This window comes from Microcebus murinus, chromosome 10 (genome assembly GCF_040939455.1).
Source record: "Microcebus murinus isolate Inina chromosome 10, M.murinus_Inina_mat1.0, whole genome shotgun sequence".
Taxonomy (NCBI): domain Eukaryota; kingdom Metazoa; phylum Chordata; class Mammalia; order Primates; family Cheirogaleidae; genus Microcebus; species Microcebus murinus.
Window position 1 is genome coordinate 75,820,943 of NC_134113.1, and position 576,716 is coordinate 76,397,658.

At 36.0% G+C, this 576,716-nt stretch overlaps 2 protein-coding genes across 11 annotated transcripts in view; one reads left to right on the forward strand and one right to left on the reverse strand.

The window, feature by feature from the left end:
* Positions 1–63,523: 63,523 nt before the first annotated feature.
* CCDC91 (coiled-coil domain containing 91) lies at positions 63,524–371,449 on the reverse strand. Of its 7 annotated transcripts, none has more exons than XM_020283061.2 (15): positions 371,257–371,449; positions 307,732–307,775; positions 305,597–305,675; positions 273,069–273,158; positions 271,658–271,791; positions 270,484–270,687; positions 269,662–269,766; positions 223,837–223,914; positions 195,878–195,985; positions 143,058–143,150; positions 142,894–142,962; positions 140,671–140,847; positions 119,540–119,653; positions 64,536–64,603; positions 63,524–63,848 (listed from the first exon to the last, which is right to left on the reverse strand). In XM_020283061.2, the coding sequence occupies exons 2-15, from the start codon at positions 307,759–307,761 to the stop codon at positions 63,776–63,778; spliced, it is 1,422 nt and encodes a 473-aa protein (XP_020138650.1). In that variant the 5' UTR covers positions 307,762–307,775; positions 371,257–371,449; the 3' UTR covers positions 63,524–63,775. The 7 variants fall into 7 exon arrangements, with proteins under 7 accessions (XP_020138650.1, XP_020138651.1, XP_020138654.1 ...); XM_020283062.2 differs by lacking the exon at positions 371,257–371,449 and adding an exon at positions 347,974–348,046; XM_020283065.2 differs by having other exon boundaries at positions 63,524–64,603.
* A 204,652-nt stretch (positions 371,450–576,101) lies between these two features.
* The window catches only part of PTHLH (parathyroid hormone like hormone), an 11,482-nt gene continuing 10,867 nt past the window's right edge, over positions 576,102–576,716 (forward strand). For 3 of the 4 annotated variants that reach the window (XM_012739581.2, XM_012739582.3, XM_012739580.2), the window contains exons 1-2: positions 576,102–576,213; positions 576,662–576,716. The exon at positions 576,662–576,716 is cut by the window's right edge and continues 72 nt beyond it. In XM_012739581.2, coding sequence (XP_012595035.2) covers positions 576,120–576,213; positions 576,662–576,716 — 149 coding nt within the window. In that variant the 5' untranslated portion in view covers positions 576,102–576,119. Of the gene's footprint in view, positions 576,456–576,661 lie in introns of all 4 variants that reach the window. The other variant, XM_076007536.1, reaches the window with a different exon arrangement.

Below are 576,716 nucleotides of genomic sequence, written 5' to 3' on the forward strand. Positions count from 1 at the left end.
CATCCCTGTTCACAGCAGTCTTTTCCCTTCCCACCTGCTGGCCTCCTGAATGCCTACCATTTGCCTGCATTTTTATTATCTCTTTCCCATGCATGCATGTATATAAATATATCTATATATTTTTTAACCTAAGTTCAATCTTGCCTCACATACTACGTGTTCTTTCTTGAAGTCTTTTTATGGGCTTCACGCTCTTGTGCCTACAATCAAAAGTATCTCTTTCCTGGCTCACTATAAAACCGATACCTTTGAATGTCTTATTTTATTCAGCAAGTATAAGATTTGATGGGAGGGGAGAGAGTGCTGCTGTTCTCAACAGCACACATAGGTTTGGGGAGGATCATCCTCACTACAGCATTTAAATATTTCATGTGTGAGCTTCTCTGTAGGAAAAAATATTTTATGATATCTATGCCCATTAGGCACAGTTTGATCTAAGGCACGAATACAGAATTTTTAGTGAAGTCAGTGGAAATCTACATGGGCCCCCTGATGGAAGGAATTAAATTCAAATAGGGCGAAATAATTTCACCATATGCCATGTATTTCCTACGTAAGAACTGAAGTTTTAAAAATGATAAAATTAGCAAAAGGGAAACATGCTTGCATTATCTGACATCCTTCACTAGGAGCCGTTCGAGGATAAGCAACAGGCTCTCTTGTCAGTAGACTCCTTGACAGAAATCAGGACATTCAGAGCATTTTGGAATTATTTGGAGGTTGTTTTATAGAAGTATGTTTTCTATCTCTAAGAACTCAGGCTAGTAGACTTTTGGTTTCCTTTACTTCAAATTGTGCCCAGTCCTTCATGGGACAAAGCAAGAAAAGTACGACCAGGAAACAACTATGCTGGGGTGGAATTCCAGAACTTACTGCAGGTATAATGTCCCCATGCCCTAGTACCACATGCATTTACTTCCTTGTGTGGTGTAGCTGACACGAGCCTGCTCCCTGGTCTGGGTATAGGATCTTCCTCATGGGACAGTGCAAGGGAGGGAAAGCAGGGTCTGTGCCCACTGCCTCAGGCTTCCAAAGGGAAGGATGAGGCTGACGAAGTGTTTCCCAGAGTCTGTGCATCTAAATGCTTCCTGCCCTGAGGAACTACCCGTGTGGTCAACTCCACAGCCCAAGTTAAAGGAGGAATTCCTTCCTGACAGACCTGCTCTAATGCAGCCCTTCAAGCCACCCTCACCTGTGAAGGTCGGTGGGGAAACTGCTGTCCGTTCGACTCTGTAGCCTGCTGGGCAGCACGTCACTGTCAACATGAGCTCCAGTCCCTCACTTTACCCAAGCTAAACGTGGAAAAAGCTGGACTCTCTGCTTCTAGATAAAATGCAGCCAATTTAAAGTTAACTCAGCAGCACACGGTGTCTCACGCCTGTAATCCTAGCACTCTGGGAGGCCAAGGTGGGCGGATCGCTCAAGGTCAGGAGTTCGAGACCAGCCTGAGCAAGAGTAAGACCCCCATCTCTACTAAAAATAGAAAGAAATTAATTGGCCAAATAATAAAAATATACAGAAAACATTAGCCGGGCATGGTGGCACATGCCTGTAGTCCCAGCTGCTTGGGAGGCTGAGGCAGGAGGATTGCTTGAGCCCAGGAGTTTGAGGTTGCTGTGAGCTGATGCCACGGCACTCTAGCCCAGGCAACAAAGCGAGACTCTGTCTCAAAAAAATAAAAAATAAAAAAAATAAAGCTAACTCAAATATGAAGAGGGTTATTGTTGGGAATATAGGAGTGTAACTGCAATTTTATTTTATAATATATATATATATAATAAAGTTATTATATAAATTTAAGTAAGCACTGCCCTCAGGAAGAGGTCCAAGCTCGTTAGCCAGGCCATAAAAAGGTCCTGCCTGCTTTCCCAGCTCAAACACGGCTTCTCCGGCCCCTCCCATGCTATCTTCCAGCCAAACCAAACCGCTGGCTGTTGGCCAGAAGTGTAGCTTCAGCCCTTCCTTTTCTCTAGAATGCCCATCGCAATGTACCCCCTACTCTCCTCCAACCTTAGGCAATTCTGACTTTACTTCAGCTTTAGAGACTTTCTGTTCCAGAATGTCCTCCTTGAGACCCCAAAACTTGGAGGGAGGTTCACTCTCTGTGTTAACTCCTAACCAAGCACTTGCTACTTTGCCATGTTCTGTTCACTTGCCTGTTTCTTCCTCTAATCTGAAACCTCAGTGAAGGCAGGGACCGAGTCCTGGTCACCATGGTTTCCCCAGCCCCCTGAGCAGTATCCAGCAACAGTTGATAGGAATCGGTACGTTTCAAATGAAGAATCCCTTCTTCTGCCCCTCAGAGCATCCGTGCAAACTACATCATCAGGAAATTTTATTCCTTGTATCTTCCCAGTTGAGGAATGTTGCAACTGGCTGGTGTCTCTGAGTCACCATGTTTAAAACCAAAAGGCTTGGATTGAAAGAAACAGGGGTGAGGAGAAGGTCGGATTAAGAAAACAAAACAAAACTTTTCAACTGTGATTTCATTGTCTGTTAGGTGGAAATATTGTACGTATTTAATTATATTTCTTTTCCTCACAGTCATGATGGGATAACCTACATTAAGCCCTCCAGTAGAATACTTGGTACAAAGTAAACAATAAATGTTAGTTTAAGGACTGATAATATAATAGAGTCTTAGAGGTCATTGAACACACCTACTCCCGACTGGCGCAGGAAGGGCCTTGGTGGAGGGCTGGGTGCCCAATCTCTCTCAGACCACCCAATGGGCTCACGACAGCAATTCCATGTACAGTCATCCCTGGGGAGAAATTTCTTCCTCTGACTGAAGGGAAATTTTCTTCCTGCACACATTAAGACTCCTATTTTATATATGGAGAAATCGAATTTGTCGTCTTTCTGTTTTAATTGATTTGATCTGCATAAATAATAAAATGCATTCTCTTTGTTAAAAAATTAAAACATTACAGTTAAACCCCTTTTCCCTACTTGGATTTTATTTCCAGAGCCCACTTCCTTTGTATGTGTCAATTTGCTGAAGCTAAACCTCTGTTTCTGTCCCTTTTCCCTGCCTTGTCTGTTTCAGTTCTTCTTAGGTTAAATTCTCATTTTCTTTCTCATTTTATAAAGCTTCTGTTATGAAAGTCTTCACTATGCTAGTGGTCTTACTCTAACCATATCCAAATCCAAATCATCACATTTGCAATGTGGGCTTATGTCTTAGGGGTTTTGATGAAGTGCCTGCCCCTTCCTGAACCTGGAAACAAGGAGAAATAAAATTACTCCTTAATACAATCTGGCAATATTAATCAAAATCTAAACTGCAAAAATCCTTTGACCCAGAAATTCTACTCACAGAGGCACACTAAAACACACACACACACACACATGCACACACACACACACAAAATGATGTTCACATTTTTGTTTGTTAAGTACTTATTCCAGTGTATGCCCAAACATTGGAATAATATATCTGGTAAAAAATAATGAAGTTACTTTATTTCTATTAATTTGGAAAGGTGGCTGAGAGACATTGTTAAAGGGAAGAAAGCAATTTACAGAAAAAGTATGTATAAACTACTCCTATTTATGTTTAAATTTTTAAGGTAGATGGAAGAATATTTATTTACTTGTATTTGTATAGAAAATGTCTAGAAGACTACACAGAAAACAGTTAAGAGTTGTTATATTTGGGAAGAGGGAATGAGGAATGGAAGGAACGTTTCTTTTTCATTTAGTTCCTATTCACAGTGTTTGTTTGTTTGTATGTTTTGCTGTAAGCAGGTGTTACTTTTATAGTTTAAATTTATTAATATGAACATCACCAACATGATGAAATAGGAAGCTTCTGGCTCTCCCTTCATTTATGGACATGTCAAATAAACATGTATCCATGGATCAGTTCCCTCTGAGAGGAAGTCAGAGACCAGTCAAGAGAATCCTACCCACAGGGAAACTGAGAAAATATCCACATCAAATGGGTAGGAGAAGCTGAGGCACACTTGGGCATGGGCCCTACTCTGAGGACTGTGCCATAAAATTGAGAAAGGAATTCCCAGCACCCAGGTAGAATGGAGTGGAGAAGTATAAGACTCTGGGAACAGAAGGGACTGGGCACATGCAAGTCTTCCTTGATACCAGAACAAAGAGGTGGTTTTAAATGGGCATCCGAACACTTCCAGGAGCTACACCCCACTACAATAGTGCAGAAAAAGGACAGCAGCATGTGGCTCCCATGTTCTCTCTAGAACGGGCTTATGACACACACTCCCAGTGGCTACTTAATGGCCTGGTCTCTAATGAACTTGTATTAGGGAGCTAACACAGCAAACAAACAACAGCTTTTCAATAGCTGGAGCCAAAGTTTGGCACTTCATGAGGCTTCCCCTGGCTCACCCCAGGGAGAAATCCAGGTCAGTCCGGTCATTTGGGAAGGAGTTTGACCATGTAGAGAGTGCCACAACTTCCCTTGCACCCTTCCAAGGGACTGTCTCCTTAATGACAAAGCTCTGGAGTTTGAGAGGGCTTTTTGATCTTGAGTGACCCAAGACCACAGAAAACAAATGGGTGGATGTATAATTGGCCCTCTTCCAGCAGCTGTCCCTCCAGATCAGAAGGTGCAGCCTGCAAGTGAGTACAGGGATTTCCCACAGCTGCTCTCCCCAGCTTAGCCCAGAGAGAATGGGAGATAAATGCCCACACCTAACCATCACAATGCCTCACCATGAAAACAGAAAGAACTAGAACTCATATTAAACAACTCAACTTTTCCAGTTACATCTAAAGAGCCTGGCACCCATCATTCAAGTCTCAGTGTACTGACAAGATGTGGAATATCTTCGAATTGAGTAATATTCCATTGTAAACATATACCAAATTTTAATAATCCACTTATGAATTGATGGACACTTGGGTTGTTTCCATGTCCTTGCTATAGTGAATTGTGCTGCCATAAACATTCAGGTGCCAATGTTTTTATAATAGAATGTCTTATGCTCTTTTAGATAGATGCCTAACAGTGCTATTGCTGGGTCAAATGGTATTTCCATTTTTAGCTCTCTGAGTTATATTATCCTGGATTGAGCTTAAGCCCATTATCCACAGTGAGGTGACACAAGATCAGAATAATGGGTTCCATATATACTCGCCACCAAATTGGTACTGAGTGATTAACAAACATTATGGTGCTCAAAGGGTGGTGGTGGTCACCAGGAATTTGGAGGTTTGTGGGGTAGACCCACATCTGAGGGATGTGGTGAACATTGTGGAGGGGAAGGGCATACCTCTAACCCTTGCTAGGGAGAGGCAAAGATATAAAATTTAACCTAAATGTTAAGAAAAAAAAAGAAAAATAAACATTTGTAAGATGTGGGGAAGGTGGGAGGGGGGAGGAGGGGATGGGTACATACATACATAGTGAGTGTGATGCACACCATCTGGGGGATGGACATGCTTGAAGCTCTGTCTCGAAGGGGAAGGGGAGACAAGGGCAATGTATGTAACCTTAATGATTGTACCCCCATAATATTCTGAAATTAACAAAAAACAGACCAGAAGTTTCCAAGACCACACACACACACACAAAAAGATGTGGAATATCTTAAATTCTAGGAGGTCACCAAAAATAAAGATAGCCGTGTGAACAAAAACAAAGATTAGAAAGGCACCTTGAAATCTCTGGCTGGATAGATTAGTGAAAACCTTCTACTGATATGGTTTGGATGTTTGGCCCCTCCAAATCTCATATTGAAATTTGATTCCCAGTGTTGGAAGTAGAGCCTGATAGGAGGTGTTTGAGACATGAAGGTCAAATCCTTCATGAATGGCTTGGTGCCCTCCCTGAGATTATGAGACTTTGTTTTATTAGTTCATGTGAGAGCTAGTTGTTTGAAAGACCCTGGCACCACCTTCTCCCTCTCTTGCACCTTCTTTTACCATGAGACACACCTGTCCTCCTTCACTTCCTGCTTTAGTTGGAAGCTTTCTATAACCCTCACCAGAAGCAGATACTGGCACCATGCTTCTTGTACAATCTGCAGAGCCATGAGCAAAATAAAACTCTTTTCTTTATAAATTGACCAGTCATAGGTATTTCCTTTATAACAACACAAAATGGACTAATATACCTACAGAAGGCCAGTCTAAGAAGACTTAGAGAGGTAGGTGTCTTATCTAATGTGTAGAAACCAACACAGAATCAAAGAAAATGAAGAAACAGGGGAATGTTCTAAACAAAAGAATAAAGTAAATATCCAGAAACCAACCCAAATGAATTGATGTTTTGTGGTTTACTGAACAGACAATTCAAAACAACAGTCAAAAGGATGCTCACAGAGTTCAAGACAACAATGCAAGAACAAGCATAGAATGCCAACAAAAAGATAGAATGTATTAAAAATTACCAAATGGAAAAATCATAGATCTGAACAATGTTATGACCAAAGTAAAAAATTCAATAAAAGAGTTCAACAGCAGACTAGATTCATCAGAAAAAAGGATCGGTGGACTTGAAGACAAATCACTGGAAATCATTCTATTTAAAGATTAAAAGGAAAAAAATTAAGAGTAAATATACCTTAGAGACTTATGGGTCACCATCAAGCAGAACAACTTACATATAATTGGCATGTTGAAGGAAGAAGAAGGAGAGAAAGGAGCATAAAACATATTCAAAGAAATAATGGCAGAAAACTTCGAAAGTCTGCAGAAGGAATTAGAAAGCTAGATGCAGAAAGCCCATAGGGCACCAAATATGATGAACATGAAAAGGCCTACACAACAACATATCATAGGCAAATTGTCAAAAGTTAAGGATAAAGAAAGAATGTGGAAAGCAGCAAGGAAAAAGTGAATCATCACATATAAGGGAACCCCCAAAAGACTATCAGTGAACTTCTCAGCAGAAACCTTGCAAACCAGAATGGAGTTGGGGTGATAGATTCAAAATCCTGAAAGAAAAAGACTGCCAACTAAGAATACTATATCTAGCAATCCTGTCTTTAAGAAAAAAATGAATGAGTGATATAAACTTTCTCCAAAAAACAAATGTTGAGAGCATTTATCATCACAAGACCTGCATCACACACGCACAAAAAAAAATGCTAAAGTAAGTTCTTCAAGCTGAAGGAAGAGGACACTAATTAGTAACAAAATTATATGAAAGTACAAAACTCACTGGTAAGAGTAAGTACATTGTAAAAGCCAAAATATTCTAATATTGTAATGGTGGTGAGTAAATCAATTATATATCTAGTGTAAAGGTCAAAACGCAAAACCATTAAAGCTACAATAATTTGTTAAAGGAAGCATATTATAAAAAGTTTTAAAATGTAACATTATAAAAAACATGAGAGGAGGGTGAGCAATTGTGGGAAGTTTGTGTGTGTGATCAAAATTAAGCTGTTATCAGCTTAAATTAACCTGTTACAAGTATAAGATGCTTTATGTAAGCCTCAGGGTAACCACAAAGCAAATATCTTAATAGATACACAAAAGATAAGAAGAAAAGAACCAAAGCATATTACTCTAGAATATCATCAAACTAAAGGCAAGAAAGCAAGAGAGGAAGAAGGGAACAAATATTTACACACAAATAGAAAAAGTAATAAAATGGCAGAGGTAAGTCCATACCTATCATTAATAACCTTGAAAGTAAATGGATAAAATTTTCAAATTCAAAGATATTGGATCAAAAAGTAAAACCCAACAATAGGCTGTCTACAAGAGACTCACTTCTCCCATAAGAACATACATAGGCTGAAACTGAAGGGATGAAAAATAGATATTACATGCAAATGGAAACCAAGAGAGAGCAGGATCAGCTATACTTATATCAGATAAAGTAGATTTGAAGTCAAAAAATGTAAAAAGAGAGAAAAAAGTCATTATATCAATGAGAAAGGGGTCAATTCATCATAAAGATATAATAATTATAAATATTTATTCACCCAATACTGGAGAACTCAAATATATTAAGAAATATATTAAGCAAATATTATTAGATCTAAAAGGAGACATGGATTTCGATACAATAATAATAGGGGACTTCAATATCCTACTTTTAGCAATGAACAGATTATCTAGCAAGAAAATCAACAATAACAACAACAACAACAAAAACAGAGTTAAACTTTAGATCAAATGAACCTAACAGAAATACAAAAGATCACTAAAGACTATTATGAACAACTGTATGACAATATATTGGAAATCTAGAACAAATGGATAATTCCTGGACACCATACAACTTACCAAGATTGAACCATAAATAAATAGAAAAACCAATAGTAAGTAATAAGATTGAATCGGTAATTTAAAAAAAAAAATCTCTCAAAGAAATGTCCAGGACTGGATAGCTTTACTCCTGAATTCTATCAAATAGTTAAAGAACTAATTTAAAATCCTAGCCAGAGCAATTAGGCAAGAGAAAGAAATAAAGGGCATCTAAATTGTAAAGGAGGAAGTTAAATTGTCCTTGTGTGCAGAACTTAATCTTCAGAAAAACCTAGACTCCACACACACTTTAAAAAAAACTGGTAGAACTGACAAATAAATTCAGTAAAGTTGCAGGATACAAAAAGCAACAAACAAAAATCACTAGCATTTCTATACAACAAAAGAAAACAATCTGAAAAAGATAATATTGAGAAAGCAATCCCAATCATAGTTGCAAAAAATAAAATAAAATGTATTGGAATAAATTTAACCAAAGAGGTAAATGTTTTCTGCAATGGAAACTATAAAACACTGATGAAAGAAATTGAAAAGGACACAAAAAAATGAAAATATATCCCATGCTCATGGATTAGAAGAATAAATATTGTTAAAATGATTTATACTTCTCCAAACAATCTACTGATTCAATGCAATCCCTATCAAAACACCAATGACATGCTTCACACAGAGAGAAAAAATAATCCCCAAATTTGTATGGAACCACAAAAGACCTCAGATAGCCATAGCAATACTGAGCAAAAAGAACAAAGCTGGAAGTATCACATTATCTAACTTCAAATTATACTAAAAAGCCATAGTAACCAAAACAGTGTGGTATTGACATACAAACAGACACATAGACCAATAGAACAGAATAGAGAGCCCAGAAATAAATCCACACACTGACAGCCAACTGATTTTTTACAAAGGCACTGAGAACTTGCATTGGGGAAAGGATATTCTTTTCAATAAATGGTGCTTGGAAAACTGTATATCCATATGCAGAAGAATGAAACTAGATTTCCATATCTTTCACCATATACAAAAATCATATCTATGGATACACTAAAAATTATTGAAGTGTATACTTTAAACTGTTGAATTCTATGGTGTTTGAATATCTCAATAAAGTTTAAAAATTAAAATACACAAATAAATAGATATTTTGAGCATGAGTATAAGTGAATTTTGAGCATGAGTATAAGTGAATATCTTTTCACTTTTCACTCACTGTAAATTAAAATGACAAGTATTATCCTGAGTATGTTTACAAGTCTTCTCAGAATCTAGACACAGTAAAACTTCTTTGTAACTAAACAAATTTAAGGATTGATGACAGAGCTATATATCCCTTGCTTCTTCTAGTTTTGGGGTTTTTTAAATTTTTTGTTTATCATGTAAGATTTAAGTGTAGTATATGTATTACTGATTTTCTTCCAGAATCTAATCATATTCCTTTATAGGCTATAACTGGAATGTGTTATCACAATAGTGGCAATCCCATCTAAAAGATGCATATATATTTTATTTCTAAATGAATTAAAGAAATTCTATTTCAAATAAATGAATAAATTTAACTAAAATTTTTTCTCTCAGCATTAAACCATAAAAATCAATACAGAGATTTGAGCAAAAAGCAAGTGCATATCTTTAAGGTACATAGAATCTCATAAAACAGATTAACATTTTTAAAGGACCATCAGTCAGAAAAAAAGGAAGAGAAAAATCAGACAAGGAAACTAGGGAAGAAAAGCAGCAAAGACACAAATAATTGCAGTAAAGATCCAAGCATAGTCAAAGGAAATGAAATGGACTTCAAATATCCCCACACTATTGGTAAGGCTTCCCCCATAATGGTGATGATCATTGATGTATTTGGATCCATTAGCAAGACCTTCTCAAGTATGAGTTAATTACAGCAGACTCCTTTTAGCTGATGCCATAAACTCCAATGATTATGGAGTTACAGTAACCAAGAATGGGGGTTAAAGATTAAAGAGTTGAAGTAATGTTCACTGTGGAGCTAGATGAATGGATAATTGAAATACAAAGCACCAGAACAATGATTGTTTGAGCTGTCTTACACTCTCTTGTTTTAAATTAGTATGAATTTCATCTCCCCAGGCACAAAGCATGCTTCTTAAGAGAATAAAGATGTTACATGTCTTGAGTGCCCACTAATAACTTACACAACTACATAACCCTTGCATTGAAGACATCCAAGCCATAAAGTTCCAAGGTACTTTTTTTCATGGTCTGTGCTGGTACAGTAATGCTATTGTTTTTTGTTAATTCCTAAAAAATAATTCACTTAGGTAAAAATTCTGTTTTAATCTACTGGCAAGCTAACAAGTTAGCTTGTTTACTGTTTTGTGGTTGCTGGAAGAAGACATCAAATCTATGAATCAGAAATAAAAGACTTTATTACTCACCACACAGTAAGCAGCATAAACTTAATATTGCTTTGCATTGATTCCCTATGTCTCCTAAGTCCCATGGGTGACACAAATGGGACTAGATGCACTTCTACGCATGCATTTTGTTTCATTACAGAAGAGAAACAATGAGCTTGAGGTATTTAGCACTTGTATAGGGTTTGGTAAGTAAGACTACCCTTTATCTGAAGGGAAAAGTTGTCTCATCCCTCAAGGTCACCACTGCAAATACAACCCTGAGACGACACTCACCATAAATGCAACCACAACAGTAGACTTGAGACATTTGAGAAATGTCCCAGGTCAAGAGTGATCAGGGCACTGTGTCTTGGCATACCCAGTGAGAATGTGCAGGGAGGGATACCCAAGGCCCTTGGAAGATTGCCTGTCCTGGTACTTTCTAGCTGGAGGAAAGGTAGGGAGATTAAAGGATGACTTATAATTCTCTACTCATAACTCAATATAGGAAAAGAATTAAACAAAAAAAATCAAATCGAATCAAAACAAAACCCATCACCGACAAAATACCAGAGCTACTGTTTGCATGTGGTGATGACAGTCCAACCATGTGTCAAGCCTCTGGAATATCTCCCATAGTATCTCCCATAGAGGTATCATTCCAGGTGCTCAGAATCAGGGAAAGGAAGTGAGGAGATAGAGGAGACTCATGAGGCCACCAGACCCATTCCTAGTCTCTGCCTGTACCTTCAACTCAAGGGTCCTCTGAAACTGGACCCTCTGTTGGCTTCTGCCAGTGAACTCCTTCCATATCTTCTCTCTGCCATCCTCTCCTTAGGTCCTGTGTTCTCTTAGAGCAGTTGCAATCCTTTCTCAGAACAACCAATATATCTAAGCCTAGATCTTTATTGTCCCTCAACGGTGCCTCCACTGAAATTTGTCCTTAACATGTTTCTAGTATAGCATCTCTACTACTGATTTTTTGATTAATACATGATTCTCTAATATGGTCCTCAGCCCCCAAGAATCACAATAGGCCTCTCAATGTGCTCACATATAACACCTTTCTTCTATTTTTAAGTGCATAGATTTTACTTATTCAAATGACTTGGGAATGTTATTAATAACCATGACCAGAATAATCGCTATGCATATGAAGCCTACTGTGTACCAAGTACTTTTCTATAAGCTTTAATCCTCCTAACAGCCCAATGGTATAAGAATTGTTAATACCCCTATTTTACAGAAAAATAAACTGAAGCACTAGAAGATGAAATAATTTGAAATGGCAGAGCTAGGATTCAAATTCAGGTAGTTGGGCTCAAGGCTCCACAATATTAATGACAAGCAAAATTACCTAAGATATTAAAATTTAGTAATATTTTAATTATAGCATTCTCTCTCTAATTCTTTGTTCTTATCATTTTCTTTTATCCCTAAAAAGTAGGAACAGTTAGATAATGAGGTTGGTGATCTTTTTGCCTGTTCTGTGTGAGTCAAGTTGAGAAAACTTTTTGAAAACCACAAGACTAAATGATATTTGTAACAGGGATATTTGTAAACAGAATATATGTCTTAAATCCCTATCTCCAAGTGCCTGGTAGAGCACCTGCCACATAGAAGAAGCTCAAAGAAGAAAGAAGGGAGAAAGAGAAAGAAAAGGCTCAGAGAAGACAGAAGGGGAGGAGAAGGGAAAAGGAGCAGTATGGGAGAAAGAAAGAAAATTTGAAAGGAAGGGAAAAATAACCCTAATAATCACCATTTACTACAGACAACCATTTGTTGATTGCTCCACTATCAGTACTGAAATGACCAGAGAGGCAATCTCTGCTCAAGAAAAGGAGGTGCTGGAGGCTTAGATGTTATGTGACCATGGGTCATGTAATGTGGCTCTCTCAAACTACCTTTTTTATTGTCCTTTTAGATTTGTTTTTTGCCAATGCACATAAATGAAAAAAATAGAATAAAAGGTAAGATGTTGTCCTACAAGATCCCAAAACCGTGGAGTCAGAGTATTTTTAACAAAGTGGGAAATAACTGATTACTATATAGCAAAACTAGAAATAGAGCCATCCCTAGCACTGTGCTTTATCTAATATAGCCAGAGTTTTATTATGCAAAATAGCAGAGTAAGCCAATCTCATTCTAGATATTCATTTTCAAAAGCAAAGGAATCGCTGCTCCCTTAAAAAAAAAAAAAAAAAAAAGGAACCAAATAAACAAAAAACAATGTCAGCAATTCAACATTCATGAACAGCCCTAAAATAACAAACTAATGTGGACAGATTTTTTTTTTAATGAAATCTTTTTTAAAGATTTTTTTTATTTGCAAGGAAACTAATTTATCCTCAGAGTTTCCAAGAGTTTCATATAAAAAACAGTGACTACATGTTTTGTTAAAACAAGAAAAAAAATAGCCTTATAGTTTTTATAACTATTTTCAAAAGGAAGTTGCCTAGCCTAATGAACTACATCTTGGATTGGGAATCAGGAAGTTCAATTTTGCTCTTCCTCAAACACTGTCTTGCTGTGTGGCCTTGGATAAATTACTTACCCTCTCTGTTTTTCCTCATTAAAAAAAAACCCAGAGATTATGCTGACCGCACAGAAGAGGTATTGTGTTAACCAATGGATTAGTGACAAGAAAGAATCATTCAAGTATGAATAAAGAAGAGCTGTGTATAACCTGAAACACACATTTTAGAGTAGTTGGGAAACAGTTTCTTCATTAGATAAATAAGACAGACTAGTCAATTTTTAAAATGAATTCTAATTACTCTAAAATCCATATTTCTGAAACAACCCCAGGAAACTCATAATTCACTTTTGATTTTGAAACTATCCTTTTGCAGAGTTTCCAAATGAGGATCATCTATTTTTTTAAAAAAATTATGTTTTTACTATGAGACAGGATGAGAGAGAGAATTTCCTTCAGCATCTGTGCCCTCTCTCCCCTTAGCAAACCTTATTAGTTTTTGGAAATCTGACTCTGATTTATTAATGACCCACAGTAAAGAGTCAAATAGGACAAAATCTAAGAAATCTTTCATAATACCCCCAAGGAAAGCCCAACTAGGATAAGCCCGTAGAGTTTTGTACATACTTTCTGAAATGATCCGCTTAGATGTCTGTTGTTCCATCAGATTATAAAACCATCTGTGGCGTAGACTCAGCCTTAACCATCTCTGCACACACAATACCAACAATAATCCACGGCACATGGAAGATCTTAAACAAATATCTGTTGAGGAAAACTGAAATTGGAGCAGTTAAGTTGGTTTCTTTAGGAGAATTGAATTAGAAATAAATTTCTCGAATTGACAGTTTTCTAACTAACAGAACCAAGAGTCACAGGGAACAGCTTCAGAAGCTTCTTCTACCAAATTGCTGGATAAGGAAAGGTAATGAGGCATGGCTAATTTAATAGTATCAGTAAACTCCAATAACTTTCCGCTGCTCACAGATCGTCTGAACTTAGCACGGCGTGCATGGCCCGTGCAACTCTATCATCTCAGTCTTCGGAAAATAAATTGTCTCAAGCTCCACCTCAACAACGGTAGCTCTGCTCAGTCCACACTTCCTACCAGCCACAGGCCAGCACATTTGCAACCCCAGCAGCCCTTGTACACTCTACCCACTTTCATAAGGATTTTTAAAGGGAAATGACTTTATACGTGCTAGTCCTTAAAACTTGAATAGTTCTCCCTTTTCCTTCCACATGAATTCACACTCAGCTTCAAGACCATCCTCTGTGAAGTTCTACCAAAACTCTCCCATCCCACTACTTTAGATGTACATATCTCTACAACAGCACACATTTTTATCATTTGCTTATATGAGTGATCAAAGGCAAGGCACTAGGTCCTATTCTTTTTTACGACCCCAGTTCCAGCATACGTGACTTTTATTATATGGTCTATACATTTTTGTAGAATGAATTGATGTTTGTGGGTCCAATTCTTCAAATTAATGTTCTCCCCTCAACCATTGCTTTCTGAAATCCATGAGTCCCCTGGCTTTGGAGGTAATGAGCCAATTGTGGAGACATAGAAAGAAGATAAAACTTGCACCACGATTAGTTATTGGAACATCAGGAAATAGGTTTTCAAAGACAAAGAATTTAGTCATACAGGTTTGTGAGACAACAAAGATGGACATATGACAAAATTGTTTTGCATAAAAGAGTGTGAGCTTGTATCATTGGTTGTTTAAAACAAGTGACCTCTCTCCAGGATGGGATTGTAAATTATAGGGATGTTTCCATGAGGAAATTCTTTCCTGGCATATCTTGGGAAGTGTGTGTGTTTTTCCAAATCCTAATCCTCAGCAAAACCAGTTGAGAAATTGAGAAAATGCAGAAGAGTGTCTCATTTTTACTGTGAGAATTAAAATAACAGTGATATTGCTTGTTCAAAGGAACCTGCTAATATCAAGTTAAATACAGGAGTGAAAATGGATGTAACATGGTAGAGAAGATTAAGGTCCATATTTCTAGGAAATATTAGTCTGTAGAATTATTGTAAACATTAAACAAGATAATTACATATAAACTAAACCTGGTGCCTGGTATATTGAAAGTATTTAATGAATATAAACTATTACCTATTATTAATAAGATATTGAAGCCCAGCTTACTTTATCTGCATAAAAGCAGTAGTTGTTACAGCAGAAGTACACTAAGAAATAAATAACACTAACAGCTTGAAAAGAAATGAACTGGCGAATTAACCTAAGCAAAGAAACACGGGTGAGCTGTAGAATAGTGGGAAGCCACAGTGGTAGGACATACGCTATGCGGGTTGCATTGCACAAGATATCTTATGCATCACCCCTCTTTGCTAAAACTCCTATGGGGTAGAAAAGGGTAAGTGTTTTCTCTTATAAGCCTGGATCCTGAACTTGAAATGGAGCAGGGCTGTGGTATTAAGCAGGGAAGCTGGGTTGGGCCTGGAAGGAATTCTTTGCAATTAAAAGGTGTGCTATCACTTGTGTTGGAAACACCTTCTTAGTGCCATGACTGTAGGCTGTGCTCCAACTCCGCCACATTTACCCCGGAGGTCCCTGAAAATGAGGCCATTTGATTATAAATAGACACTATCATAGTGTGTTAGGCTTCATAAAAAAAATGGAAATGAGACAAGAAATTGCCAAAGAGAATGAAAAAAAGTTCAGGATCCAGGCTTATAAGAGAAAACACTTACCCTTTCTTAAATAGTCACACCATTTGATTCCATCAATCCAATTTTAGCAGACTAACCTTGGAAATAATCGGAGTTGGGTAAATTTCAGTTTCATTTCAATTTGGTATTCTATGCTATCTTTCAATAAAAAGATTCATGGCTTTCTCCAGCTCAGGAGAAGAAATATCTTCAGAAATTGTTTAAATTATTTCCTGTCCTCTATTTTTTCTGTCCTTTGATCCTAAAAACGTTTCTTAGATGTTTGATCTCCTACATTAATCTTTCATGTCTCTGTATTTTATGTTAGATCATTAAATATGAAATGTCTCATTTCTAATCAAAAGTTCCATTTATTATATCTCAACCAAGAAGCAGTACAATTAATCAAAGTAAACACCTAAACTATTGATATAATTTTGTCATCATAACAGTAGCTTGTTTATTATGACAGCAGCAAAGAAGCCTGCAGAGCGAGTGGTGATGAAATCATGAAAGACATTTCTGACTGCTTGTTAAGAATTGAATACTTTTCCTTGCACGAAGTGGTCCAAAGCCTGGAAGAAGTGGTAGTCAGTTGGTGCAAGGTCTGGTGAATACAGTGCATGACACAGTTTCCACATCCAGCCTCTATTGTTTGAGCCGTATTTGTGCAAAATGGTCTCAGGTCACCCCCATGGTTCATTTCCAAGCTTAAAATCACTAGAATGGAGCTTCTCAAACAGTCAACATACTGTGTGTTTGTTCATTAGCCATATCCTTCCCAAACACTTAATTGACGTTTCAAGCTGTCTGCATGGCATTGGTTCCACGATGGAACTCGTATTCAAAAATAACACGAATTTTTGACTTATCCATGGTTCCACAAAATTTGCTCTAAAAAAAAATCTGAAAGATAATCACAAGCCAAACAGTGCATTTGAAAGAATGAGGATGTATCTTCACAATAAAAAGAAAACAAGAAGTGTCAAAGTGAAATGTTAGAGATATCAACTGTCAAACTTATTACTGAAGGAAATTGGACATATCATACTTACTAACCTAATATTACATCTTCTTCTCTTTTCTTTTTGCTGTACATTCTGGGCAATTTCCATGAGTTTATTTTCAGTTTCCTATCAAAATATGTGGCAATTCTAGCTTTCAATTTAAATGACTTTTGTTCAAAATTTCAATTTGAATAAATCTTTCTTGTTCTTGGATTTCCCAATTCATTAACAACTTCTCTTCAGTTTTCTGAATTGCCTTTATTCAGGATTAATTGTGGTGCATATTTCTTCTCAGTCTTTCTTTTGTACTGGCTTTCCGCCACTATCTTGGTTGCCCATTTATGTTTGGTGTAAAGGAATTAGATAGATTGATATTAGTAGCTTGTGCCAATTTCCTCTGGTGAGGTGTCATTTGCTTTCTCCACAGGCCTCCTTGCTGAGTGGAGGGTCATACTTGAGATCTGTTTATGGGTTTGGGCCAGCCTCCCATCAGACTTCACAAATGGCTTCACCAAGGGGACTGGTAGAGTGGCTATTGCTGTCAAGATGAAGATAGCTTTGCTATGGCTCATGTACATTCACACCCAAAGCCTGGTTGTTCCAGGCATCTTGTTCAACTTCACAGCATTTCTTTGTCTGTGACCTGTGGCTAAATACTGCCACTCTCAGCTGCCCTGTACGTGCAGAGATGGGGGAGGAGAATGAAGGATGACCAGGGGATGGGGTGCTCCATAGCAGACTTGCAATTAGTACCCAATGTATGCCTGAATTTATACTCCTGTTGTTTTTACTCTTTAATACTGTAGGAGAGGGGAAAGTGGCTTCCCTCCACCCTTATAGGTTCTTTGGCTGAGCTTCAAATTAAATGGACAGAGGATAGATTAATAGGAGAAAACCCGTATTTAATTATATATGTACACATGGTCCGGCAAGATATGTGACTCTAAGAAGAGTCAGGTGATTGAAACGTATATAGCATCCTGAGCTACAGAAAAGAACAGGGGCTTGGGGCTTCCTCTTGGGGGATGGCACAAGTCATGGGATGGTGAGAGGAGGAATTGTACAGTAAGTAAATGTTGTCTTGTTATGCAGATGAAAGTTCTCTCAGATAATGTAAGTTGTCTCAGAGCAGTCCTCAGAAGAAGAGGTGGAATTCTAGGCACGAGGTCAACCTCCAGTTTCCCACCTATGACCCAAGTTGCTAAGTCCCGTGAAAGGGATTCATGATCGCTGCATTCCTTTTGGAGGATTAGTCTTCAGGTAGATAAGGGGAGCTCAGAAAAAAACCTCTCCCTCTCCCTGCATCTGCTATGCCCCAGGTGCCCTCAGTTCAAAGCATCAGATTTTGTTTTGGGGTGGTGTTTCCTGAGCTCCTTCAATAACAAGCTTGGCATCCATTTGGGGTTCAACTAGGGAACTGGATTTCACCTTCCCTGATTTCTTCCTCTTTGTTCTGGCCAAGGCTTCCCAACAATCTACCTGTTTTCTATGCTCCAGAAATTCATCAACATGTCCTGTCTTATGAGGATTCCATTAATAACCTATTCTCAAATGGTTATGAATTTTCTCTCTGTATTGCTTTAGTGTCATTTTGTATTTTTTAAATCGTTTCAACAATGTTTACAGAAACAATGAAGTAAAATTGTCCTTCAAGGGCCCATTTTCTCTACAGAGGCTTTAAACTTGAAAAAGAAAACTTTCCACTGAAAGAATTTAGGTCTACACCCCCCCACACACACACACACTGAACACATGTAAAATCATGGAATAAAATAATTTTTATGAGGGAAGAGGAAGGGGAAAATCACTAGCTGCTTAAAAATACTAGGCTTATTGATTTAAATATCTTGTCCAGTAGAATATAATAGTTTTGTGATAACATATAAAAAGAGTAATGTGGAAAGTTGTTATACTCTTGGACACCGATTATCTAAGGTCATTGGTGAAAACTCATGTGTAATGATTTTTCTTAAATAGAGCTTATTAGTGATTTCAAAGGTAACAGAATATTCCAGTTGATGAGTTAGAACATAGCACCGTGCTTCTAATATTTAAAATGGAACAGCTATAACCACATTCTCAGTTTTACCTATTCACATGGTCATGAAAACTTATGCAAGATTTATTGCAAATATATCTTGTAAGTAAAGTTACATGCAGCAATAAAATGTAGTAGTGCTCGCTTTACTAGGCCACTCTGGACTTTACCAAAACCCTCTTTCTCTTCTGCAACAGCCATTAAGCTTGGAGCCATAACTTTGTGTAATGTAATTAAATGGTAAAAGACTTTTAACATTTTTTATGGGCTTATTAAATATTATTCCCCTGGTTCTTTGAAATCTGGAAGCAGCAGCATATTGGCAACTTAAAATATTCAAAGATTCTTTTAATTAAACACATGGCTTTGAATGGAGAAGAGCATTAAGAAAAATTTTAAACAACCGAAAATTTTGGCATTATTTTATTAAATACTATAAATATTGGTTACTTTGGACAAGCAATGACAGAGAAGGTTGGACAATTTCACTGCTGTGACCAGTTGTGAATCTTCCAAGGTCTTCTTGACTTTCTAGGTTTAGGTTTCTGTGCCTTTGTTTATTTAATAATCATAAAATATAATAGTTGAACAGATCATCCATTTCTGTTATTTTCCCTCTCTCTTGATCTTTCCTGCCCTCTCCTCTTCTTTACTTTCTTAAAATTTGAAAAATACAGAGAAGTACAAAGAATTAAATGACAAACAACTTTACTTCCACTATTGACAATTAAACACTATTAATATTTTACTTTATTTTTTCCCTACAAATACACTTTAAAAGAAATTACAAGAGCATCATATGACTATATTGTCTTCTTGGAAAAAAAAAATGAAAAACTTACATATGCAATAGAAGTCCTCTTTAACCTATATCCCCTTTTCAAAATATTCCCCACTTCTGAGAAGTAATCACTATTATAAATTAGTGTATATATCCATGAAATAATTATGGTAGTGCTTTTGAATTTTTTAAAAATTATATATAAATTATCATGTTGCTGATTTGTTGTATGACTCATTTAATTTCCTAAATATGTTTTTGAGATCTGTAGTTATGGCCACACATAGCTATAATTCATTTGTTTCAAAAGCTATATAGAAGCCCAATATTAAATTCTATTTTGATGAATATAGATATTGCTAACATTAGATTTTTTGATTAGTAGATCTTCTGTATCTTTATCTGTCCTTTTATTTCCCTTTTAGTGTCACTTTATCTTAAGCAGATCTCTTATAAATAGCATTAGAGCTAGGTTTTTTTAATGGGAGCTTGCTGCTTTAAATATATAAATTTACCATATTTGCATTTATCATGGTTCAGAATAAATTTTAACCTATATCTTTCACTTACTTTTTGTATTCTACCTTGCTTTCTCCATATTTTTTCTACTTCTTTTTTTATATTCCTCCTTTTTCTTTTCCAATGGAATAATTATCTTTTCTTGGATTCTTTTTTTCCATTTGGTGAATATGAAATATTTTACGTGCATTATACTAATAGTTTTTTTCTTAGAGTCCCAAAATGGTTAGTTTATGGATAAAAAAAAATTTATATTTTGCTAATAAATGCCATCTGTGTTATGTTAGAGTTTCTTTTTCTTCTTTGAAAAAAGTTAAGTTTAATAAGAAAAGTTTAAAATTACAGGAAATAATTTGCAGATTGATGTCATTTGTGGAGACTTTTGAAAGACCAAGAGAATGAAGATGGGACCTGCTTCCCTTCTTCCCATTCAATGACTGTTTTTGGCTCATTGGGGAGAACAGTTTCTGGATTTTGCTGAGCTGATATGAGGTAAAGCTTATTAATAAGCCCTTTAAATATAGCTGTGCTGTACAGTATGCTAGCCATTAGCCACATGTGGCTACTGAGGACTTTAAGTATGGCTAGTGAAACTGAGAAATGTTTTGTTTTGTCTTATTTTAATTAATTTAAATAAATAAGATAGAGCAATGTAAAATATTTTTTTCATTCAACACAACTTTTTTTGGTAGCAATATACTTTTACTTTTTCCTTCCTAACACACTTTGTTATTGATGTCACAATTTTCATGTTTTTATATTGTGTTTCCATTACATATTTCATAGTTACAGTTATTTTTAATATTTTTGTCCTTTTATATACTAGCATTAAAGTGATTTATATATCACCACTACAAAATTTAAGTATTCTATATTTGTTTATATATTTACCCTTGCCAGTGACTTTTATACTTTCCTATGATTTCATGTTGCTGTTTAGTGTCCTTTCGTTTCAGTTTGAAGAACTCCCTTTGGCATTTCTTGTAAGGCAGATATAGTGGTAACGAACTTCCTTGGATTTTGTTTGTCTTAAAAAGTCTTTATTTCTTTTCACTTCTGAAAGACTGTTTTGCTTGGAATAGTATTCCTGGTTAGTAGTTTTTCTTTTTTCTTTCGTTTCTTTGAAAATATCATCCTATGCCCTTCTGGCCTGCAAGGTTTCTGCTGAGAAATCCACTGATAGTCTTACAGGGCAACCTAGTATGTACTGAGTCATTTTTTTTCTTGCTGTTTTCAGAATTCTCTCTTTGTCTTTGACTTTTGACAGTTTAGATATTACATGTTTTGGTGTAGACTTCTTTGGATTCATCATATTTATGTCTGTTAGGCTTCATGAATCTGAATGTCCTTTCCTCTCCCCAGATTTGGGAAGTTTTTGGTTATTATTTCTTTAAAATTACTAACTTCTTTCTCCCTTCTTCTTCTTGAATTTTTGTAATGTGTTTATTGGTTCTGTTGATGGTGTCCCATAAGTCCCTTAGATTTTTTTTCACTCTTTTTTATTCTTTTTTTCTTCCTTTGGCCCCCCTGACTGGATAATTTCAAATGAATTGTCTTTAACTTCACTGATTCTTTTCTACTTGATTATGCTGTTGAACCCCTCTAGTCGATATTTCGGTCTGGTCCTATTTTTTGTCTCCAGAATTTTTGCATGGTTCTTTGGGATAGTACTTCATTGTTGCTATTAGCATTTTGTTCATGCATCATTTTTCTGATTTCATTTAGTTGTCTAACTGTGTTCTCTTGTAACTCACTAAACTTCTTTAAGAGAATTATTTTGAATTCCTTGTCATGTAATTCATAGATCTCCATTTCTTTATAGTTGGTTACTGAAGATTTACTTTGTTTATTAGCTTGGGTCATGTTTTCCTGATTTTTCATTTTCCTTTCAGCTTTGTGTTAATATCTGGGCATTTTCCACCTCTCCCAATTTTTATGGACTGGTTTGAGCAGGGAAAGAACTTCACCAAACAGCCTAGCTAAGGATTCTGGGGGCCTCTCAGACCTTTTCTATGGTGTGTCTTCTCTGGACTTGTGCTTGTAGATTCCTAATTAGGGAAATGTATTGCTTCTTTTCTTTGTTTTAATTCCCGAACCAGTAATCTCTTGCACCCTCTGGAGTCTGACTATTTCACCATAGGCCAAGATGCTGGAGGCGCGCTCCACTTTTTCCCTCTTTCCTGGGAGAGAAACTTCAGGTTTTGTGCCTTCTCCAATTTTACAGAGCTGTGCTGGTTGTAACAAATCATATGTCTCTTTTCTTTGTTCTTAACTGCCTCCAGGCATGCAAACTATACCAGTTCTATTTGTGCTGCATGTGAGAGGTGAGACAGAAACCAATCCCTCCAGCTGCACCATGTTAGGCTGTGGACATTGGATCATGTTCCATTCTGTCTTTCCCCACTAAGGAAAAAGTTGAGGGCTGAGACACTTTCTCTCAGTTGTGAACTGTGCTAGCTTCGGGGCTGACACAAAAAATTCCTCTTTTTACCCATTTCAATATGGCTATTCTTGGTTTTGTGCTCATTTGGGGTATTGTAACTGCTTCACTGGATTCTGGGCCACTCATGTATATATTTTGGGCCATATATTTTTGTCAAGTGAGTGTTTTTGTGGAGAAACCAAGGGCTGGGACTTTATATTCCACCATCTTGCTGACATTACTCCCTTTGATAGGACTGTATTATACTTTGTTGAAAATGTAGTATCTGAGTTGGCATTTATAAGACTTAGTATGAAAATAAAACAATGTAAAATGTCTCAGTAATAATTTTAGGTAGTATTTTGCAACAAGAATGTTTTTGGTTAAATAAAATATATTTTTAAAAATAACTTTCTTTTTGTTTTACTTTTTTTTTCAATGCAGTTATTAGAAAATAAAATTACATATGTAGCTAACATTATATTTATATTGACAACACTGTTATAAATTATTCTAAAAGCATAAGCCACAAGATCTCTAGCTAATGGAGGCTTCTCCTGGGTACAGAGATTATAGTTGGAACACTTCTTCAGCAGCCTCTCTTTGGCCTTATCATTCTCACGTATCTACTACACTGATATCCCTTAACGCTTTGGGAGATGGAGGGAAAAGGCACAAGTCCTATAACAAGAGTAAAAGTTTTCTAGGCTTTAGTTTTGTTTTGTTTTGAATTCTGACCCAGACTTTGGATCTTTAATATGCTTTTCAGTTTGTTTTGTCAAGACATAGAGCACTGGATTTTCTTTCAAAATGGCATGGAGAGGGGTGATGGCTGGGCCTTAGGAGGGAATAAACACAACAAAACAAAAACTCTTGGCCCTGCTGAGAACTGAGTGAGGGTGTGGCTGGAACTGAACTGGCACCTACTCCTGGAGCCCAGAGACAAGGGATCAGGTGGAGGACAGCCTGGGCGGAGCCCTAGATAGCTGGTGGAAGGGGGAATGCCAAGCTAGGGGAGTGAATGTTGTTCTTGAGACAGGGTCCAAGAGACAAGATGCCAAATGCAGCTCATGCCAGGGCATCACAATAGAGCCAGGGGTAAATCACAATGGTCAAAGCATCATAAATGAGCTACTAGAGAAAATATAAGGGTGAGGGGGCTGGCCAGATGGAGAGTGGGATAGACAGGGATAGAGGGCAGGGGTATATAGGCAGAGTGTCCTCCAAAAGCCCACATCATTCCTGCTGGGTAAGACAGTTTCACTGCATATCCCTCATCTGGGTCACTCCAGCTGCCCAGCTGCTGACAAATGTGTTTACTTCCCCGGCCCTAGTATTCAAAGCAAAATCAGTTGGGCTTTCTAAAAATTGATTGGTAATGTTGAATATTTTTTTGGCTTCTCTACATCTATCACACAGAAATCTGACTTATTTATTTGTTTTTCTCTTTTACTAGCCTTGAATCACCTTAACCCTCTCCCTATTGCCAACGCCTAGCACAGTTACAAGCTATAAGCAAACAGTAGTCATGGTGGTCAGTAGACATGGAATTGAAATTAGGAAGCAACATCATTCAAGGATATATAAATCCTAGTTCTAATTTTAGAAGTTCCCACAAATTCCTTTTGGGACAAAGCATATATTTAAATATTTATGTGTGTACATATATATTAAAATCCAGTATGTAAAATAATGCCTCCATTTTGGTGTCAGCTTGGCAATAGGGACCCTGCTTTTAGGATAGGGTGGGGGAAAGCTTTCTGCAAGAACTGTTCTTTGCAGCTGCATTGTTCACTAACTTGATGGAGCTAAAACTCTCCCAAAGAAGTGAACTGTCCTCACGGAAATAGCTGAAAGAAACACATCAAGTTTCTTGGCATAGTGCAGCAAGGAAGGCTGCAATAGATTAGCTCTGCCCTTAACAACAAGTTTCACTGGGCCGATGAGAGATGTTATGGAAATGTATCAAGAGAAAGAGTACTCCAGCTTCAGCTGGCCAACAGACCATAGGGTAATCACTGCAATGAAAACACTGAACCGGCACCAAGACTCACAAAGCAGCTTATTATAAGGATTTAATATACGGTAATATGGAGAATCTGGATAGCTCTTGTAATGGGATACGGAGCCTTGCTCTTCTCAGTCCCTGGTTCAAATTTGGATTAAGTCCATTTTGAATAAAATTAGTTGCCATTTGAGACAATTTGCAGGCCTTGGAAAAACAAGTTGGTCATCTCATCCCAGCTACCAGGATAGCTGACCTCACACACAGGGGCTACATCCCAAAAGTAAAAAATCCCAACTGATGCACATGGTCATGCTACAGATTTACTTTCAAAGCAGCAAGAGGAAACCCACTAACATTATCTGAAGGATGTTCCAATCACAAACTCCAGCTCTGTGACCAAAAGGGCCTTCCGTTCTTGAGAGTCAAGGTTGAAAATTTGAAGAAAAAAAAAAAAAAGACAAAAATCAAACTCTTCCACAAGTTAAATTCTTCAATCAGGCTTTTTTTTTTTTTTTTCCAGAAAGCAGCACAGTGGCTTTGCCAACTGTAAGCCATCAGAAGCTCAGTTAATTTGTGTGAAGGCCAACTCTGCTTGTACTCAAGTGCAGTTAAGGGTTCTACTCTAATCTATCAAGTGGCTGGATTTTCAGAGCAAAAAGAATACAATTAAGTCACCAAAGGTTTGCTGTCTCTCTCCATCTACTAGGAAGGTGGTTGTGTACCAGCTGTCCAGCATAGCTACACCCTCGTTTCTCAGAAAGTTAGGAAATAAGAGGTCATCAGAAAGGTGCCTGTGAGCATCAGGGTACCTGCAGGTGCTGAACTTCCAGGTGGGCTTCTGAGAGACACTAAGGCCCCCTGAGCATCACTGAGGTACAGTCCAGTCCTTACATCCATCGTCAATTCAGACTCTGCTGCATTGCTTTAGCCAGAAGAATGGAATAGCAGGTAGAGCTGCCCACCCTTCTCCTTGCATTCACTGCCACCATCTGGACTCGTGGACTCTTTCTTGTGACAATAGCTTCACTGTATATCTTTTTTTTTTAGATATTTGTAACATTTGTGACACATATTGTGACACTAGTCACAAATGTCCTGTCTTAGTACACTCATGCAGCTATCCAAAATCTAGGTCGACATGTGCTTTCTGGATGGTGCAGCTTGAAGATGACATAGCACTGGGCAGTCATACTGTCTACACCCCTTCGAGTTTCTGGTTTTCTCTTCAATCTGTCATCCTCCCAAGCCAGGGCCATTGAAACAGGATAAGAGAAGATCTGGCAGCATCTCTGCTCTACCTAAAAAAGTAATCATTTAGCAGGTGGAGCCGTGAAGATTGTCAGTTGAGAGATATCATGAAAGGCCTTCAGAGAGGAGGGCCAGTACAGTTCTCTGCCTGGAGTTGATGGCTGTGCACTTTGCTTCACAAATAAACCAGAAATGGAATCCATAGATAAAAGAAACTACCTTTATTCATAAAGTAAAAAAGGAAAGTAGTTTACATCTTAAAATGTATTTCACGGCACCTATAGCCTCAATTTTCATGGCAGAGAGAGCTCTAAATGTAGCCTAATAAAAATGTCAGTGTTATGTTGTGCATTTTATTGGCAGCATTGCTACTGGTGATATGCTTTCACAGAATTGTGAACTGTGTTCTTAAGTTTCAAACAAAACAAAATATGGTCTTTCATGCTAGATGCATTCCTTGAACGTTCAGTGTATATCAAAGTTGTGAAAAAGATACTTCATGCAGATTTGTAAAACAGAGCTACAGTTTAGGCTCAGGTAATTATCAAGAGGGCTTTCACCTTTGTGAAAGCCCAGCAAAAGCCATGAGGGATGCGGGCAATTCCCTGTATTGCAGGTGTGGGTGGTGTAGTACAGGACATGGGGCACCCCTGCTTCCGGTTACCTAGAGCCCAGCAGTGTCCCTCCGGCCCCGTAACAACCCAAACGTCCCACCACTTCCCAAAATACCCTCCCCAAGGACCACGGAGCTAGAATGTCAATGCAGGGATTTGGTTCCTGATCAAGCTCTGATAATTACATTCCCCCATAATTATCATAAATACTTGTTCAGTATCTGTCACACTCACTAAATTGTAAGTTCCGAGAGAGCCAGGGCTGTGTCTGTCCTGTTCACCACATCATCTCCTGACATGTACTAGGCACTTAATAAATATTTGTGGGATGAGTCAATGAGGAAATGAATGAATGGAAGAATGAATGAGTAGTACATAGCCATCGGACCTATATTAATTCATAAGCACAGGCTAAGTCTATATTGCAAAGCTTAAAAGCTTAAAGAAACTTGCACTTTGAAAAAGTGGTTTTACTTAAGGATTAGTATCTACCTTCATTAGGTTTAACTGTAATAAAACTTCCATGGCTTCTCGTATGGATGGATATAAGAAAGCTCCGAGCTTAATATCTGAAGTGTCAGGGCCATTTCTTAGGTAGAATAACGGGGCTTTGTCCTAGAGAGCTAATAGTTAGAGGAAGTAAAGAGGGATGGCCTCGGAGATCTCAAAGCTTCCTTTTTTCCTGCTCTTTTCCTTTTCTTTGTAGCTGCATTTAGTGCTCGTTTCCGGGAGTCCTACAGTAGTGGGTCACATATCAGGAAAGATCTCATGTCACGTGTAACATCTGGATCCCACCTTTTGGACTAGGAGTCAGGACATCTGATTTTCATCCCAGTTTTGCCATTAACTAGCTGTGTGACTTTAGGAAAGTTACTTCACTTCTCCAAGTCTCTGGTTCCTCATACATAAAATGAAAGAATGGGACTACAATTTTCTAACTATTCTTTCCAGCTGTAATATTTAACATTTCAGTGACATTTCATAACTGGGAATAAACAGGCAACAGTAAGCCCAAAGTTGTGAAAAAACGAAAACATATTTTTTTTTGAAAGGACAATGGTTGGAAACTGAGCTTAGTTTATTTACATGGCAGAATATCCTTGGAACTTCACAGGAGATAAAGAAGGAAACATGTCTGTATAGATTGTATGCTTTCTATAAAGCAAGTTTAACTAATTTCTTTCTCTCACTAAAGAATGTATTTCATGTCCTTTTGTTTGCTAGCAGATCTGTTGCAAGATATATTCTTATTTTCCAATTTTCAAAACAGGCTTTCACAGCTGGTGGATCTCTCTGTGTACATCCCACTCTTTGGCATAGCACTTAGTGAGTAGGCATTTGCATTAATAATGGTTTGTTGTGCTAGCTGCTGTAACAAAGACTGAGGGACAGCCACATCTGTTATATGGTTTCTAACATTCCTTTATGTTTGATCACATGAAATTGAGTTGAGTTGGAAATGCAGGAGTTTCCGGTGTCTTTTCTGATGATTTACTTGACAATCACACAGAGGCTTAGTTAAAAATACAGGAGAATGATGGGTGATGGTTTAAATTAAGAAGGAAATCAACCTAGGCAAAGAAGAGACTATAAAATGACCATACGCTTCTCAGATGTTTTGTGAGTATGGGCAAATATTGATTTAGGAAAACAATGGTGCTTATACCATCTTCTTTAACCCAGAGTGACTGAAACAAAGAAACATTGTCAGAAAGAAAAAAAAAAACAAAAAACAGTCAAGCTATTAAAGAGGGAAGAAAGTCATACTATCTGGTACACTCAGACTAACAATTTTCAATTTTGAATTTTTCTTCCTAATTAGAGGCTTGCTATAAAGACTTGACCTACAAAATTAACACATTTTTGTCTTTGAAATTAAATGATACTTGAAATTCTTCTTTGTAAATGAATTCTTCAGAATAGCCATTGCATTAATAATCTTTCCAGTATCTTTTACCAAAGATCATTGGTTTTGAATAAAGATTCACTAGCCATCATTAACAGAAAAACAAAACAAAACAAAATAGGCCTTAACAGTAGTTTCTAAGCTGTTCAAAAATCAGCTCTACATTATGATGGTGGCTGCTTGCTCTTGCAAACAAGAATCCAAAAATCTCAAAACTTATGATAGCAAATAATGGTTCTCTCACTTGCAGAATCCTCAAAAGTATGACCTTACTATTTAAAAATCAATTACCTATAAATTCTGTCTTATTCAGTCCTAAGCACATGCAAGATTAATGCTGGGATTTTAAAAAGCTATAATTTGGGGATTCTAAGATCATCCTATGGTTAGCCCATGAAATCAAAGAATTGCTCTTTTTGGGGAGAAAAAAATTAAAATGTACTCATTTGGCTAGAGGATTTTTATCTTAGCAGTCATCAGCCTCCTGTTAGCACTGTATTTAGAAGGGTATCATCTATGTGGAGGCACAGCACTAGGTGGTATCCACATTCACTCTGCATTGGGAACAAAAGCATCTTGGTGGCCTCCCTTGAGAACCAGGGGGGGCTCACTCCTCAAAGCATCTCAAGGTGGCTACTGACCAGCCTTTGCTCCCAGCTGCTAAGGAATACCAGGGCTGAATGAAAACCATGTGTCCTTGGCAGTGGAAGAGTGAAGACTTGCATGCATTCACAAGTTACGCCACACCAAGTACAGCCTTACGTCTCCTACTGAAGGAATCAAAGAAAGAACAGAGAATGTTGATTGTTCAGCTTTCTGCATCCACTTGCCATAGGACCTTGAGCTGAGCAAATGGCAGAGATTTCCACTTATCATCATTCAGTGGCTTGAAATTGGATGTGAGAGTGGGGACATGCGACAGTGTGTGGTGTCTGGGCAGGGCTCAGGCTTTTGGATAGTACCACTCGGTCCCTACACTCCAAGATCATGACGCTAGACTGTAATACGGAGCAACACAGAAAATTCCTGGGTGCAATTTAAGAGCCCTAGGCTAGAGTCCTCTTCGCCTTTCATGGGGAGCTCACACCTGTGCTATAGCCCACTGAGTGTCAGAGAGTAGGGCCAATACTCTAGGTCATAAGAGGACATGGCAGTGATCATATGGAAGGTGCATCCTTTACCCCAAGACCTCAAAAAATAGTGGCACGGACTGATGGCCAAGGCCACTGAAGGGCTAAAGAGACAGCCTGGTCACTCTCCATTAAAGTCTTTAAACGCTTAACATAGTTTTCATTTTTCAGCATTAATTCCAATCTGAGAGCTTCTATTCCCACCACATCCCACCCCCAACTTGAATTGGCTGCTTCAGGAGTGTCTTCCCTGCTATTATTAGTGGATAATTGCTTAACATTTTCTAGAGGTAATTAACCTTGCCTTTGAAATGAAAGAAATCCCTAAATTGAGCAATATGATGAAAGCCATTCTTTCATGTAATTTAGTCCCATCAGCCAATACCAGCCATTAAGTACATCAATTTCTAGCTCAAAGGCAGTGCTGAAGAATAAGCAGTGGTTATATTTTAAAGAAGAAGAAGAAGAAGAAAAAAAAAACTCAAGGTCTTAATGCTGTGTCAATTGCAATTTCTTCAGAGCAGGGTCCTCAAAGCAGCCGCAAGCTCCACAGAGTGACCTTGACAGAGGACATGTGTTGGAAGGAGTGCGTGTCAAGCTGACAGCGTGCCTCTCCAGCCTTGCGTGCAAACCTGAAACTCACCGAGAACCTACAATTTCTGCGTTAGCATTTAATTTCTCTTTGTAATATGACAGAACAGATCCGTCATATTACAAAGAGCTCTGATACACTACTAACAGTCCGTCGGTCCCGACTAGCATATTTACCCAGGTCTGTTTTGTCATTAACTGGGTAAGCATCTCCTCTAAGATCATCGGATCTGGGGTCGTTGAGAGCCCACAGACAGTGGGCTCGTCCCCTTGCTTCCACATTCGGCTGTCCCCAAATAGTCTCTGCCTGATGCATATCAGAATTTTCCCTTTGCTAAGAGAAAGATTTCCAAGATGGAGACTAAACAACATCCCCTGGTATCTCGTTCCAAGTGTTGGGAAGGTTCTGTGCCAGCAAACCACTTTGTGGTTGCATCAGATGCTCTCTGCCGCCCTGCGGTTAGCTGGAAGTCAGTTTACCGCAGGGCTTTTATCACCCAGCGGCTCCATTTAGCTTTCTGGGTGACCCTGGCCCACACTCCAAACCAGAGGAAGGCCCTGAGGGGCTTTTTAAGGACCATCCAGAAACCCTCAGAGAGGCAGGGAGTCCATGCCACATCTACAAAAACAGAGATTAAAAATTAAAAAAAAAAATAATAAAATAAAATAAGCGCACCGATCACTTTGGCGCCCTCTAGGGGTAATTTACTGCCGTCTTGTAGATGGTGAAACAGGACGTTTTTGGGGAATTTATATGTCAGCGCAGAGACAAACATCTTGTTAGCAATTTCCTCATATGGCTTACCAGTGCCCTTTCCTACATTCTTTTTGTTGATTATTTTACATGACCACAGGATCCCTTTTCTCATGGAAACTTCATCATACAATCCAGTACCAAGGGGGGGGGGAGGCGGGAAACAACAACAACAAAATTAAAGCCAGAGATTTTGATTGTGTCTATCGGGTCTGTTTATTCTGAAGCAAAGCATTGAAGGCAGCTCTTCAGTCGTCCTTTGTGGATGGCTCCCATTCACAGACATGTGATTCAAGTCAGTTTTACCCCCTTTTAACACACATGGGAGAAACTCGGGTGTGATGCATCAGATGAAAGGACGTGGCATTTAGAGTCTGCCTGTAATTCTCAACACCACGACTTACTGCCTTTGGGTAAGTTCCTTCACCTTTCTGTGCCTCCGTTTTCTCAAGTGTCACATGGGTAAAATAAGACAGTACCTTCCCCGCCAGATTGCTGTGAGGATTAGATGACATGACACCCGTAACGCACATCGTCATCCTCCATGTTTATTGCTTCTAGGGACTCAAGGTGGCAGAGAGAAAAGGACTCAGAAGTTCCCACATCGTAGGGCTGTTGAAAGCACTAAATTGGTCAATGAAGGCAAAAACGTTAGAATAAAGATTGGCACCTGGCAAACACCACCATAAACCGTTCATTTGCTGTTGTTGGTTTTGTTACTTGCGTTTTACAGTTGAGCAAACTAAAACCTACTGAGGGCAAGTAACTCGCCCAGGAAACAGTCAACTAGTAAGCAGTGGCGTCAGGAATGAAAAGCAGGCACTGACACTGTGACTCACCAACTGTACCGTTATGCTCTCTGTCCAGTAACTGTGTGACAGCAGGGACCAGTTTCAAGGAGACCGGCCATCACCTTTCCGATGAGACCTTTCTCACTCATCAGCCTGAGAAGGGCACACTCCGCAGCACAACCCTAACCCTAAAAAAGTAACCCCCTGTGAATCAGTCTTCCTAGAGCATACGACGGAAATCCTCAGCTGTTTTATAGTCAGATGCTATTTTCCTCCTGCTAAAATCTCTGACTTGATCATGGAGCGAGGAAGAGAGTTGATAGGACATTTAAAGAGGGGAAACGGCCATAGGAGAGTAGGAAATGTTCTCAGGGACTCTGAGGTGAACTGAGTCGAATGTTCTGGTAATCTCTGAACTTTCTCCATCACCAGCTCCAGACCACTCCACTTTCTGGGGGAATGACCAGGAATGTCTAACACAGAGAACGCCTCCTGCTCCTCTGACAGATGTACCGAGAATTTCGTAATTTCTATGAACTTGGGTAGAGCCATTCTACCCTTACAGTTGTTAGAGAGTTCCTAATGTGGTTATATCAAATCTGCTCCCTGACGTATGGTTTTCTTCAATGATCTTTGTTAGCATATTATCAGCTCTGCTATCTAAGCTGCTAAACCTCAGAGCCTTCCCATGCTAAGGATTTCCAATTGATTTTAGTTTCCAAAAACAAATTTCCAGTGGGGCAATGAAGCACTTAACACCAGAACGATCCGTTGGTGAAAAGTCTGTTGCTATTCAGCTTACTGTCCGTAACTGCTGAGGCGACGGAAACTCAGATCTCTGAGGTTGTCTTATTTTCACTGAGGGCAGAGAGCGAAAAGAAGATAGTTTGTTATTTTAGGGAAGACATTCTCCCCTTAGACATTTTCTAGCTATTGGGCAGAGGGGACAATATATTGAACAATATTGAGTTTTTCTGTTGTTGAGGTACATAAAAATGTGTATTTTTTAAAAAAAACTTTCCTTGGAGATGGCGCCCAGATGTATGCCTTCCTTTGAGTTCAGTTTGGCTATGAGTACATTTTCCTATCCCTTGTTTAGTCCAGGTGATAAAGTACTTTATAAGTTAGTTTAACTCTTTTGTTCACATTCTATATGGAAGAGAGAGGCCTCCTGGTAATGAAGTAAAACCATCTGAAAAAAGCTTTTGTTGGAAGTATTTCTAGGTTATCAGGAAGAAGTTTTAAGGTTGACTATTAGTTTTGAAGACTCAAGTCATTACTCTTAGATTATCTCTATTAATAGTAAAAGCAATGAGACAGCAATGACAATGTCACTTGATCTTTACTGTGAAAAACCCAAAGTTCTCTATGTTGTGTCTTAGATGGTCTCATAGGTGTATTATTATTCCTGATAGTAGATGGAGAAACTGAATTTGCAAAGATATTTGTCTCACTACAGGGCACAGAACAAGTACTTCAATGGGGACAGAAGCAAACACACATTTCACTCCATATTCAATACTCTTCCTTTTAATATGCAGCATAGTAAAAAAAAAAAAAAAAAACCAGTATAGGGTTGATAAGTGTGGCCGAGAACAATGTAATGAGCCCTTGGGGAGTGGGCATGCATGATGTTAGTACATTCATTTATTCATTCAATAGTCCTTGAGTACTCACTACATGCTAGGTATTGCTCTGGACAGATGAGAATGAAGTTCCTAATCTCAAGGAGTTTACAATCTGGTGGGAGAAGCCAGAAAATACAGTACAATGTCCTCCCCACACAGATTCACACATTCACCTAGGCCTTATGAAGTTTGGTGTAAGTAAATAGCTAGCAGAGACCTGGAGAAGCTAGAAGATTTACGTTGGAAAGAGAACAGGAATTGGGAGTGAGCATTGAAAATATAGGAAAGTTTTAGAAGACGTTAGAGAGTTAGGAAAAGTGGTAAAGATCGGGAAGAATAAATTTGTACAATGTTTTGCTGGTTTTTTATGGCATAAAAATGTAGTTTCCCTACCCCAGCCCCACCTTTGACTGTTTCCTGAGAGAATGAGTAAAGATATGAATTAACTCAAATTCCTTTTTTTGGTTGCTTGTTGCAGTGTGCTCTATATGAGATGGGATCATGACCCCTCCTGACTTGTGTCTGTCTGGCACACTCTGGCTCGCTCTGTCCCTGAAATAATCCCATGCATTAGGGTGTTGCCACATGGAAACATTCTCACTGGAAGCCGAGGGGGAAAGGAAATGGGAACATTTCTCAAGTCTGGAGGGCTGGAGGAGCATCCTGCCGAGGGAAGAATCCTGGATCATCCCTCCACCCCTCATTCACCAGTTGTTGACACAGACAAGAGAAAGTCTGGAGTTTCCTTTGCTCCACCCTCTTCACTCATTTTCTCCCCGCCACTCTAGTCTGGGCTTTCAGAGCCCTGCACTTGACCCTGCCCACACAAAGCCTGCACCTCAGTCCCTACCTCCTGCCTTCCTCTGCCTGGTGAAGGCAGAGGATTAACCCCCATCTTCCAAAATAAGAGGTTGGGCTGAACGTTCATTGAAGAGACCACTTTTGTTCTGGTCTCAACTCAGACTCATGATGCCAAAGTCAGGCCAGGCCAGTGATGAGAACCTTGCATCTGAACTCATCCTCAGCAGGTATCTGCAGGTTTTGCAAAGCTCCAGACTCAGTGTTCTCTTGTTCTAAAGTCCCTGGATATCAGCTCTCAGGTAGTCCTGAATGTTGATGGAAGACAACACGGATGCCCATGTCTGCCCTTGTTTATCCCAGGGGATGTTTTCAAGTTTCATCTAGTTTATTGAGGCACCAGGACACATTCTGTTCTTTCCCATCTTCAAGGTCAAGAATTTGATTCCCAGTTGCTGAGAAAGACCAGATTTCTCCTAGGAAGAGACGTTAGAGAAGTCTGTGTCAGATTATTTCATCTGTTAGCAGCAGGACCAGAAGATAATGAGGACAATTTGACAGAGACTGGCATTGACAAATGGTACACATTTTTGAACTCGTTTCAAAGTACAAAACTCCCATTTATTTCATTTTCTGAGGCTCTGAATAACTTATAGGCAATTTAATTGCCTGTATTTGGGATAGAGAATTCCTAAAATGCTGAGTATAATATTTGGATTTAAAGAAAAAGACACCATAATAGAGGCCATTGTGCAAGTAAGTAGAGACAGGTTCATGTATTTCAAACCTTGGATAAAACATAAAGAAGATCATTGAGCTCTAATTTGAAAGAATTCCACTAAAAGTCTCAGAAAACAATCCACTATGAGAATATGAGACAAAATTATAACATGTACCGGGCAATTGTTTGCTAAGAAGCATTTATTTTGTATCACTTTTTAGCAAGATCAAATTGTCAAACTGTTTAAAATTCCATTGGAAAAATTTGGATTATCACAAAACTGTTTATTCTTTTATCCTTCCATTTATATTGGATTACTCATGGAAGACAATGGAAAGAATCTGAGAAATGCTGGTTTCAGCAGCAAATCAGAGTGCATTTCAGAAATATTGTGGACTATGTAAACGAATGTGATTTCTGGACATGTATTATCATAGTCGCAATATTACTGGTGCAACGTAAGGCACAGAGAAATGAAAAATTCCAGCACTATCAGAAGAGATGATCCTTTGGAAGATGATGGTGCAAGTAAAACATTCTTCCCATATAATGACTATGCTTGCTTAGGAAGGAAAGAATTATTTTTATTTTGTTTTGCTAAATACCACTGTTAACGACAGAAGCTATGATTCATCACCCGTGCATTAATTTATGCCCTTTTAAAGTCATTCTGGAGCTATGGCATTATCACCTATGAAGATTTTGCAACCATCTATGCCCTAGGTCACTCATTGAATGTATATCCACGTAAAAGTATGTTTAGAACAAGAGTGAACTTTTTCTTGATATTAAGGTTATTTTTGATTATTCATTCTAATAGGCATTTCCACCTTTTTTTTTCTTGTAATATCTGAGTTCCAAGGGCATAGGAAATTTACAATGAGGCAATAGTTCTTGGCTGCCTGAGGATCACCCAGAGGGCTTGTAACAACACATTGCTGGGCACTAATGCTACTAGGGTGCTACTGGGGTGGAGCAGAGAATGCATTTCTAACAAGTTCTAGGTGTTGTGGGTGCTGATTTCCTGGGGCTCACACTTTGAGAACCACTGCAATAAAGGGATGGGCAGGAAGGATACTAAAAGGCAATTTTGAGGGGAAAAAAATCTCTCCATGTGGGTCAGGCTGAGCTTGTGTAAAATGTAGAGATGATTAAGCTCTCCCCGAAAGGCCAAACTTCCCCATGGCCTGCTCACCTGTACACAGAACCTTCCTCCCCCTGGTTTTCTGTCTTCTCTATCCTGTATCCAGTTCTGTTCACAAAAGGAGGTTGCAGATCATGCTATTTAATTTTCCCCAAGATATAAGTTAATTATAGCAGTTGTTCCTTTTAAAGATCTTTGCATTTCAACCTGGACCAAAACTTTATACCCAATAAATGAAATGCAGACAATGAAGAGGCATTCATTTTAAGTGGGAAACTCATTGTTACATTTCCACTCCATCACCTCCATTACATCAGAGTGAGCTAACGACAAATCTTTTCATGCTACTTTCTTGCTCAAAGTCCTCAATGACGATCCTTCAGGGGAAGGATAAATACAGGTAAATGTTAAGTTCTCGGCAAGACAAACAAGCCTTTCAATATAAGCCACTGCCTACCTGTTCAACCTCAACCACCAGCTCTCCCTCTTCCCCCTTCAAGTACAATACTGAACTGTTTCAAATTCTCTCAAACAATGTTTTATTCTCAGCATCAGCTACATAATTTTCAGGACCAGTGGAATATGAAAAGGCAGGGCCCTTTGTTCAAAATTTACTAGAGAATTCCAAGACAGCAACATCAGAGCAGTCATTTAAGTAGCGGGGCTCATACGACGGCAGGATGCAGGTCCATGAAGCACCCCTGAAAATTCTGGAGACAATAACTCACATGTCCCTTGGCACTTGTTTTAGGGCATTGCAAAGAAACTGGTTAGATGTTTTATTTCTTTTTACTCTGAATTACTACCTTTAGATTTGTTGAACGTCAAATACAGGAATGCACTTGAATTTCACCACCGAACATTTGTTCTTTTTTGCAGGTAAACCCTTGCATAACTAGACCATTCGACATACTATCTTGACCGGGATGTCACTTACTCTCCTTAAGCCACAGTCATATTCTCTCCTCTTTGGTATTTTTGCAACATACTGTTCCCTCTGTCTGAAATGCCACTCACCTGTTTCTCATCTGATAAACCCCCTCTCAACCCTCAGCTGCCCAGCTCAGCCTCTTCCTTTGCCATAGGCAACGTGGTACCCTCTTGTGCTTTGGTGCGTAGTTTATTGAGTTTTAATCTTGTTTGCACAAACATCTTATTCACTAGCCTCTGAGCTATTGGAGGGCATCGATAGTGCCTTCATCTTTGCAACTTCAGTACCTAGCATGTTCCCTGGCCTGGGTGAGGGACTCAAAAATACTTGTTAAGTAAAAAGGTGGGTGGTCAGCTTTTAACATTTTTCACTAATTCAGAAATAGTTTCTTGGAAGAAAAACATTTCTAAAGCTGAGGGGTAGCTTAAATGTGATTCTGTCATTTGGAATTACTAGGTGGGGCTGTAAATGTGCTTCTGGTTTCCAGAAAGGGAGGACACTATGGGGCAAGAACTGAACTCCTTGCTCCTTTAAATCTAATCTAGGTGGGTTTGAGACACCCCATACCCGGAGATGCTTTCAGTCCTGCTCAGTGGAGGACGCTAACACACGGGACAGTTAGAGAATGTCATCAGGAATGCCTTCCTAGGTTGGGTTGGTTGCATATGGGAAATTTTATTCTTAATTCAAATATCAGGAGCAGTTTGAGGTCTACAGTCAATTTCATTGAGCTGATGATGGGGTCTGTGGTTGGTTTAGGCCCTTCATGCCTCTTCCTCCTTCGTGACTTCTGACTATTCCCGCTGTTGCTCCGCCGTGGGTGGGTGCAGAAAGACCTTATGAGCTGAAATTCAAACTAAAAAAGCCTGCTTTTTGTAAATGTATGGTTGTATCTACGAATTTCATGTACCCGAGCTATCTTCATCCTGGCTGACACATAAAATTTGAGCAGTGGCAGGATATCATATTTACCTAGTTTTTTTTTCCCCCTCTAACTTGCATGTACTGTTCTGAGAACATTTTGAGAAAAAAATCCATAAAACTCTTTTGTTTTTAAATTTAATCTTTTCACTTGTGTTTTAGCAATTGGTATGTATGCTGTTCTTGCAAAGGGTTGAAGCAGCATCTGGTTGTTTCTTTCTGGCCAGACCATGGAGACAGAAGAACTCATTGTTACAAGTCAGTTGTTAACTGACCTTCTGCCCAGATCGCTGCTTCTCAGTCTTTCTCTCCTTAGCTTTGTTTACTTCTCTTTTGAAGCTGGTAGGATTTCATTCCCCTGAGGCACCTCTAGCTCTCCGGAAGTCACTGATGAAGTGAGACAAAGTATGGCTGGGCCCAGACATAAATCTCAAAAGGCAAGAAAGCCTCAACAGATTAGATTCATCTTCAGCAGTGGTGAAGCCTTAATCCCCATTCAGACAGGTACATTTGTCTATTTTCCCTGAAACAAATCCTAGTCTGCCTAAACCAAGGGAGTAGTTAAGAGTAGCAGAAAGCACATGAGAAAGCTTGGGTTGAACCCGAAACTTATCTGAATAGCAAGGCAACTTTATCCTTGTCTTAGATAACAAGGGTTCAGTTTTAGTTTTAACCTGTTTGGGTGGATTTCTTATTCACTCCTTCACTCTGAGTTTTTCCAGTCTTAAATCCAGCTCCTGTCTGCTTGGATTCTCAATTCATTTAGGAGCCTTACAACCTGCTATCCTCGACTTAGAATCTGGGCTCTCAGGGTTGGGAGGGAGTTTGATGGATTACGTGTTTGTCCCCATCTAAAACCTGAATCCTACTCTACCACTGCCCTGCCTAGGGGCTGGACTATCTTTGCCTACATACTACCGGGGTGGAAAATTCAGTGCCGTTTGAGGTTGTCCCCCTAATCCTTGGGCAGCTCTATTAGCAAATACCTTCTTTTCATAAGCCATATGTCAGCTAAGGTCAACCTGCCCTTTCAAGATTTAAATGAAATTGTTTTGAATTCTCATTCCTTATGTGGTAAGCCATCTAACAACTCTCTCACACCCTCCGTTAATCTTTGACATGTGGGCAGGTTGTTTATGATTTTCCTGGCTAGCTCTGGCCAGGGCCTGATCACTCCATTTATGGACCCCTTCTCTTTTCTACGCCTGCTCCCCCTTCTCCATGCCCTGTTACTCCACGCGGAACATTCCCCTTCTTCCTAAGTGGACTTCCACGTGAGCCTGTCCCCAAACACACGGCTGTGTGAGTACTTTTACTCTGAAAGCAAATCCTAGGCTGCCTGACACAGGTGACTAGCAAGGAACAACAGAACCAGGACAACTGCTGGAGTTCACAGTGCAGCAACCAAACAACCAACGATTACATATTAGAAATCCCTACTCATCAAGATCCTTCAGCCACAACCCTCACCAGGATCCTCTCTCTCTCTCTGGACACTTTCTCTGTAGCTTCGGTCTCCCACCATGGCACTTGGCCCCATCTCTTTTTTCAACTCCTCTCCTCTTCTGTCTAGTTCTGTGCTTCTATCCCAACTTCCAGTTAACCTCTTCTATGTAGCAATTTGGTTTTGTCTTTGTCTTCTCCTAGACTTTGACCTTGGGACCTTATGCCCCATGCCCCAGGCAACTTGGCAACACATCTTTCCAAACATAGCCCACTCTCCAAAAGTCTTGTGCCAGCTGTTACCCTGCCTTCACATGGTTACATAAAGCCCACGTATGACCCCACATAGCTTCCAGTTCATGAGAACCTGCCCTCTCTTGGCTGGCCTCTTGCTCTGGTCATTGCCATGGACAGAAAGAATGCAGGCTTTGGAATTAGACCTGAGTCTGAATCCCAGATCTACTGCTCATGAGCTGTGTGGCACCTATCATGCAACTTTTTGAGACCATGTCCCTCTGCTATAAGATGGTGATAATTATATCTTCTAAAAGATTTGTGTGAGAATTCAATTAGGTGATGCACAGTGGCTGGTACATAATAGATACTCAAAAATGTTTCCTTCCTTCTTTTCTTCTCATCTCGGCCTCAAAGTTAAGCACTGGTGTAGGTGAATCTACCTGAGCCTGGTTGGATCCATTTGCTTTGACCTCTGGCCCCTACCTACTTGATGTCTTGGCTCTCAGGGCTGTTTAGTCTGGTCCCTGCTTTTATTTCCAGCTTCAGGTTTCATTACTCAGCAATTTCCACTCTATGTTCCAGATGCATAGAACTATTATACTTGGTGCCCCAAACTTACTCTCTGTCATCTCTGGAATCTTTCAACATGAGCAACTTCTAGTCAGGTCTCATTTAGCCACCACCTTCCTCTCCCAAAACCTTCTGATCCTCCCAACACCAAGTTGGGTATTACTATTATCTGTTCCTCCAGCACCTCATGGTCACCCCCATGACAGCACCCAGAACACTGTCCTGAAATCACTCATTTCTGGGCTGTCCCATTGATTATGAGCTTCCTGAGGCAGAGGTAGATCTTTCATCAAAATTGTATCCCTAGACCATGGCATGCAGTGGCCCTTCGAGAATGTCTGTGATAGAATCAATACATCTTGCCTTACTTCTGTGTTATGTGACTGCTCACAGTCCTAACACTGCAGACAAGAAGTGCCACCTTTTAATTACTTAAGAACCATTTTTCATCTCCCTTGCTTTCCCACCCCCAAGTCACAAACATATTAGCACAGGAATATATTTCTCTGAGCAATAAGGCACTGCAGAAGAAAGAGAAAATATAAACTTTATATTTCACTTAACTTTGCTAAATTAAGTGAAGTCACATAAGGTGGATGAGATGCTTCCAGTTTAGTAAACACAGGCAAAGAATGATAAATTACAAAAAAGTCTAGGGAATGAGAATGAAGCTGCTCTATGTAAATGGCATGTGACAATGGATAGATAACTGTGGAAAGAGGTTAACATAACACATGCAGAAACAGGAAAGAAATTTCTCTTTCTGCCTCTCCCTGTTTGGGCATATGATCCTGGAGATTGTTTCAGAGATGACCAGCGTTAAGTTATAGCTCACAAATACAAGTGAGCATGAAAACTAATTCGTAAGCTTTCATGCTCAATTGTATCTTCTTAAACCAAGCCCAGAAATTTCCAAATGACATCAGGAGTGCCATGGTCACCGTGCAGTGATGGCCCTCTCACTGTTTGTGAAGATGGAGGAAAGCTTGTCGGGGATAACTAAGGGAGAGCTACCTGCCAGATCTCTTTTTTGACATCTCACGAGTAGCCCCTCGGTACCTCCAAAAAGAAAACAAATCAGAGATGCCATGAGACCTCTCGCAATTCAAATCTCACTAACATGCAACATTTAAAAATTTTAAGTCAACAAACAAAATACCTTGGAACAGATTCTTCGTTTGAGTGCTAAACAACTTTGTTTTAAATACATGAAATTCCAAAGATAAGCCCTTAAATACTGAGAATATTGAGACTGGGTAAAAAACGGTAATTTTTATGATTTATTGACCTACCATAATGGTTATCTTAATCTCAGAATGAACTCAGTCTCTGTTGTGGTTGGAGTCCCAGGACAGAGGTTCACAAAGAATGCGCCCTGCCCAGCCCTGCCATGAGCTCACACGCGAGAACGCCCAGCCGGGCAGATGTTCCAGGAGGCCCTCCATGTTCAGAGCTGGGCATTCCTCTGGGGTTGGGAAACGGCTGTGCGATCTCACTGGCATTTCCATATCAGAGAGGAATTCTGAAAGAAAGCATGAAAGAAAGCGTCATTGCTGAGCTGCTTGAGGGGATGGCTCCAGAAGCAAGTCGAGGCAAGTCATTGGTCTTTTTGGAAGCTCAGAAGCTCATTTGCACAAAGGGTATACAAATGGATACCAGTAACAGTTAGGAAACAGCTCTGGCTATTACAACAAGAGTCAAAACTCCCTGTGGCTTAAAGGAAACAGGAGTTTATTTCTCTGTCGTGATTCAGTGTGCACATAATCAGTCTAGTTCTGAGAAGGCAGCTCCATAGTCTCGGGACCAGGCTCCTCCTCTCCTGTTTGTCTTTAACACTCAGCCTTCATCTTGTGGCTAAGCTGTCTGTTCTCAACAAAGGAGATGAGGCAGGAGACCGCACAAGCCTTCTCTTTTTAGGGCATGCATTGCAAGTTGTTTACATCTTTTCTGTTCACATCCTACTAGCTGGCATAGAGTCACGTGGCTACATTGATCAGTAAGACAAGCTGGAAGATGTAGCCTTTAGCTGGGGTGCCATGGGCACAGCTAGAACCCAGGATTTATCTTGCCAACAAAGAAAGGGAGAATGCAGACTCAAGGACAGCTAGCAACCACCTGTAAAGTTCCTTGTGATCTTCTGCTAAAATAACAGAGACAGAATGTTTGATATAAAGTCAATGTTCAATTGGTGGTAAACATTGCTTTTCTAATATGCAAAATCTTAAATCAGTTCATTTGATTTCATTTTTGATAAAGAGACAAAAGAGAAATTCACCTCCACCTAGAGACCTACAAAGAGGGTCAGATTAAGAAGAACAATCAGGATTAGAGATAAAGTGAATTGCACTGTGCTGGCCTCTTGACCCTCTGAGTTCTAGGCACTGTCAGGTTTGTCCTTGGGCCCAGCCTTGCCCAGTGTGTCAGCTAACCCTGATCAGGGTGATTCTAGAAGGGAGTCTTACAGCTCTGTGTTCAGAATCTGGAATGTCTTGGGGGAGTTCAAATTGCAGCCCTCCCTTAACACCCAATTCATTTCTCCAACTCATGCATGTCAGCTTCTGTCCCACTTGTTCCCCTCTCTACTTGTCCACACATACCTTATGATCAAGCTACACAAACATCACGAAAGGTAAGGTTGCACATAACCCTTGCACACACTACTATGCTATTATCCTTTGTATCCGTCAGCCTTCATGCTGTGATGCCCCCACCAAGTTTGAAGACAAGAAAGGGAAGAGATAATCAGGATCTAGGACACCATGCTAGAAAAAGATGTGTCCAGAAAAGAAGCCAAGGAATAAGAACGCATACATGGCAGTAGGACTTTGCAGCAATGAGTGGTCACACAGCAGTGCTCTGTAAACTCCAGATCCTGACATACAGAAAGTCCTACCATACCAAGGGGAAGGAATGAGGGTTGTGGAGCCAGGCAGAGGGTGATTCCTGCATAATTACCTTCTGAAATGATTCTGACACTCAGTAGGGCATCCAAGAAGGACATACAGTAGTCCCCCCTTATCCCTTATCCCTGGTTTTGCTTTGCATGGCTTCAGTTACCTGTGGTCAACCATGGTACAAAAATATTAAGTGGAAAATTCCAGAAATAAGCAATTCATGAGTTTTAAATTGTGCACCATCATGTTCTGTTCCTCTTTGGACATGAAGCCTCCCTTTGTCCAGTGTGTCCATGTTGTTCACGCTGCCTGTGGGTAAGTCACTGAGCAGCTGTCTTGATTATCAAGTCTGTTGTTGCTGTATTGCAATGTTTGTGTTCAAGGAACACTTATTTTACTTAAAAATGGCCACAAAGCACAACAGCGGTGATGCTGACAGTTTGGGTACGCCAAAAAGAAGCCGTAAGCGTCTTCTCTAAGTGAAAAGGTGAACGTCCTCAACTTAATAAGGAAAGAAAAAAATAATCGTTTGCTGAGGTTGCTAAGATGTACAGGAAGAATGAGTCTTCTATCTGTGAGAGGGAAAACGCGATTCCTGTTAGTTTTGCTGTTGTGCTTCAAACTGCAAAAGTTATGGCCACAGCGTAAGATAAGTGCTTAGTTAAGATGGAAATGGCATGAAATTTGCAGGTGGAAGACGTGAACAGAAACACGTTCCAATTGATGGCAACGGGGTTCACTATTAGCTGCGTTTTCGGGAACCCACTGGGAATTTTGGAATATTTATCCCTCCCAGATAAAGGGGGGAGGACCTCCCGTACCCACAAATTAGAATTTAAAGTGACCATTTGGCAAGGTTACCTTCTAACAAAGTTATTACTATTTCACTGACAACTGGGAAATTTTCTAGTTAACCTGTGGGCTGGTCCCCCTGTAAGTGAGTAAAGGCATAAGATTTTACAATTGGTGTTTTCTGGGCTTTCTCTTGTCAAAAATGCCTAGTCAGACCAATTAGAACCTGGACTCAGTAATGGGAAAAGGCTCACCTGGACTTTTTGACTAACAGGTGAAACAGAAATATGACCAACTCAATGTGAGAGCTGCAGGGAATGTTAGTGATCACCCAACCTCTATTTTACAGTTGAGAAGCCATGGCCCTGCTTAAGCCACAGGGTTAGACAGCAGCAGAGCCAAACTATTTAAAATAAATAAAACCTAAGTACTGGAGGTTCCTGGTCCAACAAGCCTAGTAAGGTGCTTTCGGACATCGGAGGAATCTACTATTATGAAAATAAAATCTCTTACGGGAAAACATTAATATATTTCTTTTTTTTTATCAAAAAGGATAAGACCCGACTGAAATGATGAAACAAATCCTATGTGTATAAATAATGTCATCCAACTGTTGTATAACAACCACATTCCTGAGGAATTTGCAGAGTGACAAATGACTTCAGACAAACATGTGTTTCTGGCTGCACATTTTGTAAGTGGCCTTAGAGGAAATGTTGATTCGAGAACGCAGAAGAGACTGGTGATCTAAATTGCCTGCAATGAAGAAAATCCTATGTTAAAGGCCTGGAGCAGAGAACGAGGCAAATGTTCACGAAACACCCTTCTCCCTAAGTGAATAGCACGAGGCGTCCATAGCCAGGAAGTGCTCCCTTTGAGTGGAGGCTGCTCTGTCTGACGCAGGACACACTCACAAGGGAGACAGAGCTTCCAGATCTGCAGTTAAAGTGGGCAGGAAATTAACAAATCATTCTGACATATTCATCATCTCACGTAGCTGGCGGGCGGGGGCCTTGGAGGCAGCAGGTTGAGGCGAAAAGTGCACTTGCTCAAGGCTTCGGAGAACTTGGGTTCTAGTCCCAGGTCTGTCACTAGTTGTTTTAGTTGTGTTACCTCGGGCAAGTTACTTAACCTCTCTGGTTGGGCTTCAGTTTCCTCCTCTGTAAAATGAGAGGGTTGGACTACATGATTTCTAGCTCTACAATACTATGTTTTAAAGGGATGGCAATGATTGTCAAGACGAGGTAGTTTTGTCCCCTCCAGAGGACATTTGGCAACGTCACAAACGGCTGTCACAAGAGAGGAAAAGGTGCTACTGGCATCTGGTGAGTATAGGCCAGGGATGCTGCTAGACTTCCTAAAACACCCAGAACAGCCTCCCCACGACAAAGAATTATCCAGCCCAAGATTTCAATAGTACAGAGGTTGGAAAACACTAACTGAGAGGACAATATAATGATGAACCCATTTCATCCAATTATTGTCATGTTGCCAGATCTTCTGGCTGCTTCAGAGAATTTGAAAATTTATATTTTTATGTAAAGTCTCCCAAATTTAAAATATAGCAATATGTCAATTTTTTTTTAATATAACACTCCAGGAGCCAAATAAAACAGGGCTTCAGGACAAATCCTGTCTGCAGGCTGTCAATTTGTGAAATCTTATTTAGCCATATGCTATCCAAGTAACTACTATAGTTATTAAAAGTGTGGATTCCTTCATCAGTATCTCACCAACTGAGCCAGAAAGAAGATGGTAAAAGTTAACCCATGTTGTGCTCACACACATGTGTGTGGTGTAGTGGAAAAAACAAAAAACACTAACTGAAACACCAATGACGTTCCTGCTTATCATCTGTGTAGCCTTGGGGTAGCAGTCATTCAATTCTCTGAATAACAGGGTCTCCCTTTCAAGGAAGGTGTCAGTATCCTCAATGTCTACTTCTCCAGGTTGTCATAGAATAATAGTATCTTGGAGCTGGAAGGAACTTTGGAAATCACCTAATAGACAATGTACCTAGAGAAGTGACGTGACTTTGCCCGTGAACTCACAATCCTCTGATATAGGAAGACCAGGGCTAAGAAGCCAGGTGTCTTGACTCTGTGTCCCAAGTTCTCTGAAGAGAGTGAGAGGAAGAAAGGTGGTGGGGGAGAGTGCCCGATGTGTCTCCCCCAAACTGACTATTCCAGATGTGGTCCATCGACAGTTGGTCTTCCAGATGTGCCCGAAGAGCAGCAGATGTGATCTGAGGATTACACGAGAAGGGATGTGAAAGCACTCTGCAGCCTGTAGACAGTCGGTCCCCCTGCCGCCCAGATGTGAGGACGGCATTCGTATTCACTTGTCTCTGACATACGTATACAACCACAGGCAGCTGTTGGCCGACAGCAACGCGAGTGCCTGGTGTCGGTCCCAAGGAGGCCTGAGCCAGAGTGTGCGGCTGACTCAGCGTGGACACATTGCTCCCAGAAAAACTAAGCAAAAGCAGATCAGTAACATCAACGTGGCTGCTGAAAAGCAGTGTTACAATGCCATAAGGACAGAAAGTGAAGTTGAACTGCCATTATTAATTAACACGAGCCAACGGCATCAAAACATACATCTTCAAGGCTAGCCATGGTTTATAGACATCAAAATCTCTGCCCCCCTTCCTACCACGTCTTCACCTGCTATGCTTTCCTGCCTGAGACTTTTGTTCTCCTTCTTCCTCCTGCTGGGGGTCTTGCTTCGTGCCCTCTGCTCATCTAAAAGCCTCAGGACGGGACAGGAAGGCTCTCCCGAGACCCTGCCTGAATGCAGTGTGCGCTGTGCCTGCCATTCTCTCGTGCAGCCGACTTTCCCGTCTTGTGCCGGGTCAGGGCCCAGCCACACAGTCTGCTCTGATGCAGGTGCAGCCAACCCCTCCTATCAGTTTTAAGTCCTTAGAGTCATTGATAGTTCTACCTTTATTTAGCATGATCATTGTGGTTACATGGTAGAAGCCTGAGTTTTTGCATCAACTTTCAGAGTTTTTTTTTTTCTTCTTCCTTAACTATCATGCTTATTTCATGCCCAAATTTCTCCTAAGTCCCTTGCGAACATCACTCCCAGCTGTCTTGTCTGTGCGAGGAGTGAGACAGAAGAACATGCTGACGTGGCAGCTGCTGCCGTGGACTCGGCGGCTCCAGCAGGTTTTACATTTTTTAGCGTAATGACAGAGTTTTCGGTTACTTACAGGATGTAATTATAAATACATATTTGCAATAGAAGCAGCTTGACGTGCTTACTTTTCCATTAATATAACACCGCGCTTTTTGAAATGCATGTCCCACCTTTTCCTTAAAGCTCAGCTGAAACCTTACCTCCCTATTGCCCTCCCTGGAAAGCCTAATTCCTCCTCTAATTTTCTTTAGTTCTTCTGTCTGCACCACTCATTCTGGTCTACAGACCCTCTCTTTTTGTTTCTATCCTTTTATGTGTGATTACACACTCCTGGAAGGAAAGATGATTCACCCACCCTTCCTTCTTCTACCTAACATAAATAACCAACCTTGCAAAACAGTCAATACTTCTTCTATTATGTTTATTCCCATTCTGTAGCCTAGTGTCCTAGATGTTTACTAGATGCCCAATAAGTGTTCATAGTTGTAGTCTACGAAGGCCAGAGGCCTAATTAATAGTATCTTGCTTCTCTGTTAGGGTGATGGACATTTTGCAAATAAGACACAGGAGGAGCAGAGATGAGGCTGAGTTACAGAAGATTATGTTGGAAGACAGAGCTCAGGGTGAGAAGAGACTGAGTATTCTGGTGCTGAACCCAGTGCGGGTAGGAAGTGCTGAGTGATCAGGGCCACCCACAGGTGGGCAGAAGCTGTCCCCAGCCAGCAGTGGAGAACAAGGTATCAGGTAGACCGCTCACTCCCCAGAAAAGGAAAGACAGAGTCAGTAATTTCAATCATATTCATCTCCAGTTGACCAATCTGAACTCAGTCTAGCTGCTTTGAGGCAGAGTGGGTAAAGGGCCAGAGAGAAGCCAAGAGTTACATTTGTAAGTTCCCTCCATATGGAAAACTACATGAGCAGTGAGGAAGAATTATTCCCCCTTTAATTATTTTTAAATGATGGTAACATCCAAGTTATTTTAAAAAAAAATCTCTTTATCAGAGTTTGAACCCGCTTCTTTCAAACCTTGCCCAAATTCTAACATAATCTTCTGATTGTGTTACCTATCCCCCTTGAAACACTGAAAAAAAAAAAAAGAATGATTTTATAACATCATAAAATGTTCATGTTATTAAGGACTAATACACTAACACTTCATAATCTATTAACTGGACTAAATCATTTCCTCACTTATGGCTGCATAAATATGACCTACCTACAATTCACCCCACCTCTCCAGAGACTGGAGGAACAGCTTAAAAGTGGGTGAAGCCTGTACACCCCACAGAGACTGTGAGAACAACATCTGTCTAAGAGCTTAACGAGGCCAATTCAGGGAATAAATTCAAAGCCATGCCCAGGACTTTTTGAGACCAAAAGAGCATCATTATAAGGTTTATATAGCTTAGTACTTTCTTATCTTATTCTTAATAGTCCCAAGAAATAAATTTACACTTTGGAAAAGGTAATGCCAGGAGGATATGTCCTGGGGTAATAACCCTTGTGGATAAAGAGTGAAATTGCCCCCAAAATAGGTATTGATTGCAAAGGGTGGAGGAATAAAGATGGGCATGTTAATATCTTGGAGAGAAAAGTAGAACCAAGGACAAGAAGCAAGGTTAGGAACTGGGGTGGGTACAGGACATTGATTGTGAAGACTTAATTTAGGGGATTTTTTTTTTTTTTTACTATGGAAATGTTAAGTAGATGATCACATTTTTTTCCCCACGATATATCATGTTTCTCTTTTGTTTTTCCTAGTGCCTAAGAATAGCCAGCTAAATGTTTATAACTTTGTGAAATGGCACTAAAGAGGGTAATGACAGAATTAGCGATGAAAGAGAGGCCCATCCTATGTTCAGCCACTACCTCCCTGACCATCTCCTGCTCTATGGAAGCTTTTGAAGATGTGGCAAAGATGTTCCTTACCACGCTAAGGAAAGGCAGGGGAAACTGTATATCTCAGGTGAGTCACAATCAGTGATGACTCAGAAACAAATATGAACTAAGTCATCTCTTCTTCCCTAAATATATACCATAGGCAGGTGATTCTTAATGGGGAGAGAAATCCTACCCTTGGGTTATTTATGGAAAAGGCACAATTGCTGTAATAATACAATCATCTATTTTCCTTGAACATCATAGAAGGAACAATTCCATCGCATATTTTTTTATGAACAAATATAGATGCTGTCATCAGCCAAGTAAGGGATGCTCGCTGATGCTTTAATTAGAGCAGATTGCAGAGCTTCTTCCTTTTCCTAATTTCTGTTTCTATGAATAATCTACGGAGTTGTGCAACATGCAGATGACACATGGAAATCAGAATTATGACTTTTATGTAGACCACATTGTTTTTTTTTTTTGCCTGTAAATTGCCTCCAAATGGCTTGGAAAGGAATATTGCTTTATGATGCTTTCAACCCAGAAGGGCTACCTGAAAGCAATTATACCTACAATTCAGTAGAGCCTATTTCTGGGATCCTCCACCGAGCCATTCAGACTGGCTATGTCAGTCAGTGTTTCTTCCTAAGGAACAGTCCCACTTGGGTATAAGAGAGTTTTGAATTCTTGCAATGAAAAGGTAGAGGCCAAGTGATTGGAAGAGATCTGGAGCATCCTAAAAGTCACTGTAATTAAAACACAGCAGTTTGTCATTATGCTGAAGGAAAACAACATTCTGAGAAAGGCACACAAATATTAATGTGGTTACCCAAGGCCCTGCTACATTAATTCAAATTGACTTGGGCAGATATGAAATCCTCAGATGGACTGAAAACTAGTTGGAAGGCTTAAAACAAAAGAAAATGCAATATAATTAGGTGGAAAAAGCAGTGGATTTGGAGTCACTAGAATATGGCTGGTTCTGCCGCTGACTAACCGACTGACCTTTGGCAATTCATGGAGCTTCTCTGTGACTCAAATTTTAAACTGCAAAACAGGATACTATTACTTAACCTTGGGTTAAAAGAATGTATGCAAAGGTTATTTTCTGTTGTCAAATGCTGTTCCACACCCTTTCCTCACTTCTGCTTCTCTTCTCTCAACACAGGGACAGATAAATCCCTGCCTAATTTCTTCACCAGGCACCTGCTTCATTTTCCTTTTTATTCAATTTTTTCTTTAGCATAAGCCTGCTGATTTACAAATTTTGTTTTTTATATTTCTTAAAGCCAGCATTTAATATCATATTTTTTGAACTATAAAATGGATGTTTTATTTGGGTAATTTTTCTCCTTTATAATCTTATTTTTTCTCATCTTTAGCTTTAAATTTTTTAAATGTTCATTGACAAATAATAGTTGTATATGTTATATATTTATGGGGTACAATGTGATTTTTTGATATGTTTACACGTGGAATGATTAAGTTAACAACCTAATCCATGATCTCACATACTTACCAGTTTTTTTGTAGTGAAAACATTTTAAATCTACTCTTTTAGTAATTTTGAAATATACAATGATTATTTATTACAGTAACCATTCTGTACAATAGATCACTAAACTCCTTCCTTCCAACTGAAATTTTGTATCCTTTGATCAATATCTCCCCTTTCCCCATCTACTCCTGCTTCCTAGTTTCTGGTAACCACCATTCTACTCTCCATTTCTTCAACACCACATTTTAAAATTAACCCACTAGCATATTTATGTTCAGTGTTTCTTTGAATTAAGAAAAAAGTTTTCTTCTCATTACTCCCTTTTCTGTTCTAGTACCATTGCATCTTCTTGGCTCTTACATTAGCTAAACTTAACTCAGTGTTCTGATTCTTGATATAGGTGAAGTGGTGAACTTAAAAGGGCTTGTTGAAATGTATACTTTTGATAAAGTCAGAGTCACCTCTGCTTAGAGAGATTCCCCCAACTGTTTGGGAATAATGTTTGTACTTATATTCCAGAAGAAGTTTTCAAACCTTACTGTTGTATTAGAATCATCTGGAAAGTGAGGTACATATAAAAATTTCTGAAGCCTTCTTCAGAAGATTGTAATTCAAAAGGTTTAGGCAGAGAACCAGAAATCTGCATTTTTAACAAGCACCTAAGTAATCCTGATGCAGGTGACCCATAGTCTACACTTCCAGAAACTCTGTTAGAGATTATTTAGGCAATTCCAAAAGTAATCTGGACTCTTGAATTTTTGCCATTTAATAAAGTAGTTCTTTAGAAAGGGAATATAGCAAAAGGAGTTTTTATATTAAAAAATGTGAAGCTATATGGGGAATCATAGATGAGTTTGGATGGTAGTTTGTTCAATAGATATCTGTGTGTGTTAGCAAAGTTAACTAGTTTTACTTTCCCAACATATAACATTAGCTACTCCAAGGAGAAATTGTAGGGATGAATGAGGTAATACATGTTAAAAACAAACACCTTAGTCATGAAAAGTAGAATAGAAACATTAATAATTATCTTTTTGGTGCTTATAATTTTCAAAAGTGGATTATTCAACTAAATGAGAAAATTCTAAGCTTAGATTCCATGATTTCCTTTTCCATATATTAGTGTTGTTAGCCATGTGAAGTATGGTGTGCTTGTCAACACACAGTGGCTAACCAGGCCAGAAGCTGGGTGGGAGAAGGAACAACCATGAAACAGTGTCTGTGGTTGTAAAGCAGTTACCTGGCGTTAACACTAAATCAATAAAAGGTGCATTTGATTTAGTACGAAGCACTGCTACAAAGTGTAAATACAATGTGATAGCAAAGAAATTTTTTTTTAATTGCATCAATTTATTTCAGACAATTCTGCAAAAGAAAACAAAATTACCAATTACAAACTGGCTGGAAATGTATTCTGTGATCTTCTTATTACCTGGAAACCATTTTTTTAATTCTGTGCAAGATGGGTGTCAAGTAAACTCCAATTATATTGATTACCAATTTAGTCTGTCTGGATTTCGGTATTGAAAGACAAACTGAAGCATGTAGCTGGCTTGTAGCTCTATCTCCCTTACCCGGTCAAATGTATATATCCACATAACAAAGAGACTAAATGCATAAAATGTATAACATACACACCCAATGTGTACGTGTGTGTTTGTGTGTGTATACATGCACACACCTTTTTCAAACTAAGAGATTTTTTGGTAATGTTTTCAGAAAAATTTCCCAACAGAGAATGGCTGTTCCCAGCATCACCCTGGGAAGTACTTTCACAGCAAGCAGAAGGCAAAGGGTTGTATCCTCATTATCTTTGCACCCCAGGTATCTTGGATAGTGCAAACAAACATTAGATGCTGAACAAATATTCATCGTTGTTAAAGTTGACGTGATCTTCTTTGGAATAACAACGTTTAGGTAGGTCGTGGTGAGATTCTGAAGGAAGTGGGAATGTAAAGAGACCAGGTTTTCTCCCGAGGTTTGCTTCATCTTGTCTAGTCATAAGATAGGCCAGGTTATGCTACAATAATAGAAAACACCCAGACTCAGTGACTTGATACAAACAGCGTTTATTTTTCATTCAATGAAAACCATTTGCAAATACAGGAGGCCCTCCAAGGGGACTGTCCTTCATGTGGTAACTCGGGGGTGCTGTTTGGATCTTGTGTCACCACAATCTCAACAGAGAGCCTCCCCCACCATCACCCAGGAGGAAAAGACAGCTCTAAGCTGGAGGGCCTGGCAGCAGTAATGAAATGTTTGGGCTGGGACACCACCCACATCACTCTGCTCACAGCCCGTCAGTACTAGCAGCCCTGCTCCATCTAACCACAGTGGAGCAGGGACCCAGAACTCATCCATCCTTTGTTCAGAAGCAGAAGAGAACTGGAGAGAACACCACCAGTGATTCTACTGCATTAGTTTAAATGGTTTCCAAGGAAATTCACAGCAGTACAATAAGCGTTTTTACAGAGGGACAAATTATAAAAATAAGCTGATGAAGAAACTACTAAATCATAAATATAAATAGATCTTAGATGCTGATTATGAAGGGAAATTCTGCAGTTTAAATACATTTTTTTAAATCTAACTGAAGCTTACTGCAAAATCAATGTGAATTTATCACAACTTGAAAATATCATGTATCTAATATTTGAAAGCAACCTATCTTTTCTTTGCCAATTATAGCTGAATAAAGAATTCTGAGTAATAACAAGAAATTAAGATATGGCAGATCCCGTGGAAAGCTAATTAAAATGTATTGTTTTGAGGCAAATCTTTATTTCTGTCACTAAATATGTAGTATTCAATCATTGGGAGTTTGATTGAAAGCAATTTTTTCCCCTTGGACCATACACATTTTTCCTTAGAGAATTCTCAGAAAAACATTATAAGGTAATATAAATTTAAACTCGTGCTAGGTGAAAGCCTGAAGTATTATGCCAGTGTAGTTTCTGGTCATCCCCAAATATCTATAGGAACCAGAATTAAGTTGATTCTCTGAGGGTTCTTTAGAATAGCTTTTCTTTAGGACTTTTCACTACCAGGTCCCAGATGGATTTAAAAGTTGAGCAATCCCAAACCTGACACATAAAGCTGACACAAAGAATTTAAAACTAAATTGTTAACATAATTTACCGTATGTATTTAGTTACTTCTTCAGTTGTAGAGGTGTGATTAAACTTACTGGGCCAGCCATTAGAATTGGCTAGAGATCCTTGAATAAGAAGAAAAACTTGTATGAATTTATAAGAAATGGAAGCCAAGTTTAATTTTAACCTTTGTGTAAAATGGAGTCTTTAATCATATAATCAATCTTGTTTGGATGTCACTTAGGATAGTCTGAAATACCATCTGCCATGGGAAAGCTCAAATGCAGTATTTTCTGGATGTGCTGGACTAGGTGAAGTCTGCAATTCCTCTCCAGACCTAGGATTTGATGTGTAGACAGAACGTGCAATTTTGCAATCTGCTGAGCCAGAGGAGGATTTAATATTACATTCAGAACTGTACTCAAATTGTCAAAAAATGTTCAATAAAATAACATTGCAAATCACACTCAGTTAAACTAGCTGGCAAAGGTAGCAGGACAAAATTGAGAAATAAAGCCTATGGGACATAGCGCTATTTACATGTTTTCAGGGCGCACGCCCTGGGTGGCTCACTATTTACAAGACAGCAGTTTCCACCCTTCCCCTCTGCTCTAGGTTTGATACAAGGCCAAGTTCTCAATCTGACTTCATATGACTGTGGTCTAGTTCAGATTAGTATTTGTCACCACTCTTCACAGCAGACAGGAATTCAGCAGACTGGGGAAGGAGGAAAAGGAGGAGGAAGAGGAGGAGGAGGAAGAAATTAAGGGACTAAGTCTGTTGAAGATAAAAATACCTGTGATCAGCTGCCTGAGTTAATCACAACAGTGACAGATGAAGGGTGCATGGCAGCCAGATGCTCACAGTTTTAAAATTTTAGATAACCACTGAAGAAAAGAGCATCTTACAATTCTCATAATATTTGCTGCCAAAGGAGCAAAAAAGGGTCATGCAATAAAGTATTATTATTATGCACCCTCTCTGAAAATGCTTTACAGAATTCTAAGCTTCTTACTTAGAAGTTAATGGGACATCTGGCTGAAAGATGACGAACCATAAATGCCCTTTAAATAAATTAAGACATGGTTTAACAGAAGAGAAAACTAGCAATCAGAACAAATGAATCAATATAACAAAATTACTTTAAAAAGCCAAAAAACAACATTTCATCAGTACTAAAAATGTTGACAAAAATGATGGCAAATTTAAAAGGATGACGTAAACAGCAACTCTGTTTCTTTATGAACATAGAACATCGACTCAACCAGCTATTACTGTTTTAATTTTTTTTTACATGTATTCACAGTCAGAAAAGCTTATGAAGTAAATTCTGTTGTCTTCTTCCTAAAATTGAGGAAACTGAGGCACTGGGGAGGTTAGACATTAAGCTGGGAAATGATAGACTTGAAACTTGAACCCAGACAGCCTGGCTCCATCTGCATCAACTGTGATAAATTAGGAAAGGGAAGAACACAAATCGCTAAGCTTTGCAAGGGGAATAATATTCATGTATTTCCAAATTACTTAATATGTGCTGTGATTTCTAATATTGATATCACGGATAGGCTGTATCAATTTCAATTAATAGGTAAGAAGAAAGAAGCAAGTGGTGTTTGGCTCTGAGTGTTCAATGACTGAATAAGATTTAGAACAGAATGAAATTACTTTATTCAGCCCTTCCTATTTTCTTCTCTGCAAATGTAAGGTTAGAATGCTCATCGTGCCATCAAGTTATTGATCTGAGACTGATGATTTCCCTTAAGAATTGATTAGAGATTCAGAGAAGATTAGTCCTCTGGAAGAATCTTTATTGTATTATATTAGCTAATATTGCGGTAGTTGGTTTCCTGACTTTATATGCCAGCCAGGCCGTCTACTCATTTAGTTAATGTAAATTCAAGTGAAGTTGCTGTATTGCAGTAGTATTGACTTGCTTGAGCTGTGGAACATAAGTCTTTTTCCCATCAGGTAAACGATAGCAAGTAAATGAAATCGGGCTTAGAAGGGAAATGATTTCCCCACAACTTTGCCCTATCAGCATAAGCCTGACACTCCCCAGGCCACAGGGTGTGGTGCAGGCTTTGCCAACCGGCCACTCAGCATGACTCTTGCCAAGAGGCTGTGCCTGGAGCTTGTGCTGAGAAAGATCGTCAGCACCCTTTGGTGGGAGACATATTACCAAAGTGAATCCTAAAGAATGGGCGGCTGAGTTAAAGGAAATAGGAGAACGTAGCTGGTAAAAGGCAATACCTGGCCTTGTGACACGCACAGGCTTTGGCATCAGGCAGACCTGGGTTGGAATCCAGCTTCACACCGAACCAGCAGTGAACACTGCTGGGTTAATTAATCTCTCTAAGCCTTCATTCCTCTTCTTTGAAAGGAGATACTTAACTCATAGAACTGTTAGGAGCATTAACTAGTTGTAATATGTCTAGCACAATACATGATGTGTATGATACAAGTTCAATATATATATTTTTTTTAACGAAAAGCTACTTCTCAACAAATGCAATTACTGGAGGGGGGTATAAGTAAAATATTTTTGAAGACTCATAATTAATTAGACATTATTTCCCATTCACTCCAAATCCATTTTGGAAGTCTGAGTCCTTAAATGGAGTTACTCATTTTCTGCTTAAGTTTTAAAACTAAAGTCACATTGACTCTCCAGGCCACTCTCAAAAGCAAACCAAGGCTGAATACATAGTGTTTCCTCAGATTTAAAGAGACAGGTTTCCGATTTTTAGGATAAATCTGGTCAAAGATCAGAGAAATCTCTTCTTGCTGGCACTAAACTAGAAGTGTTTCTAGCTCCAAGAGTCACATATTAGAAAAGCTTTTCAATGGCTTCTTTCACTCTTTACTCATGATAAAATTAAATAATATATCAACAGCACTGGGTTCTCACCCTTCTGCTGTCTTTGAAGTGTTTCAAATGCATCTGTACTAAGGACATGCCTCCCTCCAATCTTAAGAGGGATAGAAGGAAACAAATGTAATTGTGTTAAAGATTAGGGGAAATAATCTAGTCACTGCTTCTCCCCTGACATGGGAATCTCAAGATTTGCACTCCTCAATATAGTAGCCACTTGTCACAGTGGCTATTTAAATTTAGATTACTTAAAATTAAATTCAAAAGTGAGTGTCCTCGGTTACACTAGTCGTATTTCAAGCATTCAACAGCCACATGTAGCTAGGGGCCTACCAAATTGTACAATGCATATATAGAGAGCTTCCTTCATCTCAGAAAGTTCTATCGGGTAACACTGCTAAATGATTGACAGTGAAGAAATCTAATTACGGTATGATTTTTCTTTCTCATTGAGCATATAAAGATATAGGCATCCTCTATTATGTAAGAGAAAGAAGTATGCAAAATTACTTAGAGCACAAAATGCTAGACGAAAGACCATCTCATACTTTCATTCCTACCCTTTGTTTCGGTTTGTTTAAATTATTTCAAAGGAATGGAGTGGCTCCAACCTGTGGTTCCATGCTTTACTGGTGAGCTTATCGAATTCACCTATCATAAAGGAGCCTGGCATGGGCACCTGAAAGTGATTTCAGCTGAAACTGTTACCTAAGCCAGGTGGTTTTAGGCAATGTAATGGCCCCTTTTCTCTCCTGCTGCTCTTGTTTGAGATCTCTTGTATGTTGCTATTTCCCCTCCATCGCAACTCCGTCCCCATTTGACTTATGCTTCCAACCTTGGTATTCTTGGTCAGAGTTCACCATGATGACAGAATTGGTGGTGCCACATGGCAAGGAGAGAAAAGAATAAACTTTTCATGACCAGAGAAGCTAAGAAATTGTTGGTCCTTTGTGCCCCATCAGGCTATTTTCCTTCATTACCCTTTATGTAGGCCTTATTTTCTCTACACGCCCACGTGGTCAGAAAATGTCCATAATAGCCTGAAGCCGCATATTCTTTTGTAATATATATAATTCTGTACGAAATATTCACCATTAGGTGAAGGGCTAGGGAAGAAAAGACAGCAGGAAAAGGTCTCATTTTTGTACTGCCATTTATCACTATCACAAATGAAAGTCTTAACCAAACTTGAAAGGGATTGTAAATATTTCTAAGAGATCGTGGATATTTATAACATTGAATTCTGTTCCCTAGCTATCCTTCAAGGAAAGAGAGTCTGGTTTGAAAGTAAGTTAACAGTAGAGGCAAAAGAAGCAGGCAGGTCAAACGTGAAGCCACAAAGAAGAACAGGGGTAGAAAAAGAAACCAGCCGGCTCCCAAAAAGTTATATATTAATACATATCCACTGGAGAAATGCAGGTCCTGTTAGGTATTTATTTGCCAACTTTCTCCCTTTCCTTATCCCAGCAGTACTTCTCTGCAGACTTGATCCTGTTAGTATCCCTGCCCCTGTGACATAACCGCCACAAATGGCTTGAATCTATTCCTACCACATTCCTAGAATTCAAAGTGAAATAATGAGTACATTTTCCCATAGCGATATTAGCTGATTCAATAAATTTAGGTTATAGGAGATTATTGGCTGTAATATGGAGAATTATTTGGGGGCAAGAATAGGAGCAAGTGCTCACTTAGGAGGCTATTTCGAAAGTCTAGGCAAGAGATCATAAAGACCTTGGTTGGGGAGGTAGTAGCGGGAATGAATGGAAAAAGGGAGATGGATTCAGACCATATTTTACAGTAAAGCTGACAGCACTGAGTCTGCAGGGGGAAGTTAGGGGCGATGGGGAGAAACAGGGAGGGATCATACTGCCTTTCACTGAGATGAGAAATATTAGAAAAGACATAAATGAGCAAAGACCTCTGGGTGGCTAAGGTAGGGTGGGGATGAAGAGGACTGTTTTTGACATGTTAAGTACCACATCTGAGTGGAAATATTAAGTAGGCAGCTGAATATAGGACTCTGGACTTAAAAAGAAAGAACTGGGCTGGAGATACAAATTTGGTGGTCCTCAGCATATGGAGAGGATTTAAAGCCATGGAATCAGTTGAGGCCCATAGAGAGAGGGAATAAAATGATAATGAGGGTACCAGCCCTGATCCATGTGAGCTTAGGGTCTATATAACACTGCATTGTGGGTTTTATAGAATTTTTAGGCTTCTCTCTGGACTACTTAATATATGTATCATTGAGAATATGCATCTAAAATTCGAAAGAACAGACATAAAACACATTTCTGAACACAACTCTTCTTCACATGGGGAATTGCCGGCATAACAAAGGGTTTCTATTAGGTGGAATCACTGTGGCACTTTGAAAGAATTTCATTCATCTAAAAGTGGATACATCTTACTCTTCAATGCCTGTAGCTGATTATTTATCTGGATTGCTTGGAACCATACAGACTAGAGTTTTCTAAAAAATCATATTTGATATTTCTACCTAGTTTTACCTCATTTTCTATACATACTATTTTGAATTTGACACAGAGTATAAGTTATTCCTCTGTTTTTATGAGAGAAAAAGAGGAAATTATAAGAAAGAATGAGATGTTTATTTTTAGCTATTGAAAAGCCCATGAACATAAAAATATATTAGTTGGCCTATAAAATTATAACATGTAATGAATTTTAAAGAATAGCTCACTGAGACAGTAACTATAAATTTATTAATTGAATCACTAAGTGCTTAACATTTTTATAGAGTCTGAATTAAATATTTATAAAATATAATGGGAGCAGTTATGGAAAGCAGAGAAAAGACCAAAAAATATTATAGGAAAATGTTTCATAAAATGTAGTGCTGTCCGTAGGGCCCATTGGTTGCTAATATTTTCAGAAAAAAGTACCTAAATAAAAGGGGCAAAAACTCAAAATTCATTACATACATATCTTGCCACAAGGAATTTTCTATAATTTGTTTCAGTATCTGAGCTGTGTTGAAGTCAGCAATTTGTACATTCTGTGGCTTCATTTTTTTTTTTTTTTCTTTTTAAATCAGCTCCCAGACTTCTGAGAACTGAATGTTTGCCAGGACTGAGTCAAATTTTCCTACCTTTTGAATGAGTTTGTTTCTTGATTTCTGCCTATTTCTCAAAACAAGACCAGAATGTATCAAAATTTGGAGTCAGAGATGTATTTCAAAAGACTATCAGATATTCTTGGCATCCATTATCATTGGACTGCCACACACAGTGCCTCTGGACATTCCGAGTTGACCCAATCCTAAACACCCCTGTTTTCCTAATATGTAACTCCCACTACTGGGCCCTTTGAATTTTTTACTCTTGATCACAAAACCTTATGCATTGTAGCTCCTCCAAGCTTTCTTGCTCCCTCCTTGTGGTAACTGAAACCTGATGGACCAGTGGTTCTACTACTACTCTATAGCTCTCTCAAAGGGAGGCCATTTCTTACTCACATAGCCAGGCACCTCTCAGCACCGTCTGAAATAATTTCACATATATTTTCTCCTGTATTCTTCCCTACTTACATTCTTAGAGGATCTTCTAAATTTGGGGGGCACAATTCTACCAATATGATTTAGTAATTCTAGTAGCATTTGAAAATTTTGGACTTTTCAGAAATTTTGTTGATTTATAGAAGGCTGGTTATTGTTTTATGAGGGTTATTTAAGTTTCTTACAGAATCTTATTTAGAAGCACAGCAATCTTAGCTAAATCCTTTAAATCAATAGTCAGAATCTATTTACTGGGGATTAGCTGATTAATTATATTGCAGGTGCAATGATTTGTTTTTTTGATTGATTCAATTATTTATTAATTATATACTAACTCCTCACCGCAGGCTAGGCACTATGAGCACAATAAACAAAGAGATAGGAGCCCTCTCTTCAGGAGACAGATATAAATAAGAACACAAATTATTAATTATAAGTAACAACACAAAATACTATTTAATTATCTAAGTAGGAAAAGTTCAGTATGTAATGACTCCATGAAGGGGAGCAATTTAACAGGGATAAACTTGTTGAGATGGATGCTTTGGAGGAAAAGGAAAACAGAAAACCAGATCAAAGAAAATTTTTTCCTTCTATTTATATATACCAATGACTGATGACCAAGTAGCCCCTACATTATGGAGGATTGGGTATGTTAAAAAAAAGCATTTATTTTTCAATTAAATACAAGTAAAAGTTTTAGTTTTGCCTGGCTAAAGAAATCTGGCAGTCATAGCTGTAAGCTCTAGTATATTGATTCTACCCACTTACTATGATGCTAATGGCCATGCATACAAGTATTGGCTTTCTGCTTCTTGTTAGTAGAGTCTTTGGAGATACAGTAGAGTTGTTTACTGGTATGTAAACAGAAAACTAGAGGCTAAGTTCTTTGATCCAAGTCTCTTTTTTTCTCTTGGAGTTTTACAAATGTTTTCCAGGTTTTTACATACTTTTTTTTTTTTTTCTTATTTAGAACTTACATAAAGTCTATCTTTTTCCCCCTTGTTTTTATTGTTCTTTAAAATATAGACAGAATTTCCTGATTTCATGCAGGTTAATTGTCAGATTAAAAAAAACAACCCAAAAGAAGTTATAATTATAGATAACTGACTCAGTGCAGAGTAACACCAATCACAGGGATATTGTTCTGGTTTTGATTTCAAAGCAATCACGGAGTAAGCCTCCGTTGAATTGGAACATGAGTCAGCATTTAGTAAAGCTGAGTTTAAACCTCTACTCTAGATTCTGAGTGACAGCAAACTTCTAAATAGGACACTGTTTGTTCATAGTTTTGGGTATCTGTGATTTACTTGGCTTTGTTAGACAATAGAGGCTTTGGTTCAGTTATATTTTTAACATTCCTTAAAATAAATCAAAGAGTGTTCCCATTTTGGACATGGATTGGTATGGTGGAGGAAATGAAGTGCTGAGTATCCAGGGATTACACACTGGGCTCCGAGCTGGACTGCCTTAGTTAATATTTTTTTGGTTGTACATAATAGAAACTGGCTCTGGCTAGCTTAAGGGGAAAAAGTAAGTAGTGCTAGCATATTGGAAGAATATTTGGGTATCACATAGAATTCAAGATCCAGAAAAGACAGGGATCGGGGACCTATGACCTCAGAAATCAGGGTGCATGCCTGTGTAGCTAACTAGCATGGTAAAGCAGTGCAAGTGACTCACCATGTGACTTTTCACAGGAGGTCTGGGTGGGGTCAGGTCTTCACCTGGAGATCAGTCAATCAAAGTTGGAGGGGGAGAATGATTTGATTGTGGGCAACCACACCTGCATTTTGTGGGCAATTTCCAGAGGAGGAGGAATTACTGTAAACTGGCAGCCACACCAGTGAGGTTTATATGGGCACTTTACAAGCTTAATTTAATTTCACAAAAAGCCTATAAAAATCATTCTTTCCACCTCACAAATGAGAAAACTTACACTCAAAATGGTTAAGGTAACTTGTCTAGGGGTTTCACAATTAGAATGTGGTAAAGCTAGAAGATGAAGTAGATCTATAAGGCAGGCTAATCTCATTCTTAAAATATGGAAATAATGTGATAAGACTACCTGGGACAGAAACTTTCAAATATTTTCTCATAGAGAAAGTATTAAGTATCTACAGGCTACTGGAAAGGGTAGAACGATGTGCTGAAAGCCTTGGGGTTGAATCCCAATTCCACCCTGTCACCAGGGCCAAGAAGAAATCTAATCTTCTCCATTAATAAATGTGTATATATCATCTCCTTTGTAGGGTTATTGTAACTTCACACGGTTATTGAGATAACATACTAAAGTACTTGGCATAAAACAGACATTCATCATTTTTGCGGGGGGAGGGGGGAAGAACATTTCTACTAATGCAAAGTAGAATTTTTCTACTACTTAAAACAGAGTCACAGTTTGGTAGTGGCTTTATCATTCAAAAATCCTAACTGTTCTGCTTGCAGTCTTTCAAAACCAGTGCCTTATTCATTCATCTAAATGTAAAGGTAGAAAAATGCTACGTAAAAAGGGTTAACGAAATCATAGACTCGGCAAAGAAAGTTTTAGATACAAAATATTTGACTATTTCTCTTTAAGGCGTGGGGGGTTCACATTTTAGGAAAAAAACTCTTACTTTTGTAGTAGCACAGTACTTAATCATGAATACTACCAGAAATGGTCTATGTCCTTTTGATCACCAGAGCAAAAAGAGAATATAGTTCTTAAAGTGGAAATCTATAACTTGAACATCATTGAAATAATTTATTAGCTAATAAGCTTCACAAGAATTAATGTACCCAAATAATCACAATTCCGTGCCCAGATTATACTTCTCAGTTGTCTTTGAGAACACCTCTGTGCAAAAAGCATTGTAGTTTTGTAGCAATGTTATTGTACTTGGTAGGTATTCTGCAAATAAAAATACACATAGACTAATAGGTATCATTTTTTTTCCAATTTAATTTCAGACAACAATTAGTCTATGTAAACAGCAAAGTTGGAACCACAAATGGAAGGAAAAAAAAAACAACATTCTGTGGTGTTTAGAGATGAAAAAGAAGTGTAAACTATGGCTACTACAGTCTCTTAATATTTCCACTATCTCTGGAGCTTAGCTTCAGTGACCTTATATGCTTTATATTCAACTAACCCATATCTGAGTAATTGTAAAAATATCCTATCATTTATTAGTAATTTGATGACAGAGAGTGTCAAGTGACCATACCATTGTGTAGCTGGCTTGTTCCTGAATGAAAAAGCTCCCTTTTTATACTATGTTGCATTTCAAGTCAATGGCCTGCTTGCTTTAATTTTTATTTAAATTTATAAGAGAAAACTGATCAGTTATTACTAAAGATTTTTGGGAAATATTATTGTACATATTTAAGAAGTATGTATGGTATTACAAAACATCATCACACATGGATCTAGAGGATTGATCAAGGGAAAATTTTAAAAAAGAATTAAGGAAATATTTCAGATTTCTCATTGTAATGAACCTTTAAGAAACAACTTCTTACCTAGTTTTGATGTAGTATCAAAGAATATCTGCAATTCTCTAAAAAGGTTATGAAGACATTTTTTCCTTTTTTAACTACCTATTTCCATGAAGCTGGATTGTTTTCATATACTGCAACCAAAAGAAGAAATTGCAGCAAACTGAATGCATAAGTTGATATGAGAATCCAGCTGTCTTCTGTCAAGAAATATATTAAAAACATTTGCTAAAATATAAAACAATGCCACTCTACTTTTTGTTTTGAAAAATATGGTTATTTTCGTTAAAATGTCATATATAAACATGCAATAGGATATTGTTATTTCTAAATGAATTAATAAACATTTTAAAATAAAAAATAAAAAAAGAATTAAGAATTTTTAAAGAAGAAATTGAAAAAAATAACAACCAAATAAGTTTTGAGAGCTTTTTATTACACTGAGAAATCCCAGAAAAGTACAAAGCGCCCATGAAAGTAGATACATTTCTGAAAATAAGACAAAACATTTGCATACATATATCTTCATGACATTGTAGTTCTGATGTTAAAAGTATTCATGATTTTGCATTGAAGCACACTGCTCATGAATTCAGTATATTCCGAAGTCCTGGGAAAAGATCTCACATATCCTGTATTTGAAGCTGAATTCCTATATATGTTTGAGCTACATTCTCTTTCTAGGGATTAAGTTCATGGTTTGATTCATAAGAAAAATGACTTTATTGATTTGTGGTGCCCTTGAAGAGAAGACATAGGAAATAAGCATATATCACACACCTTTAGTTTCAAAGTTGAATTAATGTAATACTCTTTAGTGCTTTTAATGGTATTGTTTTTTTCCAGTAGACCAAATAAAATACATAGATCTACCTGCAGAGAGGTTTGGTAATGCCAGAATGATTATCGTATCAGTGTTTTATTTCCAAGTTCTATAGATAAATAGATGATGTTGAAATCCATGCTATTTCTGTTTTCAAGATCAAATAAATGTATGCTTACATTCCGGCATTTCATCAAGAGTCATCATGAAGCAATATTTACTACTTTTGCCAAATATAACATAACAGGCCACCAGAGGCTAAGAAGTTTACTTAATTTTGATAAAGTAGCACTTTTCAGTGGCTTTTGGGTCATGTTATACTCTCTTGCTGCTACTACTATTAATAATAAAATAATAGTAAATGTAAAGGAGAAAACAAAAGAAAATAAATTAGATCACTTGATAGTTCTTCTAAATATTGTTTTGGTTTATCCTTGAACTAGAAATCAATTCTACAAGGTTTGGAAAGAAAACAAAAGCATCTTTAGAATTTATAGCATGTATTTTAAAGGTCTAATGATTTATCCAATGCCGGTGTGGGGTTAGCATGTCATGTTCTCTTTATTCAATGTCAACTGGTTCCGTAGCTATTAAAGCACTTAACTGTTTCTGAGCACAGGAGAGGAACAGTTCCAAACTGGACAGGCTTCTTTGGCGGATGACTTGATCAAGCTGCCAATGTTTTTTAGAGAGAGAGAGAAAGAGAAAAAATGCACTTAGTTAAGTGATAAAGATATTGTCACTGAAGCCCACTTTCTTTTCAGATGAGATGATTTAGGACATCAAATAATACTTTAAACTGAATGACAATGTAGTCACTATTTCTGGCCAGTCATCTAAAATGAGATGATAATCATTACAATCTTAAAGTGGATGTTGATATTCAGTTATTGGAAAAATATAAATTTGATCAGAGTGATTTTAGAAAATATAAAATAGTATAAAAAATGCCAGTTCTTAACACATATATAGACCAAAAACTCACAAAGATCATACAAACACCACAGATGCAAGTAACAAAAAAAATACTCAGTATAGAAAAACAGCATATTTACATTATACATAGGGTTTAGTAGAACAAATGATAAGTGAGGAGATAAATAATTTGCTGAAATTAGAGAAAGTTTTTGGGAAAGGTATACTTTAAGAAATATCTGATATTGTTGAAACTTATTTGTTCTCATTATTTTGCTGAGGTAGAGATTTTTTTATTAGGATGTTCTAATGTATCAATAGCAATATAGTGAACAAAACAAGAGTGTTAATAAGGGAAGTTATTGGGGTTATATATAATAAAGAACATTCCAAATGGTAAAGACTATTGAGTTCAATAAGAAAAGTTTCTAACTCTTCTGTGTGAAAAAATTTTCACATGGTGTAAAAATAACCAAACAATGATAACACCTTGCTTATAGGTTATAGAACAATGGAGGAATTAAAAAGAAAGCCAAATAAATTCCATTTTACAATATATAACTGTCATATTTATGTAAAGGTGACATTCTTCTCTTCCCCCACAAAAAAAGGAAATCTAAACAGGAATTCTCTATTAAATTATATTTCTATAACCTGATACCCAAAATGACTGAAAAACTAGAAGTCTAAAATTGTGAAGTATCCTAAGCATTAACTGATCAAAACACAATAATTTAGCAAAATGCTTATATAAAAAGATTGAACTATTTGACTCTCTTCAATTCTAATATTCAGAGATTTTAATATCCACACATAAATAGGATTTCTACTTATATCTTTTCCTCCTTATCTTTTTCTTTTCTTCTACCTCTCTTTTTTTTTGAGACAGAGTCTTACTCTATTGTCCAGGCTAGAGTGCTGTGGTGTCAGCCTACCTCACAACAACTTTAAACTCCTGGGCTCAAGGGATCCTCCTGCCTCAGCCTCCTGAATATCTGGGACTACAGGCATGAGCCACCATGCCTAGCTAAATTTTTTTTCTATATATTTTTAGTCGTCCAATTAATTTCTTTCTATTTTTAGTAGAGACGGGGGTCTCACTCTTGCTTAGGCTGGTCTTGAACTCCTGACCTTGAGCCATCTGCCTGCCTCGGTCTCCCAGAGTGCTAGGATTACAGGCGTGAGCCACCGCACCCAGCCACTTTTTCTGCTACCTCTATTGGATGATGCCTTTAGGAGAATATATATAACCTTATGCTTATAAGACTATTAAACAAGAGAGTTCTTAGAATGTAAGTCCCAGGTGAGCAGAAATTTTGCTCGTCTTGATAACTTACTGTATCCCCAACATCTAGAAGAGGGTCTGGCATGTGTTAGACACTTATATATATTTGTTGAAATTGAATGAATCAATAAATCCATAATCCTAATTGAGCAAGTCAACCTACTAGGAAATGACAGAGGCACTTTTAATGCTAATAGTGAAAGCACGCTTAACCTACCCTAAAAGATAATGAAAGAAATTAGATAAAGTTGGATTTTAAAAAGTTTCATTTTACTATATGTAAAACAGATTAAAACCTAAGTATTTGTAGCTTTTTAAGTTATTCTGCACTTTGTCAAAATTCAAACAGCATAGAAGAATGTACTAACACTCACTTCCAGTCTATTCCCCTGTGATTTCTGTCTACTTTTAGATATTTTCAAGCATTTAAATATGGCCTTTTAAAAATATTTGGTCCAGATCTTATAATTGTTAACTGTGGGAGGGTTCACACAATCACTTTATTCTACTGCCATTACTGGAATTATTCCCTATCACATTTTTAAAAAATTGCTCGACTGTATTTCATGACTTATTTACCCATTCTCTCATTGACAGACACATTAAGTTTATTCCAACTTTGTGTTGTTGCTTTTGAAGCAATAAGGACATTTACAACTTGAATGCACACCTTTCAGAAGATGTTCAAGGGTTTCTTTTGGACGGATTCCAATATGTGGAATTTCTATGTCATAAGATTTGCATATTGTAAACTGTGATATTACCAAATTGCTTTCCAGAGCAATGTACCAAGTTATCACTCCTAACTACAGAGAATGAGAGGAACATTTTCCCATTTTCTTCTTATAAACAGTTGCATGGTTTCCATTGTAAGTTTACAATTTAATATATGTAATAGATATTTTAATATTTTAAAAGTATTCTATTGACAGACATTTGGACTTTTCCTTATTGTTGGCTATGCTAATCAATGCTATAATGAACATCCTTCAACACAGACCTCTGTATACATGTGGTAGTTTGTAGAAATTGCTTCAGCAAAAGAATATGTGATCTGCAATGCTACTTCTAATCATAAACCAGGTTTCTAAACATGCATGAATCTGTTATTGGCCTCTCTATCCTGTTCCCTTGGACACTGCACCTATCTCTACACTAATGTAATGCTATTTTTATTACTACAGCTTATATTAAATCTTAATATATTACCCGTTGCCAATATAAAATATTTCAGAAGAATATAAATTAGTGTATACTTATAACAAAATTGAGTTTTAAAAGGAAATGACCCAACTACAGTTAGTCTCATATTGTTTTTTCATAAGCAGAAAAAAATATGCAAAACTCAGAAGTACATTGAGATATATATATAGATGAAAAAATATTTCTTTTTGAGACAAGGAAATGATGCAATCAAAACTGAGGACAGCTGTATTCAGAGGGTGGAATTAGGATGATTTATGTAGATTCAGTTTGGAGGTGGCCTCATGGGTGTTTGTTATACTATTATGCTTCATAACTTATGTACAATATCATATATGCTAGCTTTAATAATTCAAAATTCAAAATCTTCTGGCACAGATCAGGAGTTTCATTAAAAAAAAAAAAATCACTAGGCCAGGCATGGAGGCTCATGCCTGTAATCCTAGCACTCTGGGAGACAGAGGCGGGAGGATCACTTGTGGTCAAGAGTTTGAGACCAGCTTGAGCAAGAGAAAGGTCCTGTCTCTACTAAAAATAGAAAAAATTAGCCAGGCACAGTGTTGTGCACCTGTAGTCCCTGATGTTTGGGAAGCTGAGGCAGGAGGATCGCTTGAGCCCAAGAGTTCGAGGTTGCTGTGAGCTAGGCTGATGATCGTGGCACTCTAGCCTGGGGGACAGAGTGTGACTCTGTCTCAAAACATCAAAACCAAACAAAAACAAAACCAAATTCGACTTAATATCTTAGAATTTCTGGATGTTAGATGAAAGAAAAGCTTGTCTCCCTTTGAGGGAATATAGTACAAATTCACATGGTATAACTAGCATTCTGGATATATGCTTTCACAATGAGTATTCTGCAATTTTTTAAAAAGGATCAGCACAAAAAAGTTTGACAGATTTCTATTTAAACATACCAAGCACTTCTCTTTTCTTGCTTGTGTTAGAAGTCACGTTGGAATTACTGAATGTAAGATGACAGACATACAGGTTTTGGTTTTAGGCAGCTGCCAAGACTCACTTCACATCTTTTACCACTCCTCCCCAGAACACTCTGAAGGCAAGAGTACTTTAAATAAACAGGAGTTCAGCACTTTAAAGAGCAACAAGGAGACACTGATACCCCATGAGGAGGAAGATAGAAATTGAGCCATCCTGAAGCTGAGCTTCCAATTTAGTGGGTCCTTCCAGGGTATGGTATGTAAGATCATGTCTGTGGGAGGGAACATGTATGACCTTTCTCTTATGATGTTGAATTCCTGTCTCTGAAACAAACACATCAAACTGATGTTCTTGGCAAATTTCTGAATTTCAACAGTTTCTATTTTATTAGGCATGACCTTATTATCCTTTATTGAGGCAAGAATTTTGGCAAAACATTCAACTCTTTTTTGCCCCTTGAAGAATAGGACTTAGTTCTGTATTTGTGGCTTTCATTTCAAAGTGGATCAAAGATTTGTATTCTGTGACATATTGCTGACAAATATTAGGTCCAGAGTAGAGGTGGCAAACATTTTTGGAAATGGGGTTTAAAATCTCTTCATAACAGTGTAGCTCTAACTGCTTTGTTTTCTCTCCCATTAACTTCCATTGAGCTCTTATAGATACCTGGAAAAATGTGGAAATTCTGAAGTCTCTAAAATAGACATGTGGGCTTTATAAATAAATCATTTTTTTTTTGTCTTTGTCATCTCTTCAGCTTGCTGGCATACTTCTAAAAGCCATTTGGAAGCATACTACTTACTAAAAGTTGTTAAGTTCAATAAGCTTAGGGGGGAAAAGAACACATGTCTTCCTAATTATTTCCTGTGTTAGATTTACCTTGCCATCAGTGTTTACACCATAGCAAAAAAAAAAAAAAAAAATCTCTTGACCTTGGTGTTTATTTCCTAGTCACCTAAATGCAATATGAAGGATGGTGAACTTGTATTGGTCTAAAGAGCAACATTCAAAGTCAATTACAAACAAATCTGGCTTATTTTAATGGGACTGTTCATTAAGAATACTATTCATAGTTTTTGAGATATATATACTTAGTACTAATTGTGCTTTCAAAATATTTTGGGCTTCTACCAAGAAGTGTGAACATATCGGATCTACTTTTATCAGTGTTATTTTTCCAACCTACACATCTGTATATTTTAAATATAGGCTTACAAAAAGAACTCATTTTTCAAAAGGGCTAGAATGGATATCCGGCAAATTCACTGATGGAGAGTGACTCATACACAAATGTTATCAGTTTGGTAATAATGTGTTTTATGGATTCAGTTTTCACATTCACTAACAAACTCTTTCATGGGCATTGAAGAAAGGTCAAGTATGATGATCTGGAACTATAAATACACAGGCAGATTTTCCAGTTAACAGCATATTGGCTAAGAAGGGTTGTTTACTTTCTAATGAGGAAGGAAATAGTTCTTCAGTCTCTTGTTTATTTTAACACTGCCATTTTTAACACTGTTGTTCGGATATGAATGCCTCTCTTTATCTGACTTTACAAACACATACACTCAAGTTGCTGTTTTATTTACATGTTTTGAAATTGAGCCAACCAATTAATCAATTAGTCTACTGGTTGATCGATAAAAAATCAAGTCTCCCCAATATTTGTGCATTATTGCTCAGCAGGAGGCTTGGACAAAAAGTATGCAATATTTTCCCTGTCTTTAAGAGGTTTATGATCTCCTTGGAGAGACACACATGCAACAATTAAAGAACAATTAGGTGCTGTTATATATAGTAAAGACTGAGTCCATTGGAGGAGTAGAGAGGGGGAGAAGTCATGGTGGAAAAGTGCAGCAGAGAAAACATCGGTGCTGGGACTTGAATAGGCTCTTAGAGGATAGAGAATATTTCCTTATACAAAGAAGAAAATTCAGGAAAACCAGATTATCAAAAACAAAGACACAGAATTGTTCACAGACATTGGAAAAGAGTCTTGAATCTAGTGGAGAAAATCTGATTACATATATTCTTTCATTTACTCATCTGTTCAATATTTACTTAGCACCTACTATGTGCCAAGCACTATTTTACACACTAGAGATATAGTGGTGAATAAGACAACACTATATATAAGCCCCTATAGGATTCCCTACTTTTTATAGAGTTTATATTTTAGCTTAAGGAGACAAATTAATACTCTTTAGGTAAAGATCAATGCTATAAAAATAACAAAGGGTCAAGAGTAAGAAAGAGACAGAGGGTGACTATAGAAGATCACGTAGAGAAAGTGGTAATTAAGAATTTTGAAAGACGTGAAGGAAGAAGAGAGTCATGCAAAAACATGGTGAAAGAGAATTTCAAGGCAGATCAAACTGCAAGGATAAACTCCAAAAGTGGGTTCAGAGTTGGTTTGATGGAGGACTGGGAAAAAAATCCAATAACATTGGAGAAAAGTAAGCAAAGAGGAAACTAGTAGGAGAGAAGATCAGAGAAGTAGGTAGTGGCTAGAGCATATAGGGATTTATAGGTTTGTACTTTGATGGGAAGACATTAGAGATTTTTAAGCAGGAATGTGAACATGATCTGTGTTTGAAAAGCATCATACTTGTTACTATGTGGACAACAGACTGTAGTGGGAAAAGAGTGGAAAAAGAAAGGCCAGTTAGGAGATTTTTAGTATGGGAAAAATATAAATTTAACCAGATTGCTGGCAGTGGAGGCTTAAGAGCAGGTCAAGTTTAGGATATATTTTGAGACAGGATCAACTTGAGTTGCTGATGGTTTTGAAGAATAGATGGAAGAAAATGAGAAATAAAAAACAATCCTTAGAATGATGGTGCCATCTCCTTAGATATGATGGACTGGAGCTACAGTGAGTTAGCCAGAGGAAAATTAGAGTTTTATTTTGCATATGGTAGATTTTTCTAATCCTATCAGATATGTTGGAGATACCAGATTTAAGAGTCTGCAATTCAGGGGACAAATCAGGACTAGATATACGAATTTGGAAGTCATCTGCATATAGAAGACATTGAAAGCATAGATAAAAATACCTAGGGAATGAATGTAGATAAAAGAGAAAAGGTTAGAGGACTAAGTCCTGGGGTACTGCCATACATGATCTCTAACGAATAGTGGGATATGAAGTTCAACAGATGTTACTGTAATGGGTTGAATTGTGTCCTCCAAAAAAGATAATGTTGAGGTTGTGAATGTGACCTTATTTGGAAATAGGGTTTTTGCAGATGCAAGTTAAGATGAGGTCATACTGGATTAGAGTAGGCCTAATCCAATTACTGGTGTCCTTATAAGAAGAGACACAGGACAGGGGAGAAGGCCATGTGAAGATGGAGGTGGAGACTGGAGCAATGTAGCTGCAAGCCAAAGCACAAGGACTGCCAGCTGTCATTAGAAGCTAAGAGACAGGCATGGAACAGGCTATCCCCTAGAGCCTTCAGAAAGAGCATGGCCCTGCTGACATTATCATTTCAGGGTTACAGCCTCTAGAACTGTGAGAAAATAAATGTCTCTTGTTGTAAGCTAACCAGTTTGTTCTAAAGTGTTATAGCAATCCTAGGAAACTAATACAATTATTTTCCAGATTGTTAAGGTCTTTATATATCAGAGTAGTGTTTCTCACAATTTGTTCTGCAAAACATCATTTCTGTACAGCATTTGTTTTATTTACTAAGGAAAAAAAAAAAAAGCCTTTCAATCAAATAAGTTTGGGAAATATAGAATTAAAAAAGCTCCTGTTCTATGCAGAGCCTCTGTGCTTATATTTTGTGAATTGCCAAAATGACAATGGTATAGGTAATGTTTAGGTAATGTATAGGTAATGGTATAGGTATGGTATAGGTAATGTTTCCCGAACTCTTTAAACTTTGAAATTATATATGCATATATGTGTAAAGCACACATTGGAAAATAGGCCATGAATTAATTTCTTTTGAGAACTCTTCCAGACTCAAAACAAATTGCAAATATAGGGAGAATAAAACACTGATTTAGTTTTCCCTTTATTAATAAGTAATTATAGAGTTTTAATGGTAAGAAATTTTGAGACTGCTTAGTCTAATATTTACATTTCACATGTGTAGAAAACTGATGCTTTGAGTGGTTAAGATATTCCTAATATGCCCTTCTATACTTAAAAAAATCTGCTTCTTTAAAATGTATTTAAATGTACTAAACTGAGTTCATCTTTGCTCAAGAATCCTACTATCTATCAAGGTGATTCTATGGCCCTCTAAGTTTTTGACAATGGGTTTTTGACTCATTCCTATAGCCAGAAAGATGCTAAAAACTACTCCAGGTGAGATGATATGACTACCCGTACTCTTGGTGTAGACATGAAGAACGCAGATTATGGATCGATTTTGAAACTTAACATGCACACAATATTGCATATGGTTTGCTTTATAAGATCATCACAATAGGGATGGTAAGCCTGAAGAAGATCAAGTTATTCTCGAGTGGGGATTATTTTTATTGTGATATTTAAACATTTTGCCTTAAATACCACCATCCTTACTTTTCTGTCGTGTCCTTGAACTCTGTTGCTCATCCTTGCAGCTTACGAAAATTGAGACTTGTATGTCTCAATCTATATGTCTTACATTGAGACTTATATAGATAACATTACGGGCTATATTAATGGAGATTCTCTAGTACCTATTTTATTACTGGTACACTCACCATAAAGAGTTTCTCTTTTTAAACAGTCTCTATTTACATTTTCAGGTAAGTAAATTTGATGTGAGAGGGCTAAATTGTGTGTAAAGCTGGAGGTTAGACATGAAATCCTCTCTCTGGGAATATAACCATGCCATTATTGTAAATCATGTTGAGAGAGACTTTGAACCAACTTCAGGATAAAAGAATTACACAAAATACATGCTTAGAATAACTGCAACTCTAAAAGATTCAATATAGTCTAGGTAGTGGTTTGAATGAAGGCATTGCCAGTTGCCTCAACCTTGAACTTCAGAAAATTTAGGCCTAACCTCCTCACGAGAACATCCATCATTCAAGTCCCATGAAGACTTCAATTCAGAGTTCACATCTCCCATTCTCTTTGAGAAGACTTTCCAACTTTAAAGTATATTTCATGTCTGACTATTTAGATAGTTAAAAAATGTCAACACATAAAGAAGCTGTGTAACTTTCCAGCATGCACAAGATGAAATACAGATGCTCTTTTAGAGTAAATGAAAAACGGGTATAAAGACTTTTAAAACCCTATTGGCCACAACTAAAGAACTATTTTTTGTTTTGTTTTGTTTTAAGATGTCTTAGGGTAAGTAAATTCTCTGTTTTTGAGTCATCTAAAGTGAGTTCTACATATTTGGGTAGTTCTGCCTTTTTATCCCAAACTACCATAGAATCCACTGGGAAATGGAAATACTCATTTTTGATCTTCACTAAACCATATGGGCAGAATAAATGAATATGTATTCCAGACTCAAATGTGCAGGCACACCACCTTGGAATAAAATTTTATTTGATTTTACAAGTTAAACAGCAGCACTTGGCCAGAGAAGGAGGCACTGCAGTAGTGAGTGAAGATTTTATTTTTGCTTGTCTAATAGCAGAAACTAACTAGACTTTCTAGTGTAAGTTTCCATATGTGAAGTTTAATTAATTTGAAAAGAAAAGAATTCTGGTAGCAACTGTTTTATTACTAATTCTGTGAACTTCCAAAGAAAAATCTAAAAAATTTCCAAAACAACTTTAAAAAAAAGAAAGCCATAGATTTAGGGGGATTTTAGGAAAAAGTAAAGATGGATGAAATTGTATAGTAGTTGCACAGAAATCCTATCTTAGGACTCTGATCCATAAGGCTATATTTATATATTAATAAACAAGTTCCATATCCTAGTAGAGTTCAATGGCGAATAAGCAATTTATCTCAAATACAAGATAAATTGGTTCTGGCAAGGCAGACTAACTGATTTTAAGACGACATCTCACATAACGTTTTTAATACAATCTGTTACATGCTCCCAAACCATGAATAACATTTTTTCCATTTTTTTCGAGATTACAGTAGTGCAAATATTGCAATCTATAGCATTGCTTTTTGTAAATTAAATAAACATAGAGGTCCCAAATATATTCCGTTCAGGCTACTATTCAAGTAACAAACAAAACTCTTGCTGTATTTTTTGATCAATTCAGCTTTTTAAGATTTTGCAATCTTATTTTACCAATCTAAAGAATAATATCTGCCAATTACTATATATATCTTCTTTTGACCTTCAGCAATTTAAATTTAATCTTACTTTGAGGCAGAAGGATTACATGATACCTTGAGTTCTTATCTTCCCATACTACCTTTAAATTCTCAAATGACTGACATTTTGCCTTATGTTTCTCAATCTATTAATACAAAAACAAGCCAGGGACCGTCCATAAGTCTTATTCTTGAGCTTTTTGCACACATATACTGAAACTGATTTTTATAGTGCATGGCGAACAATCCTGTAATGTTAAAGTCTCACCTTTTCCTGTTTTAAGAATGTGTCTGGATTGGTAGTACTTACTACCTGCTATGCACAGGTGAACCTCTTTATGTGCTATATTAGTTATCTGTTGCTGTGTAACAAAGCATCCCAAAACCTAGTGGCTTAAAACAAAAAGCAACAAATATTTATCATGTTATAGTTTCTGTGGGTCAAGAAACTATGCATTGCTTACCGGAGTGCCTTTGCCTCACGTTCTATACTGAGGTTGCAAGAGAGTTGTAGGCTGCTGCTCTAGTCATCTCAAGTTCAACTGTGGAGGAAATCTGCTTCCAAGCTCACTCAGTGGCTATGGATAAGCCTCAAAACCTCCAATTCTAATCTAGCCCATGTAAACCTCTCCACAAGGCTGCCTAATGACATGGCAGCTGGCTTTTCCCTAAGCAAGCAATCCAAGAGAGAATGAGAGTGAGAGAGCACTCAAGACAGAGGCCACATCTTTTTATGACCCAATCTCACTCAGTTCAGCCCAGACTAAAGGGCAGGGGATTAAATAAGGGTAGGGCATCATTGGGAAACATCTACTATATATCATCAATTTTTTATTGTCTTGCTAACTGTATGAATGAGGTCGAAGCTTAGAGGGGTTATGACTTGCCCAAGTGGTAGGGTTAGGACTGAAATCCAGGTGTGTATGACACCCAAACCTACTTTCTAAACCACAATACTACACTGCCTTCTTAGATAAGAACTTCAGTTATGGCTGGGGGCATTGGCACAACATCCGTTTTGGTACAAATATGCAGGGGTTTCTTGCATTGCATTCATCTAGTGCAAAAACCTGTCAGGGTGCCAAAAGCCCTATAGATGTAGTCATTAAACCATGTAATTATCTTCTCTTCATAAACAGTAGATTCAGGAAGGTTTCATACAAATGGTTCCCTGAAAACACAACAGAAGCATTTTTAAGAAAAATTGGCATATTAAATACATCATATAAGAAGCCATTGCTTTAAATAACCTGTAAGCCTCAGTGGCTGTATATAAAAACAACAGACTACTTCCTTCTAGATTCATAATGAAATAAAGAGGAAACCTTTATAAAGACAATGTGGGGTACAGACCTCACCTTATGTTACCTTCTAGGCTTGTAAAATCTTTGCTTGTTTACTTTTCATATTTCCATTACCGATAAAACTGGCTAAATAGTCTGGTGTAAGCTGCTCCACAGCTGTGATGCATACCTGATTCCCATTAGAAATTCTAATTCCTTAGTATCCAAAATTGAACTGATGGCACAAAACACCATTTAATCAAATGGAATTTATTGTGAACAGACTTTATTCCCCCCTCTTTTTTTTACATAAGTAGAGCTGTTCTTCCTCATCATCCAGGATTTGATCATGTGCGTTTGACCACTGAAACTTTAAAAAAGAACACAAAACAAACAATACCATCTGTCTGGCACATTTTACAACAGACTTATCCTACTGTGAGAGAACCAAGTGGGAAAAACACCCTCCCAGTCAGTCCTCTTAAAATCTCTACAGCCTCCCAAATGGATCTAGAAATACAAGAAAATCCTAAAATCCCTCTTTCTTGTAAACAAGTAAAGGAGGTATGCTTTCAGTTAAGAAAACTAAACTTGGACGTTATTGCCCAAAAATGGCAATAACACCTGCTCAAAAAGAGATACTGAAAAATAATTAACACTAAACACCTGCCAAAGAGAAGATATTAGAACTCAGGGATAATGGCAAAGCCTTCTAGTTGCCCCTTCTTTTCTTCCTTACCACTAGAGTTCCAGTTCAATTCTAGGGACAACATACACATCCTCAAGCCATCATTCCTAAGACCCTGTTCCAGCTAGGGGTAGCCAAAGAAATGTCAGTGCAACTTATTGGGTAGGATCTTCAAGAGAGCTCCTTAAAAGTGGGATAGACATCTGTTCTTTTCCCTATTTTTGTTCTTTCCATCTTTCCTTCCTCCACCATCACAAATATGTTTACTGGAGCTCTAGCAGCCATGGTGTAGTCTTACTGATGCAAATCGGCGCTAAGGATAGAAAAGGCACAAAGACAGAAAGATCCTAAATCTGTTATGACTTTGTTTAGCTTCTATACTAGCTCTGAACTGTTTGTTTATGGATTTGCTTATGCAACTGTTATTTCTAATTTCTGTTACAATGACGTAAATATAAATCCTAAATGACAAAGGTACCATCTTTACACTGTGCATGTCTGTTACAATGGAAACAAAAATTTAGTTTTCAGAGTATCAGCTCCAGAACTTGAGAACAAATTTAAAATGTTAAATGAATGAGACTGCAATTTCTGGTGAGACTACAATTTCTGGTGAGTTGGAAATTTTAATTTGAGAATTGAAAAACAACCAATGGAATATAATATGGAACAATGGAACAAAAGTTTAAGAGTTGATAAGTGGTAAAAGATAAAAATAAAATAATTATAAGGATCAGGTGATGCTGACTACCTGAACATATAGGTATGCAAGAAAATTTATGTTTAACTTGCATTGGCAAGTGCTTTTTTTCTTTTCTCTGCTACATACAGCATATGCATTCACAGCTAGAAGAGTGAAAAAAAAAACACCTAAAAATGTTAAAAAATAAATAATGTGGATAGATTTAAAACTAGAGCAATGAGGCCAGGTGCGTTGGCTCACGCCTGTAATCCTAGCACTCTGGAAGGCCAACGCGGGAGGATTGCTCAAGGTCAGGAGGTTTGAAACCAGCCTGAGCAAGAGCGAGACCCCATCTCTACTAAAAAAAAAAATAGAAAGAAAATTAATTGGCTAACTAAAATATATAGAAAAAATTAGCCGGGCATGGTGGCGCATGCCTGTAGTCCCAGCTACTCAGGAGGCTGAGGCAGAAGGATTGCTTGAGCCCAGGAGTTTGAGGTTGCTGTGAGCTAGGCTGACGCCACGGCACTCACTCTAGCCTGGGCAACAGAGTGAGACTCTGTCTCAAAAAAACAAAAACACTAGAGCAATGAAAGTTTTCCAGAAAAAACAAGTTTACTTATGATGTCTGGAAAAAAAAAATAAGGTTCCTAATCAACTCATTGTTATGAATATTGTGCATAAACCACGATAGCAATTTTGTCTCCGGAAACTACGAGATGATTCTGCAGAACAACTTTGATAAGTAGATAGGACTTTTATGGCATGTATATATTTTTACTGAATCTCTGTCAGTCTTACTCTTATTACTTGATGCTCATTTTCTATACATCATAATTTTTAACAGCACATATACGTTGACACAATCACTTCTGAAACAAAGAGGCATTTAAACTAATAAACAATATGACAGAATGGGTAGAACTAAAAACATTCTGATAAAAACAATACATTTAGGAAGACTCATCCCAACAATAAGAACAGCATTAATAGCTACTACTGAAAGTGAACTTGTTAAATTTCAGGCAATATCCTGAGCACTTTAATATGTGCTGCCACATTTAATTCTTATAACAATCCAACAAAAAAGGAGAGAGCACTTTTTACCTCCATTTTATAGATAATCAAACTGTGGCCCAGAGAGGTTAAAGTACTTGCCTAAGTTTTCACATCTAATACATAAGAATACTTGGTTTTAATCCAGAAAATCTGATTAAAAAACCCACACTCCTAAATCATATACTTTACTTCTCTAAGATGAAAAGTATTTGTATTTCATGCTAAAGTTTAACGCTAAAAGGCTTTTGAGTAAAATGAGACAATATAGTAATGTTAAACAAATAAAAGCAAGGAAAAGCCAATGATCTTTCTGTCCTTTTCTTCTAAAATATGTGGGGCATTCACAAAGTAAAACTAGCATTTGGGTAGAAATTTCATAAATTGATGTCATTACCCAGAGGCATTGATGAGACTGGAATAAAAGCTATTATATGGCTTTTGTTTCTATTTCGGTCATTTTCTTGTTAACTAAGTAACAATGACCTACCATATTTGATGTATATGCATCCCAAACAAGAAAATTGTTATAAACAGAATTCCTAACAGCCCCTTTGCCATATCTGCATTTTAAGACATTATCTCAATTGATAAAACTTCCTATTTCCCACCTACATTTTACAAGAAAGATTTAGAAGAAAATCTGATAAAAATTACTTGAAATGTTTTATGAAACCAATCTTTACCAAGCATCATTCCTAATACATTGGAGTTGGAAAGTAAGATCAAAGGGGCGAAGGGCAGAATAATTTTCTTTAAAAAACCCCACATTAACCAAAAGTACACACTGCTATTGGGATGCCACAAAAATACCATATGAATTAGCCACACCAGCTCAAGAAATCTTCTTTCTTGTCTGCTGCACAGTATCTTCTTTAAGGACCCAATTAATCAAGGCAATGCAGCAAATGCACTGAAACTCTTTCTTTTTCTGTGTTTTAATGTAAACAAATGACATTATGCAAGGGAGTGGAAGGATCAAGTAATCTCAGTGGTGTGTGGAGACTCAAATGAAGACTATTATCATATAGAAATTCCATGAGTATGACCTACCCAAATGACTCACCACTTCATTTACTATGTGGGTATCACTACGCCTGAATGAAAAATAAAGATAGTTTTGCTGATGTATTTCCATGTTTCTAAAGAAGAGACATTATGAAGTTTAAAGTCCTCAGGAAATGCCAAGATAGCTACACTGAAAACAACAGTACACATTAAAAAAAAAATCTGTTAAATGTAAGCATGCCTAACTGTAAATTTAATCATATTCTCTGAATACTTGGAGGTCGTATCCTACTATTCTATGAAAATCAAGCAGTCAAAAGCAATATAGAGATCTCATTTTACAGTTCTTTATTTTTTCAAAGAAAATACTGATGTGTATTTTTAAATTTATGGTGAGCATAAATAAGAATAAAAATCCCCCCCGCCCCCACAACAAATACTCTTTTTGGTGATAGTAGAGCTTTAGATAATGAAATGAAGTGAAGCGTTAGATAAAAATGAATTGTCCAGCCTTGCCTGGGTTGGTTAGGTGAGAGGGAAAGAGGGAAGGGAGGAATAACATTTAAAGAGGAAGGTTGCTACACTAATGCAGATCTCAGAGATCTCTGCACAAGTCCTCCTTGAATGCGGCAGTATAGCTAGGATTATCAAAAGTTCATTAGTTCATGCATTGGTCTAAAAAGTACCAATCTGGGTTTCATTTTTAAAGGAGTCTTGAACCATAGTAAGGAAAAGACATGTTTGAGTCTTGCTTAGTTAAGATCAGCAGGAGAAAGACAGAGGCCTCCAGGGAATGTCAGGAATCGTTACTACCTGTATCCTGTAGATAGGGAACAAAAATCACAAGTTTTGGTTTGATTGAGGAATCGAATCCTTTGGGGCAATCATCAAATAGTGGGGATGAAATCCCCCAAAAGCAAAGAAAGCTGACTGGCTTTTCTTTGCCTTGTGGGACTTCATCCCACTATTTGATGATCATTCCATAAAGTTCCTTTATTGAAAAAGCCAATAGGCCTGTAAAATAGTCATTGGCATATAACTCTTCACACACACACACACACACACACACACACACACACACACACACACACACACACACAAATTGTATAAAATATTGACTCAGCATTCTTTCCTTCATTTTACGAGGTTCATTGATGATTTTAAAAGAAAGTCTCAAAAGTATAATGGAAAGTAAGCACTGACTAAATCATAATCCTTACTCCTATTTTACAGATTAGGAAATTAAAACATCAAACAGTTCTACGTCTGAAAATCAGCAGTAAAACCCTATTTAGAACATGTGAGTTCCTGGCTCCAAAGTCTGAACTCATACTCTGAGTTGAAGTACATAGTTTTATGGTAACAGATGAAGATATAATAAAAATAATATTTGTGGGGAGGTTATCTATTCAAATCAACTTTATTAAGTTGTGTGGGAAGAATGGATAATATAGTAAAAGACTTCAAATCCTAAGATATATAAAATTATGTGAAAAAATTAGTGAATAAAAACATTTGATTAGACAATTATTTCAAAATATCCTTATGTGATAAAGACTACATACAAAGTACTTTTGTTGCTCAAATCAAATAGTAAAGCTACTGGAAAGGCAAAGGAAACATATTTCAAATAAAGCTTGAAAAACAAATCGCAGCAAAGCAACATTTTAAAATCTGTTTCTCATTACTCTGCTATTTTATCCAAAAAAAGGCAAGGGGGAAAGGGAACACAATAAATAAATATTAAAGATCATTTTAATGGCTGTATTTTCTGTATTTTTGACTTATAAAGGGAACCACATACTTTTAAATCAAATACACATCAAAATAATCTTTGGAAATGCAAAGAATGGAAAGTAGAGTTGAGAAATGTATATATCAAATAATCAAAATATCAAAATAATAGTTACCAATAGCAAACATTTTAAATGTGACTTATTGGTAAAATTACTTAAGCATTAAGTACTTATTAAACAGATAAAATCACAAAAATTAGTCTAGAAGCAAATATTCAAAAATTAGTATATATTTTACAGGCAAACAAACCACTGATAGAAAATGAAATGAACAAATTTAATGTAAAACATAATGACTATTTGCATTGAAAATTTGCTCCTAATTAAGACTGTAGGTATCTAGTTTTGACTATGAATAAACCAGGAACAACTCATTTCAAAAAATGGAAAAAAGCCTCAATGAAAACATTTTAAAATAGAACTTTGCTATAAGTAAAAGCAGAAATTGATTAAAATTCTCATAGACATGTTTTGCTTATAATTTAAGCCTCATGAATGTTAAAGAAATGCACTGACATAAGTCCCAGATCAAATATGGCACTGGGGCTACCATAACTAATCAGTAATGTACAAATATGGCATACTGCAAGGGAACAGTAATAGTAGTATCTTCCTGGTAGGTATTTAATAAAAGTTTGAGGAATTAATGAATACTACAGACTTAAGTGCTTTGAGAAGTTCTTCAAATAGAACTTACACTGACCTATCCCAATATTATTTTCATGGACCAACATATGGCCAATGATACCCATTTTCTTCATGGCTGATAAAAGTTAGAGGTATACTGAGTTATATGAAATAGAGAAACTAACTATACATTGGTACATTCCAAATCCATGACATTGTTCTCAAATTGGCTTAATTCAGTGGTCTTCAAATACTTAGGTCTTGCATGCCTTTTCACATATTTTTAAGTTGACATCTAAAACTTTTTATCATAAATTTCATAGTTATAATGCATAGAATTTCCAGTGCATATTTGTTGATATAATAACTAGAATACTTACTGTTTTAGATGTAGCCTATGCATATCCCACCATCACTCATTTAAAAATATATATAAAATACCCTTCTTTAAAATCTAGAAATTGTTCCTTTTCTTTCCTTAAACTTTAGTGTTCATCCGTCTGCCCTCCCATTTTTATTCCTGCAATATAAACTTATACTGATCCATCTATCTTCCTTCTCTGAAATGCATTTATATTTAAAAATTTAAAATAATTGCTATAACCATAAATCTACTAATTCCTTCTAGGGATTAAATTATTAATATAATTTTGAGTCTCTTCAATGTGAGATCATCAAATATTTCATGAATTAAAGACTGCTCAATTTTAAGTCCACATTTTCCAGATATATAAGTAATATTTGATAGAGATATTCACTTCTCCATCTAAATCTTTTCTTTTTCATTTCTCTTTTGGGCCACCAACTTTTTGACTTAATCTCTTAAAAGTTTTCCATTTGCTTACTTTGCTCCAGCCATCCTGTCTTCCTTGTCTTTTCTCAAAGGTTCTCATCTATATCAGCCCTTTGTACTTTCTAGATAGCTACAAGACTTAATAAATTTCTACATTCAAGTCTCTTCTTAAATGCCAACTCAATTCACCTCTCAGGCCCGTTCCCACTCACTTTATCTAAAATAGCATCTCAACTCTTCATCTGCATCACTAACTCATTACTCTGTTTCATTCTCATGGTGTTTACCATCCCCAAATATCATACTTTGTTTATTTTCAGTCTGATTCCTCACTAAAACATAAGCTCTCTAAGAAAATCCTATGGACACAGGGATTCTGAAGAAATACTTCTGTATTTCCAAGGCCTAGATCAGTACCTGGCACATAATGAAGCTCACTAAATGTTTGCTGAATTTATTGAACAAAGAACAAAAATAGAAGAGATAATTACTAACTTTATTTTAGCAATTGTTCTTTTAGAAAAAATACTGTAATACATTTTCAAATTTTTCAGAAGTCGAACAGTATTTTTGCCTTCAAAAACTAACATATACAAAAGAATAGAAAACAATTAAAAGAAACAAAATTATAAAGTACTCAGTATACTAGTGGTAATGCTGTTTAAATTTTACAACATCTATTAATAAAATACACTATCACATGAACTAGAGGTTTGTATCACTAAATAATGGACAGCAAGTCGTATTATTTTTATGATACATAAGTAGAATCAACTTTCTTTTTGGGCCATAACCAAAAGGGAATACAAGAGAATTATTAACTTAATAATTTACAAGACTATTTGAAAATTATATACATTTTGAAATTTATAACAAAACTAGAAAATCTGTCAAAATTCTTAATTTTTTTCACCTAAAATGTTTATTTCTTGAGGATCATTCAAATCAAAGTTTTCCAAACTTTGTTAGATCTACTTAAAACAGTGAATGCTCTAGTCTAATTTTTTTATGGGCTTTCCAATTTTGTGCTTGTGAAATTGGAGAATTAGTTAATGGCATGTTGAAATCTCTCTGAAAAGCACATAAAACAGTATTCTGAATTGTTTCATCAGTCTGGATAACATTCCAAATCCTAAAACAGCCTGGAATCATAATGTCTTAGTCTGTTTATGTTGCTATAACAGAAAATGTGAGGGTAGGTAATTTATAAAGAATAGAAATTTTTTGGCTTATGGTTCTAGAGGCTGGGAAGTCCAGGACTGAGGGATTATATCTGGCAAGGGACCTCTTGCTGCGTCATCCCGTGATGAAAGAGCAAAGAGAAGGTGTGAGAAAGTAAGAGATTGAATTTGCAGCCTTGAGCCCTTTTATAATTGGCATTAATCCATTGAGGAAGGTAGAGCCCTCAAGACCCAAACACCTCCAGTTAGGCCCTACTTCTCAATGCTACTGCCTTGGGGATTAAGTTATCAACACATGATTTTGGGGGGACACATTCAAACCACAGCACTCAAAGTACTTATGTGGACCAAAAGGAGACTACTTTCAGTGATTTCTGGACCTACAAGCTCTGATTTCTTCAGCATTTTTTAAATAACCAGTGCAGTGGTCATTCTTCTTGGTGCATTTCAAAAAAAGTATTAGCTACATACATACACCTTGAAAAAATTATTCATTGAATCCAAGCCACACCATGAGATACAAAATTATCTACCAAAAAGAATCTTGTCCTTTTATGCACATACTTCCTCTTCCATAGCTGAGTGAAGAAGTGGCCCTGTACTAGTTACGATGGCTGCAAAATAAATTACTCCAAAACTCAGAGGTGTAAACAACATGTATCATGCTCATGAATTCTGTGAGTTACAAATTTGAGCATGGCACAGGTTGGACAGCTTGTCTATTCCATGTTTGGGACCTCAGTTGCAAGACTAAAAGGCCAGGAGCTAGAATCATCTGAAGGCTCACTCACTCTCTCATCTGGTGGTTGATACTGCCTGAAGGCTGGAGGCCTCAGCTCTTCTGCATGTGGGCTATGCCATGTGGTCCCTCAACAAAGGCTAGGTTGAATTTTTTTCATACCATGGTAGTTCCAAAAATGAGCGTTTTAAGAGAAAAGAATAGGTAGGTGGAAGTCTTATTGCCTTTTATGATCTAGCCTCAAAGTCACACAGTGTCATATCCATCACATTCTATCTGTTGATGCAATCATAAAGTTCAGCCCCAGATTCAAGCGGAAGGGAAGCAGATTCTGCTTACTGACAGGGAGAATGTGGGACTGGAAACACTGTGGCCATTTTTTGGAAAATGCAATCTGCTGTAATTCCTAATTAGGTACTATTTGTTAGCATTCTCGATTTCCTGAGAGTGTTAATTCTATTTCCAGTTCAGATGACTATTGTAGTAAATCAGTATTCACCTAAATTATAAGAGGTAATATCTATCTCTGATTTCTAGTCAGGAAGAATAACTTCCTGGGATTCAAAATGCAGGAAAAAACAAGGTTGAGAGACAACATATTTGGAAGATTAGTAAATAACAACAGAGACAATATATTTGAGAGAGAAATTATTTTCCATGTTAGTTTTATTTTCCACAAACCACTTGTCACTGGATTAGCCCTTCTTCTTAAATTCATTCTACTCAAGAATATATCACATCATGTCTCCCTGAAAAATGTGCCCTTGCCTACACATACACTTCTGTCCCCACTGTTTCAGTGTTCTTCAGGCAAGTAGAAAACAAGGAAAACCAGGTGCATGCACTCATTTTATGACTTTGTGTAAATCCCATTCTTAATCCTGTGGATTGAAGCAGTGTGAAAATGCTTCTAAACCCTTAATGTAAATGTCTCTCTAATCCTATTAAAGCCACAAAACAGACCCAGACGAATGAGTAGAAAACTGAGCTAAAGAACTCTCTCTGACCCCAATACCATTGTCAGTGTTGGCACCGGCTTCACTGGTCAGCATTTTGCCCTAAGCCTGGCCTGGGAAACCAAAACTCCATCCTACACCTGTCTGCTATTCTAGGCAAAGTTCCAGATAGGATTCTGAATACATATATTTTTTTTAATTTAAAGGAAAATAACTGAAACACTGGACATATAAAAAATAAACACAAAACAACAGTCTGTTTAATTGCTTTTCTCTTTTTAAAGCCAAGATAAAACATATATTTACACAAAGAAGCATAAAGCAGGAAGCATAATCTCTTCTAATCAGAACTCCGAGAGAAGATCAATCACCTTTGTCTTTTGCTTATTTAAACATATTTTGCAATATATGTATATACAGGGAGATATAGAGAAAAATATATTTAAATAGGCAGGATCATATGATTCAAGTGATTTTGCAAACATATCAACAAATATAGATAAATATTTTTTTAATGGATGCACAGTATTCCATTGTAGCATAATTCATTTAACTAGTCCCCTTCATGGACATTTAAGTGGTTGCTAATTTTGCAAATACCAAAAAACAAAACCCTATTGTGTGAATATGTGCCATGGAATATTGAATACAAATACAACCTCAAATTTGATAAGTTTCTTTAGTAGCTTAAAGGGCAGCTGAAAGGCAAGAGAAGGTTGTTAAAAGGAGCGCACATACAAGATAATACACTACTTAACAAAATAGAAAAGTCAGTCTGTTAAAATTTGCTGGTAGTAACATTTAGGCCTTGGACTCTCATTAAAGAGGCCCTTGGGAAAATATAAACACTCCTTCTGAATTCAAATATCAAGCTTGCCCACCACATTCTTGTTTTTAGCTTCAGCTTCTGGCACTTTAGCCTGTAACTGAGGTCTTGCATCAGATGCCAAACTAAACATTTGTGAACAAGAATTGTCATGACATCCTTTTTTTGTTTGCTGGTTTTATGTAATTTAAAAACATATAACAGGAAGTAAAACAAAGAAAAATTAGGATGGGGAAGTCGCCAAAAAATAGGAAATCTATTGCCATCAGGAAATCTGATGCCATTAAAAGCATTCCCTTGGATATTCATACATTATTTAGAGCATATATGTACTGTCAGATTTTAGCACAACTTTTGGAGCAGAGGAGAAGGGAGGGGGAGAGATATGAATTTGATTGTAGACATTAAAGAAAAAATACAAAAATAAAGTTACTTGAATTAGTGGAGTACTGGAACGACAAAGATTCATTCAAATCTACTTTTCACATCTCTATTTTTAGTTCAGCATGCATGACTGACTAATGGGCGTCTGCTATGGTTTGCATGTCCCCTCCTAATTTATGTTGAAATTTAATTGCCATTGTGACAGCATTAAGAGGTTGGACCTTTAGAGGTGATTATGTCATGAGGGTCAGGCCCTTATGAACAGGTGAAGGTTATTGAGGGAGCCAGTTCCTTTTATACAAAAGAATGAGTTTTGGTCCCCTTCCCTCTCTTTTGCCTTCTCATCTTCTGCCATGGGGTGATGTAACAAGGGCTTCATCAAATGCTGGGGCACCTCGATCTTGGACTTCCCAACACCAGAACTGTGAGGAAATATATTTCTGTCCATTATAAATTACCCATGCTCAGGCATTCTGTTATAGCAGCACAAAACAGACCAAGACAGCATCCTAATGAAACAGTAACAGATTTTTTAAAAGCATAAACTTTTCCAGGTAAACAATGCCTCACTCTTTATTTTAAGCAGAGGAAAATAAGCGTTTGCCCATGAAGGCTTTCATACTAAATATGTCCAAGCACAATACTGATGATGTAGAAAGCATTTTGCCATGTTTAAACATGAAATGCTTCAATGTCAGAAGGACTATTCTCTTTTTAAAATGTCAGATTGTTTTTGTAAGACATCCGTGAACTTATTAATAAGAACACGCTAACTGACGCCCTTCAATCAGTCCTTACAATGTATGTCCCTTATGGCAAGAAAGTGGTTGCCTTTAGGTGGAGGCATCAGTGATTGGAAGGAGGTGGGTGGAGGGAGGAGGGTCTGGGATGTTGGTAGTATCCTGCTTCTTTTCCTGGGTGCTTTTTGTTACACAGGTGTGCTTCCTTCATGAATATTCACTGATTGGTTTTCTTAGAATCTGTGTTAAACTAAAGTAAGTTTTTATAAAAGTAACTTGTGAATAGATGCAGTTTTCATATGCTATAGTTAATTTCTATAGACATTTAAAACATACTAATGCGTTATTGATAATCAGCATAACCAAATAAAAAGAACGATTCTGCATTTATGAAACTATAACAGATAGTTTTAGATTACTGTTATCACTGTACTATGTACTTCCTAAATACAAATGTTTCCTTAATACTTGATTGAGAGAATGATGCAATCAAAGGTCAGTTTTTTATCTCTTTTCTTGCTTTCATGCATATTATTACAATTAGCACACTCTCTGAAAGAAAATGCAGACTGAATACCCCTTATCCAAAATGCTCAGGACCAGAAGTGTTTTGGATTTTGGATTATTTGCATTATAACAACTGGTTGAGCATCACATATCTGAAAATCCAGAATCCCAAATGCCCCAGTGAGCATTCCCTTTGAACATCATATTTCAGCACTCAAAAAGTTTTGAATTTAGGAGCATTTTGGATACTCCATTCTCACATGATACATTATAAATACTCAAGAACATTAGCTATTATTATCATGTAACTGCACAGAATTTCCCTTTATAGTTTGCATGTTCTTTTACTTATTCAAATAGCTGAGGATCTATAATATGCCGGGGGGGGGGGGGTTCTGACCAATGTGTCATTCTTAATCCTGTCCCATTTCTCCCATGTTTCACTATGAGAAGGAGTCCTGGGGGACATACAGCTAGCAAAAGCTTTGTTAAAAGTTTTGACTATCTTTCAATTTTATAGAATAGCTGAGACTTAAATAAAAGTACAGAATGAGGGAGGAAAGGCTGTATAAGAAACATTTCTGCATCAACACACTTAACTAATCTATATATGAGATTTATTTCCCAACCAATAACTACTCTGGGGCATCTAATTCCTTTAGTAGCAAATGATTTAGAAATGTACTGATCCACTAATTGCTTCATGTTTTAATCACCAACACAATTTGTTCATAACTTTCATAGTGGGTCAGACAGAAAATATTTTAGGCTTTTTGGGCCATATGGGCACTGTCAAAGCTACTCAACTCTGCTGTTGTGGCAGGTAAAAGCAGCCCTAGGTAATATGTAAATAAGTGGTGTGGCTGTGTTTCAATAAAACTTTATTTAAGAAAACACATGACATACTAGAATTTGGCACATTAGCCATGTTTTGCTAACTCCTGCTTTATCCCACTATATGTCTAACAGTGCTAGACAGATAGCTGGCCTTAGTAAATACATCTTGTGTGAAAGAGTCAAAATGCAGGAATTAGGGAACATGGAATGTACTAATTTCTCTCCTAAATCAGATTCTAGAGTAAGCTATAGAGAATATTCCTTCTACTGATTTAAGGAGTTGTCCCTTAGGTAAACGGAAAAAAAAAATTGACAAGAAATAATAATAGTATCGATAGAGAAGCATACATTTTGGTGTTAGTGTGATACTTTCTCCCTTTAAAGTACAAAAGACAGATTTGTACACAAGGTAAGAAAATCCACTGGAAAAAAGAACCTATTTGTAAAAGAATGCACCATAGGAACCCAAAATATGGGTGGTCCAACCAGGCAAAAGTGGTTGGCAGTGGAATTTAAAAAATAAGATTAACACAAGATGTTAAGTACCAAAATCCATCTAGTCATACACATGTGTGCTTTTAATGACATTCAGAGCCATTTCCATAAAATAAAAGAACAGAAGTTAATTTATTTCATTGAAAACATTATGAAAAGTCCTAGAGAACCCTAGAACTAAGAACCTTTTATTATTTTCCCATGGTTGAAAATCATGTTCATCTGCCAATGACAAGCAATGCTCATGATTCTGGTGGAGACAGAAGCCTGCTAGTCACATAAAATGACAGCAAAAGACCACCCCAACACATTGTTTTTCCAACATAAAACTGACATATGAGATGCAGACCCAGTGCAGGGGGTTCTTCATAAAACAAAGTAACAAAACAAGTACAGTTTTAAAAAAATTTTTTTTTCTCAGACTCTGCTGAAAAGAACAACTATTTCAGTGAGTGGAATCACTCTAGGCTCAGTCTTTGCTGTGACCTCCATCCCATTTATTCAGCAAATATTTATTGAGTGCCTACAAAGTATCAGGCACTGTTGCATGTATTGGGAACACATGGCTGTTTTCTTTTAAAGCATTCTTTTTCTTCTTGAGGAGAAAACAGACAACAACCGCTTGAAACAGTAAATAAGATAATTTCAGTTACTAATAAGTGCTAGGAAAAAAATAAGGCATTGATGGTAGAGCATGCCAGGTAGGAGGTTGGAGAGTATGGGGTTATTTTAGCTAAGATGGCACTGGATGGCTTTTCTGAAGAGGTAACATTTGGGAAACCTTTGGAAGATTTCAAGGATGGTAATACAATAATCTGAATTGTGCTTTGAGAATATCACTAGCTGCTGGGTGGAAACAGTACTAAAGTAGGTAGGGGTGGGAGTGGGTATAAATGTAAAAAAGCAAGTAGTCCTGCTAAAGCTGATGGTGGCTTGGTCTTGACAGCAATAGAGACAGTGATAAATGACATATTTAGAAAACATTCTGAAGGCATATTTGACCTGATGAAACCATGGTGGCTTGGACTAGAGGGGATGCAATGGAAAAATGGCAATAAGTTGATGAATTCAGAATTATTCTGGAGTATGTTTGTCAGTTGTCTTTTCAAAAGACTATATGTGAGTTGTGGAAAGTGGATGACTTCTAGCGTTTTGGTTTGATCAACTGGTGCCACTTATCAAGATAAGAAAGACTTGTGAAGGAGCAAACCTGGCAGGGGATAGGTGGTAGAAATCAAGAATTCTGTTTTGGACATATTAAGTCTTTCTTTCCACTCTATGTCCTAATGTAGACTTAAGAGAGGAAGTCTGGGTATTGTGTCCCTCGACAAAAAATGATTATCTCATAGGTCTTTATATCATTCAAAAGATTAAATACGTGACAGAGGTTCAATAAATACATGGCAAATGAATTTATGAACAAGTCATTATGTGTTAGTTAATTTGACGTATCAACTTCACTGGGCCATGGGATGCCCAAGCCTTTGAACAGACATCATTCTGGGTATAATCTATGAGGGTGTTTTTGGATGATATTAACATTTGAATTGGTAGACTGAGTAAAGCAGATTGCCCTCCCTAATGTGGATGGGCCTCATCTAATCAACTGGAGATCTGAATAGAACAAAAAAGGCTGAGTAAGAGGGAACTCCTCCTGTCTGACATTGGTCTTTCCTGGCATTGAGACTCAGACTAAGACCTAGGCCCTTTTTGGGTTTCAAATCTGCAGGATTTTGGTCTGGAACTTACACCATTAACCATCCTGGTTCTCAGGCCTCTGGACTCAGACTGAACCATGCGTCAGCTCTCCTGGGTCTCCATCTTGCCGAATGCAGATCTTGGGACTCTCAGCCCCTATAACTGCATGAGCCAATTCTTTATAGCAAATTTCTTCTCTCTCTCTCTCTCTCTCTCTCTCTCTCTCTCTCTCACACACACACACACACACACACACATACACACATATACACACACATCCATTCATCCTATTGACTCTGTTTCTCTGGAGAATCCTAATACACCAATTATTTTCAACGTCTAATTATTTGAAAAGAATTTGCATGTTAGATAAGCAGCATGAAAGGCTTTCAGGGAAATCCTTTCTTTTGTTTTCCATTTCTTATCTAAAAACCAGCTTCTCTATCCTTTCCAATTTCAAGATTTAGCTCTTGGTGTCTCTACTCCCTTCTACACAGGTATCCTTACCTTCTGGAATAATCCTACTCTTTTGAGAGAAGAGTGCAAATGTTCTTAAATGAGAACTGATGCATTGCCAGAGCAGGCAAAACTATTAGCAGTCTAGAAACATGACAAGAGTTCTTGGATCAAGACATATGGACTTTATGTCTATGCAAAAATAATACTCCTTCATTTTGGACTAGATATAGTCTTGAAACATGAGACTACTATATTAATATCTACTTAATAAGAAATAGGCATTCTGTAATTCCTTCCCATCTTCCCCCCTTGTTCTTATAATTATTAGCCTTGAAGGGCAATATAAGTATTTTCATTTAGATAATAGCTAGCTAGCTATCACACATATCTTTTTATATAGTGTATAGCCTACATATAGCTTGTAATAAATAATATGTACAATTCAATTATATGATTATCTATAGAGAATTATTCTTTAAAGAAAAATTTAAAAAACCAAATGATATAATAAAACCCTTTAAGTCATTCATGTCATTTTCCAGAAATAAGCTCTATTAAACTGTGATGTATTTCATACTCCTGCCTAGAAAGTAGCATTCCCTTGTTTGAAGATAATGAACAGTCCTCTGCCTTGCAAGATGAAACACCTCCACTACTACCACCCCTATACTATCACTAAGATCTGCTCCCACCTACTCACTTGGATCCCAGATGAACGCCATGGATTGAGTTACATTACAATCCAGCATGGGAAGTGCCATGCTTGCTAAGAGAAGAAAGAGGACTACACATCAACAGAACTGTAGGACTTAGCCAACATGTACCGACAGGAGGCAGGAGACTATGGATGAGAGAGTGCCATATCAGAGAAGACAGAACCTAAGTTTGGATAATGGAGAGTTAAATAATGATATGAGAGTATTCTCTCATAGGATTTAACACGCTAGCGAGACCACATGAGATGAGGCAAAGACACTGCTATGATGGCTTTTGGAAGCATACAGAAAGCAATGGTCTACATTACACGAAGTAGAAATACCATAACCTTTGTGACAAACAGTAAAAGTTCTACCACAGACTATACTACTAAGAGTTGCTGGTCTAATAGAATGATGGAATAGTCTATTGAAGGCACACCCGAGACTCTACCTGGGAGATGATATCCCGTAATTTACTCTCTAGGTCACAGAATATACCCTAACTCAACAGTACTATGGGAAGCTGTGCTCCCAAGAAGTAGAATTCATGGGTCCAGGAACCAAGGAGTAGATATAAGAATGGCCCTACTTATCATTCTTCTTAACTGACTTGGACAGTTTGTGTTTTCACTCCTGTAAATTTTGGCCCTTAGAGGTCCTGATTCCTGGAGAGGGGATGCTTCCACCAAAGGACACAATATAATAAGTCCCATTAAACTTCATGTTATTACCGTCACCTGGTCACTTCAGGTTCCACATGCCAAGAACAGCAGGCAAGGAAAGAAGGCAGGGGGAATTGATCCTGATCAACAAGAGGAGACAGGATGTTACACACCGCGGTAAAGTCAAACTATGATTGGCATCCAGGTGTTCTAGTAGGGCATCTTTTGAAACTCTGTTATGTAATTTTGAGTATAGATAGACAGGTGAATCAGTCATAGCTGGAGAAAGACATGACAACCAGAGCCTTATCTCATGGGTACAGGTCTGGGTTATTCCATCAGATAAGCCCCTAAAACAGCAAAGTTCAACCAAGAGTAAGAGGAATCTAGAAAGAGCAGTAGGGAAGGGAGATGAGAATCAGTTGTGCCTTCAAAACAGCTATAGCAAGGGTCCTTAAACTTTTTAAACAGGGGGCCAGTTCACTGTCACTCAGACCTTTGGAGGGCTAGACTATAGTTTAACAAAAGCATGTTTAAACAAATTCTTATGCACACTGCACATATCTTACTTTGAAGTAAAAAAACAAACGGGCAAAAACACCCGCATGTGGCCCCTGGGCCATAGTTTGAGGACGCCTGAGCTATAGCAATAGGAGTCACAGCTCATCCCACCAACTTTCCTCTTTTAAGTTTCTCCAGGAAAGAAGACAAGAGGACCAAACAGAATCCTGGAGGAGCGGTTAAAAGGACTTATATAAAGGAAATGGATCTGAGGCGTATAAGAGATATAGACTGCAGTAGACCCTCCAGAGCCCACCTTCAGGACTAATGTACTAATTTTTCCAGATGCTGGAGGTATCAATGGCTCATGGTACTCAGCTGAGTCTCTCTTCAGGAACTGCTACCTTGGCCAAAAATCACACACTTTTTCTGAGAGCCTCCCACATCCAACGAGTGGTCAATGTGGGAGAACAAAAGCTCACCCCTTTTCCCCAAGGAGATTCAACTCTGAAGGGCCATGTCGCTCTAGGGCTTCTTAAGGGATCAGCTAAAGCTCTCGTACAACTATATTTTGCCCAATCCTACTTTCTTCTCTTCCTATAGGTGTTGATCCTAAGGGCATTCCCTAATGTGTTCCCTGCACATGAATCTCCATCATAGAGTCTCTTTTTGGGGGCATCTGACCTAAGACAAACTGGTAAGACTGTACTAGTATCAGCTGATTATTAGATCTGGGTATGATATAGTAAAAGACATTAACTCCTAGAGCTGGAAGGGATTAGGAAGAACACTCAATGATAAAACTTTTTCTCCAAAGATGAATTCAGAAAAATAAATGGAGTGGAAGGGAGGGGGGGGGAGGGAAGACAACTAAAAATCATCAGAATAGTTTATATGAGTCCCCTGGAAAAATATCTTTATAACTGTGAATACTTATTTTAGTGATTAGAAGGATGCCATTGAGAAAACTGGCAGGACTTCTGAAATCAGTTGTTTTGGTTGTAACAACTAGGGGGTGGTTGCTACTGGCATCTACTGGGTAGAGGCCACGGATGCTGCTAAATATCGAACAATGCCTGTACAGTCCCACAACAAAGAACTATCTGGCCCCAAATGTCAATGATGCCAAGATTACGAAACCCTGGTTTAGAGTTTGCCAGGCACATTTCGCTCATTATCTCATTTCATTCTTGGGATTATTGGGATTGTTAGCAGTCACTGTGTAACTGGAGAACAATGGAAGCTTTTTATCTCCCCTAATCTCCTCCTTACAAATCAAGAGGATACAAGCCCATTTATAAAGCTTGACGTGCAGGCTCGAGACTGTTCTTCCCTAATAAATTCAAATCCTTCACTGTATTAAGAAACTAAACTTGTGAATTTGCATCAGAGAAGAAATATCTACATGTTTATAAATTCTGCATTTATATAGCATTTATTCCCAAAGCTTGATTCTAATAAATAACCTCTATGTTGTACAGGACTACTGGTGGATTTAATATATTTATGTATCATATTTTTTTTAATCTTTTTTGTTTCGTTTTTTCACCCTTGAGAGACAGGCTCAGTAAATACTATCAGCAATGATAACACACAGATCTGTTAAGAGGAAATATGGAGTCTAGTTGTTTGGAGTGTTATCCCTGGAGTACCAATTCTGCCATTGTCCAGTGGTGTGACTTTGGACAAGTTACCCAATCTTTCTCAAAGCTCTTGTTTTCTTACCTGTAAAATGAAGATTATAACATTTTCTGACTAGCAGGACTGTTATAAGGATTAAATGAGACAATACACATGAAACACAATGACTGGTGAACCACATGCACTGAGTAAATAGTAGCTGCATTAAACAGTCCTTGCTTTTTGGCTTCCAGCATTTATTTCTCCTTCCTAATGACACCTTGGGTTCCATTTGGGCGATAATTCTCACTCACTGGACTGCAATTGGGGGTTAGTTTTTCATTCCTAGTTATGATACCCTGACCAGTCTATTTTTCATTATGAGACCATTGTTAATGCTGCTGCCTCTGTGTTTCCAAAGATGTCTTGCTTCTTTGCCCATTACCAAGGCTGGTATACAGCTTCCCACCAAATGTCTGATATCCTTTCAACAAATTTCTTTTTCCTAAAGTTAGTCTGACCTATTTTCTATTGCTTGCAATTAAAGAACCCTATAGATATATAGTAGCTATGTCTCACATTAGTATCAAACATTTAATCTAAATGATACTTAACTAAATTAAATAAAAATGAGATTTAGTGACTCCTTTATGCTTTCAGCAATATGTTTAGTCATTAATTTGCCTTTTGATTTTGTCCCAATACACAAGCACATACAGTAAAATCTACATAGAAATTGAAACACTGTTTACCTAAAAGAAATTTTCCTGTGGAGCAAAGGTGCTAGTTAAGCAATCAACTGTTTGCTCTCTGTTGGAGCACTTCTTGGTAGGACTTCAAGAAATACAAGGCAAATGAAAAGAAACTGAATGTCTGATTGATGTCTGATTGCCTAAGTCCACAATTCTATAGGCTCACCTGAGATCTTAAATAAGAATCTTTTCAGATACAGGGGCTTTCATTATTTTTGGCTTTACTTCTATGTCTTGGATGTGGTTGCTCTTTGGGTATAGCTATGGGTCAAGACTCTGTGTGGTCAATTTGAATCTTCAGTTACTGGCATCAGGGTCAAAGGAGAGGTGTGTAGCAGTAGTAACTGCATGTTTCTTAAACAAGGAAAGAAATGAATAATCACTTTGGGGTTCACTTTACAGATGCTTTGATTCACTTCACATTTTTACTGTGGAAAGATAGAATGGCAATTCTCTGGATTACTTTGGCATTCACATCCCAGAGTAACTCTTTCAAGGCTGTGGAATATTATGACTCTTTCAGCTGGGTTGCAATATGAAGAAGCTAGTTATATGGCATTTCAGTGCAGGGTACAGAAATCTTTTCTTTCCCATCACTTGCTATACAAAATTCAGTGTTCTATTAGTTTTCTATATCCCAAATTAGATTCTTCTAAAGGCAAATAGTAATAATTCTTTGAGCAGGGAACTTTGGAAAAACTAAATACATAACTTCAGAAGGTCAATGATTCCCTGGTTCTTGCTGAGTAATTTTTCCAAACACCAGATTTTTAGTTAAAATTATAAGGAGAAAAGAAGTCCATTCAGCAGATACTACAATGGGTAACACTTCTTATTTTCAGTATTACTGATGCAGCTTTTACTAGTTAGAATGTATATAGTTTAGGTTGTTCTGTAGCACCTTTACCCATCTGTCAATTTTGTTGCAGGTTTCTAAAGCTGAAATGGCAACTCCAAAAGGATCTCTACAGATTAATTTATAGCTCTAGAGAAGCTGTTCTGCTAAACTTCATTGAGTCCGTTGTTGCCAGATAACGGCATTTTTTTTTTTCTTGTTCTATATTTGCTGAGTGAAACATATGCATAAGAATCTTTCAAGTGACACAAGCTTTCCCATGCATACAGTTCAATAATTGGTTCAAAAACTTTCCTGGGGGGTGGAGGGAAGCTTTATAGAAAGCATGGAAATATTTAGTGATTATAAAATGTATCCCTTTTCCTAGGAAATATTTTACTCCCTGGTGATGAGAAATCAACTGATTCAGGGTGGTTTTTTTTGACTATTCTTTCTTCCTTTCTTCTTAGTTATGTACCCTCTTTTCTCAACAAGGATTTCTTCATTTTTTGGGAAGTATTAATATAAGGAGCCCAGTTACTACGGATTTCTTATATACTATGGACATGCTGTATTGAACGTATAACAAAACTCATCAATCAGAGATCTTTTTGATTCCCAGAGTGATATTTTCAACATCATGTCTTATGGTAATAACCGTAGTTATAACAAAAATCCATGTATCATTAATTATTTCAGCAGGTACTTTTCAAACTCATAATCTATGCAAATAAATACAGCCCAGTCAAAAACATGCTACAAGATTTAGTATACACTAATTTCAACCGTGAAAGCATAGCAAATGTTCTTCAGACTATTGCTGCACCCATTTATTCTTTCACTCCTCAGGGAGAACTGAGGAATGAAGTAGCTCTGTGAGTCCTGCTATTTTCTACATAAAAGCTCTTTCTCATCACAGGCAAGCTGAATGCTAACCACTTTTACTAAACATGATTTTAGGCTGCTCCTCTTTTGTAAAATTGAGATATTTTCTACTTCAATCAAATACAATTAAACTAGCACATTCACTACCTTATATGTTTAATTACTTCTGAGGACCTTCTCTTTCCTTAGCTTAACTCAGATACTACCATACTGTAGCTAAGAAAATTTTAAGATGGTTATAATACTTAAAACATACAATTTATTTTTGAAGTCAGTGTATCATAGGAATTGGCCCTTGGCCGTAATGTTGCTGAAAAACTACATCCGGTTCTAGTTCTTGTTTGAATATAACATTTCTGTGATATAAACGTGTTCCAAAAGGAGGCAAAATTGCTGTCATGAGCTATTTTTGATGACAGCTTAAGAACTTTTAATAATGGGAGAAGCCTTATGATGTCTATAACCAGCTGATGGACTTACTGAATACTTTTAAAAGCATGGGCATATTAATATGAAATTATGCCTTCATTAGAGAAAAACAGAATAATGTCATGCTTTTCAGATAGATTCATAGATGATGACAAAGAAAATAATTAAAAATATTTTCCAAAAATGACTGAAGACAATTTGTACATTTAAAAATAATTGAGTTGACACTAACTTCACTTGGGGCCTGAGTCTTCCCATTGTACTCAGACAAGTAACAAACATCTCTGGTGCCCATATTGTTGATATCACTCTGGTGCCCATATTGTTGATATCACTCGTGACTTGTGCTTCCCCCCGCCTTCACTTATTTTATTTATCCAAATCCCAACCATTTTTATCAGTCATAAGTGCATTCAGCCATGTGTAATGGAAATCTGGCAAACAGTGGCTTAAACAAGGGTTTATTACTTAATGTATTATAGCATGGCCTTTAGGAGTAAGCAGTCCAGAGCTGGTAAGCAGTCAAGGAACCAGACTCTATTTTCCCACATGAGTATCTTTACCATGTCTTTTTCCTTATGGTCATAGATGGCTGCTGCATCCAGCATCAGTCTGTCTTCCAGTGATGAAAGAAGGAGGACAGGCAAAACATGCTTGTGAAAGGAGTCTGCCCCTTTTTACCAGGAAAACAATAGCTTTCTTAGAAGCCTCACTCAATAGACTCCCATTGGAACCTAAGTGGCCAGAACTAGGATACCCAGCCACCCAAGACTGCAGAGGTATTGGAGGAGTTGCATGTTTGTAACAATAAGGTGAGTTACATACTATAATAATTCTGTATATACTGCATTATACAATGTACTAATATTTTAATATATATGTAGATTCACAAGTTCTTGAAAATGGGGGCCAATTTTTATTTTACTTCTGTACCTTTATAAACATGATAAATATTTGACTTATCAATAAATTTACTCATAATTCTTTTCATGTCAATCCTGTTCTCTAAAAAAGTAAGCAGCATGCTATTCTTGCCTTAAAAGTTTATTTCATTTTTGACTCATCCCTAAGCAATCCAGCTGTTCTCTGAACTGCTTTTAAGTCTTACTTTCTACTTTGTTCTCTAAGCTTACAGCTCTTCTATCACTATAACAGCAAAACAAAACAAAAACAAATACTGTCTTGCATTATATCCACAAGGTCTTAGGGAGAGATATATTTGAAAATTTCTTTAAACACACTGAAATCACTGTAGAAGAAATCAATGATGACAACTATTTTTTATCTCTATCTTGAGTTTCCTTCTTGATGCTGTCATCCAATAAGGGAAGTAGGGGAACAGACTAAGTATAGAGTCTTCAAAAAGACAGTGACATTTTCTCAGCAAGTATATAAGGGGTTCTCTCCATGCTGTTCCTTTAAAAAAAATCTTTGTGGGTATCTTTTCTTGGATATAATTGTGGAGAAAACCATTGGTCTAAAATAAAAATGTATCCCAAAGAAATATTTATTTATTAATTGATATATATATATTAATCTACTAGGATTAATCTACTAATTGATATATATATTAATCTACTATATATATTAATCTACTATATATTAATCTACTATAAAATATACTATTACTATTAATTGATATATATATTAATCTACTATATTTTAATGTACATTATAAAATATGTGCTGCAAAAAAAGTGAGCCTAATGGAATTGAATTATGTTTGAAAAACTTGGTTTAGTATTTTGTGATAAGCAATCCTAAGGTTTGGCTGTAGATATAGTTTAAAACTTGATTTTAAGGACTGATAAAGCTGAAAAGCATACCTCAAAGTAATATATACATCAAGCCTGAAAAATGTGTATACTTTGCTGTGCTTATTAAAATCATGAGTCTCATTTTTCAATTTTACTCCAGATGAAGTTTAGTGAAATTCTGAAAGCACTGAATTGATTATTATATAACTTTAAAAACCTCTGGAAAAGTTGTAGTACTTTATATTATGTTTGGTCTATTCAGAGGTTAAGAAGAAGCAGGAGGCTAGATCACATAAGGCCCTGTAGGCTACTGCAATGACTCTGGATTTTACCCTTAGTGAGATGGAGCAACTTCAAGGTTTTAAGCAGGAACTGTTATAGCAGTCTGACTTAAGCTTTAAAAAATGACTTTGCCCACTCTGTCGAGAACAGACTTTGTAGTACAAGAGCAGAAGTAAGGATACCAGTTAGGAGGTTCTTGCAGAAGTCCAGGCAAGAGATGACAGTGGCATGGACAGTGGTGACAGCAATATAGTTGGTCAGATTCTGGATACATTTTGAAGATAGATTTCCCTATGTATTGGATACAGGGGCAGAGGAGACAGGAGTCATTTTTGAAATTTTAGCTTAGATATTATTATGCCTGGAAGGGTTCTCTGATCCACTACGAATTGGTTAATCCCCATTCCAGGGTCCTGCCAGATACCTAGTATAGAAATATTCAATAAACAGTTATTAATGAATGAATAAATAAATAAGCAAAATCTTTAAAACATAACTCAATACTCTGTTGGCAATAAAAATACTGGGGCAAACTTTCTCGGTGTGCAGGATTGTACAAAACCTCTCTTATTTTTCAAGAGTGCTACATCATCAATTCTATAAAAGAATTCATAATCATTTTTTATTATGAGCCACTACAGTTAAATAATAGTATATGCTTCCACCAATCGCAGTAGGTCTTGAATGATTATCTCGGGGCATCTAATATTTTTCATAGCCTAATGCATGAAAAACTTTTAAAAACAAAAAGTATATATGAGAATTGCCATGATGTGTTTCATTTGAAATGTGAGATTTGTCAGACACTAATAGGCTGAAAAATAAAACAACTACAGCTTCAAAGATAGGGCCTGAGCATATTCCTGTGTTGACTGCTGATAATGCAATTCAAGTCTCTATGGAACAGATCTATTCTGAGAATCTTTTGTGAAGTTTTTACTTGGTTTTGTGCAGTAAACACATACTCTGAGACAAAGTTCCTGAAACAGAGCTAAAATGACCAAAGTAAATGAGCTGCAAGACTTTTTATTAGACTCAAAACCTGGTAATGATATCTATTTATTTAGCTATTTACACCTTCTGTAGTTGGTATGTATAAGCCCAGTGAAAGAGGACTAATATCATTAAAACTGTTTATTTTTAGTAGAAACCTTGAAACAAAGAAGATAATGGTAAAGAAGATAATGTATCTAAAAAGTGAGCACAACTCTCATGAGAAATGGGGTGTCTTATATTCCAAGCAAAAACTCTTTTTATTACCTTTAATAATAGTACCTGGTTAGAAGGGAATTAAAAGTATACTTAACAAATGGAAGTTGCTCAGGATGTTTTTCCCTTAGGGAGTTTACTACACTCAAGGATTGGTTTTCAGCTGTGCAGGTACAGATTTGTCAAAATACCAAGTACAGATCTCTCTCAAGAAAAGACTAAAATATATCAAGTTCACAAGACTGACTATAAAAAAAAATTCCCCTATGTTGGAAAGAAATCACAATCAGAAGGTTGTCTACTGAGCATGGAATCTGAACAAATGAAGTTAGAGTACATAAATGTTTAATGACATTCCTTTATTCATTTATACAAAATGTTATTAAACATCTGTTGCGTTTCAGGTTTATTCCACATACTGAGAATAAAGCAGTGAACAAAACAGATGAGGTCTTTTCCTCTTAGAGCTTATATTTTAGTAGGGGAAACAGATAACTAACAAGAATTTTTGAGTGCTTTATTGACATATCCCTAGTACTTAAGAGTACTGCCTGGTCCATAGTGGGTATTTGATGGTATTTGTACACTGAATGAATAATGTGATAAAAACATTAACATAATTTTAGACTGATAATGTTCTAAGAAGAAAATAATACAGGGTAGTGATATAATAAAAGTGAGGTTGGTAGCTAATTTAGATTGGATGGTATGTTAGACTAAAATTATTGTGTGACAAATATTTATCCATTCTTTCTCCTGCCTTCATGACAAGAATAGAGTTTGCCATTACATTGATGTTGAGCTTGACTTTGTAACACACTTTGCCCTCATGATATATGAAGTGTACTTCCCTGCCCCTTGATCTTGGGCTTGGCCATATGCCTTGCTTTGGAGATATCAGCAGATATGATGAAATCATAGGCTTACAAGTGCTTATGTGTTTGGGCTTTCTCTTGTACTTCTGCCATTAGCATGAGAAGAATATGCTTGTATAGCCCATCATAGTTTCCTTCTGAGTTTTAGGAATTCAAGAGCCTTAATTTCTTCCACTAAATGTATGCTATTTTCACTAATTCCTTGACTACTGAAGTGGAAGTCTTAAATATAAAACAAGTGAGTGAACCAGACTGCACTCTGGTGAGAAAGGTAAGAGGAAGAGACTTTTACCAGCTATAAAAGTATATAATAAAAAAAAGTAGATGTAAAACTTTTTGTAGTTGTGGTTAACAGGATTAAGTAACTTAAAACCAGTAAAACCAACTAAGAGCAGAAGGAAAGTGCATGTTTGTTTAGTTCGGTGGCTAAGCTCCACCCCAGACAAGATATTTTCATTTTCAACACATGATACATAAGAAAAGGAAAATGTGAACCACAGGAATGGAATAAATATTGAGGACAAAAGCAAAGTGTTGAATATATTATAGTCACACTAAATCTTAAATGAATAAACGCTCTAAACTACAAAGGAAAAACTAAGCAACAAAGTTATTTTAAATGCCAAATGTCCCCACAGATGAATAAAAAGCAGACATTAAAATTCTTGTAAAATGGCAAAAAAAGCTATGATTAATATGTTCCTAGTTCAAAGTATTAATCACAATATACATGGAAAAAAATAATAAAAATAAAAAACCATAGTGATAAGAACAGTGGGACTATTTCATGAATCAGTCACAACATACACTGCCGGATATAGGATTTATCCTAGAATATTATACTTCAAATCAAATGTTCCTAAAGTCATCTACATTGGAAAATATTGTCTGGAAAAGACTCAAATAGATTGGAGGAATCCAACTTTGAAATTTACTACTGTAACATCTTGACAGCCAGGTTTTGAGCAGCCACAACCTTCTGTAACAACCCAGAATCTCAAAGAAAGATGTAAGTAGTAAAAACCAATGAAAACAGATACCAGAAAACCTATATACTTATTACAAGGTTAAGAACTGAAGTCTCTCCTTCAAGTTTATAATATATAAGGCTTAATTTCATAAACAGTACTTTGCTGTCTAGTTTCTCATCATTTTCTTTAATTTTATATTTTTGTTTAGTTTTACAGAGTTGAAAAAATAGCAGAGACTATGGATAATAGGTTTGATAACAAGAAAATGGGGAAGAGAGCAAAAAAAACAGACTCCCTGATAAAGTAAGACACATATAGACAACATAGATGATGCTAAGGACTCACAAAACAACTAAAATTTAATCTAGGTGAATTCAGTAGAAAGTTCATCAAGCTCTTTTTACTTTAGTAACCTTTGTGGCCATCATTCTATGAAAAAAGTGCTATAACTATGTATATAAGTAACCCCTGAGTAACCAGTGGGAAAAACTGTTAACACAAGGGTAAGTTTAATCGCTAAAATTTCAAAACTTAAAAAAAAATCTGTATAGACATACCTTTTAAAACTATCCATTTTTAATATAAGCACATGGAACCAAAAACCTTATCTATCCAAAATATTGCATTTCCTTTGAACAGTGCTGCATAACTTAAGCATTCACTGTAGAAAATCTCAGATTGCTTAAAAAAGAAAAAAAAGAAAGATATTATGGTGGCCAGGTTGCAAACTTTCTACAAGATGTGTAACGAACCTGGCAAGTGCTAAAGCTCCACTTTAGTAAGAATGAAACCTACCTAGTTTGACTTCAAAGGATCAGTCTTAGAATTAGCCAAGAGACTGAAAATCTGGAAAAATATTTCTTCAGTAACCATAGCAACCTAGAAGAAATTACCAAAGAATGTAGTGGCCATTGGTAACGTTTTCTGGTTTTTGATATCCTTCCTATGTTTGATGAATTTACTGAGTTATGAGGTATGACTCCCCTAGAAGAAACCCAGCAAACTCAGTTATCTAGTTTGCTCTACTCCTAAAACTCTACTAACCAGAGTCAAATGTGCAAGACTGTAGTTCATAAGTAAGCAATTAGAGGTCTCTGTACAGCTTCCATTTTGCTCAGGAGGATGGTAATAGAACTATCCAAATCTTGGGCATGAAAATGGTTGAATTAAGCAATAGTTTCTCACACTGCTTGATGGGAATGTTGCAGCAAAGGGTGGTTTACCTTAAGCCAGTGTTGTGGTGTAGTCTTTGGTATTGTTCATGGAAGCTTAACCTTGACCTTGGTTTTCTAGTCCTCTAACAATATGGTCAACTACCTGATACCCTTTTAATGATCTCCTGCTGCTTAACTGCTGGAGGCAGCCTCTGTTACTTAAAAGAAGAATGTTGGTTGACATATAAGTTGGTTCTAGAAGTAGGTGAAGGCAATACAACCTCAGGAAAGTCAGAAAGATCTCTCATTAGTTATCTGGTTCTGAAAAGACTGATGACTCTAAAAATCCAGCTAGTATTCTGGAAAAAAAAAAGTAATATCTGGCAGCCCATCATCTACAGTAGCAAAGTAACATTATTAACTATAGCTACTTGAAATCAAGTGATCACTGAAGGTAAAATTCTGGGAGATCTAGGGGCTACTGACATGGAATAATATGAAGAACATGACAAATTCAAAGACAAAATTAGTTGCTCCTAATTTCACAGTCCAGCTTTAAAAAGATAATGAAAGTCTCGTAATCCTACATTCTCAAATTCAAGGCAAGAACCACAGCCACCAGCTACTCTCTAATATTGTTCCTTCAGAGGTAAAAGCCAGTGTGTCTATGAACAGCAATGTCTATCTTCTATAAGCTAGGAGTATGGTGGGCTACGCTGCTTTCAATATGGACAATGGGATTCTGAGGTGGCACAACTCAAGTGGAAGCACTTAATTGGAAGAGAAGGGAGGAAATGGTTACAGTTTTTACTGGCAGGGTTGAGTCGTAAACAGAATGCTTTGACCTATAGGGGCACTGGCTTTGAATACTTGATCAGATGATCCACTTGGACAAAACTGATAGGCATCCAAAAAGTCTGACTTAATAAAATTATAAAATACCCAGGCTTAATAAACAAGGGCACAACTTGAGCTACTGCTACAAAAATCTTCTTCAATTTTTAGTCCTGAGTCAATTCACAGACGCAGAGTTTTCTGAGTAAAGAGAGACTGCACATCCTTGAAGATGTTTACTGCAATAACATCACAGGTATGAATTGTAAACCTTCACCTTGGCCGTCCTCTTCAAGGTAACTACACTGGAGGAAGGGAAATACCAGGGCTTTTGGGTACTGTTGTATAATAGGTCTGAAGACTAAAACTGGTGTCCTAGAATACCACTGAGGACTACTGCTCAGAATGGATACTCGAGGAAATCTAACCTCGAATGAAGTTTTAACCTGAATCTATCTCATATCCAGCCCAGTAGGACCCCAAACACACAATATAGTTATCTATAGAGTATACAGTTGAAATTGAAAGAGAGTGAATTACAAGAAGCTTCATCGGGTAGTGATAACCAATGAAGCTGCTGTTGTAGAGGTGCATTAAAAAAATGCACATCTAGAGCTCTTAGCAACAGGTATACAATTCTTAATGCGGCAAATGCTTGTTTTTCTCTCTAACCCAATAGACAAAGAACACCTATAACAGCTATTTTTACATGAAAGGTAGAATAGTAAACCATTTTATCTTAGGGTTATATAAATTATTTGGCTCTGTACCACAAAATATTCCAAAAAGTTCATTAGTGCCTCACCATCACATAGGACAACTACACTGATAACATATGTGTCCAAGATGTAGAAAGAAGGAAGTAGTAAGTGCTCACGATTCTTTGGTAAGGCACACCCATGAGTCCAATAAGGTGGATGATATATCACATGAAAATGTAAGAGCTACACCTCAGTGATGTTTCCAGGGTTCAGTATCTCATGTATGACAGGATAGTCTTTACAAAGTTAATGTACCATACTTTGTACCTCCTACTGCTAAGAAAGAGGCACAAGTTCTAGGTGGGCCTCTTTTCCGGTATTATACATTGCTTTGAGAATCCTGCTTTGACCTATTTATGAAGTGCCCTGAAAGCCCCTGGTTGTGAGTAGGATCCACAGGAAAAAGGAGGCTTCCTTGTTAGTCCTGACTATAGTGCATCTACCTGGTCCTAACTAAGGACCAAGAGAGTCAATGGGTGATAGAACTGCCAATGGCTTATCAGATGCTATCTGGAGCCTGTGGCAAGTTCTGATAAAGCAATTCCAGCAGAGTTCTCTAAGGTTTTGGAACAGGCAAGAAACTTCTGTCCCTTTGAAAAGCAGCACTTAGCTCACTCCTAAGTGCTATTCGAGACTGTATATTTACGTGTGAATCAACAAATGTGACCTGAACTGTGCAAAATGAACTTAATTTAGCTGATTTAAGATTCGACTCTTAAATCAGGCAGCTCAGTAACAAGCCATATCAAGTGACTGTGATATATATGGGATCAGACTCAAGAAGGTCTTGACAGCAGAAGTTGAATGATTAGAGCACTCACATTCTCAGCAACACTTGCCTTGTGGTTAGATGCCACAAGAGACTTTAGGTCATCCCCTTTGTGGACAAAGAGGGAGCACATTTTTGTTTTTATAAGGGATAGTTGGAATATTATAATATGTTACTATTTTAGCTCATGTCACTATTATTACATGTAAGTATGGAAGAAGAATGTATTTTGAAGGTTAGGTTTAAGTATTTGCAAAGGGTATTTATTTATGTTGGATAGCCAGGTAGTATATGGTAGTGTATTTTTTTTTTTTTTATGTTTTATTGTTTTGGCACTTTTTAAAAATGCTTAACATGTTGGGAGATATTCCATGCATGTAAGTTCTGTATCTACAAGGCAAAACTCATCAAAATATTTTTCTTAGCTTCTTTCATGTCTAGTATACCTACAGGCATGTGACCAAGTTCTACCAATCAGGTTACCAATCACAGACTTCAAAAAGAAATAAGCAATTTGAAGAGGCAAGCACCACGAGGGACCTTCTTGGCTGCTGAGGGTGGTGGCAGAGACTCTGGAGGGCAGCCAAGGTTGTGAGGAGTTGATACACACAGTGACGTAAGTGGGGTAGTGGAAGCAACAACAGCTTTCTCTAGTGCTTGGTAGAGCAGCAGCAGCAATGGGATTTCTTCATCAGGCCAGGTCTATGTCATGGTTTTGGGTTTTGCTTCTGGAAGCTGAGCTTCAAAGACTGTTCCTTCCATTCAAATATCCTCTTAATAAATAAGCTTCTTTTCTGTTTAGTCAGTATCAGATTCTGTTGCTTAAAATTATTAATAAGAATTTAATATTAAAAAATATATACGTGTTGTTTTCAAAAGGGCCAATTATCTGCTAAATATTTATATCATCTTAATCTTAGATTAATTTCAAATTTTCTGATGAAGTGATACAATGATAAAAAAAATAGTTCTCAGAGGGTAAACCAATGTGAATGCTAGGGCTTTAAGCATAAAGATGAGGATCACGGAGACTCATGGAAGGAATCACAATTGAACCAATCAAGTGAGGGAAATGGATGAAAAATTGCTCAGAAAAGAATACAGAATGACAATAAATATCTTTAAAAAGAGAAAGAACAAGGTGTACATTGGTACATCAATCTCAGAGAACGAAAAGACATGCTAATAAAATTACTCCCTTGACTATTCATTTAGTATTCCTTGTTTTAAAAAAATAAAACTAGTTTGACAATTTAGTCAAAGGCTAAGTCAGACATGTTATACACCCACAACATAATGGACTTCATGTAAAAATAATGTGATGATAATAAATGAGATACCTTCTTCCTCTCTGTTATAGACTGGAGAGTTTGCACACATTAAACAATTGGTTTTTCCCTTAAGGAGTGACCACAAAGCTTCCAGACTAATGCAGGAGCACAGAGAGGTCATGTCAGTACATATGAATCAGCAGTGAATAGAATGTCAGTAAGTTTTTTTTCTGTTTTTATATGAGAAGAAAAATACCGCATCTCTTAGAAAATGATTTTTTTCATGCTGTTTCTAAGACATCATTAGTTACAAATCAAATTGGTTTTTTTATTGCTATTTTTTCCAAGGAAAGAATTGATGGCTGAAATGACACATATGATAAAAAAGAACTATTCAATAAATCAAACAGATTAAATTAAAACACTACCAAGTGTCTTTTAGTAATAACACTATCTCCTTACTACTGAAAGTTATAGATTTTGATAGTGAATGGAAATAACAAAATAGTAATTTCAAGAGTTTTGTTTAAAAAAGCAGCACATGACAAATAACTCATCTGTCTCTTAACTATATATCTGAAAAATAAGTCGAAGAATGGGAGGTAACAGATCTTTATAAATATTTAGGATTGATAGTTTAAAAGAGTATTAACCTATTATGGAATAAGCCTACAATCCTACAGATACGATTTCTACAGTCCAGTTGTGTAAAGTACACAATTGGGGAGGTTATTGTATTTCTAAATATGTTATAAGAAACTACTGTAGAAATTAGTACAAATCCTGAAATGCCACTTAATGATTTTATCTTTCTTGTAAATGAAAACAATTTGTTCTTTCTACCTAGTAAGACAGAATTAAGAACTAAAAGTCAGTAAAGAGAAGTTGTAAATACTAAGGTTATACTGCTTAGCTCCATGCTACTAAATTAGAATTAAGTTTTTTTTTTAAATGTTCTCCAAACTAATTTAACTTCAAAGTTTAATAAAATGGGTACCTTTCAAACAGAATGTGTTGTGATCATGACTCAGTTTTCTTAACTTGCTACATAAAAAACGTATTTGCAATAATGATATGTGTATTTGGACACATTTTAAAGGACTGAAATATAACTGATATATTCAATTTTTTTCCTTTAATTCCTAAAGGAAGTATAATTTTAAAGGGAGTTTGGCACTAGCTTATATGTCAGTAGAAATGTACATTAATTCCTAGGATATAGCTATGAGGACTTTTATGTGAACTAAAAGGAGTAGGCTAACACTTTAGTTTTAAACACTGGTGTTAATGGGCTAGAAAGGACAAAAGGTAGAATAGTAGAGCTAGACTGGGTTTAAAAAAAATAAAAAAACCAAACTATTGTCTACTTATCAATGGTAGCACATAAACATGTGGTGATTTGTAACTTCATAGCCCAATTTATGTTGCAGCCTTATAGAAACTTTATATTAAGACTTTTTCTATCTTTTATCACCACCTAATATGGTCATGATAATTAGGGAAACATCAGGCCTGTTTATTATCAAAATCTTAAAACCCTGCAGGAATAAAATAATATTTAATGTATTTAAGCCAATAATCTTTGCTATGATATTCAAAAATTCATAATGGTGAAAAAGCTATTTTAAAATTGTATGTAATATATATTTTCAAACAATTTTCCAGTGAGGTGTGTGTGTGTTCTGTTCACTTCTTTCTATTTTCCTTCATAGTTTATCTGAGTCTTATATATTGAAAAGATACAAGTTAGATGGTGCCTATAAAAGAATAAAGGTATAATAAAAGCCTCTTAGTATAGATATTAATAATTCCTAGAAAATACTATATGAAAATAATGTGTAAACTGAATTATTTGATCAATCTTAAAGAGTTACAGAGGAAGATCCTACAGTTGCCCTATATGGTCTACATTCATATAGGACTAAGTTAAAATCTTGACTCTCTCTTTTACTGATTTTGGGTAGTTATCTAATATCCCTGACTCTCAGTTTTCCTTACCTATAAAAAGCAGATTTGACTTTACTGTTGTTTTAAAAATTCAGTGAGACAGTAAATATAAACTACCTACTTTGGACAAACTTGGCACTCAATAAATGGTGCTTTTTATTTTTTTCTGATATAGAACGTTTCACTTAAGCAATTTAGATTTCCATTTAAGTTAAGTGTTTCTAGGTATTTCTTTGGTATTGAGTTCATATTAAGGTTTCCTAAGATTCTATATTGCTGAATTTTTATCTTAAGCAACTTTTTCATTAGTTAAACAAGCTCGGATGTTTTAAACTCTTCCCCAATGTTATCTCCTTTATAGTTCACTCTGAAAACTGTGATTTCCATGAAAATATCAACATCTTTTCCTAAATATAGAACTCAATCCTGGGCAGTTTTATAGTTAAAATACCCTAAGAAATGAATATATTGATGACCTGTGGGCTCACTGTTCTCTTGACCAGTCTCTTTCTATTTCACTGAGTATATCATGCTCTTCTAGATTTCTTAGCTGTTGGTTTTATGGCTGTGACTCTTTACTGGTTCTAACAATTATGGGCTGTGATAATTACCTTTAGATATTGCCTTCACCCTAGACGGTACAGTCAAACTACCAGTATATAAGCAGTTGACAAGGCCAGTTGGTGTGATATAGCACAAAGAGCACTGGATCAAGAATAGGAAAACTCAGTGCAGAAGAGGTCCAACTGTCACTTTTTGCTAATGGTATCTCATATCTAGAAAACTCTAAAGACTCCGCCAAGAGACTCCTGGAATTGATAAATAAATTAAGCAAAGTCTCAGGTTGCAAAATCAATGTATACAAATCAGTAGCATTCCTATACACCAATAACAGTCCAGCTGAGAGTCAAATCAAAGACTCAATACCATTCACAATAGCTACAACTGAAATAAAATACCTAGGAATATACTTAACCAAAGAGATGAAAGATCTCTACAAAGAGAACCATGAAACACTGGGGAAAGAAATCGCAAATGACACAAACAAATAGAAAAACATATCATGCTCATGGATCGTTAGAATCAACATTAAAATGTTCATACCCAAAGTGATTTACAGATTCAATGCAATCCCCATCAAAATACCAACGTCATATTTCACAAGTCTAGAAAAAATAATTCTACGCTTCATTTGGAAACAGAAGAGAGTCCAGACAGCCAAAACAATCTTAAGCAAAAAGAACAAATCTGGAGGCAACACACTACCAGACTTCAATCTATACTACAAGCCTGTAGTAACCAAAAAAGCATGTTAATGGCACAAAAATACAGACACAAACCAATGGAACAGAACAGAGAACTCAGATATAAAACCATCCACATACAGTCAACTACTTTATAAAAATCTTCATATATATGCTTATTCCAAAGACAGATAAAATACTCTGGCTTCTCACAGCTTATTGTTTATCCTCTTTTTACTATATACCTTAGTCCAAATTTTAGTTTCAATTTGATGGAAATCAAAAGTCCATCCTGATCGCCATAGTGCTATGTGATCTTCTAGAATTCTACCAATTATTGTCAGTTGTTATAATGGATTTAACTTTTATTCAAGCACTGCCATGGATTAATGGTGTCTATTATTGCTTTGAGCCATTATTTTGACCTCATATAATTACTTAAGAAATATGTTCTTACACTTTTCTTCCAAAACAAGATTTTAAACTTTTAAAAGACAGTGCTCCTGGTCCCCCTGCTTTGATCTGGTAGACATTACATAGTGCCATACAGCTAACAAAACATAAAAAATGAGTCCCTATTATCCTCTTGTTCTTGGCATTCGACCTGAAACCTTCATTCCTCTTTTCTGACCTATTCATGAACTTTTGTGCTTATTCTTTACTTCCATATCTTGCCCACAGAGCTAGCTTGCCTAATGGCTAACAGCTTACACTCCTGAGCAAGACCATCACTTTCTAGCTTTGTGATTTGGGGGCTAATAACCTCTATCACTGTAATGTACACACACATACACACCTAAATAATATCACTAGATTAGTGCCTGTAAATTAGCACCTGTAACCTAGTAAATGCTATGTAAATATTAGCTTTCATCATCATTTGTTGTCATCATTATTTCAATTTTTGATAGCTACTGCTTCTTTTATGTCTGACTTCTGTTTTCCTTTTCTAATAGCTGTTTTCACCATTTATGTTATGAGCTTTTCTAGCCATTCTAAGTCAAAACTCCACATGGTTTGACTCATCTAAAAAAGCTACACCCAATTATGGGCCTTCGATGATAGTACACCCACCGGGTGTGGCAATTCCTGACTGCCATAGCCTGTGACTCAAAGTTGTCACTTACTTTTTTGCTTTGTCTTTGATTTAAATCAAATCTTATCATCATCCAAGTTTTAAGACCTTAAGTATAATGCAGTAATAAAAGTCATTTGAAAACTTTTTTGAAGTTAAAATATTTTTTGCCAAAGAATAAAGCTAAGTGTCATTATAATAGTTCAAGAAGTGATTATTTAAATGAACATTTTGAATTAGTACATAAAAACAGAGATAAACCTTTTTAGATACTAGCTGACCCCAAAGAAAGTCTTTATCAGATTTTGATCAGAACTTTTTTTTGTTTTAAAAAAATGCTATCCCCAAACCAACTTAAAAGCATTACATTAATTGCTGAGCCAACCTAGTTTTTATGTGTACATGCAGGAATTTGTGTTTTCATTTTAAGCTGAAACACACTTTATACTCCCTGATACAGGAATAATAGTATTTAATCTAAGTATTGAGCTTTATCTTTAATATTAACTCAATTACCCACCCCACTGTTGAAATGGAAATGACCAGTAGAGTTGTCTCACCAAAGTCTGTGATTGTTCACATATAAGTTCTTTTAAGATTATTCTTATGCAAGTGAGGCCAGAAAAATAAGAAAGAAGATAAAGAAGATTATTAAAATATAAAGTGGGAGAGAGCAATAAGTTTGTTTTGTTTTGTTTTGTTTTGTTTTTTGAGACAGAGTCTCGCTTTGTTGCCTAGGCTAGAATGAGTGCCGTGGCATCAGCCTAGCTCACAGCAACCTCAAACTCCTGGGCTCAAGCAATCTTTCTGCCTCAGCCTCCCAAGTGGCTGGGACTACAGGCATGCGCCACCATGCCCGGCTAATTTTTTCTATATATATTAGTTGGCCAATTAATTTCTTTCTATTTATAGTAGAGACGGGGTCTCGCTCTTGCTCAGGCTGGTTTCGAACTCCTGACCTCGAGCAATCCGCCCGCCTCGGCCTCCCAGAGAGCTAGGATTACAGGCGTGAGCCACCGCGCCCGGCCAATAAGTTTGTTTTTAAAGTATATTTTATGAAATAAACCTTCAAAGGAGAGCTAAAGATAGAAAATATTAAATAAGTTTTAAAATCATAATTATACTAACTTTTAAAAACTATAAAACCTTTTTAAAAAGTTGTTTACTTCATTTGTTTCACTAACCCTTCTTCTAAATCAAATTTTCTACTCCTTAAATTTAGGGATGAGGATAAATTTATGACCTAACTGAAATATCATTTGGCAAAATAGTTTGTTCCAGCTATTTTTTCTAAATCCAAATCTCCTTCTACTTTTTGTTATTGTGCCACCTAAATGGATGAACTTTTACAAATCTGGATGGTAAATTTCTGATGGTTTGAATTAAAATTCAGGTTATGCAGAGTAGGCTAAATTCCCTTTGGCATCGAAAAATGAGGTAGAACTGAAAGCACAGGCAACAAGTGAATATGAGGGCATATTATTCATTTTAATATGCCTTGGCCAAATAAAAGCATTTTCAAATATGAGACCCAAATCAAAAGTTACAAGGGCAGATGCCTTAGACCTGCAGTCCCCAAGCCCCTGGCTGTGGCCTGTTAGGCACTGGACCACGCAGCAGGAGGTGAGCACCCTAGATTTGCCTAGATTTTCTAGGCAAATTCTAGATTTGCCTAGATTTTCATAGAAGCACGAACCCTACTGTAAAGCACATGTGTGAGGGATCTAGGATACACACTTCGTATGAGAATCTAATGCCTGATGATCTAAGGTGGAGCTGAGGCGGTGATGCTAGTGCTGGGGAGTTGCTGCAAATATAGCTTATCATTAGCAGAGAGGCTTGACTGCACAATAAGTGTAATGCGCTTGAATCATCCCCAAACCATCCCATCCCCCTTTTCCCATCTATGGAAAAACTGCCAACCATGAAATTTGTCCCTGGTGCCCAAACTGTTGGGGAACACTGCCTTAGACCACAGATGCCGAATTGCTACTAAGCTCCTTTTTGCATATGCAACTATAAAGCCTGCAGCAAGTTGAACAGAAACAAGACTAATTAATTAGAATGAGAATGGGGCAGGAAGCTGGGGACTGGCAGAAAAGTACAATTTTTTTTCTACTAATATATGAATAATCTGTAGAGTAACTACTATGATGCGACCAACTTATAATAAGAATTAAAAATCCCTCAAGAGGTTTCTCAGTTATCAAAGAAAATATTACTTATGGTCTTAATAGAATTTTAGGAATAGAAGAGACATTAAAGATCAGCTAGTCAAACTTCCATATTAAGATAAGAAAAGGCACCATGAGACGTTAAATAATTTATTTTGAAATTATGTTTAATTCAAATAACTATGTAACGGATCAGAAACTAAAGAAGGTTCATTTTGGATAAATATTACCTTTAATATTAATAGTTTGAGATGCAAGCACTGAAGAGTATTGCAGCAAAACTGGATTAAAAGAGCCCTTTCATAATTAAGAAATTCTGACAATGCCTTGACCACAAAACCTTTGAAGTGAAGATAACTGTTCCTTACTCCTCTCCAAAGATCTAAATTAAAAGGATATTCTAAAGTGAAGATTATTTTCCTGGAGGTGATTTAGAAAACACAGGCCATAATTCTGGTTCTTAAGAGGAAAAAAAAATAATCTTTTATTACATTTGGATGAGATTTTATTTTTTAGGAATCACTGCTTGGCTGTGAGTAGTTGTTGCTTGCTGAATGTTATTCACACTTCCTCCCTCATAGCAAGCTTATGTGTAACCGTCTTAACTTGTGGAATGGGTTGGAACTCTTCATTCTAATCCAAGGGCCATAGGTCATTGTAAACCACAAATTCTTCCTCCCTAGGGAAATGTCAGGGATGTGGTCTTTCCCATCTTGTTTTTCTGCAATATCCTTTATATAAAATAAAGTTTATGGCACTAATGATCAGATCTGATATAATACCTTACCTGGCAATTAATATGAAGAGAGGTTTTTTTTTTTTTTTTTTTTCCAGAATAGAACTTATGGGGTTTCAATTGTCTAGTTACTCTGAGTCATAATGAAAAAATAAAAATTTTAAAGGGATGAGAGGAAGAAATTTTCCCCACAGGATAATTTTGACAGCCTAGAACAGGGGTTGACAACCTTGTTTCTATAAAGAACCAGATGGTAAATATTTTGAGTTATGTGGCCAGATGTCTCTATCAACTATACAACTCTGCTATGGTAGCGTGAAACTATCCAGTAGACATTACATAAACAAATAGATGTGGCTTTGTGCTCCAATGAAACTTTATTTACAAAAAACAGGTAGCTGGACAAATTTGATCCATAAGCTTTGGTTTATAACCACTTATGCAGAATTTATGGTGATTCGTGAGAGTTTGAAGCCAAAGTTTAAATTTTAATAAAGTACAGTATGGTCTTCCAATGCAAATCGCTATACTTGCAGGTACCTAGCTGATTCTCAAAAAAATTAAATACATATTTTTAATATTTTTAGATTTAGGCAAAACTCACTGCCTTTTCTCTATTATATAAATTATAGTGGAGGGGTATAAATCCATTAAAAATGAGACAATTTCAATCAAATATTATGGAACACTTATTAGGTACTGAGGCTATGAAATATTAATTTTTGATTCCATACTAAATTTCTGAATTCATTGTTAATAACTTTTTTTTTTCCCCTGGGCTTAGTGAGACAGATTTTATAGAGAAATTTTTTAAAAAGACTATCAGGTAGAATACTTATAAGAAAGGTATTTTTATCATTGGAACTGATTCATCATTAACTTGAATTATTTTTCTGGTTTATCATTTAAAAATCTCTCCTTATTTGATTATTTTGACTAAATACTAATTTTTGGTTATGATTATGACTTGGACTAATGGTACAAGTACTATGTATCGGACTTAGTAAATAACTTAGGGTATAATTTGAATATCAATTATAATTCACTTAATTAGGACACATACACAGGTAGCCCCTTTATCCTAAGATGCTTAGACCAGAGGAATAGTGGGCATTTATAAAGTTCAGTGACATCTCTATTGATCTAACACACAAAAAAATGGTAAGTAGCATTAAAAGTAAAATTGTTTTCTCAGTACAAATCTAATTTGAATTCTAATATATTTCTAATTTTGAGCATAATTTTACTACTCATCAGGATTGGATAACTGATTAAAAATTTACTGATTTCACATACACAGTAAAAGCTATTTTATCCTATATGGTGATTAGTGATTTCATTGGATTTTGTATTTTTGGATAATTTTTAAGTTATTTGAAAAATTAAGCATTTTGAATTTTTCACTTTGTGTTTCTCTTTTAAAAGACTGTGGGAAAAGATGTAGGGAAGAAAGTCTTCATTTCAAACTTTTAGTGAATTTTGTAAAGCTATGATGATGTCAAATGAAAAGATTTTTATGATAAAAGAAATGTAAAGACAGAACCTAGCACAACATTAGTCTTCTTCCTTCAAAGACTTTTGAAATCTTCAAGAGGGGCAGAAGATTACTTAATAGACTGAAATGTAAGCCCAGTTGGAACCAAGGTCTACAGTCCTCTAATGTTGAAAATCTCAAGTTGACTCTCTAGTTAAAAAAAAAAACAAAAAACCTGGAGAGGGTAAAGGAAAATTTTTGTTCTGGAAATGTGTTCTTCTCTGATGCAAATAGAAATCCATCTTCCAAAGGAAGATGAGTTGCTCTAATTTAGTCTTTTGGGAAGAGACAAGAGTATTATGAATTTGCTCAAAATCTTTTGTTTCTTCTAAGTATTAGTTCATAAGGTCTGAGATGTCTTTTTTTTGTGTGAAAATTTTCCAAACCCCAAGATATTCATAAAAATTAACTTGAAACATTAAAATACATTTTTGGAAAAGAGCATAGAGAATCTTAATTTTGTAAAAATTACATAATAAAGGAATCTAGTAATTAGTTGGTGCTTTCATTTCAGATAATTTATCCACTTTTTTTGTTTTTATAGCTTTTCTGCTTGGAGAGATGGAAACATTCAAATATTGAAAATATTCCACAATGTGTGTTATTAATAAAACTCCAAAATCCCAAAGTGGAAGTAATAAATTTCTTACAAGTATACTGATATAATCAGTTTTAATCTTCTGTGAATTAGTAACAGGGGTAAAATACAATTTTAGAATTCACACTATAAACTTCAGAGGAAACAGAATGCCAAACTATCTGAAAAACACATTCTTAATTAGCAGAAATAATACTACTCGTTTTTTTAATAATGTGGTAAAGATGATAATAATCACAACACATATTTATTGAGCCCTTACAATAGCTGTTATGTTTTATCACTCATAACAACTCTGTAAGGTAGGTAATAAATTTGTTCTCCTTAACATATAAGTAACAAGCAAGAGAAGTAGAACTTTGGTGAAAATGGAACCTAATGTCATGAGTTCATTGTTGTTGTTACTTGATGAATATCTCCGTATGTGATAACCAGTTTACCAATTAATACAAATGAATACTATTGACATGAGTTGCAAGAACATACAGATTAAATGACAGAGTTCATTATCAGTTCCCTTCAAAAGTTAATTTGTCTCACATAGGGACCACTAAACTCTTAAAAAGGCATTTCTTACTCTTATTTTAAGCCTTTAGGATAACCACATACTACTCCCTTTGATGGGAAAGTCATATGATTTTTAAAACCTTTTTTAAGACGAATCTCCCATGTTGACCAAAGAAATAGTCTAAAAAATCCTATGAATGGGTTTGCTTTGTTATATAATTCCTTGTCCAGATTTAGAGCTGAAATAAAGATTGGCCACATATTATTAAGAAAAGATAATAAAAATGTGCAAACAACCTAAATGTCCATTGGCAGATGAATGGATAAAGAAAATGTGGTATATACATAAAAAGAAATACCATTCAGCTTTAAAAAAGAAGAAAATTCTGTAATATGAAACAACATGGATGAACCTTGAGGACATTGTGCTAAGTGAAATAAGCCAGTTACAGAAAGACATATACTGTATGATTCCACTTATTTAAGGTATCTGAAGTAGTCAAATTCATAGAATCAAAGAGTGGAATAATGGATACCAGGGAATAGGGGGAAAAGGAAATGGGAATTCACTAACCAAAGGCATAAAGTTTCAGTAAAGCAAGATGTGTAAGTTCTAAAGATCTATATTACAACATTATACATCTGTAGTCGACAATACATTATTGTTGACTTAAAATTTTGTTAAGAGAGATCTCATGTGAAGTATTCTTACTAAAGTAAAATAAAATGAATGATTTAAAGAAGAAAAGATGAGAAAGGATATATCCACAAGAGTACTGAATTTATTTCATACCTATGCTCTTGCAAGATTGTAATCATTGCATGCATGTAAAAAGTACACTAATTCCTTTGCTGCATGATTACCTTTGAACCAGATTATTTGAAACAAATTCTATGTGAACATATGGACATAGACATTTTCTGAGAACATATTACACCATGAAAAACCAATTGGCTCTTTGGCTCAGAATTTTTTTCTTCAGAAGGTTAGGCACCTATCAAGATTTGGGTGAAAATCCTTTTGAAAGTATCCTCAGGTGAGCAGTGCAAAGATTTAATCCCCTACAAAATGCTTCCGAAAATGGTTAATTTCTCTTGAGTAATTTTTTACTCTAGTGACAAATCTCCTTTGTTGAGACCTAATGGTACCTATTGAAAGGGGGAGTTTTCTTTGTGTTATACCAAATTTGATTTCAAGTTAAGAGTATAGAACTAAGTGGTGTCACGAGTTTTTAGTATACTCCTTATCTACTTAACTGCCAAATGCAGCCTAATATCTCATGCTTTTTATTTGTTTTGCCCTTTTGGACAACCAATTAAGTTTAGATATTATGTCAACTTTCATCATACACATTATCTTTTATTTATGTTTGTTATGTTACATTATATAACACATGACATGTTATATGTTTATCTTATTTACATATATAAACTACTTAAATATAGTATTTATACAGTATAGAACATATGCTAAACATACAAATTAAACATATTAAAACACTGTGTGTGAGAAATTTTATTATACAATTATACGTTTATCGCCGAGATTACCGTTTCTCATCGTAGAGTTTATCTTGCACGTTACTTATAAAGACTTAAGATTTATTGAAAACACAACAAATCAAGTTAGATCCATTATTTTCAGCTACTGCTCAGACTTACATGAAATGATATTTTGCAAAAATTCAATATGTATTCTGAATTCTGACAAGCATATTGTGATTTATCCTTTCAATATGGAACTATGGCAGAAGCCTTAATTTGCTAACTGTAATGAAATCCACTTGAACCATAGTGGTGTCAACATAGTCAGACAGCTTAAAAGATGTATGCAAATTCCTACAAATATTATGAGAAATTAACAGATGTATGGCCAAAAAAAAAACCCTAAAAATTTAAAACTGTCTAATATCTTTGTGAATAAAAATTAAATTGGAAAAGCTATAGGTCATTTCTAGGAGTCTAGAAACAAATTATTCACTGTTGCTTTTCTGTTGACAGAAAGGATTTATGTTTATAGACATAATTATTAGAATATATAATTATATAAGAACAATAATCTCAGATGGAGAGTCCTAAATTAGATGATAAAGGACATTTTAAAATATTTTAAAATTTCATGTTATTGAATGGAAGTCAGTGATGGGAGTTTACGGAAGCACAAATTAAAACTCTTAGGGAGATACTCACCCTTTTCTGTTCTTTTACATATTCTATCAATTCATCTCTTGTTCTTCTCACTGCTTCTTCCACAGCCTTTTCACTTCGCTTCTGCTCTTCTATTATTGCTGCCTTAACAGTTTCCTGTTTGTGGGAGGAGGAAAAAGTCAGGGAGGTATGCACTATGACATATTTGTGTCCATTTTATATAAACTAAAAATCCTCTTCAGTGGGTTGCAGCTTAAGCTGTTCAAAGCATACCTTTAAGTAGGAATAAGAACTTACAAAATCTTTTGGGATCTGTTAGAGATTTCAAAGAACTCCCTTTCCTAAACTGAGCGAAAGGGAAAAGAAATGGAATAAGCCATTTATTGCAGGGAGCGCCTGACAGACTCCAATGGCTTCCTTACCAAGCTTTCATTTGATGTTTACATGATTGATTGCCTTCCGGTATTTTGCACTATCCACATAAGACTTCCAACTTGTGTTTATTCTTCCAAGAACAGCCTAATGCTCTAGCTGTTTTATTCACGTTTAATTTTGCCATCATACAATAATCAAGTGTGGTCTGGGTGGTAAGATTTACAGCTAGTTTGGTCCTCTTGCCAGGCTAAGATGTTGCAAGCTGGACACCATGAATAAGAGGTAAATATTTCTCCCTGTGTGCCAGTATTTGAAATGGGAGATGCAGAGAGGAAAATGGTACTCCTCATTTTATTGAAATAGTAATCAGGTACCTAAGGAATTTCAGAATTGCAGATAGAGAGAAAGAAGGCTAAAGTTCTGAAAAAGAAATACACTTCACAGGAAGTAATGGCATTTTCTGTTCAAACAGTGTTTCATGGATTGGAAATGAATGTCACAAAATAAAATTCTTTTAACTTCCATCTCTTTATATAGGTACCATCGTTTTTTTACTGGACAGGAACACAATCGATTAGAAAATGCCTTGAGTTTCTCAGAATATTTCCTTCATTTTTGATTCCTGAAGGCTCTTCACTCTGTGGTGTGTATAAATGTTTTTGCTTAGTTTAGTTTTCCTAATTAATTTAAGAAATGTGTATATATATATATATATATATATATATATCATATATATATATCAACCAGAAAATATAAAATAATACTATCTATTCTGAATACATGTACTGTAAAAAATTTGAAAATGCATAAAAATACAAACACAAAGCAGCATACACATATATACACAGTTGGATATAAAGAAGACAAGACTTAAACTATATATACTATTTTCTAATTCTGGTATTTTTCACTTAAAATATATTTTGAATATTTTCTTAAGCCATTATATAGTCTACCATAGTATGATTTCTACACCATTACAGGCCAACATAATAATTTATCTTAACCTTTAATCATGGGTATTTGGGATGTTTTTAATAAAATAAAACAGGGAAGAGCATCCATACTACGGATCTTTGTGGTGCACCTTAGATATTTACTTAGGACCTATTCAAAAGTGGAATCATTCTGGCAAAAGGTTATAAACTCTCTTATAGTTCTTGACATTTTGTACAAATTTCTTCCCATAAACAGCCCATGAGAATGGCTGTTTTCTTGAATCTTTGATTACATTTGTTTTCATCAGTTTTTTAAATCTTTACTAATTTGGGGAAAATGGCATCTCATTTTATTCTGCATTTTTAAAAGATTATTATGTGATGTTGAGCATTTAGTTCATAGAATATTTGCAATGTACATGTTATCTCTTGTCATTCTCTTGATCACAACTGCTGCCCACTTTAATATTGATATATTCATCATGTTTTGGATTCTCTTCTTAATATATAAAATTAAGTGATAACTCTGAAAGTCTATATAACGATTACTTTGAAAATTGTTATTATTTATAATTAGTGAGTATATTAAGCTTTAGTTCCACTGATAAAATAATAAAGTACAAAGTTTTTTCTATATTTGAAAATATTAAAGTTGAAAAACTAATAATTTATGAATAAATGAGAATAAGACTGTTCAAAATAAAAACATCTGCTATTACAATTTTTATTGATTTTACACTTATAAATTTGGAATTTAAAGTTTTTCAGATTGATAAAAGCAAAAAACATTACTATTTGCTAAACTCCCTGAAATAACATATTGATAATTCCGTAGTGAAGAGCATGGATATTCACACTACACAGACAAATGAAAAGCGTAAGTAGCTTCACATTAGTTCAGGTCAGGTTTTGCCAACGGTTTAGTTAGAAAAATCCTTAGTGTTCAGAGCTCTTGAAATTTTAAAATAAGAATAAGGTAAGCTTTTCTATCTAACAAGGAGCCTATCTGTAAAGTTGACCAGGCCTGTTTGAATGAATGCAAAAGCATCAATTTAAATAAATGGGCTATATCCAGAAAAACATGAACAGTTAGCTAATGTTCTTCAGTTGACATTTTGGGGGGCAGGGCTGAAAGTTTATATTACCTTCTGAGTCCAAATTTTTGAGGATCTTCTATCCTTTATTTTTGAGCTGCCAAGTTACCCTTTACAGTACAAAGTTTCCCTTGATCCTATCCTCCTCAGTTGGGAGTTAGGTGACAATCAAGGCTGTTGAAGCCCATCCTGAGAACTACCTGTCAATAAAAAATTCCTTTGAATATACACAAAAGTAAAGTTTAAGCCTTCCATTTTCTTTCTTTTTCTTTTTTTCTTTTGGAGACAGAGTCTCACTCTGTTGCCCAGGCTAGAGTACTATGGCATCAGCCTAGCTCACAGCAACCTCAAACTCCTGGGCTCAAGCAATCCTTCTGCCTTAGCCTCCTGAGTAGCTAGGACTACAGGCATGCACCCATGTCTGGCTAATTTTTTCTATATATTTTTAGTTGGCCAATTAATTTCTATTTTTAGTAGAGACAGCGTCTTGCTCTTGCTCAGGCTGGTTTCGAACTCCTGACCTTGAGCGATCCCCCGCATGCCTCAGCCTCCCAGAGTGCTAGGATTACAGGTGTGAGCCACCACACCCTTCCATTTTCTAATCAAACCAAATTCTAAATTAGTTAGAACTGATTAACAAATTGTGCTTGCATGTATGTAAGTGCTTGTGAATTTCTGCCTGAATATTTTTCTGCCTGCCATAGTCGATGAATGAACTATGTTTTCCTTATGAGTCATAAGAAGTAATCTAAAATAAAACATAGCTTGCAAGGAATGAAGAGTTGCCACCAATGAGTACATTCAAATAGTCAATTCTGAAAGGGTACTTTACAGAATATTTTAATGATGGCAACACCACTGGAACATGGCATATTCTCTAAGGCAGGGTTTCTCAACCTCAGCACTATTGACAAGGGGGTATCCATCTGCTCACTAGATGGCTTCCAGCTGAGAAACACTACCCTAAGGATAATAGTTGGGAAGGAAAATCACTTACTTGCACATATATTATGATGCATTTATAGAGATGTATCAGTCACATTTCATGTCATATTTCAAATATTGTTTATCATCTTAAAATATACGAAGAAATATCATATCCAAATGATTATATAACTAATTTTTAAGAGTGGAGAAAGTTCTATATGCTAATTAAAAGAATGATTGGAACCAGTTTTCATATTGTTATGATTAAGTAGGTCAAGTTGAATGTCATTCAGCACTAAAAGCTTATGTGACATTTTGTACAAGATTTTATAATTTCTCTTTAGTGTTTAAAAGTATAGTTATGTTTTAGTATTTACCAGATTTGTAGTATCCAAATCTACATTTCAAGAATCACAGCATCATGAAATAATAAAAGGTCAGTGGTTGTTTGCTCTTTATCAGTGTAATTTTGTTAAGGACTATAAATACAGTTAAATTATTTACAGGAAACAAATATCAGCAACCAACTCAATTCTGTGGGCTATAAACCACAGTATCATGTGGTTGTTTAATTCTCTGGAGGCAATTGTGCACTTATTTTTTGTTTCCATACATGATATATGCCATTATCTAATTATGTTTATTAACTATTTTCAAAGTTGCACGTGGTTATGGAAATGCACCTTAGAAAATGAGTGATAAACTGGAGAGGCAAAGACAGATATCACATGTTATACAGTGTTCTAGTTTGTGGTTGGTAGCATACTCTGTTCATACACTTGTTTGTCAAATATTTCCTGAATACCTATTTTGTGTAAAGAATAGTCCAAGATACTGTAAGCGTGTTTGTCCTTCTCTTGATGAGTTTATAATTTATTTGTGGAAATAAAACATAAACATACAGAAACTGAAATAACAGTATAATAAAAGACCTCAAAAGATACAGTGTTTAGTGATGGTGGTGATACTAAGTATGAGTTATACGGAAGGAAATATCACAATGTCTACAATGATCTGAGAAAGCCTTAAAAAAGTGGTGGACTCTGACCTTAGATTTCACTGGTGTTTGGTATACCAAAGCGTGAGGATGAAGACTGAGGGATCAGTGTAAGTATGTCATGTTGAATGATATTTAGAAGTAAAAGTTTATATGACAATTGGTAGAAGAGTGCAAAGACAAAATGTGAGTGTATGTTTGAGGCTTCTGGCTACAGATGAGGGTTGTTGTGGGTAAAGTGGAAAGAAAGGATGGAAAGCCAGGCTGGGACCAGGTGGTGGAGTGCATGAAGGTTTAAGGCTGAGTCAGCAACCTAATAAAGAGCTATCAGTAATGTCATGGGGACCGGTTGCTCCTTCTGCCACTTACATGGTCTTTACATGAGTCAGCAAACATAGTCTCTATCAATCCTATATATAGTCATTCTCGTCTCATTCCAAATGACACATCAAAAGTATGAGTGGTATGTTTAACATAGTATCTCTCAAAGGTTGCTCACTCTTAACTCAAACAATGGTCTAAACAAGGAAAAGAAGAGGTAAGTTTTCATGCCCTTCCTATATAGGCAGAGAAGGATTATTTAGTACTGTTCTAGATCCATAGCCAGCAACTGTGATTTAAGGTATATATGCCAGAAATTAGTGTCTCTGTTTGTTATGCCAATGTATGAATAGAATAGTTTCATTTATAGTTGTGAGAAAAATCTTCTAGACTGCCCAAACTTTCATTGTTTTCTATAGTTTAATATATATTAATAGAATTAATATTCATTATTACAGGTAGAGTGATTTGGACTACAGTTCTTGCATTGGATGTAAATTTTTAGCTAAGATAACAAGGAAAATAGGCACCACTTTAGTGTCTATCACAAGCAATCTACAAAATGAAATAAGCTTGTATAATCAGAAATGTAATTTTTTAGTGACCATGATGTCTCCACTCATAGGTATTACTAAGTACATGTCTTAAAGAGATTTATATGGTCTAGTAAGGACCTTCTTGCTGTATCAGAACATCACACACAATGTATCACATGACAAAAGAGGGCAAAAGAGAGCAGGAGAGGATAAGAGTCTGAGACACAGAGAAAACAGGGTTCCAACACATCCTTCTATAAGGAGCCCACTCCCAGGATAACTAACCCACTCCTGAAGGTAAGGACATCAATCCATTCATGAGGTCAGAGCCCTCGGGACCTGACTGCCTATTAAAGATCCCACCTCTACATATCATCATAATGGCAATTAAAATTCAACATGAGTTTTGGAGGGGACATTCCGACCACAGCAATAGGCAAATAGACTTTTTTAAAAGTTCAATTACTGTATTTCATTTTAACTTGATTTAATCATGGGGCAAGAAATGAGACAAAGTTTTCCTTTATTTAGGGAGACTGGGTATTGACTTCTGTAAACAGGCTCAGTCTCTGCACTCTAAGAGCTAACAATTTATTTAGGAAAACCAATAAATATACAGATGTTATCTTAAAATACAGTAAATGTTACGATAGAGGTATACATATTATGGAAGAAAGATACTTACATGAGGGGAAGATATAAAGATTTTAGAAGACTCTGTCTTAAAGAAACCAAAATTATTCAAGTAAAGGAAAAGGAGGAAAGGGGTAAGGATAAGCCAAGGCAATGCAGCACGAGCGCTCTGTGATCATGGAAGTACAAAGCACAGGTTTTTCAGTATTGCAAAAGCACAAAGCAGAGAGAAGTCAGAGATGAGGCCGGAGAGGTAAGCAATGGATAGATAATAGACAGCTTTGTGTGTCATGTGCCTGTACCCCATATGCCTCAGTTTTCTCATTTATGAAATGGGAATAGTATCTTTTAATGTAGGTGGTGGTGATAATTAATAGAGTTAGCGTGTATAAAATACTTAAATCTATGCCAGGAACATAGTAAGGGCTCAATGAATCTAAATATTATTGTTAAATATTTTGTGCTTTATATCTTACGTACAATAGTGCACCACTGAAGAGTATCATACCACTGAGATCTGTATGTTAGAACATTCTGTAGCTTTAAAGATGGATTTGTGTTGGATAAAACTAGAGTCAAGGAGACCAGTCAGGAAACTACTGCAGCAATCAAGGCAAGAAACACAGTTAAACTGGAATAAATGGGAAACATTTAACTTATATTTTAAAACGTCTAGCAAGAAAAATTAGCGGGACATAGTGACTAAATAGAAATCAATGAAGGGAATGAGGGAAGGGAAGAGTTAATTATAGAAGAACAATCAATTAATCAAATAATCAAGAAAATAACTAGTGTTGGCATAATATTAACTTTTATTGCTCCAATAAAACTAGTCCATGGAGACTTTTACATATCCTTTTAAGTGATAAAACAAATTATAAGACATGTGCATCAAATTTTTTAAAGAATTTCTCCAGAGACATCGTTCTTGCTTCATTTCCATGAAGCAATTATTGAAAATAATTCCCCCAACATGAGTGTATCTATCCGGGGCTAGGTTAGCCTTTTCCCTGGCTAAATAGATGATTTGTGTTTATGAAAGGGCCAGAATGATTATTTTTCAGATCTTAATTTCAAACTAAGATTAGTGCATATACTTTTCTAAAACAGCTAAAAGATCTGTAAGACTATATGCCTAGTTATTGAAACAGATTCAAGTGAATTTCACAGTGTATCTCTGGGAAAATTACAAATGCTACGTCTACTAATAAGTGCAAAGTAATTTTAAAAAGCCAGTTATATTCTCAAAATAAGAAAAAATGCTAATAGTTAAACATAGTGTGTCTGGCTACAACTTACTTCTCTAGCCTCTACTCTGAATCAGAGTCTTTGTGCTGCAGCCTGAACAGTATTTCTCCAAGTCCCTTTTCTATACCACGCTTCTCTGGCTCAGGGCATTGGCAGGCAAACATTCTCCACCTATTTTCATTTAAAGATGTGTAACAGAGGGAATGGCCTGGAAAAAATGGCAAAAATATTTTCTGTCTCTAAAGCCTGCATCCCTGCCGTAGGCCAGTGGTTGGGAGGGGCAGGGTAAGTCTTTTGTTTATTTGTGCAACAGCAGGTGGCCTAGCCCAACCTGGTAAAGGGAAATCCTGGGCGGAGGTCATGATATTGTCTTCAGCGGGAGATGGGATGATCAGAATTATCAACTGCAATTGCCTGAAGCTGAGAATCCATCCTTTAAAAGCTCTGTGTTTCTGTGGATGTTCCAGAAATTTGGAGTTCATTCTGGCCAGGTGTGCTGGCCAAAATCCTAGCACTCTGGGAGGCTGAGGTGGGTGGATTGCTCAAGGTCCAGGTCAGGAGTTCGAAACCAGCCTGAGTGAGACCTCGAGCCCTTGTCTCTACTAAAAATAGAAAGAAATTAATTGGCCAACTAAAAATTTTTGGTATATACAAAAAATTAGCCGGGCATGGTGGCGCATGCCTGTAGTCCCAGCTACTCAGCAGGATGAGGCAGAAGGATCCCTTAAGCCCAGGAGCTTGAGGTTGCTGTGAGCTAGGCTGATGCCACGGCACTCACTCTAGCCTGTGCAACACAGTGAGACTCTGTCTCAAAAAAAAGGAAAGGAAAAGGAAAAGGAAAGGAATAAATTAATTTGTGGTTGAGATGAGAAACGTCTGCCATTTTCCTTCCTTTGCTGGCAAAGTAAACTCTCCTTCCTCCTCAAACCGCTTATCCTCCATCTTCTTTGGCCCCCATGGACAAGTGACGAGTCTTCAGTAACAGAGGTTCTACTCATCTTTCAGATCTCAACCTAATTTTCACTTCCTTGGAGAAGCCTTTTCTGATTTCCAAGCCTAAATCACATCTCCTTGTTATTTTATCTCAGAAAATCTCTTATTTTTAGCCCTTATCACATTTGCACTTTTGCATTCATATGTGTATTTATTTGACTAATGCTTTTTTAACCCACTAGACCATAAAATTCATAAAGGAATAGACGATGCCTGTTTTCCTCAGCAACGTATTTCAACAGTGCACCTATCACACAGTGGATACCAAGTATTTGTTGAGATGAAGTAATAAATGGACACTATCATAAACACGTATGTGATTCCATAATAAACAATGGAAAAAACTGACTACTATACCAGTCACTTATACATTGTAGAATATATAATCCTTACACTATTTTATAATCATTACTATAATTAATTACAATATGCAATGTATATTATATCTGCAGGAGTGCTTTCAAATTGAAGCTTTCCTCAGTAATGCTGACAGAAACAAATCACTTGTAATTTTAATATGTAAATTTGTTTGAAAAAATTTCATTTTGTTTTGTTTTACTTTTAAACTCCACTAGGTTATAAATGATGTGATAAGGCTGGGTGGAGTGTCTTAAGTCTGTAATCCCAACACTGCTAGACAAGAGGATTGCTTGAGATTAGGAGTTCAAAACCAGCATGGACAACATAGCAAAACCTCGTATTTACAAAAAAAAATTTTAAAAATTAGCTGGGCATGGTGGTGTGTGCCTATAGTCCTAGCTACTCAGGAGGCTGAGGCAGGATTGCTTGAGCCCAGGAGTTCAAGGCTGCAGTGAGCTATGATCAGGCCACTGTACTCTAGCCTGGATGACAGCGTGAGACTCGTCTCTTAAAAATGAAAAAATGTGATAATGTGATATTGTGCAATGAGTTTTTTCCTGCAATACACATAATTTTTAAGTTGTTCTACATCATTCTCAGCTAAAGCCAAAGTTTATTCCAGGGAAGGAGTTGAAAGCCCATCTGTAAATCAGTAAGTCTCTCAATCTTAACCCTCTAAAGATTTTAATAGATATGAGGTACCATGAATCTTAAAAGTATAATATAAACCTTGATAAAAATAGGCAGGACCTAAAATATTTCATAAATACTCTGATAGCAACTTATGAAAGAATCCAGGTGTTTCCTCCTTCCTTCGTGTAAATTCATGCATCCTAAGGTCTATCCCTGCAGATTGATTAGAAACATGATTTTCTCAAGGTGATGGTAAACCTTATAAATGAAGGAAGGCAGTGAGCTAGGCAGTTGACTTCCAAGTCATATACAAATGAGTCTGTACCTGTATTCCCCTGAATAAAATGTAATTCTCTAATTTCTTAAATTTTTTTATTAAATGTTAATATATGTAACAGAAAAATTTTAACATATAAAATAAGGTATATAAAATAATATGCACACCATGCGCCCCTCACCAGTTTAAGAACTAGAACATTACCAATAATGCTGAGGTCTAAGTAACCCTTATGAATTCCAACCTTGTCAGCTTTGCACTTCCTAGAAGAAACCACTTTACCTCTTTATGTTCTTTTCATGTTTTCTCAATACCTCTGATAAGCATTCTTATGTTAAAGTTATAGGCATTATTTTTGACTTTTTTGTATGGAGGATTAGGATGAGATGGGTTCAGCTGTGCGGTTTTTTGTTTGTTTGTTTGTTTGGTCTTGGCTGGGCTCTTTCCATGACCCATCAGCTGCTGGGTCTAATGCGGCTGGCTGCTACTAGAATGGCCTCAGGTGGGAGGCCTTGCCTCTTCTTTTTGCCACCTCCCATTCTCTAGCAGACTAGCTAATGGTTTTTCATATGGAAGATGGACACGGTTTCAAAACAAAGAGCGAAAGCTGGTAAGGCCTCTTAAGAAGTGGATATAATATACAATACATTGTCACTTAAGCCACAATATACTAAGTAAATATTTATTACGAATTAATTCCTAAATTCTCCCTAGTTGTCTAACTATCCTCTCGATATGTTCAAAGATATCAAGCACTCCATTTATCTTCTTAGAGACATATCTCCTACACATATGTCCAAACTGGATTAATTGTTCTCTAGGTCTGTTACATAGCTGTCCATCCTGGGATCTCCCTCAGTTACATTTCCAGGTATTTCCTATATCTCTCTTGAATTGAATCTCTAGCTTTGTAGATCCCAGTGGATTATTTTTTCATGGCTTATCCTTTGCTTTGGTGGAGTACCTCCTCCAGCAGATTTCAGAGAAAAAGTATATGGGAAGTAAAAGTTTTGCTATCTAGTTTGTTTGAAAAATGCCTTTATTTTACCCTCACACATAATTGATGGTTTGGTCAAGTATGGATAGATAGGTTGGAAATTTTCGCAGAATTTTATAGGTTGTCAAGAAGTCTGATTACATTCTGATTCTTCATCATTTGCATACTTATTTTTCCCTGTAAGAGAACTTTTATGTATCTTTTTCTCTGTTTCTCAAAACTTTCATAATGAACCTAGTTTTAGGGCTATCTAGAAACTCATTTCTTACAACCTACAAATTCATGTTAACTCTAGATTTTCTTTAATAATAATAATAATGAGATAACAATATAGTATAATGATTTCCTACACTGTATTTTTTGTTTATTTCTCACAATCCTACAATTCATCTGAAGAATCTCCTATACTGAATGCCTGACTTTCTGGTCTTTTCATTCCTATTTTCCACTTCTTTGTATTTTTACACTCTTTTCACTGGAAAATTTTTACAATGCTATCTTCTGGCTATTATTTTATTTTTTTTTTACTCTAAGAATATTAACGCTAGTATTTAAATTGTTTTTGTATCTCCATAAAATCTCCATTTAATTCTCTACTTTTCATAAGAGGTTATATGTTCATACTTGACTATTTGCTCGTGTTTAAAGAGCACAGTACTAAAAAGCTGAGTAATGTCTCTGAGCATGAAGTTGTGGTTTGTGGACTGTGATCTTAATATAATAGCAGAGTAATCTGGCTGGGTTGTTTCTTTGGGGCAATTTCTGATACCAATATATTTAGATCTTTTATCCTGGACTGTCCACATTCCTCACAAAAGAATCTTCCAATTTCCTGTGTGGTTGTCAGCAGTCTGAGAGCTGGGATGGGGAAAAAGAGGCCGAAGTTCTCAATAAACAGCATAAAAATTTTTTTTACCTTTGCTTTCCCCCAAACCCAATTTTCAGTACTGCACTTATACTTTCTACTATGCTTGAGGATCCCTGGTCCAGAGATCTCCCATTGTACTTTAATTTTTTTTTTTCCAGTCTCTTGTTAGGTTTGAAAAAAGATGACTTGGATTCTAACTGCTTATTAAACAGACTTTCAAACTCTCCTTTTATTGCTGTCTCATCTTCATTCCCACTTCCCTCAGTATCTAGTGCCACCAAGTAGTAAGCCTTCTGGAATTTCTACAAGGTACATTGGTCTTCTTAGCTATCTCCACTTATAACTGAGGATTTCATTTCAGTAGGGTTTCATTTCAGTGGGGTTTCAGGAAGAGGAAGATAAAAATGAGCATTTTTAAATGCTCTTTTAAACCAGATATGTGTTTAAAAAATGTCAGCTCTTTTATTTTGAATTAAGTTTAGATTTACAGAAAAGTTGCAAATATACTATAAGAGTTTCCATATACCCTTCATCCAGCTTCCTACAACATTAACATTGTACATAATTATGGTGCATTTGTCAAGCTAAGAAATGAACACTATATAACACTACAGATTTCACTTGATTTTCACCAGGTTTTCCACTAACACTTGTTTTCTGTTCGAGGATCTATCTAGAGTAAAACACTGCATGATTTTAGACATCATGTCTCACTCGTTTTTTTCCTATCCATGACAGTTTCTCAGTCTGTCTTTCTTTATCATGACACTGGCACTTTTCAGGTATCTCTGTATGTTTTTTTTCCTCATTAAACTGGGCTTATGGATTTTAGGGAAAAATACCGAGAGATGATGCACACTTTTCACTGTGACGGATTTGTACTCAATTACTAACATTCCAAAATTCTAGCATTTTAATAATTTAATTGTAGAACATTCTTTTTCAGTAATACTGTAAAATCCTTTTAAAATATTTATATTGCCATTTTTTTTAATGTATAACTTTGGTTAAATAGGTTAACTTGTCTAAACCTCAGGGTGTACCTGCCTCTCAAAATAGTTCTGAAGATGTAATGAAAATATATGTGACCATTTTGTTAACTTTAAACAACAAAATATAAGCATTGCTTTATATTTTTATTTTAATACCTTTTACATTCTATTTTGCTTAACTCTGCTGTGTCTTTCACACACATCTATTAAGTCACATAATCTTAAATACCACTTCAGAGCTAATAATCCAGCATAAATTTACTTAATTTACTTAGCATAGTGCGTGGAACATAGTATGTATGTGCTGCTCTTGCTAGGCTGGCCACTACTGTTGTTGATACTATTATTATCATCATATTATTATTACCATTTTATTCATTTTCACAGGTTTAACACTTAGCATAGTACGATGTATAATAAGCAATGGGTGAACAGATGGTTACTGGTGATTACCTAATATTATGGTTTCCAAACTTTGTATCAAGATGCCATGGGATGCCGCAATGAGCTCACAAGGATATTGCAGGGTTTGTAAAAATTATTAAAGAGCAACATAGCAATATTAGATAATTGCTGAAATCAGGTGAATTGCCAGCTTGTCAACGTTAGTTTATGTTACATTCCATTCTCTTTTATTATATCTTTTTGAAGTTGGATTTTGGGGGTTGTTAAGATGAAAAACAAGTACCATGCAAAAATCATTGTGGAACAGGGCATGATAGTGTTAGTATCCAACCTTACTCCATGCTTTAAGAAGTTGTGCAATGCCTAGCACATACAAAATTCTCATGAGTAAGTAACTGTAGTTTAGGATGAAATTAAAATATTTTTCTTTCAATTTTTATGTATTATTTTTTCAAATGGATGTTAAGTTATGATCTAACTAATTAATAAATGAAATAATTTCTTTTGGCCCAGCAAGAGCCATAAAAAAAATTGTTGAGACAGCAAGGGAGCCAGGAACTAAGACAGTTTGGGAAGCTCTAATCTAGTGTGTACTCACTGTAAAAGGTGCTCTCAGGGATGTAAGAAATGTAAGATAGAGTCCTAACTCTTAAGTAGATTTTCTTTGAATTAGGGAAACAAATTCACATGTTCCTTAAGAACAATTATGCATCTGTACTCTGTACCAGATGTTAGAGTTCCACTGTTAGAATATGATTTGCAATAAACATATTCTCTGGTTTCAAAGGGATATCAAGTTGGTAAGATAGATAGACAAGTAAATGAGTTGTTGCAATTCCGAGTGACAGAGTGCTTTGATCAATCTCAGCTGCTTAATCACAAGCATCTTCATCATTTCATTCAATTAATTGCAGTAGATATCCACTGTAATCGGCTGATGAGGTTTCACAAAGCTGTAGTGGATAATACCAGAGCTGGACTACCGAATAGACACCATTAGCTTTTTGTGATGAATTATCTGGTTTTGGACTGTGTTTTGGCACTTCACATTTATCCAACCATTGTGCTGAATGCCTGCGATTGTCAAAAAGAATCCATTTCTCATCACACGTAACAATATGGTGTAGAAACGGTTCACCTTTATGTTGTGACATCAAAGAAAGGCAAGCTTCAAAATGATTTCTCTTCTGATGCTCGTTTAATTCATATGGAACTCATCTATCCAGCTTATTTACCTTGCCAATTTGTTTCAAATGGTCCTATATTGTTGGAATAATAAAGTCAAACCTTGAAGCTAATTCACATGTAGGTTGAGATGGATTCGCTTCCACTATAGCTTTCAGCTCATCATTATCCACCCAAGTGGCTCATTGTCAAGATTGAAATCACCAGAATGCAACTTCTCAAACCATCAATTAGCCACATCCTTTCAAAACACTTTGTTGATATTTCGAACTCTTTGCACAGCGTTGGTTCTATAATGGAATTCATGTTCAAAAATAACATGAATTTTTGACTTATCCCTGGTTTAACAAAAATTGCTCTAAAATTTTTTTTGAAAGATAATCACAAGGCAAACCATGCACTTGAAAGAATGAGGTAGTACCTTCACAATAAAAACAAAACAGGAAGTGTCAAAGTGAAATGTTAGAGATAGCAACTGTCAGACTTAGTACTTAAGGAAACAGGACATTTCATACTTAATAACCTAATAGTATAGTAAGGGAACCAGCAGTTTGGCACTAAAAGCATGAAGTATGACACAGTGGCAGAAGATGAGATACAGAGGTATAGACTAGATCACTGAAATATTTATATTTCATGCTAAGTAGCTTGAACTTTATGCATTAGGCTATGAGGAGGCATTGAAGAATTTAAAGCAGGAAAATGACATTCATCTTTTATTCCAAATTGAAAAGGCAAAAAACAAAACAAAACAAAAAAACAGAGGTAAAGAAGTACATGTAGGAGATCAAGGTAAGCAATAAGAACAGTAAGACAATGATAGTAGGTTGGAAGTATATATGTTTAAGGATTAATAAAATAGGAAGGTTCTGATGACTATAAAAGTATGGAAATGAGAATGAGGGAGATTCTAGGCTGATTTCTAATTCTATTGACTGCATAACTCGGCAGAGGGTTCTCACTGAAGGAATTTAACAGGAGGAAAATATTCGGAGGACAAAAGGTCTTTAGGGATGAGAAGGTAAGCTGATAATTTTTTTTTTCATTTGTCCCTAGATATGATATATTTGATAATTTAAAGTGTCATTATGATTATACCTATTATAAGTTACATTACTATTGTAAATAACTTTAAAACAAACAAATGAATCAAAAACTAAAGAAGTCAGCACAGAAAAATTTCAGGGTTGTGAAATTATCTAGACTGCTAAACTAAAATAGAAATGCTATTTCCGTTTGTGAAAGAAGGGTCAGGTGGCAATACTCAATTCCTTAAAGAAAATTTAACCACTGATTGTAATGTCTGTGGCTTTTGGGGAAAACGTAACCCCAAATTATAGTGGCTGTGGTTATAAACTATTATGAAGAACTTCCAGCATCAGACATACTTTGAGTGTCTGTACACACTGGAGTTCTTTTACAGGACTTTGCTAGAACAGCAAAATTAATGACTATCATCTTTTTGCCCATTTTGGTGTCAATAACAAATGTACTTTCCTTTCTTTAACAAAGATTTTCAAGTGCCACAGCATTAACTTAATATGAAAATCAATAAGCTAGAATCATAAATTTTCCTCATAATACCTCAGGGAAAAAGTATTATCTACAATCAGCACTATGACTCAGTGTTAACTTATGACCAAGGCCAAACAAAAACATCTCTCAAATAAGCTCTGAGAATTATATACACAATCCTTAGGTATTGTATTTTCTGTTATAGTTTAAAATTTGTCTCCTCAGTTAAAGCCAGCAAAATCTAGAGGTAAATTATAAAGGAAAAGCTGTTTTCTCCCTTTTTCATTCCTCAGGAATAATTTCAGTTGCATAAGTTACACAATGTTTTTGCATTGCCACACACTGTATCATTTCGTCCATTCTATTGTGATTCAGTGGCGGAAGAATGATGTTAATTGCTCTTCATTATGTTTTATTTTCAGATTTCTTTACAAAAACATTTCAGTACTATGAAGCGACCTAAACCTTAGAATTAAAAAAAATGGTGTCCAGGCTTTTAAAAAGTAAGTCACTACAGTCAATACTTAAGCAATTTGCAGGTCCCTGGAGAGTGGCTCTTCAGGCTCTATGTATCCCAACTAGCTGCCAAAGAACTATAGGACAGAAAGAGCATTGGTCTCTGTAACCAGGAAGGGGCTAAGAAGAAGGCAGCAGAAGCTGCCGTTCACACTGGTGACCCTGAGCTTCCTAGAAAGTTCTGATGAAGGCCTGGCCACTTAATCATGGGTAATAGTGTGATACAGAAAGCACTAATAACTTCAATACACTCATTATTTCATCTGAAATACAGCAATTATTAAGTGTGAGACTATCTCCACTATTACACAGTTAATCTGAAGTGGCTGTTTTCTTTCTAAGTGAAAATGTCACACAGAGCTCCATCCCAAAAATAATTTCGTTATTTATTTGGCTTTAAATAACACCTATGTGCTTATTAATAGCAAATTTTTATCTTCAGCCCTGAAAACTCATCTGAACTCTATCCCCATATTTCCCTCTGATAAAACACATCTATTCGTAGATATGAAAAGTCCAGTATTTGCTGAGAAATTTTATAGGATTTCTGTGTTGACAGCTCCGTATTATAGAAGACAGACAGGAAAATTACTACATAAAGGCCACATGGTACCTGATGATGTCATGAAGAGACTATGGCACTGTCAATTATTAAATTACATTTAGTTAATTACGTGCTCACTAATACAGAGTTAACTGAATGAGAGTTTGGCCCTTGTTTAAAGATAATGATCAGTTTTCTGGAACACATACTATGAATTAGACACTATGCTACAGCCTCCTAAGAGTATTAATATGATTGAGACATTTATGAAGCTCTAAGATCAGTGGGAAAGTCAATCAATCAAGTAAGTACATTAATCAATTTATATAATAAGTATAAATTTGAAGATAGGAGGACAGGGCATTTTCTCTCCAACAAAATGATGAGTACTCACAGATAACAGCTGAAAGACAAGTAAGTGTGCACCCATGTATCTGCTCCCTTGCATTTTCAGCAAAGTGGGTGCACTTTTAACAACTAATGGAGCAGTCCCTCAACAAATGCTAGTGCTAATTTCTGAAGAGCACACACATAATATGTAAAATGAGGGGTTGTAAATCTTGAGAAATAGTCTCCTTTAGTTTTTTTTTTTTTTTTTTTTTGAGACAGAGTCTCGCTTTGTTATCCAGGCTAGAGTGAGTGCCGTGGCGTCAGCCTAGCTCACAGCAACCTCAAACTCCTGGGCTCAAGCAATCCTCCTGCCTCAGCCTCCCACGTAGCTGGGACTACAGGCATGTGCCACCATGCCCGGCTAATTTTTTATATATATATCAGTTGGCCAATTAATTTCTTTCTATTTATAGTAGAGACGGGGTCTCGCTCTTGCTCAGGCTGGTTTTGAACTCCTGACCTTGAGCAATCCGCCGGCCTCGGCCTCCCAAGAGCTAGGATTACAGGCGTGAGCCACAGCGCCCGGCCTCCTTTAGTTTTTTTGAATATAATTATAATGGCAGATTAAAACTTTGTCTATAAAGTCCAACACCCAGGTAGTCTTTATCGGCTGCATTTTTTCCTCTGTATAGAACATAACTTCTTTGTGATTGCAAATCTCATAATTCTTCTGATGCTGATAAAAACTGGACTTTTAAAATAATGTAATGTGGGAACTAAGAAATCAGATCTCTATCTGCCCAAAATTACTGTTGTTTTTTGATGCAGTTGTTGCTGTTGTTTGTCTGTTTAGAAAATAACTTTTCTGGACCAATTCTGCAAAGTCTGTATTCCTTGTTACATTTAGCCACTGAAATCTCTTACAGGTTAGCTTAGTGGTCAGCTAAAGATTGAACAGAGATTTCCTTAAATACCTCAACCAATAAGTCTTCTATCCTTTTACAAGGGTCTCTGTGTGTTGGGACACACCTTCCACATGCTGGCTGTTTATAACTCTACCTTAGCCTTCACTTTCTGCTTGGAAAGAATCAAAGTCAAAGTCAGCTAGAGATTAGGTCTTTCTGAGGTCTTTTCTGGACTTGTGTGTGACTTTCAAGATTTCCAGGAGTATTTTCAAAGCCACTTATAACATTCACAATTCTCTCTCAGATTTTCTTTTTAAGATATTTTGGCCAGCCTCTTTTTGCCCAAACTGGTATTTCAGTCTCAGGTATCTGAGAAGATAAATGACTGCTGGTTATTGTTTTTGACACATATCTTGGGGATAGGGATTCTCTCACTGAATGAGTCTTGAGTCAGGTCAAATATTAGGAAGCCTTGCAAAAGGGAACTTTTGAGGGAGCTGTCAGACAGGTCAATAGTAACAATTCTCTGGGACGTGGCTCTTTTGGAACTCCAAACCTAGTCTTCCCTTCCAGTGATCTCTACATTGTGGGTTTTCATAATTATTGTGGTTGCTAGGGTACTGCTTTTTAAAGCTACCATGGACCCAGGGGGAAGGCAATGAGAATAGAGCAAGTAAAGAGATTACAAATCTTGCTGTTCTTAGTAAGATTTAACCATTTTTCTTGAATAAATATTTGGACTGTTGCAAGTCCTTGGTTAATATTTAGAGTTTTGAAAGAGTTGATTTTGACAATTTTTGTGAGTGTTTTTTCACTGCCTTTATAAAGAAACTAATTAGTAGAGGTCCTTAGTCCACCATTCCAGAAGAACTGCTTAGACTCTTCCTTTTAAAGAGTATCAATATTTGTTCAATTTCTTTTTACTACATTAGATTAACATATTAATATTTAATCTATTTGGAATTCATTTTATTATAGAATTCAGAAGGATAAAGGCAACCAGCTGAAATTATTTGTAATCTTTTCTGGGTTAATTAGTAAGATACTTTTAAGAATGTCACAAAATTTATGAATGATCTCTGCATAAAAATCTGAACATATACACAGTTTTGCATAATTTCAATAAATTCACACACTTTATAGGCCCTCTTCCATGGTATCCAGATTAAAACCCCTAATTTGCTAAGGTTCATTTTATCCTATCTAATTTGTAACATCATCTTTACAGATTTGAAAATTACAGAAAAGTTAGGTCTATTTCTGGATTCTATCCTGGTCCACTGACAGGACTGTCTATTCCTATAACAATGGCATATAATTTTAATTACATCAAGTATCTTTCTGCCTCAGGGATTGCTTTTGAAATACTATTCTTTCCTCAAATACTCCTTCCCTAGCTATTCATAAAGCAAACTCTTCACATCAATGCAAGCTTCAGCTTAAATGCTAGCTCTTCAAGGTCTCTTACCTGACTACTCTCTCTTTATATATTGGTTCCTTCACTCTCTAGCTTTATTTTTCATGACACTGACCACTAATTGACATTATACTTTTATTAGTTTCCTATTAGTCTTCTTCATAAGATAGGGTTAGGAATTTTTTTCCACTGTTATTATCCACAGAAATAAGTACAGTGCCTACAGTACAGTAGGCAATCATTTCTATTATTAATATAAAATATTATAGGCACAATATGAGCAATCATTTCTATTATTAATATAGAACACCAAAGAAAACTTTGACTATAGAAATTTGTTTGGTTATCCTGCTGGTCTAAATAAAAGAGATCTGAGTTTCATCTAGCCCCCCTAAAAAGTAATTTATTGATAAATAGTCTAGGATAGGACTATGCAGCTTTAAGGGACTAATGGAATGACAGTTGTTTGGCTGTAGTAAACTCAACCTTATGAAAAGAAAAGGAATGGGCTGTTGAAAGAAAACTTTGAGTGTATTTTACACTGCTGCCTGACTTTCACAAACCTGAGAGTTACCTGGCAATATTGTTTTCTGGTATAGATATTCCCTGTTTAACTTTTTAGCCACATAGCAATTATATATATATATATACACACACACACACACATTCTCTCTCTCTCTCTCTCTCTCTCTCTCACAATCTCTAGCAAAAAGTAAAAACATATGTAAGAAAACAAACATAATGTACTTATTCAAGACATATTTGGACTATCTTCACCATACTCTGATCCTTTAGGGAACAAATTTTAAAGTAGTATATAATATATTTCAGCATTTCTTAGAGACTCCTGGCAAACCAGCAGAGAGGTGTGCTCTTTAAGATGTATATTTTTCATTTGGGTGATGAATATATGCTGATTTATTCATGCCCTCTTGCCCAATTTCATAATGATTAATAGCTATCATTTACATGAGGTTAGAGGAGTGGTCTGTGGTCACAAAATAATTTTAAATAAATTCTCCCAAATAAGAACTTAACCAATGAACTTGACATTACTGGCATGGAATTTCAACCAACTAAACTAACAGACAAACATCTTTTATACAATAGGTGTTCAATATATATTTATTTATAGGATACAGTAAGAATTAGAAGGAAATTATTACTTTAATGATAAAAAGCATAAGAGTAGTAGCTACTCTTATCTTACCATAGATGCTACCCTACAGACCTGCTTAATTTCTATAATAGGTAACTACGTGCTCCTGAGAATAAACTTAAATGACGTCTTTTAAAAATGTAACATTTATGCTTGATACTGGAAATACTAAGTTTTTTAGGACTTCATCAGGATTAATTAATGAGTCATAAAAAAATCTAGTTTGTTCTCAAAAGTTAGTCATTTTTCTACATTTATAATGCATGGTTGATGAACAATGGAAGTATATATAACAGTTTGACCATATGAAAGAGACTTCTATGAATGCTGTTTTTGTTTTTTATACTCGATTAAGGGAAGATTTATTTAAGTATCTCTGCCTTCATAAATAAAAGAATAAATACAAGTAAAACAAAACCATGGAAATTTAATTATAGAAAATAAAAGTAAGGTAGAGTTTTTAATTTTCAGATAAGTAATCAAAATTATTTTGTATGTAGGACATGCTTGTTGATCTTCATATATCTCTAATGAGACCAAAAGGAATATATGAGAGGTTTTATTAATTATTGCTACCAATTAAAGGTATAATTAGGCATAATTATAATTTTAGAAAGTAAAATTATAAATTAATTGAATCAAACTGTCTTTCTATGCAAATATATCTTTTGGTATTTTGTGTGTGTGCGTGCGTGTGTGTTTGTGAAAAGGAGAAAAATCAGAAAGCTTAATGTAGTTGCAATGATTAAACATAAATTAGAATTCTGACCTTTCTGAAAATAAAACAAAAAGGTAAAATGGTTAAGTTACCAAGTTTTCAATATCAGAAAGATGAAGGCACATTGAAATATTAAAAGTTGTTAATTCAAAATATTAGTATCAAAACCAAAAAAATTTTAAAATGCTATGTCCGCTAAGGTGACTTTAAGTAAGATAAAATAATAGTAAGGACATTTCATTTTGAGAAAAAATAAAATAAAATATTTACAAAGAGTTAATTTTACTAACCTGACTTATTTTTCTTTGTTCTTGTATAGCTTTCTGAATTTCCTGAGATACTTTTTCTTGATCTTTTGCATGTTCCGTCTTCCATAATTCCCTTTCTTCAGCATGGGCTTTTTCCAAATTTTTTCTCTCTTCTTCTATGGCTTTAAAAACAGCATCTTGCATTGCTTCTTTCTCAAGCTTCAGAATAAATAATGACCAGAACAAAAATATTTGAATGAGTGACTGCACAATGATGCCTTGAATAAGATAGACTTGGTTAACCTAAAAGACACAAAACTTTGATTCTACATGGTTTAGTTCTGACATTGCTGTTTTTATGCAGTAAATAATGGCTATGAAATAAAATATATATTTCTTTTTTATAGAAATATTCCAACATACTTCCATGGTATTTCTAAACTTTAAAGAAATCAAGCTTTAGCTTAAAGTAGAAGATTTCAAACTATGTGGTCTTAAGACCCCTTTATAATCTCACAAATTATTGAGGATGTCAAGGAGCTTTTCTTAAATGTTGGTTATACTGTATTAACATTTATCATATTAGAAATTCAAATCAAGAAAAAATAAACTGTTTATTAATTTATTTGAAATTAATACCATTAAATGTATTATATATTAACAAATAATATATTTTATAAAAATAACTATATTTTCTAAAATTCAAAAAGTGAGTATGGCATCATTATATGTTATTTATAAATCTCTTTAACCTCTTTAATATTTGATTTAATAGAAGATAGCTAAACTCTTATATCTGCCTTCTATATCATATCTGTAATAATATGTTTTTTGGTTGAAATACATAAAGAAAATCCATCTCACACAGATACGTAGGAGAAAAAGGAGGAAAATGAAATTATGTCAAATAAAATTTTCATACTGTTACATTACAATCCTTTCCTATAGTGTGAATTTTTCATTGATGTATAAATTTTTAACATTGATTTTTACAAAATATTGATTCATTGAATTACACATTGAGAAATACATTGAGTTATTTCTCTATAATTTTAAAAAGCCACATTTGCTAATATCACCATGAATCTCAGCAGGAAAGTCTTTAAGTACTGGAAAGCAGATACACATTTTTCAAAACCTTGATTTTATTTTTTTAGAGCACTTCAAACTCTATTTTCAGTTAAAAAGTACCTCTCTCCACTTTGTTCTTAAATCTATACTCTGGGAGTTTACAACTTAGTCTTCTACGTCTATACAAAACATACATGTTGATTCCATCTCCTAATTATTTTTAGAATTTACCTATTTCTTTCATTTCCAAGCTACTACTAAAATTCTATTTCTACCACTATCTCTTATCCAGAATTCTGATGCATTCTATTAATTCTTTCCTATCTAGGGGTGAAGAACCTGTAGCCTTAAGGCCATATGTGGCCTTCTAGGTCCTTAAGTGTGGCCTGTTGACTGAATCCAAACTTTACAGAGCAGAGAAAAGAAGTAGAGAAAGATGAAGCTTTTTTTTTGCCTCCTTTGGTGTTTAAAAAAGAACAATCTTGAAATCAGAAGGCCGCAGGTTCCCTACCGCTGCTGGGTGTCTCCCTTACCTATGGAATAAAATTCACGCTTAGTTCAGAATGCTAGCCATCCTTTAAGGTTCACTTCAAAAGTAATTTATTGTTTAAAAACTTCTATACCATAGACATACTATATACACACTTGTAATAATTTAACAAACACCTCCTTGTCTTATTGGTATATAAATAACATTTTACTTATCTGATGGTAAATTCTTTAAGAGAAAGATAAAATCATAGTCATTCTTAAATTTTCACCCCTGTTATAGTGATATGCACATAAGAGATGTTTAATATTTATTACATTTAATTTTAAATCTATAACACAAAAGTTAGTGCTACAAATGTATTTGCTGGTGTGTATATATTTCATATGTATGAATACACTATTTAGGTGAGTTATTTTATTCAAATACCAGGTAGATATTAGCATCCTGACATACATGTTCTTTTAACAAGTAATTAATAATCTTTATTGTAAAGCATTTCAATGCCATCATAATCTTGTAGATGTGAATTTAATAAGAATATGAATAGTCATATCCTAAATTTAAAAGGAAAAATAAGGATAAAAATCTTTCTGATTTTTCTGGAATGAAACATACAAAAGTAGATTGACAATATTATTAATGAACTTAGTTTTTTAATTCCACTTACTTACAAAGAAACCCATATTTACAGATGGAAATACCTTTGCAGCAGATACTAATGCTTCTTTATTTCTTTGCCTTTCTTCCTCCAAACATTTTTCCAATAATTCCTGTAAATGATAAGACAGTTGGAAAAACACTAAATGTATTATTTGAGGTAACAAAGCACTTTCTTTCCACACTATGAGCACGCTTAGAGTATTACCTTCTGTTCTTGAGATTGCTGAATCAAAGCTTCCTTTATTTTTTCTTTTAACAGTTCCTTCTCTGTATCTAGCATTTCCAGAAGCCTCTGATGCTGCAAGAAAAGACAACTGAATTGTGACTATGGCTCTGAGACAGATTATCTATTAATAAGAAGAAGAGCTGGTAGAATTCATTTGCCCAGAAGTACTGAAGTAGTTACTGGAGGAAACAATAAGTTTGCTAAAATGAAGGCTTAGGAGCCAAAAACATTAAAGTCACCTTTTTACAATTAGCTCCAAGTTCGACAAAGTATATGACATGAGACCTACCTTAAGGATAACTACTCCAAATTGGAAAAATGATTGGAAAACAATAAAATGTCTTTCTCCAAAATGAAATTTGGAAAAATTACTCACTAAAGTGATTATAATTAGCTTGCAGCAACAGAAGCATTTAGATGACTGAGAAAAAAATGGCTGATGAATGACTATCATAAGAAATTGTGTTTCCAGTAAACCAATGTTAAAGAAATTGAAAGATTTATAGCAGTCCTCACCCCAGATATTACCACGAATTCAAAAAATAAATCTATGAAGTCAAAGAAATATTACATAATAGCTAAATATTAATGTGTACAGAACTCATATATTTACTTTTATTCCAAGGTGCTAGTGAAAAGCACACAGAACCATATCAACCAGTTATCATGGACTCATACTTTGAGTTTGAATGGAACTTTCTAAGAACATTCAACTTTGGCAGCCTCAAGACCTCCAATAAAGATGAGCCACATACTGCTCTGGAACAGTGGTACTCTGATGTGGAAACAAAACCAAAGAATATATATTGCTACTCACACAGATTTTTCATTCAGTTACAAAAGGCAAGTAAGATATTTTCACAGATTTAAAATGCCATTTATATCCAAATGTCTTTTACATATGAACTCCTTCTGATACACAATATTTTATAACAGATTTATATATTTCAAAGTTGTTCTGATTTAAATTATTTTTTTTTTAGGGAGGCAGTCTATATTGGAAGTAAGTGACCAGTCTCTATTATTCCTGTTTTTAATTTTAATGTTACATTTCATCTATGTTTTTCAAGAGAGCAAAAAGAAAAATCACATGAAAGATGTGGTTTTTCCTTAAAAACAAATCCAACTGTGATACAAATCATGACATGATTCTGAGAAATTATTAGTACCATATGAATTTGAGAAAGGCAGCTGACTAACAAATAAGTAGACTTGCCACATAATGTATAAGTAATAATAACGGAGACTCTAAGTTTTTATTCTATGTAACTCTAGATGCATACAGAATTTCACAGGATCAGAAAACAATATCTAATCCTATTTAAAATACACACATGAGAAAATATGCAAAGATAATATACCAGGCAAATAATTAGACTTAAAAATAGTACATACAATTCTATAAGACTGAAAATACTCAGTTTAGGCTTGGGAAGGGACATAAATATAACACAAATAAAACAAAAATTATTGGAATTAACATATAGAATAAACTTTTCAGTCTTTCATAACTTTGAGAATAATTGTTCCCTAAAAAGAATTCTTACATTTGCTAGTTAGACTAATGGAAATCCATTAAGTAATTTATTATAATTGGGCCAAATTTCCTCAGTGGTCCAACAAGAATTAAATTTGAAGAGGGTATATTAGCTAAAATGACAATGTAATGTTTAGAAAATTCATTACTAAATGTCATTTCATAATTCTGGTAGAATACTGTAATAAGAGACAATTTCTGAGCTTGTTTATACAAGAATAAATCTAAAATTACCATTTGAAAGAAGCATTCTACTTAAAATATATCCTAAGTAAAATCATTGATCCACTTGAAAAATTACAATTACGTTTCTAGCTTTTCTCATACTCACAGGTAATCATAGCTAACATGTTTTTGAGCACTTCTGAGGTTCCAAGCACTGTTAAAAGTGCTCTATGTGTAATGGTACCACATTAAATTCTCAAAACAAACTACTGTGTTGTTCCATATTATACTCATTTTCGGATGAGTGATTTGAGACTTTAGGCTAGGTAACTTGCCAGGTCTTTAATGAATCATTTCAACAATAATCACATTCTATATACTCATTATCAGTTGTAGTAATTACCTAATATTAAAAGCAGGCCCAGTATGGTTATCACCTATAATATCACCTACTTATCACCGATAATAATTAAAAGCTACGCAATGCAAGTAGTAGGTCAGTTAAAACCTCACTTCTATTTCACTGTAATAGAATTTGACTAATGAACACTTCTGATTCTGTTCTTTTCAGAGTACTACTAAAATAATTTTCTGAATAGCAGTTGATATTGGGACAGATGATTCAGAAAAATACCGAATGGCATGGAGAAAAGTTAGGCCTTAAAATTAAACATAGTTAATTTATAAGGTGAACAATCTAATAATCCACAAGAGGCTAATCAAGAACCATATAAAGTTCACTGAAATATATTTTGATTTTTCTTTTTGTAAAACTGAGATACGCTCATTGAGAAAAATATAAAGTAAAAATTTCCCCCAGTGTCCCATTACCCAAAGAAAATCACTGACAGCATTTAAATAAACATCTTTCTGAAGAGCTGTTTATGAAAATATTTTATATAATGAGTTTATATATAAATCCTATTCTGTAATCTTTGAGATTACCAGTATAGTATTGACTTTTCCATATAAGTCTATAGTATTTTTTTTTGTTAAATTTCTATATGTTTTATCATTCTCCTATTTATAGACATTTATATTGTTTCTAATTTTTCACTTTAAAAAAAAATCTTTATTTTTGTGGATGCACCTTTGTGAACTTGTACAATTACAGCCTTATGGGAAATTCCTAGATGTCATAGTAGCAGGTTGAAGACTGAGCAAGTTTTATGTTTTCACAAATTATACTCAGAAAACACAAAGTTATACCTTTACTAACAATAACAGGACAATGGACAAGGGAGACTACCCTACAGAAAAGAATCATAGATTGCCAGAGCAGCTAATTAACAAAATTGTTCCACTCTTGGAGAAAGGAATCCTTGTTATTCTTGACCAGAAATATTAGCTATCTGCTATGGACCAATCGCTGCTGTTTATTTCACCATTCTCCCTTTATGAAATGGAGATTTTTGTTACAGTTATTTTGTTCCTTCTCTATTTCAGTGATCATAGTTTCTTGAGAGGGTAAGGAGCCCCCTACTTCTATACTATTTCTGTTTAGCCAATCTTCCTAAATAATTCTAGTACCTACCTTAATATGTTGTTATGAGGATTAAATAATAGTCAAATATTGGCTAAATTAATACACATTTGATGTTAGTGCAGACAATAACACCTTTCAATAAAAAACATACTATAAATGTTAGATAGTATTCCTTTGAAAACAGATTAAAACAACAATTAACATTTTAATTTTCTTTAAGATGACACTAGGTCAAAACATCAGAATCAGAAAGGGTATTGTTTAGCTAATATAGAAGGGAGAAAGGAAAAGAAAAGGTGGTGGGCATAGGATATTCTCTGGTATAATGTTCTTATTGCTTACAATAAATTTCTAATCTTTCTATGTTCTGCAAATGTCTGTTAGGCCCATTTGTCCTGGAGTCCTGTTTAAGTCCCGTGTCTCTTTATTTTCTGTTTGAATGATCTGTCCGGTTCTTAGGCGTGTTGAAGTCCTGGCCCATTACTATGCTGCTGTTTATCTCTTTGCTTAGATCTAGTAGGGTTTGCCTTATGAATCTGGGTGTTCCTGTTGTCAGGTGCATAAATATTTAGGATTATTATGTCTTCTTGTTGAATTGTTCCCTTTAGCATTATATAATGGCCATCTTTGTCTTTCTTTACTATCAGTGATTTAAAGTCAACTTTATATATCTGCTTTCTTTTGGTTTCTATTTGCATAGAGTATTTTTTCTATCCCTTCATCTTGAGTCTGTAAGAGCCCTTGTGGGTTAGATGTGTTTCCTGGGGACAGCATATACATGGGTTGTATTTTTTTATCCATTCATCCAGCCTGTGTCTCTTGAGTGTCACATTCAGACTGTTCACATTGATTGACAGCATTGACACTTGGGATGCTGTTCTGTTCATCCTATTGGGTAGTACCTTATTGCTTTGTTTTACCTCTTGTGCTATATTGTTTTATATGAGCTCTGAGCTTTAGCTTTTGGGTAGTTTCACACTGGTAGGTAAAGGTTTGAACCCCACTCTCTGTGGTAACCCCAAAAGAAGGGAAGCAGCAGCTGAGAGACCCAGCTCAAGCGTCTCTCTCAGTAGCCATGGGTGTGGGCGGGGAAGGAGAGGAAAAGAGTCTGAATGGAGGTAAGCTAGCACTCTGATTGTGTCTGTCCCTCTCTCCAGAGGCAGCCCACCCAACATGTCCAGGCTCTGTGGTCACGCAGATCCCCCAGGACTCACTGGGCCCCTGAGGTTCCTGCAGTCTGGGCTGGAGTTGGGAAATGTTTATGTGGGAACAAGTAAGATGAAAACTGAGGGGCTGAAGCCCTGTGAGGAAGACAAAGGCATACAGCAGGTGGAGAAGCAACGTGGCACCTGCCATCTTGGCTTGGGTCTGTAGTGACAGGAAACACCCCTAGGGGGCTGGCAGCCTAGTGCTTTGTCCTCAAGAAGCTACCAGTTCACTGGTGGCAGCGGCTTTTGGGCTCCTGAGGGTAGAAAGGCTCTCCAGCAGTTCAGGAGCCTGCTGACTGCAGAGATGTGAGGGAGGCAAAACCAAACCACTTCATCTACTCTTTTCACAGGACTCCAAGCCTCTAGGGGGTTGACCTCTGATGATATCTTGCTCCTATTGTTCTGCTCCACAACTTCTTCCCATAGAATATCTTGCAGGTTCCAGCACTCTCCCCCAAGAATTACAATGGATCTAATTGTTTCTGCTTTTCATCTAAAACTTTTCCTTCTTTCTGAGATCTGGCAGCTGGTGTCTCAGGTCAGCCATCTTGTCTCCCCCACATTTTAGAACTATATATATATATATATATATATACACACACATATATATATGATCATACAGTATGTATATGTATGTATGCATGCATATATACTTATATATGTATATGTACATGTGTATATGTATGTATACACACACACACATACATACACCATTTGGTGATTTCAGTTTAATATTAGCCATTTTAGTAGGTGTCTAAAAGTCTCTTGATACAAGGATTTTTATCTGAATTTCCATAATGATTAAAATGTTAAATGTTTTATCATGTACTTATTTTCCATTATTATATTTGTCTAAGTTTTTGGCTTTTTCAAGTATTTTGTCCATATTTATTTTAGTTTTCATTTTTATTGCTGATTTATAAGAGTTCCTCATATACTCTAGAGGAACTAGAGTATATGTTACTAGAGTAACATATACACTTTTTGTCACACACACGTTTCATGAATATTTTTTTATGTTTGTGGCTTGCCTTTTTACTTTCTTAATGGTGTCTTTCAAGTAGCAGAAGTGTTCACGGTAAAGCCTAATTTATCAATTTTTCTTTTATAGCTATTGCTTTGTGTGTTTTACAAAATTATAGCATATATCCAAGTCAAGAAGATCTTCTCTTGTATTTTCTTCTAGAAGCTTTATGAATTTAGCTTTTACATTTAATTCTATAATCTAGCTCAAACTAAGAGTTGTGCAATCATTAACTCTAACTTTAGAGATTGGTATACTAATTGCTCTGTATACAAACCCACACAAATGGGTTAAAGGTATGACACACACCTAGGCTGTGTTCATTTCACAGCAGGGCTCTGTAACCAGGCAATAATTGAACGGATGTACTTATTATCATACCTAGAAAGGCAATCTGGGAGAAACAAAATAGCCTAAACAGCTTAACTTTTATTCCTACTTATAAACAAAGCTACTAGTTAAGACAGAGTTAACTGTTGCTTTGTTTTCACTGTGATATAGGTGATGTGTGGCTGCTTTCCCATGACTGCTCTGGTTAACAAGACTTGGCTTTATAACATTTTAAAAAACATTATGAAAATTAACTGAAATCTATGCCAGATCTCATCTAAGAATAGCGAAGAGTTTATTACATTTCACTCATCTAAGATATTTTATTGACTGCATCTTTAAATTACATTGAAATTTGAGTAAATTTTTTTTAGTAAGTTGAAGAAATAAATGCAAACAATAGCATTTCATATCTTACAGAGTAGATGCTTAATGCAAGGGTGCAAAACATAATCTTTTGAAATTTAGCCTAAAATAAAGGCACCTAGAAATAGTTATGCTTTCCTCCTTTTGAAAAGAAATCTTCCAAGTGAAAATGTTTGATTCAAACTCAAATATAAATATAGAGGTTCTGTGGTTTTTACTTGATTCCTGTAAGAAAAAAGAAATATAAAAAAGTCTCTTTCCTGGAATGTGAGTCACAAAGATACTGTAAACAGATATAATCTCAATCACACTTGAAAGTTTTCATTAAATTTCAGACTAAGTAATCATGGCGGTTCATGTTCAGATATATAGTTATCCACTGATCACACTTCCACAAACTTCATATTATTTGTGTATGTCTGTGTGTATAGTATAAATTCTGTAATGCAAATTCAACTAGCATCTTCTTTCACCTTCTATGAAGCTCAAGCATTGAACAAGATCAAGTGATTTGGAAGGATTGTCTTAAAAGCACATGCTCATATATATGCCTCCATTTAGCACGATTTGAAAGACACTAAATAAATTTAATAAACTTGTTAAAATGAGTCACAGACATTTTATCCATTTATAGGCTAACATATTAAGTGTTATTTGAAAAGAAAACCTAAAAAAGATAAACTGAGATTAAATCTACTTAAAGGAGTTACCACAAGTCTAAATAATATCAATAAGCTTTTTACTAGGAATAAAATAAATTATAATATAAGCTATATTAGCAGATTTACTTCAACCAAATAGTCATATTACTAATAGGCATGGAAAAGCATAAGTAATAAAGTTGTTCCCCCTATTTAAATAGTCTTTTGACTTATGGGAATGATAAAGGAATGGGGACACATCAGTATAAAAAAGTCAGGCCTAGTTTATATTTCCATAATGAGGCCTCTATATTTGGATAGTGAACATTTTATTAAATGCAAAAGATTTGTCATAATCCTGAATTTAAGCAGAAGGGTATTTCTGTTTAAACCATTTCCAAGTGAAATAAATAGCCTCTGAAAATGTATCTCAATTCTATTATTTTCTCTGTGTGCCTAAGCACAAGACAGTACAGATATTCCCTTGATTTATGACAGGGTTATGCTCTGATAAACCCATCATAAGTCATACATTGTAAAATTGTAAATTGAAAATGCATCATAAATTGAAAGTACTGAAAGGTGTAACTCCCTCAACATATGATACGGTTATGGTTTCAACTGAATGTGTATGGCTTTCAGGCCAGCATAAAGTTGAAAAATCATTAAGTCTAAACATCATAAGCCAGAGAGCATCCATAAACTTGTCTCAACATGATAGTAGCCTTTGAATGGGTATTTACAATAATTAATCCATGTATATAAGATAATTTTTTTAGCAGGTGTCTTAGTCTGTTTGTGCTTCTAACAAAATACCACAGACTGGGTAATTTACAGCTAATAAATGGATTTCTCACAGTTCTGGAAGCTACAAAGGCTAAGATTAAGGCACCAACAGGTTCAGTGTCCGGTAAGGGCACTCTTTGCTTCTCAGATGGCGCCTTCAATGTTGTGTGCTCTGGAGAGAACAAAGGCTGCTGTTCTAACATGATGGCAGGGGAGAAGGACAGAACTTGCCCCCTTTGTGCCTTTTTATAAGGTATGGTCAGTCCTCCATATCTGCAGGTTCTACACACATTAATTCAACCAACCTCAGCTTGAAAATAGAGGAATGCAAAGCCCGGATACAGAGGGCTGACTTTTGTTTTCACAGGATGTGAGAGCCAACTGCAAGACTTGAACATCCATATTTTATTACAGTATTATATAGGAGGGTCCTGGAACCAATACCTCTGTGAATACTGAGGAAGGACTGTATGAATCTCCCCTCCTAAATCTACCACCTCTTACTATTGTTGCATTGGGGATTAAGTTTCAACATGAATTTTGGAGGGGACATACATAGTAAAACCACCCTTGAGTCCCCAAATTCATGTTCCTCTCACATACAAACATATCACATCTCAATAGCACCAAAAATCTCAACTTGCTTCAGAACCAACTCAAAAGTTTAAAGTCCAGAGTTTCATCAAAACATCGTGTAAAATAGGCATGTGTGAGACCCAAAGCTATGCTTCATCCTGACGCAAATTACGTTCCAGCTGTGAACTGTGAAATCAAGTTATATGCTTCCAAAATACAATGGTGGGCCAGGCACAGGACAGACATGTCCATTCCAAAACAGAGAAATAAGAAACAAGAAAGAGATAATAGGTCTCAAGTAGGTCCAAAATCCAACAGGCATATGATAAGTCTTGAGGCTTAAGAATAATCTTTGACTCCATGTCCCACCTTCTGAATACACCTGCATGGGTATTCTGGGAACAGCCCATGCAGCAGCCCTCAGAGGTCAGAGTTGAGTGCCCATTGCTTTCCCCAGCTACTGTTGCACACTGGCTGCCCTACAGATCTGGGGTCTCAGGAATGCCCACCCATTACTTCACTAAGCATTGCTTTAGTGGGGTCTCTCTACAATGGCCCTGACCTCAGGGCTCCACTAGGCATCACCATTATCCTAGCTGGAGCTCTTTTCAGCATTCCTACTCCCATAACTTCTCTAGGCTTTACCCTAGTAGAGACCCTCTGTGGCAGTCCTCCCAATAGAATTTCTCTGCCTATGCACCAAGGCTCTCAAAGGCATCTTTTAAAATCTAGGTAGAGGTAGTCATGCCTCCATCTCTTGGACTTTATACACCTGAAGAGTTAGTACCATTTGGACACCACCAAGGTTTACAGCTTCAGCCCTCTGGAGTGGTGGACTGAGCTGCACCTGGGCCCACTTCAGGCTCAGCTGGGGTAGCTCTAGAGCACTGTGTAGGAATGTGTCATTCAGAAATCTGAGGCAGCCCTAGGCAGCAAGCCTTGAGGTCCCAAGGTACCTCTCCCTTGAAACCTTTCTTCCCCTAAGGCCCCAGAACTCTGGGCCTGTGATGAGAGTGACAATGTCAATAATCTCTGAAATGCCATCAGGGTCATTCTTCTATTGTCTGGAGAAAGCATCTAGTTTTCTCCTGTCCAGACTATTCTTTCACCAAATGTTTGGTGTTCTCTCCTGGGCTTGTTTTTCTTCTTTATGTGGTCAGGCTGAGAATTTTCCAAATCTTCAAGGTCTATTTTCTTTTTGATTAAAAATTCCATCCAAAGTTCATTTCTCTTTTCTTGCATTTTACTGTAGGCTTTGAAAGAAGCCATACAGCACCCTGAACACATTGCTTAAAGATTTTCTTTCATCAAATACCCTGGTTAGTCATTCTTAAATTTTGCTTTCCACAAAGTACGAGGGCACAGGCACAATTCAGCCAAGTTCTTTGCCACTGTAAATAAAACAAGGATGGCCTTTCCTCTAGTTTCCAATAAGATATTCCTCATTTCTGTCTGAGACCTCATCAGAATGGACTTTATTGTCCACTTTTCTACCAATATTCTGATCACACGCACTTAAGTAATCTCTAAGAAGATCTAGGCTCTCTCTACAGCTCTCTTCTTCTGAGTACTAATTCTTCCTTAATCCTTAGTTCGTGGCAATCTAGGCTTTTTATAGCATTAACTTCAAAACTGTTCCAAGCCTCTATTCATTACCCAGTTCCAAAGCTATTTCTATATTTCCAGGCATTTGTTATGGCAACACCCTACTTCTTGGTATCAATTTCTGTCTTAGTCCACTTACGCTACTATAACAAAATACCACAGACTGGCTAATAATAGAATTTTGTTTCTGTCAGTTCTAGAGGTTGGGAAGTCCAAGATCAAGATGCTGGCAGGTGGTGTCTGATGAGGATCCAGTCTCTGCTTCCAAGATGGTGCCTTCAATGTTGTGTCCTCCAGAGTGGACAAAGGCCGTGTTATTATAGGGTGGAAGGGCAGAAGGGCTGGACTTGCTCCCTTGAGCCCTTTTATAAGGTACTAGTCCCATCAATGAGGGCAGAGACCTCATGGCCTAATCAACTCCTAAAGGCCCCACTTCTTAATATTGTTGCATTGGGGATTAAGTTTCAATATGAATTTTAAAGGGGACACAATTATTTACACCATACCAGCAAAGAAAAAAGAAAAAGAAGAAACATACACGTAAGCACACCTTAAAAAAAAAAAAGGTAACATAACTGGTATAGTACTTTTCAGGAAACAATCTGATGCTTTACTTAAGTGTCATAAAAAATCCTCATGCACTGTGATTTTTACTACTAAAAATATTTCATCAGAAAATACTGTGTAGTTAGTTCTCAATTTTTCATGCTTGTCTATTTCATAGCTTCAACTTTCATACTTTGAACAGTAAAATAGCTAAACCAGTTAGATTTAGACTTTCTTAAAAGTAGTTTACAAAGGAATACTTTATTGCAGAGTGAGGATCTGTAATCAGACATGAAATCAGTTTTAGGAGGATAGTTTTTACTATTTGTATTGTGTTTCTATAACAGAAAATTTAATTTTGCCCATATTACTATATTTAAAGAGGAAAATAGAAAAATTTTAAAAAAAGTGTTAATACAAATGATAGGAGACATAGGAGGCATATCATAATTGAATGCAATTGTGATAAAATAGAAAACATTAAATTTTTTAAAAGGAATGAACTGTCAGCCTTAACTAGGTACTATATATAATATATTCCATTAAAAGACCAGTACACAATGCTGAAATAATATAATTAAAGCTCATCGGCATAGTTATATAAGGATTTTTATTTTCAGGACAGCTAAAAATTCTGGCATCAGTAATTATCTTACCTTTATAGATCAGCTTTATCATATTTTCAAAAACGAACTATTTATAAACATCGAGAACTGCTTATAATACAAAATAAAAATAATATGTATAAATATGTATACAACATTGCTTGTAAAGTACAAAACCCAAAACATTTTAAATGTCCAATGGGGGTATGGTACAATTAATTATGGTATGTCAACTAAAATGAACATTGTACAGACTTAAAATCTTAGGTATAAAAACTATGCATTGAGCTAGATACATGTTTAACCATACTCTTACTTGAAAAAAAGCCATAAAATTATTTGAAGCCATCATCACCATTATAACTACATAAAATGACAAACACCTGAATAAATATTGAAAGGGCCCACAAGAAAAAGAATACTGTTTTACTGGAAAAGTAATGAATGGAATTTTATTTTTTTAAATTCAATATTGTTTTAATAAGAATTCAAAACATAAAGTACAGAACAACTTCATAGAAAATGGCAGTGAAAGTATTAGGACTGACCTACAGGAGGAATAAATGATAGATAGGACTAAGATGCGTTTAAAATACTTGAATAATCTTTACTGTTTGTCGTCAATTTAGCAAAGACTATTTTTAAGAAATAAAAACCTTTAAAATGAAGATGTTCCACGAGCAGTTTATTGTTTGTTGTCAGATTTTCATAAAGTACAGGGAAACATATGCAAAGGGGATAGTCTAGATAATGGTTACCTTCTTTGTAAAGACACAAAAGCTGTCTGTCAAATCTTACCTTATTGGACTACAGTATAAAATCTGACATTTAAAACTTAAGCCCTTCCATAATGTGACCCTAACATGGCCTTTTCTCAATCTATCTGTAAAATCACTTTGACATACTGATGATCAACTTGTTTTCTTCTATATTTCTTTGCTATCCCACCATTTCCCTATTTCTCTAGACATTTAAAATAGTCCCCATGTCAAAAAGGATTTCATGGATTAATGCATATTGATTGCAAGCTATGCATTTTTAATATAGAGCCTTTAAGAACCTGATGAGCATTTTAAACCACTAGACAGGAAAAGAGTATATATGCTTTCCAAAGTGTTTATTACCATGTATTTCTACAGAACATCCTAGATTTCTATGCTGAGATACATGTTATGAGATATGAGAAAAAAAATCCATCAACCTAGAATTATGTAACCTGCAAAATTATTTTTCAAAAGTGAAAGGGAAATATAAACCTTATCAGATAAAATGAGGGAAACTGTTGCCAGAAAATCTGCTTTACAATAAATGTTAAGAGAATTCTTCAGAGATAAGGAAAATGGTATAAGTCATAAATGCAGATCTAAATAAAAGAGAACATCAGAAAAATAATAAATGCAGGTAAAATTTAAAAAGTTTTATTTTTCTTATTCTTAATCTAACAGATAAGCAGTTTGTTCAAAATAATAATATACTTGGTATGTATACATACCAAACAATATACTTGGTATGTATACTTACTATCTGTCTATGCTTATGTATGCTTACGCATAATTGGAATGAATGACAGCAAAGACAGAAGGGACAGGATGGAGGAATTTGGATTATTTTGTTGTTATAAGGTACTCACACTACCTGTGAAGTGGTATAGTATCATTTAAATATGGACTTGTGTTAATTGTAAATGTATACGGCAAACTTCAGGGCAACAATGTAAGAAAATAAAAAAAGAAGTTTAATTGATAAGCTCGATAAGAAAGGAGAGAAAAGGGAATCATACAAATGCTTATTAAAATCACAAAAGCCGAAAAAGTTTGGAAGACAAAAATAGGAGGGGGAAAAAAGGGTAACAAATAGAAAACACTAACAAATATGGCAGACACTAATCTAAACAGATCAATAATCACTTTAAACATCAATGGCCTAAATACACCAATTAAAAAACTAACATTGTCAGGATGGAGCAAAAAACAAGACCCAACTGTATGTTGTCATATATAAAAGATACTCATTTTAAATATAAAGGCATATATAGATTAAAAACAAAGGGCTGGACAAAGATATACTGTGCTAACACTAATTGAAAGAAAGGTGGAGTAGTTGTATTTCAGACACAGCAAACTTCACAGCAAAAATATGATCAAGGATAAAAAGGAGCTTTGCATAATGATAAAGGGGTTAATTCTCCAAGAAGACATAATGATTTGAATGTATACACACCTCACTAAAGAGTATCAATACGTGAGAAGAAAGCTAATAGAACAGCAAGGAGCATAAGATGAGTCCACTATTATGGTTGGAGACTTCAACATGCCTCTATCAGAAATGAGCAAATCCAGCAGGCAGAAAATCAGTAAGGACCTTAGTTGAACTCAACAAAACTGTCATCAACTGCACATACTGGATATCTGTAGACTACTTCATCCAACAACAGCAAAATAAACATTCTTCTGACTTGAACATTCACTAACAGACCACATTCTAGGCCATAAAACAAACCTTAAGAAATTTAAAAGAATAGAAATCAAACAATATTTATTCTCCCACCACAAAATGATTAAAGTAGAAATCGGGATAGCTATAGATGTAGGATAGCTGGGAAACCCCAAAATGTAGATGTTTAAGAACACATTTATAAATAACACAGCAACAAAGAAAAAAATCTCAAGAGAAATTAAAAAGCACTTTGAACTACAATAAAATAAAAACACAACTTATCAGAATTTGTGGGATGTAATAAAATCAGTGCTTAGAAGAAATTTTAAGCATTCAAAAAAGGCTAAATATTAGAAAAGAAGATCTCAAATCAATAATCTAAGTTTCCACTTTAGGAAATGAGAAAAAGAAGAGCAAATTAAATACAAAGTAATCTGAAGAAAATAAAAAATAATAGTAGAAATCAATGAAATTGAAAACAGAAAAGAGAAAAATCACAAAATTAAAAGCTGATCTTTGAAAAGATAAATAAAAAGTATTATGGCTTTAGCCAGGGTAGCCAAAAAAGAGAGAGGACACAAATCATCAATATTAGAAATGAAAGAGGCAGTATCTCTGTAGATACCATGGACATAAAAAGGAAAGTAAAAGAATATTATCAACAAATCTATGCCCACAAATTTGATAACCTAGACAAAATGGACAATTCTTTAAAAGACTTAATCTGCCAAAATTCACAAAGAAGAAACAGACAATATAAATAGGCCTATATCTATTATAGAAATTTAATAAATATTAACAACTTTCTAAAACAGGAAACACAAGATTCAGATAGGTTTGGTCAATTCTAACAAACATTTAAGGAAGAAATCAAACTTACTCGCTACAATCTCTTCATGAAGATAGAGTAGATAGAATATAGAAGATAGAATACAAGCAGGGAATACCTTCTAATTTATTCTACAAAACCAGCATTTTACTAATACCAAGACCAAAGACATTACAAGAAAACTACGGACCAATATCATGGACATAGATGTAAAAATCCTCATAAAAATCAGCAAATCAAATCCAACAATGTATTCAAAGAATTATACACTACAACCAAGTGAAATTTTTGTAGGTATGCAAGACTGACTCAATATTCAAAAATCAATTGATGTAATTCATCACATCAACAGCTAAAGAGAAAAAAATCACATAAAGCATTTCAATAGATGCAGACACAACAAAATATTGAAGGAAAAGAACAAAGTTGAAGGACTGATACTACCTCACTTCAATATGTACTATAAAGCCATAGTAATCAAGACTGTTATATTGGTGCATGAAAAATCAACAAATAGATAAACAGAACAGACTAGAGAGGCAAAAAATAGATCCATATACATTCAACTGATGTTTGAAAAGAAGCAAAGGCAATACAATGGAGAAAAGAAAGTCTTGAAAAAATGGTATTAGAACTAAACATTCACATGCAAAAATAATGTATCTAGCCACAGACCATATAACCTTCACAAAATTTAATTCAAAATGATAGACCTAAATGTAAAATACAAAACTGTAAAATTTCTAGAAGATAATATATGATAACAATCTAGATCTGCAGTCCCCAGCCCGGGGGCAGGGACCAGTATGGTCCGTGGACTGTTAGGAACATGGCACAGCTGTTCCCCATGGCTCCCATCACTGTCTTGGCTCTGCCTCCACCACCCCACCCCCTCCTATCTGTGAACAAATTGTTTTCCATTAAACAGGTCCCTGGTGCCAAAAAGGCTAGGGACCATTGATCTAGATGATCTTGATATGGCATTTTTTTTTTTTATTAACAGATACATCATCAAAGGCACAACTGATGAAAAATAATGGATAATATGGACTTCATTAAAACTAAACACTTCTGTGAAAGATAACGTCATGAGAATGAGAAGACAAGCTACACACTGGGGGAAAATATGTGAGAAAGATACATCTGATAAAGGACTGCTATCTAAACTTAAAACCAAGATGTCCATTGTCTGGATGTACCACCATTTATCCATTTACATGCTAAAGGGTATCTTGGCTTTAAGTTTTGGCAATTATAAATAAAGCTATTCTAAACATCTGTGTGCATGTTTCTGTGTAGATATGGGTTTTCAACTTATTTGGGTAAATAGCAAGGAGGGTGATTGCTGGATTGTATGGTAAAGCTATGTTTAGTTTTCTAAGAAACTGCCTAACTCTCTTCCAAAGTGGCTGTATCATTTTGAGTACCTTGTTCCACATCCTCTCCACATTTGGGGATGTCAGTGTTCTGGATTTTGGCCATTCTGATAGCTGTGTAATGGTATCTCATTTTAATTTGCATTTCCCTAACGACATATGATAAGGGAGCACCTTTTCATACACTTTTTTGCCAGCTCTATCTCTTCTTTGGTGAGCTGTCAAAGTCTTTTACCTATTTTTAATTAGTTTTTTTATTGTTTAGTTTTAAGAGGTTTTTGTAGACTTTAGATAGCAGTACTTTATCAGGAGGATTGCTTGAGCCCAGGAGTTTGAGGTTGCTGTGAGCCAGGCTTACGCCACGGCACCCTAGCTCAGGCAATGGAGTGAGACTCTGTCTCAAATAAATAAATAAATAAATATAAAAAAAATTAAAATGAAATAAAAAAAGATTGTCAGGCCAAATTAAAAAAAAATCCACATACATACTGCTTTTAAGAGATATATCTAAACTCACAAAAACTGAAAATTAATGAATGTGAAAATGGGTATTAGGTAACTTCTAACCAATATAAAACTGAAATAGTTGTATTAATATCAACAAAAGACTTTAGGTAAATCTAGACATCACTACAAAATGACACCAGGGAGACAGAACATTTTAAATTTGTACCTAATAACATAACCTCATAGTCATTTATTGAAACCTTAAAATTTGTACCCCCATAATATGCCAAAATAAAAAAAAAAGAAGCAAAAATCGAGTGAACTACACGGAAAAATTGACAGTCTCATTATTAAAGTGGTTTTTAACACACTTCTTTGAATAATCAAGGGATCAAGCAATACAAAATCAGTATGGTAATAAAATTTGATCTCAACAGGCTTGATATATGAAACACTAAAACCAACAGCTGGACATTACACATTCTTTCCAAGCATACATGAAACATTTTTGAAAATTTGCCCTACAGTAGGACATTACATTTCAAAGACTCTGTAGCATGTGTGTATGTATGTGTGTACATATTATGTGTAATATATATTCATATATGTAATACATATTATGTAATATATCCACATATGTAATATATATAACTCTCTGAACACAATGTAATAATTAGGAATCAATAATGAAAAAAGATTGAAAAATGTCATACTTGCAATTCTTAAAAAAATTCTAAATAAAATTTTGTACTAAATTAGACACACTTATCAGTCTCAGTCAACTATAGTATTGAGCAAGTACGGGCCATCCCTGGCATGGGCAGAGAATTTCTCTATGTAACCTAGTATAAACACAAGCAGTTAAAATAGTTAAATATGTACTCTCTGTAGGTAAACAGACCCCAAGAAAAGCAGCAGGGAGGGGAAGAAACTAAACCAGCCAAGATCATTTATTTATTCTCAATTCACCAATCTTGGGTTCTCTTCTTCACTGGGTAAAAGTGAATGTGGCATAGAGATGTCCAGAAATATTTCTCCAAGAAAGTTAACAGAGAAGTGTTGAGTAATATTTATGCCAGGATATAAGTACATTTTTCATTATAGAAAAATTCAACAATGGATTATCCATCATGTAATGGAGGTTACTTGACTTAAAACAGTAAACTCTAATATTTTCATATATAAAAATTTAATTGAATTTATTAATATATACAACTTCTTAGGTTTCTAATATGTATAGTATATAATATCTTTATAGCAAATTGAATGGAATGTCTACTTTTTCCAAAAGGTTTGTAAATAAATATAATGCTAGAAATAAGATTTCCATTGCAGACCATGAACTTCTTTAGGGCAGAGAATATATCTGCTTTTGCAAATCATGCAGGGATGTGCTGAGAATGACCTTGACAAAATAGAATCAATCATCTTTAGGTTTGTTAAGTCAAAATATTCACCTTAACTATTTTCAGCTGTTGCTCTGTTTCTACCTTCTCTAAAACCATCAGCTTGTTCTTTTGGCATGCCTTGGGCATTAAAAAAATCACAAAACTAATTTGTATGCTTAAGATTATGGTTTTTAATCACATCACTTCCTTCTGCTGTTGGAAATAGCTTTTGCAACATAACATGAAAATTAATATGCTTGTAACATTATTAAAAGATTAACATATATAATAGTCTTTCCTAAAATGTCTTATTAAGAGATCTAAGCCAAATTTCAAAGGCTAGAAAAGAAAAAAAATGCCAATAAAATATACCATACAGAATGAAATGACTCACTATCAGAAAAGTAAAGCCAAAAAATAATTTCCACTGAGATTCTACTTGATATCTTTTAAAAATACATGTAGAGATTAACTAAAAGGGGTACAAGGGTATTTTCTGGGTATAACAAAAATGTTTTTTTATCTTGATTTAGGTGGTAACTACAAAATCATATAAGTCTGCCAAAATTCATAGAATGATACACCAATAATGGGTAGATTTTACTGTGTGAATAATATTTCATAAACTCAAAAAAAAGTACATATGCATTTAAGTAACTTAACTTTTAAGTTATATTCTTTCTCTATAAACATAATACCCTTACTTTCTTTGCCAGTCAAAAGCCAATCTATTAAGTCCCATTAAAATCTTACCTCTTTTGTAAAATCTTTCCCCAAAATTCAGACAGTTGATTGCTTTTTTATTTGTTATCTATGAGTACTTTGTTTCTATCTCTAGTGAATTATTTATTATGTTATATTTTAATCTATTTTAAATCATATCGCTCTCCCATGATAAGGTTTTTAGCTTCTTAAAGGCAGAGAATGTCTTATATTTTTAGAAAATCTTTCTAGCACATTGCCTGGAATATTTAAAGCTCTCAAATTAAGTTTATGATACCATTATAAATAATAGTATTCTAGAGAAGTCTGACCCATTATCAACATGACTACTTAAAGATAACTTAAAGAAAAAAAAGAGTATTAGATTAAAACTTGACTCTGATAAAAACAAGCAACTGTCTTTTTCTGAATCATGATGAAAGAAAAAAAAAAGGTAGTGGTCACCTAAAAATTGTACACAAATATTATTGGGAAACTAATTAAATAACTTCCCTAAGTGCAACCTGACCAGTGCTTCAACAAGGTTGCAGTTTGAACCACACCAATCATCTGGTTTGCAAGATTTCCTGCCGGACATCAACACCAACCACTCGTTAGACCCAAAACCACCTTGGGAAATAGCTGTGGCTAAGATTTACACAGACCAGTAATGGACTAAATTACTGGTTTAGTGAAAAAACAGGTCAGAAGCATATATAACATGACAGAAATTGGAAGGTCAATAAAAAAATTTATATATCAGACTCCCTGCCCCACTCCTCAAAATTTAGTTGAAAGTTTTAAGACTGTGAAGTTGTTAGAGGACTTAAGAAAGGTTTACTTGTTCTCTTACACAAATCTTATAATTATCTTAAAATGCAGATCTGGTTAATAACATCTTAGAAAAGATTATCAAATCTTTAATTTCTTTTAGATAGGAAATGAAGTAATCACATGAAACTCCTTTGACATATTTCCTTAAAAGATATACTTCCATCTGGACAAAGAATGTAGTAAATTAAAAAAAAAAATGCCTCTTTCTCTCTCATATGCAAGAAATACACATTCCCTAGAAAAGAAGGGGAATTATAAGTAGAATTTTTTTTATTTTCTACAGTCACATAAAATATATATATTATAATAAAACATACCCCATTCCTTTACTCCAAAATAAACAATTTAGGTCATTAAATATGAAATATCTGATTCAAATAAAAGTGTAGTTTATTATATCTCAAACAAGCAGCAGTACAATTAGTTAAGTATGCGCCTAAACTGTGGATACAGTTTTGCCGTCCTAACGGTAGCTTGCTTATGCCAGCAGTGAAGAAGCCTGGGGAGCACGTGTCAATGAAATTGCAAAAAGCATTTTCCACAGCTTATTGAGAATTGAATATTTTTCCTTCCAAGATGTGGTCCAAAGCGTGGAAGAAGTAGTAGTCTGTTGGTGTATGACAGAGGATTTCCAAGTCCAGCCTCTATAGTTTGAGCAACATTGTTTGTGTGACATGTAGTTGAGCATTGTCTTTCAAGAGGATTGGCCTGTCTCTTCTGACCAGTCTTTGGCTGCTTATTGCAAGCATCTTCATCATTTCATCCAATTGGTCGCAGTAGACATCCGCTGTAATCAATCAATCAATCGAGGTTTCATTAAGCTGCAGTGGATAATACCAGAGCTGGACCACCAAACAGACACCATTAGCTTTTTTTGATGAATATTCAGTTTTGGACTGTATTTTGGCACTTCATCTTCATCCAACCACTGTGCTGAATGCTGGCAATTGTCAAAAAGAATCCTTTTCTCATCACATATCATAATATGGTGAAGAAATGGTTCACCTTTATGATGTGACAGCAAAGAAAGGCAAGCTTCGAAATGATTTCTCTTCTAACATTCGTTTAATTGATGTGGTGCCCATCTATCCAGTGTTTTTACCTTCCCAATTTGTTTCAAATGGTCCAATATTGTTGGAATAGTAACATCAAACCTTGCTGCTAATTCACATGTAGGTTGAGATGGATTGGCTTGCACTACAGCTTTCAGCTCATTATTATCCACCTTGGTCTCAGGTCACCCACGTGGCTCATTGTCAAGATTAAAATAACCAGAATAAAACTTCTCAAACCATCAATGTACTGTGCATTCATTACCCGCATCCTTCCCAAACACTTTGTTGATATTTTGAGCTGTCTGCACTTGTTTCCACGATGGAACTCATATTCAAAAATAACACGAATTTTTGACTTATCCATGGTTTCACAAAAATTGCTCTAAAAAAGATCTGAAAGATAATCACGAGCCAAAATGGGCATTTGAAAGAATGAGGATGTACCTTCACAATAAAAATAAAACAAGACGTGTCAAAGTGAAATGCCAAAGATCAACTGTCAAACTTAGTACTTAAGGGAATCGGACACCTCAAACTTAATAACCTAATACATTTCTAGGAAGTATATGAGGACACACAGTAAGCACTGTGAATAACGTGACCGAGTATAATGCAGTGAAAAGTATAGCATTAAATACTAACATCAATAACAAACAGATTGCTTTGCAGACAGACAATAGTGTTCAGAAGAGTTCAGCCCTGGTCTTGCTCAGTTTACACTAAGTACCAACAGTTTTCAAATTCTCTCTGGCAGACAACTAGACAACCCCATCCTCACTTCAACTAGAGCCATTATGCCTTTTTTGGTCTTATTTGTAAGAATGCTGTTCAATGGAAGCTTTTACTTTGAGAGAAATTTTAATATTTGAAATAAACTAGAAAAGCTGCTGAAGTAGAAGATGAAAACACATATTCAGAATTCTGCTTTCGACTCTGACATGTAAAGACCCTGGAAGTCATCATCACTGCCACCCTTACAACAAGAAAAAAACTGAACAAATTGACTATCAGTGATATTCCTTAAATCCATCAGAACTGTCACAGGCAAACTGCCACCTCAAAAAGTCTGGAGAAACAGGCAAATCCAGTGCATCACAACCAAAATGTGATTTTGGGCAATTATTGGAGGCTGAGTGAGGACAAGTTTGAAAGTGACAATTGCTGGGGGCAGAGGTCTCAGGGGGTTCCTCACATGTTTATAGGTTTTCTCTCCAGGAATCCTATCAGGATCTCACTATCAAGAGCCAAGAAATTCCTCTCCTGGCTCTGGAAGAGAAAGAGAAAAGTAACCATTGTGAAATATGCCCAGATTATGCTCTATAACAAAGGCTCATCCTTCAGGTGAAAAGACTTTATCAAACCTTATCTCACCTTGGAGAAGGGCATTACCAATATTTTACCTCCCTCTAGCTTTCCTATCTTACATAAAGGGAGAGGGCAAGCTAATAAGTACTTGTGAAGATCACAGGCTCACTGAGATTTAATTATAATATTATAGAACACTTCCTCTCCCCATCCACCTAATACCTTCCCACCAAACCAATAGGGCCTGGGTATGTTAACAATGAATAATAGCTGAAAGAGCTATAAGGAGGAGTTCTTAGGAAAGCCAAAGATAAGAGGGGAGAAAAAAACCAGGACACTTAAGGAATTTGAACCCTCTGGCAACTTATAGCAACACAAAGCATTAAACACAGCCTACTCCTAGCAAAATTAACATAAAACATCCCACCAAAATCTGTTTACCTCAGTTCCTATTATAGAATACATCATGTTGGTCTTTTAACAAAAAATCATAAGCCATGTTAAAAGGCTAAAATTCCGAGTTTCAGATTTGACAGACATCTTTGGAATTATCAGACTGAACATTTAAAATAATAATGATTAATATGTTGAGGAATCTAATGGAAAAAGTAGACAACATACAAGAACGGACAGATAATGTACAGATAATAATTCAAAGACCCAAAACAAAATGCTAGAATCAAAACAAAAAGAATGCCTTTGGTGAGCTTAACAGTAGACTCAATATGACTAAAAAAAAAAAAAAAATGGAATCATAAATCAAAGATAGGTTAATAAAAAGTTACTACATGTGGTACAAAAGTTTAGATTTAGAAAAAAAATGGAAAAAAAATCAGAATAGCCAAGAACTGTGAGACATCATTTGTAAAAGGAATATATTGAAATACTAAAAGGAAAAGAATAAAGCAGATGAAATTTTTAAAGTAATAATGGCCAAGAATTTTCTAAAATGAATGACAAATACCAAACCACGATCCAAGAAGCTCAGGGAACACTAAAAGCAGGATAAAAACCAAATAATCTACACCTAAGTGTATGTAATTATATTCAAACTACAGAATATCAAAGAAAAAAAGGAAATCTTGAAAAAAGCCAGAGGAACAAAACACCTTACTTATAGAGGAAACAGCTCAGAATTATAATAGATTTCTATTTAGAGACCGTGTAAGCAAAAAAATAGTAAAATATTTGAAGCATTGAAAGAAAAAACCAAGAAGAGAGTAGAGATTTGCCATACCACATTTTAAGATATACCACATTGTAATAAAACATGGTAATAAAAGTATTATAGTACTTATGCAGAATAAACAGACCAGTGAAGCAGAATAGAAAGCTCCAAGACAGACCCATGTATAATATATGCCCCAACTAAATATTAACATTTGATAAAGGGCCCCATGAAACATTGTTTAAAGAGTACATTGTTTATTAGTCCGGTGGTTCTCAAACTTTAACATGCATCAGAATCACATGGAGGGTTTGTTAAAACAGACTGATGGAATCAAATGCAGAGTTTTTGATTCAGTAGGTCTGGGGTAGTGGTACAGAACTTGCATTTCTCACAAGCTCACAGGTAACGCTGATACTGAAGCTGCTGGTACAAGAACCATACTTTGAGAACCCTTGCCTTAGTGGTATCAGGAACTCACCAGAGTTGGAGAGAGTTCACTGATCTCTCAGGTGTCAGAGAAGCCAATTAAGCAACAAAGAATCAAAACTAAAGTAAAGGAAGTCTTTAATCACTTACTGCTGTAGAATAAGCAAGAGGCTAAAATTGGAGAAAACACTGATTCCTCCCTGTTCCAATTTCCACAAGGAACAGTGCGCAAATCCAGGGTCAGGTGGATGACATGAGGTCATCTTACTGCTGCAGGAGCTCCAAACAAAAGGCTCTGGGAGTTTTATGAACCCTGGAGTGGAGGAGAAAGAAAGGGGAGAAGGCTAGGAGTAGAAAGTACTAAATACTGAGTGTGAGTCAGAGTGGGGAAAAGTGTCTCAAATGTTTCCTCCCCCTCCCTCCAATAAAGAGGACTCAGCAGAAGTGCTGGAAGATCTCCACCAAAACCCTTGGATAAAGAGACCTAGGAGAAAAAAAAGTGCCTGGGCTAGGAATGGAAATATTAACATATGAAGAACATGGCTGGCCAGCAGGTAGGTGCTGAGTACTTGACTGCAACTCACTTTAAGGACTACAATGCATTGGCTGTGCATCAACTCTGGTGTGTGGAGAGTAGTTTCATCTTGCCAGGTAAAGCCTTTGGAAGTGCCTGTGGTTAGGCTGAAAAAAACACGTAGGTTTTCAACCAGTTGCTGAACTCATCAAGTATATGCTAGTAGGAAAAGTGGCTTCCTTTAAGGAAGAAAATGAAAATGGATATTGGATCTTTACCTAACATCACATACAATATTAAACCCTATAACTTTATCTACAAAGATAACATACCAAAACGTGAAAGGTAAAATTATACAGTTAATGAAAAAATTTACAAGCAAATCTTTGACTGTAAGGGAAGTAAAAGAATTCTTAAACAAAACAGTAAAAATATATTCATAACCTATCATCTAGCAATTACATTCTTGAATGGACACGATGATAGATGATAGATCAATATAATAGTTAGATTCAGATAGACAGAAGAGCAGACAGAAATGCTTATTTTTTTTCTTGCATTGGACGATAAGGGCACATAAAAAAATTTTTTTTTGATTGGTGAGGAGTTAAGAAACAATCTAGATGTCCATCGCTGGGAAAGAAGGCAGGGAAAACATGGTGGATTCACACTATGGGGTATTTTTCAGTTTGGAAAGTTAATTAGATTTACACATAGTAAGAGAGGGATGTTAAAAATATAAGAAGTATACGTACATGTAACAGCAGTTTTGGATTTTAAAAACATAGCGTTTAAGGGGACCTCAGAAAAATATCACTTGGACAAAATAGGAAACAGAATGAGTTCTATACATAATACCATTTTGTAAAATAAAAGATGCATGCATACAAAATAATAACACACAGATAACAAAAACACATTCGAACAAGGACACATATTAAATACTTAAAATGGTTCCCCTTATGGAAGAGAAGACATTGGGGGTGGGAAATGAAGGTAAAAATCTGATATATGTACATATATATAAACTTAGATATATACAATCACACAGAGAAAAGGCCTTTCAAGACCAGATAATATGTCATGAACTGAGGAGTATGATTAACTCCCTTCACCTAAGTTTAAAATAGAAAAAGATTACAATTATACTGACACAGTAAAAAACAATATTGCTGAAAACTAGATGAGAGAGAACTGTGAATGAAAACAGAAATCACATTTGCAAACACTTGAGTCACAAATCAAATTGTGCCAGACCTAGTCATGATGTGGGTAACAGACTATATAAGCTCAAATCTTTTAACAATATTTCATTCAGACCCATCTGTTCCAAGATAAGATCACAGAAAAGAGAATCTAACAGTTAGTAACTCTGCACAGACTCATGTGTTCAAAAGATTACAGATTGTTCCAGCAACTTTATTTTATAAAATCTTACAATTCTCTGCAAGATCATTCTGTGACTAATCTAGCCTTTCAAATCCTATAATTACTCTTCCCTACTCCCCCATTTTAGGGACACTAATAGTTCCCCTGGTATATGTTATCCCTTGTTGCAGCAAGCTTGTAAACCAAACTTTGTTAGACTGCAGCTAGGTTCCTAGTAGTCTCTGACTCATGGGCTTTAACAGTACAGCACAGTAGGGTACACAGAGGAAGCTGTTGTGGAGGGTGCTGCCACTCTAGAACCTTCTATTTACTCCATGTCCTTCTTCCACTCTAAGGAAAACTGGTGGGATTATTATCTTGGGCACAACTGCAATCTCTTCATGTAACTCTGTTGTAGACAGTGTGATATAATTGTTTCATTTCAATATCTAAAATGAAATGTAAATATTAAATGAATCAAGCCAGTAAAATGCTTAGAGTATGCACATATCATATAATGTAACTGCATATGCTCTTTTGGACAGGCTACTTGTGGTTAGTCTAATAATTTTATAATCGAAAAGTTCAATCTTCTCCTAGCACTTTATTTCCTCTTTCACTACCACTTATACTATCAAAATCTTATAGACTTTACAAAAGATAGTTTTTTCGATAAATCTATGAAAAAAATTATGAGATACCTAATGAAACACTATGTCTTGAAACAGATCTCAAAAGTGGTTCAGATGATAAGAATTTAAATGCAGAATATTAATTCAGGGATTGATTTAGATAATCCTTATGGTAACTCAAAAAATTCTTTCTTTTATTGAAGGTCCATCTAATAACTATGTTTCCTCTAACATTAAACTTCTGATTCACAGGCTGTAATTGTATGATACCAAATATAATAACTTTTCTGTCAAATCAGTAAATTCCCTATTAGAGAATCCATCCTGCATAAAGATTTTTCTCATGTATTGTATTTTCATCAAAATTGTTATTTAAAATAAGAAATGCCTTATTTTCAACATCTCTGAACAAAGAAATAGGAATTTAGCAGGTGGAAACTAGTTTTAAGATAATTTTTCTACAATAAGCAGCTAATTTACTATCATTTCTATGATCTACTTTTAATATTTTTTCTTCTAAAGCTAATAAAAAGTATTTTACAATAAAATAATTCAACCAATGAATTTTATAGAGTGAATATTTTAAAGAAAAAATAAATCTTTTAGAAAGAAAACATCCAAGATATTGGTTTATATAAATAATTTCTTGGTTTTTTGTTTTTTTAAGTTATCAATGTAAAGATAGCAGGAACAGTTTTTAAAAATATTCCCATTAAGGACTGGAAGAAATAGCTCACCACTACATAAAATGTTCTTAAACTTAGTAAAAAATGTTTTTAAACTTAGTAAAAAATGTGTTTTTAAACTTAGTTTTTTGTTTTTAAACTTAGTAAAAATGTGACTGTATCTAGACAAATAAAGACACTCCAAGTCAAGAATAATGTAAAATTTAGTCATGTCCAGGTCTATCTGGATGTCCATGCAACAAATATATATAGCAAGTGCAAAATTCAATTCAATTTCTAGAATTACAAAATCTTGGGATTAGAAATGAATCGAAAGATTGCATAATCTGACTACTCATCTAATGCTTGAAACCCCTCTACATCTATTAAAAGACTGCCTATATTATGATTAGGCTATTCCAGAAAAAGAAGAAATTTGCTATGTCGAGGAAAAATTACTTACTCAATCTCTCTTTATATTAGGTTGGACCATACAAAAGATCTAATTTTACATGTAAAAATGGTCTAATGTAGCTGATTTCATATCAGCACAATTAGATTCACTCTAATACAACTTTGTGTTTTCATGTTCAAATGTTTCCCTCTAGCTTCAATACATTGACCTAGTTCTACAATGATCCAAAAAATACCTTATATTTCTTCCATGTAACAATCTTCTAAATAGGCAATTTATTTCCATTGCCTTCAACTGTTCTTCGTACTATACATCATCATGGTCCTTCAACTCTGTGTCCACTGTCCTTTAAATATGTTGTTATTCGAATATAACCTTTTAAAAATGTGACACCCAGAACTAAAATGAATTATGTGATGAAAGTTCAAATTAGAGTAGGAGTCTTCTCTTCCCATTTTTTTAGAAAGCAAATTTCATTTATGTGAGACTAAATTTCCATTAGTTTTTAAAATTTTCTTTTAAAACTTACAGTTAAAAAAACCCTTAAATATTAAATACATGTTTTATGGTTCAATACATGGGTCTGGCTCCTCCTAATCCTCTATTGATGAGGAAGTTTTTAATATAAGACCCTAATATTTATTCCTTTTGAACTTCACTTAGGATACAGCCCCAGTATTCTATCCTTTTAAAATACTTTAAATATGACTTCGTGTCATATAGCGATGTGAAAATGTACTTTTAGTATTTTCATCCCAATCATCGATAACACTGTTGAGCAGAGTAAGCATGCAGATAGCACACATGGCACTATAGACCTTTCCTCTAAGTGGATATCAATTCGTACGTTGACATATCTGGTGTGGCCAATTATTTCTCTATTGTACTTGCCCTCATGTATTTCATGCTTTTGTTCATAAGGATTTTGCAAGAGACTTAATTTATTAAAGTTTCAATAATTCGTCCTTTCCCATTCTCCTGAGTAGCCCAGCAAATCTGCCCTTGAAAAAGTTAAGGTTAGCCTGATGATCACAAGTTTGCAAATATTCTTTTTGAAAGTTCGGAATATTGTTTTCCATTTGGAGTCTACAATACTTAGTCTATGCTTTTAAAACACCTCTAAGACCATAGGCAATATTTCACTGTTTTCTTTTTTCTTTTTTTTTTTTCTGAGACAGAGTCTCACTTTGTTACCCAGGTTAGAGTGAGTGCCATGGCGTCAGCCTAGCTCACAGCAACCTCAAACCCCTGGGCTCAAGCAATCCTCCAGCCTCAGCCTCCAGAGTAGCTGGGACTACAGGCCTGCACCACCATGCCCGGCTAATTTTTTCTATATATATTAGTTGGACAATTAATTTCTTTCTATTTATAGGAGAGACGGGGTCTCACTCTTGCTCAGGCTGGTTTCAAACTCCTGACCTTGAGCAATCCGCCTTGACCTCTCATATTTCACTGTTTTCATTTGCATGTTCCTTGATCACAATTCCCTCAGACAGGCAATTATATTCATATTAACACCAGGTTGGAGCACAATTGTAGTTTTTTTACTACTGTAGTATTGCTGTTCTCCTTTAACAATTTCCTCTATCAAAAAGAAATTATCTTTGTACTGAGAAAGATTAGTGAAGAAGAAAAAAAACAGGAATTAGAGAAGAAAAAATGAAACAGGAGTTGGTAAGTTCTCATTTCTCCTTCTCATCATTACAATTTTTTCCCCAAGCATTGAGTAGGACTATTATTTCTTTGGCTTTCTTCTTACTGTGAACATTACACACACACACACACACACACACACACACACATACATTTTTTAAGTGAGAATGATGATTTGTCTATTCTGAGAGAATTCATTCACAGAAAAAGAAAATAAGCATCTTATTTCTTGTATAATAGATTTCAATTTAAAATTTCACTTCTTAATAACTCTCTTAAATTTAAAATATGTGGAGAATAAAGAAAAGTGAAGTATGTGGTAAGAGTAAAATAATTTTATGGCTAGCCACAATCTGCTAACATATAACTATATACATTTGGGACAATAATTAGCAGTTAATAAAATATGTTTTTCCTGGCAAATAAATGGTCTCAAGGCACACTTTTTCTACCTATTTTATAAGAATGAGAATCAAATGATCCTGGTGGTATAAATTAGATTAATAACTCCAAAACTCTTATAAAAGTAATAAAATTAGTATTGTTATTGTTTTATAACCACTGTTATGTGAAATTAAGTAAAAGACAAAAAAGAGAAATATCTGCCATTAATTCTTACAAAATTTTTATTTTGGTACCTACCCTTTTACTTCATGTTACCAATATAAATATTGGTATGAAAATGTAATTACTAAAAAGTATTGAGTAGGGCCAGGCTCGGTGGCTCACGCCTGTAATCCTAGCACTCTGGGAGGCCGAGGCAGGTAGATTGCTCAAGGTCAGGAGTTCGAAAAAGTACTGAATAGAATATAACTTTGATACATTGAATCTATCAGAATCAAAACTTTGATTATCTTGAGGTGATTACAGTACTTTTGAGTTATGTTTAAAATGATAACCAGAATTCCTCAATATTTACCTAAATGGATAAACAGATTATATGATTTACATTAGGTATTTTGCAGGCCCTAAAGCGATAGAGTGATAGATGTGAATACGGGTTCCACCACCCCACTTTCAGGGAGTATATTAATATCTAAACAAAACTGCGACAGACAAGTAGCACAGAACATGTATAGAAAAATCAGAAAAGCACCACAAGTGCTTATGCATCCTTAAAAACTCATGTCAACCTTAAATATAAGCAAATAGAGACAAACTTACAAAGTGTGTCAGTCAGATTCTCCAGAGAAACAGAACCAAAAAAATATGGGGAGAGGAAGGGGGAGTTAGAAGGGAAGGGAAGATATTGATTTTAAGGAATTGGCTCACAGGATTGTGGGCACTAGCAAATACTAAATCCTCAGGGCTAGCAGGCAGGATAGAAACTCAGGTAGAATTTCTATGTCATGGTATTGAAGAAGAATTTCTCCTTTTTCAGGAAACTACAATTTTTGCCCTTAAGGTCTTCAACTGACTGAATGAGGCCCATTCAGATTATTGAGGGTAACCTCCTTTTACTTAAAATCAATTGATCATAAATGCTAATCACAACTATAAAATACCTTTACATCAACATCTAGACTAGTATTTGACCACACAACTGGCCACTACAGTACAGCTTAGCTAAACTGAGATAAAACTAACCATCACACAAACCTAATGAGTTTTACTTTTTAAATTAACAGTTTTTTAAATGTTGGTAAAAGCTTAGTGAATAATTACCCTCTTGTATTGCTTGTGATTTATAAATTGGTATAAATACAGTTTTCTAAGGTCATAAAATATTAATATTAAAATTGAGGAGGAGGAAGAGTAGAAAGGTTCTTGCCATATATTTAATAATTTTAGTTTTAGAAGTCTATGCTAATAAAATTGCAAAAAGGAAAATAACATGGGCAAAATTATTTATTATTGCATACTAGGAAAAAATTAGGAATAACCTAAGCTTCCTACAGTAGGAAGCCACCAGTAAAAAGTTGCTTAATAACTAAAAATACATTTTTACATTCAAAATTGTTTTACTGAGTGACTCCAAAATATCAAGCACTGCAAATAAAATATTTAATGAAAATTTCATGGCCTTCAGTAAGTTTCAGGGTACTGACAAAAAAAAACAAAAACAAACTTAAAATATACACTGCCAATATGGTTAAGTGAAAATAGGAAGATTTTATATAATCTATAATTATGACTATGGGAAAAGGAACAAATTGGAGGGAAATAGAATAACATAAATAATGCTTAAGTAGTGGGACTGTGGGTTTCTTTTCTCTTTTTCTTCCTTTACCATTTCATCTTCCAAAGAACATGTAAACTCTGAAAGCAACAAACTAAAACCTCCTTGAAGGTGAAGACTTATTTGCTGTTATATCTCTAGTCCTTAGCAGTGTCTGATACATACCGATGGCACATAAATATTTTCCTAATGATTATTACACTTATAAAATTAGGAAAATAAAAAAATATTTCAAGCAATTTATCTACAGTTTCAGTTTCTATATTTCTATTTCATTTTCATTTAAAGCTATGGGGGCATCAAAGTCCAGCTGATAACAGTACTAAAATATATAAATTTTTATAACAATTTCAAGTTAAATGAAATGGTAATTTCTATTCATGCACACACATACCAGAAAAATTTCACCTAGAACAAAATTGTGAATAAATCAAATTTTCTACATATTTTCTAAATAACAGAATGTATAAAAGGATATTGGCAATTTCAAGCAGATTTTAAAACATAGATGTTAATCTATGGAGTAAATTAGTTTCATTATTTGAGTCAAATATTCATTGTGATCACCTGCTCAATTTACATCTGACATTTTCAAAAACTTGGTAGAAATTTGCACCTTTGTAGTTTATTTTACTGGAGAGGAAAAAATAAAACACCATGAGTAAAACCAATGTTACAGAATGTAATATTTCTAGGAATAAAATTTATAACACCTGTTTGGTGAAGATATTGAAATGCAGTAAGAAACCAACAAATGCCCAGAGTATTTGTTTCTGACATAAAGAATAAGGCCCATTGGAGTTTTACAAGTGTTAATGCTAAAGTGAAAATAACAATACTAGGACTTTAGCTAGTTGTAAACTAAACCAGCAATTTAGCTGGATGGTAAAATTGAAAAAGAAGTGTCAAAAAGTGTGACCAAAGAAGCAGCATTTTTTTAAGTCCATGCAGTGCAAGGAATTAGCATAGTAAAAGGAACATAATATTTGAAATCACACAGATATGAGCTCTTCTTTATGCCAGCTGTGTGATCTGAGCAAGATATATAATCTCTCTAAGCTATAGTTTTGTCATCCATAACATGGAAGAAATAAACCCTATCTCAGTATAGGAAAGTATATTGTAGCAATTTAGTAACTTGTCTATAAAGCAACTAATCCACTATAATCCATAGTAGACAATAAATGTTACTAACGCTTTTTAAGGAGAACTTTAAAAATTCAAACTTGTTTTTATATATACATTTTATAGCATAATGAGAAAGTAGTGCCTCATTCAATTTATAGTCTATTTCTGATTTAAATTATTTATATAAATTTTATGAATGTTCTCTAGGCATTTGGCAAAGAGAAGCTTTATTATTTCTATCAATCTCTCCAAGGCAAGACAGAATACACCTAGTCAAGTACCAATGAGAAAGGAGTTGCATAGAGAAAGATCTTCGGAGATCTGAGAAAGGCTCTCCTCCTCTGAATACTGACCAGAGTATATACATGTGAAAAAAATAGCCAAGAAATGAAAACAACCTAAATTTCCTTTAACAGGTGAACGAATAAAGTGTGACACATCTACACCATCCAATAGAGTACTACTCAGCACTGGAAGGAACAAACTATGAATAAAAGTACAACATGGATCCATCTGCAAAGTGTTATACTAAATAAAAAAAAAACCCTAGAATCGAAAGGCAATATACTTAATGTACACCATGGGGACTATAGTTAAGAATACTGTATTGTATGCTTGAAAATTGCTAAGAGAGTAGCCCTTACGTGTTTTCACCACACACAAAAAGGCAATTATGTGAGGTGATGGATATGTTAATTAGCTTGATTGTGGTAATTATTTCACTATGTGTGTGTGTGTGGGTGTGTGTGTATCAAAGCATCATATTTTATACCTCAAAGATTAAACAATTTTTATTTGTCAATTATACCTCAATAAAGCTAGGGAAAAAGAAAAAGAAAAAAGAAAGCAAAGTGAAACAAAAGGCGGCAATATACTATTTGATTCCATTTATATGTTATTGAAAAGGCAAAACTATAGGGGCATAAAATGAATCAGACATTGCTAAATATCAAGGATGGAGAATAAGACTGGCTACAAACAGCACAATGAAATATTTTGGGGTGATAGATTTCTTTTTTATTCTCATTGTATAGCAGTTACATGACTGTCAAAACTCATGACTGCACTTTCAAAAGGATATATAGTGCATTCAAATTATAGCTTTTTAAATGAAAAATAAAGAACAACCAATAACGACATGTTTTGAATGTAAAAACAATGTGTGAAAACAAATATCCTAAATTCCAGGCCCTACATCTAGAAGCTGATACAGATTCCTACGGCCAGTATTCAAGGTACTGAACACTGAAGACACAGCAAATGCTAGGGAAGGTGGAGAGATGGGCAGAGAGACTCAAGAGATCCAGGTACATGCACAGAACAGGATGAGACCAGAGGCCACGAAAGCAACATAACTAAATGCAAAAGATCAAGACCAACAGGAGAAGGTCAGTTCATATATATATATATATTCCTGTAATCATGTATATTCCTGTATATAATGCCATAAATATGATAAGTATGTATATACTCATTGCTATGCTATAGATGGGTGTGTCACAATACACTCTCCTTGACCAAACTCTTTAATAGATTCCTCTAAGCTCTCTTCTCCACTAGGCCTTGACTTTGGCCTCTGTTCTTGCTAGCCACACTTAACTCACTTTCAGCAAGAATCTCACCTCGTAAGTTTGGAGAGAATCCTCTGATTTTCTAATATCTGATCAAATTCTTCATCTTCCATCCTTGCCATCTGTCCCTCCTGTCCTGTCTTCAGCAAGAATTCTGACAGACCAGTTTAGCAAGAATTTCCCCCTACCCTTGATGTATCTTTTTACTGATTTTCCAAACACCCACCTCCTCTCTTATTCTTATTGTATTCAGAGTTGAGCCCAATATGTTCCCTCTATTGCAATACTCCAGACACAATACCACAATAATCTTGAATGAAGTCTTCCTTTCCATTTTAATAAGTATTAGAATAATTTTTTTGTTAACAGTACACATACACATATGTGCACGCATACATACATACACACACACACACACACACACACACACACACACAGATCTATACCCCTTAATTAGAGGAAAGAATGATAAAAGAAAAGTACAAGTCCCAAAATAGCCTCAACTTGCATATATCAAACCAATGCAGCAACAATGTTAACAGTGATAGTGGTATAATCCCTTCCTGTCAAAAATAACACTGTAAAAACATAAAGCTTACTCAGGAGCCCATTAGATATAAAGGCATTAGTGCCCCTTTTTCTTGCGTAAGGTAAGATTTTTGAAAGCCCCAAGCACGAACTAGATGGAGAGTGCTATCTAGATGCTGCTGACTCCTCATCAAAATATAAGTTCGAAAAGCCATCCCAGCTTAATGATAAATTATCTCATAACTGAGTTTCCAAGAAAAAAAGAAAAAAAAATCATTATTCAGAACTAATTATTCAGAAAGTATCCTAACAACTATATTCAATAGCTTTTGTAGTAAACAACATCATGAATAAAATTGGACTTATTTCATAAAATATGCCAAAAACTCCAGGAAATAATTTGAATACCACCTTTATCTGACTTTGTTCTTGTTTACTAATATCACATCTTCCATACTGATCATAACCCAGGGATGGGGAAACTGCAACCTTAAGGCCACATGTGGCCTTCTAGGTCCTTAAGTGCAGCCTTTAGACTGAATCCAAATTTTACAGAATATTTTTATTTTTATTGATATATTTTTTATTTTTGAAATGAATATATTTAAAATACCAAAGAATAAAATAAGTTTCATGAAATAATCCTCCCAGAATGACTGGCACAATTGGAACAGTAGTAAGCCATAAAGTCTAAATTGGCAGCTGCTACTCTCATGATTTAGTTCTAACTTCCCCCACTTGACTGGTGCCACTACCACAAGAGGCTGGTTGGCTAGAGTTTAGGGGGATCGAGCATGCCAGTCTGTTACCAGCTTTTCACAACTGTGCACTGTGTTTCTGTCTGAAGTGGAATTTGTGAATAGTTGCACAGCTTGACAGTATTTTTTAATTCTGTCTGCTTAATAGTCCATCACATCAAAGAAGACCAAGACAAAGCTGAAGGAAGAAAACAGATTTCTTAGTGAGGACTGGGAATTGCAATATTATCTTGTTTCTGCTAAAGGTAAGATGATTTGCATGCTTTGTGATACTGCAATATCAATATTAAAAAAGTTCAATGCTCATCAGCATTATAACACTCAAATTTTTTAAATTAGAGGGAGAAGCGCAAAAGGTTGTATTGAAGAAATTAAAAGATGAAAAGCAAAAGCAAGACCATTCTTTCAAGCAGCAATAAGACCTGGAAATAACACCACTGAAGCAACTTATACAGTAGCTTATATACTCGAGAACACAGGGAAGCCATTCAGTGATATAGAAATTGTGAAAGAATGCACTGTCAAAGTAGTAGGATGCTTAGACCCCAACAATGTTTCAAAGTACAAACAGCTGCCTCTTTTGAGGAGAACCATAACTGATTGGTAGCATGAATTAGCTTCACCTTTACAGAACAACTTCATAGGCAATGCTTCAGAAGTAAAATATATATTATTCCATTGCTTTGGATGAATCAACTGATACTACTATCTTGGCACAGGTTTTATACTTCGCTTGGGTCATATTTTCTTTGCTACAAAGAGTTACTTGCTTTGGGCACTCTTGCAAAACGAACATGGGGAATAGATATCTTCAACAACTTTTAAGATAAATGTCACGAAGTTGGACTGAATTTGGTAAGTTTAGTGAGTGTATGTACAGACAGTGCAACTTCCATAACAGGAAAACATGAAGGGTTCATTGCACAGATTAAAAAACTATTAACAGATCCAAATACTCTCATTTCTTTTCATTGTATCTTGCATCAGCATAATCTCTGTGCTAAACCTACTATTTTAAGTGACCCTTTGCAACAAATTGTAAGTATCGTTAACTACATTCCTGCAAATGCAACAAAGCATCATGAGTTTTTGTGACATGCTGAAGTTGAATGATGACGTATAAGGTATGGATTTTCCCTATCATTCTAACGTGAGTTGGCTATCATGGGGTCAGGTGTTAGCGAAAATTTTATCTCTGTGAGAACAGATTGTTAAATTTTATAAAGAACAGAATCAGCAATGTGAATTATTACAAGATTTCTATAGGAATGCAGAATTCTGTGTGACATCATGTCAAATTAAAATGACTTAAATATTCTTTGCAAGGTAAAACTAAGTCTATATATGATATGTGGCAAAAAAAAATTCAAGCATTTCGGAAAAGGCTCTCTTTTCCCAAAACACTTCTTCAAAAGTAAAATTTTGGATGAATGTTTTCCCCAGGTAGCAAAGGCCATTGATGAGCAAGATGACAGATGTGAATCATGTGAAGAATATACAGACAGCTAGACAGACAGCTGGAGACTACAGTGAAGGTTCACTGACTTTGAGAATCATGCCATCACACTCAAATTAGCATTTCAGCCTCACCTAGTTGATACCACCAAGGCTCCTAAAGAACTACAGATGGAATTGATTGAGCTCTCAGTAGATGACATTTTAAAGGCATTGTTTGATGCTAAGAAAGATCAAATTGAAATATGAAAAAATGCAGAATACCCACACCTTCGGCAACGTGCCTGAAAAATGCTTTCTTGCTTTTCAAGCACTTACTGCTGCAAATCAACATTCTCCTACCTAATGCAAATCAAGGCTCCCTTAAGGTCACAGATGACCGACACCCATCTGGAAGACCACTGAAACTGCAGACTTCCACGCAGCAACCAAATATTCAGATGCTTTCCAACAAAAAGCAGACACCACAAAGTCATTAAAAGATTAGTTAACTTCAAAATGAACAAATATTTTTTGTTTTTGAAATTATTAAGTATGCAGTTTGATTTTTTACAAAATAATATACATTTTTAAGTATATCTAGTTGAAGTTTCTTGAATTTGGCCTTGATTACAGCTGAATTAACTCAGCCTTCCAGCATGAAAAGGTTCCCCATGCTTGTCATAACCACTATATGTTAACACAGATGACAACAAGAATTTTTTCAGGTAGAGAGATAAACTTCAACTCAAAACACTTTTTTTCAGTTCTTAAAAATAAATTTAAATAAGTATAAAGCTGCCTTAATGCAATTTATTCATTTTTAAAAGCTATATATAAATCAATATTGCAAATAAAATAATATTTTACATGTTTTTATAATGAGTTCATAGATAGATATTCATTAACAATAAAGCTTTATTTTAAAATATACTTTACAAACAAATAATTAACATTTTAAGCTGATTCCTAAACTGGATCCAAAGACATGAGCTTTAAAAAAAATTGGAAAAAATAATAAAAAGTAGATAAACCCTAAAGTAGACTAGGAAAAAAAATAACTTGAGTACCTTAGCCTATAGTATATATTACCAAAATGTTAGTGAATTATACTTGAAATATTTGAGTTATCTCCATGTAAGTGTGTTCCATATTATCTGGCTAGTAAGAAAACTTATCTTCCCAAAGGAAAAAAAAAAAAAAAGACTTCAATGTTTCAGTTTGAAAGCATTAATGCATTAAACGAGGAGAAATGGCTTTCTCATTGTTTCTAGGAGATTCCCATATGGAGTAGCTCACTTGTTTGTGATTTAACAGTATTCCAATGGCTTTATTTGTACTTTCTTGAGCTAAGTTCTTTACTCTATGTTCTTTTCACTATGTTTCTTTTCTCTACATTTAAGGTGCCAAGACCACAATATTTTTCTGTTCTGCCCAAACAGAATGAGAGTGGGTGTCTTGTAACAATCTATCATTACCAATTTTCCTTTAAATGAATGCAAGGGAATATTTTAAAACATTCCCGTGATCTGGAGACGTAATGACTGATACTCAAATGAAAAGCCAAGTGTGATCAAATGCCTGTGCCATACAGAAAAGAATCATATGATATGCACGAGACCAGGCATAAAGCAAGCATTCCTTAATTTTAATTAAACCCAGATATGATTTATTCAGGTTGAAAAATACAATTTTTAAATTAATACAATTCTTTAAATGTTGTAGTTTTTGATCATTTCAATTAAATTTTGAATACTTTCACATATTAATATTTAAATCTTAATTTATATCTACTTTCAAAGTAAAAGAAACTTTCACCTTCCCCTTTCCCCTATACACAGACAAAACATGGACTTTTTACTTGCTTGGGATCCAAACTGTCTGACTTATTGCCTATACTCATTTATCACTATAATATTTTTCAACTTTTTAAGCATTGTTGCAGATTTCTAGATGCATACACTTCCAAGATAAACTTGGGGTTTTCAAAAATATATGACAAATGAGTTTTGATGTATTAAAATGATGGTAGCTTCTATCAATACATAAACTCCAAAATTTCAGTGACTTAACATACACAGATTTCTTTCTTATTCAAGGAGATGTTCCTGAATGACATATTCACTGCATGTGATAATTCACAGACCCAGTCCTTTCACCTGTGCTTCTGCCATTGACCAAGATCTTAATGTTTTCTCTACCAGGCAGAAGGGGGAAGAGATGGCAGAGAAAATGCATTTACCATTTTGGTCAGGCAGTGATACACATTACTTCTACTCACTAATCATTACTGAAAACTAAGCTACTGGAACCTTGTTTACTGTCCGGGAAGATCATAATATAAATTAAACTGGATTTGAAAAGTATATTTTGTAACAATTGTTTTAATAGAGGCAAAAGCAGGCTTTTATAAACTGCAATCACTTGATGGAAGCAAGGGAAAAGAATGCCTGGGTAGCAGCAACTTGCCAGTGACAACTCTATACCAAGTAAGAGGAAGAAAAAATTTTGGTGGGCAGTGAGCTACCCTTAGCAGGATGAATAAAAAATAAATTCAAGAATAAATTATAAGATCATCAGAGTAAAATTATAGGCCATCAAGGATAAGTAAAATTGTTTAAAAATGAACAAAGGGAAAATATACATTATTTCCAAAACATCAGAAATTAAACCAACATTAGACATCTCATAAACAATAATAGAGATTTAAAGGCAATGGAATAATATCTGCAAGGGAAAGCAACTGCTATAGAACTGTATATAGTATTGAAATATCATTTACCAATTAATGATATAACAAAAATTTTCAGAAAAATATTAATAAGGTTTTACACTTTACAATTGACACATGAGGAAGAATAGAAAGAAAGATGCAAGAGGGAACAAAAAGTTAAAAATATGAAGGTAAAACTCAATAACAGCTCTAGAGGAAAGAATAATAATTTTTTTCTTCTACTTCCACCGTTTCTTAGTTGGAAAGGACCTCTGCAACAAGAAAAGTTCAAAAACAGAAAAACAAACAGACATGTATGAGTGTGTATATTTACTATGTATATGGGAGATACCCAGGGATTGAGTACTTCTCCAAGAAGAGGCTTTGAATTCTAGCTTATATTGTATCTTCAACAAAGAACCACCGATTTTTGGTGAAATAACAAGACAAAGGAAAAAGACTTTGAGTCTCTAGAAGCAGCAAATTGTGGTAAAGGCAAATAAATGGCAGATAAAGTCTAGTTAATAAACCTTGTTATTACAGATTCCCCTCGTACCCTATCCAGGCCAATAAGGATCTAAGGTTATCTTTGGTGTTTAACCTTTGTTCTCCCTGGTAGACTGGATGCAGTGGGGGAGGGGATGGTGGCAGAATACCTTTTGTCTTTCTAAATCTATGTCCTGTTTTTAGGCAGAGAGCTCACCTGTATCTGCTTTTTCTTAATTGCCTTCAGCTCAACAATTCTTCATATTTTGGGGTGGCATATTCTGATAATGTAAATAACAATAATAATATTTGGCAGACATTTAAGAATAGCTCAGAACTAAATATAGTCACTCATCACTTAATAATAGGGACATATTCTGAGAAATGTAATTTCATCATGCAAACATCATAGTGTATACTTACACAAACCTAGATGGTATAGTCTACTACACAACTACTGCTTCAAGGCTACATAACTGTACAATATGTTACTGTCTTGAATACTGTAGGCAACTGTAACGCAATAGTATTTGTGTATCTAAACATATCTGCTATGGTTTGGATATGGTTTGTTTATCCCCACCAAAATGCATGTTGAAATTTGATCCCCAATGTGGTGGTTTTAGGAGGTGAGGCCTAGTAGGAGGTGTTTGGGTTATGGAGGTGAATCCCTCATGAGAGGCTTGTTCTTATGAGAACATGAGGTCCTGTTGTTCAGTATTGTGAATGAGCTCTTTTTCTCATGAGAATGGATTAATTCATGTGGAAATGGATTATTTTTTTTTTTTTCAAGAATGGGTTGTTACAAAGTCATGATGATCCCTCAGGTTTTCCCCTCTTTGCACAGGTTCACTTGGTCCTGGCCAGGAACATCATGTTGTGATGCAGCACAAAAGCCCTGGCCAGAAAACAAGGCCATGCCCTTGAACTTCTAAGTATGTGGAACTGTGAGCTAAATAAACTCCTTTTCTTTCTAAATTACCCAGTCTCAAGTATTCTTTTATAGCAATATGAAACAAACTAAAACAATAAACATAGAAAAGGTACAGTAAAAATATGCTGTAAAAGATAAAAGATGGTACACCTGTATAGGATATTTGTATGAATGGAGCTTGCAAGACTGGAAGTTGTTCTAGGTGAGTCATTGAGTGAATAGTGAATGAATGTGAAGACCTAGAACTTTATTGTACACTCCTATAGAGTTTATAAATACTGTACACCTAAGCTACATTAAACTGATAAAGATTTTTCTTTCTTCAAAAATAAATTATTCTTAGATTATAACTTTTTCACATTACAAACTTTTTAACTTTTTGACTACTGTAATAACAATTAGCTTAAAACACAAACACATTGTATAGCTGTACAAAAATATTTTGTTTCTCTATACCCTTATTCTATACGCTTTTTACTATTTTTATTAAACTTTTTTGTTAAAAACTAAGACATTACAAACAAACACATTAGCCTAGGCCTACACAAAATGAGGATCATCAATATCACTGTTTTCCACCTCCATATCTTGTCCCACTGGAAGGTTTTCAGGGGTAATAACACACATGGAGCTATCATCTCCTATGATAACAATGTCTTCTTCTGGAATACCTTCTGAGGTTGTTCTTGAGGAGGTATCACTGTTTTCAAAAATATGTCCATGATGGTTTGCTTGGTTTGTTTCTTTTTATCATCATAGACCGGCACAAGTAACACAATGTGCTATGACATTATGATAGCTACATCACTAGGTGATACAAATTTTTCAGCTCCATTATGATCTTATGGGACTGCCATCTTATATGTAGTACTTTGTTGACTGAAATGATATGTTATGCAGCGTGAGACCGTACTAAATGATGAGTACAGGAAGGCAAGAGTAAAAGCATGATAAAGTCTGTATAATGTTGGTCCTTTAGGGAAGGAAGAGAAAGTGAAATATGAAAGATAAGTCAAGACTTAGCTCTATTTATAACTTTGTCCCCAAATATAAAAGATTTAGAGCATATATGTCCCAAATATAAAAGATCTAGAGCATATATGTCATAATAAAATCATCTATTAAATCTTGATACTATCTATAATATTATTTTTGCATTTTCTCTATTAAATTGCAAAAACTATAATTAAAATATGTGATATAGGATTTTCAAAGTCAATGAGGAAAGAAATCTCCAAACTTTACAGGAAATCATAAGCTATTGAAAAAACAAAACTGTCAAATGCTAATCATAAATAGCAAGTATTAATAGATTAAAAATGTATATTTTTTTCAAAATAGAAAACTTAAAAAATCTGTAATAATGTATGAGTGAACTATTTCTTGTATTTCAGGAAAACAGACATCTTTTGCACAAATGTAGCCACAAGGAATTTGTGGTTATATAACTATAGCTATTAGTTATTGAGCATTACTATACACTAAGCATCACTCTCTATTTAATCATTTCACAGCATCTATGAGGTATATACTAAAATTAACCCTAATTTAGAGGTTCAAAAAATGAAGGATAAAGAAATTTATAGTTGTCCAAATCCAAATAAAGAATAAAAACATGATGTAAGGAGGCTTCTTACCTCACAAAAATGTCAAAAATTCCCATGTACTTTTCCACTAACCTATCCCCCTTTAATTACTTTGAGGCTAATGACACCTAAAACAAATGGGGTAATGGTGTTCTTTTCAATTTCTGAAAGTTGAATAGTGGGAAATTAAAAATGAGAATTGCTAGATATGAGCAACAGAAAAGCAATATTAAAACAGTGTTTCTCAGACTTCTTTGATAACTATCATCTGATATGCCTGTTAAAAATACACATATGTGGGCTCCAACTAAATCATAAAGAATCAAAATCAATAGGTGAGAAGCCTGTTAATCTGAGTAGTTACAAAACATCACCAATATTTTCATTATCAAAAAAATTTGGAAAACTTGCCCAAAATAATGTTTCCTAATATTGTAAAAACAATAGAATAACCTAGATTCTTCTTAAAAATACAAAAGGTTGAAGCACATGAATAGACTGGCTTTTGTAAATTAAAAATAGCTAAATATTGCCAATTTCATATGATCCAATATCATATATTTGTTCATTCCACTGGATGTACACAACATCAAACTTTGAAGGAAATTGAGCATTATTAAGTAGTCCAAGGAATGTTCATTATAAGGAAATGTGAGAAAAAATTAACATAAAGAGCAAAGTTAAGAGCTCAAGGACCTAAAATCCTCCAAGTTACACCAGTTTCCTCCTTTAGAGCAGAAGTTGGGAGGCTTTGGTTCCTAGTTCAAATCTAATCTATACACTGACTTTGTAAATCCGCTTTTATTGAAACACGGCAATGCTCACTCATTTGTCCATTGCCTATGGCTGCTTTCTCACTACTAGATTTAAATAGTAGCAACAGAAACCATAAAATACAAATTTTCTAATCCTTTTTGGAAACATTTTGCTAACACTCTTTTAAAGAAAGCACTAAAATACAACAAAGAATTGAAGATAATAAGCCAACAAATGACATAAAATGATCCAAAGATTTCAAACTACCCAATGCAAAAGTAAACAGAAAAAGAGGGAGGAAAACAATGAACACAAGGAATAAACAAAAAAATGAATAATGAGATGATACATTAATAACCAAAAATCAATAATCACATTAAATGTAATGGGTTTTTAAAATACAATTAAAAGTCAGTGATTGTTGTACTGGATAAAAAATTAGATGCAAATATATGCTTCCTACTAGAAACCCATTTTAAACATAAAGGCACAAACTAGTTAAAACTATAAGGATGGGGAAATATATCACACTAACAATAATCAAGATAAAGATGGAGAAATTTTATTAATATCATGTAGAATAGATTTCATAGGAAAGGATACTACCTGATAAACAGATTGGCATTTCATAGCAATAAATGAAAAACTATACAAAGAGGACATCATAATCCTAACTGTGCACCAAATACAAATGTGTCAAAACTATTGGCAAAAAAAATTAAAACCTGATACAATGGCAAGGATAACTAGTCATATACATAAATATAGTTAGAGATTTCAACACCTACTTCTGAATGACTGGCAGAACAAGTAGAAAGGAAGTCAGTAACAATATATAAGACTTGAGCAAGACAATCAAAAAACTTAATCTAAATAATATTTATAAAATATTCCACTTTACTCAGTAGGGCTGGAATAAAAAAATAAAAATAAAAAATGAAAAAATAAATAATTCAACCCACAGCAGAATGTACAATACTTTCAAGTAGATAATGCATATTTACCAAAACAGACTATATTCTGGGCCATAAAACAAACCTCAAAAATGTATTCAAACCACATGAAGTATATTTTCTGTCAACACTGAAAGGAGATTAGAAATCAAAAAAAGAAGTACATCTGGAAACACCAAAATATCTGGAAACTAAATAAAAAGTTTCTAAATAGCCTCATGGTAAAAGAAAAGAAAACTTTAAAATTATTTTTAATTGAAAATGAAAAGCAGGCATTTCAAAATGTGAGATATGTATCTATAATAGTACTTAGAAGAAAATTTCTATTATTAAATGCTTACTTTTAAAAAGAAAGGTCCTGATCAAATAACCTAAGCCTCTACTTTAAGACACTAGAATAAATGTAAATTGAAAGCCAACTAAGCTACAAAAATTAAATAATAAAGGTTAAAGAAGAAATTGGCCACAAAGAAATTAAAAAAATAAAAATAAAATCAAAAGATGGTCTCTGAGAAGGTAAAGAAAATTGATAAACTGTTACCAAACTAATCAGAAAAATAGGAAGAAGACATAGATTATCAATATCTGAACTAAGATAAGAGATATCACCAAAGTATGTATACATTTTAAAAGCATAATAAGGGAATATTACAAAAACCTTACACACACATACATATACAAAGATAAATATGTGTACACATATTTATCAATGTGGTATCTATTCCTGGAATAAAAATTAGGAATAGAAAGAAAAAAACTTAATAAACTTAATAAAGTACTTCAACAAAAATAGTTATAGCTAAAATTATATCTAATTATAAAAAACTGAATGCTTTTTTCTCCTAGTCAAGCAAAAGGTAACGATATCCATTTCTCATCCTTCTATTTTAACACTGTCTTAGAGGTTCAGCTAGTGCAGTAAGAAAAAGAAATAAGGAGCATGAAGATTAAGAGGGAAGATGCAACAGTATCTTTATATTCAGAAAACATATTTATAGGCCGGGTGCGGCAGCTCACACATATAATTCTAGCACTCTAGGAGGCCAAGCACTCTAGGAGGCCAAAGCAGGAGGATCGCTTGACCTCAAGAGTTCAAGACCAGCCTGAGCAAGTGTGGGACATGGTCTCTACTAAAAATAGAAAAAGTTAGGCCAGCATGGTGCCTGTAGTTCCAACTACTCAGGAGGCTGAGGAAGGAGGATCACTTGAGCCCAGGAGTTTGAGGTTTCTGTGAGCTAGGCTGACACCATGTCACTCTAGCCCAGGCAACAAAGGGAGACTCTGACTCAAAAAACAAACAAAAACAAACAAAAAACCCATATTACATATATATATATATAAAATCCTATGAACTGTACAAAAATGCTGCTAAAACTAGCATGTAATTTTAGATGATTAAGGAATATAAGACTGATATCAATTGTATTTCTATGTCCTAGCAACAAGCACTAAATAATTGAAAAAGAAAAAGTATAAAAGTTAAACTAGCATAGAAAATATGAAATACTTAGGGATACATTTGGAAGAAGATATATTAAACCTGAACACTGAAAACTTAAAACATTGCTAAGGGAGTTTAAAGATGACTAAATAAATGGAGCAATGTACCATTTTCATGGATACAAAGACTTAATCTTGTGGAAATGTTAATTCTCCCTAAATTGATTAAACTCGATCCCAATCAACATCCCAGCAAGCTTTGTTGCAGAACATGGCAGGTAGATTATATAACTTACGTGGAAATGTGAAGAACTTAAAACAGTCAAAATAACTGTGAAATATAATAACGATAGTGGAAGGCTCATACTACCTGATTTCAAGACTAACTAAATATCTACAGTGAATAAAGCAATGTCATATTGGAGTCTAGATGGAAAAATGGGTAAGTAAAAAAGAATGAAGATTCAAGTAATAGGTCCAAACATATACTGTCAATAGGTTTTTTACAAAGGTACAAACGAAATTCAGTGGTGAAAGAATAGTCTTTTCAGCAAATAAGGCTGGAAAAATTGGTATTGATATGCAAAAAAAGTAGTTCAATCTATATTTAACATCATATAAAAAATCAACTTGAAATGAATCACTTGTAAACCTTAAACTACAAATTAAACTATAAAACTTTAAAAATAAAACATGAGAGAAAATCTATTGACATTGAATTAGGCAATGGCTTCTTAGATATGACACCCAAAGTACAGTCCATACAATAAAACTGATAAACTGAATTTCATATAAATTTAAAGTTCTGCTCTTAGAAATACATTAGGACAATGAAAGACAAGCCATAGACTGTCACAAACTATCTGCAAATCACATAATGATGATCTATATATAGAATATGTAAAGAACTCTTAAAACTCAATTATAACTTAAAACTCAATTATAAGGCAAACAACATGTGAGCAAATGAACAAAAGATTTAAAAAGACATTTTACATATACTTAACATATGACCTAGCTAGATATTTGAGCATATGACCTAAGTCTCCAATGCTAACTACTTATCCAAGAGAAATAAAAGCAAAGGTCCACATAAAAACGTGTATACTAATAAAGATTTTCTCAGACAAACATTGAGGGAATTTGTTGTCAGTAAGACCAGCCTTGAAAGAAATGTTAAAAGCAGAGCTTTAGAGAAAAAGAAAATAATACAGGTCAAAAACATGAAACTATATAAACACAGAAAAAAACATCTGAGAAGAGATAGGTAAACATAAAATAAAAACTTCTAAGTGGACTTGGATTAGTTGTAAATGTATAGTGAAAATTTTAGAGCAACTACTAAAAAAGTAACAAAAGAAGTAGAATTGATATGCCAAGACAGGAGAAAAAAATAGGATTATATAAACTGTTAAATTAAAATCACGAAAGGCAGGAAAAGTGTAGAAAACAAAAATAGGAACAAAGATAAAGGGCAACAAATACAAACCTAATAAATATGGTGGATAGTCATTGAACTATATCAATAATCATTGTAAATTCCAATGGTCTATGTATACCAATTAAAAGATAAAGAAGAGCAGAAAACATGATCAAACTCTATGGTGTACACAAGAAATCAACTTTAAATACAAAGGCACAATGGATGTGGAAAGATATATCATGATAACACTAATTATAAAGCACTAATATAAACAAGCACAAGTAGCTATGTTAATTTGAGAAACAGCAGACTTCAGAGGAAAGAAGTTGTCAGGGATAAAGATGGGCATTACATAATAATAAAGGTGTCAATTCTACAAGAAAACATAACAATCCTTAACATGTAGGCATCTAATAACAGAGCATCAAAATATGTGAGGCAAAAACTTACAAAACTGCAAGAAGAAATAGATTAATCCAGTATTACAGCTGGAGACTTCCACACTCCTTTATCAGAATTGGACAGCTCTAACAAGTAGAAAATCAGAAAGGACATAGTTGCATTCAACAACACTAAAATCAACTCAGTATAATGGAAATCTATAGGCTGCATTCAATAACAGCAGAATAAACATTCCTCTTGAGCTCACATGGAACATTCTCTAATATAGACCACATTCTGGACCATAAAAGAAACCTTAAGAAATTTAAAAGTATATAAATCACACAGTGTCTGTTCTCAGACCACATTGGAATTAAACCAAAAATCAATAATAGGTGGCTAGAAAATCCAGTAATACTTAGAGATTAAACAACAAAGTAAATGAAAATACAACTTATCAAAAATTGTGGGATGCAGCAAAAGTAGCGCTTAGAGGGAAATTTAGAGCATTAAATGTGTACATTAGAAAAGAACAAAGATCTAAAATCAATAATCTAAGATTCTACCTTAGGAAATGAGTAAAATACACACACATATATAAATAGCCTCCTTATCAATCAACATCTACTGCCTCGCTTGTATTCTCACAAAGTCTGGTTTCTCTTCCCTTAATGTCAGTCCAAACCATCAAAATCTCTATATTCCCACGCATGTATGCACCTTAGTTTGGGCCACCAACATTCTCACTTGGGTAATTAAAATAGTTGTTTAACTGATTTATGTGCTTCTTATTTTCTTTCCCATCAATTCAGTTTTTATACCATAGCTAGAATAATATTTATAAAATGTAAATTTGAACAAATGTCACTTCTCTGGTTAATGCCTTTTAATAGCACCCAATTTCCTGCGAGACAGTGTGGCAAAGTCCTTTATAATTCTTCCTATGGCATATGATGATTTTTTTATTTGGCACTTTTTTTTTTTTTTGAGACAGTGTCTCACTCTGTTGGCCCAGGCAAAGTGCAGTGGAGTCATCATGGCTCACTGTAACCTCAAACAATCCTCCTGCCTCAGCCTCCTAAATAGCTGGAACTACAAGTACACACCACCACATCTGGTTATTTTTTCTAATTTTTGTAGACACAGGGGTCTCACTCTTGCTCAAGCTGGGCTCAAGAGATCCTCCCACGTCAGCCTCCCAGAGCACTAGGATTACAGGCATGAGCCACCTGCGCCTGGCCCATTTGGCACTTTTAAACAGCCTCATCCCTAACATTTGTATTTTCTCAACTAAAGGATTTTAAATATGTTATCCCATCTACCTCTCTCATGCTAACCTCTCAATTCTGAACTGACTTAGATTCATGAACTTTGAGAGAACACATTATTAGTCCAATAAATCTTCGTTTACCTAATACAAAGGAGATATATACTCTTGAATGTACACTCATATAACTATTTATTCCATCATAATTTATCACACTATTTTACAATTGTATCCTCTGTCTCTATTGCTTATGAGGAATACCTCTTGTTCTCTCACTCACTATATCCCTATAACCAAGAATAAGGCTGTCAGATAAAAGTTCCTTATTAAATAAGGAGGAAAGAATGACTGTGATACAGTAAGAAATACATATTTGAATTTTGTCCCTGATTTCTGGCACAGAGATTCCAAAACCCTTGGAAACTCCAGGGTTCTAAGAGAATCTTTAATATGCTAATGAGAAAACTAGTGACTGAGGACTCCTAGAAAACTTTAAGATCAGAATGGGAGCTATTACAATCCATGTTTGAAATTCCATCATTAAAAAAAAAAAAGAATGGGAGCTAGTTGTCAGAAAAACAAGAATAGAGAGTTAAAGAAGACAAGAATAGATGGTTAAAACTTTTAGCTCCATTCCCTCAGTAGCCAATGATTGATTGATTGATTTTTTTTTTTTTTTTTTTTTTTTGAGACAGAGTCTCTTTCTATTGCCCGGGCTAGAGGGCCATGACATTAACCTAGCTCACAACAACCTCAAACTCCTGGGCTCAAGCAATCCTCTGCCTCAGCCTCCTGAGTAGCTGGGACTACAGGCATGCACCACCATGCCTGGCTAATTTTCTCAATATATTTTTAGTTGTATGGCTAATTTATTTCTATTTTTAGTAGAGATGGGGGCTTGCTCTTGCTCAGGCTGGTCTCGAACTCCTGAGCTCAAACGATCCTCCCACTTGAGCCTCCCAGAGTGCTAGGATTATAGGCGTTGAGCCACCATGCCCGGCCAATATTCAATAATTTAATAAATTATGCCTGTGTAATGGAACCTCCATAAAACCCCCAAATGAAGGGGTTCACAAAACTTCTGGGTTGTTGAACACATCAAGGGAGTGTTAGAGTGCCAGGAGGTGTGCCCGGAGAGAGCATGGAAGTTCCACACAGCCATTCCTCCTATAACTTGTCCTGTGTATTTCCTCCATCTGGAAATTTCTGAATTGTCCTTGATAATAAACCAGAAAACATAAGAAAAGTGTTTCCCTGAGTTCTGTGAGCCATTCTAGCAAATTATCAAACCAGGAGGGGAAGGCAGTTGTTGAAATCCCTAACTTCATTGTCAACTCAGACAGAAGTGTGGGCAACTCAATACTTGCAGCGGCATCTGAAATGAGGGCAATCTTCCGGGACTGAGTCCTTACAACTTGTGGAGTCGGACAGTAACTCATCAGAGTTAGTGTGAGAATATAACTGAATTGGAGGAGACATTTGGTATCCAGACAGTTGGAGAACTGGTTGTTGGTATGGATGTGTTATAAGTTAAAACAGTACAGAGGAACAAAAGGTTGGTGCAGTATTCATATATAATAATGGCCTCAAAGTAAATTTTTAAAAATATAAAAGAGGTTCTTTGACATCAATCATAAGATAAAACATGAACTACCAATAGAGAGCCTTTCTTCTGTTCAATGGAAATTAGAAAACCTGAGTCCTAGCCCTGGCTCTAATACTAGCTACACAAATGATCTTTGCTGAGATAACAAAGATGATAATATAGCCAATATCAACTAAACACCTAGAATGTGCCAAGCTCTATTCTAAGCACTATGCAAATCTGATGTCATATAATACTTATAAAAATACTTTGAGGAATGAATTTCTTGTGTATCCACTTTACAGATGAGAAAAATAAGACACAGAAAGGTTAAGAGACTTGTCCCAATTACAGTTAAGTGACAAAGCCAGGGATCAGATTACAAAGACTGACTACAGAGTACATGCTTCTAACTACCTTTTGTGTTAACGTGCTTTTCCCTTAAATTCTTAATTGGAAAAAAGAGAGAGAAAGAGAGCAAGGAAGAGAAATAGTTGAACTAAATGATTCCCAAGGAACCATCTAGCTATTACATTTGCACTTTTCTCAAAAATATTTCCTTCTGTGTTGTTAAACTGACTTATTTCAAGTTTCAAATGGCATCCCCAGAAATATGGTTTTATAAAACAAATGTGGGATCATCATTTCTTTGTTTTTTCCCTGAGTCTGTTGTTAGGTAGTCATCACTGCTGTATTTTACATGGTTTTACTTACTAATCATATCTTCTTTCAGGTTTTGCTTTTTAAATAACATTTCATTATACTATCATACTATATTAGTATGATGAAGATTATATGACATTATGATCTATAAAGATCCTGCAGTAATCTTGAGTGCTCTTCACCAAGTATTTCTAATCAACAAACAGAGGATATCTTTCCATTCATTTAGATCATTTTTAATTTCTCTCAGCAATGATTTGTAGTTTTCAGTGTACAAGTTTTTGACAACTTTGGTTAAACTCATTCCTAGGTATTTTATTCTGTTAGATGCCCTTGTGAATGGAATTGCTTTCTTAACTTCCTTTCCAATTCTTCATTGCCAGTGTGTAGAAACACAACTGATCTTTATGTGTTAATCTTTTATAATCTGCAACTTGGCTACATCAACATAATAACTGTGCAGTTGGTCATTTATGACAAGGCACTATAAGAAAAAGACAAGCTCACATTGAATTCACAGAAAAAAGAATTCACAAGCATCAAAGAAAATTTAAAAGTTCAGAAATTTGAGACCTTACATGGACAACCACTTCTCTACTTCAATTTATGAAAGAAATAACTGAGAATGCCTTTTAGCAGTAAAGACCAAATACATTCAGCCTTGCGGCAGGTATTAAACCAATCGCATGTTAGTCATACGCACTGTTAAAAACTCAATGGATTAAAGTATTTCCAAGCAGAGACTCAATAAAGCTGTGACTGCTCAGTATAAACTTTCATTTGGACTATATGGTTGGGGAAAAAGAGACAAGGATTTCTTCCATCTGGGTTTGATAAAATGAATATCTGCAATCAAATTAAAAAAAGAGAACCAAGCAGACAGACAAACATGAGGTAGAAAGCATACAAATATATTAAATCCAGGAAGTAGTTATCTAAAACAACTGTGGATATGTCTTTAACAAATAGAGCAGACTATCATAAGATATACAAGATGCCAAAAGAATCATTATCTTGAACTGTGACTATATGCTACCTAAAAATCCTTGTGCCCCCAATTTTCTATAGACAGGGAGCAGGGTGAGAAAGGGTATAATCTCCAATATCCATATTAAGCATAGTTAACAAAAATACTAAATAATGAACAACCTAAAAGAATACAGGGAAAAATGGACTAGGGACCTTGTCCCAAAACCCTGAAAAGAGAATCATGGTAAATCAAAGATCAATCCCTACTTCTAGGACAGAAATTCCTATTTAATCTGTACAATGAGATTTTAAAATTGCTACATACTGGTAGCTACATGATAGCTGTGTGTCTTTGATTCTTCACCTTTCCTACTGGGAATGTTTACAGTTAATACCCTACCTTTGTCTCACCATTGTATATTAGATGTGTTAGGGGTAAACAACTTATATTTTAGTTTCTAAATTGTTCAGGTTGAAAGGGGCCATATCTGGACCTGATAAAGTAGAGACTACAGTACATTATTCCCCTCCTATCACCCAGAGAACCTGGATTTTTGAGCTTGAGGCCATGGCTAGATGGAACTTTTCAGATTTTCTTCCATGGAGACAACATATGTTAATTCGCCTGTGAGATAGAAACTTCGAATATTTGGAGACCAAAAGAGCAGAATGTGGTCTATGTGTGATGTTCACCAAATATTACCTGCTCTCTCCCTTTCAGGTTCATGGTAAGATCTCTCTACTTGGCCCCATCATGATTGGGTGGGGCCCTGTGGCTATCAATTAGGATTAGATGTGTCATTTCCAGTCCAGAGTGTTTAATTACTGATATGAAATCTAACAGAGGTCTCTTTCATTCTGCAATGATACCAGGTAACGTTCCACATGGGAATTACACCCACTTCCTAGGGTGAGGACAACATGAGACAGAGCCCCAGGGCAACCTCCAATGTGTACGCAGGATAAATAAAATATTAACTTTTGCTGTCTGAAGAGAGCTGAGGCCATAACCAAGCCAATCCTGGCCTTATACTATTTCACATTTCTATAATCTTATTTCTTCTCTGTGATTGCTTTTTATCCATTCGTATAGTTATATACTTCATACTTCTAATAGCCTGGTATTTCACTACCCAAATAGCATAATTGTTACATCAAATTTATAAAATTCTCTGTGTATTTCCTCTTTCAAGCCATTTATTAAAATGACATTGAAAAATATTTCATAGAATTGAACCCACTCTTCAGTATGGAGTGGTATATTTATACATTTCTATTTAAATTCTATGCCTAATTTTATTTCCTAATTCCTAGTAAATTTTCTTCCCATAGTATAAAACAGATTCTTTAAATAAAGTTGATTTAATTTTCACCTACCAAGTTTTATATTATTAAAAATTGTTGCTAGGATCTTATTGCATACATTATTTATACTATGACTCATCTATACATTCCCTTCAACTGATTGTTTAATGCAAGGCAGCTAGGCATTCAAGCCACCTAAGGTATTAAATCAAGAAAAGAAAAAAATTAAATAGAAAGATTCAAAGAAAAACCATTGCTTATATGGAACAACAGGTAACTCAAACATACATAAGTGCTTTAAAAATTCAAATGTTCTTTATAAATCTTAAGTCATGAAAAATCATTCACATCCCATAATGCATTCATAGTTATGTATCTCTTTGCTTCTGGTGGTAAATATTATTATAACCTAGAAATTAACATAAGAATAATCACTAATTTGGGAGAGACCCACATACTTTAGACCTGTAGTCCTATTTTGAGTCTGCCATAAAATTCTCAAACTTTGAGTTTACATAAGCGTGTTTTTTTCTCCAAAATACACCAAGGAAAGTAAATGGAACGAAACTGAATAAACAGTTATAGAGCCCTCAGGGGAGGGGAGTCAGGGGAAAAGTATAAATATATAATGGATATGCACTTTTATTACCTGAGCATTTAGCAACTCCTCACACTTGTGTGCTTGTTTCTCAATTGCAGAAATATACTGTTTTTCAATAGCTTCTACTTGTTGCTTAACTGAAGACTGCAGTAGTGCCTAAAAACAAGGAAAAAAGGCATTTGGATCACAGACAAAACTTGGAATCTACTGTTGGCATGGGAATTTTTTTGACAGTTGTACATATCTGAAATATGATACTCTTCCGCATTATAAAATATATACTTGTGAATACTGAAGCACATTTATATATAACGCTATGTTAAGCTTTTCGTTTTAGGTTTTTTCTATTGCCAAGATTACAGTTTTTTGGCTCAGAGGTTCCTTCCACACACCTTCTCCTTAAAAAAGGCCAAGTCATAGAAGATGATAAAGAGAGTGAGCAGTTCTGTTAAATATAAATTCAGTTTTCAGCGAAGACCACACAGGATGAGGAGCGTATGAAAGCTGCTGAAAGAAAAAAAAAGAAAAAAGGAGGAAAAAAAAAAAAGCCAGACATATTTCACTGGCTGACAAAACTCCACATCCTCTCGGCACACTGTAATATCCCATGGGCCAAGCATGATCTTCAAGACCACAAGTCAAGTAAAAGCAGATGGAAACTCTGAGCAACTTCAAACATAAAAGAACTGCCCCCCAGGAAGTTCACGCCCCTAATGTGAAAAGGTATAAGTCTACTAAGTGTGTAAGTCAGAATCTCAAGGCAGTATTCATAAAAAGTAATAAAACTTAGGAGACTGGACAAACTTAACTGGGTAGTGTAAATGCTGGAACTTAAGTCAGTTAAATATAAAGACGTTACCACTGTTCTAAGGAAAGCCAAATCAACATTTGAAGATGTTCCACCCACTCATTTCCTCATTGGAGATACTTAAAATATTATCTTGTTTCTTTTTTTTTTTTAAACTTTATATGTTATACTAATGTGTTTCCAATAATATCTTACATGCTATTTATAAATCCTAAATCATTCTAAAGTATATACTCAATCATATATGAGAACTCAAGCAAATATTCTATTTTTAAAGGTCTATCTGGATAATAAACTACTCATAATCAAAATAGAAAGTTGAAACAGACACATGTCTTATAGAAAACAGACCATTGGCACATTCACCAAGAAAAGAAAAATCAGCCAAATCTCTTAATCTCTGTTTTGAAAATAGATTTACTTGGTTGGAAACAACATGCATTAAGATGCTAAATAAATAAGCATGTATTTTAAAAACTGAGACAAAAAATATTTTTAAAACTTTTGGATAAGTCTCAAATTTTCAGATAATTAACTTTCTTTTGCAAATATTAGACTGTCTGATGATATTACAACTTCTACAATTCTGTCATTGTCAATATGAAGCTACAGAATTACTAGTAAATTAGTAAAGAAAAATAAAGCTCACAATGAGGTTTAATCAAAATATAAGGAAATGCTTACTACAACTGCTTTTATACAATAAATATCTTCTACAGATTCCGTAATGATTAATTTATGTAAGATACCAAAACATGATTTTCTTAAACTATGATTAGAAAATGTAAATCTCTAATTTACCTTTAGCAAGATATACTATTTGTTAGACTTCAGAAAATTTAAAGAATGATATCGTTATAGAGCATTCCCTTGGAATAATCATAGCATCTTTTGTAAAGAGAAAAATGTCATTCTTTTTTGCGACTTGGGTAAGACAGAATTATTTTGATTAATGGAAGGAACTGTTTTCACTTCCCTATTTACAAGAGTTCCAAATAATCCCATAATCTAAATGCCGGATTGTGATTTTTTTAGATTATTTCCTTTGGAGGACAAGTAAATCAATAAGATAATATTCTTTCTCTATAATTAAGAAAGACAATTTGAATAGTATTTTCTTCCTCTAGCAATTGATTTGTACACTGTATACTCATTTTCTTTGCATCAAGGAGGATGATGAGTCAACTAGGAACCAAAGCTGTGGTTATGGAGCATGAAGAAAAGCTATGCAAGAGTAACTGGCCTCTTACATAATTCAAATGTCTCATCTTAGCCTTATTCAGTCATTTGAATCTATACATCAATAAAAACAACACAAAGGTAGGTACATAAAATTTTTTTTAAGTCTTTCTTCTCTGCCTCAGATTGAAGGCAAACATTCTCTTGATAATCACATACTATAGGTATTAATATTTGCAGGCTGCAGATCAGAGAAAGATGTCCCAAGCCTTCCTGTAAGGCTCATCTTGATACACAGAGAACACTGAATAGGTTAACAATAGCATAGAGGCATACGTAGCATAGAAGTGGAGTTAAGAGTTGAAGAAAATGGTAAGGAAGGCGGCTAGAAAAGTAGGCATTTGTCAGATATTAAAGGACCTTGTATGCTACAAGGAGTTTAAAAATTTGGCCTATACTACTCAACAGTGGGATCATTAGTGCTATACACAGTCCAAGAAAATGAGGTAATTTCCAAAAACTGTCCCTACTAGATTAACCATTATGGACATACTTACAAATACACATTGGTGGTACTAGCCACCTGCTTTTATGGCTCGCTCTCTTATTATATAACTGAATATTTATCTTCTAATGTAATAAGCTATAATGATTGTCTTTAAATTTCTCATAAATTTTAAGTATAAAAATGAACAGTAATCTTATTTTTTACTAATTTCTAATCTTTTACTGATTTCCTCTGTGATTATTTCTACAGATACCTAAGAAGAGGAAACCTTCCTTGAGCTTATATAACACTAACTATATAAAGATATGTGAAAGAATAAGTTCCTTTCTAAACTATTTTAAACTATTCTCAACACACATAAAGCATTAGGACTCTAAAGGGATGTATAATGAGAAAAAACAAGATGTATGCCAACATATTCTGTATTGAAAACAACCAAGGGCAGGGAATGTTCTACTGATTTTCAACATAAATATGTCTTAGTCACAGTTCTATCAAAGATTTAGAGTATTATTCCGGGGGACTTAACTCATTAACTTGAGGAAAACTATTTATTATAATTTAAGAATAATTTTAAAGATATGAACAAGATTGTAGGTCCCTTTAATACAGGATCTATATCTTACTCATCTTTATATATCACACACAGCTTCTTACAGAATGCCTTGTACATAGTCACAAATACAATAGTTATTTGATGAATGAGGATCCTTGTATGAAAACTGATATTAAGAAAATACATAGTATCAACATACCAATGTTTATTGCAACATTCACTAAGCTTCAAATTATAACTACCAAGTCCAGTTACCAAAATTGTTACTAAGTACATTTAATCCCTACAGCAGATCTCAATTTTTTAAGCTATTATTTTAAATAAGAAATATCCATTCTTTCTACTCCACAGGCTCATATGCAAGTAAATAAAATATTGTGAAGGACTACTATGGGAAGGAAAAGTATGTTATAAATTCTACAATTATTAAACTTATAGAAAACAAAGGTATGAAGTAAACAATGATACCTCCCAAACTAATACACATACCAATAGATACATATTTCTATAGTGGAATTGAATATACATGCTGGAATTTAGGTGGCATAAAACAAGTAGAGCCAAAGTGGACTGCTGCAATCCACACTACACTCCATTGTCCTAACAGATCCCCAGCTTTTCCTGCTCTCTTCAAATAGCCCAATTCCTACAGATCTGATTCCAGCTTCATTAAATTCAATTACTTGTCCAGATTTCCAGAACAGATGTGTGTCAAGAACCAGATGATCTCTGAAACATTAATATCATGTTGGTATTTACTACATGACCCTAAATTAACACTGTGTAGCTAATTGTAAGCAAAAATAATTATTGTGAAAGTCACAAAAATTTTTATCTATCAATTAAGTCTTACCTCATAAATGGAGAAAAATATAAAGCTATGGAGCAAGCTGTATAGTAAAGATACCATGCCACTAGAATTTAAGCCCTAGGACAATAGGAATTTGTGTTTAACTCACTGATATACCCAATGTACCTATAACGGTACTTGACACATAGAAGACACTTTACAAATACATTGAGAAACGAAATAAATGGATCGTGATTTTAGCAAGCCTGATTATTTGCCTTTTTATAGAGAAATTATTAAAACATTTATGTTGATTATGTCTGTAATTACACACTTAGTTCAGCCTACTGACTACGGTAGTACAGACAAAATAATTGTAAAATATCATCTGAAATCAAGCACAATCTCACCTTTCTTGGAAAAATATCACCATTTTCTTTTCAAACATATATGTTTTCCTATCTTTATTTCAATCTTTTTTCTTCCAACCTTTCCCATCTTTTAACTACAAATGAAATGAGCAAAATGGAAAGAAACCTGCAAAATGGATGTTAAAACTGTGAAGGGACTCTTTTATGTTTTTTCTGGTATAAACCTTCTTTTTGAGCTAAATATTACTTCAAATTTTACAAGGATGTTAAACTGTTAGCATGTCATAATATTTCCTTAAAAACTGCAAACATACCATAAGTAAGTCTGTTATTCAAAACCAGAACCTACTTGAGACACGTTTGTAAAAATGATGGCTCTCAGGCATTTTACTGAATCATTCATCTATCTTTCTCTCTGAACTTTACATACCTGCCTTACAAATAAAGACACAGTAACCGTGGTTAAGAAATGTCTCCCAAAGCTCATGAAAAGACACAGTGGAACAAAGAATTTAATTCTATCCATTTGGTTCCCTGTTTGTCTTAGCTATTCTAACTCACTAAAGCAGATTTCTTTCTTCATAAACTAAGCACCTATTCTCCTTTTTATCAGTCACTCAATTATTCATTCGTTCTTAATTTATTCAACAAATATATATACCGAATGTGTATTTTATTCCAGACACTTTTCTAGTTAATGGGGGCACAGAGTGAACAAAGGGGACAAGGGCCTTACCTTCCTATGCTTACATTATTGGCAAGGAGATGGGGAGGACAAGGAGGGTAAGGAAGAATAAAATGTAGGCAACAAACAAATCATCTCTGATGGTGTTACATGCTATGAATAAAATAAAGAGGGAAAATTAAACAAGAGTGGAGGAGAAATTTTTCAGAAAGGGTAGTAAATAAAGGGCTCTCTAAGAAATAGAGTTGAGGTGCCACAGGTAAGGAAAAACTCAGCCATACAGAAAGTCTTACGGAGGAACATTCCCATCAAAGAAAAAAATGCAAAGCCCTAGGGTAGAAATAAAGTGAGTTTAAGAACTATTTAAGAGGCCAGTGTAGATCGTATGAACCATGGAATTTCAGCAGATGATACAGCCACACTGGACTTCTTTTTGTTCCTTAAGTAGGCCAAATTCCTTCTTAAAAGGCCTGTGGTCTTCGTGGGCCCTATGCCTGAAAAGTGAATCAGAGATCAGAAAAGTAGGTAGAAGGCCAGGATCACATAGGGCCATGGTAAAGCATCATTTTAATTCTACTGGAATTACAATGAGAAAACACTGAAGGCTTTAGGCAACCAAGTTTCTATGATCTGACATATTTTTAAAAGCCCTAAAACAATGTTGCAAAGTATCAAAGGTACTCAAATGCCATTAAAAACCGCCTCTATTAATGGACAATTTATGAGAATGAAAATATGTAGCATTGATTTTTGTGGGCTACACATAATACAAGTCAGTTAGAAATTTACAATTAATGCACCATGCATGAACTTTCTTTTTATACTGTAGAATTAATAGTAATTAGCCTCTCTGATAATGAAAAAGAAATGAAAATATTAAGAAGAACTACACTAGTTTTTTTTTTCCTTCTATGTGTCCTTACAAGTAGTGCTATAGATATATTTGCTATCAGTATACCTATCAAGTAATAATTACTTGATCTTCATCTAGACACTTTGTCTATATAACATACAGTTCTTCTATAATACCTACTTGCATTCTCCTTTTATCATGAAAAGACCCTGTAAGCTCAATCCTTAGGGAAAATGAAGGTGTATGTTTCTCAAGAGTAAACTCCAGATGTCTGAGGAGTGATAGCAACAGATTAGATCTGATTTCTTTTTAGAAAGGACAGAAACTATCACCTAAAATTTTAGAAAAACTAGACTGAGAAACAAAAAAACTTCTTCCTTCCTTGTCTCTTAATTTATAAAAGGAAGAGAAGTAGCCAGGTCATATTGAGGCTGCTGAACATTTATCCTGTTATAGATCTCAAGCATTTGGAATTGCAGTGAATCTCAGGTTTTTTCTGTGTATTTGAAGTACAGTGCAGTGGTACTATACAATTCTAAAAGGAAAATGTTAAATTATGGGTGTAGATCTAAACATGGAAATTCAATACAGTCTAGCCATGCTACAAAGTTCTTTGGAGGCTGTGAAAGCCAAAGAAAATCTTCAGGACAGAGGGAATCATTCCTGTTGGCCTTGTTAAGGGAATCTAGTAACATAAGAGTTGTTACCTCAAACACCACAAAAGTCTCCCAGTGAAAATTTCTTTTGTGCCATGGACAACACATTAAAATTAAGAAGTTTCTAAAATTAAGTACAGCACAGAAAATCTCCATGTCTGCCTTCCAGATACTTTAACCTCCTGAAAATCTGCCATATGGATATGCTTTCCCCTCAGATGCCACAATATTGTTCCTTGTGACTTGAATAAGGGCTATAGTTTCAGTTTTTTTCTTTTTAAGGCAAGAAGAAAAAGGAAAAAAAAAAGAATTCTGACTGAAACAACCTCTTCATAATCTTTCATAGGATTCATAAAGCACCTGGTTATTAATACAGTAAAAGCCTGTGCATTTTATTTTCTGTAACAAAAACTCAGAGACCATGAGAAGAAACAAACTCATCTAGATGTCAGAGATATTTGTTTTAAATACACATGTATTAATTATGCAAGGAGGGAGTATATTTTGTTGAACAGAGCCCTGAATCAAGCCTTGAATTACTTTTATTTAAAACTCTTCCTCTGTTTGTTTATATGTGTTTGGTTAAGGCACAGTGTTTCTCTAAAGTCTCAGATTCCTCAATAATTAATGGGGAGAATAACAGTTTCTTCTCTGCCAATGATGAAGGAATTCTGTCAAATTATGAAAATTAATTTAATTCTTTACATTAATGGTCATATTTTGAAAATAGGATTATTCTAACAATTTGATGATTTGAGACCTAAATTCATGCTATGTGCATTGAAGTTAGGATTAACATTTTATTAATTTCTAGACTTAAGACCATTATAATCAGTGTGTTCCTCCAAACTAATGGAGATCCATTTATCAAATATAGGCCTCAAAGATTAGAGACTTTCCTCATACTAAACAGCCATCAACATTAAGAAAGAGATTAGGTTTCATTTAAATAAATGTTATTAGACAAAACATTAACAACTAATTTTCCTTTATGTTTTAATTTGTTCATAGAGTAACTTGGTGAAATTAAATGACAATTGTAGATATTTCTGCTAATTTCTTTTCCAGTTAAAAGTAGACAGTATATTACAGAAGTGATTACATTAAGGGTGATATATAAAATAATTGAAATCCATGGTTTGGATGCCAAAAAAATCAGAAGAGATGCCATCTCAGAGCTGAGGCAGGCATCAGAGGTCCCCTGCAGTGCCAAGCTCTAGTTTGATTGTAAGTTAGGAGGAAGTCCCAGTGGGAAGGGACAAAGTCAACAAAGTAGCTCAGAGGAATTGTTACAGTACTAACAAGTACAGTACAGAAGTATCTTACTATTGTAAGAAGGCACAAAGTAGTGCTTGCAGGCTGACATTAGCCCAGACTGAGTTGTTACAATGGACTGATTACAAAAACTTGGCTACATGAAGATCTCTCTAAAACATCAACATAGTATAACCTTTGACCTTAGTGTTCTAAATAAAATGGACTAAATCTGACTCTATATGGATTATTTACCAAATAGAATTCCTTTCTCATTACTACACAGCAACCTGATATTCAACTCACTGCAAATAAGAAATGTGACAATTTTTATGCAAATTACTCCACCTCTGGAAAAGATAAAACCTGGGATGAAGAGGAAACTGATGCCTGATAGCAACAGAAACAATACATAGTTCCTTATCTTTTGAATTTTGCACTGCATGCTTATGTTACCATGCCAAAAAATATGGTATTTGAACAAAGTAAATCATTATAACCCCTAATAATTTATCATTGGTATAAAAATCAATATTCTTATATCTCAAGTTTTCCTAAAGTTGATTACCAAGAACATAGCGATTAAGATCAAAACCAGCCCTCCCTTTTGATAATGGGTTACAATTAGAAATGAAACGGACATGTTAAAATGCTATTCTCCCAAATGTTATCTGTTATTATATCTCTGCTTTCCTTTTCAGAGTCTGTTATTAATATTTCAGGATAAATAGTAAATGTATCATTCTTCTCTGTTTCTCTTTAAACAGTCAAAAAATTAAAAGTGGCCTCATAGACTATGATCTTTACAAATAGATTTTGGCATACATATCCTCACTTGGACTTAGAAAATTTAGAGAGTATAAGAACGTCTAATTTTCATCGGTTCATTTCTTCGCCTGTAACAATTATGGTATGCAGCCTTTTGCTAATTGGACTATTGGTGGCTAATAAATAAAAATAAATCTGTAATATACACATATTAATTTTTTTCCTAAAGTCTAAGTAGTGTTTTTTAGACACTATCTAAAATTGCAAATGCCTGAATCTAGAGAGACCCTGCTGGTGATTCAGTTCATTATAATAATAAAAGACTAAGAACTATATAATTGATATATTATATTGATTGAAATAGTTATACAAATATATATTCTTTGCAAATAGTACTGTATAATCAATCCACCAACATCATTACCAGAGATAGAAATGTGTCAAATATGCTAAGATAATAGGAAGAGTCGAAAAAACTTTCAACACCATCAAAACAAGTCAAGCTTCAATCAGGTCAAAATGGAGAAAAATATTATGGACTTCAGAAGATACTAACAATAAAGTAGCCTGAATTCTTATGATGATAAGCAGAAATCAATAATTAATCAGGAATACTTTCGTAGAATAGGATTGATATGGAAACAATGTTCAAGTCTGGCCAATATTAGTCACAAATATTAAGCTGATATAATATAGAAAGGAACCCATAATATTTAAAATGCACTTTAAAGGGTAAAAATTACTAAGGAGGAAAAGGCAGGTCTTATGTGTCTTATGAAACCACTAACTAAATAAATTCTATTGATTATAAAATTTTTTAGAGTTATTTTTAAAGGTCCGCTATGGAGCAAAAACTTAAAATGTGTACCCTCAATACAGAATGAAGTCTTTCCCTTCATTCCTTTGACGATCAGTCTAATGATCAGTCACAATATAAAGGCAAGCCTTAAGTCTATATTAGTACAAGTTTGCTTGTGAGGGTTCCAGTGCCTTTTGGTTTTGGCCTGTCTAGAAAAACCACAAGAATAGCCTTGCATGCAAAATTCTGGCTTAGCCCAGGAAACTCGGAGGCACACAAGAACTATTCTCAACTACCAAATCTTTCCCAATCCTCCACTGAGGTTAAGTTTGGTGGGAGGGATAAGAAAGGACAAGCCAAGTCCCTAGTTCCAAACCAATCACTAGTATCTAGTATGCTGCTAGGCCAAACTCTATTGGCAACAGCCAACACCTTTATTTGTCCAGGAAAAATCTGATCATATGATAAAAGCTGGAATTTATGAGAATCCTTGTTCAATCGAATAAATGAACCTATAAATTTATTTCATACCTTCAGGTTAATAAATTGGTAGGATTCAAATAAAGATATACTGTCAGGTCTCACGTATCTTGTTACCTTCCCTCTCTTTGAACAAAAACTTAGCAATATCTAATCAAGGGAAAATATCAAAAGAAGAGAAAACAAAGCTGTTTCTCCCTCCTTGGGAAAGAACTTTATACAATACAAGTAATTCTACACCCTGGGAAAAAAAAAAATTGGTCTCCTATGTTCTCCTTTATGAAACAGTACAAACGATTTGAGAGTTCAAATAAAATACTAGCAAGTGGATGCTTTTGAAAAATAGAATACAGCAGTCATGTGATAATGATACTCTAAGCTGGAATGCAACATACGCTATACTGCTAAACTTCAAAACAATTCTCACCAAAAGGTATTTAAGGCATATTAGACCTTTTCAGAAAATGCACAGAAGACAACATTTAAATAAAACTAAGTTTGGCTAACATGGAAAATTAGTATATTAACAATTTTAACCAAGTTTATTTCAGAGCAACTTAAATTATGTAGCAATTTTGCATGACTTTTCCCTATAAGTAGCAGAAATTTCATGTGTCTATTAAAACTTCTTAGGAAGAGAAAAATTATGTCAGAAAATTCTCTTCATAAAATGCTCTAAGACTTTAGAAAAGAATCTGTCCATTCCTTGCTTTCTCATTAAAATAGTCAAGTATTTATAAGCACTATTCAAGTGTCCAGCACTGACTAGTTTTTGGCATCTGGAGTATAATACAGAGATTTAAACATCTCCAATTTAGTTAAGCTTCAGAAACAAAGACTATAAAATGAAAATGGGTGTGTATCTGTATGTTTAGTTGTGGTGGAGATATCCTGAAATGTGTAAATATCTATATGGATGGGTTTTTTATATTCACTTGCCCAAATGTGTGCAAACAAAACACCAAAAGAGAAAAGAAAGGCTTAGAGTTTGAGAAGAGGATATTAAAACCCTTTTTAGTTTCAAGATGAATGTGGTGACCAGTAACTAATATTCATATCACCAAATAAGAACACAGAAAATGTGTAGTTTAGGTATCCAGAAATGGACTGAGAAACATATGCCTTTAAATACTTATAATTTATTTGGTATTATTTTACTTACATAAAACAGTAAACCAAACTGTATTTTCTTTTTTGCATTTTGATGATATTTTTCTAATCAGCAATTTTGCTAATCTGTCAACTAAGTCAAAATTCTATAATGTTTCAACACTTCTATCTGGTATGATTTGCAAAGTGTCTAAATCCCTTATGATTAAACAACAACAACAAAAACAGTGCAATTTAATCAAAAATAAACACAGCAAGCTAGAACCAAGAAAATAACTTATATTTAATAAATGTTACTACAGTGTGAAATTTTATACTGTGTATAAAAGTTTCAAAAGAGAAAGCCATTTTTCTAAATAAAAAAAAATAAAATAAAAAAAGGAGGGGAGGAGGCTACTATTATTACCTTGAAAAAGAAGATTTTTTAAACAGTAGCAAAAAAAAAAATTTTAACCGAAAAATATGTTCATATATTAGTTGTGTCAAGTTGGAATTTTTAATGAACTGAGCTCAAAGCAAGATAAAATAAAAACAACATGTTGAAGTTAATTTCTTGAGTGCTTTCCACTCAGTATTGTAGCATGTTAGCAGGAATTTGGACTTTGAATTTTAACACACTGATTGAGTCAACTAAATACTTCCTTTGGAAAATTGTTCCTAAAAGTTATTTAGGATGAAAAGAAAAGTCATTCTGAGAAAGGGTTGGCATTTAAATTACTTTACCTCAAGCACTTATATGCACTGTATTAACTGAATAGATGTATACAGAGATACTTCTGAACAGAAAAACAAGAAGGAAATACATCTTTGCAAGAGGATACTTTCTCTTTTAAAAGACAAGGCATCATATTCCTTCAGTTATAAAATCAGATCTATTTTAGCAAATATGCCTATATTTTTTCCATGTATGACTTTCTGTGATAGTCCCTCTGTGCTATTATGACAATCCTCCACTATAAGGAGGTTTTTTTTTTCTTACTGTGATCACTTATCCTACATCAAGGAAAACAAGGAATAAGTTGTTTTGTTTTTAAATCTTGATGTAGGACAAATTCTTGTTAGTCAGTTACAGCTAAAACTCACTTTTTTCTTAACTTTCAAAAACAGAGAGCAGTCTATCTAACACTAATTTAGCTTATGTTAGAGTTTGTTTCTTTCATTTTTCTTCTTTTTTTTTTTTGAGACAGAGTCTCACTTTGTTGCCCAGGCTAGAGTGAGTGCCATGGCGTCAGCCTAGCTCACAGCAACCTCCAACTCCTGGGCTCAAGCAATCCTGCTGCCTCAGCCTCCCAAGTAGCTGGGACTACAGGCATGCGCCACCATGCCCGGCTAATTTTTTCTATATATATTAGTTGGCCAATTAATTTCTTTCTATTTATAGTAGAGACGGGGTCTCATTCTTGCTCAGGCTGGTTTCGAACTCCTGACCTCTTTCATTTTTCTTATATGGAAAAATTTCCAAGTGATTTCAATGGGATATAAGAACATACACATATGCCAACATGCACACACACCCACCCACACAACCTTGACAGAGTCAATGGCAAAGTCAATATAAGAGATAGAAACTAGAAAAATAGTAACAGCTGAAATAGAATAGACTGACAGACAAATAAATATAAAAGGATAAGACAATGATTAATAATTTCCTTAGGGTAGCCAAATAACTTCTAGAACTTAAAAAAAAAAGAAAGATACCTAACCCCCACCTCCCACCTACACCTACACATTCAGAATTTTCATGGGAGAAAACCACTTTAGCAAATGAATTTTTTAAAAGCAACACAAGTAATTTATTATATGCTGCAAAAGTGAAGAACCAAAGGGTTAAGGGAACTTGATCAATGACAATTGTTGGATGCATCTTAAAACAAAAAGCATCGGGCTAATTCAACTACTAGTTATCTCAAAAAAAAAAAAAAGATACTCTACATCATGGCTAAAATAGCAATCTTTGCTAGAGAAAACTACAGACATTAAGAACCTGTGAAGTCTGAGCTAGTATATTTGTAGGAAAATGACCGTTTTGAGACAAAAGCCCAATTAAACAAGTACAGGAACATTCTTATGTTGCTTGTGGTAAACAAACTTCAGCGTGTCATGCTCCTGTGGAAAGTCTTCTAAGATCTGCATTTACTTTATAATTGTTAATTATCAGAATAAAAGATTTTAAATATTATAACATGAAGGAAAAAACTAGAGCAAATTAAGTAAACATTATGGGAAAAATCGGCATGTGGCACATTAGGGTAGGTAGTTTTAGGTTGTTTTCTTCTGTACTTGAACAGAATTTTACGTGTCCTTTTCATCAGTCTGTAGTAGCTATTTATCTTCTAAATGGACAAAAAGCATGCTGGTTTTAAATAGGAGCCCCGGTGAAGAGCTGAGCCACTACCACACCTCTTTCTCCTAAGTGGATTATTTCTAAAAAGATTGAAATAAGAATCTGTATTGTATTACTGTGAGAAGCAAACTAATTAATAATCAGCTATAAGATAATAAAAAGGTATTGCAATTGCTGTTAGAAAAATATGTTAAATATAATAATAAGCTAAAATTTATCAGCTTAATTATTAACCATGCAATAATTCATTTTTTTTCCTCAGTGCATCCCCAGAACACTCCCATGAATACGAGTTCACACTTCCTCACTTACTGCTGAAGAAACTAAAATTTATATTTAAAAAAAAACAAAACAAAACTTCCCAAGGTCACACTGTTAGTAAACAGAAAAGACAGAGCTCTGATCCAGGTCTGTCTAACATAAAAACCTATGCTCTTAATCCATCAGTTCTACTAATAGAAGTACTTAGCAGTCCAAAAGTAGAAATTATGGCAAGCATGTAATACTCTTTCAGGAAATCATAACATAAATTTATATAAATTATATAAAATCACTAAAGACAGAAAAAGATAAGGATATTAGGATTAATAGTATATAATAACTCTAGGTCTGAAATGTCTTTAAACATGGGATTGGATTACAGATTCTCTTTACTTAGCTCCTGTAGTAGATGGTTTAACGCTGTATGAGCATAGAGTTACTTACATAAAAGAAGTAAATTCTAATTTGAGGAGGTCAGCTAATCCCTTAAATCCTGGACTATTTCAAGGTAAATGAGAATTTTCACTTCTCTGAGAAAAGTTTAAGTCCTAACGTGGCTTATTTCTATTTTTAAAAGAGAAACTGCTGATTGCATCATTTCGGAGCTTTAAAAAGTACTATTTCATTGGAATGGTATAGGCACACAAGACGTGCAAACAAAAACATACTGAAACTTTGGGAAGTTTTTTTGTATTTATCTAATTACTCATGTAGAAAATAAAAATGGCACTCTGATCCTTAAGGTTAAAATTAATATTTGAAGCCATAGTAATTTTAAAAAATAAAACCCCAAAACATATTCTAAAATTCACAAATGTGCAATCTCAGAAATTATTCATACAAAAGAGCAGCCCTACATTTTAAAAAAGAATTAGAAAAAGAAATCAGCAGAGATCTAAGGAAAGAAGTATTGTTATATGACAAAATGATGTAAACAAACCTTTAATTCTTCACAATATAGTGAGAATAAAGACAATGCCATAACTTCAGGATCTTCACTGGCCCCAGGACAATCATTTTTGAAATGAAGAATATATGTAAAGGAATAACAATTATTTTAATTTGGATTAAAAAATATATGGGAGGGAGGTAGAACTTCTGGAATGGCAATGTAAGGAGATGAGGGAAACCTCTATCCCAGAGTGCCATCTTTTAAGCAACTCAAATCAGCAAAACAATCGTTCGAAGTCTCTGGAAACTGAGCAAATGGGTTACAACAAATTGAGAAGCATTTATTCAACAAAATGTATAGAAACTTGGTAAGAACAACGGAAGGCTGTAGTTCTCAAGCTAGGGACTACATCTATCCGCACACAGCCCAGCCTTACTAAAGAATAGTTTCAGTAGGTTCAGAAGGCAAATGGCAGTTCCTATCTCACCCAACACATTAGTGTAGAAGAGCTATTCCTTATAGTTTCAGTACCTGGTGAACATAAGCGGATCCAATTTTACATAGCTCCATGCTGCAGAAGGCTTTTATCATGCAATGGCAGCACCCACCTATTCTTTCATGCCTAACTCCTACTTATGTTGAGAGGTTCTGGATGGAGGAGCTGATAAAGAATGCAATCCTCCTTTTCTGCAGAGCTCAGTATTGCAGAAGAGCTACTAAATTGGTCCCATCAGCCAAGTGCCGGCTCCTATCTCTCCTAGCTTACTGAAACAGAAAAAGTGTTCCAAGGAAGTTTGCCAGCTATAATAATTGGAAGATCCCATTCTTCAAGCTCTAAAGTATAGAAGATTTGTACTGGGCAATAGCGAAAGTCATGTGGCAGATGCAGTACTCTCCCTCTTTTTCCTAACAATAGCTCTAGCTCCAAAACAAAGATCTAAATGAGGAAACAAAGGATAAGTAAATTAACCACTCCATTATTCCAGTGTCTCCTATGTCTTCTAGCATAGAAGTTCTACAATAGGAAAAGTTTACAGAAAATCTCAAAGACTGGCAAACAACTACCCCTGCAAAGAGGATGTTTATAATTGGATACCCCAGAATATGGTAAAAAAAAAAAATAATAGAGCAATCAGCTAGAAATTAATGAAACCTAACAACTAAGTACGTAAAAATACACACACTAGTCAGAAGCTCAACAGGGAAATGAAGGAAACAGACAGTGAAAAAAAGCCTGGGTCTAAGCTTTCCCATTTCTTAATATTATGCACAAGCCCAAGACTATACCATCTGAAGAGCAAAATCAGAGGCTACCCAATGTGAGGGAAACAGACTTCACTGAGTTAGTCCAGCAAATTCACTAAACAATCAAGTATATAATCAGTCAACAAAGCAAGAAATCCTCTAAGGAGTGAGGATTAATACACAAAGTTGCTACAATATATTATTTACCATATCCAGTTCTCAAAAAAAATTACTAGATATGGAAAGAAATAGGAAAGCATGTACCATACTCAGGGAAATAAGAGGCAATAGAAACTATCTTTGATAGTACCCAGATGTTAGACTGAGGTGACAGACTTCAAAACACTGATTATATAAAAATATTCGAAGAACTAAAGAAAACCATACTTAAAGAATTAAAAGAAAATATGATATCTCATAAAATACAGAATATAAATAAATAGAAATTATACAAAAGAACCAAAGAAATTCTGGAACCAAGATAGAAAAATGAAAATTAAAAATTAAATCAAGGTTGTAAATAGTAGATTTGAACTGGAAGAAGAATTAGTAAACTTGAGAATGTGCAATCTAAATAACAGAGAAAGGATAAATAATGAAGAAAAATAAACAGAGCCTCAAAAAATGTGAAACTCCATCAAGCAAACTGACATGTACATAATGGAAGTAACATAAGAAAAGAAGTAGAAGAAAAAATATATATAATGGCTGAAAACTTTTCAAAATTGATGAAAAATAATCTACTCATGTAAGAAGCTCAATGACTTCCAGTTAGAATAAATGGAAAGACATAAACAAAATGTACTCACCTAATTAGTCAAAATGCTAAAAGCCAAAAACAGAGACAAATCGAAAATAGGAAAAAAACCTCATTTTATACAAGAGAACCTCAAAAACATTAATGGCTTACTTATCAGAAACAATGAAAAACAGAAGACAATGAGATGACATATTAAAAGCAGCAAAATTGAACAGAAAAATGTCTACATAGAATCTTATAAAAAAATCCTTAAAGAATGAAATTTTTAAAAAAAGATATTTCCAAATGGACAATCTCATTGTTAACAAGACATAATTTCTAATGAATTTTAAAAGAAGTTCTTTAGGCTAATGCAAGTAACTCAAGACAATAATGCAATCCATATTAAAAAAAAATAAGTATGCCAGTAAAGGTAGAGCTGCCACTCCATATCCACAGGGGATTGATTCCAGGATCTCCAATGACCAAAATCTGAGAATACTCAAGCCCTGCAGTTCACCTTCTGAAACCTATGAATACAAAAATTTGGCCCTCTATATCCTCAAGGTTCTGTATCCCGTAAATACTATTTTTGATCCATGGATCTACAATCCATGGATATAGAGGGCCAATTACAAGGGTAATTTTAAATGACAGCATAATTGGATTTTTCTTCTCCTTTATTAACTTCTTTAAAAAGTAATTACATAAAATAGTATGTAATAATTGTATTTGTATAAGAGACAAACTGCATATTCAAAGACAAAAATGCATGGTATGATTTTCCCTATCCTTTTACCACGCAAAAGGTAACAACAATGAAAAGAGAGCTGAAGTGACTATACTATTAACATAAAAATCAGATTTTATCACAAGAAAAAAACTTATCAGAGACAAAAACAAACAATAAGAAGAGAGTCAATCCATCAGGAAGATATAACAATTAAGAACATATATTTAACTATCAAAGTATCAAAAAATAAATAAAGCAAAAACTGACAGAATTAAAGAGACATAAACAATTCAACAATTAATATTTGGAGATTTCAATACCCCACATTAAATAAAGGCTAGAAAAATTAGGCAGATTATCAAAAGCATTTATTAAATAGAAGACCTAAGCAACATTATAAACCAACTACACTTATAGACATATATAGAAAACTCCACCCCAAAATAGCAGAATACACCTGCTTCTCAAGTGTACTCTGGAAACTCTATAGGATAGATAAGCCAGGCCATAAAATAAGCCTTAATAGTATTAAAAGAATTAAAATCATCAAAATAAGTTCTACAACCACAACGGAATTAAAATAAAATCAACAACTGACAGAAATTTGGAAAATTCACATATGTAAAAAGTAAACACCATACTTCTAATCAACTAAAGGGCCAATAAAAAAATGAAAAATGAAAATTCAAAATATTTTACATTAATGAAAATGAAAACACAATACACCAAAAGTTAAGGGGTATGGTTATTTTATTATTTATTTAATTTTTTACAGTTTGGAGTTGACATAACTATAAATGTCCATATTTAAAGAAAAGAAAGATAATAAATCAATAACCTAGTTAACTAGAAAAATAAACTAAGCTCAAGAGTGGAAATTAATGATATAGAAAATAGAAAAAGACAGTGAACAAAGCCAATAGTTAATTCTTTGAAAACACCAACAAAATTAATAAACATTTAACTAGACTGACCAAGAAAAAGGGAGGAGATTCAAATTACAAAAATCTGGAATGAAAGAGACAACATCAATAGTGACATTACAGGTATAAAAAGAATTGTAAGGAAGTACTATAAATAATTATGAAATACTATAAACTATATATCAAGAAAACAGAAAAATTATATAAAATAAACAATTTCCTAGAAAGATAAAATTACCAAATTAACTGAAGAAGAAAATAGAAAATCTGAACAAATCTCTAACAAGAGATTGAATTAATTTTAAAACTTTCAACAAAGAAAAGCATAAAACTACATGGTTCCATTGGTGTGCTCAACAAAGATACTTACAGAAAAATTAAATACCAATCCTTCACGCACTCTTCCAAATGCCAAAAGAGGAGGAAACACGTCTTAATTCTATTCCACAAGACATGTGTTAAATACCAAAGTCAGATACAGACGCCGCAAGAAAAACAAAAACCAATACCCCTCATGAATATAAATGTGAAAATACTTGGTAAAATACTAGCAAACTGATTCACAAAACATACAAAAACAATTATATACCATGACCAAATAAAATTATCCCAGAAATGCAAGATTGATTTAATCAACCAGAACACATCACATTCAGAGTGAAGGAAAAGCAAAACAGATCATTTCAATAGACACAGAAATAACATTTGACAAAATCCTATAACCTGACATGATAAAAAACATGGAGCAAATGAGAAAAAAAGGGAACCTCATCAATCTAGTAAAAGCCAACTATGAAAAACTCACTGCTATTGCATATCTAATAGTCAAAGATTAAATGTTGTTCCCCATAAGATCAAGAAAGAGAAAAGAATGTATGCTCTTGTATCATAGCTTTAATTCAAGTTGTACTGGAGGTCCAGCCAGGACAAATGGTAAGAAGAATAAAAGGCATCTAGATGGCAAGGTAGGGAGTAAAATCTGGCAGATGGCATGATCTTGCAGAAAATTGCAAGGAATCTACGAAAACACCACTCAACTAATAAACAAGTATATAAAAGCAATATGTAAAAATCAGTTCTATTACTGAGCAATCTGAATAAGAAATTAAGAAAAGACATTCACTTTACAATATCATCCAAGAATAAAATGGGTACTACAAAACATTGTTGAAAAACACAAACAAATATAAATAAATGTAAAGGCATTTCATGATGTGGATCAGAATACCATCAAAATCCCCTCTGAATTTTGAAGGAATTTACAAGCTGATCAAATAGTCATACTGACATGCAAGGGATATAAAATAGCCAAAATAATTCTGAAAAGGAACAAAGTAACCCAACTCATACTTTCTGATTTGAAAACTTATTATTATAAATTACTGATACAAAGCTATAGTAATCACAACTGTGTGGTACTGAAATGATCATAGACATATAATTCAATGGAGAGTCCAGAAATAAACGCTCACATATACGGTTAACTGATTATTCAAGAATGGTGTGAAAACAATTCCAATGGGAAAGAACAGTCTTTTCAACAAATGGCACTCATAACGACTTAATAGGAGCATGCAAAAGAATGAAGTTGTATCCCTTCCTCACATCATACATAATAATTAATGCAAAAAGGATCAAAGACAAAGCCAATTCAAACTCATTAGGGTGGCTAAAATTTATTTTAATGAAAAATGAGCCGGGCGCTGTGGCTCACGCCTGTAATCCTAGCTCTTGGGAGGCCGAGGCGGGCGGATTGCTCAAGGTCAGGAGTTCAAAACCAGCCTGAGCAAGAGCGAGACCCCGTCTCTACTATAAAAATAGAAAGAAATTAATTGGCCAACTGATATATATATAAAAAAAAAAATTAGCCGGGCATGGTGGCACATGCCTGTAGTCCCAGCTACTTGGGAGGCTGAGGCAGGAGGATCGCTTGAGCCCAGGAGTTTGAGGTTGCTGTGAGCTAGGCTGACGCCACGGCACTCACTCTAGCCTGGACAACAAGGCGGAGACTCTGTCTCAAAAGAAAAAAAAAAAAAAAATGAATGTTAGTGAGGATGCGGGGAAATTGGAACCCACAAAATAGGGCAGCAAGAAACATTCTGGCAATTCTCTAAAATGTGAAGCATAACATATGACTCAGTAGTCTCAACTGTGAGTATACACTCAGGAAAAATGAAAACATATATCCACATAGCCTTAGTCATAACAATCAAAAAGTAGAAGTAATCCAAATGCCCATCAACTGATGAGAGAATAAATAAAATGTGGTATATCCATACACTGGAACATTATTTGACAATAAAAAAGGAAAAAATTATAATAAATACAATTGAAAAAACAGATAAAACTTGAAAAGATTATGCTAAGTCAAAGAAGCCAGTCTCAAAAGACAGTAAGTTATGTAATTCTATTTATAGGAAACATCCAGAAGATGCAATCTATAAAAACCTAATATCAATCAGTAGTTACCTATGGCTGGGGGTAGGGATAGCTGAAGGGGAGTAGAAAGTGACTATTAACAGGAATAGGGTTTTATGTTTGGGTGAAGAAAATCTTATACAATTAGATTATGATGAAGGTTGCACAATTTTATGAATATACTAAAAAGCATTGATTAAAAACTTCAGGTAAATTTTATGGTATATCAATTATATCCTAGAGCTATTAATGATTATAATCCACCACGATCAAGTGGACTTCATCCCAGAGATGTAAGGATAGTTCAAGATATGCAAATGTATAAATGTAATTCACCACATAAATAGAAGCAAAAACAAAGACCACATGATCCTCTCAATTGATGCATAAAAAGCATCTGACAAAATTCAGCAGCCTCTTATGATAAGAACTCTTAACAAAATAGGCAGAGATGGAAAATATCTCAATATTATAAAAGCTATAACCCACGGCCAACACCATACGGAATAGGGAAAAACTGAAAAGCATTCCTGCAACAAGATTGCCAGTTGTCACCACTTCTGTTCAAGTAGAAGTCATAGACAGAGCAATAAGGCAAGACAAGGAAATCAAGGATATCTTAATGAAGAAAGAAGTGAAACTACCATTCTTTGCTGCTGATATGATCTTATATCTAGAAAGTCCCAAAGATTCTGCCAAAAGACTCCTGGAATTGATAAATTCAGCAAAGTCACGGGTTACAAAATCAATATGCACAAATTAGTAGCATTCCTATACACCAACAACAGTCAAGCCGAGAATCAAATCAAACACTCAATACCTTTCACAATAGCAACAAAGAAAATAAAATATCTAGGAATATATTTAACCAAGGAGGTGAAAGACTTGTACAGGGAGAACTACAAAACACTGAGGAAGGAAATCATAGAGAATGTAAACAAATGGAAAAACATATCATGCTCATAGATCAGCAGAATCAACATTGTTAAAATGTCCACACTACTCAAAGTGATTCACAAATTCAACGCAATCAACACTAAAGTACAAACATCATTTTTTACAGATCTAGAAAAAATAATTCTACGCTTCATATGAACAAGAAAAGACCTCAAATAGCCAAAGCAACCATAAGCAAAAAGAACAAATCAAGTAGGGGGAGGAGAGGATGGGTAAATTCACACCTGATGGGTACAACACACACTATACCTGGGTGATAGACAGACTTACAACTTTGACTCAAAACTGTACAAAAGTAATTCATGTAACCCAAAACATTTGTACCCCCATAATATTCTGAAATACAAAATTAAGATTACAAAATATTAAATTAGCATCACTAGCCCACTCTAAAGTATTAATATAAGATTAATTAAACTTCACTTTGTAGTGATCATTGTTGGATATTACTTCAGGTTCTTGGAAATCACAGTAATAAATGAAGAAAAGGCTTTCATACTACATTTTAAACTGATTATCCTTTCTGAAACACATATATGTATAAATTTAAGTAGGCCCAAAATGGATTTAATAAGTTAGCATCCTACATTCAAATTCCATTTAATAATGAAACCACTAAGCTTTATCATGGGATAGGTGGAAGAATGAGTAGAAACATTTAGAATATTAATAATAAAAAGCCACAACATATACTGTTGGCATTTTACTAGTTCAAGTGAACTGTAGAATCTTTACTTCCTTTTATATTCTTTACCTTTTATTTACAGTCTAATTTTCATAAACTTTGTTTTGTATACATTGAGGAACACATCAGTGCTAGAATAAACTGTTGATTACAATTTAACAAACTCAAAAGGAGAAGTAAAGTCTATTTTATTTACCTACATTTTTGCTCCTTTCTTTGTTCTTTATGTTACAAGATTCCTTCATTTCCTTTTTGTTTAGACAATTTATTTTACTTCATCTTATTTTATTTATTTAGAGATAGGGTCTCACTGTGTCACTGGGGCTAGAGTGCAGTAGCATCATCATAGCTCACAGCAACCTCAAACTCCTGAGCTCAGGTGATTCTCCTGCATCAGCCTCCTGAGTAGCTGGGACTACAGGTACGCACCACCGCACCCGAGCTAATTTTTTGATTATTTTGTAGAGATGGGGTCTCACCTTTGCTCAGGCTGCTCTTTAACTCCGGCCTTAAGCAATCCTCCTGCCTCAGTCTCCCAGAATAAGAGGATTACAGGCATGAGCCATCACACCTGGCCTAGACAACTTTCTTTAGCTATTCTTTTACAATAGGTATGCTGTAACAAATTTTCTTAGTTTCCCTTTATTTGAGAACATGTTGATTCCCCTTATCCCTCATTCCAGAAGTATATTTTCACTGGATATAGAATTCTGGGTTGACAGTTTTGCCCCACACCCCAGCACTTGTTCCCTGGTCTCCAGGGTTTCTGATATAAAATCTACTATAATTCTAATTATTTTCTCCTCTAGGTAAAATGTCATTTTTCTCTTACAGTTTTCAAGAGTTTTAATTTGTCTATAGGGAAGTTTGGCTAAGATGTGTGTATTGACCGAAGTCCCCAGAGAAACAGAACCAATAAGAGCTGTACAAATATAGAGATTTATTTTAAGGAATTGGCTCATGCAATTATGGAGGCTAGCAAGATCAAAATCTGTAATAGCTAATGCTGTAATTCAAGTCCAAAAGCAGTCTGTTGGCAGAATTCCTTCTTGTTTGGGGAAGGTCAAGCTTTGTTCTAGTAAGGCCTTGAAAAGATTGGATATTGTCCACCCATTTTATGGAAAGCAACCTGCTTTATTCAAAGTTCACAGATTTCAATGCTAGTCTGATGCCCAAAAAAAAAACACTCATAGAAACATCCAGAATAGTGTTTGAACAAATATTCCCCAATCAAGTTGACACATAAAATTAACCACCACAATGTGCCTTGGCATGGATTTTGTGTGTGTGTTTTGGTGTTGTTTAGCATATTTGGAGTTCATTCTGCTTCTTGAATATGTAGTTTTATGTCTTCTGCCAAATTTGGAAAATTTTTAGCTATTCTTTCTTTGAATGTTTTTAAGCCCTGCCCTCTTTCTCCTCTCCTTTCAGGACTCCAAAGACATAAATTCTAGATCTTTTTTTTTTTTAATATGCCCACAGGTTCCTAAATTCCTATTCATTTGTCTCCTAAATTCCTATTCATTTGTCTTAAGCCTGTTTTCTCCATACTTTTCAAATTGGGTGATTTCTATTCTACATTTTCAAATTCACTGATCCTTTCCTTATTTGGGGAAATAAAGTGGGGTAGCCTTTTCACCACTGAATAGTAATGAAAGTTCTGACTCCCATTAAGTATTCATTGATACATACCCAACACGGAAAGGGAGGACTGCCCCATCAACACCGAGTTGGGCTGGAAGTCTAGGGTTCCCACATGACCTACCCTGACACTAGTGAGAAGGAAACCTACTGCTCAGTGTGAATGAAAGTCCTAGTTCCCCACTCCACCTTCTTTAACACCACACCCCTGTGAGGAGATGATGGAAGGGTAATAGTATGGTAAGAGTGGAAGACTTGGTTTCCTCTGCAACCAGCTCTTGTTGGTGGGTTTCATGGCGAGGCTGCAGTTTTTCTATGGTGTTTGATGGGAGTGCAATGGCTATGATCCAGTAGTTTTTTGTCTTACTAGGTGGAGGCTTTCATGAACTTTTGGCTAGTAAGAGTAGGTATTTCTTGGGGGTTGTATTTTATGTGACAATTGGTATTTCTGGTTTCTCATTTCTCTAGCACCTATGCTAGGGCAAATAAGGTAAAAAGAAAACCCAGGGAACCCACCACATTTAGTTTCTCAGGTCCCAAGAATCCTAGTCGGTCTGCCTTTTTCTTTCTCATCTCCAGGGGCTTATGTCTATTTTATACAAAATGACTAGGGTTTTGAACTGTACTTGGTAGGAAAAATAGGGAAAGGTATGTCTTCATATTTTTGGAATCAGAAGTTAATACAAAAATAATGCATTTTCCTGTGTACTTTTTTAGATTTTTGTCATTTTTTGTTTTACCCCATTTGGTATTTTCTACTTGCTTTTCTAATGAAACCTTTTTCAAATTCTTCAACAATATCTCAACTCAATCTGGAAAATAAAAAATGATTGACTACATCTAGTCCAGGATAACCACAACCTAAAAGCCAACAATGATGGTGAGATGGTATCAGATTTTTCTATTCCAGTTGCATAATGAATAAACACCTACAGAAGTGGAAGAGGTAAAAGTATGAAGCCCTGAAAACTGAAATGTCAAAGAAAGCTACAGTTTGGGGTTCCTTCCTTCCTGAATATGATATGTGCATGTGTAATGGTATGCAGGTATAGAATATATATTCCATTGGGAAAAAAGCACTGAATATTTTCTTCAGTCCGGTATCTATAACAGTCCCTGGCACAAAGAAGGTTGTCAATGAATATCTGTTAAATTAAGGAATGAATAAATGCAAAGAACATGGTCACAGAACTTTTGTTAGTGATTGTAACTAGGGGTATTTTAGTTTCCCTTTGAAATATCTAGTGATTAATGAATCATCTAAAAAAAGCATTTATATTTTGAAATATTTTGAAAATACTTAAAGCTTAAATAACATTAATGAAAAGTAACTTGCTATCTAAAAAAAGAGAGAGGTATACTAAAATAATTGTCACATGAACTTCTCATGCTTGAATCTGGAATGAAAAAAATAATAATTTCCTTTCTTATACCATAATGGGACACAAACCAACAACATTTAAATTATAATGATATCTCACCTATCAGGAAAATGCTGCCTTTTTTACCTACATATTTATTTTTTTTTCATATTATTATGAAAGCTGATTTCAGTATGCTTTTAGAACACTTCGGTTGCAAAATTTTACATGATAAGCAACATACCTGATTATATTTCTCCTCAGAGTACTGTAATATGATTGTGTAAGATGTGGAACTGATCAGTATATCAATACAAACAACTACATGTAACATATTCACACAAAAGTTCACTAATGTAAAATAACTCACTTATATTATTTGAATATAAATCAACTATAAGTGTAAGCTGTAAAGCGACAAATTGAATATAACTTTAGGCAAAGACTAGATTCCTAATTCTTTTTAGCAATCACAATTCATAAATCTGAAACGCTTAAATCTCTCCTTGGGTGTTAATGATATTAGACAAATAGGTAAAATGAGTAGCTCTCATCCAAGTAAGTATCTTCAAAATGCCATTAGCAAATAATATTAGAAAAGTTTTCACATAGGATTTAAGCCTCCTTACTTGTCAGTATTGAAAGTGATATAATTAAACATGTTTGTAGCAAAGAAGATACTGTGTAGCTGGAACCACAAAAGAATTTAAAACATCATATACTAGGCCGCACACAGTGGCTCACACTTGTAATCCTAGCACTTTGGGAGACCAAGACAGGAATACTGCTTGAGGCCAGGAGTTCAAGACCAGCCTGAGCAACAGAGCAAGAGATCCTCTCTTAAAAAAAAAAAAAAAAAAAAAAAAAAAAAAAAAAAACCCAAAAAATTTAGCTGGGCATGGAGGCATGCATCTATAGTCCCAACTATTCAGGACGCTGAGGCAGGAGAATTACTTGAGCCCAGGAATCTGAGGTTACAATGAGCCATGATTAGGCCACCACTGTACTCCACCCTGGCTGACAGACCATGACCTTGTCTCTGAAAAAATTAAAAAATTAAAAATAATATATAAATAAATAAAACATCAAATACTGAGCTGTTAAGACAAAAACATAAGCACACCCACAATAACAATATTTTCAAAACCTTTAATTTAGAACTAATGAATAAAACAAGTAAAATATAAATGTGTGCAAGAATGTATCATTTAAAGCACCAGGAGAGTTATATAAATCCAAATACAGTTGTCCCTAATCTTACTATCCTCAGTGGATTGGTTCCAGGACTCTTCACAGATGCTCAAGTTCCTTATATAAAACTGTGTAGTACTATATATATAACCTACACACATCCTCCTATATAGTTTAAATTAACTCTACATTACTTATAACACTTAATAAAATGTAAAGGGTATAGAAATAGTTGTAATGTGTTATTTTTAAAATTTGTATTACTTTTTACTGTTGTATTATTATTGTTTTCTGAATATTTTCCATTTGTGGTTATAGAAGCTACAGATATGGAGAACCAACTGTACTTTAATTCTTCCCACCCTCAGCCTTAGGGAAAAAAAGAAGATAGTTCAAAATAGACACTTATATATAGGGCTTTTCTTCAACTCAATAACTGTAAAGCTGGTTTTTATTAGAATAAAAATTCATAAAATTATAAAAAGAGCCAATAATCACAGCTATAAAAAACAGAAATTTTTTAAATGACCTTTTCGACAATGAGTACCAATTACTCTATTGGGTATGGTCACAAAAATGACCTTTCATGTCCCAAGGTATACCTAGTAGACTATTTTAATACCCTAGGTTAAAAAGAAAAGTACTTTTCACTTACATTAACTCTAGATCACTTATTTTTCTATTTTTACCCAAATAAGTTCTTAAGAAAGCTTTTGACATTAAATTATAAACTAAAATAACTTTTATCAAGTCTAGTGATGAAGTTTAATCAACAATAAAAAATTCTATACCTGTAATAGGAAGAATTTTTTTACATTTATTATAATAATAATCAAAAACAAACTCAATGTCTATTTACACATTTCTAGTTAAGCAAATTATGGTACATTTATTCTGTGAAAAACTCTAGAACAATAACCAAAATAGGGTAAGTTTATACGTACTGGAATGAAACTATCTCCAAATCATACTGAGTAAATACAGCAAGAAAGAAAAGAGTAAATTGAGTAAGACAACATTTTTGTAAAAGCAAATCAAATCACATACATGTGAGTGTATACATATGTAAAGATGGAGAAACATCCTAGAAGAATTAACATCAAATTGGCAATAGTGGTTCCCTCTGGGGCAAATTGTTAGAATTTTGTTTCAGTAAGAATGTATTCCTCCATTACTTGTGAAAGAAAAATATCTAACATGAAATTCAGAGGGGGAAAAGAAAAGACTTTGACATTAAACCCTCAATTTGTTTTAAATGGTTAAGTTTATGTAGGCATGGAAAAAAGAATAGTTTTTAAAATAATTTTAAATTACATCAATTTTACTGTACATCATTGATACTGAGATTTATCATAATTTCTATTATTACTTCAATGTACCCAAAACTATTTAATTTATTTTAAAAAAGAAAAAAGGCATAATAGTATTTTTTCAAATTTATATCATGCCTTCATTTTTTTCCCATAAGACAGAGGGACCAGAGCAGAGACAAAAATGATAATCTAGCAATGAATTCTATAGTATTTTGTATTCAAACTTCTTTACCTGCTGATATTACATCATCAAATATTCTAAAAGTTTCTCAGATGCAGAGAGCAATGTCTAGCATTACTTTTGTAATCCACCGAGTACAATTTCAATGAATATTATTAGCCAATGGAAAGGAATTATAAACCAAATTAAGATTGTGCTATAAATCTATAATTTGTATATGTTTGTTGCACATATCTATGTGTGTAAAATTTTTACTAAATTTATCCAAAGTTTAAAAGAATAAACAATAGACTCTCAAACCTCTACCTTATATTCATCCACAATAATGCTGAGGGCTTCATGACCAGCTTTCCTCATGTCTTCCAATTCTTGTTTATGTTTTTCCTGAAAGAAAAAGGAAACTAAAACTATGATTTGTTATTTTGTTTTGTTTTCAAAAGAATAAAACCATTGACTTTTGCTTCCATGAATGATTAAGTGGATTGTGACACACCAACACTGCAGCTGAAAACAAAGAGAAAACGTATTAAAAAAAAAAATTCTGTTTAAAGCATTGGGAGACTGAGGCAATGAGGAATTAAAGGGAAACAGGAACTGAAATAGGAAAACCATGCTCAGAGGTAAAATAACACAGGTACTCCATGGTGCTTTCTCTTGGGGCATGTGGCAATTCTTGACCAGGACCAAGAGACAATTGTTACTGCAACAAGCCTTTATAGTTTGTATTAATTAACCTTGCCAGGTGTTTCTAATATATTCCAAAGTTTGAGAACCACTGGATTAAGGTGATTAGTCTATAACTCTCCCTGCCTAGGAAAGGAAAAGATGAACTATCTTTGGAGGATGTTAACATCCTACAAAGTCTTTTCAGTTTTTCAAATATAATGTCCAGCTTTCAATACAAAATTATCTGAGGTAACAAAAGACAAGACTGACCAAACACATATACACACACATACACACACACATACTCTCTCTCTTTGCAGAAAACAGAAGATAAAAGAAATAGGCCCATGAGTGATTCTGATATCAGTTATCAAAGAGTTTTAAATATGTACATAAAAGTTTTTAATATGTCAATAAAATAGAAGGGAAATGGAGAAAACGGATTAGATAGTTTCATCAGAGAACTGGAATCTCTGAAATAGAAATTTTGGATCCGAAAATATGTTTTAGTTATAACTCAATAGATGAGGTGAACAGATAAAAGACAGCAGAAAACAGGATTAGAGAAAGCAAAAGATAGTGGAAAAAGTACAGACTACAGCAAAAAGAGAAAAATATGATGAAAAATACCCAAAACAAAAAAGTTTAAAAAGACACACAGGACAGAATAAAAAGATCAAATTGACATGTAACAAAAGACTCTAAAAGATAATCTATAAGAAAGCAAAAATAAATAAATAAACAGGAGGAAAACCCTGAAACAAGTAGTAAGATTATAAAAAATACAGTGAAAATGAAAATACAAATAACATCAGGCTTAAATGCAGAATATTATATAAGCTACAAATATTTTTAAAAAGCCAGATGATATTACACAATATTATAGCAATAAATATGAAATTTCAGATAAAATTTTAAAACTACCAAAAAACTCCCACAATTTACCAAAAATGAAACAAGAATTATAAAATCTGAATAGTCCTATATATGTTAAAGAAACTGACTGTGCACTAACTAAAAAAACAAACACACACACACACACATACACACACACACACTAAAACTTCTGACCAAGGAATCTCTAAGCCCAGATGGCTTAACCGGTAAATTTTAACAAACATTAAATAAAGAAGTAACAGAAATCTTCCACGAACTCTTACAGAGAATAGGAAAGAGGAACACTTGCCAGCATATTTAATTAGGTCAATATATCTCTTATACTAAAATCTGCAAAGTTATTTAGAAGAAAATAAAATTATGACTAAACGACTTTTACGAATATAGAAACTAAAATCCTAAACAGAATATTAGCCAATTAAAATCTAGCAACATATAAAGAATACAATCAACCAAATGGGATTTATTACAGGAATGATAGGTTGGTCAGAGTGATGAACCACAAAAACCTACAAAATCCTCCACACGCTCCCTTTCTTCTGCCATTTGCTTGCTGCGTGTCAACACCTAAAATGACAACAGAAGCCACGTGCTGCAACTTGTGCCACCCTTGCTAGCCTAGGATTCTGAATGACTGTAAGGAATGACTGCACCATCACTTGAAATCTGAGAGAAAATTAAACTTCAGCTATATTGAGGGTAAAAAGTAATGCTAATAATTCCTGTCTCTTTACTGCTACCATTTGCTCTTGGGTCAACTCCATTTATTATACCTTACTGATTCAACAGGTTTTATTTAATTATTAACATCCAATTCCTCTTTCTGGTACAGACCTTTATCTTGTCTTACCACAGCTACATCACTATTTCCCAAAACTGCCTAATCATAAAGAACCAACAGGGGCAGATGATACATACACAGATTTTTTGTTAGTATGATTATCAATCTATGGTTCATGGCAGCCATATTTTTAAATACATATTTGTATTTTTGTAAGATGTTTTAGTTAAAGCTAGATAACATATTAGCTAAATCCAATTACCTAATTAAGAAAATTCAGGCATTATACTGTACTATAAACAAGCAAGCAAATCATCACTATGAACTTATCACTTTCTGGAACACCTATTCATGTCAGGCTGTTTCACAAACGGTATGGTGACTATTTCATGTAAGAGTCCAGGGAGGACAAAAGTACCAATCCATATGCTAAATATTAGCATAGCATTTTTTTACTGTTATTCAAGACTCTTAAAAGTACATAGAAATAGAAATTCAGACATTTTATGTTTATATCATAGTGGATCATCTTATGCAATTCTTGGGATGCATACATTCCACCTTGAGGGCCAGTGATATACACTAGTGTTACCCAGAGGGTACTTTATAAAACAGAAAAGGTTATATAAAATAGGCTACCATGATCAAAGAAATTGTGGAAATTAACGTATATTCACGTATTAAAACCTTGTATACCCATAATATGCTGAAATAAAAAAAAATGTGATTTGAATTCAAAACAAAAACAAAAAAACTCTGACAAACCCAGAAGTAAAGAAATCTGTTAAACTTTAATAAAACCAGCATTTCTCAAACTTATCTGATCGATTTCTTTTTTTTTTCTTTGACAATACCTATTACTACCTAACCTCTTTAGAATGAGCAAAACTAGCCAAAAAGTTAAAAAAGCTTTTTAAATTATAGTTAGTGTAAAGCAAAGCACATTAACCTAGATCTATAAAGTGAAACTGGGGATATTCTTCTTTGGCCTAATTAATTACATATTAAAGATGAATATGCATCATATTTCAATTATGAAGTGTGATCACCTAATATTTATACTCTAAACAATGACAAGAATCATTAAAAAGTATTATGTGCTATTAAAAGGAGCATGTGGAATATAATGAATTAATGTAAGAAGTCTTTCCTTTGAATCTTTTTATTGATCAAAATGTTCAATGACATTATCTTTTATTACAATTGAAAGTAGATACTTTACCATGGCTGTATCTTTTGCCTTGAAAGAATAGCATTTTAGTGCTGTGCATAGTAATGTAGAACATACCAGCTACAGACAAATGTTAGTTGGATTATGCTAAAATTTTTATGATTGACATAATAGATTTCTAAAGTCATTTTAATTATAACTAAAATTTTGACTGTTATATTCACTTGATAAAATTAAAACAAATTTTTGCTGTAAAGATACTCAGTAATATTCACCATAATTCAAGGAAGAAAATGTAGATACTTCAAGTGACATGAAATTTACATTTACTATTAACCTAAAATTTTCCAAGATGTCATTATTTTTTACCAAATTTTCTCAGTAAAGATTAAATTTAAATAATTACTACATATCAGATTGTGCTATGCACTTATGAAAAGTTGACAAAAATATGAAAGTTATCATTATTCTGGTAGCACAGAATATTGAGTAATCTATATGTAATGATTTTGTTAATAAAGACTAAAAAATTAAGTATTATTACTGATGCTACTAGTCCACATTTGCTACTGCTACTGACACTTTTCAATAATGAACTGAACACCACGAGAAAAGATCAGCAAGAAAATACAAGACTTGAACAACACTTTATAAACCAAATAGGAGAAACAAACATCTATAGAACTACTCCCGCAAAACAACAAAATATACATTCTTCTCAAGTAGACATGAAATACTCTCTAGGATAGACTACAGGTAAGTCTACAAAACAAGTCTAAATAAATGTTAAAATACTGAAATCATACAAAGTATTTTTTTCAACCACAATGGAATGAAATATGAAATAATTAACAGTAGGAAATTGGAAAATTCACAAATATTGTATGTGGAAATTAAACAACAGAATCCTAAAACCAATGAGTCAAAAAAAAAAATCACAAGGGAAATTAAACACCGATATTTAAAAAATAAGAAAAAGCTCTAATCAATAACCTAGGCTTTCAACTTAAGAAACTAGAAAAACAACAAACTAAACTCAAAGAAAGCATAAGGAAGGATATAACAAAGATTAGAATGAAAAGCAATAAAGAATTTGTTTAAATGGAGAAAATCACAAAGACCAAAAGTTGGTTATTTTAAAAAATAAAAAATATTGTTAACCTTTTATCTAGACTGACCAAAAAATAAAAGAGGGAAGACTCACGTATTAAAATCAGAAATGAAGGAAAGGAATTACTATAGACATTAAGAAAGTAAAAAGGATTAAAAGATACTATGAACACTTGTATGCCAAGAAATTAGATAATCAGGTTGCAATGAAAAATTTCCTAGAAATACATAAACTCCTAAAGCTACCTCAAGAAGAAATAGAAAATCCAAATAGACATATAACAAGTAAAGAGATTGAATCAGCACAGTACACAAAGAAAATTCCAGAACCAATGGCTTTACTGATGAATTCTAACAGGAAAGATTAAGCTCAATTCTTCTGAGACTTCCAAAAAAATAGACAATAGGAGATAATGTCATAACTACTGCTACAAGGCCAGTATTACATTGAAACCAAAGGCAGACGAGGTCAAGACAAGGAAAGTATAAACTGAATTCTGCCTTATGAATAAAGATGCAAAAATTCTCAATAAAATGGTAGCAGATACTCCAGCAGCATGTTAAAAGGATTATTCATCAGGACAAAGTAGAATTTATCCCAAGAATACAACAGTGGTTGAATACAACAGTGGTTAAACATATGGAAATCAATCCATTTAATATCCATATTAATATAATGAAGGATAAAACTTCACTAATAACCAGAACCATCACAATACACAGAAAAATAATGTGACAAAATCAAACATACTTTCATGATAACAATACATAAGAAATTAGGAACATAAAGGAACATCTTCAACCTGATAGAGGACATCTGTTAAAAAACCACACCTAGTATCATACTATTGACAAAAGACTGAAAACTTTTCCCTTAGAATCAGAAAAAAAGACAAAGATGTCCATGCTTGCTGCATTTATTTAACATTGCAAGTTCTAGCAATGGCATTAGGCAAGAAAAATAAATAAAAGTATCCTGATTAGAAATGAAGAAGTAAAATTATCCTTATATGAAGAAAACAATCTTATATGTAGAAAACTTACAGAACCCATTAAAAATTAGATCTAATAAACAAATTGAGCAAAGTTGTAGAATACAAAGGTTAGCACACAAAAATCAGTTATATTTCAAAAGACTTGCCATAACCAATTCAAAAATGAAATAAGATATTCCATTTACAATAGCATCAAAAAGAATGAAATACTTAATAAATTTAACCAAAGAAATACAAAACTTTAACACTAAAAATTATAAAACATTATAGAAACTAAATGTAAAGACAACCCATGTATGTGGGTCAGATAACTTAATAATGTGAATCTGTCAATCATCCCAAATTATTCTACAGATTAAATGTAAATCCTATCAAAATTCCCGTGCCTTTTTTACAGAAATAGCCAAGCTGATCCTAAAAATTTGTATGGCATTACAAGGGATTATGAATAGCCCAAACAATCTTGAAAAGGAAGAGCAAAGTTAGAAGAATCACACTTTCTAATTTCAAAATGTAGTACAAAGATGCAGTAATCAAAACAGTGTGGTATTGTTATCAAGGTAGAGAGATAGTTCAACAGAATGCAAATGGGACTCCAAAAGTAAACTTGTACATCCATGGTCAATTGATTTTTTACAAACATGACAAGGCAATTCAATAGCAAAAGAATCATCTTATAAACAAATGAAAGTGAGAAAATTAAATGAACATGTAAGTGAATTAATTTGAAACCCTAACTCTCGGCATGTATAAAAATTAACTGAAATGGATCTGAATACTTGAAGGTAAGAGCTAAAACTACAAAACTCTTGAAGGAAAATAGACACATTTCTGATAAAGGTTTCGTATCTGAAATATATAAAGAACTCACATAATTCAGCAACAAAAGATAAACAACCTAATTTTATCTTATTTTTTTTTTTTGAGACAGTGTCTTACTCTGTCACCCAGGCTAGAATGTAATGGTGTCATTTAGAGCTCACTGTAGCCCAAACTCCTGGGCTCAAATGACCCTCCTGTCTCAGCCTCCTAAGTAGCTGGAACTACATGTGTATACCACTGTGCCTAGCTAATTTTTCATAGAGAGCGGTTCTCACCATGTTATCCAGGCTGGTCTTGAGCTCCTGGGTTCAAGCAATTCTCCCTCCTCCCCCTACCAAAGTGCTGGGATTACAGGCGTGAATCACCCTTTCCCAGCAGCTAATTTTAAAATAGCCAAAGGACTTAAATAGACATTGCTGGTGGGAATGTAAAATGCTACAGCCGATCTGCATAACAGTTTGGCAGTTCTTTAAGAAACTAAACATAGAGTTACCCAATGACAAAGCAATCTCACTCCTAGTTATGTACCCAAGTGAACTGAAAACATACATTCATGCAAGAATTTGTACATAACTGTTCATATCAGCATTATTAATAATAGACAAAAGCAGAAATAAATCAAATGTTCATCAACCAATGAATGGATTTAAAATATGCAGTATAGTCATATAACGTAATGTTATTCATCCACAAAAGGAATGAAATACTGATACACGCTACAACATGGATAAACCTTGAAAATATTATCCTAAGTAAGCAAGGCCAACCACAAAAGGCCACATATTGCATAATTCCATTTTATATGAAATGCCCAAAATAGGCAAATCTAGAGACAGAAAGTAGATTAATGATTGCCAGCTGCTGGGGCAATGGAGGAATAGAGAGTAACTACTTTGTTCACACAAGGTTTCTTCATGTCTGGCATTAGATATTAGTGATGGATGAATAAGAAACAATATTGTGAATAAACTAAAGATTACTAAATTGCATACTTTAAATGGTTTAAATAAAATGGTACATTTTTGTTTTGTGAATTTTATCTCAATCAAAAAAATTGGTACAGGAAAGAAATAGTATGTGTATGTAAGTCTAATTTCCAAACTCAATGGCCTTCCTAGCTCTTTGATTTTGTTCATGATTTTTTTATTTTTTTCATTTGGATCAGAAAATGCTAGTTTTGCTAATTTATGTTTTTGAATTCATTAAGGTGTCAGAGAAATTACTCAGAAAGAAATCTTAGGAAGAACATTCTCTAAGTTTTTCAATGTTCATAACCATTTGCCTGTAGCATTAAACTATAAAGCTACTGACTGAAAATAAGTTAAAAATAAGTCCTGATTCACACATTCTTTCCTTGATTATCTGAATTATATCACATTATTAACTTTTGTTATAAAGTATGTTTTTTAACATACTTTATGATATACATATACTACATTTTATTAATCCAATCATGTATTGATGGGGACTGGGGTTGTTTATACATCTTCGCAACTGTGAATCGTGCTGCTATGCACATCCAAGTGCAGATATCTTTTTTATAAAATGTCTTTTTTTCCCTTTGGGTAAATACCCAATAGTGGAATTGCTGGATCAAATGGTAGTTCTACTTTGAGTTCTTTGAGGTATCTCCATATTAATTTCCACAGAGATTGTACTAGTTTCCAGTCCCACGAGCAGTGTAAGAATGTTCTCATCTCTCTGCATCCATGCCAACATTTGTTTTGGGACTTTTTGATAAAAGCCATTCTTACTGGAGTTAAGAGATATGTCATTGTGGTTCTGATTTGCATTTCCTTAGAGATGTGAGTGAGATTACTGGAATTGATAAACAAATTCAAGCAAAGTCTCAGGTTACAAAATCAACGTACACAAATCAGTAGCATTAGTATACTCCAACAATAGTCAAACTGAGACTCAATACCAAATCAAAGACTCAGTATCTTTCACGATAGCACCAAAGAAAATAAAATATCTAGGAATATATTTTAACCAAGGAAGTGAAAGACCTCCACAGGGAGAACTATGAAACACTGAGGAAGGAAATAGCAAAGGACATCAACAGATGGAAAACCATACCATGTTCATGGGGTGGCAGAATCAAAGTTGTTAAAATGTCTGTATCACCTAAAGTGATCTACAGATTCAATGCAATCCCTATTAAAATACCAACATCATTTTTTGCAGCTCTAGAAAAAAATAATTCTACACTTTGTATGGAACCAGGAAGATCCCATATAGCAAAAGAAACCTTAAGCAAAAAGAACAAATTGGGAGGCATAAGTTTACCAGACTTTAAGCTTTACTATAAGGCTATAGTAACCAAAACAGCATTATACAGGCACAAGAACAGACTCATAGATCCATGGAACAGAATTGAGAACCCAGATATAAAACCATCTGTGTATAGCCATCTGATCTTTGACAAGGCAAACAAGAACATACACTGGGGAAAAGAATTCTTATTCAATAAATGGTGCTGGGAAACTTGTATAGTCACATGTAGAACACAAACAGGATCCGCACCTCTCAACTCTCACAAAAAAATCAACTCATGATGGATAACAGACTTAAACCTAAGGCATGAAACCATAAGAATTCTAGAAGAAAATGTTGGAAAAACTCTTATAGAAATGGGGCTAAGCAAAAAATTTATGAAGACCCCAAAAGCAATCACGGCAACAACAAAAATAAATAATGGGACCTGATCAACTTAAAAGCTTCTGCACAAAGGAAATTATCATCACAGCAAATAGACAACCTATAGACTGGGAGAAAACATTCACATGTTATACATCCAATAAAGGGCTGATAACCAGAATCTATAGAGAACTCAGGTAAACAGGCAAGAAAAAAAAAATCAAACAACCTGATATTATTAAACAGTGGGCAAAGAATAGAAATTTTTCAAAAGAAGACAGACTAATGGCCAACAAACTTATGAAAAATGTCCCAACTTATAAATGTAGGATTTCCCTGGGAATCAGACCTCTTCTGTAACCTTTTCAACTTCTAATTAATCTTAATTCTATTATCTTAAATACTATCTCTATATAACTCTTTAATATCTCCAACCTTGCCATGGCTGATGACCAAATTTATGTATTAAATTTCCTATTAACATATTTACATAGATATCTAAAAGGAATCTCAAAGTTAACAAGTTTAATGTCAAAAATCTTGATTTTCTTCTAGCAATCTTTCAGGTGCTCAGACAAAAAAAAATATTGAAATCGTCTTTAATTTCTCTCTTTTTTTCCCCTTATAATATGCAAACCTTCAAGAGATCTTGTTGACTAGATCTTCATTTTTATTTAAGAAATTCTTAAATTATACGACTATGTGCCAGACACTGTTGTAAACCCTTTACAAACATTCATTCATTTAATTTATTTAAACCTATTATACCCATCCATGACCCAGAGTGCTCATCAACATCTCTACTTCTACATCTATAGTACATAGTACAATCATTTCTCACCAGGACCACTACAATAATATCTTCGTGGCTGGGATTCTACCTTTTCTCTAATAAAGCAGCCAGAACAATCCTTTTAAAACTTAAGGGCAATCATGAAGAGTATAAGAAGTAATTTCTAAGATAGCACTGCTGGGTTCATAGCACCTAAAATAATGCCTGGCATATTGGGTGGTCACAAGTATCTGTTGAATAATTAAATAGCATGTGTCTGCCCCAAATTCCCACACTGATTCCATATTTCTGCAAATAAAATCCAAAATCCTTCCCATGGCCCAAAACCTATACCATTCTCTTCCTAACTCCCTCCATCTGCTGTCACTGGTTTTCTTCAGTCTTGCTCTAAAGCTATTGCACTTGCTATGTGCTGTGATTCAAATGCTATGCTCCCTACATATTGCATACTCAATTCCTCTGGATCATCTCACCATAGATAACTTCCCTTACCGTCCTTATATATATATAAATAGTACACAACCATCACTATCCACTAATCATGTTTTTATTTGGCACCTATCACTACCAAATGTTTTGCATTTGTTATTCATTGGCTGTGTCCCCTGCAGCCCTATTATATTGGGAGAGATAATGATAGTACACTCTAACACTCAGATACTTAGGAAAATAAGGATAAAAAGGTACCAAAGAGGTTTCCAAGTTTGATAGTAACTTCAACTTGAGAAGGTGAAGTTTTGCTTGATATTGAATATATGTATCTCAAATGGTGCCTTATATAGAATGTCAGCTCAATCAATAAGAACTGAATAAAGAAGAGATAAGATGGGCAGGATTTGAAGGCCAAATATATGTGAGAAATGAGAACAGTGTTTCCTTCTTCATCAAGGAGAGAGAGAACTATTTAACATCAAAATAAAAACGTAAAGAATGTTATTTAGAACCTGGTGTTGAAAAGGGAGGCTACTTTACAGGTTCACACGGATATTTTCTTGAATGAATGAATGACACTATGATCAATGTTCTTTTTTTAACACAAGCTAAGGATATAAATTAAGAAACATTTTTGGGCATGTTTCTCCATCAGTTAAGTGAGGAAGTTGGAATAATTTATTTCCAAGATAACTTTACAGTTGCTTAATGCTATTCTACAACACAATATGCGACAACTAGATCACCCAACCCCCCCCATTACTTACTTTGAAGTTACTGATGGCATTCATATTATAACATAGCAGACTAGTTACCAGAAGAAAAACATAGAAATAACCAAGTAGTCACACAGGGCCTGAAATTTTATTTTAAGCATATAGAGCCATAACTCTACACTCCATCTTAAAAGCATCCAAAACCAAATTTGACCATAATGATAGCTTTCTTCTAAAATGTCAAACCTTAAAGCATCACTAGAAAGGAGAAAGACTCAGGAAAATGTCCTTATCTTAAATAAAACTACAGAATTTTCTGAATAAAAAGAGACTTCTCAAAGGTAAACTATTACAATGTATTCGTTTTATATATAAGGATACTGAGGCCCAGAGATGTGAAGAAATTCGTTCAAAGTCACTGAGTTCAATAAGGGCAGGATATAGCCTAAATCTAATCTCCCAATAGCCATCCCAATGTTTACTTTAAGCTACTCTGTCAAAAATTTAACTATTTAAATGTTCCCAATCCTTCAACAGGTTTCTTTTCTGTATAAAACATAATAATATACAGATTCACATATCATATGCCATACACGCTGATAAAACTAACACATCATTAGTAATGCTTGATAAAACAGTCATTCATCAGTTCATTACTGCCAACCAGAAATTTTAGTCGACAAAAATGATGAAAGATGTTTTTCAAAGGTTAGCAGAAGCACATTCCAACCAATCCTCCACAACCCATAACCAGTCCAATCCCAATTCCTTGCTGCCAAAATGATTAAATATACCTAAGTCTCATACCCTCAATATGCCTGGACATGACTGGTTTTCAAAATATACTTGTTGAATAGATACACATGTAAACAGGAACGACACAATCAGCACATATAGGTGCTTTCAAGAAAAATGAGAAATTAGCAAAAAAATTTTGATAGAACCGTCAAGCTATGGCACAAACTGATAAACATTTCTCACATTCTGTTTTTGTTGGCTGTTATCAAGTCAAGTAGAACCCATACTAATCACCTCTAATAAATTAATCCATGCATAGCAACAGGATCTTCAGCCACATAGATAGTTAAAAGCCAACATGTGATTGATGTGTTTGGAATGAATTATTACTGTGCTTTAAGAAAAGAGAGAGAGAGAGAGAGAGAGAGAGAGAGAGAGAGAGAGAGAGAGAGAGAGAGAGAGAGAGAGAGAGAGAGAGAGAGAGAGAAACACCAATCAACCATTATTCCACCTGTGAGAAAGCCACTGCTTCTCACTTTTCAAATGCTTTGGCCAAGAGCCAGTCTATAATTAACCCACCAGAACATAATTAGCAAATATCATATGAATGAGAAAGGTTTTCCAATACAGGCTTCATCACCATTTTCTCTGTAGCCACAAGATTACATCCCTTTCACAACAACTAATCAACCCTATTGGAGAAGGCAGGCATAAACACCTCCAGATATTCCAAAAGGAAATCTGTGGGTCAAAAAATCAAAATAAAGATAGTGGGGAATAACATTCAACCAATACGCTAAAAAATTCTGACTGAGTTTTTAGTGTGTCAGTTGTACTCTTTTTCTGCTGGAATGTAATATAGCTTACCCCGTGTAAAAAATTCACATTTAATGTTTTTTTAAAAAGTTCCAAAATTCATAGCTAGCAAACCTGTCCCCAGTGTCCTGATTTATTTTTCCTGTTGCTTTTGCTTACTTCTCCATTGAGTACTTAATGAATTTTATGCATGCTTACCTATACTGACTTCTACTGAATAGGAAACCACCAAAATTATTTTTTAGCAATTTAATGAACAGATTATTTCAGTGTGACAGCCATGTTTAATCCATGATTGAAATTCCAGTTAATCTGAAAAGGGTACTTTGGAGCTGTCCAATATGAATCAGAGGTGGTAATAGAAAAAGGTCTCATATTACCACATTGATTTTATGTTTGTCTCATTTCAATTTCTACAGTTTAAAAATAATTACTGTTTTCATTTTTTTTTATCTTAAAGTGAAATTTAAAAGTGGCATGTAATTAGGATACTCTTAGATTTGCTGAAAGCATCTTTGAATTTGCATAAAAGAATTTGTGATAAAGTTAATATATCCAGGTGCTCACCAAAGAAACATGTAGTAACTAAAATTAAGATTTTTGTAACTGCTCCGTTTTCACTCAATAATCGTAAGAGAGACTGTCTAAGTGTTGGAGCAGTTCTATGATTTGAGTCTATAACATGTAATAACTGCATTCAGTACCCTAGTTTTATGTTAAACTGTTAGGATTTCCTTGATAAAAGTTATTCCCCTTGCCTCTTCAGCCCCTCTGTATTTCTCTTAATGACCTCTGGATCCTGAGCTCCTTTTACAGTCTGGAAAAGGTATTACAGTCACACCATGTACTGATGATAAAAGCCTCTGGTAGAAATAAAAAGTTGTCCTCATAAAAAAAATATATATATATTCTGACTGAGAAATGGTGTAAAATTCTCCCCTACCAAAATCTGAAGAATCCAATACACCAAAGTGGCCTAAATATAAATGTCAGGGTAGTACAAATGTATACACTGTCAAAAATGAAGAAAAACACCAAAACAACACTTACTTTCTCTCCATGACCCCACCATTTAACAGCTTCAATAAGCCTGGTTGGTTTCCTAAAAGGAGACGTAATCTTTGCAACAAAAGTATGTTTTACCAGCATGACACACATTATACAACAGGAAATCTCTCCCATTGAATAAAGGTTTAATCGCTACCTTTCCGTTCCACATCATTTCTCAGTCTTTCTATACACGAGGTAACACATAACAACACATGACAGAACCCATTAAAATCTTCCCCAGTCAGTCTCACAGACTAATTCCATTATTTTAGTCAAATATAAAATGGTAGGAAAAATAACACAAACATGTAAGAATCATTCTAAGGGTATAAAGTAGTATTACAAATGGAAATAAAGTATCTTTGCCATAGTCATCTGTCCCCCGTATTGAAACAGATGCCCTTAGTAAGACTTTAAGCTTAGGATATCCAAAAATCTCAAAAGACGAATTTTAATCTTTGGCCTTAATCCCATTAATGGCTGCCCTAACACAATGCATGAATTTCATCAGCATGCAGAATCCAAAACCATCAGCTTTGCTGAATACCTACAATCAAAAGCAGGATAAAGAAGCAAACTCCTCCGGAAATTTTCCTAACAGATACAATGGTGAAGGTTTGCAAAGAACCCCACATTTGCTCATACCAGCACAGAATTAATTTTTCTCTATATTAACTTACAAAACCCAGATACGACAATTTCACATCCATGTCTAAGCCAAAACTTTAAGGAAAGGAGTTAGTAGTTAGCAAATGAGGAATGAATAAACAGGTAACACCGAATTCATCCATCTGAAGATGAAAACAACTGCTCAAGTGAAGTTCATAAGACATGACATGTTTACAACAGTACCGTGATTGTTGCCATTGTCATTTCTCCATAAAGAACAAAGGCCAAATCCTGCACCACCTGAGAAATGTAGCCTCTTGCAAAACCTTGGCTGAGATCCTGGGTAATTTGTTGATTGGGTTGGCTCTGTTCCTACTGCTACTTCAGTGTCACCTTATTAATTGCTCCAATAGAAAACAAAGAAATTCCACTCTACCAGATTCAGAAGATTATGATTTTCTTCAGCTTTGTTAAGATCTTTAAAGGCAAGGTGACTTCAGCAACTCAAACCAAGCGAGGGGGGAAAAAAGAAATGGAAGGGAGAAAGGAGGAAGAAAAAGATGAAGGAAAAGAGGGAAATATAGGAGAAAAAAGAAGGGTAAGGGAGGATTGAAGGAGAAAAAGGAGGAAGGGAAGAAAGGACAAAGTTTGAAATTTTAAGAACAGCTGTGCTGACTTGTGTCAGGACAATTACAATAAATTCTCCCTAATTTTGTGGTTTCAGGTGCTGGCATCAGAGTAATAAAGAGCAATTCCCAGCCACCTAATGTTAAAGAAAAGGCCTATATCTTATTTATGTAATAAATCTAGAAACATTATCCTAATAAATAAGAATCTAAGCCACTCTGTAATTCTTATAATGTTTTGTGACTTTTCCCATTTCAAGCCTATTCTCCAAAGGTTGATTATATTTTAACTTCAGTAACAGAAAGGGATTTTCTAATAACACAGCTTCTCAAAATATTTTACTTTGATCAAGAAAAGAAAACTGGTTTAATAAAAATCACTTTTTTATAGTAGTGATCGTTTGTCTGTATACAGTGTTTCTGTCCATGGTATTATTATTTCCCTTCACATATTTAAATACACTAAAATTCATCTTTAGTGCTTTGCAGTGGGTTGAACTGTGACACTCCCAAAAGGTATATCCAAATCCTAATCCCTGGTAGTAGTGAATGTAGTCTTATTTAAAAATAAGGTCTTTGTATGGCCGGGCGGGGTGGCTCACGCCTGTAATCCTAGCACTCTGGGAGGCCGAGGTGGGCGGATTGCTCGAGGTCAGAAGTTCAAAACCAGCCTGAGCAAGACCCCGTCTCTACTAAATATAGAAAGAAATTAATTGGACAACTAAAAATATATATACAAAAAATTAGCCGGGCATGGCGGCGCATGCCTGTAGTCCCAGCTACTTGGGAGGCTGAGGCAGGAGGATCGCCTGAGCCCAGGAGTTTGAGGTTGCTGTGAGCTAGGCTGATGCCACGGCACTCACTCTAGCCTGGGCAACAAAGTGTGACTCTGTCTCAAAAAAAAAAAAAAATAATAAGGTCTTTGTAAACATAATTAAGAATCATAAGATGCGATCATCCTGGATTTAACATGGGTCCAAAGTACAATTATTGGTGTCCTTACAAGAGAAAGAGGAGAAAGATTCAAGACATAAAGATATAGGGTAGAAAGGCAGGTAAAGACAGAGGTAAAGGACAGAGTTAGACTTCCACAAACCAAAGAGCATCGGGTACTAGCAGAAGCTGGAAGGGGAAAGGACACATTCTCTGCTAGAATCTTTGGAGTGCATCCCTGCCAAAAGGTTGATTTTAAAACTTAGACCTCTATAAGATAAAGTTCTGTTTTTTTAAGCCACTGAGTGTGTGTAATCTGTTATAGAGGCCCTAGAAACTAATACAGGCATACGTCGTTTTATTGCACTTCACTTTATTGTGTTCCAGAGATAATGAATTTTTTACAAATCAAAGGTTTGTGGCAACCCTGTGTCAAGCTGGTTTATCTGTGTCTATTTTTCCAACAGCATGAGCTCACTTTGTATCTCTGTGTCACACTTTGGTTATTCTCACAATATTTCTGTTTCATTATTAATCTGCCTGTTACAGTGATCAGTAATCCTTGACGGTATTATTGTTTTGGGGCGCCATGAACCACACCCATATAAGACAGCAAACTTAATCAATAAATGTCTAATGTGTTCTGACTGAATGATCAGCCATTCCTCCCTCTCCTTCTTTCTCCTCAAACCTTCCTATTCCTTGAGACACAACAATATTGAAATTAGGTGACATAGTAAAACTAAAAGAGCCTCCAAGTGTTCAAGTGACAAAGTCACATGGCTTCCACTTTAAATCAAAAACTAGAAATAATTAAGCTTAGCAATGAAGGCATGTGGAAAGTCTAGACAGCCCAAAAGCTAGGCCTCTTCTGTGCAACAGCCAAGCTGTGAATGCAAAGGAAAAATTCTTGAAGGAAATTGAAAGCGCTACTCCAGTGAACAAATGAATGATAGGAAAGAGAAACGGCCTTATTGCTAATATGGTGAAAGTTTTAGTGCTCTGGATAGAAGACTGAATCAATCACAACATTCTCTAAAGACAAACCCCAACTCAGAACAACGCCCTAAGTCTTCAATTCAATTAAGGCCAAGAGAGGTGAGAAAGCTGCAGAAGAAAAGTTAGAAGGTAACAGAGGTAGGTTCGTATCATTGAAGGAAAGAAGCCATTTCCATAAGATAAAAGTACCAGGTGAAGCAGCAAGCTCTGATGTAGAAGCTGCAAATTATCTAGAAGATCTAGCTAAGATAATTGATGAAGGTAGCTACACTAAACAACAGATTTTCAATGTAGACCAAATAGCCTTCTTTTGGAGGAAGATACCATTTAGGGCTTTCCTAGCTAGAGAGAAGTCAATACATAAAGGAACTAGAAAAAGGTCTGAAACCACTTTAAATGTTTGTTACAGGAAATTTGTTAAATAAATGATAGCATACTCATTCAATAGGTTATGAAGAAGCATCTCTTACAATATTATACTGATATAGAATAAGTGATGCTTTTAAGTGAAAGAGCACATGATACCTTTTGTATTAAAGAAGGAGAGAAATGAACATATATGTACGTGAATACACACATACAGACACATACATATATGCACAGTATATTTGTATGCATATATCTAAAATATATTTGGAAGGATATATAAGAAACTGCTAACATTGGCTGACACCAGGAAAGCAAATTAGGCAACAGATATTGTGGGAGGGAGACTTAATATCATATAACCTTTTGTATTTTTTCACATTTTGAACTATGTGACTATATTGCCATTTCAAAAACAATTAACCTTTAAAATAATAAAGCACAAAGTTTCTACCTTAGAAACATAACTCAATGAAATAAATGTCTAATGATTAAATTTCTAACATGAAGACTGAGGGATAAAGGTTGACATTTGGAGAGAGGAAGCGATAATCCCAGCTTCCCTCAATTCAAGCGTAGGCAGATGCCTTCTCTGTCTATTGGCATCTGGCTGACATTAGGCAATGGATATAAACAATCAATGTTTAGTAAATAATTACTGAGAAGGAAAACAGTGGAAGGCTCAGGGGCCTAGAAGAAAGATCTCTTTTAAATGCCAATAGCTAAGCTTGAATTTCCTTATCTGTAAAAAAGAATAATAATATTATAGGGTTACTGTAAAAATTAAATAAATAATGCATGCAAAGTAGATAGCATAGTGCCTTGCACATAGTAACCAATCAGTAAATATTAGTTTTCCTCATCATCTTCCTTTCACTTTTGATGAAAATTGGGAGGATACTAAGACAAAGATTTTAAGTTTCTGTCTCAGAGTGAAGACTATACATACTGATCAAGTTTGACACTGAATATGGATAAGCATGTTATACATATAAAAAGAAATCTTTTTCAAATGAGAGAAAAAAATATTCATAGAAATGAGGAGCAATCCCATGCTATAAGGAAATTTCTTCGACTCTCTATGTGTGACCGAAAAGATGATGTTTCTTCTAATACATATTTGTTGGAGTTTAATAATTCTGAAAAGGAAACAGAAAGAAAACCAGGCAAATATATCCCCTGGTGCAAAAGTCATCAAAATTTACTGGTTCCTTATCAAAATAGTCAAGTAATGATTAGTATGTGGTTCTACTAACTCCAAATCAGCTATATAAACTTAAGATTTATAAGTCACTAAACTTAATTCTTATATAAATGTTACCTCTTTAGTATAACTTTGACTTCTTACTACAAGTATGCTCCTAAAATTTCACACTACACTTTTTTTTTCCTTTTGTTGAAATACCTGTTGGTTCTCAAGTATAAAAATAATAATTATTATAGATAGGAAATTAAAATATCAGAAAAAATGTGACATAAAATATGAATCCCATCTTTCAGATGCTAAACTATTTTTCTCTCTCTTCTATTCTGGCAAAAGTAGCTGGCAAGCTAGTGAAAACATTACCTCACTCTTAGAAAAGTCATGTCAATTTTTCTAAAATTAATGTTAGAATAATGCATACTGTATTTTGAAAAACAGAAGCATCAGCCTAGACAGGACTATAAAATCCTCAATGCACCAAAAGGTCAGATAACACATATTTCTAGAAAAGTTGTTTTATAAAATGACAAACAAATATTCCAAAAGAATTTACTATATTATAAAATTGGCTATCAGTTATATAAATTTAATTACATAATTATAGAACTAGAAAAGAGTATAAAGAGGAAGAAGGCATATTCCTCTCCCCACAACCCCCAACCCCTGTATTTTATAGATGATGAAACTATGGGTATAGAAATTAAACTGTTGGGGAGATATTTTCCCTAAGTTCATGTTTCTGTGTGATAGGAAACTCAGTATCTCTGTTGGTCTCTTACCCCACCCACCCACTTTTCCCTTCCTCTTTTCCTCTCTACACACGAAAGGTGAGGTGATTTGTACAATTCTTGAGTTAGTAAGGAAAAGCTAAGAATGCATAGCTCAGCACCATTTCTCTCAAACTCTCTCTCAAGCACTTCCTTTCAATCTCTCCCATTACCACCTCCATATATACTTATGAGAGTATGTATAGATATATGTGTATATGCACATACAAACGTGTATATGTTACCTTATGTTATATGTTACATATGAGATATAGGGATATTAAGAGAGGTGAATATATATATATGCATTTGAGTGTATATGTGTGTATATATGATATGTCTGTGTATGTGTATTCCCTTCTCTCAATCTCTCTACCAATTTCTCTTCAATCTATTTGTCTCTCAGTTTCTCTCTTCTAATCTCTCTCTCATTACCTCTTTCTCTCAATCAATCTCTCTCTCTCTCTCTCTCTCTCTCTCTCTCTCTCTCTCTCTCACACACGCACACACACACACACACACACACACACACACACACACACACACACACACTCCTGACTGCACAAAATGCATTTTCTACTCTTCAGTGCCTTAAGCTTTCTAGGCCAGGCTCCGAAGAGGAGTATCTAACGTTGTCCAGTTATGCCAAATTAAAAGCAAATGAGTGTGTCAAATTCAGGCAGGTAGTATTAGTGATCCTGTCTGTCAACAAACCTGAGCCTATTATTTCACACTTTCTTTATTCTCTAACCTCCAATATCTCCTCAACCCTCTTTAGTTCACTCTCATGAAATGGAAGTGAACGTGTAATAATCCATATAAATATACGAAATTGGAATAGTTATCAAATTTTAGTTTAGAAAAAAAGGATTTTACCACAGGGCAAAGACCACTTTTTTTGTTCTCTACTTTCATGAATGGGAATGTTACGTTAGGATCAGATAGGCGATCCAAAAATGAATTACATGTGGCTGCAAAAACATGAACAATAACAGACCTTCCTAGTCTTCTACTTTCATGCTTACAATCATTTCCAAAAAGGTTTCTTTATTGCTAGAAATAAAAAAGCCATACATCCAAGCAATACCATACTATCCCATTTGAATAAAACTTTCAAGCTTTAGAAAACAAATTAGTCATCAACAGATTAAGCCTAACCCCATCAAATGTGAGCCTAAAACAAAATTTTAAAGTTATTTAATACTAAGCCTATACAAGTTTTCTTTAAGAGATAATGTAACCACAACAATAAAAATCACCATATTTTAATCACTGCTAAAATGTCCAATATGTATAACAATATACAGTATAAGTCTTGTTTGTTCTAACAGGACTGAAGGAACACTTTAAAAATTCACATTTAACAGAATAATATGGATATGTCCCAATTTTCCAATAATTATTATTCTGATTAGTATACCTATGAATCAGATTCTCTTCCTGCTCTGCCATCAATTACTAATTATTTTCTGCTCACAGCTAACCAGGCTAGACAAGCATAAGATATTCCAACCAATTCCACTTTGGGAGTATCCCGTTCTTTTGAATTAGGGCCTTAGTGACTGGGAGTTGCCTGTTTATTTTTTCCATTTATTACTAAGAAATTAGATAAAATGATCTATTTGTGTTTCTTTGGGAAGGGGATTAAGGGTAAGAAAAAGCAAGAGGAGCTGTTTTTTTGATTTTTAATTTACCCCTTAAAGTATCTCAGATTTACTCTCTGACAATAAACCAATAATCATTTCTGAGAAAATAAAAATCTATGGAAAATATCTCTGCTATATATGATGAAAAAAAAAAAAAAAAAAAAGGTTTTTTCCCTGGTTCCCTTACAGGAAAAAACAGTCCTGACTCCTCTACAGGCCATGATGGTAACATGGTTTACATGTCAGTGTAAGAAATGGTGCTCCTGTTCCTTCACCAAACAAATGGTAACTAATAGTTAATGTCATGTCTAAAAACAATATGAAAAAGAAAAAAGGGGGCAGGGGAATGTTTTCCTTATGCTAGAGTTCTACTCAAAATGGTTAAAGTATTTAAATCAAATACTTTTACACTCTGAACAAAACAGTTACTAATATTTGGTATCTTCTCTAAGAAAATGATTATAGTAAAATCTCACCTCCATAGAGAATAAAATGTTAATACTATATAGGAGACACTTAGAAAGTCTGATTGATGGAACTGCACAGCTATACCTATCATGTCAGACTCCATGTTAATTTTGTCCATTTGGAGAGGAGAGTTATTATTATGTTTGCTTGCTTTGGTGCCCAATGTTTTTGGTTTTGCTAGTATATTGAGTTAAATTTCCTGTAAGCTAACTGTACATGGTATCACTCCACTGGATTTCCTTGCTTTATTAGTCATAGAACTCCAGAAAACCATTTTCTGAAGTATAAAAAAAGAAATGCATCCTAAGGAATATATACAAGTGTAAAAAATACGTGCTTCAGAATTTACATGCAAGGAGAATGTCCGCAAACCCTAATACAGAAGTCACTTGCCCTTCCTTCTTCAAGTTATTCCAACAAGGCTAGTTACCTGGTTTCTACACCTTCAGACTAGAAGGGGAAAGGAAAAGAGTATGTAGCCAGGGATAGGAAAGAAATAAAAATAGGTGATTTTAAGCCACCTGAATTCTCTAGAAAAAAAGGTACTATTTATTTATAATGCCAAGAAAATGATGAGCTCATAGTAGGTGCTTTTAAAAAGTTGCTTTAAATAAAACCTGTTTTCCTTTTCAAAAACTATTCCTTCAAATTGCCTGCAGCCAATAAATTAGATTTAAAAAATAGAATTATGCCAACAAACTCCTGACTCCCACACTAAATATGGAAAAGCAAGCCTTCCAAACAGAAGAAAAGCTCCCTACTACCTATAAACACCTCACATTCCTCAGGCTATTAGACTTTTGACAAATAAACTCATTCATAAGCCTCTCCCTCTACTAGAGATGTTAAGACTAAAAGACACACACACATACACACACACATACACATACACAAATTCTGCCAGAAGTCATTTCAACTCCAAATAAAGGATAAGTGCAGATATCTACCATAAAAGTATGGAAACAAATCACAATAAATCATCAGGTATATTTTTAAAATGATAATAACTGAGTGTTTATAGAAAAGGTCTTTAACAGAAATGTAGCAAAAAATAGGAAAACATTTGGGAAAACTTATAATTCACATTCTCATTAGAATTTAAAAGGACAAACACACATGTAAAACTAGACTAAACAATCATATAGTCTATCTACTCTGAGGAAGGCTATTCAGAAATAATCCTAATGATCTAAATTTAAAGCTGCAATAAAAGAAATGAATAACAGATTTTAGGCCAGGTGCAGTGGCTCACACCTGTGACCTCAGCACTTTGGGAGGCCAAGGCAGGAGGTTCACTTGGGGCCAGGAGTTCAAGACCACCCTGGGCAACATAGTGAGATCCCATCTCTACAAAAATAAATTAGCCATGCATGGTGGCAATGCAGTAGTCCTAGCTGCTTGGGAGCTGAGGCAGGAGGACTGCTTGAGCCCAGGAGTTCGAGCTATTTTACAAAAGTTGCAGTGAGCTATGATCGTGTCACTGCACTCTAGCCTAGGCAATAGAGCAAAACTCTGTCTCAAAAAGAAAAAAGAAAGAATAGATTTTAAAGTGCAGAAAATAAAATGAAAGATGAGATTCCCTGAAGAAAATCTCTAAAAAGACAGAGATGAATGTGAAAAGCAAAAGATAAGATATCAATAGAGCCATCTGTTCCCAAGCAGAGTCAATCTAAATTATCCACAGATTCTATATTTGTAAATTCACCTACTTGCTCAATTTGTGGCCTCAAAATCATTCCAGGTGCTTTTGTGGTCATTCGTGGACATGTGCGAAGTGGTGAAAAATTTGAGTTGTCCAACACACACATTCCCAGCTAAGGTCAAACAGGGTACTCTGCCTTCTTGTTTCAGCTGTTATACTGTAAACAAGTGTCATTTTCAGTCTTTTTAGCACCATGATATCCACATTTTTGTGCTTATTGTTGGTGACTTCACTGTTTAAAATGGTTCCCAAGCATAGTGCTAAAGTGCTGCCTAATGTTCTTAAGTGCAATGGTTGTGATGTGCCTTAGACACAAAACATTTCATTTAGGCATGAGTTATAGGTTATACTGTTGTTGGCCATGAGGTCAATGTTAATAAATCAACAGTATATATTAAATAAGGTGATTTCCACAGAAACACACATGAAACAAAGTTATCTACTGATCAGTTGAGGAAAATGACTAGAGGAGCTACATGCTAGCAAAGTCAGAGGGGACTGGGCATCAAACTAGATTGTTTTATTTTTAGACCATTAATACTCCCAATCTTTAACTCTCGCAAAATATGGAGCACATTTTCCAAATGAAAAATCAAGACAAATAGTGTAAACAAGGAATTTTTTCTCATTTGTTCATTTATTCCTATGAAAGGTAATATGTAGGTATATAAAAGTAATATTTTTTTATCATTTTTGTAAAATACTCAAAAAATTAAAGATATATAATAGTTCATCACACTCTCAGGTCATGTTTTTCCTTTAATTATTTATGAGGGTCTTTTCTGAAACCCCTCCAAGTTTTTCAGTATCTGTATTAAAATGTAATCTATAAAAACTAGGCAAGAGGGTCAATTATTAAAACACTTAAGAGATGTAAAATATATCTTAACTCAAGATAACATAACATCATGTTGCTATTTGGACCTTTTAGTTACTGATATTTTTGTCATTACTGAAACAATAAATCCCAAATCTGTTTTCACTATACCTCTGTCACTATTTTACTTACAATATCTATAGTTTAATCATACATCCTATATTTATAATTTCCTAGAAAGAATAACTAGCCATCTAGAGTACTTTCTGAATGGAAAGAAATGTATATAATAATTTGTAAAAACTTAATGAAACATTTCATTACATTAAGTATTTTCTGATTATGAAAGAAATAATTCTTTTAAGGAAGAATTGGGAATTGTAGCCCCCACATACAAATTACTAAACTCTATCCTTATAAAATTTATCACATACTGGCTTGTCTTATAACATATGATCATATCTCCAATGTTAGAGTCCAAAGATCATGGACTGCTCCTCATATTTTTATACCCTTCATCCATTCCTAGAATAAAATAGGAGCTCAACTGGTAAAAATTCATTTATTTTCAAGCCCTAAGAAATCTGTTCCCAAAGAAGCACTCTTCAAACGACAGAGTTTCTAATAATGATTTTACAGGTATTATAACAGTGAAAAATATTAACTTCTGATTTAATATTAACTTGTGATTTAATAAATATTTGGTTATAATTTTATGTATCATCTTACAGTTACTAAACAAGTATATCAGGGCTATAATTACATAAAAACAGTGAACTGTCTCCTAGCTCTGGGTAAAGAACTGTGGCACACAAAGTAATCCTTCCAAAAATAGACTAATTTGTTATGACTATCATCCCCAGAACATCCTAGGCTTCAAAACAAGGGGAAAAAATTATATTTCAAGATTTGTGGCATTTCCACAATGTTTTAAAAGTGATTTTCCAAAAGGGTTTATGGCAAAAACTACAACACCATCACCATTTTCATAGAATACAATACTTTTGCTTCTCTTTTGTCCTGTAATTTTAGCCCAGTCTGACTTTTTTTCCTCACATGAACCTCTGTCAGGAGGACAGCTGTGTTGGCTGCAAATAACCAGTCTACAAGATTCATCCTGAAGATTACTGACAACTCAAAACCACAAGCAGGGAGTTAAGATAGTATTGGGGTTAGAAAGTAGTATTTAGCCTGTAGTTCATCAATTTTTGTATGACCAAGGTGAAATAAATGTAAAAGGAAATCTATGAATAACTATCTTTGCCTCAGAATATTTCCTGATCTTTTTAATAAATTCAGAAGCCACTAGATCACAACTTTGACAGATGCCTTTGACTTAGATATCTAATTGAAAACAAAAATAAGTTCTAATCTGGAAGCACGAACTCTTTTTGCTAAAATAAAAGAAAATCAAAAAGAACAGGCAAGACTCAACTTGTATTATCTTTACTTGTGATGACAATCTCTTATCAAAAGGCTTTCTCCAGTGACTTGAGCATTTTTCTGTGCTTGCTTTTTCAGGGACAAAACTTTGAAGTATAACAAGTGATAAAAGTTAAATCCCTACAGCCCATTATTTGAACAAGCTCTACAAGAGCAATAACCCTGAGTATCTCATTCAGGCTAGCTGCAACATCTATTAATAGTAGTATACCCATCAAGACACTCTATTGAATGTTTTAGCAACCATCTCAATGTAGTTTAATAATCCTTAATAATGTCCTTAATAATCTGACAATTGGCATTATATATACTATCGCTGTCATGTGGTCACTAATTACTGATTCAGCTCCTATTTAAATAAAAAGTATGCCAAGTGTATGTGGACTTAATGATATAAAATTAAATATAATGCATTTAGGCATATGCAAGAAGGTCTATGGCATATGGAAAAACAGTTTAGCTTATGGAATATATCTTTAGGTTTTAGATCCTGTATATCCACAGGATCTAAAAGCTTTTGCCAGGGATGCAAAAGGAAGAATTTAGTGGGAATGAAATACACGCCACGATACTATAAACAAGTCTTCTAAAATGAATAAAATGAAGGAAAGTCAACCAAGGGACAGAGACTTTAAAATCCAACCCAAACACCTTGCTTTAGTAATACTTTCATAAAAATTATTGGCCCTTGAAATCCAACATTGAACTGAATCATTATTTGCATAACAGGCAACTGATTCACATTTTAACTTGCTTTTTTTCAGTATTATTTCAGGAAGACTTCTTTATTTTCCATTCAAAACCATATGTAGAGTCCAGGTAAGAAAAATGCATTTTTATTTTTGAAAAGACAAATTTTATTAGGTTAGGGGAAAGTAAACAAATTACACTTTTTTTCCCCAAACACCATCCTTTCTCATTTCTTTTCCATTGTCTAAAGCTTATCATTTGCTACCTACCTTCAAACCACCAAATAAAAATATTTTCTTATATTAAGCATCTATTTTCAATAAACTATCCTGCAACTGAGTGGCCTAAAAAAGAAGACTAGGAATTTATTTATTCTTAGCTTACATACAAAAAAGAAGCTAAAAGAAAAAAAATGTTTTGAGTCTGTTTATATCATATCTAATACCTATATAAAAAATAATTCTTGTTAGTCACTGAGATATGGAAAATGTGATGCCTCTCTCATAAAATGAACAATATAACATCATTATGGGTAGAGGAAAAGTTTAATTCTCTCACACATCCTAACAAATATACTGCTTTTAAGCATAGGGACTTGACCCAAATTCTAAGTCCTCATTACTATGAAATGAATTCTATGAATTTTCCATGCAACTTCCACTAAGGAAGTGGTTGGTTTTTCTTTACAAATAATCATATTGCCCTTTCTGTTCTTAGAGAATTAGCAATCTGCGTCTAAAAGCTATAGCTCAATTTTAATAAATGTTTAAAAAATAACTAGTTAGGCCAGGCGCGGTGGCTCACGCCTGTAATCCTAGCACTCTGGGTGGCTGAGGCGGGCAGACTGATCAAGGTCAGGAGTTTGAAACCAGCCTGAGCAAGAGCGAGACCCCGTCTCTACTATAAATAGAAAGAAATTAATTGGCCAACTAAATATATATATAGAAAAAATTAGCCGGGCATGGTGGTGCATGCCTGTAGTCCCAGCTATTTGGGAGGCTGAGGCAGCAGGATTGCTTGAGCCCAGGAGTTGGAGGTTGCTGTGAGCTAGGCTGACGCCACGGCACTCACTCTAGCCTGGCAACAAAGTGAGACTCTGTCTCAAAAATAAATAAATAAATAAAAATAACTATATATGTGCTTATTTTTCTACTGGCCTTCATCTTCATTCGATATATATACTCACAAATTCTGATTTTTAAAAAAAAAATTATAGTTTTCTACTTTGATGTTTAAAATCACAAAGGACATCCAAAACTTTTATAGAAAGAAATGAGTTACAAATAAGTAACTATAAAAATTCAGTAAACATGGTTTCCTCCCAGAAAACAAATAACCACCAAAGCTACAAATAGCTGAAGTCAAAATGTAAACTGAAATATAGTTCAAACACCTTTCTCTAATAATGATGTAAGGTAGACAGCAATATGTCTAAGACTCATTTTTTCTGTATTGTCTAAGAGGATGACAGCCACGTAAACATCAATTAAATTGTGATACCTTGAAAGGCACAGAAATTTAAAAGTAAACTTTCAGTGTTAAAATTAATAAAGTACTCCTATATTATCAAGGATATAAGAATAATCTCTGAATTCTACTTAAAATAAAACCTATTTCATCTATACCTCTCTTTGCTTACATAAAAAAAAGTTGTAAAATTTTCTATTTAGAGTATAAATTGGAAATTGTCTTAGAAAATAACTTTAAAAATTATTTCAAACATTAAATCTGCTATAGATCCACAAAAGAAGTATTATATAAGAAATATCCCAAATGGGCCAACAAACTTAATCTTACTTAAAAACTAATCCAAGTTTGAGCCACAGCCATGTATGTCTCACAACTGTAGTAAAATAAAGATGGACTTATGTTTTACTGCTAGGCAGAATCTCAGTATCATGCACATAATGGCATAGAAAAAAAATGAGGGATCCACTAGAGGGAAAAATACAATTGCCAAAAAAATATTTTTGACAAAAAAAGATTTTGGAAGCAAAAAGTACACTCAGGCATGCCTACATCAACCATAAAGGAATACAGAGTGGTACTTTTGCTGAACAGGTTTCATTTGCAAAGAAAAATATACATGTTATCAAATGACTATACATATCCTGTCTTGCAGAATGTAAAGTCTACTTGCATGGTACATGTTAATGTGGCATACTCTTTAAACATAATTTGATTGGATCCATATATTTTTTAAAACATAAAATTAAACGCATTTAATTAAAATAAAGCAATATTCTCTAAATAAAAATCAAAGTCGTTAAAGCCTACATCCTCTGCCCTACCTCTATTGTTAGGTAACTTCATCTCCTGCCACCCATCCCCCTCATTAATTTGCTCCAGCGATACTGTTTGGTTTTTTAAAATATGCTTCTACTTGAGAGCATTTTCATTGGCTCTTCCTTATCCCCAAATCTCCCCTTGCCATCTTCAACTATTTGCTCAAAAGTTACCTTTTAAATGAAACTCTGATCACTTCATTTAAAATTATAAATCACCCCTCCTCTACCACAGTACTCACAATGCCCCTGACCTTGCTCTAATTTTCTCATCACTTATTCACTTTCTATTTCACATTAATAATTGAATTTTATGTTTATTAAATACTGTCATTAATCCATTAAAAAGTAAGCTCCATAAGCAGTGATTGTGGTTCTTTTTCTACTAATACATCCCAAGCTTCTAAAACAGGACCTGGAACATAGAAGGTTATCTATTAAATACTTGTTGGATGAACTAACACATGAATAAACTTGTTTCTTAACAATTTCATCAGAAAGAGTACATTCAAACCCCTTAATAGATCAACTTTTTCTTACACACAAAAAAATCACATGTTAAAATGCTTATTAATTTTAGTTAATCCAATATTGCCATTGTTTTTCTTTTCTATTTGTACATATTCAATTGCTTTTAGGTTACTTCCTATTTATCCAATACCTTTCTTCAAACAATCAAAACATTTCAGTGCTACCAACTTACAATAGATGCAACTAAATGCAATTGATCCTTTTCTTAGCAACACACAATACTTTGAATATTCATTCTCCTATTACATTATAACAAATAGTACAATTCTGCTTCTGCTTTAGAGTTTTTGGAGGCTTCATTATCGTGCCTTCAGATAGCATTCATTCATTCATAAAATGACTATGTGTTACACATTTAACACTAATATATTCTGTGCTAAATACTGAGAACGTAATACCAAAAGAAAGACATCATTTCAAACCTCATGGTTCTTATAGGCATTGTCCTTCAGAACATGAACTATTCTCACAATAACCCAAAGATGAAGTATTATTAGCATTATTCTTCCTATTTCATAAGCAAGGAAAATGAGACCATGTAAGGCATTTTGAAAGGTTGGCCTTAATGCTAAGAAAAAGAGAAAGCCCCTGAAGTTTTAAGCCAGAGGATGAAATAATCAGATCTGAAGAATTATTCTGGTTTCAGCATAGATACTTGGTACCAGTAAAGCAAAACTACAGTAATCTGAGTGAAAGGTGATTGCTCCCTAGGCTAGGGTAAAGCCATTGCTAAGGAAAAGAGTGCTAAAGATTGGAGAGAGAGTGAGGAAGATAAGCAAGAAGATTTAATCGTTAAATTCAGGTAGAGGTTACGTGTCTACCTCTTGACAATCCTCTATACCACCAATTTCATATCTCCTTGCTGTTATTGATTTGCTATAGAGTAAATGAAACAATCATTGTTTTTGTGAACCATACATTTAAAAATTTTTTTCACAAGTTTACAAATTAAGGCCTGAAGAATTTCACAAATCTGAAAGCCCAGCCATTCTAAATTCCTTATTCCTTCTCACTTCCAATAGTTATTGAATCCTCTAAAATTCCTACCTAAATATGCTTCAAATATCTCTCCCTCTTCTTTTTCCATCTTTATTTGTATTACCCCACTTCATTAATATCTCCATCGTATTTCTCTTGGACTAACTCATCAGGCTTTAAAGAGGTCTCCTTAACTCCATTTCATCTCCCTCCAGCTCATCCTTACCAACTGCAAGAAATATCTTCCCAAAATGCAGGTATGTTCAGTATTATGCAACTGCTAAAAACATTTTGACAGCCTCTATCAACCTTTTCAGATTCAGCTACAAAATTGCCTTATATTTCCCCTCATATCCTACGCTAATATACCAGACCAGGTACCCTCAACTACTGAAACTCAAATTCTAGTACTAGCAGTTTCTCACACAGGTCATGCTGTTTCACAATGCAGGACTTTTCAAATGCAGCTCCCTCTAGAGGAAGCTCCACTCTCCATCTGACTATTCCGCAAAGACCTGATCATGTTTTTAGTCTAAATTCTAATGACTTCCATCCCTCTTATGATCTTCCATACGATGTATACTACCCTCCATCAGAAACTTTATCAGACCGTATGCCTATTGTTTGTTTATATTCATTCATTTATTCATTCGCCCAATGAATTTACATGTTTGTATCTTCATTTCCTGACATAGTTTCTGGTAGAATATGTGTCCTAGTCTGTTACAACAAATTTAGGCACAAAATTAATATGAATTTTAGGTGCTTAAAGGACTTTTAACCTTCTAGACTGAAAGCCAGGGTAAAACTATGGGAAATCTGATTTTTAAATAACGAGTACATTACTATATGTGAAAAAAGCCCTTAAAATTTTTAGAAACAAGGCCGGGCGCTGTGGCTCACGCCTGTAATCCTAGCTCTTGGGAGGCCGAGGCGGGCGGATTGCTCGAGGTCAGGAGTTCAAAACCAGCCTGAGCAAGAGCGAGACCCCGTCTCTACTATAAATAGAAAGAAATTAATTGGCCAACTGATATATATATAAAAAAAATTAGCTGGGCATGGTGGCGCATGCCTGTAGTCCCAGCTACTCGGGAGGCTGAGGCAGTAGGATCACTCAAGCCCAGGAGATTGAGGTTGCTGTGAGCTAGGCTGACGCCACGGCACTCACTCTAGCCTGGACAACAAAGTGAGACTCTGTCTCAAAAAAAAAAAAAAAAAAAATTTTTAGAAACAAATTAACAATAAGTGTCAAGAAGCTCTAAGAAGAAAACCATTAAACTCAATTGAGGGATATTTTAAAAGTCAAGAATGAATGGAAAAATATACCTTATTAAGTAGAAAGATTAGACATAGGGAATAATGTGAATTTTCCATCTATAAATCTAATAATTTAACAAAATTTCTATCAAAATCCCAACAGGGTTTAACAAAAAACATTTTGACTAAATAATTGTTAGATTCAACTGTTAAGATTAACAGACAAAGGCCGGGCGCTGTGGCTCACGCCTGTAATCCTAGCTCTTGGGAGGCCGAGGCGGGCGGATTGCTCAAGGTCAGGAGTTCAAAACCAGCCTGAGCAACAGCGAGACCCCGTCTCTACTATAAATAGAAAGAAATTAATTGGCCAACTGATATATATAGAAAAAATTAGCCGGGCATGGTGGCGCATGCCTGTAGTCCCAGCTACTCGGGAGGCTGAGGCAGTAGGATCACTCAAGCCCAGGAGATTGAGGTTGCTGTGAGCTAGGCTGACGCCACGGCACTCACTCTAGCCTGGACAACAAAGTGAGACTCTGTCTCAAAAAAAAAAAAAAAAAAAAAAGATTAACAGACAAGAATAGCTAAGAAAAGGAAGCATAGCCCTACTGAATATCTAAAAGTATAATAAATAGTAATTAAAACAATGTAAGTCATCCTACTACAGGTAAGCACAGACATACATCAAAGGAAATGAAAATAAAATCCAGAATATATCTAAGTATATACGGAAATTTAGTATATAGCAAAGGTATATTCCAAATATGGAGGAGAAAGACAGATTATTTTATATTCTAACCCAAAACTCATATATAATATACTACTTTTTTTATCCCCTGTAGTAAAAGATAGCTTTAACACAGAATAACAAACCAGGAAAATGCTCCATAATACCTGGAAAAATTTTATTAAATTTAATATATAAAAGTTCCTATAAATCATTTCAAATAAGATGAACAGAAATTTAGAAATATATATTTTTTAATAAAGGAGAGATATAGGAAATGCTGGGAAGAAATAGAAATGATCAATAGCCATATGAAAAAAATACAACATATTAACAAGAAAATTAAAATTAAAATATCAAGAGATATATTTTACTTCTCTACGTGGCAAATACTAAAAAGACTAGCAATATCCCATAGTCAAGGCTATGGTAAAAGAGGCATTCTCATTTATTTCTTGGTGAAAGTGTAAATTTGTATAACATTCTAGAGGACAAATGAATAGCATCTGTCGAAAATTTGTCATCTTTACAGTGTGAAATTATGGGCATCTTTCACTTCCTAAGTTACAGATTTCTGTTATATAATATGTAAAATTTTTAGTAGACTATCCTGCTAGAAAAATTACGCATGTTTTAAGAAAAAGAGCAAAAGAAAATTTATATGACAGAGAAAAAATAAGGAAGGCAAATAAGGTATACTTAAGACACATAGAAAATTAAACATTAAAAAATTAGACATTAAAAATAAACTATCTAGGAAGCATATTATTTGAGAACAAGAAACTATAACAAAATGGGAGAGACTTCAAAAACCAAGTGGGGAACAACTCTAAAATGATAGATAAAAAAGGTTTCATGAAACTAAAAGAGGAGGGCAGTGGTCAGTGATTTTTGAAATGTGTGAAGTCTTTGGTAATGTCTTGAAGCAGAAGCAGGATCGGAGCTGTCTCCATATTCATAAATTCCTATGCAGCAAAGAGCAGGTCGTGTTTGCTATGAAGGCTGCTTTTTCCAGATTCTGCAGGTTTTATGCTGCTCACTCTGTGATTTCAGAGATTGCTTTAACTTGTGAAACTCCCTGGCAACTAGTGTATAATTTTAGATGCAAATGGAGTCGGTAACATAATTACATCTGTTTTTCATAATTAGAATATTCTCTACTCCATATCTATAACTAAAAGCAAATTTCATATTTTCTTAGAAGATGTCATTTAATAGAAGTCATATATTAGCTTTAAAGAAAATAGACATTTATAATACTTGCATCACAAAAACTTCCTCTAAAAACTGTAAATTCCTTTAGTAGCTTTGTAATGTGATCTAAAAAATATTTTATTCACTTAAAAAATGAATCCAACTAAATTTCAGCAGAAAGCTGGATCAATGGGGCATGCTAAATGGATGATAAAATACACTCTAGCTTTAAATATAAAACACCTATACTTCATGTCTTAGAATATTTGGGCTGCTATAACAAAATATTAGTATCACAGACTGGGTGGCTTAAACAACAAAAAGTTCTTTCCTCACAATTCTGAAGGCTAGAAGCCCAAGATTAAGTTGCCAGCATGATCAGTTTCTGTTGAGGGCTCCCTTCTTGGCTTATAAGGCAGATACCTTTTCACTGGGTCCCCACTTGGTGGGGGGGGGGAGGGAGAAGAGGAGAGAGAGAGAGAGCGCTTTCTGGTGTCTCTTTTTAAAGGGGCACTAATCCCATTATCGGGGCCTCACCCTAATGACTTCCTCTAAACCTAATTTTCTCCCAAAAGTCCCAGGGGTTAGAGCTTGAACACATGAATTTGGGGGTAGGGAAAGATACAATTGAATCCACAGCACTCTATAAACCACACATTTCAATCAACCAACGTATATTTTTTATGTGCAAGGCACTATTCTAGGAGCTGATAATATGTTTAAAGAAGACAAAAGATGTTTCCCTATAGGAACTTACTTTCTGGAAGGAAAGGGAGATAGCCAAACAATAACTACATAAGCAAGCAAGATTCTGCTAAGTTTTAAGGAAAATAAAACAGGAGTAGGTTAAAAGGAGAAAGAACTATGTTGGCCAGAAAAGTCAGAAAATGGGTATCTCAAGAAGTGGCCTTGAATAATGAAGGGTTTTAGATTGAAGATTTCATACCTATTCCTTTCAAAACCACAATATTCTTCTTCCCTCAGATAGAATATATAAACACACATAGCTTTCTGAAAAAGTAAACTATGAAAAGGAAGGAAGAGTACAGCTCTTCAAATCAACTCTTATCAACACATACCAAACATCCCTTAAATCACTTCTTTTCCCTTTAAACACTTACACCTGAGTAAGTCTAAAATTCAAAATCCAACAAATGAAGATACAGAAAGCATAGACCCTGGAAGCCACCTAACCCTGGCCTGTTTTTCTCAGATTTCCAAGCTTTGAATATGTATTCTCCTTCAGCATTCTTTTCTGGCTACTGAGAGTTGCAAATGCATCCTTTCTCCTTTATTTTATCTCAACGGTCTGGTTGAGAACAAAAAGGTTCCATGACTTACCTATCAAATAAAGTGTATGGATTTTATGAGAATTTGTTTCAAACTAGTCTTTTCGTTTACTGCTGAGGTCTGTGGCTTTGTTCTAGAATGACTGAGGTCAAAGTCTGACCTCAGATAAGTAGGGAAATACAGTAAATATATCCCTTAAGATTGTAAACTAGAGCATTCAAAAATAACAGGTTTGCCTTACCACTGGATGAGAAGGAGGCTTAGCCACATTGTAAGACCAAGTTTTCCGATTTTGTGGCAATGTCATTATGCACAGTTAAAAAAAGATCTAACATTAAGCACTTCTCAAAAGCATTTACTGAATACAAAAAAATATCTGCATGCACTGTGAGAATGCTCTTTGGGTGATTTACAATCTAGTAAAGAAGATAAAACACATCCCTCTAAAGTGATAAATATAAAACAACCAAACAGCATATGAAATGATTGTAAATAAACATTAAAACCATATTTTACCAAACTATATGTCCCTGAAAATATAATTTTAAAAGTTGCTTGAATTTTATAAGACAAAAGATCAAACAACGTAACAGAATAATTACCACGATTACAATTCTATAGCACTTCTGAAATGCATACGTATAATCCTTTGCTTAACATAGATCACAAGAGGTCATGTACTGTCTAACTTTTCAAGAAAATATAGCTATGAAATTTTAGCATCCAGCCTTGAATCACTCACAACTAAAAAGGAATAAAAACTATAAGACCAAGTAAATATAGTCAGCCTTCTGTATCCATGTGTTCAACCAATCATGGATTGAAAAGTATCTGAAAAGAAAATTGCATCTGTACTGAATATGCACAGATTTTTTCCTTGTCATTATTCCCTAAACAATAAACAATTTACGTAGCATTTACATTGCACTAGGTATTATAAGTAGCCCAGAGTAATTGTCAATGTAAGTTTTGAAAATGATATTCTCCCAATGACTTCAAAGCTGTCCCCCAAAATTTTAAGAAATAAAATGACAAATTGATTTTCTGAATAATTAAAACAGGACATATAGCTGTGACCCAAGCATTATAAAAATGATCTATGTAACAAAAATATTTGTATCTCCTTAATATTCTAGAACAAAAGAAAAAAAAAGAGAGAGAAAATAAAAAACATAAAACAGGAATAAGAAAATGACATGATGTCATCAAAGGAAAAGCCAGCACAAAATTTCAAAACACTGTACTTACATTGTTAGTTCTCAAAAATGCCCCCAATTCTTGGCATTTTTGAGATTTAAAGGTCAATTGATTTTCTTATTACTGCTGTTATTCAATAACAAATAATGAACTTTTAAGGTATATCTTTTGCCCCATAGTCAAAAAAGTACTAAAGAAATTACTGTTATTTCTTTTAAAAACTACCTATTTGGGATGATAAAACTGATATTTTTTATACTTTTTTATTGTTTGAACTGTGTCCAATAGCCTAGTTTTTTTAAGAAAGAAAAAAGTTAAAGCTATTTTCATTTAAAAAATTAAATATTTATTTTCTTAAAATGGTCCTCATTAAAAAAAAGTTACTAACTACTAATTAGGCAATAAAAATGGTGAATGAGGAGAAACAGTATAAAACTAAAAAGTTTAACAGTTAAAATTTTGGTGGGAAAGGAATTGCCTTAAAGTCCTCATTATTATAGGAACATCAATTATGGTGTTGGTAATCAGTATCTGTAGATACCAATAAAAAGGTAAAAGTTACATGTTTCAGCACATATAATCAAATGAGTAGGAATCCTATAGCTATGCTTGTAAACACTGCCCTCCCCCCACATGAAAAAACTAGTGTATCATCTTCTAATTAAAATAGATAAATTAAATCTATTTATTCTCAGGTAAATGTAATGATGTGTTTGATTTTCTAAAAAACTTAATGTGCAAACAAAAAATAAAAGACTTTTCCAAGTAGTTTTATTCTCCAAATACTTTCTTTTTCAACAATTCTCACAGACACCAACAAATAGCATACAAATATGCATACAAAATGATTAAATAGCATACAAAAATGATTAAAACATAGTCTTTTCCCTCAAATATTATTAGGATAATATGGAGACCTCCAAGTCCCAGCAATCTACCACTAATTCCATAAAGAGGTAGGTATCCTTAGAGAAAGGACATGTTTAACCCTTATCATCACAAATAATTCCCTTTGATAGCAATTTATTAGAAGATACTAAGAATATAGTGGCAGTGATAATACAGTTTTTAGATCTCTCAAAATCCCCTCACAAAAACACAGAGAAGACCTAAAAAAAAAAGTAGAACCCAAAACTCATATTCAATATCTATCACAAAAACAGATGTCACAGTATCTTTTGTGATTGCTAAATATGAGCATGTGAAGACAAACCACCAATAGTCCCAAGACCTGTATGGCATCAGAATCTGCAGGAGAAAAGATAAAAGCAATAGGACATCAGACAGATATGAGAACTCCAAAACTGCAAACAGATACTTGTTGGAAAAGTCACCATGCCAATCTGAAGACAGCACCTGAAACTGAGAGAGGCCTGTGCACTCCAATTTCTAATAAGTACAAGTGGTTCTCAATAAGGTTTCAATAGCCCTGAATACACTGGACCAAATAAACTTTAAATGCTATCAAGATAAAACCACCACACTGAGAAGAAATTTCTGGGAACAGAATCCAAACTGACCAAGCTGAAGACAATAGAGGGGGAAAAGAGGGTCAAGACGAAAGTGGAAAGGAAGTGAGTTAGAAAATTCTAAAAATGTTGCCACTATACTTTTTAATCTGCCAAAAAGAGAGAGTTTAAAATCATGAGGGAAAAAACTATCCTAAATCTCTTCTCCATTTAAAAAGTTTAAGAGAATTAATTTCATGTAAAAACAACAGAAAAGTATTACTCAAATCCCACACAATGCTACTGTATGGAAAAAAAAAAAAAAAAAGAACAGAATGACAGACCTATAGAAAATGAAAACAAAGCAGAAATACATATATATAAAAAAGAAATTAAAAACTCAACTTTCTTCTTTCAATGTGAGATAAAAGATATTAGGAAAATAATAAAGACTAAAGAACAACATAAATTAGAATTAGAAAAAGAAATCATGAGAGATTTTAGAAAACAACTTATAACAGAGTATAACACTTCAGAACTGATGATTAAACTAAAAAAGAAGACAAAACCAAATAAGCTAAACTGAAAATAAATTTAAGAGAAAGAGAATAAAAGGGAAAACACATTTTAGATCAAAAAGAAATGAATAAAGAGATGAAAAGAATTCAGGAGAAAACTATCCAACATGTAAAAAATAGGAGTCACCAAAAGGAAAAAAGCATGCTAAGAGATAAAACAAATACTAAATGTGTAATTAAATAAAAACATCTTGAAATTTTAACGAAAAAAACTGAAAGTATATGTATTAAAAGGATATATTATAAACCTAGAGGAATCAACCCAGAATGACCAAAACTAGGACATAATGAAAAATTGGAAAAGATTGATATTAAACTTTAACAGCAACACTTTATGATAGAAGAAAATGGAGTGATATATTTCAGATACTCATGGAAGAAAAAAAGAATAAGAAATCACTTTATGAAGCACCATAGAAAGGCCTCCACGAAATATTCTTATGTAAGTAAATAAGTAAATAAGTGTAAAGTGTATTCAGTGCTCTACTATCTATATATGAAAGGGAGGGGATATATACACATACATATATAAATATGCATATATACATATATATTTTAATATATGTAGTTGGCTTTTGTGTGCCTTATAAAAGATTGTTGAAGAATTTTTTAAAAAATAGATCTGGTTATCTGTTGAGAGGAACAGAACTATGCGGATGGAGCACAGAATAAGTAATATACTTTTAATTTTAAACTTTTATTTACTATATGCACCTTTTGATGTTTGAATCACTGAATGCATTATTAAACTGGTATGAGCCAGTGGTTGAGTACTTTTTGAAACTTTCCTAGAAATTCTAATATGAGCCAAGATTGAAGACTACGGTTTTAAAATTTAAAGGGAGTCAAATCAGGGAAGCAAAATGAATGAAATGAAATTAGTGAAAATACTACATAAAGCAATACTGTAAAATTTATTACTTTGAACTGAAAGTCTTCTTTTTAAGAATGTACAACTGACACATTAAGTAAAACACCCTCAAAATGCTGCTCTTTTTATATAGATAATTCTATCAGTTTCTTTTAAATAAATTTTCTAGACTATATAGCCATTATGTTTTAAATCGATCAATGTAAATGCTTATTGTTCTAATAGAGTTTGACAAAGAAGTCTTCTAAATTTTAGTATCTAACCTGTGGATCTGGTAATCCAATCATTCAATTATCTTTGGAATAAGAAAGAAAATGCTTAGATGTATCCCTCACAATGATTCTCCTCTCCTAATGACTCCTCACTTTATAAGGCTATGAAGAGGAATAGGTTTCCTAACAAGTGAAATTTATTCATTCTCCAATAATTCAATCTAAAATATAGCACCAAAAGACCAACAAAAAACATAAAATCCTTACTCTTTTATTTTTTTCCTCCTCTTCATAGTATTGTTAATCATGCGAAAAAAATATGTGAAAAAACAAGATGTCTCCAAGTTATGCTTAATGTGTATCTCCTCCAGCATTCTCCACCAAACTGCAAAATACATTTTGGTTATCTACGCAGAACTGGTTAATTCCCCACATACCAGGTCATCAAGCTAAACATCCCAGGTTATCAAGCCACTGATCTAATCTACTCTTAACCAAAGGCCATAAAGCACATTTACCATAGTAGCCTCTGCCCAAGGGCCCCAATGTCCAATACCTGACTAGTCCTCATTTTACAATAAATACTGCATGAAAAAACTGAAAACAGTATTTATTAATACTTAAGTAATACAATCTGTGAAATCAATACAGAACTTAGGTAGCAGTCTGAAACTATATAAATCCATTTATTAGATATACTGAAGAGCCTCTGAAACACTTTATTTTCACAAAATGGTATTTTTTTAATTAAATTCTCAAGCAGAATAATCAAGCTGTTGTAACCAGGAGGCATTTCCATAGCAAACAGATTTTGAAAGAATAGGCCCCAGTATTTAAAAACGTTACACAAAAAAATTCCCAAAGCTAACCATAGCTACCAATACTGACAACTATCAGAGATGATAACTTTATAACCAGCTGTGTCTGTTAATTAATTTTTTAAAAATGTGGTAGCTTTATGACATGTGCTAGCTGATAAACCGCCAAGTAAGTTTCCTGAGTGCTCCTCACAGCTGCTGACCCAGTTGCTCTGGGAGTTAGAGCAAAAAAGACAAAAGGGATTGGAATCTAAGTTGTACTAAGATGAAGAGTTCTCTTTTCAAGTTTCCTGAAAGTACTTGAACAGCTATTTCTGACGACTGCAGCATGACTCACTTTCTTCCTCTAGTTAGGCTACACGCCCTGGACGGAACAGGAAAAGGGGATGCAGCACACACCCCCATTGTACTGTGGAGGTCACAGTATTCGTTATTTCCTTCTGTTATGGCACATTCATGCCTCTCCACCTATCCTGGTAATCAGACCATATCGCATAAAATAACACTGTTAGAATTCTCTGTAATAGGTAATGTTGTTTTAAAAAAAAAAAGTTTGTTGAAAGGTTTTACAAACATGCCATTTATTAATTATTCTTTCTTTGGTCAGACCAAAATCTTGACAAAGGTACTTCCAACATCGGCCTGAGCAGAGGGGCCTAAGTAGATTTCTTTTCAAAACTGAAGATTCAAAACCCAATATTCTGAAATCAGGTGAAAATACTTGGAATCTTGATGGGGAGGAATAGTTATAAATTTTGTTTTCCTTTTTCTATATTGTCCACATTTTCGAGAATAAAATATTAATTTTATAAATGCATATGCATACCACTATTTCTTAAGGAAAAGGGTTTCCCAGCTAATTTAGTCTTCCTAAATGTTTTGCTTTAAGATACCACACAGATGTATGTACCAACACATTATTTCTATCATCATAAATAACAGAAAGAAAACTTCTTCTATTTCATTAAGCTCCATGGCTATAAAGAAGACCTATATGCTAGATACTTTAATATTTAAAAATCACCATATTCTCCAGAAAATATGTGATAAATATATGGCTTTCAATTATAGGAAGGATGACTGGCAAACAACAAATTCAAACAAGAAATTTAAAGTATATTCACTATTTTAAAACTTTGCTTTGCTAATATTTTATCCTATATGTATTTACCATAGAGTGGCCTCATTTGACACTCACAAATTGAATCATGTCTCCTATTCCTAAGACATTATTAGGTAGAACCAAGTTTGCACTAGTTTGAAAAAAGGCCATATCACCCAGAAAGATCTGGATTACAGTAAAGGAGATCAAATAGTAAAGATTTCCTAAATTATTGCTGAATCAGATTTTTATAACACTGTGGGGGAGTAGTTGAGACAGGCCTGCGAGGAGTTCAGCTGCTTCTCCCCACAGAGACAAGTCCCTAAGATAGGGGTCGCCACAGAGGGTAAGGAAATTGATGGGCAACAGAGAGAAAAAAAAGAATACACAGAGACTAAGGTATAGTTTATAGTTTTATATATAGAGAGAGATCACACATAACACAGTGGGGGTACTTAGGAGACTGGTATATCTCCATAACTGCCAGCAATATGGTTAGATTCATACAGGTTTTTATAATCACAGTTATCAATTACCAGTTGTCAGGGTAACATATCTGCATATCAGGGAATGCAGTTGCTAGGGGATACAGGTAGTGGGTTAGGGTCAAAAGTCCTCTCAAGGGGCTTCTAATCTATCTAGGTGAACAAACAGGTACAAAGTCTTTCAGGGGCTAACTTCTAAGTTCTAAGAGGTAATTGTCAATTAACAAAGGTATAACAAAAGAGGTATAGTGACTCTATATTTCTTTGATTAGTTATGGTGGACTTAAAGGTAGACAGACAGGAGAGAGCAGGAAGCCTATCTCTTATAAACAGGTTGTTTATAACCACTGGGGCACATCTCTGGGCAAAGTGCACTCATTGTCTCCGGCTCCCATCCTGTGGGCCGTATTTGCCTTGTCTTGTCTTTCAAGACACAGGGAAGCTCACAGATTTTGAGATACCAGGAAACCTTCCTGGAAAATATCCCTACAGGAGATTTGAGAGCTCTCCCATGATAGTAGCCTCTAATAAGTGAACCACTGAGTCCACACATTCCTTCAGGACAAAACCCTGCAAACTCCTGTTTCTGTCTTTAATATAGCAATATTGGGTTATGCAATAAAATAATGGTCTTATGAACCACATCTCATTAATTCCTCAATCATATTTTCCCAACATAACACAATTTAAATATTTTTGTTGAAAATACATTTCCAGAATACATACATATAGGTATGCACAAAAAAACTAAAAAACAAACACAAGAGACTTACAGATTATCTCCCATTTTGAGTTATCGATATTTTATTCACCCTTCCCCTTTCTACAATGACACTATGGGAACTGATTAAACTGTTTCCCTAGAAGAAAAAATTAACTGAAAATTATCTGCTTTAAATTAATATGTATTTTAACCTTGAAATCAATTTCCTAATGTAGCTACCACAAAGAATAACTAAAATTTAAAATGTTGCTTTCTATTCCACTGCCAGATTAAAGATACATTTCTCCCTATTTCTCTCAACAAATACAGCTAAAAAGCTTGCACACTATATTAAAACGAATATCAGAAGATTCTGGAAGGCAGAGAGAAGACAAACCAACCAGGGACCTGGGAACTCAAAGATGGACACAGTGGTGCGTTCTATGAGCTTTCTTTTAGCCTCATATACCCCAAACTGGGTACTCAAATGGCCAGCAACCAGAAAATACCAAGGGGCACAAAAAAGCTCCAAGACAAGCCACCCCTCTTCTAGCCAAAGGACCATGAAAGGGACAACCTAGCAAGACAAAAAGCTTTTAGACTTTAAGTGCCCTACACCAGCAAAATATCATGGATAAAAATACAGCCCAACCTCTGAAATTTTTAATCAACAGTATAGTAAGTCAAACAAAGTACATTCTCCTAAATGGTCCTGGGGTAGCCCTATTTAACAATTTCCCCACAGGACATTGAAAAGACACGCTACTCACCTTTTTCCTTATTCCTCTTATAACCATCCAAAGTTAACAAAGCCTCCCCTGCTCACATAGTGTAAGGACACCCGTGAACAGTAATAAGGTGCCTCCCTTCCTTCCTGTAGGGTCCTGTCAGCCAAAGCCCACAGGAGCCCTAAAATCCCACCTTCTCCCAGGAGTAAGGAGGTATCCCCTCCTGCCCAAAGGGGGCTGAGTGGAGAACTTGTAATTTTGCCTCCACCTGATGTTAACAAAGTGTTATCCGTCTTTCTCCAACTTCTAAAGTATCAGAGGAGGCCTGCTAAAACACAAGACTTAAACACTAGCCAAACCATGCAGGATATAATTAAAAATCACTCATCATACCAAGAGAATCAGGAAAATCTCAACTTGAATAAGAAAATACCATCAACAGACAGCAACACTGAGATGACACTAATGTTAGAATTGTCTGGCATGGATTTTTTTTTTTTTTTTTTTTTTTTTGAGACAGAGTCTCGCTTTTTTGCCTAGGCTAGAGTGAGTGCCGTGGCATCAGCCTAGCTCACAGCAACCTCAAACTCCTGGGCTCAAGTGATCCTCCTGCCTCAGCCTCCCGAGTAGCTGGGACTACAGGCACGAGCCACCATGCCCAGCTGATTTTTATATATATACATATTAGTTGGCCAATTAATTTCTTTCTATTTTTATGGTAGAGACGGGGTCTCACTCAGGCTGGTTTTGAACTCCTGACCTTGAGCAATCCGCCCGCCTCGGCCTCCCAGAGTGCTAGGATTACAGGCGTGAGCCACCTCGCCCCGCCGTCTGGCATGGATTTTAAAGCAACCATGATAAAAACGCTTCACAAGCAATTATGAACATCCTTGAAACGAACAGAATATAGAGTTTCCGCAGAGAAACATAAGATAGGAACAAGAACCAAACGGAAACTTTAGAACTGAAAAAATATAATAAAATAATAAACCAAGAATTGGCTCATCAACAGAATTGAGGGGACAGAGGAAAGAAATGCTTCCCTCAGAGATGGTGCAGTAACTCATATGCTAAAGAGTATGCCTGCTTTTAGTTCAATTTGGCTATGAGACCTCTTAGTAAATTTTTCTATAATTTATTTAGCCAAGGTGATAAAATACTCCATAAGTTAGTTTACTCTTTTATCCAAACGCCATAAAAAGGAGAGACACCTATTGGTATTGAAGTAACGTCATCTGAAAAAAGTTTTCTTTGGAGGTACAGTTTCCAATAAAAGGACGAACTTTGTGAATTGAGTATTAGTTTTAAAGACTCAAGTCATCCTCTTAGATTTTCACTATTAATTATAAAGCAGTAAGACAACAATGATAATGTCACTTGGCATCTATATTGGTCTTTACTGTGAAAAATGAAAGCACTGTTACATCTGGGTCTTAGATCATTTCTCAGGTATGTTACTGCTCCCATTTATAGGCGGAAAAATTGAATTTGCAAAGATATATGGCTCACTAAAGAGAATAAGTCACTCAGTAGAAACAGACAAAAATGCAAAGGTCTCTCAGTATTCAATACGGTGCCTTTTAATAAGCACCACAATTCCAAGTATGGCTATACAAAATGTAATTAGCCTTTGGAGAGCTGGGTGCATGATATTAGTTCATTCATTCACTTAGTCATTCATCTAACACTACATGCCAGGTACTGCTCTAGGCGATGGGGAGCAAAGTTCCTAATTTCATGGAACTTACATTCTAGTAAGGAGAAGACAGAAAACAAACAAATCAAAATAAAATAACAGGCGAGGATAAGTGCTATGGGAAAGAAAAAAAAAAGCAAAAGGGCTAGGGAATGCTGAGTAAGTACACAGGATCTTATTTTACATGGCATGGTCAAGGAAAGCCTTCACAAGAAGGTAGCATTTGAGCAGGTATCAGAAGGAAGCTTGGATTCAGTAGGCTTGATAAAAGTATAATTTTCAAAATGTTAATATATGACTCACATAAATTTAAACTGACTGTACATATCAAAGATTTACTCTACACACTTATTAATATATGAATCATTTATGTTAAGACTAAATGAATCAGATATTAAGACTGGTTCAAAGAGCATTTGAAGAGCTAATATCTACACAAAAAATTTAATGTAGAGTGTTAAACTTAGAAAGAGGGCTAGATTAGACACAAAATTTATTAATGTCCTACATGGCAATAAACTATATTCTTTGAAGTTATCTTTTCTAATAGACAGTAATTATTTCTATCTCTTCCAGGAGAAAAAAACCTATAAATTAACATGTAACTTCACTATATCTGACACTTTTAGTCAATAGTAAACAGTGAGTCAAATAAAATGCATTCTCCTAAATAGTCCTGGGGTGGGCCTATTAAACAATGTACCCCTAGGACATTGAAAAGACACACTGCCCACCTTTCCCCTTATTTCCAAGTTTTGTATTTTTTTAAAAACACAGCCATGAGTATATATGAAGGAACGGCATTCCAGGTAGAAAGAGTAAGAGTGAATTACAGACATATGCCTCCAATAAAGTTTGGTGTAAATAAATACCTGGTGGTGAACTGGAGAAGCTAGAAAATTTACACTGGAAAGAAAGTGGGAATTGAGATTGAGATCTGATCTGATTTACATTTTGAAAACCCGACTCTACCTGCAGAATTAAAAACTTAGTAGGGAGAGGAGCAAGGGTGGAAGTAAGAAGATCACTTAGGAGATGATTACAATGACGCAAGCAAATAAATAACTACATAGTTTGTAGGATGTAAAAGGTGCTATGGAGAAAAATAAAGCAGAATATGGTAAGGTCGGTGGAGAGATGTCAGCATTGCCTGGAAAGGCCTATCTGGTAAGGTGACACCTGAACAAAGACCTGAAGGATGTAAAAAAGAAAAACCATGCAGGTATCTGAGAAGAGTGTCATAGACATTGAGAGAAAGCAAAATGATTGAGGAGAAAGAGTCAGGGAAAAGACAGAAGAGATGTAAGAGAATGTGTGGCCTTGAAAACCATTTTAAGGACTTGGCTTTTAGAATGAGTTAGATAAGAAGCCACTGAAGGTTTTAGAGCAGAGGAGCGACATGATCAACATTAAGTTTTAATCAGATCACAGTGGCTGCAATGAATGTGAAGAATGATCTATAAGTAGGTAATGGTAAAAACAAAAAGATTAGTTAGAAGGTGCTTTAATATTCCAAGGTAGAAATAATGATGGCATAGAATAACAGGTTGAGAGCAGTGACCATGATGATAAGTGGTCAAAACCCGGATATTCTAAAGGTAGAGCCAACAAGTCTTGTGAAAAAAACAGACATGGATTAAGTACAAAAAAGGAGTATGAGTGGGTTTCAGCCTTAACAATTAGAAAGATGGAGCTACCACTTACTAGGATGGGGAAGGCTGCAGAATAAATGGGAAGAAAATTTAGGAAGGAAAAGAAGAGGAGACACTGACTACAAACAATTTATATAAAAAGGTTAAATATCTCAGTTTGGGGTTTATAGGATTCTCAAGGTAATTCAAACGTAATTATAATAATAAAAATTAGAATGACTAGTTCTCAAAGTTCATCCATCACAGATTATTTTTTACCAAATTGCTTGAGCCTCAAACTACTAATCTTCAGGATTTCACACAGATTCATACTTTTCAAATGGCAGTCTTCATTAATTTAACCCATGTTGGTCAATGTTTTACATATTTAAGTATCTGATTCTTCATTCATAAGATATTTATTGAGCACTTTTGAAATGATATTAATAGTACATGCTTCATCAAAAAGCCTGCATTTTACATCTTAAATTCACTTGGCTTACCTGAAGTTCTTTGTATCTATCTTGAAAAGAAATGGCCTCTTGCTCTTTTTCTTTTAGAAAGTCTTTTTCTAAGACACTATGTTTTTCCATCAATGATTCCACATCCTAAAAGAAACATCCAAACACAAATTTTATAATATTTAGTAGCATAAAATACATTTAGTTTTTTCAAGAAACATAGAAAATATTTTTCAGGGAAAGAACTCATAGGAAGTATGGTTTTAAAATCTAATAATATTAGAAATTGTATGCATCACTCTAACTTCTAGACTACTATCAAACATTGATATGACATTAAAATTACTAACTCTATAAGAATATCTCAACTAATTTCAATCAACATAATAAATCTCTATATACACTTTCTATAAATTATCTAAGGTCTTTTTATAGATATATTTTTAGGGAAGAAACATGAGGGCATAAATAATTTACTAAAATGACTATATCTAAGTACTCTTATCAACTATCCCATGGTGCCTGATTTCCCATAAGGAGAAGTCAATGTCATAAAATTTCACATATTCATGAGAAACATAATACTACCTGCTTTCAAAGTAAAAAATAAACCAAAAAGAAAATTTTAGAGGAAAAAAAAAACCTAGTAAATGATGTTGTTCATATCTTTAAAAGTACATACGTAAAATATATTTATCAAAGGCTTTTCTAAGTGATAAGCTCATATGACTGATTTAAGTCTACAGCCAAGGGAAAACAATTATCTTCTTTCTCTGATGAGTTTTTAATCAGAACTGGGGTTATATCAAATTTCAATTTGATATGCAATTCAAACGTTTATTTCTTAGGCAAATGTAAACATACCTTCATAATTCTCTGTTTTTCTTCTTCAGATACTTTGAGTTTAATCTCCAGACTTGAAATTTTTTGCTGAAGCTGCATGTTTGATACATTGCCTCCAGGATCTTCAGAATCATCCACAAGGGCAATTGTTCCATTACTTTTTTCATCGGTTAAACCCAATGGAAAAAGTGAGATATCCAGATGAGTGTGTCTTGATTGCTGAATCTAAACCACATTAAAAAAAAGAAGAAGAAGAGGAAGAAAACACAAGAGAGGAAAGTTTACACTATACCAATAATGAAAATATCCAAAGGGCACCAGAAACCACATTTGGAAATTAACTTGTAGCAAAGGTTCCGAAATTATTTCACCCTTTAAGTAAATCAACAGAAGACCTCAAATTGTTACAACAACCTGATCTTTACTGTAAGAAACAAAATGTCCTCTTAACTTTAAAGTCTAAAGCATTTATTAATGTGCTAGCAATGCATAAAATACTTAACACTTTTTCTTATACTTGAAAATATGTGATTAAGTATAGACACATACAGTTCCTAAATTTATACACAGGCTTAAAATTTGTTTATATTTAAACTGTTAATCAAATTTTGAAATTATCCATGACCTCTATTGATCATCACTTTCTAACAAAAGTAATAGGTGACTCAATACTGTGTCCAGCACTTTGGAAACTGGGACTAACTCCAACACCTAGCACAATGCCTATCTCAGTAAGTATTTTAATGAATAAACCTTATGACTGCTATCTTTTCGGATTTTACCCTGAAATTAAAATAGGTAGTCTAATACCTGAAAACATATGGTAAGACTCCCTGAAAAGAGACACAATTTTTCTTTTTTGTAATGATTCTCCTTTTGAAGTTCAGGATTTCAAATTAAGTCAATTTTAATAGATACTTATTTGAGATACTCAAATAATATATTGGTACCTGAGGCTGCTTAAATACTTTGTCACTGTGCAACAAAACAATTATCTGAGTTTGTTTTTGAATTCTAGGTATTAGCCTCAAAATTATAACATCTATTACAGAAATATTTCTTTTAGAAAAACAAGTTCAAAAAGAAATCAGAAAAGCATCAACTAACAAAATCAGTGGGCAATTTTTTTACATATACAAACTTCCTTTAAAAACATGTTTCTCTTTATCTATACCTTAGGAACAGTTTGACTCACAATGTTGTTGTCCGTATGTGTATCCTCTGGAGATGAAATGATGGCATCAGAAGAGAGACAGCCGACTGAAGGAGAGGAGTGGTCATGGTCCAGTACAATCTCAGGAGAAGCTGGTGAAAGATGGACTCCAGATACTAAAGAACAACAACAACCAAGAAGAATAGGATTATTAAAGAGAAAACAGAGAGAGGACAGGTTGAAGGGAAGAAAGAATAAAGGAAAAGAAGGAGAAAAGGGTGAGGGAAGTAAAAGCAGTTAAGGCTGAAAATCAGGATTCTATGATTGCTCCTCTAAGACCTTTATCTGAAATCTAAAGCTAGTGTTTCTAAATTTCACATGACATTGCCATGTGAGACCCAGCAAACAAAATGGTTTTATAATGCATATTTACATACTAACATGCTGCCATCAGAACTACATTTCCAACTCAAAGAAAACATTCAATAGTCTTATAAGTTATATATTCATTTAGTTCAGAAAAATTTATTCCATTAAAAAAAGAAAGCTCTAGAGTGCCTACTAATGCCAGGTATAGGTATTAGATACTGAGGAGATAGCAGCAAGGCAGATGCAGTTATGTACTCAATGACTCAGTAGGCAAGTCAACCAATTAAATGTTTAGTACAATAAAATGAGTAAGGGAGAAGAACAATTACTTTGAAACAACTACTCCAACTGTGTCTGCATTAAGGTCTTATGTTGTAAAAATCAAAAGATTTTTTGGGCTGGGCGCGGTGGCTCATGCCTGTAATCCTAGGCCTCTGGGAGGCCGAGGCGGGCAGGCAGATTGCCCAAGGTCAGGAGTTCGAAACCAACCTGAGCAAGAGCAAGACCCCATCTCTACTATAAATAGAAAGAAATTGGCCAACTAACATATATATAGAAAAAAAATCAGCCAGGCATGGTGGTGCATGCTTGTAGTCCCAGCTCCTCAGGAGCCTGAGGCAGCAGGATTGCTTGAGCCCCGGAGTTTGAGGTTGCTGTGAGCTAGGCTGACTCCATGGCACTCACTGTAGCCTGGGCAACAAAGTGAGACTCTGTCTCAAAAAAATAAATAAATAAAAGATTTTTTGTGCCAAAATAAAGACAAATTAAGTTTGCTGAGTTATTTATCTATGAAAATAATGGGGATTTTTTTTCACAATTAGTTTTATAACACATTATCATTAGGTTGTGATTAGGGCTCCAATACAGAGGTCATGAAAGAAAAGCCAATTATCAAATATGACATAAGACAAAAATATGGATAAGGGCAAAATAAACAGGTTGTGTTTATGTTACTTTATTTTCAAATGTTCTTCCTAAAAATTCAAATAAATTTGTACTATGTGTTTTAAAATTTAAGAAGAATAACTGAGTCATTTTTTACTACCACCCCTTTATACGTTTTGACTTTCTAAATTATAAAGACCTTTATTCCACATTGGCATCAGTAGCAACGTCAGCGAAGTTCTGCCACAAATTCTGGAAGGCAGCTCACAATGGAAATTGCATTTTTTCCCTGAAGAAAGATATGTATAAGGCTATTAAGTATTAACAAACTAAAAACTATACCAATTTCTGATTGGTACTCTAAGGGATCATTTAATTATCTTATGTATTTTTATTATGAAGCAATATTGTGTTTTTGAGATATTATGTGTCACAATGTATAATTAATATAGTCCAACTTCGCCCATGGGCATTTCCACTTTTTTAATTCAAATGCAGGAGGACTGGAACTTTAATTCATGTTTGTATTTGGTATGTCTTTTCCAGAATTTTTTTTAATCTTTATTATTCTGTGTTCTAAGAGAATTGTCTAAAACATCAAAATATCCTAACTTCTAATTCTGAGTTATAATTATCACAAAAATATTACAAATGAATTTTTAAAGGTATGACAATACCTAGTGTAGCAAGAAGGAATACTGTCTTATGTTTAGGAACACAGACTCTAGAACCATATTGCCATACAAAGTATAGGACAATGGGCAAATTGCTTAACTTCCCTGTTCCTCAATTTCCTCATCTATAAAATGGGTATGGAGTTGCTGATGAGGTTTAAATTGTCTAAAATATGTAAAGCATTCAGAGCAGTGTTGATATTTTATTATTTTAAACATTATTACTAAAGTTTATTGGACAAGTATGTCGATTTAAGGGCATGTATGTGGCTATGATTCTGGATTCAAGAAACTATTAATAGTATCATTCTGGGTTACCACCTAAATACTTTAACATATCTTTATGTCATTCATACTTATAGCTATAACTTAAGACAAGATGTCATGTTGTTCCCCAAGTTAAATTCTCATCCTATAACCTTAAATATTCAAGTGTATCATATTAGGGAAAGAAGGAGGGAGAGTGGGTAGAATACAGGAAAGGTGGGAGAGAGGGACAATGGAAAGAAAAGAGGAAAAGAAGAGGAAGAAAGGAGGAAGTTGAAGGAGGAAAGGAGGGAGGGGAAATGGAGGGACCCTGAACCTCATACTAGCTACCATCCAACACCCTAACGCCTTTACTCTTTGTAACCAAATTTCTTGAACAATTTATAATCCCATCTCCATTTTCTTCTTCCTCAACCCAATCCTCACCATTTCACTGGACCTGTTAAGATACTTGTCCTTTCAGTTACTATTAAATCAGGTGAACGCTTCTAATTTTATATTCCTTTAGTTCTTCAGAGCACATGATGCTAATGACTCTCCAGTTTTCTTGAAACTTCTTTGGTGCCTGTGACACCATGGTCTCCTAGATTTCCTCCTAATATTTTGACTATTTTTTTTCCTTGATTCCTTTTCAGGCTCTCCTTCCACTAAATCATAAGATTCATTGCTTCCTAAACCTTCTTATCTTCTCACTGTATATAATATTCTGGGTTATCACTTTCAAAAGCCGTTATTCAAATTACCTCCTATAAGCTAATGAGACCCAAATTCACATCTCTGGCACAAATCACTCTGCAGACCTCCAGATCCATATACTCACCTTACTACCAGACAGTTAGTTCTATTTAGCTGTCCAACAAGTACATCAATCTTACCCATCATCTTATAGAAACTTCATTTGCTTCATGTTTTCCGTATTTGTTATGAGTACCTCAATGAGCTATTTGCCCAAGCCAGAAATGATATCACTAAGTGCTAACTTCACTCCAGTCACACTGTGCTACTAACATTCCGTTATTATGCCATATTGTTCAACACCTCTGTGACCTCACAATATTATTGCTTAAGGAAAAGCCATAGGCTTTGGAATCAGAAATGGATTCAAATGTCAACAATAACAACTTACATGTTATACAGCCTTAAAAAAATTACATAAATTCCTCTAAGCTACAGTTTCCCTTTCTGAAAATGGGGAAATAATATATATACCACAAAATGCTGTTATACAGCTTAAAAGAGATAATATATACAAACAACTTAGCCCAGTGACAGGTCCCTGGTAAATATCCAGGAAACGGCAGCTGACACTGAATTTATCATTTGGCAACATTCAAGAAAAGCTTTTCCAGAAATCTTCTCACCAATACCCACTCAACCACAATATAATATAATTCTAATTTTCTACCATCTGTTAAGATACTAAACAAATCTATGGGATACATTTAAAGCAGTAATTAGAAAAGAAATCTATAGCCACATCAATCAATTAAAAAAAATCAATGAATTAAATCCCAGCCCAAACTAAAAAGGAAACAACAAAGAAAATTTTAAAAGTAGAATGAGAAAAATAATAAAGATAATGCAGACACTGAAGTATATTAACAAGGAAAAAAAGTAAATCTAATTAATCAAAATTCTGGATTTTGAAGAAAAATTAAAATAGTAGTTGACAATAAAAGGGAAATAATACAAATATAGAAGATTAAATAACAAGGATTCTATAGCTATTAAAACAAAAGAAATTAAAAAGAAAATCATAAGACTCCTCTATAGACTTCTTAGTAAATAAAATTAAAATTTTAGAAAAATGGGTGATTCTCTACAGAAATAGTTTTAAAAAGTTGATCTGATTAGAGTTTTTTTAAAAAAACTTTTGAAAATAGATCTATTTCCTTGAGAAAAAAATTTAAGTTATCAAGCAACTACTCTATAAATAAAGCATTAGGCTCAGATTATCTCAAGATGACTTCTACCAAAAATTTAATAATCCAAATACTCTAAAATGGAAAATGAAGGAAATTTATTCGAGGAGTACAAGGCTGGTTCACTATTACAGAATTCATTAACATAATACTCCCCATTAATAGACTTAAGGAAAAAAATAATACAATTATCCCTAAGACTCTGAAATGCTTTTGATAAAATTGGATACCCATTCTGGCTAAAAACACTGAAGAAAACAGGAATTGATGGACACTTTCTTAACCTTATAAGAAATATCAACCTCAGTCTTAAAGTCAGCACCTTAATTAATGGGGAAAAATTAAATGCATTTCCTCAAAGATAAGAAATAAGACAAGGATGCCTACTATCTCTGTAGCATTTAACATTGTCCTAAAGGCACAAGTCAATGCAATTAAACAAGAGAAATCAAATAACAGCATAAAAATAGGAAAAATGTGAAAACTACCTCATGCTTCTATCATGGGAAACCATGATAAAATTAACTCAAACAGCAAAAGCATTCAGTAAAGTAACAGGATATAAATGTAACACACAGAAACCAGTATCAGTCATATGTAAAACAATAACTACTTAGAAGATATAATGGTAGAGAAAATATTATTTTTCACTTCAACAAAGAAGATAAAATATAGTACTTAAGAATAAATTTAGCAAGAAATGTGGGTAAAATTTTACAACATTCCTGAAAATTACAAAGGTAGAACTAAATAAAGGTAAAGATATCCCTTGTAATTGGACAGGATACCTAGACATCATAAAATTCCAGTTTTCCCTTGTTTATAAGCTTAATAAAATCCCAATAAGGTTTGTTATAATGAAGCTAGATAAATGGACATTAAATATTACGTAGAAAAAGTTAACTACCAAAACTAGGACAACACTAAAAAAGAAAAGCTCTAAGGGAAATATCAGCCCCTCTTATTAAAATACACTAAACTATATTAACTACTATTTTATTAAAATACACTATATTAAATTGAATTAAAACATACTATAAAAGCTCTATAAATAAAGCAGTGTATTATTTGGTACAGCAGTTAATAGAGCAGAAGAACATAGCAGAAAGTCAAGAAACAGATCCTAGTATGTGTGAAACAAGTATATGATAAAAGTGGCATTTCAAATTTCAGGGGCAAAGATGAGCCTGTAAATAAATAGTGCTAAGAGAATTGATTAGTTCTTTCGGAAAGATAAAACTAGATTCATATCTCATACCATAACAAAAATTAACTCCAGATAACATCGGCAATCTAAATATTTAAGAAATGAGACCATATAAGTACCAGAAGAAAACCTGGGTGAATTCTTCCTCTTTACCTGGAGTGTAAGTAAGGGTTTTCCAACTGTGGCTGCATTCCAGATATAATAAAAGAAAAGACTGACTAGTTTGACAATAGAATATACAAAACTGTTGCTGTCAAAAATTACCTTAAAGAAATACAAAAACCAACTGACAAACTAGAAAAAAGATACATGTAACATGTATCACAGGTAAGGCCTAATATACCTAATATTTAAAACCTGTGCAAAAGAGATTGGAGAAATGTTAAAAAATGCATAGAATAGGCAAAAGATGTAAACAGACAATTTACCAAAATGAAAATAAATAAATGGTCCTTAAGTATATGAAAAGATGAAGATATGTAAATCTACTCATTTGTTGTAAAAGAAACACAGGAATGATAAAGCCAAAAACCAATGGGACCAATAATAGGAGATGGGGGGGGGATGAGGAGAAAAGACAGAAGATATGAATGGCAGGAAATCTCTCTTCCCTGAATATAGGCTTTAATATAGTTCTGGACTTTTAGAACTACTAATGCTTCACATATTCAACAAAAGAAATATAAAATCAACAAGCAAGGGAGTGGAGGATTGAATCCTAAAATAGAATACAAAGAGCAACAAATGAACTAAACCATACGGCAAATGAATAACCTCAACCACCCTAAACTGTGTGGTGGAGGGATAAGTTAAAAACTAACCCAAGTTACTTTGGAACATAGTATTTTGACTATATGCCCTCAGAGTAAGAACAAAAAGAGCACTAAATAAATATTGAAGAGAATAATAAGAAAAAGAAAAACAAAAAATGAGGAGAAAAAATAATGATAATGTGGTAAAATGTTAACTTTTGAAGAAAATGGATAAAAGGTACATAGGAAATATTTGTCCGCTTCATGCAGCTTTTCTGTAAATCAAAATAAAAACTTAAAGAGGAAACAGCAAAGAGCAAATTATATAATGGAAAAGGAACAAAAGATCTAAAGAATTACTACTAAATGGAAAAATAACTGTTCTCAACAAAATCTTCCCTACGCAAAAGGGCTAAATAAAGACTTTTTACCCCTTAAAATGCTCATCAGAATTCTTCTAGCAGTACTATTTATAATAGCAAGTAAGTGACAACAGCTGTGGCATAATCATACATTGGAATATATTTTAGCAGTGAAAATAAAGGAACAACAGGTATGTAAAACAACATGAATGAATCTTAGAGATGCAAATTTGGGTAAAAAAAAAAAGTAAATCCCAGAAGACTCAGAGCAATATGAACCCATTTTTATGAAGCACATGAACAAGCAAAATTCTTTAGAGATGATATATACATATATAATAAAATTATTCTTTACCAAAGCAAAGAAATGGTAATACAAAATTGAGGACAGTGATCCTTTCTGGGGCAAAGGCACAAGGATAAGATAGAAGAGAACAACCAGAATTGGTAACGCTCTTAGTTCTTAAATGGCAGATTCATGAGTGTTGATTTTAAATATAAAAAGGAAAAAATAAGTACATGTGCTTAAAATATCATTCTGAAGCCTTTTTGTTTCAATACCCTTCCTAATTTTATTGGCCAACCCCCATGATCTACCTTGTCCCACCAATCAAAACATGTTCTCAGTTAGTAAGATGCAAAAGACCCTACTTCAAACTAACGAGTAATAGGAGCAAATTAGCTTTTGTGAAGAAATGTCAACAATCAGCAACAGACCAATAAACACAAGATTTGGAGGTATGAGCCTTTCTAAGCAGCCTGTTAATCACACCAGTACGCATTCCAGACATATGGAAAGTTGACCCTAGAGTGCCTACAATTTATATGTGCTTTCAATTTAAGAGACATCAATGGGATTTTCAGAAATTTGTTGAACTTGATAATATAAATATGTCTACTAAGTATATCACAATCCACACCAAATTTTTAAAATAAAATGAGAAAAATATTATCTGTGAAAGAAAAGAGAACATACAAATATATTTCCCTCCAAAAAAAAAAGGTAGATTTTTTTCAGTTAAACCTCTAATTTTTGTTATGCTTGAATTCACATAGCTTCATTAAATTTTAGGTAAGTGTCCTGTAACAAATAATTCATCCACCCTGAAAAAAATCCACACTGGTAAATACTGCCTACATATCTGTACACAAAATAGTAATGGTGATATACATGTTTTATATATGTATGCTTAACAAATTGGAATTTTTAGATATAATAAAAAATCTAAAATTCTAATATTCTATAATTCTATAATTCTAAATTCTATAAATCTAAAATTCTATAATTAATTATTTTCTCTAGTAGTGAGAAGATACAATTTCTAAAGTTTCCAACTGCTACAATATTCTTTGGTCTATGAAAAATTGACTAGCATCAGTCCTCATGCCCAAAATCTTTTAAAGTCAGAAGATCAAGTATACCTGACAGCACCAATTTCCATGAAAAAAACAGCCAAAAATTTTTAAGAGTTAGAAATCTATAATATTTAGTTTTGTGGGTTATATGTTTGCTTGCTTACTTTTAAGTCTTCATCAGGGTATAGACACAATTTGCTTCATTTTAAATATGAAATCCTTAGTTTTCTAAGACAGAGAAAATACAAAGTCAGCATAATATTCCTTACAGTTACAAAGCCAATCAAATGTGCAATGAATGGCAGTTCTTCATCCTTAACTTTGTAAGGGTAATTAGCAAAGTCACTTGGACATATCATTTTTCATTGACAGACCTCTTCTAAGTCACAAAAAAAGCCAACTACATCAAAACATCACACAAGCAAAGGAGCACCAAGTTTCCAAACAGTATGCAATTTTTTTCTGGTAATTCTGTTTGTGGTCAACTCTGTTTTGTTGTATATAAACATAATAACTTTTGTAAAGTCTAAACAAGAAACAGGTATAAATACCCATGCACTTTTACCTATATCCAAGAAAATCTGTTTATCTGTGTTAATGGTTAAAATAAAGAGGAAAATGCCAATAAAATAATAATGGTTTTTATAAATTTTAACTTAGAAAATATTCTTGGCCTTAATTTTTCATTCAAACATCCTATTACATAATCCAGCATCCCCTCTGCTGCTTTTTTTCCCTATCTTTTATCTGTCCGGTACATGAGAGGATGGTGACTACCCCCTTCACAAACTGTCACCTCATGCAAATCCTCTGATGCTCTGAAGGCTGCCTTCAGGAAATGACCCTTGATTTGTAAATTAATGGATATATATAATTTAATGAATTTAGGTACATATCTAGGATATTAAAGTTGGAGAGTAAAAGAGAAATATATAATACCTTTAAAAAGGGTAAGGTACAGGAACACAGAAAATAGAAATGGTCACTTTCTTAATAAAAAGAGGATATACAACTGATAAAATTTCTACCATTGTAGTTATTTTTAATTATTCCCAAGAATTATAAACAGTCTGTAAATCCACCCCTACTTGCTTCTTTAAGGAATATAGTATGTCCCTGAAGGCTGTTTGGGCAACAGTATATACCACAAATTGTAACAAGCAATTTTCAGAATTATGCAAATGAAAAAAGAAACTATGTTTTCATTTCTAAAAGAGACATGCAGAGGAGGAGTTCTCACAATCCTTTACTAGAATGGTCAAAACAAAATCATATAATATAAACATAAATAAAACTTTTTAAACAGGGGAAAAAAAGTAAGCTATTTCAATTCCCACTGCTTCTTCATTATTATCAGAGCAGAAAGAAAATCCCACAGTATCTAAAAAATAAAAGCAGAAATAAATTAATAAATAATGTGAATATAATAAGTTTAAAGAGTTGGAAGAAATATTTCAAAATCTTTTAGCTAAAATTACTATCTAAAATCTAAGATTTTTTTCTTTTAACTCTTGCTCGTGTGGAGCAACCAAAATTCTAAGCAATTTCCCAAGTGGAGGGAAAAAAAGGGTTATCACAACTTAAGTTAAAGTGATATATTTTGAACACATCGTTTCAAAATGTTAAGTTACTGCTGAGGTAGTTCTTGGCTCCTCAGTTTATGGAAACCAGATCCTTAAGAATTTCCTTGAAACTCATTACACCATGATGAGGCACTTAAGAAAAAAACTGCTTGTGTTCTTTTTTGAACTCATTTATTTATCTACTCACTCGTTCAAAAAACAATTGTAGGGTAGCACTATGTTCAAGACACTATGTAATGGAAGATACATAGCAATCCTGTAAATTAGAAAACTTTACCCTGAGATAAAGTGATAAACTTTATCCCATTGGCATTGAAATAATGAAAAATAAATAAATCTTATCTAAAGTACCTAGTTGTTAGATATTATGGAAAGACGTGCCATGTTTGTAGAGTTGATATCACTGTTGGAACACCCCAAATATCAAATGATTAAAACATCAGTGTGCTGCAATAACAGGTGTTCAATAAATCAATCTATTCTTGAAATTTTATTTAGACATTTCTTGGAAATATTTTAAGTATTAAATATTTTAAATATAAAAACATGATTTTCAAAAGAGGGGTAAAATCTTAATTCTCACAGAGATAAAGTGAATAATGTAAAAGACTTTATTCTACTCATAAAATAAGGACACCAGGCCAATGTGATAACCAGTTTAAATGCAAAGCACAAATAGCACAAATTTACAGGGAGTAAAAGAAAGTTGAAATGAATTGCAAATGGAAGTGAAATTTCTTTTTTCTAAAGGGGAAGGTCAATCAAATTTCTACTAGACATAACATAATTTCATGTCTATCAGTTACATACAACATATGAAGAGCTGTAAAATATAACCCTGAAATTTGTGCTGAATGTAGACAGTGAATAGTTTTCCTTTAAAAACATTTTTTTCTACATGACCAAAAAGAATAACTAAAATTTCTATTAAGCCAAGTGAAATAAAGAAAGAGGGGAGAATTGTCATTGACCGATAATATATTACGGTCCAGGCACTGTACAAAATACCTTCATGTGTCAACTTATTTAATCCACACAATAACAACCATTTCATAAATGATGAATCTAAGTTTCTGGGTTTAAGAATCTAAAGTTCAAGATTTTACAGGCTAGAAGACTATTGAGTCAGCATCAGAATTCTCACCTGTTTGACTCTATAACTCATATTCTCCACCCCACAATGACTAAAAATACAAGTTAAAATTATGTAAGGTTCTATGGTGGGTGTGGGGGCAGGGGAATATGTGTTTTCCAGTAGGTAAACAAACAAGGAAATAGAATATAGAGAACCTAACAGTAAAACCTTAAAGTTAAAAAAAGAGATGAAAACTTAAGAATTTAAATAAACTAACATTCTCAAAGTATATATTTAAATTAATACCAACAACAGAAGTTACTGTTCTGTTATTAAAAGCCTAAAGAGAAAGAAAAACATGACTACCTAGCATACACAGTGATTTTAATAATGTCAATTAAAAAAATAAAAGCCTCAGTCTTCAAATAAGCTCCTAACTACATCCTACTGCCAGTGGAAAACAAAACTTAATGAAGTAAAACAAAACTACTTTAAAGTTCTCTTCTGCTCTTGAGTTAATCAGATGGGAAATCTAGTTATAATATGTGAATATTAGCAAACCATAACACGATTATTTTTTTCTTTCTTCTATTTCTTTGAACCTTCAATATAAAGCTTGCCACAATTTCCATTATATTTAGGCTATGGAGATTCTTTTCAATTCTCTATTTCTTCTGTGTGTGCTATTTTTCTTCAACTGCAGATTTCTTCTCTAACTCTCTGAATGAGCTTATTCTATTCTTACTACTTTCTACATGCCCAACCCACTCTTGCTATTAATCTTTTTATAATGTATATGTATATTTTTTTACTTAATCACTGTGTTTTGAAGTTAAAAATTTTTTTCTTCTCTTTTCCTATTATCTAAGTCATAAAATAGAAATATCAAAAAAAGCTTTTCACTAACATACTAATAGGTAGCAGATTACAAACATAACTACCATTTGTGAAAAGCTGACTCAAGATTCTAAAATAAAATTAACCGCCCGATAATCATTTTAAGAGTATACACAAAATGAATATTATATACAAACAGAATTGTTCACTTTAGAGTTTGGGGGGTATTTTGCCCAAGTTTAAGTCTAACATTTGAGAAGGATCAATACTGCCCAAAGAGTGCTATATTTAGATACTCCTAAAACTAAACTGTATCTACATGACCATGTATAGACTACATGTAATGTAGCTTTTATAAACTTGGTAATCATAAGGGTTTCAACAGCAGCAGAAAAGCCTATTTTTTTTTTTTTTTTTTTTGAGACAGAGTCTCACTTTGTTGCCCAGGCTAGAGTGAGTGCCGTGGCGTCAGCCTAGCTCACAGCAACCTCAAACTCCTGGGCTCGAGTGATCCTTCTGCCTCAGCCTCCCGGGTAGCTGGGACTACAGGCATGCGCCACCATGCCCGGCTAATTTTTTTTTTTTATATATATATCAGTTGGCCAATTAATTTCTTTCTATTTATAGTAGAGACGGGGTCTCGCTCTTGCTCAGGCTGGTTTTGAACTCCTGACCTTGAGCAATCCGCCCGCCTCGGCCTCCCAAGAGCTAGGATTACAGGCGTGAGCCACAGCGCCCGGCCAGAAAAGCCTATTTTTTATTGATATGATGAAAATACTATTCTTAAAAGAACTTAGTCATCACACCAACATATACGTAGAGCTAAATATCTAAAGTTATGTGCTGTCAACCCCAAAATAGGAGACTCAAAAGCAAAATGCAAACCAACTACAGACCATAAAGCTCTTAACTCTGCTAGGTGTGATTATCTCCTCTTTTCTAGCAGGCTAGAAGTAATAGCAATTATTAGACACCTAAACTCTTAAAATACCTTGAAAACAATTTTATATGCCCAAATCCAGAAGAACTATACCATTTAAGTTTTATTATCATTATATTCATTAAAATTAATAAGTCATGTGGGTAAAATAAATTGAAAATGGTATATACTTTCTATTTCTCAAAGTAAAAACAAAAAGTAGAAAATACCTTCATTTAAGAAATGTTTTGTCACAAGAGTCTGGCAAAATGCCAAAGTTAACAAGAAATATCAATACTGAGAACCCCTATATTTTAAAAAAATATATATAGAATGGGTAACCAGCTTTATAAGCTAATCATTCAAGGTAAATATTAATCTGAGGTTTAGATTTGGTATTAAACTCATGAAAAAAGTGATGATTTAACTGAAATATGATCCTACACATATAATTAACAAAAAAATAATACACGGCTCCTATTATCTTGACAAAAGATTATTTTAATGTCTCAATGTATAATTCAGATAAAAAAAAACTTTTAGATCACAAATGTACCAATATTTCAAATATATATTTAGTTCTCTGTGATCCTTTTAAGAGAACTCAAACCACATAGAAAGAGAAAGCATAGAATAGCAAGGAGAATAGAACTCTGAGAACTAGATTCACATCCCAATTCTAAACTTAGAGCTCAGTACCTCAAGGTAGACCCTGAGCCTGGGTTTCCTCATTTAGAAAATGAACAAAACAATACTATCTTTCCTAAACAAGTCTTATGATAAATATAACTGGGAAATTGCTTTACAAACTAAAAGTATTAGAAAAATCATCAAATAGGTAGTCAAAACACAGATATGTAAAATACTAAAATACAAAATATTGATTTATCCAGTTAATATAAAGAAATAATACGATTAATCAGAAAGATTGATTGATCAGCCCCAGAAACTTAAACAAAAGGAAAAATAATATAAAGATTGGAAGAGTTCACCTAAGTGTTATTCAGAGAAAAGGATACTTAAGCTAACATTTTAAATTATTCTAGTCCTATTAGAAAATCATTGCAAAGTCATTAAACTCAATTTCTTTAATTCTCTTTATTCTAGTTCCATGTTCATTATACACCTTTTGATCATAAGGTGGTTCACCATTTGTTCTGCATATAGGGAGAGAATAGACTCTGAGTAGTCCAGTCTCTGGCACAGAAACTTCTCATTGTAAATTAATAACTTGACATTCAGCTTTTATATGTAAGTTTCATAAGCTTAGTTTGTCTCTGAGTGATGACTCTACTCTCAATATAATGAGATTGCTGAATAAGCAAGGGACAGTTTCCAACCTTGAACAGAAGCAAATTTAACAAGAAAATAACTGCCCATCTCTAAGGCCTCTTTGGAGAAAGTCTGCCAAACTTCTCACTTGGTTACAACATCCCAGTGTCTATAAACAAGACAGCACATAAAAGAAACCTTAGATAACAACCTCAACCATCTCCATTTTACATTTTACAATTAAAGAGGTCTAAAAAAATCAAGTATTATCTAAATTACCCTACCAAGCATTAACAGATTAAGACTACAATGGGCAATTATTTCCTAATTCCTAATAGCTCTGTGCTTTCCACTAATCCGCCATACTACAATGTTGTATCAGGAATATTCCATGAAACTTTTCAAGTTCATAAAAATAGAGTTATGATTCAGGATAATAAAAACTCTGTTTCACTAGAGGCTATTTATAGGAGGATAGAGTTAATATATGTTATTTCACAAGGCATAGTCCAAAGACTAGGCAAAAAAGAACACATCATCTCAGAGTAAATAGCCTACTGTAATTCCCATTGTTGGCCATGAATACAAATGTGCTACTTTCATCCCAACATACACAATTCATTAAAACTAAGTAAGGCCTGGTCAAATTTAAGACCAGCTGACAATAACTATTGCAAGACATAAACATTAAATACAAAAAAGTATAATCACAAATGATGAAACCAAGGAGTGCTAGAAAGTCCAGAAAGCCTAATTTGCATTAGGCATCTTCAAAAGCTACTGGTGTGTACTAAAATTTTATCAAGAGAACAAAGTTTATTGATATTCCACATATGACAACAAGTACATGCCTAACAAACTCCTCCATTTCAATAGTGCAATGGAAAAGACCTACTCAATAACAACAAAAAAAGAAGAAGCAAGCCTACATCATGAATGTTTAAAATTATAAAAAGAGTACCATCCTAAAATTTTCTCATATTTCATTCAATTTTATAAAATTATCAAAAATTCTACTGAACTCTTCTAGTATTATCAAAGGAAGAGCATTTTTAGCTTATATAAGTCAAACCTAGGAAAAGAGCTGTAGACTTTCTGTTCTGGTCCACACACTAATTTTTTAAAAGGTAACAACCTGCTCATACATCAGAGTGCTTTTTAAAACAAAATTTTTAAAAGAAATTAAATATGTTTAGAGACTGTTTTCAAAGCAGTTATTTGCATTCCCTCTGTTTATATCCCCAATGACCCAAATAAAGGAGGCAGATAAAAATAAGCATTAAAAAGGGAAAGATGATGTTATCATAATTTAGGCCAAGCCTAGCTGCATAAATTAATGTATATGATTGAATATTGCATTATATATACGCATACAGAAAAGGAGATGGAGAGAGAGATTGCAAAGAATGAAAATGTATTCTTTTCTAATCTGTCCAGCACTATGAGAATAAGCTTTATAGAAAGAAAAATAAAATTTGTAGCACTTCTGCATGTAATATTCTATTAATTCAGCCCAAATTTAAAATGTACTTCTAGTAGGAAAGGTTTAGTGCAATAGAGAAACCATTCTAGAAATTTCAGGCAGAAATGGATTTAATACAGGGAAGCACTTGATTACAAACTCATCATTGAAAGAGTTGGAGGATCAAAGGTTGAGGCAAGAAAGTGAGGGGTGGGATTAATAGCTTTCAGTTTACTTTTCCACAGCTGTGATCCAGAACCATAAAATTGCTGGTGTCACCCAGGTGTTAGGAAATCCATGGACTAATTCAGTGGAATATCTACTTAGTGTGCATCAAGTGCTGGGCCAATGAGTCTTCACTTTCTTTAAGTAAGAGATTCTCTGAAGGTCTCAAAGAAATTATGAATTTCTCACTCAGGAAAGTCCATATACTTTTATGTGCACAAACATCTGTACCTAACTTGAGAGGTCTCATAGATAATATATTTTAAAGTTTTATTAAAGGGGATTAAAAGATAAACAAGACAGTTTCCCTACCCTAAAGATCACATTCTAGTAAAGGGACACATAAGCAAAATTTTATAACACATAATAGAAAATATGGTATATTAAGTGTAAATACAGAGGAAAAAAAGGACTGCACCACCTTTATAAAAAAAGACTTCACAACAGAAGTGACCCTAAAGTAGGCTTAAAATATGACAAATAGCTTGTCAGCTAGAGGAAAGATAATAAAAAGAGGAAACTTAACATTTAACTACCACCATCTCAGGCATATATACATATTTAATTTATAATTATCAGCTTTAACCCTGTGCACTCGCTTGCTTTTTTCTTGATTCCTTTATTCTACTCGGGATTTAATTTTTTAAATACCCCAGATTTCACAAAGCACAGCAGTAGAATAAAAAACTAGAGTTTCTTTTCATACAAACTTATTTATTTGGATTTTTTTATATTTCAAATTATTGATATATTCAAAGAGTAATTTTAATCTCTATAATTTTTGCTAACTGTGTCGAGTCACACTCGACATCCGAGTGCAAAGGGTTAATTATGTACATGTACATGTTATTAAATATATTAACATACATATGAATATATCTACATGATATAGATTATGCAATATGTATGTATGTATATGTGTGTATGCACACTTGATCTTCACAATTATCTCTTCTAAGCAGATACTGTTACCATTTTACAGATAAGGAAACAGGTAGTTGAAAGGCTAATTAATGTGACCAAGGTCACATAGCTATTAACGGTGAAGCCAGAATTCATACCCAAGTCTCTATAATTCTTACTAGGACTTTCCAGGCAAAGAGAACAGCATATAAAAAGCTACAGAGTCATGAAATCACAGGATGTATTTAAGGAACAGCAAGCACTTCAGTATAACTGTAAAGAGCTCAAAAGGAATATGGTGATTACAGAAGTCCCAGTCGACTAGCTGTACCAAATAAAGAAAAAGATTTCTGAGTGACTTATACACATAGTTATCTGGCTTGTGCTCCTGAGTGAGCAAGGATTTTATTAAGTGAGAAAAGAAATAATAGTGTAGGTTTGGAGCAGTAAAAGGGAAGATAGGTTATGTTTTAGAGATGTTGACTTTAAGGTACATATGGAACAAGCCAGGAAGGCTCCAAAGACGGGCCAAGAATGAAGGCACGAATTTGGATATCTCCAATTAGAAGATTTCATCAGAGCGAAAATATAAAGGGGTCCAGAAGAGAACACTAGAAAAACAGTTTTTAAGAGGAAGGGAGAAAGAAGACAATCAAGTAAAAAAATCAAAATGAAAGATTAGGTAAGTAGGAAAGAACCAGAGGTATGTAGTGTCATAATTGACAACCCCAAAAAGAATAACTACCGGTAATAGTGTAAATGCTCTGCTACAGATAAAACAAAACCACACCACACCCAGCATGGTGGTGCGTGCCTGTAGTCTCAGCTACTGGACAGACTGAGGCAGGAGGATGAGGTTGAGCCCAGGAGTTTGAGGTTGCTGTGAGCTATGATGATGCCACTGCACTCTAGCCAAGGAGACACAGTGAGACCCTGTCTCAAAAAAAAAAAAACCAGTAACTAATAAAAAAGAAAGGTCACTTCCAGATTTGTCTGGGAATGGGGAGGTTGGAGAAATGACTGAGGAAAGCTCAAGTGGAGAAAGAGACATTTAAACTAGGCCTTGAAGAAAGGGTGGGATTTAGACATGCAAAGATGCAGAATGGAGAGGAATATTTTAGCTGGAGAGCACAACTAGAACAAAGAACCAGAGGTAAGAATACATTGGGAAAATGTGCCGAGAAGAGTAAGTCATTTCAGTTTTACTGGGCCGCTAGTATGTCAAGGGTGACAGTAACTGAAAAGTCTACATGGTTAGGCTATTACCAGATCATACAGGCCCTTAAAGTCAGACAAAAGAATTCAGAGTAGTTCTATAATGACAAGATTACTACATAAAGATTATTCTGGAAACTATGTATAGAATGAATCAGAAAGCAAAGAAGCCAGTTAATTTAATACTGTAATAGCCCAGATGAGATTTTATATAAATCTGAACTAGTTTGAGGGAAGTGAAAACAAGGAAGGTGTTGAAGCAAGAAACAGAAAAAACTGACTACATACAGGTTGAGTATCCCTTACCAAAATGCTTCAGATCAAAAGTATTTCAGATCACAGGTTTTTTTCAGCTTTTGGAATATTTGTACTATATATTTACCAGTTGAGCATCCCAGATCTGAAAATGCAAAATCGAAAATGTTCCAATGAGCATCTCCTTTAAGCATCATGTCAGTGCTCAAAAAGTTTCAGATTTTGGATGCTCATCCTATAACACTACTAACCACTGCAGTTGCATTCAGCTTTTTCAAAAAGATAAATAACTGAATTGACTAAAAGGCAATGTCAGTTCAAGACAAAGCTAAAATAAAGAGCATCTGATATTACCAAAAACTAATTATTCCAATAGAAAAAAAAAACAAAACTTTAATTTAAATGAGGTAGTACCCTGAAAACCCATGATAAGTAGAAATTCCCTTTATAACAATGTCATCCATAAATCTCTAAAATGTTCAGTTACTATGAAGAAGGTGAGTGTGTAGCTTATTCCTACAAAAATACATTTGAAAATAAGGCTTTTTCAGTTCTAAAGTATTTATTAATTTTAATGTGTACTTTACTTGGTCTTACACAGAAATGTTTATATTACTTAACAAACTTGTAACTACATCACTATGCGTTATGGGCTTATGAAATATGGCTTCAGTTAGCCTTTAGGAAAGCTGATAGTTTATCTCTGAAATTTAATTTACCATAAATCTTAGCAGGTAAGTAAAACATAATTATAAAATTAAAAATCTAAAACAAATAGCTAAAATTTCTCTAAATTACATACAATAACTATATGTAAACCTTTAAAAATATACATATAATTTTCAACAGATAAACACAGAAAAGTTTATAGTATGGGTTCTGTTACATCAGAGTTTTTATTACCCTAAGTCTTAATTAATATTTGCAATAGGCAAAACAATGAAAAGTTTTTCTAAACTGTAATAAATTCAACCAGTTAAACTTCTACACTTCCAATCTTTAAAAAAATTCCTTTTATTAAAATTAATTTACCCCAAGACTCTGAAAGACTGATTCAGAGTCAAGAACTTAACAATACTCAGCAATCTGAATAAGGCAAAAATTACAATCTATTTCTCCACTAAGCTCTTTACATCTCATAGGTTACATGGAGAACTGTACAATTTGTATGATAAAAGCAGGAAACTAAATAAATATACTTCTTTGGTTTACACCCAATGAATTCAAAATGACATCAAGTTTAAACTCTAAACAGTACTATCACAACCAGTAACAATGCTCTTTCTTTCTAAAGAAATGTCACTCAAAAATTATAAGAATTATATATATATATTTACATATACACACATATAATATTCAATTATATAAAGATACCAAATGTTCTTAAAGATCATCAAAGAATATAAATTTATGAATTATTTACAAAGGTCATGGATCTAAGAAAAAAAATTTTTATTTTACATTTGACATCATCATTTTTAATTAGGCCATAAACACATATTACAGTGATGATACAATACTCCAAAGTACAAAAGAATACAAATGTCTTAACAGTAGAGATACATTAATATCTTAATCTAGCAAGCAAGAGCCCCATTTGCTCCATTTTTTATATAAATAGTTTTTCGGTTTTGACCATAACTAAAATAAGATTAGTAAACTATATTGATAAAGAGTTTTTAAAAAAAAAAAACTTAAAATCTCTGTTTCTGAAAGTATAAGAGAGTAGGTACCTGGCTAAACCACCCATAGAAACCAACAAAGATCAATATATATATTTTAAAAAATCAACTTGAGGATCAGTCAAAAGAATAAGAAATACTTGGGCAAAAACTAAGGAAACTAACAAGGAATGATAAGCAAATTTTACCCTCAAATATATTTTCCAAACTTTGTAAACTCCAGCTTTGATTTTCACGACCTCAAGGAAACGTAAGACAAAAGAACATTTCAGGATCTACTCAAGAGCCTCCCTCATAAATCCGGGATCCCAAAGGACTAAACTCTCAAGATAAGAGTGACCTAAAAATTATGTGCCCATCCTAAAAGGCCAGAAAGAAAATGTCTTACATTTAATAGTGCACTGAATCAGGAAAGGAAGAGAGAAAAAGGAAAAAAGGAAAAGCAGAAGAGAAATAGGGATGGAAGAAGGAAAGGGAAGAGAAGGGAGAGAAAGGAAAGGAAAAAAGAAAATTGAAATTATAAACTCAATGGACAAGTTTGACATCAGCCTAAACAATGATGAAGAATTAGTCAAATGAAAGCTATACCTAAAATTACCAGATTGTAGCACAGCCAGAATGTGAAAAAGATTAACATAGTAGAGTAAAAAAATGAAAGAAGGAAAAAAATTGCTATCTAACCAGTGTTCCAGAAGGAGAAAGAGAATAGAACAAAACCAATACTGGTAGAGACAACAATTGAGAATTTTCAGAAGTAATTGAACTTTCTGTAATTAGTTTGTTGAGCTTCTTGAATCTATTAGTTGTTGGGCCACCTGACTCTACAGATTCAACCTATACATTCAAAAAGCCCAAAAAATTCTAATCAAGGTAAATAAGATACCTATACTTAGTATATCACAGTGAAAGTGCAGAACGCCAGTTACACAGAGTTAATCACCTACTGAGCTAGAAAGACAAGACCAACTGCCTTCAAAGGAGCAACAATTAATGGAACCAACTAGCTTCCCAAAAACAATTAGGGAAATCAGAAGACAGTGAAAAATAATAGAGAAAAGATAATACTATCAATCTAGAAATTAGGTGAAACTAATAAGGACAAGAATAAGTATTTTCAAACAAACATAATAATGCCAATAGCAATGTCTTGTGGCATTAATATATATATATTATACATATAAGCCTATATATTTATATATAATATATTAAATATATATTTATGCCATACATAATATCCATATATTATACACATATAAAATACTACACAACAGTGTAATAACAGAAGAAATTAATAAATTTCAAATTTCCACAGTCCTTGTATTTTTCAAGAGGAAGATAAAGATATGGATTGGCTTTATATTTTTAATAAGTTAAGAATTTTTGTTGAAATTTCTAGGGAAACCACCAAAAGAAGAGAAACAGAATATATAACTTCCAAAATAGTAGAGCAGGAGCAAAAGGAATGAGAAAATTGAGGCAATAAAAGAAATAGTTAATGTGCACAAAACCACAGTTAGTAAGAAGGAATAAGACCTAGTGTTTGGTAGCACAATAGGACAACCATAGTTAATAATAATTTATTGTATATTTCAAAATAACTAAACGAGTGAAACTGGAACATTCATAAAACAAAAAAATGATAAATGCTTGAAGTGATGGATATTCCAATTACCCTGATTTGATCATTACACATTGTATGCTTGTATCAAAATACCACATGTACCACATAAATATGTGACACTATTATGTATCCATAAAAATTGATCCAAATGTTAATAAAACACAAAACCTAAAAAATAAAAATACAAGGTAAATCTAAGTAAGCTTATTCAGAAAAAAAGGTAAAAAAGAAAAACAAAATGGCAATACAAATAGCCAAAACTAAGATGATAAGAAGACAGAACCATATATGTGTACCAGTAATTACTTTAAAATATAAATGAACCAAATATTTCAATGCAAAGACAAAGACTGTCAGACTGGATAAATAAACAAAATCTAGCTTTATGCTCTTTATGAATAGTGTATCTACAAATCATAAGGATACAAAGAGGTTAAAAAGCATAAGAATGAAAAAAAGAAATACTATTAATAGGTGAATTCTAACCAAAATAAGGCTGATATACTTATTATCAGAAAAAAATGAGTTTGAGGACAAAAAATATCTATAGACAAAAAGATCACTATGTAATAAAAGTTCAATACACCAAACAAATATTTTAAATATGATATAATCTCAAAACAAAGTGAAAAGTTACAGAACTTCAACAAGAAGTTTATAAATCTACCATCATGAAAGTATTTATAAGATTTGAATAATTTAATATTAATAAAAACTAACATGTATGCTGGAGTTGAGTGTCATACTTCATATGCGAGGTCTAAAGTGGACCTACACATCCACACCTTTAACAAGCTCCCAGGAGATGTCAATGCTGTTCATCCTCAAATAGCATTCTGCCACAGAGCATGTCTCATCAGTTACAAAGATTCTGTATTAAACTACTTTCTCTGGCCAGAAAGCAATCAAATTAGGAAACAATAACAATAAAAATAACTAGAAAATCCCGACACTTGGAAATTAAGAAATACTTCTAAAATGAAGATCAATTCATCTGAAAATTGAAATTAAAAAATCAAAATTGACAGGATACGGTAAAAAGCAGTAATCGAAGAGAAAAATTACAGCCTTAAACGTTTATATCTAAAATTAACGAGATAGGCATCAAAATTTTAAAATTCAGAAAAAAGTAAAATAAAGCCAAAACATAAAGCACAGAAGATAAAAAACCATAAAAGAAAAACTAATATATCCTAAAACAAATGTAAAATTGAGAGAGTATCTACATTGCTAAAGATTAACACTTGAGAAGATCTTAAGATGTTCTCTTTCTCCCTCTGTCTCTGTGGCAAAGCTTTTAGGTAAGCCCTGCCTCTTTAAACATTTTAGGCCTTTGTCTTGCTAATCCCTACTTGGACTTAAACTCTGTGTCTGATAGCCTTCCTAGCTACAATGCAATAGCTAGGAATAACCAAACTATATGTAATATTAGGTCATTAAATATGAAATGTCCGATTTCAAGTCAAAAGTGTAGTTTATTACATCTGAAACAAGAAGCAGTACAATTAATCAAAGTAAACCCTAAACTATCAACACAAATGTAGCTTGCTTATGCCAGCAGTGAAGAAGCCTGGGGAGCATGTGGCAATGAAGTTGTGAAAAGCGTTTTCCACAGCTTATTGAGAACTGAATATTTTTCTTTCCAAGAAGTGCTCCAAAGCCTGGAAGAACTGGTAGTCAGCTGGTGCAAGGTCTAGTCAATATGGTAGATGACAGAAGAGTTTCCAAGTGCAGCTGCTGTAGTTTGAACAGCATTGTTTTTTTGTGACATGTGGTCTTGAAAGAAGATTGGTCTCTGTTGACCAATCTCAGTTGCTTAATTGCAAACATGCTCATCATTTAGTCCAATTGGTTGCAGTAGACATCACTGTAACCCACTGACCAGGTTTCATGAAGCTACAGTGGACAATATCCACACTGGACCACCAAACAGGTACCATTAGCTTTTTTTGATGAGTGTTCGGTTTTGGACTGTGTTTCAGCACTTCATCTTTATCCAATCATTGTGCCAAACCCTTGCAGCTGTCAAAAAGAATCCATTTTTCATCACATGTAACAATAAGGTGTAGAAATGGTTCACCTTTACATGTGACAGCAAAGAAAGGCAAGCTTCAAGATAATTCTCTTCTAATGCTCGCTTAATTCATGTGGACCCATCTATCCAGCTTCTTTGCCCATTTGTTTCAAACGGTCCAATATTGTGGAATAGTAATGTCAAACCTTGCTGCTAATTCACACATAGGTTGAGATGGATTTGTTTCCATTACAACTTTCAGTTCATCATTATCCATGTTGGTCTCAGGTCACCCACATAGCTCATTTGGATTAAAATCACCAGAATGGAACTTTTCAAACCATCGATATACTATGTGTTCATTAGCAACATCTTTCCCTAACACTTTGTTGATATTTCGAGCTGTCTGCACTGCATTGGTTCCAGGATGGAATTCATATTAAAAAATTACATGAATTTTTGATTTATCCATGGTTTCACAAAAATTGCTCTAAAAAAAATGTGAAAGATCACAAGCCAAAATGTGCACTGAAAGAATGAGGCGGTACCTTCACAATAAAAAAAAGTGTCAAAATGAAATGTCAGAGATATCAACTGTCAAATTTAGTACTTAGGAAATCAGACATTCCATACTTAATAACCTAATATTTGATTACAGTGTCTTGTCAATTCTGTGTTGTCAACCAAATTGAATTAAAATTTCCTCCAAATCAGCTGAATCACCTTTTACTCACTTTTCTATGACCTCAGACTTGACATATTCAAAATGATCAAAACTTTCATGGCTTAAGCAAACTTTCTACAGGATTAAGATTTGGTAAAAATTTCACTATTTATTCACAGTTCTAAAGTATATACCTAAACATCTTTCTGTTCTAACTATTTTATGCAGTCTCTGTGTTATTTATCCTAAAATTACTTGGCAAAGTCCATCAACCAAAACAATCTATCTGAGGAGGGCCACAATAAAACTAGCCTTTAACAAACTTACTTCAAAAAAAAAACAAACCTAGATTTTCAATTCTAATGTAAATGAAGGAAATAGCCACAATGAAAATATTAAAAATTGTTACAGCTTTATTTCAGCAATGCTTTTTAATAAGGAAGAAAAATTTAACACATAAATAGCTGTAAGCCAAAAGAATCATGTAAATTAATGCAGAAATCAGATTAAAAAATACTTTGATTAGGCAAAAAAGCAATGCCAAATCATGCAGGATTTGATAAATGCAATTAATTTATATGATTTATTCAGGAGACTGTATAAATAATAAGATACAAACCTTTAGTACTCCATGGAGAAATTACAAGAGATTCATAAGAATACCATAATAGGCTCCAAATTACAACCTCCAAAATTATAGCTAAATAATGTTTCAGGCTTTGATATTCAGGAATCCACAAAAATGAAAAAATCCTAAGCATATCTAAACTTTAAAATCAAATGGCACAAATAGTCAACAGTTAGAGGTCATTCACTGTGTCCTAGCCCTCTTAAAAGGTGCCACTAAAAGAACTAAGAAGGACAGTTAGAGTGGATGCAGGGAAACAGCTGAGGAAGTCACCTAGGAAAGCTATGATGGCTTTTGGGAAGTGGAAAGAGCAGGGAAGTGGAGAGAAGTGAAAAGATTCCCATGTTTAAATGAACTTAGAAACTACGGAATTCTCTGATAGATGGGATGTGGAACAGATAATCACAAGGAGGGAACAGGTACACAAAAGTATTACAAGATTCTAGAATCTCAAGAAATCATGATGATTAACTTCCCCCACAAGAGGAAGCACCAGAAATACTTCCAAGAGTAATAGCAAGAATAATACCAAGAGTTGGAGATGCTATAATGAGAAGTTGAAAGGCCTAACCTTGGATGAAGTGCCTGAAAACTCATCCTAGGTGAGCACAAAGTGCAAACTGATTTTAATCCACATTAGCAATAATATTAATAGTATTCATTAAGGGCATCATGTCCAGAGACATTAAGCCAACTGTGTGTATAGCACATCAGTCACAGCCTCTAGTTATCCTGTAAGTCTTAGTTTCGGTGGGTCTTTCAACCCTCTATCTGGCCACTTGAGAATTCCCACAGCAGAAGAATTTACTGTTTCCAGCCACAGTCAGGCCTAAGAGTCCAGGACAAGAATCTCAGGGGTAATGGGTGAAGAGCTGAATGATGGAGGCTTTTTGTCTGCTTTAGGTTCAGCCTTGGTCTCTGACCACCATACCAGAGACTTTAGGTCAAGCCCTAAAATTTTTCTTAGTCCCATATTGTACTATTCATCCATAGTTCTTATATCTAAAATCTACTTCCCACCTCCCTCCCTCCCTCCCCTCCCCTCCCCATGCCATCCCAATTGAGTGAGCAGGATGATGACTTCTGCACTTTGGAAGATGGGGACTTGCTCTGAACCAGTCCTGGGTTGACTCTGTAACCAAAATAATGCATTCCTCATTCTAATGAAGAACAAGAATCCCAAAACCCCAAGGGGAGGCTGACATTCTACACTTCACATATTGTGTGAAGGATCTGATATCACAGAATCTACTATTACATGATAGAACAGTCTGTCAGTTGAGACCTCTTACTGATCTCTTAAAGGTACTGTGAGGACAGTATATATGTTCATGAGATTCTTCCATGGTATTATATGTAGCTATAGTTTGTTAATTTTCCAGGTGTACAGTGTTCTATTATATAAATACAACCCAAAATATTAAACTTTCTACTTCTGATGAATATCTTGGTTGTTCTAGATGGGGGCCATCATAAACAATGTTTCAATGAACATTATTTTACACATAAAAAAATTCAATGTCATAACTAAAGAGCATTTGAAACTACCATGCCCATGGTCAAAGTAGGACTTTATTTTCAATGTAGTCATAAAATTATTATCTCCTTCAACATGGCCAGTGTTTTCTCATGTGTGACCTTAAATATAAAATTTGACACTATTCAGAGTTAAAGAGCATGTTTTGCTCTATGCTTATGTTAGTAAAATTAATAAGTAAACTATTCACTAATTTTAAATAATCTTAAGTCACAGAAACAATATAAATTATCACCCTAATTAAAATAGCTTTGCTGAAAATACATTCAAGAATATTCATTATAGGGCTGTTTGTTTCAGCAAGAAATTGAAGGGAAAATAACTGGTTAGATGAATAATGGTACATTCATGAAAAAGAGCACTATGCAACCACAAAAATAAATTTTGAAGATCTATAAGTACTTATGTAGAAAATTCTTTACGTTATTGTAGGAAAAAAGGCAAGGGGTATTAGTATGTATATATAATACATTATCATCTGTATAAAAAGGACAGTACACATTTTTACATTTCTAGAAGATCTCTGGATGGTCACAAAAGAAACTGTAAAACTAGTTGTATCAGAAGTGAGACTAGAAAACTGTAATAAAAGAAAATTTTTCACTGTATATCCTTTGTATTATTTCCCTTTACATTCATGCCCTTTTACTTCATATATGTATGTGATTGCCTGTCAGTCAAAACTATAAAAACTATATTTTCTGAAGACAAAGAAATGTAATTCAAATTCAATACCTAAACAGAAATGTTTATATTGGTAGAAGAATGTTAGTCAATGATTCCTACTCTTATTGAGCCAAATATAGCCTTTTATTTTTGCTATTTTAAGGTTATAATGATAAAGAGTCAGAGTAGTATATTAATCATTATATACAAAATACTTGCTGCCAAACATTCATGCTTTAATATTATGGGATAATCCCCAAAACACTCTTTTAAACTATTTTTCTTTGAATATATTCTAAAATATCCTAAAAAGCACATTGCAGTCTTTAAAAAGCAAATTCAGAATCAGAACAGATAAAGATGGCACCATAAAATACTGTAAGAAACAACTGCCTAGGTTAAAGAGGGCTAACAGAGTCTACTAGTGCTAATGGACACTTTGGTTTTTGTTTTAAAGCTTGCATAATTTAATTTAAGCAGTCAAGGTGACTGTTTTCCTTTGCTTGTTACTCTGTCAAGGACCATAAATACATAACTAATTAATTCAAGTAAATATATAAATAAGCCCCAAAAAAACCACACACACACTGTAAGAAAAATCAGTGTAAACAGTAAATGATAATTAAAATATACATAAAATGAAAAAGTTTCTCTTAAGTATTATAGTTCTTCATATTAATATGTGTGTTCCATGTTTATGGCTATGTTTTTAGAACAAGTGTAATTTACTAGATCAGTACTGTGTCAGTTGTACCGTGCAGTTAAAACCAGGCACCATGATTCACCTGGTGGAAGCTACTCATATTACAGATATTGTAACCAGAAAATAAAATTAAAAATAAACTCAAAACTCAAAATTTAGAAGAATATTTACATGAATCCTTCAATTTATAGATTAGCAAACTGAGTTTCAGAGAAGTTGAAGACAAAGCCAGAACTCTTCACTCCACAGTCCGGGATATTTGACTGTGAACCATACTATAAACCTAATCTTCAGAATCATAAGAAATATCACTGGTGTATTCCCTATTGTATGCTTTAACGAAGGCATGAACTTCCACAATTACTGAAAACCCACATCAGGACTAATACTTATATGTACAGTAATAATGTACAGCCTTATAGAAACTATCATCTTAAGTATCATTTTAAAGAACTGGCTCCAAAGTAAAAGAAGGTGAGTTAATAACCTGGGACGTAAAAAGAAAATACAGGAAGTAGCAAAAAGAAGATATGTGGCAAACTCGCATTCAAATAATCTGAGTAAAGATACTATGAAATTAATACACTACAATAGAAACCTGGCTTATAACCTAACAAAAATGTCTAATGTAGATAGAAAGTAGAAAGGGTGAAAAGTTTTCAAACATTATCCATACTGCCTATTATAATGCACATATGTGACTATGTAATGAGTCACTTTCATATTTTACCTCAAATATAGATGAGACCAATGAATTTGATTGATGTTTATTATTACTATGTACAAACCACACATTAATCTGAAGAAAAATATCGAAACAATTTTTCCTCAAACAAAAAATTTGTGGACTCAGGTTCTGAGCTCTCATAGATGTGTAACACAGATTCTACTGGAAAAACAGGGTTAGCAAGGACAGTAATGGGATATTAATAAAATGACCGATTTGTTGTCCTAGGTTTTCCTGGACAGGAGAATGGAGAATGGAAAACTGAACCATGAAATCAAAAAGGCATCTGTCTTCCAGGTTGTTCTCTGCCAATGTCTTGAGAAAAATGTTTGAACTTTCCTGTTGGCTTTATATGCAAATAGCTCCAGATGCAAAGTGAACCACATCTAAGTTATTTGGTTCAACATCTGCTGGTCCAAGTCCCATTATTCCTTCTAAAGGGTCAGCTTGTGACAGTTTAGTTTGCCCTCTATCTAAGCTGTTTTGAAGGAGCTAATTTGGATTAAAGTATCTATCTGGATTTCTAGTTTTTCCCTTTGATGGTCAATGCATTCTAATATGGTCTATGTAGTGCTACAAAGAACTTAGAAACATATTAGAAAGGACAGTGTTCAAGGTTTTGCCTCCCACCTTGCCTTCTAGACAATTTATACTGATACAGTTAAAAGTAAAAAGTGAACAGTCATTTGCCTCTAACACAGAACCACCCACGTTGTACACAATGGCAACATGACAACACTTTTTTTTTTTCAACTTCTTCCTTTTATTGGTAACTCCATAACAATACATTCTGACATAACATTCTTTTCATGTAACTGCTATCAAAGATTTAAAACTAAAGTTACTGATTAAAGTGTTTGCTAATATTAACAACACATTTTATGAAACATCCTGTCCTTTGGGATGACAACTTTCATATGGCATCACTGAAAATGGAATAAGGTCCACAGCACATGGCATTCAGTCAGTGTCTGATACACAGTACATACTGAAATATATGATAAGTGAGTGAATGAACAAACACAAAAAAATTAAAATAAATCCCATAGATTCTCAAATTTTGAGTCTGCTGCAATTAGAAAACATAATCCAAAAAAAGTAGTGACACCAAACTAAGTTCTTAGAAGATCAAATAAAGATAGTGTCCTTTCAAAACAGTGTAAATAGAGAACTTGTATTGGAAGGTAAAAGTGGGGAAAAGGAAAGAAATCAGAATATATAGCTATAGATATCTATATATACATATACCTAAATTCCGATTGATATATTAATATATAGGCATTTGCACATTTATATGTGCATACGTGTGTATATCAGAAGATAATCATTCATTCTGAAAAGTCTTTGCTCTTAGTTTCCTAAAAAGTAGAACATTATGAGTCTCAAACGTTTAGAAAAGAAAGTTAATTGGGAATAATTTCAAAAAACAAGACTTATCCAAGATCATTTTCTGTAAAATAGAGTGCTATGAGTAGCCAACTCAAAAACTTTCTTATATTATATGCTATGCAAAAGACCAACAAAATAGCTGTTCTTTCTTTCAGAAAATCTGACTACTCTTGTTAATCATCATTTCCATTTCAAATGACTGAATTGAGAATGATCAGGAAAGTTAACTGATCCCTAGAGAAAGTAACTTCTTAGCTATCTTTGAGTAATTATCTAAAATTTCCAAGATTAATATATTTTGGAAGGAAAGTTTAGGTTTGCCTTCGTTCAACTTATGATTAAAAGACTATTTAGTTGTCCCCAAAGAGCCAAAAATAATGAAAAAGAGTTAACTGAAAGTAAATCTCTGTACTAATCATCAAGAAACAATTACTGAGCACTGTTTATCAACAGGTCCAATGCTATGCTAGGCACTTAGGATTCCAAAGGTTTAAAACACAGTCTCTGCCCTCCAAAGGTTAAATTAAAATAGACATATAGATTTGGAAGTCATGCTGATAAAATATTAAAAATACAAATTAGAAACCGAAGTTCATAGAAGCATTATTTATAATAGGAAAAGGTGGAAGCAACCCAAGTGTCCATCAAAAGATGAATGGTTAAACAAAATGTGGTCTGTACATACAATCGAATAGTGTTCAGGCTTCAAAAGGAAGGAAATTCTGACACATGCTACAGCATGGATAAACCTTAAGGACGTTATCCTAAGTGAAATAAGCTAGTCACAAAAAGATAAACATTGTATGATTCTACTAATATGAGGTATCTATAATAGAATAGTCAAATTCAGAGACAGAATATAAGATAGTGGTTGCCAGGAACTGGGGGAGGAGGAAATGGGGAGTTGTTGTTTAGTGAGTATAGAGTTTCAGTTTTACAATATACAATCCTGAACTTTACACTCAAAAAACGGTTAAGATGGTAAATTTTATGTTCCTATGTCTTTTACAGCAATCTTTAAAAATACAAATCAGCATAGCTATGCACCAAGTGGTACAGGAGAAAATAACAATCACTCAGAAGAAGGAGCAGTTAATGAGATACAGAACAAATTCAGTGAAAGCTTTACACCTTTCCTTCAAAGCAAAATAAGACTCAAGTAAGCAGATAGGAGATGAGGGAAGGCATTACAATCAGGAGCGATGGCAAAGACGTAGGAATGGATACTAAGAACACCACGTAGATCACTATTTGGCTCACAGGCTTTACACAGAATAGCCAGGGAAGGCAATCTGGGGGGTAAGCCTATGAAACTGGGAAGAAAATGCTTGAATAAAGGCAATTCCTCTTCTTCAGCAGCTTTCACTGAAATAAAGTAATAATCTCCACATGATTTTGAAGAGTAAAAGCAATAACAGGAAAAGACATTGATAATTTCATATTCATTCATCTCTTATTTACAGTCTCCAATTTCTATGATTATAGAGGTATAAATATACATTTTACAGGTGAGATGTCATACCTTAGTGATATATGGACCTAGAAATACTAGTTTATGTAAAGAGCCAACATACACATTTTCTTTACTTTGACTGGCAATTCATTAATTTCATCAGCAGCACTGCACATAAGCTAGCATTTAAGAGGGTACACCATATAAATGATGCTAGTTTACAGTGAGATGCACGTGTTCAGGTAACTCGACCCATTGACAAAATCAAGGCTATAAACAGAGAGATACATTAATTGGAGAGATACATTAATTATCTCAGGTGCTATTATGAAATCATCTTCCAACTAACTGCCAGTCTTGAAGAAGTATAATAACTAGGCACACTAAGCCCAGTGCACTCTTTAATTAACAAAATCCTTTATCCTAACCCCAAGAATGAAGATTTCTATTTCCCCCAAATACATTAAAAACTTAAACTAAATGTTTCTGAATTATCTTCTTAGATTTTAAGCTGGGTAAAACTTGGTTAACATTAATCTCTTTTAACAATATTTCCATATAGATAGATTATAGACAGCTGGGCTATAAGTAGAGACATAGATCCCAAAAAAGGAGAAAATTAGTCTTTTCTAATACTGAAAAGAATCTGCCTTAGCTCTCTTAAGGGTTCCTATCTCTGGTCTTTAGTTTGGAAATGATAGTTATTATGCTAATTAGGTTGTTCACATCACTTTCAACCTCCTGCTACTGAGGTTACCTGAATCAGGGGCTGACTTCTTCAGCAGCCAGAAGAGGATAAAGTAGCTAACAAAGGAAAAAGATTGCTTTGACTGAGCTAACTCCTACCATGTCTTTAACTTTAGCCCTTAGCAAGGCTGGTTTTTTTCCATTTCTGTAAGTCATTGAGGAAATTGAAAAAGTACTTTCTTCAGACCTGATTTTTTTTTTTTAAGGGAATGAGGGAGTGTGTGTGTGTGTGTGAATGTTTGTTCTTTAATTCCAATTCCATTAGGCTTTGAGGACATGACCTACTAATGCACATATAGATATGTGCAGATGTGACATAAACTGTTCATTCCTGGGGAACAGGAACCATTAATAGATAATTAGCCCACCATATACAATTCTTTAGTACACTGTCACAATTTATTATAAGAAGCCAGATTCTGTTTCTGCTTTCATAAAAAGTAAAGAAGTGCAATTTGGCTCCAACTTCCAACCTACTGAAACCACTTCCCTAAAAGCGACTTATGACCATCTGTGGGTTTTTCCTCAGCCTCCAATCTCACTGACATCTCTAGCCTTTGATATTAGTGACCACTGAGTCTTTGAAATTTTGTACTTCTCATTTCTGTGTTATAGCACTAGCCTACTCTCCGCTTATATCTGACCTCTCTCTTTTACCTCCTCCTATTCCCTAACTACAGACATCCAAGTTAATCTACTCAACCCTATCTTCTCTACATTGATTCTCCCAGAGATCTCCTACAACTTAAACTGTCATTAACAATGGGAAAAACTTTCTCCTATTTAAGGTTCTAGGTACCTCAAATATACATGTCTAAAATAAACTCATTAAGGCCCCACATCATACCAAACCAGCTCTCTAACTCTCGATTTCTGTCCAAGGTAACACCATTCTTTCAGAATCAAGACTTGAAACCTCAAAAACCAATTTTGACTCATTCTTCACTGCCACATCCAGTAAGTCAGATAGTCCTGCTGATACTTTTTTCGAAAAACTGAGTTATTGAAAAAGAACTGAAATAGAATCTGAAAGACTAGATTTCATCCCTAAGCATATTTACCCTGTATCAAATTACAAAACTTTTAAAAATCATTTTGTCATTCATATAATTGTAATACTATAGTTGCCTTGCCTACCTTACCATAAACAAAAACATGACAGCACACTAAATCCTGAGCCATTATATAAATAGCATTTATTATCCCAACTCTTGTTATCCATTTCCATTGCCATCTAATCTATTTATTCATTCAGTTACTAATACATTCATTCATTTTTTAAATTATTCACTCTATAAATATTTATTAAGAAGCCAGCTATAAGCTAGACACCATGCTCAGCATTTAAGATATAACAACAGGACAAGCAGACATAGTGTTTAACACCACAAAACTTACAATTTAACATAAAAATCAGATAATAGATGTGTTGGCATGAGAGGGTTCACTGGGAAGGTGTCCCAAAAAAATAAATACTAAACCAAGAAATAAAACATTTTTAAAAAATAAGAGTATGGTAAGGGAGTGGGAAACAGTGGCAGTGAAAATATAAGACAGACAATTTTTAGCAAAGGAAACAACATACATAAAGCCCCAAATAAAAATGAGCACCCTAACAATGCCATCCCTTTCTGCTGTTTGCGATTTTGTTCCATTTATCTTTTCCCTTCAAAGTTTTTCCCCATTCTCCCATATCTGCCTGTTGAAATGATATGCATCCTTCAAAGTCCAGATCAACAATATATGTAGCCAGCTTTGAGGATACTCCTTGACTCATATCAGGCATGACATAACCATTTGCTAAATGAATGGATGACAAAATCATCAATCTTCCCAAATGACAAATCTGCTTCATATTACAAATATGCATGTGTCTGCCCTATCTACCCTCGAAGTAAACTACCAGACTACGGATCATGTTCTATACATCTCTATATTCCCACAGTGCCTAATGTATTAGAAGCACTGAATAATTGTAGGATGAAAAACTCTAACAATCTAGGATTAGGTACAGCTGTTGAAAATACCATCATCTCCTACTCCTGACTTTAAAATGATTTGACAGAAAAGTCTAGTAAGCTCAATATATTCCTTAGATATGAATATTAACACTGAATATTAGGTCTTCCGTGAAATGTCCATCAATAATGGAATTTATTTTCATATTTAACTTCATAGATGACAATTTTAGTTTTCAACACTTTTGAATGAGGTTAAAAATACTTACAAATTTAAAAAAGTAGAGATGATAAATTATTTTCAGAATATAAAAAGGGAGTCTAACTAACGAACTAGACAATCTAAAAAAGTTATTTGATATTTCACCTTCCTAAAATTAAGATAAATTAGAAAATGTAGATCATACTTTAATATAATTTAATGTTCTCATCATTTTTAGAACCAAGCTCAAGCCACCATCATGGAATTTGTTATGCAATTAAGAGTTTGTTATTTTTTAAAAACCTAGATTCAAAAGTCAATCTGAGTCATTCCATTTTTGAGACTGGAGAAGGCCAAGTGAAAAGATGAGAAACAGGCTTTCAAAGAACAGGTGAAAATGTTAAATAGAAAAAAAAAAAAAAACAACTCCTAGTTACTGTACACCAATACCTGTAGGAAAGGCAGCCCACGGAATAGCAGGCGATGTTGTTTGAGTTTCACCATTTCCACCATCAAAAGTCTCTGCAGCCTACAAAGCAAAGGCAAAATTACTTTAGAAGATCTGAAAAGTAGTAATGCTATTTAAGTATCAAGCATCCAAGTTCTACAAGCATTATCTTCTGTAATACCCCACACACTTTCATATTCCCTTTTAATATCCAATTGCTTTTCAGTCTTCATTGCTACCCTCCCACCACAACTCACCACCCCCAGTACCTATGCCTTATTATCTTCAAGTAAAAATTTTTGTTCCTTATTCAAATAAATCTCCTTTCAATAAGATTTTTATTTTATGTATCCTTAACCACATTTTCACTTGTGAACTTTAAGTATCCTAACTTAACTCACTACAACATTTATCCATCTATGTAAAAAAATATATTTTTTTTTCCTTTAAAAATTTAGAGACCAAATCTTTTTAATTAACGAGCACAAGATGTAGACATTAATCTAAACAAACAGGATTCATCTACCTTCTTCAATAATCTAACTGGACTTACTAATAGAGAATTCCTACATTTAGAGAATTCTACAGCTGACACTTTCAATCAACAAGCCATCCTATTTTCGGACAATTCCTAAATGTTGAGTTTGTGGGTAAGAGTGCAGAGTTTTATGTCTCCTAAGTGCTCAGGTCACAGCAAAATTATTACTGAAAATTACAGCCAGAATTTCAATTTGGATTCTTCATTGAGCTGTCAGAAAGGGAGATGTTAAGTGGGGCAATCCACCACAGTAGTTAAGTAACGTAGAACGCGGAAGGTCCTCTCCACAAACTATGAAAATTGAACAAATATTGGGGAGGGGGGACCTAATAATAATTACAATTAAATTGCAATACTGATTGACACTGTATTTATGTAATACTGAAAAGAACAGTGTGTAATTATTACTGTAAGGGGTGCTTGCCACTCTATTCTTCTCTGATAAAATACATGAAGGAGACCATGCTAGATTGTAACTTTCAAATAACTAACAAATTCCAAGTAACAAACTAAGTCAGATGATATGTGAAACATATATTTTCCTCAAAATGAAAGAGATTTTAACAAAATTTTAAATGTCACATTTCAGTAACCATAAATAAGATTCAATCATCTAGCAAAGCCTAAAATAGCAAACAAAATGCAGAAAACACAAAAAAATGTGCTAAACAAAAACCCCTTTTACATGAGACACAGAAAAAAAGGTATATCCATTCTCCATATTGATAGATATTAAAGATCAAAAGAGAAAAATATCCCAACCTAAACTCACACCACTCTTTCATGAAATTCAGACCACTGAATATATACCTAATAGTTTATTTCTCCTACTAATGTCATTAATTATACTCCCTAACTTTCACAATCCCATTTCACCAAATCCAAACTAGGTGAAAGTCTTTAAAAAAAAAAAGCATAGATTTCACTTGATGGTAATTCCAGGACTTGAGCTCAGGCATCCTGACTCCTAATCCAGAGATTTTCCTGCAAGACTACACTGGCTCCATAAAAATAACTGGGTTATAAAATATTTCAATAAAATGAACACACATTGAAAAGGATTAAGGAAAAGACAGTGCTTCTTCAGCTAACAATTTCCACTTAAAAAGTATCCAACTCAAACCTGAGAGAATAATCTAACAACACAAACATACTAATTAGTTTGATAAACCACCAAAACACTATGTACTTAACATACTAAATAACTCATTACAGGTGTAAACATAAAAATATGTGACAGGATCTTTAATACCCATCCCTCATCTCAAAAGTATTTCCTAAGAGAGATGTATCCTAGCAAATCATCTGCTGACAATTTTTAAATCTTTCCTTTAGTGCTTCCACTGGTAGCACTTAATTGCCTCAATTTAAACCATTCCTATGGGCAAGGCCAAATGTTTGATGATAATAAATCAATTTTAACTTTCAGAGAGGATGCTTTTTAATTGTCCTTGATTGCATTCTTTTACTCCAGAATTACATTCAAACTGATAAAGAAAAGATCATGAATGCCAATGAAAAATAATACATTTTCAAAATGGTTTACTCCATTATAAAACCACAAAGTTAAAACAAACAAATGTAAATAATAGTGCATACCTCAAAACCACCAAAATCATCATCATCCATTCTTCAAGTTGCACCTGAAAAATACCAAAAGATACTGAAACAAGCCCATATACACATTTATGTCAAAATACTTCTCCAACTTAAATGTATGTATATTTTGATTTGTCAGTTAAAACTATTTCATTTGGGTTAAAAAAAAAAAACTTTAACTATTTATGCATTTTTTAACACAAAAAAGAACTGGTAATGGGCTTTTACTCTTTGGCAAAATTAGCAATTTCTGTAACTTTTTCAGCAACCATGTATTTTACCATTTTATGTTGAGACGCCAGGAGTGGAAAAATATTCTTTTACATTTTAATTTGCTTTTCCCAAATTGGCACTAGGGCTCAATTCAATAATGCTTCCTGCTTTTTGCATCTATTCCTCAGTTGTCTGGCAACATCAGCACAAACTCCAGCTAAGAACAGGACTGTGGTGAATTTTTGGAAATCTGTCCCCCACCACAAAGGTTCTTCCCTCGGTTTCATGGCCGAGGCTGATTTAGATTTTCAAAATTGATCAGCATTTTTGAGCTGTGGCCACAACTTTTGGAGCATTTTGATATGTGTATTTTTAGCTGAAACTGCTTTGCACTTTTGGAAAAATGTGGAGCAAGTTACTAGGCTGATCAAGATAAATCAAGTCATATATTCATGGGAGACTAGAGATGAGAAAAACACAAGCTAATGTCCAGAATTCCTCTCTTCTTTGCTGTTAAAAGTATGTTAAAGACAGAAACAAACAATAGGGTAATACATGCTTTATTTTGTACTAAATGTATATCATAAAAATGGAAGTATAAAACCATTAGTACCTGGGCTTTAAAAAAGAATAAGCTTTACCTAACAAAATATGAAAGAGCTATAAACCCTGAGGAAATAAAATAAGTAATAGGTGAAATATATTAAGATATATTCTCAGGTAGATTTTGTTTCTGAATCTATGACTTGGAACCCATAATTGTGAAGCACTAGCTTCAAGTGATACTCTAGTTAATAATAACTTTCTTTTTTTACGATATACATTTAGGACAAAATAAAGCATGTATTATCCTATTGCTTGTCTCTCTTACATACTTTTAACAATAAAGAAGAGAGGAATTCTAGATATAGCTTGTGTTTTTCTCATCTCCAGTGTCCCATGAATATATGACTTGATTTATCTTGATCAGCCTAGTAAATTCTTTTTCTATCTTTCAAAAATGAACACATCCAGGTATCAATTAGGTTTCAATCAATCAGTAATACAAGATGGACTGGATTACAGGAAAACAATACTCTCCCATTTCTAAAATAAACAACTACACAAATTAAAATATATGTTAAACAATAATCCTAAAGGCATTTTCTAAGGTTATTTGTTTTAAGTAGTTATCTATAGCCATGTTGTACCTTCTCACTGAAATCAATACTAATGCTTTTAAAAAGCATTTTAAAAAACAACTCAGGAAGTTGTTTAAAAATTAATAGTAAAAACCATTAACCTGAAAGATTTTGTTTTAATAGGCAAAGCAAATTTATTTTCACAGAAACTTGGTAGGTAATGACACTAAAAAATATGAAGATGAAAATATAATATCAAAAGAGCATTAAATTAATCAGAATAAGATAACAGTACCATCACCATTGCTCACAATTTAGCAATCTGACAAAAATTTTTTAAAAGATGTATTCTCCAAAAATTAAAACTAAGCCATCTACACACAGCACTTAAAAAATATAAACCAGACTTTCAGAAACTTTTGATGATGGTTAGCTTGAAATGGCATTCCACATTAATTTTGTGTTGCAAATGAATAGAAATCTGTATATGGTTACATTTTTCATGAAGAAATTATGAAAGAATGATATAGACACTGAGAATTAACCAAGTCAAATTATAAACACCAAGTCTGTATTTTCCATATGTATCCCATGAATCTCAAGAGACAAATAAAAAATATTTTTAGCATCTACACACACTATGCACAAATAATATGGTTTCAAAAGGAAGAATTTTTAGACTAACGTTTCTGTGTGTTTTCATAAGTCGCATCCCAATAAATTATTTGTAAGGTGCCAGCAACTTTGAAAACAAAAACAAATACCCATGCCTAACAATCATTTCAGCTTGTTTGCCTGTTGTAATGAATCAAATACCATCAGTACTGATTTAGCTCTACAAAATAACATATTAGTGAGCACTGATGATTCCCACACCCAGCAACTTTTACATATAAAACTGTAGATGACAGTCATCCTCTCTTTATTTTCAAAGAATTATTAAGACAGTAAAACAAAGCGTCAAAAGTTTCTTAAAATACAGTACTAGAGAAATAAATATTGTTAAAAGCAATAATCGTTCTCCGTATAATTTAGGTTTCAAATCCTACAATGGTTGTTTCCTTCTTAACATTTTAAAGAATAAGAGGAAAGAAAATTAACCATATTGATGTGTAAAAATCAAAATTTACAATATACAAAAATAGAAAATTAGTTTTAAAAGGAAATAGTACAAATGTGGGCTTCTTTATAGTTTCAGCTACTCGGATACATTTAAACCATTATTTTATCTAACAAGAATTCCTATGAAACGTTTTAGTATATTGCTGGCACTTAACATTATAGCCCATTAAACTATTATACAAATATTATAAGAATGTAGATTGGGTCCAAGATGGCAGACTGCAAACAGCCCACACACACCGCTCTCTAGGAGAGGATGGAAAACTGCAAGTAGATGCCCACCTACGAATGGACTCTCTCGGGAAGAGCATTGCAAAGCGTCAGAGCACCAACAGAAGGCACTCACAGTGAAGGAGACAGGGATGAGGAGTTCACTCACCAAGATCTGAAGGTACCTGGGGGAGACCCCTACATGTGGGGAAGGGATAAAGGAAAGAGCCCCAGGACCCCGTGATCCCCACGTGGACAATGCAACTTGAATTGGGGGTGAAGGTGCACCCCTGTAGACCTCCATACCAATCAAGGAATTGCTTAGAGACTGCATGGTAAAGTTGCGTCAGAGAGCAGGCTCAGCAGGGACCCTGTGGCTTCAGTTCCCAGTTTGCAGCAGCTGACGCCACTCTGAGCTCTGAGTCCGGAGCTCCCGGGCTTCGCTCCAGCTGCCCCAACTTTGCCCCTTGCTGATCCAGGGAGGAAACAAGGAGAGCAGACGCTCTCACACACCTGTGAATAGCAGCCAGGTGTCCTGTCCACCCCACCCCCAACCAGAGAACTCCAAGGACACTCAAGAGGTCCCATGGTAGCAGCCTCAGCAGGCCCTGTGTGGGGAAAGAGCTCTAGCCATCCAGCAGCCCAGCCCTGCGGCCAGTGTGCCAACCAGTGGAGCAAGCCCCAGGCCCATGCGCTGCTGCCCCAAGGTGTACCCCACCACACCTGAATAGAGGTCCACACCCCTGTATACCTGTGTGCCAACCGAGAGGCAGTACCTTCACAGGGCTGTGCACCAATTGAAGGAATAAGCCCCCGGGCCTCAAACACATAAGGTGCACAGCCCCACAGAACTACACACTCAGCAGTGGATCAGGCACCCTAGTTTGGTGAGCCAGCCAACAAGCCATGCTACCAAAGCACCAAGCTCAACCACCAGAACAAGTCCTCTGGCCCTGCATGCCAGCCAGGGGGCCACAACCCACAGCACCATGTGACACTATGCTAGCAGCCCAGCTCTCCACGACAGAACTGCTAGCTACAAGCCGCCACCCCCCATGATGTACTACCATTACATCTAGACCTGGATGGAGCAAACACCCTCAGCCCTGACACCTGTGGCCACCACCTAGATAGCCTCAGCAAACAGCCATTGCTAACACCTGGGAAGACCAGGGCAGAGCAACCTCCTGCAACACCTGCTTCAGTGGAGAAAGAATCACGCAGAATCCGGCTAGAGCCTCCAACAGCAGCCTAGGGACCAGCACACAACGCCATAAGGATATGCCCCAGTACTGGCCTCATTCCCCCAGCCAGCCCAGTCACTTGCTAAGGTCCTGCAAAGCACGCAGACACCCGCCAAGGTCCTGTAACACACCCCACCAATGGTGGCAGTCCCATGACATTCCCAAGTGCCTGGTAAGGTCCCATGACTGACCCAGGCACTAGCCAAGGTTACATCACCCAGTGCCATGAGAAAGGACTTCACAACCCCCTGCCTGAGCTCCCAACAGTGGCCTGGGGATGAACCCACCAATCCAGAAGAATATCCTCCAGCATTGGCTTGGACTGTGATAACCACAGGGGATCAAGATGACGTAGAAAAGCTAAGTTACAGACTCTCAGTGTATCCACTGGGTCGATCCACTGGAGTAGGACACAAAAGCATTGTCTAGGGACCTCTCCTCTTTCTAACTAAGTAGGAGAGATCCCAGAAAAGAAGCCCAGGCATACTGCAATCCTATCAGCCCTGAGCTGACAGAAGAGTTTTCAGATGGGAAGAAACCAGCAAAAAAAGTTATGGCATCATGAAAAAACAAGCTAGTTCGATACCCCCAAAGGATTATAGTGGATCCATGAATTCTTCTCTGTTGAATCTAATCCACCCATGAAAAGAACCTCATCAGAAGTTCCACAAAGAAACAGCTACCTCAGGGAATACTACTTTGACAAACTCCACCACGTGCACAGAGTTTCTAATTAGCTCCTGATTTCAATAAGAAGCAGAACAGTATAACGGTTAAAAGAAGGGATTATGAAATGACGATGCCGCAATTAAAATCCCAGCTCTGCCACTTACTGTGTCACGCTGGACACATAAACATTTTGTGTCTCAGTTTCTTCATCTGTCAATGAGGGATAATAATAATAGCAATTAACTTGTAAGGTCATTATAAGGATTAAATATGTTAAAATAGATAACAGAGCTTAAAGAAGTATCTGACATATTCTAAGCATTATATAAATGTTTGCTTCCTTCACTCTTACATATGAGCAGACTACCAAGGACAACCAAAGATATGAAGAAAACATAAAACATTAAAAATAGAGACCACAAAAAAAGATAAAAAGGATGAAAAAAATTAAGACTACCCAAGAGAGAAAATCTTCAACAACGACAAAAGAACCTCAAACTATAATATATTCAGAGAGTTAGTAACAGAAGATAGTTTGTGGATGAAATAAGAATAGGATACCCTAATTTGGGTGGGGAGGAAGGGATGGACAATAAGACTGAAGTCTTAGACATTAAAAAAAAAAGTATAATTATAGAAATGAAAAACTGCAGGGTGGAAAATAAGGAAATCTCCTTTAAAAAGAAAATTACAAGGGAAAAATGGAAAGTCAGAGTAAAAACATAAGAAAATTATTAATATAAGATCTAGGCCAGGATATGCAATATCTAATTATTCTAGAAAAAAAAACAGAGGAAACAAAACTGAAGAAATCATCAATATAAAGAAAATGTTTCGAAAACTAAAGGCTATTATTTCCAAATTGAATAGGTCCATTAAGTTTCCAAAGAAATAGAAGGAAAAAACTCACACCAAGGTACAGCAGAGACAAAGAGAAAATCCTACAAGCTTCCAGAGAGATAAAATAGGTTTCATACAAAGGATCAAGACTATAATGGCGTCAGACTACCACATGGCATCACTGGAAGTTGAAAAACATTGGAGCAGTGCTTTTAAAATTCTGATGGAAACACGGAATTCTGATACAAACACAGAATTCTATAAGTAGCCAAATGAACACATAATTGAGGAAAGAATAAAGTCATATTCATATCTGTAAGGTCTCAAAACAACTTTGACTTCCCAAATACGCTTTATTTAAAAGCTATGGAGGAAACCAAGGGAATAATACAAGAAAGAAGACATGGGATTAGAAAATAAGAGATCCAACTAAAGTGAAAAGCAAAGGGAATTCTCCCAAAATAAGGGTGAAGTGAGTTCTCACAGTATTTATGTACCAAGAATACATATCAACCAGTCCAGATCAGAGTAGATCAGAAACCTCCTAGGATATGTATTCAAACAAATGAAATTAATAGACTATCTCATAGATTCTACCATCATGAATGTAATTTTAAGCAACTGGGGGATAATTTAGAGTTGAATTAGAGATTAGAGAACTAACCAAATGAAAACAGAGAGAAACCAATATGTTAGACAGGAAAAGTAAACATATGCTATATTTTTCAGCTGTGAATGTATTTATCTAGTCATAATAATGTAAATAGTGAATAACTAATTGAACCAAAATTATAATATAATCATATTAAAAATGTAAAAGAAAGAAGATTGGGGTGAGGGTAGATGGGGGTGGTGAAAGTTAAAGCCTCATCCTTCACACTGGAAAGCTGATGGGTCTGAAATTGGAAAATCAAAAAGTAGTAACAAAAACATATTATTTTGAAATATACTGCAAACACTAAAAGAATGAGCTATATGTGTTCAATATCTTGCTTCTATAAAGCAGGAAATGGGAAGGATAGGGAAAGAAGGGAGGGCATAGGAGACTATTGTACATCACAGCAAGTCTTTTACAACTTTAAACTATGAACACAAAAAACAATTATGGCATGATGAGCCAACTACCTGTTATTTGCATCAAAATACTCTCAAAAAAACTCAAGAAAAGTATCCTTTTACAAAACTAACTATAAAAGGAGGCACAAATGCTTTAAATTATCATTTACCCAATAAATAAATTAGAATTTTTCATGTTAGTCTCAATTATAACATTTTCCTATAAGAATTGAAACACAATGTAAAATTCTATCTCTAGATACCAGTTGCTCAAAACCAATCCCCCCCCCCACATACACACAAAAAAATCCTAATAGAAAAAGACACTGAGGTAACTGACTTCAAAAAATAAAGTCTCAAGAGATTATCCAGGTTATTCAACCATCACAAAGTGCCCTACTATTTAACACTGTCCACTTGGCATTTAAATAAATCTCTATACCATCTGTAAAACTACTTGCTAACCAACATCTTAGTTGCAATAATATTTTTCAATTGGATCCTGTTTGGTGCCATGTTTCCTAGAACCAATACAGACAAGTGATTTTTGCTTTCTGACTCTCCTGTGCAAACATAAACTGGAAAGAGGAAACAAAACAAAGGAAACACACACACACACACACACACACACACACACACATGCCCTTAGTTAAGAGTTAATAGCCATAAGACTGAGATAATAGGAAGATTCTAAACATACAAGATCAGATTTCAGGCTTATCAGTTCAAGGAAATTATTTGTTTACCTAAGTTTCTACAAGAAATTTGGAGGTAGTATTGGGACCATTTGTTAATCTTTTTTTACACCCTAGCACCTTGAACTGAGCAGTTCCTAGCACATAATAAGGGTTCATAGATTATTTTTGAATCAATGCTTTTGAAATAAATAACTGAATGAAAGTAAATGAGTTGTTAATAGTTCCCACATGACTTCCTTTTAAGTCTTATTTTTCCAAGAAAAATACATTGGAGTTTGGGTAATAGAAGATCAAGCTGCTAGCACCAAAACAACTCTACTCATATTAAGACATGAGCCTAAACACCTATGTCTTAAAAGAAATTACATTGCTACTTTCCATTTTCTTCAAGATACAATCATTACTGGGAGTAATGATAATTTTGAAATTTCCTATGAAGATGAATTAAAGAAGTATTGCTACACTACAAATTCTACTGCCAATGAACCTTAGCCAGTAGCAAAATATTAATACAAACACAAAAAATACCTGAGGTATAAATTTATTACCTGAAAAATCTATTCATAAATGATCAGATAGGAAAACATCCCAACCACTAATAATTTTAATAAGTAAAATTTTTCCTTTATATAATTTCCATCTGTTATCAATTAAGTTTTTTGTCTCTACCAACTTTCACTCAGAAAATTTACATACTTGGAGAAAATAAGAAAAATAAAAATTATAAGGCACTTAGTCTCCAAAACTTTATCTACATTCCACCCTCTTTGGTGAATTCTTCTGCCTCCTCCAGTGCCTTAATAGCAATCTTTCCCCAGGCTAATGGCCCTCTGATCCTATCTCATTACCCTCTTCTTCAAAGACTATATGCACTCTCATAATTTTAATGGTCTGCACAAATTTTCCAGAACTGACCACTTCTCAGGGACTAGTCATACATTCCCAACCAAATAATGAACATTTTTATGTAGCTATCCCTCCATGAACTCAAAATTCTCACCACATGAACTGTACTCCTATCTGGCAAAATCCCATTCCCTGATGAATGTTAGGGGGGAGATATTTCACTTCCTCTCCTCACATTTTAAAAGACACAGGTCACTCGATAGAAGGAAACAAGAATGAAGAAATATTATATTCCTTCTCTCTATCCTCTTTACTCCTCTCCACGAAAAGAGTAAGAATAATAATGGTGAGAGCAGTACATCCATAGATGTCTGCTAGATGAGATTATAATTATAGAGTTTAGTGTGCATGAAAAGTAGATCTTTGAGTTCCTCGGTGCCCATAAACAATATACTATTCGTCTAGTATAGCTCTCCTGGAGAAGCTCATCAGGTAAACATTTAATTCTTTTAGCATGAAGACTTGCTTTTTTAGCTACTCTGCCTGTGATGGATGGGTAAATTTAGAGGAAAATGCATGGGAGACCTCCTTTCACACTTAGGTCCAAGCCACATTTACAGTAAAGCTTTCAACAATAGAACCACTACTCTGATTTCTGTATAACTCTTGATTCTATTCTTCAATTAATTCAAAAATACAGAGTGGCTGGTTGCAAAGCAACTGATAACACCCCACCCCCAAGAACCACCACCAATATACAATTACCTGTCTTCTGATGAGAACCATCAGAGAAAATCACCATGAAATTCATGTTTCCCATCTTCAACTAGATTCCTAGTGCTGCTTACCACACCCACCACTTCTTATTAGAGCTTTCTTTCCTTCTCCAAGGACTGCCAACTCTCCTCAAACTCCCAACATTTTTATTCCTTTCGGCAGTCAAGGCAAATGGCCAAGTCTCCTGCTAAACAGAGAAAACAGAGGACCTTTTAAGATAAGTCTCTCAACATCTTCCTACTAAAACTATAGTTACCAGCATTCTCACAAAAAAAAAAAAAAGAATCCCTCCACTTAAGGCCAATTCCTCCATCTGTGCTCTCAGAAACAGCTTTCTCAATTGTTCCTTATTAAATGTTCAACTTCACCCTCTTATCTGGCATTTTTCCATCAACAATGAAACATGCTTCAGGCCCTAGTCTTTAAAGATGAAACAAAACAAAAACAAAAGCAAAAACCTTCCTCAACTACACCATCCCCTCCAATCACAGTCCTTTCCTTTTCACAGCTCAATTTCACAGACACTCTATTCTTACATCCAATTTCTGCAAATTACCTCCTTTTCACTAAATGCAAAAAGACACTTTCAATTCCTTGTCTTATTTAAACACTAACAGTATTTGATCTGTCTTTCCTTCTCAAAACACTCTAACTCCATGGTATGAAAGACAACCATATTCCTTCCTTCTTTTTTTTCTTTAAATGTTGGTGTTCCTAAGGGTTCCAACCTAACTCTTTTTTCTTTACACTTCAGAAATAATTCCTGGACTACTTCATTCACTGTTTTGGATTCATGTATAAACTCAAGCTAAGGTATCTCCAAGTTGTATATGTTTTCCGAGCTCCAGATCCACATACCCGAGAGACAACTGAATAGTTTCTCTTTCAGTCTAACAGGCACCTCAAATTCAATGCAACCAAACTGAACTCAAGATCTCCCCCACCAACCTCAAATGTACTCTTCCTCCAGGATTCCAGTGATTGGTACTGCCACCCATAACACAGTTGGTCAGGAAAAAAATTGGAGTCCTGTTGGCCTCCTCCTTCTCTCTCTGTCACTCCACACATGCAGTCAATCACCAAATCCTATTTCCTAAATACCTCTAACTTCTCACTCCCCAGCACCTCCACCACTGAGTTAAGGCCACCATTACCTTTCATCTGGTTCATAGTATCAGCCTTCAAAACAGTTCTCTGCTTCCCGTTTTGTTCCTTTCTAGTTCATTCTCCACTCTGCTACCCAAGTGATCCTTCTCAATATTCCCCATATTGAAAACCTTTCAATGGCTCCTCATCATTTTAGGAATGAAGTCAAAATTCTTAACATGAATTAATGGAACTTTATAACCTAGTGGCTGCTACCATCCTCATCTCTAGCACATCCACATCCTGCAATCATGTATTGATAGAAATTTGTATTTAAACCATATGACTCTGGCCAAATCACTACACCTCTCTGGACCATACTATCCTCCTATGTAAAATGAACAGGCTGACCAGATGACTCCTAAGATATTACAGTATAAGATCCTCTACATATATTATTATCAAGTTCATTTTTTCTTCACAAACTACTTTCTATTCTGGATCTGTTCTTTTCAGTCAATAGTATTATCCTCCTTTAGTCCATGCAGGATGCAGAACCCAGGTATCATCTTTTACTCTTCACTTTACACTTCACCATAGCAGGTAAGTCATTCAATCCTATATTATTTTCCTACTCATTCCTTCCTTTCTCCTCTGTTGACCACCCTTGTGATTCAGATCTCTATTACTATTTCTTGAAAATTACCAGAACTTACTTCTTCGCATTCTGCTCTCCAATCCACTCATCACACTGTATAAATATTTCTAGAACAATCATATATTAGACTCTAAAACTATTAGTATGTCAATCTCAACCACAAATCTTTCAAAATAAAAATGTCAAATCCATGCCTCTATGGAATATGAGCTTTGAAGCCTCACATGTAAGCAAAATAAGCATGAAGATAAAATTTTGCATTGCATTGGCACTAATGATTAAAAGAAAAAATATGTCCTGTAAAAAGTCTACAATTTTATCACAACATCAAGGCACAAGGAGCCCTCTACACCACAAACAAGAGAGAAAAATGTTACATAACAGAGTAAAATCAGTGTCGACAACATAAAACTGAAGACCCTGATAATAAGTCATACATAACTCCTCCCTGTGCTTACCTGGAAATCTTTCACTTATTTTTTCATCACTCCCTCATTTTGAAATAAAGTTTCATCTCTTCTATACCTATTACCAAAAATCATACTATTTTTATCTGAGCTATCTTTTAAAGGGAGTATGTTAATTTGGGGAACCTAAATTTTTCATATAATATTATATTGCTGATATTACTGTAGCTATTATTCATTCTTTCGACTGCTATAATATACCACAGTTTATTCATCACTTTCCTGTCAATGAACATTTGGGTAGTTTATAGGATTTTGTTATTGAGAACAGATATGCCTCAAACTCCTGGGCCAAGCAACTCTCCCGCTTCCGTCTCCCAGGTAGCTGGGATAACAAAAATGGCTATGAACATTTTCAACACATATACTTTTGTATACACAGAATTTCACGCTAGTATACACCTATGAGTAAAATCACTGGGTTGAAAGGTTTGTCTTTGTTTAGCTTCGCAGGAAAATGAAAAAGTATTTTCCAAAATGGCTGCATAATTTTTGTGAAAGCAATGTATGAAAGTCCTGTAAATCCTCATCCTTCCCAACACTTGGTTTTAATAGTATCTCATTTTGTACTTAATGTGATTTCTCTGATTACTAATGAAATTAAAAATTTCTTCATATGATTATCAGTGATATGTGGTTCCTCTTATGAAATGCCTAATTCATATCTTTAATTATTTTTCGGCTGGGTTGTCTATGTTTTTTTAGTTGATTTTTATAATTTGTTAAAATATTCTTCATATTAATCATTTGTTAGCTGTGTAGATTGCAATCATCTAGTTTATAATCTTTAATGAAGCTTTTAATTAACAAAATTTCTCAATTTTATTAGACTTAATTTTAGTATAAAATCTTTTGCTATCTCTAGGTCTAAAATATATACTCCTATATTTTCTACAAATAAAGTTAAAACTTTATTTTTGATATTTAAGTATGTAAGTCATCTAAAGTTTAATATTTATATATATTGGAAGCAGAGTTCCAATTTCTTTTTTTCTGATATGGATTATTTTTCTCTATTTCACTTACTGTATAGTAACTTCTTTCCTCACTAATCTGATATGGCATCTTTATCATAAACCAAATTTATGTTAACATAAACAGACTCATAAATATATGGCTCTATTACTAACTTTAGAATTATATTTTAGCAGAAATGACATATGTATGATATTCAGTAATCTTTTCCATAAAAATAGTTATCTTATCATTAAGATACACCATGCTTAAGTTTTTCTGTAAAATGCCTATCAATAAAGTTTCATAATTTTTCCTAAAGAGTTCTAGCACATCTGTTAGGTTTATTCCTAGATACTCATATTCTATGATACTACTTTCATGTTTTCTTTTAAATTACACTTTGTAGCTGTTTGTTGCTATTGTATAACAATGCAATTGACTTCTGTATTAATTTTATATCCATTCACCTTTGATAAACCCTTATTTCTAATAATGTATCTGTGTATTATTTTGATTTTATATGTAAATGATCACACTGCATCCAGATTAACAATAGCTTCAGTTCCTCCTTTACGATTCTTATACCTTTAATTTCTTTCTTTTCTTAATGTGCAGTATAGGAATGCAATGCTAATTACATGAAGTAATGTGGCATAAAAATATTTTCCAAAGATGGTCTCAAAAATATCTCCCATATTCTTCTAAGAATGTTTCCACCCTCTCCCCCTTGAATCTGGGTAGATTGTTAGGACTTCCACAATCAACAGAATATAGTAGAATTAACACTGTGAAAATTCCCTAGCTAGGTCATAAAAATGCAGTGCATTCTATCTTGTACTCTTGAATTGCTTCCTCTTGGAAACTAGATGCCATGATGTGAGAAAGATCAAACCAACCCACACAGATACCACATGAAAAAGCCATGTGTAATTTTCCCCTGACTGCCTAATTGAGTTCCCAGCCAACAGCCAGCATCAAATCACCAGACATATGAATGTAGACACTTACAGCTGATTCTAGTCCCTAGCCATCAAAAGTCACTTCCAATATTCAAATCATCCCAGCTGAGGCATTTAAAAAGCATGGAACAGTAAAAAACCTTATTTTACACTATCCAGTCTCTGATTCTCAGAATACATATGCATAATAAAATGGTTTTATGCCATTAAATTTGGGGATTTGTTACGTAGCAATAACTGGAACACGTGATAACAAACATGCCTTTATCGTTCCTGATTTTAAAGGGAATTTTTTAATATTTCCCTATTTAAAAAGATGGCTATTGATGATGACTGGTTTCTGGGTTGGTTTTTTAAATATTCCTTGACAAGTTTTAAAAAGTTCCTTCTTTTCCTAATTTGCTAGGCATTCCTATCATGAATTTACATTTATTATCAAATCTTTGTATGTGTATCTATTGAAATTAGCATACGATTTTTCTATTTTAATCTATCAGTGTCATTGTTTACATTTATGGATCATCTAATAGTAAGCCATCCTGGCATACTCGGGATAAACCTAACTTAGTAATGATGTTTGTCTTCTTTTAAATGTTGTTTTCAATTTTCTAACATCTTGTTTGAGATTACCAGGTCTACATTCAGGAGTGAAATACATCCGTAATTTTCATTTCTTATAATGTCATCCTTTGGTTTGGACATCAGAATTATGCTGGGCTTTCAGAACTAGCTGAGGAATCATCCCTTTTTGTGTTAATTAAGAGATTGCATCAGACTGGAATAATTCATTTCTTAAAATATTGGTAGCAACTTGCTCATTGGCAAATCATCTGGGCTTGTTGCTTTCTTTGTGGGAAGATTCAATTTCTTATAATTATAGGACGATTCAGACTTTTAATTTTTCCCTCAGCTTTTGTAAGTAATATTTTCCTAGAAACGCTATTTATTTTTAAATAGTTGGCATATAGTTATTAACAGTATTCTCATTATCTTTTTAATCTCTGGTTTATCTGTGGTTATGTCTCTTTTTCATTCTATGTATACTGAATTCCATGTGTGTCCTTGAACTGTATTATTTAGTTATTCTATATCCTTGCTGATTTTTTTTCTTGATCTGTTAATAATCACAGGAGTTGAAATATTCCACTTTAATAACGGAGGTACTATTTCTCCATACAATTCCGTCAATTTTTTGCTGCATATTTGATGTTATATATTCTCAGTGAATATAGTGAATTCTGATAATTTTATGTCTCCTCAGCATTCATTTTAAGTACAAGTTTAACTTTCTCATACCAGAAACAGGGCTTAGTCTCCCTTAACATGGTTTCCAGGTCTGCCTCCACCCAGTTCCTCTATGTCATTTTTCCAGATATCTTCCTTATATAATTGCCTCCTAGTGACCACTTACTTATGGGACAGCCAGACACAACCTATGTGACTCACCCCACTGAGCCCCACACCCTGCATGGACTGCTCAGATATGCTCCAGTGACCCCTTCTCAGTCACAGCATGACTCCAGGGACCTTGTGCCTGTTTGCTTATAAACCTACCAATTAAAACTCCCTGCAGGAAACCTCTTGTGTAATACCTTAAACCCCAATACAGGCTTTGGCCCACAGATTCTTCTCTCTCTCTCTCTCTCTCTCTCTCTCTCTCTCTCACTTTCACTTTCACTCTCATTCTCACTTTCCACCTGCCAGTTGAGCACACACATCCCAGATGGCTGCCCACCTTCCCACTGGTCCTGCAAAGCATGTTGTTCTCATCTCTCTGGATGCGTAAATATTACACTTTTTCTGTTATTTCATGTTTTGCTGTGCTGCCTCCTCTGTGTCTCGCCTGACCAACACACCTAAACCTAACGTTCCTAAGGAGTAACTATCTTGGTAAGAAAAAACTAGACACAGGTCAGACAAGGTATACCTGGTCATGAGGGAAACCTGGTCATGGATCAGAAGACACTTAGGCATTAGGCCATGCCAGGGATGAAGAAGTATCCTGCTAAAGACACACAACCAAATCCCCTACAGCCCCCTCAGCACAGGGTTAGAGTTTATAGCCATGTTCCAGATACAGACCTCAAAACCAAATCAGAAGAAAAATACGATAGTAAATTTAACCTAATAATAAAGTGACCAGTCTTAATATGATCTTGTATTTTAAAATCGATTCTGGATAATATTAATATAGCTAAGCCACCTTTATTTTTGAATCTTTCCATGGCCTGTTCTCTTTGTCTAGAATGGTCTTCCTTCAGATAGCTGGTTGGGTAACTTTCTCATTTCCACCAGGTCTTAATTAGTTACAATATCACTTTCACCATGAATGCCCAATTTTAAATGATAAAGACCTTGCTTCAGCATTCCTGATTCCCTTTCCCTGCTGACTTTTCCACAGCACTCACCATTTTCTAATATACTGTATTTATCTATTTCTTTACATTTATTTACTTATTACGTTTATTATCTATCTTCACCTCACTAAATATAAAGCTCCACAAGGAGAGGCACTTTTATCAGTTTGGTCACTAATCTATCTCCAGCATCTAGAACTGCCTGGCATAGAGGTGGTGCTCAATGTACTCCTTGAATGAATGAAAGATTCTCAACCTCAAAAACCTCAATGAATGAATGAAAGATTCTCAACCTCAAAAATTATCAAAGAAATATATATTTTAAAATAGTAATATGTTACTTCATACCCACTGAACCTGAAAAATTTAAGATGTAGATAATAACAATGCTGGAACAGTGACAGCTATTATAAGCAGGGGTGGTAAACTGGTGGTACAACCCCTTTGAAAAGCAACTAGGCACTACCTTGTAAAGCTGAACATTGGTATACCTTAATGAGAAATTCCAATTCTAGTTACATGCCCTAGAGAAACTCTCACACGTGTACCAGAAGTCTTGTACAAGAATATTCACAGCAACACTATTTGCAATATTAATTCCTAGAAACAACCCAAATGCCCACCAAGAACTCCACTAGGTACTCAAGAGAAAGACCAAGGCAGCCTAGATTACCGGAGAGAATCTTTCTTATTGTACAGAACTGAAGAAAATGATTAGCTACCCACACACCCTTCGTTCTTCATACAAAGCAAATCCAAGCTGCCACTTGGGGGAAAGGCAGAAAACCCTTCAGCCCTCTGAACCCAGGCAAATACCAGGAGATGTAGAGAGAACACTAATTCTACACAAACTTTTTCAGGAAAAATAACAGGAAATACTCTTAAACTTACTGAAATTTGTTTTATAACCAAGTGTATAGTTTATCTTGGTGAAAGTCCCATGTACATATGCAAAGAATGAGTATTCTTTTCAATGGACAAAAGATATAGAGACATTTCAAAGAGAACATACAAAAGGGATGGCAACTAACCAAATAAAAAGATGCTCAACATCATTGGTCTTTATAGAAATGCAAATTAAGGCCACAACAATATATCACTACACACCTACTAGAACAGCTAAAATTAAAAGTAGTAACAATACTAAATGCTGGCAAGGATGCAGACAAAATGGATATTCCAAATATTGCTGATGGAAATGTAACATGGTACTTGGGAAAACAGTTTTCAGTTTCTTTAAAAATTAAATACATAAGACTAAACAATTGTACTCACTGGCATTTATCCCAAAGAAATGAAAACCTACGTCTATGCAAAAATCTGTACATGATTGTTCAAAGCTTTGTAATAGCCAAAACCTAGAAACCACCAAAATGTCCAAAAATAAGTGAATGAGTAAACATACTTTGCCACATCCATACTATTATAATACTTATCAGCTATATAAAGGAATGAACTATTAATACATGCAACAAGCTGGTTGGATTTCAAGGGCATTATGATGAGTAAAAACAAAAGCCAATCTCAAAAGGTTATATACTGTAACAGTCTCGAAATGACAAAATTATAAAGACAGAAAACAAACTAATGGTTGCTAGGGCTTAGGGATGGTGGAGAAGGAGGGGGTGGGAGTACTTGAAAACGTGTAGCACAAGGAAGATCTTTGTGATGCTAGTTTTGTATCTTGATTGCAATACTGGTTATTATACAAATCTACAGATGTGATAAAGTAGCATAGAACTATATATACACTATCCTTGTTCTGATGTTGTACTATAGTTATATAAAATGTGACCATTTGGGAAACTGAGTGAAAAGTAAGCAAGACTTCTCTGTACTATCTTTGCAACTTCCTGTGAATCTATAATTATTTCAAAATTATAATTTTTTTAATTACAAAAAGTTTTTAACTTCAAAAAGTTAAAGTATGTACTTTATAAAAATAAACTTTCAATGTATCTCATTTAAAATGTGTTTTGGCTTATATTGCATTTTTCCTTGAATTGCTTTACAAATTTATCACCTATCTGCCTTAGCTCCATAACACATTGTACCATGACCTGATAGAAAATGAATTGTGCTTATTTTGGAGCATAAATACAATTTATATCAATCTTTTACAAACAGGGAGTGACAAAAATTATGAAGACAACAAAAAAGAAAATTGTCTAGAAATAAAATAATCAACAAAACCAAACCATGAAGTGATACAGACGTAATACAATCATGAAGGCCATTAATAACTTAGAACATTATGATATAATTGAAAAAGACATTTACTTAGTCCTTATGCCTCTTATGAGATTCAAAGAATGTGTGCACATTTTAATTGTCAAATGATGGAATAACGTACAATAGCTAAGCTGTTACAGAATTAGCTGTCTAAATCTGGACCAATTCTGTGACTGTAAAATTATGAAGTTAGGCTAATTATTGCTGGAGACTTATTCCAAGATTTTCTCCTAATTAAGAAATATGACACATGAAATGAGAGATTTCTCATTAATAAATCATGAAGAGACTGTAATTTTTAGAATAAGATATTGATAAAAAATGTCAACCTCATTCCAAATTTAAACATTCTGCAAATGCCTAAGGCTAAACTAGAAAATTTTTTTCTGTTTTTCTAAGAAAGAAAATCTGTTCCATGAAGTTATATAGCTAGATATTAATTTTTAATGAGTATTTCTTCTAAATTTTGGTTTCTGATAATTGAGCAACACTGTTCTCCAGATTTTATGTCAAAATGAGATAAACACAATTCACTGTAATCCCACCATACTGTTTTCATTTTATCTTATTTCCTTGCAGTATTCAAATAAATGCATATATAAATTATACATGCAATTGTAAATTTCTTTTTCAATTATATCATAATGTTATAGCCTTCATAACTGTATTATTTATGACTATATATTTCATCAATATGACAATTTAACCAATTTCCTATTTTTAAACAATAAAATTTAAAAAGAGGAAGTTTAAAGATTAGTTTATGCTAGATAAACTTTATTGTATTCCCTAGCATATAATATAGTCTTTATTATATAACTAACACCACAATGATGTCTTCATGTATTAACTTTTTTCTTCTTTCAGGTTACCACCTAAATATAAACTCCCAGATACAAAATGATTAGCTCAAAGAGCATGAACACTGCTTCATGTAGTTTGCTGAATCACTTTCCAAAGGAGCTATAATAAATATCATCACATGCAATTTAAAAAAAGTCTTTATACATAAGTGTTAATCTCAACTTTAAATCATAAATATGATCATACCATCAAAACTGTTATTTTTAATGCAGTCTTTCATTTCCCCTTGAAGGCACAGTTCCCCAACTCACATACTCTCCCTACCCTCCCTCCCACAACATGACAGCTCTACCCATTCACCCACGTAGATGGTCCAAGCTAACAACCTACTATGTATCTAGCCTGTGTCTCTATTCTGATATAATATAAAAATATGTATTTTCATAAACATGTCTACATTTAAAATGGTGCTATTACTGCATGTTTTTTAAATATAATATGCCACACACATTTTTCATCATCTTATTTTTTCTTATGTAATAATACTTCCTCCTAGTTTACTGATATGTATCTGATTCACTCTTTTTAATGACTACTTAGATTCCATTATGTATATACATAGTAAGTACATATTTATTTGACCATTTCCTTATTGAGTGGCATATACCACATTTCTACTTTTTTGCTATTCCAAATGCTTGTACAGAAATCCTTACATGTGGAGGCATGTTTCTATAGGCTAGATTCCAAAAAATAAGATTGCCAGGTCAACTGGTATATAAATTTTTAATTTTAATAGATGTTGTCAGATCACTGTCCAGAAAAGCTCTACTAATCCACATTCCTACTAGCAAAGTATAAAAATAACTTCTCCCTTAGGTTCCTGCCAATAAAACATTAACGTTGGTTTTTTTCTCCCCCGCCTCTCTTTTTTCATTAGGGATGAGGTTCAGGGTGGGGGTGAAGGAGGCAGTTTGATAGGTACAAGGTTACATATCACACTGATACTTTAATTTGCATTCCTTTACTAGTGAATTAGAACATCTTATAATATGTTATTGGCCATTTGGATTTGCTTCTTCATGTCCTTTGCTCATTTTCCTACATTGCTGTTTATTTCCTTTTTGTCAATATCTAAGCAGTTACAACAGACGTCAACTCTGTCTTTTCTCTGCATTGGAAATATTGTTATCAAACCCACTGTTTCTGTGGTATATTTCTTTCATTCAAAAGTTAAGTTTCACGCAAATATATCTTTCTTTCTCTATAACTTGTAGATTTACAATGGTGGTCGAGAAAGTCTCTCTCACTCCAAGAATACAAATGATGAATGATACATAAAACAAAAAAGAATGGATATGGGAAAAAAATAAATAAAGAACTGGGTGGTAAAAGAAGGCTCATCTGTAGAGCTGATATTTAAGCTATGGCCCAAAGGATAAGGAGGCACAAACAGTGAGAAAAGTAGGGAAGTTCATCTGTGATTATGTTCAGGTCACAGGAAGAGAGGATCAGATTGCTTAAGTCCTTTCTCTTTTACGATTAACTCTTTCAGTGATTATGGAAACATATATTTATACATATTAGTTTCCTGTGGCTGCTATAACAAATTATCAAAAGCATAGTGGCTAAAAACAACAGAAATGTATTCTCCCACAATTCTGAAGGCTAGAATTTCCATATGGGGCTAAAATCAAAGAGTTGGCAAGGATGCCTCCCTCTGGAGACCCAAGAAGAGAATCTGTTCTTTGACTCTTCTAGCTTCTAATGGCTGCTGATATTCCTTGGTGTGTAGCCACATCACTTTACTCTTAAAGGCTAGTATCTTCAAATCGCCTTCTGCTCTGTCTTCACATTGCTTTGCTTCTGTATGTCTGCAGAATATGCCTCTGTTTCTCTCTTGTGACAGCTTTTAGGATCCATTCAGATAATCTAATATAATCTCTCCATCTCAAGATCCTTAACTTAAATATATCTTCAAAAACCCTTTTTCTATATAAATAACACTTACTAGTTCCAGGGATTAGAATCTGATATCTTTAAAGGACACTGGACTGTCTACCATAGCTTAGTAAAAGAAAGATATTAAGGTAACTGGATGGGAGAGATTAACATAACTATTAGTAAGGGATATATTTGGAGTTGCATGAAAATCAGAGATATATAAACATTTTAGTAATTAATTTCTACTTTCCATTAATTTACAATACCATAGTTGTATATACTTCTACATACTGCTTTTCTATAAGAAAGTCTCTAAAAACCACACCTACTATATTCAAATTAAAGAAACTGAAAGAGGGCATAGAAAAATGATCAGCATTGTAAGGGAGGTAGAGCTGTGAAAATTTTTTTATTTAAAATTGTTATGGAAACTTGAATAAAGATGGCAGACTAGACACAGGTAGTATATGCCTCCTCCAGAGAGAGGAACCAGAATGCTAAGCTGATTCTCACATTGTGAACAGATCATCAGGAAGGAATGCTAGGATTCACCAGGACGCAACAGGAAGCACCAACAATAGGTAAGGACAAGTTCAGGGCAACTTGTCCAGCTGGGAACTGGCTAACAGCAGGGAGAAGATCCTCGATGCAGGACAACAATACAAGAGAAGGCCCCAGTGCTCCATGAGCTTTTACAATCTTGCCTACAAGAGAACCCCCAACTCACACAGCTCTTAAGCCTAACATTGGGAGCTACTTGGAGATTGCATAGAGACACTGTACCAGAAAGGGAACTTATGCCCACAGGTTGGACAGAGCTGCAGGCCCACCTGGGAAACCAAGCTTTACAGCAGACATCTGGAATGGTGCCCACCACCCTACAGCTGGCAGCTGTGGGACTGAGTCTCAAGTGAATTGCACTTCCCATGGTTCCCTGCCAGTACAGGCTACCTGAGAAGGGCCCCACCCTCTATAGTCACAGGACCATGGTGCCAAGTAACACCAACATGGACAAGTTGAATCCTAATGAAGGGCTCCACCACTCTACTGCCATGTCCCACATCACATCAACACCTCAGAAGACTGAGAACCCACCCATACCTGGTCCTCTGCTCCACCTACTAATTTCTGAGCAAGCCACCAAAAGGCCTAATAATTTGGCACCCAGGGTACATTAACACTGCTGCCAGCATAAGCTGCCTGGGGCCCCAAATCAGGCACATTCAGCCCACTGCTCTTCCACCACTAGGGCCCAAAGACTGAGTTGGCTGCCATTCAAATCCCCAGCGAAACTTCACCACAGCCTCAAATACAATAACTGTTCCCTAAGCCACCAAGGTAATGACAGATACCACTGACCCTGTGTACTACCTAAGAATTCATACAAAGATCACACTACTGCAGGCATCCAAAATCAAAGCCAAAGTGTCCTACTCATTTCAAAAAATCAGAGCAAGCGACCACTGTATTAGATGTATGGTTGTCAAGAGAAAGATACAGGAAACATGAAAAAGCAAGGAAATATGACACCATCAAAGGACTACAACAACTGTCCAACAACAGATCCCAATCAAAAAGAATTTCTTGTAATGCCAAATAAAGATTTCCAAATATTGATCAAAATAGGTCAATTAGATGGAAGGGAAATCTGAAAACCAACACAAAGAAATTCAGAAAATTAACTCAAAATATGAATGAGAAATTTACTAAGGAGATGGATATGATTTTTAAAAAAAGAAATTCTGGAGCTGAAAAATTGATTGAAGGAAATATAAAACATATTAGAAAGCTTCAAGAATAGGCTAGACCAAGCAGAGGAAAGAATCTCAAAACTTGAAGACAGGACTTTTAAATTAATCCATTCACATAAAAACAAGAGAAAAAAGAATAAAAAGAGAAAAGCAAAGTCTTTGAGATGTCTGGGACTACTTAAAGTGACAAAAGATACAAATTATTGGTATTCCTGAGGAGAAAGAAAAATCAAAGAGTTTAGAAAACCTATTTAAGAGAATAATCAATGAAAACTTCCCAGGATAACCAAGAGAGTTAGACATTCAGATACAGAAGACCCAATAATCTCAAGGCAAATACATTGCAAAAAGGTTTTCACCATGGTATATTATAATCAGAATGACTAAAGCTGAAGAGAAAGAGAGAATTTCCAAATTAGCAAGAGAAAACCATCTAGTCACCTACAAAGGAAACCCCATCAGACTAATAGCAGACCTCTCAGTAGAAACTTTATAGGTCAGAAGAGAATGGTATGGCATTTTCAAAGTGCTGAAAGAAAAAAACTGCCAACTGAGAATTTTATGTGTTGCCAGAGATTAAGTATCATAAATGAAGGAGAAATAAGGTCTTTCCCAGATAAGCAAACAATGAGAATTTATCACCAAAAGATCAGCCCTATAGGAAATACTCAAGGGAAACAAAAGGTCAATATTCACCATCACAAAAACACAAAAATATAAAACAGGTCTTATTAAAAAATTGTCTTATAAGACAGGTCTTATAAAAAAAATTGTACAAAGGAGGAAGAGAAAAGAATTAGATGGTAACCTGACAGAACTTCAGCAAACCACAAAGAAAAAAAGACAGAAAAAGAAACAAGGAAATTATGTAACAACTTGAAATCACCTAACAATATGATAAGAACAAAGTTAATATCAATATTAACTTTGAACATAAATGAATGAAATGTTCCACTTAAAAGATACAGATTGGCAGAATGGACAGAAAAACATGATCTATTAATACTTGTCGCTTATGAGAAACTCACTTTACAAATAAAGACACATATTGACTGAAAGTAAGGAGGTGGAAAAAGATATTACAGGCAAACAGAAACCAAAAGTGAATGGGAATAGCTATACTTATATCAGATAAAACAAACTTTAAATCAAAAACAGTAAAAAAAAAAAAAAAAAAAGACAAAGGTCATTACATAATAATAAAAGGACCCATTCAATAAAGAATATAATGATCTTAAACATATATACACCCAACATTGGAGCACCTTGATTTGCAAAGCAAATATTACTAGCCTAAAGAAGAAGATAAAAAGCAAAACAATAATAGTGGAAGACTTCAATATGCCACTCAGCATTAGACAGATCATCAGGAAAAAAATCAACAAAGATACACTGGACTTAAGGCCAAATGGACTTAACAGACATTTATGAAACATGCTACCCAACAACTATATAATATACATTCTTTCATTAGCACATGCAAAATTCTCCAAGACAGATCACAGTTTAGGCCACAAAACTAGTCTTAAAAAATTTTTAAAACTCAAAATCATAATCAAGTATCTTCAGACCACAGAGGAATAAAGCCAGAAATCAATATGAAGAGGAATTTCAGAAACCATACAAACATATGGAAATTAAACAACATACTCCTGAATGATCAGTCATTCAAGGACAAAATAAAAACAGAAATCAAAAAATGTTTGAAATGAAAAAAATAAAATAAAAATACACCACATACTAAAACCTGTGGGATACAAAAAAAGCAGTGCCAAAGGGTGAGATTATAGTATTAAATGCCTAATGAAAAACTTAGAAAGATCACAAATTAACAACCTAACATCAGACCTCAAGAAACTAGAAAGACAAGAAACAACCAAAATCAGAGTTAACAAAAGAAAAGAAATAACAAAGATCCAAGCAGAACTAAATAAAATATGAACCAAAAAAATCAATGAAACAAGTTGGTTATTAACAAAGATAAACAAAATTGATAAACTACTAGCAAGACTAACCAAGAAGAGACAATATCCAAATAAACAAAATCAGAAATGTAAAAGGAGGCATTACATCTGATACAACAGAAATACAAAAGATCATCAAATACTATAATGAACAATAATATGCCCATAAACTAGAAAACCTAGCAGAAATGAATGAATTGGTGAAAACATACAACCTCCCAAGACTGAACCAGGAAGAAAAAGAACTCCTGAATAGACCAATAACAAGAAAGTAACAAGATTGAATCAGCACTAAAAAAATCTCCCAACAAAAAAAAGTTCAGAACCAGATGGACTCAAAGCTGAATTCCACCAGATGTACAAAGAACTGGTGCCAATCCTAATGAAACAGGTCCAAAAGATCAAGAAGTAGGGAATCCTCACTAATTCATTCTACAAAGCCAGTATCACCATGATACCAAAGCCAGGAAAGAATACAACAAAAAAAGATAACTACTGACCATTATCTCTGATGATCATAGATGTGAAAATCCTCAACAAAATACTAGCAACCACAATCCAACAGTACATGAAGAGGATAATTCACCATGATCAAGTAGGTTTTATCCCAGGGATGAAAAGATGGTTCAATGAACACAAGTCAATAAAGGTGATTCTCCACATGAAGAGAATTAAAAACAAAAACCATGTAACCATCTCAATAGATGCAGAAAAAGCATTTGATAAAATCTAGCATCACTTCATGATAAACCCCCAAAAAAACTTGGCATAGAATGAACATACCTCCAAAAAATAAAAGCCATATATGACAAACTCATAGCAAACATCATACTGAATGGAGAAAAGTTGAAAGCATTCCCCCGGAGAACTGGAAAAAAGCAAGGATGCCCACTTTCACCACTTTTATTCAACACAATGCTGGAAGCCCTAGCCAGTAGCCAGAGCAATCAGGCAAGTGAAAAAAATAAATAAATAAAAGGCAACCAAATTGAAAAAGAAGAAGTCAAATTATCTCTATTTGCTGATGATATGATCATATACCTAGAAAACCCTAAGGGATCCTGCAAAACAGTCTTAGATTTGATAAATGAATTCAGCAAAGTCTCAAAATCTCAGGTTATAAATTTAATATCAAAAATCAATAATATTTTTGTACACCAATAATGATTTGAAAACCAAACCAAGAATTCAATCCCATTTATAAGAGCTGCAATTAAAATGAAATTACCTAGAAATAAATTTAGACATGGAGGTGAAAATTCTCTATAAGGAGAACTACAAATCATTGATGAAAAAATATCATAGACAACACAAACAAATGAAAAAATACCCTATGCTCATGGACCAGAAGAATCAACATTGTTAAAATTATGATATTGCCCAAAGCAATATGCAGATTCAATGTAATTCCTATCAAAATACTGTCATTTTTCACAGAATTAGAAAAAAAATTCTAAAATTCATATGGAACCAAAAAAGAACCCAAATAGCCAAAGCAATCCCTAAGCAAAAAGAACAAAGCAGAGGCATCACACTGCCTGACTTCAAATTATACTAGAAAACTATAGTAACCAAAACAGTGTGGTACTGATATAAAAATGGATACATAGATCAATGGAATAGAATAGTGAACCCAGAAATAAAGCCACATACTTACAGCCAACTAATCTTTGACAAAATTGACAAGAACAAACATTGAAGAAAGGACACCCTTTTCAATAATTGGTGCTGGGAAAACTGGATAGCCATATGTAGAAGAATTAAACTGGATCCACATCTCTCACTATATGCAAAAATTAACTCTAGATTAATTAAACACCTAATAATATATGTCCTGAAACAATAAAAACTCTAGAGGAAAACCTACAAAGAATTCTTCTAGACATCAGCCTAGGTAAAGAATTTATGACTATGTCCCCAAAACCAAAGGCAATAAAAATAAAAATAGACAAATAGGATTTAATTAAACTAAAAAGTTTTGGCCCAGCAAAAGAAATAATCAAAGGAGTAAACAGATAACCTACAGAAGGGGAGAAAATATTTGCATTAGTCTGACAAAGGACTAAGATCTAGAATGCATAAGGAAATCAAACAACTCAGAAAAAAAATAATCCCTTTAAAAAGTGGGCAAATGACATGAAGAGGCATTTTTCAAAAGTAGAAATATATATACAAATGGCCAAGAAACTTATGAAAAAATGCTCAACATTACTAATCACCAGAGAAATGCAAATTAAAACCACAAAGAGATACCATTTTACTCCAATTAGAATGGCTGTCATTAAATAGTCAACAAACAACAGATGTTGTGAAAAGGGAACATTTACACACTATTGGTAGGAATGTAAATTAGTACAAACTCCATGGAGATCAGTATGTAGACTTCTCAAAGAACTAAGAGTAGATTTACCATTTGAGCCTCCAATCTCACTACTGGGCATCTACCCAAAGGAAAAGAAATCATTATATCCAAGAGATACCTGCACTCGTATGTTCATTACAGCACGATTCACAATTGCAAAGATATGGAATCAATCTAAGTGCCCGTTAACTGATAAGTGAATTAAGGAAATGTGGTATGTTTGTGTGTATGTGTATACGTATACACACACATACACACACACACACATACACCATGGAGTACTACTCAGCAATAAGAAAGAATGAAATAATGACTTTTGCAGCAACTTGGATGGAACTGAAGGCCATTATCACTAACAGAAAAATAAATGCCACATTTTCTCATTTTTAAGTGGGAGCTAAACTATGGCTACACAAGAGCACACAGAGTGGTATAACAGACATTGAAGACTCAAAAGGGGAAGGTGGGGGTTGAAAAATTACCTATGGTGTACAATGGGTACTACTTGGGTGACAGACACAACAAAAGCCCAGACTGTACCACTATACAATATATACATGTAACAGAATTCAACTTGTACCTCCTAAATTAATTAATATAAAAAATTAATATAAAATAAATTTTATGATCATTATAGTGATACTTATATAAAAAAGTATTCGTAAGTACTGAAAAATATTTAACCTCACAACATACATATTATATACATATACAAGAAAGTATATTTTTTAACAAATCCTTAAATAAACATTATTTAATTAAAATAAGTTCTTTTTCCACAAACCAGATTTTAACAATTAATGTGGTCCTAAAGTGTGGCGTGTTTTTCAGCTTCTAACAATACCCTAGTGACTAAAAAAAGGCTCTATTTTACCTAGTGGCTAATTTGAAGGTTACAATTACTATACATCACACTATATGATCTGAGCCATATTTTATTATAATGTATAAACTTTTATATTCAGTGTTTTGGATTCAGAGATCTCAAAGTTTTTTATTTATATTAATAAAAGATACTTCCTCATAAAAATAACAGATAATAAAATAATTTATTAAAATAAAATAATTCTAGTCAATAAAAATTGAATGGAAGAGAGAAAAAGCATATTATAATACAGCAACATTAAACTTATAAATGTAATTTTATACTGCTATTCAAAATATATATTCTCTATAAAATAACATAAAACCAAATATAGACTCTCTTCCACAGAAAACTACCTCCAATTTGTATAAATATATTAATATAATATTTATACAAAATGGGAACACAGTTAATGACTAAGGAAATTATTTATTTTAATGAATTATGTAACAGGATAAAAGTATGAAAGAAATTTAATGAGTCATTTCCAACAACAATGTTTTACAAGTCACTTAAAATAACCAGTCTTTGCCTAAGGACAAGAATCACTTAAAATTATTATACAGTGGAATTAACCATTGAAAGTAATTCCTCTTGGCAACATCAGGAAAATAGGTGCTAGTACCAAACTATCACAAGGAAAGAAAGGACATTTTCACTTGCTGTATTCAAAAAATAATTAAACATAATCATTAGTTACATTCATTTGATATCGATTAAAACAATATATAGAATCAAATTTTGACTATTTTCATCATCTAACAGAGCATGACACAAACTCAATAAATGTTGACTAATCTCAGGAAAATTTACATTTATTTCCAATAGCAGAGCATAGCAAAACACAGTGAAATAAACTATTTCTAATGACCATTTTGGAAATTCTTCACTGTTTTTTCAGTTATCATTCATTGGTCATCAAAATAGATCATAGTAAGTTATGTCACTGAAAATATGTTACTGAGAAAATCTGATTGTCCTTTATCATTACAGATCATCTAAGAGATCACATTTAAAATCAATGTGGTAAATTTTATCACCTTATATACAAAAATGACACTACATCCAGCTTCAGTACCAATGAAAAAACCGTTACCTATAAATGTCAAATTCATTTTAAAATGCTGCCTTCTCAAACATGAAAGTCAGACCTAGTCCACTTAACAAAACTATCTCACACTGAAGTCTAAAATGTGTTGCCAGGATAGCAAATGGGATGTGCAGCCAGCCAAAAGATTAAAACTCAAATTCATCTATACACATTGCTGAACTTGGTTTTCCTCTTCATCTTTTTTGTCCTTAAATGAGGCACAGTAACTCAAACCTAATGGTGGTGGAATACAATTAGATTAATAAATAGAAACTTTACAGTAGTCATTATAATGAAATTGCCACCAGCACTGTATCCTTCATCCGTTTTGCTCTCCAGGTTTTTCATACTCATTTAAATAATTTGAATCAGTTAAATATAGATCTATGCGTTCTTCCACAGTCTTCAATGTTGACATCCACCAGAAATATTCTCAAGCTTTTTAAAATAATAACATCATTAATTATATATACCATTTATTCCTTTGACAGGTTAAAAAAGGCCACAAATTCTTTGGCATGCCTCCTATATAGAGAGAAGCAGAGTCTATGTCTCTTCCCCTTGAATGTGGGTGGGCTTTGTGATTGCTTTAACCTGTAGTAAGTGGCTATTTTCAAGCCCACGCCTTAAGAAAGAGGCAGTTTCCCCTTACTGTCTTGTGAACACTTGCTCTGGAGAAAACTACCCTCCATACAAGAAATTTAAATCTGAGAACACCAAGCTACAAAGTAGTCCAAACAAGCCCTGTGGAGAGACCACACGAAAACAGAAACGCTTAATCCATCTCACACTCTACCCAGTTATTCTGGCTTGGAAGTTAGACATGAATGAAGAGGCCTTCAGGTATCTCCAGCCAGAGCCACCATCTGACTTCAACAGTATAAGACCAGCAAAAGCCTTCCCAAAAACCTGACCCACAAAATTATGAGCAAAACAAGAGATTAAGCCACTGAAGTTCTGGGGGAGTTTGTTGCACAGCAATGGGTAACTAAAACAAAAGCTATAATTTCATTTTATGGTATAAACAAACTCACTATTTGTGACAATAGGAAAGAAAGCAGAATGCCAATTTGTAGCTATTAATATAAGATACTGAAACTTTAAGAAACTTTCAAATTATCAATCTACTATCAATGCTAAAAGTTGTTTTCATTGTCTTCAACATAAATAATTCATAAGTATGAGATGAGCCAATGCTCCCCATTACCTTTGATTTTCACAGTGTGAAGGACAGGGTCATGGTTACTAAGGTAAAAGCTTGCACTTATGTTCCCATCAGCTGAATTGTCTACCATAATTAAGAAATAACTGTTGTGGTTCCCATTTTTATATTAGTTTTATCTCTTGATATAATTGCATTAAATATATTTTTAAAATATATAAATATAAGTGGAAGTAGTTGCTTCCATGAGAAAGTTCACTACTTTATAAAAGACTAGTTGCTTTTAAAAAAAATTGCTGTCAAGAGGCAAGACTATAAAAATTTAGGATAATCTCCCATTGAGACTATTTTGCAACTGTCTCACTACACTCAAAAGGAAATTGAAACTAGAAATTGAAGATGATATTTAAAGGTGTAATTTAAGAAAATCCATGATAAATTCTAATCAGAAGTCCTATGCTCATAGAAGATTTTGGGTCTAATATCAAAAGACCAGGCTAAAAATACATATTATGTTTTAAGTTATGTACATATCATTTTCATGACTACCCACCCACAATTTAGCAAAAAGTATTTCTATAAACTTAACAATTATCAGGCCCAATTGAATTGAATAAAAGGAGTTAGTACTATAATCTCTTTTTGTAAAATGTTTTTTAAATTTAGAATAGTGAAGTTTCAGTCTTGCAAGATGAAGAATTCTGTGCATGGATGATGGTAATGCTAGCAAAACAATGTGATTATACTTAATGCCACTGAATTGTACACTTTAAAATGGTAAAGATGATCAACTTTATAGTTATAGGTATCTTACCACAGTTTGAAAAAAAAATAAGATGATACCAAGAGTTAAGGCACTCACACCTGATTTATGTCTCCCAGGGAACTGTGACCCATTCCACAGGAATTATTAATTTAAACAAAGGCCCATCACTGTATGTCCTTAGCTATAACCAAGATCAAAAACCAAATGTGAGAATAAAAACTAAATAAAAACTGAGTTTTCTTTCTTCCAAACCTGAAAGATGATCTTTTCAGAGCAGGCAGTATTCAATAATTAGGACAAACTTGACTATTCTGACAAAATAAATAAAATGGAGATTTTAATTTCCAGATTAAAATGGACCTTGTGAATATTCAATAGGTGCTCATAACAATTACCAAAACAAATACTTCCTATCTAGGCTGCAAAAGGATATTATAGGTATTATCACTTTACATAGATTTTTCTTTGATCGCTGAATGAAACAATAACATTCACAGGAATTTTCTCACCACCAACCAGGGGATGTTCTCTAACACTTATCACTATACTATTTAAAAAGTCTTCACAATACTAACAATAATAATAATAAATCAAAACATCATGTTGGGCAAATTAAGCCAGTCACAGAGAGCATATGTCATAAAATTCCATGTATATGGTTTGAGAACAGGCAAAGCTAATCTATGTAATAGAAATCAGATGAGTGGATGCCAAGGGGTAGGGTAGAGTACATGGAGAAAGATTGACTGCAAGGCAAATAAGGGCACTTTCTGAGGAATTGGAAATGTTTTATAACTTGATTATAGTATTGTAACACAGGTATGTATTTATCGGAACTCAACAAACTATACACCCTCAATATGTTCATGTATCATATATGTAAATTACACATTAATTTTTTTAAATAGTAGGGTTAGGAGAAAAGAAACTTAGGAGATTAGTCTAGACAATAAGTCATGAAACTTATCCCTTGAAACAAAATACAGTAATGGTATTTTTTAACACCAGAATTATTACACAGGGCAGCTTATTGAAAGGTAAATTGCCAAACAAAGACATGCTACCATCTCTGATCATTCAGTCATAACAATTTCAGAGGTAAATCAAACATCACCACTCTCGATTACTGAAACTAAAACAAGAGGACATCTGGAATAACTACAAGACTTAGCTTCCCTCAGTTTAGTCTTGTTTTTCCATCTGTCTAATTCCTCCCCTCTAATTCAAGTCAATCTAAATTAATTCAACAAACTCATTATACTTACTATATGCAAGTTGTTATGAGAGAAGTTAAGTATAATAGAATACATAGATGAATTTACAGTAACCCCTATCTTCAAGGCATTTATAATTTAGTAGATGGCATTATACAAGTAGATAATAGCTATAAGAAAAGATTTTGTGGTGCCTGCAATATTCAAAATGAAACCCTGTTCCATTCAGACCAATAATTAGAAAAGTGAAAATCTTTTAAAATAAGGCAAAAGAGCAGTAAATGGCTTGTGCTTTAAGCTTATCCCCTATTCTTCACTTTATATTACCAGTGCAAGAAAAGTTCATAAATATCTCTATTTCTGAATTTTCAAGAAATTTTCAAATGGAAATACAAAGGGTATCCTATAGTTTTATAAATAAAAGGCAGAAAATCTATGTTTACAATTCTATGGGTGGGTGGGTAAAATGAACTACCATATTTCTAATAAAGGATATTCAGTTTGATTCAAACTCTTGACCATCAAAGCACCTGGCAGTATATGGAAAAGCACAGATTTCAGACTTTTCTGGAGTGAATTATCCTACTTTAAAAACTGAAATTTTAAAATTAGAATTATGAAGTGACAGAAAACATTACAATCAGAATTCTACTTACACAAAACCACATGGTATTCAATGCCAAGTTACTAATTTAAAGCTGGGAAAATCACCATTGAAGATAACTGAGCCTGGATCAGATTCACTTAACTGAAACCCAGATATAGACCTCAAATTACATGTGCTATCTCTAGCCACTCATCTAAGTAAGAATAACGTAAGCTAAAAGACAATAAATTCACCTAGATCTTTCTAAATTTGGCCAACATAATAGTACTACAATATTCCTTTCTTCAAACTCTCAAATAAATTAGAAGAAGAGAGGGAATAAAATATATATCTTCACTCAGGTACTGTTAAAAATAGAAAATTATTAAATTCAATTATTCTGGGGAAAGTCCTTTAAAGATTCAGAAAATTATCAATCTTGAAATACACCTGTCATTTTAAAAACAGGGAAAAAATGCACTAGAAGAAATGCAGTCTTGGCATGCCATCTCAGAACTCTTCCCCAAACAACCTGTCACAAGTGAACAGGAACAAGCTGTACTAAGAAAGTACAAAGATATTTCTTTTGTTGTTTGCTTAATCAGCTATTGATTTCCCACCACAAATTTAAAAACCAAATGTAAAACAACAGGAGTCTGTCTGCAACTATAAAGTCATTCTACATTATTTGGCCTCAAAAGTTTGAAGCCTATGGAAGTCCACTTAAAAATTTACCTGGCACAGACATGCTAAAATATTTTGATTGCCTTTTGAAGCCACACTGGATTCCAACCCACAGAGACAGGATTTCCAGTTTAAGTCTCACAAACTACATGCATAAAACCCAAAATTACAACATAGAAAAGCATTGTTAAAATCCTATAATAATAAAGCAAAGAAATTCACCAACAAACTCTATTTCTTAGGAACTTTTTAGAGCCTCTAGTTTAGCATCCTATCCATAATATACAATATCCCACATCTAAACTAAGTACTCAAACACATGACACTCAGCTTGCTGCTCTAATATAAGAGTCCTTGTTTTACAATGGAACCAACCCAGCCTAGCTCAAACATTTTAAAATTAAATAAATGGCATAACTTTTAAAGAAGAATATGATACCAAATACTATAATTATTATATAGTTTAGTAACAGTATAGCTAATATTCAGTTCTTTACAGAAATTAGCCTCATGCTTTTTATAATCACCTATTTCAGGTGACTTCAAGAAATAAGACTGTTACATGGCATCATCACATATTGTTGGCATGCTGCGAGTGCACCATTTCAAAATCTAGTACTTAGTTTTGCCCCTAATAGTGAATACCACTATGAGTTAATATTCTGTCACTCACTACCATACAGAATTCAAACCATGCAGCCCTCACCACCATTGATACTGGATCAATGTTTTCAATACTATCAAAATCCAATAAGCAAAAATATGCCCCCCAAAACTTACTTACCCAGAATATTGGGAAATGTGGAAGATGAAGCCTTATGGATTAACAAAGTTTTCTCATTTATGCAAAGACATTTAGAAATTCCTTTTGTTTTCAATTTAAGAAGCGCCTTAAAAAATACACTGGCCAATTTCCATACCTTAGGAAATAAAACTATGGAATGTCCTCAAATTAAATATATCCTTTATATATGAATGGCCATTCAGGGAGCAGACTGAATATGTTCATAAAATACGTAGAGATTTCCATCCTCTCTTTCCACCTTTCACCCTCACTACTACTATAAAATGCTAAGGTAATACATATGGTTAAAGATTCATTTCAGAGAATATAGAGACAGTGTAAAGTTTAGCCTTGATAAAAAGTCAACAAAGATAAGGAATAGGCATCTTTGGACAGGTTAAGAAAGAACTCTTAGCTAACATGGATGAAAAGCTCTTGGCCCACAAGGCCTATAGTAAGTAGCATCTCTTAATTTGCCAACCCAACACCCTTTCCCCCAGTCTTCTAGCCATACAGGTAGACAATTAACCTAACCTGAGATAAATAAAGCAAAATATATCCCTGCCATTAGTCCTAGAGATAGGAAACTGACTCAAGCTGGATCAACCAGAGCCTTTCCATGAAACGTTTCCAACTAGTGATGGAATTGGAAAGCTCCATTTCTGTATCACAAAACTCCCCTTGTCTATATTCTGAATTAAACTGCCTTATGGTACTCCCTCAAACATGCAAGCTCCATTCCACTTTACAAATCTTGCCTGAGCTAGACCTAAGCATGCTCTTCTTCCTGATATTTACATGGTTGGCTATTTCGTGTAATACAGATCTCAGCTTTAATGTCCCCTTTAGACAAAGGCTTCCCTAAAGAAGCCAATTAATTACTATCACATCACTCTATTTTAGTTCTCTGCACAGCACTTAACACTTTAATGTGCTTCTTTTTAATACTCACTGCTTAACCTCTAACATCTAGGATAGTGCCTGGCACAGAGTATATGCTCCATTCATAATTTGTTGAATAAATGTAGGCTATTAAGAAATGAACCCAAAGCCAGCAGCAGCCATGGTCCTAGCCCCCCAAAAAAGCCAATCTGAAACAGTGAAGCCATTTAAAATAAAAGAGAAGTAAAAACAAACAAAAAAAGTAGAAGTCTTATTCTGTATTATCCTTTGAAAAGTATCTTTTTATAATATATATAATATATTATTCTAATATAGTCATATATGTATATAAAGATATATAAATATACCCATACTGGGGATGCATCCCCAAAAATGTATTTCTGATAGAGATGAACAATCAAAAAAGTCTAGAGACAACCAATGTTAACAAACAAATTTGATTTCTAGCAGGTCTCAGGTTTCTTTCATTTCCAACAAAGAGACTTCTGAAATGTGATTAACACATATATGGGCCCTGGAGATCAAACCCTGACCATGCTATGGAGAAGGATACTGGTCCCAAGTCTCTCTCATGGGGTGCCCAAGCTGATTCAATGTCCCTCCACCTTGGGCTGTGTCCTGCTCTCCTGGAGTCACCGGCAATCAGCACCAAGGAGGGCCAGCAGACACAGAGCTCACAGTCCAAGCTCCCCTAACTCTGCTGCAGGATCCCAAAAGGAAAGGTCTGAGCCCCATTTGCGTGTGGTGGCTCAACTGTCTCTCTCACCAGTCACAGGTTGGGGAGGGGAAGGGGCGAAAAAGAGTCTAAGTGGAGGAAAGGCCACCTTCTGGCTGTCTCCATCCCTCTGTCTGGGAGGCAGACCACAAAGAATGGCGGGGCTCTGGGGTCATGTAGATCTCGTGGGGCCCACTGGAGTTCTGTGGCTTCTGCAGTCTGGGCTGGACTTCGGAAACATCTGGGTGGGGATGAGCAAGACAGAACCTGAGGGATTGAGACCCTTGGAGAGGGCAAAGGTGCCCAGTGGGTAGAGGAGCAATATGGCGCCTGCCATCCAGTTCAGGTCTGTGGGGTGGGAGGCGCCCCGGAAGGGTAGTGAGAGCCTGGTGCCCTGTCCACAGCAGCTCTCCACTCACCGGTAGCAGCCATCTCTGGGCTCGCTTCCGCAGAAGGTCTCTCCAGCAGTCCAGGAACTCCCCAACAGTCCGAGATGTGAGAAAAGGGGATGTTAGCCAATCCACCTAACCTTCTCACTGGTCTCTGAACCTCTCTGGGCTTAATCACTGTCAATGCCTTGCTCCTTCCAGTTCTGTTCCACAATCTCTTCCCATGGAATCTCCTGTAGGTTCAGGCACCCTTCCTTCAGATGCTCATCCAATCTATGTTTGTTTGTCTGTTTTTCCTCTTTCATCTAAAATTTCTTCATCTTACAGAGATGCTCTGGCTGGTGGTGTCTTTGGTCCATCATATAGTCCCTATTCCCTGCCCTTCTTTTTGAATTGCTTTCTTTAAAATTTTATAGTGATCATCACTGTCTTTCTTTACCATTGTTGATTTAAAGTCTATTTTATCTGATAGGAGAATAGCTGCAGCTGCTCTATTTTGGTTTCCATTTTTTGTACAGTATTTTTTCCATCCCTTCACCTTGAGTCTGTGTGAGTCCTTGTGGGTTAGCTGTGTTTCCTGGAAACAACAGATACTTAGGTTGTGTTTTCATTTATTCAGCCAGTCTGTCTTTTAAATGGGGCATTCAGACCACTTATGTTAAGTGTCAGTATTGATATGTGGCATGCTGTTCTGTTCATCATGGTGGGTGATATCTTATTGTTTCCCCTCTTGTAATACTGTTATATAAGAGCTGTGAGCTTTAACTTTATGGTGATTTTCCACTGGTGGGTATGTATTGTGTTGATCCATCGAGTTCTACATATTTCTATAGGGCAAGTCTGTAGTGACAAATTCCCTTAGTGCTTGCTTATCTGGAAAAGTCTTCATTTCTCCATTATTTATGAAACTTAGTTTTGAAGGATACAAGATTCTGGGCCAGTAGTTGTTCTGTTTAAGACTGAAGATGGGCCCCAATACCTTCTGGATTGTAAGGTCTCCACTGAGAAGTCTTCTGTTAGCCTGATGGGTTTTCCTTTGTAGGTTAAGTTGCTGCTTTTGTCTTGCCGCTTGTAGAATTTTCTTCTCCTTTTTGACTTTGGCCAAGTTGATGACTATGTGACTTGAAGATGTCTTATTTGCTATGAATCTTCCCAGTGTTTGATAACTATCCTGTATCTGATATTTGAATCTCTGGCAATACCAGGGAAGTTTTCCTCAATAATTCCCTCAAACAGATTTTCCATGCTTTTTGTTCTTTCTTCCTCTCCCTCAGTGATACCTATAATTAGTAGAATTAGTTCACTTCACATAGTCCCATGTTTCTCTGAATGATTGTTCAGTCCTCTTTATTCTCTTCTCTGCCTCTTTTAATGCTGGGTTAGCTTGAGAGCCTTATCTGCAACCTCTGAGATTCTCTCTTTCTTGGTTTTGCCTGTTGTTGAAGCCTTATGCTGCATTTTGAAAATCCCTAAGTGACTCTTTCATTTCTTTAAGTTCTATTGTATCCCTTCTTATTATATCTAGCTCTTTACCAATTTTTTCATTGATTTCCTGAAATATTTTTTTGGCTTCTTTTTGTTGGTTTTCAACTTTCTCTTCATTTCCATTCATCTTATTTGCCATCCATATTCTAAATTCTATTTCTGACATTTCAACAACTTCCTTTTGGTTGGGGTCCACTGCTGTAGATCAGTGTGATCCCTTGAGGGTGTTTTTTCATGTCAGAATTCTATTGCTAACTGTTTCTCATCTGAATCTCTTTTGTTGTCTCAGGGCTGATAGGTTTATAGGGCACCTGTTCTCCTTTGCTGGGAACTCTTCTACTTAGTGAGAAGGAGAAGTCCCTAGGTGGCACTTTTGTATCCTTCTTTGTTAGACTGACATGTCAGGGGAGGAGCAGGCACACTGAGAGCCTGTAATGTAGCTGTTCTGTCTCGTTTTGTTCTCTTGTTATTGTCACAGTTAAAGCTGGTACTGGATGACCTTTGTGCAGAGTGGTGGGTTTTTCCCCAGACTGCTTTTAGAAGTTCAAGTTAAGTGCTGGGTAAGACCTCCTCATAGTAACTGTCATTTCAGGGCATTGTTCTGCCTGGGGTCCCCCTGCAGAGGTGACAGTGGAAGCTGGGTCAGGCTACATAGGCAGCAGTCATGAGTGTCTATTCTGTAGACATTTGCTCAAATCATATCAGGTGCAATGGCAAAGTGAAGCTCCAGGGTCCTTGGCAGAGTGTTGGACCTCAGGGCAGTTCCATGGGCCTTGCAGCAGTAGTAGAGCCTAAGGGGTGAGGTTTCGGGTCCCAGGGGCACTACTGGAGCCTCTGGGGCAGAGCCACAGTCCCAGCAGCTACATTGAAACCTCAGTGGCAGAGCCTGGAGCCCAGTGGAAGCACTGGAGCCTCAGGGGTGGAACAGGAGCAGCACTGGGGCCTCACAGGCACAGCCATGGGCCGGGGGCAGCAGGAGCCTCAGAGGCAAAACTGTAACCTGGAGGTAGTACAGGAGCCATGTGGGCATAGCCTTGTGGTCAGATAGCAGCACAGGAACTGTGGAGGTGTAGCCACATTGGGTGGGCAACTCTGGTGGCACAGGAACCATGGAGGTGGAATGGCACTACCATTTTTCATCCTTAGAAGATCCCTATCATGATCTCCTCTTTTTTAATAAGGAAACTTAGGCTAGAGAGAGATCAAGTAATTTGGCTGAAATCACAGTTAAATCAGTGGCAGAGACAGAACTCATTGAAGAATTCTGAAATGGGAAACAAGGAGTATTTTCAGTAAGTGACATGTATTTTAGAAAAACAGCTATGAAGCAATGTAGATGAAAGTATGGAAGTGAAATGGGCTAGTTTTAGGGAAATCAATGCAATAGGTAAATGTGATAATTCAAGTAAGAGGTATTGAGGGAGTGGGAATAAGGGAAAGGAAAACTAAAGGATTCCATTGGTTTCTAGCCTGAGTGGATGGGTAGGAAAAGCATGTTTGAGTGAAAAGAGGCATAAAATGAAGGAGATAAAGTACAGAATTAGTAGTTTGGCCTTAGGTAATGAGGACACATTGAGTTCTAGGTTTTAATAAAAGAAAAGACCAAACTTAAAGTATAATAGGAAGTTGACTCGAAAGAAGTAGAGTTCAAAAATGAGGTGGGAAGAATTGCTAGGATAAATATATTTAGAATTCATCAGTATATATCAGCAATTAATACTTTAGCCAAGAAAAGTAGAAAATAAATATCCATGAGTCTATACTGATATAAATGATTAAACAATTAATGAGGATGAATAGATGCATCTTCGATGCAGAAGAATTCCAAATGATTTATGTAGTTATTTCCCTCTCAAGGAGGTAGAAAATAACTCCCCACTCCTCAAGTGTAATCTGCACACAGTGACTTCCCAGAAATCACAATATGGAAAAAGGGAATAAGAAGAATAACTTTCCAGTGGAGAAGACTATCAAAAACCACTTCAGCCAAATATCAACATAAACATCAACAACTATAAGTCACAACTTAACAATAATAAATTGATAGTATGTAGTCTTGATATGATGTGATGACAGCGGCAGTTTACGCGCTCTTCCTCCCCAAAACCCATAACTCCAGTCTAATCATGAGAAAAGTATCATACCAATCTCAATTGAGTGACAGTCTATAAAATGCCTGGCCTATACGTCTCAAAACTGTCAAGGTCATCAGAAACAAGTAAAATTTAAGAAACTGTCACAGCCAAGAGCAGCCTAAGGAGATATGACCACTATTTAATAAGGAATCTTAGATGGGAGTTGGGAACAGAAAAAGGAAATTAGACAAAAACCAAGAAAATATGAATAAAGTATGGATTTTAGTTAATAATTATATATAAATATCAGTTAACTCATTTAAACAAATGTACCATACTATAATGTAACATGTTTATAGTAGGAGAAACTGGGTGTGAGGTTTATGAGAACTCTCTGCATTACCATCACAATTTTCTGTAAATATAAAACTGTTGTGAATAATAAAGTTTACTTTTTTAAAATTAGGCCAAGAATTAAAACCATAGAAACTTATTAATATTCAAGGTATAGAAAGAGGAAAATATGTCAGTAAAAGAAATTTAAAAGGAATGATCAGAAATACAAAAAGACAGAAACAGGTCTAATATAATAGAAGTCAAAGAAAATAAGAAATAAACAGAATCCACTGTATTCAAGAGGTCACTGGTAAAAAATTAGAAGTTAACTGGAGCTGTAAGAATGAAAAATAAATCACAGTTGGTTTATGATGCCTTATGAGCCATGATTTTATTATTCTCCCAATTAAAAATCTCTTAAAAGACTCTACTAGTTTCAAGTCTATTAACAGTCTTCCCTCTTCACTGAATTCACATCCAGTTATGTTGCTAAAGCATAACTTTTATTGAATCTTCGTTCACAGCGTGAAGTATTAGGAAATGCATCAAACAGAATACTTTCATCTGGAAGTAACAGAAAATTCTGAAATCAAACTGGCTTAACCAATAAAGAAATGTATAACCAGTAGCACATATAATAAGACATTCACAGGTAAAACAAATCTCTAAGCACTACGAGTCAGAACTTCAGAAATTCTCTTGTATTCCCTTCCTTGGACCTAGCCTCTTAGGCGCAGCTTCAACCACAAGCTGGAAGCAAGATGACAAGAATATTTCAAGACTGTGATCTGCCCATCCTCAAGGATGTCACCAGCAAATGAAAGGAATTATCATATTTCACTTGGGCTTACCAAAATCAATCCTGGAACCTGGAATGAGGTCCCCTTCCTCTGAGTCATGTAAAGGAAGGTTAGATGCCTAAATAAAACAGAGAATCTGTTAGAAAGGTAGCAAGGAAAGGGGTAATGCTAAATAGGCAACCAACAGTAGCCAATACAGGAAGTTCTTATTTGCATGTTTTTCCTCAAGAACATTTAAAAATTATTTTAATACAATGAAGACTAGAATTGAACAAAATAAGTGCCACACAATTTCCTTCCTCAAATAACCAAATGATAACCTCAGAGACTGTCAGTACTGTTTCACAGGTCAAGGGAAAAATGCAGTATGAATGTAAGCTTTCTCTTATCACTCAAATTTATATCACAAAAATAAAATATATTTGGGTATTTTCAAACCAGAACCCTATTACATGTCATACTTCAACTTTTTATTGTGTTAGGGATAAAATGATAAGAGATTCCAAGGTAGTATAAAGAACACTGAACTTAGAGTCAGGTAACTGGACTCTAGTCCCACTCTTCCACTAAACTACAGTGTTATCACAGATGGTCACCTAATCACTCAGTTTCCTCCTTTGTTAAATGAGCAAATTAGGAGAGGTGATCTCTCAACTCTTATTTCTGGTTAATTCCTAATTAGAAATAATACTCATCTGTTAACTATAAGATTTATGTGAACTATTTAAAGTTGTAATTCTAGGCTTAGCCAAATCCTAAAGACTGCTTCCAAGACTATGGGCTGATGACACATGAAGACTTTTTCCTACAAAACTTCACTTTCATGAAAACTTTCACTGTGGCCAGAAACGTAAATAGAATGATGTTACAACTTCTCTGAAATAACTCATTAATTTAATTCAATTTCTCCTTAAACTCAAATTCATTATTAAAAGGTTGTAGTGTACCTACAGATGCAAATCCATACTGTTGGACTGTAGAACGGAAAATGACAGAAACTTAACCGCTTTGAAATTCAATTAAAGACAAGATTTCTAACCACTAAAGCCTAAATGAGGAAGAAGATGGAAATCAAAGCACAATGAAAAAGCTGGAATTCAAGTCACAAACAGAAATGGAAATTTCTAAACAGAGTGAGAAAGGGGGAAAATATGCTCCCCCCAAAATACAGGCTTAGAAGAAATTAAACCTAAAGGTCTCATGAGTTTTTCTTAAAGACTATTGACTTACACAAAATGAATAAAAATAACTTCCAAAAACAGGTTGGTGACAGTGAGAAACAGAAGAGGAAACCATTACCACGTCCTTTAGGAACCTCAGATTAATAGGTTTTGGCAAAACAGACACAAAATCATATGGGATGACTCTGGATAAAACCCCATGACTTTAGCCAACTGCATTATGACCTGGAGGTGGTTATTCTCAAAATTATTAATAATGAAAAATACTTACACAGGATACACATGATTGCCAGGAAAAAAAAATGCACTTCTTTGAAATAGTTTTTAAAACAACAAACCACCCGCAGAAACCACATGGGCACAAAATGAAACGATTCTAGTCACTGATTTGTGGATCATTTAAGTACTCCTCAAGTAAAAGACTCAGCTTTAGGCTCCTTTTCTGAGACAAGCAGACTGTCCATGAAAATATCTGATTTGGAGCTAGTCAGAAAACAGTGCAAATATACCTCCAATGGTCTGAGTTTCAAGAGAAATCATTTTCTCCAAGGAGAATCTTACAGTTTTAAGAGATCACTTACCACTTTCAAGATAGTTCTTTTCCTCGCAGTAAGAATCCAGAAAAAGCTTAAAAATGGGCTTTCAAAATAAAATAAAATCTCACTCAAAGTGATTAACATTACAGTATTATAAGCTAACACCTCTTGGAATTGTCCATTTAAATACCAAAACTCCCTGCTATCAGGAGTAGCATAAGTAATACATTAGGATTACTCAATTTATCAAAATATATAATAATACCCTAGTAAGATGTTATACCAGATATACTATTTTTTTGGTACGCTGCAAAAGAGAAAAGAATAAATATAAAGGAAGGAATACTGTTTGGGAGACAGGCAAAAGGAGAAAGCAGGAAATGGGTAGCAGGTGGTTGCACTGGAACACTAGTAGCTAGGCTAGGTACAACGAACAGTTTGAACCAGAAAAAGGAAGCCAAATAAAATCAGAGCCAAACACAGTCTAGGAAGAAGCAATGCCTAGGTAAAATGCAAAGGGTACCGAAGGATCTAATTTACATATGGAAATCTCAGGAACTAGAAATATTAACATGAAACAGAAAGTTTACCTTGATCCTCAGCATCATGAAAAGTCCTTACACTCCTTTAAGTGAGAAAAAAAGATTATTTTTCACCATGGCTTATATCATATTATCCCTACAAAAAGATAAGAACATATAAAAACCCAACGACATACAAGAGCTACAAGTTCACATACATCCGCACACATACTCCTCTATGCTTTCAATGTCCTGACATAATGCCATAAAAATAGAGGGATTTCCCCCCTCTATTTGGTTCTATATAAGGTGCTGACTCTCCCTTGGACAGGCTGGCAAAGCTCAGCTTGTCAGAACCTGCATAACCTTAAAGAACACATATAATTTCAGAAGAAACAGAGGAAGAATAGAAAAATAGATGAGTTTCCAAAAGAAATAATTTTAAATTATACATATCTCTGTAGTCCTCTTCCTTTAGAGTTGATGTTACTGGTGGTATTTGTTACCACACGTATGAATCCTAAAGATACAAAAAGCATTAAGAACCATCCAAGGCAACTGTAGTTATCTTATAAACTATAGTTCCAACACAATGAAAAGAATAGTAACAACAAGGATGGAAAGCCCTGGGATTATCACCTAGTCAGAAAAAAATACAGAACTAAAGAAAGACCAGCTTAAACTCATTTTAGAAAATGAAGAGCAAAGCACTATAACTATACTAAAGATCTCTAATTAACCAAACAGCATAAAATTTGTATACAAAGAATTCGTAACAAAATTCTTCACGTTATAGTAAAATAACTGTTTTTTAAGTAGCTACTCTGTCTATTATGGACATAGAAATAAGAAATGCCTGGTTTTTCAAGGCTTACTAAGCACAGAAAGTAACATGTCTAAAACACAGGAAACTACCAAAAACTGTGGTACATATCTCTAGCATGTAACTTTTATGCAAAGATTTAATGACAGGTTGAGGGGAGAGATTTAATTTCTATAAAGTAGACACCTTATAAAGTACAAAGCAGAATAAAAGATAAACAGAGTAAGCAAAAAATTAAATCATACACCTCCCACATATCATCAGTAGTTTACTCAGAAACTTCTTCACCTCCACCCACCCCCACAGTATCCATTGTCTTCTGCACTGTGGTTACTTCAAAGCAGAAGTGTGATAAAGTGTGGAAGAAAATTTAAACTACAGTATACAGGTAGCATTCTACTTCCAACCAAAATGGAAACACGGGGACTAGATTTAACCTCTAGTTTCTACTAAAGGTAGTTTCTATTAGAGGTAATTAGAAAACTGAACAAAATATATGAAGCAATAGTTTTCAAATATTGGATAACAGCATAGAATTGTAAATCCTAAAAGACAGAAAACAAAGTAAGCACTGTAATTGCCAACTTACAAACTGGAGTCAGTGTGCAGGCAGGCCAAAGCACACGGTAGGGGATCCCATGCAAAGCTGCCCTCTACTGATTTGCTGAGATAGGGTTAAGAGTTTACAAAGCACCTAGAAATTGCAAGGTCAAGAATTTGAGAGTAAGAGCTCCAGAGATAGAAAGGTCTTCTCAAGTCTTAGGCTGAGTTCTAACCTGTACACACACAGGAGAGAAAATTACTCAAGGGTGGGAAAAGAACAAAAGTGAGTGGACAAAACAACATCTGGAGCTCACACACAGCTGGCAACCGTCTCTATCCTCTCCAATCAGAGTGGATAAACCAAGTAGCTACCAAAATCAAAGAGTGAATGGGTTGGGAATTAAGAGGGAAAAGATGTGCAGTAGTATATAAAGTGCCTCAGGTAAGTAAGCTTTAAAAGCATGTCCAAAGGGATTGAACCCAGAAGATGGAGGAAGTAAGAACAGAGCACGGAGTCACCAAACTGGAAAACAAGGGAGTCTGGAAGAGGAGGGGACAGGTATAATAGGTATCAGGAAGACAGTCTTAAACGATAAGATAGGGATGTCACCTACATTGGGCTTTTTTAAGCTCTCTACAGTAAACTAGGCTGCCAGAAACAGTGAAAAGTTATCAGACATACCCAAATTATAATCATCTTTCTACTTAGTAAGAGTCTCTATCTTACCTTTAATTTGAAAGTAAGAGCATACCACCACCCTTCATCCAAAATAAAGCCTTATTTTTTTTCAGACGGCCAAATAACAGAATGATCACACACAGTTTTGATTATTTCCCAAGCAATCCACAAGGGCCTTATCCCAGCCTGTCTAGGGTTGACTTAATCATGCTCATGCTTGCACTTCTCCATACTCTGCTTTTGATCATCTATCCCTACCATGAGATCCTAGAGTCCCTTCACAATCTGACTCAAATTTTTCTATACAGTCTTATCTTCTTGCTTTCTTTCAGTTTGCCTGTTTTTTCCTAGCACAAAAACAAAACAAAACAAAACAAAACAAAAACCATTCATTAATAAATACTGAGTATTTTTTGATTGACTTACTGACTTCAACTTCTCAAATACATGGGGAAAAAACCTGAAGCCTACCAGCAACTATGAATATAAGATTGGGCAGTCAGTTCAAAATTGCTATTTCAGAAAATTTCCCAAAGCTACATACAGCTCAAATATGTATAACCAAACTTGGTCCATTTGTAAACTATTAGTACGCAAGGATATTTAAAGGATACAATGAATTAAAGAATTTCAATATTTCCAGGCATTTTAATGTGAAACACACACTTATATACATCTGTATGTTTACATATACATATATTCAATAATATATTCTATTTGGTGCTAGCGTCTCTATTGTCATTAACATAATACTGCCATGTCACTCACTTTTGCTTATTTCCTAGTAATACATTAAGAGATTAGCTTGGGCCATAATTTTCTTATCACAAGGGAAAGGTGTACATACTATGGGTAACAGGAAAGCAGTAATAGTATCGTGAACAAAAGTGCAATTCTCCTAAGCATTGGTTCCTTCATCACCATTACAAGTGATTCCCTGATGCTTACGATAATCCCTGACACTTCATGATATTCCGGAAGGATAAAACAAAGAATCTCTTAAAATGAAAGTAACATTCTATTTATAATACTTCCCTCACAATGACTTTCTCTGGCCTTAACACACACATTCCACACTTAAAAACATCACTAAATTTCAGTTTCAGTTTCATGCATAAAGAACAATTATAACAGCAGTGTCCTGAATAACTGCCCATTACCTTATTAGAAGAATGGATAAGAATAGATAACTATATAAAAAGAATGCTGTAATTCCTACACACACACACACACAACCCAGCTTTTCCAAATATATAACCAATTAGTGCTGTTTTATTCAATTGTTATGCTTACCTTCCTCAGAGAAAGTAAACAAATTCATCACATATGGCACAGCTTTTTTGGTTAGAATAACTGAATTCTGTGATATTTTGAGGCACAATACATATTTTCTTTTAATTACTGAAACCATGTTAAAGTAATTGAATTGCAAAAGAAACGAATATTTGCTCTGCTTTGAAAATGGCTATACATTTTCTAAAACTTAGAACCAACAAAAGCTTGCTATATAATCCAACATTAGAGACACAGAGAAAAGATTCTAGTGAGAGTTGATGAACAATGAAAAAGCTCAAATGATTTGCATGATTCCAGACCTCAACATTGCTACACAATCACAATGGAAGGAATGTGTGGTAATTAACCAGCTTTAAATGCTGAAAGTATCCAAACAATCATTCTTTTTCCCTAAAATTTTTTTATAAAAGGAAAAATCCTATAGTCTTCATGATTACTCCTTCTTTATTTAAAAAAACAAAAAACTAAGTACTGAGAACAGCTATCAATGGGTTTCTCCTCTCCTTTTTAAACAGCGCCTTTTCAACATAAAATTCCATTTTAGTATATTTGTTCATTCTTTCCCAGTATATCTGATTAACATTCTAGCCCTCAATAGGAAAAATAATAGCATGACTATCCTTTATAATCTAAAATGCGATTGTGGTGAGAATAAAAGCTCAAAGAACAGCAGCTATAATATGCCTGAGTATTACCAGATACATTTAAGCCAAAGCAGGTATTTGTTAGTACTAAAGACTGTTGTTAAACATCAATATACTTGATAGTTATAGGTATACTGCTTGCATACATCTATGACTAATCTCGCAGATCTTAGCCTGAATTTCTAAAAGATTTATAAATCTCTTAGATTTATAAATATGGGCTATTTATAAATATAAATATATTCCTAGTCCTTGTACTAGGACTCAGCATCTTAAGCATTTTATTATCTTTTTCATCCCCTTTCTACAGTATATACAGTCATTTCTTTATTGAGTTGCCTTTGGGATACCATAAAGAATAAAGGCGAATTATGAAGTAAATTACATAGGCCACTCTCCTAGATAGTGGTACAATAACTAAACATTATTTCAAATGTTTATTAGCTCCATGTTTGACATTACACTATACCAACCACAACCTGTTGCTTATACTGGAAGAGGAAATAGTCAATCAATTTTCTACTTTTTTGGTAAGTATATTAGTCAGGGTTCTCCAGAGAAAGAGAAACAACATTGTATGTGTGTGTGTGTGTGTGTACATATGTGTATGTGTATATAAATAAAGAAAGAGAAATTGATTGGTTATTGGATCACAAAAGTATAAAGGCCAAGAAGTCCCCACATCTGCAGTCAGCAAGCTGGAGACCCAAGAGAATTCCTAGTCTAAGCCTGAAAACCAAGGAAGCTCACAAAGTAAGTTCTGGACTGAGTCAGAAGGCCTGAGAACCAAAAGTGCCAGTAGCGTTAGGTTCCAGTCCAAGTACAGGAGAAGACTGATGTCCCAGCTCAGGCACTCAGGAAGAAGGAGTTTCCTCTCACACAGCTGTTTTGTTGTATTCACACCTTCAACTGATTGGATGATAGCCACTCACATTAGGGAGGACAATCTGTTTTACTCAGTCTACCAACTCAGATGTTAATATCGGCAAAAAATACCCTTACCGACACACCAAGAACAATGTTTGATCAAATGTTTAGGTGCCCCATGGCCCAGTCACGTTGACACATAAATTAATCATCACAAGTCTACGTCCTGTCAACTTGGCAGCCACATGCATCTCTTTAAACCACACTTACTCTCCAAATAAAGACAACAATATAATAATTCCACCTAACAGGATATAATTATCCTGAGTACAACTGGAAATACATTAACCCTTTCCCAAAAAGAGGAAGTCCTTAAATGGTATTTACTATTAATATTATCCTGAGTACAACTGGAAATGTGCTAACCCCTTCCCAAGAAGAGGAAGTAAAGTCCTTACATGGTATTTACTCCTCTCCTTGATACCTGTAATTTAAATGCTATGATAGAAAATTAACAATACTTAAATGTGGGGCGCGGTGGCAACGCCATTCCAAGATGGCGCCCGCTTCCTGGTCAAACCCTGCTGTTAGTCTGACAAACAAGTGCTCAGCGCATGTGCAGAGTTTGTCTCCTCCCTTCCAAGTGCCTTATCCAATCAGACAATGCCCAGTGTACTTACTGCCTTTATAAGCAGCCGCTGAGAACGCCTCGGCGTCTTCCGCATGTAACCAGTTAAGCAATCCCCATTAAAGTGCTGTCAGAAGAACTCCGGTTGCCTCGTCTTCCTTGCTGGCGAGGCGGGCGCGACAAGTGGTGCCGAAACCCGGGAACCGAAACAACTTTGAGGCACCAGCGGAGACGACCTCGACAGAGGAGAGTTCAGAACTGACGCGTGGGACGGAATCGAATTTGGACCTTTGCTGACCAAGGTAGACTGTTATTGAGAGCCCGTGAGTTCCCTGCTTTCGTTACAGGCAAGGCAAAAGGTGCTCTTTGACCATCAAGACAGTACTTCAGAGTCAGACAAGAAAGAAGACCAAGGCAGGCGCGAAAGCCAGAGCCAGAGCCAGAGCGCCAGGAGAAAAGGGAGAGAAAGAAGAAAAGGGAGAGAAAGAAGAAAAGGGAGAGAAAGAAGAAAAGGGAGAGAAAGAAGAAAAGGGGAGAGAAAGAAGAAAAGGGGAGAGAAAGAAATGTAAAGGTACCAAAAGAGAAGGCCAAGAAAGAAGAAAAGGGAGAGAAAGAAATGTAAAGGTACCAAAAATAAAAATGACAAAGGAAAGGACAGGACAGAAGACAGAGGAGATGCCTGCTTGACTACTGATACATTCCTGTTCCTGTTGAAGCTCCTAGCTCTATGACTGTTTAGATCTCGCAGAGATTTCGGGATCACAGCTGCGATTCATACTGCTCAGGCTCTCAACAGTCTATCTGCTGGAGTAGCCGCAACCCTCGACACTCAAGCCACTCTGAATGCCCATGTGAAGGGTGGGATTATGCTTCTGAATCAGCGAGTGGATTTAGTACAGGACCAAGTGGACACTCTTTGGCAGCTTGCACAGCTGGGTTGTGAGTGGAGAATGACCGGCCTCTGTGTCACTTCTGTGCTCTATGAGAACTTTACCTTTGCCGCTAATCTTTCTAGACAGCTGTCTAGGCATCTAACAGGCAACTGGTCTGCACAGTTTGATTCCTCACTCAGAGACCTGAGACTGGCCATCGTGCACGTGAACTCCACTCATGTGGATCTGAGCCTTGCCACAGGACTGACAGCATGGATTCAACAAGCCACCCATCATCTGAAGGAATGGTCCGGTCTTGCAGCCGTGGCCGTTTTGCTGATCGTTGCGGCTGTTGGCGGACTGTGGTGCATCTGTAGGCTGCAGGCCCAGAGACGGAGGGACCATGTGGTATTGGCACAGGCATTTGCTGCACTTGAACTGGGACAGTCTACACAGGTGTGGTTGACCATGCTTAAGGGTTAGCCTAGGTTTGGGTTGCACTCGCTCCTACCCCCAGGCATTTGGCAGACATGGCCTTTGCACTCTGAGGGATCTCTCCCATTGCACCAGAGAAGGCATGTCCTCAGTCCCACAACCAGCCTTTGCACACCTCAGAGTTTTGCTCATTGCACGAGGTAAGGTGGTTGTTGTTGGGTAAGTGAGGCTCTGCATCCTTGATCGCACTATCGAAGGACGGTGCTAAACGGTTGCTCAGTTCTCATTTAATTAATAAAATAGGGGGAGATGTGGGGCGCGGTGGCAACGCCATTCCAAGATGGCGCCCGCTTCCTGGTCAAACCCTGCTGTTAGTCTGACAAACAAGTGCTCAGCGCATGTGCAGAGTTTGTCTCCTCCCTTCCAAGTGCCTTATCCAATCAGACAATGCCCAGTGTACTTACTGCCTTTATAAGCAGCCGCCGAGAACGCCTCGGCGTCTCCGCATGTAACCAGTTAAGCAATCCCCATTAAAGCGCTGTCAGAAGAACTCCGGTTGCCTCGGTTGCCTCGTCTTCCTTGCTGGCGAGGCGGGCGCGACACTTAAATGCTAATAAAGTCCAAATATCTTACATTACATGATAAGGGAATAAAAGAGGAAAGAACATCAAAGATATTTGCTTTACGTATATTATGTATATGCACACACATTCATAACAAAATAAAGGGGAAATACACAAGACAATTACAGTGCTTGTTTCTGTATCTAGGCACTTGGTTGTAGCTGGTATTTATAACTATTTTCTTCCACCATGGACTCTGTATTCCCTTTGTCTTCAGCAAGCACCTCAGCTGGTTGTGACTGTTACCTAGTAGGCTGACCCTAACCTTCATTCCTGAAGATCTGAGTGGAAGTCCATGTTGCTGCCCACGTGGAACTTCCACCCGTGCCACTATGGACACTGTGTTCATGAGCCCATTGGACAACAACAGAAGTGACTGGGGAAAGAGGCTGTCTTGTATCCATAAAATAGGTCATTTTATCCACTTGATAATTAAACTCCTCCTCTATTGAGGTCTCTCTTAAGTGAACATCCTCGTGACACAAATATTTTCCATGGTATATTTTTTGTCCATACACAGAGGTCTATCCACATACTTCTTCCCCGAATTTCCTTGTCACCAATTTTCCAATCATGTTCCTTCCATGTCACTGACAATCCAGCCAAACCACTGGCCATGGTTTATGAACCAACATATAATCATACACCTGGCCATTTCTCGTTCCAAGCAAAGGGAATAACCAGGTGCGCTGCTCAGAGTTCTGCCCACTGGGAGGGTTTCCCTTCACCACTGTCCTTCAGCGATAGCCCAGAAAGTGGCTATAATGCTACAGCTATCTACTGTTAAGTGGTCCCTGAAAGAAGGCAGTATAACAGAGTGGGGACTGTGGGCATTTGGACCACTTCTTCATGTAACTTACTCATGCCTTTGGGGCCTGCGCAGGCCTGATTAAAGATATACCACTTCCTTTTGATAACGGAATGCTGTTGTTGAAAAAACTAATACGCCACCCCAGAATATGCTGCTCTGGCATATTGACTATTTTGAATTACAGGCACTTAAAAAAACAACAGGTGCAAGAAGATCACTCTAAACTTCATTCTGCTTCTTAAAAGCAGGAGATGAAATTTCTGTGTGAAAGATGTTCTCCCTATACCAAAAAGGAAATAATGTTCTTATCATCAAGGATAGGAAGCTGAAGCAGAGGGAAATCTGTACAAAAGAAATCTTCTTAAACTAATCTTTACATTCCTAGTCATCTCTCTATCCAATTTAACTACCCTAGCCCAAGTACTTTTGCCTTGATCACATTTCACAACCTACTATTCTTTGTCCAATTCGGCACATATGTGATTGACTCTAAATGCTTCTTTGGGTCTTCATTCCCTTTTTATGGCTCCTGTGTTACATAAAACTTACATTAAGTAAATTTGTATGTTTTTCTTCTGTTTATCTGGCTCATGGGCCCAGGTCAAAAGAAAAACCTGAAAAGAGAAGAGGTAATGTCTTTGCCTCCCCAAGACTATGCACACCCAACATTATGGCTTGATGAGTCAGATAACACCAGCTCACTCAGGTCACACAGTAATTTGGTGGCCCAAGGTTAAGCATCAGTCTCCACTGGGGCCCAGAAGCAGATCAAGAGCTGTTTCTCAAAAAGGGAGTAATTATCCCTGGACAATGGCAGGGCCATGCTCCAAAATCCTAAGGGCATGAGCTGTAATTCACCTGTAGGTGCCTGCCAATGGCTCCAAACAGCACCCCTAAATGCTGCTGACACCAAGCACCACTGGATACGGTGGATCATAAGGCCCAAGAAGCAGAGCAGCTTACACAGCAGCCTAGACCTATTGCAGAGCCTTCTTTTGTTTTGGGACCCACTTAAAACTTGCAGCTTTTTGGGTCACTTGGTAAATGGGGTCAGAGTAATACACTCAACTAAGGAATATATTGCTTCGAAAATTCAAATAGATCCACTAAGCACTGTGCCTCTTTTTTGGTTGTAGGAAGGGCCAGATGCAACAACTCATCCTTCATCTTATAAGAATAAATATCTAGACATTTCCCATACCACTGGACTCCTACAAATTTCAGTGGTAGAGGCCCCTGAATTTTAGTTCTATTTATTTACCACCCTCTGACATGCAAATGTTTTACCAATAAGTCTAGAGTAGTTACTACTTCTCACTAAGTCCAATCAGCATAATATCATCAATGTAATAGACTAGTGTGATACCTTGTGGAAGAGAAAGGTAATAAGGATCCCTGTGAACTAAATTATGACATAGTACTAGAGATGATAGAACCTACCCCTGAGGTAGGACAGTGAAGGAGTATTGCTGGTATTGTCAGCCGAAAGCAAACTGATTCAGGTGGGCCTTATAGACAATGATGGAGAAAACAGCATTTGCCTAATCAATAACTTCATATAAGTACCGGGTAAGGTGTTGATATGCTCAAGCAATAAAACCACATCTGATACAACAACTTCACTGGAGTCACCACTTGGTTAAGCTCATGATAAACCACTGTCTCTCCAAGATCCATCTGTCTTCTGCACAGGCCAAATAGAAAGTTGAAGGAGATGTGGTGGAATCACCCACTCCTGCATCATTCAAGTCCTTGATTATGGCACTCATCTCTGCAGTTCCTCCTAGAATGTGACATTGCTTTTGATTTACTACTTTCCTAGGTAGAGACAATTCTACCTTTCTCATCATAATAGCTCTCACTGTATAGGTCAGGGAACCAATGTGGGGATTCTGCAAGTTACTAAGTATAAGTGTTCCATTTATGCATTCTAGAACTGGGAAAATAACCAAAAGATGAGTTCAGAGACCCAAGAGGCCCACTGTGAGATGACCTGAATGAGCTAAAACTACATTGATCTCCTGACCTCCATTAGTCCCTTTTTTGACTGGCAAACTACAGTGATGTTTTGGGTCTCCCGAAGTTAGTGTCAGTTCAGAACTAGTGTCCAGTAGTCCCCCAAAGATCTGATTATTTCCTCTTCCCCATTGCAGTTACCCAGATAAGGCCATAGGAAGTCTAGGAAAATGATTGACAGTATAAATTTTTGGCAATGTACCAGAGTTCTTCAAGGTAATTCAGCCTCTCCCCTTCATTCAAGGGATTCTGGGTTGTAAACTAGCTCAAGTCTGGAAATTGACTGGCCATTTTTCTGATTCAGGTTAGACTTTTGGTCACTTTATCTAAAACATTTTTGCTTATACAGATCAAGTAAGAATTTAGAAGGCTTCCTATCTATTTCACTTCTCAAAACACACAATCAGTTACCCAATCCCATAGGTCTGCAGGAGCTATGATTTTCTGGCTGCTTTGATTCTATCCATTATAGTAACCACACCCACCTTGCCTTTGACAGTTGAGTGCTACCACTTGCCCCTATCACTGGAATACAACTACTCCCACTGCATTTAGATCTCCCAATTCAATGACTGTAGTTCCCATCATGAAGTCTGGCATACAGAGAAGAACAATCACAGAGCACTTCAAGGATTCCAGGACTCCCCTCACAAATTTCTCAGTCATGGTGAAATATGTCTTCTAGACCCACTCAGTATGGGTGAATAAGTCTGAAATGACAAATCCTAACAATCCAATCTCCCTAAGCCTTTGAAAACCTTCTTTTTAAACCAAGGCAAGGCTGGCATTTCCAGTTTGCTCACTATGGACCACCTTTTGGTCTGTTTCAGAGTGGCTCATGTTTGTAATCCCAGGCCTTTGGGAGACTGATGCAGAAGGATCGCTTGAGCCCAGCCTGACTTGAAGACAAGCCTGGACAACAATTTTTTCTCTACAAAAAATTATGCAGGAAGATTGCTTGAGCCTAAGAGGTTAGGGCTGCAGTGTGCTATGATCATGCCACTGTACTCCAGGGTGGGTGACAAAGTGAGGCCCTGTCAAAAAAAAAGAAAAGAAGAAAAGAAAAGAAAAGAAAAGAAAAGAAAAGAAAAGAAAAGAAAAGAAAAGAAAAGAAAAGAAAAGAAAAGAAAAGAGAGAAAGTGAGAGAGGAAGGAAAGGAGAGGAGAGGAGAGGGAAGAGGGGGAGGGGAGGGAAGGGGAGGGGAGAAGGGGAGGGGAGAGGGGGAGGGGAGGAGAGAGGGGGAGGGGAGGGGAGGGGAGAGGGGGGAGGGGAGAAAGAAAAGGAAAGAATTTGGGAATTCAACTTCATCAGTCTTCCCATATTTCCCCATTCCCACTTTCAAGATCCCATTCCTTCCCAATCAATGGCCTCACAATAATGTATTTGTTAATGTTACCATCATGTAATTAATGTGAGGTCCTTGAAGACCAGAATGGCATTTATTTCTAGATGCCCCAATGTCTAGTATGGGTACTTGAAATACAATAAGGGCTCAATAAGAATTTTCATTAAATTGAATTTTGCTTGTCATCATATCTCAGTTCTCCATTATTTAATTTTCATAGGCTCAGTTTTGATAGCTATTAAATCATTGTTTATGTATCTATCAAGGTCTTAATCTGCTAATAGTGCCTCTTTAATAAAAAAACAGACTTGTTCACCAAGGCAAACACATAAAGGATTACTTGCTCACGTTTTTCCAAGATGATATAAAACTTGTTCTAACCACTCATTTTCATTTCTCTTTGAATTAAAGGTACCACTATCCTCAGCACATTTTTTTCATATGATCTTGACATTAGCATGAATCACCTATAATTTTTTCACCTCCATATCTAGTAAGTAATAGAGTACCAATTCTGTCTATAAAAGACTTCTAATCCTTATAAACTCTAATCCATCCAGTAAAACACAATTATACTTACATGTTAAAAAAAAAAAAACCCTATCTGAAACACACCTTCATTCTCCTTTCTTATTGAGTATATCCCTGACAAAGCTGTCACCCTATGAGCAATATTTGAAAGAGTATTCCTTTTCACCATTATAAAGACTTAAAGACTTAATCATTAACTTAAAAAGTAAGGCTTTCCAATAGACAGGATAGGCACTCTCAATATTCTTCATATGCCATGATGTCAGGGTCCTACAGAAATGTCAACTGACTCTGTTCCTCTACTGAGTAAATATATAATCAAACCCCAAAAATGTTAGCTCTCTGTGATAGCAATGACATTAAGAAGTTTTACTCTGTTCCTCTACTGAGTAAATATATAATCAAACCCCAAAAATGTTAGCTCTCTGTGATAGCAATGACATTAAGAAGTTTTATTTACTAAGTTCCGATGATTGTGGATATGTATTCCTTTAATTGTGCATAAATATCTTTGCTTAGTGCATTTATATTTGACATTAACTAAACACCACAGAATGAGCTATACTTCTAGAAACCCACTTCAGCAACTTTATGGTGAACCTTTGGTAGCAATATATACCACCTAAACATGGGATGTCTCTCTGGTAATAAATAATAAAAAAGTACATAAATATCTAGTTCAAAAAGATACATGATACAAATGTAACAAGGGGAATTAAAGAGATAAGACAGACACATCTTAGATGTACCTAACATGACTCTCCCTAGTGACAAATATAGCAGGTCCTTAACATCCTTAAATTCATGATGAGTGAGTGTGAAAATCTGAAATAGCTTCTGCTAGGAATCGCTAATTTTACATTCTGAATGATGAAATATGTAATGGCATTACTTCCCAAAGAAATACTAGTATGCTTCATTGCAAAATATAAAAATGAAAGTAAGTGCATATCAGGACAGTCTGCTGTAGGTATGAAAAAGCATCTCTAGTGATCATTTATAACATCTATAAACCATTTATAGCTTCCTCAAGTAGAAAGGTGATACAAATTAAGTAAGACACAAAAAGGCATATACATTCATATCATAAGAACCTAAAGACACAATACAACTACATTTTAGCCCCACCTTCTTATCACCTTCTTGAGAGCAACAATCATGTGAATCTCTTCTATGGCACTAGAAAATAACATTCTCAGTTATGATTCCCAGGTACCATAAGATGCTAAGCATTCAGTTAAATGGTTTAAAAAAAAAATTCAATTACCTCCAATAACTAAGGCATCAAAATCCATGAATATATGCCTAGATATTTTTACCAAATCAAGAAAAAAACTGGGCTTCTGGTTGTCTAGGAAACCCAATTAACCAGAAAATCCAATTTCCCTAAAGCATAGCCCACAGTGTTTAATAATGACCAATTATGTTCAACATAATCATTTGGGCAGGTCAATTAACTTTGTAGCCATAATTCACAAAGCCTAAATTGAAGATTTACTCTATGTAAACTGACCCAATTACATGAGGACAAAATGGCATAATGTCTAACAATGCTTTATGACTATGGTATACTATTTATTATCCATAAAAGTAGCTTACATTCTACCTTATCAGATCTCTTTCACTCATGTTATCATTAATTTAACTATTTTTTTACATTTATAAGTACCTAACTACACTGTAACCACTTCCCTAAACATAGGAACATACTGTAATTTTTATACTGTAGAATTCTCACAGCACTTAGCCTTATATGGTTAGGTAATTTCATACACATGGGAAATTTTTACATATATGAATTGGGATAATCCCTAAATGACCTTTTACATAAGGCTGCACTATACCAGTTGATGAAGATAATGGAAAGTGGCATAATATAACTGGGATGAGGTGACGTTAAGAAGAATTGGGGCCATTAAATATTACACAGCGATATCAGCAGGAATGGAGGAGTTATGGAACTCCAAAATCCTTTCCTCCATAAACCAAGAACAGTGGCAAAAACTATCAGTCACCTTTTCCAGAACTCTAGATATTGCAAACTAGATATTGCAAACTCAAAGACTTGCAAAAATCTAGGGACCACGTATTCAAGAAAAATTGCTGAATATTGATAAGAACAGGATGTTTTGTGGCATTTTAACCAGTCCTATTGTCATCCCACTCCCACAACCACCAGGACAGCCTTGAAAACCAGGAGATTCAAAATCATGATAAAACCCAGTAGCCTAGCAACCATCAGAAGAGGCAGAATAGGGCTGGAGATCCTCCAGAGCCCCATTCCCAGAAAGTGTCATTATTGAGTTGTCTGGCAGTTCCCTGGAAAACATCACTCCTTTGCTTGTCTTTATTTGACCTGACTCAGCTTGGCAAGTGTCAATAACCTTTTCCCCAGATGGCATTTGTCAAAAACAAACCAGGCCAATTGTTTAACATCACAGCTGCCTGGGGTGACAATAACAGGGCAAACAAGAAGCTGACAAATCTTAAAATGAAAAGCTGGGTAATGAGATGTCCATAGCGGGTTTTGATAAGGTCCAATATACTCCTTGAAATCTAGAAGGCCAAGCTCATACATAAGGCTGTGTGCACTCTCAGGAAAGAACTGAAACAGCTCTAAGCGTTCACATCTTGCTAAACTTTAGGCTCTATACAAGTACAAACGGATAGCTAAGGCAGAGTTGTAGGCATGCCCCACCATGCACAGAGTCTTCCAGTCCTCAGCAAAGGCTGGAAACTCACTGGTTCCAGACATTTAAGGAAATAACTGCCCAATCATTAGCTGCCCAATAAGGCTAACCTTGCAGAGACTTCAGTGGCCACACATAAAAAAGAATATAGAGTTTACATAAAATGTTCGAGAAAGTCACTAAGCAAACAAACAGGAACAAGAGTAGCAATAGACAGCAACAACAAACCCACGGAGGAGAGAGAATCTGATTTCCTGAGTTATCACATTAGGTATCATTTAAATGTCTCATTTTCAATAAAAAACTATGAGACATGCAAAAAGAAAGTATGATCCATGAAGAAAGAGAAAGAAGGCAATTAATATACACTGTTACGAAAGGAGCAGAGACATTGGACTTACTAGACAAAGACATTAAAATCAGCTACTTTAAATATGTTCATAGATACAGTCTCAAAGAGCTAAAGGAAACCATGTCTAAATAAATAAAATATGATAATAGCTCACCAAATAAGGATTATTATTAATGAAAGACAGGAATTACAGAAAAAAAAGAAAGAAAAACTGTGGAGTTGAAAAGTATAATAATTTAATTACAAAATTCACTAGAAGGGTTCAAGAGCACATTTGAGCAAGCAGAAGAATCAGTGAAATTGAAGATAGGTCAACTTGTAATTTCAAAAACTCTTCTCATTTCAAAATAAATTTTTTCCTCTGCTAATAACAGTAAATGATGTTCCTAATTCTTTAAGTAGGATTCTATAGCATATGGCCAACAATAATCATTGTACCACTTAATGGAGCTTTGACAGGGGAAGGAAAATGGTGGAGGTCAAGAGATGTCTAAACTACTATAATTTTAAGGTACAAAACAAATACAGACTTAAGAGGACATAAATTTGGGTAAAAAAATTCAGAAATACTGATACTTTCTCATGTTGATTTATTAATTTGCTTAGTGAGTTTATTCTAAGCTTTAAAATCAATAGATTCAAAATAAGCATTATATATACAAAATACCTAAAAGAACTTAATACTGGTTGGTAGCCTATGAATAAAAGCACAGATTCATGAAAACTTGTGATCAAACTCCACCTCTACCACTTACTATTAATACAACCTTAGGTAAATTTGCTCATTTGTCAGAGACTCAGTTCTTTTGTCTATGAAATGGGAAAAATGCTACTACTATCAAACAGTGGTTAGAATTTAATAAAACAACATATATAATGGTTTTACTTACTAGACACAAAGATTTCCATAATTCTCATTTTAAAAAAAGGGCATGGGTGGTATATTATATTATATGGAATGCATGAGGAATTCTATCTGGATCAGTGGCAACAAAGTAAGAGTGTGGCGCAGAAAAGTTATTTAAAAGTTATTTAATAATTGCAGACTCTATACCTATAATATAAATGATTTGAACTAAATAATCTCAAAGGAACTCTGAGTTCCTGAAATTCAAGGATTCTACCTTAATATGATGCCCAAAAAGCCAATGATACTCTAAAATTTGTTATAATAAATAGCCTAGAGGACAAATTCCAATACCAAATAAAACAAAGAGGAAATGTATATCAAGAACCTGAAAAAATTTCATTCATTTTGAGTGATAACCACATTTTTAGAAATCAATTTTTAAAAATTATCAGAGTTAAGCACTAATATTTAATGTTAATTTCAGTGAGGAAAACTTAATTACAATTTTAGTATCTGACAAAAAAAAATCATTAAATGAGGGCATATCCATATGATACAAAAGCCCATACATTACAAATCAAGTTCTCAAAAAAATTCATGAAGTTGTAAGAACTCACATTGTGATTCTGAGTGAAAAATGAAAAATATAAAACAATATTTACAATTTTTATTTAATATATCTTTGCAAACGAAAAAAGGCTGAAAGAAAGTCAACAAAATGTTAGCAGTAGAGTTACACTTGATTAATGGAAACAGAAGTAACTTTTTCTTTATAGGATTTTTTAATTCCCATTTTCTACTATAATCAACTATAATGTGTACAGTCAAAAACAGCAATACAACATCCATTTATGATTAAATTAAAAACTCCAAGAAAACTAGGAATTAAAGAGAATTTCCTAAGTTAGATCAAAATGGTATCTACAAAATACCTACAGCTAACTATTCAATGGTAAAAAAAAAAAAAAAAAACTACTCACCTTCTCTACTAAGAAAAGGGATCACACAAGAATGTTTTCTCTGACTTGTCCCACACAACATAACTGGTGGTCCTAGCCAGTGCATTGAGACAAGAAAATGAAATAAAAGGCTAACAGATGGGAAAATGAAATAAACTGTCTATACTGGCAGACTGTATGATTGTCTACATAGAAATCACAAGGAGAAATAATAAGTGAGTTTAATAAGGTTTTGAAGTTCAAGGTCAATATTAAAACATTGATTTATTTATATAACCAATTAGAAATTAAAACTTTTAAAAGGTTAACAACAGCACCAAGTAATGTAAAATGCTTAGATACAAATACAATATGTATAATATTTCTATGCTGAAAGCTTAAAAATGCTAAGAGAAATCAAAGAAATAAATGGAGAAAGGTATCTCCACTGGATTAGAAAGCAATACTGTTAAGATGTCAATTCTCCCCCAAAATGATCTATAAGTTCAATGCAATCCTAATCAAAATCCTACAATGTTTTTCTATAAAAATAGGTAAGATGATTCTAAAAATTACATAGAAAGAAAAGGAGAGCCAGAACACCCAAAACAATTTGAAAATTAACGAACTTGTAAGACTCAGGCTTCTTGATTTAAGATATACTATTATATAAAGCTACAGTAATAAAGACTGTGCTTTTGGCCAAAGGAGAGACACACAGAACACTGAAACAGAATACAGTCCAGAAATGGATCCACACATATATAGTCAATTGATTTTTTTATGAAAATGTCAAGGAAATTTAATGAAGATAGGATAGTAAGAACAATCTTTTCAACAAACGGTGCTATAAGACATGGACATCCTCTTGAGAAGGAGAGAGAGAGAGAACCTTGACCCTTACTTCACACTGTATATAAAAATTAACTCAAAATCCATCATAGACCTAACTGTAAAATCTACAGCTATAAAGGTTCTAGAACTCTGAAACCTTAAACAAAATTTCTTGGAACACAAAAGCACAAATCATAAAAGAAAAATATTGATAAACTGAAGTGCATCAAAATTTAAAACTTCTGTTCTTTGAAAGACATTGCCTAAAAAAAATGAAAAGACAAACCACAGACTCAAAGGAAATACTTGTGAACACATACATGATTTGTATCTAGACTGTATAAAACTCTTAAAACTCAATAATAAACCCAATAAAAAATGGACAAAAGATTTGAACACTTTACCAAAGAAGATACACAGATGGCAGATAATAGCACAAGAAGAGATATTCACATAGAGTCAATAGGAAAATTCAAATTAAAATATCAATGAGTTATCATTAAGTATCTATTAGAATACCTAAAATTAAAAATAAAATGACAAGTGCTGACCAGAATGTGGACCAAGTGGAAGCATTAACCATCACTGGTGGGAATGCAAAATGAAACAGCCACCTTGGAAATCACTTTGGTAATTTCTTATAAAGTGAAACATGCACTTGCCACATGGCCCAAGAATCCCACTCGTAGATGTTTAACCAAAATAAATGAAAAAATATGTCTACACAAAGAACTGTATTTTAATGTACAAAGAGGTACATATCAATGTTTATAGAAGCTTCATTCCTAAATGCCAAAAACTGCCATCAATTGATGAATAAACATATTATGGTATATTCACACAATGGAATTACTACTTGGCAATAAAAAAGAACAAAGCACTACTATATGGATCAACATAGATGAATCACAAAAACATTTAGTGAAAGAAATCAGAAACAAAATGTGACATACTGTATGATTCCATTTATATTACCTTCCAGAAAAGACAAAGCTATAGTGACAGAGAATAGATCAGTGGTTGCCAGGATCTATGTGAGGGGAGGGAACTTTTTGGAATGATGGAAATGTTGTTCAGCTGGACTGGACGGTGGTTCTATAACCATATGCATTTGTCAAAGTTTATATGACACACTAAAAATTATTTTTTACTTGTAAATGATAACTCAATAAACCTTAATTTTTAAAATAAGCAACATATGACATTTTTAAAAATATGCATCAATTTAAATGAGCTAAACCCAGCTTACTGGGTATGAGAGAGGGGCAGGGAGGTACAGTAAGGAGACCAAAAATCCTTAAAATACTGCAAATTTTAAAATTTATCCTTAGTAAATAAGAAATAAGATATACATGGATACAAAGAGTTAATCTAAAGAGAGTTCCCTTTTTTATTAAGTTCTCACTCTCTAGGCAGAAAATAAAATTTGAAGAGCTTTCAAAGATTATCAAAAGTCACGAGGAACAAGTTGATAAAGGTGCACTGTGAATTTAAGCTAGAGTTTGGAAACAACTTACCTAAACACTGCTCTTCCATTTTACTAAGTGGAAATGGTCTTTTTCACCTATCTACCCAATCCACTTCCACCCAACTTCTGCTACCAAGAGAAAGATTATAAACCTTCAATCATAACAATCATATATACTTTACATATCTTACATTTGCAGCTAAGGGTAATATAAAATGCCTCTTATTAGACATATTCATAATTAGCCATTTAAGTTCCAGATAATCTCATTGTTAACTACCTTTCTTCTCTGTCTTACTGCCACACACACAAAAAATGTGATGCCTCTAGGTGATGATTTTCTGTTTCTTGTCTGTTATTGTTAAAATATGCAAAATAAACAAAAAGGTCTTTGAAGTTCTGGTCACTTCAATAAGAAGCTACATTTTTCAATTTACTAAATTAAGAGGTAAGTTGTAACGTTCATCACTTTGTTTTATGTTTATTCCATTTGGCTTAAATTGTTGCTAGGAAACCAATTCATAATCAGATTTCCCAGTCCACAGAACACCCTCCTAGACAGCCTAGAGTATACCAAACTTTGTAACCAGGGCAATTCTCTACTACCAAATAACTGGTTAGCTGGCACCACGCAGGTGCACTCAGCCTGGCATCCCCCATTTACCTAACAGGTACAGCATTACCAATCCCCCAATGCAACAGAAATTGCAGCAAAAGGCAATGAAATGAATACAAGTGTAGAGCTCTTGGATGGCAGAGAACACAGCAGATTTATTGTCAGTCTCTGTCACCCCACCCAACTATTCTGGGGTTTGTTGTTGTTGTTGTTGTTTTGCCTTAAATTATGAAGTGAAATGTAAGCCCGCCCAATGACAAGATGAAAAGTCAGCTCACCCCAATCACTCCATCAGGTAACATGCAAACTGCTTCCAAAAGCCATCATCCAGCTCCCACCCAGATAAATATTTGGAGAGGAAGGTGGCATAAGTATCTGCACAGTTGAGAGGGGGAGGGAAGGAAAGAGTCGGATTCCTAAGGGGCCTCTGAGTCACCTACAGCTGTGGCCAACACTTTTACCCTCCAGGAAATCAGGCTCTGCCCCAACTCACACCAGGGAACCAAGTGAGAGTAGCAGCAGCAACATCATCCTACCAAAAAAACACTACTTGTGCTTTTAATAGAGCTCCACTCCTTAAAGAGCAGCCAAAAATAGGCTTCACGTCCAAAGCTTTCCTCCACAGTACGCCACACGCGCAGATGAAGGCAACATCTTTATTGTGGGGAAAAGGGAGGCGCGCGTATAGAGATGAAGGATACCTCACCATTTGGCAAAGTTACTGGCTCCTGCCTCAACCCCGAAATGCCGCTTTTGTTACAGCATGGGGCCTAAGGAACTACAAGGAAATGTGGCTGGCGGACGCTGTCAAGCTTTTCCCCCAGTGTACTTGGCAAAGTAAAAGGGGACACAGAAACCAGGCGCGTTCGGTGAAACCTCAGCGAGGATCACGTTCTCCGTTCGGTGGGAGCTTTGGTGACACAATAATCACGTGTACTTGTGCACAGACTTCCAAAAAACACTCAATTCCGGAACGTGCAGGTGCCGATGTCAGCCGGCTGGCGGGAGCGTGAACGGGTCGGCAGCTCTGTCGCAGGAGCCGGGCTCCGTTCCCGCCCGAGGCGGGTCACGCCCCCTGACTCCCGCGCCCCGCGACCGCCCGGGCGAGGCCGGAGCAGGCGGGCGGCGGGCGGCGAAAGCTCAGCCGCGCTCCCCGCCCGGGTGGGGCGCTCCCTGCCCGCCTCGCGCGGCTCCGGCCCCAAGACCCAGGCCCCGGAAGGCGAGCGTCCATTTACCTGCTCCCCGCTCTCGCTCGCCGCTGCCGCCGCCGCGCCGCTCACCCACGCTGCCAGGTGAGCCACCCCCAGCACACAGACCCGCGCGCGCACACCCGGGCGACGACCCCAGACCCCCGGAGGCGCCCGCGGCCCCAGTCACAGAAGTTGGGATAGCCCACGTACCACCCGGGTTCCAACACCTCTGCCCCCGGAAGTTGATTTTCGCCAAGACCCGCCCAACCCTGCGCCCGTCACTCAACGTAAACACGTGCGTCACGTGGGCCCAGCCAGATGGATACCGGAGCTGGGGCCCCAAGGTCAGAGACCCGCACACCCCTGGCTGGCGTTGTCCGTAGAAGGATGCCCAATGAAGCGGGAGATGGGGGTGTCCTTTAAGTTTGTGACTGCCCTGCTCCTTCTCAAGAACTACCTCGTGTTAAATACAGCTGCTCGTTCCTCTTGAGTGACAGGCCCTGATTCTCTGATGCAAATAACACCATCCTCCAAACCAAAATGAGTCCCATCTGATCTAAGATGAGCCCGCCTGATCTCATCTACACTTGCAGGCAGAGTTCAGTCAAAACTGGAACTGAGTAAAATGCCTGACGTGTAGTAAGTGCTCAAGAAATGGTTGTTGAGGAGACAACTGCTCCCTCGCCTCTTTGCATATCTGAATTCTCAAGTATAGGGATGCACCTAAGCGGAACCAAAGCCTGCCAGACCACTGCTGTGACTTCAAAGAACTCTGCTCTGGAATTACTTTTGTTCTTGTCCTCAACTTCAGATCACAGTATTTCATACGTGCCGTCTATGTCACAGAGAGTTTACTTTCAGCTGCCAAGCTACCCACTTTTTTCAAAGCCTTCAGTAAAATAGCTTTTCCTGAACAAAAACAAAAGCGAATTGACAGATTTTTATTCGAAAGGAAGAATGGTTATATAGATTTTTTTTTGTCCCTTTTAGACTGTCAATAGCTATTAGATTGAAACTGTCAACTAGCAGTTCTCTTGTTAAAGAGTCTTCCATTTTTGCCATGAGAGAGATTTGGAGAACATTCATTTAACAAATTTTAATTGAGGGTATACCATATTCCCAGTACTGGGCCAAGTTGTGACAATTCAAGAGTGAAAAAGATACACTCAAGATCTTTGCCGTAGAGGAGTTTACAGTCTAGTGAGAAAGAAGGTCAAGTAACCAGAGTACTTTGAGCATTAATCTCCGGAATATTCATGTTCATTGTCCAACAGTCATGCTTTAACCCTTGGACATTGTTTTTCTCATCTTTCCATTGAACTAAATCGGCTCAACTCTGTAATCTCTGCTCTGTACTAGAAGTGGAAGATATCATCAAGGTAGCCTGACAAGCCTCCAGTAAGTGCAGGCCCAGGTGGCTAATGAGCAGTTTCAATGCTGAGCGGTCACCTTTTCTATACCATTTTTCCAGCTCAGCCCTTTGTTTGTACACACAACAAATATATTTCTATTGTAAGAAATATGATGCTTTCTTACACATATATGTTTACCTGTCTACTAGATCACCAAATCAAGGACTACTTCTCATTTGTATATTTAGCAATCTACTTCTCATTTGTGTTTTTATATCCAGCAATCTAGCAAAGTGTCCAGAAATTAGAAAAAATCTATTAAATAAATGTGTGTTAAACTGAATACAATTACCTTTTATCATTTTGTCCTTCATATCTCTTTCTGTTGGAAACTACAGATGAGTTTCTGGGAGTTTCCATCGATGTGTCTGTATGCTCACTCTGTCCCACCTAATCCAACATTCAATATTAAACATTTATAATAATAAGAGTAACTAATATTTATTATTTGTTATATGCCTGGCATTGGGCTGAATATTTTAAATCCATTATCTAATTTGTCATCACGATAATTCTACAAAGTAGGTGTATTAATATATTCACTTTTTAGATGAGGATACAGACTTAGGGAGGGTAAATTGGCCAAGTGGCATAGCAGGTAAAGCCAGATTTGCCCAACAGAGGAAGTTTTGTATTCACTAGAACACATCATTCTGTTTTTTGTGTCACTTGTTTATCAGTAAATCCAAATCCCATCATCTCCATGAAATCTTTATCACTTCCCTACATTAATCTGTGTCTTTCTTTATAAAGTACACAATTCAATTATTTTTAGTATATTCATGGAGTTATGCAACTATCACCACAGTCAATTTTAGAATATTTTAATAACCCCCAAAAAGAAACCCCATACCCTTTGTCAGTCACCTGCCACTCCTCCCTTCCTTCCCACTGCTCTCCCCAGGCCTAAGCAACCACTAAGCCACTTTCTGTCTCTATACATTGGTCTGTCCTGGACATTTCATATAAATGGGATCATGCAATATGTGGTCTCTTATGACTGGCTTCTTTCACTTAGCATCATGTTTTCAAAGTTCATTTACCTATTCTTCAATTGCATTGTTTCTAGTTTTGGGATATTATGAATAATGCTTGTATTGATATTCATGTACAAGTTTTTGTGTCATCATGTTGTCATTTCTCTTGGATAAATACCTAAGAATGGAATTGCTGGATCATATAGTGTAAATGTTTAACCTTTTAAGGAACTATCAGACTGTTAACCAAAGTGGCTATACCATTTTACTTTCACATCAGCAATGTATGAGGGCTCTGATTTCTCCACTGTGCCTTTTCTTGTCTCTTATGGAACACATGCCTCTATTACTTTTCAGGGTACTTTCTATAAGCCATCTTGTATTATTATTTACTGTTGTTATGCATGTATCTGCAGGCCCATTGTCCTAAAACACTGTGACCTTCTTAGATGGGATGCATGGTGACTACCCTCAAAAGGATCAAATCTGGAGAGAGAGAACAGACAAACCAATTAGTTATTACAGTGATAATAAGCACTGAAATCAAGTTTATTGCTAAAATGTGGAAGAAGAGCACCGCACTTAACCTGGGTTAAAGAAGAAGTACTTTTCATGGAATGTAATAAAGCCCAAAATGAGTCCTGAAGAATCAGTAGGAATTGACCACACTAAAGAGAGACATGAATATGCTCCAAACAAAGGAACATATACTTTTGTATGTATTTCCTTGCCTATGAACTGTGGAGGTAAGTATATTCTGTAGGGATGTATACTGGAAGCAAAGGTGGTGGTATGTGGGAATATGGCGGGAGAAATGGGAAATGTAGATGGGGCAAGATGATGAAGAATTTTGTAAACTGTGTTAAGAAGTTTGACCTGTATCCTGAAGGCAGTGGAAAACTGCTTGATTAGTCAAGAAAGGTTAGGGGAGAATTACTTAAGCAGAAGCATACATGATGAATTATTCGGTGGGATAGAGATCGCCAAGACTGGAAAAACAGAGAAACCAGTTAGAAGACACAAAATAACTAGAATGAGGAATTATGGAGGCCTGAGCCAAGATGGTAGCCATGTAGTTGGAAAAGAGAATTTCAAAGGCATGTGGGCAAGAAGAAAGGAAATAGCTAAAGAGGTACCAAGTTCCTGGTTCTAGTCAAAGAGGCAGGAGATTCAGGAGGAAGACAGGTGTACTTGGGGATGAAAATAATGAAACACTAAGATGATGGCATCTTAGTTTGTTCAGTCTGCTGTAACAAAATACTGGGTAGTTTATAAACAACATTTATTTCTCACACTACTGGAGGCTGGGAAGTCCAAGTTCAGGACACCAGCAGATTCAGTGTCTAGTGAGGGCCCGCTTTCTGGTTCATACATGGTGCCTTCTGGCTGTCTTCACGTGATAAAAGAGTTAAGGCAGCTCTCTGTGACCTCTTTCAAAAGGGCACTAATCCCATTCATAAGGTCTCTGACCTAATCCCCTCCCCAAGGCCTCACCTCCTAATATCATCATATTGGGGATTAGGTTTCAACATATGAATTTTGGAGGGGTAACACACATTCAGGCCCTTACAGGTAGGTTGCACTAATTTAAACTTACTACCATTGTAGTTTATATGCTGTTGCAGTCGCCTGCAGAAATAAGATGGACCCTCACCCCAAATTTGGCTCATATTTCAAGATTTATCATGCCCTATATGCATCAAGAGGGTATAAGAAGATTTGTTACATAATGAGGCTTTCTAGGAAGAGCAGAGCAGACTTCCCAAGCAGGCTTTAAAATGGCTTGAGAGACCAGGAGAAAAGGCTTTTTGGATTTTTTTCTTAGCAAGAACGTGGAACTAGGATGAAAAATCCCACACAGGGGGCAGGGCTTGTGTGGCCTAACTTTCCACTGACACCAAAATAGGGAGCACCCAGGTAGGCTTTCTTATCAGCTTGCCCAGATAGGAGGTGAGGGCTAGGGCTTGAAAGTTGTCAACAAACATAAAAATGGAGCCAGACTATTACATATACTTAGAGCTAGTTTCTTTAAAAACTCCAACTAGCAAAATAACATAGTAGTGTTATATATATATAATATGTGTGTATATATATTATTGCTTTGAAAATGATTGTAGTGCACACTGTAGTTGCCTTCCCAACATTTATTCCATTCTTCCCACATTGTACAGCACACATCTGAGAAGTCAGGGTGAAATTAACCTCCTCCTTATCGCCAAAGTTAGTGCAATTAAGATAATCCAATTCTAGACTATGGTGTCCCCCTGGCCACAAAAAAAAAAAGAAAAAAAATTGTTCAGGATTGAGCAAATCAGCAGCAATCACAGGACTTCTGCCCTCAAAATTATGGGATACAGCTCCTTTCTCTTCTGTGATGTGAATGAGAAAGCATGTGGTCCTTGTTACTGAGGGCAGTGATCTTGTGACCAAGAAAATGAAAGAGACACAGAGCTGGAACCCTGATCAAATAAATAAAGATTTATAACTTTGTGTATAGGCACAAGGATATAAAGAGTAAACTGTCAAAGTTTGAAATAAACACTTTTCTGCCTCCTCCCTTTTCATCAACTGGATTCTTCAGTTTTAAGACATAGTTTGTTTGTTTTTTTCTACTGATCTACTGTACATAATGGGATATAAATGTGTACATGTGTTACTGGATTTACATTACCCTCCAGTGGTCATCAGTTTCCCTAATCTGGAATTCACACTTTAGGAATTTTCAGCTGATATTTAATCAGAAAAACTGCACTCCAAGTGTAGCCACTCTAAGTGCTTCAGATATCATTCTTTCCCATTAACACCTTTATTGATAATCAATAAAATGAATGTTTAAAGGTTTTCCTTGGTGAAATTAGTGGTTTGTTAATTAGCATAATGGGTGTTATAAATAGACTCTCATTGCTGAATCAGTGGTATTCAAGATATGTAGACTGTGTAAAATATTTCAGAGACAATCCCTACCTTGCATGACCAAGGTTATAAGAAAATAGTAAGCCCTGTAGCCTATATACTTAGGGACAGCACCCTTCAGACTTCAAACCTAATTGTGGCAAATTCAGTAATCTTAGTATGCCAAAAGTGGAAAAATTAATGTTCTGCATAACTAAAAGAAGAGTCATTCTCATCATCGAGATGACTATAGGCATCATGCCCATTTTGGAGACAAAGAATAAACCATTGATGCCTTTCGTTCTCCCCTGCAAGTTTATTTTTGAAATATCCTCAGTGCAGGTGCCATAAAACTGAGATCCCAGGAGGAGCCATTAAAATACATTTTAGCCTAGCAAAACATGGTCTACTAGGAAACAGAAATTCCAAAATAGACAAATAAGGGCTAGATATTGTCCCTGACCAGTTACTTACCTATAAAAATAACAAGAAGCAAAGAGTTCTAATATTTAAGGGAAAATGTATCTGATCGATATAGCCTGTGACTGTTTAATCTTAGAATTATCCTCCGACATTTATACTCAACCTAATAGGATATGACCTACCAAAATGATATAACCTTCTAAAAAGAGCATCCCCCCTACCTAATGACCATCTCAGATGAGGCCATAGAAGACACAGAGCAAAACAGTAGCTTCCAAAAAACCATATATGCACTGCCAGCCAGGAGTCCTCACTATTCCTGTCTGCAGAATATGATAGGCATTAGAGACCACTGTGTAATGTTTCTACATATCCCCTTTTTAATAGGAAATTTTTGTTGCAGTTAGTTTTACCTTTCTTTTCCATTGCATTTTGCATTTATTGGGAGTAGATGGTTGTCATTCATAGGTTGATGGATCATAAGGAACTCCAGGTGAACCTAACACATTTTGGGGAAGAGGAGAGGAGAGAAAGACACTAATTATTAATATACTGGTTGGGCAGCAAAAGGGTATATATACTATAGTGAACCTGATAGTTGTTATCCAAACATGCATTTCACCCTTCTCCCACTGTGTAGCATTCAGGTGTGTTAGGTGACATTGACCCCATCCCTTTTCCAAGAGCGAGTCCTGTTTGGTCTAAGCCAGAGGTTACCCCAACCTCCTTGCCACAGTTACTGTGAGGGGAAAACCTAGTTATGGGCCAATCATGGCATTACCCTAATTAGATGAATTATTTCAGAGATTATCCAACAAGTACAAAACTCAGGACAATTGTTCAATGAATGTTGGGAGGAAACTTCTCTCTTCCCCAGGATATAAGGGATGAAGCATGTAACTCCTATTGCTTTTAACAACCAAATTGCAACCATAAAGGAAACCAGTCTGAGGACAAAGAAGATACAGATAGTAAAACTAGATTGATATAATTCAGAGAAATGAAGATGAAACTTTGATCAAATCAGTTCTAAAGATTCCTTCACCTCCAAGGGACCTTTCACTTATGTGAACAAATCCCATTTATTGTTTAATCTAGTTTGAATTAGGTTTTCTGTTACCTGCAATCCCAGGCATTTTAACTGGTGAAAGGATTCTGAATTTCTAGCTTCATATTAAAGCTAGCTTCATGTTGGAAAAGGAATTGTCATTTTCTTCACATAGTAAAGAGCCTTATCTACCTACCACCTTCCTTTTGTCCCTGCTTATGCCAGAATGAGGTTGAAAATGAGCTACTGTCACTGATAGCGATTCTCTCAGATTCATGTGATTCTCAGCTTTCACATTAAACCAATGGAAAAGTATTTCATATACTGATTTGTAACATTGTGTATAGACAAATATGTAAAGACTAAACTGTGAAAGTTTTAAATAAATGCCTTTCTGGCCCTTCGTCCAATCAGTTCTCCTTCATATTCTGTGCTGCTTATAACCCTTTTATGAAATCTCCATTACATAGGGTATACAAATTCCCTAACTTCTCACTCTTTTGAAAATTGTCATTGCCCACAATATGGAGTTGCAGAGTTTAGCTTAATTTGCAAATGGGCAATAATCTCTTCCTTAATGTCTGAAAGCATAAATTGCTCCTCTTAGTATCTCAGGGCCTAATACAAAAGAAAGCCCAAGCCAGAAAGAAAAGCAAGACAAGCCATCATTTCATGCAGGTAATCATCATAGTAAATTAATAAAAACTAACTTATATAATCAGTAGCCTTTCACTATGATCTCCAAATAATAACTCAAACATGTAGTGACTGTGGGTAGAAAGTCCATGGGTCTATTCTATTTTCCTTATTCTCTATTTTATCCTTAAAAAATATATGAACAAATAACTTGTATTTGTGGAATAAAACTTTCTAACCACATTAACAATTAATGCTGGAATATTGTTTATATTCTAGGTTAATTGTAACACCTAAATTATTCACAAAATTCTCAATGGTTAATTAAATGTCATATCTCTGCTAAGTGCTACTTTTTATGATACATATTGAAAAATCAGAAAGTTGGTTAGATTTTATATCTATATTATTACATTGCTTCTTTACAAGTTACTTCACCACTTTTGCAGATGTAGCAAGCAATATCTGGGCAGAAAGCCATGCAAGAGCTACTGTGACTAAGATTAGTTGAGTTCGAACTAAACTTTTTGAAAATTTTTGTGCACCATGAAATTAACACATCATGAGAAAACTCTGAAGTTTGAAAAATGGAGTTTGAAAGAACATGGTGGAACCCCAAGCAACATTCTCTTGAGAATTTGATTCCTCTTTTAAGTTGACCAGAAAAAGCAAAGTATTATATGTGAGCCATGGAAGGTCCTTCTGTTTATTTCTATTTCTTAAGGTTGTGGATTTTAAATCATTCTAATAATAATACAGAATTGTGTGGCCTTATGTCAAATTTTAATCTAGCTTAGAAAAAAATCATCAAACATCTGAAAGAAAGTTATCTTTATTGCAGACCAACTCTGCCTGTGTATTTGTTACATTGTCCATTCAGGGGTATTTGGATTATAATTTACAATATAAATAAAATAAAAGACTAGTCAAAATTTTTCTTTGATCACATTTTTATAAGTTTGAAATCATAGTTTTATAGGGATATAAAGTCACAGAGTATATCAAGCCTGCAATGTCAAATCTATTGCTGGTAATAAGCTTCAAATTCTCTGCATTTTTTGAGGGAAAAGGGAAATTCACAGACCTTATACCCATCCCCAAAATTAACTCAAATAGATCACAGACTTAAATGGAAAGCAAAAAACTCTAATGATCCGGCCGGGCGCAGTGGCTCACGCTTGTAATCCTAGCACTCTGGGAGGCCGAGGTGGGCGGATTGCTCAAGGTCAGGAGTTCAAAACCAGCCTGAGCGAGACCCCGTCTCTACTATAAAAATAGAAAGAAATCAATTGGCCAACTAATATATATATATAAAAAATTAGCCGGGCATGGTGGCTCGTGCCTGTAGTCCCAGCAACTTGGGAGGCTGAGGCGGTAGGATTGCTTGAGCCCAGGAGTTTGAGGTTGCTGTGAGCTAGGCTGACGCCACGGCACTCACTCTAGCCTAGGCAAGAAAGCGAGACTCTAATGATCCTAGAAGACAGCATAGGAGAAAACCTAGATCACATTGGGTACGGTGGTAACTTTTTAGACACAACATCAAAGTTATAATCCATAAAAGGAATAATTGATAAGCCAGACTTCATTAAAATTAAAAACTTCTGCTTTGTGAAAGACAATGTCAAGAGAAGGAGAATACAAGCCATAGACTGATAGAACATATTTGTAAAAGACATATCTGGTAAAGAACTGTTATCCAAAGTATATAAAGAACTCTTAAAATTCAACAATAAGAAAACAAACAACCTGATTTTAAAAATAGGTAAAAGACCTAAACACACACCTCACTGAAGAAGATATACACATGGGAAGTAAACATATGAAGAGATGTTGAACATCATATGTCATTAGGGGATTACAAATTAAAACAACACTGAGATACTACTGCACACCTATTAGAATGACGAAAATTCAAAACATTGACAATACCAAATGCTTACAAAGATACAGAGCAAGAGGGATTCTCATCTGTTGTTGGTGGGAGTGCAAAATGGTACACCTTAGAAAACAGTGTGATAGCTTCTTAAAAACTAAACAAATTCTTACCATATGATCCAGAAATTATGCTCTTTGATAATTATTCAAATGATTTGAAAACTTAGGTCCACATGAAAAGCTGCGCGTGGATATTTATAGTAGCTTTATTTGTAATTGCCAACACTTGGAAAGAACCAAAGGTCTTGAGTGAGTGAGTGGGTAAATAAATTATGGTACATCCAGACAATGGAATTCACCAGTAAAAGGAAATGAGCTATCAAGCCATGAAAAGATGAGGAGGAAACTTAAATGCATGTTATTAAGTGAAAGAAGCCAATCTGAAAGAGGCTACATACTGTGATTCTAACTATGTAACATTCTGGAAAAGGTAAAACCGTGGAGACAGTAGAAAGATCAGTGGTTGCCAGCAGTTGGAGGTGGGAGGGATAAATAGGTAGGTAGAGCACAGAGGATTTTTCCGGCAGTAAAGCTATTCTATAGGTACCACAATGATGGATACATGTCATTATACATTTGTCAAAACCCATAGAATATACAGCATCAAGAGAGAACTCTCATGTAAACTATGGGCTTTGTGTGGAATAATGTGTCAGTGTAGGTTCATCAGCTATAACAAGTGAACTCTGGTAGTGGAGGATCTTGTGCATGACAGGAAAAATATGGGGACATGGGGACTCTCTGTACTTTATGCTCTATTTTGTGAACCTAAAACTGCTCTAAAATATAAAGTTTATTGATTAAAATAACTGTATCCTATATGAATATAAGATGTTGACACGCCATTTAAATTCTATGACTTAGTGGTTATCTTTCACTTTTTGATTGGTATCCATCAAAACAAGTTAGGTAAAAGAAAAAGAAAAATAAGAAAGTTATATAATACATTATAACATTCTATCATATACAATGCTATCAGTTTCCCTATCTGATATATAAATATTGCTTTATTTTAGAAGGTTTTAACACAATACAAAATACAGATATATTCTGTTTGATTAAACAGTGATTAAGACATAGATTGGGAGATATTTAACCAAAGACTGAACTTTTATTTATGAAAAGAAACTACTGGAAAACCATTAAAGAGGATGCTAATCGGGTAATTAGTCAAGTGTGTCTGGTACATATGATAGTGAAATAAATTGAAAAAGATTCTGTGCTAGCCAGAAACTCCCTCTCAAGTATAGTCAAAAGTGAAAGTTGAAAACAGACAAAATCAAAACAAAACTGGGTAACATTATTTCTACAGGGAAAATAACATGTGACTTAAACCATTTCTCTTTATGGTAGTTTTTAAATTATGTGATATACAATACAAAGGGTGATTTTAAATACATATTACACATATAGTTAACATTTAAATGTTTAAAATAATTATTCACTAATGTATGATATCATTAGATATATAGAATCTTACAATTTCAAGGACTATAAATGCTATTTTATTTAATCTCCTCTCTGAATTCAGAAATCTCTTACCCACATTTAAACAAGTCAGCAGAAAGAATCCAGAAGCCTCCACAGAAGACTTTCTTATTTGAAAGTAAAATAAATTAACAATAAATAAAAACCAGTTTACTGGGTTTATATGTGAATAGTCTCAGAAAGTTAAAAGATTGAGAGTCAAAAAATGATGTAGTTCTAATATAACTTAAACTTTCAAAACTACATGATCAAGAGTATAAGGAAAAATTACACTTCTATTTTAGAAGGTTCTGAATAATAAATCAGTTGCCTGGAGTTTGAAGAGTCAAAATTTTGATAAAAAATGGATTTGATTTTTATAAGATTAGTACTTCATTAACCAATGGGAAGGCATTTATTCTATACTTCTACAAGTCCTTTTTCTTTTGCTTTGTAAAGGAAATTTCCACTTACTTGATGATCATCCTCTACTGGTAACACTTTTACAAAGTGTAGTTTCCTGAAGTCAGGAATAGTATAAGAAAAATGACAAATGTGTACAAACAGCAAATAGGGTTTGTTACAGAAGCTAATGAAACACCTCCCTGAACAGTGGGTTATTTGTATCTCTCCTAGAATGTGAGGTTTGAGCAGTTCCATGTCTATTCTGGAACTTTTTGTTACTGATTCAGCAATGGATGCTATTCAGTCAGGTGGTAGCAAATAAATGAGTAATATCACCCAACAATATGGCAGTATTGATATGTTCAAAAGCCAGACATAGGTGCAGTCCTTCCAAATCAAAGAGTACTTCTAACGTTATTAGATTAGTTATTTTGTTTTTGGCCTTCTCTTTAAGAACAAGAAAGTTCCATATTTTCATATATGAAATAGTACTCCTTTATGTAAATGTAGGAGAATTTAACATGTCAATTACAAATACTCTGGCTTCCCTACAAACTGAGGAAAATATTTTTTACCATTGTTTTCATGCAATACTTGGGCGATATTTGAAGATACAGGGAAATGTCATGCTAGAAGTTATGGCACAATAAAAAAAAAAAAAGCTGGGTTTAGTAAGATTCATTACAATTCTGGATCCATTTTTGGCTAAATGAAGAGGAAAATTTTACCAACTGATGGCCGTTTGATGACCTGCATGGAAAGAATTAGTAGACTCAGGAGAGCACACAATTGAGAGAAGTGATCACATCATAAAAAGTGACATCATTCTTTGGCACTAGCTGCCACCCTGGGCATGGAGAGTGAATTATACTTTCGACTCTGATTTTTCCCCTCTAGATTACCATCATGGCTCACCAGAGGGCAGTATGCAGTAATAGGCTCTACTGCTTCCTGCAGATGTCTCCTATGGAAAAACCAAGGTCAAAACATCAGAACCAGCCAACAGACAATATAATAGGTTATAGAAGTTGGTTGTTAGATTTGTTGTATCTGTGCCCCCTACTTGGAAGTATTAATATTGAGAAATTACTCAATCACCATGTGAGATATCATGTTATAAGTTTTTTAGTATATTTTGTATTGTAGCTTCAAGTATATGACAATTGCTTTGGGATTACTGAAGCCAATTCTTCCTGTTAGACATAAAATGCATATTATTATCCATTGGTGGATAAATTGCTTTCCTTCATATGACTCACACCCGAATTCTCAAGGGTTTCCAACCTTACCTGCAGATTAATTAATGCAGTGCTTATTAATTGAACAATTATATAATGTGGGATGTAACAAGATAAAGTACCTATAAACCCTGCTCACAAGGAGCTTAAAATCTATCAAAGGATTAAGGTGTAAATGAAAATTAAATACAGGATCAGGATTATATAAAGTGAAAGATACATATAAACTACTAAGAGAATTCAGAGGATGGAAAGATAAAAGCATATATAAGAGTTCACAATCTGAGCTGAGTCTCCCAGGTGAGACAGAAATTATTTGGACATACTGGGAATAATGAAAGCACATCCCAGAGAAAGGAAGCATTATGATTATGCAAAATTAAAGGACCTAGATGTTTAAGGTATGTGAAAGGTAGTAGTGGGAAATAATGCTAGACAACTGTATGGTGAATAGGTCCTCAAGTGTACTGAACACTCTACTTTTGGAGTATACTGGTACACTCCAAAAACTGAACTGGCAATGGGAAGTTGTTGTGGGAGTAAAAGATCAGCTTTAGCACTGTATACTAAAAATTTGATCTAGCAGCTTTGCGTGTGATGGACTGATAAGTTCACCCAAAGGTAGGGAGATCAGTTAATTTCAATAATCCTGTAGGCTTTAGGATTGAACAAGAAGGCAAGCAAGAGATTCTGTAAAAGTAGAATTGGTATGAACAAAAATTAGTAGATGTGGGTGGGATAAAGAAAGAAAGGAGTCAAAACGTAGTCTGAGGTTTTAAGCTCAAGTGGGAGGATGATACCTTCATTCACTGAAATATAGGACCCAGGAGAAGCAGGTTTGGGAAAGAAACTGATATGTTTACCAAAAATCTTAAATAGAAAATCCTACTCAAAATCTTTATGAAGCTAAATATTTTTTCATCTTATGAAATCATTTATCTTTTCATCTTTTCCAAATAAAAAATTCAGGTGAATTTGGAGTACTCATTACTCTTGATACAAGCCACAAAAAGTCTACTCAAGTAATATATTTTTGTTTATTAAAATGTTTTGAAATTTCTAAATAAAAGAGGAATACACTGTGCACACAAGGTAAACAAACTTGAATTACATCATCGTGATAAATAGCTGCAAGTTGTCTTCCCATACGTGAGGAAAATAAGGTTAGTTAAACTTTACTTTCATTAAAAATTTAAATCTGTCCTAATTTTAGCAAATAGTGAATTTCTGGTTAACACAAAGGAAAGAATTGCAACCTTTTTCTGAGGCAACCATGTTCTATACATTTTTTCCCAATGGAAAAAAGTGATAGAACATTTAAAGTAATCAATCAATAATAATTTTATTGAAGAAACAAAAAGAATAAAATATATGAAATAAAATATAACTTCCCTTAATATTTTTAAATCTCTTTTATGTATTAACTGAAAATGGGTGTGATGGAGTTCCATCTACTCAAATTCATTGAAATATTTTTCCTCAATTTATCTGACAGTTACAAAACCCAGAGACCAAGCTGTGAAAGAAACTTTTCCAGTTGAAGCATCTGCTTTTGTGCCAATTTTTAAAATCAATCATATAGGAAGTTTTAGAGTTGCCTTGAGTTCATCTGTTAGTTTTTGTACTCAAATTAAGTAAATGACATCATAAGTGGCATGGACTTATGTCTTGGCCACTAAAAAGTAAATCTAGTAGCAAAATTTCTCCTCTTGAGTTCTATAATCGTATCTTTCTCTCTTGACCCTTAAGAAAAACATCTACAATCATCTATCTCTTGTCCATATTTGTAGACCCTCTAGCTTGAAATTTTTTTTCTGTATAAACCACAGAAGAGTCTTCTACATATTAACTATGTCCTTTCTGGCCCATACCTATATAATTATTTAGAACAAAAATGTAGCCTCTCATCTTGATGAACTATTATTGTACTTGATATTTTAGCATATGTCTTGCCAAGTTGGAATTGAAAGGCTTTATGCAATCTATTATCATTGCTTTGCTTGGTCACCTACATGTGCTAATGCATTCATGAATTCCACACCATCAGGGCATCAGGTTACGTTTTAGAAAATGAGACCACCACATTGTACTGTGGTTGCCCCCTCTTTTGCTAATAATACACCCCAGTGGAATACAAAGCCATCTGAGGGGAAGGACAGTGTCTAGTTTAAGTGTTCTGAATGCATGAATTCTTTAGAAAACAAAGGGAGAGTGCAAAAGTCATTGAGTGCCAAGACTCCTGGCAGTAGGAAAATTCACAATATTAACTGGCATTCTGCTAAAGGAAGGGAAAGGGAGTACCAGGTGATGAGGCTACAGTTATTATCTAAGACTCAGAAAGCGTAAGAGAGTTAAAAATCTCTGGTCTTTCTTTTCTTAGATATCTCTCTAATATACCTTTATGTATTTATGTATGAATTTATGTAGCTATTTATTTAATTGTGGTAAAATACACACAACATAAAATTTACCGTCTTAACCATTTTTAAGTATACACTTTAGTGGCATTACATACATTCACATTGTTGTACAACCATCATCACCATCTGTCTTCCAACCTCACTTTATTTTTGCAAAATTGAAGTTCTGTACTCATTCAATAACTTCCATTTCCCTCATTCTCCAGACCCTAACAGCTGTCATTCTGTCTTTATCAGTTTGTCTACTCAAAATATAAAATTTTTGTAACACTTTCTTGAAAAAATTATGAGCAAGATTAACTAAATTATTTATGAGAAATAAACAATATATAGATAATTTACCTACCAAACATTAAAGTAAATTACAAAATTACAGTAGTTAAAATATATGATATGGTGCCAAATAGAAAGATAGAGCAATGGAAATAGAAAAAGAATTTTTAATTAAACAAAAATTCTTATTAGTATTTTCATTTAAATCATATTAAATGTATAAATTCATATTTATGGGGACTTCATGCCTTGATAGTATTGAATCTTTAACTTCCAAGAATATGATATGTTTCTCCATTTATTAAAGACTTGTCTTTTTAATAAAAGTTTTATTTATTTCTTCATGTACTGCCTACATATTTGTTATTAAGTTTGATCATGGTATAGATAGATATATATACACACATATGTTTGTGTATATATATTATTATTGTAAATTTTTCCCCTCATATTTTCTAAGTAGGCATGATTATTGTTGGCATGGGGAAAAATCCATAAATTTCTACTGATTTTAACTTTAATTCATTTGGATTATGGCATTTAAAAAAATCATATCTGACAATAATGAATATTTTGTTCTCCTATCCTGTAATTACACCTGCTGTTCATGGATTAAGGTTACACAAATATGCCAGTAAATAATAGTGGTATTAACAGGCATCATGTACTTTTCTGACTTTTATTAGAATGCCTATAATGCTTCACCATTAAACTTGATGGAACCCAGTGGAATATGATATTATCATATTTTAAAAGTATCTATTCTTAGTTTATTATGGGTTTTATTTTTTATTAAGCATTGGGTGTTGAATTCTATCAAATATAATATCCATGTTGTATCAATCAGGGATCAGCTAGGAAAATAGAAGATACTTCATGTAATCAAGATATAAAAAGTTTATTATAATAATTATGAGTTTATAAACCTGTTGGAAGACCTAGAGAAACAAAGATCAGGGAGTTCAAAACTCGAGAGCTCAGCCTAAAGCACCATAGCAGGTGGTTCTCAAGAACTCTTGTGAAAGCCACTGTGACTTTCACGTTTGCCCATTTGTCAGTTTGCAACAGGCTCCAGGGAATAATGGCCTCTCCTTCTCTTGTGCCCTACAAATCTCATGTGAGTGCTTCATATTGGCATATTCTAGCCAGGAATGGTAGCTCTTGGCTTCTGCTCTGCAATGCCAGTAGACTATAGTAGAGAGCAGATATGATGCCAAATGAGCAATTATCCCCCTTCCAATTTATTATTTATTGAGATGAGCATATAGTTTTCTTTTAATGTGATGAATTATATTAATGGGTTTTCTAATGTCAAGCCATATTTGAAATAAAACCTACCCTGTCTTGGTGTATTTTTTGATGTACCAGCTAATTTAATTTATTAAAACTATTTTTTACTTAGTTGGGTTATTATGAGAAAGTGCTTTGGTTATATTGTATGGTGATATCTTTATGTGATTTTGCAACCAGATTACATTTGCTTTAAAAAGGAAGTTGGGAAAGTTTCCATCTTTTTTCTGTGTTCTTAAAGAATTTAAATTTGTCACATAAGAATTACCTGTTGCCTGATAATTAGAAATAACTCACAAAAACATCTGAGCCCAATACCTTTTTTATCCTCTTTTTTCAATTCCATAGGTAAATATTAATTTGTGCTTTTCTCAATTTAACCAATGCAGTTATTATAATAGAAAACAATAAACTTTCCAAAGCTGAAAAAATATGTACATTTATAATCAAAAGGGTTCAATGTCTGAGTCAGGCTAAATTAATGAAAAAATACTAATACCTAGACAGACTATAATCAAAATTTTAAATTTCAAAGACAAAGGAAAAAAATTCTACAGCATATGGTGCAATAACACTGATTGCCTCTAAAGGAATGAAAATCAGATTGGCTTTGGGCTTGATTATAACATTAAAGGAGAAAAAATAATACTTTTAAGAGGAAGTTTTACTACCCAAAAGTTTTAAACTCAGCCAAATTGTTGTTTACATATGAAGGCAACAGAAAGACATTCTCACATATGTAAGGTCTCAGAAAATATGCCAACCAAATATGCTTAATGATAATTTCTCAAAGAGATGCCCCAGCCCAATGAGAGATACATCAAAATAAACAACAAAAGAGAGGAGAAATGATAGTAAAAAGAGAATTGGGATGAATATCCAATTCTCCACAGTTCAACATTGAATTAAATATTTGTTGGAATTGCTGATGCAAACTTAATACAATTGTTCAAAAACTTTAAGAGATGTGTAATATAAAATATTTTCAAATACTGAAGGTAATCATTAATAGAATTTAAAACAGTGTCACAACATAAGGACAAAAAGGATTTATAACAGTCATAAGAGATTAAATATGAGTTAATTTGTTTTTTCACTGTTGATAAACAGATAAATCTATACAATCATTTTATAAGCTAATTTAATAACACACTCCAAAATTTTTCTAAGTGCATAACTTATGACCAGTTATTTCCACAATTAGAAATTTTAAAGAAATAAGCAGATAACATGCAAAGATTTATATATAAGGATGGTATTTACACTCTTGTTTATAACAAAAAAAAAAGATCTAGATCATCTTCTCTCTCATCCCTTTGTCTATCTACCCTTTTTCTCTGAAAACTAATTTTATTTTCTACAACATTTCTTCTTTTCTTATGGAGACTTAAAAAATCCCATTGCATTTTTAGTTTATTAAGTCTTCCCTTTTCTCATTCAACTACTTTTAAATTTTGTCCTTTTTTTACATTACTTCCCTCTATCTCAATTTATAGACTTGCCCATTATCTCCTCTGGTGTTTCATAAGAGCAGATGCTCTGGAATTTTTCTTCAATATGGCTCCATTTGCCCTATAACCAATAGAAATTCTTTGAGTGTTGTGACAGGTGGATGATATCCTTCCACAAGTTCTAGTGCTGATGCTAGGATTAAACCATTCTTGCATTTCAATAGGAAGATGTTTACTGATGAGTTAGACATCTGTGCTTACATCTCCATCCTATCAGGAAATGCCCTTTGAATGGTGCAATCTACAGCGTTGATAGCAGTGTAATGACTCCAGCTGCCGCTGTGTGAAAAACAGACAAGAGCGATGTTCAAATCTTAGATAGGGGACCTATTTATTGGGATATAATAATACTCTACCGAAAACAAAATGAGTGTCCAAACTCAAGCCATTTCAATGGAATTGAGAAGAGAAGGTATATTTGAAACATGCTTTATTTATGTGGGGATTGACAGAGGAACAGGACAGAATAGAGGAGTATTCAGAAATATCTACCTGGGATGGCTGGCCTAAGGATAGATCGCTGATTGAGACAGAAAATAAATGAGGAAAATCAGACTTCTGGAACTTATACAGTAATTTCAGGTTGGAACTTGTAGAGTTTGAGATAAATTTATAAGAAAAACAGGTGGTAATGCCAAGCAGACAACCCAAAATATGGAACTGGATCTCAGGTTTGGAGGCGGAGACATGGATTTGAGTATCATCAATAAACTGTAGTTACAAGTAGGAAGAAGGAATAGAGAGGAGAAAAGGTAGAGAAAAGAACACAGAAGAACACCAACACATTGAGAGTGGTCAGAAGAAAATCTGGTAAATGGTTCTGACGAGGAACAACTTAGAACAGCGGAGTATGGTGTCACGAAAGCCCAATTAGGAGAAAGGTTTAAAAGAAAAGAACGAACAAAGAGCTGAGTGACCACAGAGTGGGACCAGAGTGACCAGAGTGACCACAGGAGTTAGGGATTGAAAAAATACCATAGAAGATGGGGATTCTGTCATTTAGCAATTGTAGAGAGCTGGGTCACTGGACTGTGTAAAATCTATTGGGATTTTGTAGTAGCTTTGAGTTAGAAAACGCTGAGGAGACTTGGGTGAGAAAGGAAAGGAAAGGAGGATGTATCCTTTAATTATCTGTTAAACATTTCCCTGCCTTTGTTTTTCGATTTTATGTAAATCTTTATTAGAGTAGAAATTCAGAAAAGTACACAAATCCCAAATGAGCAACTCAGTGCATACTCAGATAGTGAACGCTCTTTGGCGCAATCATGCAACAAACACAGTCAAGAAACACACCACCAGAACCTCATAAGCCTCCCTTGTGATCCCTTCTTTCACTACCCATCCCCCATCTTTATGGAGGGTAACCATTAACTTGACTTTTAATACCATAGATCAGTTTGTTGATTCTGTACTTCCCAGTCTTTCAAAATAAAATTTAGCTAATCTATTAGTAATTTAACATTTTTTTCCCTATAAACTCAGGATCATTGTTATGAGCAATAATTACAGGATAAGGCATAACTTTATTGGCCTGGTATTCCCAGATCCTGGCACAGGGCCCGAAGCACGATAGGTGCTACTAAATTAGTTGAATGAAAGAATAGATCTTCATAATCAGTTACCATGCCGCTAACCTCGCTACTTCCCAATCTTTATCTGACTATCTCAAAGCTATTGCAACTGTTGAGGATTAAAAAAAAAAAAAAAAAAAAAAAGCTAAAGAAATCACTCTCCTAATGTGTGTGCATACTGGCAAGAAAAATGCTGTATCAAAAAAAAAAAAAAGAATTAAAACTGTTCACTTATCTCTATTTGAGAGATATCTTTTAGCGTGATGCTTCCTTCTGCATTTGTATCACATCCTGCTCATTATTTCTAGCGCTGCTCAGGACTGCCTCTGAACAACCTTCCTGAATTGTCTGTCAATTCTGCGATTCATTAGCAAAATCCTTGGCTCATTTTTCTCCTCTAGGCTCTTGTATGACTATAATAAATGTAGCAGTTGTTATTAATAGCAAGATCCTTAAGAGCTAGAACTTATTTTTGTCTTTAAATCATGAGGATATACCCTCAAATCATATAGCTCTATATGCAACTCCAAAATAGCTATATATTTTTATTGTAAAATACATTCATTTGTAGTGAAAACCAGCTGAGTGGAAATCTGATTAAAAAGCAACTGTCATTGATTTCATACGGCTCTGTTAATTGTCTGCCATTCCTTCTACATAATCCCAATTCTATTTAATTTGCTCTGATACCATTAAAATATTATCCTCAAGGAAACTTACAGGAATTCAAACATTTAAGATTAAAACCATAAGTGAAAACGGCTTCTTTGCTCATATTCTCTCTGCGTGTTTCTAACAAAAGCAAAGATTAAATAGAATCCTTTCTTCCATTTGGATAGCCCACTCACTCGGCCTGAACAATATAATATGTCCATTATGACAAAGTACCAAGGTTACTTTTATGAATGGGTATAGATATATAATTTTTTTTTGTTGTTCAGGAAAAAAAACCAAATCTTTTCATTTGGTAACAGCCAGGTCATATTGTTATGTCAAAAGCTCCTTTGTGAACATAAAGGTCTCTTATCAAATACAAAGCAAAACATTTTTATAAAGTACAATTTTTGCTAAATATAGTGAGCTACAAAGAACAAAAAATTAGATATGAAATATCCCACAGTTCCAGGAAGAATAGTCTTTTTTAATTAGATTTTACAGGAAAAATACCAACTGGTAGTCTTAGATATTCTAAACTATTTATTATTTAAACCTATCTATTTTACACAGAAAACACAGATGTAAGTAATTATTGAAGCAAATAGAAAAGCACAAAATCTAAGAAATACGAAAGAGGAAATAGCAGAAAAAGCCATTTGATTGTACCAGAAAGCCTGGGCTCAAGATAGCTACTGATTTACGGGGGAAGAAAAATTAACTTTGACCTTTCTGGTAGCCAAGCCAAGCCAAAAACAACAACAACAACAACAACAACAAATATATATATATATGTATATATATATATGAATTACACAGGATTTTTAAAATATATAATAAAAAGAATCATGCTAGTTAGATAAACTTCTTCCCAGCATTAAACTCTAAAGCAAGTTAGTCATATGGCTCTTCATATTGAGCATGTAGAAGAAAATAACAATTATTTTTTAAAATAGGGATTTTATAAAAGTTTCAGAAATACTAAGGGTATTACAGAAGTTAATACCACAGTGTATCAATATAAGTTGTGATACTTTCAAGTAAACATAAACTTTAGTTTATTAATTAGATTTTCAGGGTTTCGAGTCAAATTTAAAATATCAACATTTAATATCTTTAAACATCTTTACATTTCCAAAACTTTTTTTTAAGAAGCAAAATTCAAAGATAAAGCAGACTAAGAAAAAAGAATAAGGAATTGACATTAATATTTATTAAACAACTTCTAAAGGCTAAACAATGCTACATCGGGTATACAGCAATACAGTTTTGTTGACCACAGCATCCTTGTAGTACATTTTTGGTTATCTTTTCCTGAATTTATGAGATATAAAGAGGCTGGGTTAAGAATTATTATAAATGCCTAAGAATCTGTACAATAAGAATAGTACCTATATTCCCTATCAGTCTCCTAATTTTTCCATAGGATAGCCTCTTGATCTCTTCAAATGTTTGGTTTTATAATACGTAATAATTTCCAATGCTTTTATCAACACAGTAAGCATTTATGACATGGGCATAATTTCTCTTTTATTCAAATCATTTCTCTTTTTAAAAACTGTTTTATAGATAGATTTAAAAATTATTTCTAGGAAGAAAATATTTAATTAGTGAAAGAAGGTATTCAAGGTTAAATGTTTTCTCCCTTATATAATGTTTTTTAGTTTCATACGCTCTTGTTGTTTCGTCCCATTATTTTCTACACTTTTCACTTTTATCACAGGCTGCTACAACAGAATCTGAGACTACAAGATTCTTAAGCCTAAAACATTGCGGTGGAATAAGAAATGGTACTTATGAACTACCTAGAGTGCTGCAAACTTCTGGCAATTAATTTCAATTAAGTTATTTACAAGGTGCGCCACTGCTAACTTTGTGCCCAGATGTTTCAGTTGGCAACATGCGATGGCCACCAATGTAGTCAATTTCGGTAACAATCACTCATTGATGGAATTTTCACACTGAATTCACAGCACCTTCGTAACATTAGTACATGATGTCATCACCCTTTGCCTCATCATAACCGTAAAAATGCCAATACGAGTTGCAACAAATTACTGCAGGCAATTGCTGAGTTCTAGAGATGTTGTAGTGAACACCTGGGCTGGCTCAGAATCTAGCAGCTTTCAAAGTTTCATTACCAGATGTTTGTGGAACAACTTATGCATGTATGGAAAACATACATTTTTTTTTCATTTGCATGAACAATCACCAGCCCTTTGGAAGCAGTCGAAACATATGTTTCATGAAAAAAAAAACTAATAAGAATTTATTGGGAAAATATTTTTATTAAAATCAATATGATTAGTCTTAAACATTGTGAATTGAATCTGCATAGTCATCTTTATATGCAATTACTTGTTTATATAATAAAACACATCTTCTCAAATGAGTGATACTTATAACTGTCTTGGGTTAAGAAAATAAAAACTTACGAAAGTTTAATTAATCTTAACAATTTTTTAATGAGCTATTTAAGTGTTGCTTTTGTTAATTGTGTATATTTTTAGAATAATATTTATTTTAAAATCTTTCCTTTTTTGACTATCCTACATCCTCTTATAAAAAGACAGGGTCCTTTTAAAATTACCTGAATATGTTTATTTTCACCATTAATTTAACATAAAATTGACCTTTACTACATGTTAGAAAAATTACACTTTGTGATTTTATAAAAATGCTTTTATAAAAATACTTTTCCATGTTATTTCAAAATATATTCTCCACCCATAATGAGAATGTGAATAGGAAGAAATCATTACTAACTTTTTGATAGATCTATTTCTTAGGGGATTCTTATTTTTAATTTAAGGAAAGTGATGATTCTTAGTTTTTAACTAACTGAAATGCTTTGTCCTATGAAAATAAACAAGCCTCCCTTTTATTAAAGTTAAACTATTGTTCCCATTGAAATTCACTTTACTTTATATATAGATGTGAAAGAGACCACATTTTCTTCCTTCTGGGGCAACTACAAAAAGTTGTTAAAACTATTAACTGCTGCATGGTAACTGTTAGATTCCAAGTGATTTCATTTACTTCAAAAGAACTCTAAATTTATCCAGGTGTTAAAATTTCGTTAAGTCCTGGGTAAAATCAAAGGACATTCTATTAGGGGTGCATTTTTGGATTTGATGAATACATCATGTTCATAAAGTCCAAAGTATAAGAAAATATATGCATATTCCTGCTGCTTATTAAATGAACAGGTAAATGAATGTTAAAAAACAAAAACAAAAAAGAAAACCTCCTGCCCTGTTTAAGAAGCAAACATTTCAACACTTCTACTGAGAAATGAGAATTACACATACCATTAAAACAGACCTGTTCACTATCAGGGTATAAAATGAACAAAATGTCAGAAGCAAACACACATTAATAGGCTCGATAGTAAATTTGGGGTGAAAAAAACCTCTTTGCAACTTTAACACTGAGAAGATGAACATGCATCACCCTGCGTGCTGCTATGAAGTTCACAGCGGTCCTAGGGTGCTGCCCTGATGACTTACTTTGCTTTTCCTTCTTTATATGCCCAGGAATCCCTCCACATCTCCAGGGAGCCATTATAAGCTGCTGGGTGGTACTGCACACTGAGGAGCCCACATTTTCTCATTCCTTGTTTGTTGTAAGACTTGGGCCCAAGGGGGTGTGAAAGAATGTCACGTGCATATATTCCCCTGTGTTTTGTTAAGAAAATGTGAATGTTTCAACTGTTGCATTTTTCCCTGAAATGATCCTGAAAGTTTATTCTTGACCCAAAAACAGAGTACCTCTTAGTGCCTATGTTAAAAAATGAGCTACAATTTGTTTTCAGTCCTTGGGACATTTTTACACTCCCATTAAATAAAAGAAATAATCACAAAGGAAATTAAACCACAAAGAAAATATGTTAAAGCCATGTTAAGCGTCTGACCTAAATATATAAAACAAAGGAAATGCATGGTTGCAGTTAGAACTTAGTCTTTAACCATCTATTGCACTTACAGCACACAGTAACATGGCAACAATATGTTAGGGACATTCTTAAGCTGTATTTACTCAAAGCAACATATCTGGAAGAAGAGTGAAAGATTCATGAAATTATCCCAATGTTTTATTCATTTGAAGTAAAACTTGTAGTTTTTTAGGAGTGTTAGTATTGTTGGAAACATCAGAATTGACAATTTGGAAATGCATACTAATTATATCTCCTCTATATGCAAACAAAATTTCCACTGAAAAAAAGTTGAACAGCCATGGTTAGTGTGAAAAGACAAAATTACAACAAATTTAGAGATCAAATTGGCTTTTGTTTGTGATTCTAGAATTGAGCAATACCTCATTCTATAAAATAGAAGCATGTTCCAACCACCAGAACCAGAGAATTTAGGCTTTATAGACAGAAAAGAGCTGAACAAAGCAGAAACAGAACAAAGAGCAGATTGGTCATTTCCAAGTTACTTTCCTTGTAAAGGTTAAAGCAGAGAGGACTTCCTTATCACACCAGCAAAAACTGGCCTGTGCAGGGTTTTGGCTATTATCTGTCTTCCTCTCCTGATTTCTTGGAAGATCAGATGGTTTAGTTTTGGCTCGGTGGCATGAAATTTTAGCACAATTAACACCATTTTGGTTTGGTTTGTTGTGCCTAGTGCAGGAGCTCAGTCCAAACCAATGGCCTCCTATAAATTGTATTTAGCATTAGTGCAAGTCACCCATGTCAGTACAACACAAAGCTCTAGCCTCCCTAGGCAATCTGGTCAAAATTATTCCCATTCCAACTCCCTGCCTCTCTCATATTAATATTTCCCCAAAAAATGGAACAGCTAAGTGAGTTCAGAACTGGTAACCCAAAAACCTTTCAGGAATCTGACTTTTTATAGTATTATATGTGAGAAGTCATATACTACATTTATACTTTGCTCCATTTGATGTCCATAGGCACAGATATTAATGAAGGCAAGTGAACAAAAGCAGCACTCACAATCTTTGCTTTACATTTGAAGGGTTGTCCTGGCATTGTTTATTCCGAAACCTGGGCTTTGCCTATCATATGACTCTTATCATCTCGAACTGATCTGCTAGGATTTTAGCCATTCCAAAAGTTTAGTCCAGTTTAATGTGTCAGTAGTCACATGCCTATTAGATCGTGTGATAAAGTAGAAATTATTCATTGGCAATTGTTATTCACATTATGAAAAAATGAGCACAATGTTTTTATTACCATTTGGAGGATTTGCACAGTGAGTTTCATATTTATAAAGTACATTACTCTGCAGAGTAGTCTATTAGATTGCTAAAAATCAGTTATGTTGTGTGTAACGTAGACCGATCTGGTAGTTCAAGTCCTTCCTGTGTGATGGAGAGTAGCTAAAGAAATCCACCACAGTGGGAAGACATACTGCTGTGTAAGAGAGCACATTGGGCCTACTCCAAGAAGCTAATGGAGAGATGAGAGTTCCACTATACTCTTGGCATCAATCTTACAGAAATTTTAAATGTGTCTTTGGAAAGTTTGTTTTTGTTGAAATGGTACTTTGATAATATCTTAAAGCTTCCTAACTCTTTGCAAAGATGTTTTATGTGTATTTTCTCATTTGATTGCATTTCATTTTTTCAGATGCATTTCAGATGAGCTGATTATTTTGAGGGTATTTAGTACCAAAAACAACTAGGAAAATTATAGCACAACTGGAGTAGAAGAAAGAAAAATTGAGTTCTTTAAGAAACTTACTTTTATCCTTATTAAATTTGGTCCTTACTTGAAGGTGCCCTTACAAACAGCATCCAAGTAAACTGGAGTCTAATGGTTTAACACAATGTGTCTACATAGATGGAGAGTTATCCTACACAGAAAGAACCCACTGTTCCAGATTGTGATTGTGATGTTCCTCACTGGGCTATGCTTGAGTAAATGCACCAAAACCTTCACTCAACAGCTGTTAATGTCCTGAGAGACAACCAACCCATAGAGCAGTTCAGGGACAAAATTAGACTTGGGAGTTTCCTGACCCTTAATTAAATTTAAACTGTTTTCTGCAGTGACAGGGCTCCAATTAGAAAACAAGTTCAAAGAAAATCTAACATAGTTACCTGTGGCTATATCATAAGCTTTAATGCAGCCCAGGGTTTGGAGAGTACAGTCTTACGTGAGCCTTCTGTACCTACCTTAGCAGTGACAAATTTAATTCAGATAAATCATGAAGCCCAGAGGGAAAGTTTCTTTTCTTTGTTGTGTTTTTTTTCTAAGTGGTCTAATCCACATACATGAATCACACATAAATGCAGTGTTTGGGAAGACTATTTCCCTTTGTTCAACATGAAGTGTACTTCCCACAAAAGGCGTCCACAAAAGCTGGCTCTAAGATTTTCACACACTCCAATAAGCACTAACACCAAAAAATGCGAACATGCTATAAGCATTTCCTATATATTTAATGTTCTCAAATAGTAGTTAAGATAATTAGAAAAAAAATAATGCATTTTGTGGTGCTCTTCATGAGACTTGCAAATTCTCTATGTCTTGAATTTTTCTCAAAGCAGAATGTGTAATGATTTCTTCAAAATGCCACTTAAAATTTGTTCCCCTTTCCTTCTACTTAAGATTAGTATAGACCATCCATTTTAAGTCAGCATTTTCAAAAAGGATCAACTGAAACTCGAACAGGCAGAAGGAAAAATGTTTCCACTTCTACCAGACTTAAAAGAAGTTGGGCATCTTTTCGTATTTTTCTTATTAGCATTGTAATATAAAACATCTGTAATAACTTAGTAAATTAAATACATTAAAACAACAAATAAAAGAACCTGTAATGAATAAAACACAGAAGACCCCATATGGCTGCTCATTCCTTTCTTGACAAGCAGCATGGTCAAGTAGCTAGAGCCATGAGTAACTATGCTGGAAGGCAATAAACCAATGAACAGGACTGAGCTGCTGTGTGCTAATATGAAAACCAGCTTTTATTTATTTCACCACTTTTGTAACAGAATGTTAGATTCTGCCATTTCTCCCCAGTTTTCTTACTCTCTGTGGAAACAGTAGTCTCATAACTTATTTCTGTAAAGTTCTTGTCAAAGCCTTTTTCTCTTACCTGCTAGTCCTTTCTTCTGTTCCTTGCTATCTTCAAAACTACTACCTTTATCTAAACTGTTATTTCCTACCTACATTACTAAAAAGATTTTAGCTTATATCTTTCTCATAGTTTATTTTGGGAAAGCAAAAGTCATTTGTTTTGCTTCTTTTGTCCTCATGTTCTAGAGATAATCTCTCTCCACTTATAAACATAAAACATGCTGGTTGAGCAGAAGAAATCTCTATCAAAATTCCAGTGGCATTCTCCACAGAAATAGAAAAATAATACTACAATTTGTATGGAACCACAAAAAATCCTAAAGCAATACTGAGAAAGAAAAAGTTGGAGGTATCTTACTTACTAATTTAAAAGTATATTACAAAGGTAGAGTAATCAAACAGTATGGTACTGGCATGAATACAGAAATATACATTAATGGAACAAAACAGAGAGCCAGAAGTAGGTCCAAACATATATGGTCAACTAATTTTCAAGAAGGCCACCAAGAGGACACAATGGAGATAGGAGAGCCTCTTCAATAAATGGTCCTGGGGAAACCAGATCTCCATATGCAAAAGAATGAAATTGGACACTTACCTTATAACGTACATAAAAATCAACTCAAAATGAATAAAAGACCTAAATGTAAGACCTTAAACCATAAACCTCCTAGAAGAGAACGTAGGGAAGCATTCCTAAACATTGGCCTTGGCAATGATTTTTTGGATCTCATACCAAAAGCTCAGGCTATGAAAGCAAAAATTAATAAACGAAACTGCATCAAACTAAAAAGCTTATACACAGCAAAGGAAACAATCAACAAAATGAAATAGCAGCCTATGGACTAGGAAAAAATATTTGCACACCACATATCTGAAAGGGGTTAAAATCCAAAATTTATAAAGAACTCTAATGATTCAATAGCAGAAAAATAAATAATCTGATTTAAAAATGGGGAAAGGACCCGAACAGGCGTTTCTTCAAAAAAGACATAAAAATGGCCAAAAGGTATATGAATAGGTGCTCAACATCACTAATGATCAGGGAAATGCAAATTAAAACCACTATGAGATATCATTTCACATCCATAAGTATGTCTATTATCAAACAGACAAGTGATAACAGATGTTGGCAAGGGTGTGGAGAAAAGGGAACCCTAGCACACTGTTGGTAGGAATGTAGTTGTTACAACCATTATGGTAAACAGTTATGGAGGTTCCCAAAGGAATCAGAAATGGAACTACCATATGATCCAGCAATCTCTCTTCTGGGTATATACCCAAAGGAGGTGAAATCACCACCTCATAAATATACCAGCACTTCCATGTTCATTCCAGCATTATTCACAATAGCCAAGATATGGAAACAACTTAAAATGTCCGTTGACAGGCAAATGGATAAAGAAAACATGGTGTGAGATATATATATATTCCATTGTGTGTGTGTGTGTGTGTGTGTGTATATATATATATATATATATATATATATCTCAATGGAATATTATTTAGCCTTGCAAAAGAAACATCTTGCTATTTGCCACAACATGGATGGAACTCGAGGACATCATACTAAGTGAAATAAGCCAGATACAGAAAGAAAAAATTTACATGATCCCACTTATACGTGGAATTTTTTAAAAATATTTTTTAAAATATATATATATTTTAAAATATGTTTATTTTTTAAATCTCAAATACACAGAGATAAAGACTTAAACGGTGGTTACTACAGGTGGGGAAGAGAGGGAAGAAATAGGGAGATGTATGACAAAGGATACAAAATAGCCAATACGAAGGATAAACAAGTTTAGAGATCTAATGTGCAACATGAGGATCAAAGTTAAAATTGTATTAAACTAAAGATAAGACGGTATTCGGTTAGATTTTTGTTAAATAAGCAGATTTTAGCTACTCTGGTCACAAAAAAGCAACTATATGTTACTAGCCTAAGAGCATCTGAAGTAAAGGGTCTCTCTCACATCCAGCATATTCATTAATTTCTTAGAGAGAAAGGAGGGAGGAAAATCGGGGAAAGGGATTTAGAGTGATATTTTTGTATAGCTTACTTGAAGTTAATCAACTCACTGCCAAGAAAGATAAATCACATCTTGAAAAGAGAGCTGGATTGGGAATTCTCCCTTTATGAGCTTGGCCAAATAATTTCATCTTTTAGGAAATGTTTTGTTGTCTATAAAATGGTGTGTTTTGGATGGGGGGCAAGGTGGGAGTAGCTTTTCTGATGGACACATATCTGCTCAGCCTGCAATGATCCACTGAACTGTTTCCCCCTCCAACCGCAGAGACACATGCCTAGAAGTTTGCTTAGAAAAGGTGATCCCTATTTCTGGACCACAGCTGATTGGACTACATGACAGTGAATCCAGTCCAAACTGAACCAATCACTGTCTTTCCCCTAGGCTTTCGGAACTGTGATTGGAGAGAGATTCAGGATTTAATGTTATTGGGCATATTTAATGTTCAGCATACAAACCATATTCGGCCTTTCTGCACAGGAAACAAAGGAAGCAGGATGGGAGAAAAACAGAAAAATGAAGTAGAAACAAGAGATAAGAAAGAGAATCAGCCTGGTTTCAAGAAAGTCTTCCTGCCACCAGTTACAGTCATTCTGCTTTTAGTTATTAGGAATAAGCAGTCTTAGTCTTCAAGATTCCTCTGTGCCCTAAAATTCCGTGAAGCTATGCATTCAAGTTTTCTCATCTATAAAACAGAGGCTATGAGTGGAAAAGCAGTTAACAGAGTAGTTCACTTTAGTGGGTCTCTAAAATCCATGTAGCCAGCCAAAACTGTTTGCAAAAGCTGTATTTCCTGGGATGGATGGCAGAGTTTATCATAATGACACATATCTTACTTTCCACCTAAGGTGATGATAGAAAGTTCAGAAAAAAAAATGTAAAAAGCTGTGAGGATTGCTAAGGTAATATCTGAAAGAGGTTTTAAATTTCCCAAATGTAAGAACCATATGGATTCAAAGCACTTTACCCATTGCTTTTTTAGAAATACATATATAAGGAAAATGAGGACAGAGGCTCAAGTATGTTAGTACATAACTAGAGGTCATAAAACTACCTCTAATACTTTCAACTTTGTATAAAATAAAAGCTTATTGAGTAGTTTTAAAAATTGATCTATTGAATGAACTTAGTGAAGAAAAAATCATACAGAATACTATATGGATTACACTCTTACACGTTGAACTGAAAGGATTTACATTTACTGAGTGGTTTTCAGTTTCATTATTCTTGGAATTTCTAATTAGTGGCTTAGCTCCACATATTCTTCTGTGTAAGCAGAGTTGAATCTTGTTGTAGGACAAAAGACTATTAACAAGAGGTCAGTCTACTACAGACCAGATTGTACTCCTGGAAACATAACTCATAGGTGAGAAAAACCTAAGATGAAAGAATTATTCTCAAAAACAGATATTTATTACAGCTTCCCAAATCAGAGCACCTCTCTAGAATAGAGCCTCTCTCCTTAATTTTAGCCAAATAATGTTTCCTTTCTTGAAGAGAGAGGAAGAGAGAAAAGAAGAGGAAAAGGAGGAAGAGGAGAAGGAGGAGGAAGAAGAGGAGCTCTTTCTTCTCCTTCTATTCATACTCAAAAATCTTGAAAAAGTAATCTACCTTGATGTCACTTACTTCCTTCCTTTTTGCTCTTGAATCCATTACAATCTGGCTTCTCCCTCCTTTGCTTCCAGAACATTGTTCTTGTGATGCCCTCCAAAGACCTCCTAGCTACAAAATCTCATGAGCACTTTTTGATTATTATTTTCACCTATTTTGAATAGAATCGAAAATATTTATCGAATACCATTTGGAAGGTTTACCTTTCTTTATGTGGCAATGACTTCATCTTCTTGTACCTCTATTTGCTCTATATTTCCCCCCGTCTTTAGCTTCTTTTTCTACGTTTGGTTCTTTTACACTCTGATTTTCCTCCAAGATTCTGTCCTTGTACCTGGCCTCTATATTCTCTTTACACTCTCTCAGGGCAATCTCATCCATTTCGGTAATATCAAGTACCACATATTTATGACTCTTGATTCTTTATCTCTAGCACAGACCCCCTCCCTTGAATTTCAGACTTGTGCTTCTAGGCTTTTAATCGACATCTGCTAGGTAAATCACAAACACCCTAAACATACCATATCCAAAACTAATTCTCTTTTTTTCCGCTTTCCAATTCTGCTTCTCTTCATTTAATTATGTCTTAACGTCCAAGTCAGAAAATTCACAATCACTTCCTCTTCCTTACTCACATATCCAGTCAATCATTAAGTCTGGGTGAGTCTATGGATATGTGTGGAATCCACTCCATGACCATTGCTCTGTTCTACTGCTCACGCTCATCATTTCTTGCCTGTTCTGTTGCAGTAGCCTCCTACCAAGTCTTCCTGTCTGCAGGTTTTTCCATCCTTCTTTCCTCTTGGATTTGGAGTCTGCATTTTTGCCTCCAGTATCTAAAGCACAAAACTACTCACAGTACCTCTCTGTTTAATACTTTTCAATGGCTTTCATCACTCATAAGAAAAAACTGTCAGCTCCTTCCCTTGAACATAAATACACTTCATGATCTGGCTCCTTCCTCCCTGTTAATTTTCTCTCCATGCTTTCTCTTACTCACTTCCTATGGTTCAGCCTTAACTGTCTACTTGCAGTTTCCCAAACATGTCATGCTGATTCATATTTCCATGTTTTTGGGTAGGCTGGTACATTTGCCTGGAATGCTTTTCCAAACTCTTGTGTACCTGGCAAATTTCTGTTCAGTGTTTGAAGATTCCAAAAACATCACCCCCCATGCATTTTCCTACAACCATTCTCACCCATAAGCATGGAGGTACAGTCTCCATCAGCATTTTTCTGATTTTGTGGTAGTTTGTAACATGAGGGGGCCTCAGTCAAAACAATGGTTGTCTAGCACCTCTTATATTTTCCTGGATGGAGCTTGAGCCCATCCTCCAAAATGAGGTATCACAAGAATGGAAGAATAGGCCGGGCACAGTGGCTCACACCTGTAATCCTAGCACTCTGGGAGGCCGAGGCGGGCGGATTGTTTGAGCTCAGGAGTTCAAGACCAGCCTGAGCAAGAGCAAGACCCTGTCTCTACTAAAAATAGAAAATATTAGCCGGGCATGGTGGCACATGCCTGTGGTCCCAGCTACTCGGGAGGCTGAGGCAGGAGGATCACTTGAGCCCAGGAGTTTGAGGTTGCTGTAAGCTAGGCTGACGCCATGGCACTGTAGCAGGGGCAAAAGAGTGAGGCTGTGTCTCAAAAAAAAAAAACAATGAAAAAATAAGTACCACATGTACTTGCCATCAAATTGGCACTAACTGATCAACACTAAGGTACTCACATGGTAGCAATATTTACTGGGAGTTAGCGGGGGGTGGGAGTGGGTAAACTCCCAGCTCATGAACGCGGTGAGCATTGTATGGGGGAAGGGCACACCTCTAATCTTGGCTTGGGTGAGGCAAAGTCATGACATGTAACCAAAATGTTTGTACTCCCATAATAGCCTGAAATAAATAAGTAAATAAATAAATAAAAAGATCTTCTATGGATGAGTAAAAAAAACCCTCGAGGATACTGAAAGTAGAGAGCATATCATATTCACCTTTATTTCAGTGCTTTCATTATGCTTAGTGGATATGACATGGTCAACACATGTTGGTTGAATTAATAACAAATCGAAAGAGAAAATTACTCGTGAAAGATAGTAGCTAGTTGAAGGTGTTTGGTACTACTTTTCTGTGCCATTTGGACTACATGTAATAATCTGCAACCAGTTTCTTAACTCTCTTAAAAGCTAAAGTTTCGGAGAAGCAGAGAACTTCATAATAAAGCCACAGTTTGAAAACCAAACACCTTCATAAAAAAAGAAATGGTTACTTAACACAAGACAAGTAACTGAACTAATGTAAAGGAAAAAATTTTGCTTATTGTTGTTAACCGATGAAATAAGAGCAATTAGGTCTGGCTTTCTCATTGTTAATTCTTCCACTAGAAATAGTTGGAAAATAGTAACTGATCTTACAGCCTGTGGGGTCAATTCTACCCAGTGAACAAAAACATGGACATGTGCGTCACCATGATACTTGCAAAATCCTCCAGCAGGCCTGCATCTACTTGCACGTCGCTGGTTTTGTAAGATCCTGTACGTGACAATAAACACATCAACAGTAAGTCTAGACTAAGAGGTCATATTCAGAAACTTCTGACTTCAACAGGGGTGGAGATTGTGGGGGAATAGAGCCTAGATCGGGTGAACTTCTAAATAGAAAAGGCATTTGTATGCCTGTGCAAAAAAGGAACAAGGAAAAAAGCATATTAACAAAAGAATGACTTGTCAAAATTCTGGGAAGTATTGGAGCAAAGAATTAAGAACTTAAACAATCCAATACCTGGATAATTGTAATGACAGATAGAGCTTTTCGGGAAGAAGATTTCTACTAATTCTTGAACAAGAATGGAGTGAAGAATAACAATCAGAAGTACAGATTAAGATCAATTTGCAAAAGAAATTTCCATCTAAATTTTAAAAAAATTCTTTGTTTGGACAATATGCGATGTCAGATTGAAAAAGCAGTGACAAACTGGAAGGATATTTCTTCGAATAGGAAGCAGAAATAAAGGAACATCCACAAGCCACAGGCCGGGCCAGAATTTTTCTCTCTTAAATACACTCTTATTTTAAACTGTTCCCTCATTCCTTGCTTGCCATACTCCACTTTTAATCCTATGCCTTTCCCCCTTTTAGCTGTCTGTAGTAATTGCTTATATCTTCCCCAATAATTTTTCTCTTTTTATTTGGAGAAAGGGGTGACTTTACTGATTCCAGAAGCATCAGGCACAAGCACGGCCAAATTCTGTTAAACCACAAGCCTAACTTGAACAGCAAATGCATAGAAAACAAAAAATAGAGTAACATTACCTTGTGTGTTATTTTTGAATCTTCTTAGCAAAGCTATAAAAAAATCATCCCACTAATATTTCCACTTAAATCCTTAAATTACGAATTTTGAGCACAAATAATAAATGGTAAGCTATCATTATTTTGTGTTCCATCAATTTGGAATTTATAATGGGAAAAAAAAAAGAAAGCCTTGCCATTTTGGTCAGACTCAGATTCATTCAACTCAGGTCTCTTGTCTCTGGCAGGAATAATAAAAGATGTTTTACTGGGAAATGTGTGGTTGACTTTCCTAATGTCAAACTAAAATGTTTAGAATTATACTCCCAAATTCTTCATTTTCTCTTCATAAAATAGTATTAATTTTATTACGCAAAAATCTATGCTATCTCCGTCCTCTTCCTGGGGGAGTGAATTTCAAATTTTCTGTCCATCATATAAAGACACACATTTTTCTTCTAAATTTCTGTTTGACAAATTTTATTTGTATGTTCCCATTTTTAACAGGACTATCAGTACACCTCATGATTTTTAGAAACTTAGATTTTTTTTTTGACACTTAGCCATTAGTTTCCAGCTGTTGATTCTTAACTTTTTTTTCTCCTCTAGATTATTTATGCCATGCACTTGATTATCTAGCTTCTTGGCTTAAAGCATATAATTATGGTTTAGTGCAAAAGCTATCCATTGTTATGAACTTTTTAAGCTTGTTTTGATTGTGGTTGCCTATTGGGCTGCCGTCACCTGATTTACTCAACAGCAGTTTTCAAGGACTTCAAATGTCTTGTTTATTTGATTTCTTAAAATAAAATTATGATTTTTATTAATTAAAAAAAAATCTAACAAAAAATTCAAAAAATATAAAAATGAAAATGAAAATCTGGAATATCTTCCCTGAAAAGATAATTACAGTTGACATTCTTCTGGATATTTTTTCTGTGCTCATATTCATGTATATTATTTCCCTAAAAGGAAAAAAAAAACCCAAAATAGGCATGATTCTCAACCTGAAAAGAGTCTGGGAATAAAAAGGGTGGGGACAGGGGTGGGGAAGGTGATTCAGAACCATCCATGGATCTTTCTCAAAGTACACATGGTTCCCTATCTTACGCTAATATAACTTCTGCAAAGGCAAATCAAATTTTTGAGGAATGGGAGCAAAGAAGAGTTAATGATATATCTCCTTTTCCCACCCTTTCCTTCTCTCTGTTCAAGAATCACTGCTATGGGCTAGGTGTGGTAGCTCACACATGTAATCCTAGCACTTTGGAAGGCTAAGGTGGGAGGATAACTTGAGGCCAGGAGTTTGAGATCAGCCTGGACAATACAGCAAGACCCCTTCTCTACAAAAATTTAAAAATTAGCCAGGTGTAGGGGAGCATGCCTATAGTCCCAGCTACTAGGAAGGCTGAGGCAGTAGGATCGCTTGAGCCCAGGAGTTCAAGTCTGCAGTGAGCTATGATGATGGCACTGCACTCCAGCCTGGGAAACAGAGGAAGACCCTATCTCAAAAAGAAAGAAAAAAAGAAAAGAAGAAAGAATCTCTGCTGTGATGATATTTTATAACCTGTTTTTTTTTAGGGGGGAGTGCTCTCATTGTATGTTATAAACATTTTTCTGTAACAATGAAATAGTGTATTAAGTCTCCAAAGAAAAAGTCCACAATATATTTTAAGTAAAAAAAAATCACAGAACAGAATATGAAATATGTTCTCAATTATCATAATGATATATTTACAGGTATATTTATATGCATGCAAAATCTTTTGAAAAAGTCACATGTCTATCTTAATAGAAGTTATCTCTGGAATTTCAGGATTTGGGGATGTTGGGCTCATTTTCACTTTTGTACTATTCAAGAATACAGAGAATTTTGTGCAACAAAAATATTGCATTTTAGAAAAGAAGAATATGGGTGTAGAAAATCATATTAATGGCTGCACAATACTGTGACAATCAATTATAATTTTTTAAAATAGTCCCCTTTGCTTGACTTTTCCCTTTTAAAAACTTTATAAGTAATGCTACTTTGAATATTAATGTATCTAATCTCTTAGTGCACTTGTTTGTTCTTAAACAGAATTCCTAGTAATGGCATTGTCAAACAGAATATATTTAAAAATATTTGGAATCTGTTGTCAGATTACTGTCTGAAAAAAATCTATCAATTTGTTTCCACCAATTAGAATGTTCATTTTCTCCCAACTTGATAAACACTGAGTATTTTCAATCCTTTTCACCTTTGCAAATCTAATATGTGAAAATTATATCCTTTAAGTTTGCAATTCTATGATTACTAATGGGGGAAGTATAGCTACTTATACATTTAAGAACTAGTCATATACATATTTCTTCTTTGGTGAATTGCTTGTTTAGGGTCTTTGCTCGCTTTTCTTTTTTTTTTTTTTTTTGAGACAGAGTCTCGCTTTGTTGCCCAGGCTAGAGTGAGTGCTGTGGTGTCAGCCTAGCTCACAGCAACCTCAAACTCCTGGGCTCAAGCAATCCTTCTGCCTCAGCCTCCCGAGTAGATGGGACTACAGGCATGCACCACCATGCCTGGCTAATTTTTTCTATATATATTAGTTGTATATTAGTTGGCCAATTAATTTCTTTCTATTTATAGTAGAGATGGAGTCTCGCTCTTGCTCAGGCTGGTTTTGAACTCATGACCTCGAGCAATCCACCTGCCTCAGCCTCCCAGAGTGCTAGGATTACAGGTGTGAGCCACTGCACCCAGCCCCTTTGCTTGCTTTTCTATTGGGGTATCTCACTTTTATTATTAGTTTGTAAGTACTTTTCATTTCTTAGGTATATTAATGATTACCATATATTACACAAATATGAAACTTATATGCAGTTTGTCCTTAGTCTGCATAGGTTATCTTTTGATTATATAAATGTATAAAGCTTATCCATTTATCTATTTATCCTTCCCTTTATAATTACTGGTTACTCTGACTCAAAATTATTAAATAATTTACCTTTATCAATATTATTGTTTCTCATATGCATAAAAATTTTTATTCCATCTGGAATTTATTTAAATATTCTTCCTTCCTTTATAAGCAAACATTATTCTGCAATATTTTGACCTGAATTTCTGAATATTCAACAAAGTCTAACTAGGCATTACATTAATACTGAAATAAGTCATTTTGCATTTACTCTTCTTAATTGTTTAGTGCTATGAAAACATAGTATTTTACTTCATTCTTTCTCATATTTTTTCCCTGTTCTTTTTATTGTCCATTGTAAGCAAGGTCCGTTAAATCTGCAAACAATGTATATCTTTTTAAAAATATGGAAATATTTATTTTATTTTCCTATACTCTGCATCAATATAGGCTTATCTGTGTATTTCAAAGGAGATTTAAAACAAAACACACTGCAGGCCCTTGATAAGAATTTTTGGAATGGATAGACAGAAAAAACAAACTAAATATTTACATTACAGCAAATAGTACTACAATATCATACAAAATGCGATGTTTTTACTCATGTTCAGCACAGGTTTGTTAATCATTCATTTATTCCCTTTTTCATGACACAGGTTAAGCACATTATTTAAGATCCTGGGCTTTCCTATCTGCATTTGCCATAGGTGTCTGTCTAGCCACTTTTACTAACCACTTTCACAAGAAGATTGGAAGCTTACTAAGATACAGATTCTCAAACTGCTTTGAAAGAAAAAAAAAACTTTTTACATGAAAAAAGGCTGTCACATAAACAAGCAGCAGTGGCCATGGCTGGTCTCCGGCTGTTCTGAAAACAAAGAACAGCAAGATAGACCATAGACATGTTTCCAACTAGTCAATAAAGGTTTGTGTTTTTGATTTTGAAATAGAAATGAATTTCCCACACAAAAATTCATGAAGACAGGTATCACCTGTCCTGCCAGACCACAGCGAGGAGGAGATTGATTGCAGGTTAGGTGTTTCCTGTGGGCTAAGCTGTATCTATGATTGTAAGCAGTGAGTATTCATTTTTCAGAGCTGATGTGGGCTGATGACACTCTCTGCACTCTGTGGCTTGCATCCGAAGCCTGCCACATTACAGCAAAGCCATGATAGGAAGAACGGCATTACATAATAACGACCCACCTCACCTCCTCCTTAGGTAATATTTCACGGTCTCATGGTGCTTTGTAGTCATATTGCAATTATTCCTCACAGACTTTCGAAGAAGAGGTTTCAATACTACGTATGAGTAACAGTCATAAGTGCCCCATGAAGTTCTCATGAGAAAAGTTAATTTACAGAAGTCTGACTTGCCAAAGTGAATGCTCCACAACCATTACCCCAACGGCAAAATCAGTATCAAAACTCAAATTTCTCCACCAGTATTTATTTAGAAGTTGCTGTGTATTCATAACTATGATGAATGCTAGAACCACTTCTTTTTCCTTAAGAAGTTCATAGTCTGACTTAGAGGATGAAGGCCTGAAACTTAAAAATGCATGTAATTTTACAACCCATGATACCTCAGGGGTTGTAGCTGCCTTCTATAGGCTGAATGTTTGTACCTCCCACCACCATCAAGTTCACATTGTGAAAACCTAATCACCAATGTGATGGTGTTAGGAGGTGGAGCCTTTGGGAGGTGAGCAGATCATGAAGTCGGCACCCCATGAATGGAATTATAAAAGAGGGAGCTGCCTTTCTCCTTCCACTGTGTAAGGACACAGTGACAAGGCGCCATCTGTGAATGAAGAAATGGACCCTCAGCAGACACCTAATCTGCTGGCACCTTCCTTGACCTTGGACTTCCCAGCCTTCAGTGTGAGAAATAAATTTCTGTTGTTTAGAAGTTACTCAGTCTATAATATTTTGCTATAGTAGCCTGAATAGATTAAAACACTACCTCCACGTGAAAATCAGTGCATGTAAGGAACTGAATGCTTAGAGCCAAACTCAAGCACCCAGCCTCACTCACACCCCCAAGCATGCTCCTTCTTCAGGCTCTTTGCATTTGAATGTCCCTCTGTTTATAATCCACTTCACTCAGATGTCTGCATATCTCCTTCCCCAACTGTCTTAAGGTTTCTGTTCAAAGGCTACCTATGGAAGAGGTCTTCCCTGTATACTCATGTAAAATAGCACTTCCATCACTCTCTAGTTCTCTCACCCTAATTTATTTTTCTTCATAGCATTTAATGCCATTACAAATAGTTTATGATTTTGTTTATTATCTGTCTCATCTCCCAGAACATAAGCTCTAAGAGTGCAGGGACAAGATGATTTCAATTACTTGTCAATGAATCCGTCAAGGCAGGGTGAGGTGGCTCACGTCTGTAATCCTAGCACTCTGGGAGGCCGAGGAGGGAGGATTGCTCAAGGTCAGGAGTTCAAAACCAGCCTGAGCAAGAGTGAGATCCTATCTCTACTAAAAATAGAAAGAAATTAGTTGGCCAACTAAAAATATATAGAAAAAATTAGCCGAGCATGGTGGTGCATGCCTGTAGTCCCAACTACTCAGGAGGCTGTGACAGGCAGATTGCTTGAGCCCAGGAGTTTGAGGTTGCTGTGAGCTAGGCTGATGCCACAGCACTCTAGCCCGGGCAACAGAGTGAGACTCTGTCTCAAAAATAAATAAATAAAAATAAATAAGTCAGTCAAGAAATGTCAATAACTTTTTTTTCCAGAAATGGAAATCAGCTATATGAAAAGTAACTGACTTAATGGAGAAGAGAAAGCTGCAGCTTAAGTGTCTGAAGGTGGAACACCAGCACTAGCCAACTGAGTCATACCACAGAACCCCGGAAAAGTCTCAGAAACTGGAGGCACCAGGTACCTCAGAAGAAGGGGCGGTTAGATTTGGAAAATAAGATGGTGCAGATCAGTTGAAATTCCTATAATAGAAATTAGATCGCTGGTGCCTTCTCCAATTTCAGAATGCCTGAAGAGATCAGGAGTTAAAGGATTGCCTAGGGAGCAGAATTTGGGTGGAGAGGGGACAGTGTAGGTCATTGCTATTTTCTAACATCATTCCTACAGGACTATTTGACTTTTTAGATTGTGTTCCTACAGTACTTTGATTGAAAAGGAATAGAAAGGGAAGTCGAAATTCAAACTTCTTTTATTAAAGGTACTTTGCAGAATATTCTTTCACTATTCCTGCCTGAAATAGAAGAGGAAGTTTCCAGGAGTTAATTTGTTTGTCTCAAAATTATTAATAATAATTCATTGGTAGAATTATTATTATAATCATTATTTGGCAACTAATATTATTTGAGCAATTACTATGTGCCAGAATTATTTAATCCTCAGAACAATTCAATAAATTAAGCAGTATTGATTTCCTACTGTACATATGAGGAAACTAAAGCTAGGAGCAGCTTATACAACTTGCTCAAGGTAGCATGGCAAGTTAAAAAAAAATTCAGTAAAGGAACATATTTCAAAAGAACAACTCATTTATTGACTTACATCACAGAGGTCCCTGACTTTTTCCGCTGAATATGATTTATCCTTTAAAAATTCTAGTAAACTTAGGACAAATGCAATTTAGAAATTTGTAGCACCTTTAATCTAAGCCTGATCAGACACCCAAGAAGTTTCTCACAAACAGCCCTGCCAATGTACCTCAGTCTTGACCTGCAGCACACTTGGTTTTTGGTCTCTTCTGAATTGAGTATGCCAAGAACATTAAGTTATATAAAATGATGTCAGAGCTTTCATAATAGAAATATTGCACTGAGGATTTGGGGCTACATCAATAAAACTCAGTTTTATAAGGGCTTTAATGAAAGGTCAAATTATGCAATTACTATTTTTCTGTCATGTCCAATGAAGATATACATCTTAAAGGTCAAAGAAGTAGTGGAGATAGGCAAATGAAAGAAGAAAGTGGATTATCCAATTTGCTTTTTCAGTCTTCACTTTTTTCTAGCCAGTGGTTCAAAAGCTCTAAGCCCATTTCTTTAAGACCAACTTCTCTAAACAGAATAACAAATAGGAAAAGGGTTGTATGTGTGTGTGTGTGTGTGTGTGTGTGCTTTTCTACTTCTCCTTCTGGAAAGTTTTTAATATCCCCCGATTTTTCTGACCCTTTTTTCAAGTGTGCTGCTTTCTAGATTGCTCTAAGGTAATGGGAATCTAAACTTGACAACCCATGGCTTTATTTAAAATGCTTCCCAGGGCTTTCTTGAGGACTTCTATGGGCCAACAGGGTCTCTTTTCTCCCATAACGATAATGACATATCTTAATTCAAAGAACTGACTCATTTGACAATGTGAATAGGGAAAGGAAGGAGTGGTACAGAAACAGAAAGCTTGAGGGAAGCATTTTATGATTAAAGAATAAAGGCTAGTTTCTAATTTAGGTGACTGGACAGATTGGGTACTGTTAAATGGATGGTGAATACGGAGAAAGGGCGAGGCTCGTTAAAGGAAGATGATGAATCCAAATGTGATGAAGGAGAGTTTGAGGTACCCGCAGGACATCCAAATGAAAATGTCTACTAGGCCATCGTCCTGTTCAGGGTTATTCGGTAGCGGAATCCAGGAGATGCCATTGAATCCAAACGAGGGGGACAGTGCTGAGAACAGTTTCAGTCTTACTCAGGGTGTGGTACCATAGTCTGGACCAAAAAGACTGTTTTTCCAGACATCAAGGGATTGACAGAAATAATTCAATTCTCTGTTTTAGTTTCACTGCCTCCTTCTACCCTTCGGAGCTGTCCCTTCTAATTATCCTCATCTGTTTCTGCTTTAATTGCTTTTCTGGCTCACTGTTTACACTAGGCTGGGGCTTGCAGATACCACGCTGCCACTTCCTCTCCCGTGCCCAAGGAAGACATTACTGATGGGACAAGACCCGCTTCCCACTGAGTCTAGGTGACCAACAAAGCTCTTCTACCTAGTGTTCCCTGCAGCAGCCCCCACGCAGAGCTGCACAAGAGAAGAAACCCACCCCTCCCCATTGTCCTTGCCTAGGCCCAGGCTCTCCAATCTGGATCCAATTATTTGGGTTTTCTTTGAAATCTTTTTCCTCTTATTTTCTAAACATCCCTATACAATTTTTCACACATCTTCCCCTGCTTGGCTAACAGTCATTATCTGGAGCTTCCAACTCCCAAACCAAGACCACAAACTTAACAAATTGGAATTACAGAAGTGCAGCAGAAAAAGCATGGGCCATGAACTCAGGCAGATGCAGGTTCAAATCTCTGCCCCATTATCTGCAATTCATGTGACTTGTGCGTGTTACCTGACCTCCCTGAGCCTCTGTTTCCACAGCTGTCAAATGGTAAAAATAGTATCCACCTCACAAGATTGTTTAGAGTCTAGCTCATTTAGATAAAACTTGGTATGCTGTATTTTGTCAGTAAGTAGGCTAGCTCTATTATTGGGGCCATTCTTAACTTCATGCACTTCCTCATAGCACTGACTATGTGATCTATACTTGTATTTTTCACAATGCCTACCACAGTGCAGGTCCTCAGTATGCCCTTAATACTAAATGGATAAATTATTTGATGACTTTGGGGGATAGGGATTCTTTATTTTTATTTTAAGTAAACCAGGGTATGTCACAGCAAGAACACAAGTGATTATGCTCAAAATAATCAGAGCTACCATTTATTGTGTGCTCATCGTATGCCAGACCCTGTTATTAGTACTTTAGTTCAATTAGCTCATTCCATCTTCATAACAGCCCTACAAAGAGAGTACTATTATTATCTCCACTTAACAGATAGAGTAACTGAGGCAGGGGAAGGATAGACTACTTTTTCAAGGTCATCTAGCTAGTAAGTGGGGAAACAAGGGTTCAAGAGCAGACCATTTGGTTTAATCAACCTCCATGCTGCACATATGTGAAACATGAAAAAATCCTGCTTCTGGCTGACCTCCTCAGGTTTTATCCCCAACCCTTGGTATTCATTCTCAGCTGTGGTTAGGACTGCTTTGGTGAAAAAGATGGAGAAGCTGTGCCTAAAGAAATCTTAGCACAAACATCCAAGCTCAAGCAACTTCCTTTTTAGCAGATGCCCAATTTCTAACATTCAAAATAGATTCAGAAAATTTCCTCAAAACAGAACCAAAAAATTTTCAAATAAGAAAGCCACACTAGTTTGTAGAGAGAATATCATGTTCCTTGTTCCCAAGGTCTAACTGAAAAGTTGTTTACAAGTATAAATTGATGACTTGCCCATGTCATTCTCCATTTGCAGATTTGATTTATCCATCTTCATATGCAAATATATCCACCTTCATGTGTGTTTCTTGCATGCTGATGAGTGCACCTGGAATTGTGAAGTAGGAGCTTGAGTAGGTAGGGACTACAGTGGGTGGTGAAGTTGGGATGTGCAAACATAAACAGAAAATGTGGTTTAGCATATTCGCCCATACAAGCTTGTCTTTCTTTTGGCTGCAAACTTCCTGCAGGGAAGATTTCCTTGGGGGGGGGGGGAAACTATGCAAAGGGGCCCCTTCTCCGGTTTATCTGCACCAAAAATTCTCTTAATGTGTGCCCATGCTTAGCAGGTTTGGGAAGCAGTTAAAGTAGCCTGCTCGAGCACCTTGTGAATTCTTTCAGGGGCAAGTACAGTTTGTCTTTCTTCTTGACAATTTTTCTTAATCTTCGCCTCTTGCTTTGCTGCAGACTTTTTAGAACCTTATGATGGAGCAGGGAAAAGGCCATGGATAGTTACTGAGCACAAATTTCAAACTCCATCTTGTATAGACCTTAACTCTTACACTGTCAAAAGTTAATTTTTCTGCAACACCAGCAGTCAAGACCAATGACTACAACCCATATTTTCACTGTCTAGGCCATCCATGAACAAGGCAAACTCTTACCCAGAGTGGGAGAAATGCAGCATTTCTAGAGGCACGATCAAGATGAAGAGTAAATTCGTATTAGAGTGGAAAACAGCAGTAAAGTGAGAATCAGAAGCCCTAGACCCTACTCCTTACCATTAACTCCAACCTTGAGAAATTCACTTCCTCCATTAACCTTGATTTCCTCATTTTTTATATAATAATTATAATAATAAATGAATAATAGCTAGCATTTAATGAGAACTTGGAGATGTTAGGCACTTTTCTACCCTTAAATGTATTAACCTCATTTAATCTTCATAGTGGCACTTTGATGTTGGTGCTAACAATACCACCATTTTGCAGACGAGAAAACTAAGGGAAAAAGAGTTGAGTAACTTGCTCAAGGTCTGAAAGCTATTAATAATAGGTGATAGAGTCAATGTTACAGTTGTATATCTAAAGTTCTTTTTAATTCTAAAATTCTATTTTGCTCTAAAGTCTCCTCCCCGACAACACAGCCAAAATCAGTTCCAAACTCTCTTATCTATGAGTTTTGAAGTCATGCTTTATAGAGTTACAAAACTTTGGAATTTAAAAAACCAACAATTTACTAAGATTATTCAAATTTGCATATAATTAAACATGTATAATTTTGCATATTTCCTTTGGGTGGAGCTTATCAATTTCACGTTGTTATAACAGACCAACTTTTATTTTAGCCCAGAAATGGGAAAGCTCAAAAGCACTTTTGACATTGACTAGAAAAATTTTTAAATATTCATATATTTTCCTCTATGAATGGAATAATAATAACAGCTAAAATTTCTTAGAAGCCTTAAGTTCAAAGCACTTTACATGTACTATCTCATTTAATCTTCATTCAGTCTTCTTTTTTTTTTTATTGCAGCATTTTATGGGGTTACAAATGTCTAGGTTATATATATTGCCCTTGGCCTCCCCCATTCAGTCGCATGAGATATTGTATCCCCATTTTACTGAGAGGCTAAATATTAGGTCATTAAATATGAAATATCCAATTTTTCAAATCAAAAGTTTAGTTTATTATATCTCAAACAAGAAGCAGTACAATGAATCAAAGTATATGCCTAAACTAGTGACATAGTTTTGCCATCTTAACAGTAGCTTGTTTATGGCAGCAGTGAAGAGGCCTGGAGAGCAAGTGGAGATGAAGTCGCAAAAAGCACTTTCCCCAGTTTGTTGATAATTGAATATTTTTCCTTGCAAGAAGTGGTCCAAAAGCCGGGGAGAAGTGGTAGTCAGTTGGTGCAAGATCTGGTGAATACGGTGGATGACAGAGATTTGCCAAGTTCAGCTTCTGCAGTTTATCATTGTTAGTGCAACATATGGTCAAGTGTTGTCTTGCAAGAGGATTCGTGGCCAGTCTCTAGTGACCAATCTGGGCTGCTTATTCCCAAGCACCCTCATCATTTCACCCAACTGGTTGCAGTAGACATCCACTGTAATCGATTGACCAGATTTCATGAAGCTGTAGTGGATAATACCAGCGCTGGACCACACACAGACACCATTAGCTTTTTTTGATGAGTATTCGGGTTTGGGACTGTGTTTCAGCATTTCATCTTTATCCAACCATTGTGCTGAATGCTTGTGATTGTCAAAAAGAATCCATTTTTCATCACATGTAACAATACAGTATAGAAATGGTTCACCTTTTTGCCATGACAGCAAATAAAGGCAAACTTTAAGACGATCTCTCTTCTGACGTTCATTTAATTCATGCGGTACCCAGCTATCCAGCTTCTTTACCTTGCCAATTTGTTTGAAATGGTTCAATATTGACGGCATAGTAACGTAAAACCTTCCTGCTAATTCACGTGTAAGGTTGAGATGGATTGGCTTCCAATACAGCTTTCAACTCATCATTATCCACCTTGGTCTCAGGTCACCCATTGTAGCTCATTTTTCAGATTAAAATCACCAGAACAGAACTTCTCAAACTGCTGATGTACCATGCAATCATTATCCACATCTTTCCCAAACACTTCATTGATATTTCAAGCTGTCTGCGTTGCATTGTTTCCATGACAGAACTCATTATTTGAAAATAACAAAAATTTTTGACTTATCCATGGTTTCACAAAAACTACTCTTAAAAAAAATTTGAAAGACAATCACAAGCCAAAATGTGCTTTTGAAAGACTGAGGATGTACCTTCATAAAGTGTCAAAGTGAAATGTCAGAGATATTAACTGTCAAACTTAGTACTTAAGGAAATCGGACACTTCATACTTAATAACCTAATAACTTGTCCACAGTCAAACAGCTAAGCAAAAACCTTGAGATTTGAATCCAGTCACAGTCTTGATCCAAAACACTCTTACTTCTCTGTGTAGAAAGAAAAGAAAATAATGAAAAATGAATTTTTGAAGGAAGGTAAACACTAGAGTCTGGGGAGTGCTATATTAAGTATTTTAAAACCTGCTCAAAGATTTAGAATGGCAAAATTAAGTCATGAACAAAAAAAACTGGTCCATAATGACTACTGATCTTTGCCAATTTAAGCATATCATTAGCATTAAAATTAATTTTCCATTATCTATGTCATCTAGGACTTGGAAGAGCTCAAGGAATTCTAATTCTCAGAAGAAGCTCAGACCTCACTTTACTTGGTAGTTTCAGTCTTTTTCCTGACCAGACATTTTACAGAACAGCCTAGTTATTAAAGTTTGTATAATGGAATACTATGAAATTTTGTGAGCTCTTTTTTCCTTTCTGATTTATGATGCATTTATAAGGTGAACTTGAAAGGAATAAAAGTGTGTCTTGAGAAAGAAAGATTGGGGAGGCACATGTCTTCCCATGTGTCTCCTCAACCTTTCTATTTAAGAAGAATCATCAATCTCTTGTTAATTTAGTTGTTTGGCAAAATTTCTCTAAAACCTGTAACATATGAGATAATGTGTTAACTATTTTTCACTTTCAAATTTCTGTTTTAAAATGTGGTTAGTTGAGTAAGTCCGAAGGCTTGGTTACAAAACACCCATGGTACACTGGCTAATAGATAAACCAAATACATAGCAGCAAGTACGAGACATGCAAGATAGGGTAGTCTTTTATCTAAGAAACCACAAGGTTTTCCTTTCTTCTAACGTATTGCATATTACTCATTCTGGCAGCATTGTTTCATGGTCATTATAGCAAATAAGGTCAGGGTGTTTCTTGCAGAAATGTAAATATGCATTGCTAGAGACAGTTGGGTGTCTTCTTTATAAGCACGTTGCAATAGGAAAGAATTTGTTTTATTCAATCTGATGCTTCCATCAAATTCTTGCTATAAACATTCGATGTACTGTAGCAAATTAACATTTAAACACTGGGTTTATATACTTTTTTTGTTTGTTTCAGAGCCACAAAGAAAACCCACCTTTTCTTAGCTTTTAGTATCATGAATCACAGACCTGTTATTTCTTCTTTCCCATCTACATTTTACCATTTTCAGACAAATAGCACTGTCTCCAGAAAAGCAGTAATTTTATTTCTACCAGTTATGTTCTTTGTTCAGTTTAAATTTGACTTCCCAGAATCACATAAGTGAAAGGAACATTGAGCCATCATCTGGACAAACCACTCCATGAAAGATTCTTAAAACATGTGCTTTTCATGGCTATATAAGAGATTTGATATATAGTCTATTTGATATATATTCTCTTCTATTAAGATAACAGTGCACTTAAATTGATCATCTGATAAGTATTGACTTTTATTTCATGTCCAGAACTTTATGAGGCCATTATAACAATCACAGGAAAAAATATTATATCACAGTTTTTTATCTATAAAAAGGGGTGATGCCATCTACCTTGCAGAGTTGAAGTGACTTGCAGAGAAGTCCATTGGAGTAATTAAGTACTGTCAACCCATTCTACAGATGAGGAATATAAAGTTCATAGAGGTTAAGTGGCATCATTGAATTAGTCTGAGCCAATGTCATGAAGCTAGTAAGTGGCAAAGTCTTGGTCTCAAGGTTTTTCCTCCTAATCTCCTGCCTACTTTCTCCTTCCTACCTTGGAATACCTTATATTTATGTAGCAGTACACGTTTTGCAAGCTTCTTCCACATACGTGCTTAATTTAAGTAGATAGATATTCTTATTTTTATTTAACGAGAAATGAAGAAACTGAGATGTTGAGTAAATGGCTTGTCTGTGGTCATTTGGCAGAAGAGGCAGCCTAGGTCTTAGCCTTCTCTCTTCCGATCCCGATTTAATGAATTTTCCACTGCACCACATCAGTTCACAGCCTTGCTTAGAAATCCACATAAACACACTGGAAACAAAGACAAATTAAATCTTCAAACTCTACACTACTACTTACAAGTACAGGGGGAGATCTGAGTTCATGAGCTGAAGTGATTTTTCAGTTTCATGCTGCATTCTTAACCAGCTCTCTTGCCATTTTCTGAGCCCCGTACAGTTCCATCTTCCCACTTCCTATATCATTTTAGTCAATCTGCTTTCCCTGAACTTCATTTGACTTGTCTATTAAATATTTCCAAGTACAAGCATTACATTCCTTTCATCCTTGAACATGGTTGTCTTCACAAATGATCAAATTTGCTCAGAACTATTTCTCTTTTTGTTAACTTCAGTGACAAATTGCTCATTATTTCACAGGATTTACGTGTTTATACAGATTGTTAAATACCTTCCATGTTATTCTACAGCTTATGTGGCTGTGCAGGAAGTTGTCAATGACTCAACATTAGTTGCATGCCAAGAACTGTAGCTGTGAGCAAACTTCCACTTTAACTGTATGTTCTGCATCCTGCCTTTGCCTCCCACTGAAATGCATGTCTGTCATGGCCAACCATATCTAGGATTACTGCTATTTACCCAATGCTCTGGCCTAGCAGAAGGCCTTGCTCATTCTGTAAGGCTGCCTTGTTGTGTTCCTAGTAGTGAAATGAAGGCAAGGGAAGGAGTAGTTTCAGCAGTGTTCAGCTCTGGGGCCATGGTACCTGGGCTCAGTTCTCAGTTCTGTCAAAGCCTCATAACTGTTATTTAGCTATTTTGTGCCTCAATTTCCCCATTTGTAAAATGTGAATAATAATTGTAGCTACCTCCTAGGATTATTGTAAAGATTAAATGAGTCAAAGAGCATAGAGTGTTTGAGAGCATAAATGCCCAACAGTTGTCATGTACTAGTACCAAATTTTTATTTAATCAGCATAATATGACAGTCATAATGTAGGGAAGGTGACATGTTTTTATCAGTTCATTGGACCCTCTTTAGAATCTGAAAGATCAGTTTTATTATCACCATTTATGACAAAGAAATTGAGGCAAAGAGGATAATTGTTTTGCCTAAGTTACCGTGGCCTGAAAATCATAGAGCCAGAAGTAAATTCAGATCAGTCTGATTCTTGCATGCCAAATAATAATAACTAATAGCTGATATTTATTCAACGTTTATGAGATGCCAAGCACTGTGCTTTTCTGTTCCTCATAAAAAAAAAAACCTTTAAAATAAGCACTAATATAATACCATTTTGCCATTTACAAAACTGAGGCTTAGTGAGTTTCAGTAACTTTTCAAGAATAAATCTGATACTGATTCAAACTATAAAATTTTTTTGATAAGAGAAGAATCTCAAAATTAGATGGTTAAAGTTAAGCCAACTCAGTAATGTTTTTGATAAATAACTTCTGTCTAATGGAAAAAAACCCATAATAGCCAAAAAAGAAAACCCTCTAATGGAGATTAAGTGTGAAAATATTTTGGGATCTATATAATAGGTTACCTGCAATTTGGCACATTTCTAAATGGAGTCTGAAAGAATCAAGTATTTCTTCCTCCAGATTGCACCATTAAGCTGTATTTCATCAGCTCTAAGCATGTCTTTTCATATTTTAACATCTCCTGAATTAAAATACTTATTGAAATTTTAACTTGGAAAGTTTTCTCTTCTTTAGTGATATGTAAGATAGTTTTGCTTTTAACAGTTAGTGACTTCTTGAGATTCAAGGTAGCCTGATATTTTGTATATTCGTTTTCTATTGTTTGATCTCTTTATTAGAGATTTCAAGTTTGTTTTTTGTTTTTTTTATTTTAAAGCAAGCAAGCTCCTTCCTGGGGCCCATTAAAAAATGAGAACTCTCACAAAAAATGCTTTCTTTATTCACAGTGCTCTATATTTCATTGGTAGTTACAATAAATTACAAGCTGATATTTTATGGAAGGAAAAATATAAAGATTTTATCCCTGAATAGATTTCCCTTGCACAGGTTGATTCTGTATGAGAAAAATGGAAAATGACAAAATCGGCATGCTGGTTGAACATTTCTTTTCTCGAAGATTTCTTTTGGCTTCATGTGGTCAAACATTTTCAAGCTCTTATTTTTCAAAGGTACTAATTACTCTCAAAATTCACCTACTACAATGTTCATTTTAAATTTCTTTTTCTTTGACCCTATCTTTCCAATTTTCACACCTGGTTTAACTCCAGGTTTTTAACTACCCCTTGTGGGCAAGAGTTTTAAGGGCTTTTCCTCTCTCATTTGTTTGAAATAAATTTTGCATCATTCTACACTCCCCAGAATATTCTATAATCATAAATTTTTATAATTCTTTGCTGTTGTTTTCCCAGATAATCAAGACAATATGCATTTCTATTCCAGCCTTTTATTCCAGATTAACTAGGAAAAAAGGAACACAAATTTATTCAATATAAGTTTTATGTGGTAACAGAGTCTTCAGAAATGAAGACCCAAAGAAACAGGTAAACTTGTATATTTTTATGCTTAGATTTGATGATGAGGTAGACAGTTGTAGATAAGTATGATTGGAAAAAGGGGGCATGATCTCATAGTAATAAACTGGAGGAACTTAGCAAGGTCTGTTTGCTCAGATTCTTTTCTGTGTCTCTGTGTCTTCGCAGATAAGCATGTTCCTTTTTTCTGAGTATACGTAGGAGGGCACCCCTCGCGTGAAGGTCTCATGACCTGCTTCAGAGGAGAGGGGCAAGTAGAAGGTGAGCATGACCTGCCTGCTTCTGCTGTTTTCTCAAAATATGGTCAGTAGGCCATATTTTGGGGTTGCATGCCGTGGATCCCATCAATTGTAACAAATGTTCCATACTAATACAAGATGCAAATAATAGGGGAACCTATTATTTGCAATGCATGTGTGTGTGTGTGTGTGTACAAGAACTCTCTGTACTTTCTGATGGATTTTTCTGTAAATCTAAAAAAAAAAAAAGTCTACTAATTTTTTAAAAATCTATTTTCCTAAATTAAGAAAGTATAATAATATAGTCCATGGCTTTGTGGTTGTTCAATTCAATTTTTAGTTACCTTCCAGGAGCAAGCTCAGATGCAGTCATCCTGCAAAAGCATTTTTTTTTTTTTTTTTTTAGGAAATGACCATGAAGGCCTGAAAGAAGGAAACAATGCTGGTGATTCAATGCACAGCATGCTCCCTTTTCTCAGAGTCAGTACATTGGCGCTTATGTGGCACTTTATGTTCTGAGATTGCTTTACAATAGCTTAATAGCTGAGCCTCCCAAGGCTTCTCTGAGGTAGGCGGCAGCAAATAGCTGGCTTAGCAGTTTCATTTGAACAGCTTGATGCCCAGAAAAGCTAATGAAATACTCAAGGTAGCAGTGGGTCACAGAGTGAGAACAGTGGACATTGGTTGCAATGGCCTTTACTCGTCCAGGGCGCTGGCTGATGGGCAGGTAATTACGAAAGGTCTGTTTTTCATGGGGTAGCTAAACAGAAGGTAAGGATGGTTGTGTCAGTCAGAGATGACAGGACGTTGCAACACCACATCTTTTGTAAGCATAAGTTGCACATGCCAAGCACCTGAGCCTAATACTAGTAGAGAGGAGGGGACCAACCAGCAATCTCCATGGAAACAGTTTTCCTGTAGATGAAAAATAAAATGGAAATTGATGGAAAAATCCTTTCACACTTCTTTAAAAAATGAAGGTGCTGCTGTCATTGTCCTTATGGTCAAAGCAAGAATAGACAGTTTTTGTTCCACTGTTGCCCTCAATAATTGCTTAGTGTTTCGTTAGCACGAAAACAGTACTGCAGAATGAAACTGATGGTGTATGCTGGGGTTCTTGTCCATAACCATAAAGTTTAAGTTCTAGATGAGTGTGCCTTTTAGAATTTAGAATTCTAGAGTCTTTTCGAATGAAGGGTGTCATGTTAAGGAGACGTTTTTGTTGTAATGCAAGGCATTCAGTGTTTTTCCTATACTTGAAACCACTTAGTCATTTCTAAAAAATCAGATATTGAGGGGAAAGACGCACACATATACAATGCCTTTATTACATTTGGAGGGTATTTTTTTAATTTTTTCCAGAGCTATTAAAGCAGAGGAAAACCAAATATATTGGTCATTAGATCACTGGTATAAATCAGGTAATCATCCTTACCTGTATCATGGTCCCTTAGGAGGAATAGGGAACATTTATGCCCCCTATAAATGAAATAAAACATCAAATGTGAATGAATTAATTTGCAAACAAACATTGAAGCTGGAGAAAACTCTGTGTTGAAGGCTGACAAAGGAAGTACTTGGGGTTGAAATAAGGCCAGAGCTATTCAGTAAAATATTTTTTTTTCTGAGAAGTAAACAGGAAAGTTTGCATAAGATTGTTTTACATGAAATAATACTGGGTTTACATTTTTTCAAAGAACAATTATTTTTTGAGCACCCACTGTGTACAAGGTTGTGCCTAGGTGTTATGGTAGATACAAAGATAAATTCTTACCAAAGTTGTTTGTAAACTATTAAGATAAAATTTCTCCATATTATAATAGAAAATTATAATCAAAGAACACATTTATTACATATGAAGTATAATACATTCAGCATAGACTTGTTTTGTGATTAATAATAGTAATTAATCTATAGAATATTTAGAACATAAAAACTTTATAATTTTTTTCTTTCTTAAAGGAATGCCTTATCACAATAAAGCTATACAAACCTTAAAAAATTAGTATAATCAGCAACTATAAAAAATCTGAAGAACCTATAATTACCAAGAGAGTCCTATATTATTTAGTGATTAGTTTTAAAAATTCAAACACATAAAAAATCTCAATACACATATTTTTTTATTTTATCTATACAATGAGATCTGGATTATTTCAATCTTTTGTTTCAAAATTATTTCTGTAAAAATGAACAAATCTCTAAATCTTGAATTGGATGTTTCAACTTTCTCCATATGTGAAAGGAAGAAAATTTTATAAGTGTTTCATAATTAAGACAGAATCATGTTTTGGAAATTGAAAAGACAAAAGGAAAAACACCTGTGCTACTATTTCTGGGCCACATAATAATTAAGACTAATGACACATTATTTTTCAATTGAAAGTTAAACACAGTGTCAGATTAATAAATCCTGCCATCATCAGTTTCTAATCTAGAACAAACTTTGAATTAACCAAGGAAAAATATTATTGCAATTACTTAACATAAGAACTTTCTAGTCACTCATTTTTCAATAAGAATGGAGAAAAAATTACTGCACATAGGTGACTGAAAAAAATGCTCAAGAAAGGTTTTTTTCTCATAATAGAAATATTTATTGTTTTAGTTTACTCCATTGTTAAAGTGCTTTTTAAAAGAACCTTCTTTAAGGCCCCACACTTTGAAAGCTACAGCAAACCACATGCTTGAAGCATTTCAGTTCTGTTTATTTTGGAGTGTACATGATGTGTGGATACCTTATTTTTTTTTTCTTTTCTAATCTGAAACGCAAAAAGTACTAGAGATCCTTTTGTTATCAGCATTCATCAGAATATGAAGAAAGAAGGTTAGACATAAAATATTTCTTGGAAGAAGAATAAACAAGTTATGCCAGTTGCAACAAGCCAAGGAATTTAGAACTACAATATTTGCAACGTTATTAGTAAATTGGGTAGCGCATTGAGGGAACCCCTTACCAGAATGTTTGCAATATATTGAAAAAGAGAAAGGGAGATAACTTAAAGAAATGTCGTATTTTCACCGCATGTGTATGTTTTCAACAAAGCTGGGAGATTTGTGCCCGAGCCAGCTGGCATTCTATCCTATCTGTGTGGAATTCTGTGGCACTTCTCAAGCTATGAGAAATTTGATTAAGCATTACGTTTGTTCCTTACAGCAAGAAATCCTCTTGTTTGCTGTAAGTTGGTTGTTTTCATCCAATTTTCTAAAGAGGAACTGTATCAAAATAAAGGTCCACTTTGTTCAATAAAGAAGTAAACCCACTCTCACCATTATTAACATGGAAAAAAATTCAACCTGACCTTTCACTGTTACTGTTTATTCCCTGGGGCTTGAATTTGATTCTTCCCGATCTCTTTGAGGATGTCAAAAGTATAAACTTCAAAGGTATAAAATGATTGATATATGGTATTCACAATAGAGTGTTTTAGGTAATACATGTATGTAGTAATTCATTTTAAACATTCCTTTGATAATTAAAACCCCATTCTTAAAGAAAACACTTAGAAATAGGGCATCACAAAGAACTACTGTTTGCTATCTGCCTCTTCTGGTAGACGTCTAAGAGTTATTATTTTCTAAATGTGTTGAATTCTTATAAATTTATTTCATTTTTTATTTCTTTTCTCACACCGTTATTTTGTATATAAATATTTTTAATTTTGGCTTCAGGTAGAAATTGCTTTTCTGTTTTGCTATTACTCTCTTACTCATCTAATAACCTCAGATTAAAATCCTCTAAGCAAAGACAGAGTTTTTCACATTTTGGAAAAAAGAAAACGACAACCTCGATTTAAAATTGGTTAAAAGTGAGTCTGATTATAGTTGTTAAGGAATGGAAAAAGTCAGTAAGAATTAAAGACCTTCAGATTTCATTCCATTTTTCACATGGAACCAAGACAAACCTACCTTAGAGGGGCAAAAGGAAGAGGAAAGGAATTTAAAAAATTCAAATGTACCATCAAAAGGCTCATACTTTTGATTTGATAGGCAATACACTAAGCTGGCAACTGTCTTAAAAAGATAAAACAAAAAACTTTATGAACCAGAGGATTAGGCAGGGAGTACCGCCTAATGGTTTCAATAATTACATTGAAAAACTTAAAAGAATTTCCACTTCTTTACAGGCACAAGGACATTGTCTTAATGAGAGAGGACCTGAGGAAAAGCTGCTGAAGTATAGTAGCTTGCTGTCTCGCCACCGATTCACATAAATCTGCTGCAGCAGCCCTCTGTCCAACTCCAAATTCAAGTTCATAGTTTCATCTTTTCATTAGCCTTTACATGCTACATGCATTTTAATACTTACAGTGGTTACATTTTTAAAGGATCTCTTTTAAAAACAGCAAAGAAAATAACATTCCAAGTTAATGCAATTTAGTATTGATGAATAGATATGTTTTGTCCTACGATATATATATATATATATATTTTTTTTTTCCTGGTAATGTTTATTTAAAAGATCAAAAAGACAGATCCAATGATAAGGTTATTTCTTTCATTGCAATCAGTGGTTTTCTCAATGAGAAGGAGGCATCCGATTGCTTCCCTTTCTCCTAACTCCTTTTCCTTTCAGAGGTGCTCTGGGGGTCGGAGCGGATCAGATGGAGGATGGTGGGGGTGTGACAGTTTAGCCAACATTAGGACTTTTGAGAATAATACACTGTCACTAGGGTCGCACTATTCTCAGAAGGTAATTCTTCTCAATGGACTGGAAGTTACACAAACTCTCCCCATACTTCCATGTAAGGAGAGGGCAATTGATCGTCTGCTCTTGTTCCCGAAAGGTCTGTATATTGGAATGCTATCACAGTGACCCCCCCACTCAGCTGAACTGGTGCACCAACTCATCCTTCGCCACCTCCAGCTGTGCAGCTACTCTTTAATACTTCCTTCTTCCTTCTTTTCTGCTATTCATAGCAGAATTCCTCTTCTCCTAGAGTTTATGTCCTTCACCCATTTACAAACACTTTCATTTCTTCTAATTAATTCACACTGTATATACTTCTTTAATCTTTCTGTCAGAGTCAAATCTATCTTTCTCTCCTTTCTTTCTTTCTTTCTTTCTTTCTTTCTTTCTTTCTTTCTTTCTTTCTTTCTTTCTTTCTTTCTTTCTTTCTTTCTTTCTTTCTTTCTTTCTTTCTTTCTTTCTTTCTTTCTTTCTTTCTTTCTTTCTTTCTTTCTTTCTTCTTTCTTTCTTTCTTTCTTTCTTCTCTGTCATCCCCCCTCACCCATCCATTCAGTCCTCCCTTCTTCCTCTTCCTCCTCTTTCTTTTTCTTCTTCTCCTTTTATTGGTCTCGCCTTTCTGATCGTAAACAGATCTCACTAGCAAAGAGCAGATAGTTAGAAATCTTTCAGAAACCCTTTTGTTGATTTACTAAAAATACTTCCTTCAGCAGTAAATTAACTCCTTCGGAATTAACTACTTTCATTTCTGTTATTAATAGTGCTCATTTGTGTAAACTGAGGCTAGTCTGTTTAAAATCTATGAGGATTTTCCTGACTAAAATAGGTACCATTCAGTGGATGTTTACTTGACAGTGCACACTTTTCATGTGTTTCCTCTAGTTCTTATATTAATCCTGCAAGGGAGACAGTATTCCCATTTTGCAAGTAAGGAAACAGAGTTCGTAGATGTTAATACATTGCTTCAAACAGATTAAACAATAATAACTGACATACAAAAAAAGTAGACCATATATATGTTTGTTAAATTGAACATGCCTAAGACTAGGAAATGAAACTACAATTTAAGCCTAAATTGGTGAGGCTGCAAAGTGCCTGTTCTTTCTGCTACAACACATAGCTTTTAAATCCTAAATCAGTAAAAACCAAAGAAACTAATTAAGAATCATGTCAAAGAAAATGCAATAAAAGTTTGATTTATTTGATCATGCTTTAAAAAAAAATCAGCCCTACGGATCTGAAAAGGTTTTTACTTTTTTTAGCTTGTATCATTTTCTTAAAAAACAAAAACAAACCCCAAAAATCTGATGCTAATTGTGGTGTGTTATAACAATGCAAAACCTAAACCCAGAAACTGTGCATGCAGAAAAGATTACATGGGAATAACGGAAATACACTAACCTTTAAACAGGAGTTATCTTTAAGTGAGGGGGCTGTGACTCTTTTATTTTCCACTGTCTACTTTTCTATATTTTCCAAATTTTCTATAGCAAGTATGAGTTGCTTTTTGAACTAAATAAATCTTCAGTAAAATTAACTGTCAGGTAAAATTAGTGAAAAAGAAAAATATATTTTCGCTATTATCAGCTTATTTTTTTACCACAAGGTGAAAAAAAAAAAAGGCAATGACATATCAGGTGATATTGTGTAGTGTGTTTATAAAAAATATTTTAATCGGGGCTTAGAGAGTTTAGGAACCCCCTGCCATGACAAGCATGCTACCTGTACAGATGGGGGGAAAAAAGTCTTAACTGAGTTAAGCTTTGTAGTTTAATTACTATTTGAATGAAGAATTAAGACTTTAAAACCCAGTTGGGTATTAACTCATCAAGGCCTCTGACACACTGTTTTAATAAAGCTCCCAAAGTTGATGCCACACAGGAAAAAGGAGCAAAAAGAACCAACTCAGTGAATTCCAGTATTGAGTTTGTACTTTATGAAAACTGTAGTCGTAAGACGTCGAAGGAAGGGGCAGTCTGTTTAGCTCATTCATTTTCAGATTGAATTTTCTCCACAGTCTTTCATTTAAGGACAAGTCTCACCTTCCAAGTTTATTCCCAAGAGAGAAGGAAGTATCCATTATAGGAAATTGTTTTATGCCTTTGGTACTTCCAGTTTAAATCATTTTAATTGAAATATATTTAATTTGAAAGCTGTAGCATCTGATTCTCTAACAAATCATCTTCCATGAGGATAGTTTTGGTTTCTCAGAGGTAGTCTCACATTTCGCCTGGAAACACATGGTAGACTATGGACAATTATATCATAGATGTAAGAAATAATTTGAGAAGTGTTATTCTATTCATTTATTTACCAAACATGTCTTCAGATGCTGAGAATAGAAAGACAAATGTAAAATGGTCCTAGCCTTTGAGAAGCCAGGGGAGGGGTCAGAAACAGTTAAATGTGGTATTTATATTGAGACATAAGACTATAGTCTTGTGTTTTTTAAAAACCACCCAGTTCGGTTCCCAATTTCCTGAAACCATCCTGAGGTAGTATGGGGTGTGTGTGTGTGTCTTTGTGTGTGTGTGTACACAGTCATGTGTCACTTAACAGCAGGATACATTCTGAAAAATGTGTCATTAGGTGATTTCATGGTGCAAACATCACAGAATGTACTTACACAAACCTAAGTAGTCTAGCCTAGGCTATATGGTATAGCCTATTGCTCCTAGGCTATAACCCTGTGCAGCATGTTACCATAATGAATACTGTAGGCAATGTAACACAATGATAAGTATTGTCTATCTAAACATCAAAAAGGTATAGTAAAAATATAATATAAAAAATGAAAAATGGTACACATATAGGGCACTTACCAGGAATGGAGCTTGCAGGACTGGACATTGTTCTGAGTGATTCAGTGAGTGAGTGGTGTGTGAATGTGAAAGCCTAGGACATTTTTATTAAAGCCTAGGACAATTTTATTAATTTTTTTTTCAAAAAGACACTGGACTTGACGGTTTATTGTAGCGCAATTCACAATTACAAAGATGTAGAATCAACCCAAGTGCCCATCAGTTCATGAGTGGATTAACAAAATGTGGTATATGTATACCATGGAGTACTATTCAGCCATAAACAAGGATGAATTAATGCCTTTTACAGCAATTTGGATGGAACCAGAAACCATTATCCTAAGTGAAGCATCTCAAGTACAAACACCACATGTACTCTCTAATAAATTGCTACTAACAAATGGGCACAAATGTGCACAGAGGGAAGTAAAAGTCATTGGAAATCAAGTAGGGGGAGACAGGAAGATGGAAGGGGCAAAAACCTACCTAATGGGTACAATGAACACTATTTGGGTGATGGGAACACAATGTAATGCTGACTCAAGCATTATAAAAGCTATTCATGTAACAAAACATTTGTACCTCGTTAACATTTTGAAATAAAAAAAAATATTTCTTTCATTAATAAATTCAACTTAGCTTACTGTAATTTTTTACTTTATAAACTTTAATTTTTTTAACTTTTTGATTCATGTAATAACACTTAGCTTAAAATACAAACACATTGTACAGCTGTATAAAAATATTTTCTTTCTTTATATCCTTATTCTGCAAGCTTTCTCTATTTTTAAAATTAAAATTTATTATTATTTTTTTTTACTTTTTAGACTTTTTAAAGACACAGACACACACAAAAAAGTCTAGGGCTCACAGGGTTAGGATCATCTCCCACCACTGCATCTTGTCCCACTGGAAGGTCTGCAGGGACAGTAACATGCATGGAGTTGTCATCTCTTATTATAGCAATGCCTTCTTCTGGATACCACCTAAAGGACCCACCAGAGGCTGTTTTAAAAGTTAACTTTTTTTTTAATATGTAGAAGGACTACACTTCTAAAATAATGATAAAAAGGATAGTATAGTAAATACATTAACTGGTAACATAATTGTTTATTACCATAATCAAGTATTATGTACTGTACATAATTGTATGTGCTATACTTTCATCTAACTGGTAGTGCAATAGTTTTGTTTATGCCAGCACTACCACAAGCAGTGAGTAGTAATGGGTTGTGCTATAATATTATGAAAATTACGATGCCACTAGGTGATAGGAATTTTTCAACTCCATTCTAATTTCATAGGACCACTGTCATACATGTGGCTCATCACTGACTGAAAGGTTGCTATGCAGTGCATAACTATATATATATATATATATATATATATATATATATATATGCATTTTTTAAAAAAGACTATAGCTTTTGAGTAATAAAACTTGATTTCAAATCATAGTTGTGTACTTAGGACTGTCTGTGCAAACCTGACAAACTGTAAAGCTCGTGAAGTATATTAATATATACACACACATAATATATAGACATATAAATATAGAAGATATACTGTTATATACATATGTGTATATGTATTTATTTTATATGTACGCACATATATTTATATATACACATACAACTCAAACTCTCCCTCAAATTATTAAATTAGGAACGTGGATTCTGGAGGGAAAAGCAAGAGAGGTGACTTTCTTTGGGGGGAGGGGTGACTTTCAGGTGAAGGAATTATGGAAGAGCACAGAATGGAAGTACATAGTAAAAATGCTTTTTAAATTAATTTTCAGGTATTATTTTATTTTTTAAATGTATAATGTAATCAACAGGTACAAATGAGTAAACAGCAAATACAAGTCTTTCTCCTTTCCTTGTCCCCCAAACACAGCAAGCACAACTCTTAGCAGTTTCTTATTATTCTTCCAGAGATGTGCTATGCTAAAAGCATAAATATATAAAATAAATCATAGGATCCTATACACCCTGTTTAAGCGTTTTGCTTTTTCACCTCATTAAATTTTTTAAAATATTTTGAAACGTTTCAAACATACAAACGAGAGCGTCCTTCTTTATTACAAGACAGTCGGTGGACTTCACAACTCCATGGGATAACCTTCACATTGGCTATGATGTGAATGGGACTTAGCTGTATGAAAGCATAACAAAATGGCAATGTTTGCTCCAGGTTTGGGGAAACTTAACAGATACAGTGGAGGTCATTTGTGTATTACTTCTTGGTCTCGGTATTATCTTGCCTTCCTACCAAAGTCACAAATTTAATGGGTTATATAAGTCCCATGCATAATTCATGTCTTCACTCAACATGTACATATATCCATAAATATAGATAATACTACATAATGTGGTTATATTTACTGGTATTTAAAGTTTACATAAACAGTATACTATTGGACATATCATTCTACAACTTGCTTTTTTATCCACTCAACCTGTTTTTGATATTTATCATAACACACGTATCTCTAGTACATTTTTTAAAATGCTATATAGTACTTATACTATATGACTATATCACAATTTACTACTCTATTCCTTTTATTAGATGATATTTCTGGGTTTTTTTTTATTAGAAACCATGCTGCAATAAATATCTTTGCACTCATTTCCTTCTGCACAAGTGAAATTTTCCTTAAGATCTTTCAAAATTGCTCTACAAAGAAGTGGTACCAATTCAAGGGCTTCGTGGTAGTATATGAGTTACTGTTACTCTACAACCAGGATAACTCTTGTTATCATTAAAATTAAAATTTTGCCCATCTGAGTTGATATCTTACTGTTAGTTTTTCATTTCCTTCATTATGAGTAGGTTGAGCATCTTTTCATATGTTTCTTGTTCATTTAGATTACTCTTTCTTTGAGTTGTCTGTTCATACTTTGTTCATTCTTCTACGGAGTTATTTAGCAAAAAAATAATCTTTCATTATTTATACGTGTTATGAATATCTTTTCAAAGCCTGTGGTTTACTCTTTCACTTTGCGTTTTGTGTCTTTATTAAACATAAAGTTTTCCTTTTTAATCCTGGTGTCATCAAATGTACCAATGCTTTGCTCTACTTTTTGTGTCTTAGACATTTTTCCACATATAAATGCTATGAAGATATTCCATATTCTCTACCAAATGCTGCTTTTAGCATTCAGATCTTTAATCAATCTGGAGTTTATTTTTGTATATGGTGTGAGAATGGGATCCAATTTTATTTTGTATTTTCCATATGGTTAATCAATTGTCCTGGTACCATTTATCTAGTCCTTCTTTTCCTTGTTGATTTGTAGTGCCATCTTGGTCACATTTCAAGTTTCCACATTCGCAAGTATCTGTTTCTCAGCTCTCTAGTATGTTCCTTTGGTTTATTTGCCTCTTCTGGTGCCAATACCACACTGTGTCCGTTTCTACAGCTCTCTAAATTCTTGTTATATTTCGTAAGGCAAATTTCCCCCTCTCCCCAACTTATCCTTCTTCAAATTTATCTTGACTCTTCTTGATTCTTTGTGCTTTCTTATTAATTTTAGGATTCACTTGTCAAGTTCCATAAAGTCTTTTTTGGATTTTGGCTACATTATTAAGTTTATAGACTATTTGAGGGGAGGGCATTAACATCTTTATAATTCTTGAAGGTTTAAGTGTATCTCTGTATTCGATTTTTTTATTCTTCTTCAAAAAAAGAACATATACTAGGTTTATTTGTAGGTATTCTATAGTTTTTTTTTTCTTTCTATTTAGTTCTTTAGCTGGTTATCATTATTATTTTGTTGAAATGACAATGATTTTTGGATATTTATTTGAGTTCCATAAACTTATGGAACTTTTCTTATTCTAGTAGTTGAAAAGCACTTGGATCTTCTTTGTTTAAAACCACATTGTGATTCTTATTTGTATAGGAATGGTTTTATTGCCTCTTTTTCAAATCTTATACCACTTAATCCCTTTCTTCTTGTATTGCATTGGATGAGACTTCAACACACTGTTGACCATGAGTGGTTATAGTGATACCCTTTTTTTTTTTTAATAAAAGTTTTTATATAAAAGGAAAGAAAACAGACACAGATGCTTCCTTCCCCACCTGCACCTACAAATGTTATCATCAGTTCTGAGATTACTATGTTGCCTGTGTCTCCAAGCAGTAAATACGAAATTTCATATTTACTGAAATCTTGGGGAAACAATATGCTGGAAAAATAGAGATCCCATAGTGACATAAAGGAAGCCACAGCTCAGCAAGCATCAACGGAAATGACCAACACTCCTTGAGTGCCAGAAAGCAGCTTAGACACAAGATGCACACTTGTGTCATTGGAAACGAGGTAAACTGGACCACTTCACCTCCTGGCCAAGTTAAAATTATATTGTTTAATCCTGTTTCACTTGGAGCACAACACTGAATCTGGATTAAAAAATCGCATTCCTCCCATTTTAGTTGCCAACGAAGGAAAATAGCTCTCCCCTCTTTAACCCAAACTTTCTAGGTAGTTGTCTTTATCTTTTAAGTCCCATGTATAGCTTCATGTATTTCTTTGGTTTTATGCTAACATACATCTGCTCCAAGAACACTTTTATCACTCGTTTGTTTTCAACAGTGACTTTTATAGTGGAAACAAGCAGATCTTTGTATCCCAACTTCACCAACTTTCTGGACCTGAATCTATAGCTGACTGTAGGGCACTGCCTATCTACCATCTCCCCTCTACACACATATACATGCACAAAAACATGCATATTATATTGTTTATATATCTCTGATCATTTTTAAAGTTCTTTGAACACATTAGCAAACTTCATACTTACATATCTTTTCATCAGATTTTCTTTAAATAACCAAGCATTGAAAACTTCATAAAAACATTAATTATCCTAAAATGATTGAGGTTCCTTTTTTCCTTCAAAGAATTTAACCTGGGGTGGGAGGGTGTCTTTTGTGGACACACATATTTTCCCAAGGACACATGATTGAATCTCCCTCAAATCAACTTTATCCAAACAGAAATCCCTGTATTAACAAGGCCAATATAATTTAGATAATGGGTATTAGTTTTCAAAACATCTTTAGTAAGTAAATAAAGGGGAAATGTAAAATGTTGTGTGTGTGTGTGTGTGTGTGTGTGTGTGTGTGTAGTGATATCCTCTTCTTGCTACTGGGGACACTTAAAATTTTGCCTGTAAGTGTGATATCTCTAGGTTTTTCATAGATATTCTTTATTAGGTACTATTCCCAGCTTAACTGAGCCACGTGGTGTCCAGACATTTTGGCCAAACACTGTTCTGGGTGTGTCTTTAAGGGTGTTTCTGGATGCAACTAGTATTTGAACTAGCGGACTGAGTAAAGCAGACTGCCCTGTCTACTGTAAAAGGCCCCATCCAAGCAGATGAAGGCCTGAATAGAACAAAAAGGCTGACCCTCCTATGAGTAAGAGAAATCCTCCTGCCTGACTGCCTTCAAGCTGGGACATAAGTTTTTTCTGCCTTAGAACTCAAACTAAAACATCAGCTCTTCCTAGGTCTTGAGCCTGCAGCCTTAAGACTGGAACTACATCACTGACTATCCGTGTCTTCAGTTTGCGACTGTAGATCTTGGGACTTGTCAGCCTCCGTAATCCCATGAGCCAATTCCTTATAATAAAGCGCTTTCTCTCTCTCTCTCTCTCTCTCTCTCTCTCTCTCTCTCTCTCCCTCTCTCCCATTGGTTCTGTTTCTCTGGAGAGCCCCAACTAACACATTTTCTAATATATTTTATCCACGAATCAATTCATTCACTCTCACCACTGCAACTACTCCATGACAAGCCACCGTGTCAATTCATCTGAGACACTGCCATTGCCTCTTTCCTGGGTTTCCCCTTTTGATTGGTTTTCATATCAATCACACTTGCCCTAGTATAGATTATTCTCTATACCAGGCGTCCTCTTTAGTTTCTGTCTTGTCTGATATTAATATTAATACAGTGGCACTTCTTTTGTTTAATATTTGTGTGGTGTATCTTTTATCATATACTTAATTCATAGCATAAAGAAGTTATGAGACTTGCCTAAGGTCATATGGCTACCCCACAGACAAACTAAGGTTTGACCCCAGGCAATCTTATACCAAAGGTCACATTTTCAACCGGTGAACTATACCATCTCCTGGACCCCAGTAGGGCCCTGTCTTCAGACCTTCTGATTCTATTGAATTTCTTTTTCACAGAGATGTTTGATACTCTATGTCTCTATACTCTACACTCTATGTCTCTTTATTTTTCTCTTTTTGGTGTGTATGCATTATTGCCATGCAATTCTTGACCTGTTCCATATCTTGCTTAATAATATTCTTAGAGATTGTTTCATAGCATTACGTATAGAGCTTCATATCATCACATATGAAATGACTGCATAACATTTCATTGTACATTTTCAACATTTATTTAATTAGTCCCATAAAGATGGTCATTTCATTCTCACACATAAGTGGGTGCTAAAAATATATATATACATATAGAGAGTGAAATGATAGACAATGGAGACTTAGATAGGTGAGGGGGGGGTGGCAGGGGAGTGGAAGATGAGAAATTATTTGATGGGTACAATGTCTACCATTCAGGTGATGGGCACCCTAAAAACCATGACTTGACAGCTACACAATTTATGCATGTAACAAAATTGCACTCTTTCCCCATAAATATATACAAAGAAAAATAGATGGGCATTTGGGTTATTCCTGATATTTTGCTATTATCAACAATACTGAAATAAATATCTTTGTACATAAGTAGTTTGGAAATATTGGAATATATTTGTGGAATAAATGGCTAACAATGGAATTCTGGGCCAAAGATTATAGGCACTTATTATTTTATGGATATTGTACTATTGAACAGTTGTTTTCCATAGAGATTAAGTTATACTCCTAAAAGCAGTGGGATTTCTGTTTTCCAACTCTCTCAACAATTGTATAACTTTAAACTCTTTGATTTTTGTTAATTTGATAAGTTTAAAATGGTATATCACTGTTTTAATTTTCATTTCTTTTCTATGAGTGAGACTGAGTATATTTTCCTATGTTTAGGCACATTGTCTTTTCCTTTAATTGCTTTTGTGTTACATTGTCAATGTTTTAAATGTTTATAATTATTCTGAAAAATATATTCTGTCTTATATTTTTTAAAGTTTGAGTTTGACAGTTAAATAGATTCAATGTACCACTTCAGTAATTTCTTTTTCTCTCTCTCCACCTAGTTCTTGGTTGACTGAAAGTTTTCCTCTAGAGTATTATCTTCTCCTATTTTGGAACAAATTTGGGTAGGCATAAAATTCTTAGCTTATACTTTTTAAAAAGGTTGTTGAAGATATTTCTTTTCTGTGTTCTAACATCCACTCTTTATATAAAATCATAATCTTTTTGGAAGCCCAAATTTTCTTTATTTTTAAAGTCTGGAACTTTACTAGGATGTGTCTCTGTGTTCATTATTCTAAGTCAGTTTTTCCTAGGCCATTCTATGTGTGCCCCTTCAATCTACACATATGAAGATACTTATACTGCTATAAAATTTCTTTAGTTATATCTTTAAATATTTTTCCTCTTTCACAATTTATTTTCTATTCTTGGGGACAACATTATTTGTAGCTTTGATATTGTGTCTACTGGGTTATTCATACCTGTTTTCCATGTCTATCATTTCCTTTATAATCCTTTTCATCCCCCCCTTTTTTTTTTCTTTTCTTTTTTTTTTTTTTTCTTTTTTCCCCAAATAAACCAAGCAATCATCTTTTCTTTTCTTTTTTTTTTTTTTTTGAGACAGAGTCTCACTTTGTTGCCCAGGCTAGAGTGAGTGCCGTGGCGTCAGCCTGGCTCACAGCAACCTCAAACTCCTGGGCTCAAGCAATCCTCCTGCCTCAGCCTCCCAAGTAGCTGAGACTACAGGCATGCGCCACCATGCCCGGCTAATTTTTTGTATATATATTTTTAGTTGGTCAATTAATTTATTTCTATTTTTGGTAGAGACGGGGTGTCGCTCAGGCTGGTTTCGAACTCCTGACCTTGAGCAATCCGCCCGCCTCGGCCTCCCAAAGTGCTAGGATTACAGGCGTGAGCCACTACGCCCAGCCTATCCCCTTTTAACTTTCTATTTGATTTTGCTCCCTTTACAATATTCCATATTTCTTATTGTGTTTTTAGTACAGTCTGTTCTCCTTTATGATACTTCAAATGTGGCCTTTATTTTTGTGCTGGAGAGTTTACTTTTTCTCTTCTACTCCTTTGAGCTTGCCATCCAAGTTTCATTGCATTTTGTTGCATCACATTATTTTCCCTACACTCTCATGGCTACGTTTAGAATTCCTATTTTATAAAAGCAATAACTTCTTTTTTTTTATTATTTTGGCATATTATAGGGGTACAGATTTTAAGGTTTCAATAAATGCTCATTTTCCCCCATCCCCCCACAAGTCTGATTCTCCAGCATGACCATCCCCCAGATGGTGCACATTTCACTCATTATATATGTATATACCCGCCCCCCTCCGCCCTGCCCAAAACCCTATTACTGCAGTACCTATGTGACCACTTAGGTGCTGTTCAGTTAATACCAATTTGCTGGTGAGCATATGTGGTGCTTGTTTTTCCATTCTTGGGAAACTTCACTTAATAGTATGGGTTCCAGCTCTAACCAGGAAAATATAAGATGTGCTATATCACCATTGTTTCTTAGAGCTGAATAGTACTCCATGGTATACATATACCACATTTTATTAATCCATTCTTGGTTTGATGGGCACTTGGGCTGTTTCCACAGCCTTGCAATTATGAATTGTGCTGCTATAAACATTCGAGTGCAGGTGTCTTTTTTGTAGAGTGTCATTGGATCTTTTGGGTAGATGCCCAGCAATGGGATTGCTGGATCAAATGGTAGATTCACTTGTATTGCTTTAAGGTATCTCCATATTACTTTCCACAGAGGTTGAACTAATTTGCAGTCCCAACAGCAGTGTAGGAGTATAGAATTTTTTTATTTCCATCTTGATTTCTTCATTTATGATGTAATCATTTAGTAGGAGGTTGTTTAATTTCCACGTTTTTGTGTAGAAATGTGAGTTTCTGTTAGGGTTGATTTCTACTTTTATTCCACTGTGATCTGAGAAGGTACATGGTATGATTTCTATTTTTTTAAATTTCTTGAGATTTACTTTGTGTAAATCTCTAGGATATGGTCAATCTTAGAGAATGTCCCATGAGCTGATGAGAAGAACGTATATTCAGTGGATTTGGGGTAGAATGTCCTGTAGATGTCAGTCAGACCCAATTGTTCCAGGGTTTTGTTTAAGTCCATTATTTCTTTATTAATTTCCTGTTTGGAGGATCTGTCTTGTGTCCTCAGTGGGGTGTTGAAATCTCCGGTGATTATGGAGTTGCTATTAATTCTTTTGCTTAGATCCAGTAAGGTTTGCTTTATGAAACTGGGTGCACCTAAGCTGGGTGCATATATATTTAAAATTGTTATCTCTTCTTGTTGAACTGTGCCCTTCACCATTATATAATGACCCTCTTTGTCTTTCACTACTTTTGTTAGTTTAAAAACTAAATCGTCTGAAATTAGAACTGCCACACCAGCCTTCTTTTGGCTTCCACTTGCCTGGAATACTGATCTCCACCCTTTTACTTTTAGTCTATATGCATCCTTGCAGGTTAGATGTGTTTCCTGAAGACAGCATATACTTGGCCTGTATTTTCTTATCCATTCAGCCAGCCTATGTCTCTTGAGTGGAGAGTTTAAGCCATTCGCATTTATTGAGAGAACTGATAGGTAAGGTAGATTACTGTTCATTCTGTTGGGTTGGATATTGTTGCCTTGATTTCTCTCTTGAGCCATTGTATTATCTGGCCTTTAATCTTTGGGTTTTGGTTGTTTTTATATTCGTGAGTTTTTATTATGGTGTTCTGTGCGTAGCACTGTTTTGAGTACTTCTTGTAGGGCTGGTCTTGTCTTGGTGAATTCTCTGAGACTTTGCTTGTCTGAGAATGTCTTTATTTCTCCTTCATATATGAAGCTTAGTTTTGCAGGGAATAAGATTCTAGGCTGGGCATTGTTTTGTTTCAGAAGAGTGAGAATGGGGCCCCAGTCTCTCCTTGCTTGTAATGTCTCATTAGAGAAGTCTGGTGTTATTCGAATTGGCTTTCCCTTATATGTCACTTGCTTCTTTTGTCTTACAGCTCTTAGAAGGGCCTCTTTAGTTGATATTTTGGTCAGTCTGATGACTGCATGTCGTGACATCTTCCTGTTTGCATTGAATCTCCCAGGGGTCCTCTGAGTTCTTGAACTTGTATATCGAGATTTTGAACAAGGCCTGGGAAATTTTCCTCTATTATATCTTCAAATAGCTTGTCCAACCCTTGAGTGTTGTCTTCTTCCCCTTCTGGTAATCCTATGACCCTCACATTAGGTTTCTTCACATAATCCCACAGCTCTTGTAGGCTTTGCTCTTTTCTCTTGTTTCTCTGCTCTATCTCTGTGACGGTTTTATTTAGTTGGAGGGTGTTATCTTCAATCTCTGAGATTCTTTCTTCTGTTTGATCTACCCTGTTCTTGAGACTTTCCACTGTATTTTGTAGTTCTCTGAATTGATTCCTCATTTCCAGGAGTTCGGTTAAACTTTTCTTCATTGTGTCTATTTCTTTAGTGAACTTTTCTTCTAGGTCCTGGAGGCTTTTTGTAGTTTCTTCGTGTTGATTATTGAGTTGTTGTTGCAGGTCGGTGAGTGTTCTTATGATCCACATACAAAATTCCTCTTCTGTCATTTTGGTTGCCTGATTTGGGTTGGTGTCCGTTTCTAGGGGGCTGGTGCTCCTCTTTGAGGGTGTGTTTTCCATTTGGTTCTTCATATTTCCTGAGTTCCTTCGCTGATTTCTTCCCATGTCGATCAGTTGTTGTTTCTTTCCTTTAGGTTTTTGTTTGGGTATTCACACGCCTTGTTTAGTTTCTGAGCCATTAGGTGGTGTCTGTGGGTGAGATTCGACCACTCCCTGTATAATGAGTCAGTGGATGCCATGAAAAGGCTGTGCAGGATGCCGTCCCTGTCAGTAGGTGGAGCTTGCTTGGAGGAACAGGCTATGCTGTTGTTTTTGTGTCCTGTTATCAGCTCCTGTTCTGGGCGGAGCTGGGTTGGGTAAGCCTGCCCTCAGGCACCACCAATGCCCTTAGCAGGGGTCAAAGTTCTGTTCTCTGCTTCCAGGAAAAGCTGTCAGGGTGGGGCTGGAATGGTCCCGCTCAGCCAGAAAGTCTGGGTGTGGGGGTGGGGCTTTCTGAGACCAGCAGTCTGGAGCGGGCCTCGCTTCTTTCCACCCTCCCCAACTCTGCAGCTACTCCTGGGCCTCTGCCAGCAGGCCAGACCACACACCAGCAGGTCTCCCCGGATTGTGATGCCGGCAGGGAGGTTCCCTGTGCAGGAACGCCACCTGGGCTGGGCGCACAGCCTCCCTTTGGTGGGAGGGTTGCCCTCTAGGACACTGATCTGCCCCTGGAGGCACACATATCTCAGCAGGCTGTTCACAAATATCCCTTCTGTGCCCCGGGCAATGCTAGACCTCGGTGCACGGGATCTGGTCTGCAGGTCCGACCTCTGGGTCCCAGAGTTCAAACTGTATCCCCACCAGGGAGAGGATTTCCGGTCCCAATTCACCCACAGGGAGCCCAAGCTATGTCTGTGTCTCTCAGCCTCTGAGTCTGCACCGTTCTCCTGGGAACACCGTGCCAGCAGCACCTGGGAGGGCTGGCGGGTAGGGAGCTCACAGTCTGAGTTCCCCTTAGTCAGCTGTAGGGTCCCAAAAGGGAAGGTCCCATTCCCTGAAGGTGCCTCCAGCTGTTGGCTGTATTATCTCTCTGGGCAGCCACGGGTAGGGTCAGCGGAGGGGAGAAGGAAGCAATATGGTGCCTGTCACGCGGCTCAGGTCTGTGCACACGGAGGTGCCCGGAGGGATTTGGGAGTCTGGTGCCAGGTCCACTACAGGCTCACCACTAGCTGGCGGTGGCTGTCTCTGGGCTGGTGTCCGCAGGTCTCTCCACCTGCTGGGGAGCCCACCAGCAGTCCCAAATGCAGGGGAGGGGAAAGGTGATTTATCCACCTACCCTTCCCGCTGGTCTCTGGGCTGCTCCGGCAGTCTCAGCTTCCAGTTCTCCTTCGCAGCCTCCTCCCGTGGAGTCTCTTGGGGTCTCAGGTACCCCTCCTTCCGGCCCTTGTCCCGCTGTATGCTCGCCTTCTTGCTTCTTTTTTCTAATTTCTGCTAGAATCTGTCTTTTCTGCAGAGACACTCTGTCTGGTGGTTTTTCTCGTCCGCCATGTTGATCCTCCTCCATAACTTCTTAACATTTAAAAATTCATGGCAAATACTTGTTCATTTTTTTTAAAGAACTCCATAGAAATATTTATCTGATGAGGGCTTATTACCTGGCATTCATTTTCATTTTTTCTTATATTTGATTATTTCCATAACAGTTTTTAAAAAAAGAGACCTCCTTTTGCATAAGGTTACTTCTTCCTGAAGTAGCTATTTATAGGGTGATATTTTGAGGGGAGCGAGGGCTGTGTTCTAGACTGGAAGGAATTCTGATGAGACTAGTTTGTGAGTATTGGGTTACTTCTCCCTGGCTAACAAAGGTTGATATTTCAGGGCTTCTCCCAATGCATTCTTCCTCCTCTTTCCTGTTACACCAATAGAATGCTTCCTGACAACATGACTTCTCTCTGTGTTTGTGTTTCCTCATTCAGCCCCACCTTCCCTTTCTTTTCACCAAACTCTGCCCCTATGGAAGCTCTTGCTATTAGACCATACATCTAACTATATCATCCCAGACAAAGAAGAGTTGCGCTTTGCCAGCCTTGAATCAGATCTGCAGCCTTCAGAGCCCTCTCTCAGCACCAGTCTGCATCCCTGTTTTACATCAAAAGACTTGGCAGCCTTCTCCCCATGTCAGGGTTCAGAGTTAGAGGTACCTCTTATTGTCATAGAACTAAGTTATGGCTTTAGTTTTTTTTTTTTTATTGCTTGTTCTTCTAGTTGATTTTGGTGATTTCTAAAAGCAGAGAATAAAAAACTGTCTTTGCTTTTTTCCCCTATTTTAAAACTGCAAATCATGTATTAAACTTTTAAAAAAAGAGCTTCTCTGATCAATAACTTTTAGTAGTCTCCTTGAATTTCTTCATTGCTTTTATTTCTAACTCTTTAGTCACATTTATTTCTTTTTCTTTATTACTATCTACAACTTATTTTCAATCCTGTTCAATTAAATTTTGGAAATATGGGCATAGTCCTTACCAAACATAAAGAGTAGTTTTAAAGCCACGCCTAAAACCTCTAGTGTATATTTCAGAATCACGTTATTTTTTCTAAATTATCACTTCCTAATATAGAATTATAGTTAAAAAAATTTTATAATTATATGTTCAATGAAAGGATCACAGTGAAATTGTGAAAAGATCTTTTTCTCGATGGTACACAAAAATGTGATGATGTATAATATACAGATAAAATGTCAGTTCATTCCAAAATATATACATTATTATAAAGATCATTACACAAAAAATTATGCTCTATTTGAAATTGGTAAGCTAATAGAAAAAGGCATTATTTTGAAGTAGCGCATAAATGATTCATTAATGATGAAAAAAGTATTTCCTCATACATTTTAATTTTAAAGACTATTAATAGAACCACTGGAAGTGTATTTTCCTTTAGTCATTTAAAGAATTAAATATATTTAGGATAATAGGGCAACTTTAAAAAATAAAATATTCATTTATCAGTTTTTCAGGGGGAGGCCCAGGTCCACTAAGCATTTATAGAAGTGTAGGGTTTTATTAAACTTCCTGTTTCTGCTGGCTGCTTGCTTGGATAGCTGTGGATAGCCATGTGATTGTAGCAAATGCTGGATGTAAATTTATATCTTTGGCATAAAATGAAAGATAAAATTATCGGAAATACGAAAATGTGTTTGCTTGTCTAACAACTTGATCTTGAAATTTACAGTCCACCACCTTAGACAGGGAGAGGGACAGGATTAATGTCAATAGTCTAAATATTGGTTTGGGCTTCTGGCAAATTTTCCATGGGTGGCAATAGTGGTGTGATTAATGCTTACCAAGAACACTTAGATATTCTCTATCATAGACCCACAAGTAATCTGTGCTGGAGAGGGTTGAATGCTAGGTCCCCAGATGATTAAAGCAACTTGGCCCAGGGTAACATTAAACCTAGATCCCAGAATTCAATAAATCTAGTTAAACTAGTAAAAATGAAAGATTTGAAATTACATCTGGATTTTAAAGAAAAAAAAAATAACTAATCAACAAATACACACAAGAACAGCTTCCCACTAAACATTTCCTACTAAATGAAAAAAAGTCCCCTGCCCTGATGTGCACAGCTTCTTCATTTCATACTCAAACTTCCTAGGTAATTTTTAATTAGATACCCTTGTCAGCTAACAGTCAGGTTGTTGTCACAGCTGCACCAATTCTATCTCGCCCTTCTGTGATTTGGGGGAGGGGTCTGGAAGCCAATGTGGTTTGTTTTCGTACACAGCAACTTGGCCCCGATCACAGGAAGACCACAAAGGAGTCTGATAGCACATTTGAACTCAGACTGCACATGCACAGATAAATACACATCCCCAAAATAATTTTTTCACTCATACCCACAGAAATGAAATATTTTTGCCTTTAAAATAATAAAATGTTTCAGAACATGAAATGCCATTTTAAAACAATGCCATGGAGGCACGCCAAGCATTCATTAAAGCATTTTAAAATGATTTTTCTCCTTTGAAAATTATTCACCTTATAATTATGATTGCCTCATTCTTTTCAGACCAGTCTTAATCAGTCTAAATCTAGCCAATAGCTCCAGAAATTATATTGAAAATGTGATAGTTTGCTTTCAGTGATATGAATAAAATTTATTTTAATAATTGCATTGTGTACTTGTTTATTTAAGAAATATTATGCCAGCTGAAGAGCTATGACCCAATGCTTGCCTTGAGGAGGGGAGGATTTAAATGGAGACAAAGGTGAGAACACAGAATAGGTAATCACTTAAGGATTATATGCCAAAGCATTTCCTAAGCAGATGGTTTTAGAAGACTTATGGCAGTCTTTGAATCCTTCCCCAATTGAAACACTATATGGAAATCCAATTTATTACACATATAAAAACAAAGCCCTTCTGATTGAAATGAGAATGGAATGCCATGAATCTCCCCTGCTAAGTCCCTTATCTTAACCCCTTACAGCTGTTAAGTTTCTTCTGTGGAGGCTCTTGGGATTTTTGGAGCACAGCTCAGTGGGCAAAAAAACTCTGCTAATTCCTACTGTAAACATATATAAGAGAGCTGCCCGTAAAGTCTCCAGCCATTGTTAATATAACAAGAATGATTACATGGCTGGATATTTTCCAGACAGTCCTTGTATTTAGGTCATTAAATATGAAATGCCCAATTTTGAATCAAAAATGTAGTTTATTATATCTCAAACAAGCAGCAGTACAATTAATCAAAGTATATGCCTAAACTAGCGACACTGTTTTTCCATCTTACTAGTTGCTTTTTTATGCCAGCAGTGAAGAAGCCTGGAGAGCTGGTGGTGAAGAAATCCACAAAAGGAGAATTGAGTATTTTTCCTTGCAAGAAGTGGTTCAAAGCCTGGAAGAAGTAGTAGGCAGTTGGTGCAAGGTCTGGTGAATATGGTGGATGACAGAGAATTTCCAAGTCCAGCCTCTGTAGTTTGAACAGCGTTGTTTGTTAGACATGTGGTTGAGTGTTGTCTTGCAAGAGGATTGGCCTGTTTCTATTGACCAATCTCAGCTGCTTAATCACAAGCACCCTCATCATTTCATTCAATGGGCTGCAGTAGACATCTGCTATAATTGACTGACCAAGTTTCATGGAGCTGTAGTGCATAATACCAGCGCAGAACCACCAAACAGACACCATTAGCTTTTTTGGTGCATATTCGGTTTTGGACTGTGTTTCAGCACTTCATCTTTATCCAGTCATTGTGCTGAACACTTGTGATTGTCAAAAAGAATCCATTTTTCATCACATGTAACAATATGGTGTAGAAGTGGTTCGCTTTTACATAGTGACAGCAAGGAAAGGTGAGCTTCAAGATGATTTCTCTTCTGATGTTTGTTTAATTCATCTGGAACCCATCTATCCAGCTTCTTTACCTTGCTCATTTGTTTCAAATGGCCCAATATTGTTGGAATAGTAATGTCAAACCTTGCTGCTAATTCATGCATGGGTTGAGATGGATTCGCTTCCACTACAGCTTTCAGCTCATCATTATCCACTTGGTCTCAGGTCACCCAAGTGGCTCATTGTCGAGATTAAAATCACCAGAATGGAACTTCTCAAACTATCGATGTATCTCATTAATCACATCCTTCCCAAAGACTTTGATGATATTTCTAGCTGTCTGCGCTGCATTGGTTCCACAACAGAACTCATATCTGAAAATAACACAAATTTTTGACTTATCTATGGTTTCACAAAAAAATTTCTCTAATAAAATGAAAGAGAATCACAAGCCAAAATGTGCATTTGAAAGACTGAGGATGTCCCTTCACAATAACAATAAAACAAGAAGTGTCAAAGTGAAACGTCAGAAATATCAACTGTCAAATTTAATACTTATGGAAGGAAATCAGACATTTCATGCTCAATAATTTTGTGCAAGTAATTGGGGCCATATATGCTTAATGCATACTAGCCTTTGGTAGGTAGCAATATCCCACTGCACGGGTTGGAATAGTCATGCCACAGGCTACAATATATTTTAAAGTAGAAATAAATGGGAACTAGGGCATAAAGACATAGAGAAAAAAAGGAGTGAAAGATAACAGTTGACACAGTTCTTTCTTATTATATTACAGAATTAACCAATTGATGATTGATAGAAAAACAAGCCAGACTTTCCAAATCCAAACTTCTATGATAAAATTTTATGAAAACTATTGTCAATTTTGTCCCTCAACTGTCTTCAAATGACTATGTCAGGTGATGGGTACCACGGGACACCATGCAAATGTCTCTAGACATTTGAAGGACTTGTGTTTTGTAGGAGCCACTGCATGCATTACAGCATTTCAGGTAGGTCTTGGATTAGAATGAACATGGTCTTATTATACAAACCATGTTTTTAGAAATTAACCAAATTCTGAGAGATCAGCTCAGTTTTGCCTTACCAAAATCCACAAGGTAGGTACCTGAGTATAAAGCAACCTGATGTTTTAGATATTGGGGTTTTCTGATCACTAGATGTTGAAGCTAGAAAAGATGGGGCCCTCGCTGATTCATTTTGCATTTATTTTTAATCCTTCTGCTATGTAAGTATATGGCACATGTGATAGAAGGTATACTTAGGATATCGCAGGAAAATTAATTTTTATTTTTTTATTTTGGGATTATGTGATACTAGAATTCCCATGACACAAACACTGTTTAGATATACAGTTCCGGGACTTGGTGCCTTATGGCCAGGTAATTCTTGGACTTTCTCATCCATTAGATTTTGAGGAAGAGATCTTGAGAATAGCAAAGCAAAATTATGTTGGATTAATTGGAGGAGCAGAGCTTTCAAGTGAGACAAAAATCTAGGGAAATTTACAGAGGAAAAGGTGATTAGTGAGAAAGGGTAGTAAAAATAGCTTTTGTTTAAATGTTACAGATAAACTTAGGTTCCCAGCTAGATATATGCTTGGGAGAGAACATATAAAAGGAAAGATTTATTGGAAATGTTTGGTGACAGAATGCTATCAGCAGATGTTTCCTGTTAGGAGGATACATAATAGTTAATATCGATGTGTTATTCCAGTTTGGTTACAGTTCCTCTAAACTGTCTGATACAGCTGCCTCATAGAATCACTGCATGTGGTTGTTCACTGCAAAAGGAAAAATATCTAAGAGGGCAACATTCACATCATAGATGTCATGGATATGTATATTTATTTTGGCAGTATTTTCTACTGAAGTGTCATGAGAAAGGGACACGTTTTGCTCATTTGCAAAAAGGTGTTATCCGTGCTCGCAACAGTCCTACCATATACTATTTTTAAAGTGTTAATTCTTCTGTAGTATCACTTCCACTCTATCTAAGATGTTCCTTGGCCAGATGAACAGATGACTCATTCCTCATTTCCTTTTCTTATCATGTTCATAAATGAGGTCTAAAATGCTCATTAGATCTTTGGACTCTTTTGGCATCCAAAAAGATGGTTGGCATCCAAAAGATTGGGAATGAGCCCAAAACAATTTGTTTTACTAATACAAGATGGGGATTGGGCAGTTATACTGTTTAGGAAAAGAATAATTAGATTTGGCAAAAGAAATGATACTTTTTTTTTCTGGGTTGTTTACTGCCTGGTACATAGAAGTTACTCAAGAAAATGTTTAGGGAATAAATTAATGTCCATAGAAGCCATCATCTCTAGAATCATCCAAAGTCTCCTTTAATTCAGAATCAGTCCAAAGGGTAAGTATTAATGACTTCATGGAGGGCAAATATTAATGACAGTGATGATGAAACTGATCATACATGGTAGTACTTTACATGGATTCTACCAACTTTTCTGTGCTCTTGTGATTTTCTAAAACACGTCTGTTCTATTGTATCTAGTCAGCTGTTCTGCTTTCTCTCTGTTTAGCCCAATGGCCACTTTTGGCTGGGTTCTCAGGCACGCTTGACATTTTCATCAAGAAAAGGAAAATCATTTCAAGTCCAAAGGATAAGCACCATCATGGTAAAAGGTCATAAAACACTAGGAGTTGCTCTTTAGCAATAGATTTTTGAAGGTAAATCCAAAGAAAACATGGGACATGGTTTGGAACAAGCTCGCGTATACTTCATCATCAGGGCTGTGGTACACAGTATGAGAAAGCTTCAGGGGAATTAAAACACCACTGGAAAGGAGGGCTTTGCTTGCATTGGCTATAAAAAATATGTTTTTACAATAAACAAATGGGTGGCCATAAGACATGCATGTCTGATGTTGAAGGAAAGCCTGTTTGCACCAAATAAATTACAGAAACAGTTCAAGAGTAGTTCATCCTAGTGAAAATATTATCCCTGAACTACTGACAGGGTTAGTGTCAGGTTAGGTTATCTTTTGTATGAGTGCCAGCTACACTCGCTAAACCTGCCTGAGGGTAGTCTGTAGAAACCTGTGTGCACGTTGGTGTTTCTCAGTAACTTTACATACTTTAATTTTGATCACAGCCAAATCTTTCTTACTTTTTTCCTCTCAGGGTTGCCTTTTTTTTAAGCAGGATAACCATCTTTCAGCTTGAAAATCATCCCTCCCTACCCCTCATGTCGTCTTGCCCCTGCCCTATCCTATGTGACTGCATTTCAAATGAATGTCTGAGATGAAGGCCAGGCTGATGGATGCCAGTCCTGTGCAAATCACAGAGCAGACAAACTGATCCAAACGCCATCATTTATTCAAAGTCTTTTAGTTCACTGGAGGGGAATGGCTTTTAAACTATAGCCAGCAAAAACAATGAGGTAAGAATCTTTGGGGGGCATTAATTTCATCAAAACTTGTGACAATTTTCAGATTCTCATGATCTTTGGCTTTTTAGAACACTATAGGAATATTATATATTTATGTCTTATTGCCTATCATAATTTATAAATATTTGTGTTATAGCATAAATATTTATAAGTTGTAGTTGTCCAAGCCTCTGTGCAAAAATGAACATGGAATTAATTGAGTGGCTAACAAGACAGATGAACATTTCCCAGAATTGGCAATTAATCCTCTAATTGCTATGACTTGCAAAAGAAGTTTGCAAAGAGAACAGAAACTTCAAGTCAATAGTCTGTCACCAAGCGCTCATTGAACACCCACAGATTGGAATAGGTATCTGAGAAGAGTTATCTGCGAACACTGCCCTGAAATTCCCTTTCTGTCTTTTTAGGCAACGAAGTCATTTAGGAATATACACCTGTTGAATGTCATCATTGTTTGCAGTGGTCTATCTTTCTTGACGATAAGTTCCTCTTTAATTGTTTTCTTACAAAGTATGAATAGGTGTTCCTCCTTTCCCTACTTGCAGTACATGAGTGTCATAGTGCCAAAAGTCCACAGCTTCGAGGAAAAAGAGCAGTATTTGAGTTTTAATTCTATCACTTAATGACTGGGCAAATGATTGAAACTGTCTGAGCCTCAGTGCCTTCAACCATAAAATGAGGATAATAGTGATAGCCTTTTTGATGAGGATTGAAGACAATAATGTATGAGACGAAGTAATCAAGGCTTGTATAAATACAAATTGTGATTTTGAATTGCCTTTCACAACCTGGTGAAAAGCTCCTGGCATCTAAGTGATCGTTTATATCAGTGGTACATGATGAGAACTTTGGTGCACATCAGAATTACCAATGGAGCTTGATAAAAATATAGCAGCACAGGCTCCACCTCCAGTGATTCAAACTTAGTAGACTGGGGTTGGGCCAGGACATCTCTATTTAAAAGTGCGACATATGGACTAAGATTTGAGAACTACTGCCTTAATAAAAAAGAATCCCCTTCTCCTTCAGGATGCTTCTGTGAATATAATTAATGCATCTTCTAGATGAATTTGGCTTACAAGTAGAAACTCGGATTCCAGGACAATCTGTGATAATCCACATGCTAAAAACTCTAGTAAACTCTAATGATAGATTCTAAACCTCCAAATGAGAATCCATGTACACGCGCTCTATCTGGTGGTAGAAATTTGAATTGAGGGACGGTAAGGAAAGTTAATATTAATTCATTAAAATATCTGCCATGTTATCGCTAATGACAGGGGAAACGTGCTAATATAACTGACCGATAATTTTACAGAATCCAAAGTTCCAAAAAATGATGTTTTAGCAAAAGTGTGAAAAAAAAAGAGGAAATAGTAACTTTTAATTTCCTTCTTTACCATAGATGGAATGAATTATTCATTGTGTCTAAAATCTCTCTTAGCTGATATCATGAGGTCTGTCTATAGTTATTACGACTAACTCAACATGTTCTTAAAAGAATTTTGAACTGAACCTTTCTGAAGTAGCAAAGAAAAAAAAGATAAGTTACCATTTCGTTATTTTTCATTCTCATTCACCTCTGAACTTCCTGGTTCTGTCTGGGGCCAAAGTAAAAATTGCCAAAACACCACGGGAAAGGCTGCTCTCACAGTATTTCTGGCTCACCAAAAATTTCTTAAGAAAGCCAGTTTCCATGAGATTTCAGTTCCAATTTTAAAGACCCAAGAAAACTCAGGATAGTTCAGATAAAGTTCAGATAAGCATTCAAATTTTCAGTTACAGCTGCCAGATGAACCACTAAGTCATTTGACATGTTCACATCACTGTTTTAGGGGGGGGAAAAAAAACAAAAAACTAGAATTCTAATCCAATGTGGACAATTTTACAGGAGTACAATGTGTTGAGAAGCCACTAGAATTAATAGATAATTTGTTTATTTAAAAAAATGAAAATGCAAAATAAAAACAATAACCCTATGGCTTATTTTCAGTATAAATGAAATTTCAATGAAGTTATCTAGCAATATCAAATATTGAGCAATAGCTTGTCTGAGAAAAGCTACTGTGATAACTAACACAGAATATGACTTGGAGTGACAATACTTTGCCTACCTGTTTATCTTTCTTAGCTCTCTCCTTCCCCTCCTTCCTTAAAAAAGGAAACGTTAGTATCAACAGCACTATATGTTTCTATGTTCTGAGAGGTATAATGAACTACTAATCTTAAGACCTTAAAATCTCTGTATTTCTCCCATTGGCATGGGGTGGGGCAGGGGGGAAGAAGGCTAATCTAACTTTCAAATGATCTTGTAAAAAATCATTTTGGAGGCAAGTCAGGATCCTCTGAGGCAAGAAATAAATTCTGAAATATTTAAAGGGCGAATTATTTGAACATACATTTACTGACCAGGAGATCAAGATCCTTTCATACAATAAAGAAAAACATTGCATGTACACCAAAGTCTTGTTAACAACACAATGGTGTGAAGTTTCATATAGCAAGCTTTTATTCTTGGATCCCATCCATAGAGATTCAGTTAGTGTAGGTCCCAGAAGGAAATTGCTATAACATGGTTCCATGTATAGTTCCTTTTGGTGACATAAGCACAACCCTGTTACGTTCAAATACAGTAATTGAGAAAACTAGGCCAAAGAGATTGGCAATGATGGACATTGAAAAGGAGTTTTGTAAGTTTATCATCCTAGTAAACTTTCTACCAGTCTTTTCACCTCCCGGGAGAGAAATAAGCATTGGCAAATCAAATCTGCATTTTCCTCACCCAGCATAAATCATCACATGTGCTTAGCTAATGGGAGAGTACATACTCGCAAGGGTGGGTAAAATACTTTGGACTCTTCCTTCATTGAGTTCATGACTAAAGAAAAAATTTTTAAGAATATTTCCAGTGTAAATAGCCATTTTGAAATATTTAGGTAAGGAAAAATTGATTGATACCTGCAACTTTAAAGTGCTACTACATCCCCTTTTATTCCACCATCCTGCCACCCAGCTTAGGAACTGAATTACTCAGATCATTTGTCTATATTTACCACACTTAGTAAATAATTATTGATTCATACTTCAGAAGGAGACACCTGGCTTGTAAGCATGAGACTGACTGCCTCTTACTATTGTCACTTGCTCAATTTTCAGGAAGATGAAGAAACTCATTCTTGTCATGTATTATGCCTAATAACTTAGAAGTTATAATATAAAGTATCAGTAATTAATAATATTAATCAAAACTTGTATTTAAACTCTAACTTAGTACCCATTTATTTAGAAGAGAATAAATTCCTCCAAGGGAAACTATACCATAATCAACATACTATAAAAATATCAATGAGTGTGAATCTTAGCAATTAGTCAACCGAAAATCACTCAAACAATTCAGTATGTTCATCTGACTAAAGCAAGCTTGAGAAATAATACTAATGTGTTTGACTTCTTTCTCCTCCCCCAGCCACCCATCTGAACAGGAACATGACCTGTAGTCAACAATGAAGTAAGGTACTGTAGAAGTAAAAGGTCTCAGAAGTATACATATAGATGTGTACTACAAATATTACTTATTTATATTACAAATATTACTTATTTTTTAATATATAATCTACTACTATTTATTTAATGCTACTAAGTATTAGGCACTATGCTAGGCACTGTACACAGGTATCATTTATTTTACTTTAATGTTAACATTACAAGAGCAACTTCAATATATGTATTATTATTACCACCATTTACAGATGGGAAAACTGAGACTGACAAGAATGAAGTTAACTTGTCTGTGTTCAAACACCTAGCAAAAAATAGAACTGATTTTTAAATCTCGCTGTGTTTGACTTAAAAATCTAGTCGCCATTCACTGTGAAATTTTTTCTAAATGAGTATAATGTACTTTATCACCCTGTACATATTACAAGGGTAAACATTAGAGTGGTATAAACTAACAATGGAAGTTATCTAAGCCAGGGATTATTATACAATTTGACACTAGTCAAACTTTTTAAATTTTATATTTCCACTAATGAACTCATTGCTCATGTAGTTTCAATTACTTCCTATATTTAAGTGATTCCAGATTTACATTCAGACCTAACCATTTTCTCTGTTATCAGATTAGATCAGTTGCTTGCAAGGCACCACCAAAAATTTGAAATAGGACATGGTGAAAATTGAAAATATTTTGCCTATTTTGCCATTACTGTATGTGAAAGATTCTTTCCCTATCTATTTTGAACTTTCTTCTTGTTGAAAGAAAGAAGAAAGAAAGCAAATAAGGCAGTGATTAGGTTCTTGGGATAATCAATGATGTTGATAACCTGAGCTATGAAGGTCAAAAAATGAATTGCAAATTAGTGTAACCTTTGTGGAAAAGAATTTGCAGATACCTCCAAGAGCTAAAAATAGAAATACCATTCAATCCAGCAATAGCATTATTAGGCATCTACCCAAAAGAGCATAAGACATTCTATTATAAAGACATCTGCACCCGAATGTTTATGGCAGCACAATTCACTATTGCAAGGACATGGAAACAACCCAAGTGCCCGTCAATTCATGAGTGGATTATTAAAATTTGGTATATGTTTACAATGGAATATTACTCAGTTCTAAGAAATGGCAGTGAGCTAGCACTGCTTATATTATTCTGGATTGAGCTTAAGCCCATTATCCAAAGTGAGGTGACACAAGATCAGAAGAATGGTCTCCACATGTACTCACCATCAAATTGGTACTAACTGATTAATACTATGGTGCTCAAATGGTGGTGGTGATCACCAGGGATTTGGGGGTTGTGGGAGTAAACCCACATCTGAGGGATGTGGTGAACATTGTGGAGGGGAAGGGCATACCTCTAACCCTTGCTAGGGAGAGGCAAAGATTTAAAATGCAACCAAAATGTTTGTACTCTCATATTTCCTTGAAATAATTTTTTTTAAAAAATGAACTGGGCACAGGAGCTACAAAAATGATTAAGTGGAGGATTCTCTGGGGTGCAGACCTTTGAGATGTGTAGAGTTGGTTGTCTTCAGTTAATCCTGGAGGAGAAATGATGTGAAATAGACAGGATCTGGGAAGATGGCAGCCTTTAAGACCACTTGGATGGTAGAGAGACCAATCCCAGAGGCCAACCCGGCTTGGCTCAGGAATAGAACCAGCCTGGACATAGAGTTGGTGAACAGATGACAGACAACATTAATAGTACAAAGAAACAGTCAGTGACAAGATGAATCCTTTGCAGGAGATGGGAGAAGTGAAAGGTGTTGGCAGGGAGAGAGAAAAGTAAAAATTCCCGGGATACGATAAGAGTGGACTAAAGTCCAGGAGAGAAATCTTTGGGGAAAGATCCAGAAATTCCTTCTGCATCCAGGGAGTTAGGAGCTCTCACAGAACGCAAGGAGGTAGAAGGCAAAAGTGTAGAGAATCCTGGGTATGGAGGCAACCATCTAGAGCTCAAGTGCAAAGAAAGGAAGTCTGAAAACTGATATTGGCAAGAGAAGGGTCTTCACCAAATTTACATGCAGTGGGGATAATTGGAAGCTCCTTTAACATGCTGGTTTGGGTAAGATTGTCTGATGTCCAAACTGCTGGTAAATTCAAGTTAGGGAAAAGAACTAAAGTCTGAGTCTCCCATTAGATGTTCTAGTCAAACCCTATAAAGTTAAATACACCTTGATAAGAAATGTGTATTGATAAACTCATGTTTTGCTGAGTTTTAAATGTTCTAGTAGATTTTCTATTGGTGTAGGCAAAAGGTTACTAGGCAAGTACTTTGGGGAAAAGTTTGATATTGTCCCTTCATGAACTGAAAAGAAATTTGTCCACTTCTCTAGCAAGAGGGTTGAAAAGAGTTGAAGGCCCCTAGCACCTGGGTAATGCAGTGTTGGTGGTAGCTATCTTGAAACGAAACTGTGTCTATGAATCTCCAAGGTTAACATTGGGAGGAAAGTCTCAGATAGAAAGAGGCAGCTGATCAAACAGCTTCTCCTCTTTCTTCCTGGCTGTCACTCTTCCTCTGTGAGCCTCTCACCAACAGTGCTATTGCATTTCCGAAATACCAGATGGACTGTTGCCAGGGCCAACAGCTCCTAGTAGAACCAAATATTCCATTCCATTAAAACAGGGAGATGGTTTCAAAGAGTATGTTTTTACTGCGACCGTGAGCTCGTTTGACACACAGCAGCCTAACTGAAAAGTTAGGGACAGAGGTTCTGAGTTTTATTTTAATAAAGGAGGGAAGTTGTTGCTGCTGTTGTTGTTTGTTTTCATCATCCTTTTCTATGGAGCCGGAAGGAAAAACCCGTAGAACCATAGCAAAAAGAGATTTGGTGAAGTGTTAAGATCCCTATAGATAGTGACAGCTATGACGAACTACTCCTGTCCCATTTGCCTCATACACACAAAAATGCATTGCTAAACTAAGTGTACTGTTTACTTCTATGCATAAATCCAAAGATAATATTGAATGATACCTGAAAACATTTTGCAAATCACAGATGTAGTCCTGAGTCTCTCTACCTCCACCTCATACTACATCGAAAGTAGAAGAATATATAATTGTAACGTGCCAGGATTAACTCAGATGGTGACTTCCAAGCCCAGACCACAAGGATCTAGATTTAATTTCTCTAAATGAAGATAAGGAAGTTTCTTCTAGTCAGTTTCTCCACCTTTGGAGTGAGAGGAGGTAGATGAAACAAAGAGTAGCATGAGTTCTGACAATGCAAAGACTCAGGAAAACAGGTGCTTACAAAATCTAAAAGTGAAAATTGTGCCTTTGAAAGGCATTGGGCATTCCTGTGTAGGATGGACAGGGACTTGCCTTTCATATCCATATGGGTCTATAATGCATGTTATTGAGCAGCTAAAATGTGCAATTGGCACTGCTAATTAATACTCGCTGAAAGAGGCACTTGGAATGTTCTGTGTGTGCTCATCTTGTTCTTCTAAATTCCCTGAAGGCACAGGTGCCTCTATTTTCCTTCCACATTCCTCTGCTCAGGAGATGCTTCCCTGACCTTGCACAAGACAGCCTTATTCATAGAGTCCTGGCCCCATTCTACTCATATCATAGCCCCTGTCGAGGTGTCCAACACAACATGAGATACAAAGCAGGTATTTGAAACAGGTGTTTGTATATGGAATGTGACTGGCTGACCTATGAGCCAGTAGTAGGGTGCTGGGCCTGCACATGTGAGCTCTGCAGAGCAGATTGTGCACGTCTTCCCAGCTCTATGTTCAGCGATCTCGTCTTGGTAGCTTGAAATCGGCCTTGGTGGGAGCATTTACACCACAGGAATTGTCCAACTGATTTTAAGTGTTCTGAATATAAGCACTCTATCTTCTATTTCTTTTTCATTCCATCTAGCTTTTAAGCTGTTTTAAATTTAGCAGCTAAGACTTTCCTATGAGAACTGCACTTTGAATAACTATATTTATCTTCTCAAAAAGTCATTTTTAATTTATCGAAGAAAAGCAATTATTTTTGTACATAACTTTTTATATCATGTTGGATAATCATTTTCAGATAAGACAATTATTCCTTTACTTAGTTTATATAAATAGTAGTTACTAAAGGAAAAAGAGCTACTCTTATTTTTGCCAAAATTGTTATTAAATAATTAGTAAAGGCTCTAAAATCTGCTTTGTTCAATGATCAGGAAATTAAATTGTCTAGTTTGTAAAATTAGAAAGTAAATGTGTACTAGAAAGTTAATTCCATTGCGTTAAGTTTTTTTGGAAGTTATATTGCTATCTGACAAAATAATTGCTATTTTAACCAAATGCATAACACTTTCTGTCTAAAAGGGGCTTTGTGATTTTTAAATATGAACATTCGTTTTTCTAGAACATGCATTGGAGAGACTATGGTCTTTTGAAATTAAATTAACTGTTGAACAAAGAGAATGATGCCCAGTACTCTTTGAAAGGCAGTAGAGAGCTGTGCTTAGGAGCAGAGAATCTGGGGGAAATTGCCAGGCTTCTAGCCCCAGATACCACCCTTATTAGCTGTGTGACCTTAAGAAAGTCACTTCTCACTGCCTCAGCTTTCTCATATGCACAATGGGGATGGTAATAGACCTTGTTTCATATGTTTATGGTGAGGATTAGAATGCATAATTACTGTCCATGTAAAATATTTAAATTGATACCTAGTACTCAATAAATGTTCAATAACTGCTAATTGTTGTTATTAATATTATTATTTCTAGCCTCTGTATTTCTAAGCACAGAATGTATACATACTTGATGCTTAATAAATATATCTAAATTCATTAATTAAATGACCAGTTACTTGCATGGAACAAAAAAATAAAGCTGACTGCCTACTAAGTACCAGGAGTACATCTGTGAACAAGACAGGGACCTTGGCTAAGGTCCCTGAGCCCGTAAAGTTTACATTTTAGCATTATGTTGTTCAGCCCAAAATGTATAAGGAACTGATCTTAACATTTAGGAATTTGAAAGAAGGGCCGGGATTATAAACTCCCTCACAGCGTATATTAAAGATTGTTTTAAAGACAGCATAAATTAAAAGATAAAGGTTTGGCTGTGTGTAACAGAAACCCAAGATAGCTTTTGCATAAAGGAGATAGAAAATTCTTTCTCATGTAACTGTCTAGAGACAGGCAGTCCAAGGCTCCAGGAGGTTTTCAGGGACTTGGGTCCTTCTATTTTATATCTCTGTTATTCTAGGGTATTCCCCATCTTCATAGTCCTGAATAGCTCCTCACCACATCCACATTCACAGAAATGGGTTGGGGGAAGAAGGAAGAACATGCCCCCTCCATTAAGAGAGACATGAATAAGAAATTATTTTCTTTGCTTTTGTGCATAACCCATTAGGTAGAACTTCACACAGCCACCCCATCTATGAGGGAGCCTGGGGTATATTTTTATTCTGAGAGCCCTTGTGCCCACCCAAAATCTAGGAAAAGTATAAAACAGATCTTGAGGGACAGCCGATAGTCTCGACCACATCCCATCCCTTTTGCCAAGTTTTGCATTGTTCCTTCACCACAGAGAATACCCTCATTCCCTTCCCAAGGAATGCAACCCCAAAGCCTCATCCAGCTCCTGCATCCGGAACAAGATTGACGCTTCTCTGGGTGAGACCCACGCCCTACATGAGGTCCCAGTGTGGCTCTTTGTAACACCATAGCCTGTAAACTAATGGACAAGTGATCCACCCCTGAATACCCAATTATAAAATGAAGGAGTAGGAACAGGATGACCAAAAATAAAAACTTCTGTTGGAAAAGGGAAAATGAGAAACACACAGCTGTTATCAATCTATAAGATTTATCAAGTCCCGCTGGAAAGCCGCTATGGAAACTTGCTACCCTGCTGGTGGTGTGTGTCCTCTGGTCAGCCCATTTGGCAGCTGTAGCTCTAGCTCTCTGGGAAGATTTTTTTTTTTTTTTTTTTTTTTTTTTTTTTTTTTTTTTTTTTTTTTTGTCCATTGTCTTCCACGGCAACATCTGAAGCAGATATCGGAGAGTATTTCTTCTCGGGGCCACCGCAACTTTCACACTCTGCTTCTTGCTGATGTCGATTTATGGATTCAGAAGTTGGGTTGGTTTGTCACAGGTTTTAGCAGGCAAGTTTTTGGCTTCCTTGGCAATACAGTTCCCTTGCGACTATAAGTAAGAATGCCTTCCAGCCCATTTGTTTCTGTTCAGTTCCATGTGTGGGCAATCACAGCCAAGGGTCTGGTCTTGATAGAGATGTTAAGACTAAAGGTTCTGTCTTTATAAAGACCTCAGTGTCGCTTAGATTCCCAGAGGAAGGATTCTTTCATAGCAGAGAGGCTCTCTTCTACTTTTCCGCTCCACATTGAGGAGGGTGTTAAATTGTGGCCTGCTCTTCTGTCAAAAGAGTGCCTGTGGGTGACACACTCACTCTTTGCTGCAACCACTCAGCTCCTGGTTGCAGGCCACCGTCTTCCAAGCTGTCCTTAGGCCCACAAGCATGTGTCAACTCTCAGCTGAGCCTGCCAATAATTATCACTTTCAGCCCAGCTCATCAGCAAAGCCTGCTTCCTTTCACTAAGCCTCCAAATAAAAGATGTCCGCTTTCAGGCCGTCCGTGAGGCTGTCCGTGTAACCACCTGTGGTGCAGAGGTCACACCCAGAACTCTAGAAAGGGGTTCTTTGTCCTGTCTTGCCCAGAAACATGTCTCCTCTAGCCCTGCTCAGCACTCTAAGCTGCAGGGGCCCGGGAAGTAATCGTGCTGGGCAGGGGATTAAGATACTGGAGTAAGAAGAAAAGACTTTACTACTTAATCCCTTGAGACTTTAAAGAACCAGCTTTACCTTTCTGAGTCTAGTTTCTTCAGCTTTAAATTAACAAGTTTAACTAAGTGACCTCCATGTCCCTCCAGTTCTTTTATTCTATCATTTTTATGAATGTATGTGAGTATAAATATGCATAGTCCATGCTAGTCCTCTTTCTTCACTCTACCACCAAGCCCTGCTCCTTACGAATCTACCAGGGAACAGGCAAGCGCGAAGCTCTCTGTTCACCAGACTCCTGACTTCCAGGGTCACATGCAGGCTCCTCAGAATCCTCTTTCCGCACTCTGCTCCAGGGGCAATGCTGCAGCAGCCTGCAGATGCCCCAGAATAGCAAACCTCCAGATGAGGATGAGATCCCAGTCTCTCCCACCAGGGACCTCACAATGCTTGTAACAGGGGTCCTCAAACTTTTTAAACAGGGGGCCAGTTCACTGTCCCTCAGACCGTTGGAGAGTGCGCACTGTGAGCCTGGGACGAGTCGGCTGCTAAGCAGGACAGGCAGTGGCGGCAAAAATACCCAGAGAGCCGGAGAAATGTGCTAGACGGCCCGCATGTGGTACAAGGGCTGTAATTTGAGGACACCTGGAGCCTTGGAACCTCATACTTGTCTTGGGGAAATGGCATGCCACTACCTACTAGATATTATAGTCCCATGAGTTCTCTACTTGAAAAGATTCTTGAATGTCTAGTCTTTTTTTCTCTGTAAGTGGTAGTGGGTGAAGGAATTAGCTACCTTTCAGTAAGTCCTGCAGAACTTCTTTAAAATGTGGGGGTACTTAAGCACCTAGTGTTCCTAACTTTGAGGCTTCAGCTGAAATCTAAGTCTCATTCAACATTCTGTTGCTAATAATAATATTAATAATAATGGTAATAAAAACAGTATTAGCTAACATTTAGAACTATGTGCCAGGCATTGCTCTAAGCACTTTAAATTTATTGGATGGTCAATCCTCTAGCAACCATATAAATTTGACTCCCCATTTTATTAGGTTATTAAGTATGAAATGTTTGATTTCCTTAAGTACTACATTTGACAGTTGATATCTTTGATATTTCACTTTGACACTTCTTGCTTCATTGTTATTGTGAAGTTATTAATACATATTCATTCTTTCAAACATTTGATTTGGCTTGTGATTATCTTTCAAATTTTTTAAGAGCAATTTTGTGAAACCATGGATAAGTCAAAAATTCGTGTTATTTTCAAATATAAGTTCCATCATGGAACCAATGATGTACAGACAGCTCGAAATATCAACGAAGTGTTTGGGAAGGATTTGGCTAAAGAACACACAGCATATGGATGGTTTGAGAAGTTCTGTTCTGGTGATTTTAATCTTGACAATGAGCCACATGGGCGACCTGAGACCAAAGTGGGTAATGATAAGCTGAAAGCTCTAGTGGAAGCGAATCCATCTCAACCTATGCGTGAATTAGCAGCAAGGTTTGAGGTTACTATTCCAACAATACTGAACAATTTGAAACAAATGGGTAAGGTCAAGAAGCTGGGTAGACAGGTTCTGCAGGAATTAAATGAGCATCAGAAGAGAAATCATCTCCAAGCTCACCTTTCTTTGATGTCATGACATAAAGGTGTACCATTTCTACACCATATTGTCACATATGATGAAAAATGGATTCTTTTTGACAATTGCCAGTGTTCAGCACAACGGTCAGATAAAGATGAAGTGCCAAATCATGTCTTAAAAACGAATATTCATCATAAAGAGCTAATGGTGTCTGGTGGTCCAGTACTGGTATTATTCACTTCATGAAACCTGGTCAAAATCAATTATAGTGGTTGTCTACTGCAACCAATTGGAAGAAATGGTGAGGATGCTTGTGATTAAGCAGCCCAGATTGGTCACTAGAGACAGGCCAATCCTCTTGCAAGGCAACGTTCAACCACATGTCACACAAACAATGCTGCTCAAACTACAGAAGCTGGACTTGGAAATTTTCTGTCACCCACCATACTCACCAGACTCTGCACCAACTGATTACCACTTCTTCCAGGCTTTGGACCACTTCTTGCAAGGAAAAATATTCAATTCTCAACAAGCTGTGGAAAACGCCTTTTACAATTTCATCACCACTCTCTCTCCAGGCTTCTTTGCTGCTAGCGTAAACAAACTACCGTTAAGATGGCAAAATTGTGTCATTAGTTTGGATGCATACTTTAATTGCACTGCTTCTTGTTTGAGATATAATAAACCACGCTTTTGATTCGGACATTTCATATTTAATGACCTAATACAAATTCAGAAACTGAGGCATAGAAAACTTAAGTAACGTGCCTAAGTTAGTATAACTAGTAACTGACGGATCTGATATTCAAAGCCAGGCAGCCTACCTACAGAGTTTGTACCCTTAACCAATATACTTTCCTGCCACCTCCTGTTAAGAGGTTTGGATTTTTATCCTGAGAGTGATGGAAAGAACTTGATTTCCCCCTCCACTGTACAATAAGGGTAATAAAACATACCTTGTACAGTGATTTGGAGGAGTAAATAATATCGATGAAAATTCTGGAACCAGCCCTATATGTAGTAAAAACTTGATAATAAATTGTAATAATTATTATTTTCGCCTTGAACTGCACCAAGCCAGCACCACGAAAATCCAGAACAGTCATTACTGTAGAAATAAGGGAATGCCCACCCCACTCCCAAGTCCCCAAATCAGCTGGCAGAGATATGCAGCCCCACATATGATTCCCCTTTCTAATAACCAAAGCATAGGAATTGTTTGCCAAATCTAAATACAGCCAGCCATGACCATATGCAATAGTTTCTTTCCTGGTAGGTTTATTCCTTTGAAGACTGTGCCAAAGAATCAAAGACAAGTTGGAGAAACTGAGACTGAGTCTAAGCTCTCTGATTCCCCTTGATCAAGTTCCCAACACAGAGTCTGGAGAAAAACTCTTAGGTTTTATCTTTTCTAGCAGGCAAGGTATCAAAATTAGTCCCAGACAAAGGGCTAGGCAAAAACACTAGTGTGATGTAAACCCCCTGCATGGGTTGAGTTGACCAGAGCATTAGGGAATTCTAGTTTGAGACTAGTGATACCTATACAAACCGGATGGGTTTTAGTTTCTATAAAGCCCAGGGTATTAGGAAAAGGCTTGATTATCTGTGGCTTAGTTTGAATTAGAAGGCAAAGCAATTACACAAAAGCTCTCACTTAACTTTTAAGTGGGATTAGGCCCACACTAACTTTATGACACTAGGTTGCTAAAAACAAATGGCAGTTTCTCACATGCCCTAGGAAAAATTTGGGGGTTATATAATTTTTCCAAATTATGAGGCACTGTGCCCAAGACAGGCAGATAGGCCCTAGAACCAAATGTACCCAGTCTTACAGCTCAAACCAAGTGACAAGAGAACAGCAGTTTCGTTTTTGTTTTTCCACTCACGCAGAAAGGCAATGTGGTGTAAGGAAGAGCCAGGTTTTGGTCCTGTCTCTGCTCCTGGAGTTCCATGTCCTTGGGGGGGAAAAAAAATCATTGAACTCCTTTTTGTCTCACTTTTCTCATCTATAAATAGGAAACTGGACTCTAAAAATCTGAGTTTGGATTCTTGGGAATTGAATTGTTATTGCTCAAATACAAGAAGTATAAGTACCAAGAGGAAGAATGTTAAGCTGAGAGCTAAGGAGCAGGAAACACAACAGAAGAGAGCATCCTCAATCTGCAGATAAGTGCTTCCTTCCCCTTGTAATTTGATAGCCCCAGGAAGCCTCTGGTTCCCAAGGGGAGAGGAAAGAGGGTGTGTGTAGGGGAAGTGACACAGGCCACTTAAATGTTTTCCCAGAGCCCATGGAGAGTCCATGCAGATCAATTGGCAGGACACAGACAGTCTATCTCGAGAATGTACACACACACACACATATGCGCGCACACACGTATGTGTATATATATATATATCAGTACATACACAAATATTAAATTCTCTATTTCTCTAGCATCCAGAAAAATTCAAGAACTTACAGTTGATTCAAAATCAAACCCAGATTAAACTAATATTTTGTAATCAAGTACCTCTACCTGGGCTGACACTGATTCTAGTGGGCACTTACACAGCTTTTTGGTTGCCAGGGACATCTTACCAGGAGTGTATTAAAAAAATAAAATAATGCACTGGCTTTGCAGTACGAAAGCAGAGTCCATAAACCACAATATCTCTCTGTGAGGAAATAGACTTCCTGTCTGCTATTTTTTTATGTGCCCAATTAAGTGCAGATTTTTGGCTGCATGAGCAACATAACTGCAGCATTTTTTCCAGAAAAACCAAGAAATGAACTAAAAAACTAAAGGAGAAAAAGTCTTATGAGAAGATGGTCTGATAAGTGCTGTGAGATAAAAAAATTTTTTCTCACGTCATACCTGATATCTTCTAACCTGGATGTGACCAACCTCAAGGGAAGCGACTTTAAAGCACATTTCTAATTTGCTGGCAGCGCCTCACCCCAGAGGGAATTTTACTGAATAAGGTGAGTACATTTCAAGACCTTATATGGAATAAAAGAGCAGGGCATTGGCAGGGTGGGGTGGTTCAGCAAGGAGGGTGTCTGGGAATTAAAAATCAAAGTTAACCAAGATTCTTTGGTGGAAAATAGGGCCTGGATGACCTAGTTCAAAAGAAATAAGAACCTGCCTAAAACCAAGTTGCCAAAATAAAATCGAACCTGAACCTGTGAGGTCTAAAAATAAAGTTCATAGATTTTAATTTTAGTACTGAGTTACACACACCTGTGCACTTCCTGGCTTAAGCCATAAACCAGAATATTTGAATCCTGTGAGAAAAACTAATTTGGAAGACAGCACTAGTCCAGTACTCAGGCTTCACTGACTTTCTCTCTGCTACCTCAGAGATATTCAACCAGCTTTAAGTAAATTTACATACACTCTTCAAATCTGGATAAAAGCTTGAGTGGGTTCAACTAGGTCAATCTATTTCCTGTACAGGAGTCATTGAAAAAAATACCTCGGTGCTAGGGTTAGAGTCAGTCTTAAAAACAGGAATAGTTTGAGCAGCACCTAGCATAAATGTGTTTTTGTCTATATTGTCCAAGTAAAAGGCTATAACAACTTTTTAAGGGGCAAGCCCAGATCAGTTGGAAATACCTTTGTTCTTATGTGAAGAGCCCAGAGTTCTCTTCAGAACACCTCTTCTGAGGTAAATAGATTTGATATCTTCTGAGTTTTTGGCTTCTCTTCTCTGAGTTACCAAATTTCTGAGGTGATATTAAATATCAAGATATAGGATATGTTAAAAGTTTAATTTACTCAGTCTTTCTGCTGTGCATAAAATGCAGGTAAGATTTTCCTCCATCCTTCTCTGAATCTGCTCCTTAAATCAGTTTTAACTCAATGAAATACCCCTAAAAATTTACTGTTGATTTGGGGAAGCTACTTTTCTTCTACCTTCATTCTCCTCATCTATTAAATATGTTTGGTCATGTGTGTTGTACATACTTTATACTCATGGGATGACAGCAAATCAGATGAAATAGCCAAAAATTAATTAAGAGCCTCCAGAAAAAAAAAATATTATGAACCTTTCTGTGTGTAAAATTCAGCCTCATGGTAAATCCAAACCACAATTGTTGTTTTCAAAATAAAGTTTATAAATAGGGAAGCAAAATAAAAACATGTGTTTCAGTGTAGACTGGTATGTGAATTTTACCGTATTTGTAGTTACAATAGAGATTGTTGATTTATAAGAAGGGGCAGGAGAGAAAAGCCCAGTGCCTGAGTAATAGTGTTAATAGGTAGGTCCATGTTTGTAATTAATAGCTCATGGCAATTCTGATAATATTATTCCATGTTTATTTATGAATGTGTTTTGCTCCACCTCTTGTCATTTAAAGTTTCACTATAAGTCCTGGTTTGAGTCCTGGTTTGAAATGTAAATGATATCTGACATGAAATAAGCTTGTTAAACTTCACATCACACCCTCTCAGGAGTCTGCATGCTTCGTGAACCACTACACTGCTGTTCAAAAAGTGCCCTTCTAATGAGGCCAATTCTGACTAATGCATATTCCAAGAATAATACTTGACCAAAATTGAATACGATTCTCGTGTACTTATTATAATTTTCTATGACAGAAAGCAGAGGCTAAATTCGGTGAAAGTATTGTTTTTCTTCTAAGCTTGGGTCTGCCAAAATTTGTTTTTATTCTACTCCCTCTGCCCCCCGCAGTCCCCTCTTTTGGAATGATGTGTTGATCAGGACCAACTTGGAAACTTGCTGGCATCTGCATAGTACCCATGTTCACCACTTTCACTCACCCTTAGATAGGTTTTTGGTATGGAATGGAAATATTCCCAAATGGAACAATCATTAACAACAGCAATGTCAAGAGCAGCCTTGAAATGAGGCATCTGATATTCCATACGTACAGAGAACGTATTAAGCCAACAATGTAAAAGCCATTTGAGGTCTATAGCTTCCTTTTCTCCACAGAAGGAAGTGTGGCAGAAAGTCAAATTGATACAGGAATTTTAAATATGTGTGGTCACACAAAGTTAGAGAAGATTATAAATTCAGCACTAGAAACCAAAAAAAAAAAAAAAAAAAAAAACAAGCCACAGGTAGTATTCTCATATTATGTTTGCTTGAGCTGTCAGAACAAAATACTAGAGAGAAATATTTTTATGACATGGAAACTGAGATCTGCTTTCCAAAAGTATTTTCCACTAACTTAAAGCTATGTGTCATTGTGCAAACCTAAAGACTCCTATCCTTGTAGAGTCAAACATTCATCTCATAACTGGCACAAGGAGGCCTATCTCACATGAGCAAGCATACATAGTAGTGACATATGGGGTGGGAGGTGTCAGAGGAGGATGGTGCCTACAGTGGCCTGGACCACATGTTTTCTTCACAGATCTTGAGAAGATTTAACTCAAAGGCAAGGCCTACCGTCTAGACTCCAAACACACAGTACATATCACTCTGTGTTCGTTGGTTGGTTTGTTAAGAAATGAGAATTGATAATAGAGTTCAGTGGAAACTATCATATGGGGATTCAGTTGGCTTGGATTTTTCCCCCCTAAGGCTCACTGCACTTTTTTTTTTCTTGCCTTTCCCATGACCCTTAGTCATGTCTCCAAAAGGTCTCCTAAAGCAAAGCTTTAAATTTTAAAAACATCCCTGTATAGTTAAATAGACATTGCCATATGTTCAACCTATTATTACCGTTGGGCTTCGCTTCCCAGACGTGGAGCATAAAGCAGGTGTCTACTTTTTCCTCTCGTGCTGTGTCTTCCCCTCTGCAGGGCTTAGTGATGCAAGGACCAGAACTACTGATGGGGGCCCCGCCCATGCATCTGTGCACAGGGGAAGCACTAAAGTGGTAGTGAAAACATGTCACACACTGTCACTGCTGTTTTGACCCACACTCCTTGTCCTGGCTCCTTGAGAAACCTTCTGGTCTACTCAGGGTTCAGGGCACAAGCAGTATCATTCAGAGCTGTGGCACCCAGGACATGAGGGCAGAATATTTAGAGCTTCCTTTCAAACATGGAGACCATTGTGGGCAGTGGTGTTGAGGATGGTGCCTGTGGTCCACAGATATTGATCAGCAAGGGCAGACTGATGACAGCTAAGCTTTATGTGGGGCCTTATAGCTTACGAGGCACTTTCACATTAATTATTTAATCTTCATAATCTATCTGGGATGTATTATTTTTATTATTAGTTAAATAGGAAAACTGGGCACTGGAGAATTCATTCATCCAAACAGTCTTTATTGAGGGCTTGCTGTGTGTCAGACACTGTTCTAGGGTAAAACGGTAAGCAGAACAGACAAATTTCTGCTCCCAAGGAACTTGTATTCTAGTTGATGGAGAGAAGGGAGACAGACAATAGATGAATACACAGGTGCAGTATATAGCATGTCACATGAACGTAATGCAACGGAGCAAAAATAATGACTGAGGACAAAGATTAGGGAGCATCTAATCATTGTGAGTGGGGAAAGGCAAAGAGCTTCTTTTTTAAGTGGGGCAGTTGGAAAGTGCCTTGTTGAAAATGTGACCCTTGAGCAGAGAGCTGCAGAGAGCTGGTCAGATGGATGTCTGGGACAGGGGCATCACCGGCAGCAAGTGCAAAGGCCCTGAGGCAGAAGCATACTCAGCCTGATTGAAGAAATGCCAAGAGGCATGCATGGCTCATGGGGAATGAACAAGTCTGGAAGAAGTTGGAGATGCAGTCAAAGATGTAGAAAAGAATCCTGTCAACGTGGGGACTTGGCTTTTATTTTGAATAAGATGACAAACACAGATATTATACAAAATATGGAACAGCCAAGTCCAGCACAGATACTAACCAATCAGCATGGATGGCTGGCCTCTGCACAGAAGCAGCATCCTAGAGGTCCCCTTGAAGTGCCAAGCATTGCCTCTTGAGTTGGTGCATAGTAGAGACACTCCCTGGTGGATTTCAGGAGAACTTCAGGGGAAGGCAACCGGGAGGGGATATCTACCAATAAGAACAGAAGGATTTCAATACTCGTACCCTAGTTCCAGAGTGAGCCAGCTGGATATCAGCTCTAACAAGGACCGAGGCTAGATCTGTGTGGAACAACGGGGATGTGACTGGGATCACTCTGGCTGAGGGGTAGAGAAGAGACCCTAGAAAGGCAAAGGTAAAGATAGGGAGATAAGTTAGGCAGCAATCTGGTGAGAGATGATGGCAGTGTGAACAGTGGTGGCAGTGGTGGAAATGGTACAAGGTGTAGGATTGTGAATATATTTGTAAGTCAGAGCCAGGAAGATTTATTGATGTATTGGATCTGGCATGAGAGAGAAAGAGTGGGTCAAGCACAGCGTGAGGAACTGGAAGGTTGGGGTTGGCATCAACTGAGATAGGGAAGACTGGTGGAGTAGACCTGGAAAACAAGATAAAAACTTCAATTTTAGACACATTAACTTTGAGATGAGGTTTGTTGTCACCTCTTACGCACCAACACAACAGCCCTGTAAGTTAAGTACTATGTTATTGTCTTCATTTTTCAGTTGATAACTTGGCTCAGAGAGCTCGGGTGATTTACCCATAGTCACATAACAAGTAAACAGCACATCTAGAACTCAAGCAAGGTTTTTCAATTCTGAGTTGAATGCTTTTCTTAGGACACCATGGCTGAGAACCAAACAGTGCTACCAAAGCAGATAATTGATGAGAATTTGCTTTTCTGTGACTCCCTCTACAGCGAGATTTAAATCAAAACTTTCAAACTCTAAGATTTAGGGAATCTGCTGGAAGAGGGGAGAAAAGTTTAATCTTAAATCCACTTGAAAAAACCAAGAGTTTTTTTTTTTTTTCTTTTTCCTTAAAAAATAAAACAAAACCGAGGTGAGCCTAAGGCCAGCATGCTGATTGCATCAGAGAGACAAAAATGAAAAGAGGAGAGAGGAAAACGGGCATGAGCCCTAAATCAGCACGTTAAAGGGGCTGGCCTGGGAGGTTTGTATTATCAGACGTTAGTCAGAGAGGGACGTTCTTTTGCTGGCTTAGAAGAAAATTGAAATAACACATTAATTTTAGGTCCTTTGATATTTTTTCCTGGAGATGTTTTGTTTTGATACATCCGACAACAGCCAAAGAGAAAGCCTCAGAAGACAGACATAATAAAAACAGCAGATGATCCATAGTCACTAAGCATAAGTTCCACTTTCCTTAGTCTTGGCCCAGCCCAAATCGGCAGCTCACTAAGAAGCTACAGGACATCCTGGAGGATTTAAAGAGCAAGCCTCAACGGTTTCAAGTTCCAGCGTCAGGACTTCTTCCTTCAGCTAATGGCTATGAGACCTGTTAAAACTCAGATGTTTCGGAGGAGGATAATATTTTAATTAATCAGAAGATCACGGAGTGTGTTGAGGGGGATTTACTAACAAAAAAAAAACCAATGGCTCAGCATGGGAAGTGCTTTCATTGTTTGGCAGAGGAAAGCCTGTGCCTCCAGTGGTTTAGAAACCAGGGTACCATTGTTTGGGTAAAGAAATGAAGGAGGAAACTGGAATATGTACTTACCCATTCCACCAGCATTTATTGTCCCAGAATAGTAACATAACTATAAAAATTGGGACCCAAAAGGAAGAGTTGGGAGATGGTATAAGTGAAGCAAACTCCTCATCTTTTGTAATGCAGAGTCAAGGATATTGTGTAAAACTGATAAATCGATAAATATGAAGACACTGACTAGAACAACTAAAAACAGGAATTGTTTAGGGTGGTTTCCGGGGGCATGAGAATGAGAGGGAGTTAAGGAAGTGTAGGTAAAATATCTTGCACTTTACACTCTTCTGTACTGCTTGCTTTTTAAAAAAAGTGTATGTACATATATATTGCATTTAAAATTTTAAACTGAATAAATGCATTATAATTTTATTTGTATGAACAAGGCTGTGGAGATACATGGGGAATAAGACACTCTTGTTCCCTACTGTCACAGAGGCTTAAGCACTGAACACCCTGAAACAGAGGAAGGGTAAAAAAAAAGTCTGAGTTAAGGCACAACAAAGAGAAAACTGGCATAGAATAAAAAGGGGAAACTTAGATCTCATTCCTGTTATGGCCTCCTTTCTCTACCTTGGATGACATTAAAATGAAGAAAGGACATGATATATTCCCAGTTGGTAGGCATTTTGTAGCTATACAAAGGCAAGCCAGGTCTGGCCCACCATGCTCCCTGCCATATTCCTCCCACGCCCTTTTCTCTTTCCTGAAAAGAGCAACTTTGGACTTCCCTTCCTCAGCAGGGATTGATCTGCCACTGAAGAAGAAGGTAGGTAGGATGAATGGAAAGTATGCACAGAAGAGGAAGTCAGTTCTTTCTCTGGCTATATACCTGCTTGCCAGACTCCCCAACCAAATCATAACGAAGATGTTTCCAAAAGTAAATTGCCAGAAGCAAAAGGGTTAATAAATTTAAATGTGCTTAAGGTGAATCATTCACAGAACTTCAGACTTCAAACACAGAATCATTAAAACTATTAGTGTGGACTGTGAGTTCTGTTCTCCAAAATCCGGGGGTGTCCAGCTCCCTCTGTTTTAATAGCTCTGGTAACTCTTTCTTCACATAATTGGTTTCAGTGTACCAAGATTTTCTTTCCTAACCTATATCGAAGGATTCTTGATATGGTTAATTCCCTGGGAAAACCTTTGAAACTCAGTGACCCATAGTCACTACCAATCCAGGAGAATCAGCATAATTTTACAGTTAGAACTCAGGCTTTTTATGGATAATAACACTAGCTTACATTTGCACTCATGCGTTCATGCTCTGCGTTCAACAAAATTTAATTAGTGTCTATTGTGTGCCAAAATTGTAATAGGTATAAGGATACTAGGATGAAACGACCAGTCCTTGCTGTTAAGGAGTACATAGTCTAGTTAAAATTTATGGAGTACACAGTCTAGTTGAAATCAAAATAAAGCATAATAAATGCTTTAGTAAATTTGTAATAGAGATAGTATTTTTGTATCTTTCCTGATAAGTTTATCTGCTTGGTTTCCCATCAACCTTTATGGATTAGGGAAAGGAGAAGGACAGATGCCACTGAAGGGGATCAGAGGATGCCACCCCAAAATATACCACTTTGGCTTAAGGATTATCCTGAGCTGAAGTTAACTGAGAAGTAGCAGATGCAGGCAAAGCTCTCAGCCTTCCCCCTTTCAGTCTAAAAGCAGAGGACAAATTTCCCTTTGTAAAGTACCAAAAATTTTCATTTGTAAAGGTGTCTCCCTCTCCCATACCAGGAAGAGGAGGACTCTCTTCAATGAAGAAGGCAACAACTTGAGTATGCATAACAAATCTTTCTAAGCAATCCTTATCTTTCATTCTTTCTACCCTTATATTTACCTTCTCACAATTTATTGCCTCTAGAAGCCCAAACTTCTCCCTTTCCTTTGTCTAGTTTCTTCCCCACAACGTGTTGCTCTTTCTTAAAATGACATAGAAGACCCTGGGTCTAACCACTTCTATGAGTCTTCACTTCCTTCTTTTCTACAAACGCCTCCATAGGCATATGATCTGTTAGTCTGTCTCTTGTCAGCTTAATTTGCAGGACCCCGTCACTGAACATGAAAGAAAACGATTGTCTTCCCCTACACCACCTACAATGATATAGGCAAAGTCCATTTCATAGAGGGAAAGTAAATAGAAAGCCAATATTATCTGGCTTGAAGGATTATGAGAAGAAATAATATTATAACTTGAAGAGGTCAGAACCACATAATTGCATTTCACCACTATCTCACACCTTAAAAAAGAAGTTTGGTTTGGGTGGAGGATATAGAAATATCAATATGAGGACGAAGACATCAAAGATAAAGTTACCCTGGAGATGTTGTGTGCGTCTAGTAGAAGCCGGGATTCAGCTTGATATATTGCCAACAATTTATATTATAGTTCTTCTTCCGCAAGAAAACTATAGCCATTTATTATCATGACTGTACATTGAGGAAGTGGAAATAACCAGGTTTAGGGGGAAATGATTACACACTGACTCTGAACTGACACTAATTCCTGAGACCCAAAGCCACTGTGGCTCACCAGTCAGAAGAGGGGTAATGGGAATCAGATGATCAATGTAATTTTGGTGCAAAGGTGTCTCACATAGGCCGATGGGGCTCCAAAACTATCTCATATTTATTTTCAAAATTCTAGAAAATATAGCTGGAATGTATGTACTCAACAACTGACATAATCTCCATATTGGTTTTCTGAGCTATTATGGTAAGAAAGGCCAGGTGGAAAGCCCTAGAACTTCTCTTCTTACCAAAATATTAAACCGAAAGCAATACCACATTCCTGGAAGGACCATAGAGATTAATGACATCATCAAGGACTTGAATGATGGGAGATGGTGATGTCTAACACATCCCTGTTCAAATAACCTCTTAATCCTGAGCATAAGACCAGATGGATTCTGGAAAGTGACAGTGTATAATCATAATTTTAATAAGGTGGTGACTCAAATTGCAGCTGCTATGACAGATGTAGTTTCTTTGCTGGAACAAATCAATACATCTCCTGGTACCCTGTATGCAGTTATTGATCCGGTAAATGTTTTGTTGTTGTTGTTATTTTGCCTATTTGTAAAAATCACCAGGAGCTTTGTGCTTTCACTTAAAGGGCCACCAATGTACATTCACTGTGTTGCCACTGTTCAGGGCTACATCCAACCATAGTTCGTTCACAAGACCTTGATCACCTCTCTATTCCACAAAACAAATGTGGTGAAGAAGAAATAGCAATTACCCTGGAAACCTTGGTAAGACACATACACACTAGAAGATGGAATATAAATCCCACAAAAACTCAGGGGCCTATGACAAAGTAAATGATACCAGACTTACCCTTCTACCATAAACAGTTATAAAACTGAACAAAATACATGAAACCATAAAACAACACTGTTCAGACTTTGGGAAAACAGGCAGCAAAACACTATGATCTATAAGAAAAGGAACAAACAAGGTAAGACTGGGAACACCCTGGATTTCTGCCTGGAAGTATTTGCTAGCCTGTAGCACATAGCACAGTAGTCTTGCTGAGTTGAGAAGACAAAAATCAGAATTTGAGAATGACGAGGCAACTGCAATTTGTGGGACTGAGTACCAGAGTAAAGGGAGCTATGGAGACAGAAAGAGAGAAAAAAAGAGACTAGCATGAGAGCACAAGAGAGATTCTCTTAAGCCTTTTGCTAATTAATAAATTGTGCATGTGTGGGATTAATCTTCATGAGACCCAGCAAAGAGAAATAATTAGGGGAGGAGATATAGGATAGTATATAGGATAAACAATTGTCATTGCTCACACAGGGTAAGGGGGCATTCCTGTTCTGACCAATCAGAGCAGATAGATCTCATTGACTGCTTGGAGCATTCAGTATAGACTCCAGAAGAGCCACATGTTAGTAATAGGGATGAACCAGCCCTACAGTAATGACTATATGAGGCTCACCCTAAAAAGAGCTTAAAAAAGGAAACACAAATAACTTTCCTCCCTATCAGAATAAATTCCAATAAACTTTAAATAAAAACAAATGAAACCTAGCCCTCAACAACATCATATTCACAATATATGACATTCAATCAAGAATAAGTGGAAAAATCAAGAAAATAATCAGTCAACAGAAATAGAACCAAAAATATGAGAGATGATGGATTCAAGACACCGTGAATTTAAAACAGCTATTATAAATATGAGAATAAAATGGATTAAAAAAAATAAAAAGAATTTCTATAGGTAAATATATATATATAATATCTGTAATAATAACTGTACTAGTTGCAATTGACTGAATGTTTGTGTCACCTCAAAATCCATATGCTGAAATCCTAATCCTCACTGTAATGGTATTAGAAGGTGGGGCCTTTGGGAGGCAATTAGGTCATGAAGTTGGAGCCCTGACAAGTGGGATTAGTGTGCTTATGGAAGGGACCCCAGGGAGCTTTTCACTCCCTTTCTATCATGTGATGATATGATGAGAAGACAGCAATCCGCAGCTTAGAAGAGGGCCCTCACCAGAACCAGGCCATGCTGGCATCCTGACCTCGGACTTCCAGTCTCCAGAACTATGAGAAATAAATTTTTGTTGTTTATAGCCACCCAGTCTCTGATACTTTGTTATAGCAGCCCCAACTGACTAAGACACTGGTGTTATGGGTTGAATTGTTTCCCCAACAAAGATATGTTGCAGTCCAATAAAAGAGATTTTAAAAGTATGCTAAAATATTCAGTTAATCTAAAAGTAGGCAGGAAAAGATGGAAAACAACAAAAAAGAGTTAGTAAGATGATAGATTTAAAAGCTAACCACATTTTAATTATGTCAGATACAAATGTACTAAAATACTAATTGAAAAGCAGTGATTTTTAAACTAAACGAACAAGACTGAACTATAAGCTATTTATAAGAAACTCACTTAAAATATAATGGCATAGACCAATTTAAAGTAAAAAGGTGATAAATGATGTGCCATGAAGACACTAATCAAAAGAAACCTCCAGCGGTTATATCAGATAAATCAAACAAGAAACATTAATAAAGATAGAGAAGGACATTGCATCATAATAAGTGGGTCAATTCATAAAAAGTCTCAACAACCCTAATAAGTATATAACTGATTTCAGAGCTTTAAACTACATGAAGCAAAACCTGACAGAACTAAGCTAAACAAATCAGTTATTATAGCTGGAGACTTCAACACTCTTCTCTCAGCAATTGATAAAACAGGCCGTTAGAAAATCAGTATGTAGAAAATTTGAACAACACTATCAACCAACTTGATTTAATTAATATTTATATATCACTACATCTCATAGTGGCAGAATGCATACTTACAACAAGTGGACATGAAACAATCAGTAAGATAGGCCATGTTGTGAGTCATTAATTAAGTCTCAATAATTAGAATTATTGAAATCTTACATCTTCTTTGACCGCAATGAAATAAATTAATAATCAAGAACAGGAAAATGTCTGGAAAATTTGGAGATTAACTAACATGCTTCTAAATAATACATGGGTCAAAGACAAAAATCATAAGGGACATAAGAAAATATTTTGGACTAAATGAATATTAAAACATAAAATATCAAAATTTGTGGGATGTCCAAAAACTAAGTTGAAAGAAATAATAAAAAATAAAGGCAGAGATCATTGAAGTAAAAAAATAAACAAAAATGGACAAAATTTAAATAAACCAAAAGTTGTTCTTTTGAAAAGACAAAAATTGATAAACTTCCACTTAGGCTGACCATGGAACAGAGGGAGGGAAAAAGAAGACAAAAATCACCAGTATCAGGAATGAAAAAGGAAACATTACCACAGGTCCTACAGACATCAGTGTTATTATGAAAATTTAGAGGAAATAAATAAATTCCTTGAAAGACAAAATTGTGGCCGGGCGCAGTGGCTCACGCCTGTAATCCTCGCACTCTGGGAGGCCGAGGCATGTGGATTGTTCAAGGTCAGGAGTTTGAAACCAGCCTGAGCAAGAGCGAGACCCCGTCTCTACTATAAATAGAAAGGAATCAATTGGCCAACTAATATATATAGGAAAAAATGAGCCAGGCATGGTGGCACATGCCTGTAGTCCCAGCTACTTGGGAGGCTGAGGCAGAAGGATTGCTTGAGCCCAGGAGTTTGAGGTTGATGTGAACTAGGCTGATGCCACGGCACTTACTCTAACCTGGGCAACAAAGCAAGACTCTGTCTCAAAAAAAAAAAAAAAAAAGAAGAAAGACAAAATTGTTTAAACACAAGAAGAAATAGAAAATCTGAATAATCCCATATCCATTAGAGATATTGAATTTGAAATTAAAACCCCCAAACAAAGAAAATTCTAGGCCCAATTTTTCTCAATGATGAATTCTATCAAATATTTAAGGAGAAATAATAACAATCCTATACAAACTGTTTTAGAAAACAGAGACAGAGGGAACATCTAACTAACAGATTTTAAGAGGTCAGAATTCCCTGATACCAAAACCAAAGTCATTACAAGAAAAGAAATTAAAGGCAGACATTCTTCATGAACATGGACAAAAGTTTCTTTACCAATTCTTAATAAATGTAATTCAGTGATATTTAAAAAGGATAGTCTGTCACTACCAATTGGGGTATATCTCTAGAGTACATGGTTGGTTTAACTATTGAAAATAAATCAGTGTAATTCACCATAATAACATATTAAAGAAGACACAGAAAAATATTTGAAAAAAATAATTCAATACATATTCATTACAACAACTCTCATCAAATTAGGGATAAAAGCAAACTTCGTTCCATCTGATAAAGGACATCTACAAAAAACTTACTGCTAAAATCATAACAATGGTAAAAGAATAAACGTTTTTCCCCATGTCAGGAACAATACAAGAATGTACATTCTCATCATTTCTATTCAGAATCGTATTGGAGGTCCTAATTAGTACAATAAAGCAAGAAAAATTAATTAAAACATTAAATCTTGGAAAGGAAGTAGTAAACATGTCTCTATTTAAATGATTATGTGTGTAGAAATCATAAGATATAAAAATTACTTTGCTAGAATCATTTCAAATGCTAAATTAATAAAATAAATTAATAAACTAATTGTATTATAGATGTGGTACATACAATAGAATAATAGCAATAAAAAGAGATTAATGATGCAAACAACAACAAGGAATAATTAGAAACCATTGACCATGGATTAAAGAAGCCAATTACAAAAGAGTGCATAGCAAATGATTCCATATATGTGAAATTCTAAAACATGGAAAACTAATTTATAGTGACTGAAAGATTACTATTGTCTGGGTCCAAGAGTGGGGAATTATCAGCTGCAAAGGAACACAAGAGAACTTTTTAGAGTGATGTAAAAGTTTTATATCTTGATTGTGTTAGTAGTTATTCAAGCATATATATTTGCCAAAATTCACCAAACTGTAGACTTATATGGGCGTATTTTATTGTACTTAAATGTGATTCAATAATGTTGCTTTTAACAAATCTAAACCTACCATCTTAGTGAAATTTTTATTGGTCCAAGATGAAGAAAAATTTGCTCTCTCTTGCCCTTGTTATTTAATAAGAAAGAGGTCCGCCCCTTCCAGTGCTTCAGTAGGACTGGTTAGTAATTTAATTCTCTAACTTTCCAATCCTTACTTCTGGACCTAAACTTTCCAAGCTGCTGTCACAATTATGTAAAGTCTGCTTCCTATAATAAATCCCTTATTTCATAACACTCTTAGTTGATCTGCTTCTCCAAATGGTTTCCTTGACAGGAACCATCCTCGAGTTACACATAGAAAAATATACAAAAGAATCAATGAGCTAGTCATTTATCCTTCCAGGAACTAAACGTCAAATTTCACAAGCATGGTCTAGACAGCCTTCCATAACCCACTAGATTAGTATTTTGGTTTGTTTGTTTGTGGTAAGAACACTTAACATGAGATCTATCCTCTTGACAAAATTTTATGTGCACAATACAGTAATTGTAAACTGTAGGCACCAAGTTGTACAGCAGATCTGTAGAACTTAATCATCTTGTGTAGATGAAACCATTAAATATATACCCATTGAATGGCAACTCCTCATTTTCCCCTCCCCTCAACCTCTGGCAACCACCATTCTACTTCTCTGTTTCTATGAGCTTTAGATACCCTGTATAAGTGAAGTCAGGCAGTACTTGACTGCCTGTGATTGACTTATTTCACATAACATAATCTACTCCAGGTTTATCCATGTGATCACACATGACAGACAGTATTCCTTCCTTTTAAGGTTGAATGATACTCCATTGTATTTATATACCACATTTTCTTTATTCATTCATCTGTTAATGGACATTTAGGTTGTTTCCATATCTTGGCATTGTGAATGCTGCTACAATGAATTTAAGGGTGCAAATATCTCTTCGAGGTCCTGATTTCAATGTTTTTAGATAGATACCTAGAAGTGTGATTCCTTGATCATATGGTAGTTCTATTTTTAATTGTTTGACAAACCTCCATCCTGTTTTCCGTAGTGTCCGTACCCCATTTTACATTGTCACCAACAGTGTACAAGGGTTCCAATTTCTCAATGTCCTCTCTAACACTTGTTAACTTTTGATTTTTTGTTTCATAATTTCCTTTCTGGATAGTTCATTATTAATGTGTAGATTGCAACAGATTTTTGTATGCTATGTACAAATTTATCACAAACTTTTGGCTTAAACCAACACAATTTATTATATCACAGCTTCTGTGGGTCAGGAGCTTGGCCTGGTTTAGCTAAGTCTTCTACTCAGTCTCATAAGCTTAAAATCAAGGTGTCATCGTAGACTCTGATATTATCTGAGGCTTGGGGTCTTTTTCTGAGCTCAGTGATTGTTAGGATAATTCAGTTCTTTGTGGTTGTAGGTCTGAGGTCCCCATTTTTTTATTAGTTGTCAACTGAGGTCTGCTCTCAGATCCTAGAGGCTAATCTCAGTTTCCTGTCACATAATCCTCTCTATAACATGGTAGTTTACTTCCTCAAAGCCAGTAAGGGAAAGCATTTCTCTTACTTCAAATTATGCCAGTTGTTAAGGGTCTTGTGATAACATTATCACATGAATGACTATCCTATGATATTTGTATACAATACAGCCTAATCAAGGAAGGGACTATCCCATTATATTCACAGATCCTACTCACACTCATGCTATTATCTTAGCCTTTAGTCCATCAGGGAATAACAAACACAAAAGATATAGGTGTTAGAAGATGAACAGAATTTTGACAGATGAAGAGGAAAACTAAAAGAATTTCAAGCAAGGGAACAATATAAGTTATTAGATATGTGTTGTAGGGCTAAGAGAAGGATGAAGGTAGCATATTAAACCTACAAGCCAAATACAATAGGAGATCACCGGAAGCAGAATTATAATTAGAGAATGGAGTCAGATCCTAAGAGCTTTCACCACTATCCCAAGAAATATGCTTTTCAACAGAATGTCAGAAAGGATATGTATATGGATTTTCAGTAGAGAGAATGACACAGCAAAAGATATATTTTAGGATGATAAGACCAGTGAATAAAATTTAGAAATAATTGGTATAGCTTGAAATCATCTGATTTAGGTATAAAGTGGTAGGTATTCAACTAACTGTGGGAGTGGAAAGGAAAGAAGAAATCTGAGACTATGTAAGGAAACTTCGTGACATTTTTGTCTCCCTTCTACGTCTAGTCTTTTCCAACCCACATTTTCTTGGATTTTATAATGTTGCTTATACCCATTTTTAGCTTTATATTCTAAGAACCAGTATCTGCTTATGCCATTGACCTAGATAATTAATAATAAAAATTCCTGCTTGTTATTGAGTGCTATTTAATTTTCACAATGACCCTGTGATATAGGTACTATCTGTGTCTCCATCATTCTGATAAGAAAACAAAAAACATAGAGAGGTTAAACAACTCACACAGCTAGTTAATATAAAGTTCTACATTGAATCCAGGCTTTCTCCCTCTTCAGCATTGTGATATAAAGCCTCTATAAACTATTAAGTTTACTTAGTCTGTGTATACAAAGTAAAAGCTTGTTTTACTTATGATCACTATAATTTAACATTGTTTTGTCTCAAAAAGGAATCCGATCTGTAGAATGCCATCCACAGGAAGAGCCAAAGCATAAAAATCTACCTACTTACTAAACTGAGATTGAAAATGAAGATAGTTTTCCTAATGATTTAATTTTTTAATTAATTTATTTATCTTCTAAATCAACATATATAAAACTATATTTACCAAGTACAATATGATGTTTTGAAATATATACACATTATGGAACGGTTAAATCTAGTTAATTAACAAATGCATTACCTTATATAGTTATTTTTTAGTGAGAATACTTAAAATTCATTCCCAGCATTTTTCAAGAATATAATATATTGTCATTTACTACAGTCACCATGCCATGCAATAGATCTTTTGAATTTATTCCTCCTATCTAGCTGTCAATATTTTTCTTTGAACATTTCCCCAAGCCCCTCTCCCTTCTAACCACCCCAGCTACTGGTAGTCACCATTCTACTCTGTACTTCTATGAGATCAACTTTTTTAGATTCCATAAATACAGTATTTGTCTTTCTGTGCCTAGCTTATTGTACTTAACATGATGTCCTCCAGATGCATCCATGTTATTGCAAGTGTCAGGATTTTCTTTTTTATGGTTAAATCGTATTTCATGGTATATAAATACTGTATTTGTTTTATCCATTCGTTTGTTGTTGAATACTTAAGTTGCTTCCGTATCTTGGCTATCATGAACAGCGTTGCAATAGACATCGAGGTGCTGATATCTCTTCAGCATACTAGCTTCATTTCCTTTGGATATATACTCAGTACTGGGATTGCTGGATGATATGGTAGTAAATTTTAAATGCTTGTAGGAACCTCCATTCTGTTTTCCATAATGGCTGCACTAATTTCCATTCCTAAGAAAAGTGTGCAAGTTCTCTTTTCTCCACATCCTTGCCAATGCTTATTATCTTTTGTCTTTTTGTTATAACCATTTTAACAGGGGTGAGGTGATATATCAACGTGGTTTTGATTTGCATATCCCTGATGACTAGTGATCTGAGCATTTTTTCATATACCATTTACATGTTTTCTTTTGAGAAATGTCTATTCATATCCTTTGTCTACCTTTTAATCAGGTTACTTATTTTCCTGCTATTGAGCTGTTTGAGTTGCTTATATATTTTTGATATGAACCCCTTATTAGAAGTATGGTATACAAATATTTTATACCATTTTGTAGGCTGTCTCTTTACTTTGTTGATTGTTCCTTTTGCTTTGTAGAAGCTTTCTAGTCGATGTAATCCCATGTGTCTATTTTTGCCTTTGTTGCCTTGAGCTTTTGAGGTCATGTCCAGAAAATCATTTCCCAGACCAATATGTTGGAGCTTTCCCCCTTTGTCATCTTCTAGTAGTCTTGTAGTTTGGGGTCTTTAATCCATTTTGAGTTCATTTTCATATATAGTGAGAAATCAGGATCTAATTTCATTCTTCTGCATGTGGATATTCAGTTTTCCCAACACCATTTATTGAAAATTTTGTCCTTTCCCCATGCATTTTCTTGCCACCTTTGTCATAAATCAGATGGATGTACATGCATGGCTTCTGGGCTCTCTTTGCTGTTCCATTGGGCTATGTTTCCATTTTTAATGCCAGTTCCATACTGTTTCAGTTACCACAACTGTGGAGTATGTTTTGAAGTGAGGTAGTATGATGTCTCCAGTTTGTTCTCTTTGCTCCAAATTTCTTTTGCTATTCAGAGTCTTTTGTAGATCCATTCAAATTTTAGGATTGTTTTTTTCTATTTCTGTTAGAATGTCCTTGGCATTTGGATAGGAATTGCATTATATGTGTAGATCACTGTGGATAGTATAGATATTAATTATTCTAATTTATGAACACAGAATATCTTTGCATTTATTTGTGTCATTTTTTAATTTCTTTCATGAGTGTTTTTTATACTTTTCATGTAGATATCTGATATGATTTGGATGTTTGGCCCCTTTAAATCTCATGTTGAAATTTGATCCCCAGTGTTGAATATGGGCCTGGTAGGAGGTGTTTATGTAATGGGGGTGGATCCCTCATGAATGGCTTGGTGTCCTCCTTGCAATAATGAGTGGTTTGTTCATGTAATAGCTGATTATTTAAAAGAGACTGGCAGCACCTCCTTCCCCTTTTGCTCCCACTCTCACCATGTGACACTCCCACTCCCCTCACCTTCCACCTGATTGGAAGCTCCCTGAAACCCTCACCAAAACCAGATGCTGGCACCAGTCTACAAAACCATGAACCAAATAAACCTCTTTTCTTTATAAACTATCCAGCCTCAGGCATTTTCTTTATAGCAACACAAATGGACTAATACAAGATCTTCTGCCTCCTTGGGTAAGTTTATTTCTAAGTATTTTATTTTCTTTATTTTCTTTTTAAATGGGATTGCTTTCTCCATTTCCTTTTCAGATAGATTGCTGTAAGTGTAGTGAAACCTTACAGAGTCTTGTATGTTGATTTTGTATCCTGCAACTTTACTGAATTCATTTATCAGTTCTAATTGTTTCAGTGATGTCTTTAGGGTTTCTTGTATATAAGACCATGTTATCTTCAAGCAGGGACAATTTAACTTCTTCCCTTTTAATCTGGATTCTTTTTATTTCTTTCTCTTGCCTACCTGCTCTGGCCAGGAATTCTAGTACTATCTTGAGTAGAAGTGGTGAGAGTAGGCAACTTTGTCTTAGAGGAAAAGCTTCCAACTTTTCCCCATACAATATGATGTTAGCTGTGAGTTTGTCATATATGGCCCTTTTGTGTTGAGATACATTCCTTCTATATCTAATTTGTTGAGCATTTTTACCATAAAAGGATGTTGAATTTCATTGAATGCTTTTTCTACATCTATTGAAATGACCATATGTTTTTGTCCTTCATTCTTTTAATGTGATTTATCACATTTATTGATTTGTGTGCATGTTGAACCATCCTTATATTCCTGACATGAATCCCACTTGATCATGGAAAATAATCTTTCCAATGTGCTGCTGAATTTTGTTTGCCAGTACACTGATTAAAATGTTTACGTCTCTATTCAAAGATATTGGCCTGTAGTTTTCTGTTGTTGTTTTTTGAGTTCTTGTCTGGTTTTGGTATCAGGGTAATGCTGGTCCTGTAAAATGAGTTTAGAAGTACACTCTCCTTTCCAATTTCTTGAAAAAGTTTGAGAAGAATTGGTATTAGCTCTTCTTTAAATTTTTTGTAGAATTCAGCAGCAAGGCCATCACATCCTGGGCTTTTCTTTGATGGGAGACATTTTATTACTGATTTAATCTCCTTATTCACTATGGGTCTTTTCAGATTTTCTGTTTCTTCATAATTCAATCTTAGTAGGTTGTATGTGTCCAGAAATTGATCCCCTTCTTGTAGGTTTTCTAGTTTGTTCACATATAGTTTTTCATAATAATCTCTAACGATCCCTTGTATTTTTATGGTATCAGTTGTAATGTCCATTTTCTCATCGCTGATTTTATTTGAGTCCTCTCCTTTTTTCTTAGTCTAGCTAAAGGTTTATTTTGTTTATCTTATAAAAAACCAATTATTCATTTTATTGAACTTTTCAGTTGACTTTCTAGTCTCTATTTCATTTACTTCTGTTCTAATGTTTACTATTTCCTTCCTTCTACCAATTTTAGGCTTAGTTTGTTCTTGTTTTTCTAGTTCCTTCAGGTATAATATTAGACTGTTTATGTGAGATTCTTCTTCTTTTCTGATGTAGCCATTTGTTACTGAAAAATTCCCTCTAAGAACTGCTTTTACTGTATCCCATGGATTTTTGGTGTTGTGTTTCCATTGAAATTTGTCTCAAGAAATTTTGTAATTTCTATGTTTTTGTGAAGTTTCCAAAGTTCCTCCTATTATTGATTTCTAGTTTTATACTATTGTGGTCAGAAAAGATATTTGATGTGATTTCAATCTTTTAAAAGTTTTTAAGACTTCTTTTGTGGCCTAACATATAATCTACCCTGGAGAAAATCCCATGTGCTGTTGGGAAGAATGTGTATTTTGCTGCTGTTGGATGGAGGGTTCTTATATGTATCTGTTAGGTTCATTTGGCCTAAAGTGTAGTTTAAATCTGATGTCTCCATAGGGATATTTTGTCTGGCTTATCTGTCCATCACTGAAAGTGGGTCATTCAAGTCCTCTACTATCATCATTTTTCAATCTTTCTTTCCAGATCTATGAAAATTTGCTTTATATATTTAAGTGATCCAATGTTGAGTGCATATATATTTACAATTGTTATATCCTCTGGCTGAATTAACCCCTTTATCATTATACAATGACCAATTTTGTATTCTTTTACAGTTTTGACTTAAATTCTATTTTCTCTGGTATAACTATTTCTTTGGGTTTCCATTTGCATGGAATATGTCTTTTATCCTTTCATTTTTAGTCCATGTGTGTCCTTACAGGTAAAGTGAGTCTCTTCTAGGCAGCAAATGGTTGTGTCTTTTTTTTTTAATCCATTTAGCTATGTTATGTCTTTTAATTAGAGAATTAATCTGTTTGCATTCAAGGTAATTATTGATAGATAAGGATTTACTAGTGTGATTTTGTTTTCTGATTGCTTTCTGATTGTTTTATAGATCCTTCATTCCTCTCTTACTTTCTTTGTAGTTAAGTGATTTTCTCTAGTTGTATGTTTTGATTCCTTGCTTTTTATTTTTTGTATATCTATTGTAGGTTTTGTTTTCTGGCTACCATGAGACCATAAAAAAATACCTTACAGTTATAACAGGTTACTTTAAGCCAGTAACAACTTAGTTTTGATGGCAAAAACAAAACAAAACAAAAACCTCTACACTTTTATTCCACTCCCCTCCCCACATTTTAAGGTTGCTATGTCATAATTTACAACTTTTTGCATTTCATTTCCCTTCACAAATTATTGTAATTAGTATTTTGAATAGTTTTGTCTTTTAACCTTTGTACTAAAGATATGAGAGAGTTACACACCACCATTACAATTTTAGGGTAGTCTAAATATGACTGTGTACTTATGCTTACCAGTTAGTTTTATACTTTCAAATGTTTTTGTGTTTCCAATTAGCATTTTTTTCTTTTCAGCTTGAAGAAATCTCTTTAGCATTTCTTGTAAGATGGGTCCAGTGAGAATAAATTCCCTTGGCTTTTGTTTGTCTGAGAAAGTCTTTCCCTCTTCTTCTTTTCTGAAAGACAGCATTTCTGTGTACAGTATTTCTGGTTTACAGCTTCTTTTTTTTTTAATTCAGCATTTTGAATATATCATCCCACTCCCTCCTGGCCTGTAAGGTTTCTACTGAGAAGTCTGCTCCTAGACATATTGGAATTCCCTTAAAATTTATTTGCTTCTTTTCTCTTGCTGCTTTCAGAATCCTCTATCTTTGATATTTGATAATTTGATTATAATATGTCTTGGGGTCTCAATATGAATTGAATCTGATTGGTGCCTGTTGATCTTCCTGTACCTGGATATACATATCTTCCCAGGTTTGGAAAGTTAGAGAAAGATATAAATATTATCTTACTATTATTTCTTTAGGCCTTCTACCCCTTTATATTTCTCTATGCCCTCTTGATCACCAATGACACAGATATTTGCACTTTTGATGCTATCTCATAAATCTCATAAGTTTTCTTCATTCCTTTTTATTCTCTTTTCATTTTGCTTCTCTGATTGGATAATTTCAAATGTCCAGTCTTCAAGCTAACTGACTCTTTCTTAGGCTTGATCAAGTCTTGTGTTAAAGCTTTCTATTGAACTTTTCAGTTCAGTTATTTTATTCTCTATCTCTATGATTCTATTGGTTTTTTTCATTTTTTTCTATTTCTTTGTCAAATTTTTCATTTTGTTCATGAATTGTTTTCTATATTTTATTTAATTTGCAATCCATATTTTCTTATAGTTTCCTGAATTTATTTAAGGGAATTTATTCTGAGTTCTTTGTCAGTAATTTCACAGTTTTTCTTTTCTTCTAGGTCCATTACTGAAGCTTCCTTAGTTTCTTTTGGTGGTGTCTTATTTCCCTGATTTTTCATACTTGTGTCCCTATATTGATGCCTGCACATATGAGAAGATGGCCACCTCTTTTAGCCTTTGCCAGATAGATCTTTACTGTTTAGTCTAGCCTGGGATTCTGAATGGGCAGCTGACTGCAATCCTGAACAGCCACACCCTGGTGTTGGATTCTTTAGTTGGGCTGGGCCATTTCCTGTGTTGAGGTTAAATGAGCATGTTGGCTGTGCTCCATGGTTTGATGACACTACTGGCTGGATTCTGCCATTAGGTGAGGCTACTGGCTGGTCTCTGCAATTCTCTCTGATTGGGCAGATTTGCAGGTTGTCTTCCCAGGCTAGGTAATACTGTTTTGTGGAATCTGTACTGTGTTTCCTGAAACAAAATGCTATTAGCTAATTTTTCTGGTGTGGCACCTCCATTGGTCAGAATGCAGGCAACCACCAAGATCTGTATACTAGTTGCTGTGAGCCCTACTCTCGTTGTCCATCTCCAACTGAACCCAGGTTGTCCAGCCCTGCTGGCACTCCCAACATATTCCACAGGACAAGACAGGGAGCAATTCTCCAGCAAAGGGTTTCAGAATGAGGCAGGGAAAGCTGAATATCCACCTCTAACATGTCCCTTCCACTGAAGAAACTGTGGGCCCAGGGGAACTCTGCATGTGGTGCCATGCCAGCCAGGGGGAGGGGCAGTGCAGTCAAAGAGAACTGACCCTGTTACCATTGAGTCACAGCATTTTTAAATTTTGTGGTCCAAGGAGGTGTCTCAGCCTCACTCCTGAGTTCTGGGATTTTCATGATGGTATTCTTGCCTGTGGATAGTGGATAGTTGCGGGTTAGATTTCTTGAGTGAAAGGTAGTAAAGCCAGAGACCTCCTATTCTATCATCTTGCTGTCATCACTCCCTGTTACTCCTAATGATTTTAATCTACAATATATTAATTATATTACTTCCAGAAGTTTCTGGGATGATGTTAACAAAATTCCAAGTAGAATGCCTGGCTCATGGCTATTCCCTCAATAAATAATCAGTTCCCTCTCTTCTTTTTTCCTCTCTATTCTCTTTTACTCATTACTCCTCTCCTGCATTAATAAACTAAAATATAGGTATCAGTCAGTTAAGTGCTGTTTTAAGGACTACATGTCGTTTGAAGAGAAGAGGAGTAGGTTCTACATGTCATTTGAAGAAAAAAAAACAGTAAATCCACCAAATTCATATGTCCCCAAGAGGCTGTGAGGAAGGAACCACAGGGAGATTATACACTTTTTAGGAAAGAGGGGGGAACAAACAAAGATGAGGTTTTGGAGAGATAGAAAGCTTATGGGAAGAAAAGGAAATGCATGGGCTCACTGTCAATAACCTTTCACGGTGACCTTAGAGTATGAAATAATTTGTGGTTTGATTTACCCAGATAATTACATTGGTTCTGCATTTGGCATATCAGGGGACTAAAAGCTGTGGTTCTGCTGCAGACTGAACTGCCCTTTGGAAAATGACTTTTCTCCCTGAATGAACTGCACAACAGCAGTTCAGCCCCAACCACAGCTGAAGGCGACTCCTCTGCACTCCCACTAGCTAGCAAGTTCAGACTTAGCCTCTGGGCCACATAAATCCAGGCATGTATCAGTTCATCTCCAAACACTCAGCATGTCTGCTCCAATTAAAAAGCACGAGACAAGTGAGCCACTAGAAAGTTCAAGCATGATTAAGTAGCTACCATGCATTTTCATATCCGCTTTTAATATCTCCATTATTTCAAGGAAGACCTCTAGCTATTAGTTTTATTAAAAGAGAAGAAAGCAGAAGAAGAAGAAGAAGAAGAAAAAGAAGACACAAAATTTCTTCCCAGACAGGTTAAAACAAGCTCATCCCTAGCTCTCTATTCTTGATTTAAGGAACATTCTCAGAGTGGGAGCAAAGGAGTTTTGTGTTGTATGGAAAATTTGACTCAACCCAAAAACCCAGCCAACACCACAAAATGGATTGGAGTCAAATCAGATAAATAGAAAAAGAAAAGAATACAAAATATCTTTGAATGACAATATCAGAAAGGTTAAAAAGCTTAATGGAATCTGGTTCAAAACACACAGACCACAGGTTAGCTTCATCCTAACAAGGTGAATTTAAATATTGATTAACTGATGTTTCCTCTCCTATGCCCATAGACATGTAACTAAATGTTCACAAACATATACATTCCACTTGGTTTGGTTTCTGTAACTACCAAAAATAATGTTTGAGAAATCACCCAAACCTCCCAGTGTATTATTCATGTAACCTAGATATCTCATGAAAACAAAATGTACAAGACTTTAGTGCCAGTTAGCATATGAAAATATCTGGCAACAGTCTGTTTTTACTTCTTTGATAAACTGTATTGTCTTTTTGTTATAATGGAAAACGATTAGTAAGGCTTACCAAATAAACAGCAGCTTCCTTAGAGACATTGACCCTTGTATTTTACAAAACCAAGAAATCAATCCTGAATAGAACACAGGGCTCTTTGGCAGACTAATGAAGGGCAACCTTCAAGAACTATAACCGTGAAAGGATCTGGGTCAGATGAGGATTTAGGCTGGTGATACATTTTGATACTTTCTATTTTAAGCACCCAAAAATTTAGATGTTTATATATAGCTTATCTAATTTTTTATAAAAGTCTTTAGTTTGCAAAATTGTGTTCTTCCAGAACATTTTGCCTGTGTTTGGTCTGGAAACTATAATCTTGAAATGCAGAGATGTACCCAAAAGAGAAATAATAATTTAAAAAAAAGAAAATGAACCAGACACTTTCAAATTCAAAAAAAGTTTGGTAAGTGCTTTGGGTGCAGGCTGAATGTGTAAAGGCAAGATAGATAGATAGATAGATAGATATATATATATATAGGCAAGATATATTTTTAAAAGCCCAAATAAGTTTTCCTTATCCTTTGCCAAAACAAGGTTGGTATTTTTCAAACAAAAATTTCACTATATATTGAATAAGTAAAAGAAGGGGAAAGAGATAAAAGCAAGCACAGTTTAGAATTTAACTTGGTGGGGGTTGGGGGATACTTAAAGCACTTAAGTGGAATCTAGACATTTTCAATACACATCAGCTCTTGTGCTGTCTGAGGTTACATCACCTGTTTGAATTAAGATCAAGACCTGAATTACCAAACAGTAGTGCTCTTTTCAGCAAAGTTCACATTTGAATTGGCTTTTCTGTATCCTTCTATGAGTAACCTGCTTTCTATGACCACTAAAGTCTGGTCTGAGCTTCTGAAATCAGCATTTCAATGCATTAATCCAGAAAACCTGTAATTGATGCCAACGCAAAAGCCTTCCCCTTTATTTTCTTCCCCCGTTTATAATGAGGAAGTCCTTGCTTCCAAGATAATTAAAGGTGGGCAGATTTATAAGCAGGTTTGCTCTGCCACTTTTTTCTTTATACGGTTTCTTTGCAGTTTCTCTTCTCTTAATAACTTGCTTAACACCTTTATATAATAAAAAGGTCAGATAGGCTCCACACAAAGCACCCATAATAGCTGGCAGCCTACCCCACCGCTATTAGCCATCAATTAGCTGAGCAGAGGTGTCGGAGCATGTAGGAACAAAGAGACAATGGAACATTTCTAGGAGCACGTCAGAGACAAAGCAAAGAGGAAAAGAGGGGCACTCAAACACAAAGCACAGGCAAGTCAAACTGCCTAGAAACAGCGGTATGATTACTTTTGAAGAAGGTAGCTGGCTTCCTTGCAATACCATTGAGATCATCCTGCAGAAATAAATGCTTTGGTGGGGGGTTAAAAACACGCAGTTATGGGGGTCAGGTCCACACAATGTGAAGAACAGACAAGCACAGCTCCTCCATTCACTGCTGTTTTTCAGAATTAATATCAAGTCACTGCGGTCAACTAAGACCTACAATAGTCCAATTAATTTTTGACAAACTCAGTACAAAAACAAAAGCCATAATCTCTTAAAATGTATATATGTATTCTAGTTTCCCAAGATTTTTATTATATAATATTAGGTTTAACTGTAGGAAATTGCCAATATTTGACCATTTTTGACCTACAAAAAAGGCAATTTCATATGGCTCCATTTATGTTTATAAATAGAATGGTGTAAAGCTTTTCTTTGGACTTGAAAATCAGTCTAATCCTGTGGATTTTTCAGATTCAGTGCATTTAAAAGCTAAACACTAAAATATTTGTGTTTCTCCTTTTCCTAGAGTATCTCAATATCTTCCCCATTTTCATGGATATCAAGTGTTTCATAGATATCTGGCTCCACATGCCAAGTTGTGGGAAGATTTAACCCTCAACTTAATGTGAAACCAAGGGTGCAATTTCTGGTTAAGCCAGTAGACTTTGCCCAGGAAATACTTCTTGTTCTATGGCTATATCCTGTATATCTCATCCTAGCCAATTTGCCAGCAAATGTTAGTCCTCGGTCTCAAGAAAGACTGGAGAAAAATATTGCTCAACTCCAGAAAAACAATTACTAGTGTCTTTCTTGTGTTGGAGAAATTTGATTTATTCTGTGACATCTTCTTATCAGGTAGCAGAGAGAAGAGAGCAAGACTTTCTGAGTCAGAAGACCTCACTTAATCTCTCTGGGCCCCGATTCCCTTATGAGGGGTTGTACCATATGATCAATAAACTCACTTCTTGCCCTAAATGCTGTTTTTGACTCCTGTATTTATGATTTTTAATGTTCATGGAATTGTTAGGGTGGCCTCATGAATAAACATAAAGCTTGCTATCATCTGTATGAATTTGCCCCCAAACCTTTAAAAGCACATAAACATGAACCAATACATCTAAATTATAGTGCATTGTACATTTGTTGTAGAAAACTTCCTATTATCACTACTTTTATACAAATGATTGCTCATCACGTAAGCAGGAGACATACCACTTAATAATTTCCAGGCCAGTGAATTTCTGCCCAACTGCAGAATAAAGTTGCTATTCTCCTTTCCATAAAAGCTTAGGATATACATCAAACCTAAGAAGAAAGAAATGCCAGGGGGGAAAAAAGGCTATGTCATCAATAGCAGTGCTAACAATGTCAGGTCGAGTGGTCCCAAGTGTGTTTTATTTTCTATATCATATGCCTTCATATGAGTTAATCTCAATGAATATTGGGTTGGGTGGCCAGAGAGCTACCATGAAGAAGCTTCTATCTGAGACTACATGAAGACTTTTAAGAATAAAGAACGTTATAAGAACTTTAAGGTAACATTCTCAGGGAAAAAAAAAAAACAAAAACAAAAACCCAAATATCTATATTGCAAATTGCCAAGAACTGAGATCAAGTCTTGATCCCTCCACTGATATGCTCGGAAACTGGAAACAAGTCAATTTCTCTCTGCCTCAAGGTCTTGAAATTAATGTTTTATCTGGATCACCTATGTCACAGTAATCAAGGTTTCCCAAGAATAAAGTGGAATTATATGGCATCTTAGATTCCTTTCAAAGGTGGTGTCACTCTTTCTCCTTAATTAGTTGATGATATTGCCAACTTCTCCCCTAGGCATCATATTTATTCCAGCAAACGCTTATTTAGAAGGCTCACATTACAATGATCCTGTACACTTTATCTGGATTGGCAAATTTAAGCCTGCATCCACTAATTTGTGTTTTATTAAAACTGATTCAGTTGATGAAACATATCTAAAAGTACTACAACCAAATTCTGTGAAGTCAAACTACAAATTAAAGGATAAATGAAATCCCATTTATATTTATAAGAGTAAATGTATATTTGTGGATAGGTGAGTCTGCACATGTATGCACAAAGGCAGGGAGGTAGCCATGGTGTGAATTAGGAATGCATGCCCTCCAAGACCACAATGCTGATCAGGACACCTTTATTACAGAATGAGTATGTTCTGTGATGGTCCCAAAGTGGCTGGTGCTAAGGTAAACTCATCCCAACATAAGGCTAATTGTTTCACTTCCTGTCTCAACGGCAGCCTGTTGTAATGTGGCAGAGAAAAGTATGCCGCATCCTCTGCATATTTGGAAGATACATTTAAAACTAGATAGGAAGAGCCAGGACTGAAAGATAAAAGAACAGGGAAATCAGTCATAAAAGGTGGGAAACCATGCTTGGAAAAAAATAAATAAATAAGAGGAAAATACATATATGCAAAAAATGAAAAGGGAAAAGTAAGTTATTAAGGAAGGACGATGATATTGATACATATGGGAAAAATCAATGAATGAAAAGTAACATATACCTTCCAACCCTGCAAATAGTACACTTACTAACCTTGATCACTATAAATAGGAATTCCAAAAACCCTCAACAGTTCAAATTGGCTATTTCACTTAGTCATTTTTTTTCCCTACAATATCAGAAGAGCAACTCATTCTGACCTAACTGAGGATCATGCTGATGTAATAGTGAGTGCTGGCACAGTAGGAACTATTATTCTGTGAAGATTATCCTCGATGAGTGATAGAGCATCTTCTAGAAATGTCCAGACTAGGGACATCATGCAAAAAGTGGATCACTGTCACTCTTCATTGTTTTGGCCTTGAATTCAAATTCTCCGTCACCAAGAATGGTGGGACATGAGGCCCTACTTCAGGGATTACTTTTACTCAGAATGTTTCTTTGATTAACAACAAGTGCAGTGACTGAGAGCTAGCCCCTAGCAGACCATCCACCTAAACAGTGCAATTTAAAGGCAAAAGAGAGTTGCAACCACCAAGAATATTCCTCACTTCACTGGTTCTGTCATGACACTTGAAGATAACAACAGCAAGAAGCTTTTGTTAAGATAAGGCAAGAGAAGGGGAAACACAGAAAGCCAATATTGTTCATTATCTCATTAGAACAGATTGATTTAGCAATTTAGGTGGCTGTCACTTCAGAGAAGACTCTGTGGGAATAAGATCAGCACTAGATATGTTTTGCTATGGAGAGAGAGAATGAGAAGGTGCAGGGCAGGGTTGCTACTAGAGAGGGCTGGCTTGGGGGCAAGGTGGGGTACAGAGAGAGCAGATGAGGGAGCAATTGGAAGGAGAGGCAGTGAGGGACTGAGTAAAGGGCAATGTTTGGGGTGTGTGTGTGTGCATGACATCCATGAACATGTGTGTCCCACCATGTGCAATGCAACCAAGAGTCTATGCATTTGAGAAATTGGGGAGGGTGGGGACAACATATACCAAACCCAGACAAGGCTCCACTATGTTTTAAAAGTGTTCGTAAGGTAAGCTTCATCTTCTTATCAGATACCACAAATGCCCATTTCATTATAATGCCAGTCTATATTCTGAATAATGCTGCTTAATCCAGGTTGTTTGACAGCAAAAACCGAGAGTCATTGTTCACTATAATCTCTTGCAGAGGTTACTGTAAATAAATGGAGGTGAATACCACTCTATTGGTAAGCCACTCTGTGTGTGAAACAGGGTCAGCAGTTCACCATAAATCTCATAAATTATCACTGCCCTGACTGAATATTTATGGAATGCTGTGTTTGGATCTTTGCTACCAGTTTTCTGGCAGTTTCATAGATTATCTCTGTGATATAATTGTTTCCATTTTATAGAGGAAGAAATTAAGGGAAATAAAGTAACTTGCTCTGTTACCCAGGAAATTCGGGTCTTGGGTAGAAATCATGGCTCCCTACTCAGAACACTGGGTCTCAGTTTTCACACAGACTGCAGTGAATGTTGAGAGGTTTTTTTATTTGACTCTGAACATCCTGACCTCACTCAAATTTCATAAAAACAAGGGTAATTATTAAGAGCTCATCTCCATGTACCTCGTATAATTCTCCTGTTTACTGACCTTGGGGTGGTGAGCTGAATCTTGCGTATTGCCAGGAACCAATGGCCAGAGGTACCACTGGACTCCGGATGATACCATGAGGCAAGGATGAGGAACGCCAAACACAGATCGTTTGGAACCCCATGAGATAGAGCCGATCCTTCTCTCGAGTGTTTCCAAGAAGAGAAATTGCTCAAGGAGAAAACTCATGGGAACTAACTTGGGAGACTTGCTTTCTTCAGCGTAAAGGAGCGAGAAGATTGAGACCGTCTGGATCAGGCGTCCTCAAACTATGGCCCGCGGGCCACATGCAGCCCACCGAGGACATTTATCCGGCCCCACAGGTGTTTTTGCCACTGCTGCCTGTCCTGCTTAGCAGCCGGCTCATCCCGGGCCCACAGTGCGCGTGTGTGGAATGTGTGCCGCACTCTCCAACGGCCCTTCAATAGTCTAAGGGACAGTGAACTGGCCCCTTGTTTAAAAAGTTTGAAGACCCCTGGTCTGGATGTATTTCCCAGATTTTATGAATTTATCCCGATTAAATTCAGATCCTAAATAATTTTTGAAATGCACATCTCTAACGTGTCCAATTGCTGAAATCTTATTATTTTTCTTTTTTTTTTTTGAGTTAATCCAACAGTGTGATAATTGCTGAAATCTTTACAAATGAGCCTAATGTTTAGTTGTTGGAGAAAACCCTAGTTGCTGTGCAAACTGCACTAAGTTTTTGGGTGGACAAACTTCTATATTTCAAAGAGGTACCTTCCAATCATTTGATCAATTAAAGGAAGGAAGTAAAACAATTATGTCCTTGTAAGCACTTGCACTGTTTTGCAACCAGCTATTGTATTTCAGTACACCGTTAAGAACAATTTCTTCACTTTCTATAAGGAGTGTAGAAAATCTGATGACAGGATAGAGAAAAGGAGCAAATAGGAAATCAGAAAGACTAATAGAGATAAGGGTGCCAAAGGGTCAATTGTTGAAACATGTAGCAGGAGTTTAGTAATGAGAAGATTTTAGAGAAGTTAAGAGGCTAAAAGTAGGGGATACCACACTTTTGAGAGCTATACAGGATTCCTCAAAGATGTCAAGATCAAGAAAGATAAAGGCTAAAGAACTATTACAGATTAAAGGAAACTCAAGAGACATGACAACTAAATGCTAAATGTGACCCTGGACTGGATTCTGTATAGTAAAGAAAAAAATAGTGTAAAGGACACTATTGGGACAATTAAAAATTGGAATATGAATTATAGATTTTTAAAAAGTTTAATATTAATGTTAATTTTCCTTAACCTGATAACTGTACTATGGTTACAGAAGGTATGTTCTTGTTCTTACACACTGTAATCCGTAGGCATAAAGAGTCAAGATACCTCTGCCCTGTTTTCAAATAGCTTAGGAAAAAAATAGGGATAAGTATAAATATATGTATAAATTTATGTATTTCTCTCTTTATATGTATATAAAGAGAGTATATATACACATATATATGTATATGTGTGTGTGTACATATATATATATATATGTAAAAGCATACAACAGTCTGGCTTTTTTAAGAAATTGGTTAGTCCTCTACTCTCTGTTAGCTTTTGGTAACTTTTTACTTTGTTGTAATTTATTTTAAAAAGTTGCAAGAATAGGACAAGGAAGTGATATATATATATATATATATATATATATATATATATATATACACACACACACTCACACATATATATATATCTCCACCTATATATGTGTGTGTGTGTGTATTTGGAGATAGAAAGAGGAAATGACATACAACATTAATTTTATCAGTAAATCTGGAAAAAGGATATATATCACTTCCTTGTTCTATTCTTGCAACTTTTTTTAAAAAAATTTTAAATTACAACAAAGTAAAAAGTTAATAAAGAGTAGAAGACTAACCAAGCTCTTAAACAAACAGCCTATTGTATGCTTAAACACTCCTCCCTACCCTGACATCAAAGTTCTCATCCACCCATTAACAGAATACAGAGTGAGAGAAACAGGAAAGCAAAGACTCTAGTGTATGCTTTCAAAGTATCCTGTTGACTTTCAACAGCAATTGCCTACCCTGTCCTCACTTGAAGTTGCCATTTCTATATCTTAAAAATTTAAAGGTCAAACAAAAACCCTTTGTTCTCAGTCCTAACCAGCTTGACTCACGGTAGTGACAGCTGCTAAGGACCACACAACAAATGCCAGGAGGAAGTAAGCCTCATACTCCCCAGATAGCTATATGTACCCCAAGTGTTAAAGGGCCCAGGAGAGCCCACCTTTTTAGCTGGCTATAGAAATTCTCACCTCTCAGAGGCACTGAAAGCCCTCCTATTTCACACTTTCTCCTGGAAGTTTAGGGGGATCCTCCAATCCCTTGGGGATATGGTATTTAATTACCTTTACGAAAGCCAGTAATGGTATTTTGTGGTCATGGGCAGATTACACACACAGGCACAGATACACACCTTCTCACGAAAGTGACTTTCTGAGGCTGCATGACTCACTGCATCTTCTATTCAGATAGGCAGCATATTGTGCTTGGCTGGGACACAAAAACAGGTAGCTTAACTAGTAGCACGAGCATGTGGCCTTTGTCCATAGCCCAAAGGAGATCACCTGTGGGCTCTCATTGGAATTTCCACTCCCTGTCCAAGTCAAAAGCATAACTGAAAAAAGCTGTTGTTGGTCTCCAGGTGTTTCTTTAAGTTGGCCAACTTCCTCCCTCTCAATTGTGTTTCCCAGGAATGAGAGGTTTGAAATGGGGTGGATAGTTAGTGAGGCTATTGCATGAAGAATTGAATAGGGAATAGCACTCAACCAGTCAGACTAGAGATCGGAGGACACTTAGCAGCTCTCATTCTTTTTTTTTTTTTTTAAAGAATTGTTCTTTTTAAAGGAGCTGGAACCAGGCTGGGTATGACTGATGTGCTTACCACCTGCCCTGTGTCCCACCTTCTCCAGGCTTATCCATTGCTCTTGGTGCCTTACAAACACTATGAAAACATTCTTCTGGAAAGGGCCTACAGATCAACCGAAGCCTGTCCACTACTCTCCTTTACAGCCCCTCAATACTTAAGCATAGGTGTATCTCTCCTCACAAAACATGTGCTCCTGAAAAGTTGAATGTACATGTAATTTTTAAAAACTCAATATGTATTAGTCGGGTCTTGGTTGCAAGCAATAGAAACATATGCTGACTTAAGTAAAGAGGGTATTAGTAGAAGTACGTAGGATTTAGATGGCACGATCAATACAAGGACTAGAGAACAAAAACTTGGAAAAAAGGACCAGAAACCAGGAAGACCAGGCAGTAGAAACTGTGAATGGATCCACATGAAGAACCTGTGGAAGACATTGCCACTGACATCTCCACCCGGGCCACCACTGGACACCACTATGCTAAATAATAGCAACCATTGCTATAGTTTCCCTCTTGATTGAACTCTCTCATAAACTCTTATTTTGGTCCCACTTGATTTATTCACCCATGCCCCCCATCTCTGTAATCTCCTTTATTCCCTTCTGTGTTCACCCTAAGGTAGGGAGAAAATTATTTCAGCACGTTGGGCTTAGTTTACTAAAATATTTGTGAATTTTCATTCATTTATCATCATTTCAATGGGTCAAAGAGCAGGAAGGAGTGTGTATAATCAGACATGATATGAATTGGCCTCTTCCTTTGCATTTCCCTGGGCAAAGGGTATATAGGTTTGTCACATTTTCTAATCGATCTTCTGCTCTGTCTAGTAGACATAAGATCTGAAGCAGTTGGCTGGTTCTTTTCCTGTATTTAAAGGTTCATAATAATCCTTGAAGAGAAATGGAAAACTAATGTGTTACATCTAAACCATTGTAGAATATCTCCTTCACATACACACAAATGAGATCTCAAAATAACTTAGTGTTTCAAGTTGCTAAATGAAGGCAGAGATTTTATAATATCTATTTTCCAATTATCTGCTCTCTTTAGAGAGACATCACAGACACAGCATGTCTCCTCTAGGACCTCCAAAATGCTTATGAATAAAAGAGAACTAACACCGAGTGCCTCCAATGCTCAAAGCTTTGCCCTAGGCACTTCATGTATTTTAGTGCATTTATCCTTACAATGACACATGGAAAGTAATGGTATGCTCTCTTCTCAGATGAGTAAACAGAAGCTAAAATAACTAATTTACCCAAGGTCACAGAGCAGTAAATAAGAAAGCCAGGATTCAAACACATACTCCCAGAACTTTTGCACTTGTCACCCATACCATGATACCTTGGAAATGTATAATGGAGAAAGAGAGAGAGAGAGAGAGAGAGAGAGAGATAGATAGATAGATAGATAGATAGATAGATAGATAGATAGATAGACAGACAGATAGAAAGATAGATAGATAGATAGATAGATAGATAGATAGATAGATAGATAGATAGATAGATAGATAGATAAACAGACAGATAGATAGATAGATAGATAGATAGATAGATAGATAGATAGATAGATAGATAGATAGATAGATAGATGGATGAGAGGCCTGTCTGGAAAGTATCCAGTCATGTAATATGAAAAATTATGAAAATTATGGCTGGATACTTTCCAGACAGATCTCATATGTGTGTATCACTTTATCTGGTCTCAGGTATTTTCTCTATAACTTGGAATTTCTATAAAATATAGCGGTTTTTTCCATTAGCAGAAGGATCAGTGTGACCATGGACCCTGACAAGTTTAGAAGCTATTAATAGAACAATTGTCACAAATACCAATTTAGACCAACTGCTGAAGTGATCACATTTTCTGCATTCATTCACAAAGCACATGGTTTTATTGCTCTTCTGTATAGCCAGATGTGCTGTTTGGGCCCTCAGAGGAGAAAATTAGGTCATGCCTTCTAAATGCCACATCCTATTTGAAGTCCTACATGGGGTAGGTAATGTTTTCCACTTTTTTTTGTGATTAGAAATATATGCCCATGGTATAAAATAATTTAGAAAATAAAATGGTATATAAGAACTATTAATAATTAAGTCATCCCTAATTAATAGGATGGTTTTATTTGGTTAATATATCTAAATACCAGAAAATCATAAGACTTTAATTTGACACGAATGTTTTCCATATAGAACCAAATTAAAATTCCTCTAGGCTGGCTCTTCAGGCCTCCCCAAGGCAAGAGACAGGATGTAAGAGTTCAAGAGAGCCTGATATCAGAAACAGGATATTCACGTAACAACTGTTTGATTAATTAATCTCACATAATTTGATCCCTGGCAAAAGAGGCAAAGTAACAGTATTCATGATGGAAGGTTGACAGAAATCAAGCAATGGCGGCAATTAGTTGTCCTTTCTGTAGCTGGAGAGAATGCCAGGGGAAGCCAGCCCAGCCTAACAACTGTTGCCAGGCTGCCTCTGTGTTTTTCATCTTATAGGAGGTGATGTGGGACGGAGATGGATTCGTTTATTCACTTAACAAATATCTATTGAGTGCCTACTACAGGCTTGGCAAGTCTTCTAGGTGCTAGAGATTTAGCATTGAGCAAGACAGACAAAATCCCGTTCTTACAGGAAAGCAAAATGAGAAATGTTTTCAGAGGCTCAAAGTCCTTTTCTCTGAATTTTTCAAATGAATGTCTTCGAGTCCTTTTGCACTTTCCGGCTTTATGCCAGGACTAGAGGAACTAACAACCCCTTCATGATTTTCTGAAAGACATGTCCAATGAAATATTGTAAGATAAGGAAACTCACATTATAGTGGAAGCAGGTTCAAATTAGAGTGATATTCAAGTAAAAAGAGTCTCCAGGGTGGAAGGTGGTTTAAACCCACTGATGCCGAAGCAATAGGTTGATTGATTGTTTTTGTTTTGTTTTATTTTGTTTCCCCCACGCATCCTTTTGTGGATCTGTAACTAGAAGATGCTCTATCTAACTGGAAAGGACTCAGAAACTATGACTATTTCCCTCAACAGTCTTAGGGAACATTGCCTCTTTTCCATGGAATTTTCTCCCTGCCTTTTATATGTGTGGGTGTCCCTAGGCATGTTTTAAGCTGATTTCTGGGTGTAGCAGTTTTTTCCCATCCTTATCAATACAACACACCCAAATACCACATAAAGTTCCTGACTTCAAAAGGTTGGATGCCTTTTTGAAGATAGATCCCTTCAGCCTTCTAATCCTTGGAAGTTAACAGAGAGCTCTTAATGCCTTTTTGTTTCCTCCATAACTGTCCAAAATGAGCAAGTTACAAAAATTAAATTTGGGAAAAACCGACCTTACCAAATCACACAGATGCATGTTTATAAATTATTTGTCTCCCATGGCCGGGCGCGGTGGCTCACGCCTGTAATCCTAGCACTCTGGGAGGCCGAGGCGGGAGGATTGCTCGAGGTCAGGAGTTCGAAACCACCCTGAGCGAGACCCCGTCTCTACTAAAAATAGAAAGAAATTAATTGACCAACTAAAAATATATATACAAAAAATTAGCCAGGCATGGTGGCGCATGCCTGTAGTCCCAGCTACTTGGGAGGCTGAGGCAGGAGGATCACTTGAGCCCAGGAGATTGAGGTTGCTATGAGCTAGGCTGATGCCACGGCACTCACTCTAGCCTGGGCAACAAAGGGAGACTCTGTCTCAAAAAAAAAAAAAAAAATTATTTGTCTCCCCATGCATTAAGTTTCCATGTATTTGTTTGTTTCCAAGATCGTGGCACCTCTCTTGGGCCTGCCCTCTGTTTCCTGCTTGTGAGCGAAGGCAGAAGGTAGGACTTGCTGCTCAGGTATGGAGACACTTTGTGATTAAAATGCTGAGCACTGTGAGTTTGGGGCTGGTGTCTGCTTTCTCTAGCAGATGTTGCCAGTTACTAACAAAGGACATGGAGAATCTTCTCTTTTATTGTCTATATCCCAGTTCCTCTCTTACACTTGAATGATTGAATCATCATTGTCGCAGGGGACCGGGGGACTTGTGTGGAAGGAGGAAAAACAGAATGTAACCTCAGTTTCGCAGCATATCATCCACTAATTTGGACAAGAAAGGCAAAGAAAAAGAGACAAAAACAACCTAATTTCTAATGCCAGGATTGCCATAGTTTTTTAATTTAAAAAAACAGTCATGAACACATATTCCCCCACACACAAACACAAACACATGTGATTGTGGTTGTACCTCTTGTGTATGTTATTTAGCAAAACATATATTAATCAGATGTTACTATGTGTTCAGAAAGCTTTAAATGAATTTATATTTTAATTAATTAATTTTAAGAGTTAATCATAAGGGCATCTAATATCCATCTGAAGTGTCATAGTGCATACAGGTAGAAGGCATTTTTAAGTCACAGGCATGTACACCTATGGACCCTGATTCCTAACACAGTTTTCACAGACTTGGATCCGCCCACAAGTTGAAAAGTTCCAGTTGGGGAAGAAACACTGCACTCCACTCGAATTGGGTCAAAATGAGTGTAGGCACCTGGAGACCTTAGGTTTGATTGTGTCTGTGCCATTTTAGCTGCACGAACTTAGGCATGTTACTTAATCTCTTTGGGCTGCATCTTCTTCATCTGTAATGTGGTGATGATAAGATCTAATGATGCAGATGTGATTCTCAAATCAGATAACAAAGAAGCCAAATTCCTAGTATCAAAGTTACTCTTTTCCTTTCTATACCTCTCAAACCTGGTCCACCAGCACATAGCTGATAGGTACTTGCCTTGTCATAGGACAGGAAGAAAGAGGCATTTCCAAAGGACTCAAGCCATATGGGTAGTGACATTTATCCACCTCTGGCTGTGCTGAATTTAAACTGATGACCTATTCATGAAAGCCCTGGTGTCTGTTTTCCAATCTACCAAGTCATTTCCCAAACAGAAACTCTGCTAATCCCTAAATCTCCTGATATGACATGCAGTGTCACTCTCTTAAGCACTGGCCTTTCTATTTATTGTAATTTATACAAAGATTTTTAAAGAGTATGAATTCACAACAGGAGTGAACTAAGGAAGTACCACATTTGTGGAAGAGATGGCACTGCTGAAATGCTAGCATTCTGTAGTCCATAAATAGTGCCCCTTATGTAATCCATTATTCTCAGCAAGGATCCATGGGCTCCAGTCTATTTAACTCATTTTTTTCTCATGTCATCTGGTAAGATTTAGCCATAACTGTAGCAGCTGCAGCCCAAATTACCATGCTGTTTGGAACAGGCTCATAGTGTGCTACTCTACGATGACTATGTCTTTTTCTCATGGAGAGCTTAGGAGCGTGGGTCCTGAGCTAAGTGTATATTCCTATTGCAGGATGAGTGGGCAAGGCAGCAAGGGCGCAGGTAGCGTCCCATAGAGCATTGCTCAGCGAGTTGCAGCTGCTCAGCCCTTACCCCAAGGGAAGCCAAAACATCTAGATCAAAGGGAGTTTAGAAAGAATAAAATCACAACCCTAATTCAATACAGGAAAATTGCCATGACTGTAGTGCTTAGTTCATTCTTCTAAGAAAACAACAACAGAAGGGAGAAAAAAAAGATGAAAAACTCCTAAGATCAGGCTCTGGCATCAGGAATTAGTCTGCCAAGGCGGAAGGCATACCCACTGGGGAAGGCGGCTCGCTTTCCTAGATTAATCAGAGTGCTTTGAGTCTGCTTTTATTTCCAAATGTACTGCTGCCAAGGTACAGCATAAGCCACTTAATTCCTTCCCACAAACTAGAATTATTAGCTGTCATATAAGCTAAAAAATTTTAATAAAACCCCAGGAAAAGCAAAGCCCATCGAAGGTGAAAGAGTTAAACCAGGAGATAGGTAATCAGAGGCTGGGGGTGGGGGTGGTTTCTACCTCATTAAGGGCCTAATACAAATCTATCCCAAGGTGTTGATGAAAAGCAGTTACCCCAGGTGGTTACCTGTTGACACCTGTCCAGTAAGTTGGTTGGCAAATCAACTTGTGATGGACAGAAGGCTAAGGTGTAACCACCTCCATAAGAGCTGGAACAATGATGACCCAAGTTCCCCTGCAGAAAGACTGAAGATACAGAAGACCTACAGAAAAATTACACTTTCCACCATAAATTTTCCTTTACAGGCTGGTTTGGGGCAATGATAGGCCTAAAACTAGGTAAAAGGGGCAGAAACATTGGATCTGGAGGCCTCTGATCCAAAATATTTTCCCACGGGGGTATCAAGCATACCTCCCCCACCCACTTAGTCACTCCTCCCAGTTAAGCCAGGTCTCCAGGAGGCACGTGTTAAAAGGCCAATATGTTACCTAGGAGGGTGACACATGAACACTCATGATCACATCAGTTTACCAGGTTGCTTGGTGATGGATCAAGACTTTAAGCTTTAAGAAAGAAGAGTAAAGCCATCGAGCTTTAAGAGAACAAGAATCTTTTTTGAGGTCGAAAGGGGTGCTCCCTGGGTTGGGAATTCTTGTTGGGAGTGCTCCAACCCTGGACAACCCTGCTGTAAATGTCCAGCATCCTCCCACCCTGGGGATGAGAGAAGGGGGTGAGGAACAGCGTGAGAGCAGGAGACCACAACAGGGGCAAAGAGGACCCGAGGCTCTGGACTGGGCTATCCTGACTCTACCTTTTACTCCAGAACAAGAATGCAACAGCTGAGGCTGTAGCTTTATTCGGAACTAAGTCTTAAATTGCCGCCTTTCACGGTTTGCATGATGACATTTCTCAGTTTGATTGGATGTGTACCACCAACTCAGACCCAAATAGTTCATTCAAAAATAATAATCTTAACCACAAAGATAATCGTGCATAGCTTAAGGCTTCCTTTAATGTATCATTTTAGGCCAAGAGAATTGTATTCCTGATCATACAGGAAAGCTCCTTTGAATTCACCCTGATCCAGTAATTTTTAATGTCTACTGGTATAACTGAAGCATTTAACTTAAAAAAAGAAAGAAGGGGGGGTGGGTTTTTCTGTTGTTTTAAGCTGAAAAGCGGTGCAATATGTTTCCACTTTCACATATGTCTACCTCTTGTTCAACATCGTAGAGCAAAAGTAAATTAAGAAAACATTGTTATTTACAAGGTTTTTGAGATTATTTTTCTATCAGTAATCCATTTTCATTTGTTGTTTACTTTTTCTACCATTGCTGTAAATGTCCATGTTTTTCTTTTTATGTGATTTATAAATATAGAAAAGTTGAAACAGGGAATTGATGTTAATTTCCACAATTTCCAAGCGAACAAATCCATCAGTATTAGATGAGACGCCTTCCTTTTCTGGCAAGAGTGTGGTGCACTGGAGCTACTTCTTTCTTCTATTCTGAATGGAGTGCGTGGTTCACGTCAGCCCTCCTAGGAGAGATTATTGTCATTGTGTATGTTGAGTAAAAAGCAAATATCTACAATGACATCTGATCGTGAGTTCCTATACTTACTAGAGCAAAGAAAGGGCATGTGAAGAAGGCAGATTCTTGACGATTTTCTTTACCAGTGGCTTATTGTTGATTGGAAAAAAAAAAAGGAAAGTTAGGATGAGAGAGAGAAAAAAGTGGAATTTGAAACAGCTGCTGACACCTCATCCTCAGAATTTCCGGGCTGGGCCCTGCATAGGTGAGGCACAACAAGGCTTAAAAATAAGGCACAATAAGACTCATTGCTCAACCTTTCTATCTGGCCAGCCCTTGCCTGAGGCTTCTGATATAAAACGATCATCCTCAGAGCCAAAATCACTCCACTCCCTGGTAACTTGAAAAGTTAGCCAATTTCACCGCCCCAATACACCGTACAATTGTTTTAGATATCGTTTCTACTAATTTGCATAAAACAGTACTAAAGAAGGTTCTATGATGCAAACCTTTTCCTAAATTCATTAATCATGCTATCTCTCAGGATTCTGCTTTAAAGAAGGTTACCACCTATTGACTAGATCTGAAAATAGAAAAGTGTGTAGCATCATAGAACAATGAGATTGTTTCTAGGGGGTTAAAGAAACAAGTTAGTTCTTCAGAAGGTAAGCGAACTGTGTGTGGAGTTGGGAATGCCATCTGGTTCAAACACCCACTCAGTGGAGTGGGAAAATCTTCTACACTATGTCCCCAACAGATGGCCAGTCTCCACTTCAATATTTTCAGTGTGTAACACAGACAACCCAGAATGGACAACTTCTGTTTTCCAACAGCTCCAATGTTTAGGTTTGGGTCAATATCATGCAGTTGTCTCCCTCTTCTGTATTTTCATTCATCTGATTGTTTCACCTCCCTCCTCTAAACACTGATAACCCTCTAGTGGCTTCAGAAGAAATCCAAATGCCTTAGCATGGCATTTCAAGAACTTCATGATGTACCTCTCATTTTTTCACCCAAACTTATTTCCATTTCCCTTAAGCCATTTATTCAACAAATATGTATCGAACCCCTATATATGTTGGGCACTGTAAAAAATGCTGGCACCACAAAGAAGAAAAAAGTTTCTCAAACTAAGAACCTCCTAGGAACTCATTTCCAGTGTCCTGAGCACTAGCAACACCAGGCTATTGACTGTTTCTCAAAGATGTCCTATATCTTTCCAAAACTATGGGACTATTTTTCCTTCCTGAAATGCCCTTTCCTCCCTATCGCTGCTGGTGCAAAATCTATTATACTCAGAGCTACTTCCTATGGGAGCCCTTCTCTAACCTCAAAGTCAGAATTCGGCACCCTCCTTATCTGTGCTGCCATAGCACTTAACTTCTAAGAAAAGGGAACACCTAAAGATACCAATGGGAGAAATCTGGCTTATATAAGCAAAGATAGAAATGTATTAGAAGGATACAGAACAACTCCAAGAATGAAAAGGAAAGTTGGAAAGCCAGATTTTAGAATCAACAGGAACCAGGGTAGCTTTTGGGTTCCAGGGAACAGACACTAAAGATGTTTCTTTCATTGGCCAGGGTGGGTCGAAACATTTTGATTGACAATACCAGTAAGGCTGATTCCCACGAGGTGGGTGAGGCTGTTCTCTGAACCACAGCACATACGCTGTTGCCAACAAAAAAGAGATAATATGAGGCAGGAATGCAACACATGCACACTCCAGTAAATGTTATAGCTATAGGAGTTATCAAATTTTTCAAAATAAACTTGCTTAGAAATTCCTGGAGTCTGGATTTAATTATAGATAAGTTCATATGTGGTAGATCTATTAATACAATAGGATGTCAATGAAGTAAGGATTATGAGGCATGATCTAACTTTAACAACAAAAATAAGTATTTATTGTTTTACATATATAGCAATACAAACATTTCTATAAGACAAAATCACTCACTTTTTCCTACATCTTCTTCCAACATTTGATCATACATATGTAAAATCCTAACATAAAGATAGTCATGTTTTCTAAACATCACTTTTTCTGTATCATGCACATTTTTCCAGGTTGCCTCATAGTCTTTAATTATAAATTAATTTATTTTAAAACTTTAAAACAGTATTTTTATAATTATTTTATAATATCCTGTATGTCATTCATACATAACTTGCTCATTGAATCTCACGATGTTTAGAATATTTCTAATTTTTGCTCTTATACATAATTCTATAATTAATGTCTTCACGTAGACAAATTTTTCTTTCTTTGTATTACTTCCTTAGGATAAATCCCAATAAGCAAGATAAAGTAGGTAAGATAAAGTGGGTAAGATAAAGTAGGAATATTTTATGGTTCTTAAAACACTTTGCCCTATTAGTTTAGAAAAGATTTACCAGTTAAGATTTGCCATCAGCAATATTTAATAATTCCGAATTCCCCAATTATATGGCATTATCATCATTTTGCTGTCATTAAGATTTAACGTGGCACTTTCCTGTTTAAATTTGTTCAGTATATGGAGAGATTCTCCACAATATATTAATATTTCCTTATGCCAGTGCAAGAGGCAGGTTGGTCGGAAGCCACTACTGACCTGTCCTGATGTTGTATTTCGTGTGTGTGTGTGTGTGTGTGTGTTTAATTTACCTAAACATCTTCTCCATTTCAGCAAAAACAATTTTCTTGCTTTCCAATGTACATAATTGCATTCACGTGACTTTTTGAGCCCTCAAGTGTTTTATTGGTCAAAAAAGGTTACTTGTAAGTTCACTTGAGTTCTAAAAAGTTAACTTTCAATTCATTGAAGTTACAAACTTAAAAACATTAGGCTTTTAAGTTCACCTTAGAAGTCTTATTATTTTATTTATAAGCCAAGAAATGTTTAGTAATTTCTTTGAAAATCATTTAGAATAATATTTTGTTCCATTTATAAACTTTGTTAATTAAACACTTACGAATAATTTTAACTGCATTGATACATTTTAAATATTTTTTAAAAGTACTGCTTACTGTGCCTTTTATTCCTGAGAACTTTTAGAACCTTATTGTTCTAGTAAATTAAACCTGTAAGTATGATGGACTTTGTTTTTTTAACTCTTCCAATACTCTAATCTTGGTATGATTTAACTTAAAAGCACAAGTCTAAATTACTTATACAATTATACATTTTAAATTGGAATGATAAGGTTGACCTATTATTGCAATAGGCAACAATATTCTTAAATATTATAAGATAAAATAATACATATATAGATTCTTTATTATAAAAGTATTAATGCCATATATTTGATTTTCTTTTATATCTATAATGAGTGCTAAATCTACCCACTAGGAAATCTTCTTGGCTAGCTGAAGTCTTTCCTCCATTAGAGATCTGGCCTGGGATATTGCCTGGATTCTTGTTGGTAACTCTGGGGGAACACACTGAGCCTCATTTACAGTTTATAGCAGAGACCTCATAACTTAAGAATTGGTTGCATGGCCCTCCTGGCTTCATGCACAAAATGGTCCTCCTCTCTGTTTATCTCACAGACATCTGAAACTCTTACCCAGACAGGCCACTTGATGATCCTACATTCTTATTTGGCTTCCAACTCTAAAATCCTTGGTGCTTGACTCATTTCTGTATTCCCTTTGCATTTTTGTTTTATCAAGTCTACACAAGACTTAGGGATACTAAAATGATATCCAACTGAAATCTTTGATATCTTATGTGGTTTTGCCTGACTTGTCAGTCAAAATATGTAAGTTCATTCTACTGACAACAATACATTAACACCCTCTTTTGAGGTTTTATTTTTCTCCTCCTTGAAATTCATGTCTTCCTTTCTATTAGTAACCCATTAAGATCAAATTTTGCAGAATTCTGACTTGATGAAATTAACGCTACATGACTTTACATTGCACCTCTCACATTGTTGGGTTCATGAACTAATTATACCTTTATTATAACAATGACTTGTCACCACAGCATCTAGAGGCATATGCCATGTAAAAAGGTGCAGAGATTTTTCAAAAATTAGACTAAAATATTTGTCACTATTCCAACACTAGGCAGTATCCAAGAATTCCGGGTATCTGATGAATATAGGAAGATTGAATGACCACATAATTAGAACAACAATACTTATGATGCATTGAGCATTTACACTAATACCAATTGACATTCAGTGAGCTTTCACCAAGTTTCAAGGACGTTGCACAGTAGTTTACATGTACTGTCTCATTTAATCTAATCAATACAGAACCCGTGGAGTGATAGGGTTCATAACCTTCTGCCACTCTTGGTTCAGGGGGAGAAAAGGAGAACTTATAAGGACAGAAATACACAAGTGTTAAGCACCAATGCAGCATCTAGCTCTGAGAATGCTTAGGAGTTAGTAGATAAAGTGTCTCATGAAAAGTTTGGGGTGTTTTTCCTTCCGTGTGTTAATCAGCAATAAACATTGTGTGAGCATCAGAATGCCTGCCACTGTGAAGTCATTCGAGTCCTCGCATTCAGGTTTCAGGCATGCTATCATTTGAATGTGTCTCCCAAAAGTTTACGTGTTCAAAACTTAATCCCTCTTAAAGGTGGGACCTCTAGGTCATGAGAGATCCCACCCCCAATGAGTGGATAAAGGGGCGATAAGAGAGAGAGAAAGGGGACATCTGTGACCAGAGCGCTCCAGGAGCAGAGTCTTCTCTGCCAATTCTGGAGCTGGAACAGAGCAGCTGACATAAGGACAAAGCTTCCTCCAATAAGCTCCCCAATTCATAATGTGGCTCACAGATGGGCTTTTAATAATAAGGCCGAGCCATCTGGTAGCTTCCTATTTTAGCTAATTATTCTTGGTAAGTAAGTGCTAAGCTTTTAAAATCATTGTTCAATTTTTTTTTTTTTTTTTTTTTTGCCACCTTCCCTCCATATTTTGGTTTCCTGGGGTAAATCCCTGCCCTACTTACTGTTCTGAGGAACGCCTGGCTTGTCTACTATTCTTAGCAGAAAAGCCCCTCAAAGCTTCCAGTAGCACTCTGATTCTCTAAGTTTTCCACCAAAATAAACTACCCTAAACAGGAGAGTTAATTAAATGTATCCCCTAGTATTCTAGGGTTGTGGTCCAAAGCAGCTCTCATGAGCAGTCTCTTCGACTATAGCTTAAAATTTCACACCAAGTTTTCTTTTTGCTCCCTTATTATACAGATGCTTCATTTAAATGTAAAAATAAAAATAAAAAAAAGATTCAATTACCATTGAGTCAAACAGTTTCTAGGAAGATGCATCAAATTATCATGTGCCATTTTGTACCCTTCATAATAACATTGCCACATTGAAAAACTATTACTAGAACAAGAGTAAACAACTTTAGGAAGGTATGGACTAACAGAAGAGACGTGCCCCTGGTCAGGTGCTGGCAGTGGGAAAAAGTGCAGATAAGTGAATTCCTAAAGAAGTAATGAAGGTATCTAGGAAGCAGCTTAGAACTGAAAACCCATGGAGAAATAACACCAGCCTGAGGTCTTGGCCCCTAAAGGCTTCACCCTCATTCTTCATTCCATACACCTGGACCCTCATCCTTTCCCAGCCTAAGGCCCTGAGAGCCGCCACCTAGGGCCACCCTGTTTCCTCATTCCAGAAAAAAAGGAGATAAGGGAAATCTGTGCTCCAGATGCTCTCCAAACTAGAACTCCGAATTCTCAGAAAGATTTTTCAGAGCATGACTAATCTTGACTCAAATCCCAGCTCTCCTTCACAGAAGCCGTGAAACTTTGGGCACAATGGCTTCAATTTCCTCAGTGGTAAAGATATAATATTTAACTCTAAAGACTCTTCTAAAGATTAATTGAGGTCAAGCATATAGTAGATGAACATAGTTGGTGCTTTTAAAATGATAATTGTTTTATAGATGAACGAAATGTGCAACAATTCACAGAGAAAATAAAGCTCTTTTATTTATTGTAACTAAGCTAATGCCCGAAATGAGCTCCCTCTCATCCTGCTTGGGGCCGGGTGAAATGAAGAGAACTGAATAGGACACGTTTGTCCAGTGACAATAACTTTATGCCTTGCGGTGGGTCTTGGATCTGTGTTTGGCCCTTCGGTTGTCACTGCTCTCTATTGTAGAACATCTCTGGTCAAGTCCCTGGAACTGCCACCCTGGGGCTGGCCGGCAAGCCTGAGTGCTGTGCTCTCTGCTCAATGTGGCTTCTCAGTGACCAGTGGTGGCCGTCTCCCATTGCACAGGCTGCCCAAGTGCTGGTCTCCTTACCAGAGCTAAAAATCAAATGAAATGAGGCAGCTCCCCTTATTTTGACTTTTCCTTGAGTTCCTCTAATTCCCTTCTTGGTCTTTAACGTCCAAGACTTGCTTTCCCTCCTGTCTGTCTCTCCTTCTCTCTGTCCCCACTCAAGGCTGATTGGGGAAGCCCCTGCCCACTTTCCCATGGCCTTTTTCATGGTACACTGAGCCCTTTCCAGCCCTGGCTTATGGTACCTTACAGGTCAAATTCAGTGTAGATATGTAGCTACGTAATAGATGCTTAAGAAATTTAAAAACCTTTCCTCTCTAGATAAATTCTAGATGTGAAGACTACTGTCTTGCTGTGGTCTCAAAAATTCTATTCCTGTTGTCAAACACTGAATACGGACTCTTTGCATTCCCGCGGTAATAATCCTAAACCTCTCTGATACAAATGGATGCCTCTGGCAAAACAGAGAGAAATACAAACAAGAACAGCTCACTGATAGATTTAAAAATATATATTATCCTCATGACACTATTTCTTTTTCCATAAAGGCAGTGTTTTAGTTGGTAAGGAGTTTTCGTAGCACTGCACTATCAATACTGTATTTTGTGTGATGGGAGTTTAACAGGGTTTTATGGGCTGGCCTAAGAGTGTAATCATCATAAATAACATGATTTCTATGGGAAAATTTCTTGAGAGTGCCTAATAACTGACTTCCAAATGATTTTTTGGAACACAGCTGGTTTGTAAGTTGAGAATGGACAGTATTCCACTTTAATACCAAAAACTTCCCCGAGTTACACAAAGTGAAACCTAAGAAGGATGATTATCTTGGACTAGAAAAATTAATATTTCTAGTTTCTCTGTTTTTATAACTTACTTCCTTAGCTTTTTAGCACAAATATAATAGATCAGAGAGGCCAAATTTGAACTATAAACTAGAGCCTGTGGTGAATTAAATATATTTGCTTTGTTCTGCAGATGTTAAACACAATTCCCACAAAATTTGAAAGGTGGAGTTAATTCTGACTTAGACGAATCTAATGAGCATCTGTTTTGATTTTTCTAACCATTGATCTGATTTTCTTTTAACTTGATACTGGTTGGTTTATACAAGTCCATGTGATAATTGCATATAGCCAAAGGTGAAATCATTCCAGAACCCCCCAAACAGTTTTTTTCATAAAATGTCAAATGATTCTTTCAAGACATTTAACAATTTTGTATGAGCGCAGAATATGTGGCACATAAATACATTTACATTTATTTCTACAGATATGTCTATATACAAATACCTAATTAAATAAAAATTGAGAAGATAAACTATTTTAATAATGACCAGACTAAGAAAAACTTTTTATTTGCCTATTTTTTTAATCAGGCTTTACTCATTTATCACCTTGTCCAAATTATCAGTATTTCTTTTTGGTATATTTTTCCTAAAAAGACATGAAATTTATATATCTGTACTTTGAAAGTGAATTTGAAAATAAATGATAAGAACATTCCTAAATTTCTAATTATAAATATAGACATAAAAATCAAATACATATTTAGAGGAAATGTTTAGAAAGTATAGACTAATTTCCTCCGTTAGTCTCTCAACTTGGATACCTAGTACAATCTTTTTCTTTAAAACATTGTGTCTACCTAAATTCTGTAAAAGAAAAAATACTTAAAATAACGAGTGTTATAGTAAAACCTGAAGAATTTCAATAAAATTAATTCACAGGATTAGATTGTCTTTTTAAAAAACAGAGTTCACATATTTGGTGGGCGGGGGAAAATAATTATACTTTAAAATTAAAAGACTGAGGAAAAATAGTGATCTGATGATTGAGTAAACTGCTTGATTTTGTCCTAAAAAAAAAACAAGGAAGAAAGTTCTTTAACAAGGATATAGAAAATTATGAAACTCTATGTTATGGGTTGAATTGTGTCCCCTAAAAATTCATATGTTGAAGTCCTAACCCTCAATACCTCTTTCTTACTCTGACCATATTTGGAGACAGCGTCTTTAAGGAGGTAATTAATTTAAAATGAGGTCAGTAGGGTGCACCCTAATTCAATATGCCTGGTGTTCTTACAAGAAGAGGAAGGTTGGACACAGACACAGATACAGAGGGAAGACCAGGCGGAGACACAGGAAGAAAACAGTCACCTACAAGCCATACAGAGAGGCCTCAGAAGAAACCAACCTATGGATACCTTAATCTCAGACTTCCAGCCTCCAGAACTCTGAGAAAATAAATTTCTGTTGTTTAAGCCACTCAGTCTGTGGGACGTTGTTATGGCAGCCCTAACAAATCAATATATTCCACAACCTGAAACTTGCATCTAGAGTTATAAAATATAATTTAGGTTATTTGATGGAATAGATATTTTATACTATATTAAAAGACCATGCATGGGCTTTCAAATTAGGTTATATCATGATAATTTGGAGTTCTGCAAATGCTTAATTTGAATTTTACTGTAAATTATTTTTGAAATATTTTTAAACCATAATAAAAAATTCAAATGTGTTAGGGATTAATATTTGGCCCATTTTAGGCCTTGATTCCATTAATCTGCACTGCCACATTGTACCATTATTGTGTAACTCTCAGAACAACACTTCTCCTGACATCCCTGTGCATACATTTTAATTACTTGCAATATCATTGGAAATGCTGCAGCTTTGCACTAGTCTTTTCTTAATGCAGTCCTGCCTAACTAATGTCTACATTTGGTAGTAATTCTTTAGTTTTATCCCATTGAATAAAAATTAGTGAATCATCAAAAAAATACATTACATATTCTTGCAAGAAAACCTGGAAAAACAGTAGGAAGAAACATTCTCATAATCTCACCTCTTATATTATATTAGTAATGTTCTCTGTAATTTCTTATTCAACAATTATTTTTATATTGTTAGAGTATTAAGAAATGCGTGTACTGATAATTAAAAATCAAAAACAATTTCTTTGAGAGTAAAGTTAATATGTAATCTGCTTACTGAGAAACATTCTGAAAATAGAGAAAATAATAAAGAAGAGAAAAAAATAACTCTAAATCACACACACATATAGATGCAGTTCTGCATCTATATCTACTTACATAAAATTATAAGTATACTACTTTTGTGCAGAGAGTTGAGTATAGGTATGCCATACTCAAATAAATGTTAGGTAAGGCTCTGGCACTTACATTCAGTGCATGCCCTTGTCATGGTGTATATCATAATCGGGTATATAAAAAGAAGAGACCACCATGACATGTACAGTCATGGTGACACCATGTTAAAGACAGTTTGGGCACAACTGTAAGCATTTTTTTTTTTGGAGATAGAGTCTCGCTTTGTTGCCTGGGCTAGAGTGCTGTGGTATCAGCCTAGCTCACAGCAACCTCAAACTCCTGGGCTCAAGCAATCCTCTGCCTCAGCCTCCCAAGTAGCTGGGACTACAGGTGTGTGCCACCATGCCCGGCTAATTTTTTCTATATACATATTTTAGTTGTCCCGCTAATTTCTTTCTATTTTTTAGTAGAGACGGTGAGGGGGGTCTCACTCTTACTGAGTCTGGTCTCGAACTCCTGACCTCAAGTAATCCTCCAGCCTCGGCCTCCCAGAGTGCTGGGATTACTGTGAGCTTTCTATATGACTCATGTATGTATCTCAAGAAAAGCAAGCAGTTGGTCGGTATTATTATTAATATAAGAGTAGTTAAATTTTGAAACAAAGATGTCCTACTAAACATCTTTCAGTTTAATCAGTTTAATTAAAGAGAATCTTAAGTTTAATTAAAATTCAGTTTAATTAAAGAGAATCCTAAAATTGCAAGGGAAACTGCCCTAAGAAACAAATACTGTTGGCAACTCAGGATTTCCTCAATACAAAAAATAACTGGATGCTGATGCAAATTTGAAGCAATCATCTCTAAGCCTCTGTTTCCATTTTTTGTTTTTAATGTATAGTCCCTTTACTATCCTTAATTGACTTTCCAGTAAGGAAATATTAGACACTAATTAAACACTAGCTTTGTCCCTTCATTTCAACGTAAGATTTCAGGTGAGTAAAGTATGTGAAAACCACTGACATAGAAGAATAAAAGTAAAGGAACCAAAATCTTTCATCTAGAGCAGAAAAAGTTAAAGGAAAACATTCAACCTGACTTTGTCTAACTGAAAGAGAAGTCATTTACTCTGGTTGCTTCAGACAGTAGGAGAGTGAATTCATAAAATCGCAGAGGGACAAATCTCAGCACAATATTGTAAAAGGATTGTTTATTTCCAAAAGTAAAGGATTGCCTTGTGAGCTCCCAAGGACCCCGACCTGGGAGATATTCAGGCGAAGGATGGGTCTTTAAGAGGGAGTTCTTTGGGGGAAGAACAGATTAACTCCAACTCATAGATCAGAATTTAAGGAGAAATCATGCTTGGCAGGCAAGAATTCTACCACTGAACCACCAATGCTCCAGCTTGAGAAATCATGCTTGGAAAGAAGAAAGAATGCCTGTTGGCTCTCCTCTTTCAGGGATTTGGGAGAAAACCCTTGAATTTTCTGCAAGCTTAATCATGTAAACCAGCAGATTAAAGTCCCAGATACCCAGACTGCTCTGCCTGATACGGCAGAGCTGTACAGCACAGAGCAACTTTTCAAAAGCTCCCTCCTTATGTGAGGATAAAGTGGTGCTTGGAAACACTAAGCTTCAGGAATTAGGGTTTGGAAGGTAGGAAAAACAAGAAAAGGGATTCAAGAAATTATAACCTGAATGGGGGAAATAATAATTTTGAGTTGACTTGCATAAGAACATGCTCAGGTTTTATGCAATTAAAAAGGGAAGCAAAGACGCCTTGTCAATGAGGATGTGCCCAAGCCTACCCTAATATTAATGGTTTATTCGAGCGCTTGAACATTTACTTTGGGAAAAAGTTGGGGCATGCCCATTGCAAACCATGACTTACTGTCGAATTCACCCAGGAGAGGCAGGAGAGCATGGTAGTTAGCAGCGTACCTTCTGGAGCCTGACTTCCTGGGTTCAGTGCCTGGTCCTACTTAGAGTGAGGCCAACTCATCCCGGTTTGCCAGAGCCTTTCCCAATTTTAACTCTGAAAGTCCCATATGTTGAGAGCCTCCTCAGTCTTGAGCAAACCAGAACAGTTGGTCATCCTAGCTCTATAACTTGCCAGTTAGGAGAACTTGCATAAGGTACCTAAATTCTGTGGGGGCAATAAATGTACCTACCTCATAGAGTTGCTATGAGGATAAAATGAGTAATAAATATAAGTTGTGTAGAACATGAGTGATTTTTATTATCTGTGATCTGTTCAGTCAGCAATGTGACCTCAAGAAACATGTCAGTTCTAGTATGTGTTTATATGCAACTATTCGAAACAAGCCCCCCCTCCCAGTTTTCATCATGGTCCTACTAATAGCCCAATTACTAGCCATAAAAAAGAAATGGTTGCTCTCCATCATTTGCATCCATAGATTTCAATTCATATATAAACTGCCCACACATTGCTCAAATCCACTGATCAGAAGACTACTCTCTTCAGGAATTTCAAAAAGCTCTTTCTCTGTAGAAGACACTCTGGGTCTTAGAATCACCTAAAACAAACCTGAGTAGGGTGTTGGGAGGATGGGGCAAAGGGGCCAGAGACAGAATAGATTATTCAGCCAGGTGAATCAGAGTGATACTGCGGATCAGGATCCTTGCAAATGCTGACAGTAAAGACACACTAAGGAAAAGTCTTGGGAATAATGCAGTGCTCATCTTCATCATTTATATAACTTTCTGACATTCAACACAAAACAAAAAAATTTAAAATGTAGAGTACATATCCTTAAGTAGCACTGGGCAAGAACACTGCTTCACAGCCTACAAAGTACCCCAACCATATTTGAGATGAAAGATTGAGAGTGAGAAAGCCCACTCCTTCCCAGAATGATCAAGGGCATCTCATCTTCTTTGAAGTGACACCACCAGACCCATGGCCACCGTGCCACTATTCCTACCTTAACAAAAGTGGGCTGGATGATCTTTGAATGTCCTTCAGGGAAAAAGAAGGCAAGAAGGATTGCTGATTCAGAGCTGAGAAAGTTAACAATAGTCACTAAAATAAAGCAGTTTAAGCAAAGGTCAGTGAAGACCCACATGTGTGTGGACAGGATGCCATAAAGCACATTTGCTAGAGGACTGGATCCGGCTTTGTGCCTTCTAAACAGCTGGAGAGGGGTGTGTGGGGCACGCGTGTCATGCCCCCAGGCACCCCTGCCACCAATCCTTCAGAGACAGGAAGTTTTCGAGTTGCTGGGCTTTGAAAGTATTGTTCCTTGAGATTATCCAGAGGTAGCAGACCACGTGAATTTTGTTCTCTCATGGAACAGTTCCATTTATTCACCCTAGAGGTTGGTTTAGACAAAAGAAAGACTTAGTCAACTGGAGCCTGACTTACTACAACCATCAATTAACATTTTTCCTTTTCATTTAGCTTCCATGAGAAATGAAATGAATCACAAGAAAGTCATTTGACATTAGCAATTCATCTTTTTAACGGGGCTACCTGGTGTAGCCAGGTATTCGTAAGTATTTTTTTTTTTTTTTTGCTGGCTCGTCTTGTACATTTTCTGTATTTGTGATCAAATGAAGACTGTGAATTTATGCTCAGATCAATGCTCCATATGCATGAAGTGGTGTGAGAGATCTGGAATGATTTCAACTAAAAGGTTTTTAGTTAGCTTGCAATCAAAGAGCACACTAGCCTTTCAGAAATGGGAGGAACCTTAGAGAGATGAGGTGTGAGCTTCTCGTCCAGTTCATGCCCCTTCACTGTCAAGATTGTCCGGGTCTGGATAACAAATCATTTGCTCGCCATACAGATCAGCTATCACTGTGTTTTTAAAACAATGTTGGCAGCAGAATCCTCTTTTCAAACTAAATGTTACACAGAGAGCTGATATATACACAGGGTGACTGGCCAGTTTGACCAGAACAAAGGAGGGGCTTTAGAATGAAGGAATTTAAGGCTAAAACTGGGACAGTCCCTGGAAAACCAGGTCAGCTGGTCACCCTATTAGAAACCACACAGAAGCTCTGTTTTGGCAGTATAGATGTATTTTAGAAATATAAATTCATAAAACTCATGTATTAAGTCAATCAATTAAAAAAAATAAGGCCATTTTAACAACCACAAAAAGAAAATAATAATATTGAAAGTGACAGTTGCATTTTTATACGAGTCTCAGAATCCAGCTTATTTTTTTGATTCATTTTGGATTCATAGAACTGAGGAAATTCTGATTCACATGAATAAGTTAGTTATGAATGATAGTTTGCTGCTACTATTTTAACAGTCTCCCTTATAAGCTCAGGATTCTTCCTAATTAGACCGGCCCAGAGGCTTGTAACAAGAAAAGCAAAATATGTTTGTTTCAATGTCAAATCGCTGACAATATCTTACACATTCTTTATGACAAATGCAAAGGTCAGATCAGAAGCATTCCAAACTTATGAAGGGTGTAAAGACTCTCTTATACTTCTTATACGTGTGTATATATATAATATATATGTATAATATATATATATATACACATAAACTATGTGAGATGCCAGTAGCTTGCTTCTATTGTTCAACTATCCCAGTGCCACATATTGATGTGTGTGGGCCTGGATGGCTTTCTTGTCCTTTAGTTGAGGCTCTGGTATGTTTGCTAGCGTAGTATCCTGTACACTTCTGCACTGGGAGTACATGCGCAAGCCTAGATTTTAAGAAACATCAGCATTCTTTTTTTTTGTTTGTTTGTTTGTTTGAGACAGAGTCTCGCTTTGTTGCCCAGGCTAGAGTGAGTGCCATGGCGTCAGCCTAGCTCACAGCAACCTCAAACTCCTGGGCTCAAGCGATCCTCTTGCCTCAGCCTCCCAAGTAGCTGGGACTACAGGCATGCACCACCATGCCCGGCTAATTTTCCCTATATATATTAGTTGGTCAATTAATTTCTTTCTATTTATAGTAGAGACGGCGTCTCGCTCTTGCTCAGGCTGGTTTCGAACTCCTGACCTCCAGTGATCCGCCCACCTCAGGCTCCCAGAGTGCTAGGATTACAGGCGTGAGCCACTGCGCCCAGCCTAATTTCTTCCTGAAGGGTGAAAATGAACTTTCGCTTCACATGTGGCAGGAGAAATTTTGTCCCAATGTCTATAAAGAAAAAAGCTTAAGCAGGTAGCACAAACTAAAAGGTCGTTGATAGTGCGTTGTGTGGTGACATATAACACATAACACATTTTGGTTTGCGTGTCATTTTTAATAATCCAAAACACGCTTTCAAGTAATATCCAAATCATGTACTTGCAGAACTGGGTTCCAGAAAGTGCAAATGTAACAACGATAGGGAACATTTTTTATGTAGAATTTACTGTGTGCCAAGCTCTAAATATTAACTCAATCCTCACGACAACCTTGAGACAAGGTATTTTATGCTTGTTTGACCCAAACAGAGATGCCGGGCTAAGTGATTTGCTGAAGGTCACGGAGCTGCTAAGTGACACTGCTGGACTTGAACTCAGACAAGCTGGATCCAGAGAGTCTGTGTTCCTCACCGCCAAACTTGACGCTAGCACTCAGCGCAGTTTAAAGACCCTGCTCCACTGTGTTTTATAGACCAGAAAACCTGCTCCTGAAAAGTCACGGGACTTGGCCAAGGCTACACCATTGTAAAGGGCAGAAGGTCAGGAACCTGCCTCCTGGAAGCCCACTTCAGAGTCCTCTTCTCCACACCTGAGCCTCTCTCTGAGCACTCTGCCTGACCCACCTGTGTAGACATTAGCAACAGAGAGCAGCAGTACTGCACTGTCAGGACCCTGCCTCTAGGTCGGGAAGGTTTTCTAATTCATGAGGTTTCACTTTATGAGCATTTGCTCTGCAGGGCACATGGATGCACACTCCTAGCCTCAATGGGCACTTGCCGAAATGAGCAAACAAGGTCCCATTCCATTACAAACAATAAAGAGAGCCTCTTTTCTTGTGCAGATTACCTCAGCTATAAAGGATCTAAGGATCTGTTTACAATTACACTTTGAATGTTGCCTGTTTTGTTCCAGGCAGGCCTCTTTAAAACATCATAAGCAAGCCACAAAAGCCCAGAGGGTGGCCCCATTTCTCCCTGAGTATTAAACAACTCTGTTGACTTCTAGAGTGCTAGAGCTGCTCCTTCCTTCATCAATAGCTACAGAGAAAAAACTGCTGCCGATTTGGTGCATATTGCTAAATTATCCTTCATTTATACCCCAAAAAAGCAGACTATTGGATATTCACAAGTGCCTTAATACATGCATGCCATTCCCTACTTAATATGTGTTCCTAAAATTTAAGAGTGGATACTATTATATAATGTCTAGTATTTTCCAAAGAAACATCACAAATGGTGGTGAGATTCCCAGACTATCTTCTTTCCCAAATGTACTTAATTCCTGTGTAGCTGAAATACTATACTTGCAATCAAAAAGAGAAAATGATATTGTGCAATAGATTGCCGTCGCAATGTTAGCTGTATACCCGTATAAATATATCTTAAAAATAAATACATATAGTAATTTCTGTAACATACTGGGACATTTATAACTAAATGATGTTGAAAGCATAATTAGATACCAGGTCTTAGTTATCTTTAATTCCGACACCTGAGGGAAAAACAAATCTAATTAGAGAAGACAAAAGAGTGGGTGGTAATAGCCATAGGACCTTCTGGGCATTTTGAAGGGCTAAGACTAGAAGGAGAGAACTTTGGCTCTCCATGCCTATTTTCTTTTTTATTTCAAAATATTATGGGGGCACAGATGTTGAGGACACATATTTTGCCTCTCCACCATTCGAGTCATAGCTACAAATGTGCCCACCCCTAGACAGTATGCACCGCACCCATTTGGTGTAAATTTACCCCTCTCTTTCTCCCCCCTCCCACCTGCCCGACACCCAGTGAATGCTACTTGCATATGTGACATCCGGGTCTAATTTTACTTCTCCACAGAGGCCCTCGTCTTCCTTCCTCTCAGAAGTGAATCAGGAACGATGGTCATTTGCTGCTCCAGGCTGCCTGCTTCCAGCACGCTTCCGCCCTCGCTGTGTCTCGAATCCCCACAGACTCTTGGTGAGGTCACAGGCTGGCCAGGGGTCAGGCAGGGTCAGAGTGGCCTCATGCAGACAGACACCTCTGGCAGCCCCTTTGGAGGCTGGCAGTCGCCCGCCCACAGTCTTGTTCCGGGGCGGGAGGTTATAGCACTGACCCGGGTCTGGACAGAGGCCATATGCTTACCTGAGTGACTGCGGCCCCGGCCACCCTCATCCCTGAGGTAGTAGTACCCGGGGACAATGACCCAGAATATTCCATCTTTATATTCAGGGTAAGAAGATGGCTGATAAAGAATCCAGGCTATTCTCATACCACAGAGGAAAAATATGAGCAAAACATAGGCACTGGATGTAGATTGCATAAAGGAGGTAAACTAACTTCCGTGACCTAGGACCTAGAGCAAACGGTCTGACTCATGCTTAGCTTGGCAACCTTCCTGTTAAACGTGGCTGCCTCTAGGAACCTACCCTTCTGTGACAGGGAAGGGCCCTTCTCATGTTCTCACATGGCCCCTAATCCCAGCTCTCATCACTCTGTCTGGGAATCCCGACCTGCTGGTCTCCATTCCCCACTGGACGCTGGACCGTGGTGGTTAAGGGCACCCACTTTGGGTCCAGACTGATCTGGATTCTGGTCTGCCCCTTCCTAGCTGTGTGGTCCTGGGCTAGTTCCTTAACTTCTGTAAGTCTCACTTCCTTTATCTGTTAAATGAGGGTAAGAATACTGCTTATCGTATAGGTTTATTGCCACTGACACACATGGTAATAATTATTTAAGTTTCTGGAGGAAAGGTGCCCTGCCTTTTGACTGTGTATCACCAGCCCATAGAGGATGACAAATTAATAATAGTTAATTGAATCAATGAAGAATGCTCAGCTAAGGAAGGGAAGACAGTGCCGGGTACGGAATGATGTTCTTCCACAAGGCAGCTGTGCTAAGAGTTACGGTGCCCTTAGGGTTTTCGCTGCCCCTGATTTTAAGGATGATAGCTGGTGGGCGCAGCGATTTCAAGTGTGGAAGGGCATCCTTGCTCTGCGAAGTGCTGTTGCACAAACAGGCCACCATCTGCCGCAGTGATAAAAACGTTTGGCGCTGAATTTGCTGTGGTCGTCAGTATCGACGTGCCTGATATTTAGAACACTCACTTTTTTATGGAGCTGATTCGGGAGCACAGAAAGCTTCTGGGAAAACTGCCCTACATAGCTGCCCTTTACAAGCAGAACAGCTGTGCCGCAGTGTTACTGTTCTGAGGCTGAGAATAGGGAATTCAAGAATCCTAACAGCCAGGCTCCCTTTCAGGGCCCTCATAGGATGCTATTCCAGGGCAGTGCACGCCCATCGGCACCTAGATTTCTGGTGTTGTTTTCATTTTCGTTCTTAACATTGCACGTCAGTGTGATGCTTTTAAAATACCCTGGTGGATATACATCTCAGTCCACAAGGCTGATGTGCAAGAAAAATATTTTGTTGAGTGTTGTTTTCTCTATGAAACAACTTTATGTCTATTTTGAGTTCTTGGGAGCTGCAGAAGTTTATCAGTTCAGCTGGAATCCCCTTTTCTCAAGGGTTGCATGGAGGACGGGAGGGTTCACACAGCCTCAGGCCGGTGCAGAGCCTGAAGATGTGTCTGTCCTTGCTGAGTCATCTGTGGCCCCTCAGGCATGGATCCTCCAGCTCACTCCTGAGACAGCCAGAGCGCCAGTCTCCTGGCCACTTCCGGTGCCACCCTCTGGAGCAGCGCGAACATTCTGTGGCTTTCTTGCTAGGGTGGAGCGTGGGATTCTCTGTGTGGCTCCCAGTAGCCTTCTTTGCCAAGACTCACTGCACAGCCATTCCCTTTCTAAGGCTGCGTGGTCCCCGGAGTCTCTAAGCACATGTGCTCTGGACAAGGCGGGTCTCAGAACTCACCTGGCATCCAGGACCAGTGCCTGGCTACCCTGCCTGCCCCACCTTCCCTGGAGGGAATCCAGGTGACAACCTAGAGAACCCTAATACTCATCTGGCTCTCAACAATTTGGATAATTATAGAGTCCTTTCCATTCCCCTAAGGCTGTGGGATTTTGAAACGAGAAGAGACTCCCTTTTTTTCCCTCCTTTGTTCTCTGCCACACTGCTACCCGGATTCAAGGCTGCCGGGAGAAGGGGCAGGGGTTGGGACAGAGAAGGGCAAATTGTGGAGGGCAACGGAGAAGGGTGGCCATCAGTTAAGATTTCAAAAGTTATCTTTTGTGCATCTTGGCACCGTGCCCTCATTTGTCTCATTTAATTGTCACAGCAGCTGTGTGAGGTAAAGGGCCTCACTTTTCAGGTGAGGAGGCTGAGACTTTGAAAGATTAAGTGCTATGCCCAGTGCCTGTTTTAGATAAACAAATGATGTGAGTGAATTTCCCCCATTTTTTAACCTTCTTTGCACATGCTAGCGGGCGGTCCATCTCACCTGTTACAAAGGGTGGGACAGGCCGCTGCCAGCATTCTTCCCCCTTCCATGGTGTCTTGCTTTGGGAATTGCTGCTCCCCTAAGGTGTAACAACAAAAACAACACTGTGTGGGCAACCAATAATTAAGACTCGCTCACGCTTTCCCAGAACACAAAAATTAGTAAATAAGCTTCAGCCCTGCTTCTGCCAGGCAGCATCTGAGATGGCCTCTGACAGTTCCACCTCTTGGTATTCATTTGTTCAGTTTCCTCGCCTTGAGTGTGGGCTGGACCTAGAGACTCATTTCTAATGAATAGAGTATGTCAACAATGATGGGCTGTCACTTCTAAGATGAGATGGCAAAAAAACAAAAACAAAAACGTGGCTTCCATCTTGGGCACCCCCTCTCACTCTCTTGCTAGCCTGTTCTGTGGGAAGCTAGCTGCCATCATGGCAGGCGCTGCCCCACAGAGTGGCTCTTGTGGCAAGGGACTGATGTCTCTGGTCAACAGCAGCAAGGGTCTCACTCTAGCCAATGGCCACATGAGCAAGCTTAGAAGTTGTACCCTCCGCCACCAGAGCCCTAAGGTGACGATAGCCCCAGCCAAGATCTTTATTGCAGCTTTCTGAGAAACCCTGAGCCACCGGCACCCAACTAATCAGCACCCTGATTTCTGATCCACAGGAACTGAGAAAATAGATGTTTGTTGTTTCAAGCCACCAAGTTTTGGTGTAATTTGTTATACTGCAATAGATAGCCAAGGGGGTAATAGTTAGATACTGTACATCTGTAGTCTCCTACTCTGGGCCATGGACCAGTACCAGTCCGTGGCCTGTTAGGAAGTGGGCCGCACAGCAGGAGGTGAGCCGGTGGGCAAAAATCATGTTGATGCTCATTTCATGGGAACATCCCAAATGGAGTTTCCATTGTTCGTCAGCCAGCTCGAAGCAAAAACATGCTCATAATAGGCATTCTTTCCACCCTATTTTTTTTAATTAATGATTCCTATGAAACGACTAGCAAGACTTTCTATTTAACACTATTAAATATGTAACCCCTGTCAGATTAGCAGAGAGGCATTAGATTCTCATAGGAGCACGAACCCTACTGTGAACTGCACATGTGAGGGATCTTGGCTGTGTACTACTTATGAGAATCTAACGCCTGATGATCCGAGGTGGAGCTGAGGTGGTGATGCTAGCGCCGGGGAGTGGCTGCAAATACAGATTATCATTAGCAGAGAGGTCTGACTGCACAGAGGCCATAGTAAATCAATTGCTTGCAGACTCACATCAAAACCCTATCAGTAAGTGGCAAGTGACAATCTGCATCTATTGGCAGGCTTTATAGTGGGAAGAGAGCATCTTACAATCTCCCCATCCCTGGTCTGTGGAAAAATTGTCTTCCAGGAAATTGATCCCTGGTGCCAAAAAGGTCTGGGACTGCTGCTATATATTATTATATATAATATACTCATATATAGTTATAATATATAGCTATATAACCAAAGAGTAACTAGCATATGCATTGTCTTTATTATGTGTCAGAAACTGGACTAAATGTTTACTATGCATCATTTAATTTATTTCTCACACTGATGCTATCAGATACTATTGTTATCCCCATTTTACAGGTGAGAAAATTCAGACGTAGAGAGGTCACTTGACTTGCTGAAGGCTACATTGCTAGTAAATGGAGAAGCTAGAACTCAAGTTTGCATTTGATTTAAGAGTCCTTGCTCCAAAGTCAGTGAATACTGCCTCCCAGGCACATGCAAAGGGTTTCACGCAGCAGAGAAAGTGTATAAAAACTCCAGAGGTGACCAAGGGAGAGAGTCAGGCAATAGTGCCTGAAGGTTTTAGAGAAGTTTTTGTATTTATGTTAGGTCTGGAAGGATAAGAAGTTGATCAGACCTCTAAAAATTGAAAGTCCATTATAGGCAGAAAGACTAACAACTACAAAGGCATATGGGGTAGGAAAAGATATTCAAACTTGAGAAATTTTAATATAAAGTTCAAAGCTGTGGTGGGTAAATAGATAAGCCTAGACTGCAAAAGGATTTTTTCCCCATTAAACAAAACACTAATTTTTTAATTGGGTTACTCATCCTTTACCTTTCAGCTCTTAAATATAAAATAATAAGATGCCATTTCAAAAAATTAGAATTTAAATTTATAGACTATGTAAGTTAGCCCTTGCAGCTGCCCAGGACTTTTATTTAAGGTTTTAGACTCAGGCTGTAACAGAGACAGTTCTAAGAAATATTTACCTTTTCTGTAAGGCTCTATGACAAGTAAACACACAATGAACAGAGCTTACTGTTTGTCGACATGACTAATTCTGCAAATATTATCTCAGCCTTTATGATTTCATTGATCTCATATCAGGTGTTCAGTCTCATCTTAAAAATTTATCTCAACAAGCTGCAGGTCTATTGTTTCTTACTTGGGAAATCTGTGGCCTTGGGTACTGAAAAGAAAACACTAGCAATATTGAACTCTCATGTCTTGAGGCAGTAGCTTTTATTGTAGAAAAATATGTATAAAATTTCAACTGCTATTTGCAATGTCAAACATTAAGTTGCTATATTTCCAAATAGATCCCAGATGGTTTAAATAATTACATATTATCTTACAATAGAAAAACAATTAGAAACGCTAATATTTAACAAAACTGTAGAAGAACAATAACTTACCCAACTTTAAAACATAAAGGAAATAAAACTACAGAGTTTTTAAAATATAAAATTCTTATGCTATAAGTTGAAAATAAAAGAACAACATCAACAGGACAACAACAACAATAGGACATAGAGTTAATACACATAAAAAACTCTTGTAGTATATAAGGAGAATGTCAATATTCTAATATAAGCGATCATAGTTACTCTGAAAACAACTATTATATCCCAGACGTTTTATTCATTCTCTCATTCAATCTTGTCAATAATCATGCAAAGTCTAGTATTGTTATTGTAGTTTTGCTGCTGAGAAAACTGTATCTAAGCAAGGTTAAGTAACTTACCTAAACTTAGCTACTGGCAGAGGCATCTTGTAAATGTGACTCCAATGTCAGTATTTTTTCTGCCATGTATTGCCGTATAAGTGAAAGCATGAAGATCATGAACAGACTCTATATAGATGCTATGATATCCTCCAATGTTATCTAAGTAAATTAAAGCAGGTCTGAGGTAAATTTTAAGCAATCTAAAATATGTTTATGATACATAATGAGTGACATGTGCACCATCTGGGGGATGGTCATGATGGAGACTCAGACTTGTGGGGGGAGGGGGGGAAATGGGCATTTATTGAAACCTTAAAATCTGTACCCCCATAATATGCCAAAATAAAAAAATAAAATAAAATATGTTTATGACTTAATGATGACACAAATATCAGTATAGTTTTGAGAATGTTGGAAAGGAAGAAACTTTTTATCATATCAACATTATGATTTGATAAAACCTACCTGGAAAGAAATTTGATAATCACTTGTTTTTCATTGGGACTGTCCAAACATCGCATTTACTGAAGCCTTTCCTGGTGTCTCCTTACCCAAGTAGAGTTATGCACTCTTCCTCTGTACCTTGAAAATATTTATCTCTCTCTTTTTTTTATTTTAGCATATTATGGGGGTACAAGTGTTAAGGTTACATTTATTGCCCATGGAAAATACTTATCTCTGTATTGCCAATGCATTGCAATTGTGACTGACATGTGCAAAAAAATTCTTAATAAATATTTGTTGACTAAATGAAAACGATAATTCATCAGAAGTGGAAAAAAGGTATATTCATGGAGCCATTCATTACAGCATTCTTTACAATAGTTCATTGCAGCATTCTTTACAATAGTAAAACATTAGAAGCAAGGTCAAGAAAATGGAAATGGTTAAATGAAGGGCAACATGACTGACTTTCACAGTCTAAAAACAATATAATATGTAGTCATAGGTGAAACCTGAAGAATATTTATCCATTATGGAAAAAAGGCTGAATACAAAATATAGTGTGATTGCCCTATGTTAAGATACGTTTGCATAGGACAAAGACTAGAAGTTAATGCATTTGAAAGTAAAAACTAATGGTTCTGTTAAAGTGATGGGATGATATTTTCTTCAATCATTTCTCACAATTTGCTTTCATGTGGTTGTTAAATTGCTTACGCTCATCTCAAAAAATGAGCTAAATTGCTCTTAAAAATATTCAGAAGCCAAGAAAAATTTTTTTAATTTATCAAAATTTCCTGGCTTGACCATTAGGAAGTTCAGAGCTGTAGTAACTTTCCTTAGCTGCTTGATTCTAATATAATTATTTTCCCCTTACCTCTACCTCTATTGATGCTTAGTTCTAACTTTTTATTCTTCCTTTTAATAGTTTGAGGAATTTATTATATCTGTGCCTTTTATAATAAGCTGCTTCAAATCTTATTTGGAAGTAGAAAGGTTATAAATAAATAACAATAAAGATTACCATACAATGAGTGAGCCATGCATAAGACTAAAACATTATTCAAGGAATTAAGCAGATGCCATTAGATGTCTAGAAAGCCATCTGAATGCTAATTAAAGCTAAATCCTTTACATTTCCAACCTTCACTTCCCTTCCTCCCCCAAGAAGAACTAACACCCTTACACAAAACTCCACTGCATTACTTACCCATGACGTTTTTTTATTTTAAACTTGTAACAGCAGTGACTACTTCAGCACAGGATGTGCCGTAAGCATTAATGACCCGCTGAACTAACTGCGTGGCATCATCTGCTTCCAGTGGGACATTAAGCCCCCATTCCCTTCCACGCCGCCACCCCCTCCCTCCCCCACAAGCTCTTTTCCTCTCAGGATGTGACCTGTGCTTTAATCCTTCTTGCTCCATTTTAATGCTTTGTATTTTTAGCTGTTTTGTCATTCACTAAAAGCAAGAGTCACACAACTCGGTTGTTCATCTTATAAGCCACTCCACTCACAGAACCAAGTTGCTCATTTTAACACAGCTCTTGGACTTAACCAATGTAAGAGTATGTATGAACTAGTTGTATCTGATTCTCTTTCAAGGTTTATTAACACTCCTTTCCATAGAGGCTCCTTTAAAAAAAAAAAAAAGATATCTAAATAAAACCAGCCTTAAATCATATAGGAAGAGACCAGTTCAAGGAGAATATCAAATGACTAATTGTCTGAAATGACTAAGTCAGATACAATGACCTTGAACTCCTAGGACCATTATCAACCTTGTCTTCCACCCTCACTATCCACCCTACTGCCACTGGTATAAATTGATATGTAACAGAGAATTGAAAGAGTCAATAGCATCTTATGCTATTTCATGTTAAAGAAGGAATTAGCAAAGTAAAACCCAAACAATATTTACATAGTTCCACTCTATCCTACTGTGTAATTTGAAGATCTTTCAGGGGGTTAAAAGATTAAATATTATTTTCAGTGTGCAAAGGAAATAACTTACTTGATACCTGGCAATTAAGCCTTTGCAAACTCATAGGCCAACATGTTTTATTTGATTTAAACCAAACAGAGACATAGTTGAAAAGAGTTAAAAGAATGTATTTTGCAAAGTTAAGTACAATCTTAAGCAGACCTAATCTTTTCTAAGTACCCAACAATACTCTTCAAACTGTCTCCATTCAGGAGTATAAATGGACACGAAGCCCATACAGTCTATATTATATTTCAGGACAGGGATTATATTTTTAATACTGTTAAATAGAAAGTCTTGATAGTCATTTCAAAGGAATCATTAATTTTTTTTTAAAAGGGTGGAAAGAATGCCTATTATGGGCATGTTCTTGCTTCTAGCTGGCTGACTAACAATAGAAACGCCATTTGAAATGAAATGAGCACCAACATGATTTTTCCTTAGTACCCATGGATGAATCAAGTCATGTCAAGAAAGCAATTCTTGCTACCTGTGGCGTAATATTAATAATATGATTAATAGCTGCAGAATCATAAAACTTAGCACAAGGACAGCCTTAGACTACAGCCAGTCCCCTACCTTTATTTTATAGGCGAGGAAACATGAGTAAAAGAGGTAAAGTGGCTTGCCCAGGGTCAAATAATTAGTGAAAATCACCTTCAGGACTAGGATTCCTAATCCGGTGGCCTAGCCTCTCATCTATCCTTTCATCTGTCCATCCACCCATCCATCCATTTGGTCTGTTCTACAGGCATTTATGCAGCTTAACTCTGTGCCAGAAAGGATGCGTGGCCCGGGTGAATCATTCCTGCCTATGTGCACACTCCTTGCAGTATGACTTTTCCGTTCCTCCCATCAGGGGGTAGAGTTTATTTCTCCACCCACTGAAACTGGGCTGACTTTGCCACTTGCTTTGACTTTAAAAATGTAGTGGATGTGACATTATACAACTTCAGAGTCTGAACTTCAAGAGACCTTGCAGCTTCTGCCGTGCTCTTGCTGCTTGGGGACTGCCATAAGAAGAAGCCTGGGCAAGCCATCTTAAAGATGAGAAGTCATGTGGCAGGGAACCAGGATACCCCAGCCAACAGCCCCAGCAACTGCCAGACATGTAGATGAGGCCAAATACAACCAGCCCAGTCCCCAGTGGATGCGCCAACTGACTGCAAATTTGTGAGTGACCTTATCCAACGTCACATGGCATGGAGACCAGCATCAGAGATTAGTATTGCACATGTTGTTCAACCACTGAATCATGAGCTAATAAAGAGGTGGTATTTGTAGCCTCCAAATTTTGAGGCGGTTTGTTGTTATGTAGCAATAGATAACTGATCCACCACATTAAGTGCTAGACTCTAGAGAAAGAGATGAATAGGACAGTCTTTGTCATCATGAAATGCACAGACCAGTTAGGAACACGAACATAATAGTTGTCCTTTGAGAAATGGAGTACTAAGTTTCATGCAGTTTTCTAAGTGATAAATTATGAGGGGCTAAATTAAGGTATTGAGGTTAAATTCAATAGGGTTTGATGACTGAGTGGGATGATTGAAGAAGGAGCCTAGCATGGTGTCTACTTTGGAATGCTTGTTAGATACTGATAAGGTCAAGCTGGGGAAACCCTGAAGAGGATTAGGTTTAGGACGAAGGGAAGTGAAATGAGCAGTAGTTCAGATTTGACATGTTGACCTTGAGGAGGAACCTGGAAGTTTCAAGATGAAGCTCAGGCTTATAAACATCCAGGGAGAAATGAATATACAAGCTCAATGTTCTGGAGAGCAGATTAGATTAAAAAACAGCCTTTAGAATCATCTACACACGTTAATAGTAATTTAAGCCACACACAGGGTTTAAGTTGACCAAAGAGAGTGAATCAAGTAGACTAGGGGTGAGGAAATGGAGACAGTCAGTGGATCATTCTTCTGAAAATTTTTTCTGGGACACATTAGATAGAGGGTAACTTTGTATTTTGTCTCATGTCAGACGTGAGGTAAGATTCTGCACTTAGTCACATTCTCCCCTCCCCCAAGGAAAAACTACTACCTACAGCATCAGCTAAACAAATACAATTTACTTAAGAATTTGAGAAGACTGAGCATGGAGATTACATCACTTAGTACATAGCCTTTCCTTCCAAAGATCCTCATTAGATAAGTATTTCCAAGTCATTCACTGGGCCACTAGCTGTTGAGTCTCATTCTCTCTTTCCAGACATTTCCCTTGGCCTTCTTCCTGGCCCTTACATCTGTCCCAGCTCCATTTTTTTTTTTTTTTTTTTTTTTTTGAGACAGAGTCTCACTCTGTTGCCCAGGCTAGAGTGCCATGGCATCAGCCCAGCTCACAACCTCAAACTCCTGGGCTCAAGCAATCCTTCTGCCTCAGCCTCCCGAGTAGCTGGGACTACAGGCATGTGCTACCATGCCCAGCTAATTTTTTTTCTACTTTTAGTTGTCCGGATAATTTCTTTCTATTTTTAGTAGAGAGGGGGTCTCACTGTTGCTCCAGCTGGTCTCGAACTTCTGAACTCAAGCAATCCTGCCACCTTAGCCTCCCAGAGTGCTAGGATTACAGGTGTGAGCCACTGTGCTAGGCCAAGAACCAGCCCATTTCTTATCCACAGCACCTTAGTTCTTTTCCAGTTCTCTCTGGGCATCAGTCTACCCCTAGGCCCAGGAGGCCCAGCCTCTAAGTGGGGCCATCAAGGCATCCACACAACAAAACACCTCACAGGATGTTGTTAAGAGAAATAAACAAGACTTCATCTTGGTACATACTAAAAACAGTTTTCAGAAGGCGCAGTGGAAAGAGAATAGGTCAGGGGAAGTGCAGTGCCATTCCAGGCTGGGCATGAAGGAATTAGATGATCAAAATGTATGCAGGTGGGTCCTGGCCAGGGATGACAGGGGTTAGAGGTGCAGTGAGATAAATTGGCCTCAAGGCTTTGAATTGGGCATTGGTGATTCTTATTTAACTAACTTGACCTACTTTTTTTCTTTCTAATGGAAATATGTTCCCATTTCAGGAAGAGCTATAAATCAAAGTGAGGAACTTCTTGTGATTTGAAATGTAACCTAGAAACCGTGAAAAAATAACTAAAAATTAAAAGGTATCCTTCCATTTTTAATTAACATTGCATACCTACAAGGAAACCATATATTTAAATATTCTAGTTTTTAATTAGCATTTCCTCTTACAATGATAAATAAGACTGCACAAGTCGTCAAGAAAATAATTATCACCATATTCTTTAGCTACTGTGCCATATGGCAATCTCCAAAGATCTCTGGCTCTATTTCCTATGCATCTTGTAAAGCAGAAATGTCTCTGGAATAAACTCTATACTAGAAACTGACCCTTATAGAATAAAAAAAATAATTTCTGTTATGGTAATTATCTTTGTCCAAAAAAATCTGCTGAGGTAAGAATTCATAGGACAGCCAAATGCTCCATCTTTTACTCAGAGGAATAAAAATTATTCCAGTAAGTATCCAGTGCACCTCAGGGGAAGTTTTGCGATGTTTTCATATTTTACCAAACCACTTAAGAGTTGTGTGACTCTAATGAAAATAGTAATTTTAGCTGGCAATAAAAATAATAATTCACCAAGGGAAAATTCAACCAATAATCAATTGTACTAATTGACATTAAGAAACTATGACATTTCAATAAATGCTTAGAGTTTGGTATAAAAGTCATTATGAAAGGCCACATTTTTAAAGTATTAATGCAAGTAATTAGAAAATGAGGTGCACAACTGTTAAAAAGAACTCCTGTATCAGCTTCTCAGGGGCCTAGGCAGATAAGGATACAAATATTAACATTTATAAACCTCCTGATTCCAAGAAAATTGCTTATTTGTGAATGGTGGGAAGAGATTTTTTTCTAAGAAGTAATTCAGATATCTTCAGAAGACTTGAAGTCTCTCTATATTTTTTACCCAGTATTTAGGCCTCATATGTACCACAACCGTTGCAATAAGACAGCTTGAGCCATCACAGCCCCAACAGACATCATTGTAGCTCTGAGAAGTTTCTGGTTCTCTGCGCGCTATAAGAACACCACGGATGTGACTGCAAGTATTAAAAAAAAGGCTTTCTTTCCCCAAAATGTCTTGCATCTTCATGTCAAAATAACTGAAATGTCACCATGAGAGATTTTATTCTTTGATTAAAAAAACTTGGTTCTCCATGAACAAATATTTACTGAGCACTTTCTAAGCTTTATGCTTAGGTCTGTGGTATATGCTCTAGGAGTTACAGGAGTATATAAGATAAGACTGCAGCCATTTAAAGGAAAAAACATGTCATTTGGGGAAACGTGAAGACTACAGAGTCCCAGGCAGATGTCATTGTATTGGTCTATACCATCCCTTGGTCTGTGTGTCAGAAGAGAGAGGTACCACAGAATACAGAGAGCTCTGGAGAGAGAGGGGTGGGTACAGCAACATAGGGGACACTCAAACAAACATCTCTTACCCTACAGTTCTGCCTAGAGCCAGAACTGCCACTAACCGCAGAAGCCCAGCAACCAGAATGATTCACCTGGGAGGCGCAAATCTCAACATACAGGTTTCTCTGTACCGAAAGACTTGCTGCCCCTTCTCACTGACCTCCGATCTTTATTTCCTACCCTTTACCACCCTCCCACCCCCACCCCAAGTATGCACATTTCTAGAAGTAGAAGGAGGAAAAGAATTCAGGCAAGGCAGTCCTTGAGAAAAAGAACTCAATATGTTAAGGTGGTTTCAAGGGACGCCGGGATGGAGCCAACTGGGAGGAAAATCTTGTGTGGATCCAGATAATAGAGTCCCTTTAGGGTTTCTTGAGTGGCACCATGATCAAAGGAGATACCCTCAACCAACTATACTACCCACTTGTTATATCCCTGGGAGTGGAGAGCAAATGAATTTCATCGTGAGAAAGGGGAGAAAAGGGGAAAAAAGGAGTTGTGGGGAACAGGGGGTAATGCCATGTAAGATGGCCTCTGGGCATTCACGCAGGTGCTCTCTGCCTCTGCCCGGCTCAAAGGCCAAAGGCCATCTCGGTGTTCCTGCACCTGGGCAAGGCAGCTCTTCCAAGATTGCTCGTAAGTCTTGTGCCTGGACCTCCGTCTTGGGCTCATAATCTGGTGTAAAAATAAATAACACAACACCTTCGTCTGTACAGATTTTACAATGTGTGATATTTTGAGATAATATTAAAATAAAAACACAGTCCTCGTTGTGGGCTCACCCCTTCTCTTTTTAATGATGCCATAAACTCAAAACAGAAAACATGCTCAGCCCTGGCTGCAAAATATAAAATGGGAGGAGTCGGGAATCCTGTAAATATATTGTAAAATGTATTTCTAATACAGGGTCATGGGTTTATGAGTTAATTTTACTAACCTCCAGCTTGCTGACTGACAGGCCGGCTTTGAATTCAGCCCCAGAACAGGCCTCAGACTTGGTTCTGCTTTCCCAAGGAAAGGTGTTGCCGACTGCAGGTGCTCACAAGGTGGGGGGCGAAAGGCTGCAGGGGCAATGGTGGGCAGACTGAGAGCAAAGTGAGGCCCCCAGATTAGAACTGTGGAAAGCCCCAAATTAGGACTTCAAAGAAGGCTGGGAAATGGATTCATTCATTTTCTTTGGTCTCGCAGACATAAGAGACCTTATGGTCAATATGTCATTGTAATACCTTCCTTCCTAGAGAGCATCTACATCCATCATTTCTTTCTAAGTACACCATCTAGGGAGGACCAGGGGGTGACTATTATTCAGGCTCAGGAAAGAATAACTGTTTTCAGCTCTGAGTTAGGAATGAGAACGGTACAGAAAGGATCAGGGATTCATCTGCTCCCCACCCGCACCTCCCACCCCAACTGTGCATGAACTACAGATCTCCTGTCTCCTGAAGAGGACTCGTGAGTACCTTTCCCCCAGCCTTTGTCCTCTCACCTCTTGAAACATCCTTCCTTTCTCCCTTCCCTCTGTTCAAGTCTATTTTCCTTCCTCTGCTCAAAGTCTCATTCAACCACCCAGCCACAGGTGGACGCTTTTTCCATCGCATCCTTGTCTCTCCCTACTTCACATTCACCATAAGTTACTAAATGTTATCAGAGATGGGTCATTTTAAATGGATTTCTGGGCCTCTGAAACTTCATTTGCAAAAGTCACCTAAGTAGCATAGTATACTATACCTACACATACACAGAGTATATTATGCATACTATACATGTGTAAACTATACATGTGTAAACACACATATATATGTGTATATACATATGTGCACATATATATGTGTGTATACATATATACAGATATGTGTATATATGGATTTCTGCAGATTTAGTAGGGTAGAGTCTAAGAGTGTACATTTTTGGGTGGGCACAGTGGCTCATATCTATAATTCCAGCATTTGGGGAGGCTCAGGTAGGATGATCACTTCAGGCCAGGAGTTCAAGACCAGCCTGAATAGCATAGCAAGACCTTATCTCTACGAAAAATAAAAAAGTCAGCATCTTGGCCAGGCGTGGTGGCTTAAACCTGTAATCCCATTGGAAGGCCAAGGTAGAAGGATCACTTGAGGCCAGGAATTTGAGACTGCAGTGAGCTATTATGACACCACTGAACTCTAGCTTGGGCTACAAAGCCCCTGTCTCAAAAATACTACTACTACTACTACTATATTTTAACTAGTTCCCATGCTAATTTTGGTGCCGTTGGTCTAAGAATCACACATACACAGACCAGGGAAACTATCCTTGGAATTTGCTCACATTATTAGTAAACACACAAAAATGAAACATTTTCACAATATTCATTTAAAAAGAGGGAAAACAAAAGCTCACTATGGAGTCTAACATTTTAAAACTTTGTTTCCTAATTTCCTAATTCCTGGAATAATAAACATCTCTAACTAAGAAGGCTTTAGTGTCTTCATCCACTTACCCGGTTCAAACCCATCTCTGTTCGCTAAACCTTGTCATTCTCTAATCTGATCCAGAACATTAAAATGGAACCTTTTGCTTTTGAAAGGATAAAGGAGAAGCTTCTTATCATCTAGAGAGAAGAAAGATTTTCCCTACTTCCTGGGGACTAAAAAAATATTGAGAGAATTATATTCTGATTACAGACACTCTCTTCTCATTCCTCAAAAATCATAATACAATTATAGGAAAGATCATGAAATTTAGTAAAAAAAAAACAAAACAAAACACTTTCAGCCTGCTGGATGGCCCTGCAAAATGCCAGAATGTAAAGGTTCGGTCCTCAGATTAAAATGCACACCATTCTACCTCAAACAAAGCTCATAAGCCCTGCTGGAAGCCTTACTGGAAGAGACACTCATTTGCTCTCCCTGGGACTGTATAGAAGGACCTCACTGGACACCACTCCTGACAGCTCACTCACACTTCTTTTTTTTTTTTTTTGAGATGGAGTCTCACTCTGTTGCCAAAGCTAGAGTACTGTGGCATCAGCCTAGTTCACAGCAACCTCAAACTCCTAGGCTCAAGCTATCCTCCTGCCTCAGGCTCCCAGGTAGCTGGGACTACAGGCACGAGCTGTCATGCCCAGCTAATTTTTATATTTTTAGTTGTTTGGCTAATTTCTTTGTATTTATAGTAGAGACGGGGTCTCGCTCTTCCTCAGGCTGGTCTCGAACTCCTGAGCTCAAGGAATCCTCCAGCCTTGGCCTCTCAGAGTGCTAGGATTACAGGCGTGAGCCACCGCACCTGGCCTCTCTCACACTTCTGTTCCCACAGCCGGCAGAGAGGATCTGTCCTCCAATCCACGGTGCAATGGGCCGCATGGAACAAGTCCCCACTACACTGACAGCCTGCAGGGCTCCAAACTGTCCCACTGCATCTGCGACCGGGCAGCTGCCTGTCTCATTCAGGAGTGATGTGAGGGCAAGCCCATTCGGCCACAAGTCTGAGCCACATTCTCCTGTCAGCTTATTGGTAGTAAGGCTGGCATTTATCTCCCTTTCTAAGTCCCATATTTCTCAACAAGAGAAAGAAAGAAAGGACCAATCAAGACAGGTCTTTCCATTACTGCATTCACAAGGAACAATTACCAAGCATTTCCAGAAGCCCCGGACTGGGTGGTGGTTACTCTGACTTCTGTGGCCTTATCTTACCACTTGGCATAGAAATTTCCTGGTTATATGTCTATTTTCCAGACTAGACAATAGGACCTTAAGGACATGAACAATATATAATGTTGACATTTGTATCCCCAGAGGTTAGAATGTAGTCAGTGCCAGCTTCGTGGACATGTGACCTCTGCCACCAGCCACTCAGGGCCCCACATTTGGTTGAATGCTCAGCAGTCCCCATCTTGACTTTCTTAATAATTTTTGAACTAGAGGCCCACATTTTTATTTTGCAGTGGGCCTTGCAAATTATTTGTCCAGCCCTGGTTGTAGTAGGCACTCAGTATTACGATAAAATTGCATGTTAAGGTAAATGGCAACATAGTTCAAGGACTGACTCTGGCTCTGCCACTTGCTCTCTATGTGACCTTGACAAAGTCATTTAAGCTCCTTAAGCCTCAGTCTCTTCTGAAATCATTAAAACTAGATCTCTTGAAAGACTTCTGACCATCAAGTAAAAATGCCTGCTTACTATTCTGTGTTCCTCTGTCCCATCCCACAAATGACATTTACTTTCTCTCTTCTTTATCTCATATAAGGAAAAAGGGAAAAAAAAAAAAAAAAAGAGGCTTTAATAAGGCCCTGCTGGTGGTGTGGGTGGGAGAAGGTGGCTCCCTGGGCAGGTGGTAGAAGGAAGCCAGCCGCCCTGTGAGGCAATGTGCAGCACCATTATTTAGGGGCAACTTTTTTCCTGGTAATTTAGTCTCTCTCTCTCTCTCTCTCTCTCTCTCTCTCTCTCTCTCTCTCTCTCTCTCTCTCTCTTTTCCTTAGCTCTTTTAAAATTTTTTGATATATTTGACTTCCAGAGAAGTCATGTCATTTGAGGTAGGGTTTCAGAGAATGTTCTCAATGGGTCACTTCCCTGCTGATTCTTTTGTACATTTTTAAGCTTGTTTGAAGGTTTTGAATCTATCTTCTCTTGACTAATTGGGTCAAGTGGACTCCTAGGATGACTAGAGCCAAAGCTTTTCCAAGAGGATGGGTTAAAGATCTTTATTCTGCAACCACTAAGCTTTTCATTATTTATCTTAGATTTGGAAGATAAGAGGATGTCACCTGTCTATGACATAAATCTTTTTGAGACTCACAGTACCTTTTCCGTTTATCTCTCACCTTGTCAGATCTTGGTTCTCAACTATAGTCTATCCTTAATCTAGGCTTCTTTTACCTGCATTCCTCTCCAGCCCCCAAAACTCCAACCACCCAGGATGATTAGACAGACCATAGAATTTGGGTGGCTGGGGGCTTAGGCAAAGGGCACCACCCACTTCCTCTGAATTTAGGCCCTGTGATCTCTAGTTCCTCTCTTATAAGAAATCAACCACAGCATCCTCATTTTATACAGGTTAGATTTCCCATTCTTCTCTCTCTAATAACTCCTCAGAGCAAGGTAGCAAGAGTAACAAGGCACACTGATGCCATATAGACAGATGGTATCTGCTCCTCACTATCTCTTCTCTAAGGCACTAGAAACAGTTAAATTCAATGACCCTACATTTCTCAACCATCAACACCATCTAATTTTCAATTTCCATCCATTCTTTTCCTACATGCCAAAGTATCTGTCTTCTAATTTTTAGATTCTCTGAATCTAGTAGACACTTAGTTAATTACAGTTAGCTATAATGTACAATTGAAAACATTTTCAGGGTCCTTTTGTGATGTTAAGGCCTTCCTAAATAAAAAAAAAAATTAAGAATGATAGTAATAGTATTTTTTAAATACTATTAAAAATATACATTCTGAGTCACTGAGAGCCCAGAATATCCTTCCAATGGTGGTCATGGATCTTGGTCCACAAAATGGGCTGCGTAAAAGATTTAACTTCCTTTTTCTATAACTGAACTTAATTTTCATTATAAGCCCTCATGCTTCAGGTGGGAGAAGCTTAAGCCCAGTCAATTTAGCCCTATCATTCTCTCCGTGGAGTTGTATCTAATTTTCAGGAGGGCTTCCATGGTATCAAAGCCTGGGAGGGGTGTCATCTTATCAGGGTCATCACCTAACCAGGTGACATCTGTCCAGCTGTTCTGTTTCTCTCTGGTCTTTGATGCCATGTCCATATAGTTCACTGATCAGTTGTCCCCCTTCCTAACCACAGGGCTTCTCCACGTCTGCATGTTTACTCCGTTTATCTGCCTGTCTGTCTCTGTCTATGTGCTTCTCTGTACTTGGCTCTCTCTTCTGGGGCATGGGATCCTTCTGCCTCACTTATAAAAAGGAAGGACCACGGGAAACCCAATGAGACTGTTGACAGGCCATCACCATGTCTGAGCTACTCTTGAGGACATCGGTGTGATTGTAAAGCTCCAGGGCACTCGGAAATTCTGTGAGACCATCACAAGTCCATCTACGTAGGCACATTACATAGCAGCCTTTCTACTAGCCAACTCTGTAAGCTCTTCCTGGGAAAGGGGACCCAGGTCTCCATTGCCCTCAAATCCTCCAAACCAGCTTGGATTCCAGTTGCCCCTACTTTGAACCAGAGAAAGAGAGAGAAAGGCATAAGCCCTTCTTTCTCAAGGACCCACATTGTCTATTCACTTCCTGCTTCCCCTTAAATTCTCCCAGCTCCCAGGCTAGGGAATCTTTGCTTGTGTGTGTATTCACACACATGCAGTGTCACTTGAGACGCTTGATTGCGTTTGTTTGGGGGTGAGGTGGGGTGGGGTGGGAGGATACCACAGTCAATCTTCTTCTTGCATCATAAGCTTTCTCCCGAATCTATTTCATTTCCTCTGCATGAGGCTTTCCTATCCCCATTGAGGGGCCTAGGATTTTAAAACTCAAAAGCCAGGGGAAAAGCCCTTGTTCCCATCCTTCTGGTTTGTCAGCCCTCCCTCGAAGCAGTCGCTATGGAGGACCCAGCAATGTCCTGAATACAGGTGGAATCTTCAGAGCTGTGCTGTCCAACATGGTAGGCTATTAAGTATAGGAATGTGGCTTGTTGGAACTGGGATGTGGAAGAAACACACTAGATTTCAAAGACTGTGAAGGAAAAAGAATGCGAAATAGCTCACAAATCATTTTTGATGTTAAAGCCATGTTGAAATGACAATATTCTGGCTGTATTTGGGCTAAGTAAAATATACTATTAAAATTCATTCTACCTGTTTCTTTTCACTTTTTTAATGTGGCTACTAGAAAATTTTAAATTATATATGTGGTTTTCATCTGTGGCTTACATTATATTTATATTGGGCAGCGCTGCTCTTGCAGAATAAGTAATGGGAACCCAAAATAAACAAATATTCTAAACTCTTATCACAAAATATCTGCATCAGATCCTGCCTGAACTTGCTGTTCAACAAACACTTTAACATTCAACAATCATTAAATGAGTGTTATATTCCACATCTGCACAAGAAATTGGGGAAACAAAGATGAATAATACGTTATCTTTTTCATCAAGGAATTCACAACTTGGTAGGACAAACTGGGGAATACGTAACTAACTACCAAAAATGCCATGTGACAAGTTCAAAGCGGGGGCATTGGGTTTTTTTCTTTCTGGGCAGAAATGGGAAGAGCTAAGACAAGGGACGGACTTCCTAGAGGGGTTGTTGTGTAAGATATGTAGACCTCAGTAGAGAGACAGCATTCCAAGTAGAGAGAAGCACAAAAAAGAGTGATTATGTTCAGGAGATAGTGAAAGGCATCATGGGACTGAGGGCAAGCTGGGTCAGAGAAAAAGAGGCTGGAAACCCCAATTGGAACCAGATAATGACAGGTCTACAGTGCGGGGCTGAGGGAGTTGACTTTATCTTCTAAGAGAATGGGTACCCATCAAAGACTTTCAGAAAGATAACATGGTTAGATTAGAATTTTAAAAAGATAACTCTGACAAAAAAAAAAATGGAGGATAAACTACAGTGAGGAGACTGACATTTGGTCTAGCCATTGCTCATACTTGAAAATAAAGTTAGAAAGACACCTTTTCTGAAATCCTAGTTAAAACAGAACTTGCATAGTCTCCTATTCAAGGCTAGGTTGGCAACATTCTCTCTGGTAGCTCAGTAATGGAATGTTCAGGAAAAAAGCTTTATTCCTTGAGAGCACTCAATCCATTTATGGTTTCAACTGGTTATATGCAGTTAATTTTTGAATTTTCTTAGTTCAAAAGAGCTGTGGGTAAGGGTGAGTGGTGTCTAAAACTTATTCCTTAGCATACTCTGTGCAGGTGAGCAGGTGTGTGTCATTTCTTATCTGCTCTAAAAGTGGTCCAGTCAGCTCATCCCTCCCAAATATCAGCTTCTTGCCAAACAAGGCACAATACAAGAGTGAATGTCACCCTTGCTCTATCCCGTAGAGCAACAATAGCTGCTCAATTCAGCTAGGAAGGAAAACAGAGCCTGGGACCATTATTTAATAATCTCAATGTGCATATTCGCCTTTGTCTCCGGCATTTTATCAGTTTCTAGTAAATCTGAGAGAATATATCACACTCTTTAAAAAATAGAATATTTTCTGAATGTGTTGCTTTATTGGCTGGATAGGTTTGTTTCCATTCTCTGGAGTTAACTGAAAGTACAATCAATAGTGATAGAAAAATATATGTCTGAAGCAATATTCAGAAATCAGAAAAAAAAAAACAAAACTTTTTTGACTCTTTCATTGTGAGATGCCTCTTAGTTCTCCTGAAACAAAAGAACATAAATTATGACCAACGAGTCCTCTATTGTATCACCCTCCCATTGCAAACAGCATGATGGCTTCTATGGGTGAAAGAGATTGTGTGAAAGCTGGCTCAGAGTTTGGACTTTTTGTCCCAGTAACTATTTCTGAAAATCTTATAACGTGGGTCAGGAGACTCTTTAGGATAACTCCTGGATGCAGATAAGTCTGAGAGTTATACCCGGGGTGCTCACACCTGTGTTAAAAGGGGCATTCCCACCTAATTGCCTGCAGTTAGCTGATCAGAGGAGCAGAAGGTTTTAGCCTCGTGGTTCTTGGGCTTAAAAAATAAAGAAAATAATTCAGAACAAACCTGGGAAGGTGGTATCGGTAAACAATAATTGATCAGAAGAGTTACATTTTTTAAATCGATGTGACAAAAATCCAAAAAGCAGCTTCTGGAGTTGCAGGTGGGTGGGCAATCACCAGTCACAACCTATGTTTGTTTCACCTCTCCCCTGAAAGGGAGATGCAAACTATTCTGAAAGCAAATAAATACCTTGACATATTTCTGGAGGTAGCACATAAATCAAGAACAAACTTGTTCTAGTTGACCTGGACTTAAGAACTTTTGCAATTATGCGGTGTGACTAAGCCTGCTAAATACTTAATTTTTACACGGTACCATAAAGAGACTAACTTGCAGCAGTGCAACTATAGTAATTTAACAAAATGGCCAGGTTTGTTAGCAATAATACAGGCTTCTGTGTGAATCAGAAAAGAAAAATTAGTGATAGGCAAACCAAATAGCTTTAAGACAAACATCTTGGCTGATTCTAAGAAAATAGTTTTGTTTTCCTGTTTTGTTTTAAATGAAAAAGAATTTATTAAACAAAGAAAATATACTTAATAATTCTGACTTATTCCAAATATTTTTCTTTGATAGGTTAGATTTTATGTACCCAAGAAGTTTTCAGAAATGTTTTCAAAGTAAATATTGATATATTTTTATTTTAAAAAACTGATAGTTTAAATTCTGAGGAAAATTCAGGGAGTCCAACTTTGAACTATTAATAATAATACAGATTCTGAATGTATGGCAATAAAGAACCTTTTTTTCTTCTCTACTTAAGCCACATTTGAGACCATCACAGACTCTCTTACTATATTCCGACAACATAGAAATAATGTGCATAAAACAAAACTCTTAATGTCAACCAAAATTCTAGTTCTCGAGTATGCATTTAGAAATCATTCTATGCTTTTGTTTCAGAATCTCCCAAACCTTTTGTAGGCATAGGGTTTGCATATCTTCAGAATTAAAAACATTTCAAGCTTTGTAATCTCTGTAGATCGTTGTTTTGTTAGGACATACCATGCTGGTTTCATAAACCTGATCAAATCTTTGCCTTTAGGCAGACATCTGCAGTTAGTTGTTGGCCTCCAGGTGTTTGCGAGTCCCTACTTCAAGACACTCCCCTCAAAGAAAAATTTTTTTTAAAAAAAGAACCTCCAGGAAGTCTGCAGGTGCAAGTGTGTTTTAGGGGAAATTAATGATGGATTAATGACAAATAGGTGGTTGTGTGTTTGCACTGGTGTAGTTCTGACTTTAAGTACACAAAACATGAACTCGGAGCTGTTTCTTAGTACTTGTGATGGAGTTTCCCTCTCTTTTGGCCAAAACATCTGTCTTTAGGAGTACTGACTAAGGTATAGAGGAATTAAGTTTTCTAGAAAAAATATCTAAAGACGTTCCGTAAAGGACTATTGATACTACCGAGAATAAATGTATGGCTATCATTGCCTTCGTCACTTTGAATATTCACCTACAACTGAGTCGAGGTTGGCAGGGCTGTGTTTGGTTCAGAAGCAGAAGACAATGTGAAATAGATGGCTTATGCCCAAGGCCCCCAGATGCCCAGAGCCACTGATGGTCACATGCTTCTTTGCAAGTTTTTATTTCTTACCTTCTTGGTCATTTTGTTCCTTCTCTGATGGTTCAAAATTCTAAATTATTAGTAGACATTCGCATCCCATAATCCTAGTGCATGCAATATCCTTACCCCCAACAATGAGCAGAAATAGTATTCATCCTCTAGACACTCGCCAAGTTGAACCACCTATATCAAAAAAAAAAAAAAGGAAAAAGCCATTTGTTTATTTAAGGAAGATTTAAGTAGCTTAAGGGACATATGAATCATCTTTCACTTAAATAATAATCCTCGTCTCAGTGTTTCTGTATTGCAGTCACTAAGTGTGAATAACTCCAGACTTACTTTCACTCCAGAAGATTCCACAAGTAATTATACGACAAAAAGTATCAGAAGGCCTGCCACTTGAGGTAGCCAACAGTCAATACATGATCACAACCAATTGAACCGTGATGCAGATCTGGACTTACTGTTTTCCCGCAAGATAGTAGTTTATCCTTCCATTTACTCTGAAAAATGACCAAAAAGGGAGACTGATCAATGAAGAATGTCTCCACTGGCAGCTAACTGGTGAAGAGAGTACTAGAATTAAAATATAAATCACAACTTGCAAAGCTACACAATTCACAAAACAGTTAACTGTACCAAACTGTGACATGAAGCAAACCATCTAAGCACAAACTCTCTTAACACCAGTTCATTCAGACCCAACGATTTTGAATAAGATCATAGACAACTGCTCTCACAGGAAGTTTACACCAACTCATGTATTCCAAAGGTAAGACCACTGGCTGTGCTAGTAACTCACTTACTTTACAAATTCTTGAGTGACCCCTGCTAAGACCAACCTGTGACTAACTTCTGCCCCCCAAACCCTTTAAATATCCTTCCTGGGTATTCCCCTTTGAGGTGCGTCACTGTTGCCCTGATGTGGAATGCCTTTCCTGCAACAACTAGCAAAACCTGACTTTGTTTGGCAAAGTTATGTTCCTTGAGCCAGTGAGCTTTGCTACTTCAGGTACACATGAAAGGGAGTACACTATAGCATTCTGGTTAAGAGCACAGACTCTGGAACCAAATGGCCTGGCTTTGCATTCCACTCTGCTGCTCAACTAGCTGAGTGATAAATTACTTAACTTCTCTACTTTTCTGTATCTCAGTACTCTCATCTGTTGACTGAGAATAATAATAGACTCTACTACATAAGTTCGTTGTAAAGATTAAATGGGTTTATATATAGTATATATATTTATAAAGTATATATACATATTTATAAGATATATGTGTGTGTATATAAATACATATACCTTATTAATAATGCCTAACATAGAGTAAGTGTTTGCTACCACCAAAGGTAAATGAAGAGTTTGGAGGTAAGAATCAATCACTTGGGGGAAAATTCTCTATGCAAAGAGAAAAATAATCCTAAAAAAAGCAAAAGTTGAACGGAGCAGGAAAAGGTGGAAGTCTCCCTCTTGGACATTATCTGGGCTGGACAGTGTCCCATGACAGGCACGTATGGCTGATGCTTTTCCTTGAGGGACTTAAAAATCACTCCTAAGCCCCTTCTCACTGGCCACCTCCCACTATGGAGCCTGGAGAGCTATCTACTCATGTTCCTAGACTTCCTTGCCACTAGGGTAAAATGCCAAGTTCTGGCTGAATAAAAACAAAAAGTCTACAGAGGGAGCTCCTGGGAGAGATTTTTCTTTCTAGATAAAAAGACAGTCCTTCACTCTTCATCTCCCCTTCTATGTGAATGTAACGCCTGAAGCGGTGCCAGCTCTATGCAAACAGAGGGTTACAAGCCGCAGGAAGAAGCAAGCACATGAGGATGGTGAAAGATAAGGGGAGAAACAACTGGGATCCTTGATGACTCTGCAGAGCTACTGAACCAATGCCAGCAAATGCCTAAGCCCCAATTTCTAGTCAAAAGAGCCAAAAAGCACCTATTGTTCAATCTACTGTTAATCAGACTGTTGTTGTTGCTTGCCCCAAAGCACTTCTATCAGATACGGCACGTTATGCACAGGCTTTTGTATGCATATGCACGTGAAGAATTCATACCAATGCTTGCTTCCTGTCTCATCAATTCTAATAGTGAGTTCCTCACACTCCAGCGCTGGACAATACTGGATACTTATCAGAATCACTGGGAGATCTTTTAAGAAAAGAGATTACTGGAACTAATACTAAGAAATATTGTTTCAGTAGATCAGGGGGTACAGTCTGACATGGTCTTCATGGTTTGGGAGCTACCTCGAGATCCACCCATCCATCCCAAATATTCTGTTTTGTGAAATTGTGTCTTTCTAAAAGAAGTCCTCAATCCATGAAAATTCAATCAAGAAAGGAACACAAACTTGAGGACTTTATTTCTCAATTGGGGGTCTTTGGAGCACACCCCAAAACTACTGAAACAGATTCTGCTGTTGGGACACAAGAATTCGCATTTTACGTAAACACCCCACAGATTCTGAGTTCTCTCCTCCAGATGATTTTACTGACTGCCATTCATTCCCTCAACAGTACTTATTAGCCAGGCGCGGTGGCTCACACCTATAATCCTAGCACTCTGAGAGCCCGAGGCGGGAGGATCGCTCAAGGTCAAGAGTTCAAGACCAGCCAGAGCAAGAGTGAGACCCCATCTCTACTATAAATAGAAATAAATTAATTGACCAACTAATATATATAGAAAAAAATTAGCCAGGCATGGTGGCGCATGCCTGTAGTCCCAGCTACTCGGAAGGCTGAGGCAGTAGGATCGCTTGAGCCCAGGAGTTTGAGGTTGCTGTGAGCTAGGCTGATGCCAGGGCACTCACTCTAGCCTGGGAAACAAAGTGAGACTCTGTCTCAAAAAAAAAAAAAAACAAAACAGTACTTATTGATCAACCAACATGTGTCAGGAACTGGGCTTCCAGCTGTGAACAAGACAGACGCAGCCTTCACCCTCATGCGGTCTACATGGGAGTAGAGGGGAAGACATACAAACTTAAAAGTAGGGTAGGACGGGCGCGGTGGCTCACACCTGTAATCCTAGCTCTCTGGGAGGCCGAGGCGGGCGGATTGCTCGAGGTCAGGAGTTCGAAACCAGCCTGAGCAAGAGCGAGACCCTGTCTCTACTATAAATAGAAAGATATTAATTGGACAACTAAAAATATATAGAAAAAATTAGCCGGGCATGGTGGTGCATGCCTGTAGTCCCAGCTACTTGGGAGGCTGAGGCAGCAGGATTGCTTGAGCCAGGAGTTTGAGGTTGCTGTGAGCTAGGCTGACGCCACGGCACTCACTCTAGCCTGGGCAACAAAGTGAGACTCTGTCTCAAAAAAAAAAAAAAAAAGTAAGGTAATAAATCAATAGGAATTTCATATAGTCAGTTCTATAAAGAAAACTAAACATGATGTGATAGAGAATGTATATTTGGGATGGGAGAGAGGAAAATAGTCAGGGAAGTGCCCACTAAAGGGACAACATCTCAGGCAGTTCTGAAAGAATGAAGAGGGCCCACCTTGCCCTGCGCTTGGAGAAGAGCCCGGAGCAGGAATGGGCCACGGGGACAGGAAGAAGGCCAGTTTAGAGGGAAAGGTAAGAAATGAGGGAGATGAGATCAGAGTAGAGATGCAGATCTTCTTGGCCAGTGTCAGAAGTTTGAAAGAAATTTTTTTATGGGCAGCTAGCAAAAGCTTTCAAGTGGGAGGGAAGAGAAGACGGGAGAGGTGCGTGCGTGCGTGCGTGTGCCTGTGCGTGCGTGCGTGCGTGTGCGTGTGCGTGCGTGCGTGCGCGTGTGTGTGTGTGTGTGTGTGTGTGTGTGTGTGTGTGTGTATAGTGTATTAGTCAGGATCCTCCAGAAAAACAGAGCCAAGTGTGGGGGCACAGGGGCAGGGAGAAAGAGAGATATTAGTTTAAGGAATTGGCTCACACAGTTGTGGGAGCCGGTAAGTCCAAAATTTATGGAGCAGGCCAGCAGGCTGGAAATTCAGAGAGGAGTTGATGTTGCAGTCTTGAATTCAAAACCTGCAGGCTGGAAACTCAGGCAGGGTTTATATGTTGCCCTCACGAGGCAGAATTGCTTCCTTTTTTAGGAAACCTCAGTCTTTGCTCTTAAGGCCTTTACCTAAGCCCACCCAAATTGTAGAGGGTCATCTGCTTTACTCAATGGCTACTGATTTCAATGTTAGCAACATCTCATACATTCCTGCACAGCAACATTTTTATTTATTTATTTTTTTGAGTCAGCATCTCACTCTGTTGCCCAGGCTAGAGTGCCATGGCTTCGCCTAGCTCACGACAACCTCAAACTCCTGGGCTCAAGACATCTTCCTGCCTCAGCCTCCCGAGTAGCTGGGACTACAGGTACACACCACCATGCCCGGCTAATTTTTTCTATATATTTTTAGTTGGCCAATTAATTTCTTTCTATTTTTAGAGGAGACAGGGTCTCCCTCTTGCGCAGGCTGGTTTCGAACTCTTGACCTTCAGCAATCCGCCCTCCTCGGGCTCCCAGAGTGCTAGGATTACAGGCGTGAGCCACCACGCCCTGCCTGCAGCAACATTTTGAGTGGTGTTTGACCAAACAACTGAGCACCATAGCTTAGCCAAGTTGGCCCAGAAAATTAACCCTCACAGGGTGTGTATGTGAGAGGTGTGTGTGTGTGTGTGTGTGTGTGTGTGTGCGCGCATGCGTGTGTATGAGTGGTGTGTGAAGTGATGTCTCCTCAATACCCATCTACTCATTCGAAACCTTAGATTTCCAGGACAGCAGGCATGACCCTACTCCCACCTGGCTCACTGGACACAAAAGTTTCACACATCCTGTGCTGGCTGGCACCCTCTTAGTCAGTCACCCTGGCTACTTGTCACCCTCCTGGGCAGACTGCATTTCTTCTGACTGCCCTGTCCACCCACCCCATCTGTCTTTCTGCTTCACTTTTTGCCCCTATTGCCTCGATGACAGAATTAGGAACGCTTTTTCATTTAAACCTTAATATTTTAAAATATTTCTCTCTTGGAGGGAAAACAATAGAATAAAAAATGTATTTGTTACCACTAATCTGTACATTTAAAAATGGTGAACATAGGCCAGGAGCTGTGGCTCACACCTGTAATCCCAGCACTTTTGGGAGGCCAAGGCAGGAGGATCACCTGAGGCCAGGAGTTCGAGACCAGTCCGGGCAATATAGTGAAACCCTGACTCTACAAAAAATTTAAAAATTAGCAGAGCATGGTGGAGCATACCTGTAGTCCCAGCTATTCAGGAGGCTGAGACAGGAGGATGGATTGAGCCCCGGAGTTCAATCTGCAGTGAGCTGCAGTGAGGTATGGTCACCCTACTCCAGCCTGAGTGACAGAATGAAACCCTGTCGGCAGAGCATGGTTGCTCACGCCTGTAATCCTAGCTGTCTGGGATGCCGAGGCTGGAGGATCACTCAAGGTCAGGAGTTCAAAACCAGCCTGAGCAAGAACAAGACTCTGTATCTACTAAAAATAGAAATAAATTAATTGACCAACTAAAAATATATAAAAAAAATTAGCTGGGCATGGTGGCACATGCCTGTAGTCCCAGCTACTCAGGAGGCTGAGGCAGTAGGATTGCTTGAGCCCAGGAGTTTGAGGTTGCTGTGAGCTAGGTTGATGCCACAGCACTCTAGCCCAGGCAACAGAGTGAGACTGTCAAAAAAAAAAAAAAAAAATGAAACCCTGTCTCTTAAAAAATGGTAAAGATAATAAATTATCTATGTATATTTTACCTCAATAAAAAAAATTATTTACAAACATTTTCTGTCTTTATAATAAATCAATGAAATTATGATCTTTTGGAATGGAGCTTTTGCTATGCCATAAATTATTTTAAATGGTCTTAGGTTCAATCACATATAAGTCATACAGAAGATTGTGCCAATGAAGAATGGGACCATTAAAAAATTAAATGCATTTTTCTCCAGGCCCTGCTACTCAAAGTGTGGTTCATAGACTGACAGCATCTGCATCACCTAAGAACTTATTAAAAATACAAAATTTAAATCCAGACTTCCTAGATCAGCATCACATTTTAATAAGATCCCCAGGTGGTTAATATGCACATTAAAACTTCAAAAGTATTACTGTAAGCCAATGGTCGTCAACCTTGGCTGCACATTGGAATTGCCACTGAGGTTTAAAAACACTGATGCCTGAATTCCAACCTCACAGATGCCATTTGATTGGGACTTGGGGGCACACCTGGATATCAGAATGTTTATAAGCTCACCAAGAATTAATGCATGATTCTTAAATATTGATGCGTAAAAGATCACCTGGGAAGCTTGTACAAATGTGTATTCTTGAGCCCTTCCCAAAGATTCTGATTCAGGAGGCCTGGGATGGGATTCAGAAAGCTGCATTTTTAACTATTTAATAGCACAGCCCATGGACTCTGGTGTACGTGCCCCACAGATTACCATAGCTTAGCTGTGGTAATACCTACGCATTTTTTTGAGAAACACTGCATTAAGAAACTGCTGAAGGAAAACAGAAAGAAACACTATGAGATCAGGATACCAATTAATTTTGTTGCTGACTAATATGTTTCTCCGCGTAAATCTACTTAGTAACTGCACATCTTCTGAAAACATAACAAAACAATGTCAATTTCTGATGAGTATCTTCTGGATCAGAGATGACCTCCTGTCAAAAATTATGCTGGCTGCAGAGAGCCTATAAAACATGGTGTAATCTAAAAGGGGCCAAGGTCATGAACAGGCCTGCACCAAGGAAAGCTTACATGTAGGGAGAAATTTCTTTCCAGGCTAAAGAAGGAATTCTGCTTTTAAACCTCACAATTTCTAATAACTGACAATAAATCAAGAAGGCTCTTATAGTTTTGGAGAGTCTAAACAGGAGAATGGGCCGGGCACGACAGCCCACACCTGTAATCCCAGCACTCTGGGAAGTCGAGGCAGGAGGATTGCTTGAGGTCAGGAGTCTGAGGCCATCTTGGGCAATATAGCGAGACCCCATAACTACCAAAAAAAAATGCTTAAATTAGCCAGATGTGATGGTGCCCACCTGTAGTCCCAGCACCTCCAGAGGCTGAAGCAGGAGGATCGCTGGAGCCAGGAGCTTGAGACTGCAGTGAGGCAGGATCTGGGCACTGCTCACCAATCTGGAAAGCAGAGGAGTGAGATCCTGTCAGTAAGTAAGTAAATAAAATGGAGAATGGTACCAACCACCATAGTGTGGCCATAGCCATTGCAGTCACCTTTGTCCTCTCCCGTTAGCCAGCTCTTCTAAACTCTTCAAAGTCCCATCTTCCCCAGGAAGGTTTTATGGACCACGTACACCTCCAGTATCGGCCTCTTTTACAAACTCCAACCGGGCTCTCAGACTGCTTATTGCTTGATTCATTACTATTTCATTCCTTGGTAATTGTCTTGTATGTGATTGCTTCATTTCCCTCAATAAATTGTTCAACTGCTTAAAGACAAGAATGCTGTCCATCCAGTGCAGTACTTTTATTTCCCACAATGTCTAGAACACTGCTGGATACACAATAGAAGCTTGGTAAATAGTTATTTGATGAAATAATGGCAATAAACACATTATATTGTCTTCCTGAATAGTTTCATCAATCATGATGAGTGATCCTTAAAAAGGCAAAAGCATAGTCATTACCAGGAGATTCTGAAATAAGCTGACCATCAGTATGAAACAGCATTAAAACAGCAACAATAATAGCTACCAGAGAGTTTTATTGTACTTTATAGTTTCCCAAAGATTTCAGAGGAATTATATCATTGCATCTCCATGACGACCTTATGAAAAAGGTGAGAAACGAATTTTGTGTTTTGGTTTTTTTTTATTATTGTGGTAAGAACATTTCACATGAGATTTACCCTTTTGAAAAAAATATTTAAAATATTTAAATATGCAATACGGTATCGTTAACCATAGGCACCAAGTTTTACAGATCTCTAGAACTTATTCATCTTGCATAACTGAAACTATATACATGTTTAACAATAATTCCATATTTTCCTTTCCCCCTAATCCCTGGCAACCACCATTCTACCCTCTGCTTCTAGGACTTTAACTATTTTAGATACCCTGTATAAGTGGAATCAGGCAGTATTTGTCCACCCATGGCTGGTTTCTTTCACATGGTGTCCTCCAGATTCATCCGTGTTGCTGCATATGGCAGAGTTTCCTTCTTCTTTAAGGCTAAATAATATTCCATTTTAAGTACGTTTTCTATATCCATTCATCCATCAATGAACATTTAGATTGATTCTGTATCTTGGCTATTATGAATAATGCTACAGTGAACCTGGGGGTGCAGATATCTCTTTGAGATTACAATTTAAAATTATTTTTAGTATATACCCGGAAGTGGGATTCCTGGATCATACAGTAGTTCTATTTTTAGGTTTTTTTTTAGGAAAATGTATGCTGTTTTCCATAGCTGATGATCTCCATTTTATATTCCTATCAACAATGCATAAGCATTCCAATCTCTCCACACCCTCACCAACACTTGCTTTCTTTTGTGTTGTTGTTGTTAATAGTCGTCCTAACAGATGTGATATTTCTGTTAGTCTGTCCTAACAGAAATATCTCACTGTGGTGTTGATTTGCATTTCCCTGATGATTAGAGATGCTGGGCATTTTGGCACATATCTGCTGGGCATTTGTATGTCTTTTGTGGAGAAATGTCTATTCAAGTCCTTTACCCATTTTTTAAATTGAGTTATTTGGGGTTTTTGCTATTGAGTTGTTGGAGTTCCTGGTATATTTTGGATACGACCCCCCTTGTCAGATATATAGTTTGTGAATATTTTTCTCCCCTTCGGTAGACTGCCTTATCACTCTGTCAGTTTTTTCCTTTGCAATGCAAAGGTTTTTAGTTTGATATAGTGCCACTTGTCTGTTTTTTCTTTTGTTGCTTATGCTTTTTGATATCATATCCAAGAAATATTGCCAAGCCCAATGTCATGCAACAGAGTTTCCTGCATTTTCTTCTAGGAGTTATTTAATTCCAGATCTTACATTTAAATATTTAACTTATTTTGAGTTGATTTCTGTTTTTGGTGTATGATAACGGCCCACTTTCATTCTTCTGTATGTGAATATCTAGTTTCCCCATGGATATTTGTTGAAGAGACTATCCTTCTTCCATAGTATTCTTGGAATCCTTGTCAAAAATCAGTTGACTGTACATAAGTGGATATATTCTGGGCTCCCTATTCTGTTTCATTGGTCTATATAGTATATCTGTCTTTATGTCAATGTCATGCTGTTTTAATTACTATTTCTTTGTAATATATTTTGAAATCAGCAAGTGTGAGACCTCCAGCTTTGTTCTCCTTTCTCAAGTTGCTTTGACCATTTGGGCTCTTTTGTGTTTCCATATGAATTTTAGGATTGTCTTTTCCACTTCTGTAAAAAATGCCATTGAGATTTTGACTGGGATTATATTGAATATGTAGATGGCTTTAGGCAATATGGACATTTTAACTATCTTAAGTCTCCCAACCCATAAACATAGGATGTCTTTCCATTTATTTGTGTCTTCTTAATTTTTTTCATCAATGTTTGTTAGTTTCAGTATACAAATCTTTAACTTCCTTGCTTAAGTTTATTGTTAAATATTTTACTATTTTTATGCTATTGTAAATGGGATTTTTAAAATTTCCTTGTCATATAGTTTGTTTTTAGTATATAGAAATGTCACTGAGTTTTTGGTTTTGCATCTTGCAACTTTGCTAAATTTGTTTATTAGTTCTAACAAGGTATTTTTGTGGAGTGTTTATGATTTTCTACATATAAGATCATGTCCTCTGCAAAGATAACTTTACTTTTTCCTTTCTATCTTGGGTGCCTTTCATTTCTTTTTCTTGCTTAATTGCTCTGGCCAGGACTTCTAATAGTATGTTGACTAGAAGTCACAAGAGTTTATAACCTTGCATTGTTCCTGACCTTAGAGGAAAAGCTTTCAGTTTTTCACCCTTGGGTATGATGGGCTTTTCACTTAATGGCCTTTATTATGTTGAGGTAAGTTATTTCTCTACTTAGCTGATGAGGATTGTTATCATGAAAGGGTGTTGAACTAAAAGGTTTTTTTCTCTCAATTTGCAGTTGATGAAATTGGGACTCAGAGAGATTTTAAACATGATGCCTCACTGTATGAATGATGCCCATGTATGAATTTTACCCTTCAGTTGGAGGGAAACAACTGAAATGCAGATCTCATGAGTAGAGCACCCACTCCAAGTCACCCATGTGGCATTGTGCAGGGCATAACTTCTAAAATTGTAGCGGATGTCTTATTTGCAAGAGCTCTCTCTTTGCCTCTTGACACATCCAAGAAAACCAAAGGCTGAGTGCTCTTCTCACTACCCACACTGGCTGAGCCAGGGTGCACTTGTTTGGGTGTTTAAGGAAAAGGACAAATAGCAAAACTTACAATCTATTATATAAAACAATAAAATCAGCCATTAACAAAGTGAACAGCGTAGATTTTGCAACTGGAAAGCCACAGGGGAAGACATACTAGCCACTCTACCTTGACAGAAAGGGATCGTGATTGATTGTGAAAATGGCCACAATACTCTGCAGCTCCTCCATCAAGAGGTGGAGCTGGTCCTCACCTCTTGAATTTAGGTTGGTCGTGTGATTTACTGGGATCACCAGAATAAGTTTACAACAGAAGAGTTCTGCACCTGAGCCTCAACAGGCCTGACAGCTTGCAGACTGTTGGATGGTGAGAGAAACATGGCCCAGTCATCCCCATCTTCCCAGCCAACAGTCAGACGACCACCAGGCACACCAATACGCAATGCCCAGCCAGGCTGCCAGCTGTCCACAGATACACGAGTGAGCCTCGCTACTCGTGTGTCTACCTCAGAGCAGCAAAAGCGCCACACTCACTGGTAACCCATGAGCAATAATAAGTGGTTGTGGTTTTAAGTCACTGTATGGTGGGTGCTTTGTCTATAGATACAGCTAACTGATTCAATAAAGTGATCCTGGGAGCAAAAGAATCAGGCGGATCATGAAGTTAAGATGCCATTTGCAAATAGCAATATTCATTGTAAGTCGCAGCAAAGCCAGAGAACAAAAAGACACCTGCATGGCATAGAGACTACTAGCTAATTACATCAGCTTTTTATGTCATAGACTCAGAATTAGTAGTTGCCATTAGCAATATACTTTTTAAAAAAAGAAGAAAATGCACATAAATTTTATAAATAGTGGCTTGTTTTTGAAAGTACTAACAGAAAAAAACCACAAATAGCTACAGCAGCTTCCACCATTTGATTTATTGATAGCAAAGAGCTGTGATTCACTACTTCTCTTAGTGCATCCTTTGTAGAGAGCTAAGCTGGTAATGAGTATATGAGGCAGCTCTTCTGCCTTATTGAAGTGACTGGATTCAACTCTTTCAAGTTTAAATATAACCCTTTACCTACATCCATTTCCCATCACAGTGGAACTTCACTTGTAGTTTTTATAGCATAAAATAAGAATTATGGTTTGAAGGCCAAGAGGAGAAAAGAACAAAGAGAAAAGGAAGAAACTGTTATGTCAACACTCATTCAATTATTGAAGACTGGCATGCTTGAGCATGTGTCTTCCAAGCCTTTCTTCCAAGCCTCAAACCACCTCAAATTCTCTGGCTAGAGGGTAGAAGAAAGGGTAGGGGAATGCATAAAAGAGAGAGCCCACATCCATACCAAGCCCCACAATGATTGTTTTAGAAAAAAATCATACGACGTGAGCATTTCACTAAAAAAGTTACCCAGGAGCTGAGGTATCCAATTAAATATACATGTTTTTAGGACCTTAAAAAAATCTATTTGTAAAGAAAAATTCAATTTGAATGCAGATCACTTCTAAGTTTCCAGAAGTATCACTGAACCAGTCCTGACCTTGTGGGTATGTCAATGGATTATCTAAGACTAAAGTAACCACAAACTCTTCTACCTCCTCATGCCTAATGGGTCCATATGGCCCTGGAATATACACAAACTCCTAAGCCTGAAACCCTTCCACCATCTAACTCCAGCATACCTTTCCTGCCATTCGCATGAGTGTGTCACAATCTTTCTTTGTCCTTAAACATAGGTAATGCTCTCCTGATTTTATGCTAACTTTTCTGCTGAGAACATCTTCCCTATTCATTGCTACTCGTTAAAAATGGTGCCTAATCTTTGAAGTCTGCCTCAAATGTTATTTCTGTATTCAAGCATGGCTACTTTTCCACAGTTTGTGATATTTTCATGTCAAGAATCTCATCTCCCAACTACAGAATTTAGAAATCACAACTCCTTTATAGCTAGGAAGCAGTCATGTGACTAAGTCCAGCCAATCAGGAGTACTCACTGGAGACATTGATTAAAAATAAAAGCAACATAAGGGGTGACTATGATCAGGAAAAGGAATCTTCTGGCAAGAGTAGTAAAAGAAGTACCTGGTTCTTCAGTGACAATGGGTTCTGAGCTTCCAGTTACACATCTTTCATTGAATCTAAGATGTCATCAACTAAAAATGCACCATTACTTCATGTACCTCTAAAACAATTTTTTAATGTTGCCAATAAAACTATGACACAAGGTGTTCTTATAACTTGGAATTTCTATTTAATACTTATAGGAAAACTCTATTAAACATGCTACATCATGACTGCCACTTGGTCAACAGCAATTGTGAGATCCACTCTCACAATAATAGAAAGGTAACTATGAAAGAGAAGAAAAAGATGTCTTAGAAAAAATGAAATATGTTCTATCTTTCCTAGTTACTCCAGAGTTATGAGTCACTTTCATTGCTAGGATATGGTATAGTCCATCCAATGAAAAATTGGTTAGTGGTGCCTAAAAGATCACGAAACGTAGCAAACACCTCTACTCCTGGCCCATTGTCCTACAGTTTCCACCAACCTAACACATAAGACTATGATACATATTCAAAGTGCTTCAATGAGCAGTTACAACAAGCATTCTCACAGGGGAGGGGCAAAAGATATAATTTTAGCTAATTTGAACTTTCACTGTATTACAGTAGGAAAGACACTTTAAAACTTAGATTCCTACATACATCACCCTTCTCAAGCCTCTCAAACCAACCACCTCCAACTCTTTCTTCAGGAAAATTTCATTAGTTCTATAGGATAGAGTCTGATATTTGATTCCTTTCTGAATTCTCCATCTCAAGGCATATCTTGGGTTTCAATTATGTCAGCACTGTTATTGACCTCTGCTCAATCTCATGACCTCTGGGTGAAAGATGGGCTTCAAGTATGGGCAGAGTTGAAGGTGGTTTCTCCAGCCCAGCTCTAACTATGGAACACCAGTGAGAGCTATGGATTCCTGGTTCCCTCACTCAGTAACCACCATCAGAAATTTCTTAGCTGCAAAAACAGAAAGCTCAACCCAAAGTGGCTTAATAATTATGACATTTATTATCTCTCATAACAAAAATTTCATAAGCAGGCCAATCTCCAGGTGATCTTCACTCTGCTTCTCTAAGACCCTCTAGGGTCCTTCCTCTATATGTTAGCTTCATCTTCTGTCTGTGAGCAAGATGGCTGCCACAGATCCAGGCACCATATCCAGATACAACAGTGTCTACAGGAGGAAAAGAAGATACTCCTTGTTCCTCTTAGGAGTAAATAAACTCTTCCCAGAATTTCCCAGTGCTTCTCCACTTAAGATTTTATTGAACAGAATTGGATCACATGCCTATACCTAACAAATCTCTGGTAAGGGGATAGGACCACCATAATTGGCTTAGACCAGCCAGGACCCATCCCCAGGGTAGAGGGTTAGTACTGGGGCCTGCCCACCCCAAAGAATGTGGTCACATGGAGAAGGGGCAGGGGAGTGTCTTGGAAAAATCAGGATCCTGTTAGGAAAGGAGGAAGGATGTATGAGGAAGATGTTAGTTAACCAAGGGATCTACTATGTAAGCATTCTCTCTAAGATATTACCTTCTCTTAGAGATGGTACATTCTAATCATTACTGATGAAAGAATACTCATATTAACAGAGCTCTACTTCTCCCCCTGCCCCCTCCTTTAGGAATAAGCATTTTTGTGCTGTGGCACATGGGCTCTTTTCTTCTCCGTCAGAAGCCTGGTGACATGAAAAGGAACTAGAGGCTTTTATATATTCTTTTTTTCTTTTTTTTATTTATTTTTTTCATTTTAGCGTATTATGGGGGTACAAGTGTTAAGGTTACATATATTGCCCATGCCCCCCCCCCTCAAGTAAGAGCTTCAAGCCTGTCCATCCCCCAAACATTGCGCATCTTACTCGTTGTGGTTGTATATACCCATCCCCTCCTCCCCCCTCCCACCCTCCCGACACCAGATAAATGTTGCTCCTATATGTCCACTTAGGTGTTGATCCGTTAATACCAATTTGCTGGTGAGTACATGTGGTGTTCTTTTTTTCTTATTGTAGAAACAACAGTGCATGTGGTTGAATTTATTTATTTGATATATTCCTGTGATAAATATTTTATTTTATTCTGAAGAGTACAAATGGAAGGCTTACTTATTTTATATAGCCCAAATCCCCACACACACAAGTCTGTAAACCGCTCCAGGGAAAAGATAGTGTCTGTTTCATATTTACATAACCTACGAAATTCAGTTCAATAAATAAATGATAAGTTGAATTATTAACCTCATCAATTCTTTTCAGGACTAACATGAATCTTTATGGCAGCAAGAATGAAGGCTCCAAGCCAGGTGTGGCTCATATCCAGCCTGTGTGCATTTGCAAAGATTCTTTGGCTTTAGGATAACTTTCCTCTCCACATTTCCAATCACAGATATCACCCAGATGTAGGGCCTTTCAGGCTGGAATTTAATGCTGTTTACGGTCATGAGTTTAGCTGAGATGGGAAAAAATTACAGTCCCTAATTCAGACTAGCAATGTCTGGAGAAATTCAGACCTTGGTCAGATCTTCCCAATCCATGTCCTTTCAGCTTCTCCCATCTAGATGTATCCTCATTTCTAAGAATTAGTGGGCTGAAAAATCCCCTAGGAGGGAATACCAAAACATTGACACGTTCAGACACATGTACACACAAATAGAAAGTTTAAATGAAATTCTCTACATAATTTGATATTTTCCTCTTTTTCTCTCTACTATCCTGTTCCCTTTATTTAATCTCCCCAGTTAAAAAAGCATTGGAGAATTTTTTCCCCTTTCCTTGTGGCACAGTGTAATTGCTGAATATCCTGATTCATGCCGTTTGGTTCTTATTCCTTCTCTTCTATTCTTATCTCTCTATTCTGACCCCGCCTAGAAGTCTGTTGTTATGTCTGAGAAGTCCTTAGATACCATGGTTACCCAAAGAGTCAAACTTACTCTCCCCAAAACTGAACATTGCTGACTCATGGGACGCCACAGGGATTGTAATAGCCACAGCTGAAATAGCTGTCCAAACAAAGATGCCTAGATAATAGCAGCTATTGAAGAATACAAAACCTTGTTACAAATCAATTAGCTACCCTTTATTTAAATGATATTCAGTATGGTATTCCTGCTGGGAACCAGGTAGGATGGTGTTTCCTGAACTGATTTACACAATACTAATATTTATCAGATAAAGAAAGGAAAATACTGAGAGAGTAAAAAAGCCCATCAAAAATTTCCAGTCTTGAGGTCATTTTCACTGTCTAATTATCCCAATGTATTACTAAATGCTAATCTGAATACCTGTAATGGGAATAATTTAGATTATGATCTCTATATTAATATTTCTACATAGAATAATGGCCATATGTAATATATGTATTGAATTAATTATTTCAATAGGGCTTTACAGCTTATAAAGGAACTTTACTTGTATTACTTCATGTGATCATTATGACAGCCCTATGAAGTAGGTGCTAGTGTTATTCCCATTTTACAGATAAATAGACTCTTGAGAAGTTCTGTGACTTTTATAAGTTTATAAAACTAGCTGGTAAAAGGAAGAGCCAAGACTAAAATCCAGATTCTCTTTTTTTTTTTTTTTTTTTTTTTTTTTTTTTTTTTTGAGACAGAGTCTCGTTTTGTTGTCCAGGCTAGAGTGAGTGCCATGGCGTCAGCCTAGCTCACAGCAACCTCAAACTCCTGGGCTCGAGCGATCCTTCTGCCTCAGCCTCCCGAGTAGCTGGGACTACAGGCATGCGCCACCATGCCCGGCTAATTTTTTATATATATATATCAGTTGGCCAATTAATTTCTTTCTATTTATAGTAGAGACGGGGTCTCGCTCTTGCTCAGGCTGGTTTTGAACTCCTGACCTTGAGCAATCCGCCCGCCTCGGCCTCCCAGAGAGCTAGGATTACAGGCGTGAGCCACCGCGCCCGGCCTCAGATTCTCTTGATTTACTCTTTCCACAGTCCACATTGCCAATGTATATTCATGACAAAAGATAAATACAGTCCCCATTACCTAAACAAAGGTAGCAAAAATTGGAAGCCTGCATGCAGGTTGCAATTCAGATGCTTCTTCGTTTACATGGAGTCTATGGCTTTGCCTTACTATCATTTCTCTTTGGTTCTGTGTAAGTTAACAATAGTGTTTCTTTGAAGACATTTGGGAGAACCTAATGAATGAGCAATATTCCCAAGGAGACTTGGAAAGTTCAATGTACTGATGATGGGCTGAGTGACAACAGGGAATATTCTCTGTTGAAGTTGTTAAAACACTTACCTTTCCCAAATCTTCACTCTTTATACATTCATTGAAGACCTATATATTTGAGCTTCATCCTCTAAATCAAGAGAGTGACTCCTTATTAAACATAGGGTGGTTTAATGTCCCTTTTAAAAGCAACATTTAAGGCCATGTTGCTCTATTTTCTCCAGTTTATAAGACAAAAGTAGTTTCCACTATCCTTGGCTCTCTGCAGAAAACATTGCCAACTTTTATTCATCCAGAAGCCTCTATTAGAGCTTGAGACAGGCCCCATTCAAACACTCTTCCTGCCAAGAACTAGGCCAAGGTCTATGATGACTGAACAAGAGAGCAACTATGATTTTCAAGTCCTAGCCAATGATGTGTTCCTAACAGGCAATGTAATGTTGCTTTCATCTGACATTTTAATCTATTGGGCCATTCAATAGCTGTTCTTAATGGGATTTAATAAAGTTTTACATATTCACAGATGTCTGAAACTTCAATGAAAAGATAGTATGTGGAATTATAAGAGAAAGGATTTGTTGATGAGATTTATTTTAGGTTTTTAATCTAATTCTGCATTCTTCTGAACCAACATAGCAAATATATCAAGCTCGTAACTCCACGGTGAAGTGGAAGGATATTGCTCAGAGCTATTGTAAGGAAAATGTAGCACTTAAACCACAGCTATAATAGGTCATTTGAGGGGAAAATGTGGTTTTAAAAAAATTACTGAAAATGCATTCATAGGCATTATTATACAATTGAATGTGGCGGTCAGAGAAAGGAGTGGAGAACTGACTCAGGTATGATACTATTCTGCCCAACTCATCTGCCATGACAATAAAATGTATTTACTTACTGTTGGAAAAAAAGACAAGTTCAACACATGTAAAGCTTTGGTTGATTAATGATTCAGCTATGGTGGTACCACCTAAAGGACAATAGTCAGTCTTTCCCAGTAGTAGGAATCCTTAATGGGGTGTGGTAAAACAACATTCTCTACTCTGGCTATGTGATCTGATCATAGACACTATTTTAATTGTGTTATAATTTGGGAGTTAAAATAAATATACACAGGAATGAAAATAAGACTTGCCTTTGATGGTAAAAATAATTCATTTGGGGGCAAGTCCAACTTATTATCAATAGGATAGTTTAACAGGTCATCATATTTACCCTGACATTTTCTTCATATATTTCTTTAGTTTATTGACATAAGATAATAATAAGGGTATGGTAATCATGAAGAAAATTGTCAACTTAAGATAGAAATCTGGCTTATCAAAGAAATACATATATATGTGTGTGTATATATCATATGTACATGTGATATCATGTACATATCATGTGCCAAGATATGTATGTAGAGGAAAAGTATTTGTACCTTTTAACCTTCATTCATTCTTTTATTCTTTGAAATATTTCTTGAGTTCCTACCATGTGCTAAGCACTGCTGTATGTGCTTAGTGATACAACAAAACAGACAAAAATCTTAGCCTTCACAAAATTTGTGTTTATTCCAATGGGAAGAGATAGACACTAAACAATGAGACTAAAATATTTAGTTTGTCAATATTCAAATTTTTATAATAAAAAAGATTGGTCAAATATTTAGTAAACAAGATTTATAATGTTAATGTACTGAATACATCTGTCAAAAGATATAGGCTGGCTGAATGAATGAAAAAGCACAACCTAAATATCTGCTGTCTCCAGGAAATATATCCAAATCACAAGGATACACAGAGACTCAACGTGAAAGGATGGAAAAAAATATCCCACACAAATGGAAATCAAAAAATAGCAGGAGTAGCCATTCTCATATAAGATAAAATTGACTTTAAGCCAACAAAAGTAAAAAAAGAAAAAGAGAGTGATTATATAATGATAAAAGGAGCTATCCAACAAGAAGATATAACAATCTTAAATATATATGTACCCAAAACAGGAGCTTCCAGATACATAAAGCAAATTTTACCAAAGCTAAGCAAATAAATAAACAGCACCATCATAAATGCCAGGAACCTCAACATTCCACTATCAGATCTTGACAAATCATCAAAGCAAAAAATAAATAAACCAATTGACTTAAACCAAACTGTGAATCAAATGGGCCTAACAGATATTTACAGAATATTCTACCCAAAAACAACAGAATATACATTCTCCTCAGCAACACATGGGACATTTTCAAGATTGATCATATACTAGGCCACAAAATAGGTCTCAACAGATTCAAAAAAATTAAAATAATATCATGTACCTTCTCAGACCACAGCATAATAAAACTACTAGAAAGCAATTACAAGAGAACCATTCAAACCTTCTCAAAGTCATGAAAACTATTCAATCTGCTGTTGAACAATTACTGGGTCAAGAAAATTAAGATGCAAATCAAAAAATTCTTTGAACTAATGACAAAAGGGACACAAGCTATCAAAATCTTTGGGACACAGCAAAAGCATTCCTCAGGGGAAAATTTATATCCTTAAATGCCTACATCAAAACACAGAAAGATCAAACAAATTAAAAACCTATTGTCATACCTCAGGGAACTAGAATAAGAACAAACCAAACCCAAAGCCAACAGAAGAAAAGAAACAACAAAGGTCAAAGCCGAACTAAATGAATTGAAAAAAAAATACAAAGGATTAGTAAAACTAAAAGTTGGTTCTTTGAAAAGATAAACAAAATTGACAGACCTCTTGCTACACTAACCAAGAACAGAGAGAAAGGATCCAAATAATGCTCAATCAGAAATGAAAATGGTGACATTACAACTAATAACACAGAAATACAAAATATCATTCATGAGTACTATGTAAATCTCTATGCACATAAACTAGAAAACATAGAGGAAATGGAAAAGTTCCTGGAAACACACAATCTCCCAATACTTAACCACAAAGAAATAGAACTCCTGAACAGACTAATAACAAACAGTAAGATTGAAATAGTAATTAAAAAAAAAAAAAAAAAAAAAAAGCCCTGCACCAGATGGATTCACCACTGAACTCTATCAGACCTGCAAAGACCTGGTACCTATAATACAGAAATTATTCCATAATATTAAGAAGGAGGGAATCCTCCCCAACTCATTCTATGAAGCAAGGATAGCTCAATATATGTAAATTAATAAGTACAATTCACCACATAAATAAAAGTGAAAACAAAGACAGTATGATCCTCTCAATCGATGCAGAAAAAGCATTAGACAAAATGCAGCACCCTTTCATAATTAAAACCCTCAAATGAGGCCTAGAAGGAACATATCTCAGAATAAGAAAAGCCATATATGACAAAACCACAGCCAACATCATACGGAATGGGGAAAAGCCTAAAGCATTCTCTCCTAAGAACTGGAACAAGACAAGGATGCCCACTATCACTGCTTCTATTCAACATGGTGCTGGAATACCTAGCCAGAGCAATCAGACAAGAGAAGAATATTAAGTGTATCCAAATTGGGAAAGAAGAGGACAAACTATCAGTCTTTTCTGATGATATGATCTTGTATCGGGAAAACCACATAGATTCCACCAAGTCTCCTGGAATTGATAAATAAATTCAGCAAAGACTCAGGATACAAAATCAAGGTACTTAAATCAGTAACATTTGTATATACCAATAACAGTCAAATCATAGACTCAATATCATTCACAATAGCCACAAAGAAAATAAAATACCTAGGAATATACTTAACCAAAGATGTGAAAGAGCTCTACAAGAACTATGAAACTCTGAGGAAAGAGGTCACAGAGGATACAAACAAATGGAAAAACATATTATGTTCATGGATAGGTAGAATCACCATTGTTAAAATGTCCATATTACCCAAAGTGATTTACAAATTCAGTGCAATACCCATCAAATTATCAAAGTCATACTTCACAGTGCTAGAAAAAATAATTCTATGCTTTATTTGGAACCAGAAAAGAGTCCACATAGCCAAAGCAATCTTAAGCAAAAAGAACAAAACTGGAGGCATCACATTGCCAGACTTCAAACTATACTACAAGGCTCTAGTAACCAAAACAGCAATGTATTGATACAAATAGAGACATAGACCTAGGTAACAGAACAAAGAACCCAGATATAAAATCATCTACCTACAATCAACTGATCTTTGACAAAGCAGACGACAACTTACACTGGGGAAAAGGAACCATATTCAATAAATGGTGCTGGCAAAACTGGATAGCCATATGCAGAAGAATGAAACAGGACCCATACTTCTCACCACTCACAAAAATCAATTCAAGATGTATAAAAGACTTAGATCTAAGGAGTGAAGCCATATGAATTCTACAGGAAAATGTAGGTAAAACTCTTTTAGATATTGGCCTAGGCAAAGAATTTATGAAGAAGAAGCCAATGGTAATCATGGCAACAACAAAAATTAATAAATGGGACTTGATTAAACTAGAAAGCTTCTGCATACCTAAGGAAACAATCAACACAGCAAACAGACAACCTACAAAATGGGATAAAATATTTGCAAGTTACACATCTGCTAAAGGGCTAATAACCAGAATTTACAAAGAACTGAAGCAAATCAGCAAGAAAAAAACAAACAACCCTATTAAAAAGTGGGCAATTAAGACATGAATGGGGCTTCTCAAAAGAAGAAAGATAAATGGCCAATGAACATATGAAAAATGCCCAATGCCACTAATCATCAGGGAAATGCAAATTAAAACCACAGAGATATGACCTTACTCCAGTTAGAATGGCATTTATCAAAAAATCCAAAAACAACAGACGCTGGCATGGATGCAGAGAGAAAGGAACACTTATACACCATTCACAAGACTACAAATTACAGCAACCTCTATGGAAAAAAGTAAGGTGATTCTTCAAAGAACTGAAAGTAAACCTACCATCCCATCCAGCAATCCCACTATTAGATATTTACCCAAAGGAAAAAAAGACTGTTCATCAAAAAGACACCTGCACTCGAATGTTTATTGCACCACAATTCACAATTGCGAAGATGTGGAATCAACCCAAGTGCCCATTAATTCATGAGTGGATTAATAAAATATGGTATATGTATGTCATGGAGAACTACTCAGCCATAAAAAAGATAAATTAATACCTTTTGCAACAATCTGGATGAAACTAGAGACCATTCTCCTAAATGAAGTGTCTCAAGAATGGAAAAACAAATACCACATGTACTCACTATTAAATTATAACTAACCAATGAGCATACATGTGCACAAAGGGAAGGAAAACTTGGTGGAAATCAACTAGGGAGGAGAGGAGAGGGGGGAAGGATAAAAACCTACCTAACAGGCACTAGGAACACTATTTGGGTGATGGGCACACCTTTAGTCGGGACTCAAACATTACAAAAGTGATCCATGGGCCGGGCGCGGTGGCTCACGCCTGTAATCCTAGCTCTTGGGAGGCCGAGGCGGGCGGATTGCTCAAGGTCAGGAGTTCAAAACCAGCCTGAGCAAGAGCGAGACCCTGTCTCTACTATAAATAGAAAGAAATTAATTGGCCAACTGGTATATATATAAAAAATTAGCCGGGCATGGTGGCGCATGCCTGTAGTCCCAGCTACTCGGGAGGCTGAGGCAGAAGGATCGCTGGAGCCCAGGAGTTTGAGGTTGCTGTGAGCTAGGCTGACGCCATGGCACTCACTCTAGCCTGGACAACAAAGCGAGACTCTGTCTCAAAAAAAAAAAAAAAAAAAAAAAAAGGGATCCATGTAATCTAATACATTTGTACCCCATTAATATTTTGAAATTAAAAAATAAGGATAAAAAATAAAAAGGGAAAAATAAATATTAAAATTTAAATGCAAGAATAGTAAACAAGATTTAAAAGATTCATAGTTCTGAATAGAATGCGAATTATACATCATCAGTGTAATTCCAGAACCTAACACAGTGCCTGGCTCATACACATTCAAGAAATATTTCTTGAATCACTGAATGAACAAATGAACAGACTTTATGGTCTCTGTAAATAGCCCTGACATTGTACCTCAACCCCATACTAGGTTTTGTTTTGTACCTGCTTACTTCCAAAAAAGATTTGAAGTAACTTACTACAAAAAGTTAAACAATGTGGCCCAAGCAATGAAGGATGAAATATAGTCATGGTATATGGCTTTTCTTTTATTGTTTAACACAGGGCTTGAACACAGAAGGTGACCAATAGCTTAAGTGAAAGTATATTTAATAGCGATTTCTCAAAATACGTGTACACATATTTTTCACATTTCTTAAAAAAGTATACTATATCCCTTAACAATAGATGAGATGCACAGATCCGAATGTGATTTTGAAAGAAAAGGGAAAAAAAACTGATCAAATAAAGCATTCCTATGGGCACTAGAGAAATGATTTAATATTTGTGGCTTTCTTTAAAGTTCCAAGAATAGAACTTAGCATAAAGTAGACTCTCAACAAATGTGGACATAAAGACCCTAAGATGAAGTTGATTCTTAGCCTATTGCTATAATATTGTAACAAGACCATGTAATTAGCAAAAGAGGGGATGCTCTTCTTATTTTGCTTTGTAGAGTTAGAGCATCCCATTTTGTCCTTTTTCAGCAGAGGAGTTCAGCATCTTAATAGCACTTTATGAAATGATGGCTCTTCTCAATCTCTTTGACACAGTGCATAGCTTTCAGGAACCCACATTGATGGGTGAGAGAAGATACCAATTGCCTAGCCAGACACATCAGCCAAATCAATGCTAAGAGATCAATGGATAGGTCTGATACTAAACAGGCAATGTAATGTGAGACGAAACAAATTCAAATCCTAGTTCTAGTCATTTTTTATCCTAGTTTGGAAAAGCAAGGTAGCAATTTGTTGTCAATGAAATAATACTATTTTGAAGTCATCACAGTGCTAGGTACATGAGTGCAATAATATTTATAATTATCATTATTAAATGTAGATTGCATCTGGGATATTTTGGAGGCTTGGTTTCTAAGCTATCATCAGGAAAGAAATGTAGGAAAATCATATGGTGGGGTGAAAAAATAAGCTTCATGAGGTTTTTGAGTATCATCTAGATACCATCTTTAGATAGAACAGTCATCTCAAAAAGGGTTCAAGTGTTGCTTACACAAAGGAGAACAATTGAGAACTTCCAGATAGTGTAAAAAGGATATTAAATAGGATGGCTTATAAGCTAGAGTCACACTGGTCTGCATTAATCCAGATCAGCAGGGACTAATGTGTGACAACCTGCCCCGCCCTCCCCACGTTTGTGAAAGAGTACAAGAGATTGCTTTCAACCAGCAGCCAATAAAACTCAATCCCTTCTTTAAGAAAGATCTGGAAGTTAAAATGGTAAGAAAGAAACACACTCTCCCCTGGCTTATGGGCACAGGACATATGATGGAGAGGGCATGTGGATTCTGATCAACAAGGAAGCTCTTCTTTTATTTCTTTCCTTCTTCCATTCTTCCTCTCCCTTCTTTTCCTTCTTTTTCCTTCCTTCTATGTTCTCTTTTTCTTTCCTACTTCATTTTACAAGGATCTAAGATGGAGTGATTTCTTCTTTGTTATTTGCCGTTGGATTCTGGATAAGCCAGGTGCTGAAGGATGTTGTTCAGGTTTCAGCTTGGTTGGATTAGACCTGACATATTTTTCATTCTCCCTTTCCACATATCCAAATGTAGAAAAGTGCAGCATTCAGACGAAAAATACACGCGTCATCAAGACAAGTTCTCCCATTGGAGAGCAGGAAACTGGACCCGTGATGACTGTGAATGAACTCTCTGAGAACCAAATGGAACTCACAGAAATAGAAACCAGATGTAAGCAATCATGAATCCAGGGCACTACTCTGCCTCCAGTTTATTTTTAGCAGAAATGTTAGTGAAGTATTTTCAGTACATAATTAATTTTCAAGGATCGCCATTAACCTCATAGTATAAGATGAGACAAGAGAGTTTTGCACGCAAAGATTGAGTGAAAAATAATGACTTTTAAGTAGTTTGCTATGTGTTTGGTAGGGTGGGGTGTTCTATGGTTTTCGCTTTTCCCTGTTTGACCTAGGAGTAATGACTTCCCCCTAAATGTAATCCATCTTTAGATAATAGTAGCTGTTTATATATTTAGGATGTGTCAACCTTCTCAAGGCTGGGAAGTATCAAGGCCTAATATAATATTTGGCTTTCATGTTTTGGGTGTACAACAAGAGGACCAACAGTCTTGTTAGCTAAAATCAACCCAAGGTATTAGAGTTTGGACGTGAACTTGGCTTGCCAACGCCAGAGGGAATACAAGTACCTTCTTTCAGGCTCCGACTGAAATCATTAATTATGTCAGCAGCTCCAGCGATAGACCTGGACACACTTTGCACTACTTAGCAAACAAGCTACCTTCTCAACTGTTTAGAAGTCTGGGGAAGATCTTAAAGATCTGTACTCACTGTACTTACGCAGCCTTTTCCCTGCGAATCCTCAAACTCTCCTTGATCCTGTGTCTCTTTGGTTTTACCACACCGGGGTTGGAAAGAGATGAGGGAAATATGTGGTTGTGATGCCCAGACTGTGTATTATAGACCTGAAAGTACACCCTGGTGCACCTTGACAATGAAACTCTTTTTAAGACATGGGTTTTTTTGGAACCATATCAACCGCATTTGAGTTCCTGCTCCATTTAAGGCCATCATAGATCTTTTAAAGAGCAATTTAACTTCTATAGACATGTACATTTTTGCCTATTAAGAGCAGCTTTACAAAGAATGTGACCTGTGTTTATAGGACAAAAACATTTTTTTTAATCCTTTCCACAAAAAGCAGCTTCCTTTTTTTAACCATTAAAAGTACTTTGGCAGTTCTCTGTTTAATTAACGGCTTAGCAGGATAAGAAGTAAAAAGAGCAAAGTGCAACAGAATTCAGCTAAGGTCAGTTTAAATTTTCTTAGCATAAGGACTCCTACATAATAAGTGATCTCAATATGTTATAATGCATCAAGAGTTCACACTTTTCCCCCTTATTTGCTGGTCTCTGGGAAGAGAAGCACAAATGAAGTGAAGGGGGAGCCATCTCCAGTAGAGTGTATAATTAAGGGTAAGGAAAGAGAGATTTTTGAGGCTAAATGAGACACAGGATGCCTCCAAATCTATCACTATTTTGAAAAGAATATGCTTTACAAAAGGTTCCCAGCAACAGATCAAAGAGCTTTCCATATGACTTTTGAAAAAATGGGTCTAAAATAAATTAAAAATATTATTTCACCTCTCAAAAGTGAGGAGGCAGGTACAAAAAAACTGCAATTCGATTCCCAAAATATCTTGGAAGACATACTCTGGCTTCATAGTAGGGTCTGGCACATTGGGAGAGTGAATAGAATACAAACAAGAAACTGGTGAGGTTTTGTTTGTTTGGTTTTTAGCTCATGGACAATTCTACCAATTGAATGCTTTCCTCTTGAGAAAGGGGCAAAGGAGTCTAGCAGCTTTAAGAGCTGCTGGTGGAATGGATTTAGACTCTCCCTAATAAATGTATTGAATTTAATGGATAAAAGAATGAGATCTTAGAAATTTAATAACAAGCGATTGGAGAATACTTGCTAAAAAAAGAAAATGAAGGAAATTAGGTTGAACTTTAAAGGGAACTCTCAATTAGTATCACCACTACTAAGCTACAAAGAGAGGGGAAAAAACAAACAAAAAGCACCCTAAGTTATATACGCAGATAAAATATAAGTGAATGAAATCTATTTATGTCATTATATCTTTTTTCTTTCCTAGAAAGGTAAAAAGATGCATAGGGGAAGACAAGCTACCAAAGAATTCATAGAGCAAAATTAAACTTCTAAATTGAAAAACAATAATAATAAAAATATTATTAGGCTGGTTTATTTCTTACTTTTCAGGGAACTGGGTATACATTTATTTTATATTTTATTGACTTGGGAAAATATTTAGAAGAATTTATAGAAATATTCCATTTTTCCTCACTGAATATTTTTATATTATAGACCCAGAAACTAAGAGAGAGAAAAGCTATTAAAAATTATTGAATCATGATACTTTCTACTTAATATCAGGCATTCTCAATGTTATTTATAAGTACACACACACTTTTTTTTTTAAGTATCACACCACAATTAGAAAGAAGGGTGAAAGCAGCAATGATACGTTCCAATCTGATGTCTTGTAAATAAAAATCTGATGTCTTGTAAAATAAAAGTTTCTCGTATGTACTGGATGTTTATCAAACACATCCCTATAAAAAAAGGCACAGACCACAAATAAGAGTTACATATGTTTATAGCATTTTGCAGTCTTGTAGTATTTAAAGTAATTCATTATTCAGATGGAGATGGGATCTCTAATAGAGGTAAGTAAGGATGAAATTGCCAGGAGAAATTAAGAGGCAACAAGGTAAAATGTGGTGATAATTAAAAAATGCAAATCATCCTTTGCCTTAAACATGTATAAAAACGCAATTAGGTTTGTAAACATCTTTTCGTAAGTGTATGTCACAAGAACTGGGCGGGATTGTATCTCACAGTTAATGCACCTACGAGGAAACTCCCATGGCAGTTTGTTTTCTCCTCTGCTTCGCGTGGCGCTCAGACAGTGCTCAGGATTCTAACGAACAATGAAGAAGTCGCTCCTCTGAACAAATAATAAGCTGCCAAGGGCCCCACCATCCCTAAGAAAAGAAGCGACCTAAATCCCTGAGACAACCAGACAATCTCCTGGCACCAGTTTCCCAGCTCAATACGAGTGAGAGTTGGGGACGTACCACCGGGTACAAACGCAGTGGTCAGTTCGTGGGTGCGTTTAACAAACAGGAGAAGCGGGACAAGACCAGCAACTCGCATCTGGCTCTTCAGAGAGCAGAACCTTGGAAAAGGGAAGGGACGCAGGCTGCTGTGATGGGTGGATGCTTCTTAAAACACGTGAAATGTTTCCTTAGGGGGAAAGCCACCTTCTGGAAGGGGTTAAAAGAAACCCCACAATTTGGACTCCGGGTTTTTTGTTGTTGTTGTTGTTGTTTCCCGTCTGTCTCTGGAATCCGGCCTTTGTGCGAGAGCGCGTCGCGGGGTTGTGCAGACGAACACGTCCAGCCTGTGCCCGGCGCACACGGGCTGGGTCGCCGGCAGGCTCGGGCTCCGGGGCGTCGCGTCCCCCGGCTTGGGGGGGTCTGCGCCCGGCCAGGGCTGCCCAAGCACGCACGTCAACGAGTCTTAACCACCATGGACAGCTCACTGGCTTCCCCCAGCCAGCTGCGCGCAATTTACAAACTCCATAGGAGCCACCAGCAAGGTCGACTTTTAATCCTGGAGAGATGCCACGTGTTCCACGGTCTACACCCCACCCCCACTCCCAGCCCAGCCCCCCTCGCGGTCGCCGGCTGCAGCCAGAGCAGTTATATACGGTCACGGGCTCCAGGGACGAATAGCCGTCTCCTTGCCCTCAAATCAGTCCTTGAGAGTGCCACCGGATTCTAAGAATCCAACGGAGAGAGAGAGTTGGCAGACAGAGTTTCGTTCCACGTCCCTCCTTTCCCTTTCCTCTCCTTCACCGGCCTTGGCTCCGCGGATCGTGTTAAATGAAATAAAACAGACGGGCCCCCGGGGCTCCGGCAGCGCCGTGAAGTTCGCGGGCGCTGGGCAGGCGGGCTGGGAGGCGGCGCGTCCCCGGGCTGCGGCGGGCGGAGGGGAGTTGTCCCTCCACACCCGGTGCGGACCGGACGGGGCCGGGCTGGGTGGGGGTACGCCTTGCCCTGCCCCACCCTTCTCTCCCCTCACCCCCACCGGGAGTTGGTCGTCACCGTCTGCCTCGGGTTTATCTCACGTTTGAGTCACCGACCGACCTGGAGGGGGAAGGGACGGAAGGGAGAGCCCCGCTCAGAGGAAGCGCGCGCTGGCCCACGACCCTGTCCCTGGGTCTCGCTGTGCCCGAAGCCTTCCCTCGCCCCCAGCTGGATGCAGGGCTCTCGGGGCAGGGAGGGGAGCGCGCTGGGCCCGCCACTCCCACGGTCCCGGGCTGGAAACCACGCACCCAGCGCGTGGGGGGGGGGGGACCGAGCGCAGGGTCCTCAATGACACCGCTTCAGGGCAAAACACGGATTGTGCGCGGCCATCAGGAGGAGTCCAGATGCGTAGGGAAAGGAAGCCCAGCGAGATCGGGGAAATGTATCTTAGGCCCGCTACGGGCCCCCAGGCCTTTGAAGTTGCCGACAAGCCTAAGATCCCCGGGAGCCAAGCCTGCCCCCTGCCTGCGGATCGTGTCCGCAATGGGCGACCACGTCTGTCGCAGGAGGATGGGGGTGGGGCTGATGAAGGTCACCCAGCAGTCCTAATGCCCATCCTAAAAACCCCAGACCCTGCCCTAAGAGACTCCGGCCTCCCCTAGCTGCGCCGAGAGTGTATCAACGAGGCCAAGAGACGCCAGAGAAGGAGCACCAACTTTGATGCTCGCTCTCCCCAGGCCTTATTTCTGACAAAAATTCCAGGAAAGACAGGCAGAGTCCGAAGACACCATAGTGACCAGCTCAGAGCGAAGTAGACACAACACCCCATCTAAGTGTGGGCGTCTGGAAGCCTTCCTGCCTGAGAGAGGATGGGCACCTTAGTCGCAGGGCTGCCTGAGGGACGAACCGAGAGCTGGCCGGGTGTCACATGGGGCGGAAAATGATGTTATGGGAGTAAAAGGCTTCCAGGGTCCCAGCGACGCCCCCGGGGCAGCCCCAGCTCAAAATTTAAGAAAGAGCTATTCCGTTCACTGGGGAGCCGGGCCATGGCGGGGAGGGTTCTGTGGCACCGCCTGAGACCAGTTTCAAGTTGAAGGGTTGTCATCTGAGCCAGGTGGAGATTGGAACTCTCTCTGTGGTCTCGCACAGGTCCAGAGCTGCCTATTTCAGGAAGCCAAAAACTTGACCCAGCAAGAGCACACAGCGGGCGCCAGTCCAGGAGAGCAGGATTGGGACACTGCACATTCTTTTCTGTCTCTGTCTCACACTCACGTCATCTCTAGAGAGAAGACTCCTCAGATGTGTTTCAAAGGGAGGCACACCAGTGCTTGACCTCAGAGAACTGGTATCTAGGACCTTCCTTTCCTAAAGACCTTCTCATTTTACATTGGCATGAGCTCCTCCCAGGAAAACTGCTTCCCTGTTGGGCATTCTGGTCCTGTGTGGGGGAAAAGCCGAACATTGCCCAGGAAGTAAGGAAGGGTGAGGATGGGGGTGAGGCCCACTTTTCCATGGGAGGATCCCATCAGCCAGATGTGTCTGTGGCCACTTTTCCCTGAGGCGATTCCTCCAGACTGTAGCAGCCAGACTGCTCCTGGACAACCCAGCCCCTGTTTGAGTCTTATTCTTATACTTTCCTGTCCTTACTTGGGGTTTAAAGGCATCACACCCTTTTTTCTTTTCTGCTACACTGTGGTCACCTGGCAACAGCCCCCTCTCAAGTCTGGGTCAGGGCAAGCCACGTTCTAATGGAATGGAATGAGAACATTACTTGAGCTGATTACGCAACTTCTCTCTGTAAACATTGAAGGAGTTCGGAGAAGAAAAGGGATGAGTTTAGTTGTTTGATTTCAGAGGATTGTAGAGATAACACTTGGAGCTACAGACTAGCAAATGTTAAATCTGGATGTTTATTGGTAATAGAATTCCTGAGCCCAGGTGCACTGCTTAAAAAGTTATAGATACTTACTTAGTTTGTAATAATGCTTGTTTGTTTTGGGGGCGAAGTTGGAAAGACGGGAGAAAGATGAAGCTAAACATAAATAGTAGCTAATTTTGTTCTAACTATTAAGAGGAAATATCCCTGGAGATACATATCAACTGGATATTCAACGTAAACTGAAGAGTAAAACACTTCAAATTTTTATAAACCTCTTGTAAAATTGGGGTATACTGTAATAAACTGCCACTGGGGATGGGAAGATGGAAGTCTGGAGCTTGCTCATGGGCTAGGCACTAGTGTAGGTGTAGATCTCACAATGCAAGCTGTCTTCACATGGAAATACTTCAGATTAAAGGCAGGCCTTCAAATCCTCCCATTTGCTAAAGTGCATTTACAAGACAGCAAGGCCTAAGCAAACATTTAGCCTCTATTGGCACTTATTCTATTCCTAAGCCTAAAAAAAAAAAAAAAAAAAGAAAGAAAGGAAAAGAAAAGAAAAAAAAGGACTCCTACCATGTTCCATGTCTCATTTACAGTCATGTGTCCTCAGCATTAAGGAGGTTACTCAGTTATATTAGGAGCTAGAGTGTGATGTCAGAAAACATCATTTTCAAGAGAGAAAGAAGTCAGGATCCTGGGTATATATTGAGGAGAATTTCTACTGAAAGTAATAAACAGGGCAGCTTGAAAGAGATACCTGCTTTCTAATAATTGCCTTTAGTGGAACAGAAAAGTCTCCTTATGAGAAGTTTTTAATTCATTTAAGATTTAATTTTACTTTTTTGAAGAACAACAAAAAATATTTTTGAAAGTGACTGCTAAGAAGATCTCCCTTCTTTGGCCAGAAGAGCAGAGAGAAGATTGTAAATCAAGGAAAAGGTGGAGTAATAAATTAAGAGAGAACTTTGGTATTCTGAGTATATAAAGACTATTTATTTTTCCTGTGTCTATATTTTCTCTTTTTGTGGAGGAGAGGAAATTCTAAAAATATTTGATAGATGTTTTGCCATTAACACCAGAAAAGTGTGTGAGGAAAAAGAAAGGAGGGAGGGAAAGGGAGGTTAATTTGTTTAATTAGTAGAAAAAGCAACATAAATCAAAGCAGTCAATCGATGCCAGTACTTAATTTATAATGTTCTGAGAGTATAATGAATTTATTTACAACATAAGTGATTTAATACTTTCAATTTGATTTTTGGTTTAACCTTTTATTGGGGGAGGGTTGACTTTCATAAACTGCGTAGTTTGAAACTTGGCTAAGTACCTTTGGATTTTTTATTGTGGAAGCAAATATTATCATTTTAATGTTAAACAACTTGCAAGTATTAAATGGCTCATTTGTAATGTACTTTTTTTTTTTTTTTACAGATTTCTCCCTTCAGATCTAACGATTACATTAAAGCTCCCGTGTCTTTTTGGAAGGAACTTATTATAAATCAGAAAGTGTTAGAGGTTCAAAGGTTGACATTTCTGACTTTGTCTTTTCATGCCATGCAAACAGGTCTAACATTTAGAAATTCTTAAACGTTCAAGGGAAGTTGTGGAAATTCCCAGAGATTTTTTTTTTCCCCCAGTGGGAGGAAGCCAAGTTTTTCAAAGTATGGCGTTTAAAGTAATCAACTGAGGGAGATAGGAGCTTCTGGAAGAAGCACCCCCCACCCCACCTAAGCAGCAAACGTTAACTGCTAGCTAGCTGAAGTGAGGGGGGGGGAAGGAGCCGAGAAGAGTGGGGGTAGGTGAGAGGGCGCTATTTCACCCACCCTTGGTAAAATCTGTGGAGCATCAGCCAGAAAGTCAGGCTTGAGATAAAGGTCAGATTCCCTTAATCATATCGAATCTTTAAATCACACTAGCCTTCCAGAGAGTAATGAAACCTACCAGCAGGATTGTCTAGAAGACAAACGTCCCTGGAACCGTTCCGAGCCACCAGCGCTCATTTCAGAAAGATAGAAGAGATCCCGGGGCGGGTATCCACACCCGCTGCAACCCTTTCCTAGATGATACTACCCAGTAATTCAGAGGAGTCTTTCTTCCCAGCCTAATAGAAAGCTACTGGGAGGAACCCCCCTCCCCCGCGCTCCCTTCGCTTCTCTAAGGCAGAGCAGCGTACAGCGAAGGTTCCGCTACGTGTGCCGGGCCGAAACGACTCGAATACAGTCATCCTAGAATCTGTAACCCGGGACCTTGGGGGATGGAGAGGGGACCACAGAGTAGGGTATCAGAGAAAGGGTGGGTCAGACTCCTGACCGTGGGTGAAAAGGGCCGTATGCACGCCCCGTCCCCCTCCGCAGTTCCAAAGCGGGTCTCATCTCCACCCTGTGCGCGGGTTTTCTTGAATGGGCTCCAGATGTGCCCAGCTGTTCTGAGACAGCAAGAAGTGCAATCTCGACCTGAAGTCTGAAACCGTTTTTGCTCTTCTAAGGAACCGGTCTCTCCCTCCCTAGCCAATGTTCTCCGCTCGGCTTGTCCCAGGAAAGGGCCCGGGAGGAGGGTGCGCTTCTAGTGCCCCAAACTGCCAAGCGAGGTTAGGGTTCCTTAACATGACAGGCCAAAGTCCCTGCGTCCTCTCCGCCTAGGATCCCAGGCCCCCGCGGTCCCCGGCCCCAGGTCGCCGCTCCCAGTCCTCCTCCTCGCCCGTCCGCCCCTGGCGGTCTTGGCGCCCGCGCGTCCAGCCAGGCGAGCCGGGGGCCGCCGGCTGCCAGAGGCGGTCCGCACGCCCTCGGGGACCTCGGCTCCCGGATCCGCGGCGCAAGCTGGAGCCGGCCGGGCGGGGAGGGAGCAAGCGGATCCGCCCACGCCCCCGGCCCGGGGGACGGCGCAGCCGGGCCCAGGCTCCGGGGTGGGGCTCGGCAGCGCTCCGGACAGCGCCGGGGGCGGCGGGGCGGCGGGGCGGCAAGGCGGGAGGGGGGAGCCCAGCCGCTCGCGGCGCATTCCGGGCTCGGGGCTCCCCTCCGCTCGCTCCGGCGGCGCGGGGCCCGCTCGGGCCGCCCGTCGCCGCCCCCGCCCCCCGCGCGCCCTCGCTCGCCCCGCGCGCGTTCCTAGGGCGCCACCTCTTTGCGACTCGCTCACTTCTCCCGCGTGTTTGCCTCAGAGCGTGTGAACATTCCTCTGCTCGGCTCTCAGCTCGCCTCCAACCTGCGCCGCCCGGCCAGCATGCCTCCCCGGCCGTGAAGCGGGGCTGCCGCCGCCCCTCCGCGCCGCTGCGGGCCCGCCCTCGCCGCCACCTGGCCCTCCTGATCGACGACACGCGCACTTGAAACTTGTTATCAGGGTGTGTGGAATCAACTTTCCGGAAGCAACCAGCCCACCAGAGGAGGTAGACAGACAGCTATGTATATATATGTGGGTCTCCCTACAAGTGGCTCTGGAACGAGAGGGCCTGGTTCGCGAAGAAGCTGACTTCAGGGGGGGAAACTTTCTTCTTGTAGGAGGAGGTTAGTCCTGTTCCACGAACTCAGGAGAGCTGCTGGCCAGATTCAGTAGACATTGCTAGGGGAGACACGTAAACACACTATTCATCATTGATGCATATGTAAAACCATTTCATTTTCGCTATTATTTCAGAGGAAGCGCCTCTGATTTTCTTTTTTCTTTTTTTTTTTCCTCTTTTTTGGTTTCTTTTTGCCTGTGGGTGTTTGGAAAAAAAGCACAGTTGGAGTAGCTGGTTGCTACATAAGTAAGTGCGGAGAGGCTCCAGAGAAAGTGTTGTATTGCTTCCTTTTTTTTTTTTTCTTTCTTTTTTTTTTTTTTTCTTTGCAACTTGGGAGATGCCCTTGATGTTGAAGAGGCTATTTGAGAGCAGGCTAACGGGGGGGAACGGAGTCGTGCGAGGAGATGGGGAGTCCGGACTGACACTTCGGGTCCCTTTCCACTCTGTTGCAGGTCCCGAGCGCAAGAGGATAGATATGATGCTGCGGACACTGGTTCAGCACTGGAG

What these genes read in the sequence shown, in the direction of transcription:
- CCDC91 (XM_020283061.2), bottom strand. Translation starts at nt 307,761, where the DNA reads ATGGATGATGATGATTTTGGTGGTTTTGAG. An exon ending in ATGATTTTGGTGGTTTTGAG is followed by an intron (nt 305,676 to 307,731) that starts GTATGCACTATT and finishes TTTGCTTTGTAG; the next exon opens with GCTGCAGAGACTTTTGATGG. An exon ending in AGCAATCTCAAGAACAGAAG is followed by an intron (nt 142,963 to 143,057) that starts GTAATACTCTAA and finishes TATCATTTACAG; the next exon opens with GAATTATTGGAAAAATGTTT.